The sequence below is a fragment of the Strix uralensis genome, chromosome 5 (genome assembly GCF_047716275.1).
Source record: "Strix uralensis isolate ZFMK-TIS-50842 chromosome 5, bStrUra1, whole genome shotgun sequence".
In the NCBI taxonomy this organism is placed as follows: Eukaryota; Metazoa; Chordata; class Aves; order Strigiformes; family Strigidae; genus Strix; species Strix uralensis.
The window spans coordinates 89,350,637-89,843,219 of NC_133976.1; the positions used below are offsets into that span (position 1 = coordinate 89,350,637).

General features: G+C 43.5%; 10 protein-coding genes and 1 long non-coding RNA gene across 26 annotated transcripts; 8 read left to right on the forward strand and 3 right to left on the reverse strand.

Moving 5' to 3' along the window:
- Positions 1-24,790: 24,790 nt before the first annotated feature.
- SCUBE1 (signal peptide, CUB domain and EGF like domain containing 1) lies at positions 24,791-234,175 on the forward strand. Its single transcript, XM_074872168.1, has 23 exons — positions 24,791-24,956; positions 27,512-27,634; positions 57,240-57,368; positions 79,641-79,775; positions 131,198-131,323; positions 139,696-139,812; positions 142,675-142,764; positions 158,813-158,929; positions 179,469-179,591; positions 201,702-201,818; positions 205,112-205,234; positions 208,311-208,430; positions 210,022-210,114; positions 211,650-211,766; positions 214,879-215,037; positions 216,085-216,288; positions 217,678-217,839; positions 220,971-221,138; positions 222,009-222,170; positions 222,954-223,151; positions 225,072-225,224; positions 226,272-226,351; positions 227,455-234,175. The coding sequence occupies exons 1-23, from the start codon at positions 24,869-24,871 to the stop codon at positions 227,605-227,607; spliced, it is 3,057 nt and encodes a 1,018-aa protein (XP_074728269.1). The 5' UTR covers positions 24,791-24,868; the 3' UTR covers positions 227,608-234,175.
- A 2,575-nt stretch (positions 234,176-236,750) lies between these two features.
- On the forward strand, positions 236,751-265,426 carry TTLL12 (tubulin tyrosine ligase like 12). Its single transcript, XM_074872169.1, has 14 exons — positions 236,751-236,916; positions 243,314-243,489; positions 245,479-245,677; positions 247,424-247,583; positions 248,219-248,352; positions 251,461-251,537; positions 257,018-257,134; positions 257,241-257,435; positions 258,928-259,039; positions 259,852-260,003; positions 260,088-260,169; positions 260,639-260,707; positions 262,860-262,998; positions 264,901-265,426. The coding sequence occupies exons 1-14, from the start codon at positions 236,797-236,799 to the stop codon at positions 265,050-265,052; spliced, it is 1,884 nt and encodes a 627-aa protein (XP_074728270.1). The 5' UTR covers positions 236,751-236,796; the 3' UTR covers positions 265,053-265,426.
- A 1,522-nt stretch (positions 265,427-266,948) lies between these two features.
- TSPO (translocator protein) lies at positions 266,949-278,273 on the reverse strand. 3 transcript variants are annotated; one of them, XM_074872171.1, is made up of 4 exons: positions 278,071-278,151; positions 271,847-272,047; positions 268,578-268,716; positions 266,949-267,691 (listed from the first exon to the last, which is right to left on the reverse strand). In XM_074872171.1, the coding sequence occupies exons 2-4, from the start codon at positions 272,032-272,034 to the stop codon at positions 267,515-267,517; spliced, it is 504 nt and encodes a 167-aa protein (XP_074728272.1). In that variant the 5' UTR covers positions 272,035-272,047; positions 278,071-278,151; the 3' UTR covers positions 266,949-267,514. The 3 variants fall into 3 exon arrangements, with proteins under 3 accessions (XP_074728272.1, XP_074728273.1, XP_074728274.1); XM_074872172.1 differs by lacking the exon at positions 278,071-278,151 and adding an exon at positions 272,140-274,060; XM_074872173.1 differs by lacking the exon at positions 266,949-267,691 and adding an exon at positions 269,683-269,756 and having other exon boundaries at positions 268,592-268,716; positions 278,071-278,273.
- Positions 278,272-280,685, forward strand: MCAT (malonyl-CoA-acyl carrier protein transacylase). Its single transcript, XM_074872170.1, has 4 exons — positions 278,272-278,718; positions 278,884-278,971; positions 279,234-279,451; positions 279,673-280,685. Exons 1-4 carry the CDS (start codon positions 278,272-278,274, stop codon positions 280,093-280,095), a joined length of 1,176 nt encoding a protein of 391 aa, XP_074728271.1. The 3' UTR covers positions 280,096-280,685.
- Positions 280,686-299,984: 19,299 nt separating this feature from the next.
- TTLL1 (TTL family tubulin polyglutamylase complex subunit L1) lies at positions 299,985-319,889 on the forward strand. Of its 7 annotated transcripts, none has more exons than XM_074872175.1 (11): positions 299,985-300,064; positions 300,625-300,712; positions 304,647-304,763; positions 306,629-306,837; positions 308,684-308,864; positions 309,929-310,063; positions 310,232-310,340; positions 313,634-313,777; positions 315,182-315,268; positions 316,419-316,582; positions 318,092-319,889. In XM_074872175.1, exons 2-11 carry the CDS (start codon positions 300,687-300,689, stop codon positions 318,219-318,221), a joined length of 1,302 nt encoding a protein of 433 aa, XP_074728276.1. In that variant the 5' UTR covers positions 299,985-300,064; positions 300,625-300,686; the 3' UTR covers positions 318,222-319,889. The 7 variants fall into 7 exon arrangements, with proteins under 7 accessions (XP_074728276.1, XP_074728281.1, XP_074728280.1 ...); XM_074872180.1 differs by having other exon boundaries at positions 299,986-300,064; positions 300,625-300,671; XM_074872179.1 differs by lacking the exon at positions 300,625-300,712 and having other exon boundaries at positions 299,986-300,064; positions 304,631-304,763.
- Positions 305,819-327,663, reverse strand: LOC141944882 (uncharacterized). The gene is made up of 3 exons (XR_012629351.1): positions 327,368-327,663; positions 323,307-323,429; positions 305,819-306,509 (listed from the first exon to the last, which is right to left on the reverse strand). It is a non-coding gene; the product is annotated as an uncharacterized LOC141944882 (long non-coding RNA).
- A 365-nt stretch (positions 327,664-328,028) lies between these two features.
- PACSIN2 (protein kinase C and casein kinase substrate in neurons 2) lies at positions 328,029-390,442 on the forward strand. 3 transcript variants are annotated; one of them, XM_074872182.1, is made up of 12 exons: positions 328,029-328,165; positions 328,902-328,996; positions 363,431-363,541; positions 374,151-374,307; positions 375,047-375,282; positions 375,982-376,137; positions 377,218-377,393; positions 380,054-380,174; positions 382,286-382,410; positions 383,065-383,181; positions 384,139-384,335; positions 388,605-390,442. In XM_074872182.1, the coding sequence occupies exons 3-12, from the start codon at positions 363,482-363,484 to the stop codon at positions 388,715-388,717; spliced, it is 1,458 nt and encodes a 485-aa protein (XP_074728283.1). In that variant the 5' UTR covers positions 328,029-328,165; positions 328,902-328,996; positions 363,431-363,481; the 3' UTR covers positions 388,718-390,442. The 3 variants fall into 3 exon arrangements, with proteins under 3 accessions (XP_074728283.1, XP_074728286.1, XP_074728284.1); XM_074872185.1 differs by lacking the exon at positions 383,065-383,181; XM_074872183.1 differs by lacking the exon at positions 328,902-328,996 and having other exon boundaries at positions 328,035-328,165.
- A 6,447-nt stretch (positions 390,443-396,889) lies between these two features.
- On the forward strand, positions 396,890-428,581 carry ARFGAP3 (ARF GTPase activating protein 3). Its single transcript, XM_074872186.1, has 16 exons — positions 396,890-397,027; positions 401,949-402,067; positions 403,163-403,235; positions 405,213-405,344; positions 407,296-407,379; positions 409,593-409,680; positions 410,084-410,140; positions 411,889-411,935; positions 414,122-414,267; positions 417,764-417,889; positions 418,426-418,548; positions 421,616-421,753; positions 422,902-423,025; positions 424,029-424,119; positions 426,691-426,812; positions 427,486-428,581. Exons 1-16 carry the CDS (start codon positions 396,959-396,961, stop codon positions 427,501-427,503), a joined length of 1,557 nt encoding a protein of 518 aa, XP_074728287.1. The 5' UTR covers positions 396,890-396,958; the 3' UTR covers positions 427,504-428,581.
- A 23,989-nt stretch (positions 428,582-452,570) lies between these two features.
- LOC141944886 (lactosylceramide 4-alpha-galactosyltransferase-like) lies at positions 452,571-477,887 on the forward strand. Of its 6 annotated transcripts, none has more exons than XM_074872191.1 (3): positions 452,660-452,717; positions 473,840-473,948; positions 474,397-477,887. In XM_074872191.1, the coding sequence occupies exon 3, from the start codon at positions 476,318-476,320 to the stop codon at positions 477,401-477,403; it is 1,086 nt and encodes a 361-aa protein (XP_074728292.1). In that variant the 5' UTR covers positions 452,660-452,717; positions 473,840-473,948; positions 474,397-476,317; the 3' UTR covers positions 477,404-477,887. The 6 variants fall into 6 exon arrangements, with proteins under 6 accessions (XP_074728291.1, XP_074728295.1, XP_074728292.1 ...); XM_074872193.1 differs by having other exon boundaries at positions 476,264-477,887; XM_074872190.1 differs by lacking the exon at positions 452,660-452,717 and adding an exon at positions 452,571-452,622 and having other exon boundaries at positions 473,840-477,887.
- On the forward strand, positions 452,586-466,825 carry LOC141944885 (lactosylceramide 4-alpha-galactosyltransferase-like). The gene is made up of 2 exons (XM_074872187.1): positions 452,586-452,622; positions 462,978-466,825. Exon 2 carries the CDS (start codon positions 463,017-463,019, stop codon positions 464,103-464,105), a length of 1,089 nt encoding a protein of 362 aa, XP_074728288.1. The 5' UTR covers positions 452,586-452,622; positions 462,978-463,016; the 3' UTR covers positions 464,106-466,825.
- A 794-nt stretch (positions 477,888-478,681) lies between the features above and the next one.
- LOC141944888 (poly(U)-specific endoribonuclease-like) lies at positions 478,682-489,041 on the reverse strand. The gene is made up of 7 exons (XM_074872195.1): positions 488,839-489,041; positions 484,006-484,105; positions 481,969-482,080; positions 480,660-480,781; positions 480,460-480,572; positions 479,686-479,839; positions 478,682-479,263 (listed from the first exon to the last, which is right to left on the reverse strand). Exons 1-7 carry the CDS (start codon positions 488,847-488,849, stop codon positions 479,006-479,008), a joined length of 870 nt encoding a protein of 289 aa, XP_074728296.1. The 5' UTR covers positions 488,850-489,041; the 3' UTR covers positions 478,682-479,005.
- Between the last annotated feature and the right edge of the window lie 3,542 nt (positions 489,042-492,583).

Sequence of the window (492,583 nt, forward strand, 5' to 3'; positions counted from 1 at the left end):
AGGAGATCAAAACGATTGGCTGCTCTAGCTCCGACTTAATCTGCATGACAGGCTAAGGGCTGTAAACACCCTACGTGTTCACGGTGGGCTTGTCTACATGGGTGGTTTGTGCTGGTGGAAAGCTGCCTCTGTCAGTGTACAGACAGCCGTGCCGTACATCATTGCAAAAGTACTCTGGAGCTATGAATACTGTTGAGATTAGTAGCACTGTCACAGTGGAAGAAATTTTGTTGAGTATCAATCTAATTTTGCCCATGCTCCCACATTTTGTTAGCTGTCCAGTTACCTTCCTGTGTTTCTTTGGGTCTGGTCCCATATGGCTGCCCAGAAGAGTCCCACTTACTTCTGCCCATCTGCTGCTGCATGTTGGTAAGCGAGAAAAAGGAGCTATTCCCCATTGTAAGGGAAGTAGCATTAGTGCACAGGTGTGTGGGACACCTACCCACAAGCCTGGATGCAGCACCAACCCCCCCAGTCCCGTCAGTACCAGCCAGTAGCCCGCAGTTTGTTTGGATATGGTTTCTGCGGGTTGGTTATGGTGACACGTTACAGCAAAGAATCGTACTGTGATGTGAATCTCCTTGCACAGTAACATTCACACTGGTGTATACATGGCATGGTCTTTGCTTTCCACACTAGTTTCAGTATGAAGGTTAGTGGAATGAGGATAGCAGCAATAAACCCCATATTTGTAACCCAGAAGAGAGTAAAATTCAGCGTTCCGTTCTGCATCAGTGGTGGCCGAGCCCTGAGCTGGAGGCAGTGTGGGTGCTCCCTGAGCTGGAGGCAGTGTGGGTGCTCCTTGAGCTGGAGGCAGGGTGCTCCCTGAGCTGGAGGCAGTGTGTGTGCTCCCTGAGCTGGAGGCAGTGTGGGTGCTCCGTGAGCTGGAGGCAGGGTGCTCCCTGAGCTGGAGGCAGTGTGTGTGCTCCCTGAGCTGGAGGCAGTGTGGGTGCTCCCTGAGCTGGAGGCAGGGTGCTCCCTGAGCTGGAGGCAGGGTGCTCCCTGAGCTGGAGGCAGTGTGTGTGCTCCCTGAGCTGGAGGCAGGGTGCTCCCTGAGCTGGAGGCAGTGTGTGTGCTCCCTGAGCTGGAGGCAGTGTGGGTGCTCCCTGAGCTGGAGGCAGGGTGCTCCCTGAGCTGGAGGCAGTGTGTGTGCTCCCTGAGCTGGAGGCAGTGTGGGTGCTCCGTGAGCTGGAGGCAGGGTGCTCCCTGAGCTGGAGGCAGTGTGTGTGCTCCCTGAGCTGGAGGCAGTGTGGGTGCTCCCTGAGCTGGAGGCAGGGTGCTCCCTGAGCTGGAGGCAGTGTGTGTGCTCCCTGAGCTGGAGGCAGTGTGGGTGCTCCGTGAGCTGGAGGCAGGGTGCTCCCTGAGCTGGAGGCAGTGTGTGTGCTCCCTGAGCTGGAGGCAGTGTGGGTGCTCCGTGAGCTGGAGGCAGGGTGCTCCCTGAGCTGGAGGCAGTGTTGGTGCTCCCTGAGCTGGAGGCAGTGTGGGTGCTCCTTGAGCTGGAGGCAGGGTGCTCCCTGAGCTGGAGGCAGTGTTGGTGCTCCCTGAGCTGGAGGCAGTGTGGGTGCTCCTTGAGCTGGAGGCAGGGTGCTCCCTGAGCTGGAGGCAGTGTGGGTGCTCCTTGAGCTGGAGGCAGGGTGCTCCCTGAGCTGGAGGCAGTGTGGGTGCTCCCTGAGCTGGAGGCAGGGTGCTCCCTGCCTAGGCCAGCCTTGTCCCATCAGTACGTGGCTCTGCCTGTGCAGGAGCTAGTGACTCCCCTCCGTTCCTGGTGCTGGCAGCACAACCCTCATACGCTGGTGTTGACGGGAACCCCGCGTCTACCCTACGCTGAGAGAGGGGACTCCAGGAAAGCCCCTGTCATCCTCTGCATCACATAAAAGCTTGTTCTTGGCATACTCTGAAGGATGAGGCGTACATCTGGCAGCTGCCAGCTGCGGAGTCAGGAGGTGGATCAGAACTGTCCGACTTGTTGGTTGTTCTCATTCTTTTTTTTCAGTGTCCTATCCCAACCCCACAGCCTGGATCACCCAGTTCACTCACGCTAGAGGCTCAGGGGAGACTTAGTCATTGAGCCAGCAGCGAATAAGTATTACGTGGCAATTTGTGTTCTTAAATCATCTGTGACAAAGGTGAGCTTCACCTCACAGAGGAAGGTGATTCTGGTAATTTTTTACACTCAGAACTAATCTGGATTGTAGATATTCCAACACAGTTGTGACATGCAGCGTTGTTCACTTACAGAAATGGCTTTTGGTTCTTCTTCCTCTGTATTTGATGCTTGTAGCCTTTGCTGACCAGTTCTGTTCCAATGTAATTCTGCTCACCATTGATGCCCAAAGGGACAGGAAAACATTCCGAGAAATGAAACTGTGAGAGCTTTCGTGACGCCTACTCGTACATCTCTGCATTTCTCACTGAACAGTGTCAGCACATGAAATTCACCTCTTGGTACAACCCCACTGTAATACTGTAAATCGGGAGTGAATTTGGTATATGGTATCTGCTGAAGTCATGGTATGTAGGGTGTTTAATCCTGTATTTAGCATTGTTCTGAATCTAAGCCTTCCCCAGCTCAAGAAGTTTTAATTGCTAATGAGCACTCTTTAGAAGCCCTTTTCCGACTCATTTTTTGGTCCCTGCTAATAACAACCACATTTAAACTGCTAAAAGACATTGAAACTGGTGTGAACAAAAACATATTATCTGTTATTTTTGTGTAGTTGAAGCTAACAAGGCCAACCAAAACCGGTCCTGCTGAGTTTCATACAAACATGTGAAATAATCACCACCCTGAAGATTTCGCTGTGGGGCAACGTAAACTTCGCAGAACGCAAAGCCATGCCAGCCCAGCTTCTAAACCAGGGATGCCCCTCTCCAGCCAGGTCGGAACCCACACAGAAAAGCTTCCCTCTGTTCATTGTCACCGGGCAGATCCCATTTCAATCCGCAAAGCAAATGTTACAGTGACGTCGAGGTGATGAACTGTGCGAGTGCCGTGACAAAGTACAGGGTATCGGGGGCTGTGGCAAATGCTGCATAGCAGGTCCCTTGCTGCCTCTGATGTTTGGTCTCTTCTCTTTGATTATTCAGTTTTCTGCATTTTTTGATGGCAGATCTCTTCTCTTTCCTAGTAAGAATAGAACCTATTGTCCTCCAGATATTTTTGCAGACAAAGGATTTTACAAAAGCACTTTATGAACTATGGCAGAAGTTGTGACTCTGCCCTTGACAGCAGTTGGACAGAGAGCAAGAGAGGTAGGGGAAAACCATCAGCCTGGATGTTGAGTGGCTGTTTTTTTAAATTTTTTTTCACTTCTATGGAGAATGTCAGTACCCAGCAAATGACTGAATACCACTGAAACCCCACTTTTTTAGGCATTGTCTTAAAAGATTTCAGGTTTGAGATTTTCATTTAAAAATAGGAAATGATCGCAGCAGATTATTCCCACAAGAATTTTCATTTTGCTGAAAACCTGATCTTCAAGTGTATGAAAAATTACATTTTTCATCCAGCTCCTGCTGCCTGGATAGAACCAGGATGTGTCAGTATCTTCTTCATGGAGACATTCTCTGAATATGCTCATAGAGCCCTTTAATGCTACTTGTGCTTATTTAAACTGCCGGAACTGCTACTAATGGCTTTGACCCTGCCCCTCCACCCCGCTAAAGCTGTGTGTAGAGTCAGGCAGAACTGCTGTAGGTGTTGAAGCACTGCTGAATGCAGTTCAGGGAGCTAACTGTTGCTTGTGCTTGCTAAAGAATTTCCAGGTGAAGTAAAAATATAAACAGCTTTTCTTCTTTTTTTCTCTGTTGTTTTTAGATGAAGGCTCAGAGTTTCTGCTGGGGGAGGCTGACTTTGGCTTTCAGGGCTACTTCTATAGTCTGGCCCACTATATCTCTGTAGTGTTCACTCAGCCCACCCGGACAGGGCAGAGACTGGTCACTTCTTCTGACTTTGGAAGCTTAGGGCGTGTTCCTAGACTTAGGTTTTGTCTAGTGCTCTTTCTCGTGACCAGGATTCAGAGCCTGAGAGCTCCCAAACCATCACACAAATTTCTCTTGAGTCCTACAAAGGCTTTGAGAACTCTAAACTGGTGTTGAACTTCTCATTCAACTGAGCTAGAAAAACACAGAGGCAAAGAACACAGGTTCTACCACGGAAATTTTATTTCTAAAGCACCTGGCTGTACAGGTGGAAAACAAGTTAAGATGATTGATCCAAATTTACCACTTCTGTAAGTCTAAAGTTTTATCATTATTTTGGGAGAATTCCCCCTACACTTTCTGTCTTGCAGGAAAGTCACTGCATGTAGTTGACAGCACTGCAGCAGTGATTGCTTTCGTGTGCTCCTCATCTCCCTTCCACGTGCTCCCCTGAGATACTGCTCCTGGAGTCATTATGCTCCAACTGTGGTCTCTGGCACAGAACTTGTCCTGGTGAGCAGTGAGGGGACGGGAGCTGGGGTGTGCAGAGCTGATGTCCCCAGCACGTAGCTCTGAGCTTTTCACAGTGGTGGCCCTTCAGTGGGCCAGGTGACTAATCTTACCCAGCGGAGCACCTTGCAGTACCAGAGACTGTGGACCTCACCCTCCTCACTGTCCTACTTCTCCCTTGCCTTATAGACACTTTGAATTAGAAGGCTGCAATAAAATAATAATAATAATCTCTTAGGGACACAGAGGTGCAGATTAGGAGCAGCAGGATACCCAGTGTGTGTTCCGGTCACTCTGCGTCACTAGCCTAAGGTCACTTTTCGAAGCCGGTGTGTTTAGCAGGGTAGATACAGCCACTAATGGTAAAGATTAATATTGGAACTTAATTATAAAAGTCACTCTGAAAAAGGTCCTGGATATTCCAGTTGAATGATGCTGGATATTTTTTACAGCACAAAGGTCTGAATTATTCATCACGCCAATGCCGAGCATTATTATCATGGTCTTGAAGATGAAACCCTCTATTTTTTGAGTGTCCAGCCACAGGGAGAGTCCAGGGTGAGAACTGCCCCATTAATTTCAGAGAGGTAGCAATTGGTCTCCAGAAACCAATTTTCTACCAGATATTTGGACAGTCAAGAAAGGGACAGTTCTAGTGACCCTGAGAGAGTCCCACTGAAAGGTGCTTTATCCAGTGGAAATGAAAACAAAATCTGGTCACGATGAAAAGCACCCTTTCTATTAGAGAAAAATATTACAGTTGGAGTGAAAATATCCAAACCAACTTTTACGCTATTTCTTTCTGAAATACTCAAAACAATCGACTGTGAGCTTCAGTTCTTCACGTAACCAGGTTTGTTCCGCAGTAGCTGTTAACGTGACACAAATGCAGAGGAAGAACACGTTCCAAAAAGTAATCAGTTTTCCAATTTGAATACGTGGTAGCGGCTCTCTTTTACAGAATAGCATCTTTTATCTGAATAGTTCAAAGCATTCCTCAAATAATTTATTACATCTCACCACCCCCTCTCTGAGGCTTTTAAATATTATTTTCCTCATTGCAGAAGATGGAAAAATGGAGAAATCAGAAAAATTAAGTTACTTTCCTAAGACCACACAGTGAGTGAGAATCAGAGTGAAGAGCAGAAGTCTGAAGCGATAACTTCTGCTCTGCCATTCCAAGTACTGGATTATATAGTTTGCCTGTGACATTCCCTACAGTGAGAGGGAATAGCTTTCTAAAGATCTGCTATAATTCAGCCTGGAAGTTACTGGGACAGATGTGTTAATTACTGGGTGAAATTCTGTGACCTAACTATTCAAAGGGTCAGACTAGATGGTCAGAAAGGTCTTGTCTAGTCTTAAAATATAAGAGTCATTAACACCATACAAACCTATTTGCCCTTTCTCTCCTTCCAACAAAAATCAGCAATTAGCCTTGTTTAAAAGCTTGCTATGAAACTGCATTTTTCAAGTCTGAGGCATATTATGCCAGAGGTTAGAAAAAATAGCTTCAGAAATCCTGAAAAATTGACAGATTGAATCAATCAAATCCATTTTTAATTTTATTTTGACAAAAATTCACACTGGGGCTGACAGCTCCTTGTAAAAACAACTTTGCTGACTGCAGTTTGAAACACACATGCTGTAAAACCTTGGGAACAGGATTTATAATAGAAACCTGGCAGTCTCCTAACTCTACCAGTATTATCACCATGTGTGACAATAATATATTAGGACCGTACTTCAGAGCTCCTTCATTAGATTCTGACATATGGAGGAGAAAGGAGAGCCTGAAAACTAGGGAGGACACAGAGTGCAGCCTCAGCTGTGCATATTTATCATCTAAATCAAGTGAAGGCTATTTATTGACTTATTGATTCTAATTCAAAATGAGAACTTAATTAAAAGTTTAGTTCATTACCACACAATTACATGGCCCTCAAGACATTTCCAGGCTAGTAAAGTGCATGCTTAATCATGTGGTATATTGGGAAGGCAGAATCTTCAGTTGTTATAAATCAGACGTTAGTGGTGCCATGCTAATTTACGCCATCTGGGGACAGGGCCTATTAGTTTTCTATGCAGGAGACAGTTGTTATTGTTTTAAATAAGGGAACTACAATGTAATGTTGTCCTTTGCTGAGCAACAGCATATGTTAACTTCCCACCAGAAGGCAAAGTAGTGATGAGAAATGTAGTCTCGGTGCCATATATACCACATATATATATATATACACCAGCCTCAGAACAGAAGCGTAAAGGACTGTCTGCCAAAATGTTAATACCAGGCCCCAGAGAAGCTGTTCTGCCTTGGAAACGTGCTGTAGTGACTCTGCTAAGAGAGATTCTGGCAACGAGCAAACTTTCCTGCCAGTTGCTCTGAAGAACCACAGCACACGTGTACCGGGCTGCGGCAACATCTGCACAGATGTGCTATGCAAACTCTGGTTCTCAGCCTCGCAGGGCTGCACCTACACCTCGCAGCTCGGTGCACTGCTTCCCCTCTGCACAGCTAGTGGGGTACTTTGTTTATGTAAATTTGGCTGCCGAGGTTCTTTGAATGCAGCAAATTTAGGATCTGACCTTGCAGAGGACCAGAGTCCCGGCTGTATTTGCATTAGCGTAACACAGCGCGCCAGGGATCTAATCTGGAGCGTTTTTACATGGTTACTTTTCTTTGGAGCATTTTTGCATATTTACAAATGGTCAGAACTTACAGTCTGGGAATCAAATTGTGAAAGACTTTCGCATGCAGGCACGAGGCGTGTCAAGGCACAGAGCATCTGAAGGCATGTTAGGCTGCTCGGGCGGATACACACTGTGTATCATCAGGGACTGAAGTTCACGCACTAAAAAAAAAAACTAGGCAAAACCACACAGAATGATCCACAATAAGAGTCCAAAGTCTTGGCTTTGCCTGGCATCTTTACGCAGCTAATGCTTTCTATCTCTGAGCCTCCTAGAAAGGGTTAGGAGGGGCAATTTCTACATATGCTCGTATTTTGGACGCAGCATAGGACTTTCAGCAGTAACGTTGGGTGGGCTAACATCAAGGAACACACATTAGGGACTAAATGATTTTTCAGTTTATATGTCCTGTACTTTGACTTCAACACGTGAGTCAGCCACCAGCAAGGAAGCAGGCACGGACACAGTTTGCAGTCAGTTCTTTGTTAGCTACGGGGCTGTGACTTGCAGTCGAGAGGAAGTGACCTAGCAGGGCAGCAGGTGTGGGGTGATGGTGCGAGCAGCAAAAATGATACCTGTTTGATCTGAAGCGAGCGAAGGACAGAGGTGAATGAGTGCAAAAGGATGCCAGACACAGCCAGGAAGTTGCTTTCATGCATCTGTCACCCAGCAAAAAGGAAGCGTGCTCGCGGGAAGGGTGATTAACCTATCGCAGGTACACACGTGCTTGTGTGACTGCTGTGGTGGGGACAAGCAAAGCCTTAAGTGACAGAGCTTTTGAAAACTGGCAGGTCTGTGGGCCAAGGAGTGTCCATGTGAGAAATCGATTGGGGAAAGAGGCAATTTAATAGCTGCCTAGTAGGTGCACCTGCTACTACTCAATGTTCAACCAAACAGTATTTTCAACTATTGATTGAGCACATCCCAGAGCTGCCGAGGAGCTGTTTTTCCATAATGCCAGACAATGTGTGTGACTGCTCTTCTCTGTTGTCTTGGACATCTCTGGAACAAGAAGACGTAGGCTGAGATGGCCTCTGCTCTGCTTGGTTGCAGTATCTCCAGCTGGCAAGAACCCACGTTTTATCCATTACAATTAGATTAATGGTTTGTGCCTTTCTAGCACTCAGACCTCTGAGCCATCACACTGAGTTTGTGGCAATAGCTGCATGAAACATCCTGCTGTCTCAGATCCCACTTACTGTTGCACTAATTGTTTTTTCTCTCCCTGCTTGTGCTTCCTCCTAGGGTCCATTTTGGTAGGTTGAGATCAAGCAGCCTTTTTGTGTGTGGCCAGTATATATTACTGGAACGGACAGAGGCAGAAGTAAGGATGAAAGGGTTTGCCTTGCAGCCATGCTCTGTGCCATAGCTTGTAAACTGGAGTCATTTTCATTTGCTTTCTTTGCTTCTGGTATGTCTGTCTGTTTTTTCCATCCAAGAAAAAAAAAAACAACATGTTTTTGCCTAGTTCCCTTGCAGAACTTTTGGCGTCTGAGAGAGAATTTCCCTGACACCTTATGAATCCCACCGAAGCCTGAAATAGAGCAGTTCAGGACTAGCAGAGCTCTTCCTAAACCTGCCATCAGTAGGCATGCTAACCAAGCAATGCAACCAAGCAGTTTCTCACTACTTTTTAGGCTTGCAGAAACTGGTCTGGAGGGGAAGAGCTCACGCCAGATAAATTTTGCATTGATTTCAGATAGTGTCCTAGCAGTGAGGGTAGCTGAACATTACAACAATAGACGAAGGGGGCAGCATGATTGACATCCCTTGGAGTCTTTAAGAGGCAGTTTGGATATCTTTCTAAAAGATATTCTTTCAAACTGGTTTTGGCATGAATGGTCCCTTCTGGCCAAGGAATCTGTCCAGAATGTATCATTCATTCAGCTCTTTCCTTCATATGTAACAGGCAGAATAAGTCCTCAGCATGATCATCATTTGCATACAGATAATGGTTGTAATAAAAGCCTGTGCTTCAGGGGTTTAGCTGGGTAACCACTGGGGTCAAGAAAGACTTTTTTTCTCCCACTATACAATTAGCCAGATGTACTGTGGGTTAGTGTTTGCTCAGTTCCTCCGAAGCACTGGAAACTGGCCATGCCTAGAGCCCAACTCCTCCCTGGCGAACCTCGCAGCGGCCAGGGGTGCCCCCAAGACTCCGCTCCCGGGCCCCCAGGGAAGGCGGTTTGCTCTCTGCTCAGACCTCAGCGCGTCTGTGGCAGCATGGGAGCAGGGCCAGCTGTGGGTACCTCACCAAACAATCCCTCCTCTCCGGTCTCCCAGTACCTGAGAGGCCTTGGAAATGCAACAACCTGCAGTCAAGGTTAAAGTAACTCGTTTGTTTCTAAACTCTTCTGCTTGATGCCAGTAATGGAGTTGTAAACCCCTTTTTGTGCTAATAGTGGCATTTGGGGAAGACAATACCAAGAAGTTCCAAGATGGGAGCATCTGCCTTAAATAAGCAGTGGTTCCTTACAGCCTGCCCCTCTGCTGCCGGATCTGTAGTGCCTGTGTAGGCGCATCCGCCTCCGTCCCCCCCAGTCCCCCCAGTCCCCCCGATGGAGGGGCTGCAGGTGCGCAAGCCTGGGCACACCAGGAGCCTCTGCCCCAGCCTGGGGGGGCCCGGGGTGCTCAGGCACACCCTGTGTATTAGCACCCAGCTGGAAAGCCTGAGGCAGCCTTGCTGGGGGAGGGATGGAGAGCCTGCTGTGCCCTGGTTTTCTCTGGCAGCGTTTTTCTTTTGGAGTGGTGAGGACAGACTGTGAAATTGGAAGAGGAGAGCAGAGGTGAAGGTAACCTGCTGGTTTGGTGCTTGCTTTCAGAGTTGCTGTGCCTTCCAGGCAGCTAAACAGTGTTAATCCACATTTACAACATGGCTTGTGTCAGATTAATTCCTACCTTGGGACTCTAAGAACTACCTGTATTATGCAGATTCTTAGAGAAATAATAATCTCTGGACTGAATCTTACCTGTGTGAGTAAACAGGTAAGTATAAAGACCTATACCCGAGAGTCTGCAGCAACAGATCCTCAGGCAACACAGAATGGATTTGATCCTTCTGTCCTGATCTCCAGTGATTTTAATGGAGCAGGACGAAGCCTAAACATGATTTGCCAGGAGGCATTGCTGGGACCTGCTGGCTGTGGCAGCTGATGCTGCGGAAAACCTGCAGCAGTTCCTGTGCTGCAGAGCACTTGGGCTGAGTCACTGGCCTTTTACTATGGTTTCTTCGGCAGTAAAACTTCCATCTTTGTGACAAAGTGGTCACAGTGATGTAATACAAATGCATTTTCTAATGCAGTTCCTGCAGCTGAGGAATGGGTCCTGATCCTGCAGCTCTGGTCGTCCCCGTTTTCACTATTGTAAGCAACTGGTTTTAGTGGAGCTGCTCCCAGGAGGGCATCTGCTGTTTATCTTGCCCATTGCTGGAAATTTTTACTTTCAAACATTTTTTTACTCAAAATGTGGCTTCCTGTGGCTACTCTACCGCACAGGTTTGTTGGCTCTTAATAGCCTTTGGACCATAATCTAGTTCTTTTCACTTTGTACACAGTAGCTTTTCTCCTCTTGTTTTGTTAGGAACTTCCACGAAGATGGATCTTCATGCTGGTTTTAGGTGTTGAAACCGAGGCTAGGGGCATGTCCCTAGTGTACCTAAATTCATAGAGCACCTTCTTGGCACAGAACAAGATCTGATTTGCCGTCTTCCTTTCTTACTGCTACACAATGGTAACAGAAATGTGGCAGCAACAGGAGTTATCTAACGTATAACCAAAAATCTGTCTTGTGTAGGGTGGGAAAGCATCAAGTTTCTTAGAACTGAGCACCACAAGATGAATGCCCGCTCTAAGGAACTTCCTTTCAAGCCATTCTTTCAGTATTTTAATGTGTTCTTATACTATATATTTAGGCAGAGTGCTGGGTTTTTCAGCAGTACTCCTAAGCAGGGCTGGATTTGTCACATTAGATGTTTACAAAATCTTCTCCCTCTCCACCCCCCACCCCCCCACACCCCCTTGTATATTTGTTTTCTTTTTGGCATTAATAGCAGAGCCGCCTCAGAATTTTCAAAATCTAAGTAGACAGTTTTTCAGAAAAAAATCTGCCAAATACTGCTTGTTTTCAACCCTCCTGCAGAGTATTAGAAGTCAGTGGAATTTCTTTTCACTAACAAAAGTTCATAAAGTCTAATTGTACTTAGAATTTTTGGATGTTTTTCCAGTTTTTTCTAGCTCCTACTGGACCTTCCATTTTTGTGCTGTTTGATAATCTTTTCTTTCCTTTGCAGGGAAAGATAGCACCTGATTTACCCTTAAACCTGCTTTCTCTAGAACTTTGTCACCTTTCAGTGACTTGGGTGTGAAGGTATTTTCCCTTCTTTTTTGAGGGGAACAGATATTCCAGTTACAAGCCAATTTTCTTATAACCACAGTCCTTCAAATACACGTTGATCCTCGGTCTTGCCTAGTGAGACTGCTGTTGTCAGTGACGTGCCAGCATATGACACCAGCACAAACATTTGCTCATCAGCAGTCAATATGCCAGCTCGGGGATCATAAACTACCTTTTACAAGCCTTACAAAAAACTGGGAATTTTTAGTTTAGGATATATTGACTGTTAAATATGAAATGTTACCTTTAAACAAAATCACAGATGTTTAGCGTTATACTGGTTGAAATTCCTTTCTCTCAAAATATTTAAGTTAGGGTACAATCTAAAAAAAAACTTACATTTTTCCAACCATTACTATAATTTTCTTTAGTGAACTGTATTAATCTCAAAAATTTTAATCAGAGTTGCTGCTACTGCTTTCTGCGAGGTTTGGATTTGGTTGTTTGCCCCACTGTCTGACTAGTCATCTGTAAACACAGGGGACATTTAGAGTTAATAAAAGGAAAACCTTGAAGCTTTGATCCGGGGAGAAACAGGAGGTGGGTTTTGTTTTTGAATTTCTTCTTCATGATTTTACAGTTTATTAGTGCCAGGTTAAACAAGCTAATGGGTTCAAATTATAACAAAATAATTGCAGTGGTTTATAGAGCCGCTATGAAATAACCCCCCCTCCCCTTTTTAACCTTTCATCTTAGTCTCATTCTTATCTGTGGACTGCCCCTTTGCCCTCCCCTTCCACATTGCCTGAAAAATAAGCAGAAAATACAGTTTACATTATGCCTGTACACACTTCTAGGTTTTTTTAATACCTCCCCAGAGGAAAGTGGATAAATAAATATACATTTTTCAATAGTTGTAGAGCATTTGTTTAACATTGGCTAACTCTCCAATAACTAGCAGAAGATTATACACGCAAATCTAATTTTCTTGCTAACTTAAGTCTCTCTTGGGAACCTTGGTGGCTGCCTGCAAACATTTTCCTTGAATCAGCAGTATTATGTTGCTAAAAGTATATAATGTAAAAAGTGAACTAAAAAATGGAAGAAGATTTAGAAAGTAGGAGGAGATGGAAAAGGGAAGTACTATAAAGGGAAGGGCATCTATAAAGACAGAGGGGTCTAAGCCTTTTACAATAGAGGCAGTCTGAAATAACCATGGTTTCTTCTTTGAGTCGTGAGAATAGCTATTTTCTTGTTTAAAAGCTTAAAGAGCTATTAAGTTGGGCAAATCACTGGTAAAACAGCTGGAAATGTAAATAGCAATTTAAACAGTCCATTGCCCCTCAATCCAAATGTGGAATGTGCAGATCTACTTCAAAAAAGTTCCTCTGGTTTTATTATATTGTCAACGGTAAGAGGATTGAGTAGGCATCCTTTCTCCATGGGCTGAATGGAGACGGTGTGCTTTATTTAGAAAATCCACAATTTTTTTTCCTTTTCTCATTTTTCTCTTTTTTTCCTTTTTTCCCCCCCTTTTTCCTTTTTTCCTTTTTTTCATTTTTTTTTCTTTTTTCTTTTTTTCTTTTTTTTTTTTTGCAAGTGAGCAGACGGGTCTCTAATTTTCACACCATTCTCCCTTAGAGACCTCCTTCAATTGCACCATTCTTTCATTATGTGGAACTAATGAAGTGCTCTGCAACCTTTAGGTCTCCAAAGAATCCATTGCTCTAGGAATATAGTCCTTAAATAAAACATGTTTCATTGGCTGACTTCAAAACACTATTCTTATGGGGGGGAGGGAGGGGGGATAAATAATTGGCCTGGAATCACTGTGTGAAAAAAGAAGAAATTACATCGGACAATGCTTTTAAAATATAGTTACAGTCAAAGGATACATTCAGCAATGGCAGCTTTGGTTCTTATTCCTAGTAAGTTGCCAAAATCGGAATATAATTTTTTGAAGTCCCAAATTACAGATCTTTTTATGACTATTGTCTTTTCAGTGCTTGTCTTCTATTGAAAACTAACGGGTTTTGTGGTGTAACAAATAATGCAATGCCCGATCAATAAGACTAATAATTCAGCAGCTGAGTTTGAAGACTGGCTGCCTTGGGTGTCTTAAGAATAACACCTCACATTTTATACGTTGCTTTTCATCTCCAAAGTACCCACCAAACACTAACTCAGTCATGTGGCTTGTTTATTCAGCCTGCGAAAGCGTAGATCTGTATTACCCATGACGTATCGGCTGCTTTACTCTCCCGTGAATATTTGTGGGTATGAATGCAACTTATTTTCGTTTGCCATGATGGACCTTGCAGAACACAGCTATTGCAAATTTGTCAAAGTCTCTTCTCGTTCTAAGCAATGTCTGCCCTCTGGCATTTTTAATTGATTTGCCTTTCTTCTCTAAAGCTTTTAATTGGTCTGAGCCCTGTTTTCCTTCCCCTGTCCTAAAACCAGTACCCTTACAACTGAAATGTGCTCTCTCATAATATCTTTGTCTGCAAAATCTGCTTTTTTAAAAAAGAAGGGGGGGGGGGTGATGACAGGGGGAAATAAAGCTGTAGTTCAACATAAGATTGCTTGTATATGTCGAGCTTGTATCTGAACCCAGCAAAGAAATGTAAACATCTCATTTTTTATTAGTATTCATTTCCTTTAGCATTGCTTATCTTTTGCTTAATTTTATTTGGTGCTTGATCTAATTTGTAGCATATTGGATTTTGGCTTTGGTAAACTGAAATAACACTATCCGCATGATTATTGTTATAATACTGGCATGAGAGATTTGCTGGCTTAATTTCAGTGAAAGCTAGAACAAACTGTAATGTCTGTCTTTGTCTGTAAAACAATTTATATTTATAGAAACTGTTGTAATCGTCTCTTTTTGAGCAAAAGGATTTCTTGGAGCATAACTGTTCTACAAAACCCAAGAGTTATCCCAAATTTCTAGTCTTAAAATAACGTATTTAAGCTCCATTGAACAGATTAGAAAAGAAAACAGTGCTTAATGAACATGGAGCTTTAGTTTTTGGGTGGCTAAGGATAAGTTGCAGTCTCTAATTAGCTCCCACTGAATCTTGGTAGGACAGCACACTGTGCTTTGCAGTATTAAAGACTGTGGAGCAGAAGTCAAGAATACAGACTAAGTTTTGCCAAGGTCATTAGCAGCAATGGTTGCCTAATTGTGGACTCTCTTGAGTGGCCTGATTTCAAACCTGCATGGAGCTCGCCGTCGCTGCGTTAAGCCACTCGGATACACCTGAAATCCCTTCGAAAGTCTCGGCTGTGACTCTATTTCTGGGTTTCCAAACTTCCCATGTGAACCTGAGAAAGTCATTTAACCTCTCTGTATGTTCTTTGTCTTTACGAGGGGAGAATAATGCTCCCCTTTTCTGTGTTATGAGACCTAATTAATGAATATTTATCAATGTCTTTGTGCAGAAGAGAGTTGTACAATACTGGCCTCGTGATAAATAATTTTTGAAGTTGCAAATTGGGAGCCTGCTGGGTTTCTATAGCCTGGTGTAGGAGTCACTCTTGTATCCTGCCAGCTCCTCGTGTGGAGTAACGCTTATGGAACCCGGGTGCCTAGAGAGACAGTTCCTGTTGTGGTTTCTTCCCCCAGCAGCGTACGCAGTCCCCGGCTGACGAGCCGTGGCTGGCAGGCAGTGGGAGCACAACGGGATGGAGAGGGGACTCTGGCCGGCAGAGCTGGCAGCACTTGCAGCCGCTCCTGGTGCCCTTCCGCTCCAGAGCGGGCTGTGGGCTCTGCTACACCTCCACCGTGTTCAACACGGACTGGGACAGGAGTGCGAGCTTCCCGCAGCGCTGGCACCACTGGTTTGCGCTCCGCAGAGCTGTTCATCTTGCCGTTTAGATCTGGCAGGGTCTGCACTGCCTTGGCGCACACTCGAGTGCATAAGTGAAGGCCAAGTAAAACGAGTAGAAAGCTCGACGTTGTTCTGAGTTGTTGGGTTGGATGCGCAGAGGTAAAAAGCAGATGAGAATGAGCCCCTGTTTGAACATGTAATCACATGCTAGCTGAAAACAAAACCTACGGGGAAAGCTGTAGGAGGTAGATATGCCCGTGTTCAGTGTCAGGTCAGTAAACACTGACATGTAGGTTAAATTGTCTGTTTCCAGGTATAAAGAGAGAAACCTGAGATGCTGTGTTTAAAGCAGGTTCTGAACATCCACAAGATCTTACATGTGCTATCTGCCCCCCCTTGCTCTTGGCCCAGGTAGATCTCTACATACACCTCATCTGGCCTTTTTGGTGTCCAAGGATTCTCTACATTCACTTGGAAATTGGTGGGGCAAGGATTGATTTTGCTTTTCTATCGTTCTACTGTAGGTGTTTGATTGAAATGAATTCCAGATTATTTTAGATGTGTAATTAAAGTATGATCAGTTGAAGTAGGATGAGAATTTCTCTGGGAGCTCTCACGCAGTTAGCAGCTTCTGCTTCCTGTATTTTCCCTTAGTGATAGTATGCATTTTTCCTGATTTCATGAGCGTGCTTTTGTGAACCAGTTTTACCATCCTGTTCTCTTCTGTAAACCGTAATTTAGCATACCCACGTTAATCCAATCCATCTCTAATGACATAATAATACTAACAAACTGCAACGTTATTAATGGGTCTACACTGCATTTCATATCATTTGAAAAGAGAATCAGTAAGCATATTAGACCAGATCCCGCTGTCTTTATTCATGCAGCTATGCCCATTCAGTGGAACAGGATAATATGCAGGATTAAGGTGAGTGGAATTTTACCCTTTCTATATCAAGGCCTCCTGAGGACACTACATTTAATTCTATTTGATAATCTTCTCTTTTATTTGCCATTTCACACCACCTGAAACTGCAGCTGCCTGTCAGGAATTGAGTTAGTCTGAGCTTGAGCTATCTGGTAGGTAGCTTAGTGCACTAAAGCATTGGCTCCTCTGGAGAGCCCTGAGGGAGAAGAACTCATTTAGCAGAAAATGATAATTGGGTTTCCAAATGGTTCTGGAATTGCCGCTGTATATTTGGCTAGGATGATGCATTTGAAAAGCCTCTGCAAGTGCGTAACCGAGCGGGCTGTGCTTTTAAGGAGGAGGTAGGCTACTGGGCTACCCTGATTCCTGGTTCCTTTAAAGATGATCGCTGGGAAAACATGTGAGATAAGCATTCTACCACAGAGGAGCAGTGAGCTTTCAGTAGGAGGGGCTCGGGGAGGGATGTTTGCGTTTGGTGCTGGAGAGAGATCACTGCCGAGTCCCTCACAGCAGCACTGGGAAAAGGGGCTGGCGACTGTATGAGCATGGCCCGGGAGCCATGGGCTCCTTGGCAGCAACTGGAATTGCTGTCTGAAGAGGACCCTGAAATAGAATCCTGGGGCTTGGGGAAAATGTTGTAGAAGGAATGAAGATTTGCTGCCCTTTTGTTTTGATAAACTCTCTGCAAACTCCAGTTAGAAGAACTGCAAATATTAACACCCATGGGTGTATAGACTTTTTTTTTTTTTTTTTTTAAGAAGGGGGAGACACTTGTTGATGCTGAAAAGTCTGAGGCAAAGATTTGACCGTAGGTATTTTCTGCAATATCTTCTCTGGTGGAAGTTTCCCTTAAACCACAGTGATCATGCTAGTTTCGTTCCATCAGGTTTGTCTGGTGTGTTGAGAGGCACAGCACGATTCTGCTCAAAACATGCTCTTTGCCTATTGCTGCATAGTTCTGTGGGAACTGGATTTTACTTGTATCGTGCCCATTAAAACCCTAAGCACACAACTGTATTCTTACGTCTAACTTTTATTTTTCATTTACTTTGGCTAGTCTTTCAGACTAAAACATGCTTATCTTCCCTGGGTAATGCTCACAATAGTGCTCAGCATCCGCATTTTAAGTGTTTGAATGTCTAAAAATGTGAGGAACACAACTTATCCTTCCATAAAAGAATCTGCTCAGTCTTCTTAAAAGTTAAACAATATTCTGGTAGTTAAAGAAGCTTGATCCAAGTATTTTAAAGATCCTACTGTGAGATGAGACAGTCCCTTTTTTTCTTCTCTCTTAAAAGACACTGAGGAAAATGATCTCCTCTGTTCAGAAGCACTGTTCTGTTTACTGGGAAGTAGTTGCAACTTCTTACCTGTCACACTCCGTAGCTAATCTGAGCATGGCTAGAGATGGCACCGGAGCTGCTTCCCCAGGGCTGTAAGGAGATGGGACCTTGCTTGTTCTCATTTTGAGCCTTCGCTTGCCCCGTGGTGCTGCTCTGCCAGTCACTTCTCACCAGGTGAACACCGCAGTCCTCATGCTAGAAGACTCCAGGCCGAACTTGCTGCTGCCACTGACCTGGTAGTCCCTTGTCTTTCCAGGTGGCCGCTGGAGTGTTTTATAGTCACTTGTCATGGCTGGAGAGGCTTAGGCAACCGTCCAAGCAAGGGAGATGCAGGCTCTCTCGGCAAAGCCAAGCCCAGTTCAGCTGTGTTAGAGGAACAGAATAACTGAATTAAAATGTATTTAATTACGGTACAAAGAATTACATGTGTTTCTATTTCAATATAGGCTCCTACTTTGCAATAAAGCTCAACTTGGTCAACACAGGTTTTGCCTAGGATAGAAGTTGTTATTGGTAATAGACCGGGCTTACTGGATAAAGTCAGGCCTTGATCTAAAGCAGCCCTTTAGCTGCTTTATGCAAATCTCCACCACCCCATAGCTCCCTGCCCCATAGCTAGCTGGGACTTGGGATGCTAAAGGGATTGATGCCCTGACCTGGGCCTTGGTCCTCCAGATGTTTTTGATGGAAGTCTTTTTCTCCCTGCAGTAAATTGAACAGATGCTGCAATACAAAATTACCTAATTTTCAACAGCATTGGACCCTTTTCGTATTACAGCACATTAAAAGAAAAGTCTTGAGAGTAGCTTTGGTACTATGGGCCTCCCTGAAGAATGCAGAATTTCAAATCAGTACACAAATCTCACTCTAGCTCTCAGGAGCAGGATGGGTGGGTGGGGAAGGAAGAAAATTGCAGGAGCAGACTGCATTGCAGATATTTTTCTTTCCCATCTGCATGAAGGTGTTATGAGAAACAACCTTAAATTGTTTGTGGAATTGTGGAGTCAGGAAAAATTTGGATTAAAGAACTTCTGTTGGAATTTTCTTAGAGTCTTGTTGCTGCTGTTAATGTTTGAACGGAAACATTTTGAGTTCAGGAAGGGTCCGGAAGAACTGATGTGAGGGTCTTACAGGATCTTACTATGACTGGGCAAGATGTCCTGCCAGCTCACTCACCTCTGCTGCTGCTCTGCCGGGCTGCAGTTGAAATCTGCAGCCTCTGGAAGTCCTGAGGCTTCTGGGAGTGGGTTTGGGTTTTTTTCTTGGGGGTGGGGGGGGGGGGGTGGGGGTGGGGGTGGGGGGGTAGGCAGGGCTCTGAATTGGAACAAAATAAAATTTCACAATATTAAGTTCTCTGTGAAGTGGAATCAGCTTTTTCCTCTGAACTGCTGTTGTGGTATGTTCTGCAGAGGAGAGGGGACTGCCTGTGTGGATTAGAGCCATGTTACTCCCCACATCTGGCTTTGAGCTAAGCTGAAGGATAAAGGGACTGTGAGTAGAGGCCGTGGCCCCTTCTCTTTATCTCACAATATACGATTCTGAGCCTGCTGAGACCGTCTTTGCAGAAGTCTATATGCAGGAGTGGTCCCGCTGATGAATACGTACATGATTCAGCGTTCCTTGCCTGTTCAGGGCCTTGATTGGACCAGGACAGCACACAGATAACTGACTGCAGATCGAGGATAACAGTACAAAAGGGAACAATAGAAGTACCTCTGCTTGAGTGCCCTAATCAGGGCTTTGAAGAAGAAATCGGAGCCAGCTGTAGCCATTTCTGAAGGACAAGTTCACTTTAAAAAGACTGATCATAAAGTGTCTCCTAAAACAACCCAAAAGCTTTCTCATCTGTTGGGTTACTAGAATTCTTGTTGCTGTCCCGTGCAGTTAGAGCAGTCAACAACTATCCAGGATTTAAGATTAAAAATGACTGGCATAAGCCTAAAATACCCAAACCAGTACTTTCCCCTGAGTTGCTTGACCTTTTTAGACTGTGCAAACCTGGGTGTTCAAGAGAATAGCCTGTTCAAACAGCAGCAGTACAACATATTTCTTTGCAATCACAATAATCAGTGACATTCATTCTGAGAGTGAGCTGGCAATGGTAAGAATACAATGGTAAGTAATCCGTACCAGATCAGGAGCCAGAACTCTGCTGGCATGAAGTGACTGTTTTGAAGGCTTCTGTGGAGGAGTCGTTGGGTTAAAATTCTGATCCTACTCTGGTCTAAAGTTAGTGGATGGACAAAGAGCAGTGGGATCCTGCTCACTACATCCCCTTTGTAGTCAGGATAGACTTCGTCGCTGGTATATTAGCACCTCCTACCTCTTCCTGTGAAGTCCAGGTCAATATGCTGTGGCTTAGCTTCCGTCAGCTGGTATGGTTTTTGTTTAAATGGGAGTGCTCTCGCCATCCATTCTCTTTAGAACATAGACTGGCACAGAAATCTGAACGCTCAGCTACTGTTTCCCTAGTCTTCCGTTTTTGGGGGTTTTTTTTGCCTTGCTATTTCCCTTCTGGCTCCCCTTCGCCTTCGCTTCCTAAAACCAAACCATTTCAGAATGCTGCTGTCCATCTCCTTGTGAACACAAAGACACATCACTGCCTCCAATAGTATTTTGGCAACAGAGTTAACAAACAGGACTTTAAGAAATGTATTCTTTCCAGCTTCATGTTTCCACATCGTCTTTCCTTGTCATCGTCTTCCACCTGCTGTGGTGTAATGTCAGACCAGGTAGTACCTACGACCTTATTCTGTGCAACTTCTCTTGCAGCTTTTGCGGGTGTCCCTCATTCATTTTACAGGAGACTGCTGCCACGAGTCTCCTGCGTAATGCAGGTCGTGAAGTTTTACCCAGCTCTTTATGCATCAAGTCCTCATTCGCCTCTTTGAGATGCAACCTTCATCTTGGAAAAAATGTGCCTTTTACCAGGATGGAGTGAGCACCGGTAATGGAGGATCTGCTCTACTTTTTGTGGTGATGGTGGTATGTTCGAGCTCTTCATTAATATTGTCATCTTTTCCTCTCAGTGGTTACAATCTAAGAAGGAAGAAAAAAAAGATCTCTATTGCTCTTTCTGGTAATGTTTTCCCCCCTCCTCTCTAGCTGCTAATGGGAAATTCCCATTTCTGAATGGGAAACTGTCCACAAGACAGTTAAGGGGAAAGCACAATGCTCAATACGGCGTATCACGATCCACCGTGTTAAAAGATTTACAGGTTTTTAAGGAAATGTTTTTGTATGAGTTTTAATCTCTTTTGGCACCCTGGCAATGAAAGGGGAGGGTCAGTTGGATGAAGCAGGTGACATGTTTTGGAGGAAGGTAACATCACAGTAGAAACAGGAGAGTAGCTCTCCTCAAGCATGAGTTGATGTACCTCTTCAAAGTTTGGCACTAACTTACACTTTTTTTTGGCCAGAATATCCAAATTTACCACTACTTCCACAAGGTTTCAAACATTGTCTCACTTCATGAGAGAGTAAGATAAAATTGATTGTAATCTCACCAAAGCTATGGAATAAATATCCCCTTTTAACTGTTGCAGCAGCTGCTATGTAATTCCCCACCCCCTCCAAAGAAAAAATATCCTCCTCCTCTCAGACACCAAATCTTCTCGTACAAAACTTTCATTATGGATTATGGTGGACTTTTTTTTCTCTTTTCTCCCAAGGACAAATCATTGAAATACTTCAGCTGCAGGCTGCTACTTAACTTCTGGGAAACTTAGATGCTGTATTTTCCTGGAAGGAAGTAACGTAGCATTGAGCATGTGGTGCTATGCATGTCCATTGCCTCTAGTTTCAGAAGCTTCCTCTAAATCAGTGTAGAAATGCAAAATAGCCTATATTGCTTTGAAGAGCTGGTTTCACATTATTCCTTTCTTCCTAATAGAAAAGATTTAAATGAAGTTTGGAGATACATGGTTCGGGGTTCAAAGTATAGCTGCTCCCTGCACAAATTCTGGCACATGGTTTCCTTGTCCCCTGTGCAAGGGAGCCAGGTTTTGCTCAGCCCTTCATACTACGCTTCAGGGAGAGAGAAGAACTTAAGTTAAATAAAAGGGTTCTCCTGTCAGGGTTTATACGTCTCACTGGCCTCATGAAAGCCCTAACTGGGGAGACAGACAAAATAAGTTTAGTATGTTATTTTGTGAGGTGCTGTATTAATAGTGATAGGCAGGCCCCGCTACAGCGGGCTTGCCCTGTAAACGGGCAGGATGGACAGAAGGAAGAAAGAGAAACAGAAAGACAGATGTGCAGCAGTTCACCGAGGTTTGCACAGACTGCCCGGTGCCTGCTGTGATTCCCAGCCCTGCCTACAGCTTGTGCTGCCTCCTGGGGCAGCCTTGGCCTCAATACACAGGTGTTGATAAATAGCAAACAGGGAGAACAAATAATTCTGCAGATGCTGTTCTGTCTTCTCAAAGAATTTTTGGAATGGTGCTTGTCTGTGGGAGAAGGTGGTCTGACGGCAGGGCTGCTGTCCTGCAGACACACTTCTATTTATGCCCTTGGCCTTCTTGACAGGCAGGTGTTCATGAACCTTCGACTCTGGAAAGAGATGGGTCCTAATAAAACATATCTCTTTTATTATTATTATTTTATTGGAATATTCCTCAAAAGCTTTAAAGACACTGGTATGGAGGAACATTAGAAGCCCATGCGATCCATGAACATGCAAGCTGTCGCTGCGGGCTGCCCGAAGGTTTTCGGGCAGAGCTCAAGTGCACTGGCAGAGAGCTTCAACAATGGCGGTGGTTCCCAGGCTAGGCGCCTCCGCCTGCAGTCCAGGGAGCCCCTGGTTACCCCGTGACACAGTGCAGATTTACGGTCGTGAATCAGGCGCTCAGTTTCCACGTTGGAAGAAGCTGCTTGGTCGTTACTTCTAAATTTTTTATGGAAGCATTAGTGCAGTTGATACAGGGATGATGTTAGATGATGATAAACAAACACAGAAGCATAATTAGAAGTGGAAAAGGTGACAGTCCACAAGGATCCCTTTTCTGAGAGGTCGCCCTTAGCAAGGAAAACTGCCGTAAAGACCCTTCTGGAAATATTCAGCCTGGTACCGTAGAGCATATTCCTTATTATATGTGATGACCCTGACTTAAGGTTCAGGCCCTCTTTTGATAAACACTGTACCATTGTATTTCCTCATATGTTCTGTCAGTCAGGATCTTGGTCTAAAAAAAAAAAGAGGCCAGTGTGCCACCCTTGGAGTATAAAAGGACCTATCTAGATAGTGTGATATTTGGATCAAGGCGACTCCCTTTCCTGAGTGCCATACAGGTAGTGTTAGTACTGTACAGATCATAAATGTGTAGAATCAGGGAAGATAAAAGACACAAGTGTAGTGATTTCTGTAACTTCACAGATGCAGTTAATGTGGCACAATACATGCTAGGGAGTGAGTCACCAAGGCAATTGGAGTATTTTGTTGCTTTAGGAAACCTTTTTATTACACTGGGACTTTTTAAAAGTTGAGATAGTTCATTTTTAGACATTTCTAGTTAATTCCTTCATGGAAAATAAGCTTTCTGGACAATTTATCCCATGATAATTGTAGTTTGATTTCATGAAATGGAAGGACAAGGCCAATTATGAAATATTTCTAAAAGAATTAGTAGGAAGGCTTAGCCTTATTTTTCACCTAGGACGAAACTCAGGAAGTTTTTGAAGAGAAGAGCCTTTCCAGAAAGGTGGGGCTGCGGTGTTGACAAGGCGAGGGTGACCCTGGGAGCGGGCAGTGGCCGAAGTGCCCATGGCTCAGATCTCACTAGGTGGAGCTCTAAGGTACCAGGTAACCCCTCGGGCACCGCCGGGCAAGAAACGCGCCGTATCCCGGGGAAGGTCCCAGCCTGGAATTCACAACCGCCCCTCAGCTAGTCACGCAAAAATCAGGGACTGTCCCCCTGCCCCAGCCCTGAAGGGTTAAGGACGGGAATGCCCAAGGCAGGGGTGGAAACATTCAGAAAGCAAACGGCTTTTGCGCCGTGCGCTCGTTATTTCATTTTCTGAAGGAAAAAGGTAGTGGTGGGTCCTTTTACTAACCAGCAGCTGGGCTGAGCAACTTTTCTTACGTTTCCTTCCCATCTCTTCAGGCTTAAAGATACTTAGTAGTGCTACTCTCTGAGCAAGCACGTTGTACTGAAACGACGTTTGGGAGGAACTTGACAAAAAGAGGCATGGAGGGCTGTGGCGGGATGTATTTATTATCCGGGTGACAAGTGCGTGTCACACACAACGGGCAGCCTCGCTGGGGAATCAGGGGAGTTAACCTGAAGTAGCACAGCGTTTCAGTAAGGGGGGGCTGCGAAAGAAGGAGGTGTCAAGCGAAGGGGGTGCAAAGTCATGACGAGGGATGTCTGCGAGCTACTGCAGCCCCTTAAAAACGATCCTCTGGAAGACTTCAGGGTAACGAAATTTGCGTCCAAGGGGGCACATTTCTCGTGTTTGGGTTTAAAACCGACGGATTTTCTCCTTCAGGGTGGCGGTGACGGTGACACTCCCCCACAGTCTGCAGCGGGGGCGGTTACAGCCCCCCTGAGGGTTTTGGGGAGAGCGCCTCGCCAGGCCAGGCCGGGGCCGCCGGGGGTGCGGGGGGGCCGGCTCGGGGCAGGGCGGTGGGGGGCGGCCGGAGGGGGAAGCGCCTCGGCAGCAAAGGCGCTGGAGAAACCCGGCGGGTGGCCGTGACCCCTGGCAAGGGGGAACGGCAGCGCGGGGAGCGAGGCGGGAGGAAGGCAGGGGGGACACACGCAGCACACAGAAAAAAAAAAAAAAAAGTTTTCTTTTAGTCTGAGCCCAGGAAGGGGAGAAAAATCCCCCTCAGCGGTTGTCAAGGCGACGGGCGGCCGGGCTGGCCGGGCCGTCTGCCCTCAGCGCCCGCAGCGCGGGGGGAGCCATTTCCCGGCGGCCCCCTGGGAGGGGCGCGGGGCTGCGCCCCCCGGAGCCGCCCCCAGCCGCGGGGGGCGCCCTGGCGGGGCCGCCGATGGCGCCAACGGCCCGTGCGCGCGCGCGGCCCCTGAGGGGAACAAAGCCGCGCGCTCCGCCCTGGAGCCGCCCGGGGCCCGGCGGAGCCCCGAGAGCCCGGCGGAGGCTGCAGCCGCCGGCGGCGGGGCTGAGGGGCAGTCCCGGGGGCAGTCCCGGGGGCGGCCCCGGCCCGGCCCGGCCGCCGGCCCCGCCTCCGCCGCGGGAGCCCCGGCGAATCAGCGGGGCGCTGTCAGGGCGTCAGCGCCGGCGGCTCCGCGCGGCGGCCCCGAGCGCGTCCCTCGGCGCAGAGCGGCACGGCGGACCGCATCCTTATCATGGGCACGGCTGGCGTGGCGCGGCGCTGCTGCTTGCTCTTCGCTCTCGCCTGGGCCGGCAGGCTGGCGGCAGGCACCGGGGGCGCAGGTAAGAGGGGGGGGCTCCGCCGCCGGGCCGCCTTCCCCGGGCTCGGGCGGCGCGGAGCCGCGGCCCCGGGGGGACCGTGTCGGCCCGCTCGCCTCGCCCACCCGGTGTAAGGTGTTGAGGGGGAAGGTGGCTCCTGGCCGCTAACAGCGCCGGCGGAGGTGGGGAGCTGTGGCGGGGAGACGTTCTCTGGCGGGCTTGACACTGCCGGGGCCGGGGGACGGCTGGGGGGAGAGACGGGGGGGGAAAAGTTACTTAAGCGCCCGAGATGAATCTGTGCTGAGCGCGGGAGGCTCCCCAGGGAAGCGCAGGCTGTGAAAATCTTCGCAGGTTTATCCGTGCCTGCGCATTAGCCCACAGAGCTGGTGTTCCTGAACAGCCGCGCTCTGTTTAATAGCAGTAATGATAGTAAGTCTTTGCTCCGGTGTTTAAAGAGGAGAAAAAAAAAAAACCAACCCAAACCCCATCTGCCTAGGAATGTTGTAAGCCCAAAGTAATTTCTTAAAGATGTGTATGCAGTCTCTGAAGTGTGCTAGGAGAAACCCTTTAAGGGCGGGTGGGGGGGCGGGGGAAGAAAAAAAATCCCTTTTCCTCAGGTACAAGAGTTTAAAGACAACAAAATGAACGAAGTCAGCGTAGAAGTTCAAGAAATGCGGTGTGAGAGGTGGAGCGGAGCAGGGGCTCATATTTGGTTTTGCCCTTTCATTTGACTCATTGGCATTCACGCCTGACTCCCAGGCACCCTCTGGTTGCTGTGAAATGTCCCCCTTGGCTCAATGCAGTTTGAATTTTTGACGGCATTATAAAGAGTCCAGCTGTCACTTTTCCTGATCTTGATGGGAGATGGGTGCCGGTTTAATGAGTCAAAAGTATGAACTAAAGCATTTAAAAAAAAAAAAAAAAACCAACAAACCAACCTTCTTTTCTTTTTGTGCTTGACTGGATCTGTGTCTGATCTGGGCAACACCCTCGGACCCCCTCAGCTAATTCGTGTAAATCATAGCTGAGTCTGAACCGGCTCAGCGGTTAAAATGAACGAACGGAGGGAAAAAGGACAGATTCCAGCAGCCCCGCGTCTCTCCAGGAAAGACAACGCTCTGCGTTCTGTTCTCTCTTCCTTGAGAGCAGCAGCGGCGCGGAGCCGGGCGGTGCTGCCCCGGGCCGCTCTCGGGCCGTGCCCCGCCGCAGGACGGGGTTATTCTCCGCTCCGCAGACGGCCCCCGCCGCCCGCCGGTGACTTTGAAGGCTCCGGGTGTTCCCGCTGGCGGCGGCCGAGCGAGCGCTCCTGAAAGCCTCGGCGCTGGGACTCCCGCTCAAACTGTTTTCCCTTAGTGCCCTTTTCTGGGGCTCAGCGAGTCTCCTTGGCATGAACCCCCTGCTCGTGGCTCTCGCTGGGTGCCCCCCCTCCACGGCACCCGTCTGCTCGCTGAGCCCTAAAAATGAAGGGGGGGGGTGGGGGTGGAACCCTGCGGGGCTCCACCGGTCGGGACCCGCTGCCCTCCCGCAGCCCCGGGGCTGGCTCCGCCGTGCCGCGGCCCGGCAGCCGCCTGAGGTGCGGTGCTGGCGGGGCGGCCGCGCTCCCCGGCGCCGCGGGGGTCTCCGGGGGCGGCCCCGCCGCAGCCCCTCGCCGGGGGGGCCGGGGAGCGCCGCCGGGGAGCGGGGGGGGGGCAGGGGTTAGGCCGGGCTTTAAGTGTTCCCATGTTAACCGCACACCCCATCCCTGAATAGGTCGGAGCGCCTTTTTTTTTTTTTTTTTTTTTCTCTTCTATGTTCACTTCATTAACATTCCCACGACTACCAAATCTCGACTCTCTCATCCTCCTCCCTCCCCCATCCTCTTTAAATCCGGGGGAGAAAACGAATGCCCGTCACTGAAATGTTTGTAAAGGCTTCCTACCCTGAAAACAAGAAAAGCGGTCTGGGTCGCCCCTTTCAGAGTCCGGCTTGCCACGAAAGCACCCGCCAGAGCCGGGGCCACAGCTGGGGCTTTTTCCTGCTGAAGGAGCTTTAGCCCACGCAGCTGATGTTGGTGCAGGTTGCTTTTCTCCGCGCTAACTTACCGAGTTTCGTAGGGTCTTCCTTTTGTGTATTTTTTTTGCCCCTTAATAAAAAGGATTAACGTGGTTTTGCTGTTCAAATATTTCTTCTCCACATTCACCCACCAGCATAGTTTATTTAAACTAAGGTCTTTCTAAATGAAGGTGCTCGAACATGCAAATGGGCTTTTTTTTTTCCTCCTCTAAACGCTCACTTAAACGCTCTGTTGTACTAAGATGTGGGTCTCCAATACCAGACCCCCCCAGCAGACGCCAGTTTGTGGTACGGCTGATGATTTCCTAGTGTGGGACCGAGCCCCTCCAGCTTGGAGGAGCCGTGCTGACGAATGACTCGAGGGGAGTAACCGGTCGGTGGGTTCGGGTATTTAACCTCAGCTGCTCCCAGTTCCAGGGGGACACAGGGAGGCGGGCGGGCAGCTTCTTCAATCGGTCCTCGCCGGTGTTGTGTGTCTCGGGTCTCCCTTCTTATCTGTCCCCTCGGGGTTCGTTCTGTGCTTCCAGATGTTGACGAGTGCGCAGAAGCGACGGACGACTGTCACATCGATGCCATTTGCCAGAACACGCCGAAATCCTACAAATGCATCTGCAAGCCAGGCTATAAAGGCGAAGGGAAACAATGCGAAGGTAAGGACAGCTCGGCTCCTCTCCAGTCTCTCCGCCCCTCCCTTCTCTTATTTGTTTGCTCTTTAAAAGCTTTTGTAAATAGCTGAATTCCTGAAACGATTAATGCAGATTTACAGCTGCTTGACCTCCAGTCTCGGTGTTTATTGGCAAGCGTCCCCCCGCTGCTTCTCCTGATTGTCCGGCGGCACAAGCGTCCTGTCCGCCAGCCTGCTTTTAAACAGTAAAAAAACCCCAAAGGGGGTGTTCCCCACCGAGGCGACTCCCGGGTGAGCAGCAGCCGCTCGTCCCGGGCAGGGCCGGGCCCGCCGCCGCCTCCAGGCGCCCCGGTGCGCTCCCGGCGAGCTCCCAGCGGGCTGGGCTGGGCTGGCCGCCGGGCCTGCGGGGGGCCGCCCCTCACGGCTGCCGGCCCGGCCCCTCTCCTCGGGTCCCCGCGGGGCAGAGGGGAGCTGGCACCTTCCGCCCGGCTGACGTGGGGTTTGCCGACACCCTCCTCGCCGGCCGGGTACAGGAGGGGTGTCTGTGACACTGGCGCTTGCTTCTCTTTGACGCTACGGGTCACGAGCGGCTGATTTTGTGTTTGTGGAATGCTCTTTTAAAAGGAACTATTTCAGATTATTGCACTTACACAGAGTGTAAAAAGTTGGTTTACTTCTGTATGTCCTTACATCAATCCCTGCAATTGAAAAAGACCCAGCCTGTTCTATTAGGCACTGTGCACGCTCATATTTCAGATCTTATGAACTCCACCTTGTCTATTGAACCTCAGCAGAGAGATCATTCTCTGGTGAAAAGAACAAATACTGTAATCACAGCAGAATGTCTTACAAGTAAAAGGCGCAAGACTTTTTTTTCTTTTCCTACTTGTAGATGCTTAGCAGCTATAAAAATTCTCCTTCCAATTCTCTCTCGTTCTGTGGCAGACTGAAACTTTTTCAAAATGTATATGGCCAGTCCATTAAAAAGATTAAAGACCTAGAAATGACTTTGCTGAAGTCTACAAAAATTTGAAACCACCTATTATTCTCCATGGACTTCCAGAGTGTTTGTTCAAGTGCCCTCATAAAGCATTTTTGTGGTTGTCATATTTTTCTGTCTTGGCCTTAAATTGACAGAGACAAATTCCTACTGTCCACCTCTCTGTGCTCTAATGTCTCGGAGCTGCTGTTCATTTAGGAGCCATATTTTCTTTCTCACAAACAGCATAATCATTCAGCACCACATCTTCCTCTATTCACCCTTTCCAGGGAAAGAGCTCTCTGCAGAGAAAATGTGCTCAAGGCCACAGCTGTGGAGGTTACAGCATGCTCAGAGTTGGTGGTACTTCTTGGGTTGGTTTTCCACATCAGAAGTTTCCTTAAGCTTTAACTGCTCCTGTTTGTAGCTGTCGAGCTCTGTTTATGGCAGACCTGGATGATACTCACGCTTATTTAGTACATCTGTTTCTCTTTGCCTGACTTACCTTGACTTGGTAAAGAAGACAGCTCAGTAAGTAGTGAAAAGTCGAATTTCTCTGTGGAATGATGTGCAGAGTCATTGAAGTTCTGTGGCTGATGTCAAACTCCTGCATCTGATGGAATTTAGTGTCTGACGAGCTTGATAAGTGACGTAAGCTGGGGCAGACTGCAGTGCCTTCTGCACAGATGCTCAGCGTTAGGTAAACGAGTGTAGGGTGTCTAAACCAGGTATTACTATGGGCGATATGTAACTTTTTTTTTTACAGTGTTACAGTAACAGTTCTGAAGATTTTGCATCAGCTCTCCATCTTAAGTTTGTAATTAATATCAAACTTTGGGGTAAGCAGAAAACTTCAAATAATTCTGGATGCTTCCCTTCTGGAGTTTATTTTAGATTACTTATGTAGTAAATCTTAATTTGATCCCAAAGTACCTTGACACTTTGTCACTGAAGTTGTGTACCTCGGTGGCAGGCAGATACTAACGTCCTTTCCATGAGTGAGTCAGCTCAGCAGCGCAGAGGTGAAGGAAGGGTCATACAAGTCCACGGCACACCCAGGATCTGCCTCAGGTCTGCTCTTCAATTGAGTGGGTTTCTTGTGCAGCCTGAGCTCAAGTACTCCAAACCTGCAGAAATAAACAGACTAGCACTATTGATTGATATTTAATGTTCTGTCACATCCAAACACCTGTAATTAGCCTTTAAAAATTATCTTTTAAGATAAAAGTGACTGTGCTTGTAGTAACAAAGATTAAATACACCCAACGGTTTTCAGTGTGTCAAACCCAAGGCTGGGTCATGAAATGATTCTGGGTCTTTAAAACTGAGCTTTTCTAAATAAGCTTTTTGATCACTGAAACCAGTTACCTATGAGAAGAGGATGGCTTTTGTACAGATAATGTGTCTCCTTAACTAATTTTTTAGCAAACTCCCTGTATTCTTCCTGCCTGAAGAGCATTCGCTATAGCATGACTAACTCCCTTACAGTGCGGGCTCTCACGTGCAGCCAGAGTTTACTGAGTGAACAGAATGGCAACAGTGCAGTGAGCTTAAAGAAATGATACTATATGATCAAATTTATTCTAATACATTTTAATGAACTACCAGTTTAGGTTCTACTGAGGCATTACAATTAATTTAGAAAGGCGTGCGTGTTAATTTACCTTAAACATCAGTCCTAAATGCTCCTTTCATTCACCTAAAATCCATTTTTAGAGAAAGAGTTAGAGTATGGGAACAAACATGATTTGGATGATTCTGAAGTTTTATAAAAGCTTCATATGTGCACATATAAAAGCACATATTTGTACAAAGATATCCAGTATGTGAATGTGTATCTTGTGTATTTATTTATAATTTTTTATTCAAAGAAAATGAATGGTGTAAAAAAAAATGGGATCTTCAGGCTAATGCAGGAAGTGTGGAGCCCAGCCACTTGTGCAGGATTTCGTGCATATTTTGACCTAAAGGGTGGGGAGAAATACGTAAGACAGAAGCATTCCTTTAAGGGCATGTGTAGAGCTCTAACAGCAATTATAGCAAAATGAAACATTTTCTTGACAGTTTGTTAAATTCCTTTAGCAGGGAATTTGTTTCTGAACTTTGCTGTTCTCCCAAAACGCCTTTTGGACTGGGTTTCTCCTGAGTTTGAGGATTGGGGATGACTTCCCAGTTTGCAGATCTTCCCTACCTTTTTTCTTTCTTTTTTTTCTGGGTAGCCTTCTTGCCTGAACCAGCTGACCTATTTCTTTCTGCAGAGCAGAGTTGTTTCGCCAGATAGAAGAGTTGCTTGTTCTTGGTGTGTCCTGTCTCCTGCCTCCCTCCGGAGGTTTCCCCCCAGCCCGGCGCTGTGCTGTGCCGAGCCCCGTGGTCGGCGTTGCCGTGATACCTCCCGTATCACATACTAGAGCAGCAGCCTTTGACCGCAGATTCTCTCGCTGGCGTCGTAGGACAGAACAATGTGTCCAACCCAGGAAATCTTTAAAAAAATACTTGCTTTCAAGTGTCTGTTTCTGTTCAATATACAAAATCTAGGAATTGATAGCTGGTTCAGTTGACCTGGCAGACCTGCTATTACCTAGGAAATCTTCCCTGTTGTGATTTTAGTCAGCATCTCAAACGCTATGGCCTGCCTTTGGCTGCAGACATGCTCTCTCATGCTCCCTAGGTCTTTGTCCTTACCTTCTCTACATTGACTTTTGGTCTCTCCACAGGTTGGTATCTCAATAAAATTGTTAGCAGGAAAATTGTGCCAAAGCAACGGAAATTCCAAAAGGTTGAAAAGAATTGCAAGTCCTGAGGTTCCCTGGGCCTTGGCAGGGCCTCCTTTGTCCCCGATGCCAATGTTGCGTGTTTGCTGTGTGGGGTACTCTGTCACTGAGCAGTTTATGGAGGGCTTTAGCTCTCAAACCTAGTTAATTGTTTTTGTCCATGCTACTCCTCAGGCTGTTCCAAACCCTCACACCATTAATGGTTAAAATACTCTGTAGAATTTCTGGTTGATGTTTGTCTGTGCCCATTTTACATCCGGTTAGTGTGTTAACTTTATTCTCGATTTCAAATACTTTTTTTCCCCTCAGCCTACTGTTTATCCCCTGTGTGACTGACTTCAGTGAGTTGCTTTAGCTGTAGTTTCTTTGTCTTTTGGATGATACCTTATGTGTAGGACTCTACAGTTTGTAGAGGATGTGACTGGCTGGATGTGATCTTTCCTTGAGACTTGTTCACTGGGTCCTGTTCCTTCTGGGTTGCAAAACTCTGCTCTGAGCTTTCCCGTACTGAATAAGATTGCTCTCTTGGTGTGTTTTTGTTTTTTTTTTCTACTGTCTTGCATAGATTTTGCATAACTATTCTTCAGTTCTTTAAAGAATTGGTTTCATGCAGTTGTCATGTTTCTTGAACTCTTTGTACAGAGGAGAAATGCTCACAACTTTCAGCTGTACCTTTTTTTTTAATTCCTGCTGTGAAGCTTCATAGTGTTGTTGATGGGGTTGTCACGGAGAGCAGCATACATGTACTGTGGTGAAGTACCTTGGCAGAGGCTGCCTCGAGAGTGTGATTGTCGGGTTTCTGCTCGTGCTGGGCGTTCATGCTAGCAGCAGCCGTTCTGCTGGGCTGCTGCCTGAGGAGGCCTGGGTGGTTCTGGGGATGTAAGTTTGTCGTATGTCGATGCACTTGCAGTGCTCTTCCTGAGGTTACTGATCATTCCAGATGAACAGGCAGGTGGGGGTGGTAATCTGCAAGGGGGGCTGTTATTCTCCATTACCCCAGTGATAGTAGCTCACTGGGTTTAACTGTGATACAATCTCAGCACAGGATAAACCACTCTTGCCTCAATCCCAGGTGTATTCAGCCCCACAGCAGGTTATATTCTGCATATGTCCATTTGGAAACACAGACTGCTTGTCCTTCCTGAACCCCAGTGTTCACCTGCGGGCTGCTTAGCTGAGGGAAGCTTCTGGAAAATGTACAGATCTAGCAAGGCATCTCCTAATCTGGGGCTGATACGCTGCCCGTCGCAATTTCTGCCATGGTTCCTAACATTTGTCTGTGCACAGTGAATGGAAACAATAAGGTATCTGAAAAAATAACAAAATCTAGGTATATCAGTGCAAGTTATTTCCACAGATGTTCTGTGGTGTCTGGCTTTGTCTCCGACGTAGTCGGTGGCTGCAGGCAGAAAAGCAGAGTACTGTACAGATCATCTCTAAACTGTTAACTAAAAGCCTTTTTCTGACCTAGGAATTCTAATTTTGTGACCACAACAGGATAGAGAATTCTTACTTTGGCAAATGTTTCAGACTCTCGGATCTATCCCATGCAATTCTGTCTTCACACTGCAGGTGCAATAATGCGCCTAAGCCAAAATTCAAACTACCCACGGTGTTTGCAGCAATACACTAACGTTTAAAATGAAAGCTCATTGCATTTACAATGAATCAGAAATGGTATAGATAAACCACTCGTAATCATCTTCAGTAATTTTGTGGGTGTAAGGCCAAGTTTCTTCTTACACCTGCTTGTTAGATCTGTTTTTGAAGGATTTTAAACAAATCTTAGCAGCTGGAAAAACATACAGAAAATTTATCTTCTCATCACTCTCATTTGAATAATAACGATTGTTTCTCCAGGCTTGACTTAATGTTCTTCTTACAATTTTTATCTTGTCCTCCTGTTTTACCTTTTGTTTTCTTAAGAAGCTGGTCTCACTCATTGGATTTTAATTTCAAATATCTGCTGTGCTCTTCTCATGCTCTTCAAAAATGAATCCAAATACTGTGACAGGGCTGCTCTGAATCAGTCAGCCTGGAAGCAGCATAGGACGTTGCAGAGTTCTCACTTCCCAGCTCCTGGTATCTCGCACTGAAGCCTCCTCTGCTCTGCAGGGATAAGTACTGGGCTTCTGGATGTCTTTTAAACAGAACAGTCATCCCATTTCTTTTAAGAGCTCCATGGTGTCCTCTCAGTCCCCTCTCAGTGGTTCTTTCTTAAGTGGTCCATCTTTACCAACGCTGTCATGTGAGAGTGAATGAGCACTGTTGGGTGTCCTTCGCTTCCTGAAACTTGGGCATCTCTGTGCTTACACAGCTCTGGTAGGCTCAGGCTTGTGCTGTCTGTCTCTCTCTGCTGAGTAACAGTGATGCCACTGAGCAAGGCAGCTTCAGTGACTTCTTCCTGATTGATGAGTCTGCTAATTGCAATAGAAGGTGAACTCATTCCCTCAGGGAAGGGTCATCCTCTGGGATCTTGCAAATATTGACTCATTTCAGGCTGAATATTATCACTACATCCATAGTCTTACTGCTTGCAAGAAGGTGCTCTGGGAAGTTGTTTTGGTCAAATCCACTAATATTATCTACTGATAATATCCCACTACACGTCTGTCAGGGGAACAAAGAATTTTCCATGTTGGTGTGTTGAGCCTTTTCCTCCCTGAAAACACTGCAAATATCTATGCCCGTTGTCTGCCTGTTCTGAAAAGCTGCAGGAAGATGGAATGCAAACATTTTTCCTAAATACTGTTTCATCCTCTGTTCATATCCTTATTCTCATTTTGCTATTTTCTGTACAACCGTTCCAGGACTTGATCTCAGTTTAGCACCTGAGGCTTTGGCGCTGGTCTAATTCCTTTTGAACTGGTTGTCCAGTAATCTTGAGGTTTGCTGTGAATATTAGGTACTGAAGCTGCCATGCTTTCTAGCTTTACAGTTAGAGTACCTTAACAGATGGCATTGATGTCATGTGTTGAACTTGATGTCACCCTCCCATCGTGGCTGTGCTGAGGTCTGTGACGCTGGTTTTGTCCCGCTGGCTTGCAGCAGCCCATCTGAGCACAGAGGAGGAGATACTCGGCCACCTCCCAGTCTTGTGGTGATTTTTATTTCAGGGTCAAATCTTCCTTCCCAGTTTTATTCACACGGATTATAGCTTTACTCTGGGTAAAGAAGCAGCTTCCAGAATGAAGCAGTACATGTTGTCAAAAAATGGGGGAGGAAGAATATAAACTAGCTTCTTTGATTTGAGCTAGTAACTATGTTATTTTTTTTTTCTTTCTCTGTAAATCCTACTTACTTGATTGGGTAACTTGATGCACCTTTTTTGGTTTAGGCTGATAAAAGTGTTTCCCAGAATCAAATTCTGAGGTCTTTTATATCTGTGTTTTTGTTTCTTTTTTTTATTTTAATTGTTTGGTACCATTTAATACTTGATTCTGAGCTTGTCGGTTTTCTGAATTATTTCAGGGAATGGAGTTTCTTAGGGGATGGAGAAGAAGTAGCAAGAAAATACTCCTGAGAACGTTTTATAGTAAACCAGAATTTTATTACAGCTTACGTGAATTAACAGTTTATGATAACTTTTTGTTTTCCCCTTCATGCTTCTTCTGTTCCTTGAATAGGGCTTTTGTTTTGGCCAGCGTCAAGCTTTGATTTTACTTATTTATTTATTTCAGATTGCTTTATTTTTCTGACTGTTCAGCAGTTTATCCAATAATACCCAAGTACCCCTCAGTTGGCTCACAGTGCCATCAGTCCCTGTGTCACACACGCTATTGTTTTCTCCTCTCCCTTTTCCTCCCTACCCTGTCCTACCTCTCCGATATACTTTCTGGCAGCCCATAATCCTGCGTCAGTGAACAGCTCCCCCGGTGGTCCAGTTTGGAAATCTTCCATTTTTACTTAGAATTTTTTTTTTCCACCCTCTAGAAATGCTTCTTGGATACAAATATCACTATATTTTGCATAAACAAATACCACACCGCTAGAAATCTGGCCTCATTATTCAGCAGCATTACATGTAATTCTTAATTTGGAAAAAACATGTTTTTTTCCAAGGACGCCTCTCTAAGTAGTTGATAAGCTCCCTGTCTGCTGGATGGTCTATGGGTACTCTGGGAACTTATAAATATATATAAAATTTCATCAGTCTCAACAGTTACTAAGCTGCAGAACCCAGGGTGGCCTCCTGTGGTGATGTAAACTTGGTGTTTAGAAGGAACTTCTTCTTTCTCCCAAATATACGGTGTAAACTATCTGGCAGGAAAATTATAATAAAATGAAGGAGCATAAATAGAATGTACTAAGCTCAATATGTAAGAGTCTGTCCTTCTTTTGTCTTCATTCTTTATACATCTGCCAGCCGCTGCCCGATGTTCCTTGTGTGCCCGCCTGTCCCCTTTACTTCGGGAGCAGTCCCTTTTCCTTGCAGCCTTCGTTATGTTGTCTTGTATATTCTGTCACTTGGCTGTCTCTTAACCTTGTCATTTCCCTACTGCAAATCCTACATCTCTTTCTTCTGTCCTTTCCTAGTGTATTTTCACCTGCTTCTTTTCCATTTTATTCAGTTTTCCTTCCCTTGTCCTCTCCCTCAGTGGCCTGTTGCAGTTACAGAGTGTTATTCTGAGACCCGGTGTCCCACAGCAAGACCTCTGGGACTGGAGAGCCGGTACCTGCAAGCTCTAGGACTCCTTCCCAGTCCCTTCCCTTGAGTTCTGTCTTCCAAGTCAAAACAGCTCCCCCAGCTCTCAGAGTTTCCCTTTTTCTTCCTTCTTCTCCCCCTCTTTCCTGGCCCCATCACCAGCTCAGAGTTCCCCTGTCCTTCAGCACGATCCCTGCTGTTCCCACCCCGCAGCCCCATGGCTCTCCCCTGGGCTGGCTCGCTGCAAAGATGGCTTTGCCTGGCTGCTGGCCATCGTTTCTCAGCTCCCCTTTGGTTATGGGGACTGTCTCATGGGTGTCTGTTGCACCTCCACAGGACCTGATTTCTGTCCTGAGTCTGAATGTCAGCTGGTGCCTGGGGCAGGGGGCCTCTGGCTGGAGGGTGGCAGAGGAGTTGGACACCGTGACCTTCTGCCCCCTCCCTAACCCCTGCCCAAACAAGCACCACTCCTGCGGCTCCCGTCTCCTCGGCTGAGGCAGGTAGTGTCCGGGCTGGTGTCAGGGCCCTGTGGGTGTAGTGGGAGTCATGCGTGGGGGATGCAGCCGCTGTATCCGTGGAAGAGGATGGTGGATGTAGCCTCTGTACCCGTGGCACTAGTCCAACCCCTTGTAGACCAGGATACCCGGGAGCCTTGGCTACAGGGCAAGTTTGAGCGCGCCTCAGGTAGCCCTGGGGTGGAGGATGTGTGGCAGGAAAAATGTGTGTACAGCCTGGCTGGAAAAACGAGGAATACTCTACTTCCTCAGTGCACTGATTTGGGAAGTTCCTGTTTGCTTGATCATTGGTTTTTTTTGTTTTGTTCTGGGTTTTTTTTGTGCATGGGGGCAATTGATGTGGGGCTATACTGTGAAGAATATCGCTGAAATAATGCCCCCAAAAGCAGAAGAGAAGCCAAAGGATTACAGCGTGGCTCTATAAGCTGTTCTACACTGAAAGGCAATGAACTGGAGTGTAGGGGCTGAAAGAAAGGGCAGGGAGAAGGTGGTGGTGGACAAGGTGAATAGATGTCCGAATCTGGTTTGGTTTCTGGAGCCATTGTGTTGTGAAACTGCAGCCTAAGGCTGAAAAAACACCAACCAACAAGGACACTTCAAAACTTTAGCTACCTACATTTCAGCAGATGCCTGCTGAGCTTGTGAATTTATTTGATTCTGATTTTTTTGTTTTAATGATTTTTTTTTTTAAATGGCTATTTTTTGTTTGATGAATTTTCATCTGTAATTTGGCCAGCTTTTTCTGTCCCAAGAAATCTACTGAAAGGTAACTCCCTGCCTCCTTACAGGAAACAAAATCCAAGAGCATTAAAACTGTTCAAGTAATTGGGGGGGATTTTTTTAAAATGTAGTAAAGCAGTGAATTTTCCATATGATCATTTTAGAAAAAAGCCAACTTCCTGGGCTTTTGTTTGTTTGTTTGTTTTAGTATGTATGTATTTGTTTTAAATTTCAGCTGAAAAAAAGACCTGCTTTAAAAGATACCTTGCATGAAAAATTCTAGCCCATATATAAATGTTTGGTGGTTATAGGAAACTGAAGGTAGGGTGTGACAGGCCCCCTTGAATTTCAAGGCTTTTCTACACATTTAAGGTGCTCAGCAAAAGGAATACACTTACATTACGGTTTGAAGAGCTGTTTTGTTCAAATGCCTTGATTCATCAGGGTACATGAGCGTGTGCTTGATCTTAAGAAGCTGTTGCTCTTTAAAGTAATTCTGTTTAAACGCTTTATGGAATTGAAGATAGTGTCTTTACTTTACAGTGCTCCTTCTCTGGGGCTGTAGAAGGTCAGTTTTTCCTTCAGTGACCAAAGAATAGAAGAAAAAGAGATCTGGATCACTTAATAAGCTGATGTAAGACCTTGCAGGCACTTTACACCTGAAACTCGGTGCCTAAGACATGAGCTGTTTGTTTGATGTGTAGGCCCCGTAGATAACTTGATAAACTCAAGAAGACTGTGCTTTCACAACTGTTGTGGATGTTTTACAGTGCAGCCACCAAAGACAGAATCAGAAACGTTAAACAGATTAAATGACCTTCAGATCATTCTGATTCCTGTAATCAATTTGTTGAGCAGCTAAGCTGTTATTTCAGAGAATATAAAGCCCAGTTTTCATTGCCTCCCAGTTTGAGATTGCTAAACTCTGCATACCTGCCTCTGCTTTCCCATGCCTTAGCCTGTGTGAACCCCTGTCAGTCCTTATGTTTAACAGGGCATTGTGCTCACAGAAGGTTAAATTTTTAACTGGAAAAATAAAGTGATGCATAATACTGATTTGGTGATTATTAATGTTTGGGGGTGTGGGTGTTGCTGCAGAATGTGCTTCAAAGACCAGTGAATGGGAACCTCTGCAGGAGTAGTTATCTGTTGGCCATATCATTGCTGAAAATACTACAGGATGTAACTGCTATGCATTCCATTCGCTTGTCAGAGTGAAATTGCACTTAAGTGCAAAACTTTCAGGCAAGTTGTCTCCCTGACACAGTAAAAAAAGTGCTTGAAGTAAGCAGGTATCTACTTTGCTGAATGGGGAACACGGGTAGTGTGTATCTATATTTTTTGGCAGCATGTATGTAGGAGAAATTTGGCATCTGACTTGATACCTCTAGAGATGATAGTGTCTCTGCTGAGTAGAGCTGTGCCTTTATTCCTTTTGCACTTTGCTAAACTTTCTTGGAAAAGGATTCCATAAAAATTGTGATTTGCAGACATGTCTGTATTTTTATCTAACTACAAAGTGCCAAAGTCTGGCTTTATTTAGAAATGTCCATTTTCCTGAGGCATTCCAACCTGTCTAAAGATGAATATGATCAAAGTTCCTCTTTCCACATCCTTCCCCTCAACCACCCCAATTATTATTGTGCAGTGGTCAAGTTCATCTTGTGAAGAATAGGGTGGTGATTCGTGTTAAAATATGATGACTTTGTTAAGAATTTGCCACGTACATAGGTTGAAGGAGATTTGTCATGGTTTTATTGTTGAAAGGAATTTGGAGGTTTTTTTCCTCAGTGACAGATGCTAAGCAGGTGGAAAATTACCAGCAGGACCCCTGTCAGAAGACCCCAGCAACACCGGATTGCGCAGGTGAAATATGATTGGAGGAATCCCTGCCAGGAGCCCCAGCAACACCAGAAAGCCCGGGAAAGTTTAGGGGGCTCTGCTGATTGGAGGAATCCCTGCCAGGAGCCCCAGCAACACCAAAAAGCCCGGGAAAGTTTGAGGGACCCTGCTGTGCATGTGAAGGAGGGACTAAAAGAGAGTGACGGTGCGGAGTGGGAAGCCCCCCCTGCCCCCCGGCGTGCCTAGTTTTTTTTTTGCTTGTTCTTATTGCAAATAAATTTATTAAAGATATTTTCGCCTCTGCCTTGGCATTTATAACAATTTGATCCTTAACACTGGTCTGGGTACAGCACACACAGGAAAGGCAGCTGCTCGGGATGGATCGCTCCTGCTTCTGAAAATCCTGCAATCGGGTTTCCCTGCGGGCTCTCACAGTGGCTCTGTCTGTGTGGGCACTCTGGGCAAAGGCAGGGAGGCCACCTCTCAACTCTTGGTCTACTGGAGGGCACACACAGGCAGAGCCCGGTGGCTTTTGCTTGGGCTGAATCCCTTGGAAAGCGAATTGACCTCTGTTCAGACTGGAGTGTGCAGACGTATTTGGAGCGCAGGGAATAAATGAGGGAAGGAGGGCTGCCAGAATTACTCTGACCTGGAAGAGTGAGCCAGAGAATAAGGCAGGAATAGACAGACTTGCCTGCTAATAGACAAACTCAGCCTGTTTTCCTGAAATAAAAACCTGCAGACTAAAGTGGTTTGGTTTGGGTATAGTCTGTTCGTTAGATACAGACTGTTTCACTATGTGAAAATGGAAGCAGCTGCTTCTATATACAAAGAGTTTTACATCTAGGGAGATTATGGCCTCAGAATGAAAGAATTTTTCTATTACAATTCTCTCAAAAGCTGTAACAGTGAAAACAACCCCCTCAAATTGTTTATAGTATGATTAACTGTTCCGGTTGACTAGGAAACAACTTTTTTTTTTTTTTGTGATACGGATAAAATCCAAGGTGCTGTCACTTAGGTTTTACGTTAACAGTTATGTTAAATAATTTTAATATCGGTTTATAAGTTATCATCTTTATGCTTCTGGCACTTTGCATCCTTTCACTGTTTCTGTTTTGAAATCTTTTTAAAATTCTTTTTCTTGAGGGAAGCGTGAGAACTGCATTATAGAAAAAAAAAAAATTCAGTTGACTGCATCACGTGTGGTTTTATGAAGCAAAACCCAAAAGCTTTAGCATTTATTCTGACTAAGGAATAGACACAGATCTCTTCAGGATAGCAGCAGTAATTGCATCCATTTTCTAGAACAGCTTATTGACATGCTTTACTTTGAGTTAATAGAAAAGTTTCCCGTGCACACTTCTGAGTGCTTTCACTGGAGTTTGGTGCACAAAGCAAGTGCATACACATACATGAATACCTGTGTGTGCCCGCATTCCTGCAGAAAACCTTTATTATAGTCTATCATTGTAATATATTTAAGTATCCTGAGGAATTCCAACTTGCAAATTTGCATGTTAGCCTGTGCCTGAGTAGAGCAGAGTTACTAGAATATGTTCCTGTACTGCTTATCCTAAAAGGCTTTTAGTCATTACCATTAATAGTGATGTTACAATTTAGGCCCTGGTGGTAATTTTTAAGTGTTTTTCAGACAAGTATTTTGGTATCCTGCATGGAAGGTAAAGGGCAGTTGCTGCAGCCTGCTCTGCAATGGGAAGGCACCACCAGTCCTTACCCGGAGTAGGATTACATGGTATAGCTGCCCGAGTTAGCAGGAGGCAGGACTCAAGGGGTGGAGGCCTGAAGGGATGCTTCCTGGAAGGACCAGCACATTTCTGTGAATGTTGCCATTCGCTGAGGAAAGTGCCAGTGTTTGTAATTGTGGAGCCACCTGATGATGCTCTTTGCAGACAATGTTTTCTCTAGATCTCGTGTTTGATGAAAAGGGCAGTCTGCTGTCTTGATCACATTACCGGATTTATGTAGGCAAGGTCTGTGTGCCTGTGAGGAGTCCTGCAGAGCCCAGCAGAGGTCTGAGAGGTTTGGGGTTTGGGTGGGAGCGTGGACAGAGGGTCCTGCTGGACAAGGGCGCCGCTGCAGCTGGGCGGGGGTACGCGTGGGTGCATGTCATGCCTGTGGAAATAGGGGCCTCAAGCTTGCTCGGCGCATTTTGCTTGAACTTGCTAAAATAACTTGATCTCAAAAATGAGACCAAGCATGAAGAATTTCAGTCTTTGAAGAAGCTGTGAAAATGTGAAGTGGAAGGTGAGGTGGGAATGCTTTGAAAGGTGGTTTATGTAAGTAACACAAGTTGTAGTATGCTTCTACCTTGACCTGTCAGCAGTCCGTACACAACATACGTGCTTAAGCCCATTATGCCAAGTATAAACACAACTGTCAAAAGGGAGAAATATGCTACTGGGGAGTTTACTGCATGTTTTTATTAGTGAACTATATAAAATTAAGGGAGAAAAGCTATAATAGGAGCAAGCTTTATGCTATATTTATAAAATTACAGAATTTATATTTTGTTTTCTAAATTATGCCTGGTAAGGTGTAACATATAAACATGTTTCACTGAAAATCTAGTTCACTGATGGGTTCTTCTTTAGTAAACTTTATGATCAGCAAGGAAGTATAAAACTGAAGGGAAATACATGTCTTCTGGTCTGAATTAGTCACTGACATGGTCTTTTCTATTATAGTATTTGAAGCGGGAGGAGTGCTTTAAATGCTTTAACCCATTTAACCTTAATTGCTCAGTTTTAATAGACATTTGCTAACTAAAGGAACCAAATTACAGCTTGAATTAGGCCTTACTAATCTTAATTAAAAGCTCTACTTTATAATCGGAAACAGCCTATGTTTAAAACAGTAAGCCTTTCTTAAATGGCTTATTTTAAAATGCTAAGGCCCTTTTGATAATAATTGTTCAGACTGAATACGGGTAACCATTATTCTCCTTATATTGCACTTAATTAAAAATATCTCCTCCATGTGGTTTTGTGCCTTCTGCTGGCTGTAAAATTGTTTGACTGGTGGGGGGTGGGATTACTTTACTTTTCCTGTGGTAATTTGAAAACATATTGCTGCCCCTTGTTTTAAAAGTTTTCTGGGGTCACAAGTTACAAAATTAACATGTGAATCAGTACAAACATTAGCTTCCTGCATTTCTCTGTCCTCAAGTGAGCGCTTGTCAGTCACTTCAATTAATTGTTATATTAGGCATATAATTACAACCATTAATAATACATCCTATAATCCATTGAGTTTAACTTTTCAGTTGTGCTCAGACAGTTGATTTGGGGCTTTACGTTGCACTCCGTCCAGAGACCTGACTTCCAGTAAAAATAAAGACTGTTCTATTGGGAGGGAAGCCCTGGCTCTATCTGTTGAGCATTTGTTATACTGGTAGAGTTTCTGTTCGTTTCTGTCCAGTACAGATCTCAGTAGTACAGAGCTTTGCACCTCAGCATTTCACCTGCTTTCCCTTTACAGTTGACGGAGAGAAATAGGAATTTCCTGAAGTCAGTTTGCCTTGTATTACTGGAGATAAAACCAAGTCAGGTAAATCATGCCCCGTAAATAACGTTCTCTTTCTAACACAGATGTGGACATCTACAATGTGGGCATGTGAAGTTGGGTGAGGCGTCTCTGGGCCAAAGAGCCCCTGCAGCTGTGATATTCAGAGTCCATTGAAATTAATGGAAAATATTCTGCACTTAATTGTGCTCTGAATTTAACCAGGACAGGGGATTTACACGCTGCCATATCATCATTTGAGCATTATGAAATTCATCCTCCCAGTCTGTTTTACATTTTTTTTATTCTTTAATTTAAAATAGGCCCCCACCTCTCCAGCACAGGCATATAGTTAAAAACAAAACAAAGCAACCCCCCACAACTTTATTTTAGGAAAAAGCTGGGTTTTTTAAAATTGTGTTTTCTTAGAACTCGGCCTTAAGATTTTTCTTGGTGCATCCTACTTAGAAAGCACTGCTAGGCTGTGTGATCATCCCTTTGTTTTAATTAAACTGCTTTTCATTCCAGTAGCTGAGTTGCCTGCTTGCATAAACAAAGTGTAAATTAAGAGTCCTTTACACTAAAGCCTGCTAGACCTTTATGTGCACTTAAGAGCAACTTTTCTGAAAAGTTACTTGTGCCAGTTATGGAGATGGACAGACCTTCCTGAATGTCAGTCTCATTTGCTTAGTTACCAGATCTTTGGAATACCCCTTAAGCCTTTTTTTTAGGATTTCTCCTTATTGTCCAGTTTGTTGTATGTTCTGTGCTGATGGAGTGAACAAAGCTCGTTAGATGTTACCCATTACGGGCAGGTAAAATCAGGGCTCTTTACAGTGGGTTCAAAGAACACTGGTCCCTACCTATGCTACATACCTATGTGTATTTATCTTTTAATACCAAAAGCCTGTAAACTGGCCAGAATAAGTTTGACTAAAGATCTGTCTAGCCTGATGTACAGTCTCTGACAGTGGCCGACAGTGGGTGCTGAGGATAGATTATAAAAAACGTGACATGGAAGAACGCAGCTAGAGGTGTAGAGACTTCTTGAGCCAGAAGTTTCATTCAAATCATCATGTTTGATGGCATCTTCAGAACAGAAATGGAAAACGAGTGTGTTTGCTTCCACAGGTGTTGTGCAGGACTCACAGCTGGTAGATGGGTGATTAGCCATGCTCAGTATACTGGAAAAGAATTGGGCAGGAACAGGTAATCGTATACACCTGTATATACTCTTTTTGGCCTCCCATCTACTGTTGTTTACCATGAGTGTCACATCACGTTTCCATGGCCAAACCCTACAAAACCAGATACTAGTTTTTGGCTGGGCAGCTAACAACATCTTCAGAATGACTGGCCTTCCCACTTCCCTCACAATGGGACTCGGTTGAGGAGTCTCAAGTCAGTTGTGAAAAATGAAGAGGTACTTTGAAAAGCTTGACCTCAGTATTTAACCTGATTTTACATGGTTATGTTGTTAAACCAGGTGCCAGGGATGACACCCATAACCCTGTTATTTCATTTTGAGCCTTTTACTGAGGATGCAGTCCTGTATTAATCATGGGTGAGTTAACTAGTCAGGCCTTGGTGTGCCCTGTTTTCAGTGGATAACCAGGGACGTTGTGATGTGTTCTCCCCTGGACTTCTGTTTATATGTCTTAGAAATACTATGAACGTACACCAGATAAAACCTTAAAAGAGGGATTGGCTAGAAAGATGGGAAGGAGGAAGGAAAAGCATGGGGAACTCATCAAGAACATTTCAGAAAGTGACTTCTCTAATCTCTAGTTTTATATTGGATGTACTGTCAAATTTTAAAAAACCCCACCCTAAACCGTTTATTGGGTTGTTAATCAAGTCTTTAGTCAAGAGATTGCTGCATTTTGCTTATCTGTGCATAATAAAATAGCATTGCTCCAAAAGGCACCTCATGAGAAATCATCTAAATGAGAGTATTGGGAATAACTCTCCAGGGCTACACAAATACTTATATAAACTCACCCACTTTTGTCCCTCTGCTATTGGGGAGGAGGGCAGTACAGTTAGACTGCCTGGCTTTGTGGTGCGTTCTGTCAAAATTCCATCGTTTGAATACTGCACAGAAGTTGTAGGCGTTCTTTGTTTTTCTCTACCTAACATTCTCCCCAACGTAACAAACAAATATAATTGCATAAAATTACCAAAGTAAAATTACCAGGCTATGAATATCAGCTCTCTTCAATTTTCAGCAAATGCCCATGTTACTATTTCCATATCTGCAGTTTCATTCCTTTTTCTCTGAATAGCATTAACAGTGCTGGAAGCTGCGTGTGCTTTCTGGTACAGGATATTTGAACACTGGAGCAGAAATGTCTAATTTCTTGGGAAAGCCAAGATTGTATGTTTGCTCTATCTTTCTTTCTTGTCCAAACATCAGATGTGAGCACTGCTTATAACTGAAAATATTTGATGAGTCACAGGTCAGCGATGGTGTTTTTCACATTTGAATTTTAGATTTCATCCTTACTACTTTTCCTGGATCTCCCTCGCTGTGAAATAGGTGTTTGTACAGCCCACCCTGGCTCATCCATCCCTCACCCCTGGGTGCCAGGCCCAGAGGAGCACGTAAGGTCATTCGTTCCTGTTCAGGGAGCCCCTGCTCTTGCTTGTTTCTCCAGTGGCCAAAGAGTCCAGGCAGTGTTTTGAGGAGTCTCTAAAGGGTAATAATGGAAAAGCTGATGGGTTCCAGGCTGGTGTTCACTATCTGTAGATCTGGGTCTCTCTGCTGGACAGTTGTTACACATCCACAGGTCAAAACCCAAAGGTTGCTTACCACTGTTTTTCAGGTTTTCTCTGTTATTACTTGTCTCTGGTGACAAATAGAGCTCTGGCTCACAGGCCAATTTCTGCGTGGCTTTTTAGAAGACTACGGAGAGCCTACATCATAACTGATAAACTCTCTTTGTGAATAATATTTTAGAATTGTCAGCATGTATTGGTAGGACAGGGTTCTTTGTTTCAGGAATAAAAAGCTTGAATCCAAAAATTACGTTAATTTAATATTTGTTTGAAAATAAAACCCTTTTACATTGATCTACTACAGCAGCATCTAGAGCTTCTTGTTGATACTGGCCAGAGCCATGCTTTCAGAAAATGGAAAATGTTCTGTCTGTACACTCAAACAAAATTACATGGCAGGTACTTCATACATTGTATATTGTGGAGATAGAATTGTTGTTAAGAAGCTGAGAGGCTCTGCCAGAATTCTGAGTTGTGCCGCAAAATTGCCAAATGTTTTGGCATCTTGAAAATAATTCCACATTTCATGACTGTGCAGTTCCCAAATCCACTGACTTCTCATTGAGATGGCTCTCAGAGCTGTGAACTGTTTCAGGCGGTGCTTTGTATGCACTCACATTTAGGGTATTATGTTTATTATCACAGGTTCAGTAAGATTTTACTGAAAGTTGAGATTCTGAAACACAGTTCTGTGACAAAGTGAATTTGTCATTGCAGGAACAAAATGTGACTTGATCATCTTCAACTCTCGCACAATAACAAAATCTGTAGCCTAGTAACTTTTTTACCTATAGAGTGCACAAAGCTGAAGGGTGCTGGACAAAAATGAGTTTGAGCATCTCTGCTCTCTGCTGTTCTCTGCAAACCGAAATGCTGGGAGGGCGTCACTGCAGAAAGGGGCTGCTGGGGGCTGTGTGAGACTGTCTGTGCTCGGGAACAGGTGACCAAACACCAGGCAGCGTTGGTTTCTTGGGCTCTGTAACTGTTGGGTCCGGCATTGTCAGGGCGCACAAATCCGTGGATCCCCGGTGTGTCGCGATTAGAAGCAGCCACACGACTTCAGCCAACGTTGCAATGAAAGGCAGCCCTGATTAGGTCCTTCGGGAACATCCAGCGATTCTCTGGTGGCAGCGTGTGTAATGGGGAGCTGCTCTGCTCCTGGGGGGGTCACAGCGCTCTGGTGCTCTCATGGGCCTTCTGGTGAGCTGGGAAAATCCACGTCTGATACCTGGCCCATGCAGAGTGGGGAGCCTGAGCAAGTAATGCAGGAAGCCCTGCGTTTTACAAATCCTACGTGATATAAATTACCTCCTATTAACACAACAGAGCACTTCTCAGGCAGGAGTCTGCAGTAGCCCAAGGACTACTGCTAAAGCACATGTGCAAAAAATAGCTTGGGAAGGTAAGCCTGCTGTCAGAAGATGGAAATTCACTGTACAAGGATTTGCAGCTCTGCTGGAAAATGTAGCAGTTCCTCATATCCGAGAGGGTTGAAAACCACTGCTCTGTAGCCTGTCAGGCTGCTTGTGGCCTTAGCTGTCTCAGCCTGAAACTGAAGTAGTGTTGATCTGCCAGGGACTAACAACACATGTGCAGTAGGATATCGAGAAATCTTCCATTTCACAGTATGTGATCTGCCACTGATTCGTTCTGAAACAAGCAAGAAGGAGTAGCCACCTTCTGTTCTCCCACATGAGGGGCCACAGAAAATAAGTTAATAGTCATCCACTGACAGGTAATAAGGAAATTTATTTCAGAATTGAAGCTTGGGATTGTTTCCTTTTGTCAGTGGACAGAAATTTAAAAGTTAAATGTAAAGGAGGGTTGGAGGTATGCAACCTAAGAATGAGGGAGATGCCTACAGGGGTTGCAAAAAAAAGTAAGTGAATGATGTCTGTATCGATGAGCTAGTTTCACTGTTTTAGATTGCTCCCTCAAAATTTTCAGATGCATGTTTCAATTTAAAGATCTAGGAATAACCTCCTGCCATGACCAACTGAAACGATAATCATTAGGATGCAGGCACACCAGTTGTGCTCGTAAGGCGCACGAAAATATTCTCCCATTAGATCTCCAAGAATTTGCAAGATTAGATGTGGAATCAAACATTTCTCATTATATTAAGAGGGAATGGTGGTGAAAATGGCTGTGACTTAGAAGCAGTGGGGAAAATGCTGTCAAATGTCATGTTTCACATTCATAACAACTTGTGAACAGGAAATCTCTCTGCTTGAGCTTGTCGGGCATGGCAGCTACTAAATAAAGGCAGACTCTAAAACTGTTCTGTGCTCTGCAGGTATCCATCTTTATTTGGGTATCTCACTTGCAGTTCAAAGAACTTGTAGCCAATCTGTTTAAATATCAATTAAGAAAAATGTCAAACCACAACAACCTCTAATCAAGGGTTCAAGATGCATAATGCAGGATAACAATAATTTTGGTTTTATCTAGAAAATTACTGCGTTAACCAGGAAGGGAGCTGGAAGGGTCCTGGATAGGTTTCCATTGTGCTGGCTGAGGTGGCAAATGCCACATAAGGATAATACTCTGGTATACGAATAGAAAATACATTGTTCCCCAGGGAGAGAAGTCTGCTTAATTTATTTTTTCCTTTAAATGACTGTAGCTGTCCAAAGGTTTTAGACTGCCAGAAGGTACTCTAGGTAAAAAATGCTATCTAAACCTGATGTTAATGCAGTAGCAAGACTTGTCAGTCAAGCTGTCAAAAACTCTGTAAGGTTCTAAATTAAGGGTGTTCCATGTCATTTATTTGATCTTCTCTCTGTTCCTGCTACCGTAAAGAGTATTTAAGTGGCTGGCAAATTGCACCAAGTGCATGCAGAATCTCAGCTTTCAGCTTCTGTGTTCTTTTTTTATATTTTAAAGTATTTTTTATTCCCCTGTACTTAAGTGATAACCGTCCATTGACAAAGTACCTGTACACTGAAGCGGTAATACCTGCCTTGAACTGCAGGTATCCTGAGAGAGTGAATCACAGGGGTAGAGTCTGTTGTCTGCTGTCAGCTTGATTGGCGTATCAATGTCCAGCCATTAAGAATGTTCTTCTAACTCCTTGTACCAGGAGTTTAAGCAAGGAGGGAAATGTGCAGGAAAGAGAACAGAGACAGGAAACTGAGGAAGGGAAGGTGAATTTAAGAAAAATATAAGGAAGGGAGTCTCCAGAGACCATGTTTCTTATCAGTGAATGAAGAATGTGACGGTCATTCGCCAAAAATGTAAAATATAATCATTCAGCTACTGCAGAAAGTTTGGATTTTCACAATCTATTGCCTTGTTTCATTTAACAATATGTGAGCTGGATCAGCTGAATTCTGCTTACCTCACTGGGTGCTTGACACTGTCCGGCCAGTAGAGCCTTTAAATGTGATTCTTTAGCTCTCCCTTTGTATGATAAACAGTATTTGAAGATCATGAACTACAACCTGCAGAATGACAAGTGTTAAGCACACCAATGTCTTCTACAGCTGATAAACTCAGAAGCTGATGTATGCAGTTGCCTCTTAGAGCAGTACTTGTGTGTCTGAAGGCTTGTCTGTTTTTCCCCAGCAGTGAAGGCGGCTCTGACAAGGCCATCCTTACTCTGTGCAACTTGACAATTTGATTCACACTTGCTGTGATCGGTGTAATAATAGGCGACAATTTCAGACACAGGACAAAATAAGGATCTACAATAGGTGTCTCTGCTTTCTCTAAAATTAGGAGATAATAACTGTGGTCAGAGAAAAAAACAAATAGAAAGTAAAAAAGTCCCATCCTACAGCCAGTGATAAACTGGTTGAGGTCTAATCTGCCTTGCAAATATATCCTAAATGTTTTCAGGCAAGATAGTTCTAAATATGATGCTGTTCACGCTTTATATGTGCTGTTGAACCAGCTGGACATACCTCTACGTAGTTTGGTTGGTATTCCATTTCCCCCCTCTTCTTTCAGACCAGTACTTCAACAAGAAATAAAGCATGATGAACTTTGTGCTCAGCCATCACAGAAGAAAAGGAAACAAATAAAACTGCTACAGAGTACTTGGTGTTTTCTGGAAACTGTATGAAATGGCTTCCAGAAAAACACCCCAACAATACCACAGACTGCATCCAAATCATCTCCAATAAGTTGGCATGGCATTTTCATTTTACTGCTGTTTTAATCCTGGAAAACAGGGGTATATGACATTTTTGAAGGAAGTTGTAAAATTAAATTTTATTTTTTTTCTTTGTGTATGCACTAATGGGAAAAACATTGGAGGGGCCGTACCCATAGTGGAAAGGCTCTTGAGGGATTTACACTGAAAAAAACCTCATGCTAGACAACCCGTTGTACCTGTTCTTTCTCCTTTCTCCACTGAAAAACATCAGGCTGCTTTTTCTGATTTTTACCCTATTCCCAGCCTACTCACCCTTGACCTTGGCTCTCAGAGTAGTCCTAATGGCTATCAAATTTTACAGTTTTCTTGGGCACAAGCATCTTGAAAATATCATGACAACTTGAAAGCTGTAAAAACTGCACTGTGTGTCCTCTGATTAGATCGTAACATTCCCAAAGTCACAGCATCTAAAAAAATAAAAGATGTTAACATTTACGAGTCAAAAAATAAAGTATCTCAGGAAGAACCAGATGTAACAAATGATAGATTTGAATTTGTTTTCTCTTGTAGAAAAAGTGACTTGCGAAGCTTTTAATGGGAAGGGATTTTCAGAATCAGACTTCACTCTGAGATGAACGCCAAGGTTTTGTTTGGAGTAGAAAAAAATGGAATGAATCTTGATATGTCAGTATTTTCTTCATCAGACTTAGACTTGGAGTAGGCACCGAGTTCTGCTGTCACAAAACTCAGAGGGAAGCGGTATTTCAGCAGGGCAGGTTGAGTGGAATTGATAACATTTTCCCAGCTAGTTCTTCATACATCTAGCTGGGTCAGCTCTTGCAAATTTTAAGAGCAGAGCTGAGCAGACTTCAAATAATTTTGAACATGTGGAAATGTGCTGATGCTAAACTCCTCTTGAGAATATAACCATTTTAGTATTCTTGCTCAGGTTGAATGCTTTCCAGAGAGCTGAACTTTTGGCAAATTTGGCCTGCACTCTAACCAGAATGGTCTCTAACCTACGTGTGAGCTTTTTTCCTGGTCTTTGGATCTGGAGCTGGTTGCAACATGATATGAGAAACACAAACGCCATAGGTTCAGTTATCCCGTGGGTGTGTATAGCTGTGGAAAGTATATTCAATCTGGAATCTGCCAAAGAAGCAGAGTATATAGAAATATTCCCATGTTGGTTTTATTTATTTTAATGGCTTTTACAGTCCCCAAATCCAGTCATTAAAAAGAGTAAGATGCTGATCTGATTATGATCCAGGACTTGAACTTGCTTGGATTCTTGTCGGTGTGCACGTCCCCTCACTACTGCCAGCCTCCATAGAAGTAAAGTCCTGGTGTTGGCTCTGCACTGCTGCTTGTTCCGAATGGAAGTGGGAATAAGAAATTTAAGTGCTGATCCTGTCTGGCATATCTCTTTACTGTGAGTCCCAGGAAATGTGTCTTCCTGGCTCCATGAGGCCAGTGGCAAAAAAGCCTCTTGACTTTTGTGGGATTGGGATTTCACTTCAGGGCATTTCACCTTTGGATATTACAAGGTCACTTCTTTCCCAAGCATCTGAGATCAAGGTTGCATAAAATTATGCAGTGGTGAAAACAGCTCTGTTCATACTGTGGCTCTATTCTTAACTGGGTAGGATTTGGAACCCAGGGTGGGGCTTTTCTCCTGTATTTGTCTGTGGAAATGAGGATAATGCGTTGTGATCAAAACCCAGTAAAGAATCAGTAAAATTTTTTTTTGAAAGCCTTTGAGAGAAGCCATAAAAGTGCAAAATATTACCACATGGAAATATGTGTTCCAGCATTTTGCAATGTCCTTTGCTGCATACCAGTTCTGGATAAGCAGGCAACATGCTGCAATTGCAGAACTGTAGTATGACTTTTATTGGCAGAAGACGACTGATAATAGAGAATTCTGCAAGTGGTACACTTTGTCCTCTGTAGGGGACTAGCAGCAACCTCTCAGGGAGCAGGAAGGTAAAAACAGTTTCTTTGTCGGCAAGTTTGTAAGGAAAATGTTATTTACTGTCTCCATAATGCCTCTTTGGCAGTATTTTGTTTAAAGCAGCTAGATAAATAGATAAAGATGAACACCAAAATATTTTTCTCTTCAGATACTGAATAAATATGTGGATTTATCCATCAATATATACTTACAAAGACTTTATTATTTGTTTTTCTAGCTATTTTATGGATCCAGTTCCTTTAGGAAATATTCCACATCTGCATAATATACCTGTGTGCTAAGTTTTGTTTGTGGATCTCTAGATTAGAAGAAATTGATGTGGGCAGACAGCTTCCTTTGGCTATGGATTGTAAAATGTCCAAGCACATAAATTACTCCTTTCAAAGTCAATTGAAATTTGTGTTTACTAAATTAACTCCAGATCTTCCCCTTACATTAGTAGTCAAGAAATACTTTAAAGTGAACGCAAATTTTACCCAATCCTACTCCTGTTTTGAACATCTTCTGTTGCATTGTGAGTGTTGGGATCTGTGGCCTGGACAGACGTCAAGATAAAGGTTGTGCCAATGCACTTTCCCATTTTCTATAGAATCTGTGTATTCGAAGACTAAAAGCTGAGTTTGGCTCATTGACTTTCAGGCCTCAGCCATTCTTCCTTTTGCATGTTAATAGCCATAAGGCTTCTGTGACAGTTTAGCTGTGACACTCATCCAAAATTCATCAACTCCATGCAGACATTTGCCTTGATTTCAGTAGCTTTGCTCATAATGATCTGTAGCTGTGCTGACAAGTTTTGTTACATGTCTTGTAATGATTTTTGGACATTGGGGAACTTAATGAATGGCAACTGGTATAATGAAAAGTGGGAATGGATTTTGCTGGAGGTAGATCTTGTACTTTCCTGGATTAAAGTCTGTGCCACCTTCTAGCAAAGATTGTTAGTGCTTGGAAAAGATGGTTAGCATGCTGAAAAAGTTTAGGCAAAAGGGGAACTAGCGTTTTCCTCACTCTGTTTTACGTTTGGTTTGTCTTTTGGACATTAGTTATTGCATGCTGATGTGTCTTCTCTGCTGAAACATCTGAAATACTGTGATACTGGAAGCAGAAGATATCGGTTCTTGTTTTATTTTCAACGTTTCTTAAGTCTTGTTGTATGTGCTCCTGGAAGAGCTGCTTCTCTGCAGGGTGGCCCTGTGAGACTTCTGAGAGTGCCATCCCTTTGTTGCAGAACACAAATGAAATCGGTTTCTGGGATGGCGTCGGTTGCACCCGTAATAACGAAAGAAGCTTTAACCCCCATATGTAAAAGGTACATACGGGTCCCCTCAGACTAAAAACAATTAGGTCCCTTCAAGAAGACAACTTCCAATTGTTTTCCTGTAACTGCAATACAGTGATTGTAAATGACAGCACTGCCTCATGGTAACAAATGCTCAGGTTGTCTCAGATACTTGTCCAGGTTTTTAAAAAAAAGTTCTCGGATGCTTATATAATAGTTGCAGTCTCGTACAGTACGTACTCATTAAGGAACACCACTGCTCAGTGAGGAGGGCAGCGGCAGAGCATGGCAGTGCTGTGCTCCCTGGGGCTGCTGAGTTATTTCCAGGCTGGAACAAAAAGATTCACTTGTGCTTTCCCGAAGGAATTAGGATGTTCCCAAGCTTCTTTCACCTTGGCAAATAGCTGAACCAGTACAGTTACTAGTACACCCAAGTAAGCAAGGTTCTTTTTATCTCTCTTTTCCTGATAATATTTTCCCTTAGAACGTTTGAAACAAGCAGTGGATTTTGGACATTTCCCAAACCAATTCCAGAAAGAGATGGTCAGAATTATCTCACCGACAGCTGAGGATGTGGTTGCATACATCCAGCCCTGGCACTGGGAGCTGCTGGCTCATTTCAACACAGTAAGCCCAAATAGGTTCTTGGCAGACAATGCAATTATTATAAATGGCCCTATGCCTTCTCTAATCATTCTGGTGCTTTTTTTTTTTTTTTTTTTTTTCCCCAGGGCTCCTGTAATTGCTGGCATTGTAATACTGTATGAAATGAATTCCTCTTAGAGAGGAAACTGCAGTACTTTAAGGTGTTTTCTTCACTAAACACCCCAAAAGTTGCATGTCTGCACAGCCAGAATTTACTGCAGTGAAAACTTTGTTGATATTTTGCCAGTGTTTCCCATTCAGGTTTCCTATTGAGAGCTGGACTCCAGTAAACCTTGCTAATTCAATAGTGTGTGCACCTGCATCCAGCCCAGCAATAGCAATTTTGTGGTCGGGTGGCAACATTTCTCTGTTTGTCTTGTTTCATTTTTGTGTTACAGTAATTCCTTCATGGTGAAAGACAATATTAAATGATCAAATGCTAAAAATGTTAAGGGTAGTTGCAGCTACAAAATGAATGGGAAGAGTTAACTTTCTGAGTTAGAGGTGTTTGGAGTCAAGAGTTTGATTAACACCCGATTCTATCAATTACAGGAAAAAAAGAATAATAGGATATGACCTAACGAAAAGGAAAAGAACAGTGCTGGCCCCTGCAAATTTTGAGTTTTACAGTAGATAAAACTAAGAGCAAGCCTGCAGGTTTTCTGTGTTTGAATGTACTCCTATTGCTTTTATCTCTTTATTAAGCTTACTAAGGAAGCCATATCCTGCCATGTCAGATGTAATATTCTGCCTGTAAATTACAGTTGTTCAGCACTTTCACTGAGGCATTCTGTAAAGACTGTCCTCCACCAGGTATCTGAGGAGAGAAGCTGGGGTGGTGTTCATGCTGTTTGCAGGCACGTTGTCTGCTTTTCTCATGATGCAGCTGGAGCTTGAAAGAAGTTCAACATTAGGACTTTGCAGGCTTTGTGCATGCTTTTGGTGGGGTTTTTTGTTTGGTTGGTTTTGTTTTAAAAAATAGCGTTAAATTCACCAGTCTTTATCCCCTTGGTGTTTTACTAGCAATACTGGAGATAGAAATTCCAGCCAGCCTGCCAGGTAAAGTCTCTTAAATAGCAATGTGGTTTTGGAGGGGAAAGAAACACCAAAAAACCCACAACATGGCTCTTAAAAATAGGTAGAATGTTTGGCTCCACTCCTAGTTTTGTACAGCTCTCTTGGGGTACAAAAGGGTGAAGTAATCTTCTAGTCCTTTTGCAAAATTTAATGTATCTGGAACTTCTTGAAAGAGAGATACGAAAAGAATCTGTTCCTTTTGTTACTTTTCTGGTTTATGTATCTGTTCAATTACCCTTTCTGGAACTTAAGTATTTGTCTTACATCAGCACCTTGTACTGCTAATCACAGTACAGCTTTTTAGAAATAAGTATTATAGAAGGAGTAGACATTCAGAAGGCTTCGCATTTCTTTGTTTTTTGTCCCTTTTGAAGGCTCTCCCATCACTTACTTAAACAAATAGTCCTATTTGATTCATTGTTTGAAAAAAGAGAATGAATTGATCAGCCCTGGGCAGTCTGATGCTGAGTAACAGAACAACTGATAACACTTTCTTCTGAAGAAACTCGGTGCTGGAAAAAGGAACAAATCTTGTAATTAAATTACCATTTTTTCTTGAGTGTCCTGAAGGAATGCCCGACACGCCTGACATCAAAATCATGTTACATGCTTTTTGATTATTGACTTGGCCTGTTAAAACATGGCCTTACTGTAGAGCTCTATTTTCATCCCTGTAGCCTGGGAATGATAGGAAGTTTCTGGAAATATTCAGGGTTATGGAAGCTGCAGATATCTGCTAAGTGGAAACCTCCCTGGAACACTTTGGCTGTGTGCACCCAGGCGCTGCGGGCTGTCTAAAGAAGAGTGGCTTCTTGGGGACTTCCCCCTGCCAGCCTGCAGCTGTGTTCAGCATGAGCCCAATATGCAGTAGTCGATGTGCTGGTTATTGTTTTCAGGAAAGATCAGAGACGGATCTTTTTCTTGTCATACTGGACTCTGGAAGGTAGAGCACATCCCCAAGCTGTGCTGACTCTGCACCTGTACAACTAATGGATGGAAATCATTAGCAAAGGATGGGAATTTTCTGAAAGAGAGCAGTGGTTGAAAGACTAGGAAGTTTACCTTTAAGCACCAGGTCGTATTTTTGTTAGGAAGATCCTTTCTCCAGCTTATTTCCAGCGTTTTTGTGGTGCTGAGTGCTGAGTTACAGAAAAGCTAACTGGCTTTGCAGATACAGCCAAAGCTGTAGTTCCGGTTTCCAGCTGCTGAGGAGATTGTAGAAGGGAGGCATCAGAGCTGTTGGAGGGAAGTGGATGGAGACTTGGGCTATTCTGAGTTTAAGGTATGTTTCTGAGGGGCTGACCTGAGGGGGAAGGCTTGCAAAAACACTTGGGAGAAGTCTGTCCCCACTCTGACAGATCAAACCTCTTGGAGGAGTGTGCAAGGAGGGACAAACCGAGCCTGACTCAATCCGAGGGCCAGGAATGCTGAAGGTGTTGAGCGGCTGAGTCTGAGCTGGCTCTTCAGAAGAACCTGGTTTTACCAAACTACCTTGCTGCCTTGGGATTGCAGCTGAGTATGATACCAGGCAGCAAAGCTTTTCCTGCAGTACTTTAAAAAAAAAAAAAAGGCTGTGTGAATGTGAACCTAGTTCAGAAGAAATAGTCCAGCCACCTCGGCAATGGAAGGCACGTTTGAAATGTACAGCCAGGATAGCCCTGATGTAATAACAGGTGATTTTCGAACAAGATGATTATCCGTTTATCATGCACTGTGTCACTTAGGGCCAGTAGCTGGGGTTTTTGGTCTAGTGTACCACAGGTTTAGAGCTGATCGTTATCAAGCTGTGAGGCTGACTGCAATGGTTTGTGTATTTTCAGTTGGTTGATGTGCACCACTGAATGATTCCAGCAGTGACTGTGCTGCTGACGTTCCATGTATGATCCAAGATACAATCTGTAAAAAGAAGAAAGTTTTCACTTTCTAGAATGAGTGAAGAAGCGATTTTTTTTGTATGAGGGAGAGAGGATCATAACAGGATTGTTTGTAGTTGAAGCAGAATGCATCTCTCTTACCATTCATGGTACTCTTCCGGACAGCAGCCAGTGTACAAAAAAAAAAAATTCTAGAGTACCTTCTAAGAAAAAAATGTTGGATGACTTGTTGCTGTACATGAATTAATACAGAAAATTATAATAGGGCTTATGTTGTGGGGGAGGTGGAAGAGACAGACAAAACCATACCAAGTTATCAATAGTAACTTCATAATGCTCAGGGCACTGTGACAGCTATTTCAGCAATAGTGTTTTTCAAGGTTTATTGTACAGCACTACAGCTTTATGTATTGTCAGGAATATACCAGATCTTCCTTGTTCTAAGACACCTTTTTGTGAAACAAGGCATACTTTTCTCTTGTCTTATGCCATATTAATAGCATGTTTCAGATAGTTGTTTGTTATAACAAAGTCAAGGGTTTAACTCAGTGCTTGATTATTTTAAAGACAGAAAACAAAACCTGTATTTTAAATATAAAAATTGTAGTGAAATCAGGTGTTTCTTTTTAATTTTTGACAACATAGCATTGTTTACTGTGATGATACTACAATTATTTTGGGAAGGAATTTTCTATACATTGGCTTGCTGCTTTTCAGTCCTATATGACCCTGATGTATTGAGTCAGTATTTCCCTGAGCCAGCTGTTGGATGAAATCCTCAATACAAGTATATAGGAAGATTAGAACATGCCTATATTCAAAGACCGTGCCTGGTTGGAGAAGTTTTTCTGTGTTCTTAGTATTCTCTTTTTACAAAAGTTTCTTCTTCCTCCTCTTGTGTTTTAGATATCGACGAGTGTGAAAATGACTTCTACAACGGGGGTTGTGTCCATGAGTGTATCAACATTCCAGGCAACTACAGGTGTACATGCTACGATGGGTTCATGTTAGCACACGATGGCCACAACTGTCTTGGTGAGTAGGACATGCTGGCAAGGGAGTTTCGTTTCATGGCTGCGGTAAGGAGGCCTGATCTGCTTGCTGCGGTTTGTCATCTGGTATATTGTCAGTAAAGACTTGATCCAGATCACACTGAATAAATTCAAACCTGTCTGTTGACTCCAGTGTGGTTTAGACCACACCCTTAAAGTTGGTAGTTGGCACTTGTAATCCTAACACACTCAAATCAGTTTGCCCATCTTTAACATTGCTAAAAAACCCCTGACCTCCAAAGCCTGTTCTGGATGTTTGGGCTTCTTTTTCAAGAAAAGTAATCTGTCCCATCCACTTAAATATATTTTGTCTGTTTCTTCCAACTTTTGTAATTCCAGTCATATCTTTAGAGCTCCCCCTCCCCCTTTTTCCCTTGTAGGGTAACATAGTACTAGGATATGCTGTATGAACATAAATTACAGGATGTTAAAAGTGCAAGTGTGGTGAGGGAATACTTGGGCAATAAAACAGGGCAGAAGAAACACTTATCAGTAATAGCTGTTTACAAAGGGGAGGGACACAGTCCACAAACTGTACAAAGCCACGTTCGGAGCAGGATCTTAATTGATTCAGCAGTCTGAGAATTTGGGAATCTGTTCTTTTGATTCATGTCCATTGTTCTGGTTTAAATAGGTTGGGTTTATGCTATAAGCTAAAATATGTTTTGGTTTGAAATTTCTTCACACAGATTACCTGGAAATGAACTTTGACTGCTATGTCCAGGTTCCCAGATTCCCATACTTGCTTACTTGGCAGTCATTTTAGCTAAACCCTAGTGCCTAGGGACTACCTTTCTCAGTATTCCCCGTATAAATGCAATGACCAGTGTTTTCCACAGTCACAAATTCATTTAGAGGTGATGTTTATAAAACAGTGTGGAAAAGGGGTATTTTTTTTCTGTGTCATGCAGCACCTTTACTTTGGTAAAAACTGAGATTCTTTGCAATGAAAGTCAAGAAATCAGGTAGTGAACCAGAAATAAAGTCCAGTAACACCAGTCTGCACTCACTGAAGCTATGAAACAACTAGAATTTCTGAGCAAGGATTTGGTTAGCCTTCCAGCGGATGTATTGCCTACTGCGTTCATTTTCAAATGGACTAATATTTATTCAGATGGACTATATATCCTGACCATTGACAGGCTTTTGACTCAAACTTCCAAATTTCATTTGTTCTAGAACAGACCGAATAGACTTATTCACCTCAACCTGAGGTGGTCAAATGATTAATTGTGCAAGAGGTATTTCTTATACAAAGAGCAGCCAGCCATTCATTTAAAAAAAGAAAGAAAAACTATGTATACTAACGTTCATAAATATCTCTTAATAAAACAGGACACAAACATAATCAAATAGTTCAGCTGTTTGGAATTCAAATAACTGTGCACGTACATTGTTTCAATCAGCTTGCTATTTTCAACTTTGTTTTCAAATGATTCCCACAGTAGTCGGGAAAGCAGGTTGGCAAGTATGAACAGCAAAAGGAGTGGCCTGAGAAAGGATAAACCGCTCAGGAGATCTGTGGGATTTTTTTTGACCCCTGCTGTCTGTGGTGTTGCTCTCTGGTCATGGAACATAGAGGCGGGATCTACAGAGATAGCCAAATTACTCATTTTCTTTTCATTAGTTTCTGTTCAGTCACTTGGGGGTTTTTGGGGGGAAAAAAAAAGGCCTACAGTAGTAGAAACAGGTGGCTGGGGCTGAATGTGTTGATCCAAAGCTTGCCAAGAGATCTTCCGGGTTTTTTAGCATCGGTGTCTGTCCATATTCATGGTCTACTCTGAGCTGGCTTTTTGTGTTACCCCAAAAACATTAGGAACCATGTTGCTTCTAGAAGAGGGTCAGTGAGCAGATGAGTGGGAATAATAGCAAAGGGCTCCCTTTCTCCCATTGTGGAACTTTAGGACACTGGAAGAGGTTGCAGTGGCCTTTCTAATTTGAGATCACGGACTGGGGAGGTTTCTGTTCCTCCAGTGCAGATTGAATATTTGCAACTCATGAATGGTCTTTGACATGTCTCTGTAAAACAGCTGCTTTTACTTAGAGGCACTGAAAAGGGAATCAAGGCACATTCCTCTTTCGTCCTTCTTTAAAATTTGAGCGAGTTTACCGAAGACAAAAGTGTCTGGTTGTGAGGTCTCGGACTGCAGTTTGTAGTCCTGGCAGTGCCCATGCAAATCTTGCTGTGGCTGCCTGTTGTGTGCAAAGTCAGTTTTGGGGCACCATTGCTGGGAAAGAAAAAACTTCATTTTCCTGTCACCATTTGGTCCCTAGCTGGTTGCTGCTGTTCTCAGCTGTCCTGGCTGCTGGGATAGCCTCTTTGTGCCCGTTAGCACAGGGTCAGTTCTGGAAAGGGAGACAGTCTCTAGTCTCTTCCGTTCTGGACTAGTTGTGTTTGCCTTCACTTACGCTACCAGAAATGGGTAAATGCAGTTGGCTGTTTTTAAGAGGATGCAGTGAGGTTTCCAATCAAAACCAAACCTTGTATTTGCACATGGTTAAATCAGGATTTCTGTAACCTTTTGGGAAATTTTCCCAGCATGTAAAACTTGGTTAATTTATTCCAAAGATTTTTTTTTTTTTCCCCATGAGGAAATAGGCACTGAAAGGAATTAAAGTTTTGATGAGTCCACTGGTTTCCACCTGTTCTTGCCCTTTTTTCCCCCCCCCCCCTCCTCACCCTCCCTCCCCAACCTCTATAGGACTTTCAGAACTGTCAAAATGAAGATTGCTAGTTAGGCAGCATATCTTACATTCTATGTATCAAGTTCATGTTCCCATTAGAAAAGGAATGTCATGTTTGATCAGCATGCTGAAATTAAGTCTGTTTTCACATTAAGTAAGGCTGTTGTGAATCTTGTAGAGAATTGTGTCATTTCCATGAAATTTGTAGATAAGCCTATAAAAGTCATGGTAGGTTGATTTTTGAAAAGCCCACCTGAACCGTCTTCTCGTACAGCACCATGGATGTGTATATGCTTGGACAGAAGATTTCCTAGAAGTGACCCAACATCAGACTACCCTGTTCCTACTTCTGCCTCATCCTTTGGCCTTCCGGGCATTATTGTTGGGGTCCATTTTGTCAGCACACAGGGAGCCAGGCAGCAAGAGACCTTAGGGGCCGATATGACTGCCTGAATATAGGAGCCTCATGACAGTGAGAACACCCTGGAGCTGGGAGATGTAACATGAGATCATAGAATCATACAGTAGCTCAAGTTGGAAGGGACCCGTAAGGATCATCGAGTCTAGAGACCTACAGAAGTAGATCTGGAGTGTGAGACGGCGGCTAGATGCAATAACATTAGGAGTCTAAACTGGCATCTGACTCCGATGTTTAGAGAGCTGAATTGCTCTCTCAGTGACTTGAGCTGCCTTTTATCACACACACATCACCTGAGGTGTTGTCTGGTGATTTCAGATAGAAGGCCCAGGGATGGGACCCCGTGGGGGTGCACTGAGAGTCCTGTAGGCCATCTCTAGGAAGCAGGTTGTAACGGACGAGACTGTTATATCAGGGTTTCTGCATCTCTTGCTTGACTGAAGCCTATGCAAAATCTTAAGCCATCTCTTCTTGTCAGGGTTTATGTTCCTTTTTAAACGATCACTGGATGTCTTCCTAGTAACATCAGTATAGCATGATTAAAATCTTCTTTATAAATAGAAAACGTGGAGTATTCACAACTAATTAGATCAGATACAGTTGACAGGTTAAGTGTTTTTTCCTGAATTCTTGTTTTGACATTTCTTTCTTTCTAATCAAGTGAAATTTCTTATTTATTTATTTGTTGGGAGGTGGTGTTTGGTTAAGAATTCATGGTTAAAATTTGTACTGGAAAATGTCCAAAATTGTCCTCAGGGGAACTCAACTTGCTCTCTATTTGACATTTTTATTGAGGAATTTCTCAAACATAACGTGAAATGACACCACTGGGAATTCAAACTATGATGAGATCCTTGTCTGGCTAAAAATAATTTATTTTAGCACTGTAATCACTTGAAATAGCAGCAGTTCTTTCTCAAAATGGCTCTAAATTCTGCTCAGTGCATGCAAGACTAATATTTGGTCTCATGCAATAGGTTTTTCTTTATCCTTCGTTTGAAACCAGTCATGAAATATGTTCTCCCCTCTCATATATGAAATACTAGTCTGGGGTTTTTTATAAGCAATTAGCTCACAGGTCCAGATGTTCTTTTCTGTTTGATCATTTTTTTCTCTATGATCTTACTGATAAATTGATTTTTTTTTCCCTCTTTGTGTCTTTCACAAATTGAGGCACGCTATCAATTTTCATTGTCTCTTACTTTAGGAGAGATGATGGCATACCTGATCATCCTTCCTGTTAGTGCCAAACACTTAACCCATCTCATTTGTAGTAAATCAGAGTCTGTTTGCAGGTATCTGGTAAAATCTGTGAATCTGTACTACAGAGTATCAATGGTAAGACTTAGGCCTTTAAAACTGGTTATTCAAAATGTACTTCCTGCTCTGATTCAGCATGACACTTACAGGTGTTCCTAGTCTGCCTAGTTTTTTTCACTTTCTTGGTTGAATACTAAGTAAGAAGACTGGGCTTTTGCATATGTGTGAGTGCACTGTTGATTTGAGGCCTCTTTGGCAGTTGAGTATACTTGTGCTTTGGGAGGCTTTCAGCAGATAGCAGAGGAGGTGGATTGAGCCTGCTGGTGTCAGCCTGGGTGTTGCACAAAGTGAGGTACGCGATGGATGGGGCTGCCATGGAGGAGGCTTGAGAATTTGTCTTCCTTTCTGGTGAGAATTTCAGGGGAGCTTGGGATAGCTGCCACTATGGTGACTCTGGAATGTACCCAGGAGGGTAAAAGAGAATTTCCTCGGTTATTTAGTTGACTTTCAAGCTATTGGAATAAGCATTGTCATATGGAAAGAAACCCTGTACTCCTCCTTCAGCAGTAAGGCTTCAGCTGGTGAGGACTGTTTGGTTTAGGGCACTGCACTTGGATGGAACCAAAAGAGAGTGAGAATAATGAGTAATCTAGAAAACGTAGAATCGTAGAATGTCTTGAGTTGGAAGGGACCCATAAGGATCATGAAGTCTAACATGGCTAATGCCAGAAGAATGAAAGAAAATGTATAGTTTTCTTCTAGGGAAGAGAAGATGAAAAAGAAGACACAATAGTCATCAAATCCAAAAAAGACTGCGTGAAGAATTAGATTTTTCCTGTTTTGTTGTATCCCTGAGCAGAAGTGAATGAGGTAGTGCAGTAGTATTTGGTTACCCCACTTGGGAAATTCAGAAGAAGTGTTGAATTATTTTTCCTTTCTCCTGAAGGACTCTCCTATGGAATGCCATAACCTTACACTAATCTCCTACTGTGTAAAGATGTGGCTTCCTGGGAGGGTATTATGTGCTGTGTCAGTCTGAAGCATCACCAAAGAGAGTTCTGAAGCTTATCATGGATTACTAAACCTTGGGATTTATCCAGGAAAAGCTTGCTAGGAACCTTGCTGAAAGCAGTTCTTGCTGGTATTCCTGACTAAGTCTTACAAATTTATTCAGCATCTGCAAATAGGAAGTGGAAGGGTGTGCCATAACTATTTGGATCAGAAAGCGGAGAGCCTTGCTTCGCAAAATTTCCTTGCCAAAGGGCTGGCGTGTCAGCTGATACCCCAGCTGTTCCAACCCTTCGGGAACTTACCTGCCTCTGATCAGAATGCGAAAAAATGGGGAATGAAGAGTGTGCAAGAAAAATAGGTGGCAACAGAAGCTGACTGTCATTGGCTCTTGAGAAGACTATGTAATACCTCCTCCGCATTCTGCTCTTCTATCCTTTTTTCCTGGGGGCAGACTTTTGTACATACAGTTAGGGAATTCTTCCAATAAAACCAACACAAATCATTGTTTTCTGTTTGTCAAACCAAATCTGGGTGTGACAAATACTTCAGGTTAAAGAATGGAATTGCATGGAGTGATGATTTTCTTTTGCTTATCTATTCAGATGTATCTGAATAGCTGTGAAGTGCTACTCTTCTCTCTGTTTTGTGTGGTGTTGGGTTTTTTTATTTTTTTTTATTTTTCCCCCAGCTCTGATTTGTGATAGTTCCTTTTTAATAGGAAGGAAGCATGGCTTTTTTGCAAAAACACTTCTTGCTTCTAGGTTGCACTCAACTCTTCTTCCAAAGATTAGCATAGGTTTCATGAAGTCCTCTGCTCTTTATAATTTCCATAATTGCAAGTGTGCTCGAGAAGGTTGTAAATTCTTCTTAGAAACCATCAAAAAAGATACAAGAAGCATGAACAAAAAGTTTATTATAATGTATTCAGAGACATGTTTATTTTATTAGTAGGTTTTTCTGTGGTATTAATTGCTGTAATATAGGAACATAGGTGAACACCTTGTAAATACTGGTAGATTTGTCCTCAGAAAGTCCTGTAAGGAAAAGAAGTATAATTTTCATTGTTTTATAGATGAGGAACTAGGGCAAACGGATTAAGTTACTTCTCAGTCTTCTCACAGGATGTCTGGATGTCTGCAGCATAGCCAAGAATAGAATCCTTACCCTTCTGAATCCCAGCTTACATACTTTTATTTCAAATATTCTGTGTAACTTTGGTTGCTCTTACAGAAAAATAACAATTACCAAATTTGGACATTATAATATGGTATTTTGTATACAATTATCAATACAATACAATAATACAATTATCTTGTATGTCAGACCTCCTGAAAATAACTATAGAAGTAGGTTTTGATGATGCAGTATAGTTTATGTTTCTTCAGCAGTTAATTCTGTGTCTGACTGAGAAGAGTCCTGGGAAGCAGAGTGAACTTCTGATTATAAATTAAGCCAGAAATGCAATTACTAGTGTGCGTTATGCAGCCCTCTGCAAGAGCGGAATGTTCAGTACCATAGACAAAAGCACAAGCACGGTGTCAGCTGTGAATTCAGTAGCAGAGAACTGAATAGCAAAGCCTTGGTTATGTCCACAACCTTGCTGGTGTCCTGTGGGTGGAAGGCCCGCTTTTCCAGCCTGGGGAATGGACGTTACCGCTTTATTTGTCTGTTCTCAGATGCTGTTTTGCATTTCTTGACCAAGTGGCTAAGTCACACGGCAGCCCCTGTGGGAGGGAGAAGTGGCACCTTCCCCAGAGCAGCTGAACCTGCCCCAGGAGCAGTACGAGTCTGCCAGCTCTGGTGGGTAACAGCCAGAGCAAGAGCTGCAGCCAAAGGAGAACAACTGAGACCAACCCGGAGCAGACGGTCACAGGCCTTGAAGTAACATCCGACTGTTAGAAAATGGGCCTTGGGATCCCAAATCAGTCTAAAAATTAGGTTCATGTTTGAAATCACACAATTTCTTTTCTTCTAAGGTCTGAGGTTAGGATTTAAACCCAAGTTCCCCTTTTGCAGTGCTCCTCTAAAATCTGTTGGTCTATTTTAAGAGGGGAGAGGTTTTAATCCTGACACGTAGGCTGAATTCCTGTCTGGGGAGTAGTGATCGCCAATCCGACTCAGGTGACAAAAAGAACATTAGTATGTACACACCTGTATGTATATCACATCGTGTCCTTCATCCTCTTTCAGGGAATGTTCCAGTGCTCTATGTTTTTCTTTCAAAACATACCCAAACCAGTTAGAACCAAAATCTACCTATTCCTGCTCTTCTGTTTGAACATATACACTGAGATTGGGGATTATGGCCTAATCTGCCTATCAGCATGAAGGGGGAGGAGAGTTGCAAGTGTATAAGAAATCATTTCTAAAGCTCCCAGATGTAAAATGTCGAGAAGTGGTACATAACTCATTTAGGATTGCATAATCACTGGTATGATTAAAGAGATCAATGACTTCCTTTTAATTTGGTTTTATTTTTCTTCCTCTCCAGACAGCTGTGCACAATGTGTTGCTTGCTTGAACTCCAAACCAATGCATCTATTACTGATGTTTATTTTTCTATGTTTCCCATAGATTCAAATAGATTTTATTTTCTTTTAATGTGAACATTTTTTAAAATAAAACTAAACTGGTTTTGGAAAGTTGTTTTTAGTTTCATAAAAACAAATATTTTAAAGAGAAGCTAAAAAATGGTCCATTTTCTTGGTTTTCTTTGTCCTTCTTTCTATCTGCCGGTTTTCCTTGTCCTTCTTTCCTAATTTCAGGAGAGTATTAGGTGAGCCGGCAGGTAAGTATTGTCCTCCTCTAGCACGTCAGCAGGGCCTCTAATAATATTATCAGTCATAAATTCTCTTCCCGATTTTCATGGTTGCTAATCTTAAGCTCCTTGGCAGACAGAGGAGGGTTGACTACACCCAATAGCCTTCTTTTCATAACTCTTCATTTTTATTAAAACGTATGTAAAATTACGGTCTTTTTGTAGAGAAAGTTATTAATCTAAATCTTGAAGCTCTTGCTCATTTCTAGTGATTCCAGTGAGAGCTTTGCTTGAGCAGAACTTCAGGACTTGGCTCTGATTTTGTCTTAAGAGGAGGAGGCCAGACTCCCAAATGGGGGCTCTGTGGTTGAGCAGCAAGGATCTGTTCTAAATATGAGGGGCCCAGGCCCAAGATGGGAATGGGGCCCTATATATTTACAGGCAGGATGAAAAGTGTTGAAATGCAAGGTTTAACAATAGATGTACCTCTGTGTTTTAAACCTTTATGCATTCTGTATTTCTGCAAACGATGACTGGCAGTGATTGGGTCCTCGGAGCGTAATAAGAACCTTGGGATTAGAGGACCCCTGCAAATGGAGGCCCCGAGGTATGAAGCTACTGAACCTCTGCCAGACAAGCTGCAGTGGGTGCATGCACAAAAATCCACACTGCAAATTGCACAACTAACTGAATTTTAGCGATGAATGCATTCTTCCAGGATGAAAAACTTAAGTGTGGTTTTTTTTAAAGGCCTTTGTTTTTCAGATGCAAGCCTAAATGACAAAGAAAGTTACTTTCCGATATGTTTCTTCGGCAAACTAGTTTTTACTGTATTACTGTTTTCAGATCTTTTATCTGTCTTGCTTGTTCTATGTATTAGATTAATGATAACAGCTGTGATTCATCACAGCAATTTAAGTATCGAGGTACAGTGGCGCGCACCAGATTCTGTAACACATACTACTACTCCGCAATGCCTTCTGCTAGCTGATGAGCAGGTGCTGAGCGAGTAGGAATAGCTGGGATGATAATGAAATGTTCTAGAGACAATTCTGTGGTAGATGTTTACATACAACTTCTGGGTACCTGTGTTTACTTTTGTTACTTGGTTGCCCGCATCTTGTGAGAGTCTTCATGGTGCAAGTGGTAGCAGACAGACACAGAAATAAGTTAAATCTCTCTTTCAAGATGGGATTATAATATGTTAGTTCTGATGATCTTCCTCTCCTAAACCTCAGATTTAGTTTTATGGCATCTGGTACCTGTAGGAATTTCCAGACTCTGAGCCATTGCAGCCTCCTCTCTTCGTGGCAGGTTCCATGATGGAGGGATGAGAATCGTTATCATGGTATTTGCATACAAATTTGAAAAACATTTGACAACCAAGAAGTCAAGCCCTACGTTTCTGTAAAGCTTATGAAGCCCTCAAATTAAGAATCACTTCCTTTAAATGTCATAGCCAGCGCTTCAGCTGATAGAGTGTAAATGTCTGCGTATAAGCCATCTATCTACTCACCTTGGAGTCACTAGAGAAATAGGTGTTTTGTGTGTGTGCCTGCACACCTCCTACAGTGTCTATTTACTGTAGCTCCGATGAAGTGCTACCTCTTTGTTCACAGATGTAGTCCCATGGACTCCAGTTAATCAACACCTTTGAAAATGGGATTGTTGCTGTTAGGCATTTGGAGCCCCAAATTGGAGACTGATTTTGAAAATACTTCCACATTCACTCTGCAAATCTAATAAAAATATGGAATTTTCATTGTGGTTGATGGCAAGGCCTCTGATACCCAGCCCTCTCTGAAGCTAGGAGCTGAACACACTGCTTTTCTTATCCTGCTTCTTCTATTTCTGTATCTGAAAGTTTACCCCTTCGAAAGTACTCTAATGTTTGGGCACCCCACATTAATCTTCTGAGTTCAAATGAGATATAACTTTCTTTACATGTTAATTTGCCATGTTTGCTTTCTTAAGCCAATGTGATCTGAGAAGTACCAAAACCAGTACCAGTATAAATCAACATAGGCCCAAGGTTTTTGTGAAGTATGGGGAAATCATCAAAAGTGTAGAATAAATCTTGATCGCTGTCAACTATGAAGTTAGATTCTCAGACTGTCATAATAAATTAAGAAACTGGGAGCTATGTGACAGCAGCATCAATCTCAGTCTCTTGTTTCTGCAAGTCTTCTTGTTGTCTGAGTCTTGTCTTTTTTTTTTTTTTTTTTTAATACTTACTCCCTGGAGGAGGTAATCAATCATAGTAAAGGTTTCTCTGCATGGAACACTCAGGAAAGTAAAGAATAATCAGCTTAGAGTGTGAAGTTAATATGTATAAGTTAAATCAGTTAAATCCCATAGGGATGCTCTTATTTTGTCTGATATGGCTGTGTCTTATAAGGTTCAGCAAAGTCAGAGTTTTATTCTGCATTATTTATTCTCATCCTTACCGCTTTCTCTTGTTTGTATTAGTTTCGTGTACTTTCTCATAATAGCATATTTCTAAGCCAGTGTGGCCTATGTTGATGTATACCTTAAGAGAAAAACTATAGAATATTATTAAAATTAACCAAAGCCATGGGAGCCACATTGTGTTTAGCACTTACTTAAAGCGAGGGAGAAGGTGTTTTCACCTGAGGGTGCAGGATTTCAGCCCATAATGGGTGTGTTTACCAGTCAGATGTGTATGGCATTCAGGCCTTCCTTCATGGAGGGGTGACTTTGTCAGTCCCAGAAGCTACATAGATCCAGTTAAAGCACTGGGTTTATACGGGTTACAAAAAGCCATCAGACAAGGTGGAAAGCAGTCTGGGCTCTGATTTCAGATATAGTCACTGTCATTATACTCTGCTCAGAATGCAGTCAGTTCTTGGCAGGGCTGCCTTATGATAAACAACATGATTTATAGAGTCAAGAAATAGCCATCAGAAAGAATGGCTGCTGGGTAGTTGCTTACTGTATTAGAAGATGAAATAAACCTCTTTTCTCTGGTACTCATCCATGCTGGAAAAGGTTGGTAGGGAATTTGCTTGTTCAGTAGATTCCAGGGTCTCAGCTTTCTGTAGTGCCCTGCTTTTGCTCTCAAATACCTGCCATTAATTTCTGCATCTTGTCGTTATCCTTTTGACTTCAATGTACAGTGTGTAAACTTGAAAGTTTGAATCAAACTACAAGACCAAGATAGAGGATTATTTTTACTGCTTCCATTACCTTCTGCAAACTTCAATCCAGATCAGTCTCACGTATCTCAAAATATTCCGTGTGTACACGTTCCTTACCAGAGTTGTATCAGAGCGCAAGATGTAGTTTTGCATAAAATAGGGGCAGGAAGGAATGTGGACTAGTTGATGGCAGCATATTTCAATATGATTTTGTGATGACTGTAGCCAACATCTAAATAATAACAACTACTCATTAATTAAAACATTAATTGAAAAGTCACTGGATATGCTTTACATGAATGAGCGTTTAGAGAATACAGAAGGTTTAGGATTAAAGCAAAATTGATGATTATCAGGCCTTATGGGTAGAAATGTTTGGAAACAATTGAAATACATCCTTTGTTAAATAAGACTGGAGTGGACATCAGGTATTGTGCTGTAGGACAGGAGCAGAAATTAGAGTCAAGGCAAAGTTTTTCCCCTCCATCTTAGCAAAAGAAAACTGTAACTGAAGAGAAGGTTGCTACAGCAATGAATATTGGGCTATAGTACAGCCTCCTCACCAGAGTGGTTCTACTGTAGTTAAAACAGAATGGAAGTAGAATTACAGTGTGTAAAAGAATGGAACGTGTATTTGTTGAATTTATTTAGACTCTTGCTCTGCAGCAGAGGACAAGATTTCTGTGGCAAGGCCTTGAAAGTTAGCCTTACTTTGAAAATTGTGAATATAAAATTTTATAGTTCTTCATGGGGAAAAAAGTGTAATTCTTTTTTAATTGTAGGGTACACCGAGCAGTTTTTCATGCTATTTTTTTCTTGTGTTAGCTATTGTATCAGACAACATACTAAGCAGAGAAAACTCACAGGTGAGATTTTTTTATAATTCTTTTCAACAAAATAAGCTTGAATGGGAAAGAACTACATTTTTCTACAAGTTTCTTTTTCTCCTAGAGATTGTCTCCAGCATAATGTGTTTAAAAGTGTACAAGCAACTTGAAAGTGAGGTGATGTATTTTTGTGTATCTGAATCAACAAAGAAAATTCCTAAAGTGATTTTCTGCAAGTATTCCTAGTGCATTTCTATCATGACCAATACAGGCTGAAAAAGTTTCCACTATTGATAGCTTATACTGTTATGTTGAAGTACCAGAGTAATATTTTTCAGATACATGTTAGCAAATAGAGTAGCAATATTTCAGTATTACCTTCTGAAAAACACTTCTTGCAGTTCAATATCATGAGTATGTACATTGGTATATTTAGACCTAACTGGGGAGCTTGAATGATTTCCTTTGAAAAAGTTGAGCAACTTCATTTATTTAATCATTCCCATTGTTTATTTTGAAGGCAGAACTAAGAAACTGCTTCTGAAATTAGTCAGAGACACAATAAAAATTACCAGTATGACAGCAAAGAATGAGTTCTGGATCCCACTAGTGATTTATAGTGACAAATGTGGAGCTGCACTTCCAGGGCAGAGAGCCAGACTTTTGTCGCGTGACTTAGGGATCATTTAGGGTTTGGTTATATCAGGTGCTAAGCACCCCGGTCCCAGGGCATCAAAACTTCTATGCGCAGACCAGATACGAGTCACAGTATCTGCTGCCTGTGCAGCTGCAGTGCTTTCTTTAATAGGCCTGAGACTCTCTATATGCCACCGACTGTTATTCAGTACTTACAGAAACCTCTGAAACTACCCATATGAACATCTTAGGGAAGTCTAAGAGACTTGATGTTACTCACTTTAAAAATAACTGGAAAAACTCCTAACTATAAATTCAGTATCGATTAGACTCTGAAGGGGGACCACAGGCTCAGCCTGTTAATGACTGCGCATTGAAAGAATGTGAAAACTCATTCTTGTGCTCTGAAATGACACGAATATCTGGGGTATGGCCTGAGTTTTGCCTTGAGTGTTTGAATTTGAAATCAGAACTCAAAGAAGAACTCTAGGAATCTGAGCTCCAAATGAAAAGGTTCCAACAAGGGTCCACTTTGTAATTTCACACAGGCTACATGTCTGAGTGGGACTTGAGGGACTTCAGGTTGGAGAATTTGTCAGTGGACGGGCAGTCCATTTGCCTTAATATGTAAATAGCTTTCCCTCTGACTTAAGCTTCTGTATAACCGACATCAGATATCTTAGAGTAAAAGGTAAGAAGACTTCTGGTGGAGTAAGTCGCCCATAGAAAGCTCTGCGTGATTCCTGTCACTTACAGATTAACTTGTGCATGAAACACAAGGTTTTCTCTCTTATATAGGTACTTAACCTGTCTGCAACTGCAAAGTGAGTAGAGGCATTAACCTCAGATATTGGACACTGATAGCAGAAGGCCATGACTCTAAGTACTTTGCTTTAAGAAAAAATGCACACCGTTATCTAGCCATTATAGAAATCCATGTATGTGTTCCCAGGTGCTGGTGAGAAGAGTATACAGCTCTAGTGAATTTTATGGGGAAGGTGGGGATGAGGCCATTGTTTGGGTTGATTTATTTGGGGTTCTTTGTTTGTTTTGGCTTTACACTACCATGCCAGCTCCAAACTTACTAAATTCATCCCTTCTTTACGTAGTTCTGGCGTTCCTGAAGTCACGTTTTTCTGACATTGTTGCTTTTTGTTGATAATTCCCAGCACTCCTGCTGAAGGGCAGTGCTGCGCTCTCTCTAAGAGGTGCATGTGGCTGACGGTGTTGATCTGTTGAGCTGTGTAGCACTGACACAACTTACTGCAGCTTGTACATCCTAATGGGTGGCTGCTGCTTAGCTGGGGCGCGGGTGTCTGACTGTTTCCTAAGGCTGTTTTCTTAAAACCAGGTACTCAAAACCAACCAGCCAACCAGTTCAGCTGGTACTGTGCACCATAGCATAACTAGGTTGAGTATTGCTGTTCTGTATTAAAAAGAAATTAGTGTTTACTGTAAGATCTTGAATATCTTTCAGGAATTTCTGTCAAGAGAAATCAGAGAAGAGATTTCTGGGTTTTGTGTTACTCCTGTTTAGGAGAGTGGAAATGCTGAACTAGTTTCCCAGATGGCATAAGTGCCCGTTTGCCCAAACATTTTGTGCCAAATGAAGCATTGATTCAGCGAAGATGTACTTCCTGAAACTATTCAGGAACTGAGGTTGCATTTATAAAATGCTTTTCACCAGTGGAGATACTTTCAGGAAAATTGAATTGTTTTGATATGACCTACAGGAGGAATTTCAGCTTCCGAAACATTTTCAGTGTTTGCCTGTTCCCCAGAAGTTTAATGAGTAGATATGTGCCTGACTAAGCCAATGTTTTTCAACTCCTGGTATAGTTCTCTTTTCAGTTTGTGGAAGGTTGTGCTTCAGACTGTGCCATTTCTTCCACTTGTGGACTTCAGGTATTACTGATACAGAGAGTAAGAACGACTTCATAGCTTACTGGATGCTGCAGAGCTTAGGTTAAAATCCCTCATCTGAATCTGGAGTCCCCTAACTGTGTTACTGATAGGTAACAAAGCAAATCATTAACTTAGCCATTTCCTTGGCTTTTTTTACCAGAGCTCAGGAGCAAAATGCTTCATGTTACATAGATCTGGAAAACGTTACCAATTTGAGATGAAAATATTGTTTTGTTTTTCATGTCAAGTTACATGGTTTGTTTGACCCACAGCAAAATCTTTTTCATTTTTGTGAGAAAAAAGTCAAAACAAACAAGCAAGCAGTTTTGAGTTAACCCAAACCAGATTTTTCTGATCCTAGCAGGGTCAGTGAGTAGATGTAAGAGGAAGCAGGTATAAGCATTAGTTATCCTGAAAGAAAGATAGAGAATACTGCTTCAGTTGAATCTGCAGCAGTTAATGATGCTGCAGAGAATGCCCAGGGGCAAGACAAAGTAAGGGGCGTTGTGATAATAGACTGGATAATTTACTCGACCTCTCCCAAGTTTTTCCTTCAGCTGATCAGGACTGCTGCTTGTTTGCATCTGTAATTAGCTTCCCTCCTAGTTTATGGAGGACTGTGAATCCAGCCCTGCAGTGTGGAGTGCCCTGCGTGCGGCTTAGATGTGAGTGGGAGCTGCACGCTTACGGCTAATGGGGCTGAGGCTGTCTGAGCCACACAGCAAGAGCTTTGTGCCAAGGTGGAGCCTGCTGGCCCTCCCAGGAGAGTGGCACTGTAGGTGAAAAGAAGCTGGTTCAAGTTCATACGAAACTGGTTTAAAGCCCTGTATCAGAAGAATGGATAACTTCATTAAAAAATAATTGATTTGGAACTCTGTTGTGTTTAGGCACTGTTGTCAGGAGGCCACCATGTGTATGTGTCTCTATAAAAGAGCGAGGGGATAGAAGCTACAGTGAAGATGGCACGTTAAGGAGCTTGGATGTTTATTTTGGAAATGCTGAAAGCCACAGAAAGGGTTTTGGTGTCTTAAAAGGACAGACAGTGGTGCCCAGTTGTTTAAGAAAGGAATAAACAAGTGACGTCAAGAGACTTGAACTTGATGCCACGTTCCTGCAACGTCGGTGGGGCTGTTCGCTGCAGCTCCGCGGATGGGCAGGGTCCCATGCAGCAGAGTTCAGCTCCTGCGGGAAGTGACCGTTCCCGATGCTATACACAGCAAAGAAGTCTGTTGCAACTGCATTTACGCTGTGTTTGTGTAGTGTGAAAGTTAAGGAATTCCACTGTGTGTCACAAAACAGCTACAGATGAAAGATTTTAAGCATTCCTTTCCAAGTTGCACGTGTCCGTGACTGTGCAGGCAAACGAGAAGCCTGGCCAGTGAGTGTTGAGGTGACAGCAGCCCCCTAAGAGATGGGGTTCTCTGGGACGGATCACGGGCGTCAGTTTAGGTGGTGTGTCCTTGTAGTAAGAGAAGGGTGGGTCTAGGGATCAGTTCATTGATTGGTTTAGAATGATGTTAGTATTCGTCACCCAAGAGCAACCTTGTGATTAGTACTTCATGTTTCTCTTCTGTAAAATGTGCTTTATTTTTCAGGGGAAGGTAATTTTTCACACTGTTTAAATATCTACTCCAGTAAACATTCACTGCCGTAGGATCTGGTTTTTTTGCAAGTGGATCTGTTCTCAGCAAGGGCTCTAGTGAGGAATTCTGTAACTGTAGTAGTGAATAAAGTACTGGATTCAAGGGTGGGGTGTTTTTTTTCCTTCACCAGATTTTTCAGTTTCTGAAAGAAGGGGACAAAAAGGCAGAATTCTCTCCTTATGCGCAAATAGTAGAAAATTTGGGCCCTGCTTTTAAATCCTTGGTGAGGTCTGATTTTAGAACTCCTGGAGATACAAATGCTGTGGATGTAGCTAGTGGTGTCTCTCTCTTCCAATATTTCCCTTGGCATGCTCGTATAAAGTTGGTCTAAGAAAGCTGGTTTAGCAGTTATTTCAGTTAGCGACGATTCCCGTGTCCATGGCCCCCTCAGCTGATGCAGTGTGTCACCTCCCTACCTTGACAGCATGTCACGGCTCGTAGGGCCATTCCAGCAGGAGCACCTGCCTGCAGCCTCTCATCTGACGCTGCTTCTTCACTCCCACATGCCAGATTTACTCTCTGGGCTTCCACACCTATCTTGAAATCAGATCTTCCCAGACACCCACTCCGATAGAGCATCATGGTACTTGGAGGGAATGGAATAGAGGAGTGAGAAGAGTATGTGCCAAATGTTGCTATCATTAAGGTCAGCTTCTAGAAATGAACACTTTTTGCTTTAAACATGATATACTGAAGTCATTTGAATTGTCTCTGTAATTATGATATTTGTGTATTGCTGTGCTGTAGGGCTCAAAATAAATGAGGTAGATGCTACGAGGCTGAGGGGGATTAGTAAGATCAAGAAAGATGCAGAAGAGGTGAGTAAGGAATGAATATTTACTGTTTCTCACAGTAAAGGGATTAGGGGGCGTTCAGATTATAAAGCAACATGTTTGAAATAAACAAAAGTATGTCTTTTTTTAATTAACTCATAATTAAATTGAAGAAGCAATTGCCCCGTCATATTGGGTTCAGAAGAGATTAAACAAATTCAGGCAGGAAAGACCCAGCAGGACAGTGATCTAGCAGGTGATTAGGAAGGTTAATAGGTACCTGATTGCTGAAAGCCGCAGGCAATGGTGCTGTCCCACCTCTACAGTCTTCTCCCCAGTGTCAAATACATGGCAGTGTCAAAGAGAGGATGCTGGGCTAGACATTCTTCTGGTATAAGAATAACTATGGCTACAGTAAATCCAGGAATGTGTTTTGTTTTGGTTTTTTTAAATGAGATTTTCAGCCAGCTTTCTGACTAGAAACATTCAGAACATAATGATTTTAAAATTCCAGAATCAGGCACCTGTATTTTCTGAGTTTGCAGTTGCTAATCATTTCTCTTACAAGTACAAGATATCCTCAGGGGTGTTTTGTTGCTGACATTTGAGGAAGGTCTGCATATTGGGATCAGTAGTTCATCACTCTGCACTGGTGTGATAGGTATCTTTGAAACTTTTGGAAGATTTCTCTAAGAGCATCTTGGAGAAAAGCTAGCAGGATCAGCTCTCTGCATCATAAGTCAAAGTCTCCAAAGAATCTTAATGCTATAGTAAGTGAATTGCACTGTGGCTCCCAAATGCTTTGGAGACTTTGAAGATGAGACTCAGATTTCTGAGAGGCTTAAGTGCTTCTGAAAATGCTGGTGTGAAGGAAGAATGTCAGAAGGAAGGAAGAGAAGATCATGGGAGGAAGTGGATAGTGGACATGCTGTTCTTGACACTGACTCTGTGGAGTGTTTCCACTCTCATATCTTCCTGCTTGTGGTTTTGGTTTCAGGTACCCTTAGCAGACCGTTCTCCCTGGTGGTGTCTGGAGAGGACACTCGATCAGAACAGCTTCTATAGGCCAAATACTGCAGGAAGCTCTGAGCCAGATCAGGGTGAAATACCAGTGGAGCTAGTTTGAAAAGTTCATCAGATAAATTAAATGAGAAACTGAAAACATTTGTTTATTTAATAAATAAAACATCCATCTTTATCAACTATAAGGTCTCCTACGCTTTGATACTGTTCCACACTACCGCTCGCTAGAGGATCTCATCTTACCAAGATACAGAACACAGGTTTGATTATGTGATGGCGGTGGGCCAAAAAGCTAGAGGTCTTATGCAAATTCAGATATGCTTTAATTTGCATAATGCTTCTGATATATAGATATATCTATATGTGTATGTATTTATGCATCTATTATCTCTCCTTCTCTTTTGAAAGATACTTCTCCTTTCCCAGCCTCTCCCTGAGCTGACTCTTCCCATATTCCTTCTTGTTCTTGGTGATGACTGGCCAATTTGAAGTCTGGGCCCCCATCTGCCTGGAAACATGGGTTGGTCACCCAGGTCTAAACTCTGTAGAAGCAATTCTAGCTCTTGTGTTGATTGTCACCTTAGCTACTTATTTGTGCTGGTAAGAGTGGTTAAGGGCTGTGGAAACTTGAGTTATTTCTAGAAATTTCCATCAGGGACTGTCTTTGGAAGACATAATCACAAGACAGTTCTTTGTGATGAGTGTTCCAGAGAATGGTTTAAGGACATTTATTCACTTTCTCCTAGTTTGTCCTCCTCTTTTTGAGGGTGAGGGTTGGAGCAGCCGTGTGGGATAACCACCTGAGCTCAGCGAGGTGAGACCCTTTTTCCACCCTTGGGTGAGTTTGGATTGTGTAGGCTTGCTGAAACCTTGCTCCAGCTTCCACCCTGGCATCATCAGTAGGATCTTGAGGCTCAGCACTCTCAGAAGCAGTGGATAATGTCCTCTTAGGAAGTCAGCACACCGTCGGTGGTGAGGCCGAGCTGGATGAAAGAACTTTTGCCAGATACAGCACAAAGGAAATGGATTTGAGTTTCTGTACACCAGCTTAGGGCAAGGGAGACCTGCTCCTGCTGCCTTGGGGCTGCTGTCCTCAGGGAGACAACCCTGGGTCTGGATAAGATGACTGGTGGTAGCTGATTTTGTGCAAAAGGTTGCTGAAGAAGACATGTCTGGTCAAAAAAAAAAAAAATTCCTTTTTATAAAGAGGAGAGTCATAAAGAAAGTGAGCTTTGTATTTGTGCTCAGTAAATCTTAAAAGTTTTAAAAATGGGTTTGGCTGGGGCTTAGAGAAGATATTTGAGCAAAGGGATTTTACCTCCTAAGTGACTCTTTTCCTGTATATAGAGTCAGGCCCTGGGGTGCAGGTCTCCAAACTGTCACACAGGGGGGGCAACGATTAAAGTTCCTGAGGATCCACCCTCAGTTTTTCAAGACAGCCATCAGCCCAGTTTGACATGTAGAGCCTCCAAAACTGGAGCCAGAAGAGCTCTGTTGAAAACCTGACTACTTATTTTGGTGTTTATGTGGAACTTAATCTCTAGAAAATCTGGCCCCAAATGCAATCTCACATATGCTGCGTTACCGCTGTTTACACATTCAGCTGTGTAACTTGAGCTGCATTGAACAAGAGTTGCACAAACAAGGAAAGGAAGAAAAAGCCCCTTTGGCAGCTATTTCATTTGTGAGCTTTGAAAAAATTCAGATATGTGAAGGAATTATTCTGCCAGATCTGCCAAGGCTTGAGCTCATTGAAGTTGATGGAGTTCTCTCTCCTAACTTCAGAAAACTTTTCTACCCCATTCTCTAAACTGGGTTAGTAATAGGCTGATCATAAAGTGATTTTATTGGAAAGAAAGTTTACCAAGTAAATAATTCAGTAAATATTTTCCAGGCAGCCATGTCCAATAGATTGCGTGGTATGGTGGATAATAAGCAATGCTGCCTTTTAAGAGTGCAGTAATACAAAGTGCTCCAAAGAGCCTGACCCTGGTGGGATTGAGGCCTGAGAAGAGAAGATGTTAATCCTCCACTACCAGGCCAAGATTTACTGGAAGGCATGTAGTATGGAAATAGAGATATAGTACTCCTAGATCCCAGCTGCTCCCTTTCTTCAACTCCTTCTCTTCATAAATGCATATTAAAATAATTTTGAGCCAAGTAATTGAAAACAATTGGAAGAAATTCCTTATAGTAAAAACTTTTAAAGCGTTTAAATTGTAATAACTTTTATTCCAGCATATGGATTTGGGGCTTGGTGTTAAATTGAGCTGTCTCTTTATGGAAGCGGTAAATCACGAGAATTTGCTATCAAGAGCAGAAAAAAAATGTTTATAAATCATTGCATTTGTTTCAGATTATTCATCAGAGTTGGAAGGCAATTGTTCAAGTTGCTTTGTGATACTATAAACAGAGCTCTGGGAAGGCTGCGTACTTTGTAGCAAAATTTTGGGGTTTGTACATGTACCAACTGAGAATTTTTCCTTCGGTAAGTGTTCAACTGATGTTCCAGAGAGGAGAATCTAGATTCCAGTGTGCTGTTTTGGAGGAACAGGTTTGAATTGGCACTAACAGGGCAGCAAGGTCTGCTGACTCACAGAGGAAGGGTCTCACCAAGTTGCCTTATTTATCATTCCTTATTGTACTGCAGTAGGCAAGGGAAGTCTTCTCTTCTGCTTTTCCTATGTGCTCCCAAACTGCTCTTATGGGCTTATGGAAAGGTTCAAATCTGGAAAGGAGCAAGAACTGAGGGTGGGGAGGATTTTGATACAGAAAATTGGAAGCAATAGTGCTCAACATTTCTTGGTAAATAAAAAAAGGAGAAGGACTGTCTCCACACTCACGTTGTAGTTCGAGACAGGAGGAGACTGCCTGGTTTCCCTGGGTGCTGCTGTAATTACCCTGGAGCTTTTTTTTTCTGTGAGAAAGAGCTGCAGTGTCTGTCCCATGAAGTGCAGGCAGCACACCAGCACAGGCAGCAGTAGCAGGCAGAGCTGCCAGAACTAGCCGCTGTTCCTGCATTAGTTACTGGCTGAGTTTCTGCAGCATTTCAGAGCTTCCTGGCGTTGCCTGCAGGAGTACTGGCAAGAGCAGCTTGGTTTTACCTTGGTGTATTGTGGCCAGTCCTGGAGGAATTAACTTCTGCAGGAGCTGTGCCAGGTCTTCTGAGGTTTTGAACGTTGTGGATCCTTTAGCTTTGTTGTGTTTTCCCCTGCCTCCAAAAATAAAATGAAAGCAAAACACACCAACTCAATTGCTGACATGTTGGCACATACTGTGAAGTAACTACCTAGTTGCAGAGTCTCCATAAAAGAGGAAAACATGTATTTTTCAGGTGGCAAGTTGCTTTTATCCAAAGAAAAAACAGAAAGTGGATATGATATACCTTTTATGAGCAAAACGGGAGAGTTGCAAGGTTGAATGTGGGTCAGATATCTTTTAGTGGCGGTGGTTTCCCAATGCTGAAACATATGTCTCTGTTAAACACAACAGCATAAAAACTTTTATGCCAAAGAGAGATGATGGGGGGTAAGCAGGGACCCTCAAAACAGCCAGTAGCTAATGCTGTCTTTGTGGTTTTTATATATTTGCCTATTAAAATGACAATACAGACATGGAACATTTAGATTTAAGAAGCCTTCTTTTCATTAAACAACATTAAACAAACTGACAAAGTAGGGGGTTATGACTCCAGTAATTGAAACATGCTGTTCTGTTCAAGACCAGAACTCTATAAAGACTCTTTTCACCCAGTAATGCCCTTTGTGTTTGCCTGCTACCCCTGCTAGAAATTACTGTAGGCCTGAAGTATGTCTTTCCAAGTGGAGTGGGAATGACAGGGTGCGACACCACACTTGGCAGATGGGGTCACAGCCTTTTTAGGACGTTAACATTCATTGTGCATTGGAAATCAATTTGCAGCTCAGAATGCATGGAGACTTAGCTGGACTCCCCTCCCCACTGGCTTTTTATGTTAACTTTAAACCTAGGATGCAGGAAAAAGAATTAGATGGATTAATTTGGATTAACTCTGATGGGGTTCGGGTAGTTTTCGTTAGCTTCATTTACAGTGTGCCTTTTTGTGGATTCCTTGCTCTTCTAGATATATATTCTGAATCTGTACATTATCTTGCATTTCTTTGTCCTTCTCTCTTCTAGATGTTGATGAGTGTCAGGATAACAATGGAGGGTGCCAGCAGATCTGTGTAAATACTATGGGCAGCTATGAATGTCAGTGCAAAGAGGGCTTTTTTCTGAGTGATAACCAGCACACCTGCATTCATCGCTCCATTGGTAAGTTGTCAGTGTGTAAATTGTGCTCTTTAGAATAACTGTGTTCAATCAGAAATCCACAAACTGTTTGGGGGGATTTTTTTTTTAATCCCTAGAGCTCCCAGAATCCTTTCACTGGTTGGTTGGAATTGACTGGTTCCTCTGCTATCCAAACTTGTAGCAGAGCCATAAATAAGACGGGAGACAAGGCTCTAGTTTGACACAGAAATTAGACTTCGCTCAAACAGCAGACTCTTTGGGCAGGCAGAGGCAGATTTGCAAAGAGCAACTTTCTGCTTCTGAGTTTCCAAGACTTAAAAGTTTCTCATCTGTTTATTGTATAATAGTTCACCTGTCTTCCACCTTAGAGAGCATGGTATCTTAAATCAAAATGAACAGCTTGTTGCTTCTGGAAGCTGTACAGGTTATGGTTTTTTGCCAGTTGTGTAACTCCTTGCTTCACTGCAGACTGATGATGGCTGATATTATATTGACACAGCGTTTTATTTAGGTTCAGTACCCTGTCTAGGGTGGATTGGAAAACTGCTCCTCTGTTGCCTATGCACTAGCAGTAGAAATAAGGAATCCCTGCAAAACTGTGATCCTTGTCTGCTGCTGATTTTGACTAGAATAAGCAGCTCTCCCTTTTCTATACGTGTCAGACATGGAAGACAAGTTTGAGTGGAAAGGGAGAAAGGAAAACAGCATAGCTATAAATCTTTGCAATTAAGTGGAGTCTTGATGTGCTTATTGCGAGTTGTAGTGACCCTGGCAGCACTGGGAATACATGCTAGCCAGCTCATTTACCCATGGGCACTACAGAATGACAAAGGAGCGAGATGAGTCTGGTGATCAACCATGTAAGCAGGCTGTAAATTTCAACAAGCCACACAAATGGTTCTGAACTATTTTAAGTCACTAAAATTAACTAGAAAATCCTACCTGAGCATAGAGTACGAATTGTAGTTGCTCTGTTGACAAGAAAGCAAAATGTTGTAGCATAGCATCTCAGAAATGTAGATGTATTTCTGCACTGTGTGTCTGCTTATGCAGAGTTATAGAGACAAGTAGTAGTTTTGATTTTCAGAAATGTGAACCTCCAGAATATATTCACAGGTCCACTTCTTAGTATGATTATTAAGTTTTAAGCAATTGAGGTATTTTGCTTATGACAAGACCATAGAATTAAGCTCCATCAACCAGTGCATTTTAAAGGTTGTTATCTAATAGGTTTTTAGTCATTCTTTTCAACATAAATTGTTCAAATTTCTGTCCAGTGTAAAGTAACCCTGCCACAAAGATATCCAGCAGAGCAAGGAATAGTAGCTGGAGGCTTAATGAAAGCCACTTGCGGAGTACTGCGATACAATCATTATTTCAATTTGCACGTTATAAAAATTCCCAGCTGTAATAAAAGAGAATTTAGTTATCTGAGCTGGAAACTAATGAAATAAATGAAAAATGAGACTTTAAAGGCAAAAGTTTCTCCTAAGGAATAGATTTATTGAGGGAGTTCTTATGGCAAAGAGGATTCCTGGTTTGCCGGAAGGACTGGAGGAGTGGATTTGAAGGTTGACTGCTGTATGCACATAAAAAATATGCATGGGAATAATGTGTTTCTGGTAACTTGTTTACAAAGAAAATGCCATATAAGACATGGATGTTTAATTTGAAGCAACATCTTCAAATTATTTTAGATCCAAAAAAACCAAGCAACCTACCAAATAGACTGGCGGTGACTGCAAAGTGTTTTATGAACAAATGGTTTGTAGCTTTTCAAAAGTAAAGCGCCAGTTTACAGTAACAGCAAACATTACCCTGCAGTGCCATGGTCCCCCACAGAAATACATCGTGTGGGTATGCTGGAGGAAGGAAATGAGATGAAATTGTCTCTTCCAGTTGTCAGAGGTGACTGCAAATAGTAAACATGCATGGTGAGAAAGTAAATAGCTTTTTTAATATCTGTGTTTACTCACTTTCATCTGTCTCACTTGTAAGTGGTGCTACAGAAACTGTTGAAACGCAAAAATACGGATGGACGTATTTAGCCAGAACTGTGCCCAGGGCTAGCTTGTGTCTGTACCTCTGTTGATAAACAAGGCTGAAGTGGACAAAGGCACACCACACAGCCAGCACTGCAATCCAAACACAAAGCGCTGACTTGCCAAAGCCCTTTAGCAAGCTTGTTGACTTTGAGCATAATAAGATCCATTAATTGCAGTGGGATTACTTTTCTGTCTCTGAAAAATGCATGTGCAGTCACACAATCTCGGTGTCCTTGACGTTACCTAAAGTCTCTCCAAGGACTTAGCTAGTCTAAAACAATCAACCACAAGGTTCTTCGTGCAGCTCGCTGCCACCTTTTCCCTCCTGTTTTTGAATGCCTTGGGGAAAGGGCAGAAGCACCGCAGGGTGCTTGGGGTGTCCTTGGAGTTGGGGTGAGCTCAGAAGGGAGGGAGCAGCCCCAGGCCCAAGCAGTGCCCTGCCTGCAGGCCCAGCGGCAGGGCTGGGCTTGGAGCTCCTCAGCCCATTCAGTGCTGGAGTAGTTTCAGGGCTGAAAAAGGTGTTGGATATTCTCATGGGGATTGAGCAGAGGAAGGAATATGGCCCTTTTTGCACTAAGCAGCCAAGGGAAAGGTGTCTTCCAATATGAGGCACCCTCCCTAAAACTGTGGGCTGCTGTGCGGGTTTTCTCGGTTCCAGAGATGCGCTCTGCCTGTGTTGTACCACCGTGCTCCTACCCACGAGCTGGGTTAAAAGCCACACTAGAGCTCATGGTAGGGGCTTTTAATATCATCCGTGTGTCCCAAATGACATGTTTGCTCGCCATCTAGAAGTGTTCTTACTATTTCCTGCAGACAAAAAGGACTAATGGTGTGCGAGAAATATGAATTTTACACCAGTTGGGAGGCCAGGCTGACATTAAAGTCAGGGCAAACCCTTGTTTCCCAGGATTTGCTTTGTTTCGCTGCCTTCATTCAATCACCTACTGATTTCTTATGTTTAGTCTCAGTATCTTTTGGGAGGATATTATGCCCAGCACAACTTACCTCATTTATTTTTGCATAAAACTTAATTTTCTTTTGCTGAGTCAGATATCAGTACTAGTTCACTCACAATAACAATGTCAACAATGGGGGGAGAGAATGGGAGGGAGATGGATTGTAAAAGGTACGGAGGACTTAACAGTTGTTTACCTTGGTACATTTTAATTGCAATGGTAAGTGTGAAAACTGTGAATTATACCAGAGGCAGGTTTGTGTTTGTTTCCTCATGACTTAAAAAGAAACCAGAATAAAACAGCTGTTACTGTGTCATCTCTAGCTCCAGAGGGAGCATGTGTTTAATAAATGTGGAGATTAGTATTGTACACTACAGCTGTGACTGAGTCAGGTGAGTGGGTTACAGCATGATTTCCCTTAATTTGATGGTAGGCCAAAAGCTGCAGTTCAGCAAAGCTTCTGGGCACATCCTTAAAGTCTTACCGATAGCAGAGTTGGTTATAAATCTGAATTGGGCTTAAAAAGAATCAAAGCAGACAGAGGTTAGCTGTATGTGCTTGTATCTCCGCTGAAGTTCAGAGCCAGCAGAGTGAAGGGTATGGTGTGGCCCATCTGCATTACAGCTGTAAAAGACATTGTGGTCAGGAGCCCTGGCTACGAACTGCCTTACCAGCCAGAATTCTCTGCTGAAGGGTTGTAGAAAGCCCTTGCTGCCCCCGCCTCCAGCAGGCACGTCTCCTGACACACAAAGGTTGTTTGCTTCAAGCCAGATACTTCACGAGTTCTGTGGCTAGAAAGACTTCTGTCTTTTGAGATTCCTTCCCCTGAATGTCTGCCTAAAGCACAGTTATATTAATGGTCTTGTATCTGCTAATCATTCACTGCCAATGTTTTTGTACAGCTAGTGCCAAGTAAACTAAAAAGGCAGGTGCAATTAGGAGTGGCAATTATAAGTGGAGACAAGAAGAGGTGGAGAAGTACCAGGCTTATAGAAGGCTGGAAATGATGATGGTTTGGTCAAACAGTGGAAAAGCTTTTTACACGGTTGTCACTATCATTTTCAAGCCTGTTAAAAAACGATTTGGCAAGGAAATGCATTTTCACTTCCCCTTATCCCATTAGCCTTATGTTCTCAGCAGAGTTAGGGAGTTTGACATAAAGTCAAGCTACCCCAATTTAGCAAATCACTGTGCTACAGAGTCTCAAAACCAGCTTCGCTCTTGCTGAACTAAAAGTGTAATAGTTTGGTCCCAGAGGAAGGGGAAACATGCTAAGCCGAGTTGTCTTGCATTTGTCATGGGCTAAGTGGGCTCATGAAATGGCTCACCATGCTTGTGCTGATCCATAGTAACTTGTTAAACTTTATTACATGTTTAAACCCTTGTTAATTCTGCAGTAGTAGCACAGGAGTCCTTTGCTCAGCTGACATCAAACTACCAAGTTTCTTCTTCTGAGGATTATAAAACCACCTTTGTTCATTTTTTTCATTCCTACTTCCCTTGATTTATTTTTATTCCTTACCTGTTTTCTTAGTTCAGTACGACTTTATAGCAGTAGAATAATGTGTTAGGACTCCCTGGGAGGAAGCATGATCCCGTCAGTGCAGGAAAGGTTACAGGCTGGGATTCTGGACTTTATTCCCATCTCTGGTGCTGATGCCTTGTGGGACTCTGGGCAAGAAGGTTATTGTGACTCAGAATTTCTGCAAAGCACTTTAGAGGACAGAGGAGCTTTTTCTACAGAAAGCACAATAATCTATTCATATTTAGATTAATGTGGAAGGGTGACTTTAAATAATTAAGTGTTGCCAGCACTGTTCCAGACTTCATGAAGTACAAGGTTTCTCATCTCAACTATGAAAGCTCTTTCATGATGATGTAACCAGTTAAATTACTCCATTACTTGAATATACTTTGCTGTAGCTACCCCGAGTACAGGCATCCCATTCACTGGAGCAAAACAGTCCTATTTGTCTTTTTAAATTGGAATCCTAATATGATTGTAAAGTAGAGGAATATATGTAAGGTAAATTATAAGGCTATCAATTCATGTGCCTTTAGATAACATAATAAGAAAACCTTACAGGCAATGTCAGTTTTATCTGGACAAACGTACGGAGATCTTGGAAGCTTTTTCTTAGAACTGCACACAGTATGACCTAAGGGTAATAGAAACTTGTCTGTTTATATGTTCCCATGATACATTTTGAATAATCAATTGATTGTCTTTCACAGAATATAGTATATAGAATATATCCAGGAAAAAAGGCTTAATAAACCATTTTAAATCTCATTGTGCCCTGTTAGATGTGTGTAAGCTTTTAAAACTCTGTATAACCCACAAAAATTGCTGTACTTTGGTTTCAGGGGTTCTTATTTGCTCCAGCAGCCTGGGAGAAGGGCACCTCACATTTGCTTTATCCATTCCTCTGGAATGGAAGGAGTTTGTAATTTGTCTGGAGGGAAGATGCAACAGGTGAAAACACCTGGTATAAGTAAAAAACAATCTCTGTTAGGCCTGATACCCCCTCTCTCATGTATCAGTGATTTATCATGATTAGGACTAGTAAAGTTACACTGATGTAAAACTAGTTTAAGTGAATTAAGTTCAGCTGTGAGGGGAAGCAGTAACTACGTAATCATAAAACCAGCATTAGGTGAAAGTTTAGGACTAGATGTGAGAGTAAGTGGTCTCATAGAATCATAGAGCAACCCAGGTCACAGGGACCTTGACAGATAACCTGGTCCAACCTTTTGTGGGAGAGGGAGCCCAGATGACATTGAGTGCCCTGTCCAGCCACATCTTGAAAACCGCCAGTGGTGGGGACTCTGCCCCGTCTCTGGGGAGGTTGTTCCGGTGAATGATTGTTCCCATTGTAAAAAATTTCTGTCTTATGTCAAGATAAAACATCTGGTGCAACTTGTAGCCGTTGCCCTTTGTCTTCTTCACGTGGCTCCTTGTGAAGAGAGCACCTCTTTGTAGCGGCCCTTCAAGTACTATCCAAATAAAACTAAGTGTATCCAGATAAAACTGCAAAAGCAGAGCTTAAAATATCAAAATTGTCAGTGGTTTTTTGTTGGGTTTTTTATTCCCTTCAGCTTTTCATATTCAATATTGTCAGTATTCAATAAATGTCAGCTTAAATGGTCACTGCTTAGGACGTCTTAGAATTGGATACAAAGGCATGTCACTTCTGGTTTACCAAAATTTGAAATGCATCTGAAACCTGAGGCTGCAATCTTCCTTTTATAGGTAGGAAAACCGAGGTGTAAATATTACAGTATTTTCTAAACTTCTTGTGCCTGTGTCTCAACTGCAGAGTAGATTCACTCCATTAGAGCAGCTGCAGTCCTGTTCCTCAGAGCAGCCCAGATGGAAACCAGGATGTGAGAAATGATATAAGATATGAAATCAAGGTAGAGTTTTGGTATATCCCAAGTTGCAGAGTTAAACACAGCCAAGGAGAGTCGGCCGCAGGCCCTCATGGGGACCAATTCAGACCCACGTCACACTTACATGCAGCAAAGTATGATGAAGTCTCTACATATTCTACCTTAGTTTTATAGCTCACTTGCCTTCTGAAGGAAAAATGTTGTGCTTCAAAATTTTCTGGGACTTTGAATTAGGCTTCAGAAAGCAAAGCAAGTTTTGTTGAGTAATCAATACCCTCTGCTGCTTTGCTTCAGCTGACATTGAATGCACCGGTAAACCAACCAGTTAGCAGGATGCAGTGGTGGTGAGTTCATTGAAACTCCGAAAGAGAAATCTCCCAATGCTCAGGAAGAATAGCAGATGCCAGATTTTGCCAAAATCTGGGATTGAATTCTAAGAGCATTGTGCAGAAGCTGTCCTGTAACAGCTCCCCGATTTACATGTACTGATCAGAACAGACATAAATATTTTAAAAATAAGAAAAGAATACTAAAAAAATTAAAGCCTAGATGTACTAGAAAACATCAACTGGTAAGTAATCTAGAAGGCGGGTGTATAACTTGCATATAGTGCTTGAACAGTAGTAAAAGTGAACGCCCAGTGGAACATGACTAAGTGATGAACTGGGACACGCCGGTCACTTCGCAGGGAGCCAGAATCTGAAATAGTTTCAGGGTACAGTAGTTGTTTGTGCATGGTTCCATTGCCAGTGCCTTTTGGTATGAAAAGGATGAAACTAAAGGGGAAAAAGAAGTGTGTGAGAAATAACGAAGCTGGAGATGCAAAGAAGTGTGTGTTGGAAAGAGCAGGTGTTTGACACGCCCTCAGCAGCGCGACAGCCCGCCAGCTTGCCGGGGAGCGGGAATTTGTAAGTCAGATCAAAAATCTCTCCACACCTGTGTGACAGAAAGTGCAGTGAACAGTCTGTAGCTCAGCAACTGACTGACTGGCAGTGCTGACAAGATGGGAAAGCTATACGCACGAATGGGAAAACACACTGGAAAGTAGTACCTTAAGAGAAAAAAATTAAAGAGAAAATATGCAAAGGGGGCTTTCACACTCAATCATTCAGTAGCACTGGAAGTGAACCAATGTTCTGTTCATACTGTCTGCTCTGGGTATAGCAGGATTATACTAAATAAAAGAACTGACATGTTTTTTAAAGGCCTCCAGCATCCAGTTGACTGAAACATCAGGTGAGAAAGATCTGGGAAGAATATTAAGCCACAGTGTACTGGAAAAAAGCTGCATTCACACACGCACAACAAGCGGGCTCTGTTCTGAGGGTGTCATACGTCGTATTTGTCACGGTGTGTCTCTTGTGCCATCAGGGGCACGACAATGAGTTCAGGGCCTGCTCTGAGTACTGTGGCAAGATGCTCAGCATCTTTCGTACCTGCTGTGGTCGCTGCGGGCCTCTCTGTGTGTGTCTTGTGTTCTTCACTATGCAGGGGAATCGGCCGCAGACCATGCTGCAGGCACTGTCCCTCTCTGCTGGGGATGACAAACCTCAGGTGCGACCCAGCAGGAACGCTCTAGAGGTTGATACCACAATGTGGTTTTGGTTATAAACCAGTAGGAATTCCAGGTATGAATGACAAATACCTGTTCGTATATACTGTTACCCTCCTGGATATGGTATGCAGACTATGCATTTAATGAGTTCTATTAATTATTCAATTCCATGTAATTATGTTTGAGGTTGCTCTGAGCTATTCTGAAATAATTTAGGAGCTGATGGAAATAAGAAGGCAGATGCTTGTATTTAACAGCCGTGTATATTTTCAAGCCTAAGAATACTTGTGTGCTCTGTTAAGCTGTATATCTTAGAAGTATCTAGGTTGTAAAATTGTTGGGTTTATTACTGTTCTTGATGGTATTTTGATTATTTTGTACTTGAGCACCAGTCAAGAATGGGGCCAGATTGCACATGACAAACTGGGAACGTTTACAGCCTAAGTAAAGAAGGCAAACACAGGGCAGAAGACAGCACAAAACATGTAGTCACTGGGAATGCTTTCGTGGCAGAAATGTTGTAGTAGCACCATGAGATGTTCTGAAGAGGGGCACAAAGGAAGAAGAGAGTGAGACCAGGGTATGTCAGGCAAACAGGAAGTAAGAGGAGGAGGGAGAAACAGCCAGCCAGGTGGGAATGAGGTGAAGTGGAGGAGAACAGACTGAAGAAGAAAAGAAGGGTGTGAAACAGCACAAGGCAAAATCTGTACTTCTCTGTCTCCTTAATTCCCTGGTGTACTAATGCCATTTCTTTTCCGTATCCTCTCCCTCATAGTTTTCTTTCCACTTGGCTAACTCCCTCCTGTATAAACCACAGTGTAGACACAGTATGGTCAAACTGCAACAATGTCTTTGAAAAGGAATGTTTTTTCTCAGTGGAATGGTCAGGTGCTGAGCTTGCAAAGCCAACCCGCAATCATGCACAGGTGATCAGGATGATGCCCTTGCAAGGGTTCAAGGCCTTTGCTTCTCCCAGGAGTCAAGAAATGCAGAAATAGAGATATTACGTGAAACGGGGAGAGAAGCATCGTGTGCTGTTCGTTACTCTCTGGACTGTGTTCACCACTGATAAGAGCACTGAGCTTGCGCAGTGAATCCGTTTACCCGCTTTTTGTGCGCGATGCACAGTATGACTGAGCACTTCAGAAGGCTCTGCCTGACTTACCAGTGCTGAGAAGCTGCACATAATCTTCTCTTGTTCCAACAGAAAGCATTCCCTTTAGAGTTAAGGCAACAGCTCTTTTGTCCCTCTCTGATATGGAACACCTCCTTTAAAAGTTCTTCTCTGTGTTTACAGCCGACTAAATCACTGCACACCCAGTGTAAGCCAGTAGTATCCAGCGTGGTGTGCCGCCAGCATTGTGTTGCACTGGTGATTTACCAGAGTTGGCAGGTTTTCTCCCTGCAGTTAACATGGGCTGAGGATAATGTAATAGCTGTTATCTTCAATCCATATCAAACTGCAAAGTATTAGACAGGCCAAAACTATGAGCCTCCTTACTCAAACATTAATTTTTGACAGAAATTCACATGATCGGTGTTGGCATTTTAGTATTTAGTGTAATGAGAATTGGTTATTTAAACTGACATTTGTTTGGAATGCTACAAATGCCAAGATGGGGCAGCAGTGATGTGAATTGTTCTTATGCCGTGCATTTCTCGTTCTGCCTGCTTCACAAGAGAATTCCCACTTATTTGCTTTTCTAATCACTAATTCACTAGAGGATGTTGCAGGAGTCTACAATAACTACCTCAGTACTCTAAACCCCCCTCTGAAATAGGAGCTATTATGCCATGTGCTGTAAATTACTGTTATGGGAGGCAGAAAAGTTAAATAATTTGCCTAGAGTTACGCAGGATGGCTGCAGAAATCCCAAGAGCTTTCCAGAAAAGCTGTGAAGGAATCATTTGACAGAGCATGCACTTTAGTTGATACTATGTTGATTTCACCAAATCTGTTTTATAAAACTGAGTATCTGGTTTTATGTGTGCTCCTACTAGGAACAGAATGCAGATACCCCAAGCCCCATTCTTTTGGTCTGTTATTTAATTCCCTTTCATCCCCGGTGCACTTTAACATCAGTGATTGATGAATTACATGTACGTGTTCAGAGATCAAAGTGTAGCACGGGGAGCTGGGGGGGTAACAGTGCATTTTGTAAATTCTGCCCTTTCCCACCTTTCCTCCCTACGCTTTTTGTTCTGTTTGTTCTCTATTGGCTCACTGTTGTAAATCGAACAATTTCTGATGGTGCCAGGCAGCTTGACTTACTGAAATTCAGGATGCCTGATGGCTCTCTGCACTGTGCCCTTGTACTGGGAAGGCAGCCAAACTGGCACTGGGAATGTGTAGGTTCTGAAAAGTGAGGTGGAGTGCAGCTACCTGAACGGGTCAGCCAGATGTTGTCAGCATTCTTCTTGGAAGGAGTGTATTTTTCCACTAAACCAGGTTTTGTTCTCTGAAGTAGCTGCTCTTCTTGGAATAATAATAATTGTATATAAAAAAGAAATCATAGGAAAAATCAAACATCCGAACTCTGAAGCATTTAGATGGGAAGGTATTGCCCTTGGCAGCGCATGGTGGCAGTGGTTAGGCAGCCTTGTCCGCCTCCACGGGCAGCTGTTGTATCGCAGCGTGGCATGAATATCCGCGAAGCCCCTATGGAGAGGAGAGCCTGGGCGCTTGGTACGAGGAGCTTGTACCAGGAATGGCCCAAGCCTGAAGCCTGAGGTGTCTGTCGGGTGAAGGAGCCTGTTCCTGGCAGTGTTTCGGAATTGCCCATTTCACAGGTGCAATAGTTCAGTGTTGGGGAGCTTTCCAGGAAAAGGCCAGACAAACCACAAGGGTCCTGGCAGCCCTGCGAAGGGCAGCCCTTGGGCTGGGCTTGGGGGGGCCTGGCCTGGCCTGGCCTTGCGGACGGCTGCACGGCCGCACGCTCTTCTCCAGGGCCAGCTTCCTGCTCCTCGCCTCTCCAGAGAACTGCCTCCAAGCTTCCCAGCAAGAGCTATCATTTGGCCTAAGTGCTGCCTTAATGGACATTTAATTACTCTGCTCTAATTGGAGTCTGAAAAACATATCATTAAAAAAAAGCCTGTAATAAGCTGTTTTAAACCAGCATTTGGTGATCAGTGCTTTCCTAGCCTAATCTGTGTGTCTCTCTTGAATCCCAAATACTATGTTTACCTGGAGATTTATTTTGAGAAGGCTTTCTGTGGAGATCTCCACATGACTTTTTAGCGTTTGGCTAAGTTACCATTTGTCTTCAGCTGGCATTAGTTGAAAATACCTCGTGCTGTTCAATGTTCCGAGAATTCACAGAAAGAGGTAGTGAGCTGTCATTCCTGTGCTCTCTCGCAGAGGAGCTGACCACTTATCGGCCAGATGAGCTCGGAATTAATCTGGAGGATTACCTGTCAAGAGCTCACTGAAATGCTCTGTGAAACAGCTCATGGTAGAGTGAAATGCCAGAAAAACAACAAAATCAAAGTGGTAATTCTCAGTAGTTAAATCTTTTAAAAGTAGAGCCTTGGTGGGAGCAGGAAAGCCCCTTTGTGTTATGTTGTTCTCATTAGTTTCATGCAAGAGGTACATCAGGTGGCTGAAGGAATTTTCCTGTTGCCCATACTGGATGTTTTTTAACCCAGCTCTGAGGGTTTCTAGACCTGGAGTGAATGGTGCCACCTCTGAGTGTCCATCAAATTCCCTTCTTGCTATTAGCTGTCAAGTGCCCAAACCCAGAAGATAAATATATCTCCAAGCACTCAAAGTTTACTGATGTGTCATTTGGTTAAATATTTTATGGGGTTGTTTTGTTTCTTCATTTCCTCTAAAAACACCTGTGAAGGCCTCATTTTCTTCGTGTTTATTATGACTCACTTTGCGGCGATGCTTTTGTGCTGAGCTATACTAAGTTGAGCTATCTCAAAAGCAACATTGTGGTCAGAAGCGTGGCTGTGTTGAATGACATCCCATTTTTCCTGTTCCATGTTTATTCTCTCCTAAGACTTCCAGTGTCTATTTACAGGCAGAAACAGGATTTCCTTGCTTTCCAGTATGACCTGGTATCAGGAAAAACTCTCCCATTTTTTGTGTTTACCTTGACCACCAACAAATACCATCCAAATTAAAATCTCTATTCAGTGTTTAGCTGATGTTTTTCATCAAAGTATGGAAATCAGATAGAGCTGCTTATCAAGAAGCATTCTATTTTTCCGTGTTCACCCTTGCACAGCAATATTGACTACACTCTATTTACTGTCTCAAAGTCTTGTTGACCTCTTGCAAACAGCTCATAGCTTCCAAAGGATTTTCTTCACCTTTCTTTTCTCAGGCTGTTAAGCCAGGGATGGCTACAAAGCAGATATGCTGCTAGCAGATGTCATGCTTATTTCCATGTGCAGCCCTGCCAACGTATCTTCATTCATCCCATCCTTTCACCTCCTTGCTCTTGTTAAAAGAGATGGAATCCCGGTCAGGTGTATACACGGCAACTAGGATGAAATCATATAGCTTGGTTAGACCATGAAATCTGTAGAGGCAAAGGACTGCTCCCACCCCAGCTGTGGTGTGCTCTGAAGTGGAGATGAGGTGTGAGTCTGACCAGACCGGTTGAGAAGCGCACAAACGCCCAGCAGCTTCAGTAGGATCTGAACCGGCATCACGAGACTCTGAACATCTGCCCACAAGAGAGATGGGATCAGAAGGTGATGCAAATTATGATTAGTTCTTTGGGTTATACCATTGCACAGGTAAAGAAAGTTGTGAATAACTGTACTGCCATCATAAACTTTTCCTCTGGAAGACCTGAGCAACCCTAATCTATAGGACTGAAGTGTCTCTAGGACCTACGCAGAACTTGGAGAGAGTAAAAAGTGCCAGAAGAAAACCAGTAGGTGATACGTAGATTAAAGGCAGCTCAGTACTGAAGAATATGCTTGCGGGGCAATTACTAATTGTTCACTAATCCAAAATGCTACTAATGATTGTTGTAGTAAGACGTCGGTACGTGCTGTAGCAGAGCAGTAAGCAGCTGCTGGGAGTCACCGTGGCGCAGAAGAGAGCCTGCTAGTTTTAAAATGAAGCAACTATTCTGCAATGACAAAAAAGCCTCAATGCACAGAAAAAGAGCAATGATACAAGAGCAGCAGAGTGATTTGTGTACGTGCTGGATGTTTCTCACCTGAATGTGCCAGCAGAGTACGCAGACTTCTGCGAGAAGCAGGTTCTGCCGCTTTCACTCCGCTGTTGCCCTATAAACATTTCATTCATTTCTGAAGTGCAGCTTGCAGATTAGGCTTCCACTCATTGTGTTGGCAATAGCATTTGGGCTTAAATGGCTAATAACATTGGACTGCTATTTCAGGTGCCTCCACGTGAAATCTGATGCTGAGTGCCCCAGAAAAAAACTAACCGTTTGTGACAGGAACGGGATCGAATTTGCTGCGGTGTGGAAAATGTGTTTGACTGCACGCCCACTGGGTGTCGGTTTGGGGCTGCTGGGAGCGTTTGAACGGAGAAGCAAGAGGATTATTTTGGTGAATGTAAATACTAACGATAGTAAAAGGAGAAAGTATAACTGTGCTTTAAAATGGTCCTCTTGGTAATATTTGTGCTCAAATAAAGGATTTTGTTGCCTGAGGTCACCACACAGTGTTTCTGGAATGCCTTAATGGTGCCGTCTGAGCAAATCTTGATAGCAGGTAACTTTTCTCAAACGGCAATATATTCATCATCTCCATTCCACGCCCATCCTTCCCCAGCACCTCTCGCTTTTCCCCTGACCTAGACCCAGCAGCATGTGAATCACTCATCTCTCTGCCTCATGCCCCCACCAAATGTTATCATCGCACTCGCTTGAACCCTGACATTTGATTTGTGTAAGCTAGCATTGCTGTGTGGCTCAGACTGACATTTTATTCAGGTTCCTTCTCTGAGGAAAACTCTGGGAAAACAGAGCAACGTACTCCATTTCCACAGAATGGTAAACTATCTTCCCATGAAAGCAAACCCAGTAAAAAGTTTGGAAGAGTTTTCATAGCTAAATGGCCCTTCCGTGTTGCAGATACACTGGACTCTTACAAGGCTTAGAAAACAATATGTAACACCACCAGTGTATGTGTATTTAAAATTGGTGTGTACAGATGCATATGCATTTTGTAAATACATTTTCCTAAGCTGAGCTTGAATGTGGCTGCTGTGACCCCACTCCTTGCTTGCCATACCCAAGGGAGGCAGCATTGATTTTGTTCTCTGGGTTTTGTAGGTTTTTCTGAAAGCAAGGGAGAGGCTTGTGCCTACACTGCATTTTACTTTAATGTATGGGCAGGCTTTCAGGCCTTTGTTGATGGGACTATTCATGTGCTTAAGTGTTTTGCTGGATTGGAGCCACAGAGCAGTTAATGAATTAGTGCACATACCAGGGTATAGCATTCTATTTCTTCTTTCCAGACAGTTTGCATTTCCAGTATTTGTATAGGATACAGGGTGACCAGCAGCCTGTTTTCTTTATTTACAAAATTGTATGTAAAAATGTCTTATCAGTAGTTTGTATTTCTGCATCGCCTTCTGATAGATGAATTATCTTCCCCTTTTCTTCCCATCCAAGCTCTGTTTCCTAAGGAAAAAGTGTTTGTGGTGGCCACTGTTGCCATACTTTCTTCTCTTCCATGAAAGTGCAATGTATGACTATATTTTCTTGTGGTATGTCCCAGACAGTGTCAGAAACAGAATTTAGCTGCCAAATAATTAGAGTGATAGTGGCAGCAGGTATTCAATGCCGGCTGACAGAAGCTTCTCTGAAAGCATTTGCCTAATTCTGTGCTTCCAGCTTGGAGTATGGGAGAGTAGTTGTGCATCTTCTTGGCAAATTTCTCCTTTGGAATTAGATTTCAACAGTGGTGTTTGGATTGGGAAAACACATGTTTGTACACAACTCATTAGGCAGCAGATGATATCTCATTTTGCTAAATTACTGGGATCTTCTCTATTGGTGGTACTTTAGTAGCAAATTGACCCGTGAGCTGAGTATCTCCACTCTTCCAGGGGCACTGCTTTGTGTGCCATGTGCTGTCACTCACCAGCCCCTTTGTGTCCCAGCTGGGTTGGGTCCTGATTTCTTCTTTGGATTAATACTTGGTGGCTCTCTCCAGCAAGGTCATGCCCCAGCAGAGCCGATGGCGCCAGAGTTCCACCTTGCAGGAAGCAGTGCTGCTGACTGCATCTGATCCTGCGTGTTGACGCCATTTCCTGCCCTGCCAGGCCTCTTTCCATCCTGCAGCGTGATGCTGTCTGTCTCCAGTGCTTGGCTGCATTAACTTTTCATTCCTGTGTGGGCTGGTAGACCAGCAGGAATTTTAAGGCGTTGGTGTATGTATTGTTTTCTCACAGTGCTGCTTCTGAGGTAGCTACCTATTCTTTAATAGAGTGCCTTTCATCCTGAAGTGGCCCAGGGTGCTTCACAGGTGTGGTCCTAGGATGTGCCATTACCTCTGGACAGAGGTGCTTGAAGCAAGGACAGTATGAGAAGGATGTAGAGCATGCTCCAGGTTGTAACGCTCCCAGTAGCGATGAACACTAGTATCAAGTGAACAGAAGGAGGAGCTAGGGATTGTTTTCCCTTCACCATCTCCCCGAAGAACAACTGGAACTCATCAAGTAAGAGGGGATAGAGACAGGTGGAGGCAAAAGCCTTAGGTTTGGTGTTGTATAGAGTGGATGTGCTAACAAGCAACCAGGGTCAAAGAGTGAAGAGCAGATGGACTCATTCCTTGAGGGGTGCAAGCTCTCTCATAGCGAGAAATAAGGAAAGAGGGGTTTGTAGAAAAAGCAAAGTTGCAAGTATCAGCTACTCTGTAGGTAAAGAGAGGAAAAGTGGAGTGGTAACTTGCAAGGGATGTTATGATGGAAGAAAGCTGGCAATGCGGTAGCTGTTGGCCAGCATTACATTAATTTTGGGGTTGGACTCGATGATCCTTATGGGTCTCTTCCAACTCAAGATATGTTATGATTCTGTGACTAAGGGTGTTAGCAAGCAAGCCAACACAAAGCGGGAGGATGCCTCAGGAAGATAGAACTAGATTGGGGTCAGAGAGTGACAGAAGAAAACTGGATGAGTGATGTTAAAGGAATAGGAGGGAAGAGGAAGAATTCCAGATCCTTACTTGGAATTCTCCCTTGTGTTATCTTCCATTTCTCTCCATAAGAGGAGACAAGTAGCTCAGCCACCTCCGTTGTTAGCATGCCCTTTTTCTGTACCCAAGGACTCTGAGCAGAAGCCCCGTTGAGATGGGGCAATGAAGAGACAGGTTCTGGGCAGGATATGTCATACTTATTTGGGCAGTTGGGCAACAGACCCTCCATTGTGCTAGAAGATACTTTAAAGAAAGTACATGGAATTTTTGTATTTCCAGGGACCTGCAAGATGCATCAGATTACCGTGGTGAGCCCCCTTACCTTCACTGGGATATAGAAGGGAGTTACTTACACCTGGGAAGTCAGGAGAAATCTTCTGGGATCCTTTCTGCCCCTGTTAGGTTCATCAGCTTCTATACAACAGTACAACCTGACAGTCATTTGTTGAGAGGGTAGGGGGACGAGTTAACTTGCTGTAAACAGCCTCAGTAAAAAGGAGTTAGTGGTAACTGTGTAGTATTATATACAGTATGGTGCTGGGGGGTTGTTACTCCACTGAAGAGTAAGTGGGAAGTGAAAGAAAACATACCTAGGCACAGTGAAGTGTATCTGTACTTATAGACAGTCAGTGTATTGGTACATGCTGATTCATAAAAGCATGTGTCCCTTCACACAGCAATTCCATTCTGAGTCATGGACCTTCTGAAGACGTATGGGTATTAAACATAACTAAAATAACTGCTGATGTTTTGAGGTAGAGAGGAGTTATTCTCTAACACAGTGTAAGCACCGTAAAATACCTGTACAGTCCTTCAACTCTCCGCATTGAATTGGTCATTTGCTGAGCTAATTCTCACTCCTTACAACGTTAGCAGCGGGCCTCAGTTGATGGTATCATTACAGCCAACACAGATCTCAGATTAATACCACTGTTGCCCTTTTGGTTTGAGTCTCTGATTACAAGGAAACGGATACACTCTGAGATGCTATGAGGGAAAAGAACTTACTCCTGCTTTCAATCTCCGTGGAAAGCAGAAAGTCATGCTGCCTTCCACTGTTCCTGCTAGATGAATGCAGTGACTGTGTGTAGCACCCTCCTGTGGTGCCTTGTGGCTTTTACTGCTAGTTTTATTTTCTTCTCTGATCTCTGTTTACCAAAATTAGTGTCTTCATACCGACACATACATCCATACACAAGTTGTAGCCAAGACTGAGGACAGAAAGGTAATGAGCAATTCATGCGATGCTGTCAGCTTTCCTCATGGGTCTTATTCTTATTTCTGGATCCTACCACATCTTTTCCCAATTCCGCCTGCCATCAGATGTTGAAAAACATTTTATTGCTTTAATCTTCTGGTTTCTGAATGTATGTAGTGTAATGTTAAGAAGGTATTTGAAAGAAGGAGAATTATTATGAAAAGGTAGGTATAGTGTGAATAAATACCCTTCATCACACCTCTCAAAATTCCTCATTCTTACTTGCTGGTAGCATCCCTTTTGATCCATTTCTGACCCCTTGTCTGAGCAAGAAGTTGTCAGTCATGCTGAAATTAGTTTAAAGACTTCGTATGGGAACAGTCACCTGAATGATTTCTTTCTACAGTTTACTTCAAGGGTTGAGCTTATATTTCCAGGGCGTGGATCAAACCACACTAGTCTGCTGTGATGCTATTCCATTCCATCTATTCTACTGTATCCTAATCATCTTCATGTAAAAACACTGCAGTATTAATCTGCATCATCCAGAGCAGTTATTTCTATTGCATATTGCTTGTTTGTATTCTCATCTTTTCCCCAAAAAAGCGTGTACAGGTTTTCATAATTCTTTTCCCCTTCTTCCGCTCCCCTCCAGGAAGGAAGTGTCTCTGTCATAAACCAGCTTTACCTTTCTCAGGCAGAATTACACCTCGATGAAGAAGTGAGCTTTTAGCTGGGGCATTCACAGTAGGGACTTTTTAATTCCTTTGAAGATGATGAGGAACTGGGTGTAGAAGTCATTTAAGATAAGAAACAAAAATTTGATGACACCCATGTAGAAAATGGAGCGGACGTCTCGTGTGCCTAATCTAGGTAAGGCACTGCGGTTCTTTGTAGTGTAGCACCAGCATTTCCTGAGCACTAAAGGTTTTGGGCCTGGGTGTATCACCTTGCTGTGGTCACACTGAAAGAGGATAACATCATGAACTACTGAACTCAGTCTCCTTTTTAGCCAGAAGGTTTAGAAGGTGCTAATTGTGAACTTTGCTGTGTTAGGGTTTACTGGGCAAGGAGTGCAAGAGGCTGCTTTAGCTAGGGATAGAGCTGACTAATTAACACTCAGCCAAAAGAGGCTGCAGAGTGTCTGCAAGCGGGTCAAAACCCTGTCCTGTGTCCAAGTGCACCGTTTGCTGTAGTTCAGCATTAGTCACGCTTTTTCATGGTGATACTTTCAGATTGACGGCTGAGATGCATCAGTGGTAGAACAGACTGCTTCCGTTACAAGGAACTACTCAGCAATGCATTTCTACAACAAGGATTAATTTTCTGATCGTGCTTTGCAGCTCTGTGTTTAAGCCTTTGGTTCCTTCAGGTACAGAATGACTCTTTTTTTTTGGTGTGTGGTTTTTTTTTTTTTTTAATGACTAAAGGTCTGCTACCTCCATAATAAAAACAGACGCTATTCCATATGGGTTTGAAAAACAGTCATACCAAAATTAGGTTGAACTGATAGGTTTCAGACTCTTGTTATCTGTTTAGAGAATGTTGCTCCTTTTGTATATTAAATTGCTGTTACATGTCACTGTAGAAACAAGAATGGTTAGGTGAGTGATGGGAGAAAGGCTGACAGAAAAGCACTAATTAAATACTGTTTTGCAAAGCCCTCATTGAAATTCATAGCTTGGTACCTTTGGGGACTTGAAAGTAGGGGAGATGGAAAGATTTCAATTAAAAAGGTATTTGTACGGTTCTTTGTGAAGCCAATCATTGCCTTTTTAATATAAAACATGTAAGTGTCTGTCTGACATGCTTTACAAACATCAGACATCATGCCTTGAAACAATGAGCGTTTTAGTAGGTCTCAGAGCAAGATATTTCAAAATAAAATAAAAATGCCATAGACCTAAAATTTTATTCAGAGCAAGGCTTTGGGTTCTTTTTTTAAGCACAAGTGCAATCTTAAATAATTTCTACATTGATTGACTGATTAGAAAATTTGTCAGGAGAAATATACTTGCAAAAATAAATACAGTTGCTTAATAACTAATTTAATTATTTGTGTTCAGCTACAGTTGTAGTTGCCATTTACAGTTTTTTAATGTACACAGTGATTCTTTTATTCTTACAAGGCTTTTAGATTTATATTTAATTTCAAGGAGTTCTATAGCACAACACCTCATTGTATTGGTGTCTGAGCAACCTCAGTCAATAAATAGCAGGATTATAGCAATGTATGGCCAGAAGAGGCCACGAGGGCCATCAGCTGAAGTCAGTTGCAAGAGATCCATAGTCAGGAGGGTTCAGAGAACATCTGTTCCAGGCACAACTGAATACCACGAGCCACAGAACGCTTGTCAGCAAAACAAACTTAAAATTTACGGTAGAACCCCAGAAGCCACAACTGTAATTTACCACAGTAAGAAAAAGAAAAAATTCAGGCCATTGCCAGGTTCCTAGATCCCTGAAGTCATGGGGAACGGAAGCGAAATTCCCAGATAAGCCGAGTGTTCTGTGCCCAGTTGTAGAAGACAGCAGATCCAGAGTGACTGCTGCTGAAGTGACTTGTCCCTACATCTCCTGGTCAGAATATGAGGAGCATGTACCAATAAACAAACACGGGCAGGTGCTTTGAGCAGCTGCTGTAAGAGCAATAAAACCTGCCCAGTCTAAGCAGTATTAGTCATCCTCTTGCCGGATCAGGAGCTCTGTCTCACTCCTACGTATCCAAGCAAAGCCAAGAGTTTTATAGCATGCCGTGGAGAATCCCTGGAACAGGTTAGTGCAGATGATGGGGTTCAGGGCAAGGTGCCTGAGCAGAGTGGTCTGAGGCAATTTCGCCGAGAGGTGCAGAGTTATTTGGATCTCATTAGACCTCATGCAACACTTGACACTGTATCTTGAAGCCACAAGGTTTCGACCCTGTGAATCTCTAGAGCATTAGCCTGGAATGAACAGGATTTCTTGGCCAGAGCACAAACAACATCGTATTAGGTCAGTGCCCTTTCAAGGGAAGATTGCTCATGAATTTAATCTTCTTCACTTTATCTGGGTTTGTGCTGGACATCTGTGATGACACTTGAACCCCTAACTGCTGCATGCTTGGCAGCAGCAGCAGCGCATTTAACAGGCTTCACAGGAAAGACAAATACCAAAAGGCTGGCTATTCTGATAAGATAAATTCTACCTCCTTTATGGGTACAGAATGACCAAGGAGGATGTAACAGAATGCTTTATTTGAAATTAATCCTTTCATCTAGTACCACTCCCCACCCAAGTTCTGCTCATCAGCTGCCTTTATTTCAGAAGTTGCCCTAACTGTTTGCTTGATCCAGGAGTTTATCTAGGGAAGCACTCTGCTGATTTTATTTCTGCAGATTTCTTATGTATAACTGCTCAGGTTATGCCTGTAAAGAAACTTCGTTATGGTTATCAGGAAGAATGAGCAGGAGTCAGGAGGTAACTCTGGGGTAGGACCTGTTGTCTCGTGGTCAGTGGAACACTTGCTCCCTACCCATGCCCACGCTACCACAGTAACCCCTGCTGTGTCTGTCTCCCTTGTGACTGTGGCCCCAGCCGTGCCCCTCCTGCATCCCCAGTCCCCTGTGAGGGTGGAAGTGGCGTGTGCTGGGGTGGGTTCTGGGCTGGGCTTTTCTCAGTGAGTCCTCTCGTTCTGCATGCTGCCTGAGTGGCTCGGATGCCAAGTAAAGTGGGTAGTTCTTGCGGTAGTGTTGCAGCCTTTCCCAGCTGCAATACCAGTCTGGTTCTCTCCTCTCTGGTTGCCAGTTTTCACAAAGCTTGTAGGAATATAATTGATACCTCTACCCTTGAGCTGAGCGAGTTGGGATTGCCCAGTGGAGTCCAAAGTGACTGAGTGGAAGGACTGACAGATGGACAAGACAGCACAGTCACACAAGCATTGTTTCCTTGTAAACAACAATAATAACAAATACCCATTAAATAATAATAACAAATTTTACCAATAGTAACAAGTAGTAAAAATAAATCTCAGTTCATTTATTTGGTAACTATAGCTGCATTTTATTTTAAGGTAATGGCTACTTGAAAAGTTCAGATGTCTAGGCTTGCATTTTTCAGTTCTGAGATTTTCTTAATTTTCTTTTTAAAAAGTTGTATACACAACTTGAATAAAAATATATACTCTCTTAAAATTTATTGTAATTTTTGGCCACCCTCGCTTAATAATTACGGCTGCTCTGCACAGGCTTAAACAGAGTAAGAACATAGTCTGCCAGTGGCAAAGCTTGTGCATTTTACACTCTGAAAAAGCACATAACTATCACTTAGGTGATGAATATTTCAGCAGAGGAGCTGGTATTGAACAAGATGATGCTATTTTCTTTTTATACCACTAAGATTCTTAAAAGACTGACTTCACTGTGGTAATTGCTACACAAGTGGTGAAAATCTCTAATGCAGTGCATTTGTTTTGTGAACAGTACCGTGGCCAAAAAATATATCTAGGCAGCATTACTGAAGTGCTTGTGGAAAAGCAGTGTTAATTTGTAGTACGGTAGCTCTTAGGTCAGGGTCTATTGTGTTAACTGCTTGCACTCTATACAGCACGGGCGAGACAGGCTGAGAGGTTGAGGCTCTCCCTTGCCACTGGGATAGACAAAAGATGTGTATCCCTACTTTACAGGAAGGGAAGAGTGGTATTCAGCTGCACTCCCCAGGGAGAGAACGCTGCCTCCTGATCTCCAGCCTTCCCTACTGGTGTTGGGCAGCATTTCACAGACAAACTGTTCGTTAGTTGAAAAATCATGTTTACGCAATCTGGAATGATAAGCAAATTCACAGAGAAATCAGAAAACTTATTCAGGCAGAGAAACAGTATTTTGAAATTAAATACACGTACATTTTGTTTAGATTTTAGGGGAAAAAAAAAAGGTAAAATACCCAAAATAGTTGCAGGTTAAAAAGCTATTTTGCTTTGTCTTTAAATGAAACTGTTGATGCTTCATTTTGCTGAGAAAATTGCAAAAAATATCTTCTGAACCTAAATGAAACAAAAAACCAGAAGTCTTTTAGACTTGATGCACAAAGCCACCCCCCTTATGGGTATGAGGGAAGGTGGCTCTCTGAAGCTTCAGTCACAGGGATGACTATGAACTAGAACCATGAAGGGGTTCAGAGCACTTGGGTCTAGGAGCTGAGGCTCTCTGTGGAGAGCAGAAAGCACCTCGAGAAGGCCCCCAGGAACACTGGTATTACATGCCTGAAGTTAATAGTGCAAATATATCCTTTGCCTTTGATTTTGATGTGAATTCGGTCCTCTCGTGTAATGTCAAGAACTGTGAAGATAAGCTTACTTCTGTTTGAAAAAGAAGCCAGTTACATCCTGTTATTGGTCTACTAAGGCAGCAAGGAGCAGGATTTATTCCACCGGTATTGTAAATATAAGCAGAATGCATAGATGTGTAAAATGTGTAGCATGCATGTAACATTTGTCTCGGCAGCAATTAAACCCCCACTAGGTAAATTGGAAAGAAAATTTCCTTTTAAATTCTGAAATAAAACTCCATTGCACTCCAGATTTTACTTGGTATGGTAAACACTTGTTTAAAGTTATTTAAAACTCTCGCAACTTAGGCTTTTTTTTTAAAAAAAAAGTTGCCAGTATTTTCCAATGTACATACCTAGCTTTGCATTCTGTGTTATGAGTCTAGTTCACCTTTAAGGATCTAGAAAAATGGTCTTTTCAGTCAGAAAGCTGTTGGGTGAAAGTAAAGGGGAATCAAATACCTAAGTGTGTGAGTTGGTGCTTACCTGCCCGTTTATTTCTGTAAATTAGCAGCAGAAAAGCTAAAAAGGAGAGTGCTTAAGAAATGTCTCATCTGCCTTGTGAGTAAAATAATTTTTTCATTATCCAGGAAAAGTGTGGGATGGAATAATCTGTTAATAATGGAAAAAACCCGAGTATGTGGGCCATCGGGAGCATGCTGGAGGGACGAGCGGTGGCCGTGTTCCGAGGGCAGCTCCCTCTTGCCTGGCACCCTGGCTCCTGTAGCAGCCCCAAGTGTCTGGGGAAGATGCAAAGCAGGGCAGGCGCGTGCGATGCTTCCTGGCACCATTTCCAGCTCGGGGGGGGTGTCCTAAGCCGGGTGTGGTTTGTCTGCTTTGTAGCCGTTGGGGGGTTTCTCTTCCACATACTCTTCTTCTTTACCCTTGAACCCATGTAGGCCCTTGGCTGGGAGCCCCACAGGCTCCTGCCTCTCACCTGACGAGCTGCCGCCTCCTCTTTGCCCCCTCCTGGCTCCTGCTCCCCCCGGCCAGTGGCCTCTTGTTCCCAGGGAGCAAGAGCAGGAGAGCTCTTGGTTTGGAGGCGCTCTCGCACATCCCTCTGTGGTATTGCAGACCTCGTGACACCATTTGCCACCCGTAGCTAACCAGTGATTTACTGGTTATCTGTCAGGACGCAGTACGGTTTGCTGCTAGCTGTGGGTTTGGAGTAGCGGGGCCACGTACGTAAGGGAAGGTGAGGCCTATTGGGTACTTCTTTAGTTGGGGTTTTCTTTCAGTAGTGGAATTTATTTTTTTCCTCAGGAGGCAAAATTTATAGTTTGAACTTTCCAGCACGTATAAGCCAGCCCAGATTTATTATAATGAGTAAAAGTGGATGCTTCTTCCTAATTTTGTTTCCACCTTTGTTAGGGGTGAATCCAAACCACTGTAGATCCGTGCTGGTGTCTGTCAGAGAGCCTTGACAAAGGGTGGGAGTTTGCTTGCTTGAAGATTACATGGGATTCTGGGTTTGAAAAGGTAGTAAGGGAAGCACACAGGAAATATGAAGCATTAGAGAGACTTCTGAGTAGGTAAACCAGGACTTGTTTAGCAAAAACATCAAATACGTTTCAAAGTAAATATTGAATGTATCTGAAAAAAAAATCTGTGACTGTATTTCCTTCTCTCCAAATAGACTAACTGATGTAAAGTTCTGTTTCATGTGGGTGGCTTGCTATTAAGAAGGATTATTTTTGTTGCACTTGATAGTACAAAAAGGTCGCTTTTTCTCCCTTTCTTAAAAGGTACAGTGGTGGTTCCTGCCCAGTTAGAGCTAACCAGGCAGGCATCCTGCTTTGGGCCTTGCTACTGTCTTTGCAGCTGGTAATTCTCCTTCCAACTGCTTCATACTGTGCTGCCAAACGATTCCCTATCTGATATTGCGGCTGTACTTTCAATATAAGCACACCATTTTCTGCAGCGGGCTGGGGTCTGCAGTTCTCTTGCTTTCCCGAGACACTTAAGTGGATGCAGGTGTGGGGGGAGGCAAGAGGAAGCAATTAGACCAAGTATCAAAGCTCCCCCTCTGTACTGATGTGAGGTGGAAAATACAAGTAGCAGAACTTGTTAACTGTGTCAGGATGTCTGAATAACAGGGAAAAGGGATGGAAATATGTTGTTAAAAATGTCACGTTGGGGTGTCATTCACTCCTTTGTTCGAATTACAGAAATAAATTTCAATTACCCTTTTACTGAGTCATTGGTTTAGGTCCAATCCTGCAAACTTTTAGAAGCATACTTACTTTTACTCCATAAAGATAATTTAATGTGATATCACTATGATTCTTTGGTCAAAGTTAGCAGTTGTTTTTCTATGAATTAAAATCACAGAAAGGAAAATGAATGGAGCCATGTTCTGACTGTATTAGTAGCTTGTGTTCTAGATAGTGTTGAGGCCTCTGTCATGCACCTAATCAGTTCTGAAGAAAGGAACTATAGAAGTCATTTGAAAAATAAAAAAAGAAAATTTGTCCTTTTTTTAAAAAAGAATCCCCTCTGCACTGTATATTTCTGAGCAAATAAAACAGTTATGGGATTCATCTAACACTACTGATAACAATGCATCTTCATGTTGAATTTAGCGGGATTAAACACATAGCCACTAAGGTTTTTGTTTAGTTTCCGAGGGTTTTTCTGTTCATACTATTCTACTGGAGGGTGTTGTTACCTTGTTTGCTTTACAAATTCCTGTCATATGACTTAGGTGTAATAGGTTACGATGAGCACGCTTCCAAAAACAATAGATACAGATAGATAAATAATTTTTTGGAGATAACTCATTTTTTTATACCACCTGATTCTTTCTAGTCATATCATGAAATGAGGCTGTGCTTCAGAAATGTCAGCAGTGAAATTAGCTTCTAACTAGAGGAGGAATGAATCTCAGAAAACAGAACTATGTTCTCAGCTGATGTTTTGGAGTAGCAGGTGTGTTCCTAAAGCAGACAGCAACTGTGGAAAATTTCTGTTTCTGCACACACTAAGGAAGAATAAATTAAAGGCTGTATTGGAGACTCACTCAAACACTGTTGGTCTAACACAGGCCTTTTGACACAGTCTCTTACTGAACAGTTTTGCCAACAGCTTCAACAAAAGCAGGACGGGGCTTCAGATAGGAGCCGTTTGAATTTTTGCGTTTCAGAAGTGGCAGGTGTGCCTATAAGTCTGGTTGGCTACAGCCTGGCATTAAATGGGCTACTCTTCAGAACAAAAGAGCTTAGTAATTGCTCAAAATCATACTCCTTCAGCAGAAACCAAAAGTTAGATCCTGAAATACTGACACAGCCATTCTGAAAGCTGGCCTACGTAAAAGAGGAGTTGATAAGTCACTGTCTCAGTCAATGGAAATACTTCTACTTACCACTAATGGATGTTGCATTGGACGCAACATGCCTACAGCAAGTGAATTCTGACATCAAGAAGAATGCCCTTCATTTCGTAAAAGGAACGGGGAGTGTTTGTGTTTAAAAGAATAGGTGATGCAAGTATATAAAGGTCCAAATTATTTTCTAGTGCTCTCTGACCATTCCTCCTAATTTTTATTATGCAATTTTCAAGGCTATTAGGTGTGACTCAGCTTGCTTTCCCTTCCTTTGCAACCACCTTCCAATCACAGAAATAAGCTGAAGTGGATAACAGCTCTGGCCTTTTGCTCCCAGCACTCTATTTCTACTACAGCGTGTTGTTTTAATGGAATGACTTAGGTGGTCTCGGTTCAGATCCCAGTTGACTGGAGACCATATTATAAAACCACTGCGTACAGATTCAGTGGAATTGGCAGCCTTTGCCTGAAATAAATCCAGGGCCAAACAGGCATAAAGAATGAATTATTTCTTGCTTCTAGAGAGGGTCTCTTTAGGTCAGGGTTGAAAGCATTGGCAGGCCAGTGTAGGGAAGCTTCCACTCCAGCTGCCTGCATTGAAATTAGGCTGTCGATAAATAGAGGACTACAGTCTTCAGGACTGCCAACTCCTTAACCTTCATTAGCACAAATATTTGCTCAGGATTTTATGAATGTTGTATTTTCAATGTCTACTGTTGTATTTCATTCCTAGAATGGTACTTTTCAGGACAAAATATTAGGGAGTTGTCTTTTTCTTAACAGACAGGCAGCAGCATGAGCAAGGTGTACAAGATGCTGCAATTTTCAAAGATAAGTTTCTGTAAATGTCTCAGAGCATTTCCTCTTGTCTATGGGTGTTGGGTTATATGGTAAAGAGGTAGCATGAATTTTTCCTTTATAAAATAAGCAGGACGCCCACAGGGACTCATAACCTGACTTCAAAAAACTGCTTTCTTAAGCCACTCCTTATGGCAAACTAGGAATCCCTGGAGAGCTGGGTTAGTCTGTGGTCTTGGCAGGGTTTTCTTCTGGCCCACCAGGTCTGGTGCAAGCACAGGTAGTCCTAGGCATAAATAACTCTGATTTTAATGAAAAAGATTTATGTGGTCATAAAGGAAAAGTTTCCCAGTGAGCCAGTTCTGTACATGGCTAAATACCGAGCCACCTATGCACAGAGAAATAGTGTCTTTTTTTTCATATTCTTCCACCCCATAAACAATAGAGATGGCTCTGGATAACGCTCTCACCACAGTGTACATTCACTTGCTGGAAGTTTCTTATCAGATGCACATGGATTTGACCCAGCCTTTGGAGCAGATTAGTGGATGTGAATATCCCACAAATAGAGAAGACATAGAAAAGAACCCCTCTCCCCCCAAACAGCGTTTCTGTTTTGGATAATAGCTCTTCATATTTCCTGATTGTGAATCCAGGGCAGCATTGGGGGGGGGGGGGAAGTGGGGATCTAGTACTTAAGTTCAGATGATCAGTTGCATACCTGGGGATCTCTTCTCACTCTGACGTTCATCACCCTACAAGCAGAGCTTAACCATAGGCAGGGGGCACTTGAGCCTTCCCCTGACAGCTGCTGTGGCAGATTTCCAGGCGGCTGAGGGCCATGCCCTCGCTTGCAGAAACAGGAGCTGACTGGAGTCAGATGTGGAAATTCTCTCCATCTTTTTTCAAAGCAAAATATAGGGAGGATTTAAAATAGCATCAACAGTGAAAAATCAGTTCTATTGAAATTTCAGCAAATGTTGATATTATCTTAAAGCTGAGGATTTACCTAAGCTGTGGAGGACTTCACAGTGTGTGGCAGGTGTCTTGTTATAACAGTAAGGCAGCTGTAGCTGGGGTCATCTAATGGCGTAAGAAAGATAGGGATTGTCAGAAGAGACTTTTTTCAGACTTACTTGATAGATATGGAAAACCTGGCAAGCTTTGAGCATGTAAAATCTTCAGGTCTGGAACAGAAACAAGAATGTTCAAAAGTACATATGAACTGAGCCCAATTGTTCCACGTTTCACTGGATGCACTGAGGGAAACACTGGCTGTAGTGAGCAGGGGAAAAAAGGGGGATGAGGTCGTTATCACCAGTGGGAGAAAAGGGGGAGAGAGAGGGTGCTAATTGTTCTTCAGGTGATATTGCCTCAGTATCTCCTCCATGCAGGTAACTTGGTTTATTTTGTTACTTAGATTTTTTTATAAAAGCATATTGCTAAGGTGGCAAAAGCACAAGTGACAAATATCACCAGCATGAACTCAGCAGTAATTGCATAACAAATAACTGATAATTTTATTACAAAAATCCTCAGAATTAGTTTACAGATGTTTATAAAAGCCATTTCACCAAGCGTAACATGGTTCATAATTGCTGTGCTGAGAAATAGGTACCTTTAACAAAGCAAAATCCAGCAATGCAAGACCCGTTCTAACTTTGAAACTTTGAGAAAATGATCTTTAAAGGTGCCTTCCAACCTAAATTATTCAATAATTTTACGACAGCAGGACTTACAATAATTGGTGTTGTGATGATACGGTGATGAGTATGTAGGTAGAGAGGTGTGTACAATAGTTGGGCTACAAGAGTGTTTTCTGGACCTTTGTTGTGATTGTAACCCTAAGAGTGGCTCAAAATGAATGTACATAACCAAGTCAGATCTCTTGCTCAGGAGTTAGGGTAAATTTGTTTACAAACTCTTACAGCGGAGTCACGATCCGTTCTTAGGTCGGGGGGGATATAAGGAGAGAAGGCAAGATTTCTGAGCATGCACTCCCCTTGTTCACATTCCCAGACTAGGGGACTATGTGACGTTCTTTTCCATTCCCTTTCAATAATTTTATTTTATTTACAGAGCAAATTCTATAATAGCATACAAATTATTTTGAAATTCTCCATATTTGGCTTTTCTTTTTGAAGACTGCATAGCCTATGCCTCGGATACTGCATCCCAGAGAGCCATTCCTATCTCCCTTAAATCCAGAGGCAGTGAGTCAGCCATAACCCTTCTCCAGCCTTTCCAGTCTTAGCTGAAAGACTGGGATGTTACAAGCATGTCATGCTGTGACAGGGGCTTATTAGGAAAGAAGAAAATACATTGTTCAGCTTATATAAGAATGCACAGGAATACATAGATGTATTCAGGCTGTAGTGCAGCTTTATGCACAGTGGGTTTTTCGCTTGATCAATATTATGTGAAATGTGTTCATTTCAGGTCCACCTTCAGAAGTCTTTTTTTTAAAGATCTGCAATCAAAACATGTTATTTTATTACTTGAATATCTGTTCTGGTGAGGCTTGCACGTGTCAGTAAAGCATAGCACAAGTTCCACGATCTCCGCATGACAGTAGAATCTCTTAATTTTCCCAGAGCAGCTGAGGTTGGAAGGCAGCTCTGGGCATGATCTAGTCCAACCCCTTTGCTCAAAGCAGGATCAGCTAGAGTAGGCTGTTCAGGGCTGTATCCAGGCAGGGTCTGAATGTCTCCAAGGAAGGAGACTCCACATCCCAGCTGGGCAGCCTGTGCCAGTGTTCGAGCATCCCCACAGTAAAAATGGCATTTCTTATGTTTCAGTGGAATTCTCTGTATTTCAGTATTTCAGTTTGTGCTCATTGCCTCTTGTCCTGTCACTGGGCACCACTGAGAAGAGTCTGGCTCCGTCTTCTTTACTTCTCCCTGTCAGATAATTATACACACGGATAAGGTCCCCCTGAGCCTTCTGTTCTTGAGGCTAAATGGTCCCAGCTTCTCTTCGTACATCAGATGCTCCAACCCCTTAATCATACTCATAACTCTTCACTGGACTCTCTGGTAGGTCCAGGCTGAGCACCAGATGCGTAAACAAAGAATAAACAGCCTTCACATTTACAAGATTTTTGCTTCAAAATACTATCCCCAGGCTAAAAGAATCACTGCCATGTCCCGAAAGCAAATTCACGTGGGCGTGGAGGAGCCAACGTTTGGAAGGACTTGTCTCACACCCCCAGAAATTGTACCAAGTAATTAGCAGAAGGTGCAGATCTAGAACTGGCTGCTTACAAAATTAAAACATGCTTTGTGCTTGCTAACATTTTGTGAACAGCTCTAATATTCCAGTATTTCACATTAAGCCTGCAGACTAGGACTGTTTCCCTGGCCTTTTTTCTCTACACTTTAACTTCGTTGCTGAAAACTCTTATTTTTCATTTCTGGTAGGCGTATTTTTTTAAATGGTTAAAAGAAAAACTCACGTTATTTTTAGCCCAAAATATGCTGTTATTCTTCGAAAAAAGTTAAGGTGGATGTGTTTGATCATGTCTATTAAACTGGTTGGGAGGGATTCTTTCCCTGGTTATAGGTGATGGCTACTGAGAGGGAGTTGATCTGGGTTGGATTCAGTGGCCCAGCTGTAATCCAGGGGCAGTAGTGATTAGTACTAGTACTTTATCGGACCTCAGGTGCTGCAGCAGCACAAAGAGGAGGCTTGGTCTCTCCCGTAGGTGCAGCTCAGAGCCTTCATTCATAAAGAACAGGCTATTTGATTAAATCCAGTTTTTCTGTCCACGTGTACGTGCTCCGTTAGAAGTCCTGTCTTCATGATCTGTGTCATCACGATGACTAGCAGTGGTGGGTCTCTTCCTGGAGTGGTGTTGCTCAGCCCTTTGTTCAGGCAGTGAGCAGAATACAGAACTGAAGCAAAGATCTTCCCACCTAAACAGGCAGAAGAGACCGAAGAGGGAGAGAGAGCCATAGTGTCAGTGAATTTCCTCCAGGCATTGCAAGGGATCAGGCTTCCTGAGTTGTATCCTGTGCTCAATCCAGGAGAGCAGCCTTTGAGGGCACAACTTCAGCTGAATACTTCTTCATCTGCAACTTTTTTTGTTGGCAGCTGCTCACAATTTCTTTATATTTAAAATGGATTTCTGATTAAAAGCACAGATCATGCAAGAAATAACTTTTCCATGAGTGGGCAAACGCACTTCTGAAAATCAGAGCTTAGGTGTGAATTCTTACTCACATACATTCAAAATACTTATTTTCATAAATAATATGTAATTCCAGCTTAAAGTTTGCTGTTTCAACAAATGCTTTTGCCAGCAAATTATCTGCGTGAAAGTCATTGAAAGCGTGCCTATAAAGGGAATGCAACATTCACGAGGATTTATTTTAAAATTCAGACATGCATTGGGCATTTAAAAAAAAAAAGTATCTATTGCATTCTAACTTGGGTCTCCAATCATACAGAATTTTATTGCTCAGAACCAACATCCGTGTAGACCATACTGGTGATGGTTTGTGGTAAGTACTGCACCATGTAATAGTAGGGTTTAGCCCTGAAAAATACCATCAAATTATATAACGATCTCATCTTCTAGACCACAGAGCAGATACATGGTAAATACTTGGGGATCCAATGGAGGGTAATTATCAGGTGAGCTGCAAGGACATGTAATTATTGGGAAGCCCTACTGATGGTATTTACCGATGTAGTTACCACATAAGTCAAATATACTTCAGGACTCCATACTCATTCTCTCAGTGTAAAGCATTGCCATTAGTTTTTGTCATGGTTTTTCTCCCAGAATTCTTCTGTTTGTTGAGTTTTCAGCTCATGTTTCCCATTGCATCCGTATTGCAGCCGCCCAAAGGAAGGGCTCAGCCCACTTCTCACACAGGAGGGTCCTGAGGGAAGGGTCAGAAACCTTCCATGCCATCCATCTTCCCTGTCCTCCACTTCCTTCAACGTGCACATAGTTTTAATCACTTTGTTTTCCCTAGTATCATGTGTTCCTGGACTGCAGTCCCCGTGGCCAGCGCAGCAAACCTGGCACCCGCAGTACCAGGCTTCCAGCTTTCATTATTAAGTTTGCACACAGCAGCTCAGACAGAGAGCCCGCTTGTTATAATAAAGTGCAGTGGCTAAAAGCTGAAGAAAGGTTCTAGGCACCTCCAAAATAAGAGGCAACAACTTTAAGCAATAATCGATGCCTATATTTCTTGGTATTTGCGTAGACTGACGTGAACATACAAAGGTGAGGCACAACCATGGCATAAACGGTCACCACTGGTGCTGGTGGCAGGGAGACAGAGAATAGTGGCGTGAAAGTACTTTATAAAGTTTGGGAGGAAACATTGATAGATTCACTAGATGTAGTTGTTGCACTCTCAGAGTGAAATAGATTTGTCAGCTTTTCTGCTGTATTTTGTGATTTGTAGGTCTAAGGTGCTCATCAGCTTTTTGTTCCACTGTGCCAGTATATTACAGAAGCTTTTCATTTTCACCAGAAGTAGTCTGGACACCCTTGTTCCCTTTACTGCACTTCAGACCTTCTCAGAACCAGAAGGTTTCTTCACTGTTACACGTTGCACAGGACAAGAATATCCACAAAGCTGGACACAGTAATCGAGATGCTGGACAGTATTTTTTTTTAAAAAAACTATATTTCTTTGAAACAAATAGTGTTATTTTTGGTGGTCATGTGCTAGACTGCTGTCTTAGCCAGACACATGCACACAGATCCACGTGCACTCTATTTCTAGTCTCTTAGTCACATGACTGTTCAGTAATACTTTCTCACAGTTTGTTCATGATGTCCAAGTCTTTATTTTATTTGACGTATTAGAAGAGTATTAGAAGACATGGACCTGTTGGAGCATGTCCAGAGGAGGCCACAAAAATTATCAGAGAGATGGAGCACCTCTCCTATGAGGCCGGGCTGAGAGAGTTGGGGCTGTTTGGCCTGGAGAAGAGGAGGATTGGGGGAGACCTTAGAGCGGCCTCCCAGGACTTAAAGGGGCTACAGGAAAGCTGGGAAGGAACTCTTGATCAGGTGGGTAGGGATAGGATGAGGGGGAACGGTTTAAACTAAAAAGAGGGGAGATTCGAACTAGATACAAGGAAGAAGTTTTTTATTGTGAGGGTGGCGAAACACTGGCACAGGTTGCCCAGAGAGGTGGTAGATGCCCCATCCCTGGAAACATTCAGGGTCAGGTTGGACGGGCTCTGAGCAGCCTGATGGAGTTGAAGGTGTCCCTGCTCACTGCAGGGGTGGGACTCGATGGCCTTTAAGGGTCCCTTCCACCCCAAACCGTTCTGTGATTCTGTGAAGAGCTGATTGGGTCATTTGTGCTTTTTGTAGAGAGCATGAGCCTAACCAGGAGACAGACTGCCTTCCGTCTTGGTCGTGACAGCCCCTGCTTTGTTTTATCTAAAATGGCTTTGCTCTTTCTACTTTGGCTCTCATCTGCCCGTGCAGTCAGGCCCGAAGAGGTCTGTGATGCTGGAGCAGATTTTGTGTGAGACACAAAACTGACATGATAGCCAGCTGCTGTCCGACATAGTGAATGTGTTTAATCATCTTTCAAAAAACATTCATCTGACGTTATGTTGGAAAAGGTATAGTTCACCAAGAAGGTGAGGTAACAGAAGGGTAGTCACGTTGTCTCTGTGCATTTAATGTCACACGTCCAAGAGAGATTCTGACCTCTAGGGGAGTTTATTTCTCTCTTAACCATACAGGGAGAGAACAGAGATGGGACTTCTGCTTTAGACAGCAGCTATTTGAGATGGAATGTAAAAATACAGGCTTCCCACTTTCATCCCTAAGTTTCTTCAGAGTTAGTACTGTAATCTAAGCAGTCTTAAATGTGGCTTTACTGTTTGTTCATGTAAGATGCAGTTGGTTTAGAGATTTCTGGGAAGCAGTGTTTTTGCAGTGAGAAGTAGCATTTAAAATTGCTGATTTAACTGGCCTTACTATGAGAACAATGCTATTTAATTTTCTTCAAATTTCTTTATTATCTTTGGAGAGCTTTTGAAGATATTGAGAGCAGGCATAATTACCAAGAAGCAATTTTAATAATTCTAGAAAACTCTAAGTATGTTTCCTATTTTGGGTTTTCTCTTTGACACTGTTCCTGTAACACCGATTTCTTCATGTCACTGCGTGGCATAGGAATGTACATTAATTTATCCTTACTCCTAGAAAATGAAGTTTAGCACTTGAGGCCTTTGACCTTGTCTGAGAGGGTGAGAAATTACTTAACTTCTTCAGTTTTAAACTCTGAAAAGTTGTTACAGAACCAAAGAAGCTGTCAATATTAAACTAAATATAATACTTTGTAGATAACAGATCTGCCCACAACTTGTTTCTCTTCAGAAGGTACCTATGCAGAGGTCATCGTTAAAAAATAAGCTGTCACAATATGTGCTAAATAAGCCATGCCAGGTTATCAGAAAATCTGTCACATAATTTTGTGTTCTGACATCAGCAGCGTGGGACCCCTAGTGCAACCAAATCAATGACAATTTTCTGTTCAAATGGAGACCCCTTCCTAGCTACTCCTTTAATAAGGAGATAAAGTGGTGGTTCTGTGCCAGTGATTATTGCGTTGTACTATAGCTTTTGGATCTGAAAGCTCTTGCAACACCATAAATTCCATGTAAAGAGAACGACTTCTAAATTATCAGTCTTCGATTACTCAATGTTTCATTAAAAAACCCTATTTTGTAGGACTGTAAGTGCAAATGCCATCTTAGAAAAATACATTAGTGCAAAGCCTCTTACAAAGTACTATTTATTTATAAGATTATGAGGTTTTACCTAACATTAGTCTGATTCCTTCTTATTTCTTAAGCCATTGACATTAATAAAACTTGCATGCAAGAGAGAAGACCTGGAAGACAACAGGGTCAAAAGCAGCATAGCAAGCCCTCTCAGTACTTATGAAATCTGGCAATTATAATCATGGAGGAAAAAAGTAGAGTGGCTGCCAACAGGATTTCACAACAGTAGATCGAAGGAAAATCTCTGTCCTTTTGCTCACGCCATGAAGTTGAAGATGGAAACTCAGTGGCATCAGTGTGGAGCAGCAATCTTATAAATGATGTAAAATGGTTCCTAGTGCTGGGAAGCTCGCTGTTGTTCGACTGGGGTGGTACGAATCCTAGTTAGCAGATGTGCCAGACCTATAAATTTCTGTGCCTGAGTTGTGAAGCAAGGTCATAAAAGCAGCTTCACAGGAGAATTGCAGGCCCAGGGAAAGGAGAAAGGCTTCCTGTAGCGTCTCTGAGGGGCTTAGGGGGTGCTGTCCCAGTTTTGCTTTCTGGCACCCACCACTTGGCCTATCTTCTGCATTTCTTTTGGCAGAACAAGTTCTGCACAAAAAGGGAGGGTGGCGCTTCCAATCCAGTAAACACGCATATCCCAGAGTAGCATTGTGTTCTCTTCCTTGGCTGGCCGAGTGAGGTAGCTGGACTTTGTTGTGCATATGTTGGGTTTAATTCAGATTATGGTACCCTGTAATTTTTAAGGATGTGGATTACCATCAAACCAGATTTTTAAATTTGAAATCAGGCCATTGTTTCAATGAGTGTAGAAGAAAGCTCATCAGTGATACCCAAAACCAACATACAACATCTATTTAAATGGCATAAAACCCACACCCTGTGGCAACTTTCCAGGTCCACAAACTAGTCTAAGTTATGGTAACAACACAGGTTGGGTTATTTTTAAATTGGTGAAATAAGAAACATACTGTTAAACATACAAAGAACTTAACTTCATAAGCACTTGGGAGTGCTAAGCTCACCCAGTCTAGCACCTGGCGACTGAAGCTCCTGTTTGTATCACAGCTTGTTTGCCCAGTACTTTGCTTCTGGACATCCAGCGTTTCCCCTGTTACACTTTGCCGGATGTTGATAATGATGGTCCTTATGTCAGTGCAGAGAGGAATGCTCATAATGTTCCTTTGGTCTGATGTCACCCCACAAGCAGCCTGGTTATACAGAGCTGTGGTGAGAAAGATTGTAGCAGATGAAACCAAGCCTTCCCACAAAACTCTAATAGAGATGCTGAAAAACGCACATTTTCTCAAGCCAAGCACTTCAGTGGCATCAAGCTATAGTCGTATAACGTCACTGAGGAACATGGAATAAAACTGAGGGGCAACCTTTTTCTGGTAAGCCTGAAGGCTGTATTCATTGACTCCCTCTGTCTGCCGTCCTTTCCATTCATTTCTCCATTATCCCACTTTTTCTGTGTTATTCTTCTCCTGTTATTCTAGGTCCTGGGAGTTTAACTTACCGATCAGTTCAGCACACCGCCTTCCCTATTCCATATCCACAGTCGATCACTTTCAGGACTTCACCAAAACCAGCTTTGCTTTCCTTCCCTTTATGGGGCTTCCCTTTCCTTCTCCAGCCTGGGTCGATGACCCCAGACCTTCTCTCCTGACTGCTTATGTGCTGTGTTGCCACCATTATTACTCACATCCTCTGTGGGCCTCTGTCAGCTCCTCTGACTCAGTGGCAGTGACAGACTGACCCTTCATTCCTGCCTAGCCTCCTTCATCTCCTTATCGTGCCTCTTCCCCAGGACCTCTCTCTCATCTGCTTTCTCCATCTGAGCAGTGCCCACGCACTCACAGCTTTCGTTTTTCTCTCAGCCAAGGATCTGGCAAGCTCTTTAGCAAAGATGTGTCACAAGAAGTCTACCCTGTTACCTATGGGGTGATAAAAGCGCAGCTGTAAGACATACTTAAAGCTAGAGCTTTTGGTGTGTAGGGTTGTGGCCAGAAAAATGTCACTAAAGCCTTTCAGTGCTATCTCTGAGAACATTTAAAAAATACTTTTGTGACTTAAGTGTAGGGGAAATGCACCCATTCAAGTAGAAATGGTGGAGATGTAGAGGTCGATGCATTCTTTCTGAAGCCATGAAAACAACTGCAGTTTTAGTTGGGATATGGCATGATGTAGTTTGCTTTTTTGAGATAGTCTGCCTTTTGCCACAGTGGAAGAGTGAGTAATTCTAAATAGCCCCAAAGGCACACTTCTGGGTTCATCTTCAGGTTTCCATTCTGCAGGCATCCCTAAAATGGAAAGGTAGTTCTCTTTTGAGAAGCACCATACATATTCAGAATATGTTAGCACAGGGGAGTTTAAATTTTGACATTACTCCTTCTGCTTTTCTATTGAAAAATGGCACAATTTTACATGATCAAGTGGAGGAAATTCCAGCTGAGAATTCAGGGGGCAGAAAAAGAGAATGATTTAGCTGATGCCTGATTATTTTAAGGAATTTTTTTGTTTTTTCAATTACTGATGAAAGAGAATAGTATTGTAAAGCAGTGGAATATCTTTTGAAAATGTCTCATCTCAGAGGCTTTTTTTTCTCTTCAGAATAAAATTTTCTCAAAGATCTGTGCAAGAATGTGTTCACATTGAAGTGACCCTTATGTATTACGTGCATTCTGGGGTAACCTATAAGCAATTAGAATTACTAAGTGTCCTTCCAGTCACAGAGTCCAACAAAGTTAAGAAAGTGTTGCTTAACAAAACACATGTATGCTTTTAATACTTACTCCATAAATTAAGCATATAAACTCCCAATGGCCTTAAAAGTATCTCAGAGGAGTCCAAGAGACTCCCCAGTTCATCAAAACCATCAGTTTGTTTTGTTGACAACCGTGCGGGAGGGTTGATCAGAGGGACAGGTAGACTGGGAGATGCTGTTCAGCTTTCAGCCTCTTGAGTTCAGCTAGGAAATTACAAAACTAGATATTTTCTGTCCAAGTCTCAGGCAAACCAGAAGGGAAGGCAATCATAACACTTCCTTCCAAGAATTTGTCTTTTATTCCTTCAGCTTCAGAGGGAAAGGATAATGTTTGGAAACTAAGAAACAGATTTCACTAATTTCTGTTTTCTGGGGAATTTGGTGAATAGAGCCTCAGATAAGCTGAGTTAGCCCATTAGCTGTCCTATTAAAGCCTTTCAGCAGAGCTTTCTAAACAATTCTTAAATGTGTTGAAATCTAGACAGAATGTGGAAGCTTTTTTTCCATGAAACCGAACCCAGTCAGTGTTAGCATTTCAGCTGAATTGAATAGTGCAGTACTTGGAAACATTGCAGAGGCTCTAAAACAGAAAGGAAAAGAATTGGTTCCTGCCATCTCCATATGTTGTTCATCTTTACTGGCTCACAATTCCTTCAGGATTTCCACAGTAACAAGTGGAGAGCTGAAGGAGCTATCTAAAATGAGCAAGCATTATCTCTCACTTTAGAGGTGGAGGGACAGAAGCAGTGAGAAATCAAAGGACAACACAAGACAATAACGTGTTCAGGAAAAGAATTCAAACATCTTGAATCCCCTTTCCTAACTAGCTCAGACTTTCCATTGTAAATGTGGCTGTATGGTTGAGCTGTTAGCTTTTACTCACAGACCATTCTCATTCAGCTAAACAGTTTGGAATTGCATCATCTTAATAAATTAATTTTACTGCATTAAACCTGATTAAAGCTTTCTGCTGTGTATCTTGGTCTAACTCTGTCGGACGTATGTGTCTGAGCTTACCAACTCCTATTCTCATCTCCAACTCACATGTTCCAACTGTCTTTAAAATTTGTCAATTCTTTCTTCCTTTCCTCCACGCTTTTCTCTTACTTGTGTTCCTTTTACTATCTAGAGGCAAGGAGAGGAAGCAGGAGATTCTCCCATCATGATCTTCAACCTCTGAGTCTGGTATAGGTATATAGGGAAAGGCCCAAAAGATGTAAAAAGCTGTTGCACAACATGTTGACCTTCACTTTGTGTAGAAAACACCGAGCAGCACATTCAGAGCTCCCATGTGCACGTCGCCCAGCAGAGTCAGGACAAAAGTGTAATGTTTCAGAAGGGCTCCCTCTTTATATGTTGTGTGACTCTTCAAAGTCCCTGCAGTCACATCCCGCTTTGGTAAAGGTTCCGTTATTTATGAACTGACTTTGTGTAGTAAGTGCATCTGCCATTTTGCTTTGGCCTTTGAGGTTTTAAACTTCACGGTGCTTTACAACTGTTTGGTAACACATGTAGTGTTGAAATCCTGTTTCCCCCAGTTGTACAGAATCAGAATAGCTTCCTGTTATTATCCTACTTAAAAAGCCAACCTTTCCCACCACAGACAACTTTAAACTGCTGGCTTGAAATTTATATTGATTCTGTCACTAATCTAGTTGCTTTTGATATGAGTCTTTTAGGTGAATGTGCAGGGTTCTTTAAATGTAATTGCAGCAGATGTTTCTCTGGGTTTTCTCTCTCCCATTTCACTCTGGATTTCAGTTGTTTTTCCTTGGAAAGGTACATGAAAGGGAAATCCTTGTATAGTCAAATGTTTGTTTTACCATCTAAAGCTTGCAAAGGGTCCTTAGCCTGGGCTGATTTCTTCTTGAAGAGCTGTAATTATTCATGGAAAGGGAAAAAAAAAGCCTTTATCACTAATAGGCTTCTTGGTGCTTCTTGTAACAGTCTTTATTATTCCTTTCTACATAATTTTCTATTGATGAGGTGAAAAAAAGGCTTCCTCTGCTGTTGAGAGAGAAAAGGTAATTGTTCTTTTTTCACATTTACCAATGCTTGTTGCGTTCCTTATGTGTTTAAAGGACAAGGATGCAGAAAATTATGTTATTGATGGTATCACCATGGCAACAGTTCTTTGGAATAACACATTCTGGCATTGTTATTCTGCACACACAAAAAAAGGGGGACTTTCTTTTAAGCACAAACAGATTGTGCCCCTTTTAAATGCACCCATGAACTTTGCTTTTCTGAAGATTTACAGACTGGTTTGGGGCAGAAAGGATTCTGACATCATTTACCTCTCTGTGTACATCACATTGTGGTGTTAAAAAAAAAACACTTTGAAAAAGCCAATGGTTTAAAGAGACACAGTATGGGAAGGATACATAAACATTTCTTTGATCAGAAAGACAAAAAAAGCTTGAAGGGATTTTGAAATTTATGAGCTCTAGCACCAGGCCAACTAAATAATCAATCAAGAGACAGAGCAGAATGGAGGAGCCAAACACTCTGAGCTTATTAAAGTGGTTATTTAGAGTTATGACAGTACTCCAGATAACATAGCTTTTACCCCAGCCACTACACACATCTTAAAACGTTTTCATAGGCAATCGAATTGCCCATTCACAAGGCAGTTTGCAAACACATATTTTGCCTTTCATATTCAGTCTTCCATTGTCCTTGGTATTGACAGTCTTGCTAGAATAACATTTGAGAAGCGATAGCTTTTTCTAAGGCATGGCATCATTTTATTCTTTCTTGACTCCACTGCAACTCCAAGTTGGATTACTTTATTTCTCTGATACTCATCAAAGAAATATGTATGTGTTTTTACAAAAAAAGGAAGGGAATGTATTGAAATTGGAAACAGGTTTGAGATCCATCCTGCGCTCTGTGGTGCAGTTCCTGGCACCCTAGTGTGCACCTTCAAGTTTGGCTTCCCCAGGGGACAAGCTATAACACTGTTGCATGGAAGTGGGCTGTGCAAACCTTGAGGTTTGAACACAGGAAAGCTTTGCACCTAAAAAGAACTTGTGCTTTGTGCAGACTGCTTAAGTATACCCACAGTCTCATTTTTGAGAGAAACTGTAGCTGACTCAATGGCTCCAAATATACTGTTAAAATGTTGGTTCCAGGTTGTATATGATTTTTCTGAAAGTGTCCACAGCTGATGGAAACCAGCTGGTTTGTTGGTGGACAATAACTTAGACCCCTGGATTTCTCTGCTGTCAAAATGTTGATGGTGTGTGGAGCTCTGGGGACTATAGCACAGCTATATATGGATGTCGCTCCCCATTCAGCTTTCTAGAGCTGAAGCGACCCCAGAAAACTGAACGGAGGCTGAACAGAAAGTCTACTGCTTTCTCCCTTATCTTTGAGAAACGTGACCACCTTTGTGCTGCGTGGTCCTTTCTGCATGGGGGCAAGTCTGTGAATTCCTTAACATCATGGTCAGTGTTTTATTTTGTAAGGATCAAAATAACAGGATGAGCTTTGAATCTCGATCATGTTTAGCCCTACAAAAATGATAAACCTGATGTAAGGTAATCATTTGATCTGTGCTCCATATTTACCTGTAGAGCAGTGGACAGTCTTCATTTCTTGCACAATGTATTTTTGGGTTCAAATAGGTTATATATGCATCAGTACATACAGCATTATAATTATGAATATTCATTATATATGTAAATTAGTACATCTATAATGATACACACATCTATAACAGTATATAATATATACAGTAATATATAATGTAGTATAATATATCAGTTTGCTAATTAGTCCTACAATGTATTTTCTGTTTACGTAAAAAAGAAAATAGGAAAAAGTCTATTGCGTGTATGAAACTTTTTCCAGCCATCAACACTTAGTGATGTCTTTATGTGTTGTGTTCATGGTAATAAAATAATCTTACTAGAATAGCAAAATTAGTCTCAGATTTCTTCAGACAACATTGTCTGGGGTGTATTATGCCTTAGCAATGTAGTGCCATAAGTCAAGGCCGCAGGAGACTGTTACTTCCCTGAAAAAGAATTTGAGAGTTGTGAGAATATTCCCAATGCAGAACAGGCATTGCTGAGGTCATCCTTCCCCTTGGAGTTTGAAAGTAAAACCTCACACTCACCCAGGGCCCTTCATCATCTGTTGGTTCCATGAGGGGTGAAGTGTCTTAGTTAAAGCTTAACAGGAACCCAAAAGAAGAATCTGCTTCATTCTGCTGCTTTGCAAGGTTTGCTTACTACCCAGCTTTCTTAAATAACAGAGTCGGGAAGTAAACCTGCTAAGTAGCCCTTCTTGCTTCCACTCTGTCGGTTTTATTTTCTAGAAAAAAAATTTCCCAGCAGCGCTCCAGGCTTGGGGAGGAGTGGCTGGAGAGCTGCCAGTCAGAGAGGGACCTGGGGGTGCTGACTGCCAGCGGCTGAACAGGAGCCAGCAGTGTGTCCAGGTGGCCAAGAAGGCCAATGGCATCCTGGTTTGTATCAGCACTAGCATGGCCAGCAGGGACAGGGAAGGGATCTTACCCCTGTGCTCGGCACTGGTGAGGCTGCCCCTCGATGAGTGGGTTCAGTTTTGGGCCCCTCACTCCAAAAAGGCCATTGAATGACTCGAGCGTGTCCAGAGAAGGGCAACGGAGCTGGTGCAGGGTCTGGAGCACAGGTCTGATGGGGAGCGGCTGAGGGAACTGGGGGGGTTTAGTCTGGAGAAGAGGAGGCTGAGGGGAGACCTCATGGCCCTCTACAACTCCCTGAAAGGAGGGTGCAGAGAGGGGGGATGAGTCTCTTGAGCCAAGGAACAAGCGCCAGGACAAGAGGGAATGGCCTCAAGCTGCGCCAGGGCAGGGTCAGACTGGCTCTTAGGAAGTATTTCTTTGCAGAAGGGGTTGTTGGGCGTTGGAATGGGCTGCCCAGGGCAGGGGGGGAGTCCCCATCCCTGGAGGGGTTGAAGAGTCGGGTTGACCCAGCGCTGAGGGATCTGGTGGAGTTGGGAACGGTCAGGGTGAGGTTAATGGTTGGACTGGAGGAGCTTCAAGGGCTTTTCCAGCCGAGATGATGCTGGGATTCTGTGAATCAAAGGTGCTGATCAAGTACGTACTCATTTTATGTTTAATGACACGATGTTGCAAGAAGTTATGAAATTTCCCTGGGAAGAGTTCAGGATATGAAGGAATTCCTGCAAAGCAAAGTGTTGTTGAAATATTTACTGTTACTCTATTTAAATATACTCGCTGTGTTTGAAACACTGCCCTAGAAGTATTTATTTTTGAAGTATTTTATTAGAAATATTTATTTCTGGATACCAAGGCTGTCTCATGTCAGCTATGCAGATTTCAGAAAAGGGAAGAAAGGACAAGATTTTAGTATTCTTTTTTTTAATCCCATCATCCCATCTCTTGCCTTATCTTTACACAAATGATACTATAATGATTTAAACTTTCGTTAGACCCGGTTCAAAGCCTTCTCATGAAATATCAATGAAAAGCAGTCTTTTCAATTAAATTATTTCTTTATATTTGTGGAAAGTGTCTGCTTTCTGAGATTGTTTTAAGTCTGTTTATTGGAGGACTACAAACTTTGCAGCGTCTTTGTGAGAAGCTTCACTTGGTAGAGGTGGAAAGTGTTTGTTTATATACTGAGTTTTCCTGTGACCAGGCAGGTAAAAAACATTTTCTTGCTATTGTCTGGCTAATGCTCTACGATTTGCCCATGTTATAAATAGGTACTTTGTATCCCTAGAGAGAATCTTTTTGAAAAGAGTGAGCCAGATTTTCATCTCTCTAGTATGCTATGAGGCCCGAAGACCTAGAATTTTCAGAAATAACCTGGAAGTTTCTCATTTTTGTGACAGCTTGGGACTTCCTTGTAGTTACTGAACTCCCACCCACCTGAGGCTATTTGAGCATGCCTTGGTGATGTCATTCACTAGCTCTGCTGTAGCACCACATCTCTGGGGGCCAGGATATCAGAAAGACTCAGGGTTTATCAGCTCCCACCAAGGCACCAAGAAACATGACTCAAATGGCGAAAGCTCATTTCTCAGCTGTGCCTCCTGCATGGCCTTGTCTGCCCCCAGGGTCACCTCCGTCTGCCAGGGACTCCCCAAAAAGCAACCTTTTCTTTTGTTTTGCTTTACTGTTTAAGGAATTGTGATTTAAAGGTGAAGCAAAATTAAAAGCAGATTGTAGTAGCGTTGACTGTGTTTTGGTTTGCTTTCCTTTCTTGCCCTTACCTTTCTCCTCCCCTGCCATTTATTTCCCTTTATGTGAAATCACTGGTAATGGCAGGTGCCAAGTAGATGCTGACAGCCTTGGCTCTGCCAGAGCAGCAGCAACACACATTCCCTGGGCTATCCTGCTGAATTTTCTTTGAGATAAACCCTATCTATGTGTGAGAAGGTAACAGAGGCTGTTGGAAGGGCTCTTGGTGAGCACCAGCTTCTACTGGCAGCTCTGCAACATGGGAAACAGACTGAGATGGCCAAATTTCTTTAGTGTGATCCACCAAGAGCCATCACACCAACCTGGGCTGGATTTCAGCCAGTCTTTCTTACTCTCTATTCTTGGTTCCACAGGAATTGCTGACATTTTCTAGAAATTTTTGAGTCTATTTCCTTTCCCTACCTGCATGGTTTTTCTGCTAAATGAAACTTGGTCTGTTCACTCCCACCATTCACTTAATCTTTCTATCCTCTTTTCTGAAATTACAGAACCTTTGCAGAATTGAAAATCTTTGCTTTTACTGCTGACAGAATTAAGTTATATTTCTGACACATGACTATTTCTAAATCTTAAGACAAAATCCCTCTTCAGGGCTGGATGACACGTGGTTTTCTGGCTGCCGCTCAGAGCAGGAACATCTTGCCAGGGATCAGACTGCAGGCCTGCCTGCTGAAGATGCTGTCCCTAAGCACGTTTTATATACAAACTGAAAACACATGTAATTGCTAAACAAACTTGAATTTGTTTATTTTGTAATATACCAGCAGCTGTTTTCTTGTATGATGTCCAGGATTTCTCCAGCCAACCTACTTAACAGTAAAATTCTGTTTCCTTGGGTCAGTTTGCCTGTTTTCTTCTCAACCTCTGTTGGGGTGAGTTGTAGTCACTGAAACAATTGCATTTTCCTAAAGCTTTAGGCAGAACCAAGCAACTTAGTTCAGGAACGAAGATGGGAAGGAAGTCTTGCATTCATTCAGTTAACAACACACAGAGCCTTAGCCCGTGGCATAGATTACTGCATTTCCAGCACACGCAGCGTGAGGTTTCTCTCTCAGCTCTACTCGCCTGTGCCTGCGTGGATGCTTTGTACCCATGGCGTTGTGATCGGCTGAGGAAGGGTAGCTGCCTCAATCAATTTTTCCGTTTTCTTGCTGAAGAGAGTAAATCTTGGTGGTTTTTTTTAATCCTCATGTAAGGACATAGTCTGTTTTGAGATGAGAGCATCGTAGGCTCTCACTGGTGAGCCGAGCTTACCCAGCATCAGGCCCTCATTAGTGAGCCAGAAGTGGCCAGATCTGATGCAACAGTGCAGCATAAAGGTCAGATCCAGGCTGCTGGAAAACAATCCTTTGGCTTCAGTGGAGCTGAGATCTGACCATGTGTATTTGTTGACTGTAATTGGGTTGTTCAGCCAAACGTTGATTCCTCTCACTCTTGTGCAGCGCACAGGATGCTGCCTTGGAGGGCCGGAGCAGGGACATTCACAGGTGTGGCTGGGGAGCTGCTTTCCACAAGCCAGCCACAAAGTTAACAGGATGCTTTTTTGGGATAGTCAGCCATCTCACTGCATTTATAGGACCACAATTTACATGCATAATGTGACATTTGACTTGAAACAGCCATCTTGCACTTTCACTGACATCATGTTCCTGTCTCCATCAGAAACTTTACTGTGTTTTGTTTGGCTCCCATTCCTAACAGAGTAAACCAGAAACTCTGGGAGAGGAGTTTCTCTCTCAGTTCCTCTGAATTGTTTGGTTATTGACCGGTGTGTTTTACTGAGGCACTGTAGTTCCACACATGTTTTTTAAAAAGAAAACAAACAAAAAATTCCCACTATGTTAGCAGTTTAGTAAACAACTAAAACAAGAATGCTTGTTTCCTCTTGTGTTCTGTCCTCTCTCTGCTGATGAAGATATATTCCCCTTGTTCAAGCACCAGGCACTGAGAGAGTGACCATAACTGACAATCAGGTGATCTAAAGGCATGCTACATGCTGTTTCTTACTTTATCGTTATTGCACTTACAGTGTACTTGGTATGATCATATTTTTGTCATGATATAAAATACATGCTGATAGAGTTGAACTGTATCAACTGATCCCGATACAGTTGAACTCCCCTTTCCTTACATCAGCAGTTCTCTACAAGTGAGAAGTCCTCAAAGTCCTGAATGTTGCTGGTAGCGGTTTCGTAGCACCGCGTGGATCCCCTACCCAGGCAGAAGTAATTATCCCCTATAACTAAGATTGATGGAGAGAAACTAACCACAACAATTGCTTGTTGTTTGTGTTATAAAGATTTATGCTTTACTTTACGTACAGGGTATGTTCATTAAAAGTGTGCAAAGCATTCATAAATAATTAAACACTGTGGCTTATCTGAGTCCAGCAAGTCAATGACTTGCATATAACTTACATTTAATGTCTTTTAACTCTTCTGGAAGTTACTGCAGCAGAATCATACAAATTATGTGCGATGTATGAATTTCATAAATCATATACAACTTTTAAAATTATTTTTTTATAAGATTCATTTTTTTTGTTAAATAAGGGTGCGACTGCAATAAGAGATTCCACCGTGTACCTGATGCTAAATTAACTTACCAACAAAAAAAGAGAATCCAATTATGTAGTTTTGAGGATTGAGTATAAGTGACACGCATGCTACTGTGCATGTCAGTGTGTCTGTATGGGTTAAGTTCAAGATTTCTTGTATTTTCTTACGACATTCAGCCGCATATATTCTGACAATATTCTAAAGTTTATTACGGTATTGTATCTTTGGTGCAATTTAAAGTAGTCTTTCAGATTGTGTTTGGAATCAGCATGTTTATTTGGAAGTTATAAAAAATAGCAGCAATATAAATACAGAATAAGTGAAATTATGACAACATAGAGGATAATGTAAGCATAGATGATGAACCACAGAGTAAAATATTGCTAGAAGTCTTTAAGGTGAGAACAGGCAGTGATAATGAAAAATAAAGGCTGATCAGTACCTTAGTTGTCACAGTCAGCCCGATTTAAGCACTTCCAGAGCCATTGAGCTGAAAACATTTTTAAAGCATAATACAATGGAGAAGTCATTGTATCAGACTGAACATTTTGCAGAACAGCACTATTAAGAGATTTGTGTAACTAGATGGCAGACTGGATTAATGTAGTAGACTCACACCCAAATCTCTCCTAGGCCAGGAACAAAAATGAATGTGGATTGTGGGTCATATAACAATGTCTGCCACTCTCCCATGAACAATCTTTTGTAACTGAAAGTCAGAAAAAATCCAGGAATGCAATAGGAGAGAGTTTCTCAAGTCAGATCTAAAATGCTGAGAGAGGATTTAATTAGATTAGTGTTTTCCTTTCTTAAGTAGCATTTCTCTTCCTGTTTATAATATATTTTCTATTGGATTTTGTTTTGCTGTCTTTTTGTAAGGTGAATTTGAAGAGAATGTGTCTGTGTTTGCAAAGTTTATTTTGCTATCTGCCAGCACTGCCGAAGACAGCACGCACCCATTCTTGTGCTGTACTTCAGAGGGTACCTTGAGTAGCAGCATGTGGAATTAAGGCACTGCTTTTATTAGCAGTTAACATGAAAAACCTAGAACCTTTCAACGTTGGACATTTAGTGTCATGACAATGAAGTAAGGATTTTTTTGATGTACAGGCTTCTCTTTGATCAACATTTAGTCCTTCCCTCGGTTTGGGAGCTGTGACCCCTAGTCCCATCAGCTGTAGAGGCTGGCACACATAGCTCAGTGCAGAACTCAAGAGCAGCAGCTGGGAACAGCTCCTTGTGTCCAAACCAGAGCGATGCAGTTGCACACACGATGGGAGAGGGAGCGGGACCACCAGCCCCTGTGGTAACAGATGTGGTTCTGCGGGTACTTTCTGGTTAAGGCTCGGGTGGAAGGTCCATTGCCTGATACTTTGCCTGGGCCATGCAACATAGAGAAGTAGAACTGCTGCTGGCATAACTCTGTAGCGTCTTGGGAAAGGCCTAGAATAATTCCGTAGGTGTTTCCCCTCTCCTCCCTGGGTCTGCGTGACGCTGGTCAGCAGTGGGAAGGAGCAACACGTGAAGCGCAGGGCACCGCTCTTGGTGCTGGGGCCCCTCTGCTGACGTGGGGTTTATGGTCATTTAAGAGAAAGACTTAAAACGCGTTTAAATGAGCAGGAGAATCCCACCCAATTTTTCCATGATCATGTTTTTTATACAAATGACTAGTTTTCCACCTGTTTGTCCAACTCAAGCCGTCTGTCCTTGGCTGTGCCGGTCACCCCCCAGGGAAGACGGCGGCTTTGCTGGAGTGGGGCGCTGCCGGGGGGGTGGGCGTGGGGGGTGGGGGGGGCAGGGGCGTCTGGAACGCGCTGCCCGCCTGCCCCTTGGCTCGCCCTTTGTCCTGGGGCCCAGAGGGCTGAACGCCAGGGCAGGCGCCGAGGTGCCTCAGAAACAGCCCCCTTTGCCACCAGGGGAATCCTGCCCGTGCTGCGCTTCACACTCGGGCTTCCTCATGGAGAACGCACCTGCGCCTTGGGTGGCTGCTGAACGTGAACTTCAGGAGGTGGCAGTGAGGGGAGATGGTAACTGGGACATGTCACTGGTGCTGTGACCACAGAGCGGTGTGTGTGCCGTCAGTGGCAGTGAGGGGAGATGGTAACTGGGACATGTCACTGGTGCTGTGACCGCAGAGCGGTGTGTGTGCCGTCAGTGGCAGTGAGGGGAGATGGTAACTGGGACACGTCACTGGTGCTGTGACCGCAGAGCGGTGTGTGTGCCGTCAGTGGCAGTGAGGGGAGATGGTAACTGGGACATGTCACTGGTGCTGTGACCGCAGAGCGGTGTGTGTGCCGTCAGTGGCAGTGAGGGGAGATGGTAACTGGGACATGTCACTGGTGCTGTGACCGCAGAGCGGTGTGTGTGCTGTCAGCAGAGCGGCGGTTCTGCCTCCGGCAGCACTCTCCATCCAGTCCCAGTGTAGGGAAACAGGCGTGAGGTGCTTTATGGATTTCTAGTTCATTTTAGAGTTTCGACCACACCCTGCTAAAGAGAACACTGGACAAAGTCATTTTAGGAGTATTTTTCTCTCTCATTTATATGCATTTGTATAGCAACTAAACTAGCATTAGGAAGGTATCTAGCATATTTTTGTGGGGTTTAGTGTGATTTATATGCTATATCCTAAAAGGTTCAGTATTGCCCAAAGAGTCTGCTTGAAAAAAAAGTAAATCTTCTGTATCAACAATGATTCATAAATCATTTCTGTATGTAGATTGATACAGAAGACATCTGGCCAAATACTGTATTTGTTGAAAAATTAAAATTTGGAATGATTAAAACTATTTGCAAATTAACACAGATTTGGTTTAGATTACATTTTAAACAAGCCAAAATATTTATTTGCTTGCATTTTTATTTAAATTTTTTTTTCAGGCCTAAGCAAAATTTTATTCAGGAATTTTTTGTAATTTAATTCTTAGGGTTTTTGAAAAATAGTAAAATATAAATGAGAAGTTTGATTGCGAATGAGTTCCTGCTCTTGACTGAAAGATAATGGTCTTTCTTCTCAGCAGAAAAACTTACATTTTCTGAAACAGTAGGTTTCAGGCTTAGGAGATTTCTGTGATGCTCTTCTCAAGCTAAACATGGAACTGAAATAGTATTTCTACAGCCCCAACTACCTGATGAATGCAACAACTGAAATGATTAATACAGTAACTGAAATATTGTGGTCTTACACACAACTACCAGCATAAAATTCTGCTTTGTCTTTCACTTCTGTTTCAAAATGCAGTAATTCTGATCTTTGATTTCTCCCGATATTTTTAGCAGTGCACAATTTCTGTCTTCTCAAGTGATTTTAACAATGGCAGATAGTCAGTATCTGTAAGTAAACACTGAAAATCACTCGCTTCATTACACCTCTGGGCCATTAAATATCTTCTTTCATCTGTCTAATTCCTCTCTTCTCATTGCCTGAGCAGTGTGACTCAATCAGGCATGTGTTATCTTTCCCAGATCCTTTTCTGAACATAGTGTAGTGCGCAGGAATGCAGTTTGTCAAACACATTGTGTCTGAAATCCTTTGTTGGGAGAAGTGGAGAGAAAGAGATTATAAAATGCCTCAAAACCTTCAATCAGCCCGTTCCCAGGTTTCTTATATCTGTTCAGCCAAACAAAACGTTCATACCTCGCTTCGATGTATAGAGTGGTGTAGTGTATAGTATATAGTGGGTGTTGTGTCTTCCAATAGCATCTGCTGTCCAGGCTGCAGTTTACAGAAAATAACTTTGTGCTTTGGCAGGTTTTTAGACTCATCAAGGCCAACACAGAGGAGAATTCAGAAGAGAGAGAAATATATCTGTTGTCTATAATGCTGGTTTTCATAGGCAGTGAGATTTAAGATGCTGATAGTTTATGTAGGAGAGATGGTGATGTGTGTTTTTCATTGCTCTACTAATATAAACCTGGCTGAGGTAAAGTTGAGCCGTGCACGTAACTTCTGAAGCCATTATCTTCTGTCAACCTGAGGGAATCTCTGACTGACTTTCTGTAGCGTTTCCTCCTCACAATTCTGTACACAAAGTTTCTTAGTAGCTATCTTAGACACCGATTTGTGTTCAGTTAAAAACTATTTTGTGTGCAGAGAAAATGTTGCTCAAATTCATCATAAAGCCTTGACACTTGGTTCCAAGTATTTGCTAGTGTGGGCCCAGCCTCCGCCTACAGGCGGTCTGTAGGTGCCAGAGGTGGCTGGTGCGTGCCTGTAGTTTCTGTAAGAATAAAAAGGGAGGGCAGTGATCCTTTTCACCTTTGGAAGCAAAAACTGCAGCAGCCCTGAAAAAACATTTCCTTACACTACGTTGTCACCGTAGATTGAAGTTGAACATTTTGCACTGGAGTTGTTTTGAGCAATTAGCCTGGAACAGGAGGAGTAGCCATGGTGCACAGGGACAAGCGAGCTGCGGGGCCCGCGCTGCCATCGCATGCAGCAGTTTTGGGGAATACATGCTGTTTTCACGGCAGTAAGCTGAGTTATGCTGTGAATTCTCCATCAGTCTACTCAGAGAATTTGTCTCTCCTTTCCAGGTCAGATATCCAAGGGGAAGTCCGGGCAGGCTTTGTAATGCAAATCTAGCTAGCCTCCTTCACGCCAGGAATGCTAGGTGCTGACCCACAAGGCCTGAGTTCAGGATTTCTGTGAATATGTGGGATTTGAATGAAGTCGGTAATGAAGGCCTCTAAGAGCATAAGGCGCGTTCAGTATCGAAATCACTGACAAGGTTTAGAAAGCTGGTTGCTGCTGCTCCTGGGCATAAACATTAGCAGGAGTCCGCCCATGGCGCTTGGATGTTTGTTGAACAGCTGGTATGTCTTGTTCAATAAAGTCAAAGAGGAAAGCGGTAGTGGGTTTGTTGGAGGTGGGCTGTGCTGATGGTGGGTGACAGATAACTGAGGTATATAGCAAATAGTGAAGAAACACATCCAAGCAAAAATGCTCAGATACAACCTTTGGTAGATTTTGTGTGTTAGAAAACATAAAGCACATTAACAGGCAAATAAAAATGCACCGGACAGTAACAACCATTAAATTTATGCAAGGAAAAAATAACAGTGAGTTATTCAACTCTGATAACCAGCTGTGGGACAGACAACTTCCTGGAGTGTCCTTTAAATCCATGATATTTTCCTGACAGATTAGAATATGGATATGGATAGGGGAATCACAAGTCCTGGTTTCTCCGTGCAGCACAGACAGCCTGTATTCCACAGTAGTACTTGTTGTGTTTGCCCCAGAGGAGGTTGGTCCTTTGTTACCCGGGTTTGGTGATCATATACCTCTTTCCAGCTGTGTTCTTTTGCTTGTGGAACATAGGCCAGATGCAAAATAAAAATTACAGTTCAAATTACTGGAGGACTGGATGTGTATAATTATTTTGTAATTTTATTTCAGTACTAATATTTTCCATTTTTCTGTCTTTTTTTTTACAGAGGGTATGAACTGTATGAACAAAGATCATGGGTGTGCACACATCTGCCGGGAGACACCCAAAGGTGGGGTTGCCTGTGAATGTAGGCCTGGCTTTGAACTTGCCAAAAACCAGAAGGACTGCAAATGTAGGTAGATGAAGATTAAATTTCAAATGCCCCAAAATGTCTTATTTTCTTTATTGTTGTTATTTTCCAAAAGCCAAGAAATCAACTTTGTTTTGCTCAAAGGTGATTTGTAATTTTACTAATGTGGTTTTTGTTGTAGAAGGTGTGCTTGGGGATGGGTAAGAGGGATTCAGTAACAGAACGTTGGCAGTGACTCTGTTAGAAAAAACCTTCCTATGAGTGCAGAAAAGCGAGGGGTCACTGTAATCCAGGCTTTCCTTGTAAAGCAAAACAAATAAAGCACAGAGGATTCTGGCTTGCAGTATTTTCAAGGTCCACAGTGATAGATGCATGATAAATCTGCTAATAGATTTAATGATAAGCCCAGCACAGCTATCAAATTAAGAGTGCTAAAAAAGTTTTTAAAGGATAGGAATATTTGTTTTAGTCCTGATTCCACTACACACAGTCTACTTTTATTACTTTGAAAACATGCATTTGAAAACTGTATTATATATGCTGTTCTTCAAAGAAAAACCCTGAGTGATGTATTCTTGAAGCTGGGATGCTGAAGATACAGATATCCATTAGCCCAAAAAATCGGAAATTGTTCTGTACGGTTTAAAATAATTGACCCTCTGTAACCTAGCACTGTCACCAGAAAGCTTCCAGAATGCATGGGAGTCTTTCTGATGGCTTCAGTGAGTGTCAGAGCTGACTCCAAGAGCTTGCTTTCCTGCTCAGTAGCTTTGTGAGAGACGAGAAAAAGGAAGTGCAATAAAATGACATGAAACATGTTTTGTGCTTTGGATAGGGCCAGTATTTTTGTGAAAGCCTTCCTTCCACTTCAGCTTTTTTCTGCCCGAGATCTCCACTGTGTAAACACGCTTAGATGATATGAGTTCCCAAGTACAAAGTCAAAAGAATCACCTTTGAATATCATCAAGAAATGCCACAGGATATTGTGCAGCCTGATTGCTCCTCAGTATTAAGAGGCTACACAGGGCCAAAGGCAAAAGCACAGAGAAAAATTACCTTTATGGTAATTTTAATTCTCAGTGTTTATTAGAAGTGACCATTGCGTGCTGTTAATTGAAGTGCAACGTCAGCTACATTGTTAAAGTGAGAGAGATGTTTATTGATGTTGTTTATTATTGGTTCCACACATTTATACATTCCTTAGGAACTACATTACCCTTTTTCATAGTGAGATGGTGACAGGAGGATTAAAGCCTTTTCTAGAACAATAATTCTAAACACCTCAAGGTTTAATAGAGTGCAAAACTTGAATTTAATCTGTGCCCTGTGGTGTTCAAGTTGTAGTAATGAACTTCTGCTTACAGACCTTTAAGTAAGGATGCTGAGTTTTTCAAGGATGCAGCGCTTGCTGCAGAGTACACCAACCCCTAAACCCACAGCACATTCTGCAAATATACTCCAGAGTCTTATTTAAAATGACTGTACTTCTAGCCCTTCCAAATGCAAAGAAGTATAAAGCTGCAGCCAGATAGCCTGGGACAATAATTGTGAGATTACAGCAGGCTATTTATAAAGGTCCAGTTCTGAAATCAAATCTTGAGTTTTAAAAAAGCCTTTTTCACAGCTAACCGTTTCAGTGGAATTGGCTTAAATCTTGAGCTGCAGCTTTGTGAGTGCTGGGTACAGCTGTGTTGAAGAGCTGAAAAAAATACACTTGCCCCTGGTCAGCCTGGACTGGGTCATAGCCCAGCATAGCAGGGACTGGACGGGTCTGATGTACCCCTAGTACATCCCTGCAGTCCTCCATTATTCTGATTTCTCACGGTCCCTCTGGGAGACTGTGCCTGTCAGGGTTTGTCGGTGCTTGCCTCTCTGGTTTTTCATGTTACCAAGTGGCAGAGAACCAGTACCTCACTAAGGGAATTTTTATCAGCCAGTTTGCAATTGAACCAGAATACTGGGAGGGAGTTTCAGATGTATTGGCCCAAGTCCACTAGTAATGAGACATGTTCCTCAGTTAAAAAAGATGTTAAAATAAGTTAGAGAGCATAAAAAATTGGGGGGAGGCTCCCTGTTTTTTCTGCCTGCATTACAGGATTGTCATTACATCCTAATGAGATGATTATGTATCCCCTGATTATATCATCGCATGCTGATAAGGCAGTCACCAGTGGTGTCTTGCTTCATTCAGTGGGCACCATGGTCAGTGCTCATCAAACAGGCTTTTGTTCAATAACTTCCTCTCCATAACTCAGTGTCGTGCCTTGCCTGCTGCACAGTATTTAAACCCTATTGTGAACATAAAATTTTTAATTTCCTCATGGGTTTCCCCATGATACTCATTACTGTAATGTCAAAGTGCTTTGTAGGCATTGGTAATGTATTTCCAGAACATTCTTGTCAAGTTCAAAAGTACTGGTTTGCCTATCTTACAAATGGGAAGTGAATATAAAGATGTTAATGTCAAAGTCATTTAGTAGTGATAGGTGATTAACAGGAAACACCCAGAACCCAGCTCAGCGTTTATAGCACTTTAGTATGATCAAAGCCAAGCTCCCAGTGACTCCAGCTGTGGTTGCAAAAGCCATGGAGAAAGGAATATAATATTTGTAACTATAATAGATGTGAGTCAAGTGACTTGCCGAGTCCTGAGGAGGAATTCCATGGCAGGGCAGATTAGAGTTTTTTAGGGCTCTAATCACTGTCTGAACAAGACCATCCTTTCTTGACAGTCTGTTTCTGATTTACTGCTCATTCTGCAGCAGATGAGACAAGGTTCTCCAGCTGTCTCCACAGACCTGACTTTCCCCAGCTCCACTGTGCATCGAATAAGACAGGAGTGTTTTCTGCAGTTGTCATTAAGGATCGTTATCATGATACAATAAGTCTGTGTATCAGAAGTCTGGTATTTTGTCATTTTTTGAGTGCTTAATATTGCAACTTTAATAGTTTCTTAGTGTAAATTTTAAACATACAGTTTCTCAGTTGCAAAAAAAATAAATAATCTTGCCCCCATGCTAGGAAAACACAGAGGCATTGAGGCTGGAAGGGACCTCAGGAGGTCATCTAGAAGGACAGCAAGCAGAGTTGTACAGAACCGTACAGAATTGCTCAGAAGAGCTGCATCCTTTAGATCCAAAGCAGCAGGAAACTACCGTTTTCTGTGTACACAAGCCATTAGAAGAAGAGTATGTTGTCAGTGGTTTTCATAGATACTTGCTGGCAGCAGAAAGAGACTTAGGAATAGTGAATTTGGTTCCAGATTATAGTGGAAAAATGTGGGAAATTACCTCCTCTTTCTATATCTGCATCCATGATACATTTTAAGATCCTGCTCCTGAGCATGATTGCATTAGTAATTTTTAATAAACTGAAGGTTTTTTCCTCTAACGTGAACAAACCAAGACCTTTTTTGGTAATCTCATTATTAGCTGGAACGTGAGAAAGTAAGAGGAAACCTGAAGTAGATACACATACCTGCAAGTTGCAACCTAAAGGAAATAATTCTGCTGAAGTTATAAACAAGTGAAAACAGAGTCTTTTAATGAAAAATGCTGGATAACCTTAACTACAGCTATTTCTATCTGTCCCTTCTGATAATAATGATTGAAGTGAGCAGGAGGGCTAGTGCTAAGTAATTCTAAAAATCCTGTCCAGTCTGTTTACAATAAGATGCTGTCCCACCTATGCCAAGTGGGAGCTTTTCAGCCCCTGCTGACAGTGTTCTCGGGCAGCTATTTGCTGTCAGTGCAAAGATCTCCAGAATGTTAAAAATGTAAGGCCATACTAGAATAAATAACGCAAGCAATGTTGCCTGCACAGCTTTATCACATAGAAAGAGATGCCCATATATTTATATAAATTATATATTCAGTGGCCAGTTTAGTTAAAAAACAGTGCCATTTTTAATTTATCTGAAATTGCAGCATGCTGGTTTGAGCTTCACAGAAAGCCATGCTGCAAAAACAAAAGATCTGTCTTGTTGCAAATTCTGTGGCATCAGAGCCATAGTATATATTTCAATATATATATTGAATCGTTGTCTTAGGGGAGTTTTTGGGTTAGTGGGTACTAAATGCTAGATCTAATATTTGGCCCCGCATTTTCAAATACTCCTAGTCCTGGGCATGTCAGATGGAAGAGACCAGGGAAGGGATTGTGTGAAAGCTCAGAGAAGCACTGGAAGGAGGATTTAGCCTGTAGAGTGAGGCTGAATTCTGGTATTTTCTGTCTTCTGGGGGTTTTAGCATGGAATATCAATATCGTTATTTAGTGGAATAAGTACATGAAAATCCCTTTTGTTCTGTAAGATATCATTCCTCTTCCAGACAGTTGCTTCTTGTCTTTCATCATCAAAATGTCCTTTCAGGACAGTCCATCCGTTTGCAGGGGTGGAAGCTGTGGCCTCCCCGCAGAGCTGTGTCTGAGGAGCGCTGAGCTCGGCCCAGCCAGCCCCAGTCCAGGCAGGCGGTGGAGGGCTGGGGCCGTGGGGAGGACTGGCCATGGCAGGAGCCAGGGCATGGGGGGCAGTGAAGGAAGGGCTCAGTCTGCAGGCTGGCTGGGCCCCAGCCCAGGGTGCCCCAGAGCTCTGCCTTCACCCTGGAGACATTGTTGGGAGAACACTCTGGAGCTCGGCCAGCGGCGTCAGGCACCTGACAGAGCCGGGGTGCTCCGCAGGGCCCCTCGGTCAGGGGCTGCGTCAGCCAGGCCGCGGGTAGAGAAGGGGCGTTTGGGCTGCACTTAGGACATAGATGGATGCTGAAGCACTGTCAATGCTGTTACTCTGGTTTTAAACCTGCTGTGTGGGGATAAGTGTATCTGAGTGCTAACAGATATGTGTATATTCTCCTTTGGAAAAAAAAAATTACTTAATATTTTCCATCTCTTTTATTGTAACATGAGTTATAATATTTGAAGGTGATCTGCCTGTCAGAATTTACCATTTTGCCTCTAATGAATGTCACAGGCTCTGAATGAGCACACAGTCCTTTGCGTAGCTGTACAGTCCAAATCTATTAGAAATGATTTTTAAAAGAACACTTTGAGATTTCTCATTAATTTTGCTTTAATGCTTTCTGACAAAAAATGGAGTAGATCTGGATGTCCCTTTGCTTTTAAATAATTTTGGTTTTCTTCCTCTAAGCAAGAGAAAATTCACATTGTCACTGCCACAGGACTAAGGCTGGAAGAAAATTGGAATTACATATTTTACAACTGGATTTTGTACCAGTTTTCCCTGCAGAGCTGTCAAGCTCCAGAATTTTGGCTCAAGTTGCTTAAAATAAATAAATAAATTGTAGTCTAGACAGAAATTAAAATCTTTCAAAAAGGTGATTTACTAAAATTTGTAAGAGACAGAAAAAGGAACTGACCTACGTGTATTTCATTGACTGGATGGAACAGGAACCAGTAACTTTAGTATAGAGAGAAACTGTAAGAGAATTGTGTGATTCTGCAGGATTTGCTATAAACCCCATCAGTCCAGTGCAATTTTTCATAGGCAAATATAATAAGGAGAAGTCCCCTATATTGTGTGGATTGGAGCCAACCATGTTAGGGTATTTTTACCTCTGCCAGCAGAGGCCTTCAACAAGGAACGCCAGAAATAACCACTGCAGTCAAGTTGTTTAAAATATGCACTTTGTTGCTGATTGCACCTTAAAATCTTCAATAAAAATACCGTTGACTAGAAATGTATTTAAACATCTGGCCTAAACAACACCTTTAGGTTAATTCATGATGGCACTGCGGTCCTGCAGGGGTAGAAACACTGAGTGAACCTCCAGGGAGTGGCGTACGGGGCCAAGAAGGAGGGAGCGTAGGTAGACAGACACAGACGTCACCTTACCCGATGCGCTCTGCCAGCCTGTGCCCAGCTCTGGGGGTGTCGGAAGCAGCCACCTCGTGTAGCCCCAGTGCCCCCGCCTGATCCCAGCCCGGCCACGCAGCCAGGAGAGAGCTCACAGCCAGGCTGCAGCCCACAACCCGGCTCTGTTCCTCTAGCTCTCAGCCTACCTCCAGGTGAACCAAGGCACTGCTGCATGTCTAATGTGGCAGAGGGAGCCACAAGGAAAAGATTGACCCCAAAAAATTGCAAAATCAAAGAACAGGCAAAAAGAAGAGAGGTGAATAAGGGCAGGCGTAGTGTTGTACAAGGAAATGATTTGTAAGCATGACTGCATTGAAAAGGCGGGAGGTTTAAGAATGGAGAATTAAGGTAAAATTTAATTAGTTTTGCATCAAAAATAAAAGCTAAAATGTTGCTGTGTATTGAAGAAAATGAAATGTTGCTTCCATTTGATTCAAAGCAGAATGGTTTCCTTCATGTATTTTTTCACAAAAATAAATTAATAGCTAAGTTATAAAACTGGAGATGGAGAAAGAACGCCTGGGGATGGTTGTTGCTTAGGGGGCTTTTTAAATGTAATTCCTTGGAAGTTTAGGATTCTTATGACTTGGGGTATGTGAGTTCAGTTCCCTCCTCTGTCTGGTGGGACTGAACCACAATTCCCATTTTCCAGTCTAGTGCCCAAACTGTCAAGCTCCAAAAACGGAACGTGGATCAGGCTGCCCTCCATCGTTCTCACTGACATTCTTCCCAGTTGGATAAACCGGCAGTATTCCTGGGAGGAGAGGTGGGAATCCCTCTTCTCAGGGGTGGTTCTTACCCCTGGGCCGTGTGTCTATTCCCTCACTACCTCTGAACAACATGGGGATTTCATTCAAAGTATGCACGGGAAGGGCAAGGATGCTCGCACCTGTCGTGGCCTCTGCTCCGTGCTCACTGTGCACACACAGATGGGCAGTTCCTGCTGTGATCTTTGCCAGACTTCAGGGACTGCAGATGGAAACTTGCAGTTCCCACGCTGGCAGGAGGTTTGGGTGGGTGTTCTGTTGGATATGCTGTGGTGAGTCTCCCTCAGTTGCTTTTCTTAGAATTGTTCCGTTTTAAGCGAAATGCTGAAGTGATGGCTGAGAGAGCCGTGACTGTTCAGCACTGGGATATTTCCATTCTAGTTACCGTGACTGAAAATTCCAGTCTACTCCATTTTAAGCAGGTAGTGTTAAAGCAGAGGCACTGAGGTCAGTGGGCAGTTATATGAGCTTAGCCCTGTTGGATTAGATAGAACCTCAGTTTAAATTTAGATACATGATCTTAAAATCCTGTTAACCATTGTCTTGGTTCTACTGTATATTGTGATTTGCTACCTTGGCTCTTTTATAAACTTTCTTATCTAAAAAGAAAATTCTGCTAAGACCAATATAAGGAAGTTCCTTCTGATTAGTAGGAGTCAGTATTTAAATTACTATAATATTTGAAAACATTGAAGCCCTGTGAAATGATGAGTATGATCTAACTGAATAATGATATATTAGATTTGCCCCATATCTGCCAGTATATACATACCAGTAAAGACCTTAGTCCAAATTACCTGTATATAAAGACAGTAAATTGAATTCAGAATTCAGTCAAATCAGAATTGTGTTATTCAGCATCAAGCTATGTGACTGCAAAGGATTAAACGGAGCAGGGGCAGATGAGAGGTGTTGGTAATGGCACCAGCCAGCTTAATACAGAGAAACTGGTTTGCCTTCAGAGCCAGAAATTAAATCCATCATGTGACAAAGGAAACGTAATCTGATCTGTTAATTGATGTACACTTCAAAACTCTACCTGTCATGAAAAACTTTAATGTGTAGTATTCTTCCACTGCAGGGCATGTTAATTGCTAAAAGCCCTTTGGCACCGTGTGCTTGGAAGTGCCAGTGACATCTCCGATGTTTCCTTCCTAGCTGAGGCCGTCAGGCTGCAGGGCCATAACAACCCTGTATTTTTTGTTTCAGAGAAGAAAAGAAAAAAGAACATGTTTCCTGTTTTATTTGTAAACATTCTTCTACTCTAGGAGGACCGGTGCTTGAAATAATAGATTTCAGGACTCGGATGGTGCTATTCTTGCTGTTTGGTCTCTGCTTCCTCCACTTAGAGAATGAAGGGGAAGGAAAGAGAAATGCTGCCTATAGACATCTGTGTTAGTAGACTGGGCATTTCTTCATGCCACGTACATCACGGGTATGAAGCATGTGGCTTTTAGGAAGAGATGGAATTGGCTAACCACTCATACTGAAATTACGGATTCAAACAGACTGAGGAAAAAGCTTCCCTTTTTCTTTTTTTTTTTTCACTGCGTGGATTGAGAGGAGGGCATGAGACAGGAGCGTGGCAAAGATAAGGGGGGTCAGAATAAGAAACGCAAATAACTGCAAATACAAATGTAATGTTGCCATATGTCTTGGTTTGTTACTGCTCTTCTGAATTCTGAAAGGCCTAATTGCTTTCATTGAAAAGACTAATTGGTTTCATTGTCATTTTATTTATATATACATATATACACATTCATTTGGGGCTTAACTAGTAACCTGTAACTATGGGAATGGAGGCTGCCAACACACCTGTGATGACACAGATACTGGTCCTGTGTGTGGTTGTCATCAGAAGTATGCCCTACATTCAGATGGCCGAACCTGCATTGGTGAGTACTTCTCTGCAGCGCGTTTTGTTTCATATTCCTGCTAGAATGTCTCTGTGCACGTCTGTGTGTGTGTGTGTGTGTGTGTGTGTGTGTATCTCAGAGGTGATTAGCACGGCTGCCGGGAGAAGTCTGCGGCGGCAGTTCCTGGCCCAGGCAGCTGAGGTCACGCTACAGAGAGAGAAGCGTTGGTGTGTGTCTGTCAAAATGTTTGTTAATGAAGTATCCCTTTGTTACGCCTTTGCAACTGTTATTTCTTTTCATAGCTCTAATAATTTTTGAAGTAAAAAGGTGTAGAACGTTTGTAACTGTGAAAGAAAGTTCAGCTCTTTCATTCACTTTCATGAGCCAAGACTTCCTTGCGTAAGCAAGGTGAGGAAAATGATCCTCTTTTCTAAGCTGTTATCGGGGAAAATTAATCATCATGAGGTGCTTTCTTCCCTGTTGTATGTTTTATGATTCTAAAAATTACAGCACTTGCAGTGAATAAGCTTTCACTCAGATTATCAGTAGGAAAAAGCCATTCAAGAGATGGAGCATCTTGGGAGATGCTGTCCAAACAGTTATGATTATAAAATATATTGTTTACTTAACACCATTTCTTTCCACACTGCTTTTTTTTTCTAAATAAAAAAGGATATTTTTGCATACTGCAAGTTAAAATTTGGAAATTCTTACTCACAGATCAGAACCTAAAATGGTTTTCACTGGCACTGTTGACTTTTTTTGTCTGTTTAATTTCAAACTGTTACAAAGTCCTAGTAATCTCCTGCGGTTAAAGAAGCACGGACACACATTGATCATCTTTTCTCTCCTCTATCGACACTGCAAGGCCGAGCACTTGAAACCCACGGAGCTCTGCCAGTTCTCCGGAGCGATCCCTTGGGCAGATCCATGGCCCAGAGCTCCGGGGCTGCCCCGAGCCCCGCTCCCTCCCGTGGCTTGGGCTCCGCCAAGCGTGGGGCAGGCGAGGGCTGGGCTGGCTCCGGTGGAGCTCCGCGGGGCTGGGCACCGGCCTCTGCCGCACTGCACACACGGGCTGTGTCACACACGGGCTGTGTCACACACGGGCTGTGTCTCGGTCGTACTTTTGATGAACGCGGAGGGCTCCGTCGTACAGTCCCGCTCTTTACGTAACCCTCCCTGGAGCCTGTGGCTGGTCCAGATGCAGAGGATTTGCAAGAGCGAGGGCCTTGAGAGCAGGTTTTATTGAATGGAGAATTGCTCTTCTATTTATTAGTGTTCGCTAATATCCTTGGATTGATGTTTTATTTTGTCCAGCATGTAAAAATTATTTTAAAAGCTGTGTAGACTGCAACTGTTTTTTGCCTTTTTTTCCGTTTTTGTAATGTAATACATACAACTCCATGTTACATTCCTTGGTCTTGTGATGTAAGTCACATATTACTGCCTGTGCTGATTTTCTTCCCTCTAAGTAGTTCTTTCTCTTAGAATACTTTCACATTTTTTAATTTATTTTTTACATTTTTATTCCTGCTTTCTGGTGATGGTTCCTGATTGCCTGTCTTGTCTGATAACTGACGTTCATTAATTATTTACAGAGCAAAATAAAAAAAAAAAACTCAAACAAAAGCCTCTATTGCAGCCTGATCCCATCTAGAACTTGTTAAAAACAAAACAAAACAACTTCTTGTTACCACTCAACCATGTAGTGTTGCCACAAACAAAACCTGCCAGCCTCCTCCTCCTCCTCACTTCAGTGATTCCAGTGTTTGCTGTCTTCAGTGGTGTGTATATTCCAGGCATCACTGCAAGAATGCAAACTTCTGCAATGCCAGATAAATACTTGTTGACCCTTTGTCTAACATATTTTGTCTTCGTTTGCTTGACTTATCCTTTTATTTTTTTGTTTGCTGCATGTGAAAGTCCCCACTTGCATCTTGTTTTTTGTTTTCCTAATAAGCATTTCCCTCTCTGTATAAATCATTTTATTTACCCAGCTGCTGCTTCTCCATTGCTCTCCAGTATCAGAAACCTTTATTTTTATTTCACTTACTGATCATCTCTTCCCACACTTGTGACTGTTTCTGTGTATTTCTAATGAAGCATAACCAAACTAAAGTCCTCATTACGCTGTATGAAACTCTTACATGTAGGATATCAGACTACCTTGTGCAATGACCTCTGCTGACATCATCTTGCTTACTGCATGCTTATAAAATTACTAAACCCTGTTCTTGCAACATCTTTCCTAGCATTGAATGTTTAGCTAGTAGTGTTTCATAGACAAGCAGGCAACCAGCACTGCCCAAATTGATCTTTTTTTGTGTTTGTTTGGTTTGTTGTTTGTTTATTTTTGTTGTTGTTTTTGTTTAATTTGCATGCTGTTGTTTGGTTTCTCCTCACGATGTGTCAGTGTGTACGAGACTCTGGTGCGTCCGTGCCCATCCATCACCGGACTCTTCCAGCTCGCTCTGTCTGTCTCGGTCTTCTGCCTGCCACCTTCAGGTCCTGGTGCCCCATTAGCCTGAAGCACTTTACAGTTTGTCTTTGGTAGTTTGTTTAACTAGCATCCCTGAATTTTAATTTTCACCATTAACACCTCTCTGGGGCACTCCTGGTAGCTGTCTTGTTCTCCAGTAGGAATCCAGCTTCCCATATGTGGTTAATTACTTCATAGTTGACCATTCTTCCTTCTCCCCCTCTTTCTTCCTCCTTTCCCTAAACACCCGTTAATTTTGTCCTGGGGTCTCAAAGGGAATTAACTCTCTAACGGGGGTTTAGTGCTTTCATGCCTTGCTTCTTGGCTTTGGCTGTGCCATGCCAAGAAACTGTCTTAGGCAGCGGAAAATTGGGCTTGTGATTAACCAACTGCTCCATGTTTGTCCCTTACTTGTGTTTTAGAGAAGGATGAGGCTGCAATTGAGAGTTCTGAGTACAATGCCACGTCAGTAGCTGATGTGGACAAGCGGGTGAAACGGCGGCTACTTATGGGTAACACTTTTCTTCCACTTCCTTTGTTGTGCTCTCACTTTTGTCTGTATGTGTGTGGGGGGGAGGTTCTCTTTTGGTCTCATTTGGTCCCTTTGGTTTTGGTTTGGTTTGGTTTTTTTTAACCTGACTTCATCTGTGTGGAAAGGTCACCAATTTTGTTAAGTTCTCATCTGTTGTACAACTTCATTTCTTGTTTTTAAACTTTTTTTCCTAATGCTGCAGCTTTAATGTTCAATTTCTTCTGCATAGAAAGAAGCTTTTGCCATTAACCTTACTTACCTTATGCAAGCTACTTCTTACACGTGATTTGTGTGTGTTTGTGTGTATGTGTTGCTGTAGGATTCCTGAGAAGTCTCATGTTGCAGACCTGCTTATTGACTTGAAAGTGGATGATGATATGAAACAATGTTCTATTACATGTGTGGCGTTAAATGAGCAACTGCATTTGCATACTTAAAATTTGCAGTACTTTTGACTGAAATGTAAATATTATGACTGGAAATTCATTTATTTCCTTTGTGCAGCTAACCTTTTAGTAACCACTGAAAGATCTTTCCCTAGTGACTAGTGAGTTTCCGTATGTTCTTCTTTCAAGCCTGAAGCCTGGCTTGTTTCTCTGTGTTGTTGGAGCCTGAGCATGGAAGGGATGAGGAAATGCATTGAACAATGAAGATAATTCTTTAGCTTCTGCTCTCAGTTAACCCACCACGCACCCTTGTGCTTGTCTTCTTCATGTTACATTTATGGCCACTAGTGGGAATGACCTTTTGGAAATAGAAAGGGTAGAGTATCTGGACCTCTGCCAGACTCTTTTCATGTGACAAAGACACAGGGTAGCACAGGCTGCTGAGTAACGCCAGTGGGTTGGAGGTTTTCAGGTGGTTCATTACTCTGTGTTTTCCATTCTGGAGCCCTACTCACCACATACAATTGCTTCCACTAGGTTTTAAACATAGTGAGCATTGGTGAGATGTAGCCAGCAAACTGTCTACAAGACAGGGATTCTTCACCCACAGAAGCGATTCTGGCAAGACAAGGTTCTGCTCTTTTCCTTCCTGGTTGCTATTCCATTTCTTAAACCCCTGAGTCCATTGCAGACTCTGTCCTGCTGGCCCTCGGCAAGCTCAGCTCTGGCTGTCGGCATCCACGCCTACCTGGAAGGACCACCTCTAGGAGGTCGGAAGCCTTGCTTTGAATGTTTAGTTGATTGCTGGGCTAATAGTTGCAGCAGGTGACAACATTTACAAAGTTTCCATATCGCTTGTATCTCATCACCCATGACAAACCATCTGCTTAACCGTAGGCCAGCATGCAACCCCAGTGTAGGAAATGCTGTGGTGGTGTAGCTCTGAAATGGTATTAGGTGGTAATATTGAGGTTTCCCTCGTGTGAAAACCTGGGCATATGTTCCTTTATTTTTAGATTATCTATGATTGTTAATTTGCAATTAGTTTGCAGACCTAGCAAGTGACCCATATCAATTTATTGTTTAATGATGCACTGTTTAAATTAATTTATGCTAACAAAAGCTATGAGGCAGCTCACCTTGCTTTCTGAAGGTGCTATTAACACTTTTAGCTGTAATTTCAATAAGACCTATAGTCTCACAGGAAGTCAGAAAAAAAATGTGCAGAGGTCCTCTAGACCACTGGAGAATCCAGTCTTCCAGGTGAGGATGGTGAGTTTGCCCAGCCACTAACAGTCTGTGCAATATGGTTTAGAGGGACCGAGCAACATAGTGCACTGCCTCCCCCTCTGACAGCAGTAATTATCCAACCTGAAAATAAGCTCACACTGCTTACAGAAGTCCAGCAACAACGATTGGCAACAAGCTTCTTAGTTACACCAGGTCTGCAAGCTCCAAGCTGAACATAGACTCTAGAAATAGGTTTAGGGAGAGAGTTAAAAATCCAGTTTGCAAAAGACATTGTTTAACTCTTCAGTAGCTCCTGTCTTAGCAGGTATCAGACAAGAGCTGAGAGTTTATGGACATGCTGTGTTTGAATGACTGATTCCTTAGAAAAACATTAACTAGAACTGAAAAGAAATTTAATTAGTAAGTGAGATCTGAGTGTGGGTGGCTTATTACTTAGGGACTTTTCTACTTGTTTATTTCTACTGAATTCTGATGCTCAAAAAATCCATGATTTATTTTTTTAGTGGAGTCTTACTACATTTCAAAAGCATAGTGGCATTTCCATGAAATTCCATGTGTCTTCAGATGCTTTCTAAATAGCTGTTATAGAAAGTACTGGAAGGCTCCTCAGGAAACTTTGTTACCAGCTTTTGTAAATGGACTGTGATTTTTGACCCTCCTGCAGGCAGTCTTGGGAGAGTAGAGAAGTAGATGACTTTATGTAATTTTAGTAGTCTGATGAAAGATGCTTTCAGTTGCAAGCCCCGAGATGATAGTTTCTAGTCCCTTGTCATTTGCTGCATGTTACTAAAATGACTATGGTCTTTAGAACCCTTAGTATCAGCCAAGGCTAAGAATACGTTTGCATGAGATTCCTTCAGGAGAACGGGACTGCTGCCAGACATGGCTGCCTGTGCCACTCATTTTGCTACAGCAAGACTGGTCCCCTCTGTAGCTCTGACTGACTCTGACAGGGCCCATGTCCTGGTCACTGTGTCCTGTGACTTGTGGCTAAATCTTAAACAGAGAAAAGTAGATAAATACACCTCCTTCCTTCCTGTTAGATGCATTTTTATCTGGATCTTGTGAGGCAGACAAGAAACCGGTGTTTGATGATCTACAAGAAGCCTTCCTTTAGAGCCATCTGGTGATTTCTAGGAATTTTCATCCAACTCTTTTCATAATGTTTGGAAAGACCCTGGGGACTTCCAGTCATCCTTCATCTCCCCTGTTCAGAGAAATCACTCGGATTCAGAGTAAAGGCTGCTCTCATGAAAGAGGTGGCACTGAGTATCTTCTCCCTGCTCAGTGCATGTTGCACCATAGTGCTCTTCATACAGCTCATGTGCATTTTCTCCCCTCCCCCTGGGCCAGTGCTGCTGCAGATGGGCAGGAGTGCAGCCTTATTGTACCCCAGGTGGGCTTCTGGTGAGGCTTTGCCCTCTGCCAGAGTTCTGCGGTGCCTGCTGTGAGCTGGACGTTGAGCCACACACGTTCTGTAGATCAGGAAGGAGGGTGCACGTTCATCCTGCAGGAGTGCACACGTCCAGGCATTTCAAACCAGCGCCCTACCATTATCTGTTTACATCCACCTTGTTGCAGAACACCTCGCACTTACTACAAATCAGTAGGGCACAACCACTATCTTCAGGTCTTCTTTAACATCTGGTATAGTTTATCTTGCAGTTACTTGAGCACTGCCTTCAGCTCTTAAAATTATGTTCAAATCTCTGTTTTGTATGGTACAACACAATTTTGTCTGAAAATATTTTCAGTGTGTTTCTTAGGAGCAGTCACAGAAACCTCCCCATTTTCCTTTCCCTTCTTCTCCTCAAGAACTTATTTGCCAGGACTGTTTTTCCTGTCATAGCATCATAGCATGAGACTGCCCCGCCTCATTAGAGGAGTGTGCTAATGCATTTAATTATTACATATTGTTCAGTCTAAATCCAGCATCAGTTTGAAACACAGTATATCATGCCCTGCCTGCCTGGATGAAAGCCATTCTAGTGTGGGCACACAACTTCAGAAGTGCCAAATTTCCACTCAATCCTACTAATACACGTATCCTCAAAATACTTTGTCCAGTGTCACATCTTCAGCAGTGGAAGTTGCTTTTATTGATGTATCCAGTTCCCAAATCTCTTTTTGCTATTGCAGCCCTGGACAGAACTCCTAAGTCCCATAGCCCCAGAGTCTACAGCTGTAATGATGAGGCATCCACTAGTCTAGTGCTTTATCGTTCTATATATTGTAAATTATCAAGTCTCACTGACTTAGTAGTACTCTAGTCTTGGGTGCTGTCTTTTGCTTGAAAAGGCTACAGGGTGCTTATAGAGAATTGTCTGGTTTTTTACATAGAACTTGATCCTGTGGACACAAAAATGGATTGTACAGCATCAGTTATGCCATTGGGCTGCCTCATTACGAGTAAGTCAGCTGCTTACAAAGATGTGACAGGCAGCTGAAAACTACCTCTTTGAGGAAGCAGAACTGCAGAACTATCTGGTCTTAAGACTCATAAAGTCCTCATGTCCTAATCAAAGGTAATGCTTTGCTCTCTGGCTACTTTTTACATCAACTCTTAGAACCAAGAAATTTTTAGATTGTCTTTCAAAACGCAGTCACTTGCTACGTTGTCATCACAGGCCTTACTAGGCTGCATGAATCCTTAAGGTCTTTTAGCGACACAACCACGATGTTCTATCCAGGGCATTTCTTAGATCTTATTTTTGAAGAGGTGGACCTGACCCATTTCTCACCATGTTTCATGTCCCTCCCTGTACTCTTTAGTAGTCAAGTGGATCAGGTTCATATGGAGCCATATTTAGCTCCTTTGGAGCTCAGGACGGAGCTGTAGAACTGTAGAGCCTTACTGAAGCCATGCATTCTTTACCTAAAAAATCCTTTAATCTGATGAGAGTTTTCTGGCAAAAGCCTTTCTTTTTTCTTGAAAGAAAGTTTTGTGGTAAGACTCTGGTTTTCACAGTGCTTTTGCCTGGAAGGATCTTCAGAATAGGGAGACAGAACGTAGTCTGGTTAGAGCATTCATTTGAAATGTGAGGAGATTATACTGAAGACCCTTTCATGGGGATTTGCCACCCACGTTCAAGGGAAATGTTGGGCTGTAAAGTCAGACTAACTCATGAAGGCGCTCTACCCTCAGGGCCAGTATTGATAACCGATAGCCTGGTAGGGGCTTGGCATTCTTCAGTTTCAATAAACCTAAAGGACTAGAAAATGGGACCTGGGTTTCTAACATGGCATGTAATGCCTCAACTGCCAAGCAATTGGAATAAAGAGCGTTAGGACCTCTGGTTTTCCATTAGAAAATTTCCTAAAGTCTTAGGTTGTTTTATTCCAGTGTGAATTAAAAATGGATTCTGCAGACTTCATTTTTGGTTCTCTTTCAAAATAAAATGAGAGTTTCCAGGTGAACCTACTCCCAGTCTTCTGTCTCAAAGAGCAGGGAGATGGACAAGCTGGTGTTTGTTTTCAAGTGTTCTTCCAAAGCAATTAACTTCTATCATAGTTACAGCCTACCAAGGGTCACTTTAAGCCAAGAGCACCTTTTCAGTATGTACTTCAGTTCCTAGCTTTGTTGTACTAGCTTCTAGGACTCTTTCAGGTTACTTAAAATATGTCTTTATTTCTCTGAATGGCTTTTATCTGACTTAGAAATTCTCACTGCCAGAAAGCCAAGTGTGCTGCTCTGTATGCATCACAATCTTTGTGTGCTTTAATCAATAAAGTATTTAAAACATATTATTAACAGGCGTATTGCCAGGAGGATCTCTAACCCAGTTACTAGCTGTGAAACCAAGACCTCACTTTAACTCTTTCTGTCAGTTCTGCTTTGCTATATGAAATCATAGAAAACAGGGGGAAGGAATCCCTGAGGTCATTCATGCATTCTCTCTCTCTCTCGGGCAGATCCTTTCATCTCAAGTTATCGTCACTTTTATTCATTGAGTTTGTGAATGGTGTGCTATTTCCTGTAAAAATCCCTTTTCTTCATTTCTTTGCTGATGATACAGACTCTGACCTTATCCAGAATTCCTACCAGTACCTTCCATTGTTTTTCTTTTCCATTTAAAATGAAAGGATTTGTCCAAGGTCAGGAGATAATGCTCCTTCACAATGCTTAGGGTATTTCATTTTTTCTTAAATTCAGCTTCTCTGCTTAGAAAAAGCAACACAGTCACAACTAATAGTGCTGGTTTTTGGCGACCAGACTGGACTCATTCTGTGCTTCTAAAACACCTGATCCCATCTATCAAGTGCTGTTCCCCAAATATGCAGTGATCCCTGAAGAGGAATCCAACTTTTCTGAAAGGAGAGCTGTGGGATTCATGATTCGGTGCAAGATTCACCAGGTTGTTTCTTCACACATTCTGTATGTGGCCGTGCAGAATTCTCATCCTATTTTTATGCAAATAAAATTCTACCAATCATGAAATTGCACAGAAATGAGGAGACAAGCATAACGGAGTGAAGAATTCCACATCCTGCAAGTTCCCCTTTCTGTCTCACCTTTTTCATTCCCTGAACATGAAGCTCTTTCAGTTTCTCCTTCATCTGCTCACAGCTATTTGTTTCTTTCATTATACTCTTCTGAATGCTCTTTCTCTATCCTTTTAGCATCACAGAGCATAATTTGCATGAGAATAGCATAGATCTCACTTAACTGGAAATTCAAATATTTTAGTTGTGTGTTTAGTTTCTCCCTGGGCTTGTTGTCCTCTGGGTCCACCCCCTGTACCCTGATCTCATGCCATATACTACAGGTACTGCCGCTCGCAGGAAAATTGGTTTTAGGGATGGCAGCAGCAGTCTGATCATCTGTTCTCTGTCTCATTCCTTTCTTACACCGCAGATTCCCCCTTTCTTAAAGGCAAGCTCATCTGTACAATCAACAGGATATTACCAAAAAAAAAAAAAAAAAAAAGCGCCTTTCCTGACTTAAGTTTTAATCTCTTCCAAGTTTCAGGCTTTCAGAATTTGTGTATTTTTGGTCAGAATTTGAGTGGGATTTTGAGTGTTTTTTTACCCAATTAGATAGTCGTTATTAGTCACAGCCATGCAGTTCACCTGCATACAGCGGTGATGCCACTAGTGATTAATTATTCCTGTAAGATTCTGCTCTGTACACAGATGTTGAGAGGAGGGGTGTGCTGTGCCAGCCCCGGAGTAGTGGGAACTGAGAAGGGGCTGTGCCAGCCCCGGAGTAGCGGGAGCTGAGAAGGGGCTGTGCCAGCCCCGGAGTAGCGGGAGCTGAGAAGGGGCTGTGCCAGCCCCGGAGTAGCGGGAGCTGAGAAGGGGCTGTGCCAGCCCCGGAGTAGCGGGAGCTGAGAAGGGGCTGTGCCAGCCCCGGAGTAGCGGGAGCTGAGAAGGGGCTGTGCCAGCCCCGGAGTAGCGGGAGTTGAGAAGGGGCTGTGCCAGCCCCGGAGTAGCGGGAGTTGAGAAGGGGCTGTGCTCGGGAGTTGAGAAGGGGCTGTGCTCGGAGCAGCTGGGGCCATCGGAGCAGCGCGAGGGGAACCGCTGAGCCAGCCTGAGCAAAGAGCAGTCCTGCGGTGAGGGGAGGTGAGGTACAACTTGTGGCCTGATTTGATTCCAGATACTATTTGCACTGAACTGAATTAGTTCAACGTTTTTTAAGGTGAGGGAGCCAACACCACTCAGCTGAGCAGGATCGGGCCCTCCCATAGAACTGCTCTAATACCTTTGCATCGTCACCGTTTCCTAGCTGTAACTTAGTAGTAGCTGGCATAGTGGAGTCCTGGTGTTGGTTCTTACAAGGGCTCCAAAATGCTACAGTGATGCAAACAATCATTACAGATGATGGTAATTAATGGTTTAAGATTAGGCCTTCTCAAAATAAAAACAATCATGAGTATGTACTTTTTTCCCCTCTTAAAAGAATCACCCAAATCCTGGCAGTTTCTTTGAAATCTTACTTAAAAAAATAAATCCAGTTTAAATTTAAGATAGGATTCACCAATATCGTGTGTGCACTATCTAGGACTGGTTCTGCAGTTTCATTTCTGCTGACGTGTACTGTAAAATCTGTTGGGAATAGGGGCAGGACATAAAATAAGTGAGGAGAGAATGGCGGGATTCAAGGTGATGAACATTAACAGGGCATTTTTCAGCTTTTCAGTATTCATACTTACGGAGTGCCAGATATTTGGCTTGCTTTCACAGGTATCCTTAATCTTTCTTCACTTGTTCAAATATGTTTTCCTGTCTTGTACACATAGCTTGGAGAGTCAGGTTGTGTATTGCTGTGAATTAAACACAGACAAGTCAACCCATTTTTATGTGTTCAGGATAGGTAAACAGGTTATCTCTTGGTTCAGACACAGTAGCAGTTTACAACAGCTTTAGTTACAGCACAGCTTCTGAGGAGCAGAGATTGCTGGTGGTTTAACCCTTTTTGCCACTCCAGTTCCCAGGCGATATTACTTCCCAGGCACCTCATTAGGGAAGAGTGGTCTGAGGTAATCCAGGTATCTCACAGTGCCCTGGCTAAACCAGTGAGTGCTCTAAAGCCACTGTTCTGCTTGCAGCCTTCAGCTTTCCGTTACATCAGGATTAACTTGTTCCTGTGTCTGATCACCCTCCTTCTTGCAGAGGTACCCTTAGCCCTCCTGTCTCCTACCTTGCCCAGGGCACAGCAGCCCAGGTCAGCACGTCGCAGCACGCTGCCCTGCCGGGTACCCGGCGGCTGCACAGCCACGCAGTGCCTGTGAAGTGGCAGCTGTGCTTTGAGGCAGTACTTGTACAAGCCAAGTTAGAGTCAACGTCTTTTCCTGAGGGCTCTTCGTGGCTGCCACCTGGCTCAGCCTTCTCGTGTGGTGGGCAGGATTACACCCTTACAGTGCAAAGAGGGTGCTTGTCTCCTCCTGAAATGCATTTCTTGCCAACCACCCAAAGAAGCTGATTTCGGTTTAGGTCTTCGTAAGAAATGTGGTTGATCACTTTGTTACTTCTCCGTTTCATTCCTTAAACCATGTACAGCATCTTTAAGTTTTTAATCTTTTTAAGAGAATAATTTGAAAATTTACCTTAAGCCGATTTTATCCCACTGAACAGTATATCGAATGTTTTAGCAGACTGACTGAGACTGGCAAAGCAGAGCTCTGCATATAGGTGCAGGTATATGCACACATTCCAGAGCTGATGGGATTAGTTTTTTAAGTAGAGCATAATTAAAGCCAATCCAAAATGACTGACCTTGGTTAAAACAATACAGAGACACCAACCTGTCTGTCATAAAACACTTTTTCATATTAATTCTGTTGTGTACTATGCTAATCTAAAGGAATTTAAGAGTGGATAGAAAAGATTAAATTCTCTTGTCCCTGTAAAAAGTTACATTTACAGAGGAATAAATATTATCAGGGCAAAAAGTAAATTAAGAGTGGGGAGTGTCAAGTCTTGCTTTTAATTTCAGTACTACGGGTAGTAATTTCTGTACTATTGGTAGGAATAAAACCAATGCTATTTTACGTCTATAGAGCATGTGTGCTGATGAATTTCAGAAGGTCTTATGCATATAGGAAATACTGCGTCTGTTTTCAATGAGACCAGTATTTCTTATGAACTCCAGGGTGACACGGCAGCTTATGGGAAGCTGGGGAAGAAATTTAGGTCTCTACTTCCATGCTTCAGCTTTCCAAACATGAGCATTTCCTGTTGGAAATACCATAGAATCACAGAATATCTCAAGTTGGAAGGGCCCATAAGGATCATCAAGTCCCAGTCCCTGCTCCTCGCAGCACTACCTAACACTAATCCGTATGACTGAGAGCATCCTCCAGATGCTCCTTCAACTCTGACAGGCTTGGTGCTGTCACCACTTCCCTGGGGAGCCTCTTCAGTGACTGAGCACCCTCTCAGTGAAAAACCTTTTCCTAATGTCCAGTCTGAACTTCCCCTGACGCAGCCTCATTCCATTTCCTCATGTCCCATTGCTGGTCACCAGAGAGGAGATCAGCATCTCCCGCTCTGCTGCCCCAAGGAGGCAGTTGTAGACTGCAATGAGGTTGCCCCTCAGCCTTCTGTTCTCCAAGCTGAACAAGCCGAGTGACCTCAACCACTCCTCGTAAGTCTTGCCCTCAAGACCTTTCACCATCTTGGTCACTCTCCTCTGGACACACTGATAGCTTGATGCCCTTCTGACATTGAGGTGCCCAAAGCTCCGCACCGTGCTCGAGGTGGGGCCACGCCAGTGCCCTGTAGAGTGGGACAGTCACCTCCCTTGACTGACTTGCTATGCTGCCATGCTTCCTGCCCCTCAGGCCCTTCTGGCTGCCAGGGCACACTGTTGACTCCTGTTCAACTTGCCATCAGACCCAAACCCCCAGATCTCTTTCCATGGGGTTGCTTTCCATCCTCTTGTACCCCAGTTTGTACATATAAGCAGGATTACCCCATCCCAGGTGCACAATCTGGCATGTGCTTTTGTTAAATTTCATACAGCTGGTGATTGCCCAGCTCTCTGGTCTATCCAGATCTCCCTGTAAGGCCTTTCTACCCTTGAGGGAGTCCACAGCTCCTCCTCATAGAGTATCATTGGTGATACTAAATGTATCAGATACGTGTCAGCGATATGGATGTGTCAGATTCCAAAGAGACCTTGAGTAAGATACTGCGTAGATACGAACTGTGACCTTGAATTTGACATGCCGCTTCCTGTGTTCGTGGTGCTTCCCTTCTCCCTCTTCCCTTCCAGTATTCTTTGTCAGAAATAAAGTAAAAGTGAAACTCAGGTTCTTTAGCTTCTGTAAGATATGTGAATGTTTCATTGAATCATAGACTCATGTAAGTTGGAAGGCACCTCTGGAGGTCATTTATCCAACCTCCTGCTCAAAGAAAGGGCCACTCTACCAGACCGCTCAGGGCTGTGTCCAGTTGAGTTTTGAGCATCTCCAAGGATGTAGATTCCACAGCCTCCCTGGTAACCCGTTCCTGCGTTTGGCCACTGTCATGCTGAAAACTTTTTACGTTGTATCAAGCTGGAATTTCCCGTATTCTAACTTCTGTTTGTTGCCTCTTGTCTGTCCACTGTGCACCTCCAAGAAAAGTCTTGTTCCGCCTTCTTTATACTGTTCTATTAGTTAGCTGTAGACAGAAATAAGATCTCCTCTGAGCGTTCTCAGCTTCTCAGCCTCATCATGGGCTTCAGCCCCCTGAACATGATCTCAGTAGACCTCCGCTGAATTTGCTGTAGTATGTCCATGTGTTTCTTGCACTGGAGTGCCCAGAACTGGACACAGCACTCCAGATGTTGTTACTCCAAACACCAAATAGAGGGGTAGGGTCACTTCTCTTGATCTTCTGCTTGTACTCTTCCTAATACAAGCCAGGATGTTGGTGACCTTCTTTGCCTTAAGGAAACACTGCTGACTTCTGTTCAACTTCTCCACCAGGCACCCCAGGATTTTCTCCAGAACTGCTTTCTAGCCACTCAGTTCTAAGCCTGTTCTGTTGGATGGGGTTATTCCACCCCATACGCAGGACCTGGGTTTGCCTTCAGTGAAGCTCATAATGAAGCTCAGGCCGTTTTTTCCAACCTGTTAAGGCCCCTCTGAATAGCAGCCCAGCTCTCCAGTGCATTGACCACTCCCCCAATTTGGTATCATCCACAAGTTTGCAGAAAGTGCCATCCATCCCATAGTCCAGGTTGTTAGTGGAGACTTTAGGCAGTGTTGGCCCTACTATCACCATCTGAGGCTGAGGAGTAGCTCTAGCTGGACTTTGTGGCACTGACTCAACCCTTTGAGTCCAGCTGTCCAGCCAATTTTGCACTCTCTGTATTATCCACTTACCCAGTCTCTGTCTCACCGCTGTGCCCATAAGGATACTATGGAAGACCGTGTCAAAGCACGTGCTAAACTCAGGGTGAAGAACATCCACAGCTCTCCCCTATCCACAGTGTAAGTGATGTCACTGTAGAAGGCAGTTGGGTAAGGCACGATTTACCTCAGTAAGTTCACGCCAGCCATTCCCAATCATCTCATCTTTCATGTGCTTGCAAATGGCTTCCAGGACAATTTGCTCCATAAACTTACAGGGGTCTGATGCGGGGCCGGCTGGGGAGAGGTTCCTCAGATTCCCCTCCTGCCTTTCTTGATGTTTACCTTCTCCAGTCATCGGGAACCCAACCTTGTCCTCATGACGTATCCAAGATGAGAGAGTGGCCTCGCTCAGACATGTATTGCTGTGTGACCTGCAGATGTGTCCCTTCCAGTCCCATAGACCTGTGTAAGGCTGTTCCGCTTTGCACCATATCTCAGTTCCTAAAACATCGGTTTGGATCCTAGTTTAAATTGACCCAGGCTACCAAATGGAATAATAAAGATTTCAAGATTTGCCTGATTTTGAGTAATACCCTTAAAATTACATCAGGTTCTTTTGATCATTGAGGTAAAATGAAGTCACAAAAATTGGAGGCAAATTTTGGAGACCCTTGTCATCAAGGCAGTTTTTCAGTGGCTTTATGAAAAAATTGGCCACTTCAAAAAACAGATTTGAATAGAAGCTTACATTTTGAGTGGCTGTGTTTACCTGTTTCATAGAAGAAGCTGAAATTTAGGTTTTCAGAAATGTTCCAAATCCACGACACGTGTTCAGAGTTTCAGGCATTTAAAAGTATTCAAAGCCAAGTAAATCCTGTCTGATGTCAGTCTTCTGTGTAACAAAGTGACCAGGCTCTGCTGCCATCAGGGAGAGATTCTGCTTTAGTTCAAAAACTTCAGGACTAGAACCTGAAGAACTGATCTTTTACTGCTGAAGTGACATATTAAGGGACTGGAATCCCATGTAACTTCAGCTGGTAACTTAGCCAGTGTTCCTGATCCGGTGCTGAAGGACCGACAGCTCAGGCTTGTGCTTTCTAATAGGGTATTTTAATATCCAGCAGCAGTGCAGATCCCACAGTGCAGTGGGCTATTGTTAAAACATGTGATTACTCAATTACCAACTACATGTTGGTCATGATTCTGATTATTTCTTGTCTATAGAGCCAGGGAGCAGATACATGAGAGATTGTTCCAGAATTAGGAGTGCGAAAAACAGTGGAAAAACACAGTGTAAGCTGTCCCAGACTGCTCCATGTAAATAGATGTCCTTTTCTTTGGATCCCTGTTTCTGTCTGAGTTTCCTAGTGGAAGTTCAATAAGGATGTAAGTGGGGCTACAAACATCACTTTAAATTCACAGTAAAGTCTAGTTTCAAATGAGGAGCATTGTCATAACTCAGAGGGAATTTAAATGTCAGTTACATGACTTTATTTGTGTCTTCCAGTTCTTTTTCTGCTCCATCATCAGAACAAAAAACATCAGAAACATGCCAAACAGTCTGAAACAAAACAAAACAAAAAGGTGTAATAAATATGTTGAGGTTGCCTTTCCCAGAGAAAAAAACAGTGGAAAACGGTCTATCGGATCAACATCACCATGAAGGTCTGATCCAGATTTGGAATATCTGTTCTTTCCCTTCCATATAGGTATAGTTCCTCCAACATGATAGCTTGGAAATAAGTAATTGGCTTCTGCTCTTTATTTGAGACCTAAAACTTGTATTTGCATTTCAAATACATACTAAAATTTGATAGTGGTGGGGTGAAGAATGAGTTGAAGTAATTTCTAACAGAAACACAGGTGGTGACGCACGTCGGTTGATGGTGTCTATAGGCCGCAGCTATTCTATTTGATGTAGCTTGTAATCCCGCTTTCCCACGTTCTGCTAGTCACATTCGCTTTCCTTTACCAATGTTTTCTCATGACCTTGAGTTTAAGGAATTTCACCAATACATCTCTCCAATTAGCCAAAGTGTTGGAGGTACTGTCAGATGTCCGCTTGCTCGCTTGGATCTTCATTCTGTTAGAGGTCATCATGTATGAAAGTCAGAGTCACCAGGAAGGTTGAAGGGTATTTAGCCTTTTTGGTTTGTTTTACTAAATCTCTGTGAAAATAAGAAAAGCTGGCTTGATTCCCTCTATACATAGAAATAACTCTTGCTCACTGAATGACCCTTACCCTATAGATCCAGTCATCCATGCCATGGGAAAAAAAATTGTTGTGTCTATTCATTTTCACTGGATGTTATCCAGAAAGCAAAAATATTACTGCTTATGTTCATCTCGTGTTGATGAACTGCAATAAAGGACTCTTCATATGCCAGAGTTAATCTGCTAATGTAAGATTTAGTGCTCTTCCCAGTGCCATGCCAAATGTACATCTTCAGCACTTTTTCCTGGTTTTTAACCTTAACTCTTTACTCCTGGCAAATCATCCTACCATTAAACTGTACCCAAGTAAAAAGTTTTAAATGACCTGAAACATTTTCCCTTCTCTGAAACAAAATCACTTGATATGTTGGGCTGTGAGGACACACACCCACATTCACATACCGATGGAAATGCAGCACCGTCACTTACAGAAGAGTTCTTCAAGCAGCCGTGTCAGCCTCTGAGTCTATGAACAGCCCTTCCCAGGGGAGTAAATGAAAATCAGAACCGTATTACTTAAGCAGTTAACTTGTCCTACAGGTCATGCCTAAGATGAGCAAGGACTCCGTCTGAAAATAAGGAGTTGCAGACTCAGCTCCATTTTCAGAAAGCTGTTCCATCCATTTGTTAGCTGTGCTTGCTGGCAGTTCTGTGCAAATCCATTTGTATACTGATGGCTTTTTCTACATTATGTTGTTACATAGCACACATGGCATAAAAACCGTAAACCTATCTAGTAGAGCATGTGTGAATGGGGATGGACGGCGGAGTCCTGTCCCGTGCTGTGAATGCCCGTGTGCCCCAGCCCCTTGCTTTCAGTTTGTTCATAAGTGCCAGCAGCTTATTTTACAACTGATGTAGAGGTCTGTGCCCGTGCAAAAGGCAAAAAAAAACAACAAACAGTTACAGTTTTTTCTCTTATTTTGAAGCAGTGAAGTCCCTCCAAAGGGCCAGTCTAAGTTCACCTTGAGGGCATTAGCAGAGGCTACTTTAAAATAAAAATCTTTTAGTGCTAGTCAATTGAAAGATAAAGCCTTTTCTGTTCTGTGTAAATAATTTTTGATCAATGTACTGTTGTAAGGCAATTCCTGATTAGCATATCCTATAGCTTATTGTCAGACCCTGTCCACAGGGTACAATTGTGACACAGGCTGTGAATATTCAGCAATAGGAGTCTGTAAATCTGAGTAAGTAATGACAAAGCCTCTTCAGGGAAAGCCAGAATGAGGTGAGCTGAGTAGAATAATGGCAGTCTTGGGGGGCAGGGGGGTATTTTAATTTAATCAAAGCCAGAGCAACTGAAAAAGATACTATTAAAGGACTTGCTCTCTGAAGTAAACACTTTTCAGATAAATGCATAGTTCAAACTGACGTGCTAAATTGGCACCCTTACATCCACTCTACTCTCTGGATCAAAGCAAAGTTAATCATTTCTCTTGCCTTTTATCTGTTTTATGGATGTGTGTGGGTATGTGTGTGTGTGTACGGTGTGCGCATGTGCACACACGAGTAACAGAAAAGAATGGCAACGAGGGAGGGGTTTTTGCTTTTTCTGTAATGAAGTTGAAGATTTTTTCTTAATGTAGTGGTACCTCATAGTCATTGCCCACTGTTGGAAAAGCTCAGAAGTATTGCAGCTTTCTCTTGCCTGTGTTTGCCCAGCCACCCTTCGACATACTACAAGCACTGGGAAATTTCAATGACACAGCTTGGAATGGGTTCAGTGACCTCAATTATGCCCTCCCACCCACTCCAAACTCCTTTCAATTTGCAAAAAGCTTTAAGTGGACAAAACCCAGATGCCTTTTGCTTGTAGTTCAGTAAGAACAGATTGGGCATGTAGATTCTTGTCAAAGTGATATATGTAGTTCATTTTCTATTAACTCTTTCTTAACTAAGGATTTTAAATTCTCAGTTCCAAGTCTAGCACTCTGCTTTGCTTTCTACTGCTTTTTAAAGTTCATTATGCCTACAACATCATTTAAAAAAATGAACCTTAAAAAGCCTTGGCTGGACATTGACTGATACGAAACAGACTGAATGTTTGGTTCTGCTTTTAAAGGCAATCACTTTTTTTTCTTTTTAAACTTGTTTCATGTGTAATAACCCATCCTGTTGTCTAAGACAGTTCAAAAGCACTAACTAAATATAATAAATAAAAACACCAGTTTGGGGTGAGAAAGAAATCATGACTTGTGGAAATGATTTACCAGTCAAAACCAGTACGTGGGCCCTGACGACCCTGAAAGCTTGCTGCAGCGGGCTTGCTTAACTTAGATTGCTTTTGTAATGTTGTGCTATTGCCCGAAGAGTCGGTGCCTCTCCCCTCCCCCAGAACATTTCATTACACTCCCTTTCTCCCTCTCTCTCTCTCTCTTTCTCTCTCATCCTGCAGAAACATGTGCTGTCAATAACGGAGGCTGTGATCGGACTTGCAAGGACACCGCGACAGGGGTACGATGCAGTTGCCCAGTTGGATTTACCCTGCAGCCTGATGGGAAAACGTGCAAAGGTCAGCTTCTGTTTGCTTTGCCATGCATCATTTGCCTTCAGCAGTTCCACTACAAGATGTAAATATTCAGTTATTTAATCAATACTTTTAAGTTAAGGCAATACTGGCATAGTGATTGCAACTGAGTTCATTAGCTTTCTGCTGCCCTAATTTTTCCGTATTTACCTATTTCAAACATTTTTCTCTCTATTTATTAGAGGGTTTTATTACTGCAAAGCAATGAGATACAGAGGTCAAACTGTTCCAAACTGACTGGAGATTTAAGGAAAAGCTCTGGGCTGCAGAAAGCCTTCAGTTTCAAAGGACAGCCTGATACCCTTGTAAAACTTCAGCCATCCAGTGGTATCTGAATTTGTCCGTTCAAAAAGTGAGTTAAAATTCTCAAGCAGTACTTGGTTACCTGCAGATAGTCAACTGGTTATCACTAAGTGAAGCCAAGCAAAAGATGCAGAAGTATTGCTCAAAAAACCCCAGACAATTGTCCACTTCTGCCCCTTCAAAACGTAAGGAGCCAGGTACAAAGGAAAACCAAAACAACATTTACCAGTGCCCAGGTCTGAACCACACAGCTGATGCTCAGACCCCTGTTCCAAAGGCAGCACAAGAACTGTGGCATTTTGTCCTTCATTAGTGTGTTAAAACTGAGGTCGGGGAAGAGAGAAGAGAAAAGAGCATCTGATATCACTGTCAGCATCTGTTCTCAATTAAAGAGACAGGGGCAGTTCTCACATATCCCTGCAGAACCACACTTAACGGCACTGCGCAGGCGAGTAGGTGTGGGTACGTGTGAGCAGGACCCGGCCCTCCATCAGCCATTTTCCCATCTTCCCATGTATTTCTTTGGAGCTCTGTTGCAAGAGACTTGGTGATGCACAGCCAGGAGGACATTGCGTGTACTGTTGTCACAGGGAATGCTTTTTTATCACTCAGTGACTTAGCATGAGCTGACCTAACTTGCAAAGAAACTCTTGGGACTTTTTTCCTTCAAAGTCACCAGAAATGTCAGAATATCTTCAGTCCAGGGCTTGATGTTACTTAAAATAGTAAAACCCACAAAAATAAACAGAAAATGTGTGGTTTCCTCTTGCTTCAGGCTGAAAAATCCCAGTGCTTGGGCATGATCCTGTTAGTATTTATAGAAATAACAGTCCATTTGCCTGTTTATTTGAAAATAAAACATTTAAACTGCCATTGCACACAATGTTAATAGTTAAGGGTGAGCACACATCAAAAATCTGTCGTTTTAGTTCAAGCCACATAAAAATAAATCTTCATTTTTACAGGCAGACTAGCTAAGCCATAGCGGAGCAGTAACAGTGACTCCACCGAGTGCTTAAAAAGGAGGTATTTTAATACTGTAACATACACCTAGACTTGATCATAATGTTTATTATTGAAACTGCATCATGAAAAAAAAGATTAATTCTAAATTTAGAAGTTTGGCCGTAGAACTAATATGAAACAATATTTGTATAATAATCAAGTCTATTATTAGTGTTACAGACAAAATGAAATATTCAACTGATGCTCAAGCCAAATGCCCTAGCTCTTTTCCCCTTTTTTATGAGAAGAAAATATTAGAAACAGAATCTGTGTTTTTATGATGCTGCAGATTCTTTCTTACTTTCTTAAAATAAGCAGCAATTGGAAATTAACTCACATGGTTTAACAAACCAACCAGGCCATTTCTTTTTAACCTTTATTTACATTTTAGGAAACACTCTTCATCATAAAATGGTAAAATATATGTTTTGCATTTATCTGTAATTAATAATATTTATCTAATGTATTGCACTGTGAGATTTCTGGGCTAGATTCTGCTTCCCTGAAGCAAAAGTAACTTCCCGTTTAAACCTGTGCACAAAGGATCCTGCAGTTACACTGCCCGGTGAAGCTTCTGCCATAGCTTTGGCAGGCAGCCCTTGGTCGAGATGGCTCTGAGGTTCACATCTTCTGGGTGCAGAAGTGAGATTCTGGTGGGGCTCATCTTGCTTATAGGTAAAGCCTGGAAAAGGCTGAGGTGGGGGAATTCCGTGTGCGCATATTCCTTCCTGTGAGTTCTATAGGAAGTGAAAGAAAAGAGCGATCAGCTCAAGCTCTCTCCTTTGGTTTTGTCCTCGTTGCTCTCCCTGATTTGACTGGCCCACGATTTCTCGTACCCGCAGCTCGTTGTTCCCTCGAGCTGGAGCGTTACGTCTGTGCCGTAAGCGCGAAGGGTTATCTAGGGGGTGCCCGTTAAAGCATCCTCAGGGATCGTGCAGCCGTCACATCCTGGCTTCCCGGGGCAGAGGGTTCAAGGCCATCGAGTGTCACAGCATCTCCAAGGGAGGTTTTTCATAGAAGCATCATTTAGAGAGAGGCTCTATTTCTAAACATGGGAGAAAGATATGCCGTTAGCTATTAAAGGAAAGTAGCGAGAAAAATAAAATTAAGAAAAGCTGACAGAAATTGGAGGGATAATTTATTAACCAAAAAATGCAATTGTGGGTTGAGCAAAATGATTAATATGTTTAGGTTGAATTTAGCAAATAATGTTGACCAAAAATAATGTTTTTATTGGAAAGCGTACGGTTTTTCAGTCCATTTTGGCATCTTTCTCTCTAAGACATTTTACATAGTGCAGCTACTATTTGGAATTATGTAGTTGCTTAGAGTCAAGAGGCTTAAATAAGACTCAAAGAAACATCTGAACTTTTGAGTACTCCAAGGTGGACACTGTAATTTATTAATCTGTAATTCTAGCTCACTTGTAGGTGATTTCCTCAATAGTGTGCTTTTACCTTACTGGTATTTTACGGAAATCTATTGCCACTTTTCTCCCTTATTATTCACAAGGGAATTGGGTAAATTAAATAACATTTTTATTTTAAAATTAATGAAATAAATAAAAATGTTATTTTTCTAAATAACAAAAATTCCTAGACGGTTCTGTTCAAAAATCAGGACTAGTCTGTTTTAGGCATTGTATAGACATATAATAGGAAAAAGAGTTTACTGTCCAAAATGTTTGTAGGTTTTTGTTTAGTAGTTTGGAATTTCGTTAACTGTTTAGTACAGAAAAAAGCGCAAGTATACATACAAAAGGAAAGGCAATTTTTTAAGAAAGAGTATATGCAAACATGCTTTATTTGCCAAAAGATGGCAAATAAACCCTATCAAATATAACTAACTACACTTTGTGTGCAATATCATGTTTCGTATTCTGTAGTTCTGTCATAAAAGCTGGGATGGATTCGGATCACCGAGTACAGAACTGAGTCAGGACTGAAACTCTGGTATTTCTCCTGGCCCTTTCCCAACGTATCACAGGAAAGTGATTTCCAAGTAATACGAGGGACCTGCCTGCAGCAGTTTTGCCTGTCGGCCTCTTTCACAGGCTCCATGGGAAATGACAGTTCATTGTACCCCAAAGAATCAAGCTCCTCGTGTTAAGGCAGAGTGCAGTCTGGTTTATATCAAATGCTGACAAAATGGGAAACAAAAGTTGTTGTGGAGAAGGGTTTAATGTGGAATATGGCCAGGTAGCTGCATGGCCAGTAGGAAGGCTACTGTAGCAGAAGATTGTTTTGGTTTCTGAAAGCTGAAAAAATCTATTTTATCTCTGATTTTTTTCCCTTACATGTATTCCTTACCTGATCTCATAGCGAAATAAGAACAAAAGTGCTGTCTGTGGTCTAGTTAGAGGGACCTTCAGATGCATTAATGGTGGCTGGGATAAAACTTCATTAACCTTTTGCTGTTCTTTAAAAGTCAGTCTCAAACTCAAGTCTTCTCAGCTGGGTTGGCACACAAAGGAGAATGCTCCTTTTTCCCCTTCAGCTTTCCTACCAACTTGGCTCTTAATAAGCCAAACCACGGAGGCTTTTGTCAGCTAAGAGAAGAGACACATCCCAGGCAGAAAGAGTTCTATGTTCTCCCTCTAATTAATGCTATTTAATTTCTCCTGCCATTGTAACTGGGTGATCCCAGCTTGATGCTGAGATCATTTGATGCTGTCAATTATTGTGCTACACACGACAAACCAGTGTAGTTCCTTTCCCTAAATGCCTACCGAGTCATCCCACAGAAGTCAGCTGATGCAGACCGAGAGGGAGCCAGACGATTACAAGACATAGTGGCCCAGGATGCTTATTGTTCAGTGCCTCCTACCCGCTTTTTAATATCCCCTATATTGTGCTTATCAAGGGTTGTGTGGTCCCTGGCTCCCTTGCTGCTTGGTTTCTGTGCATCCTTCCTGCTGAGTGCCCTTTCCATGCAGCCAGCTGTAATCTGCCCTCAGTGAGAAGATTCATCAGTTGAGCGTTTTAGTTATATTAAATACAAATTATGTAGCTGATAAAGCAGGAGACTCATTTGCAAAAAAGCTTGTGGGATTCAAGAGGAGTGAAGTCAGACTAGATTAGACTTAGCAGAGATTTCTGAAGATTGTGTAAATCCAGCTGCCAAAGTGGATCAAACGCTAAAGGGCTGGTGTGCCCACGGCAGCTGCAGGCTGGGAGACGGGCTGGGCGAGGAGCCCCTGCCTCCAGCAACGGCTGCCAGAGGCACCTGAGGGGTGGGGGCTTCTGTGGGGTTCTCTAAGAAGTGAGTTAGAGCAGGGGGAAGTGCCACAGGCCTCTGGTATGGTGGAAAATGTAGGACTGTTGTGTCTGATGTGCTCCATCGCTGCCCCAGGGATTTTGGAGGGAAGCCGTGTCCCCAAGGCACTCTTGTGCCCCGCAATAATGCAGCTTCCCGGCGCTGTACATGGACATCAGCACAGGGTGCAGCACTTGCTGAATGCCCCGAGTCAAACGGCAGAGCAAATACAGTTTTTAAGCAGGAGAGAGAAGCGTAACGGGGTATCTAAGGGTTATGGAGCAGAAGCCACATCTCAAATACGCCTTTTCCATAAACACCTCTGAAGTGCCACCTAACTCTGCAGTGCCCCATAGGTGTTTTGTAATAGAAAGTGTATTATTCTGTTTAGCCAACTTTCTATTCTGCTTTCTGTGTGAGCTTGACAGTGGGATTTTGGGGAGGTGGACACCCAGCTGGGCTAGAATGCCAGTGCTTTCAGTAGCAATCTGATGTTACATTGGTAATCTGCCACCAGCTGGGGCTAAGTGCAGCAGTATTAATTCATGTGCGTGAGTAGATCTTTGCCAAGCTCAGGTGATCTCCTGGACGAGTATTTAGGAGACAGACAGGTCTCTGCACATCTCCACCCTGAGATGGGGCATTTTATTTACCATGCAACACTAAGTAAGCCCTACTCAGCCCTCTGGCATATTGTTTAACCGGAGCGGTGTTACGCTGGGGTTATGTGACTGGATGCTGTTTAGGCAAACATTTCTCCTTCCTGCTGTCTCATTGTCATGGTTACCCAGCAATGTGGTGTGCTCTTGAAACAGGCCCCCATCCTTTTGCATTCAGATGCAGCAAAGAAATGTGGCACTTACATGCTTAAATACTTGACTGTGCTGCAGTGGGAGCACCAGAAATGCCTTCGTGTTGAATGGTTCATCCAACAACTCAGCTTATCGTTAAACAATCTAGAAAAGAAGAGCAGGAGCACAGAGACTAGTGAACAATTTCAGTCAACAAACTGAATCAAAGTTTATTGACATAAAAGGGAATTTTTGCATTGGCTTTATTAGGTAATTTCTCTTTTTCATCTTTCTTAACTGCAGCCTATTACAGCAGGAAAATTCATTTAAAATTGGTTTTGGATACAGAAATTTAAACCCTGAAAGTGAATTAAATTTTGAAAATGGAATTGTTTCTGTGAGGAAGGAGTTAGTTACAGAATGAGTTTCAGCGAAGCGAAATGTCATGTTTTGTTAAATATGAACTGAAAGGTTTCATTAAATTAAATGTTTAGAATTAACACTTGACATCACTTTGGTACGAGAAAATGACTCAGATGTTGAAGGCTTTCCTCTCTTTTCATTCAGAACACACTAACACTAAGTGAAAAGCTCACAATGAACAGTTTAGCTGGCCAATTTGGCTTCATTTCCTGGCTACAGAATATCTGTGAACAGTTATGATTTCGTCCATCATTCCATTAGTCGAAATTACTTAAAATTTGTTTTAGGTTTTTTCTCTAAATTGGATTAAATTGACTAAAGCTTTTAGGTTGCATCTTGTCAGTCCCAATCAATTCATATAAAACTGAAAACGTTTCCTCTTTTTTTTAGAAAGGAACACCAGAAGGAGTTGCAGGTTATTTTTATTGCTTATTATTAGTAAGATGCAGTTGTTAATTTGGTCCATCACCTATCAGCTCGCTTGAGTTCTGACACTACCTTTGTTTGACTGTGATTGATTGGATCAGTCTGAGAGTGGTATCTTTTTTTCACCGATTGCCTTAAAAGGGGAAGTCTTTGCAGTAGGAGTAATTACTTGTGATGAATCCAGGTTTTCTTTGGTTAATATTCCTGATGAATTTGACATTTTTTTTACATGCCAGTAAAAGTTTGACAGTAAAATATATCCCTATGCAAGATAACCTCTGTAAAATATATGCATGAGTCCAGTTTACACCAAGGCAGATAGAACTTTAGTGGCACCTATGACCACATTTTTCACATCATGTAAGTGTCTCAGGGCCTTTAGAATCAGCTCTGTAGGTTTGGAGCAGATCTTCTCAACTAAGCTTTGTCTCACCTAAGAGGCAAATGCAGGACAGCACAAATGAATTTGTGTGAATGAACTTTTTTTTTTTCCTTTTTTTTTGGTTTGGGCACTGTTCTGGTTTTCTTCCTTCGCTATAAAGAGACCTCCTTGAAAGTAGCCACCCAAATACAAGGTTTTCTCAGTTAGATTGCCACAGAAAATTCTTAGGCTTCTGTTCAAGTGAGACCATCATTTTACCAGAGGTATACATGACTTTTCATAAACGCACAGGAAGCCTTAGGGAAGACATCACTAAAATAGCATGCTGAACTGTAACCTGAGTTCCCTGCTGAAGCATGTAACTTCCATTGGAAGGGGCACAGCCACAGAGTTTAGATATTTACCTTCTGCATAACTTCAAGGAGCACACTGCATTAGAATCGCTAAGATGCTGTGCTATAAAGCTGTAATTATGGTCCCTGTTGAATTCATTCACATACCCCACCTTTTTAAATTAAAAGGAATTTAAATGATCTCTTCAAGAGTTTAAACTTCTCGAGGTTGCTCACAGAGGCAAATCTGTTCATAGCTGCCTGACTGCTCCTTGAGATCTGCAGCCTTCTGTGCCTCTCCCATCAGCAGTCCCCTCTCGTGTGATACCTGTGATACTCCTCACAGTGAAGGAATATTGGGGCCTGGTGGTAGTGTCAGTAGGTGGTGGACTGGCACCCAGGGCACGTCCTGGGACATACAAAAAGAGCTTTTTCCAGCTCACCTTTCTCTAGCAACTTGAGGACTTTTTTAACACGTGTGAAGAGGTCAGTTTAGCTTCCTCCACATTAAACACATACTTTTTTTTGAGGAATGTATTCTGACCCGTTAGCCACAACAAGCCATTAGCATTTTCCAGTGCTCTCTCAAAAAAAAGGGTAAAAACAGACATGCAAACAGTGTGAAGGAATAAACTCAAACGAAGTCGGTTCCTAGCAGTCCTCACCTCCACTGCAGTCAGAGTGCTGTGGTACCAGCAAATGTCAGCGGAAATGGCAGTCACCAGCTTGCAAGCAGCAGTGGGCTTTTTGAAGAGCATGTCTGGCAAAGCCAGAAAGGGCAGACACCTGCATTATTCCCTTTTCTTCTGATTACATTTCCCTTGATAACTGCAGCACCTGAAATGGCCATTTACTTCCATGTCGTATCTTTAAGAGAATTTATGTAGTTAATAGAGCAGTTGTACTTTTAATACTGCTTCATACCATTGCTGCTTGATGCCAGAGTCATTTGGTGTAGAGCACATTAAAATTTGTGAACATTCTGCTGATACGGTGCCTCGTATTCATAGTTTGGCTTGGAAAGTAGCATATGGAAAATGGTCCCTTAGCCTTACTCTCAGCCAAGGGTCCGGGGATGATGAGGGAGAGCAGCTTTTCATTTAAGTAGGAAGTAGCTTCTCTTTGCTTGCTGCGCATACATAAAGTTATCTGGGTTGGATTGTTCTGGGATATGCCAGAGCACTAGTGTGCATGTTGCTTAGAGTCTGTCAAAAGTAGCTAAGGGAGAGACGATTACTCTCAGTAGGCTCTCACTTGCTATTTTGGTATCTCCACTGGAAAAAAATGCAAAACTTTGCAAATAGAAACAGGCTGCGGTACACTGAGTGCTTAGACCCTCGGGGAAGAAGCTGACCCAAGCAGATAGAACATTTTAACCCTGATTCCTGGGAGTGGTGAGTGATAGAGGGTTTTCGGGTGATTGGCCATATACACGTCAGGCTTTTTAGGGGAAGATTTCAGAAAATTGAATCCTTCTGGGGTTTCAAGTCAAGAACCTCAGAAAAAAAGGCATTGAAAATTACTATTTCATTTTGAAAATAGAGGTTGTTATCCTCAGGCCTCTGTATAGACTGCAGCCTCTGTGACTCTTCCTTTGCTCCCCAAGGCCCGTACTGCCCCTGCCGTGGACACCAATCCAGAATGTCTGTCCTCTCGTCTGGGCATCAGCTTTCGTCTGGGGCCTTGTGCCTTTTACTTCTCTCAGGAATCCCACTGTCCCATTTTTTAGAATATGATCAGAAGAAATAGGTGACCTCAGTAAAAAATAAGCACATTAGCCTTGGTAATTCCTGGTGGGAATTAGAGGCCTTACCTCGTATGGCTAAGCTACCTCCTGTTTGCACAAGCTCGAAGGTGTGTGCATTGGGAAATAAGATGGATCAGCTGGCACCCCTGAACTCATATCCTATCGCAATAACGTGCTCGGGAGCACACACACGTAGTCTGAGCCCAGCCTATAGGGTATCCACTTTACTGGCCCTGACAGTATCTCTAACTGGTTACCCATTCCACATCCCTTCAGAGTCTGACCAGTGAGGAATAAAGTGACTTTTTCTTGATCTCAACAATAGAAGTGAAATGTAAGAAAAAAGTAGAGGTTAATAGAGCAGTGCAGAGAGGCCTGTGTCCTCCACTCACATGTGAATGTCAATCCAGGACAAAATTCCAGTCTCTCTCTGGTTTCCTTCTACCTTCTGTGTCACTGTCTCAGAAAAACATCCTACTCCAGAGGAATCAGACTTCCTCATTTTTATCAACAGTGGGCCATAGCCTGTTTGTCAAAGCCAGCCCACAAGCTGTCTGGAGTCAGGGGACAGAAATTTAGAAGTTAGTTATTAAAGTATGTGTTGTCTTTTAACAACCCTTAAGTGTTTACTGAAGTGGTTTATTTTGAGCCATTCTTCCTCCCTGATGACTTTCTCCCTGCTTCTCATCAACTTAAACCAAGAGTAAACTTCCCAATAGTCAAATCAAGGTCTCGTTTTCATAATTCATTATACAGCAACTCTACTTCCATCAGACCCCTTACATGAGACTGCTTTCAAGCTACAACTTACCCTCCCAGTGTTTGTAACTGGAAATAAGTGCATGTTCAATATAAACACCATTTGAGTTTGCTTCTCTGTATGTGTAAGCAAAGAGCTATCAGAAAATAGATCAGATATAATCACAAGCCACCACAGCCATGAATCAAACCAAAAAATACCTTTCCCCTCTCCATGCTGAACACAAGGAAAGTACAAATCTTGTGGCTGAAGTCCATCTTTTATCCTAAAACCAAGAAAAAAACCCCAAACAACTTCTTTTATCTTTGCATGCATAAATTGTATGGCAAAGAATGGAGAATGGACAGAGGAATGTCTTTGTCTTGCATGAGAAGTCAGCACCTCATTAAATTCATGAACATAAGACTGATGTGAAGAATGATAGTAATGAAAATGTGGGTCCTCCAGTAACTAGACTAGTGCTTTTAGGAGGAACAAAAATAGCCATTTTCTATATATGTGTGATGCACAGATTAAATATGCAATTAAACGTTCAATTAAAATAGCTGAATTTTCTTTAAACTGCCTTCTGACAAACAAGTTCTGACCATTTCCAGTGCTTCGGCGTAGTTAAAGCACCATGAGATCAGATGCCATTTTCAGGAAACAATCAGCTGCTTGGTAGAGGCAGATCTCTGTGAATCTCAAAGTGCTCAATTGATTTATGGAACCCAACAGATTTTCTGGGTAAATGTTGCAGCAGCAGCCACAGCAAAGGATCTCCCTGTCTCTTCCCTTCCTAATACTCCTCTTCTTCTGACAAAACCCATATGATTAGGAAAATAGAGGCATTTGTGCCAAAGAAGCAACCAAAGGCAGCCAGTGGGTGATTTAGGACTATGAAACAATAGATGCAGCTGCCTAACCAAAGAAAAAACAACCTTAAATGGAAAGAAAATTAGGACTTTTGACATTAAAACAGTGGTCCTGTTCAGTGCTTGAGTCCTGGCAAGAGTTCTAAGAACACACACTTTGTAACCTTCTTGGGATGGCACCAAGAAGATTGTGTTCTATCCAACTCAGGAGACGCTTCTACAGGGAATTCTTCAGCATATGGATCAACCATAGGCATGGGCTGTGCTGCAGAGAGCAGGTAGACTTGTAGTTGGTGAGAGAAGATGCAAAGGAATTTTCTAAATTTGATAGGAGTGACAAATGGAAGACTAAAGCCAGAAGGGAATATTAAATAACAGAGGCAGTTTTGAGCTTATTTTTGTTCCAGTAGGACTTAAGCAAGATGCAAGACTATCTGTGTCCAAAAAAAGCCTCATAAAGATCAGGATTGAGAGAGGGAAAACTGAGTAACTGATGGAAGAGCAATGGTCAAGTTCAGTTTATCAGAAGAGCTGCTTGTTTTAGAGGAGATGGATAGGACTAGGAAATCAGAGCGGAACATGAGCTCCCAGGTAGCTACAAAAACATTTTCAAAATAGCTACCTAAATGTGGTTTAAAGAAGCAGACATTGAGGCCTGTCTGCAGTAGCCTTATTGCTGAGGGCACAGTCATGTTCTAGGACTGCCTCGATGCCATCCAGTCTCAAGACAAAGAACGAATAAGATCAGCCCAGGGTGAGGGAAGCGGTAAGAGCATCTGGCAGGCAGCTGCGGCGGCTCAGCAGAAAGCTCTGTCCTGTCCATACCCATCTGGCCCAGCACTGCTGCCCTGGAAGCAACTGTTTCAAGACTTGATAAGGCTGGGAGGTGACTCAGAATTAGGATTCTAAATTTTTTCCTCACTTTCTTAAAGAAAAGAGAGAGTTGACTGCTGTCAGTGCAGAGGCGAATCTGGCATGTGGTGACTGCGTCTGACTGAGGGGCAGAGGGAGGCACAGAGAGAGGAGAAGGGTCAGCAGAGTTGGCAGTAAAACGCCAGGTGGTGGAGGAGATGTTGAAGAGACAGAAAGGTGCTGGTCACCAGCAGAAAACGCATGGGATTTGGGGGAGGAAAAGAGAGAAAACTGTTGGTGGTAGGTGGCTGCAAGCAGTCAGAAGCCTGGTGAGGGAATCAGAAAAATGAGCAGTTGGGCACTGACTGGTGGGTCTGTATGTCAACTGGCCATCTCAAGAGCAAACTTCAGATATATAGACATCATTTGATCCAGACTTTCTAGGAGAATTGAAGTTCCAGGCAACGGTGAGAAAAACGAAATTATAAACCCATGGAATTTAAAAAAATGAGAGGAAATGCAGATTTTAAATACCAACACAGGTGAAATTTGTCAGAAAGAAGAGTATCGACTGGGAGACAAAAAAAAAAAAAAGGAAGACAGAGTGGAGAGCAGAATCCAAGAAACAAAACTGTGGATAACATCTGCCTTCTAACTGTTGCTGCAGATTTATCTAATCCAGAATGTGTGTAAAACTTTCACTGTCCCGTCCCTATTTTGGGGGGGATAGCCTTTTTATTTTTTTTTTTAGGTTAAAGACACAATTCATTTGTCTGCTGTAGACTTGTTCATGACAGACATATATAATATAACAGATTATCTTCCATTAAAAAATTGCAGACTTGGGTCAGCTGCCATGTAACTCATGCAGTTTCGTTCCCTCCCAAGGGTTCCATCTATCCCCACCAAATAAATTTATGTGTACTAAGTTCGGGGTTTTTCATGACTAGGCAATATCCCCGTTCCCTGGAAACTTGCAGTTGTTATTTGTCTTTGTGAACCTCCCCTTTGAAAATGCCAAATCCTTTAAATTAATGCTTGGGAGGGTCATATTTTGCATTTCAGTTGTTGAAAAGACCTTGCATTTATTCAACAATATAAAGCTCCCTGAGGATCAGCAACCACAGTTTATTATGTAAAAGTGAGCTGTGCTTTCTGTAATTTGGGAGTTGACTACTCACATAATCATAGCTACCAACATTCAAAACTTGCAGTATTTTTTTCATTCTTTTATTATTGCTTTTTTCATCATAAAATACAGATTGGTTTTTGTATGGCCAGATCCTGCTCTCAGTGAAGTATTCGTCTTCCCAGGTACAGAACAAGATCCCTGATTGACTGAAGTAATGTCTTCAGAAAGTTTGGGAGGCTTAATTTTTCTCAACAGCCAAATGTCTTGGATTCATTATCAGCTATGAGGCATTTGAATTACCATGGGCTAATTGTGTTCAGCTGTCCTCTTCAGTAGGAATAGCTTTATCATAGGGGAGCTAGCATAGTTTTAATGGGATTTTAGGGAGAGCATCAGTGTCTTCAACTGTCCTTAATACCAATTTTATTTTTAAATTTTATTTAATCAAACAAAATTTTTAGAACTGAGATTCTTGGAAATAAGCACACAGCTTTCCTGAGCAGATAATAATTCCAGGGGGAACTGAAAACAAGGAGGGAAATGAAAACAGCTATGAGTAAAGGTAAATAGAGTTAATGTGCTAAGTCTGGGGATTCTTGTGTCTTGGTTCAGGAGTGCACAGCTTGCTCTTCGTTGAGATCACACGGAAAAATTGAATAGTGTAAGGGCAAGGCCTTGTTTTTTAGTGAGACCTAGTACAGAGGAAATGCCCAGGGGTGTCAGCTCCCCAGCTTTGTCTGATTTATACCTGATGGAACACTGAATTAACTCCTTTACTGTTGCTATGGGGTGGGACCTTCAGCAACCCGTATAGTTCTTCTGTCTTGGCTCCTCCTGCATGAAATGCAGAAACATTAAACATAGAGCGATGATGGTCATAGTGGCTGTGTGAATAATTAGGGTAGCTAAGTAGTCAGCCCAGTGTACTTGCACCATTCCAACCACAGCCTCTCAGCTCTGCAGGTCCCTAGACAGTCGTGACCCTCTGCGTTTCCCAGAGTCTGAGGTTCTGTCCTTTCCACAGGCTTTGTGGAACAGAGACGTTACTTGTTGTCCCCAAGTGCAGATGGGAGTCTTAACTGCACACTTACTTCTCTCTCTCCAGTGCTTTATAAAAAGCATTTTGATTGATAAAATACTACAGTAGGAGGAAAACTGACTTTGTTTTCTGGGATTCCCATGGCTTTGGTGGGGGGTAGTTTTTGCATTTAGCTTAGCCCAGACAGTAAGACTGTCAGTCTCTTATGTCTCCAGTCCGCTTCACATTCTGGTGTCACAGCCTAAGACAGCTCACACTGCTCAGGTTCGTAGCGTTGCACTAACATGTTTTTAAGTCTAAAAAAGAATTCAGTGTTCAGCAAAAATTTTAAATGAAAATCCTTTCTTTTCACGTTAGATTTAGTAAATCCCTTTCCTTTCACAAATGAGAAATCAGGGCCTAAACTATTCTGACAGCATTTCTAAGTTTTGCACTTTCGAAGCTTTTTGTGTTTTATAAATCTAATTAACTGTAATAAGAAAATAATAGGACATAATGTTTGTTTTACAAGGTGATTGATCTCTTGGCAGCCTGGCAGACTCTTTTATTGATTGGTTGGTGGATAATGTCAGAGTGGATATGTCCTGGAGGAGAATAGCTGACACCTAAATCCATATGTGACAGATTACCATCTGTCTTGGAAGACAGGTTTCTTCGTAAAATTGCAAAGATAACAGGTGAAAATGGAGAAAGTGACATGAGGGAAATGTGTTGAAACCTGCCTCAACCTTTCCATGCTTTAAGAGCATTTACACAAAGCTCTCCATTTTGTGGGCAGCCTGTTTTCAGGATGAGGGAGATTAAATTTTAATTACACTCATTCCTGTCTGCCCAGTCAAGTTTTAATTCTGTTAATTAGGAAAATGCCTTGCCCCACAACCTAGCCATAAAGCTAATTAAACAGAGAACCTTCATTTGCTACTTAGTGGAACTTCAGTAATGATTATCATACATTACAGTTAATTAGCACTGTGGGAGGGAAAATGAGGATGTCGCTGAAGTGCGAAACTCCAATTAGAGGTGCTGTAATATATGCCTGATTTCATTCTGTGGCTATCTGATGCAGGGAAGTCACACACCACCCTACCTGCCTCGCTTTCACATCTGTTAAAGGAGAATTCATTAAACTTATCTCTCCTGCAGAAGTGTTATGTAGGTTTAATGTAATGAAGCTGATAAGATGCTGGCCTTTGAAATCCTCAAGTAGGAAACGCTGCATAAATAGGATTATTCCTCCCTGAAACATGCAAAACATGTTAGAGGCAACGAGCTGCACTGGGAGAGCACAGTCCCAGGTGGGGTGGTGGAACAGCACAAGTGCGCCCTGAAGTGAAGATGGCTGTACGGTTCTGCACATATTCATAAAATCTTCCAGGGAAAAACCTTACCAACGCGGAACAGGCTGTTGTATCAGATCATTCAGAAGCCCAGACCACAAATTAAAAATACCCATAATTTAAGTTTTGGCAGTAAATGACTGATTCAAAATGCTTTGTTCAGTTAGAATAATCCATTTTAAGGTGTTAGTCCTGGAAACATCAATTGATGATTGCCAATACCCCATTATACAGATGGAGTAAAGTAGACAGGTGTTACAACTTGCCCATAAACCCGTTGCAAAACTGGAACTAGGACTTTGAACTCCCCGTAAACTACCAGACAACAGCTGGCTTGATGTTTGCTGGAGGGAACAGCAGAACCTAAGTTCTACTTTGGTTTAGATTTTCTCACAGTGGCACTGAATCCAGTGAGTCTGAGGAGATGAAATTATCTTTATACCTTAATAAAATGTCCCTGGCATACATTATTTAAAACAGTATGGAAAATGTTATTTAGACCACTGCAAGTGTAGCCTGATAGGTTATGTTTATGTTGGTCCCAAGGTACTTATAGTTCAAGTTTTATTGCAGAGCAACAGGCAAATACTAATGTAATTGCAGTCTGAGCACTGGTGGCTTTGGTAATGTTTGTCGTGTAGAGCAACACGTGTTTTGTGCAAGCCTGTGCTGATTGACACGCTGTCTAAGCAAGGTAGCCTGTTGGGCTTGGATTCAAGTGTGGATGAGTGAGTGTGTTTTTCTGTGCCTCTATTTCCCCACCTCTGACACGGGGTTAAAAAGTTTTGTGGCTGCTTTATAAAGGACTTTGTGGTCTGTGTGCATCAGGGAACTGATACCTGTGTCAACAAGGCAACACTGGTTAGAAGGTTTAGGGGACAGTGGTGATTTGTAGAAGCATGAGAAAAGAGAAGGAAAGAAGAGCAAAGGAAAATTATGAAAGCAGGGAACAAGAAGAATAGCAGACTAGCCCACTTTGCAGAAAATATGTCTATACTGATGTCCACTCCGTGCTGGTAATGGCTTTATTGATCCTAAAATGCTGTCATTAATAAAAACAAGAAGAGTATGAAGTTTCTGTAATTATTTTAGGTTGATCTGGGAGTATATTATTTACCTGGCGCTAGGTAGCGTTTTACAACTGCAAAGGATTAGACAGACAGAATCAGTTCAAATATTTGTCCAGCCATTGGAAGGAGAAGCCTCACTTCCTTCCGCCTGTGCTGAGGCTTTGGGAATCTCCACAGCCATCGTTGTTCCGCAGCCAAGTGAAGACTGCACATTGATTACCCTTCCTGTTGCCTTTAAGCAGCTTATGTGAATGAAATGTTAAATTCTAAGTTGCCTAAAATCCCTACTTTTTATTTGGTTCTCTGACTTGCATGCAGCAAGGCAAATCTATGTGAGTTTATATGCACCTGCGTGTGCACGCACCCCCTGAGCAGAGCCAGGTCCTGCCACGTACAAATCTCACTGATCGGGTTGTAGGAGGGTGCGAGTGGAACAGGAGCACAAGGACGTGAAAAGAGAAATAACAGACCGCCTGTTCCATGTAGTCACATAGTGCAACTTACCACAAAGCGTCTGAGTTTGTTGCTTTATGTAAAGCTGATTCCACTGCCTCACTCATATTTTGAGATCCTCAGAAAACTTAGGGTAATCCCTTATTTCAGAAATATTTTATTTATTCCTCCTTCATTCTTCTGAAATCATTGCCCCTTTCATTCTGCTGAAATGAGTGTCCAAAAGAATATAGAGAGCTTTGCAAAATAACTACAACGAACGGGCATTTTAAGAGAGCTTGGATCTGGGTACCCAGCCTGTGACTGGCTCCCAAACGCCGGAGGGCTCCAGGGTCACGTAAGCGGAGCCAGATGGTGGTTGTGCTGGACCTCACCACAGGCTCTGGCTGGGTGCCAGGCTCTGGGCTGGGGTGTGCTGTGAGCCTGGGCTGAGATGGACCAGGGCACCAGGAGTGCCAGCGAGTCCCAGGGTGGGGTGGAGCTTCTGCCCGTCTGGGAACAGCAGCACAGCCCAGGGTTTGCTTCTGGGTTCGGACGGGCCCACAGCTTCTGCGAGGGTTTTGCTGAGTTCCATCTCCAGGCTAGTATTTATGATGGCTTTTTGTCCCCAAATACTAGAACTTTAAAGAAGGTTTTAGCTACCTTGTGCAAATCATGTTTGCTTTTGATTGCATGGGGCGAGGGGAAGGAACCATTTTCAGGGTTAATGAGAGGCTCGAGTGCTTGGTTGCCTGTTACGCTCTATCTTCACCTGACATTTTTGACTAGTAAATTTTAACGCTTCCGTGGTTTTTCACTGGCCTGTATTTTCCATTTCTGCACGTGTCCCATTTGTGCTGGGCACATCGGTGTTTGTAGCAGGTCAGCAGCTTGTATGAGCAAGGTATCATTTAACAGCGTTGACTCACAGCATTAAGAGAAATCCGTTGGGATTTGATTGCTAATGCACTGAAAGCCCATCAGACCTCCTAGTCTGAAAGGACCAGCACGCTGTCTGACCACTGAGCATCAGGGCGTTTTACATACAGCCCCCCCGTGGGGCAGTACAGTTCTTTATGTACTTTTGCATTCCTGGGGCTACAGGGGAGCAGAGCACTGGGGAAAGCTTGAGCCATTCTCCTGCAACCTGCGTCGCAGTTGAAAAAGAGCCACTTGAGAACTGTGTTTGAAGACACGAGGTTTATGACTCCTCTACAGACAGTCCCAATAATAGCATGGGGAGAGCTGACTAAATCATTTCAAACTGGTGGAGGCAGTGATGGGTTTCCACTGTGTTTTCTTTCCCTACGTGACGGGCAGATGTGCCTGGTCTCTGTGAAGTTCAAACAGGCACTTGACAAAGTTGGGTACCAGTCAGCTCAACAATAAATGGGGCCTCACCTTCTCACACAGTGGAATCATTTATTTTCACATGCCTCATAACACGAATTATTTATAGCTATGGAAAGAAAAATAGTGGAGATATAGACTTGGTTGCAATTTCTGTGAACCAGTTAGACGTGATACGGTTGGATACTGCTCTCTTCCAAGTGCAATGCAGCAATGCACTGCTCTCCATAGAGTGAAATAATTTTACATGCCTTGTCAGTCTCGCCATGGCCGTGGAAAGAAATACAGTGAAAGCAGAGACATTGGCCCTGTTTGTGTTATTTAGAATGTTTTTGCAGCTAACAGTTTTGACCTCTATTCTGTTTTGATGGTCCTGGTTTCAAAAGGCCACGTCATGTTTTCCAGCTAGAAGAAATTAATAAATACTTTCTTTTCCTGTGGACTCTCCCAGGTTTTACACAGATTCTGGTTCAGAATTATTCCAAAGAATTGTTGGTGTAAAACTGACGTGCTGCATTGTCAGTGGAATTACAGTGATTAACAGCTTCAAATCTACCCTCTGAGGCCAGGAGGGTTTCATTTTTGTCCCTTATGGTCTTCAGAGACCCTGAAAAGAAAGTTAGTGAGACTGGAATTTGGAATTTAACGTGTGAAGTCCAGGGGCCATCATTTAAAACATCAATCCTTACTTCAGAATGGTGTTTGACAGCCTGCAAGTAATTTCTGCTTCAAGCAGTCTCAGGCAGCAGAGTAACCCAAAGGTCATGTTGTTCTTATCACAGGTAAAAGATCTTCATGATAGATGACTACTCTGTGTTTATGATGCATAATATGTTAGTAATTTTAATTCACAATTCCATTTGTCCAACAGTTTTGTCAGGACAAGCTGAACTATAGTTAGGTACACCTGTGCTGTGCAGAAGGATGGGACTGTTGTGGTAATCCCTCACCAGACCTGCAGCACAGGCCCAGCTGCACGTACTCAAGCTGGGAAGAATCACTCTACAAATGGAAATGCCCGCCTGCAGGAACTGGGCCAAAAAGTCTTGTGTTTTCACCACTGATCTTGACCTGTGCTGGTGATCACAGCTGAAACCAAATGGGTTGCTGCTTCCAGTCCCATGGCATTACGCAGAGCAACCCTCAGTGTGTTCTTCACCAGGTTTATCGGGTTGGGAGCCTAAGGCTAGCTGTTCTAAGCTAGCCTAACCCCAAAACTAGAGGACCACAGGCAACAAACACGACTCCTGATTTCAGAGCACTTTGAGAGCTGTGTTACCTGAGACATAAAGATTTAGGCTGGCTTTGTGTGAAGCGCTCGGGGCGTGATACCACCACAGCTGCTGCCTACCCTCACACTTTCAGTAGCACTGAATGCAGAAGCCACTCCTCTGCAGAACAAGAGTAATAAGCAGCAGTATTAGGTCAGAGGGTCTCTGGGCAAATTCACTTTCTCTTTGCCACAAATGCAACTCATAAGCAATCCTTTATAACCATATACGTTGTTCTTGCTTATTTGAGTAGTTCCTTCTCCTGAGCATATTTCCGTCAATGTCAGTGCAGCAAAGCGCTTTTTAGAAAAGAGGGCTGAATTTGCCTCTCAGCTGTTAGAATTTCTAGACTGACCTCCTCACTCCTTGCTGCTCTTTATATTTTACAGGCAGAAACATGGTAAGAGCCGTACTACTCCTCCATGTCTGTAATGATATGTTTTCAAAAATGAATGAATGACATCCACTAAAACTCATCCTAAATTCAAATAATTTTTAAATGCACCGTTCATTCACCAGCATCGTGCTCTCTTTGATAAATTTCTGTCTCCACATATTAGCTCTTTTGGCACCTAGATTTGCATTTTGCAAGATCTGCTTTGCAAACGGCCAGCTGTTACCTCAGAGTTTCAAAGCTCTTACAGCAAGAGGCTTCTCAGTAGGAAACATCGCTCTCCACTTGCTTTTCTGAAAAATCTTGTTTTCACTTCCAGAAGTGGGCAGCTAAGGCTCTATGTCATATTACTTCTTCACTGTATGCATCCCTAAAAAGAGCTATTTTTTGGCACTCTTCTCCTGGGGGGAAAAAAAAATATATACTTTTTTCAAATAAACACGGCTCCATGGTTTGGAGGTGTGGGGGGGTGTGGAAATGGGAAGATGCCCTGTATTTCAAATTATGTTCTGTGACCTATTATATACTTATTGCACAAGACTTTATGGGTTGGAAAAGGGACTGGTCATTCCAGTTCTTCAATGCCTTTGGGAGAAGTTGTAAGGGGGAGGAAGTAGCATCACCAGTCTGAAATTCAGAACAGAGGTCTTATCAAGTTCATCAATGCACTTCATAATCATTATTTAAAGTAAATGCCATTGATGCCATCCTTCATACATATAGATGGCTTTCAAATAAAGGCAATAGGTTCTCTGCCTTCAGAACAGCTGAAGAAGCAACATTTCACCTGCACTTGCAGTTGCTCTTCTATGATACCAAATCAGAAAAGTCGGACAGGTGCAAATGGGTGTTCAGTGACAGTGTTCATAGTGGACAAACTTGCGTATAATCCTAATTCTGAACAAATGTACCCCTACATTTGTTTATGTAGGGATAATGGAATTATTTTTTCAGAATTCAAGTATGTTTTACTTCATGTTTGTTGTTATTTCAATTTTTCATGTGTTCTTGGGTTTTGATATTTCCTGTGTAAGGTGGGGGATTCATGTCTTACACAGGCTGAAGCCTTCTGTCAGGCTGAGCACTACATCTACAAAGAAACTTCCCTTCATGTTCTTTAACATCAGGGTGCCTCAGCCTGGGTCATCTGGTGGGTCCAGTTCTGAGAGAAGTACCTCTGTCTCCAGAACAACTCAGCCCATCACCCTTCTGTAAGCCTTGCGGGAAGGTTTGGGGAGGGATATCTGACCAACCTGATCCCTGACAGGGACAGCAGCCTCCTCGGGGATCTCAGTAAGCTCCTACACTCTTGCCCTGAACTACTGAATTGCTGTCATGAACTAAACTTTTGCCTGTTCATTCTTTGCAGACATTGATGAGTGCTTGGTAAACAACGGTGGCTGTGACCATTTCTGCCGAAACACAGTTGGCAGCTTTGAGTGCAGCTGCCAGAAGGGCTATAAGCTGCTCACAGACGAACGGACCTGCCAAGGTAATACCTTATTTCTTTTACTCTTTGTATAATGAGGATGTTGTTTTCAGCGGATTTTTTTTTTTTGGGGGGGGGGGGGGGCAGTAATCAAATCATTTGTACTACAGGTTTTAATTGTACTCTCATAGGAAGTAAAGTTGGAAAAGACCTACCAGACTGTCATTTTCTGAGGTGGGGTTAGAAGGTTTTTGGAAATGTATTGTTCCCGTGTTTTTAGTAGTAGGAATGCAAGCGTCCTGCTGAACCGCAAAAAGCCATGTGGTGTAGTGGAATAGGCTCAGGCAAAGAGCCTGGTGTTCAAATCCTCTAAATTGCTGTGATCTAATGGGACAGAGGCTTGTCGTATTTACACCAGAGTCATTTAGAGTAACGTACTGGAATTTGCAACATTTAAACTTTGAAAAAGAGTCTAATCTGTGAGCTCACCTCTCCTGACAGAAGCTATCTATGAAGGAATAATGGAGTTTTGTGAGAATTGAAGTGTGTTTTGTATCGTTTGCTGTCCACATCATGATTTGTTACCTATGTCATATGATGTTATATACTCTATGACTAATTAAGTGCGTAACCATTTCCAACTTAAGTACAAACCATGTACCTTTGGAGAAAGGACACTTAACACTTGAGCTCTGTGACTTTACTCTTTAAAAGCCTCCTAGAAAAGGCTCGAAATATGAGCATGCGTCAGTAGAGAGAGAAGGGGAAGGAGGATGGGAAGATGTACTCAATCAAAATTTTGTGCAGGAATTGCCTTTTTATTAATACATAATTCCTTGCATGGGTTTTGAACACGTAGAAGTTATAAATAAGTCAAAAACAGCGTTAGTATTTCAGAGCTTCTTTTTTCGTCAACAAAAGAGAAACCAAGGTCTGAAGATACATATGTCATTCAAAAAATTTTCTCATTGGTGCTTCCATCAACCGAGAAGCTTACTCCACCCTGACTGTGTGATTAGACACAGAAGTCGGTGCAAAGTTGGCTTCAAGCTGGGACAGGGTAGGAAGAGCTGAGAGTGGCACAGTTAGTGCCATGGGACTAGCAGAAATAACATTGTCGGATCATGTCAGACAAGGGTAGGTTGTCAGGTTTGATGTACCTGCTGAAAATAGGAACAAAATGTTTAAAAGAAACGTTCCCTTCATGCTGTATTTAGAGATAGTTAGGAGTACTTTCTGGGTCATGAGTTTCATGTGTCGTGACATGCTCTCACTGTGGTATCAGTCAGAAGTTTCACCACTGAAGTAACTGTAATTACACCAGTGAAAAACTCAAGAGAAAAGTCAAGCCCTGCATTCCTGGTAGGCGAGAGCTGGTGCAAAATTTATTTGTTCATTATGTTCTTAGTAACAGACTTTGAAAGCTACGTATAAATAATCTGATATCTGTCATGTTAATGGGAAACTAGAAGCAGCTTTGTAAATGTTGTTCAACTGAGTTTTGTTTCTCCGTGTGCCTGCCTGGGCTACTGAAGGAGTGAGTCACCGCTAATAGTAGGTACCGTGCAAGGAGTGACGCAGCAGCTGGTCTTCTCTCCCTCGTGAGAGTGGACATGGAAATACAAACGTGATCTGGCCATCCTGCTTTGGCCATGGTCAGTGAGCAAGGGCAGGCACGCTGTCTGCCTCTACGGGGTACTTTGACTCGCCAGCTGTAGCTTATCTGGTGCTGTAACAGATAGATTAGTGCAAGCCCAGAGAATTCTGGGGCTGGAGAAGTTCCTCCGGTCCCAGAAATGCTGGTTCTTCATGCAGTGACATGGGGAGGACAGAGTTATTTCTGAGGTATTTGGGCCCCAGAAGCTGATTCCAGCAAACGCGGCAGGACGCCTGCTTTGTGGAGGGAGCACTGGGGTAATTCCGTCCCTGTCTGGTGCTTAAGGTGATAATTGGTGACTCATGCAGTCAGTAGGCCTGCTAATAAAGAAGGAAAGTGAATATAGATCAAGAAATCACTGGGGTATGAATCACCTGTACTTTGCTGCTTCTGCTGCAAAAAGACTGTAGTTAGTGGAAGTGGTTATAGTTATTAATGTCAGGTCTGACAGAAAAATGTGGTTTGGGGTTAGTAACTCTGCTGGAATATAAATCATACATGGGTTTTTCTGGTAACAGCCAGTCAACACTGACCATAGAGCGTTACTGAGAGATTCAGGGAAATTTATTTTGGGCATATTAACCTTTCCAATGCATGAAATAGAAAAGTCTAAATCGTATTTATAAAAGATGCTGTTGTTCATGTTAGATCTGTTGTTTTGATTCATAATAGACTTTCAATGACTTACGATCTTGCTGTCAACATTGCCTTTCTCCTCTGGTTTTCATTTTTAAAATAAAGATTTCTTTCAGTTACGAATCAACATGTTTACCAAATACTCATTTAGGACCTTAGAAGTCTGCGCTGTGTGGGGCTGAGTCCTCCCTAGTTCAGGTGGCCTCCCTAGTGCATAGGGAGTTCATCTCTAACATCAAGGAACAGATTCTGCTAACCTTAGGCAAAATGCCCATGGGAACAGCTGGTAAGCCCACCCTTTTATGACCTGCAGAACCCTGAATAAGTCTGTGGCTGTGTCTGATTCACAGGAAATTATCAGTGAAGAAGAACAAAGCCACAGGTCCAGCTCATGTTAGCCGTATTTTTCAAACTGTTGAAAAATACGGGTAAGCTGTTGCTGCATAACTTTCTTCATATGATCATTAACTTCAGCACAAGGCAATTTTACCTGTTTCAATAAAAAGGTTTCTTCATATTCCCTGTGAAATTCTGAGGTTGTCCCACCTCACGTCATTTCCTTGATGCCTTTCATTGTAGACCTCAGAGCTGACTTTAAGATTGCAGGGAAATGTATCAAAGTCTCAGACTTTGTTCTGGTTGTTTGCAGAGCTCCCACCCCATCGTACCAAATGCCTTACACACATTCATCCTCTCTGTGAAGAGGAAAGTATTTCTCTCTCAGTTTTTCAGACAGGAAGGGTGAAGCCAAATATAGCAGCTTGCCTGAGATCACACATGTGAATGCTGGACCACCTTGGAGAATAAACCTCCAGGTTTTGTGAATCTGCCCATTACAAGAAATATTTTTTCTCATGTGTTTGTCCTCATACCCTGATAGGAAAATTCGTTGGTTTTCAGGAGCTCTGCAGCCTGCTGCTCTCTTGGTGCCACTAGCTGGCCACCCTGCATGTAGAGCGCTTGTGTAAGCAGCCCTTGCGTTTGTAAAGGGTATTAAAATGTTCTGCATTTGTCTGTTCACAGCTAAACCATTTTTAGCCCCGGCTGCAAAGAAAACCATTGTCAATCACAGATTACTTCTGCTAGGGAGTGGTTCTCATGCTGTGGCTCCTTGTTAGACAAGGAGAATGTGGGGGTTTCCCTTCCTTTCCCCTCCCCTGCATTCCAGCCATTTAAAAGGAAACTTATTTGTAACCCAGAAGGTGAAGAATCCACACTGCCCTGCCACTGATACTGTGGAGACTGATACTGCTTTCCCAGAGTCTTTCTTTTCACACAAACTTAAAAATAGATTTTTTTTTTCTCCTTTGACAGTGAAATCACTGTATGATAATACCAAACCCATCTATTGTGTATTATTTTAACAGATCCCTTAAGTCTAAGGTATTGTAAATTCTTCGATGCAGGAAGGAACGGTTGGATCTGTTTGTATAAACCCAGCAAAAGAGGCCTGCATCTCCTTTGGGTGTGTAATACAAATAACATAGCTATATTTATAGCAAGGAGAGCTTGTGCTTGTAACCTTTGTGGTAATTAACAGCAGGACAACAACTCAGATTGGTTTAGAACCACATCAGCAACAAAACAGCCACAAGACTGTTTAAAGCTGCAATGAATGTGTGTAAGCCAGACATAATTACCTTAATCCTCAGCCAATATGAGTTTTAAAGCCAGTTAACTTAATTGCTTATTCAGTTTCTGTTTGTTGTGCAGTGATCTCGAAAAAAATTCAACAATAAGCAGTCTCCCTGCTCCACTCAAGTTCAAGCTTCATTAAGTGCCCAGAAAAATGTGTGAATTTCTATCATAAATAATTTTCTCTTCCTGGTGTAGGAATTGCCTTTTGCAAAGCGAGACAAGGAGAGACAGCACACACATTTGTTGTAAGTCTCTCCAGGGAGTGGCAGAGTTGGGAAGATAAGTTGTGTTCAGGGAAAAAGCGCTTTTATTGGGAACATCCAGTGATGAACATGCAATACTTTGGCCTGCTAAATCTACACTCTCACCCACTGCCCCTTTCCACCTCTGACCAGATTAGAGCCAAATCCTCCTACGCTGAGGAATTTAAACTTTTGCAGGGGGCAGTTCGAGGCATTTGCATCATTCCAGTGCACTTAGATGCTCCAAAGCAGGCTCAGGTGGGGCTGGGGGGTTGCTAGATCTCACAACATGACGTGCAGCCGAGGCGAAGTCTGCCCAAGCAGCCTTTTCACCAACCATGGGAGCTGGTACAGCCGCTGGGAAAGGAGATGGTTGTCCACCGGGCAGAAGCCCCTCTGGGGCATGTGGAATACCTGCCTGGGCCGTCTGGCATTTTCGGGGCTTCTTTAAGGCTGCGTGTTCACACACAGTAGGTGATAGCATTTTTTATTTGCTTTGATGTATTGCCTGTTTGACTGTTGGTTTTTCTTTAATACATTCCTAGCAGATTTGAGATGAGTGCGACTGATTCTTTTGTAACTAGGCACTGGCACAGAGGGCCTCGTAGTCTGCTGTTGGTAGTGCTGGTGTCTGTGCAAAGGAGATTCAGTGCTGCAGGTTTATACAACAGGAAATCCCAAGCAGAGTTTTCCCCCTAGCTTCATCATATGTTGAATTTTCCCTGTAGTGATTTTCTGTGGACACATTTTGCTAGAGGTTTAGGGGTTTTTAATGATACAAAGCTATCCAATAGAAGCCCAAGTATAGCTGATTTGAGGTGAGTTTTTCCTCTCGTTACAAAAGACCTGAGCATATCCACTATCATATTTGTGTATCTGGACTTTTCTTTCTGTCTTTTAAAACAAATGTGTTTCTTATATGCCCTGCTGTATCCCCCCTTCCTCTCTCCTCAGCTTCACTTCCAGACAAGCGTTCCTCAAAAACTTGATGCTCATGGCGTGGAGCAACTGGAAGTAATGGCTAGAGCCAAGGATATGAGCAGATATTGAGGCAGTTTTCTTAGTAACTCTGCCAGCACATTGCAGTGCTGACCTGCAAAACACATCAAACCTTGTCCAGCTCTGGTTTTTTGTTTCTCGGGTTGTCCCTGAGCAAACTTGATGAGTGTAGCAAGTTTTGTGATAGCTTTCCGACGTGTTGCAGGGCACACCTCCCAACTCTTGCCGTCCACAACTGGTTTTTACTTATGATCTGAAATAAGATTTGAGCCCAGCCTCAGGCTTTCTGGGTTAACCCACTGCACCACAGAACTGGAATCCATGCAATCCTAAAGTAATACTGTCAAATGAGAGACTGACTTTTCTTTACTGCCAAATAGGTCTTCATTCCAGAGAATTTGATGTGATTAGACCTAGCTGACCCTGTGATTGATCTGTTGGTAGAGGGATGCTTTGCATAGGGCTCCCAATGTATAATTGTCAAGAGAAGCCTTCTTTCATTCCAGAATGAGAGAAAGAAGAGTAGCACCTTGAAAAATATAGTAACTGTCTATGATCCAAGGATCCTACAGGCCTGGTCTTGAAACATTGCCATATTAACTGGATATATAATCCCCTCTCATAACATCCACCTTTTCACTTATTTGTACAAAATATGCACTATTAGCCTTCCAAGGGCAAGATTTGAATCTCCCAGCATGGTATCTCCATTTTGAAAATGGGTATGAAATGAGGAATTAATCATACAGGGAAGGACAGATAGAAAGTGTTTGTGGGAATTATTTTTGGCCTAAAGAAGCCCACAAAGATTAGCTACAAAGATCTCACTATACTCTTCTGTATGGAACCATTGATGATAAATATGGCTGTACAGGACCAGTTTAATCCCAAATAAATCAGTACATCCACACCAGCAGCACTGAATCACCAGACATCTTTGACATAGAGTGACCAAATTAAAAAATAAAAAAGGGTCCAAAGAGATTTGCACCCTTGGGTTACGTGACAGCGACCTGCCACCCACATTTGACCCTGTAACCCAGTAAAGCAACTGGCCTTGCCCCAGTCACAGATCCTGGTGGAGGTCTCGGGACGAGGATACGCCCCTTGCGTTGATTTATACAGGACACAGTCACCCGTCTTAGATTGCTCAACCAGTGCATGGGTAGAGGCAGGGCTGGAGCAGCTCTCCCTCTCTCTCTTTGCATCGTGAAAACAGAACAGGGAGAATCCCACGTCCTGTGTCCCAGTTTTAAAATGCTGAAGAAATTCCTTGGAATAGCAGGCCAGGGGAGTGTTCTGCCACGATTCTCCCAGCCCAGCCAAGCTATCCTTTTACCTCGCTGCTGCTCCCCAGCTCTTCCTGCTCTGAGCTGTAGCTGAGTATACCCTCGTGCAGTCCTAGAGGCAGGGAGCTGTGAGAAATGTTAAATGGGTACAGCTGCACCATACAGCAGTGAAGAGACTGGCTAAACCCTTCAGCTAATCTGGATCAGTGCTAGAACTACTGTTTCATGTAAGTCAGCTTAAAAGGCAACGGGTGAGGCGCAGACCCCTCAGATTCAGTACATCAGTGTTACGGTTTGGCAAACTTTCTAGTGAAAAATGTTGGAAAGTTTTGTTGTTGGTCTACCCCCTCTCTTTCCTTTTCTCCCCCCATTAAATTCATAAAAGAAGCAAATGTTGAATAAAAGTATCATTATTTAGCCTTCCCCTTCTGTCTGGAGTGGCAATAGCATACAGCTTCACAGCCTGGTGGGACACTGTAAAGAGGACACCAGCAGAAATTTTACTGCTTGGTGAGGATTTTTCTTAATATTTAAAATACATTTTTACCTGACCCCCCCCCAAACCTCTCACTGAGGTTGTTACCCTCACAGCCAGGGTGAACTGTAGCGGGTGAAAGCGCTAGGGAGGTGTGGGGGTGCTGCTGCCCGTGTCCTTGCGAGGGGGGTGGCCGGGGGATCCCAGGGAGCGCGTTTGCCCTCCGGAGCGAGCAGCAAAGAGACTCACAAGTCACCCCACTGACTTTTGCCTGAGTTTTCACGTGCATTTGCTGTAAGTTTGAGGTCTTCAGCAGTCAGAGAAAATACCCAGGGCTTCCTGTCGCTCTCACTGCTATCGAGGGAAGACTGCTGTGCTCAGCAGAGTCACACTGAGGGAACCTGCTGGCCCTCATTATCTTACACCTCTTGAGCAGGGTGAGTCAGTGCCAGGGCAGGGGTGATGAATGAGGGAGAGAGGGGTGAAGGGACTCGAGCCATTCCCCTCTCAACACTCCTCTGAGTGATACACATGAAGGAGAGTGGGTTTGCCTTGACGTACTCATGCTTATCCATGTCAGACAGACGTGCTGTAAGATACAGAGTACATTGACTTGATACAGGCAGATTTTCAGCCAGTCCAGCTGACTGTGGCCCCGTATGTTTAATTGGGTGAACACTTGGTATATAAACAGCAATGCTGGCTCAGCTGCCAGCATAGCTCAGGGACCAGCGAGAATTGGTGGTGCACTGGAAGAGACACTGGGAGCTGCTTGCGGGGAGTCAGACTGGCTCACGGAAAGAAAACTCAGGATGATTTCCCTGTCACTGATGATGTTCATTCCCTATGCAGATTTTCTCTAAGGCATTCTGTGTCACTGAGCCTTACAAAAATATCTTGCTTATGACAAGCACCATATTGCTTCTAGCATCAGATTAAAAAAATACTCCGCTGGGAAGCAACATGTTACGCTGTCAATAAAGCGAGTACTCCTCAAAGCCTTTCTGTTACACATGGTGCTTACTCTGGTGTCACTGAGATTGTGAATAGTGGTACAGTCTGCCTCTGTGAGAAAAAAAGGGTTGCAAGATCATACCCAGAAACAATAAATGCCCCAGGCATGAAGTAGAAACAGCTCTAGCCAGTACCAGTTTGTTTGCCAAGTGATAGTATCTCCCGTGTTGGTTGCAGCAATTAAGTCTGCTGAAACATGAAAACAAATACGTCCCCCCCACCTCCAGTTCTCCTCTCTGCAGCGCAGTGTTATCATAAGTTAAAGGCGAATTTCCTTTGGTTGCTGCTCCTTGGAAGAAATATTAAACCTCACAATCTAGGCCTTAAATCACTTTCTAATGGGGTGAGACCCAATGTGGGGAGGGCAGATGGGACAGATTATTCCACCTCTATTTTCCCATGAAGCTTCTGATAGAAGCTACTGTTGGAAGTGAGATACTAGATTAGTTTGACCTCGGGTCTCATTCAGTATGGTAGCTCTTATATGCCTATGTTAAACTCTATAAAGTATACTGCTATCAGATTGCTTTTTACAGCTCGGTCTGGCCCCCTCCCCTTGATGATGTGTGTGGGAAGCCAAGCAAAATGTTCCATTAGTGTTTAGAAAGAGAATTTGAGATATATTTTTCAGTTGATGCTGTAGGATTTATGATGTGTATAGTGCAGAAATGATTTTACTGGACTGGAATCATGTTCTGTATTAATGAATTACCAGGATGTGAGTCAGCCTTGGAATAGTTTGAGCAGGAAGGTAGCATTCTTCCACAAACAATAATCTGTTGATAAATAGTGCTGAAAGCTGTAATTCAATAGGAGTTGTTTTTAAAGAGAACCAGGGAAAACCTGTATGTGTATATATATTCTCCACTGTGGCAGTGGTGCACGTTGAGATAATGCCATATCGCTGCGCTCAGTCACTTAATCCCATTGATTAAGGTCAGATATCCTTTACACTAAGTGCTGTACAGAATTGCAATAAAATGACAACCCTATCCCAAATGTTCAGAAGACTTTCCTTTTCCTGTGCTTGCATCTACCCTTCTGGGCCTTTTAAAAGTGCCCTGTTTTGTTTATTTTGTTCTGATGAGAATAAAACCCTAACCTGTTGAAGCAAAGGGGTGTGATTTTCTTCCAGTAGCCATGTTAAGAACTGCTGCTACTTGTTTTGATAACTTGGAGAGGAGGCCTTAGTTAGGACAGGTGGGATGAAACCAAAAATCTAAGCTCAAATATTAAGAGGCAGTGGACCAGAGGAGTGAGTATCTTCTGGGGTTTTGCTGGGTGGAGGTTTTTTGGTGCATATTTGCAAAACATTTCTGTTAGTGTTTTCGGAGGAATACCTTCCATTTCCCGACTCCACGGAGGCCAGCCTTTCTGAGCAGAGTTTTTAAGCAAGCCTTTGAAGCAGAGCCAGAGAACAGTATATTCAGTGGCCAACGACTTCAGCAAGAGCTTGAAGCAAGCTGGGAATGCCCAGTCAGGTCCATGGGAGGCGTCTGAGTTTTCAGTTGAAAACTGAAACCGTGTTGTTGTACTTGCTCTTTCAGCACCATCAAATAACACTAGGCACGTTTTCACCTGGACTAGTCTCTTGTTCCTTCAAGAAGTCTCATTAGCAGCTCCTACTAAAGGGTGATGGAGACAAACACCTTAGCAAAGAGAACAGTTTCCTCTTTTCAGAAATACGTCTAAAATTCAAATGTATTGCAGGATAGAGGGAATATTCCTTGCTTGATACAGAGAGGGTAAAGCCTTTTTCATGTTGTCTCATCAGGCTGTTAAGCTGCTTTTACAGAGTTGCTGGGTAAATAGTGGCTTGAGCAGAGTGCAGACTACTAAACATGTTTATGTTTGTAGGAGAACAAATAAACCTGCCTGATGTTTCTTTTAATGCACTTCTACTCTTGATATATGGCTTCTCCTACCCCCAGCACTTGAAGTAGTAGCATAGTTTATTGCCATAATAGCAGTGGGTAACTCTTGCCTTTGCCTTAGAAAATGATTGATTTTGGAAAAGGATACATGTTTGCTTACAAAATCTTGGCAATGTTTTGATGAAAGTACTTTGTTTTCTTAAAAAATGTTGGGAAGGTATTGACTGTAATTGCGATTTAGATTGTCCTAACATAACAATGGTAAGAGGATAAATGTGATAGGAGCCAAAGCCAATTGCCTCCTGCTGGGCTCCTCAGATTACTGGAGGAACCTGAGCACTACAAAGCCCTCATGTAATGGGGAGGGGTGGGAAAGATCTAGGACAGGTAAGCACAGACCGAAGAGCAAGGGTAGCGTCTGGGAAGTCTACAGACAGTCTAAGCATTGACACAACCTCAGTCTCCAACGTCAAGACCTTCATCACACAGAAACAGCCTTTTGTCTTTCTTGTCTCTCCATCTCGTTCACCTCGTATCACAGCAGATTCAGCCCTCAAAGCTTGGAGGCCCTTGTGTTGCTGCTAAGTGATTATGTCCAATTGTGACATGTAGAAGTACCCCTACAAGCAAGTTGGCTGAAGAGGATCTTTATTTTCATGCCATAAATAATTTTGTTTCAAAGTCTTGTGTCAAAGACAATCCGTACATAATGCAGGGAGGCTGTGAAGCAAATACAGTGAATGTCAAAGGTGTGGTGGGGTGGTGGTCCCCCACGCCTGCCAAGCAGGGCATTTGTTAGCGCGTGCACACACCTTTCACGTAACCACGCAGATGGGGTTGCACAGTCTGATCACCAGAGCACTTAGAGGGGGCACTGAGAGGAGCTCTCGTCCAGGAGCTACGTGTCCTGATGCCCACAGTGCTGCAGCGTGGTTGGTGCTAGCACACAGAACAGGTTTGACTTACCACAAATACCAGCGACTGAAGTTGCACTCTCATCTCCGGGCTAAGCCTTCGGAGGTACAGTCTTAAGTCAGGCTCATTTATCACAGTTATGTTGACCTTTCTCTGATTTGCCATCACTGAAAGGTTGCAAATGTACTTAGACTTTCTTTGGCACGTGGCCTTTCACCAGGCAGTTCCAGCCCTTCCTGATCCAATAGTGAGTAGATTTTGTAGCTCTTAGGAAAAACCTGTGATCTGACAAAGTGCTTAGCTCAACTCATTTTCTATTGATTTTAAAGGTAGTAGGTTCTAAAGATGAACAACACTGTTAAATGTACTTAGGCATTTTTTATACTATTAGCTTTGGTTGCATTTAGAAGACAGTGGTGCTTTACTTGGGTTCAGATCCCTATGGTGCATTTTTAAATCTTTTAGAAGTCCTTTTAAAAATTGTTATTCACAAGGATGGATAACAATAAGGAGAAAAAGTAAGATGAGAGCAACTGCCATGATCTTATGGTGAGGCTAAGTGTGATGCGCTCGGTAGTGAAAACCGGTAAGGATTTGAAATCTTCCTTTCCAGATGCCCTTATAGATCACATCCCTCGGCTCCCTTTGTGTCTGTGACCTTGGGCAGACTTACTCATTTTATACCATAGTATCTAGTTATTAGTAGTTTTTTTCATGTTCCATAAGAGACCCAGCAAACTTTCTTACCTGCAAAAATAATTCCTCTCTTTGTTTAACTTCTCTGTGTGAAAGTATCTGCAGAGCTGTCTCTGGTGATCGGCGTGTCTCTCTGCAGACCTTCTGCTCAGGGTTCTTCTGCCCTCTCTGCCCCCTTTCCCTGTCTGAGAGCAGAAGGGGATTCCTAAAGTTTCTTCTCTTGGAGTACACGAGTACTCAATGTGAGGGTGTCCAGAGGGGTCTATACAGAGGGGGTGTTCAGGGGGTGCCTCGTGGCCAGGTGTGTGGGTGCCTCGGAGCGCGGGCTCGCGGGAGGCGATCCATCCTCAGCCACAGCACGGATCTGTGGCCTCTCCCCAGCTCCAGACGCTCACACATCTGGTGCTACTGGTCAGTAAACTGAACCCCAGATGACTGAGGTTATCACTGAAGTGGTTTCACAAACCGGGGCAGAAGCTGTGGCAGGGGTGGTTGAAACACGGTCAGAGGTGTCAGGGCGCGTTAGGCTAGGGGGGGTTTGGATGTGTTTCCTGATGTGAGGGACAAAGTGTCTTACCTCATTAGATACCAAATGTCCTACTGCAGCCACCCAGAAAGCCTCAGGACCCAGCACTGATTTTCTCATTCCTCTCTCTGCTAGGACAGCTGCCCAGATTCAGAACTGCTGAAGGAACGGAGGAAGAGGGAAGCTTGGCTTGGCCCTTCCGAGGCCGGGCACCTCTTCTTCCTCAGCAGTCCTGTGGGCAGAAGCTGCCACTGCTGCTCTCCAGCTCTCCTTGCAGTACTAGGATTGAGCAAGTGGTTTTGCACAACCATGTTTAAAATATTAAAAGAAATTGTTATCTGCCAGAAGGGAATTTATCAGGTAATCATCTACCTAGCATTATTCTGTTTTTTAGTTTGGTGCTGCTTACAGAAAAAAAAGGTGGTGGGGTCCTTCATAATGCTGCTGGGAAAAATGTTGGAAACCTTTTTCTTTGCCCAACAGCAGAGAAATAATAATAATGTAATAATAATGGTGGTGGTGATGATGATGATGATGTATTTCATTATAGAAATGCAAAAAACCTTGGTCCAAATCCCACCAACTATAGTCAAAGATACCCCCAAAGACCCCAGAGTTAGCTGCCAATTTTTGCCTGACTGAAATTGCCAAATTCTGCACTTTCCATCCAAACCCATAAATCTTCCCAGCCCCTCAGGCAAAGCTTTTGGTGATCCAACAGCAAGCAAATAGTTCCGTGGCTGATGCATGAGGCAGAACAAAACCGTACGCACTGACTGGGAGCAGAACTGGCTCCGCAGTGCTGACAGGAAGAGGAATGTATGGTGGTCAGTTGACTTGGCACATCTGGTAAGGGGAACACTTAGGGAATAGGTATTTACTGCATTAAGATGTCGTTCTGCAGCCCCATTTCTGCAGGCTCTGAGGAAGCCCTGAGGGAAGCTTGTGGAGGAGAATGAGCTTGCGGATTCTGTGTGGGAGAAAATTAAATTGGGAATTTTTGAAAGAAACTGGAAAGAGAAGGGGAAATTAATTTGTTGGTACATGAGATCACATAAAACTCCCTTGGAAGAGTTCCTAAAGAAAGGATTGTATTTACTCTGGAGAGGGAGCAAACAGTTTAGGCCTACAATTTTACTGCCAAGTCTTGTTTTTTAACCTGCTTTCCTTCTGTTTTCAAATCCCAGTGATAGCACAGTGGTTCCCAGAAAGTGCAACTGGTCTCTTTTGATGAGGTCTGATAGCAGAGATAAAGAAAATGAGCTGCCATTTGCCTGTAAAGACTCTCCCAAATGTACTGTCTTGTTCTTCCCAATGGCAGTTCCCTTTGCTGTAAGTTCTAGGTAAACAGTGGGAAACCAGGTGCTCTGATGTTAATGAGGGTGATGAGTTTACTGGGTTAAGAGTTGTCCCCTCGGTGGGGAGATCTGACTCCTGCAGTTCCTCTGAGCACTGAAGGGGCCAGTGAAGGGTGACCGTCTTCTGAGCTGAGCTGAGCTGCTCCGGTGGTGGGAATGAACAGAGGCAGGCAGCCTCCCAGGGAATACTGAGCTGGAATCCTGCCTTCTTGTGTGTAACCTCAGACCCAACAAAATAATCTGAGAAACAGATCAAGAGGTACCTGCTCATTGCTGGAAGGATCAGGTATGTGTTACACTCTTTTAAGAGAAATTACTCAGCCTTTGCCAAATTTAGCAGTTAAAAAGGATCACACCAGCTTGAACTCTAAAAATTAAACTGATGGAGAGAAAACTAAGAGGGAAACAGCTAGACAGTCCCTTCTGGAACAGAGATGCTTTTGGAGGTGACCAAGCAAAACACTAGAGGCTGCTTAAGAGCAGGAGGTCAGACTAAATGGGTACGGTCATCTTGCTGGCATTAAGTATAGTCATTCTATCAAAATAAACATCCAGGTTCTATCCACACTGCTAGGACTTGGAAGACATCATTCAACTTCAGACATGTAGCAGAAATGTGAGAACACACAGAGAAAGGAGGCATCAGTGATGCCCAGATAGTCCTTAGAGCAAAATAACAGCACAGCATGTAAAATAATCAGACCTTAATGATAAACAAGAGAGACAACTGTGGCTCCCTGAACTGCACTGGCACCAGGGCTGTGGAGTGTTCATACGGGGTTTAGCACTGCATGAGGGCAGAGGAAGACACGGCTTCTCTGAAGAGTGATCGGCTGTTTGACAGCCTCAAGAACAGAGATACCGGGTTATTGAACTTACTATGGATACGGGTAGGCTGGGAGGAAGTTGAAGACTGTTCCCAGGACCTCAACATGCTGAATAAAAACATCCAGACATAAAAGGATACTGAGGCCATGAGGCAGAACTAGGTGGATGGTAACACTAGTGGGCCTTAGCACAGCTATAGATTGAAGGGATAGAATTCCCATTGCAGGTGTTGCACACCATGCTGGATTAAACAAGGGGAAACTCTTGCCTAGTTGCATCTGCCAGAGGATTGACTGTTTGGCAGAGCACTGCTTGCTTAGCCAGCCTGGAAGAGCCGGCAGCCCAGGCTCGTGGAGGCCCTACTGCCCTGCGGAAGCTCCGGCTGCTCAGTAGCTTGCAAGAGAGCAGCCGCTTCAGTGTGTGGGACCCAGAAGAAGGAATGTGGCACAATTACAGAAGCCCGTGTTAAGCCAGTGCCACTGCAGGAAGCGTTGCCCTCTGGCAGCAGGTACCTTCTGTGGGTTGCAGAGCAGAAGCGAGATGGAGCCCGAATTCCTCCAGCGGGAGTCACTGCAGGTCCGCACTGATTTCCCTCCTTCCCGTGCAGACCGAGACCTGGCCATAGCATTACTGCCTAAATCTCTGAGATCAGAGACATACTGTTTGCTACGAGTGAATCAAATGCTTTGCCTGGTCTGGCAAAACTCGATTAGCTCGGATTTGCTACGAGAACATCCCTGTTCCTGAACCGAACTGTGGCAGCGTGTTTAACCAGCCCATGGACCAGTGGTCTGACTGCACAGGGGGGAGTCAGGACCAAGGATTTGGCAGAATTTGTCACTGGCTGCTGCTGTGTGGCGATCCCTGAAGCTGAGTAATAGTCATTTCATTTTGTACTGCCAAAGCCTTGAAATACCTCCTCTGTGGGATGCTTACATAATAAGTCACAGGTTTCTAATTATTTATTGCCTCTGTCTCAAGTATATTTTGCAGTTTCTTTTGCAGTTTATATACATTTATTTGTTTTACTACCACTTTTCATTCTAAGAACAAATCATTTCTAATAAAAAGCACATTTCCTTGCAAGCAGAATCAATTTCCTTCAGAAGTCTTTCATTCCCTTATTAGTGTGTTACATTTGGTCTTCACTAATCACATAGTTAACTGTGAGCAATAAAGTTTTTAAATAAATAAATGCTCTGGTCCAAGTCAACGTTAGCCATAATGGACAGTTTCCCACTTAAATTTCTGAAATACAAGATGTGACTGTGCTACTTAGGCACTTACATTCACATTAAAAGTATAGCAATTAATGCCAGATCTGTTTTTTCTGCAGGTCATTAGTATGTTATTAACAATTAAGTCTCAGCAACAAGTTGATTTGATTGCAAGTCAGTAATGCAGTGGGGAGCCTAAATGGGTGTGGTTTTTCAATTACTTTTAAAGGTTTGGGGTTAGGGCTTTTTTTTTTTTTCTTTGTGTTAGCTTGCCCCAGAAGCACTCAGTGGGAAGGTAATGAAGTAGAAGGTTTGTACATTACTACATCTTTCCGTGCTTCCTCTTCGTTTGTTTTATTATTGTAGACTTTGAAACATAAGGAGCAGTTAGCTGTAAGCCGTTCCTTCTGGTCGGTGTTGGATGTGTATTAGAGAGTTGCGTTCTCAGATGGAGGATGCGTTTTTACTAACTGTGAACAGGGGTAAGTCACTGTGGATCAGCAAACGTGACATGTGGTGGAAACCCCATCATATGGCTGCTGTAGCAAAGTAATACCTTTCCCAATACTGAGTTTAAACCAGCCTTTGTTGGAGAACGTAGCTTGAATCGTGACTCCCTATGGTCCAGCAACCACTCAGATTAAGATGTGTGGTTTCCCTAATGTCTGTCAAGTAGTGCTGCAGGGGGAACAACATTTACATGGGTGGTATCGGTTCCCTGCAGAATCAGAGGGGAGGGGGAGAAGACAGAGAATAACTTTCAGCCAAAATACATATAGCAAAGCATTAGCGTTTATTTTAAAAACATCATGTAACACTTCAGAGTTTCTATGTATGTGTGCTTAATGAATGAGAAAAAGGAAAGGCTCTGTTTCTCAGAGGAGCCGATGCCTTGGAAGCTGAGAAATGTGAACACAAGATGTTCTGACTAGCCTTGAGTTTGGCTTGTGTGCGTGGTTGGTGCAGTGGGGTACTCCACGCCGACTCCCCGTTTGGCTTGGGGGTTAAAAATCAACCAAGGGTGTGTGAGACGGACAAAACAAAACTGTGTATTGTGGACTTCTGCATTAGGAGCGGGTGGCCACGTTGGGAGATAACCCCGCTGTACCGAGCACTGGCTTTCCCGGGCGCAGGGCGGTGGGAGACCTGGGCCGTCGCTCCCAGCCGGGGTCAAACACTCCTAGTGCCTGAGTCTGCAAACCACGGATTCCTTGCTCTGTGTGTTCTTTACAGCATCCTGGGCAGCAGCTGAGACGGGTGCAGAACTTTGCTGCCATAACGAAGGAATACTTATGCTGGCTGGGCGGAGGGGGAGTGCATGGAGTCACATCTGTGAGAGCACCTCAAGTGACCATTTTTGACTGAAGTGATCTACCAGCATTCAGGCTGTCATGAATCACTTCTAGTGGTGAAGGAATTGGTAGCAGAGATAGATATTTCCTTTTCTTTTTATTTTACTTCCTATTTCTAAGCAAAAAATATTTATTTGCTATTTTATTTCTATTTGAAATAGTATGTTTACATTTAATGTATATATTTTGCATCTCTATGCCGTGATCTAGTGTATACTTCATGTCTTGCTTCACTGAGCACAGACAAATCAAATATAAGATGGGTTCTTTGCTTACAGCGTCCAGAATCATTACAGTCTGCGCTCTGTCCCAAATCCCTGTTATAGCTTTTATTGATTGTCTTTGAGCCTCTCCTCTCTTGTTCTCTGCAGCACAAATAGCACCATCAAATAACAGTGATCTCCCCTTGCCATGTTTATTTTCAGACCACATGAAAAATGCTCCAAGCAGCGAGACCAAACTCGTATTCAAATATCATATGTGGCCTGTGTTTTGGAAGGAGGCTCCCGGTTTCATAAATTAACCTAGTTGCTTAATGTATGTCTCACAGAAAAGCTGTCATGATGACCATTAGTTTTCTTGAACCAATTCCTTCACTTGTTATTAATACTGACAAACAAAAGGGTACTAAGGAAGAAAGGGGGGGGGGGAAATCCTTATTTTTGCACTAAATTTTTTATGCACGATTGGGCAAACTGGGCATTGAATTGTTCAGTTCTGTAACCACAGCCCCCAGATCACACGTGTTCCTCTCTGCAAGTGAACTTTGCATGTGTACATTCTGTCAGGGAGTCGGAGCAGTTTCTGCACCAGTTTGCAGTCGTCAGAACATCTCTAAATGCGGCTGTTTACCAGCCTCACCTGTCTATGTGTAGCGTTGAGCTGCTTGCTTGCAGTGCTGGTGCTTTTTGGAAATGTCTTGCATTACGCTTTGATTTCCCGATCATTGGTTTCTTTTAATTACTCTGGAATTTATTTTAGAGGAGAAAGCAATGACAATCAAGAATACAGGGGTTTGAGGACTGGAGACAGAGTACAGAAAGGAGCCTTTCACTTCAGAGCTGCTGGTAGGAATCCAGCCCAGTTTCAGACTTAGCAAAAATCATTACTGTGTGATGGCTTCTTGGTGCCTCGCACTCTACGTCCACAAATGAGTCAGTGTCCACATCACACAAACCACCAGAACAATTGGTGCTACTGTAATTGGGAGTCTACTGGCAGCATCGGTGGAAAGGGCAGGGACTTGAATGAGCATGGAAAATGAGCTGCTTTCTCCCTGCTCCCTCAGGACACCTTTGAGACACATCTGTGTGAGGAAACTCAGCAGAAAGTTGATCTGTGGTAGCTCCCTTCTGGAGATAGATGGAAGACTTTCCTTTCCAATCCTGACAATCTGACACCCACTAACAAACATTACATTCAAGAAAAATAACAATCATTATGGGATCATTTAATGTGTGAAAGCATGAACTAAAAAAAAACCCAACTGAGTATGATTGAAAAATCAGCAATAAAATCCAAATGCTGACTTGAAATACTAGGAACAGAGCCAGACAAATATTACCCAGCATGAGCACCACTGGCAACAATCGCTTCCCTCAAAGAGAGGGAAATCCTGCTCTTTCATTAAAGCACTGAACAATCTCTTTGAGTCAGATCCCTTCTAGGCAAAAATAAAGGAGCGCTTCCACTGTTCAGACATTCTCTTTGGAGATGAGAAGGTGGATCGATAGAAGAGACGTTGGACTTTATTCAGCCTGCGACGATGCCTTCATGTGATGGAAGCAGTGAGTGGAGGAGAGCTCTCGGCACGCAGGACCCCTCAGGAGTGCCAGCCACACGCCCTCGGGGCTGGGGGTGCCAGGGGCCTCGAGCTCATCTGCTCCAGCCCCTGGGCTTGGCCCTTCTGCTCAGTTGTCTGCTGTGGAGCAGGGAGCTCCTCATCCTAGACTTTATAGGCTACCATTAGTAAACCTGCAAAAAAACCGCCTCTGGCAGGAAACTGATTGTGTGCTATCGGAGATTAATTTAGCCCCTAGTTCCTGTGAGCCTCCAAGAGTGGAGCTGTGAAGACATCTCTTAATGTGCTGAAATGACACAATCGCATATGCTGATTATAGTGGGGAATGTGATACGAATTTTTGACTAAGCGAAAGTAAAAAGAATGTGTCTGATGTCAAATTAGTGCATTAGCAAATCTGAAATGTTCTGAGACAGCTTGGACTATTTGTGAATTCATGCCAAATTCAACTAAAAATAGAATAGAAACTTCAACCTCAAGTTGAAGTTTTCCACTGCAGTTCCTTGAAAACAAAACATTTTGACTTTTCATGTTAAAACAGTTCAAAAACATAATTTAAATAACTTTAAAACATTTCAAGAGCATCCCAGATGCGGTAAGTTAATTTCTTAGTATTTATTCTGGTGTGTGAGAGGCAGGAAAATTCAGAATGACCCAGTACAAAAATCTGTGTGTTTCTGAGTGTGTACATGTGGTTGGGAGCGGGGGGATTGACCACAAAACTGAAAGAGAAATTAATTGTTCTTAGTTCTTTAGCTGTAACCACATCTCTGCTTTTGTATTTTGGGGCTGCTCTTCAGTAGGTAATGCCACCAGATTGTGCAGTGTTGCTTGTACAAAGGAGACAAAGATTTTGATACCTACGTTCATTCCCAGCCGTGTGGTGATCGGGATTTGAAACCCAGGGCTGTGAAGGTGAAAACCAGGTGTAACTCCCCACTCCTTGGTCTCTTGTGAGATAGACCTGTATCATGAGAGCGGTGGGAAACAAGCACATCATTTCAGGGTAAATACGGAAAAGGATTGTGGAGCACCACAAAGGTGGGAGGGCCAACTTCAGAGTTTCTGGGAGCCAGGGGATAACAGTGCCCAGAACACGGATTTCAGAGTTTAAAAATAAAACAAAGCGCGAGAGGATTTCAGCATCCTGCATCACACCACCGGTTTCTTTCAGCAAAGAGCATGTGGTGCATATTTTTCCCTTTTCTATGACCAGTGCTGAATTCCTCAGGGGACTGGTGATTCTGGGGCTGGGGCGCTGCGGAAGGCTCGGTCCCTGGGGCAGTGCCCTGCGCTCCAGGGGCCAGGGGCTTGGTGCTGGGCACGGGAAAACCTGCGCGGAGGCTCCGCGTTTGGTCGGCCAAAGCAAGATGCGGAATTCCGCAGAGGTTGAATTTACAAGAACAGCAGCAGGAGGTGGGATGAGGAGTTTAAATGGCAAAAAAGCTTTTAATAGCAGTCTTTGTGTTATAATAAAAGTGTTTGTTTCAGCATCTCTGCCGGCCAGTGTAAGCAATATAAGTTTATGAGCAGCTGACATTTGGCGTAATAGAAATGCATTTGTCCATCCCAAGTGCCTAGTGCTTGGCCAGCAGATGAGTGGTCACGTTATCAGGCAGCCGGTCGTTTCCACAGGCAGAGAGGGATGTGCATCCTTCTTAATGCAAAGAAAAACCTGTAAAGGCCTAAGCCATAATAGGTAACAGCACAGAGCGGTGTGTGTGAAAGTGGTGCAGAAGCCCCATTGACTACAATAGTGCAGGATAGGATCACTAGTGAGAAATATGAAATTAGTTTTGAAAAAGAGCCTTCCAAGGTAAGTCAGAGGCCAGAGAATGAGCTGCTTTTGTAAATTCCCTGCAATACCATATAGCGAACAAGGTTACACATGAGTGAAACCATGATGTATGATTTGGCTTCTTAGGCATTCAAAATCCTTTAAAACTGTAACTGCAGTGTTCATTCCCAAATGATTTTACTTTATGTATTTATTTAGAGAAAACTGAAGCAGTTTGCCATTTATGTGTATTCAAAAGCCTTATATTTCCAAGACTATAAAGGAAACCTTAAAAAGAAATCACTTTCAGAACTCAAATAATGGTATTTTAAAATTCATAGGAAAATGCATTAAAATGAAATAGATGTAAAAAAGAGAAATCTCAGTTGTCCTTTTTTGCTACTTGATCATAACAAGTGATTGTGATGCACACATAAAATCAGGTAGCATGGATTTTTGCTCATCGTGTGTGTTTCATATTATGTTATGTGTTTGCTTTTCACACTGTGAATTCTCTTTTGTGTGAATGTTTTGAAACACTTAAAATTGGAGATCATATAAAATATAGCTGGTTACAACATTCTAAATTTGTGCATAAACTCTCACACAGATTTTGGCTTTGTGTACACATACGCAAAACCTTAATTTTATAGTTCCTGAAGTATTTGCATTTATAATAGCAGGATGAGACCTAGAATGGTTCATTAAACTTCAAAATTATACAAATAATACTTGAATATAAGAATTGGGTAGCACACCCTTAAGTGTTTGTGAATTTCCATGTTTTTTTCAAGCACCCACATCTTTCTAAGCATGTACAATATGAAAGTCCAAGTTATATATAGCAGTGGTGCTGCTCAGGTTATATTCTTAATAAGCAACTTTAGAAAGTGTGCAAGCTATTAAGGGAATACTATTCCATTCATTTATACCTCAGAAATATTAGAGGAATGCGATTTTTCTTGAAATTACTACTCTTAAATAACACCATTGTATTAATTTCTCTGACCTTTCAACAGAAAAAAATTAATCACTGAAGAGGATTCTAGGGAAACCAGTTGACTGAGGATAAAATTCACTTAAAAGTGCTATTATTTTGCACCCATTGCTATTTAAAGTACCTTTAATGTGACGGTTTTCAGCACTGATGGCTGCTGTCAAATAAACCTTTATGTCACCCTGCTCAGCAAACCCTTTGCACTGTCTTTGCAGCAATGTGCTGCTAATTGTTTTCTTCATAGGCTGCTGGATGGAAGAAACTATGTAAATAAGGGTCTCAGAGTAGAGATGCCTGACGGTTTTAAGGGGAAGAGGTCAAATTTTCTTGAATTAGGTAGAATGTGGACTTTGGACTAAGATTGCCCGCGTCTTCGGTGCAGCCCGTCCGTTCCGCTGGTGGTTTCTCCTCAGCATTAGTCCCCTGGTGCCCGCAGGGCTCTGGGCGGCCTGGGCAGCCCCGCGTGGGCAGAGCAGGGCTCTGGAGGTGACTCCCTGTCCTGGTGGGCAGGAGGTCGGAGGAGTGCTCACTGATAGAAGGAATGATGTGATTCAACCCAAAACTTCTGTTCTGAAACCCCCAAAACCTTAATAACCCCACAGCCCTGCTGGGAGAATACAACCAGAAGTTCAAGGTTGCCATCTAATGGCGAACATATATAATTCGGTCTTCATGTTTTTTCTTAAATTATCTTTTCTTACATTTCTCCATTTACCTGCAAGTCCTTTCTTTATAGAGGAATGAGACTGATGTTTTATTCAGATTTTACCTGGGGTGATATCTGCTGGTTTATCAGTAACAAGATACTGCAACTCGGTGTGAAATTGCAGCCATTCAGTTTAACTAAATTCTAATTTCTTAATGCTTTTTCTATGAATTCAGATATAGATGAGTGTTCCTTCGAGAGGACCTGTGATCACACCTGCATCAACTACCCCGGAAGCTTTGAATGCCTCTGCCACAAAGGCTACACGCTGTATGGACTGACACACTGTGGAGGTTTGGAAACTGAGTTTTGCTTACCTTGTTTGCTTTGTGACCTGTTTTCTGAGCCACGCTTTTATTTAGCTGAAGATTTTGGAACTGAAGAAGATAAACCAGTGAAGTTAAAATAAAGCTAAAATAGCATGAGCTGGGTATGACTAGAATTTCAGCACCTCAGATTTGTTGAAGCATTCCTGGGAGGAGAACATAAATAAAAACCACTAGCCAGGTGTTTGTGGTGGTGGAACACAGCAGGAGCCTGCAGCGGTGACGCTTGCAGCCGCTGCTGCCTGGGTGCAGCCGTTCTTCCACAGCCGTGGCAAAGCAGCCTCGTGGCTGGGGCTCATCGCGCCGTGCAGGGAAGGCTCCTTACACAGTGTACAAGCACAGAGTACCAGTTGGTGCTCCCTCGGGAGTGAGGTTAGTCACAGTTGTATTTACAGAAGGAAGGCTTCAAATTACAAACAAAAAGAATAAGAGAGGGATATCAGTTTTACAAAGTTTACGGATTTTGGTTCTGTTGGTATTTGTCCTTACCAGACTGTGGCATGAACTGCCCGTGGAACTCCTAACAGAAGGCTGTGGGGTGCCTTGTCCCCATCTTCCGTGGAGCTACTCCAGCTCTTCAGCCTTTTTGGCATGAATGGAAAGAATTGTGCTGTAACGTCTGGTTGTCCAGGGCAGGGATATTTTTTAAGTGCATCAAAGGGCAGTGTTACCACAACGACCAAATTAGAGGTTCAACTTCTTGACCAAGGCAGGAGAATTTCAGAGCACTCAAATTTATCTTCAGCCTCAGTTCAGCTTCAGTCTTCTAAATAATACTGAAATAGGACCAAAACCCTAACTGGAAATACTCAGCACTGAACTTCAGGCAAAAGCATAACCAGATCCAAACCTCCTGCCTTTTTCCACAATGGGTAGATCCAAAATCACAGCTCTGAATCCAGGCTTGTCTAGGCCGTGGGCTTTGCCACTCAGGCCTATCATTAGTTTTAGTCAGCCCCTGGAGAGTTGTGTTTACAGTGGAACAAATAACTTACCCTGGCTGCCATCCATATGGCACTGAGCAGAAGTCAAAACTAGGGAGAAATAGTGAGAACCTTCAAAAATATTTTGTGCCAGCTTGCCTCTTATTTCTCTCCATCTTGTTTCCCCTCTACTAGTAATTAATAAACAATGTGGCAGTGTCCTTGTCTGGGCCTTCCGTGCTGAGGGGGAACCCCTGTTTCTCTGGGATCGTTTTCATGGCATCTCTTGTAGCAAAAGTCATGTGTCAGAAGGGAATCTTTTAGAAGGCTGGTGCTAAGCGCTTACACCACCTGTTTATGTAGAGCCCTGCTTGCAGGATGTATTGACTCGTTAGTAGAATCTGCAGGACTGTTCAATGCCTTTGGGAATTTGGTGGCTTCTTCAGGAGCTTGGTTCTGGGCTGAGGTACCTGACAGCAAGAGCTCGGCTTTGAACAGTTCGGCCAGAGCTCAGTGGCAGCAGCACTGTGGACTACAAGGTGTGTTTCAGTGTATGGGTTCACAGATAGATCCCACTCAGCACAAGCCTGACCACTATGTACAACATTTTGCAGAAAATGTTTTTTCTGGGACTGTCTCCCTTGTCAGTTTTTGGAACTGCTGACCCAGGACCTCCAGAAGTCCTGACTCTGACCCAAAAATCATAACATAGTCTAGAAACATGCCTGTTGTATGAGGGTATCTCTCTCAGTTACTTTTATGCACGTACGCCATGGCTTTTAGATTTTTTGCTTAACCACACAGGCTAAAATCTTGCATCAGAAAAAGCTGATTCTGGATTCCAGCAGCTGCCCTAGGAAACACCCATCAAGTGCCGCAAGACGCGGAGGAAGTCTTGGCTAATATGGATGGACTTGTGTTTGTTAACCAGTGCAGGGCCTAAGCCTGCGCTTGAGCACAGTCCCTGCTCAGCACCACCTCCCACCCGTACCGTACCCTCCACTGGGCTCCAGGACTGGGGCCTGGGGAGAACTGCCTTGAACTCAGGCTGTGCCCCCAGCCCCTGTGGGTTCACCCGGAACCAGGCAGGTGGCAATAGGAGTTCAAGCCTGGGCTCCGGCGCGGTTTGGAAGGGTGGTTAGACACTCAGCCTGTGAGCATTTATGGCCAGATCTCCCTCAGAAACCATTAAGGGACAATTTTCCTCCTACAGATAGTTTTGAGGCCTGTCGTTAAGCCAGAATATTAGCAATTCAGTGCATCTCCCGTTGGTTTGGTGTCATTCTAGCTCGTCGGAGCTGATGTCAGGTGGCACAGCCGGTGTGCCCTGTACAGTCTGTCCCAGGAACGCCTCCCTCTGAGCGAGCGGAGGGCAGCTGCGCCCCAAGGGCACAAACCCGGGGGGCTGAAGTCCCTGCAGGGCCTAAAGCCACAGCACGGGGCCGCGGTTCAGAACAAGGGTTATGGCTACACTAGTGAATCCGAGTCAGGGGTCACTGGTGCCCTACGACAATTTTGGCCTGTCCCATGTGGTGCCCTGCGCGTGGTCCGGAGGTGAGTACGTGGCAGCACAGCTCCTGTGGAGCGTGGAGGATAAACGTCCCCCTGGGGTGGGGGAGAGGAGAGGGGAGATCGGCCCCGGCGGCACAGCTGTAGAGGTGCTGATTTCCTAGACTGGGAAGGATATACCTCATATTGACTAAATACTTTTCTAATGTATCAAAAGGTGAAAGATTTTATGTGGAATATCAGTGATAACGTATCTGGTAATTGCTTTGCATTCCTGCAAGCTTTTACCTTTCGTTTTTATTTGAGGAGTAGAAGAGCAAATAAACTACACTTCAGCTGCTAGGTTCCTATCAGATCTGTGTCCTCCTTCATCTGAATCATTTCTAAAAGCAAACTCTGTGAATCACTACGGAGAATTTATCTCCCTGTTATGCAAAAGTGATCTAATCTCACAGATGTTTATGCCTCTGACATTTTTCCACATCATGCAATATACATTATTGTCCAGATGCTGCAGAGACTTTTGAGCATGTTCTGTATCTTGCGAGTGCTTCCAAGAATTTCAGTGTAACTACTGCTGGCAAGTAAATGGCATCGTATGCATAAATCCTTGAAAGAGTAGGAGCTGTACGTGTGTCTAAGGGCAAATACGTGCAGTGTGCCCTCAAATTGTTTGGTGTGAATATTGCCTACATTTATACATGTCTATATAGTCTTAAATGTGGAAGATGTAGTAGGAACAGATATCCTATGCCTGTAATACCTTAATGCACAGTATACATGTGTACGTATGGTTAACACTCTTCTCAACTCTAATAATATTTTCAGATATTGATGAATGCAGCATCAGCAACGGCAGCTGTGACTATGGGTGTCTTAATACAATGGGGAGCTATGAGTGCGTCTGTCCACCTGGGAAGAAACTGCACTGGAACAAAAAGGACTGCGTTGGTAAGTGTGGGAGGCTGACTCGGGTGGCTCTGGTGACGCTGCCCTTCTCCAGGAGGGTGGAAGAGCCCGTGGTTTCCTCTGAGGGATGCTGCAGTTCCGCAATGTAGATCCCCAAATTCATTTTATAAACTTGGATAACACCTGATCCTATGAGGGTCTACAGGCCAGGGTACCACTCCAGGGGGATTAGAGAATGGCCAGTATGTTGGATTTTATTTGTGCTGATTTTTTTTTTAAATTTTACAAGTTCATTCACACAAATCTAAGTCATCATCTTACTATTTTATGTATTTTATACTTTTGTCCTTTGTCCATCTCTATGACCTCAGCTATAACTCTTATTTCCCTCTAAAACTAATTTAGAATATTCAAAATATTTAAGTGCTTACAAGTAGGAAATGGCATTCAGGTTCATATCTGCATTCACAGCACCATACTGCAGTTTTTCAAGTTACCTCCAAAAGTCTCCTGCTTAATATAAAGTACTGACAAAAGTATTAATTGCAACGAGTACAAATCCTGAGGCCACTGAAATTATGGCACTTGCAGCTAGTGCCACTTTGTGGCAGATCTGAATTTCTGTATCCTTTAAGTAGATGACTTTTTGGCCATGGCTACAGCCGTTCAAAGTATTTTCTGTGAGATTTTAGTTCCATTTTCATGTTTTTAATGGGAATGGCATACCTTAGGTCTTCTACAGTCAAATTTAGGTTGTGGTTTTTGGTTTGGGTTTTTTTTAACCATGAATAACTTCTCATAGATACATTTGGGTCTGATGCCTAATACCTAACTGGGAGCAAGGTAGAACAAGAAAGGGGGGGACCTTGCTTAATGGAATCTCTGCACATATTGAGGAAAGCACTATAGTCTGGAGTAGAAGGCACCTCCCTGGCCTCTTGCATCATCATGCAATTGTGGCATTTTTTCACTGATGTGGATACGTGAGCAGCATGGAAAGCACTTCATAACTGAGGTGGAGGGGGGGTCGGGTGAGTATCTCAACTGGGCTTCAGCCTTTGCCACTGACTTTCTTCCTAATCACAACTAAGTACTTCATTTTTCCTGCTTACCTTCACGTATATTACCTTCCCTGCCATATAGAGAACTAAGTACTGTATGAGTGAAATGGTTAACTCTAGGTCTCCCTTGCACTGTACCAGTTAGTCCTCTGGAAAGGAGTTTGTAAATCAACAGCAGGGACTAAAATCTTTTGAGGTCTGGTTTATAGTTAGACCACAGAAGTTTAGTGCTATATGCCCTCTCAACCTATTAAGAATGCTGTTCCTGTGACAAGAGGCTGTATTGAAAATATTTCCGTAGCTGTAAATTTCTCTTCATTATTTGTAATACTCAGTTGAAAGACAGAAAATAGAACACCCTTCTCTACTGATATACACTGGTTTATCTGATGAATTTAATGAGGCTTAAAATGAGTGTCATCTCCCTGCTGATCGCCTGCCTTTATTACCAACATTGTTTAGAGGAAACTACATTCTACATTGTTATAAAAGCACAATAGAAAGGAGGAGGATGCTATTTAGTGATCCTGAACGCCACATGATTTGGAGACATTTGCAGTAACAAAATCCTCTTTTGCTCAGCAATGACACTTTGTGCTTGCATTGTCTTCTCAGTCCAAAGAAATATTTTCTTTAAAAACATCATCAAAGCAACATAAAAGACCTTGGGAGGGAGGTAAGTGGAGGGTGATTATTCCCATACATGAGACGTGAACATCAGGCGTGTTTAAGGGACTGGTCTATATTCCTATTAACCAGCAGTGAGGCCAGGCGCACGCACCGGCGGGTGGCTGCTGGGACCCTTCCTCTGCACTCAAGCCAGGCCAGGCTCATTCCAGCTACCACATGTGACTTGCCCTGGTTCACCCCAGCTTTACTGGGAAAATCCCAAACCCTGTTGGACCCAGACAGGTCTGGCTGCTGCAGCTCTGATCTGCCCCCACCTCGGGGCGGTTCCGTGGTGAAGCAAGAGTCGGCGGGCAGCCAGGGCAGAGGTGAAACCTCCGGGGGCAGGGAGGGAAGCGGTGAGGCTGCCTCGGTGCAGGTAGTGACGGCACCTGCTGAGAATGAACCTCCTCATGTGTGTGGAGAAAGGTGTACTTAAGTAACGCTTCAGTCCCAAAAGGTGTCAAACTGAAATAAATGCCGGGTTATAATTGTCAGTGGCATACCATCATCTCGGGGTGAAGCACAGAGACTGGCCTGGCAGTTCATCACAGCTTCATGTAGTCTCAGCTAAAACCCAAACAGTGCCTTACCCCAGCAGAGGAGCAGCTTGTGAGACCTGCAGGACACTGTCCTCATCCTGCCGTGAAGCCGAGGGGAGAAGCTGCGTGTCCATCGCACGCGCTGCCTGGTCTCTTGTGCCGTGGGTGCTGACGAGACGAGACGTAGCTGGTGTCTTTGTGTGTCACAGTGTCCCTTCCAGCATTGCTTGGGGCATGTCAGCAGCATCCGTCTCCATCCCAGCATGTCCTGCCTCGCCTCCTCCTGGCCGGACAGTTTTCTACTTTCAGAAGCCAGACCATGGAGCTGAAACTAAAAAGTCTGTGAGAGTTAGAGTGAGAAGTGGAAAACACCATTTTAGCAGTCATCTAAATAAAGAGGTCTTTGTGCGGGTGACTGCTGTGCGTGGTGTGGTAGCTGGCCTGTCAAACCAGAGAGCTCTGCCAGAAGCAGGGAGAGGACATCTCAGGTCATCAGTGTTACCTCCTGCTTCCGAGGGCCAGGTGTGCACACAGAATTGTGCTCATCCCTGCGTTTCAGAGCGCAGCTCTGGACCTGAACAGTCCCAAAGTGGAGCACGGGAAGGAAAGACTGATCTACAGTTTAGGTCAAAAAATGTGAAGGAGTTTAATTTTCAATGAAATTTTCATTTTCAAGCTCAATATCCAGATACTCTCTCCCTAATAGGTGCTTATTTCAGAAATGCCTGGACCTGTGATTTCACGTTGTTGCCACTTCTACCTTTCCTCACCAAGTGGATGCACAAGGTTCTGGGTTGGGCAGTGTCTGATTTTTTTTTTTTTTTCATTTCTCTTTTTTTTTCTCCTCAGAGATGGTGAAATGTCTCCCGAATGCCAAACCAGCTCCCAAGGCCCAGCTAGTGTGTAGCAAGACAGGAGGCATAGAGAGCTGCTTCCTGTCATGCCCATCCAATACTCTTTTTGTTCCAGGTTTGTACAAAGTATTTGTCCTCCTAAGCCTAGAATGTGACTTAATGATTTTTCTCTGAATGTATTAATGATTCTTGCATTCAGGTTTTGTTAGGGACAACTGTAAATGAGCAAAAACATCATTATAAATTAAATTGGGCCAGACATGCACATCACTAATTACAAGACGAGCTGATTGTGGTTACATTAGAGGTTTGGCCCTTTGTTGTTTAATTTGAGGTGTGGTTTGCGGGAGTGGGGAAATTCTAACAAAAACCTGAGACACATCTACCTTAGCCAGGATGGTGCAAAAGAAAAATTTTAATATATCGAATTGCTATGTCAAAAGTGAGGGAAAAAATGAACAGTCGATTTCAGTGAATTCCTGCTCATTTTCAGTACCATGTTTTTAAACTTGAGTCGAGTCCCCTGTCCCTATTCAGGCATCTGCTTAAAACGCTGGACTCTGCATCGTGGCCTGAAATACCCTGTAACTGTGTGATGGAGCAGGAGCAGAAACAAATCCCAAGGCGGAGAGTTCCCCTGAGAGGGGCTGAGCTTGGCGAGCACAGGCTGAGACAGGGACGGAGGGGATGGGTGGGACATGCTGGGACATTTAATGCTGTGGCTGCCCCAGCACGTGAGCGAGCTCCCACACCAGCATCAAACTGCCCCTGTCTCAGCCAGGGGCACCGCGGAGCAAAGGGTGACCTACAGCTGCCTTAAACCTGACCTGCTGCCTCATACGAAAGGGCTGCAGCTGCATCTGCTTCAGGAGCTTCTGTGGAAAAAGGATCTCTCAGTGGTAGTTGCTGCAGTTTCCATAAATTTTGCTGGTAATAGTTCAGCTGAGCATTACTTATAGAAACTCAGGCATTTCATCTCCCCCTCCCCCTTTTTTTTTTAGTATCATTTGCTACATTTTCATGGAATTTTCATCTGCACAGTTTTGCGGGGCAGGTGGGACGGGGGATTGCTGTTGCTTTTTCATACAGGTTCTGGTTCTGACACAGGATTATTTTCCACAAGAGTGTCTCTACTTTTCATGTTAGTCCTGGCATTACATGTGGTAGAGCTGTTCACACTTTATTTTCAGTTTAGCAGAAATTACTGGAACCATGCATTTATCTAATTTGTATGCACCAATACACGGTTTTATCTGTGCAATGTGTAAACCCCGTTACAGTTTAAGTATGCTATTGTTTTGTTTCTGCCAATAGGTTCTGTCAGTCTGAAGCTAAAATTATTATGAAAGTACGTGGTTTATTTTTTAAATCAGAGATGATCAAAGCACAAGGACTCAGCCATGGACAAACACAAAATATTTTCTGCTTGGGCATCACGGAATCATTTACAGCTTACCTCATGCCAGATTGTTTATGCAGTGTAACATTTCTGTGCTGGGAGAAACAAAACTTATAGTCGACACTGTGAAGCAGTGGCCTTTGGCAAACGATTTCAGCTATGTAAAATCCAAGTTCAGCACTTAAAGTGCCTCCTTATTCAGCAGTCTGTCTGTTCAAGCAGCGAGCGTTGATGCTGGGGGTGAGAGGGGAGCAGGTGCTTCGTGGGGCGGTTGCCACAGGCGCTGATGCTGCGTTCTGCCCCGCAGACTCGGAGAGCAGCTACACGCTGAGCTGTGGTGTCCCCGTCCAGCAAGGCAAGGCCCCGCAGAAGCGCAACGCCACCCTGCCCAGCTGCGCAGGTAGGTGCTGGCTGCTCACCCGGCCTTGGCGTCTCGCCGGTGGGTGGTGGGTGGTGGAGGTCCCCAGAGCATGGGGCAGCTGCAGGACGTGCGGCTGGAATTGCGGCAGCCTGTGCCTCGTCGTGTGCAGCCCCTCCTTGAGGGCTGGAGTGTGCTTCGTTGCCCTCCAGCATGGCGCTGTGTTGGTAGGTTACTGCAGGAGTGCTGGAGGCTTGAGATATATTCAACAAGGACAAATATTTAGAATAATTGACTTCCCCTAGTCCAGCAAGGCAATAGCGAGCATATCAAAACAGTGTTTCTTCCCAGACTTGGAAGTGAGCCCGAGGGCCCATCAGTAGCACGTGAGCAGAAGGCTACGGTGGGTCCCAGCCCTCCCCAGCGAAGTCCTTCCTCAGGAGCACAGATCCTTCTGCTGGGGATTCCCAATAAAAAGGGTGTGAGACTTTTACGAGCACATACTGTGTTTCATTCATCTCGTTCTCAGAAGTGGCTGGATTATTTTTGCAGAGATGTTTCAAAATGTGACTTAAAGTTGATATTCAGATAAAAAATCAAAGTTCAGCTCAAAATGGTTGAAGTCTGGCAAAATTAGAAGCAGCTGAAACAGCATCCAGCAGTGGAAGTCTCAGCCCACTCTCCGTCTGATTACCTGCTGAACTTCTCTCCGACTTGCCAGCTCTCCAGCCACGTGTATCTCCTATACATGGATGCATTAGGAGGTACGATGCTGTGTGGTGAGGCGAGGGCAGCAGATGTGTTTGCCTGGGGCACAGGGACAGGCCACCTCTGTAGTCCTGGTTCAGCAAGGCCCTCCCAGGGACAGAGGGACCCACCTTGCAGCACTTAACTGCGACCACCCTCCACCTGCTCCACGGCCCACGGGCAGCCCGCGGCAGCTGGCGGGTGTCGGGCCAGGCCCAGCCTTTGCCACCATGGACTTTGTGAGGAAGCAGCCAGCAGCTACATTTCCTAAGCAGCCCGTGGCTGTGTAACAGCCTTTAAACTCACAAGACATAACTGGCTTGGATTTAAAGCCGAAGAATAAAGCTTGCGAGCCATAGACCGCAATCAAATAAAGACCTTTCCTTTGGATCATTTTCAATTGCCAGCAGTGTAGCTCCACTAAATTTATCTTATTCCTGGTTGGCATTAGCAAGAGCAGAGTTACAGCCAAGTAACGTGGGAAGTCACAGACAGAAAGTCAGAAACAAGAGGTAGGAATTAACCTTTTTCATAGTAGGAGACAAAGTCACCCAAATTCCACCAAGATGTGCAGGCCTGCTGGAGGGGAAGTGTATGTGCAGAGCATGTGTGGTACTAGCAAATTAATTAATCTTTATGGGCTCAAGAGTAAGTGCTTATGTGAAAAAATGAACTTATGGAAATGGATCCTCTTGTACAAGGTGTATAACTCTTGGGCTGTCTCTTTTTTATGTTGCAAAAAGACTTCTGAGTCTGTTTTTAAAAACAAAATTTCAGACTTCATTTCACCTGCATCCCAAATAATAGCTTTTTTTACCTTACATCAACAGATTCATTAACCCCTCCAATCAAGCAGAAAGCTCGTTTTAAAATTAAAGATGCAAAGTGCCATTTACGGCCTCGCAGCAAAGAAAAAACAAAAGATTCTGGGAAGCAAGCTGGTTTAGGTATGTGGATTCTTCTAACATGTAAACAGCATTCTGATTTTTTGTTTGCTTGCTTGCTTGTTTGCATATTTTGTTTTCACACTGCAGACAGAAAAGAAGTAATGGTTTTCATATTTGGATCTGAATTTAAGTTCAGGCCGAAGTTTACACTCTAGTTTAACAGTGCTTGGGGTTGGTTCTAAGAGAGTTGAAATCATAGAATCACAGGCTGGTTTGGGTTGGAAAAGACCTTAAAGCCCATCCAGTCCCACCCCCTGCCCCGGGCAGGGACACCTTCCACTAGCCCAGGTTGCCCAAAGCCCCGTCCAGCCTGGCCTTGAACCCTTCCAGGGAGGGGGCAGCCACAGCTTCTCTGGGCAACCTGTGCCAGGGCCTCACCACCCTCACAGGGAACAATTTCTGCCTTAGATCTCATCTAAATCTGCCCTCTGTCAGTTTAAAACCGTTACCCCTCACCCTATCCCTATCCCCTCCTCGCTCAGCCTGGATTTGTGCTGGGGATTGCCCCGACCCATGGGCAGGACCTTGCCCTTGGCCTTGTTGAACTCCATGAGGTTGGCCCATCCCCCCTCCCCAGCCTGCCCAGGTCCCTCCGGATGGATCCTTCCCTCAGCGTGTCCCCGCACCACAGCTCGGTGTCGGTGGGAACTTGCTGAGGGTGCCTCGATCCCGCTGTCCCTGACAAAGATGTTAAACTGGTCCTGACCCCTGAGGACGCCGCTCGTCACCGCTCTGCACTGGGACATGGAGCTGTTGACGGTGACTCTTTGAGTGTGACCATGCAGCCAATTCCTGATCCACCGAGTGCTCCGTCCGTCAGATCCACGACTCTGATTTAGAGACAAGGGTGTCATGTGGGACAGTGTCACATGCTTTGCACAAGTCCAGGTAGATGAGGTCAGTGGCTCTTCCCTTACCCACCAGCACTTATGTCACCAGTTGCTTTGAAAAATCTTTGTTCAGAGGTACGTGAGCTTGGAATTAGGCTTGTCCTTTTTCTGGCATTGGTAATGGCAGAAATATCCTGAGACAAAAATCTATGGGCAATACAAAGTTACACGAAACAATGTCAGTTTGGTTTGGTTTAGTTTTCCCAAATGAGGTTTATAAAAGAAAACAAAAGCTATTACTTATTTGCTTTATGCTGGATTAATATTCCATTGCAGCAGCAATGGCAACCCCTATGCAGGAAAGTTATAATCAAAATCTGATGTTACGAAGCCTTAGATTTGTTGTTATGTTGGAGTGAGTAGTTATGGTGTTAGAAAAAATATTTACAAGATTTGGACATACCTACCAAAAAACTGAAAGTAACAAAAAGCTTGTGTCAGGCTGAATCAAAGTAATCAAATGTTTTTAAAACTCGGTATGACTAGGTATGGGGTTTTATTTTTATTGGATTTGAACATCACTTTTAAAGTTGAACAAAAAGGAGATTTTAAAGGTCACATGTATTTAACAGATCTTCATGACATTTCTTGTCCTCCATCCCCTTGATATCACGACAGGGACAATTAAAGAGTGTTTGGGTGTTATTGCTGTGCATTTGCACAGCTTAAAATATTTGCAGTTCATTTAAATTTAATATTATCTTGAATTTTTCTGGATTTTAATACACAGTATTGGTGTAATTACAACAGCTCATATTGTTGCTCAAAGCAACTTAGCATCTTACAGCAAATGTCTGCTGGTGATGTTCTCTGTTGTGAATCTGTATTACCACCACCTTTGGTAGGGAGTGAGGAGTCATGTATGAGCCCTGAACAGAGGAGGCTAATAATACCTGTCCTAAAAAAATGCTAATGGTTTAAAGATATTATTTTTAAAATGTAGACTCATATTTTATCTTTACCTTTCAATCTAGAGATTTATCTCTCTAATTTTCCAAGTAGTGGCTTAAAACAAGACTCAGTTGTCAGGCAGCTTACCTTGTCCTTATGTATTATCTTCTTTTAATAAGATATGATTATCAGACTCATTTTTAAAGTCATAGAAGTTGGGCTTAGTCGATAGAGTCACCATGGGAATGTTTTTCTTGGATGCTTATCCTTGTCCTTTGCTTGCTTTGCTTTGTGTTTGTTATGTCATCTGAACTTCTGGGTCTAATAGTTATTATATAACAATATGGATTGTATCTTACAACCACACTCTTGGAATGAAATCCTTCTGGTGCCTTGAGCGCTAGAAATTTCTCTCTGACCGGAAGGTCAATCACTTATCACAAGAAGGATGTTTTTCACACAGATTTCTTTATATAGGGAGAGGATGTTTATGTCGTTGTGTCCCAACGTGTTGTGGCCCTTCCTCTCAGTGGTTACACATAATTGATGAGGGCATTCAGGTCCTCTGGCTTGTGATAGGGCAAGAGGAAACAGCCTCAAGTTGCACCAGGGGAGGTTTAGATTGGACATTAGGAGAATTTTCTTCACCAAAAGGGTTGTCAAGCCTTGGAACAGCTGCCCAGGGAAGTGATTGAGTCACCATCCCTGGAGGTATTTCAAGGACATGTAGATGTGGCTCTTAGGGACATGGTGTAGTGTGGACTTGGCAGTGTGAGGTTTGCAGTTGGACTTGATCATCTTAAAGGTGTTCCCAGCCTAAAGGATTCTATGATTTCCCCTCAGATAAAGCCTTCCAATACATTTTCATAACCTCCCAAAGACTTTTAAAACCTTTGATACCTGGTGATTGTCATTGCTGAAAGAGATGGAATACCAGCTGGTAGTTTCTAGAGGCCCAGGCCTACCACTCTCATGAATTTATGAAAATTGACTATCTTGCTTAGTTTAACCATCAAATGAGTGTATATAGTATTGCTGATCTTAACTAATTTCTGTAAAGAGCTTTCTAATTCTTATGCAGAAAAGAGACAGGCAATAGAGGTACCACTGTGCAGCTGAGCATCACCACACTATATTTTTGCCTCCTGCACTCGCTAGCAAAATGAGCAAACCCAAAACTGCTCAGAGAAGGAGGTGTCTAACAACACATGTGGAATGTTAGGAAGCCTGTCGCTGCATTCACGATAACCCAGCTGAGATACCGCTTATGTGCCTGTCACTTGCTACTTTGCTACTTGATTTCTTTTCTATGTTGCTTCTCTCACGCAAAGGAGGTCAATTCCCTTGTACAGACAACTGCCAGGTGACCTTTGTGAACCTCAAGTGCGATTCCTCCAAGAAGAAACGCCGAGGCCGCAAGTCACCGTCAAAAGAAGTATCCCATATCACCGCGGAGTTTGAAGTGGAGATGAAGTCAGAAGAAGTCTCAGGTTTGTGAAAGATCTGTCTGTGGAGAGAAACAACAATTCCATTCCTCTGTGTGTTGTTAGAATCTCTTTGATGCTATTTCATCAAGCTGCCATGCAAACCTTTTAGCACAAGCCTCGTTCAACAGCCTCTCCAAACTCAAAGTTTCAGAGATTTAATTGAAAGGAATCGGGTATGAAATTAAGCCAAAGGAACAAAGATTGAACCTGCAGCAAAATTCCTTCAAAGCCTCGAGTTAAGTCATGTACTTCAATTTAGTCTGATTTCTTTAAACAGCAGAAGTGCTAATTGATGCACAGAGAACGTAAGGATTAGGTAGAAGTTCTGCGGCAGCGACGATAAAAATATCCTCCAAAATGTGAGTTGCTGAAACTTCAGTCTGAAAATCAAACATTTTTATCACACTTTTGAAAAATTCATGTTTTCCTAACAAACTTCAGGAAGAAAAAGAATTGCTTCAAGTTATTCATGAGATGGAATATTATGCTATGAAATCCAGCCAAAGAAAACGTGGGCTGAATTCTATAAACACGTCAGTCCTCAAAGGCAGGTTTCCTAACCCTGAGGGTACCTCACTAGCCAAGGGGTTCAAACAGCAATGGTGCCAGAAGGCATCTTTCTCTGTGTCGCTCGGGTGTTTTGGTCAGGGAGTAATCCCTAATCAGCGAAGTAAAGCACGGGCAGGGAAAATTCAGAAGCGTTAGTGGTGGCAGACAGAGCACGTGTCTGGAAGTACCACGCGGTGGTGGTGATGCTTGCTGCAGCCCTCTCCCTGTGCCCTCAGTGTAACCAGATCTCCTAACGCTGGAGGTATCAGCACTGGGTGTGCACTGACAGGCCGTGACACTTGCTTTGGTGGACCTCAGTGTACTGCCTTGTCCTTTTGAAAGGTCTGATTTTGAATACAGTGAGCTGCTTCCACAATTTATATGGAGCAGACCGTGAAGCAAACGGGTGTCACAGTGCGAGGCAGGTAAGTTGTTTGTTAAGCACCTCTTTTTAAACATGAATCTCAATTGCTTCTAGTTTTGTTATCATTTCCCATCTAGACACCTGTAACATTGACTGTGTTCGGAAAAGGATGGAGCAGAAGCTGCAAACTGCAATCAAAACATTGAGGAAATCTATTAATAAACAGCAATTTTACATTCAGTTTTCTGGGACAGAATATGAAGTGGCTCAGAAGCCAGCTAAAGCTACTGAAGGGCACGAAGCTTGCAGTACAGGGCAAGTGCTGCAGGATGGAAAATGCGGTAAGTCCCAGCTCTGCTCAGCCATATTCCCCAGAACAAGCAACCCAAAACTAACCTGTCCCTAGCGAGCCAGGCAGGAAATCTGTGAGATAAGAGACGGTTTAGATCGCTGTTACTCGGTATATGTGCATGGACCACTGACAGGTCGTAAGACTTTGGAGGGAGTTGGTTAAATGATGGCAGGAGAACAAAAGCAGCACATATATGCACACATTCCCATGCTGTCAGCTGGGATGTATCAAGGCCTGCCCCGAGGCAATGCTGGCAGTTAGTTCCCAGTCGCTCCCAGCATCTTTTGAAAACTTAATTACAGTTCTGTAAAACAATAATATGGTGTTTGCCTAGATGCTGTGGTTTTAGTTTTATATCACCTCTCTCACTCTCCTCACCGCCAAGTCATCCAGACCCATGGATGTGTTTATACTTACTGCTCAAGAGGCCCAGGAGGAAAGAGATTCTATAGAAATCTATTTTAATTTTATGTAAAATACCTAATCTCTTTAAGCCTTTTCCCAGTCTATCAGGCTCTAGGGCTTTACTGGGGCACAAACCTATTAATGGCAGTTCTCAGCACTGCAAGCTTTCTGATCACTTAGAGTCATCTTCTCAAAATCAGCGTATCTATTTTTCCAGCTTCTTTTAGACACCAGGTGATTTACAAGCAAAAAGAAGTAGTTACACGCAGCTCTGATAGGTGCCTCTAATGACTTGGTTCAGAGGCTGTTTTCATTGTAGAGGCACAGTGATTTAGAGACTGTATTGGAAGGCTGTTGCTCCCGGTGTCTAGAAGCCCGTACATCTTAACTACCTGTATCCAGCCGAGAAGAACGTTGAGTGCGGTTACGTGCCCCGTTGCAGCAAGAAAAGCATTTGTATTCGTGTCTGTATTTAAAACACTTTCCAGTCAGGGGGGTGTTTGAGTGTCGAGACATAAAATATTACATGGGATACGTTGCCCTCCGAGAAATCTCTACAGCTGGTCTCAGGAGACAGACGTTTTGTAGTTGTCTGCCATAAAACCAACATGTAAATGCACCGAGTGTAAACTAAAAACTCACATCACTTCCCATACGTTACGCACCACTGTTTTCATTAAATTGCAATATACTGTTTTAGGACTGCATCAGCTTTATTAACACCGTGTGTCTGATAAGCACTGCAGTGCAGTACGATGCCATTTAATAGCTTAAACAGTAGAAGGACCTTGCCCTGGTGTAAACTGGCCACCACAGAGATGGGCCTGTTTACATGAGGTGAGGATCCTGGACTAACATATGCCACTATAATACTGGGGCCAAAGAGATCCATCTTCTCTAAATGTTTGATATAAAGGCAAATAATGTGATCAAAATGAAAGTCCTTATGTAGATTCCCCTTTTCTTTTCTCAGTTACCTGCAGCACGGGCACCTTTTATAGCGGAGAACATAATCAGTGCGTTCCTTGCTCACCAGGAACATACCAAGACACAGAAGGTCAACTTACCTGTGAGCCTTGCCCAAGTAACGATGGACAGGGAGTAGCAGGCGCCCGGAATGTGTCAGAATGTGGAGGCAAGTTTAATTTGATTATAAAAGGATTAGGTGTTGCCACACAGCCTGTGAGGCACGGAGGCTAAAAGAGGGGAGAGCCTTCCACACTTCTGTCTTGTAAAGGTAACAGAAGAAATCTCTGTGCACTTACAAGCGATAGAGAAAAAGGTTTTGGCTTGTTCCATTTCCTGACATTGCCGACGAGAAGATGGGACCTGCTGCAGCAATGTGAGTTATGGTATGGAAACGAGTAAGCCAGGCGAAGCACTCTGCTTCAAGTCAGGGGTGGAATCTGGACATACCTCGACTTGCAGGGACTCGTCAGGTGTATTGGGAGCCAAAGGGATGGATTACTTTGGACTGGTATTGGTGAGTCTAATGAACCTGCTGAGCTAATGTTTTGCATGAGATGCAGTTCACCTGGTCTAACCAGCAGCAGTCATAACTCTGAGGTCGTTACGCTGTGGGGATCTGGAACCTGCACTCAGAGCTAACGACTGCAAGTCCCAGTGCTGCCTGAATTCACAGGAGCTTTTGACAAGGGATGTTGCACCGCTGACTCAACTTCGTGATACATAAATTAGATAATAATAGTTATAAAACCTGGTTTCAGAAGAGAGCTGTGCTTCTACTGTGACTTGATCAAGATAAGGTTTTAAGACACAACTGTTAATTACTTTATTTACCTTATTTCATTGCAGTTGAGCAAAATCTAGTTTACAGCAGATACATTATTTGACTTTGAAAGAAATCTGTCCTATGTTCTAACTTTAACACTCATCCGTGGAATTCACATTAGTGCTTTCTTCAAGGGTATCTAGAGTGAACACACAACGAATGTCACTTGAGAAACTGCCACTTTTTCCCCATCCACTGAATAAAAAATAACTCTGGTGTATCCAGTCCAAACATATGGTAGATTTTGCTGATTTACTGTATGAAGGAACTATCACAGGAAAATTCTCAAAATGCCTGTACATCTTTGTTATGTTCATTTGTATTTATCCAAAATCCAACAAGAGTAGATAATCAAAATGTAATCTGAGTTTATGAAGGTTGACTATAGTATACTGACCAAAGCAGCACGACAACTAGAGGAAAAAGCCTGTTTTGTTTCAGGGCTTGCATTTAAATTATTATTCTGCACAACAACAAAAAAAAAAAAACCCTTCTGATTATTTCTGCAGAGTGGATCTGTCTCAAAATGCTTGTTGTCAGACCACAGCAGTCAGGTTTTCTGCTCAACTCTCCCCTTTTCTCTTTCTCTCAAAGTGGTGAGACAGAATATGCTTTGGACTTCATAAACCTCCCTGTCAAAGATTTTATCAAAATCAGTCTGCCTCCATAAAATGTGTCAGCATATGTGATGAAACAGTGTATTTTGATGAACACTGATTTTGTTAGAAATGTACTCACCACCTGTAATCAACTGTATTTTTGCATCACATCTTCTGGAGCAGTAACACGTGTGTAGTAATGAATAAGCTGTGTCTGAAAACCTTCCCCCTACAGCTGAGGCACCTACACGTGTGTAAGAGACTTTAAGCACCTGCTGCATAGAACTCTGATGCAGCTGCAAGTGAATAACGTGCTGTGATACTTAATTTATGTGTGATCCCTGTAGGTATGAGGCCAAAACACCATTGGAAAAGCTAGTCATTCGGGGCATTTCTCAGGGAAATCACCTCAGATCTATTCTGTGGGCAATTTCAGTACAGAAGGCAAGAAGGGAGCAAGTTAGCTCTGTCTGATAGGTAGGGACTGAGACGTTGTAGTGCTGAGAGCATCACGTATTAGCAGTGTAAAACCCAACCGTACCGCTGCTTTAGAAGGATGTCAGTGGGCCATGCTTCACAGGTACTTAATGTTCACACTAAAATCCAGACCCAAATCTTCATTAACCACCTTCCTGTTAAAGTCCAGTGCCGGTTGGACTAGACCAGATGGATCAGTTCTGCTACAAAAACAATAGCAGAATTGTCTTCAAATTAGTAATATCACTTCCAAATTCACATTCGTAGTATCAGTATTTCTCAGAGGCCTGTGTCCCAGCAGCCAGCTTGTGCAGTCGTATAGCAGTGGCTGGGATGGAAGTGCACCTAAACCCCCGAGGTCCTGGTCCCACGGGTGTCCCTGGGAGTTTGACTCTCAAGGGGACAGAACTTGAACTCTGCTTTCGCTCAGAAGCTCTAGTTCTTCCTAAGGGCCAAGTGCCCAAGATGCCCCCAACATTTCCCAGCAAGTATCATGGTTCTTAAGAGACCCCAACCCCACCTAGAGGTCTCAGAACTTTCAGGTTTTCAAGCTAGTTGTTTCTGCCTGCTGCTCAGTTCTCAGGGAAGCTAAATTACAAATATTGGGATTAGGCAACCCCAGGGAACACCTACCACGTCAGAGTGCTGGTCTCCCAGGCTGGGCTGGTGTGAAGATATCCATTAATGCCATAATCTTGAAAAACCTGACATCCTGATTCCCAGGTAGGCTGTCAAGGAGTAAAGTACTCAAGCTAGCAAGAATCAAGCCAGACAAACACCTGTCAGAAACTGCTTGGAGAGCGGGTTTGGAAACTACCTTGTACCTGTCGCTGGACTCATTCACAAAGTGCTTTGCTTTACACAAGTCACTGTTTTCTGGGGGAAGAGTTTCTGACAAGCTCTAGTTTTCACAGCTGTGTGGAAGGCTGCTGGTGTCAGCTGTTCTCACAGACAGGGTGCTGGACTGGTCCCATCCCGTCTGGTAAATCCCATGATCTGCTGTTTCCATATCTGTAAAATGGAGATATAAAAAACCAATTACTTGCTTCACAGATATGGTGCAACATTTCATTTGTTCCTGCAGAGTGCTTTGAAATTCTCAGATGAAAGGCTTGGTGAAAGTACAAAGTATTGTAACAACATCTTAATAGAGCCCTTGCTAAAAAAAAAAACAAAACACAGAAACATGGGTAGCAAAGAGCTTATTAAGAAACTAGTTGTATTTACTGGTGGTGTTTTTAGGAAGCAGTTACAGGAACAACACAAAATCAGCAGGTAAGATTAGAATTGGATCTGCAGCTGTCGTGATGTCACGTGTTTAAGTTAACTACTGTTGGGTTTTATGGTTTGTCCAGAAAGGTTGGCTCACTAATGTAGGTGATGATTTTCCATTTCTAGGGCAGTGTTCTCCTGGGCACTATTCTTTGGATGGTTTTAAACCTTGCCGAGTCTGTCCTCTCGGTACGTACCAGCCTGAACCAGGAAGGACCCTCTGCTTTCCGTGTGGCGGTGGGCTCGTGACCAAGTATGAAGGTGCTGTTTCCTTTCAGGACTGCGAAACCAAAGGTGAGTTTTAAATCTTTCCACAATTCATATTCCTGCTGCTTGCCCTTTTGTTTTAAGCTTCAATGCCAAGGAGCTTTGAAAGGCTCCAAAACTAATGTAGTCACTGCATATAGAAACACGGGGTGTGATTCCATGACACGGTCAGGAGTCTGTAAACTAGGAACGATCTCCCAAGGTTGCGGGGACTGAACAGGCTTTATGGTTTCCTTTGGAATTTACCACAGGCAGGTGCAGCTGCAGCTGGTAAGTGAATCAGCCCCACTGCATGGCAAGAAATAAGACAAACTGGCATTAGACAATGCTTTAGTCCTCACATCCTGTATATTTTTATTTACCAAATTAGAAAAACTAGCCACGACATTATACGACGTTAAGGACTGATTATTAATGAGCTAGGCAGAAACTGTAAGCATGCAACACGTTGTGTCTTCCATAACGTCAACTTCCAGTGCAAACACTGAGGGAGGAACCTGCCCAAATGCACTTTGGTTTCGTGACTGGAAGGATGTGCTGGGCCTGGCAAACAGACACTCTCCTGCCGTTGGGAAAGGCGTTTTTAGTGTCGAGGCAGATACGCATCAGCTTCCATTTATTACAGACTCACTGGAAACCACTGGATGAAATACAGTGAGAGACATACGTAGCACGTGTTACTGGTTTGTAAGGGTTTAACTCTAGTCTTTGGAACATAATTCTAGTTAGAAGGGCCTTTGTAACGGGAAATACAGGGAGCTGGTGTCTTTTATTCCTTCTACGGCCCTATAAGTACGCTGTGGAAGGGAGATCAAGGGGTATGTCCAGGGTAGAGGAAAGTTCTCTCTGCACTGAAGATTGCTGCTTTCTGAAAATAATACACCTCGTACCTTGCAGTTCATTGTTCTCCTGGACACTACTACAACTCCACAACACACAGATGTATCCGATGCCCTGTGGGAACATACCAGCCTGAGTTTGGTCAAAACTACTGCATCACCTGCCCTGGGAACACAAGTACAGATTTCGATGGCTCCACTAATGTTACGCACTGCAAAAGTAAGTTGCATTTATATTAGTTGTGAGATGAAGCATATCTTCAGATTTGAACTGCAACTGCAATCTGGCAGGCTGGACTTCAATTCTGTATTTCCTAGTTAGCACCTACCTACTGCCAGAGGGAATAGTAAAAATTGGGAAAACAATGAGAAAAAAACCTGGAAAAGTACCACTCGATGCATATGATTGTTTTGTCTTTAATGTAATTTGGCAGAGTGCCAGGTACAAGTTAAAACTACAAAGTGTTTGGTTTCCCAGATCCCGTAAGTTGTCTCGCAGTGGTGTGTATCCCTCCGTGGCTCTGTAGAGCACAGTATCTTCTATCAGAGCAGCTGCCATTTTATAATAATTCTGAAATAGGAGGAGAGATGGTCACGCATACTGCAGTTGCCAGGTAATCGCTCGTGACAGTGAAACCTTCTCATAGGCTTTTTTGCAGTACTCAGCCTCCTGTCTTGAGTTACCATTTTAAATATCCCTAAGGATTCCAGTGCAATTTTATTTGATCTTTTGTGAACAACCAATTCTTGTAGGCAAGCAATTTTTTTCATCTGTACCATGCTAGTTTAAGAGAACGTCTCTATAATAATCTATAATCAGTTGGCGCAGGCCTGCAGATCAAGTACTCCTGTAAAGGCTTTCCATGCTAAACAAAGAGGCAGCTGGAGAATGTATGTGTTTCTAAAGCCACAAGGAGTTTGGACTTGCTCTTGACAAGATCTAGAAAAGCACCTCAAATTAGCTGATCAACTAACACAAATGCTAAATTATGTTTCTCCACAGACCAGCACTGTGGAGGGGAACTCGGGGATTATACTGGCTACATTGAATCGCCCAACTATCCTGGAGACTACCCAGCTAATGTGGAATGCATTTGGAATATAAATCCACCCCCAAAGAGGAGAATACTCATCGTCGTACCTGAGATATTTCTCCCAATTGAAGATGAATGCGGTGATGTTTTAGTAATGAGAAAAAGTGGTAAGTTGCCAGACATGGGCTATATAAATATTTGTTGCAAACTGACTGAGTGGAAAGTTCGTATTGAAGGGACGACTGTCTTCATCTGTCCAGGGTTTCTAAAAGGACCGTTGAATGAACTGGCACAGCAAGTTAAAACAGAACACTGTACCAGTAACAATTAACAGAGTGATATTAATTATTCACGTGTCTTGGCTGAATCACAAAGCAGTTAATGGGCTTCTGTCTGGCCCAGTTACCAGATGGGATAAATCACTGCCAGTCTAGAAGTCAACCAAGCTATGCTACGTTATACTGGGAGAGCCATCTCCTGTCATCTGTGCAGACTGTGCTCTCAAGGGGTACACAGGCTGCAGCTCTGGCTAAATCTGGGCAGTGACACAGGTTGGTACACCTGGCTCCTTCAAGAAATCCAACGTTTTCCCAGTTTTGTGTGGTTGTGTCTTTGATTGTGAAGTTAATTCAACAACTTCTGAAGTGAAGACACCAATGAGATGCACTCCTCCTTCAGCCCTCCGTAGGCATCCAGCTTCTGCTGGTCTGTTGCTAAATCTCCAGGCACCAAACCTGAAAGGCAAATGTTTAGGTAGAACTTTGTTTAAAACAGCATATTTATATTTTACTTGCTAAAACGGTGTATTTTTACTTGCTAAAACAGCATATTTTTATTTGCTAAAACAATTTTCACAACTCTTTATCCTTGAGGGCTTGTGTTGACATCTCTATGTATCAGAAGAATAAACCTGCTCACTGTAGGTGGAAGGAAATTACATCTGTCCAGAACAGTTTTTTAAAAGCAGAACACTTACTGTAGCAGAACAAATCAGTCATCCTTCTAATCCCAAACTGTGGTTCCAACAGTGAGTAAAGCCAGGCACACCAGGGAGAAGTTTGACTTCCACCTCAGAACCAGTAACAGTACCGAGACACCACCCCCGCTGGGAAGGGAGGGACGTTTTTCTGTGCTGTGATTTGTGAGCACTCTGCGTTTGGCATCGTAAGAGTAGATCTTCATTCTTCATCTGCTAATGTTACTGTGGAAGAATTGATACCAGTTACAGCTAAATCCACTTTTTTGCACTTCAAGAATCCAAATCCCGTTCGGTTCAAAAGGTCTCTTTTGGCTAACACTGGTGAAAGCCGAATCAGCCCGAGCAAGTTCAGATTTTAGGTCACACTTGCTATTTTCCCTAATTATCCTGTGGCTATGGAGTGGGTTTTTTGGACTGGGTAAACAGCTAGTTTTTCCTTTTGTTTGAAATTCATTTCAACTTAGAGGAGCCTCATGACACTTTCATAGATTTGAAGACATCCTGCACCTCCATCTGTTACTTATGTTAGAGGCAGATGGGGGGTTTCCCAGCTATGAGCACACTTTCAGTGTAGATAAATGACATTTTCTTTTCAAACCTACAACCAGGTGTTTTGCACTGGGAGGTGCTGGTCCATTATGATCCCAGTAAGAAAGGCACTGAGACTCTGTAGGGTATCATTTCACATGCTGTTTATTAGAGCTGTCGTTATAAGGAGAGAAAAGTGTCAATAATCTGACATCCCTTTAGATGGGGGGACCACAGGTATTGCGTGGCCTCTGATCCACACGCTGAGCACACCCTGGCCAGAGGAGGGATATTGCCCTTTCAGTCATTCGAGCTACTGTAGGATTTTCTTACACGGAAACAACTCTACAACCCCGCTGTCTACTTAAGCTTCTTGCTGTGGGACAGAGGGATTCCCACTGCCTTTGTGGAAAAACCTGCTGCTTCTTACAGACAGATAAAGACTGTGTCCCTTCTTTCACAAAAAACTTCTCAGGAATATGTCAGCTGAGACATCTCTTGACATTTCTGACCTCTAGACCAGGAAGGGTGCAGAAATTTATTTTTTAAAGAACATTTCTTTATTTAACCTTCTTTCTAGCTTCTCCTACTTCAATTACTACATATGAAACATGTCAGACTTACGAGAGACCTATTGCATTTACCTCAAGATCGAGGAAGCTCTGGATTCAGTTCAAGTCAAATGAAGGAAACAGTGGCAAAGGATTTCAGGTCCCCTATGTGACTTACGATGGTGAGAATGGGATTGTTTTCTATTTTTGTGTTACATCTGAATTACAGAAAATTGTTCTTCAGAATCTCTCTTACACTGATTACAGGGAGAGAAGAATGAGGAAGAACTTGATATAACTCATTTTAGTCCATGAATTACTTTAAAACCAGTTGCAAAGACTTTGAAATAATGACTACTTTTATTTTGACTCTTCTTCTAATACTTTAAGGATGGACAGCAAGTTACACAGAATTCTTTAAACTTAATCCTTATCCCACTGAATTCAGCCAGACTCCTTTTAATTGGCATTTATCGTATGCATAATGAGAATACCATTAATTGCTGTGCATTTTAGGAAGCCCCTTCATCAAGTCCTACTGGTAACCCACACATTTTGAAAATTATACATTAATAAAACCACAGGTCCAAGAGAGAAAAACAGTGATGCAGAAAGAAATATCCTTTCAGTAATCACTTTCTTAAATCTACATTTTAAAACAGTCTGTCTTGTCATACAAATGATGCATTAAACTGTATGTTTTGGACTTTGGGATGATTTCTGTTTTAACGAAACAAAGACTTTCCTGTGATACCTTTGGCAGCTGTTAGTCCATCTCTTTTCTGAACACCAGTGCAGTTTTGTGAATGATGAGAAAATCTGTATTCAGCTGGTCATTCAGGACTCAAAATGAAGCTGTTCTTAGCGTGGAAAACGAGGATCTGTTCCTGACTGTGCTGCTGACCTCACGTATAACCTCTGACACTGATTTCATACCCCTGGCCCTGTTTCTTCATCTCGAGAATGCAGATAATAAAGCATTATCATCTGGAGGGAGTAGTTGTCTGGGGCTAAGTTAGTATTTATATGGATAATTCAAAATTACTGTTCTAAAACAGTACAGAATTTTCATGTGATTATATTGGACTACAGCAGCTTGAGAGATGCTGAATAATTACCTGGATACTAAATTTCTCAGCTCTGTCTTGAAGAGGAGGTCTGGCTGATGTCTTGGCTATTGTCCTCCCAAAGGATGTCACACACTCACTCAACTGATCTTTATTTTTCAGAGGATTACCAACAACTAATAGAAGACATTGTTCGAGATGGACGATTATACGCATCAGAAAACCATCAAGAAATTCTAAAGGTAAGGAAATTCTGCTTTATCTGAGGCTACCTAAGAATTCCTTTTCCTAAATGTTTTCCCAAGACAGTTCTCATTACCCTGATAGGGTCATAATATTTAAACCTCAAGTGTGACCCCAAATTAACTTCTCTCTCTTCTGAGGTTTATGCTGGTATTTGGAGCAGCACAAACTCAGTAGCTCACTGAGCTGAGCATGTGCGTACACCCTTTGCAGAATCAGGAACTAAACGAAATGTATGCTAACATAGGTTAGAAAAACGAGTCAACCAAGAATGAAGAACCCATTGTTTGAAGAGCCTTCTCCAGCCTCAGTCTGGCATGTGTTTAAATGAGTCATTAAATTAGAATTTCCTGTGCATTAAAAAATGTGTTTACCTAAATCACTGCCCTGCCTCAACAAGACCTAACCGTAAGGTAGCTCTGTAAGCTGTCCCTGAGATGGTTTTCCAAAGGCACAAGCAACACAGAATTGTGGAGGAAGGCTGCTGGGCTGCCACCTATAGCAACTTACCAGTTAAAACTGAGAAAAGGCTGTTCAGATGGCAAAATTCAGCCATGTAAATGTACGGCCTGGAAGGACAGAACTGCTTACCAGCCAGGTCCCCCGGCCAGCCCTGCCCAGCTTCCAGGCTGTGCAGGTCCCAGCTGCAGCGCGGGCAGGCGGGCGCGGGCCCCGTGAGACTGGGAATGGAGCCCTCAGTGAGGTACAGAAGGTCCTTACAGAGCTTGGCCTCACCGAGGAGCAGCCCTCTCTCCTGTTCGTGGAGGGAGGGCCCTGGACAGCAGCTGAAACAGACTGGAGGGGCGCTCAGGGGCAGCTGGCAGTTCTCATGCCTGACTTCTGCAGCTGGTTTGGGTTAACCCAGCTGCTGCCCGCTCGGTTCAGGACCTCCCGAGAACGCTAATTGCAAAAAAACGTCCAGCACAGGAGAAAGATTCATCAGTATAGAACTCCACAGCAACGTGGAGTAGCTTCCTTACACTGCTTTACCCAGAATCGGGCTTTGCAAAAAAACCCCTGATGTTGTTCATTAATTTTGAAAGCTGTGCAGACACTGAATACAAGCCCTATTTTTATCTAATATATACGTTGTCTCCCATAGGACAAGAAACTGATTAAAGCTCTCTTTGACGTACTGGCACACCCACAAAACTATTTCAAGTACACGGCACAAGAGTCAAAAGAGATGTTTCCAAGATCATTTATAAAGCTACTGCGATCAAAAGTTTCCAGATTTCTACGACCATACAAGTAGTCTAGTGGTATTCTGGTTTTGGTTACTTTGCATCCCTGTCAAGTATTGTCTTTCCTCCATAGTAGAAACATTTGCTAATTTGAAGGCTCTTTTTTGCAGTCTTTGTTTTCAATTGTATATTGAAGAATACCTATAATGTTTTATAATCGTTAAAAGCCAATGTTCTGAATGGGATTTTTACTACAAAAGAAATTGTGCGTCCCTGACAGTTCATCTAGCTGAAGATCCAAATTTGTGTCTGCACTAGTGTATCTTCACTTTCCATTTGAAATTACATTATGTAGAAAATATTCTTTCTAGCTTTTTATTTTTCATCAACAATAACTTTCATCAAAGCAAAGAAGGAAACTATTCAAATCCGATTAAACTACCTGCAGATGATAAGTTCTGTTGTAGAAAGAAGTATGTAGTAGAAATAATACTTGGATTTTGAATTGCACTTGAAGTTTATATTGAATCTTTAGAAGAAGACAAAACAATCTAAATTTTATTTCTCATTTGTGGCTTAGTGGAACCTCTCTCCAAGTAGAAATCAAAAGGGAAAAAAAAGAAGAAAGAAAAAAAAAAGAAACAGATGTATAATTTTGTTTTATGAATTACATGAGATTGAGTCCCGTGCCCTAATGTGCTTATGTTTTTGTCTGTCCTCTTCTAAACTTCTTCAGAGGCTTGCCACTGTCAGTTACTTCAGTGAAACAGGTTTAGCTCTGGATTTCCATACACCAGTTGGTCCCTTTGAAGGCATTTACAATAGGATAGGTGAGAAATGAGCAACAACAACAGTAGTAGCCTTGTTTTTCTTTCCGTTAATAGAGCATCTAATTAAGTACAATATATAAATATATAAATATATACTTCTATTTGTGGGTACATTAGTAATGTTATCTTTAGTTACTGTAAATATTATTCGTGCTTAAATCTTTACTCCCACACGCCCTATTTACTCATATCTATTTGTAACTTTGCTTAGATGATTAAATGACTTCTCCAAGTGCTTGTCACTTCCATTAACACCAAACTGAAGCCTTTTGGAGTTTTATAATACTGGATAATGGCTTACGCTGGGACAGTCGTTCTCAACACACCTTATTTCAGGAAAAATAACATCAGTTAAGATGCAGCTGCTGTCCAGTAAAGGGTCAGCTATTGCCTGTTCCGTGGGCACCGCTGAAATGCAGACCAGCCGCTACCCGTGAGGACACCGCACGTGAGAGGAGCTCCCCAAGGAGCATCTCTGTTGGACCTGCTGTCCCCAGAGTGCCGGGAAGGGCCGTGGCCAGGCGCAGGCTCTGCAGGGCCAGGGGTGAGCGGTTGGGATGAGGTGGAGGCAGCCCCTGCCGCCCGCAGAGACCTGGCGCTCCCGGGTCAGCAGCTGCAGGCGCAGGGCCGTCACCCGCGGGGCTGTCTGTGCTGCGGGGACATCGGCCTCGTGCCCAGGCCCCCTCTCAGAGTGACAGGTACTGCTGCAACAAGGTGATGCTCAAGCCTGTGTTTCCTCCTGTTTCCTGGCACGGGAGCTAATTTCACTGAGAAACTAGCTTTTTTGTCAGTATTTCAGCCTCTTTACTTCCAAGTCCCTTCCTCTTATATATCATTTTCCCTTTTGATCCTACAAGTTTATTACATGGAGAAATTAACTTTCACATCAGCAGCCTCTCAGAAAAAGGCTAACATACAGGTTTGCTTCCCTGTATTTTTTTTGCATATCTACCCTGTAGTTTGACATCCCCTGGGATGCTCTCCAAGACGTGCATTAGGGGCGGTCACAGTTAACTTCTTACACTTTTGTTTGTCTTTGAGCAAGTACTGTTTAAATTTACAAATTTGGTTTCTGTTGGCTACAAGTGGTTGAATGTTCCATTTCTAAGAGATACCTTAAGCATTCTGCTGAGTTTATCTACTTAGCCATCTTGTCATTTTGCTTGCCTTCTTTCCTTTTCTGTTGAAAAGTATAATTGTTTTCCTTTCTATGCCTGAACAGTTTCAACTTAGGGTCAAATAACTCATTTTTTTCACTCATGGATCTTAGATCTTTGATGAGCTTTCTCTTTAATATATATATATTTATATATTAACCCTCAGTTCAAAATGTAATATCTCCATAAAAGTCCTTTTTTAAAGGTTGTTAAACCTAACTTTTTGTGAGGACTTTTCTTAAATATTCATCATGGGTTACTAAAGGTGGACATTCAAAGGAGAACATCTCATCAATCCCAGATTCAGTGCATGCCTGGAACTAAAAAAAGAGTTACATGTATTTTTTACCTTAACAGGAGTTATTTGTAGAAAAAAATTAAATCTTAAAAAAGCAAAAATCTTTTTAGGTATTCAGTTAGTGTATAGCTAAAAAACTACTTCAGCCAAACAGTGTGTCAAAGTCTGGTAGGTTATTCAGAGTGATTAGAATGGGTCAGGATTGCAGCTGGTCTTCTGAAAGATAGGAAGGAAAAGATATGAAAGATACAGAGAAAAATAACTTCTTCATTTGCTGAACCATCTACAGTGATCTTTAGTATTTCAGACTTAAGTAAATGAAATTTGGAAGCTGATGCTGTGCAGTGAGTTTAGTAAAATCCTTGCCAAAATTTCTGCTTAACAACCCACGCGTTTGAACGTAATACCACTGTACGACACTGGTGCCAAGCAGGACAAACTCCTCTCTGGAACAGGGCTGAAAGTAATTGTCCTGTGAGTCCAGAAACCGCTGGCAGCTCCATAACGTTTTCCAGGTTCTCAGCTACACGGGGAATCCAGTGCCAGGCAGGGACTACGAGAGGGACGTGTCCCGGTTGAGGCCGCTGTTGGTAGAGCTGAGGGAGGTGAATGCCGGGGGGACTGGCTGCGCTCAGCTCTGGTACCACTCGCCCTGACTTACAACCACACGTCAGACAAACCAGGGTTGTGTTTAGTTCATCCTGACAGACAACCTGAGAGCGTGTGTCGGCTTGTGTTCCCCGGAGCCATGTCAGGGCACGGACTCCACGGTCAGGACAGGGCGCTCGGGGACTTCTGTAGCAAACACAGACTTTGTGGGGCTGAAAGCAGTGGAAGAGAATAATTTGGCCTTCAAAAGTGTACAGTGAAATGCTTCTGGATATGTAGGGGTTTCATACATGATATGTTTAGAAAAGGAGTCAGGTTTGAGTGTTTGCAGCTCTGCGTAGAAATGCCCTTGGATATGCAGATTTCTAATGAAACAAGTAATGAGAAGTGGTCTCTAGGATGGTCTGAGCCGATTTCAGCTGGTTTGTACAGCAGCACAGAATTTTTATATCAGCTCTAAAAGTTAAAAATGCTTTGACTTTCTTACTAAATTTATAGTTACAGAAACCAGCAGTCACCAAATAGAAGGTGAGCTCTGCTCTTCATTTGTTAATGTAGGTGTAGGAGATCTTCATTGTCAGAAAACACATCGCTACTGTACCCTGACAGTACAGCAACAAGGAATGTCTTCTGGGGAGAAGACCTAGACACGTTTGGGAATCAAAAGCCATGCAAGGAGAAGGATGGTTGCCTTTAAGAAAACCGGCTTTGTGAAATGAATCAATACATTGCAGAATATAAAATTTTGGCTTTTACCCTAAATGTGAAATATTGCATTTAAACATATTCAATAAATACAGCCCTGTATCTGTTCTTAGAGAATTGCGCCTTGTACGCAGGATAGGTGTTACCACAGGAAGGCTGGAGAAGTGTCCATTTGTGGTTGCCCAGTTCCACGTCACAGACGGAGCTTTTGATTTTCAATTTGCAAATGCCCGTCTGCTTAAAAGCTGCACCTGTAGCACTTACCATTTTTTAAGCCTGTCCTCCCGCTCTAAAGACTGCACTTACTGTTGGTGAGGTGGTGAATCATCCCTAATCCCTCTCACGTGCCCCCGGATCAGCGCGCAGGGGCCGCAGCAGTGACCAGCGGCTCCTCAAGGCCCGGGCGCTGCGGTGAGCGCTGGCTCGGGGGGGCTGTGGGCCGGTGCCTCCGCGTGTCGTTGCCGCACGGGAAGCCCCCGGGTTCGGTGTGCAATAACAGACCGCCACCTGCACCCCGCCTGCACAGCAACGTTTACTCTGCCTGAAGATTTAGCTCACCAAAACTGGATTTAAAGCCGCTGAAGTCTTCTTTCAGCCCATTTTTTTTGACCTGCCTTCCTTCCTCCAGCATACGTTAGATTTTTACCTAAAGACCAACTTTTCAAAAGAAATTGATTTCCTCATTGTGCCTCCCCCATAGAATAAAGTTAAATCATAGTGTGGTATAACTACTAAAGATTTAGACTGACCTTTCCTACGCATCAGCTTCATACTAGGGTAAGCTTACTTAAAAGTGAGTAAGCTTACTTAAAACAAGCTTACCTAGTAAGCTAGGTTTAGTTTAGTTTTAGTTTAGTTTTAGACTAGCTTAAAAAAGTACCGACTGGGTGGCAGAGTTTTTGGAGAGTCTGCATTGTGAGCGCTCAGCTGGTTTTGGAAGAGCACAGCTGCTCGCCCGTAGCGCTGCCTGCGAGCAGGGCGCAGGGGTGACGCCCCGAGAAACGTGTGTGCATGAGTTAAACGTTCAAACCCGCCCCATGCCCCTCTGTAAGCTGCCCAGCAGAGTCGAGTTCCTCAGGTCAGTCTTATCTGTGAACAACCCAGTTTTAATCTTACAGATAACGGGTTACGAACCTGAGGAGCAAAAGTAGTGCTGTGATTGTCACACAGGGGCTCTGCCAGCAAAACCTAACTGCTCCTGACAGCGCCCGTGTCTGGACTCTAAATACCTTTGAGTGCTCTTAGAAAAGCAGCTGGAGTGAAATCTGCAACAACTGCATCCAGGGGCAGATTTCTCAGCCACCTCAGGGGTCTGGATTTTCCCTTTTCTAACAATGGGAACGAGCAACACATGAGTTACTTGTACCTGCGTCATGAGTTCAAGTAGTTGCATTTTTTCCATAGTTTAAAACCACTGATTGACAGGAGTGGCGGTAACTGGAGAAGTCGTACAGACCCTCAGTACTTTGAGACTTTATGAAATAGTTTTCTAGGATGAGAGACTGTTGTAAGCACTTGGGGAGGGGAGAAAAAAAAAAGACTTTTGTCTCCCATAAGAATTTATGGAAGAAGGGAAATTTCTATAAGGTAATGTGAACTTACTCCTCAGAGTGAGACTTGGATTCAGAGAGAAGTCTCATGTTTTATCATAACATTTTTCACCTGAATGGAAACAGACTGGGAAATAAACAATGTCAAAAAACCTGTTACCTAAGTATCTGAATATATACAATTCCAGTTTGTTATTTCATTTATTTATTCTGTTTCATCACTAAGCTTTTAATCTATAAAATTAAATGTAATATACAAGAATAAAATGTACAGAAGTACCTTTAGATGTAATAATTTAAACCATCTGTATTCAGAAAGCGGAGATAACAATTTTAAGATATACAATTGCAATTCAATTTTAGCTGAATTTCTCAATATCTAGAAAAAGAAGTGGCTTTGCTTAATTAAGCTTTATTTTAATGATTGTGAAAATACCTTTTTTAGAGTTTCATTTTGTTACTTTTTTAATTAAAATTATTTTGTAAATATTGTTTTCTATGTTTTATACCTTAGAAAGGCCGTTGATTGCATGACAGCAGCAGACACTCAACATGGTGATTAAAAAGGTACTTTAGGAGACTGGGGTGGATGTGGTCAGTATTTGTCCTTCTAGATTACTGCTCCTGTTATTTGTGCAGTCTCACTGGCATCTTAGGAAGAGTTTTCTGGGGCAATTTAACCTGCTAATTTTCATAGAATTGTCTATCAAGTGTCATTCTGAAGTGCTCACCGTTTTCATAACATATGAAGAATATATATTCTAAAGTTAGTGCTAGTTCTTTTCTGTGGTTAGGGTAAGAAACAACACAAAACTCAGAAATAAAAGGGAATTCAAAAGATTACACCCAAATATAGTACAAAGACAAGGAAAGGTGTGGTATCTCTGTGCTCCTAGGTGGCAGTGGAAGTGATAAAACCTCATACTGGATCGGATCATAGAGCCTTTTTTAGGCAAAACTGCCACTGAGGTCAGTGGTAGCTTCACCTACGTAGAGTTCACTATGATCACATCCATCGTCTGTTGAGCAGGAATTTCTGGTAGACTAGATTTTGGGGGAAAATACCTGGAGTGTAGTACTGGTTTCTGTACCAGTCTGCTCTGTGTAAATCACTGGGCAAGAGTGACATTTTGAACTAAACCCTGCTAGATGCTGCTGGGACTTCTAAGCTTTATTACCGATGTAAATTATGTACAAACAGCTATTTCCATATGAAATGTACCATGATAGTTTAGAGCAAAGATAGTGAATAACTGTACAAAATTTGATACTTGGAAAATAAAATACAGTGGTCTAAGCTTTACCAATATTTTAACAATACTGTCAGATTTGTAGTAGAAAATGTTGTTGTAAATGTACCTTATAAGAAAATGCATTTCCTTTTGCCTCTGTATATTAATAGCTTTGATTTCTATGTCAAAGCTCAAAATGAAGCATGTAATAAAACTTTTGTTAAAATCACTTTCATAATAAACGTAAAATGGAATGGATACCCCTGTCTGCTCTTTGTGTCCATGGAAAAGGCTCCATGCACCAGTGTGATGTAGACAGGAATCAGAAGAGAACTTCTCATTTTTTGATAGCACTTACATATTTTGGTCTAAGTTTCATCTTCAGGCAACAGAGAGCTTTTTCTTTCTCATCGAACAACTGGAATTTGTGAGTGCTGGGACACCGAGTTCAATTCCTTCCAAAGAGACTTCAAGGGGAGTTTTTCAGAGCAAGAAGAAATCCTGGCTGGAGCAAAGCAGCACATCACCAACGTCCCTGCAGGGCCTTGAGCCCTTTCTCCCAATAACTCTGAGGTTACTGTGCCTAGCCCATGCCCCCTCCCACAGCCCCTCGTGAGAAGCAGTGGCAGGGAAGGAGGAAGGAAGAGGAGGGACGCTCTCCTCTCCCGCTGGCAGCCAGACGGGCCGTTCCCACCACAAGCTGCCGTGAAGACCAGCAGCATCCAGACTCACCTCTGCTCGTCCCACCAAGGATGAGACCAGCAGCGGTGTGGCCGGCCCCCAGACCTGCAGAGGCACCCAGACAGCCTGGAACCGCAGACAGCTGGCCAGCTGCCACAACTGCTGCCCCGAGCCAGGCGGCAGCGCGATGTAGCAGAGAGAAAGCACCCGAGGAGTGTGGAAATCTCGTGTGGCAGCAGGATCACGCTCCCCTTGCCTCTGGACAGGGCACGATCACTGTGGCTCTACCGAACAAAGAAGTGGAAATACATCCCACTCTTCTTACTTGGTTTGTCTACAGAAAAAAGATTGACCTTTTATTTTCCAGGTAATTGAAAAGTTTTACTTAACTGTAAAGTATTTATTATATATCTTCTGGGAACTTCCTCAGTTTTATAAAGTCATCTGGCAAAAAAGAAGTAAACAAACAACCCGTTCAAATAAGCAGTAGTAAACACTCCCAGCTGGAGACAACGTTTTGTGTAGTGAACAAAACATGTACAGAAAAACAAGTCGTGTAACGTGTAGAACCGTATCACGTTGTAGCATGTGTAAGACGCCATCATGTGTCGAGTCTGTGGCGAAGGCAGAAACGAGGGACAGGTGGCATGGGGACCCTTTCCACAAGCAAGGTCCCCATGAGGACGGGGAATGCCCGAATCTCCACACTTCGTAATACTAGTGCGAGATCACCACGACAGCCATCCTCTTTTTCCAAACCACAATATTAGCAAAAACACCTCAAACTGAGAGTAGTGGTGGGAACCCAGTCAAGGAACAGTGGAAATACAACTGGTTTTTGATCTTCTGCTGTTTAATCAGGCAGCTCTCCTTAGCGGCATCCTGGCAGAGCCTTTCTGCTGGGGGACTGTGGGAACGCAGTGCGTGGCGAGGCAGACACGCTCTCAGGCAAAGAGGAGGATTTGCTGCGTTGGCTGTGCAGATACCCGACGGCAGGCTGGGGCTAGATCCTCACTGCAGAGCGGTGGTGAACAGTTACAGCACGTCGGCATCGTTTTTAATCTCTTCCTACTCCCTTGTGCCTGGCCAAGCCATTGCAGCTCTCTAACGCGCAGCCCCTCCCGATAGCTGCGGTGACGTGCAGAGAGGGACCGCTGGGCACCTACAGAGGACACCAGCCCAGCAACACAAGGCAGGGCAGTGAGCAAACGGGTATTTCTTCAACAGGGCATTCATGTACGTTCTTCACCCACTGCACTCCATGAATTTGAGGCTTTCTTGACCAGCTACTCACCCTGAATTTCTAGAACCTCGACATAACCGTCTAGAACCTAGACCCTTCCAGGGCTGAAGGAACCCCTCCCAGCACGCTGCCATGCTACCAGGAGCAGCGCTGAAGTCAGATCCGGGCTCAGAGGACAGGCTGGCAGGAAAAGCAGCTTCCACAGCAGACAACCTGCAGCGGGAGCGAGGAGAATCCCGCCGCAGCAGGAGCCCTCGGCCAGCTACGACAGCCGGCACAGCAGAGCCCTGGCCTCACACCCAGCAGCCACCAGCGCCAGACGTCTCGCTTCGCTCTTGCAGCGTTAGAACTGCACCCGAGTTGAGACCGAAGCTGCCAGTAATGTTTAGGGAGCCTCAGGTTAAACTGGTTTAGGCTATTCCCCACAAAAATCTGGGAAGAAATGGATTTTCTTAGAAATGTCTTCTAAGCAACACTCCTACAGGCACGTACAAAGAACACACCTCCCTCTTACACCAACAGGTACCGAAGAGAGGCCTAGTGTTAAAATTCACTTGTCACAGTTTAAAAAAAAATTATTTCACTGTACATGGTGCCAGTTTTTCCCCTGCACACACCACCCAGAGCTATTCCCGCGGCGGTGCAGCAGGTCGCCCCTCATGCCTCACACCCGCTTCGGAGGCTCTGGCTGGGAGTCACAAAGCACTGGGAGACTCAAAACCCCCGCGGCCAGCCGCAGGCCCCGAGCGCTCTGGTGTTATTAAAGCCTAAAGGCAGAACAAAGCACAAGCAGGGCTCCCACCTACACCCCACTCCATTTTCCTCAGGGGTGATTTGAAACCGGCCGCGCCCGCCCTGAGGGGAGGCCCCGCCCCGCCCTGCGCGCGCAGCTCCCGCCCGCCAGGCGCGTTCCGGAGGAGGAGGAAGAGGAGGGTGTTGGCGGGGGCGCTCGGCCATGTCGGGGGGCGCTGAGGAGGATCTGCCGGCCTTCGTGGCCCTGCACGGGGCCGCGCTCCGCGCCTCGAGGGTCCCGGCGCGCTACTGGGAGAGCCTGTGCCGCAAGCTGCGGGGCGAGGTGGGCGGCCGCGGGCGGGGGCGCGGGCAGCGGCGCTGAGGGGAGCCCCGCCGGCGGGAAGCGGGGCGGGACGGGGGCTCCCGCCCAAGGGGCTGCCCTCAGTGCAGAGCCAGTGGCGGGGTCCCCTCTCGTTCCCTCCCCAGCTGGGCGTGAGGGGGGCGTGGGGGACAGGCTGTCCGGAGGGCAGCGGGTCCCCCTTTCCCGGGGGGTTTCACCCAGGGGGTTGCTCGGCAGGGGAGGGCGGGAAAAGCTTCGTGCGGGTTGTGTGGCTGAGGGGCAGCTTGGGACTGTGACAGAGATCAGGTGCGTGGTGCAAATCTTGCTGACCTCGGTGTAAAGCTCGAAAGCGTTTGGGGATCCTGGTAACTGGAGATCCGGTATTGGAGACAGGCGGAAAATATATCCTGTAGCCTCCAGCCCTTTTTGCCTAAAAGAAATTCAGAAAAGCAACAGCGATAGTATTAAAGTCAGGACTTTGTCATACGTTAACGCGTTATGGTTTGGGTTGGCTTTAACCTGATCTTTTGGTTTTTCTTTTTCCCAGTTCAGTTCCCCACTGGGCTGCCCCGTTCTCGGTCGTTTATAACTGTGCAGAGCTCGCACGGGCAGCTTGTCTTGCGTACGCGTGAGTTACCGGTCTGGGGCTGTTCTCTGGGAGTGTTGTCGGCCGGTTGGTTTGTTCATTTTTTCCTGATCTGAGTAAAAGCTCTTGCAGCTCTTTCAGAGAACAGGGATGGTGGTAGACGGATGTTCTGGGAATGATTAAAACAATGACGACGCAAGGACCGCTTTGTAGAGCATGTCAGAGCGCTGGTGCTGGGCAACTTTTTATCAGGCCAGATTTTGGGCAAGGTGTAAGCCTTTGTAAAATCGCCACTCGCAGGGGCAGTGACATAAGTTTGGGGATGTTGCCTTTCGTGAGCCCCCACTGCAGCCCTGCCCAGGCAGCACACAGACCATCCCTTCGCAGGGGCTAGCTGTCTGCCTTTCAGCTGAAGCTGACACCAGGAGTCTCTGGACCTGGCCCTGAACTAAAGGGAGTGTAGGGGCACAGGCACACCCCAGGATGGAGAATCCCTTTTCACCTGTGTTTTTAGCAACCATCCGCTTGCTCCCTGGAGCTTTGTGATGAGAAAGGGAAGAGAAACAAAGTCAAGAAGAGTCATTTTGGACAAAGAGCTTGTGAAAACACAAGTTGAATTTGGAATTTTTTTTGTTTTGCACATACACAGCCAGCCTCGTTGGTGAGGGAAGCTGGTTTGGATTTGTTGGAGTAAAGGAACAAGGAACTGAGGCAGGAAAGAGACATGACCCAAAACTAATTGTCTGGAGACTTGAGAGTGCTCCAGGGAGTCTGGAGGAGTCTACCTGGAGAAGGAAATAAGAATGAGGTGAAATTTCAGTCCTGGGGAGGGAAAGAGATCAGATGGGAACCCCAGGGTACAGGGAGAGAAGGGGGCACGTGGTGGGGTGCTAGAGAGCATGATGAGCAGCAGAGAAACACAAGATGGGATGAGACGTTTAACCAGGAGGTGTAGGACAGTGGGGAAGGAGAGGGGATGTAGTTTAACACCTGTGTCCAAGTCAGCTGATTTCTATTTACTTGATTGCTTCTTTTCCCAATCTCAACTTTAAAGTTGGGGTGGGAGGGAGGCATAGCAAGTCATGATATAATCTGAGTGTTTATAGCACATACAGTCAGGAAGGGTCTGAATATGTTCCTGCTGCTTTCTAACTGTTGTGTGTCTGGTACTGCTAATAACAGCAATACGTGTGTGTTACAGAGAAAATAAATCTACATTAACTCAAGCATATGCCCAGTCACAAACAAGATGCTTGTTATGCCCCTCTCAGCCAACGTGTACAGGTGGCTCGGATCAGGGAATATCTACTGCTCTGCTTAAATAGGAAGGCATGAGAAGGGATGTAGAGGAACTGGGTGAACTAGAAGGCAGTACAAAGCTGGTAAGGAAACTTGAAGTTGCAGGGTGTTGCGTTGCCATATGCTGGTATGAGAAAGCTGGAGGCAGCCAGAAATCTGTGGAACTGTCCTGTGACATAGTGCAAGCTTAAGGTTTGTGTCCTGTGGCTGAAATCTGTGCACATTACCCACTTCATCGGAAATTCGGAAGGTGAGACAGCAGAGTGAGAGGGGCCCCGTGGTCCTGATGTTTTTAGGGAGGCTGAGGTGGGGAAAGGCGGCTGAAGGAAGCGCCTGCCCTGAGGCATCAGGCTGCTCCTTCTGTGCCCGTCTGCTTGCAGTGGTGGCCGAGCCTGCTCTTCGTACTAAGTGTTCCAGTGCGTGTGGGGAGAGAGATTTAATGGTTCCACTGTGCTTAGGAAGATAAATTAGGCTGCTGATGGTGCTTGTCTCTGCTGTTGCAGCTTCTGGGCTTTATCCAGAAGAAGGGCAGGGGGATATGGAGAAGACTGGGAGAATTACAGTGGGGAGTGCGACCGACTGGGATGAGCTCGTGGGGAGGCAGAGACAGAGCTGCAGGACCTTACTTAGAACGGGGTCGTGGGGAGCAGCTGGAGGAGCAGCAGTGAGGAAAGCAGAGGAGGGGAAGGGGAAGGATGAAAATGTTTTGGGAGTCTAGGTCATAAAGAATAACTAGGGGGAATCAGTGCAACATGGGGCTTAGGATGAGTTTCCTTGTTTCATGTGTGGGAAGAATTTTTCCTTTGTCCTAACCTGTTGCAAAGATTAAAACTTTCTAGCACAGAACTTGGAAAATTTGCATCCATAATACAGATAAAAATCTCTCTTACATCAGTACCTCTAGAACCCATCCCAGGCAGCTGTTTTCCAACACACACACACGCTTCAACAGCGCGAGTGAGTGCACCCTCCCTCCTGTGTGTACGTTACGGCCTGTGAGGGAAGTGGAGGGGGATTTTTTATTTATCTTGAGATCTGCTGGAGCAGGTTTCCTTCTGAGAGCATTATGTAACTGTGAATTAAATTGGATTGCTCGTTCAAAACATGGTATATCTGCTAGATCAAAACCTGCTTTTACTGATTTATTTTGTGTTTAGCATTCAGTGTCCATTGGGAGGCAAACTTTTCTGTGTTTCTAGCAGAAACTTGAAAAACAAAACATACATATGTGTAATAATTTACTATAAACCCTAAAGTTCTGTTTCCAGTAGAGTGGCTGTTTCTTATGTTCCTGGAGGAATCACATATAGCCTGGTTATAAGCCTGGGAAATACAGTGCCTGCCTCCAATTTTATTCATTATCTTTTTTTTCCTCTTCCAGCCACATGCTAAGTTATGTGTCAGGCTTCTGTGTATTGAGGCAAGATTTTTGTGGCCCTAAGATGTCGCTGGCAAAGAACTGCTTAGTGTTTCATCCCAGTTAGAAATGGAGGCTTTTAATTACTAGAAGGAATGCAGCATGATCAATACTACTAGACTTTATTTTCCAGAGCAGGGGAGGGCAGGCTGTTGCTCAGAGGCTACCTGTGGTCTCCAAAGCAGTTTGTAACGTGCCTGAAAGGAATTGGCTGAACATGTGGGTGGGTGGTAACTGTCATGACATGTGCCTGTGTTGTTATCCCATCCTCTACTTCCTTAGGTTTGTTAGCTGGGAACTGCACCTGAACATGGAGAGGGAGTGATTTTGCCCAAGCATGTTTTCTTGCGAATAGTTGTGCCATCGAAATGTGTTGCCTGCCCCTTTGCTGCCTTCCAGAGGTTGTTACTCTGGCGGAGCGCGTCATGCGAGCTCTCCGTTCCGCTCCAAGCCAGACTGTGCTTTTCAAACTGGCCGTGCCATCTTTTCCAGCTGGTATTTGCCTTACGCGGTTGAAGATTCCTCTCCTGGCGCCGCTCCGTTGCCAGGTTCGGGGAGTGACAGCCTGTCTCAGCGGGCGGGAGGAAGGGAGGAGGACAGGAGTGTTGTCCCCCCACGCAAAGGGCTGTGCATCTACACCGCCGGCCAGGCGCTTCAACCGTTTGTGTTGTCGATTAGTAATTTTAAAAAACAACAAAAACCTCACAAAAAGCCACCGATTACGATGGTCCTGAGCTGCTGCTCCAAGAAGGGTGAATTGCTTCAGATGAGGAGGAATACACCTCATTCACTTTTTCAAGGTTATGAATTCTCAAGGAGGATTTCTTTTTAGCTTAATTCTGCTGAAAAGGTGTTAAAAGGGGGAAGTTTTTGCAAACTGCAGTTGCTACAATCTGATGCTCTGTGGGAGGGCAAGATCGACACTTTGGCCTAGAGGATTTGGAGTCCCTTCATTTTTAGGTCTTGAGTTGATACTTAATAAAATAACAAAGCCCTCAGCTCCCCTTAGTTGTGGCAGGACTTGCTATTACCATTCATCGTGGGTGTTTGGTAAAGGGGTGGAGCTGGTGGTGGGAAGGCTGAGCTCGAGCCAGCAGCCTGCTCCCCTCTTACAGACTCCGTCCGAAGCGTACGTAGTGCAGCGCTGGAGCAGATGTCAGCTGGACTCTGGTGAACCACACCTGCAGTCTTAATTTTGTGATGACTGCCAGTCACTTAGCTGGCTGATGAGCTTGATGAGGACAGTTCTTGATGGGGCAACGAAGTGTCACTTCAGGGAGGAATGGAACGTGTGTGTGCCCTGGTGTGCTTTTTTTGCTGCGTGCTGGGGAGCCCGGGGAGCTGATCTGGCTGGGAGGTGGCCCTACAAGAATGAACTGTGACAGCCACACGAGGAAGGACTCTTCCTTTTGCTGGACCTGCCTGTAGTTACGTGAATGACTCTGAATTTTACAGGCAACCGAGCAGAGACTGGAAGAAATGTTGGTGGCTACTGTCATAGCAGCAAGAGGTGGTGATACTGCTTACTATTGAGTAGTGTTATTCTCTTCTAGCAAAACGGGAAAACAAAATAAATTAGAGCTGCTAGCTGGCTTGATGCCTGCTGAAGTGGAAGATACTAAGGCGGTTCCTGATTTTTTTCAAAAATAGGTGTGTTTTTAATCTCCAGTGAGGTTGTTTGCAATATAATTTTCCTTGCCCGAAGAAAAACGTGTACGTGGAGTTAGCCAACATACTGTTGGCATCCTCTGTTTCCACCCCCCAGCCCAAAGGAAGATACCGTCCCCTGATCCTCAGAAGGGACTTTCAGGCACTTCTCCACTTGGGTCGGCTCTGTGGTACCACGCTGCGGCTTAGGACCTGAAGCAGGTGTTGTTTCCCCACTGCCTTCCTCCCTTGCTAGCCATCTTTGGGCAGCTCTCTGCTCTGTCTAGGTGGCCTTGCTTTACAAATGTGGAGCTGATCTCCACACCCTCCTGTTGGGGCTTAGCAGAAATAGTTATCCTGAAGGAACACTCACTTGAACAAATAAAAGCTTGTTGCTGCCACTGGGATTTTACAGCTAAGAAGTTGTCTCTGTCTAGAAGTAATGACTTGTAATAACAGGGTGTCAGAGACTGGGTGTACTTGGGCTTGACATGTTAAACCAGTAACTCTAGACACTTGTCCTCCCTCCCTGTTACTTTCTAGTGAGATTAGTTGAGGCAAATGATTGGTCAGCCCCTGCCTGGTTCGTTACGTAGTGTGTGAGTGACGTAGCAAAATAACTCCTTACAGAAAGATTTGAAGAGACTTCTGAGACTTTACGCGTTCTTTTTTCTTCTGAAAAGCACATGTTTACTTTGAAATCACAGAAATTGTTAGTAGCATCTTGTTTCTGCAGAAAGATACGTGAGCCTGCCATTTGACAAGATTTTGGCAGAAGGGAAACTTGTGTAGTGACCTACTTAATTTATGTAGGTTCTAGATCAAGATGTTATGTCCGCAGTAGGGAAGAATGCAAACAAAGCCCTTTCAGCACACTGGTAGAGGTAAGTGCACAGACCTTAACTTGCAGCAGTATAAGGGATCTCCCAGCTGGTACGGAGGTGACTGAGCACAGACAGTTCCCTGTGTAGGGAAAGAAGAGATGGGGAAACATGCTGAGATTTCTTAACTGGTTCAGAACATGAGTGGTGAAAGCTCTTTTTCTTCAGAGGCCTTCATGTACTTTAGTATGGTTGTGGAGCCTGGGTAATAACCTGGTTTTGCAGATCTTCAGCTGTTGATTTTGACAAAGTTGAGCAAAGATACTCTGTTTTCAGCCTCTAGAATTCTTTGAGAAGTTAAAATAATAGATGATCATCAGTAGACCTGTTGGTACCAAAGAAACCAACAAAGCTTCCTGCCAATATTAACTAAAGAAATTTCTCAGACGACTCTATTAAAATGTAGAAGAATAAATACTGTTGTTCATTTATCTCTTCAGTTAAAAATGCCAGTTTTATTGGATTGCAGGCCAAAATTGTCTACAAGTGCCTTTCAGTGTTGCATGACTTGTGCATATCAGGGTAGCGCCTCAACCAACTGCTTGATATTTTGTGCACTTTTAATCTCAGGTATTTGATGCTGGTGACTACTTTGGTATAATGCAAGTAGAAGAGGTGGATGAGGAGGAAGAAGGTGATGAAGAAATAGAAGAAGAATTTAAAAAGAGACCAAATCCTGGAAATGAACCGTGTTTCAAAGTTATCGTAACAAATGAGAATGGGCTTCAAGCCTCCAATCCCGATAGGTGAGTAGTGATTTCAGAACAGAGTTCAGTCTCTGAGTAGTCTTAAACTCTAAGATGATATGGACAGTTTGCTTTAAAACATGTTTGATCCTATTCAGAAATCCTCTTTTCTTACTATAAGACATAGCTGCTTGTTTGAGGAAAGTTCATGCCATGAGGCACATCTTGCAAAGGGTACCAGGAGTGCAAGTATCTTATCAGGTTTTTTTAAATCATACAGCAAGACGCTTAGAAATCGGTTTTAGTAAACTGGGGGAGAAAATAGTGAAAAGGCAACCTTGAAATGAATTGTGCAGAAAGAAAACTGTGTGCCCTTGGAGGGAAAATAAACCTGAAGAAATAATTGTGACCTTCACAAATCTCAGGTTAAGGAGGTACTAAGCAGCTTCAAAGTAATCATCCGTGGGCTATTAGATTTCCTCCAATTGGCTAAAATATAATTCAAGAGTGTGATTGTGTGATTGCATGGATGTACGTGCATATGTCATTGAATACATCAAGTTACTGTTGGCTTTCTTCAGGATCAGCTTATCTGTCATGAACATGAGACTAGCATGCAGCTATAAAACTAGAAGAAAGATGCATAAGAAACCACTTTATGTTAGAACACAGCCTTTTGTGTTCCTGATTTCAAACACAGAACAAGCTATTTGTCATATACTAATAAATGGCAGTGAGTTGAAGTCAGATCTGCTGGGTATCTACGCAGAGTTCTGCTCAGTTCTATAAAACTTCTTTTGCCAGAATTTTCATACTTATTAGGTCTTACGTAAACATATAAAGTTTAAAAATCTAAATTTAGACTTGAGTAAAACCGACATAGAGCATAGGTATCTGCCTTTACGTGCCTGCTTTAACCAAAGTCATTGCCTTTCTGAGTCTGAGAACAGACTTAAATGATCAAGTTCAAAGCAGCTTTTGTGATAATCTCGGGCAGCTTTGCAGCATTCACATGTGTGGGGATGTAGGAGCAGAACACCAGCACACCTGTTTGCTAACAGATTTCCAAAGAGCTTGACCGTAGCATTCATGGAGTCTTTAATTTTCAGTGAGGTTTCTTCCATATGTGGAATCTGAGATACGATAATTGTTCAGGGATACTGGGTGGACGTGACAGCTAACGGGTTTTTAACTTTCTGAAATACAGGTGGTGGGGTGCTCTTGTTGGGGCGGGGGGGTGGCGTGGGTTGTTTGGTTTTGTTGGGTGTGTTTCAGCAAGTAGAATTCAGATTCTTCTCTGATTTGATTCAGTGAGAGGATATAACCAAAATATGGAGAACCCTTCTGTTTGAATAACTGTATGTTTTCTGTAAAAATCATGCAGCCTAGACAAGGGTTAAACTTGTCAAGGGAAATCATATATGATTTTGTTTTGGGTTAGATTGGTAATTTTTTTAAAACAATGCATTTTTTCTAAAAAGACCTGATGGAGTGGTGGGGGAGGGAAACACCTCAAAAAAACCCCAAGGAGAAACAAGCAAAAAAACTTAATCCTTTTTTTTTAGTAGCAAATGATACAGGCTTTTGATGATCAGATCTCTCCACCCAGTTTTACAATGATGGTAGATGTCACAGAGCTGATGGCTAATAAGGTCCTTGAATACTTTTGCAAAATAATGTATTGTTTTCCTTCTTTAGGCAAGAGTATCAGGTTGTTGCAGTGGAGGTAATAATGATCAAAAGGGAAGAACCTCTTGTGTTCTCAGCCTTTAAAGGGAATCAGGCTTACAAACGGAGTGCCCTGTTCTGTGTTTGCTCCTCATTTTCCTGGAAATACTAATGCTCAATAAGCTTTCTGGAACAAAAACAGAGTGTAAGTTACTGCTGGGAAGTTGTTCCTAACCTGTAAGGTCACAGTGTGTACTTCGGGAGTAAGAGAAGAGTTAGTTATCAAACCATCTACGAGGAAATGTAGCTCTTATTCACAGGCCGTTTGGCTATATACGTGTACAAATGCACCGTTGTAATGTTACCAAAATTCCCTTTAAGCATTTTCCTCATCGACCACGCCTGGACATACCGTGTGGAAGGTGCCCGCCAGCAGCTGCTGCAGGTCCCCGGCTTGCTGCACAGGATGGCCAACCTCATGGGGATCGACTTCCACGGAGAGGTCCCCGATGAGGGCAGCATTGAGCAAGTGCTACAGGAAATGTGGAAATACAATCAGACCTACCAGCTTTCTCAAGGGGTAAGGCTCTGTAAAGCCTCATTAGGATGCAAAAAAGTTCTTGGCCATCCTAAGTGAGGACATTCCAGTATGTGGCTGTTAACAAAAATCCATTTTCAATTAAAAAAATGGTCCTTAACAGGCATTTCAGAATAAACTACTTGGAAGGAGAGCAAATGCCATGTAGGGCTACAGTGCCCGGTGGCTTGCTGCCAGCTTTCTGAGGAGAACTTTCAGGGGCTTTTCATAGAGAGGGGAAGAGTGCTGCAAAAGAAGGGAGCTAGAAGAGGGAGATCTGCTTGTCTGTTATCTGGATTTTTTTCCTACTCAGAGTTTCTCGTGGTGAAGGAGGGAACCTCTCATGGATCAACTCTCACATAATGTCTCAGCTATGCTCACAGCTTTCCTCACCTGAGCAGAGCGCTTCACAGGCCAGGGATGTGTCTACACCGTCAGATAACTGCCTGGGTTGTGTTTGGCAGCTGCTTGTCCCTACTGTGTAAATGTTAGTTCACTCTCAGGTGGGAACCCACTAGCTTGGAGGTGGAGCCTAAGTGTTCCTAGGCATAGCTTAGTCCAAGGGCTCCTACTTCTAGGTCGTGTAGATAAACCACACCAGGTTCGGTGTCTCTGCCCCGTGTGGTCCTTCAGCGCTGTACCAGCATGTCAGGAGCTTTCAGACACCTTCAGGTGCATACATGCCATTTCTGAGGGAGTACAGCCCTCGGGGTTCAGTTAAAAACCCCTGTGTAGGGTCTGCAGTGTAGCTCCTAGGCTATTGTGAGTCTTCTGGGTTAAAGAGGAGGAAAGTGAATCCTTTGGGCCGAGCGCTGTGCAGAACGGGCAGGGTTAACCCTGAGCAGTGTGGGCACGGCCAGCCTGCGCCTGTTAGCTCAGGGCCTTGAGGTGGTTCTCTGGAGTAGCCATCTTGATCAACTCACAGTAGTATCAACCCTGAAAAATCCCTGAGAAAGGGATTTGTTACAACTGCTTTCTCTTTTTTTTTCTTTAAATAAAAGGGAGATCTGAGGAGTACCTCTCAACCTTTCTACCCTATGTCTTTGTTGTCTTTGTTTCCCATCTTGTTGTCATGAATGGCTTGAGTCAGGTGGAATTATCTGTGTTACCACTTGAAAAATGATTTCATGGAAGACAGTTAATTCAATCTGTAGTTGAACTTATCTTCTCTTCCCCTTTCTGGCACTGGGCTGCTTGAATATCTTAAAGTCTAATCTATGCTCCATTTCTGCCTGTGTAAAAAGGCAACAGTAGTGCTACCAAGCAATTTAGAGGTTATTCATTGAGGATTTTATGACAAGTGTTGCAGGAGGGGGCTCAGTACTCTCACAACCAGCTGTTCTTGCAGGAGGCAGTTCTGCTGTCCGCTACTCTTAAGCTGTAAGCTTCAAACTCCTTTTAGCAAACAGATTCTGATAGAAACTGAAGGAAAACTAACCCTACCAAACAGCCTTCTGCTGGTTTAGCTCCCTGAACTGGCTCATTGGGTGCAGGGGAAGGGGTCTGGCAGGCAAGAGCAGTAGTGTAAGAAAGGGTGGGACTGTGCAGGTGTGATGGGAAGCAGCTGTTCCCAGCAGTGGCTGGTGGCGGGGTGGGCTCAGCCTCAGGGGTCAGAGTGTTTCTCTGACCCCAGCACCTGCTCAACACCTTGGCTAGAGCAGGGAATGGGTGCTGCCAGCGCCTTCCGTCTCGCCGGGCTTTTCTAGCAACTGGTACGTGCAGGGTGTCTCGCTCTCTTTAATCACACAGACTGCAGAGGAGAAGGTTCCTGTCTGGTACATTATGGATGAATTTGGATCACGCATTCAGCATTCAGACCAGCCTAGTTTTGCAACAGCACCACTGTTCTATATGCCTCAACAAATTGCCTACACTGTTCTCTGGCCTCTGAGAGACCTTGAAACTGGTGGTGAGTGTGTGTCTGATTACTTTTTTTTTTATGTTCACAATAGAAAACAGGCCTTATTCTTACAAATTGTTGAGCACTTCACAGTGGAACAAATATTTCAAGACCAGAATGATGGCAAATTTATAATGCTATCGAATTGAAAAGTTCTCTGCCTGGTATTTCCACAGAGTATGTCAGATAGAGGCCTTTATCAGTCCAAAAATGTGGCTGATGTTTTATTGCAGAGACCTTAAATCTTGCATCACTGTCTTAGTGAAACTACTGATTCACATCTGAGAGTTTTAAAAAATTTCCTTAAAAAAAATCTGTGTTTGTAGCTTTGAGTCAGAAAGTCAACTACTGGGAGTTGGGAAATGCCTGGCCAATGACTTACTCCTGTAACCTTGGTTGGGGGCCACATCATGTGGTGGAGAAAAGTGTCCATCTGTCTGACTAAACTCACACAAGTCAGACGGTTTCAAACTAACTTTTGCATCTTAATAACCTTTTAAATGTAGTTCTTTATCTCTACAGTTAAATAACAAAAGTTTTGGTATTATTAACTGTTTGATTGTCATTTGTGTGACACGCCATGAGGAAGATTTTCAGTGGAGGCTGAAAGGCAGTTCCTAAAGGTTCTCCTTGTTTGGCCACAGATGAAGTGACTCGTGATTATGCTTATGGGGAAACGGATCGCTTGATCAGGAAGTGTGTTTTGTTACCGTGGGTGCCTACTGAAGTGTTGGATGTCAACTGTTTTACACCAGAGCCATCGGATGAGCATTACCAGGTATAATTTTAACAAGTTCATCTCGTATTTTATCTCTGTTAAGAAGAGGCAGTGTTTAAAAAGACATTGCAAGAGTTCCGGTTTTGCTTCTTTTAGGCTTAAAGATTGATTCAGAGTATAGCTGTTAAATAAAAAAAAAAATTTCAAAGAAAGCATGGTGAGACAAGAAATGTCTTACGTATAATATTTGTGTGTTTAAAAACTGAAGCAACACAAGTGAGTTCTAATATGTTACCACGATATTGTGTAACTTTTTTATAAGCACGGTACAAGGTACTTCATATGAGGTACCCCTCTTCCAGCTGGATATTTGATACGTTGTCCAATAGGCTTAACGACTGGATTTATTATTGTAGCACTTCTGGTCAGTCTTAAATTACAGAAAGATTTGTTTCAGTGTTTTAGGAGTGGTTATATTTTTCAGCCTGGCTACTCGTTTAATGTCGTGGTTTAGAACCGTTGGATGTTGGAGCAGAGACTTCTCTAATTTGGTGGCGCTGTTATAAAGTACTCGTTTTGTTTTGAGCTCTCCTTTCTACTAAAGGTTGGTGATATTCTAAGGACATGAAATTAATGTTGTTTGGAATCCCCTTTTCGTGAACCAAGTCTGCATGAGATTAATTTTTAAGAAAAATCAAGAAACCTGGTGGCAATGAGGATGCTGTACTGGCCACTAACAGCATTCAAAGAGCAGCTTCTAAAAAGAGGAATCTATACCCCAACTGTTTCTTATGATAGAGGATAGGCAGAAAATGCTGGATGCAGCTTGTTATTAACAGTATCTAGTCAGAAAAGACGTTAACCTGCTCTGTGAAATAAAGGTGTACACTCAAAATAGCTAGGCTGTCTTGTAACCTAAGTCAAGTTGGTTGGTTGGGATTTTGCATTTTCAGAAGAGGGAGAGATGTACTTTGCACTTACAGGTGAGGAACAACAGTGCACCCGTAGTTCATGTCTTATAGGTGTTCTCTTGGCAAAGGTGCCAGGATCTTTGGTGAGGCAATTTTTTGCACATGTTTTAATTCTGGTTTGGGACAATCAGGTCAAGTTAAAAGAACTGTGTGTGGCAAATGGACGAACAGAATCCTCCTTTACCACCTTAAAAACATCTTCTCAAAGTATCCCTTTTTGCCTTTACTGGGTCTCTGCCACTCAGCTCTTGAGAAGAGGTGACAGAAAAATACTGATGCTAGAACCAACCGACAGAACTTTCTTTTACTCTAGAATGCTTAGATGTAGATTAAAGTCTTAACTGGTGACAGACCAGTGGAGAATAGCTTAGGGTGTAGCACATCCTTAAGCACCAGAAGTGAGATGGCTGGAAGGAGACACCGTGTTGCTGATGCTTCTAATTTCCCTGTTTTCAGGTAAGCAGGGCTGCATGTGCTAAAAAGTACAGACCAGTCATACCATTTCAAAACTGTACAGTGACAGCAGCAAACAATTTCTAGAACTGCTTTACTACTATGTGCAAATAGTCATTTGTTGTTACATGGGCTGTGTTGTTGGCTTTTACTATAGGTAAGGATGCTATATTTCGTATTCTAATTTTTCTTTAAATAAACCTGAAGGCTTCAGTGTTCTATTTAAAAGAATCACAGAGTTGTTACAGCAACATTGGCTTAACTTTTACCTGCTTTTTGTGCTGTTACCTAATCCTGGTCTCCAGCACAGACCACAAAGGCTGTAACTCCAGTGGTGCTATGGGTGATGATTGGGCAATGACTGCAGAAACCGGTGTCAGGGGAGGCGGCTTCTCATGAAGTGTCTGGGATGGAAGAAATATCTCTTGGGGGCACTAGAGTAGTTGCTGTTCTGCAACAGTTCCCTGCCTTGGAGTTGCAGAAAAGACAGTAATGAATCCTCTGGGACTGCTCTGAGAATTGTACTCTTCTCTTAAAAGTACAGGCTCCCTTCCCATTCGTGGGTGACAGCAGGAATTATTTTGTATTTGTACCATCCAATGTTATTTAGCAGGTGATGTCTAAGATCTCTGATCATGATTGTGATTTTGTTTATGCTTTCCAATTTTGTGTGATTGTAGTCCCTACAACAACCCTAAAGGTGAAGAGGGATGTCTGTGGCTGGACAGACATTTCACCACTGCAGCTTATGAGGACAGCCTGCAGCAGCTGGGACTCGGGGAGCTGTTGCAGAACAGCAGCTACTTTGGTTTCTCAGGATACGCTTCTGCCATCCCAGAGTTTCTGTGAGCTCTTCCTTAGGCAGGGTATCAGCAACGATCCAAATGTGTATTTCTTTTTGTCAGAGGTGTTGTAAAAGATGGAGTGAGATTTTTCAAGCGTGTTTACTGCTGAAGGCTGCAAAAGCCTTCTGCTCATTTTTCCAGGAGCAGAATTACGTTCCAGCCTCCTACAATTTCTTTTAGTTATCTGTAATAAAACATCATGCTGAATGGTCAGCCTTGCATTTTGTTGGAAGTACAGTAACTTTGTCTTTTACTGCATGTGATCATCTGTGATTTGCTCTTTTGTTTAATGCTTAGGAGAAACGGGAATTTCTCAGGATGCTTCGACAGTGTTTCTAAGCCCTGGTGTTGAAGCCATATTTCTTGTTCCTTCTTTGCTAATGGTCTCTTGCCTCTGATTCCCTTCTGCCTCTGCTCTTGTACTGATTTTTATTTTCTGAGCAGTGTATTACACACCACAGTATATTTCTCAAAATGCAGCTTTAGTGGAATTCACTTGCACGGAAGACAATGGACCAATGAGACTCGCAGATGGACCATCATTTTTACTGTGACTACAAATGTACCTGTATAGATGTATTAAGATCCTTCTCTGGAGATAAGGAGTTGCAGAAAATTATCTGTAAAGGTTTACAATTTGAAAAAATTTCAGCAGGCTATTGATAATAAAACACTTGGATGAATATTGAGGCATACAGAATATTTTACCTGTAGCTTCTCCTTAAAGATTGGTGGTTTTCAATCACTTCTTTTATAAACCTGATTATGCACACCTTAAAATTCATTTTGGTCTAAACTGCTGTACATATCTGCTGAATATTGTGGAGTTTGATCTAAGCCTGCTCATTTATTCTGCCTAGTATTAACTTTTTGTGGTGTTTTTTTGTTTGTTTTTTTAGGCTATTTTATCAGAAAACAAGGAGAAACTGCCTATAGCAATAAACCAACCAGTTTATGACAAAGACAAAGTTTTCAAGTACGTATCTGCAAACAAAATGCTTTCTTACCAAGATTTGCTATAATAATTGCAGTGTGCTGAGGCTGAAGGGCCTTTTCCAGCACTGAACAGAGGCAAGTTGCAGGTGTGTTTACATGTAGTCACTTGCTTAAGATCCTAAGCAAATTGTTCTTGTTGGATTCTTCAGAGTGAATGGATTGTCACTTACAGAATTTCTAAAAATAAATGTCGATATATTTTTTTAAATAAGTGCCACCTTCTGGGTGAAAGAAAAGTTGCATAATGTTGTAACACTTTTCACTAGGAGGTATAACTGAAGTATGTAAGAAAGACTAAAGACTTCTCTTCTGCGTTATAGCATGTACGTCCATAGAGGTGCGTGTGCTTCACTGTGCTGTGTAAACGTAACGGAATTCCCCTTCCTCAGATGAGCTTGCCAAACAGGAATCTTGTCAAAACTTGGGATGTTTTAAGTTGGATATGTGCCTTACTACAAATATGGAGCGTATGGTGTGAAACTACTTCAGAAGATATCTGGAAGAACGTTGCAAAGATGAGGGATTTTTGTGAGCAAAAGCAGTGGCACTGCGTGGCTAGGCTGCCGTATCACTAGTTTTATTCCAGAAACACGTACTGTTAGGGGGCACGTGCAGTGAGTTGCACTCCAGGGTGTTTGGAGTCTGACACTGGGACCCAAGTTCTTGCTTGCAACATGTTGCGTAAGGGGTGAGGTTAGGCTGAAGTGTATTTGGTAGGTACATTCACACCCCAGCTTCTTGTGTTGAGGGGATTTGTTATTCACTGCACAACTTCAGAAGAACCGCTGAAATCAAAGTCACTTTGAGTTGAGAGGCGTTTGTTAACTCGCTCAGTGATAGTCTAGATTTCATTGTGCAGTTGAAATCTCTGGTTACAAGACTGTGAGGATAAGCAAAACCTATTTTTTCATCCAGTATACTTGCATCTATTTCAGGTAAGGGAGTCAAAGGTAGATGCATTCTAATAGAGATGAAAAGAAGCAGGGAGGATATTGGGAAATGTCGACTTTTCACTGCTACCTCTTTATTTTGCATCTCGTATTTCAGGTGAATGGCATTCAAATCAGGGAGGGAAGGAGGTGGGGAAACTCATGCCAAATCCTTCCTGCTCTGCTTCTAAAGAACATCATCAACACCCTGTCCATGTACTCCTCAGGGATTCCCTCTCCTTTATCCTGTTCCTGTCTGGAGAGGAGAAAGGAGAGCAGCTTGGCTTCCACGGGAGGCCAGACAGTCCTTCTGGTGTTCTGAATCTCATCTATTAATGTTCCTCCAGGAGAGGGGTGGCATCTCAGAGTCCACATGACCTAGTAGGAGCTGCAGTCGTGCTCTTGGCCTCTTTGAAAGCCTGAAAGGTTTTAAGGCTGCCGCTGTGGACAAGCAGATGGGAGTGTGTGTAGCCTGTTAACATACATGCTCTGCCTTGTGTATTGCTGCTGGTTTCGGTGATTTGGAAGAAATTAAATGCATGAGGTTATAAAGTTGAGAACCTGGGACAAATTCTTAGTCATCTTGTTTCCAAGTAGAGCTACAACAGAAAATGGGAAGATGAAATAAATGTTTAACCTGAATCCTGAAAAGCAGGGGAGCAAGTACGTGTCGTTTGATACAGCAGAATTACAGGTTCGGGGAGGTCTTGTAGCTTTAATAGTAACTGTGCCCTAGGGCAATTGTTCTGTCCAGCTGTGCTGATTGCTGGCTTGAAAAAAAGGTAGATAAAAGAACTAAATGTTTCAAAGACAAAATTCGTATGGAAAGTCCTTCCAGTTTGTGTTGGTCTTGATCATCTCTTTTTCCCCTTGATCTTCTCTTTCGTGTTTCTTTTCAGCTGCATCAGTCATTTTTTTAAAGATGCCTAAAGAGCTGTCACGAGAGACAGCAGCTCTCTGTTTTGGTCGGTCTTGTCAGCTCTGTGCTTTGGGAGTTGACTCTCATAACTGCTTCTTAGCTTTAAATGCTTTGAGTAAATTAACATCTAACGTGTTTTGTCTTATTCGCACAATTCCACTGAACAATGCCTTCTTTAATCCCAGACTTTATAGCATCCCTGCTAGGTCTTCTGTGTGACAAGGGCAAGAAAAAAATCATTCAGGAAGCATGGTTAGCTGGCTTCATTAGTTCAGTGGTCACTGATAGTGGAGTGCAAGGTCCAAAATAGGTTGGCTAGTACCAGGGTATTGCAGTGTAGGGGCTGTCATCTGTCAAACCTGGAATGGGACTGGGTGCATTTTTTTTTCTGTCTGTATTTTTATGCATATGTGTGGGTGTGGATTATCAGCGGAGACATTGGAATGTTACTGAAGTACCTAAGGGAACCAGACCACTAAACTCAGTGTAGGTGTTGGCAGTGAAATACATTAATCTTATATGAAGTGTTTCTATGGAATTAAATCATCTGCCTTCCAGAGCCTTTGATTGTCCCAAGACTTTTATGGTAAGAGGATTGCATATAGAATGGGTGGAGTAACTTAAAAACTTGGAACAAGTGGAATGTCCTTATTTTCCTGCTAATCTTAACCTCCATCCACTTATTTCAGTGGCCTTCCTGCAATTAGCAAAGATAGATTGAGTTCCCCTGTTCTTGTGCGGCATTTTTGTGTGCTATAAGCAAGTCTTAAGATTCATAATCCAGAGTGCTCTGGCACGTGAACTTCTTAAGACTTCAAGATTAAGAAAACAGGCTTTTTGTTGTTAATGTGAGTAGCACCTCTGTGAAATCTTGTGTGTAGCTGTAAGCTACTGGGCGGGGGGGAAAGTTGTCTAACAGTCTTTGATAACTATATATTGTACCACTATCTTCTATAAAGGCAGGTCAGTGTTGTAGTGGGAGATTTTTAAGAGAGAAGTATTAGGGTTTTTTAGGGAGGGGGTTCTTTGTTTTACATACTTAACTGAGGGGAAAAAGAGTACCAGAATCTATCTTTAAGCCTGCTGTTCGGAGTGATGGAATGCAGGTTGCTACTTGTATTTGTGTGGTGTAGAGCTTATGCAGAGCATCTAAGTGAATTAACTCTGGGGGGAAATGGCTTTTTGGATGTGTGAGAGGAGGTGACCCCCCTCTCAGCTGAATCTGCAGTCTGTGTAAGGAACACCCTGCTCTTCAGCTGAGCCAGCAGTGGGAGTTTGTTACTCAGTGATGTATTTGGAAGCATGGAAGGGGGTAGGGGGTGAACCTCTGACTGATTAAACGGTGGCTAGAGAATGATGTGGAATCAGGTTTATTGGAGTTATGGGATGCTGCCAGGCTCCTTTCATGCTGTGTAAGGCCAAATGCCTTGGCCTCAGGCCTTTGTTACAGCAGCATTTTTCATACTATTGCCTCTTTCTGACTGGAGTAAGGGAGTTTGCCACAGGGCTTACATTTTTTTCTTTGGCCTTAAGCACTGATTAATCCATTTTAACACCTTATGTTATAGTTCAGCTTAGAATTGGTGTGAGAATCATCAGCTGATGAACCAGAGGTTTCAAAGGTATTTGCTCTAGCTGCAGCTGGAGGGGAAGGAAGCCTTTCTCTTGACTCCCAAAGATCCCTTACTTGAATTACTTCCACTGATTTCAGTAAAAACCTGGTTTTGAACTTTACCTGTAAGTGCATTCAGGGTCTGTGGTAGCTCACATGCAAAGGAGCCCTGTCTGTGCCTCTTCAGAGCTTCAGTGTAACGCTAATTCTGAAGTGAGGTTTCACTTCTGTCCTGGAGAAAGCAACTGTCACTGGACTGTTTTTGCAGATAACTTAATCAAATGATTGTATAGCCTTAGCCCAACTCTCGCCGTGACTGTATTCCAGATACATAACATTATACAAGTTTTATCCAACCACATTGCTTTTCAGAATGAGAGTATCAAACTCTGCACTTGGCTGTGTTACTTTTACCCTTTTTTCTGAGCTGGAAACCTGATATGGCTCACATAGCCTGGGGCGGAAGCCAGGAATCCTGAAGGCCAGCGTTCCAGCACTCTGCCACAAAAAAACATGCAATATATTGGCAAAATATTTCCATACCATGCTAAAGGGCTTAATCACAAGAAGGGGAAAAAAACCCCCATCCACAAAACTATTGCTGCTCCCATTTGTTGAGTGGATTTAACAAGCAGAATAGGTCCATTGTGTAGATCTGATGATCCTCTTGCTACCAAGACCTACTTGCTAGGTTTGGATCCAGCTACACAGGACTAGCGTCTGTGGGATGATAACTTGTAGGGTGTGTTGGTAAGGGACTGATCTGGGACTCTGTGAGCAACCTAAATCCTAGTATTTCTTGTGTTGACTGTGTTCTCACGTGTGTATTTGGGGATGTTGGATGCTTCGGGACTTTGCTACAGCATTATAAGGCCTTTTATCTTCAGGTCACTACTTTGATTCCATTTTGCTTCAGCAAGGACTAAAGATTGCTCCAAATCAATGGATATTTGGATAACTTGTATATGAAATGGGTTTGGTGGAACTTGTACTGATCCAGTACATCCCATCTGGGATTGTACTTTCCCCAAGCGTGCAGATGTACAAGGAGAAGGCGAGAAGTCACGTATTGCAGAAGGAAATGCTGGTGGGGCTGTATGAAGATACTGACTCTGCTCTGTTGAAACCGTGGGGAAAGACTGGTGACTTCTTTCAACAGGGATCCCAGGCTGACTCTCTTTACCTACAGTGAAGTCATGTCTCTTAGTCTTAGGCTCCAGCATAACTAGTACAACGATTGTAGTGTGCCGCACATGGAGCTATGCAAAGCATCTTACATCCTTCTCTCTTTAGAGAGTATATTTCCCACTGTGACTGGGCTAGTTTTACAGCTCATCGTTTCAAAGCAGTCTCTTGCAGGGGAGTATATCTTGCAACTGGTTAGAAGCGGAGGAGGAGAGGGAAGTTACACAACTGATAAGAATAGGGCTGGAAAGGGTGAAGAATATAGTGGTTTCTCACGGAAAAAAATTAGCCAGTGCTCAGTCTGTTTAAATGTCCCCTCACCATGAGAACTGTTTTCTGTGTTAATCTTGCTTTTTGAGTCGTGCTGAATTCTGAATTAAGTGACCTCACTTTAAGCTGTAAATCATCAAAATAACCTATATTGCTATCTGCTTATTTTAGCATGTCAGATAGCTCTTCCACCAAAGGAGTTTACGAGGTCTCTCTCAGGGACTTTTTCTGTAGAATACTGAATTCATATTAGCACTTCTCTGTCAGGGACTTAGTCATTGTCCTCTGAATTGCTATTCTTGTGAAGTTGTAGGAGCTAAACTATCTTTGAGATTTCTGTCTCAAAATACAATTTTTTTAATCTGTTCCATTTCAATTTAAAATGCTTCTCTGGATTAAGAAGAGATTGTCTCAGATAGTATGTACTGGTAAAGCATAATTCTTGTAGAAAACCAAGCTTAAAACTTTTTTCTGTTCAAGCATGAGTTGATTAGTTCCAGAAACTAAACTGATGTTTTCCCTCATACGCCTTTTTCTTCTTCTAGGGTTTTCACAGACATTCAGCAAGTCCTCAACAACCTGACACATCCCCGTTTTGTATTCACAGACAACGAGGGAGACGCAGACATCCTCTACAACTTCTCACACTTCAAAGATTATAGGTTGCAATTGTTCCCCTGATAATACAAATTTTTTTGCTATAAAAACTGTGTTCCCACAGGCCTCTCCAACCCTCCTCCTTCAGCCAACAACTTCTCTGTTTTCTAGGAAGCTGAGTGAGGAAAGGCCTGAGGTAATGCTGAATCAGTTCCCCTGCGAGAACCTCCTGACTGTCAAAGACTGCCTGGCATCCATTTCTAGACGAGCTGGAGGATCAGATGGGCCAAGCTGGTTGCCTCGTACTTTTAACCTCCAAACAGAATTGCCTCAGTTCATCAGCTACTTTCAGCAACGCGACAGAAGGTGGGTCGTGTTTCCGCTTCCTTACATTTTGTGCGTTCTTGATCCCACTTTTCTCAAAGACCAGTAGCCTGCCTTTTCAGCTTGGCAGCTGTTACACCACCATGAGTTTGCTCTTGCTGCATTTATGTTCAAGTGAATTTTGCCTGGAAAGTGTGAGCTTTTTAGGTACCTTCTTTAAGAGTAGTTAAGCAATGCATTTTGAAACACAGAAACTTCGCCATGATTTGAATACAGATTCAAAGGCTGTTGCTTTTTCTCTAGTCAGGATCTTACCTCTTGTGTTTAATAGGTATACGAAGCATCAAAATGTGTTTGCAATGAATGTTAGGTGGTTGGTTTTTTTTTCCAGGGGACCAGTAGCAGTTGTTCTTGCACTTAGGCCAGAGTGGAAAATGTTTAAAGTACTTGCGTTGTGTAAAGTTGTGAAAGTAAAACTGAGTTTGTGTTAGCCTAAAGCAGTTGTGGAGCTTTAGGGTTTTAAATCCACACTCTTGCTGCTGCTGCTGCCTTGGAGTGGATGGAAACTAAGATTTTATTTTGGTGAGAAAGAAAGAGAGCATTAGTTGCTGCTAGTGGAAAAACCTGTTACGCCTAGCACGGAGTATTCTGGTGAAAGGCTGCTGCTTTGCTGCTGCTTGCTTACGGTGCCGCCCGCCCGGCGCTTCATTTGGCCGTTCTTTGCTCTACGTTCTGTGACCGACTGGCATGACCAGGAGAGCGCGCTCCTTCCCTCTGTCCCTGGGTGGGTGTGGCAGTGAGTGCAGGTCTGTGCAGGGAATGGGAAGGAGGGGATGGGAACTTTCAAATAAACAAACCAGACACTCTGAACACTGCTAACTTTGGCTCAGTGTCTGCTGTTTATCATGAAGCTCTAGAAGTTTTTCAGGGTGCTTTAACAGATTGAGGAAAGGAGACATCAGGTGCTACCCTGCCGTTACTCAGAAAGATACATTGAACCACCAGCGTGTTGCCTGTTTTCCTGAGGGATGTTTTGAAGAATTTTGCCCCTTGAGGTGCCTAGGTACTGGAAAGCAAGAAGATGGTGGTGCACTTTCATTTTCTTGCAATACAAACTGTTGAGATATTGCCCATGTTCTTCCCAAAGAGATGAGTTAGTGTCATTTAACGTGAATGGTTTGGAGCTGTTATTAGGGAATCAACTTGGAAAATTGCACGATACCCTGCCAGAATGTTCTCAGACTCCTGGCAGATGATTTCCACACTGTGAGCTGTGTGTATTCACGATGGAGCTGTCCTATCAATGGGTTGTTTTCCCCTTCTGAAGGAGTCAGATGCAGAAGAAGGTAATAAACAGTGAGAGCACACTAGGCCCTAACAGAAAGAACAGCGAAAGCTAGCACTGCCTTTGTCAGTTTCATCAAGTATCTATCGAGGGGAGTACGTAGATCAGCTCAAGTGGACATTCAGACAGGTGGATGAGGTGGGTACTTACGAGTGTCGGCTTCTTTCTCTCTCTCTCTCTCTCTCACAGAGGAGAAGACAATCACTGGATATGCAAACCGTGGAACTTGGCCAGAAGCCTGGATACCCACATCACCAACAGCCTTAACAACATCATCAGGCATAGGGAAAGCAGCCCTAAGGTTAGAGAGCATGGCTTTGGATGTGATTGAAAGGGCAGAGCTGAAAAAACTGCTTCATGGGAGGAGGTCTAAAAATACAAAGAAGGAATTTTTATTTTCTTCAAAATTTATATGCTGGCCATAAGCACGCAGTTTCAATCAATTCAGAATTGATTCAGACACAAATTTGTCAGCTCCACTTGCTGCAGTGATGAATTCAGAGCCTGGTGTTTTCTTACTTAGAAAATAAAACTTCCCCTGACAGTAATGAATATGCCAGTGTGGTGCTGCTTTAACGCTAATCCTCAGACTAGCAGATGAACACACATTAGCTATGGTTAGCATTGGTCATAAATATTGGCACATAGTTGCTTCTGTCACCTGGCTGATCGTTATTGCTGATCCACAGCTCTGCTCAGTGTCACAAAGTACCATCTTTGCCAACAATAGATGAATTGTGGAGCTCTTTGTAGGGCTGCAATATGTGGTTGTACCTCAGAGTGTCACTTCAGCTTTATTTCTGTTGTTGTGTGGACTGCATGTATTTTCTGGAATGCAGAAATGCACAAAGAATTGATTCACTGAAACTATAAATAAAATTAATTTTGTGACTTTTAAAAATTACTACGTTCTGGTCTCCCACTTTTCCTACCCTGATGTCAGAGAGTTTGATAAAAGGTACCTGTTTGCACAACATCATTGTGTATTCGTGCACATTTCTAAAGAAAAACTGAAATGCATACAAGGATACCTTGAATCATCGAGATCCACTGACACTTTGTTTTCATTTCAGTTGGATTCTATTTACCATGAGTGTTTCTGCTTGGTTGTAGGTAGTGTGCAAATACATTGAGAATCCAGTCTTGTTTCACCGAGAAGACGTGGGCATGGTTAAATTCGACATCCGTTACGTTGTGCTGCTGCGGTCCATAAAGCCACTCAAGCTGTATGTCTATGATGTGTTCTGGCTGCGCTTTTCAAATCGGTAATTATGTTCTCCTCATTAGTGTGGAGGGGCTTAGAATTAAATCTCATACCTTGGAAACTAAGGAACTGGTTTATTCCTTAGAGCATTTTCACTTGATGACTTGGATGACTACGAGAAGCATTTCACAGTCATGAATTATGCTCCTGGTGTAACATTAAAACAGGTAAGCAAACAGTCCAAAACACTCCCTCACCTTTCTGTTGTTAGGAAATCTGCCAGTGCCTCCTTTGTGACTGTTGCCAAATAACCTATTTCACATTCACCTAAACAAGCAGTCAGGATGTTGAAGGTACCCCAAGTCCTAAGCAAATATTTCTTTAGAATCTTCCCCCCTAATCATCTGTGATTATATAAGGTAATACCAAACCTACATCCTGAATATAACCCACAGTGGTAGAGATCAGTAAAAGAATTATTAAAATGGCAGCTAATCATTGTCAAAGATGGTTTAGTGTGATCTTTTATAACAAGAAATACTGTGACAAGGAGGGTATCGGGATCTATATAATTCTCTAGTTTTCTACCTGCGTTTGTATGAATGGCAAAAAATATTTGATGTTCCATTCTCTTCTCATCCAATTGCTCAGTCATTCCCAACCAAAACAGTCTTTGATGTTGCCAAACTGTTTTAGGTACACTGTGAAGAATTTATTCCTCTGTTTGAAAAACAATATCCAGAATATCCTTGGACAATGGTACAAGTAAGTCAGCAATTCATCTTTCTCATGTAAATGTTCATGGATCTTTTTTTCACTTGGTAAACTAGTTTTTCCAGAAGTGTTGGGTGAGTTTTGTTTTCTCGTAAGATATACTTCATGCCTATCAGTTCCACAAGCACATCGACTATTAACCTTTACTTTAGAAGCATTGCTTAACTTAGCGTAATTCTCCCTCAAACATTTTGTTGTTAGCATTTGAGAATTTTATTTCATGATTACACTGAGAATTCCTTGTATTGGTCTTAGTAATAAAGCCAGTCCCGACTACCCTCAGGATCCTGGGACCAGGATCTTTTTCCTTGCAAGTTCCATCTTTTTTGCAGAAGGTTGCTGACAATCTAAGCCCACGGTTGTGAAGATTTATTATTTCATGCAGAATATAAAGTGTGCTCATCACTACAGATGCTGCTCACATGATTGTGGAAGAGTAGTGAAGGCTTTGAAAACAACTTTTCAGCAGAATACTAATTCTGAAAAGCTGAACCACTGAGGTGTTCAGGCTCTTGCTTCCTTTGTCCCAAATGGCTTCACAAGATAAGGAGGTGTCGGAACAAGAAGGAAACTAAAGTAAATAAGAAATCACGCTGTGTAGTAATCTCAGTGGCATGGCATCACAGGTCTTGACGTGTGTATTTTAAGCACAGCTGTGGGTCTGTAGGTCTGGGTGTAGGTCTCAGGTGAGCTCGCTGGCAGCAGAGGCTGTGCCCAGCTGTGCCCCGGGGCTGACAGCAGTGACTGCCCTGCTCCCGCTGCGCTCTGCTCGCAGGGTCACTGCACAGCGGCTGCTGCAGAGCCTGCAGTGGAATGCCGTGGCATATTGAAGGAAAACCAGTTAGGCTGCTCTTCTTTCTTAAACATCCCTCCTCCACCAGCATAATGTCTCTGAGCTAGTAAGTTAGAACCCCTCTCTGTTAAATTAAACCTTGCCCTTGAGACTGCAATGCAGGCTTTCCAGCTGCTGACCCAGCTTCTCTGTGTTAGCAAGCTGGCCAGAGCCCTGGCCCTCCTCTTGCATTAGTGACTTTTCACAAGAAACCAGATGGTTCCCTAACACTAGGGCTTCTTTTTTCTGCAAAGAGGAAGCTCCAAATACTCTAGTTCCATGAAACACGCAGGAAGGTGGATGAGGGCCTTCTCATGGATTTTGGCTTGTAAGTCATGCTTGAAAGAAAAAGCTGAATGTGAAGAGATGGTTCAGAAACATGCACAAAACTGAATTGTGGCATTCTTCCATATTTATCGGGAGCTAGATAATGCAGAATGAACAGTAGCTGAGCATTTATATGTGTGTATGCTTTCAAAAGTGAATAAATTACCCAACTGCAGGTTGATTTCCATAAATGAATTTACAGCTGTTTTAACTAGAACCTCATATCCAGTCAATGATACTTAGAGCATGACGGGTTTTGCAGCATTAGGCTTAAAATAGGCTGGAAGAGACTACAAGGGGTGAAGAGAGAGACATCAAAATACATGCTCTAGGTTACCCAAAGCACTACTGTGTGCAGAATAGGAAGTGTTACACCATCTTTTCATTTGCAGAAGGAATGGTTCACTACAGTATAAACTGTGCTAAAATTCACACCTGTATGTTCTCTTTTATTTCACTTTCACATTGGATATCTGACTGTTTCTCAAAATAGCATTCTCTCAAAATCTTTGTGTTCCCACCAACCTTTTTAGAAGGGTCTGAGTGGGCAGAAGATTTTCCATTGCAGAACAAAACAAAACAAAGCTAGAATACAGCTTGATAGGCAGGAAAAAGTCAGAACTTCGCAGCTGTACTGCTGGTGTTCACAGAACTCTGCTGGGTTTTCTTTTTCTCCTCCTCTACACGTAAGTCCAATACTGTACATAATGTCTGAGAAGGGGGTTAATACTTATATTAAGTGCCCTATTTTCAGAATTTCCATTGTACTGATTTGCTCCCAAGAAAAGTCCATGGATATTGCCAGTGCTTGGCACTTTCCCTGTGGTGCCTTTAGGTCCAAATGCACATTTTGAAGCTAATACTGTGCAGATTTTCATCTCTTGGCTAGCGTAATTTATACAAACTCTAAAAAGCTGTATGAATGAAGTGACTAAAAACATGTTTATTAATTTGATGGAACCTCATTTCTTTTTCTGTTATTAGGCAAATATTTTTAAGGCATTTGCTGAATTGTTCCAAGTTGCTTCAGCTAAACCTGCGCCTCTTGGCATCTGCAATTATCCATCATCAAGAGCAATATATGCCATTGACTTGATGCTTAAGTGGGACACCAGCAGAGATGGTGAGAAGCTCCTTTCTTTGAACGCTGAATTCTCTATATTTGTGGACCTTTCCAGAAATGCATTTCTTCTGTCTGAACTCTTCCCGTTTTTCAAGCGGGGAGAGCTGTGTGCTCTGTGGCTCCCACTGACATCAGAGTGTCGGGTGTTGCAGGCTTGTGGGTCAGCAGCTGCCGTGCTGGTTAATGGCAGTGATGGGGGAGCTGTTAACTGTGTCTGGCTGAGCCTTGCTTCCCTTGTGCCCCTGCTACTGCCGTTCTCTGTTTTAAAAAGGAAGAAAACCAAACCACCAAACACGCACAAAACTGTACAGCAATCTAGTCACTCCAACAGCAGCGAGTGTTCTGTCCCGTTCATGGTGAGAGAATGTCTAAAATACCTGTCCCTTCATGAAAACCTTAGAGACATCTTACTCTCTGTGGCTTCCAGGCTTGGGCCAGTGTCTCCACTGCACAGTTCCTTATTAAAGCAGGGAAAGGCCCACGTTCACCCTTCTGCTGCTCTTGGTGTCCTCAGGACTGTCACTCGGCTGTTGCCAAGTCTCTGCAAGAACACGCAGGTGAAGCTGCTTCATGGTAGTGCCACAGCACGGCCAACTACCCAGAGCCTTTCCTCCCGCCAGTTGTGGAGGACTAGTAGGAGAATTTGCCAGACGGTGAATCCTTTATTGTCTCCCCAGGAGGCTCAGAACTGTTCTGTAAGTGTGCCCAGCCCGGGCACTTTTCTCTCATAGGTAGAAAAGCAGCAGAGGCACCAACACAAAAAGGGCTGCTGGGGGAGAATTAAACAGAACGGAGTGTGCTCGTTCTTGTGACATTGTGGTCCCCGGGATACAGGAGAAATCAACTACTTGTGCCCAGGTTTGCCAGAGGAGTGATTAGGTGTTGTGTGTTGTGGGTGCCCCTAGCCCACCGCTGCAGTGGCTGATTCTGTAAATATTGAATCACTTTCACGGAGGGAAATGAGTGAGAATCAGGAGGTGTAGAATTGAGCCTTTGCTGGTCATATCAGGCGGACCAAATGTTTGGGTCTGCTACATCCACGCTGAAGGCTCTTTCACCTGCCCCAGAGTTGTCTTGAATGGGAGAGGCAAAGCAACTCACTAATATTACTAGCTTGAGGAAAGCTATTGTAGGAGAAGGACCAGCCTCACATTACAGCCCTGGCTGGACACAAGCTGCGCAGGGCCCAAGCCTGCTGAAGACGGGGATGGGGGTGTGGGTGTGAAAGTCAGGGCTGTGATGCTGTAGCCAGCCTGGGGACAAACAGGTTGGTTGCTTCTGTGCAGAGCAGAGTGTGGTTTACCCACACCTCAGAAGCTTGTACCCTCATGGTCTCGATCCAGGCATGAGATGAAAGAAATCCTTTTTCTCTTTGCACAGAATGCATGTGATTCTGAATGCTGAACTGTTTTAAGAGAAAATTAAACTTCCTGACTTCCTTCTAGGCGTGAGATGAAGTGGCAGGTGTGGGAGTGGCTGGAGCATAAAGGAACAGGAGTGCTAGAACTAGAAAGGTAGATACCCGAGAGCTTTAAGAAAGGAAGGTTTGTACTGAAACATGAAAAGAGAAGCAGAGTTTTCTGGAAGATGTTTCAGACTGTCAAGCAAGGCAGTTGTATCAGAGAGATCCTATTAAATTGCTGCAAATTCTCATTTTAAATGAGGCTTTGGATTAGCACAGCAGTTGGATAATTGTCCTCTGAATAATGATGGTAGAACAGAGTTCTGTCGCTCCAAAAAAACCCAAACCCACTGACATAAAAACACCCTACTGGCTTGCCAGCTTGGGTCATAAAAGATGGCTTTTTTCCCATTACTTTCTATAATCTCTGGCTTAAAGACAGGTGGTGATTCAGGATCTCTGTAGAGCTTGTATTGAGGCAATGTTTGTGTTCTTTCCAGGGAAGAGAATTATGGAACCTCAGATCCTGGAGGTGAACTTTAATCCTGACTGTGACAGAGCCTGCAAATACCACCCTACGTTTTTTAATGATGTCTTCAGCACCCTATTTCTGGATGAAACAGACAGCTGCCATGTGACGTGCATTGTCTAGCCACAGGAGGCTTGACTTTATTAATTTCCTTCCCAGATATGCTTAACAGCAAGATTTATATTTCAGTTCTATGAGCTGCTGATGCAACTATTTTCCTATACTGGTAATCCAGGAAAAAAAAACTCATATCAGGAGAATATGCATATACCATATACTGTATTGATAATAATTTTGTCTGCATTATCCTTGTCTTGCTTAGTTCTATAAGTCATCAGTTTGTGTTGACTCAATGTCTTGTTTATTGAATATGGGAGACCTCAAAATGGGACAGTAACTGGAGCAATTGACTTGTTCTTCAAGTAGCCTGACTGCTTGCTTGCTGGGAAACATTGCACAAGTTCCCTATGTCAGCATTAAAACTATAATTTACTGTATCGTGTTGGGAGTTCGTATATCTCTTACCTATCCAAAGATCTAAAAGGTCTGCTATTCAAAGATCTGAAATGTTCTGATGGGAAAATAATAATGGTGTTTCAGTATGATGAACTTACTAGAGTAATGAGATTAAAGATTTGATGGTTCTTCCCATTTTTCTTATTTAAAAAAAGGCAAACAAAACCCACAACACTTAGGAACCATGTACTGCTGGCTGTCATCCTTAGCCTGCCCCTTAAAGAAAGTAAATTTTTTTTTTTTGAGAAGAGGTCTGGGAGGAAGGGAGAAGGATGCAATGTCTAGAGCAGCACAGGAAAGCAGAAGTCTGAAGGAGTGAAAGGGATCTGGGAAACTGCTAGAAGCCCGAGCGGTCTTTGGACTTCAAAGATAGAGGTATTTGAGAGTGGGGTGTCAGTTTGAAATTAATAATTTCTAATCTCTCCTCCCTCCTCCACCTCAGGGTAAGTAACTGAAATTTAGCAGTTTTAGGCTGTATTTATGTTGCTTTGTATGTTTGTATGAGTTGCAAAAATTTTGCTGTCCGTTACAAAGTACGTATTATGTGGGTAGTTGGGGGTTTTTTTAGCTAGCTGCAGGAATCAGGATCTACTCGAGAGCAGAGTACAGTTATAAAATCTTATAAATGTTCTAAACCTTGCTTCAAGCTTTGCAAATATGCACCATGTTATCCCTCATGATCAGGAAGGGAGAAGGATATTAGGCTGTTTCAGGCTGGTCTGAAGAAACCTACTTCTTTCCACTGACTGGAACATGGGCTGGAGAAATAAACCATCTGTGTCTTACGAAAATTCAGTCCCTGCACAGGTGGGGCAGAAGGGAGAGCTGATCGCCCAGCCAGAAGCGGTGCTGACAGCTGTATCCCTTTCCTGCTTGTGAGTCAGAACTTTTTTGGACTCCTTACTTAAATGTGATTAAAGAAACGTGGTGAAGTGCTTAACGTAGATGGTGTGACTACTTCTCATGCAGGGAAGAAGTTTGTCTGTGATATAGACTGTAGTAGCAGGTGCTTGAGACTGGAGGTCAGGGGACACACAGTGCTGCTCAGTGGATGTATTTGCCACTTGGAGGGGAGCAGAAGGCACGTGCTGCCTTCAAGGGACCTGAAAACTCGTAACAAAGTGCCTGTGGATCTACAGTAAAGGGGAGGGTTTCCCTCATCTCAAAGGGAAAACCGATGTCATGCCTGGCAAACCAGAAGGCTGACTTTAAAAAAGGAGTAAGATTTGTGCAATGGGATAACAGGCTGTGGGCAAAAATAGTCTGTTGTTGTGCGAGAGGTGTTTTCATCTCGTAGGAACTAAGCATCCCAGCTCTGTGTCAGCTGCTGTAACCCCGAGGAGGAGAGACCCTCGTTCCTGTTTCACAGCCGCTGAAGCGAGGCGGTGTGGCAGCAGACCCTGGTAGCTACAGCATGCGTACTGCCCTGCTGGGGGCCTGGCTGCCCATATTTTTCTGCCCAAAACCATTTAAAAAATAATAAAAACAGAGCAACAAGGTTAGTAAGTTTACATGTAGTTTAATGCACTTAACTGACACCAGATTGTACAACACTTCAAAGCAGGAAGGCACAAATTGTGGAAAAGATCTCATCTTAAACGTTTCCAGAGTGCAGTGGCCAGAAGATAAACCTCTGGCCGCTGTAGTGGGACACATCACAGCACTAATGCACTGTGTCTAGTGGTAAACGTGGAAGACTCAGGACACGTCAGGGGCAGCTTTCTGGAAGCTGTGTTAATATGTGGCTGGATTTCTTCCTCTGAACATAATGAAGTTGGAGCTCACGCTTATTTCTGGTAATAGTTAAAATGCTGTTGTCATATAAAACATAATGCTGTAATAAAGAAAATTAGTACTTTTCAATCAGCACTGTCTTTTAGTTTGCTATAAAAGCCAGTCAGGCATACACCCCTTTGACTTGTTTAGTAAAGGCATATTTGTTTTAAACAAGTCAACTTGTAATTAGCAGACTAATGGTATAAGTACTTCAGCCAAAAATAAAATAAGGCTATAACTTTATATAGAAAGTGCTTGTGGAAAAAAAAAGTATCTCTTTGGCTGAAAACTGTTTATTCAGATTGTTTCTCGTTGCGATTGTCCTTCCAGATACGGTAATTGAGTGCAGAAGCCATGGTTAGCCAGGCTAAATAAGGAACCATCAAATAAGCTGCTGTTCTGCTGATGTTGTACCAGGAAGCAGTTGTAGCTGTTGCCGTACCAGTCGTGAGCAGGAGAGTTACCAACCCCTGAAACACAGGAAGGGGGTTAGTGTTGGTTTTACTTGTTGCATTTTCTTGACTAGATAGTCTTTGTGTGGCTCCTTCTACTTAGCTCTGGCACTTGTTAGATCCCTGTTGTGAGTTAATTCCTTCTCAGAAAACCAGCCAGCAAAAAAAATACAGATTTCTGGTGAGTTATGAGTCAGTTTGACTCATAAAACAATACAACAGTCATAAGAAAGGACACTGCAGCTGGGAGCAGGAGAGGGAGAATAAAATCCATCTCACCCGTACCCTCTTTCTTTGGCAGCAGGAAGTGTTCCACTGATTACAAACCCCGTGTGACTCTGAGCAGGTCACTTAGAACTAGTAAACTCCAGTCTCTTTGTGTCACAGATGCTGCCTGAAGAGATGTGGTGTGAATGAATCTGTGATGGACTGCAAAGCCTTCCACTGTTACAGCACTGCATATAGATTTGGAGAACCAGGCAAATACTTTTATTACTGATTTTTATTTTTGAGGCAAGTTGTTTCTCTTCAGACTGCAGAAAATTCGTCTTGTCTAAAATGGGTGCTGGTTACCAGAGTAATGTTATGATAAACTTCTTATCACTCCTGTTTGCCAGAGATACCTAGGCATAAATGTTGATGTTTTCTAGTCACACAAAGCTCTTATCAAAGGGTGGCAGAAAGAGCTTCTTGAAATCTAAACGTTTAAGGATGTTGTAGATACGTAAATTCTCTCAGGTGACTGCTGGCATGCATTAACGAGAACTTTAGAAAACTTCTGCAAACCATATTCTGTACTGAGGCTTGTTTTCAGGGAGAAAAGATTGTGACACAAAACTTTCATCTTAGCACTTTGCAAATGACAGCAGAAGCCTGCGAGAAAGCAGCTTGCTTTTCCACTTACCCATCCCATTTTGTGAGCTCCAAAAAATATTGGAGTCCATGCCCAGTTCAATGCCAGCTGCCCTGCATACAGCCCCAGAGGAACCACCGCCTTTTCGTTGAAGCCCCCCAGTTCCTTCCACACCAGGTAGGAGCCATACCTGGAGAAAGCAAAGGGAAGGAAGGTGTAACTCAGAACTCTGGCTAGAAAGCAACCACGTGTTCTTGATCAAATGAAATGAGTAACTTCAGTGCTAGGGTCTAGGTTCATTTGGAAAAGCAGCTATCCAGGCACTGCTTGGCAAGTGACTGACAGCACAGGGCTGGTCACCTGCTGTGGACAGAGAAATAGAGAAAAATTCCCTGTCCTGTCACGGTTCTCACCTCTAGGTGCAGAGGAGCAGATGACCTACTGCATTTCAGTCTTAAAAGAGAATGCCATTTTGAAATGGAACCAAGTCTAAGATACAAGGGTAAAAGGTAAGTCTCTAAATAGCAGAGAAACTTAATTTTGGTACTAGGACATGGTGCTTTAAAAGAAATTTAAAAAATAAAACCTTTTAAAATGGACGAAGTACAGAAGTAGGAATTGAGGTGGGAAGGGACAAAAGGAATGGCATCCCAAGGCACAGGTGAGTGTGGGTATGGGTGGTGTTAGAGCAGGAGCAACCCTGTAGTCACATTTCAGAAGGGAGGAGTGGATGGGACAAAGATGGGGAGAACAAAGATTTTGGGGGCTTCTATGGGAAGAATTAATCACAGGGAGGATCCAGCACCCTTCCTGTCCCTGGGATCCTGGCTACTGAAAGATCCTCCTAATGCCACAGAAGACCATTTCATTGGCAGGATCCCGGAATGTAAGCTGCTAAAGACAGGAATTCTCAGGGTTTGGGAGATTTACTAATGGAAGGTTTATTTTTGCACTGAAGGAGCCTGATTAGAAAAGGGAGCACTCATCAGCTAAGGCTATTTCTTTTGTTCTTGTTTGACTGACTTTCCCTTTAGGCATCAGCTAGATCTCAGTCCAGGTGACTGCGCAGCCATTCCAGGTGCCTACAGTAGAATCCCCTGGATAAGATGTCAACACCTGGAATTATACCCTTGTTTCAGAACTGGGAGCTGAATACCTGTTCCATCCTGGCAGGAATGTCAGCTGGACTCCGCGCAATGCGCGACAGCGGGTGGCTCATACGTGTTTCTGCTGGCAGTGGAGCAGAGATGGAGAGCAACTTGTAAGTGTTTGTTTTTAGGAGCAGGCAAACATCCACAGGAGTAATTGCAAGGAGTCTGTCTTCCGTTGTAGATCATATGAGAAGGATTTTTTTTTCCCCCTGTTTAACCCAGTTAGTGATCCAAGCTTGCTTTGTGGCCATTACTTTCGTAAGGCCTGAACAATGCAGCTTTGATATCTTGGCAGTTTGATTGCAGAGTATTAAAAAAAGGGGGGGAGGGGGTAGCATAAGCGTTAGAAACTTAACAGTTTATTTTTGTAAAAGTCATCAGGACCCAACTCTGTTCCTAAGTGACTTACAGAGCCACAGTGTGGCCTTACAGTTGTTCATACATCTGACTTGGACTTCAGACCAAATCTGCTAGAAAGTTAAATGTCAAGACAGACATGTAAGCTTATGAAATCTTGCTTTTAGTTATTTCTTGCTTTTAATATATTCAAGAGATTCTAAAGGAATGAGATGCCTTGATCATTCAAGGAATGCATGCACATGATGGATTACAGGAGAAAAGGGCTGCTAATAAATATGATCTTTTCATTGAGCTATAGATGTACGTAACTGAGACCATCCACCTCAGAACATACCGATTCTGGTATTATCAAAGTAAGTGATAAGCTGTTGCAATTTGGATTTTTAAAATATTTAACTTATATCCAGGTTTATGATGAGGAATCCAGAATGGTTACAAATTGTGCAGTCCACTTGAAGCAAACCCTTCATGGGAAAACTGCTCTGCTCTGCTCTTGTCTCCTTGTTAAAAGGCATTTTTTTTATTCACAAGACAGCAGTGATCTGATTCAAATGCTGACTCCTGGAATATACAAGAGTAGAGAGCAATTTTTTTAAAGTACGCTCCCTAAGAGGTGAAAGAAAAGAGAATACTGATGGGAAGGGAGAGACAGTACATCAGGCTATAAAAATTACAGAGCTTTCAGGAAAGAAAATGAACCCAAAATGAGAGAATGTGTGAGCGAATTTAGCATTCAGATATTGCATCATTGCTGTAATTTGCAACAGGTGGTGTGGTATTTAAGACAACCTGCAGGGTGACCATGTAATGTGAACTTGGAAAAGATCTGGTCTCTTTGAAACTTTATATAGTTAAGCCAGTGCTATACACAAACTATAAATCACTTAAAATGTACTGTCATGATGGAAGGAATCGGAGGGCTAAGCCATAAAAGGCATATTGCAGCCTGAAAACTATTACTACTGCATTAACCACAATGTGTATTTGATGGCTGGGAAAAAACACGCTGAATCTTGGTAGGTAGCTGGATCCTAGTGACCAAGTGCCGAAGAGGCATCAGAGCATCCCGCCGTGCCTGGGGCTGTGCTGCTGCCCGCTGCTGAGCGCTGCCTCGCCGTGGGGGCACAGCTCACTGCACTGAGAGCAGTCTGTGAGGATATCCAAACTGCCCAAACAACCTCCTGGGACAACCCACCTCTGTAAGTGTTTTTGCTGCATCTTACTAAAAGTAACAGCTGCCAAAATACAGTGTTGTTAAACTTTTAAGGTTCCTGTGGGAATGGCATTTGGCCTTGTGACTCCTTGTTCATTTGACAGTCACTGCTGTGCTGTCAGGTGTTTTAAACTAGCTCAATGAAGAGGCAGTAGGTGGCTTCAAACATTTATAGTTAACAGCCTGGCAGTTTTATTTGAAAGGACATGTATGTTTTGATTTTGGTTTCTTTTAATTGAACTCTTAGTTCTATCCCAATCATTCCCCCCCTTTTTTATTTTCCTAAAGCTAGTGAAGGACACACACAGAAGTCCCAGTGCTGCCTTGCTTGGCAGCTCCTCCCCTCAGGGAGTGAGGAAAGCACATCAGCGGCAGCTTTTCAAACCCCCGCTTTTCATGTGGATACCTGTGCATACAAAATGTCCTATCAACCCCCCCACAACTCCCAAAACATGTTTTTACCTGTTAAACAGGCAGCTTGACGCAGTTTCTTACAAACACACAGCCAGGAATACAACAGTAGTTCTCTGGTTGAGTATTATACCGTAAGCACTTCGAGATCAGGTAAGTGCCTTGATACCATGTGGAAAACATACCCCATAGATGTGTAGAGAGTTCCCCAGACGGGAGCAAACGCCCAGTTCGGCGGGCGCCAGGATGGCTTCTGTAGAGACTCGTACCACACCGGCACCTCCCTCCTGGTTATCCTGCTTCCCAAAAACCCTCCTGCATGGGGCAGGAGCGTGAAACCCACTGCTGAGGCCCAGCCTGGTACCGCTTCCATTGAGACAGTGAATCTGAAACAAACCCAGACGTGGTCATGAGCAGAGTCATTTTTACATGAAACTACACAAATATATTCCATTTTTAGCTTATTTTAGAAATATACCAGTGTGTAGGAGCTGATCCACGCTCTAGTCCTGTCTCTGGGACAGGCTGCAGCTGAAGTGAACAGATCTTGTACCAGGTTCACAGGACAGTGCTCATCCCCAGAAAGGAACCTGTCACATTTGGTGGGGCTGGGGGCCGAGGCCTTTACTGCCCTCTGCTTTGTGCTGTGGGGTTAATGAATTTTACCTACATAAATAATATTCTCCCCATAAGTATGCCAGAGGAATAAAGCAGTTTGATATCATATGAACTCCACCTGGGGAGGGCAGGGGAAGCACTAAGTGGGTATTTCTGTATTCACCAAAAGGTCCATTCACTCAGTGGAATGGTGTAGTCGAGAGTAAGAAAAGTGTGTGCTTTCCTGTGCTCAAGCAAAATAATTTTATAGTTGTGTTGCATTTTTAGCCTCAGAAGGGTGCAAAGGATGCTCAGTGGCTAGTAAGAGCAATGTGGATTAGTAGCAGACACTTGAGAAGCTGCCTGGAAAAATAACCACCAGGGAGGACAATGAGGAGATAAGTACTTAAATGATGTTTTGTGAAACAAGGAAGGAGATCTTGGTGGATAAAGGGAGAGTACACCTGTGGCTTCTTCCTGAAGCATTCAGTCAGTTGCAGCAATCTTTGATGCCAAGCCCATGAAGTGTACTGGATTAAATTTGCCTACAGGAGTAGGACTAAGTAATGCCTTGCTCTGGTTGGCTGTGCAAGAGCAAGACTGCATTAAAGTACAGGCAGCAGTAAAAAAGAATAAGCAAGTAAGCAGGAAAAAGCTTCACTGCAGATTTTCTGGTCAAAAGCCAAATGCTACAGAAGAGCTGTGTTTAGCTTGCTAAAATGTAAACAGATTAGAGGTACGATAAAAAAGGGCAGAACTGAAACGTGCTATTTTTTCAAGTATGCAGTAGGGAAGTACACCCAATTCCTGTTCATCTGTAACGCAGGAGGGGGAGGCAGCAGGAAGGAATCATAAGAGATTGCAGCAGTGGGGAAAGAGCAGCTCTGGAAGCCCCAGAAGAGAAAAATAGTTTTAGAGCAAAGTTTCAGAGGTTTGTCAAAGAACAGTGCCCTGATGACTTGACTGTTGTCTTGGCCGATGTTTAAAAGTTTTTAGTGCTATAGTCGTGACTCTGGGATGAGGAGGCAGGGAGTGGGGAAGAAGAAACCCCACTTGTAACAGACGTGCTTAAACTGATAGGAAATGGCACACAGATGACGTTGCGTAGTCACAGTTTTGCTGGTGCAGTGGATTTCTGCTTGGAGAACAGCCAGGGAGCTCTCCTGCATTATGGTTTTTGTCCCTGTACTTTGGTCTGCCCATGCAGTTACACAGATTTAAAGATATTTCAGTGGCTGGGACCACAAGCCAGAGTGCATGGGATCAAGAAAAATCATGGTGATAGAAGCAGAGCAGAATTCTGAAGGCAAAACAGTGAGCGTGGAGGGACTGGTACAGCCTGAGGGATGAGAAGGTCTGTAAGGAGTAAACAAGAAAGGGCAGGTCGCTGCTGAGCTGTGGGTATGCCCGGGAGAGTCGTGGGAGGGCAGTGAATAGGAGTGCATGCAAAAAAGGCAGCAGACAAAGTCCAGCAACAGTCAAAGTCAAAAACAGAACAAAAGAATGAACGAGTGGAAGAAAAACTAAGCAGGGAGGAATTCAGAACTAAGGTTGGGGAGGAGGAGAAGTGGGAGAACGATGTGCTAGTCTGCTGGAATAGTATCAGCTGGGTCTTGGGCAGAGGATGGACAACAAGGAAGGGAGGAAAAAGTCTGCATAGCTCGTTGCTGTAGTCATGGCTGCCATACTTCCTGCCTAATGGCTTCTACTCGCTATTTACCAGGGAGTGTCTGAACTGGAGCAGGGGAGTAGCCGTGTTCTCCTACGCAGAGATCCATATCGTTACTGTCCACAGGGAGCAGCTGCCAGCTGCAGGACGCGCTACCTTCAGCAGCAGCACGAAGGCTCTGCCTTGGCTGGGACGTGGAGGAACTGCTGTGTGCAGGAGCAACCAGGGGTAATGGGAACAAGAGCTCCGAGCACAAGGGTCCTCTTTGGTTGCCTTCAGATAAGTAATTCCCAAAGGTTAAGTCAGAAATTTAAAGCTACTGAGACCTCACTAATTCTTAACCTTGTTGCTCTTTGCCTGCAGAGAGAACACCAGGCGTCGTTCTCTACCCGTGCTGTAACATGCTGGTCATCTGTGCAGCTCCAGTGTGGCTGTCAAATGCTGGGTTTTTTTAAAGTGATAAGCAGGGACCCAAAGGGGTTTATCCTTTATTTGGATGTAACCATATCAGGGTGGTTTCCTGCTGGTATTAAGCAACTGGACTTTGTCAGGAGTTCTGTCAGCTTCCCCCCAGGGAAGAAAGTCTGAAAGTGTTCTGCAAGCTGAAAGTGCTAAATGCCATTGAATTGGAGAAGTACTGCTCTGCTGCAGTAATTAGCGATTAAACGATGTCGCCAGGCGTCTGTCCCTCTGTGTGTTGGAGGAAGAATGCTGAAATAATTCTTCAGTGACAAGAGAAAGTAAATCAGGTGGGCAGACAGAAATGGGGAAGGTACAAAGCAAAGAAATGGGGACTGTGGAGCTGTGCATGAACAGGAAAGGGGAAGAAATAGAAGTGAGGAATTGAACATACTGGCTTGAATTGAATATTGGTGTCCCAGTCTTTTGACTACTCTTCCTACTAATTATATCCTATGTTTTCCAATAGTATTTCTCAGGACTTCCCAAGCATGGCAAAACACTCTCTCTTGAATAGTACCAAGGAGAAGGAGGAACGAACCCGTGCAGCAAGATCAGCAGGTGCTGGTAGGCTCAGCCTAGTCGACTCCCATCAGCACTGGGAGTCCCTGTATTTTATTTCCTCAGAAATTAAATAGTAGCATCGATTTCCCGTGAAAAGCAGTGGCTGATTGTGGCAGCAGCACTAGCTGAGTTTGGAAGAAGCCACGTCCACCCTCGCCGGTTACCTGGTGCAGGTCTCTAGCGAGGGTGGCCGGGAGGGTCGGGGCAGCGCTGCAGTGTTTGGTTACTGCGCAGCACGAGACCTGGGCGGCGTTTATAGAACGCCCAGAGCATTTTTTGAAAGTGATGTAATCACAGAGTATGTAAAGGATTATCAGCCCTGACTTCCTTGTAGTGCATAGCTGATAATCCTGCAATTACTTGGGGATAACTTAAATGGCACAGGTTTGCTGGCACAGGTTTGCTAACACAGCCCCTCTGGCTGCATCTGTATTACGCAACCTAGAAATAATTACTGCTTTCCCGGTCGTATCCCAGCTCCACTTCAGGCTGAGATCTGGTTGCACAATATTCTTGCACCCTGATTTTCATACCAAAGAAACCTGGGTGTCTGTGGATGACATCTGCAGTGTGCCCAGCAGGTATCTGCCTCCTAAGAACCGCCACAGTTGGAAATCTCCTCTTTCCACACACACTTAACTTGTTTATTTCTGTTTCCACTTCTTTTTTCTGCCCTGCAACATTTTCTTCATCATCCTGCCCATTTTCTGTTTATCCCCAGTCTGACTCCAGGCAGTTCCAGCACCGCAGCGAGGGCTGCAGCAGGCTAATTGGTTTCACAAACATGTTAAAGTAACTTTTCTAGGTGTTCAAAATGCCCAACTTGCCCAGAGCTGGTTCCAGCTACATAAAGTAACAGGAAAACTAAAGAGTGGGGGGGAAACAACCCAATCCTGCAACTGGCTGCCTAATGGGCTTCTGGTTTTTTGCAGGCTGTTTCTCTGTGGTGGTGTAACGTGCAGAGAAACAGAAGCCTGCTGTGTCCTCCTCTTTCTGGAAAAAACACTGCACCCCAAAAAAGGGATGGGGTGCGCTATGGGTGGGACTAGATGTATCAGGACAGGAGCTGGTTTGCTTCAGCCTGATGAAAAATGAAGTAAAACACTTCTCTGCTTTGAGCAAGTCTCTGAAAGGCAGGTGGGTCCCTTCCCCTTCTCCGGGCACTCCAGGGAGAGCTCACTCAGGGGGAAGAAGGACGGAAAGGACAGCGACTCCCATTGCTTTTTCTTCTATCCCTGTGCTGATAAACCTCCAGCTAATCCCTTGTGCCACTTAGTTCTGGCTACTCAATCACAGGGGGTTTAAATTACAGCTAGTGCCTTAAAAACAGGGAGGAAAACCTCTCGGTGGGGTGAAATCACCCCTGCGGTGCCGGGGATATCGTGCCCCTGTTCCCAGGCAGACTGACAACGCTGTCAACAAGCTGTCAAAGGGGGTCGGTCCCAGGACACACACGCTCCCTCTCATCCTCCACAGTTTTTCTATGGCAGGTAAGGTTCTGCCCAGGTCTGAGAGGCAGTGTGCAAATTTTCCCTGGGGAAAAGGCCTCTTCCTGGGAGCGCTGTCTGAAGAATTGAGGGGTACATACTTAATTTATATCGATAAACTATTTATGTCTGTTGTGGCTTTAATTCCTGGGAAACCACAATGCTAGAAACAAAGTTATGTCACAGTCTGTGACACAGAACAGGGCTACCAAAAAAAGCAGCCTTGTCTTTGTTCTCTAATCTCAATAGAGAAACTTAGTATCTATTCCATAAATACAATATAAATATCTAATGAGTAAGTGTAGAGTATATGCTTATAATATGTATTTATAACTAAACCTTTAAATGATGGTATTTATTTAAGGATGTAACGCGAGGCGTACTCATCAGATCTAGAGACAACAAATGTCACTGCCCAGGTTACACTTCTTTTAAAATGGCAGAGCACAAGTTGTGCAAATAAATCTATGGTTTGTGGAAGATTCACACACTGGGAACGGGATCGTACACTAGAATAAAATCTTCCCAGGTGGTAATTTTGCTCTTCTAACTTCCCCCAGGTATGTTTGTGTAAACTCCTCTGCACGCAGTGTACCTTACAGACCAAACATCCCTTTGACTACCCTCCTTCCACAGCTGCCCGACCTCTTCTTCTTTGTCCACCTGCTTGGAAAGTGCCATCCATGTCTGTTCTTCAAAACCGGGTGTTTCTCGGGGTATTTCTCGTTCCCAGGCCTGGCTCCCCTCGGCTGGCCGCCTGCTCTTCCACCAGTGAAGCGTCAAGGGCCGCGCTGGCAACGTCACGGCGGGTGAGTCTCGAGCGCCTTACGGGGTCTGCGCCCTTTACAGCCAACCACGGACAGAAGGGTCGTGCTGAGGGGCCTCCAACATCCCCCAGGCGGCTCCAGGACCCTTTGTGGGGCCTGAGAGCTGCCAGAGGGTCACCCGGGCGTGGGGGCTCGTGGGGCAGCCGGGGCGCCCGCCCGGAGGGTGACGAGGGCAGAGCTGGCCCCGCGTTACGGCCGTTCCCGTGTGCCAGAGCCGGACTCGCTGCTTGATGCTGTTTCATAACCACGAGTGATGCAGAGACGTTGCACAACTGCACCTCTGGTATGGAAAGTTTCATTTTCTTTTTTTCCCTTTTTTTTTTTTTTCTTAAAATGATCCTGCCCCGGAATGATCAAATGTGCAAAGTGCGTTTTGTGCTGGTTCATCGGCGTTACTTGGGGATTCGGAAGGGAAGAAACACGAAGGCCAGGCCCAGCCCCGTCCCTCGCCCTCGCAGAAACCCCCCGCGGGACAGAGCGGGCACAAAGGGAAGGTGCCTCAGAGCTGGTGTCTGCTCCACCTGCATCGCTTTGGCTGTTCTAGGGGTATGGCTGAGATATTGCGAAGGCCAATAACGATCTTTTCGGTAATTTCTTTTTTTGGATCTAAAACTTCCAGAGAAACGCAGACTATATTTGCTATTACTGATAGAATAAGTAGTGCCCGCCACCCTTCCCCTTAAAAAAACTTTAGCCCAGGACCACGTTAGGGAGCAGAGCCCACGAACAGCAGTTTCTGTGGTCGATCTCCCCTCCCATCCCGCCCCGTCCCGGTGGCAGCGGGCGCAGGGCAGCCCCGCCGTTACCTCCGCTCCGCGCCGCCGCCGCCCGCCGCGACTCCTCTGCCGTGAAGCGGCGGCACCGCCCCGGGGAGGAGCCTCGGCCGGCGGGCGGGGACAGCGCCGGGCCGGGCCCAGGCCGACTCCTTCCTTCCGTCCGTCCGTCCGTCCTTCCGTCCGTCCTCCCCTCCCTCCCTCCCTCCGGCCGGGCGGTCCCGGGTCCCGGCCATGGGCCCCTGGCCCGCGGCGCCATGGCGGCTTGGTGGCTGCAGCGGGCGCGGCGGCCTCCGCGGCGCAGCGCGGCGGTGGGGCAGCAGCTCCCGGCCCGGCGCTGGGGACCGAGCGGCGACGCTGAGCGACCTCCTGCAGAGCTCGGTGGGGGACGCGGAGCCGGGCGCGGCGGCGGCGACGCGGGAGCGGCGGCGCCCCCGGGAGGGCTCGGTGCTGCTGTTCCCGGGGCAGGGCAGCCAGGCGCCGGGCATGGCCCGCGGGCTGCTGCCGTACCCGCGCGTGCGGGACATGTTCCGCCTGGCCGAGCGGGTGCTGGGCTACGACCTGCTCTCCCTCTGCCTGCGGGGGCCGCGGGCAGAGCTGGCCCGCACCCGGCACTGCCAGCCCGCCGTGTTCGTCGCCTCCCTGGCCGCCGTGGAGAAGCTCAACCACCAGCGGCCTGAAGTGAGCGGCGGGGGGGCGGGACGGGGTGCCCGCGGGGCCCAGCGCGGCCGGGGTCACCCCCCCCTCCCCAGCTGCCCGCCGCGGCCGGGCTCCCCCGGGGCCGATCGCGGCCGGGGTCCCCCCCCGGAGCCGGCTGACGCGTCCCGGGCCTGTCTTGTCGCGCAGGTGGTGGAGAGCTGCGTGGCGGCGGCGGGGTACAGCGTGGGGGAGTTCGCGGCGCTGGTCTTCGCTGGAGCCCTGGGCTTCGCTGAAGGTGCCCGAGAAACGCGTTGAACCCCTCGTAGATCTCGCACCCCATCCCCGCATTGGGCCAAAGCATCGCCTGTGCCCGACGTTTCCCTCCCGCTCTTTTTTTTTTTTTTTAACGAAGATAAATTTTACTTCCTGCCCCCCCCCCCGTGCCCTCAGTACGGCACCACAGGCTGACGTTTGCCTGGAGCGAAGCGCTGCCCCCCCTCGGTGCGGGGCTTGCCCGGGGGGGTGTGCACTCACCGCCTGTCTCGTCTCTCCCGCAGCGCTGTACGCAGTGAAGGTGCGCGCCGAGGCCATGCAGGAGGCGTCGGAGGCCGTCCCCAGCGGGATGCTCTCGGTCATCGGCCGGCCAGAGACAAATTACAGATTTGCCTGCTTGGAGGCCCGTAACCACTGTGAATCGCTGGGTATAGAAAACCCTGTGTGTGAAGTCTCAAACTACTTGTTTCCAGACAGCAGAGTTATTGCAGGACACTTACAGGTATTGCTTCGGAGTAACTATCCCTTTAGTGGAATTTATCATTTGGTTTTGAAAAACTTTCCCTTTGTGCTTCTGTGTGGAAGTTACTACAGCCTTAGTTTGTCCAACAACAAGTATTTGGTCTGTGGGGTTTCTTCCCAGCATGCGCTCAGGTGGTTCTCGTGGGGTGACTGAGTAAACCTGTGTCGTGCAAGGCTCTCACGTCTCTCTCTCTTTTATAGGCTTTGGAGTTTCTGCAGGAGAATGCTCGAAAATATTCTTTCACACGTACAAAACTGCTCCCAGTCAGCGGAGCGTTTCATACCAGACTGATGGAACCAGCCGTAGAGCCGTTGGCTGAAGTCCTAAAATCGATCGAGATTCAGAAACCGCTGGTGTGTGTCTATTCCAACGTCAATGGCAAAAAGTACATGCACCCGGAGCACGTCCGGAAGCTGCTGGCGAAGCAGGTGGTGTCACCCGTGATGTGGGAGCAGACCATGCACTCCGTGTACCAAAGGAAGCAAGGAACAGAATTTCCTTACACGTACGAAGTGGGGCCTGGGAACCACCTGGGAGTCATTCTCAAAAAATGTAATTTAAAGGCCTGGAAGCAGTATAACCACGTAGATGCTCTGGAAGATGAGGAAGCAGCAGAGGCCTAAGTAGCCTTTTGAGAAAAATCCACGTAACTTGTTTTTTCTGCCCAATTTAAAAGTCTTCACGGCTTCTCGTGATGAAAAGAGCCCCGTGCGCGTCATCGCCACGAACGTTTTCCCTCCCCGCGTGCCTCGCTCGGGGGAGAGCAAAGCCTGGCTCTTCTGCCTGCGTCGGGACTGCGCGCTGCCACTGAACACGCTGCTGAATGGGCCTCAACCCTGCGAGCAACTTCCCCTCTCTTTTATTTTTTCCTTTTTTTAACTCTGGGGGGTGGGGGGCGTGGATTCGGGTTGAAGTCGGCAGGTTTGGCTGCCCGGCGCGGGGCTCCTCTGCGCAGCGCAGGTGGACCCGCGGTGGCTGGTGGCTGCAGGCCGTGGCGGGCGCGGCGCTGGGCTCCAGGGTGCGTTCGGAGGAGCCCTCGGGGCGGTGGTGGATGCTGGCGGACCACGGACTTGCGGGACGTTTGTCTCTGTAAAATTGCTTTGTGTCCGTGTTGCCAGGTAGCAGCCGGCTAAGGCAGAAGATGTTGCTAGGAACGTGATTTTCTTAAGGCTAAACTATAAATAAACTATAAAGCTTTCCTTGGTATTGTTAATGCTGTGGGGTGCATCGTTACCGGCCTGTAGCCCACACGTGAACGGAAATAACTTTCCCTGCGGTTGCCCAGGGCCGCCGTGGCTGCGGTAAGGGACACAGGAACGTTTCGCTGAAGGACAGAGCTCCCCAGAACGCGCCCCCTCCCCAGCGGTGCCTCTGAGGCTGCGCAGGCTGAACGGGCCCTCGGGGGGACTTTTCTTCACCAAGCAGAAAACAGCAGCTTTAGGAACTGGGAGAACGGTGTTTGCCAGGGGATGGTGTACGGGCCAGCAGGGAAGGGTTTCGTGGGGCACGCTATGGCGTGACCAGAAGCTTCAGCTGAACTCAAGCTTTTTTTTTTTTCTTTTTTTCTTTTTTCGGTATTTTAGTGGTATATTTAACAGATATATAGGAAAAACTTAGGATATATTACTTAAATGACCGTGCACATCCTCAGTAATTCCTTGTGAAATGCAGAATAAATCCCAATTACAGTATTAATCATGTCACAGTTTCACGTTTCTGAAAGGGAAAGCGAATTTAAAAATACTGCTTCAGTTATGCTGGATTAGTGGAGTGTGTTATTAAGTGGCTCTTCCGTGAACTGAGATTGGCCGCTGAGCCTGCCTTTACAGTACAAATGCTGCTCTTGCCATGTGTAAACATTAACTATTGGTAAAATACAGAGGAATTTGTCAGCTGCTGGACTATTAAAGGCTGCCAGTTAAGGGTTGGGATTACTGTAAAGAAAGTTCCTTCGGCGAAGGCTCCGGTGCTCCAGGTAAGGTGCTAATTATTCAATAAAGCATACCCAAGTCGTCACTAGGTGTTAGAATAGCTCAGCCAAATCCCATCTGTGTTATTAAACCCTGAGTTACGTGCTGTCTTAGAAGTTTCTGACCACATCTTCTACGACCAAATGTGATGTTCGTGACTTTGAAACCAGCTTTTATGATCACTGGAACTGAGCGTGGCGTGTTGGTGGCACTAATTCTGGTTTTCATATAGTGCTTTGTAGTTTCTGGACTTTTTTTTTTTTTAAATTATTTAACTTTTGCGGAAATTTTGGAGATCTGTTTTCTGTTTGTACTGCTCTTGCCGTAAGTATATATTATTTTTTTTTCCTAATTCCACTCTGTTGCACGCTTTGCCTGGAAGAAAAGCTCTTTGGGAGAAACATGCTAAAAATCTTGTTTGCAAACGAGAGCATCAGATGACCTTTGCACCTTCATCAGATGCAGGGCGCTGAAGGGACGTTGTATCTGAAGAGCATCCCGCCCTTGTGGGCCGTGTTTAATTAGTGGGAAGAGGGACCTGTGGCCCCTGCGCAGGGGTTTGCTGTCCCGTGCAGCCTTCGAGCAGATCCTGAGGTGACGAGCCGTGCGTTGCCTGTTGTGTCCCTACTCGTCTACCCCTCCTGCTGCTGGAAACGCAGCGTGCAGGATGTGTCAGGGCGGAGCGGTTCCTTCACCTGAGAACAAGCAGCAACAGGTTGTGGAAAAAAACCCAAGTGCTGTAAATTCTGTCACAAAGAAGTGTGCTTAAAAGAAAAAAAGAATTGGGGTGTGCTGAGCCACAGTGCGGAGCCTGAACGCGGAGGCTCTTGGCAGGGCTCCGCAGGTGGGGGGGAGCCCGGTCGTTGCCGCTCGCTGCGGTGTGCCTGTTTGTGCCAGGTATTGTTGCAGATGCTGTTGGCTTTGCGTTTCGCTCCCTGCATCGGTGCGACTGCATTTTATATTCCCTGAGACTGTTCTGCTCCGTACGTGCCGGATGCCAAACTCCCTCTCTCTTGTGATTCCAAATGTTACGGTGTTAATTGCAGGAGTGTGAGAAAGCGGAGCCATCCCACGCAGCTCTCGGATGAAAAGGGCACTGTGGTGGTCTCCCATTTATCATCGCTCCCCCGTGCATAAAGGTGGTTTATCTGGAAATAACAGAAATTATTTTGTAGTGCCAAAGTGATTCAGCCAGGAAGAATCAATATTTGGCAGCCGGTACTCGCTAATTGTCTATTAGATCCTCTTGATGGGAATTTTTACCCTTCACTAAACAATAACGTATTTTCTATGACGCTGCTGTTACGGAGTTAACGGAGCAGTCAGTTCCCTGCTGACACTGTGCTGGTTTTGGTTAGCTGGGCAGTTCCACGGCTGTGTTAGGTAGGGCGCCGCAGGGGCCTTCTGGAAAAAGGTGACACTGGAGCACGTGCTGCTGCTGCTGCCTGAACTCCCGGGCTGTGCCGGAGCCATCGCCCTCTGTGCACCTTCTCTGTGGACTTTCTTTTTTGCTCTGCATTTCAGGTCCATCAAAGATAGTTCAAAGTCCTTTAACGTGAAGTGGTTGAATGAAATACTCTAGTTGAGCCTTTTTCTTCTTTTTTCTTTTTTTTTTCCCAGAAGAATTTTTTGAGACAGGCAGTTAGGAGCGTAATGGGATTTGGGCACCACTCGTGAAAGAGAGGCAACGTATTCCTCAACCCGCTTCAGCTGGGCTGGGTTCGGCATTCGCCTCCACGGAAGGAAAGAGTCGTTCAACTTCCTTGTCTGATTTGAAGAGAGGCTCGAACTTGACACTCCCGCCCTCTCAGCGAGCGCCCATTAAACATGTATTACTGCATTTTCCTGTCTCAAACAGCCGCGGCAGCCGCATGACTGGGCAGGAAGCAGGCATCCCCTCTGCCGAGGGGAATACCCAAACCACCGCCACGCACTTTCGTTTTCTCTCGCTGAGAGTCTCTAACTGTGCACGGCGAGGAACGGCTTCGACAGCAAAGGGCAGGGAAGATGCAGCCGGATCTAGAGGAGTGTGTTGTCGCGAGAGGAGGAGCCCAGCGGTGCCCTGATGGCTGCCTGTGGAGTGGGGGAGGGTGGTGCCCACTCGTCCCCTGGAAGCTGTGCTCGAGTTTCCCTCGGTCATCTATTCCCCCTAAGCACATGCCTTCCAAAAAGACACACGTCATCAAAAAAAATCTCAAATTCTTGGTTTTTTTCTGGGCAACTCAAAGTTTCACTTCGGAAAGAGGCAGAAGAATATAGTCTATTAGTAGGTTTCTAAAAAATTCTGGAAAAGTAATTGCTTGGCTTGAGCAGCCCTCAGGTACCAATGCAGCCCTCTTGCTTGTGAGCTCCTCCTGACCACTCTTCGTCCAATGAACTATCATTTCATGTGCAAATTTGACTACGTAAGAATCAAGTAAAGCCTGTCCTGTCATCTTAGCAAAATGTACAAGACAAGATACTGCACAGTCTCGGAAAAAAAGTAGTAACACTGTGAAACATTTGAAGCAACAATTTAATTTTAAAAAAGTATCACGGTTTTTAATCTTTACTGTTGCTTTTACAGTGTGAAAATTTTAAAGGATGTCCAGCATGCCTTCAGTCTTCCCCACATCCAGAATCTCTTTAAGAAACTCGTTTATATGAAATAGACACTTTATACTGCATTAAAACAATCACAAACAGACTTTCTAATCGCCTGGAGTCACATTTCAAAACTAGCAAGTCAGGCAGTTATCCAGCAACAACCTCCTTATTTTAAATGTTTTTCTTTTTTAAAAAAAGGTATGAAACAGCAGTGACCCAGCACCAGCCTAGGTTTTAAATATAAAAGAGATTTTTATCAGTGTAAATTTGAAAAACAAACCAACTGCCACCACCTGGGTGTTAATGATATTGGTCAGAGTCCAGCAGTGACCTCCTCTTGCCATCCTCTGCGTTAATTCCGCAGTCCGTAATTCACGGCCCACCAAAAGGCAACGAGAAGCAAGGCTGCGGGCAGCAGCTTCTGGCAGAGGCACCTGCAGGGAAGCCTGCAGACCTGCAGGAGGAGAGGGAAGGTGGTCAGAACCAGCACGCAGCGCGGAGGCGGCGCAGGAACGCGAACACAACCCCTGCGCGGCAGCGCAGCGGGGAGCACAGGCCCGGTCTCCCGCGGAAACGCGCCTCGGGCTCTCGTTTTGCTGAGGTCGCTGCGCCCGCCGCCGCCGCAGGGTCGGACCCGGCCCCTGAAGAACCCCCCTCTCCTGCGGGGTGAACCCGGTAAGTCCCCGCCGGCAGCAGAGCCACCCTCCCTGTCGCCCCCGGACTAGACCCTCGCAGCTTCTGGCGGTGGGAGGTGCCTCCCCTCGGCTCGGAGCCCCCAGCAGCTGTGTGGGACTCGGGCAGCTGTTGGCAGCCGTTTGCCATATGCTATAAATGAGAAATTTCGGCCTAAAAAGAAAAAACGGGGCAATGGGGGCGCACCAACAAACTAAGGAATAAGCCCAAAGTGGGAGCTGCATGGTAGGCTTTATTCACTGGCACAGGTGGGAGTTGGGTGTTGCCATTACCCACTTGTCAACAGAAAGGTGGGGGGAAAGGGAGAGAGCGTACCCAGCTTCCATAACCAATGAGCCTTTTCGTCCAGTTATTGTTCCAAATATTTCCAAAGCTTCTTAGAACACTTTTAATAATGTTCCATGTCTGGAAAACACTGATAGCAACCCTGATGATTTAAAGAAACAAACAAACAAAAGGCATGAGGATAGAAAATTCATTCTAAAAATTAGCCAATAAAATACCAAGGTTTAGAGAACTACAAAAAGAAACCCAGAACTCCACTGTGTTCCTTCCTGAAAATCTGTGTGTACGTACGTATCTAAATATTTGGGAAGAAGATCTGGCAGCTTAGTAGGGCTTTTAAAGCTAGAGGTAATTTGGTTTCCGAATTAACAGGTGCCTAACGTCACCCAAGGAACCACGCGCAGAGCTCCTGAGCGGCAGCCCCACGCCTTTGCTCTTGTTTCAGGCTCAGACCAGCGCGACCCGACGAGGCTGGAGGTCGGTGACGCCTCGGCGCTGGGGCAGCGCGGCGAGACCAAGCCCACGGGGTCTCTGCAGCGTCGCTCCGGCTTCGCTGGGGCCGAGGCTACACGACTCCGTGCTGCGTCCGGGAGCGCAGGCGGGAGGGAACTGCCCTCTCTGTAAGCCTGCAGCGACCCTCCTCTCCCGGGAGCAAGCAGAGGGGAGGCAGGACCGCGCGAGTCCCTGGGGTGCAGACGCAGAGGACGTATCTCGGGTGAGTTATCCCCAGTTAACAGCTCTCCGTCACAACCCTGCCAGCTCTCAGAGAGAAAAGGAGACTCAAACTAGTCCGGCCACGGCTGCGTGTACGTGCACGGGTGGGTTATCCATGTGCAGTAACTCGTTAATCCCTGACGCGTCCCACTCACTAGGCCACAGAGCTCTCGTCGCTCAGTTGTGCTTAAAGGCACTGCCTAGCCTAGAAAAACACTGTGCTACTGTGAAATCTTAAATACCAAGAAACTGAGTCTTTTGCCTGTAAATGGCCGTAGTCTGTGGAAACAGTTTACGCCATAAAGCTCTTCTGTGTAAAACAAAGCTGCAGTATCTGGTTTGGGGTTTTTAGCTTCTGTATGAAGCAGCAGTAGTAACAATAAAATTTTTTACTTTGTGCACAGAGACATTATTGTTTCTCTCATAAAACATTACCGTTTCTCTCTCTAACATGGTTTTTAGAAGGATCTGAAGACAGAGGGCCAGTGGGGTGCCTTACCCGCGTGCCAGGTGAAGCAGCGTATCCTCAATCTTCCTGTGGTACATCCTCTCGAAGTCGTCCCCGATCAGGGCCAGTTGGTGGCCAACCTGGGTGGCGGAGCTGCGAGGCGTTGGGGAGGGGCACGTTAGAGGCAAATCCCCCAACAGCACTGCTCTAGAAACCACCGGCAATGTGAGGCACAGTTACCCCCAACAGCTGGACTAAACTGGGCATGCACAAAGCAGAACGGTGAGGTGGGTTTTTTTCCTCATGGTTTTATTGATTAGGCACCTTACGCCTGTATTTATATGCATACAGAAGTGTTTTGATGTTTTCATAAAAAGCTGCATATCTGGCACTTTAGAAAAAACATGGGGTTTTAGGTGTCTTATTTCTTTATTCAAGGCAATAGAATTCTGGTTTGGGGTTCCCCCCCCCCGCCCCAGTCAAAATATTGAAGCAGCCTTCCCCTTGGACCTTTCAGAGTATTTCATCTCACGTCTCTGCTGCCTTTGTCACCCGACAGCTTTACTCCAGGGGTTTGCACAGAGCAGTGGGGTCTCCAGCTAACAGGTGGTGCCAGGCTGTGAGCTGACCAAAACCTCAAGGCTCTTAGGGAGGTCCTGGGGCATGCAGAGTCTTGAACTGCAATGCCTGGGGCACATGTTCATGCCAAAAACTGGTTACACTTTCCTGATGAAAATTTCCAATTAGATTTAGCTTCTCTTAGACACTCAGCCTTTTTTTTTTTTTTGGTGGAAAAATAATATGACTAAACATTTTTATTTTAACTTGTATTTCTGCTGAGATCTGTTTATGAGATCATCTGAATAGTAAGTAGGCTTAAGAGCTTAATTCTAGAGATCTGCTTAAAAAAACTTCGGCTTGGTTTGGTCAGTCCAACAACAAAAAAATCCACAGAAAGGAATTTTTGCAGACGGGGGGAAAGGCAGCCCCTGACTCTTGAACTGGAAAAAATGTACATATGGGATTAAGAAAAACCCAAAGCAGCACTATCAGTTTGTTGTGAGAGGCGCCTAGAGAATTATGTAAAAATGGTTTCCTCAGCTGCTTGCTCTGACAGGTGGGTTTCTAATGAAGAGCCACATCTGTGTCCCTGGGCAGGATAAAAACTTACAGCCATTTAATGCAGCATAATCTTGCGTGGTCAGTGCTAAGCACTGCAGGTTATCTGCACTTGCATCTATTCCATTGCCAATAGTATCCACTATGATTATTTGGCTTAGCAAAGTCTTCTGGAAAGTCTGGGGGGTTGTATTTGGCGGGGAGGAGAGGGAGGACAGAAGGAGCATTAATGCAGCATGATACCTGATATTAAACTCCATTTGCTCTGTGGTGTCTGGAATTGTTTGGAGGTTCCTGTAGGTTTCCTCTTCTGGTGCTCCATTGGGGTAGCTGGAGACAACAAAGTGCCCGGGGATTCTCCTCGTTTGGGACATCTTACTCTGCAAGGAGTCATGAAAGACAACCCTGTGGCTTCTTGTAACACAAGGTCTTTTCAGTTTAGATGGAAATTGTTTGAAGTGCTCTTAAAGTTACCCTTTTTACTTCTGCAATCAGAACGCGAGCGTTGCTAAGATACCTATTTTGAGAGTAGTCAAAGGAAAGTTTCAGTGACCCAACAGATGTACAGCAGTTCAGATACACAGCATTTAGATGGCTGCTGCTTCCTATTGGCTCAGAACAGCCTAGAAATTGGAAAATTTAGATAAATATAGCTAATGTAGATAAGTATAGTTTCTCAGTAGTTTCACTGAGTACAAGATGCTCTCCTGTGCTGTCTGCAGTGACCTGCCTGGCATTAAATCACTCCAGCTGATGGAGATCCCCAGGCACCAAAGTACCTAAACCAGACAACTTGAACAGGTTTTCCTAAGTCTTTAATTTAGGTCCAAGTTTACGCATCTTCTTCAGTCAGAGGCCGCCGCCGTGGAAGTTACGAGCAGCTCACCATAGGAATAGGATATAACAAAGATGTAAACAGATGAATAACTGTAGAAATGGAAGAGTGGACAGGAAGAACCACCAAAATCAGTGGAGGTGCCTGCTCATACCGTGGGAAAGTCACTCATGACCAGTAGCCAGCACCTCACAGGAGGTGGTCGTCTTCTCAGCGAAATAAATGGCAAGACCTAACAGGTTCCAGCACAAGCAGCGCGTCTCTAATATTGCCGGTATTTGGATAACACTTCCCTGAAAGCACTAAAGAGGTTCAGTTCACCAGCAGCAGAGCTTGGAGCGGAGCTGATGTTTTTGTAGCCGTTACGATTGTTTTGTTTGGCTTATCAAGAGAAGTGACATCAGAGCTGTGGACGGGGATTATTCCAAACTCCACGCACGCCCTTGGGCAGGTAACGCTCCTCCTGCCCCTTGGACGTTTCCTGTGGTGGAAGGCTCTGCCCATTGTCTTGAGAGTGCCTGATGATTAACTTCATGACAGCCTTCTGGAGATGCTCTGGTTTTATCTGGCATGTTTTAGGCCAGCTCTTTTGTCATCTCTTTGTTTCCCAGCTCCACCATTACAGAACTGAGCCCCTTTGTCGGTGGAATGATCTCGGACAGCAGGGAAGGGGATTTCCCCCAGCTGGATTCCTTTCTCCTTTCAAGCACACTCTCTGTGGGTCAAATGAATAAAACTCATGTGAAATATTCCCAGAGATGGAGCTAAACCAAGCAGAAGGTATCTGTCATAATGCTGCTTGGCAGGGATTTGGTTTGCCACGTTTCTGCAGTCCTGTAAACTCTTTTTCTTTAAGTTTTACACTGGGGATAAGGTCAGGGCCTTTGTGCCCCAAGGGAGCCTTGATCTTCTCTCAATATTAAGGTGAAATTTACATTTTCCACAAAGCAAAGTTATTAATAATTAATGTGTATACATTATTGCATAAGCAAGCATGCAGAAACGTGATACATTTCTGATAAATAAATGTGATAAATAAATGAAAATATACTCGATCTGCAGAAGTGGAGGCTCCTCTTGCCAGTGTTTAATGTGGCTGGGGAAAAGCATGCTATGGACTGGTTTCTGCTGGGTAGGTATTACCATGTGTCATACAGTTTGTAGCTTAATATTCTGGTTTTTTCCTTCTATCGTTGCGTTTCTGCTTTACTCGTATAGATGTTTATAATCTAGGATTTTAAATATATCCCCATTTCTGAAGAGCGGTGTAGTTTAGCAGTGACAAAGAGGAGGTGGGGTCAGGCCTTCGGACTCCTGTTGTGACCGCTGTGAGGGAGTCGCCGGAGCCAACCTGCTCCTGAGGGGAGGTGCCACAGTCCTTTCTTCCAAGGGGCTGCCTATGGATTTGTATATAAGAGCAGCAGAATCCAAACACGCTTTACAGGTGAGTTAAAAGGCTTAATTAAATAAGATCGTCTTTTTAAAAAGAGAGAGAAGTTTCAGGTGCTGTATTTGCTTCAAGAGATTCCCGGTCCTGTTTTAAACACTTCCTTTATGCGTTGCTGTGTGTCTCCCCAGTCCAAACAAAAATAATGAAAAAAAGGATAATGTCCATAGAGGGACTTTGGGCATTCCAGCATCATACCTGATATCCAGACACCCAGGCACCACAAGGACTTTGTAGCTCTGAGTCAGCTGGCAAGGCTCCATACATACCCCACAGTGAAGTTACCAGTGGGTTACTGGGTGCAGTGGTGGCCAACGGTTGATCACATTCGCACAAGCACACCCCTGTCTGGTTTTGGCCCAGCCCCAATGTGAGACATTTGCTGTTACAGTACGGACTGGACGACCCAGGGCAGCTCCTGGTTTGAGAACTCCACCAGAGCTCAGGCAGGAGCTCCAAGGGGTCCTGAAGGTCCATGAATGAGAAACTGGGAACGGCTGAGCAAGGTTTGGAGGATCCCAGGGACACTTGGACATCCAACATGACAGTCCTCTGGAGGCAGTTAGTCTCCGTGGATGGCGCAGAGAAGCTGTCAAAGCGCACAGCATTGGCCTTTGGAGGTTAAACACCCCAACTGTATGTGCGCAGGTCCAAAGTAAACACCTAGGTATGCAGGGATGTACCCCTGTAGCCTGTGGGCACCACAGGGAGAGTCAAACAATTGGAAATGTGTTAATCATGTTTCCTCACAGCTTATAGAGTTGTTAAAGGTTCCTAGTGAAACAAGAACTACAGTGGATAAAATGTATTAAAACCCAGCATAAAAAGTCAGCTGTCTATTGCACATGCACACTAACTATTCTTAGCCTTTACAACCAAGCGTTGTGAAAAAAAAACCTAAAAAAAGCTATTTTCTTTTTCTGTTTTGTTTTTTTTTTTTTTCATTTCTAGACTAGATGCTAGTTTCACATTCACGGGGCCACACAATGGGAATGTCTATATCTGTGAGAGCTGAAAACTGCGTTCTGAAAAAGGCCTATAATAAGTCAATGCACTACAGAACGCAGACATGTAAACAAACCATACAATACCAGGACAAAAGCCCAAAGCGCAACATATGCCACCTCACACCTGTTCTGATAATACCTTCCTCCCACGGGCTAAAAAAGAAACTGTCATAGCTGCTGGGTCATGCTCTCCCCTGCAGCCTCAGCTGCAGCCTGGTATGCTGCCTTTGCCCACCAAGTGGTCTCCGTGTACGGGCGATCCAACAAAGAGGGGATTTATCATGTGTGTCACGGGACGGACGCTGCTGGGGCGAAGGCAGTCTGGTAGGGCCACTCTCTTGACGATGTACAAATGTACAAGACGGGTCTAATTTAGTTTCAGAGTAAAGCTTAGCAATTGCCACCTTGGCAAAGAAGGAACAAATTGAGACTACTTACTGATTTCTGTCATCTTTTTTAAAATCTAGGCGTACAGGTATATACAGAAATGCACGAGAAAGCTGCGTTAATGTGGGCCTGTTCTGTCCCGCAGGTTTGGATCTGTGCAGCGCTGGGCCAGAGGAGCACGTATCCCGCTCCACAGGCCCTGCTGGTTCTTCAAAGCAGGGTGTGTTAATCTTCTACCACCCATCTCCTGCTTTCTCTCATTTATACAAAAAGAAAAGGCAAAGTGATTTTGGTTTACAGAAACCAAGAGGCCGTATGTGTGCACAAGCAATGGTCATTTAGCGAGCGAGTGGCCACAGCCGAGCCCTCAGGAGCCCTGGCGGGAGGCGGCAGCAGGACCCCACGCCAGGGACAGATCCTTTCCAAACTACCGACCGGATCAAATTGCTCGTGCTGCTCTCCAAGGCTTTGACCAAGCAAGCTAAAAGCTTAGCTTCAATGGTGAAATGCCTTCAGCAGAATAAATAATGTATTTCAAGTTAAATACATACTTCATGTTTTGCTGAACAGAGGCCTAGGTCCAAATTTTAAAAAGCAGCCCTCTAAATGCCTAATTATATGATGGAAACTACGGCTTTTTATGAACACAATTACAAATGAATAATGAAGCATCCTCGGTAGAAGGAGTATGTTGACGCTGTCTTTGCTTCACATAGTCAGTTTTTTCTATTTGTGTCTTTTTTTACCTAACAAAAGAGAACAGAAAGTCTTCTTGAAAAAGGAACGTGTTGCTAAACCAAGTATGCCGGCAGGTGAGTTGGGGAAGACGAAAGGTCCTGAAATTTACTTGTAGCCAGTTCAGTTAGATTTGCTGTGGTAATATTTTTTAAGAACACAGGCACGATGATACTTCTGCATAATGCACTGAATGCATTAATGATAGTTTATGTATCATCTTTATATATTGTATGACTTATCTGTAGTATAATTTATGTGCACTTTGTCTTACACACACAGTCTTATGTATTTTATGCAGACATGACATGGTAAAGCTATTAATAATTACAATAGGTGATTTAGTATGTTTTAAAGCTGGTTATGAAAGTAGAAAACTACTACCGATAATCTAATTCCAATGTTCAGGCTCAAAATTCCCAGCCCCTACCTACATAAATACGGATTGCCAGATAGGACCCTCGTCCTTTACCCCCAAGGTATCAAGGCACATCTCAAACTGTTTCAGATTCTACCAGCTGCCCATGCAAACTAAATTTAAATGAAAAACAAATAGAGGCTTGGTTGTTTGCATATATACCTCCAGTCCATAGCCAACTCTTTCAAAACATGACATCATCCTCACTGTTGCAAATACAAATCTCTATGCCATTTTACAAGGACAAATCTTTGATAAAACAACCGAAGATTAAGAGCTACTTAAGGTTTCAGAGAAACAGGAATATTGGGCACCCAGGGTGCTGTAGCAAGGAAGAACACACTCTTTAAAATCCCAGGTGGTTTTTTGTTTGTTCAGGGCTCTCCTATGAGCCCTGTCAGATTAGCAGCGGTTGCCCTCGGCTGTTGACCCTCCTCTCCTGCAGGTCAGGAGCTGTAAGCCATGGGCAGCACCTAAGCCGCAGGCAGTGGGAGCCGCAGCCGTGGCTACAGGGTATCTCTGCCCCTCCCCAGGTCCGCAGCTCCTGGCAGAGCATCGCAAGGTGCCATCAGCAACCCCAGCTTCTCCTGGAGGATGAGGGGTGAAGTCACCATCACTCATTGAATTGAATAGTGCGGGTTAGTTAATCCAGGTTGCTGGATTAACTCTTAAACCAGTATCAGGTCAAGGAGCAAAGATAAATTAATTCTTTGTCTCATACTGTGTTCCCAGTCAGCTTAACATCAATGACCTTGGAGACTGTTTACACATAAACACTCCTTAATATTGCCTCAAACAGCTATTAAAGGCACACTTCTGTAAATCTAAAAAATACTCGCTCTACTTCTTACATTTTATTTCATTTACATTTTTATGCTCAACGAGTCAGAGAACTTGCCTTCACTGGGAATTTAAAACAGGCTCTCTTACCTCAAAACAGGCTAGGAATGAAGCATTTGATTATCTTTAAAAATAAAGAATGTACTCCCTAAGCAAGTCCTATGACCTCAGTAGTGAAAGAAATGTGTACAGCAGACTTTAAATGGAGGAAACCTTTTGAAGTAAAGAGCTCAAACAGGTATTTTCTATTTCAGTCTCTGCTGAAGATGTTTAAGGGGCCCTGAGTCAAGACTTCAAGAATTTCTCAAGATTTTTATGCATCATCAGGATTTGCATGTTGTCTGTTAGAGAACTCGGAGAGCACCGGTCCTTACTGTGACATTTAACATATGACTAGAGAACAACAAGAGGTTTCCACCTTAAAGGGTAGATAGTACAGTTATGTCCGCATGAAAAAGCCATGATTTGGTAAGCCTACAAAGTAGCATTTTCTCTGAAGAGTCTACTGATTCTTCAGTGCTCTCAAGCCTATTTCAATGGCTTCTAAATACTCAAAGAAGCGGGGGGGTGGGGGCTAGGGGGTGTCTGCTTTTGTTAAAAGGAAAACATTAAATTCCCAAGAAGTTTTACGGGAAGAACTAAGAATATTGAAGAGAAAAATATATTGATACCAAACTGAAACTAACCATTTCTATTTAAAAGAAAACTAACATTTTTTTCTGCCAATCTCAGATTTGTGTTTTGTGACACCCCTGTGTATCTCGGGGATGTTGCCTTTGTTCTACTTGTTCATGAAGAGTTATGGTTTAGCTTAAGTCAGAAAGCTTCTGCTCTAACATTTACATGTCCTCTTCAAAACATCTTCTGCCCTTTGCACTTCTCAGTCTCACCAAAAGGTGAAGATTCTTTTATAACAAATAAGAATTTGTTTTAAATTGTTACTTGAATTGCATGGCCAAGTTGTAGGAGGTAAGTATGACAATGTATGTAGTTTAATAATCCATGAATCAACCATAAAGCTATGGAGAATGTTTCTTTGTTCACATGTATTCTAAAATTTTGTATCTTAGATTTTTTATTTTTGAAAGCTCCTAAAATAAGTGATGCGGGTAGAAAAGTTATTGGTAGTCAGAAAAGTTCATGCAATGCTCATAATTATTAATATATAATAAAATTGGAATACTTCAATGTGACATTAGCATCCGTTCAATCAAATTGAAAAAAAAAAAAAAAATCTGATGTACGTAAGGGACCTTGTTCTACCATCCCATCCACCCGAAGGGGGAAGTACCTGCAACGAGCCTGCTGGCATCTCAGCAAGCAGCTCACAGAACTCGTGCCTTGGTATTAAATTCAGGATTGGAGGATACTGATCACCAAAATCACAGTCTATTAAAATACCGAGGCAGATGCTTTGCTTTATCGGACCAAATAACACTGTTAATTTAAGCACGATCTTAAAGAGCTGGCACATTTGGGGTAGCTGTGGGCTGCCGTCTTCCCTCACCTGGTCACCCTGCACTGCGCAGCACGGCACACGCGCTGTCACCTCCTGCCACCTCGCACCTGCGTCCTGTCCCGTTTAGCAGGGACACTTCACTGGACTTGTGGTCAGAAAACTCAGCATCTTCCAAGACCTTTGGTGGTCTCCTGCAGGTGCCTCTGAGATCCCCCCTACTGCTGCCAGCTTGGGAAGGTGAGAGAAACTGTTGATTTGCAGGTACAGTGTAACTGTAAGTCTAAGAACTCAAATTTAACTCACTGTTTATGCTGTCTTTCTTGTTCTGCGTGCCAGTATAAAGAATTAAAATGCCACGCTGTTCTCTGTTTTACTTAGGCTTCCCATACTGGTAAAATGCTGATAGTAACAGTGTTACAAACACTGCAATAAAATGACTACGACTTAAAGTCTAGTTCAACTACCAAGATTTTAGTGGTGTTTTTACATAATAGAATTACCACGTTATCATTGGTGAGGTATAGTCCACAATCTTGCAGACAGTGTAACCAACAATAAAAATAGGGTGTCTTAGCAAACAGATCAAATGTATGAAACCGACTGTGAAGCACAAACGAAGAAGGTTTTATGCACAGGAGTTATCTTGCCCCGCTACAGCACTGTATTTCCTCAAACACAATGTGTTCGTCACTCATTTTCTTGTTGTAGATTTGTAGCCCTTACTCATATAAATTCTGATTTCAGTATTTGGCTTCCTAGTTTCAGTTCAGATCCGTACTGCTTTAGGAGGGGTTTTACTAGTCCCTTGGGTAACCACGGGATCAAGCTCACAGGTCGTACCCTGCTCCCACCAGCTCTTGCTCTGGCTAGCAGGCTGTTACCCTGCAGAACCTGAGTGCATTCACTTTTTCTTAGTCCTCTCTAAATCCCCTTACGGTCAATGGCCCATTGATACAAAAATCCTTAAAAAGAGCTACCACAGACAGGTACTGACCAGGTGAAGCAGGCAATTTTCTTAAATTTCTCCTTTTAGAGAGACAGGGTCTCTACAGTGGTAACATTTTGACATCAGAAAAGATCAAATACCCTGAAGAAACATTGATTTTATTCTTCGTTATACTCAGTCCTAACTCCCATTCAACTGACATGCATTAAATGGAAAAAAAAAAAAAAAAAAAAAAAAGAAAAATATCACAAACCCACAATACATTAACTCAAAATAACTTTGTCCATGTACCTGTGAAAGAAAATTCTAACGGAGACCATTCTGCCTTCTTGTTATACATATGTCAGCCTAGAGAAGCAGGCTCAGGCTAATACACACTTTGCAATTTAAACACCTAGAAATCTGCTTAATCACAGAACTCGCCACGCTCCCATAATCGTTCCTCGTGAAACGACTTAAACGCTGCTGAGCATTCCCTGCCGTACGGATTTCTTTACCCACCTCTGCTGTCACACATCATCCCTGTTATCAGTACCGTCGTGGTAAGGGTATGCAGACAGAGAAAACGCGTTCTTCTGGAGCATTTAGAAATGTCTATGGGCGGCACGCTTTGCTGTACACCCCAGACTGACTTTGAGGGCTTATTTCCTGCTTTGCTAAGAGTGAAAGTACACGTACCCGGCTCCTCATTTGCTTGGAAGGCAGCAGATGAGCACAGAGCGCACAGGTCCCGCGGCAGCGCTGAGCAGACGGCGCTGAGCGGCCGGACGGCTCCGCTCCTCGCTCCTCCCGGCGCTGCGGAGAACCGGCCGCTCGCTGCGCTCCCGGTGTTCACCCCCACCCCTCCCTCCCCGCCCGGCGCGTTTTTTAAACGACATCGATCCCCCTCCCGAGGCCGAAGATGCTGCGGAGATGCTTGGGGGCGGCCGCCCGGCTGAGGCGGGGGGATGGATACTCGGGACGCCCCCCCTCCCGGCGCCGGGATACCGCCGAGGTGAGGCGGCGGGTCCCGGGACAGCCGGCCACCCTCAGCCCCCCCGCACCGCCCCGGGAGTCTGCCCGGGAGAGCCCGGCCGGTTTCCCCCCGCTCCTCCCCTCAAGGGAAGGCGCCGCCGGGACCCCGCCGCTCACCTCGGCTCGGCTCGGCTCGGCTCGGCTCGGCTCGGCACCCACCGCCGCCCTGCGGGCACAGAGACAGGCGTCAGGAGAGGGGGGACCCCGCGCCCCCCGCCCGGCCCGCCCCTCAACCGCGGCGTCACTCGCAGACCGCCCCGCTGCCCGCCCCCGGCCCCGCCCCGCCGGGACACCCGCTGCGACGGGCCCGGTGCCCCGGGGCGGGGAACGGCCTCGGGAAGGGGGGGTGGTGGAAGGCGGGTTTGGGGGCCCCGTGGTGGGATGGCGAGGGGAGATGAGGGGGCTCTGGCCGCCACAGGCGAGCTTGGGGCACGCAGCGGCGGAGAGGCCGAGTGGCAGGGCCAGGCCCTGCGGCCCCTTTCGCCAAAGCTCCCCTTCCCCGAACGGCTCCGCTCCTCTCCAAGCGGGCCCGCTCGGTTTTTTCGGCACCCCGAGCGCGCTGGCTGCGGGCTTCGGCGTGGTCTGGGGTTTGGTGCTGCTCAGGAATCGCTTCGGGCTTCACTGCGTATTTCGTAATTAAAGATAGTCTTTAAAATGTTGGGAATGCTGTGGTGTTGCTCGCTGCTGGACAGGGAGGAGCAGGTTTTCCGCTTAGCGGAAGCGACTGAGCTAGGCATGTGCCCCAGCCGTGCGAGGGCACCTGGGGAAGAAGGCGCGGGGCAGGAAGCGGGAGAAGCGCTGGGGGCACCCAGGGCAGAGTGACCGAGGGGTTAACGCGTGCAAGAGCCACGGAAACCGCCGACCTCGTGCACCTTCAGTGAGGTCACGGGGCTTCCAGGGTTTTTCTTTTGCGCTGTCGATAACAGCGTGGCGACTGATTGGGTCCGTGTGGCCCATCGCCGGGGAGCGCAGCCTGCTGCAGCAGAGAACCAAAACCTCCTGTTGCTCCACGCTCTATTGTCATGTCAAACAAGGGACTTTATCAGGTAATGCCTGAGAGTGGACTTCGCCCTCTGTTTATAGTATGATTTCATCTCTGTGTGAGTGAAGGTAAACACCAGGAGAAGCAGAAGGGCAGCACAGATACAGCACTCCACCCGAAGCCGGGATGTCCGCAGACTTTGGTGGCTCAGTTTTCAGAAGTAGAAAAGTGCTCGTGTGTGTATGTGTGTGTGTCTGTGTCTGTGTCTGTGTACACTTACGCAAACCACTTCTTTCTGCGCCATGTGAATAATCCTCCTTGTAACATGGATGTTTTTCTCTCATCTTCTGAGCTGCATACATGAGGTTTACTCATCTGTAAAATGGACATGACAATGCTTATCTTCCAACTCATGCCAAGCACTGTGTTGTGAGGATGGTGTTTACATTTACATGTGCAATAGGCCAGATGAAAATTGCCTCGAAAGTACAATATAAGAGAAAGGAAATTAACCTCAGTAATATCACTTCTCGACAAGACTTTGTCCTGTTTACCAGTTCTGATATTTCAATTTTCGTATTTACTTTGCTTCAAATCAATAATGGTTCCCCTCCTGAAACCAGGCTTAATCTTGCACATACAGGTAATCTTGCTTAATTCAGTCAGTTGACTCAAGCTTAAAATAAAATACGTAAATGTCATCATTGGGGTGATTTCTGTCACAAAGATAGCATGCTGATGCTGCTACAGAATTTTCTGATACAGTAATAGTAAGTGTTATTGAGCTGCTGTCAAATTCTCCCCAACTTCCCTTGTTGGAACAATTATGATACAAAGTGGAGATGCATTAATATTAAAAAATACAGCATCTATTATTAGCTGTGATGTAATACTGTCGATGTAATTTTCAGAGAGACGGTGAAACAGGAGCTTTTTTATATTATGGAACTATAGCTTCAATTAAGGACTGCTGAATTAAGCTAAAAGATTCTTACATTAAAAAGCCCAAACAACTGTTTCTGTCCTTAATGAATTATTAAATACATATAAAAAGTGGCACTTTTTCAGCTTTCCCCTGAGGTATGCTGGATGCAGGGGGAAAAAAAGGATTGGTAGCAAGAAGAAGATTCAGGTTCACTTTTCTTGCTGCCAGCTGTCAGAGCAGACGTACCCTCTTGGGTGACAGAAGGCTGTGAAGGTTGCTCCACGCTCTCGTCTGCTGCCGGAGGGACTGTGGTGCCAGGAAATTTCCACTGCACGTGACCGAAGGAAGATACACTGCATTTTGCGGCTGCTTTCATAGTTAAACTAGGGAATATTTAATAGCTCCAGTTACATTAATTATTAACATATGATATTATTAATTATATGAACATGATATACTTATATAAGGATATATTAAATTATAATTGTACACATAATATTGAATATTATTAAATGCAACTGTTTATTTGTAGGTACATCCTTGAAACGGAGCCTATTACCATAGAATGATCTGGTAAATCATAAAGCATATTTATTATATTCATATTATTTGTGGAATTAAAGCTCTTAGGGAATAGAATTTGTATCAGAGTTATTTGGTGTACATCAACACACTGCAAACTACTTATTTTGGCTTGATGGATCCATTTTTTTGTAAGTAACGTGTCTTACAGAATGAATAAATTATTTCACCTTTATTTTTTCCTCAGAGACTCTTAAAATCTCTGGAGTTCATTATGTAATATCTTATTGTTTTGTATTGAGCCTATCACAAAATGTCAGTAACCTTAACATATGTCAGGTGTCTTAACATAATCTCTCATTTTGGAAGGAATTTTGTATGGTAAGTCAGGCTTCTCTACACAGGCACCAATGCCATAACTTCTTGGGTACTATTTCTCTCACCCAGTTTTTGCGGCGAATTATAGTTGTTGGTCATTTTGGGGAAAATTTGCACACTTCCTCCGAACAGCATCAATACAAAGAAAGCTATTCCTACAGCCATACGGTGATGCGCATACGGTGATATGTACCTGATGCGCTCGAACAGGGACTTGAGCTTTGGCACCTGAGTGACCTGGGTTTTTTTAGGTATTCTGGGAACATCTCAGTCTATTTTGACAAAACCTTCCACAAACTTCTGTTTACTCACAACAGATCTCTGTCAGGGACTTTTTTTCTGACAACGGGCCAGGCCCAGGCCACAGGGGCTGAAGATCACAGGCCCAGTGGCTGATGGCGGGAGGGCCGGTCCGGTCTCAGGGCCCTCCTGTCAGGTTCGCAGCACGCTGAGGGCGATGGAAAAGGGCGGGCAAGGCCGCGGCCCTGTACAGGCCCCAGGGGGAACACGTCCCTTCCCTTCGGGGCGTGCGCCGGGGCCCGACCCCGCCCAGCACTCTCGCCACCTCTCCTCCCTCGCGGCGCTGCTACCGAGAGTCTGGGCTGACGCGGACCGCCGGTCCCGAGCAGCGGCGCCGCAGGGTTCCCCACTGCGGGAACAAGATGGCCGCCGTGACCTGCGCAGCCCTCTCTTGGCAACCGAGTTCCCGCCGCCGCTCCGGAAGTCCCGCCCCCGACGCGACGCCGTTGCTAGGGAGCGGCGCCGGAAGGGGCGGGGCGAGGGTTTGGCGGCGGCGCGGCCGGCGGGGACGGCTGGGCCTGAGGGGGAGCGGCAGCGGCGGCGGCGACCGGCCCTCCCTCCCTCCCTCCCTCCCGCCAGCAGGTGAGCGTGGGGGCGCCGGTTGTGTCGTGACACGCGCACACAGCCCCCACCTGCAACCGCCCGCCGCCGGGGGAGGTGCTCGGCCTCCCTCCCCCCGCGGCTGTCGCGACAGCTGGCGATGCCTGTGGGATCGCGACCCTTCTGGGAGGCGGAGGGGGGAGGCGATCGTCTCGCCCAGGTTCCGCTTGCGGGGCCGCTCTCGGAGGGTGCCCGGGAGGGCCGGGGACAAAGCCAGCCGGGGTCAGCCTCTTCGTGTCGCGACATGGCGCGGGCTGAGGCGTTGGTGGAGGCCGGAGCCGGCCGCTTCTGCGGCGTTTGGGGATTTGCTGCTCCCCGGGCAGCTCTTCCGGGCTTCGTCTCCTTTTTCTCCCGAGCATTTTGGGGTTTGCTGTGACCGGCCCTCCCCGTCTCCTCTGATGGCACAACCGCATCAGCCAAACTGGATTTTCCAGTAATAAACCTAATAATGAACCATAACTACATCTTCAACTGTTAGCAGCAAATAGAGCGTGCTAGGTCAGGTGCCGCAGACACCAGCACCACTTGGGTGTATTTTGCAGTGTGAAGAGATGGCCTGCGGTCAGCGTGAGTAGCTTCCGTCCTGGCGGTAACGACAACCGGGATGCTTTGGGATCTCACCATCGCCTCGTGAGTTTGTGCCAGCACAAGAGGCTCTCGCCTTGGATTAGGCTGCTGCCGGGCTCCCTCACGTTTATGTGTAGCCCCTGGGACCAGTCTGGGCAGTAAAGACGGTGTTTTGGGGAAGTGTCAGGCCTGCTGTGCCTATAGTATGTAATTCTTGTCTCCTGAGTCTGGTGCTCTGAGAAGGATTTGATTTACTGTGCCATTACCCTGCTATACGCAGGCTAGGGCTGCATTCTACGGCTCTTTGATGTTTACTGAAGTGAAGGATCCCAGCTGACCAGAAGTTTGAATGCGTGGTTATCTCATGCAATCTGATCAGGTTATCTACAATACCTAATTGCAGATTAGAGAATTCCTGTAGAAAAGTATATTCTATTAAAATTGTATTATTGAAAATAAGAAACATTTTGGTACAACTTAACATAAATTATTATTTATGACTCCTTGTTTGTGGGTTTTGGTAATCTAATTACCCCAAATCAGAAGATGTTATTTGCAGGCCAGTTAAGCATCGTCTGAGATGATCAAACTGGATAAACCAAGCACTAATTTTCAGTCTGCTGTTGCATTGCTGTCCTTTCAATCCTCGTGTAACAGGATGGATCTATAAGGCATAAAGTTCCCAAAACAGGAAAAGAATGACACTTGTAATTTGTCTTTTTATTTGTGGTAGAAGTTATCTTCAATTTTTAGCTTTGGCTTAGTTTTAGCTCATTCCTGTGGGTGAGTCTTCTGCTGAGTTGTCTCTGGCTCCTGCAGCCGAACAGCGCGGTCTCTGGGAATAAGGCAGCACGAGTCACGGAGCAGTCCCACTCGCCACCACAAAATCCACTTGCTGAATCAGTACATGCAATCCTTCGGGGTTCCTTGCCATAGGATGTGTAGCATGTGTCAAAATCTCTTCATAAAGAATCTTGTAGAAAGGATGCTGTGGCAGCTGTTGCATCCCAGGGTAGAAATGAGGTTGCAGCATTGGAAGTGTTGGCAAAGCAGCCCTGCTTCTGGTCTCTTAATCTTTGCCGGGCACCAGCTACGTGCTTCTATAAGGACGGGGTGCAGGCAGCTACATTTGTCTGATGCAGCAGCGTTTCTGGAGGAAGAAGCCCTGAGGGGGGTTGCAGTTTATGTATGAGGGGTGCTGGAGTGGGACACACTTGGGAAGTAGGAAGGCAGACCGAGGAGTCAGCTAACAGAGCAACGGGTGTAGCCTTGGGTTTGGGTGTTGGTAGACCTCATGGGGTAGCTTGGAGATGTGGAGGACATGTTTTAATGCCTTTTGAAAATTTTATGTTGTGTTTGGTGAGAGTTGTTGTAGCATTTAACGCATTTCCTTTTGAGGGGACGATTCGGTTCCAAGTTGACTAATCCCTGAACTTTTAAAACCACAACAAGATGGTGTGTCGTACTAGTGAGTCACTGATTGTGAATCATACGTACTTCAGTACAAATAAATGAATCCCTTTGTTTCGTTTATTTTTGGTTTGGTAGTGTCTATAAGGCCCAGAGAAAGATCATGACCTTGTAGAACTAGGTGTGGTATAAGCACACGCTAAAAGACAGACCCTGAGCCTTCATATACTCTTTTCTATTTGTCTAGCTAAGCTTGATTTCAACTTGTTTTACCAACGTGAATATAAATGTGTCTAACTCTTTAAAATCAAAGTCTAATAGTAAACATTTCTGCCTTGTGGAATTTGGCAGTGTAAATAGTCTAGGAAGGAAGAGGTGGGGGCACTAGGTGATGGGCTGTGCCTCCCAGAAAGAGAGAAACTGTAGGGGTGTTGGCTTGCTGGCAGATGTACATCTCCGTGTCTAGTCCTGGAAATTGAAGGCCCCTTGAATTCCAGTCCAATATCTTAGTTGCAGAAATTGTATTAACTGCATTCATTATGTACTTGCATTGATTACAGTACTGCATTAGTAAAGGTGAAGTTTTAATTGACTTTTCAATGGAAAACTGCACGTAGAGGGAGCAGTAGATGGTGTTACGTGTGTGTGTAACTCTGCTCTCTCCCACTCCCTTGCATGGTGGTTTTTGTTCCTGGGGGAGGCGTGTGCCAAAGAATCCGCTTTTGGCTCAAAGAGATTTTCTTCTGAATTAGCACTTCTCTGCAGTTGATTTCTGTGAAACCTGACTATGAAGAACTGATTTGTGGATTGAATAGCAGAAAGACTAAACAGCAACATTGGAACTGCTTATGAGAGCTGTCTACCCTTGACTTTATCCATTATTATTTGCTCATGAATATATGTTAGCTTGCTTAATAGTTGTATATTGATCAGGCCTAGATCCTGGGAGGCTGAGCTTCATCATATGTTGTTAGTTGTATGTAGTGTAGCGTTCTGTCTGCACCGAGTTGTAGGCTTTTGGCTCTAGACTACGTATGCACAAAGGCCAGTGTGCTCCAATTCACGTCCCTTTGCCCCCACCTTCATTGGTGTGACATGAACGCGGGATACGAGCCGCCGTGTGAAGGGGATGTCTCCAAACAGCCCTTGTAACGGGGCGTGCCCGCGGGTGAGAGGGCCTGCTGCCCCCAGAGAGCCTCAGCCTGTGCTTCGGAGAGGGGCAATGGTAGGCGCTGGCTTATCCTCCCTCGGTGCCTTTGTTGTGCATTCCCACCTTGCTAGACTTGGCTGTCTTTCTCAAACAAAACGGGTAAGGATGTAACGCAGCGTGTCAGAGGATTGACCAAAGCAACTTGAGCCCCCCAGAACAAGACAGACATCAGTAAAGTGGAGGGAGTTACCGGGAGTTACCAGGATGGTCAGGGGGCTGGTGAGAAGCTGGGACGACTGCGTTTCAGAAGAGGTGGCTCTGGGGTCACCTAGTAGCAGCCTGCCTGTACCTACGAGGAGGTTATCAAAAAGACAGACCCAGGCTCTTTAGCATGGTGAGGGAAGATAAGAGACAACAGGCATAGGCTGAAAGAAGAGAGGTTCAGAATATATGGAAAAATATACGGGAAAAAAATCTTTTCCCCATGAGGGCAGTCAAGCAGTGAGACAGGGTGTGCAGAGAGCTGTGTGTCTCCGTCTTTGGAGGTTTTCAGAAGGTGGTCGGATAAAGCTCTGCACAGCCTGCTCTGGCCTCACAGCTGACCCTGCACGGAGCTGAGTGCTGGGCAGCCTCCCGAGGCCCCTTCCAGCCGCAGTGGTGGCCTGATCTGACAGAAAGGGCTCATCTGGACCAGTGAGATCTAATGCAGAAGGTGACCCCTAGGTGTCATGAACTGCAGTGCAGCTTATCAGCGCTGTTCTAAGAGCCTGAGCTTTGGGGAAGGCCTGCTGTCAAGGGTTTAATGGAAGCACCTTGTCCATATCCCCCCGAGCTAGAGCAGAAGGCAAAGTCGTGGCTGCGTGAAATACAGAGAGGACAACTCAAAGCTGGTAACGTCACGTTGGTTCCCTTCCTTGGGGTACTGCAAATCGTGATTCTTGACAGAGCACGTAAGGGATTTCTCTCGGAATCGTTCCCTTCAGCAGTCACTAAGTGATCCATAGGAACCCTCCTACTTCAAAACAAAGCACAAAAGTGTGTGCATGTAAGTCTTGGTTAGAGATAATGAGGCATCTGTGCTCTACGCTTGGTTGTGTAAACGTTCCCCGGTACGTGTGCGATGGTGATTTCTGTCACTGGTGTGTTTAGGGGGAGATATGAGTTGTGTGCCCGTTCATAAAGGGGGGTTGGCTGGGGGGTGTGAAAGGCCCTTGTCACTGGTGTCCTTGTTTGCAGTTCTCCAGGTGACAAACGCAGGGTTTCAGTCTGAACCTAAGGTGTTATTTTCCTTGATTTTTAAAATTAATTTACTTCTTCTATCTTACTTATGTTAAAGTGCTTTCTAGACGCCGCCTTTCTTCCACTTTGACTTTCCTGGTTTGTATTCTCTTCTTTTTTCAACTTCACATCTTTACTAACAGGTTGATTCTGCTTTAGGATAATGGCAGGAAAAGTAAAGTGGGTAACTGACATAGAAAAATCTGTTCTAATAAACAACTTTGAAAAAAGAGGCTGGATTCAGGTGGCAGAAAATGAAGACTGGAATTTTTATTGGTAAGTACGTTAAAAATACCATTTTCTGAATTTGTGATGCATTTTAATATGTTAAAACCATTAATAATTCAACAGATTGCATATTGAAAAATGAAAGATGCAGAAATTATAATTAATTTACTGCGATGCTCCTATAATAATATAACAAAATGCATATTGAAAAATTAAAGATGCCGACATTGTAATTGATTTACTACAGTGCTCCTCCAGTGTTTCGTTGCTTCTGTAATTTCTTAGGCTACTGCTGGTCTCCTGTTCAGATTTGCACTGGTAGGTTCCCGTGTCTGTGCAGGCCTGCCAAAGTCCTCAGGGTTCCTCAGGGTGCAAGGTCCCACCTGCCTGCATCCCTTCCCCTGCTGCCGATCTCACGTGTCGTTGCAGTTTGCCAGAGGTTTTGTCAGGGAGTGGAAAGTCAGTGACCTAGCAAGTTATCGATCACTTCTGGGAAGAGCAATTGTCAAAAGCCCGGGGAAAGGCTGTGCTCAGTGGGTTTTGTTTTGAAATGTGATACCTGATTTTATTTGATTTTTTTGTATACAGTAAGCAGAGTTTTTCCTTTACTGTTGGAGGGGATCTGTGGCCTGAGGGGAATCTTTGAGTGTATCTTCTCCCAAAATTTTCTAACACAATGCAAGCAAAATAATCCAAGAGTACACAGTTCCAGTATATGATAAAATATTACTTTTTCAGTGTAAGGGAGGCTTGCCCTGTTACCAGAGCCCAGGCTCCTGTAATAAAGACCTTGAGAACTGCACTTCCCATCTCCTTCATGATAATGATTTATATGCAGACTAATTATTCAACATTCCAATACTGAGAGTGAATGTGAAATTGAATCAAGATAATGGTGAAAGGAGGAGAGTAAATAACCTGGCTTCTCATTTGGCATTTGTCTAATGTAAGACTGTGAAATGCTGTCCTAGAATGCAGCCCTCTATTAATTGGCAGAAACAATACTCTTTAAGTAAACCAAACAATTTATATTGTCCATTTCAAATAGGACAGAATGGCAGTTTGTGCTGCCAAATGTACCACTTTGTGAACCACTTACTGAAATGGGTAGGAATCCAGTAATCTGCTCATGCTTTTGGAATGCGGTTGGGGGGAGTGGGGGAACAGGGCACTCGGGGAACCTGTTGTGTGACTGGTTGTTTTGTTTTGGATTGGGGTTTTTTTTCTTCCTGAAACGATAACGTAGCAGATTGATGGCATTCAGGGAGTATTCTTAAATTTCCAATGTGAGACATCTAATACAGAAAATTCTTCGTATCTATGGCCCTGCTCTTCTGTGAAGGATGAAGTAGATAACTGATTTGATGACTTTGTTACTGCAGCCCTCTGATTCGGCGTTTACGGGTGTTTTTAGCAAGATCTCTGAATCACTGTTTCCAATTCATGTGCTTGAAGTCCTTTACAATCTGAATAGCAAGGTAGTCAGTAGGAGGTCGGTTTTGTGGCTTTTTTTAAGAGGAAAGCTGAGTTTCCTCAGAGGGTGAAGGAACAGATTTAGAAAGATGCTTCTGTAGCATTTGGGTGCGCATCAGTCATTTTTAGGCCCCGCTGGGGGTTGACCTGACAGTCAACAAGCCAGAGTCCAGTAGGGCCAAGTTGTCATCTTCCTCTCTTCACTTTCTGCTCCAGTTTTGGTAGTAGTAGAGGGAACGGTTAAACCTCTGGCAGCATTTAATGGGTTTTGCTAATAGAAGTTCAGGATATGTTGAATTGTCACTACAGCAAAATATTATACTATAAAGAGAAATGAGAAAGAGAAAAGATGAAGTGAATGGAGAAAAAAAAATTTCGACTTTGTCCTCCTGAATTGTGTTTCTTGGGAGAAATCATTTGGTATCTGTCTTTGCTTTCAGGATGAGTGTACAAACAATCAGAAACGTTTTCAGTGTGGAAACTGGTTACCGCCTCTCAGATGACCAAATTGTCAATCATTTCCCAAACCACTATGAACTGACCAGAAAAGATTTGATGGTAAAGAATATCAAGCGATATAGGAAAGAACTTGAGAAAGAAGGAAGTCCTCTTGCAGAAAAGGATGAAAATGGGAAGTACATTTATTTGGGTATGTGGTTCTCATTATCAGCGTTAATCTGTTTTCCTGTGTAGTCCATAACCTGGCACGGAGCTAGCTTTTCTGTGCCTAAAGCACTGAACCTCTAAGTGTTAGAACATCAAAGTGACTGTCCCCATCAAAGTGCTCTGTCCTCATCAATTAAAGAAAGTGCACTTTATCCTAAAATTGTTTGCTGCATTCTGCAAACCTACCAGCTTTCTCTCTCTGTCTTCTCCTTTTCCCTCTTCTCAAATGTGCCATTAGAGCACAAGGAAACATAAGAATAGGGAAAGTGATAAAAACAGTCGCAGTGAATATTTCATATGCAGTACTATATTTTCAAAGCTTTTCACAAATCTTGCTTTGAAGGATAATGTCTAATATTTACAAATGGAGAGGAATAGAGGGCATGCCACTCGTTCAGGATCTTTGTTAAAATTGGAGACAAAGCGGGAATAAAAGACTCAACATTTCTGTTTCCCTGTCGTATTACCACAGACTAAGGCCCGAATCCTCCACGTGTACTTGCTAGTATTCAGCAGTATTCAAGGAGGAGAACAAATCCAGTTTGTGTGTACAGGAGTTGTATTTAGACTTATTTTGTAAGTAGAAGGGTCCTTAAAGAAGACTGAATTTAACAGTGCAGCATTTGCTGGAGCAACACTGGATGAAGTGATAATGCAATTATAATTTTTAAATGTAAGGGTGCAGAAATAGATTTGTAACCAGGCTTTTTGTGGTTGGGGGGGAGTCCGGGGAAGGGGTGGGTTGGTTGGGTTTTTTTTGGTTTTGTTTTGTTTCATTTTGTTTTGTTTTGGTTTGGGTTTTTTTAAATTATTTTGAAGAGGGAAAACTGTGGGATTAAGGTGCTTTGCAATAAGATTAGTGGTGGAACCAAAGGGCTCTGGAACTTCATAAGAGACAGGGTTGGAGTTTCTTTAATTCAAAATGAAAAGCATTATCTGAACATCTTATACTGGAGCAAAAACTAAAATCAGCTTTTGCAGAAATGCTCTGGGCAGAACTGAATGAACAAACTCTTCAGAGGAGAAATTTGGGGGAAGTTGGAGAACAAGTAAAAACTGCTAGAAAATAAAACTAAAAAAACCCAAAGCCAAAACCAACCAAACAAATAAAACCCAAAAAACCAAAACCAAACCAGCGATAGATCAGGAATGAGGAGAGTAAAGTTGTTTTGGAGGTCAGAAAGCATTGGAGTGAAACAGAGATGGGGATGTCTTGAGCTGGTGTACACCTTGGGAAAGTGAATTGAAAGCACTGTTCATCCCTGTGAGAAGGGAGCAGTTCTGTGTGGAGGGAAGTGAAGATAATCTGATAGCAAAAAGTCAGAAATGCTTTTCTTCAGGTTTATGTAGGCATGCTAATACTGATTGTGGGAGCAAGTAAGAATGGCTCATGGGGGTTATGTGGAAATAAAAATTATCACATCCAAAGAGGAAGCAACAGCAAGATTGACATGTTTGCATGCACAGAGGATAAGGTGGTTAGCGGAATGGTAAGAGCTGACATAGGAAGTTGAGAACGTTTGATTAAGTTGGGATGGTATAGAAAACTCTAATTTCACAGCATATAAACAGAAGAAGAAAATTGATTCGTGTGAATTAAAATCTATTAATCTGAAGTTAGCAGCATGCAATATTTTGCAATTGTTTCTTTAAGTAAAAAGTAAAAACTAGAATTTAAATGAGATAAAAACCCACGCAAGTCTTAATGAAGGTGGGTCATGCCAGGCTGGAAAACTGAAAAGACTGAATTTTTTTTTAGTCTTTATGTGTCAATAGCCTTATCAGATATAGTGTCCTTAATTGTGCACTTTTTTTTCCCCTTAACTCAGATTTTGTTCCTGTTACTTTTATGCTTCCTGCCGATTATAATCTCTTTGTTGAAGAATTCAGAAAAAATCCCTCTAGCACTTGGATTATGAAACCTTGTGGCAAGGCTCAAGGAAAAGGAATATTTCTAATCAATAAACTCTCCCAAATTAAAAAATGGTCTCGAGATAGCAAAACATCTTCGTAAGTCCTTAAAACCCAAACCCTTTATTGTACTTTCTGTAATGAGGTGAACCACATCAATGTGCTAATTGTCTGATGCATGGGAAAAGTATTCCATTATTATTGCTTTGTCATTATATAGTTAGTTTTGCATTTAATCTCAGCTGTTATCTGACTTCCTCCTTCAAGCTGGTTTGAATACGATTTGGTTTGGTATGAGGAGGTACAAAGAACTGTTCAATTAACTATTCTTTATAAGAATGCTTTTGGTGTTGCTGGGGAAAAAATGCTCAAAAATAAATTGTTCTGCTTCATAGTATTAACAGGAAGCAATTTCAATAATTATTTAATATATATTAAATCACTTTTTAAATTAGTACAAAGGAATAATTTATTGAAATAAATACATTATCTTTTTGGAGCACAAAATAATACACCTCATGTTGGTGATCAGCTTCCCGATGGATGAAACAGGTTAGCTGTCTAGGTTTTTCTCTGACTAGTAAAAGTTTTGATCACACAACTAATGTTAATTTTTCCCTGTTATAAACTGACTGGCTGGACTGGCTGAATATCACTTGAGTCTTTTTTTTTTTTTTTTTTCCCTGTTTGACTTGGAATCTGAAGAATGTCTCGGTCTGAAAGTTAGCTTTTCACAGTGGTTTGCAGTTGCACACCGAGCATAAATACCAAGATTCTAGAGTGTAAGACCTTGACTAACGAAGGTAATGCACACATACTCTTGGCTTGTCTAACCCGTGCGAGCTCTTGGTGCTCTCAAGGAAAGGCCGGGCTCTAGAGCTGTGTTCGGGATGGCTCGCTCAGCTACCCTGTTAGCTTCAAAGCTGAGCTGCAGTGCTTAATTGGTCTTGATCATCTGTTTAGTATTTTTCCCTTTTTTTTGGTATATAATGCCTGATGCCAAGTGTGTGTTATTAACCACTACAACTTTATACATTGTCTTGGCAAAAGACGCAAGATTTCAGTCAATCCAAAATTTACAGACTGCTTCTAAAGAAGAAAAAGGCTTATCAGATTACATTGTTGCAGTTGTCACACTCTGAAACATGATTTGTGTTTTTCAGGTTTATAGCTCAGTCTTCCAAAGAAGCCTATGTGATTTCTCTCTATATCAACAATCCATTACTTATTGGTGGAAAGAAATTTGATCTTCGTCTGTACGTTTTAGTATCTACGTATCGCCCACTGAGATGTTACATGTAAGATCGCCTGTCTTTGTATTTTGTTTTGAGAGAATGTTTAATGTAGTCAAAATAATCTTGCGCTTGTTGCACAAAGAAGTTTAACGTGTAGATGGTATCCTAGGATGCTCTTTTCCTTATTTCTTACTGGGGTTTAACACATTTTAATGACTTTTTGCATTTAAGGTATAAACTTGGATTTTGCCGGTTTTGCACAGTAAAATACACACCAAGTACCAGTGAACTGGATAACATGTTTGTACATCTTACAAATGTTGCCATTCAGAAACATGGGGTAAGTGTACTGACTTCTTAGGTGCTCTTTTGCTTTTTTTAAGAAAAGACTGATTTTCTTAAATTTTCCCAAAAACTTGGAATAAAGAAAGGTTTTATTTGTCCTATCCTTCATCATCTTGCAGTTAAAATACTTCAACTTGAATGTACAAGTAAATAAATTTTAGGAGACTGCAGATCAAAAGTATGCAGGGTAGTGAGTTGCAGCTCTGTCACAGACTGTGGTATCTTCAGCAGTAGGTGAAAGCTGGGGGTTTCCTCGAGCCTCCTGTCATCTGAATGCTGATCTGCTCACTTAGCGATTGATCCTGTGAGCAGTAGGGCTGATGAAGCCTGCTTCCTGGGGATTTGTATGTTGTAACGGCACTGCAATATCGCCTTCCTGGTCTCCCCTCGCTCTCTCCCATTCAGCTTTCCTATACCCAGCAGTTACTCAGCACAGTATTTTCCAGCTTCTTCCTATGTTCCCCCCTCCTGCCCCCCCCTTCCTTCTCTGGGTAGGGAAGGGAACGTGCGGTTGCGAGCTTGGAGATAAATGTCTGCTGTCTGACCAGCTGCTGGCTTCCTCTTGGATGGACAAAGACGGAGTTCTGCCCACAGAGCAGTTCTGTCCTGTCATCTGCCACTGAATTCATAAACCATGTGGAAACCTGATGGCTTTGACAGCGCTTCCCTGTGTCAAAACAGGCTGAAATTCCGCGGTGGGAGGGAAGGGCAGTGGGTCAGGGGTGCCATGGACAGATGGGCTTATGCTGTCACTGCCCCAGCCTCGTTTCTTCGGGAAATCCACTTGATGATGATGACTGTCCCTTCTGCGTTTTTAGCGGATGTCTGTGATTTATAAACCCTGCCTCTGGTACAGTAATTAAAACTCTATTGTCCCACTTCCTCATTTCATAGGTTTTATTTTAAGACTATGGAAAATAAATTTATGTAGATACACACATGCATACGCTCATGCATGTGTATTCGTGTATACGTGTACACTCACAGAATCATCTCGTTTGGAAAAGACCTTGAAGATCATCCAGTCCAACCACTCACACACAAGATTCCTCTAATGTATCTTAAACTGCGACCTTGCTAAACGCACCTTGTCTCTTACTGTTCTGTAAGATGTGCAGCACAGCAGAACTGGTTTTATCTGGGTGTTGCTGTAACAACAATGTGAATTATAAATGCCACTTACAGTGGTAGTTATAAACCAGGGTAAGGGTCAAAATGTGGCATTTTTCAGTACTACAAGCGTTTTCTTGCTCAGGTGCTGATTTGTGAAGTGCTCCAAACACAGTAGAGTTTCACAGGCCGCACTGAGAATCAGTTGTGGTGGAAGGTGGCCCCATACAACTCGGAGCATAGATCACAGTGCTGTCGCCAGTAGCAGTTGGGGGTGAGGCACGTGACGTGGTGCCTCTCCTGTTACTGCCCGTCCTTTCATCCTCTCTACCAGCTAAGGAACGGCCTTCAAGATTTCTCCCAAGTAAGAGTAGAAGTGAAAGTAGTGGTGAGGTCATACTGGGAGAAGAAAGGGCACCAGAAGTGGATATAGAAGTAGCAGCTTACAAACATGGAGTCATTACTAGAGTATTTGAAAAGCTTTTTATAAATTCTGAGCGATTAATATCTGTTGAGTTTTGCAGAAAAGTGAAAGAAGTTTAATGCAATGCTGCTCTATCCATCCGATCTGTCCCGTTTTAAACGTGTCTGTAACTTCGGAGGCACTTAGGCTGTACAGTTTTAGAAGAACCTAATTTGAACTGTCAAGTAATTTATCAAAAACATGATTAGGTCTGGAAAAACTCTTTAAGTTCTAGCTGTTAATCTCTACTCTAAGCCCTGCGTGAACTGTAGAGTTCCCGTGTGTTTGTACCCTACAAGCTCATGGGAGAACCTCCCTCACTGGAAACATGTACGAGTCAACATCGGGGAGAGAGGAAGGGTGAAATGAAGGGAGGAGGGTGAGTCAGGACACCCAACATCATGTTTGTGCTGGAAAGTACAGTGCTAACTCATCGCTCCCTGCATGTGCAATACGAATGAAACAACAGTAATTCTTGTACTTCGTTTTCAGTTAGTGATCCTCTATGTAGCCTGCAATATTCTACTTTGTTGTAATATTTTTAATTAAACAGCTGCGATTGCGTAAAGCTCTACCCAGTTGCAATCTATTTTGATTTGAGTACTTGTTCTGAAATGCAAAGAGGGTTGAAACTTTGATCTCTGTTCCCTTGCTGGAATCTGGTCTCAAGACATTTTTTTTTCCATGCAGCCAGTCCTGAGAACCATGTTCCAGATCTTTATTTGTCCAGTTTTCAAAATCTACTAAGAGGGGAGCTGGAGAAAAAGCCTAAAAATAGATGGAGGCTCCTCTGACCTTGTTTTAGAGGATGACAGATTTCATTCCTCTGAGAACTTTTTTCTGCTCTGTGCATTCTGTGTTTTATAACTTAGCAGCCATACAATCAGTAATTCTTAGAAATGCTCTGAGGAGAACCTTTATAAAGGGACAAAGCATTTGTCCGGAGAGTTATTTGAGGGCTGAATGTGTGTCTGTCCAGCAGTGAGAACACCCTCAGTTTGTTCTTGTCTTTCCCTTTAAAGATAACATAGACCAGAGCCTTGATAGCCTCTGAAGAGACCAATAGAAGGTAACCCCCTTTCTTGCCCTGCTCTGTTTCAGTAGCATTCAGTGTTTTTTCTATATTGAAATACTGGATTACTTTAAAAATAATCCGGGTGTCATTTCGCTGTCTTCTCGAATGTGACTGTTGCCAGTAACACCATTAAGAAGCGGCTGTGTTTGCCTTTTGGGAAACAGACAAGCCGCGTTTTAAATGAAAAAACACAGACAAGCACTTTCAAGTGCTGCATTTTAAAACAGCTAACTTCAGTGAAATTTAGCTATTGCTCACTTAATTATTTCTCCCTTATTCCCAGAGGAGGAAAGAGTTAAATTCTTTCCTTTCACATTTTGAAACTTATATTTCAAATCATAAATAATGTTTTACTACAAAACTGTCAAACTACCAGTTGTTTTTTTCTTCCAAGAAAGATTTATTACTTGATTTGCAATGTCTGATATAAACATACACAGCTATAATAAAAACAGTTGTTTATCTAGAGGGCAGTTCAAAGTAAAGCTGAAGTGTTCATAAAACTGTAGAATAGAGTAAAAACAATTTGCTGAGTTTGTTTTTAGAGCAATACTTGTATAAGGGGGCTTTTTGTGTGATTGAATCGAAACTGCTGAACGCCTTCAAAATCTTGGGCTGAGTGAACTCCTTAACTCTTCAGGACGATTACAATCACATCCATGGAGGCAAGTGGACAGTGAGTAACTTACGCCTGTATCTGGAGAGCACCCGTGGAAAGGAAGTCACGAGCAAATTATTTGATGAGATTCACTGGATAATCGTGCAGTCCCTGAAGGCTGTGGCGGTGAGTACTGCTCCTGGCATGCTGCCAGCGACAGCATTACGGCTGCAGGCTCCTCAAAACCAGGAAAGTGAGTTTGCCATCAAAACCCCTAAAATCTATTTCGTGCTATTTGAGGGATGATGTTGATGCTGATTTCTCCAGTTCTGCTATCTCGTGATTTCTCAGTCTTGGGTGGGTGGGTGGGTGAGCTATGGGTGCATGGTGGAGAAGTGAATGAATCTCTTGCCTCGAGGGCTCTGTCAAGCATTTAATAAGACTCGATGCTGCCCTTGTGAATAGTGCTAAGCTCTGCCAAGGTGTGTGATGTCATTGCAGCAATAACAAATGTGTCAAAGGAAAAATAGCTCTGGAGGACGATTTATCAAAGAAAACGTAAGGCTGTTAGTTCAGCAGAGTTACATAACTTACTTTCACCTCTTTTAGACACAAGTCACATAGTTATCATGAGCTCTTATTTAAAAAAAAAAAGGTAGCAACCAGTCCTCTGCTTGAGTGAGTGACTGGTGTTTGTGTCACAGCCCGGTGCCACTCTGTGGCTCAGCCAGGGTATCAGAAGGGCTTCCTGGTGCTACGGGCCACCCCGTCCCCATTCCCAGGTGCAGGGTCCTGTCACCTCGTGGGCTGGTCCTGGCACCACCGTGAGCTGACTCGCTCCCTTGCCCAGCTGAGGATGACCGTTCCTCCTTCCCCTTTCACTCTCCAAAGAACTGAAAAGCTTCATTATTAGTCGAGGGGAGGACATCCCACTAACCTTACAAAGGTTTCTGTAAAAGATCTGATGAGATCTGCACAGAAGAAAAGTCTTTCCATGCATACTGCAGACGTCGAGCAGATGCTGGAAAGCTACTGATCCTCTAGAGGATGCGCCTCTAAGCACAGCGTGGTCCTTGGTCTCTCTTGGCTTTTGGGACCATAGCTGACTTGAGCCAATTATCATTTAAAACTGTATCTGGTAATTGTTCGACCTCAAATTTCTGCATAGTTACAGCAGCATAATAAAAGAAATGTCTTCGAATAAGTCTCCTTCTTCAGAAGTTTAAAGGATTCACGATTATCTGAAGCTGTGTTATGCAAATTTTAAAACTTCCTGGTTTCTCCTGACGCACGCAGGCTTTAAATATTGTTATTACTTTTGCAAAATATGAAAACGCTTTTATTTTCATGCTGGAAACATAATGAAAAATTAACGTAACTTAGTACTTGGCATTGAGCAATCATTAATATTGAAATATTACAGCTTGGAAAAAAAGAGGCAATCCTGAAATTAACTAGTTAGCAAACTTGTATTGGAGTTACGACACTGAAAACTGTTGTAGAAGATGCACATGATTTCTAGCAAACAAAGTGTGTAATCAGGTTACTTACTGAATTGTTGATTTTAATACTTTTTTTTTTTTTTTTTAGCCTGTAATGAATAATGATAAACACTGCTTTGAGTGTTATGGATATGACATTATCATTGATGACAAGCTTAAACCGTGGCTAATTGAGGTAAAGTTACATAAAATACAGGAAAAAAACTTCCTTCTCATTTCACAGAATAAAACTAAGTAGATTTCAATGTAGTCTTTCCTCCTTTGAAACAATATCTTTTGTTCCTCAGGTAAGTGGATTAAGGAAAATGTTGGAGAGTAAAATAGGCCATGTGGCGACCAAGCTACCACGTGCTTTTGTTTCCTATTTGTTTGGTGTTTCTATTTGTTTGTGGCTTTCTGTTCTGTCTTTTAAATCCAGTGCGTCCACACAGTTGGGCTTCAGAGCCAGCCTGAGCATTAGCAGCCCTGTTGGACACTGTGTCAGTAGCTGGAAAACTGGCATTGGCTCCATGGAGCGTAACATCAGATTTAAGTTTTAAATGCTGCCACGGCCTTAATGTTGCAGGTCGAGAGGAAAGAAAAGGGGCACACAAAGGATAATTGGGGTATTTGGAAGGTGCTTTTTTTTTCCCAAAATTTTCTCTTTAGTGTATTAATTGTATGTTCAACATACATTTTATCCAGCCCTCTTCTTTCTCAATTTAATTGAAAGTGAGAGATCAAAGGTAAATGGACTTTATTAAAAAAAAAAAAGTCTGTTTATTGTTCTGATACCACCTCTCCATAATAAATGTGGAACACAAGAGATGTGTTAAATGAACCCCAGTTTTAATTAAAATTAGATGCAGTGTAGTGCTTTGAATAGAGATCACATATGTGTTTCTCCAGCTCACAGTTTAACAGGGGAGAACTCAGATTAAGAACATAAATAAAAAACTGTTTACCTAGAAGAAACCCACAGATTCCTGCATATAACAGAACCAGGCACATTGTAAGCACTGAAATTTATGGGGTTTGTATCTGTGTAAGCTTAGAAAATTAAACAAAAATCTGTGTCTTGTCTGCTTCACCCTGGTGGATCTAGTCTCAACAAAAATCTTCAGGCTGACGCTGCAGACACTTAGTGGTGTGGTGCTTTTTTTTTATTTAAAGTAAAAAGAAAAATGCCCAGTGGGGGTTTCCTTCCAGTGTCTGAGGAACTGAAAGATGCACTTTGAGACGCTGAGTCTTAATTTCCCAAACAGTACCTATAGTCATCACACGTGCTGTTTGGAGAACTGTATACTGCTCAAAAAATTGATGCTGACTTTTCTTTTCTTTTGTAGGTTAATGCTTCCCCTTCTCTCACCTCCAGTACTGCTAATGATCGCATCTTGAAGTACAATCTTATTAATGACACACTTAACATTGCTGTGCCTAATGGGGAAATCCCAGACTGTAAATGGAATAAATCTCCACCAAAAGAGGTTCTTGGCAATTATGAAGTCTTGTAAGTTTTATCAGTGTTCTATCTAAATGCAAATGTTTGTCAGCCACCTCACTTTTCTGATGTGTAATGTAGACCGCAGAGATAAGGCGAACTTCGTTCTGCTGTGAAAAGTGGGCACAAAGAACCGCTTCACCTTTTTGGAGCCGCAATAGCAACGTTGGAGGTGGGAGGGCTTCAAGCAGAGTCGCTTCGACTCGTCTCCAAAGGGTCCATTACCTGTCAGACGAGCCCTTGCCTGCACCTCCTGAGCTTCCAGCAGCTTGCTTTGAGGGACAGAGGCAAAGACTGTGTGTCTTCACACCTGTAGAACTTTAATTGTATTGAGTGTGATATATAGATGGTAGTTAAAGGGATATAATAGCTAATGGATACAAATTTTCTCTCAATTTATGGAAATGATTCCTCTTGACTCCTGTAATTCATGGATGTCATAATAATGAGTTGTCAAGTATTTTTTAAATTCCCCCATTGGCATGACAAAGAGAGAGATGAAGGAGATCTAAAGAGATCTTTATACTGGAGTATCTGAAGGATGTATCCAGGACCGATTGGTCTAACGCAGAGGAACACTGATTTAAATACCATCCTGACGGTACAGCTTCTGGCATTTTTGAGCTGTTCAGACGGGTTCTGGAGCAGCAGTGGTGCAGCTGTTCAGTGCGTCAGGAATGCGGTGATGTACAGAGCTGATCCACCACCTCACACTGACCTTAAACACTCCTTTTATAGAGTGGTAGAGACACTTAAATGTCAGTGTTGGCTGAATTATGATTTAAGTTTTAATGAATGATATATACTTGGTAGCTGTGAATACCTATACAATAGTGTTCTACAAAATATTGTAGTATTATCTTTTGATAATTATAATTATGCATCTATAGCTAATTTCTGCTTGGAATTTGCATAGCAGCCGAGCGGTGAGTATATACTGAGGTTATCTGAGGCCACAATGGGCTTAGATATTTAAAGAACTGCTTGTCACTGTGGTTAAGTGTTACAAAATACATGTCATCAAATGCATTTAATTTAAGCAGACTGTTGTTTGTTCACCTTGTTCTTTCCCTGCTGGCTCGCTGATGCAACAGTGGGGTTTTTACACTGCAGCTAACCATCCCCTGTTTGAAGCAACAGCTGAAGACTTTATTAAACTGCCAGCAGCCTGATGTTCCTGTTAACCACAGGCCTGCGTAGTGCGGAGAAATACAGAAGTACACGGCAAATTTCACAAGCCTAAACTTTCACAAACTGAGGAGTTTAACAAAAGCTGCCAGATGATTTGTTTCTTTCAAAAAGCAGCTGAAGGTATTTCAGTAGATCTGTAACATCACGTGGTAGTATATTTCCTTGAGTAAAGCTGCATATCAAACTATGCGTGTGTAAACCTGTCTGCAAAACAGCTTGTGTGAAATTTCAGTGCCAAATGTCAAGCAAAATAGAACACAGAGGACCCACTCTTGTTTGTGTAGTGAGTAGCAGGACAAGGCATCGAAGGGGTTGTCTTATTTTCAGGTATGATGAAGAGATGGCACAGAGTGACGGGCCTGATCGTGACTTGCGAAGTCGTCCCGGGCAATCCACGGGAGTAAAAGGAAATCGTGCAAGAGATTCAGGAAAGCCTGTGCTAACCACCTGGAAGTGACAGCAGAAAAACCAGCTGCACTCCTGGTAGGAAGACATCATGGACAAACATGCAGGTTTTGAACAGATTCCTCTATTTTGCTACACTGCATGTAGGAAATATTAAAAGAGGACAATGCAGCCTTTGAAAAGAAGTGAAACAAACACTCTAAAACCAGGAGCTGTACTAGACATACACTGAATTGATGATTATTACAATAAAATATATATATAGTATGTATGTATATATAATTTTTATATATATATATATACTTTGTATAAACCAATATTCTCCCAGTAACGGTTAAGAACTTTCTTTCTAAAGATGACAACTCAAATTATGCATTCTGAAAGAAACCCCTTGCTGTTCTGGATATAATTTATTTCCTGCAGCAGCCTATCCCTAGCTCCCTGTAAGAAGTGAGCTGTGGATCCTATAAAGGGCTGGTCCTGGTGAGTGTTAGTATCGTCACAATGATGGTTCAGATTCTTGCTCATAAAAGAAGAGCAACTAGAAAAAATAGCAATACATGGACTTGAGGCTATTGTCAGTTAATACAGTTCATGATTTATAACCAGTATTAAGAAATTAAAAAGCAACTCTTTATATGCTGAGGTTACTGGGGTTTTTTATTTCCTTTCAGTGTTTTGAGCTGCTCGCACTTTAAAGGTAGAAGGTTTCACGGACTGAGAGAGAGTTTCAAATGGTATCTCGATGCATTATTTCACTAGCCATTAATTTTTATTTCAAGATAATGCATGTCTGTAGAAAACCAGGCAGAACAACTACGTACTGTAATAAATCTCATTGCTTGAAGCCAATGATAAATCCTTATTTGCACCAGAATCTCTTCATGGATTTATGCACATATAGAAGAAGTACAGTATCTGTATATTTTTGTATGTTTTGTGTGGACTATAACAAAAATATTATCGCACGTGGTAAGCTATTTCTGGTGGCTTTGATAACAAAGGTTGTGATGATTAGCTACCGAAACATATAGAGCAAAAGTTAAAAAATTTCAGTCCTCTAACAGCAGAGCATATAAACAAACTAGTTGGGTCTGTGATTGGCTGTTGCTTCCACCTGCATTTCCACCAGTTCTCGGGCAGTTATTTATCAATGCCAATGTGCAGTTCTGGTTGTCTTTATTCTCCTTCCCCCTCCTCCCTTTCTTAATTTTTTTTGGATGGTGGAGTATTGTGGAGAGAAAGACAGAGGAGGCTGAGAGTTGCAGATGCGCAGGTAACCCCACTACCCCCTAGCCTGGATCCTCGCTCTGCCCGCAACAGGCTGCCTGCTCGCCCTCCTATGTGGCCGGCCACCAAAGTGCGTGCGGAGTGAACCTGACCTCTCCCAAAAGTGCCAAGTTTCCTGAACATGTAGAACAGACCATCTGCACCACAGGAAACGTCAGTCCTCTTCCTGCTTTTGAAGGTCCTTCTAGAAGAGGGCAGCTGCTCGCAGGCCGTGGGGCAGCTGGCGCCGATGACTTTCAGCCGGAACACAGAGCAGCTTGGGCTGCGGGGGCAGACGCGGGCCAGGCTGACCAATATCCTTACACAGGACCTGGGACTCATCCTTGCAACATGGAATGAAATACGTAGACTGAACGAGTCACTCCACGTGTAATCCTCATCTTGATCAATCTTGTATATTCCATTAAAATAAAGACCAAAATCCAACAGATTCTGTGGTCATCAGATTTGAATCTTCCCAGCGGCCTCTATAAAAGCACATTCAAGCTGGCTCTTGAAATAAGGCTAAGAAATACGGTTACTGCAGGGTGGTAAAGCTCATCTGAATTCCAGGTCTCCTAGTTTTTGGGGCTGGGGTTTTGTGTTTGGTTTGGGTTGGGTTTTTTAGTTCCTCAGTGTGAAAGTTTCCTTTTGTTTTTTAGTTCCTAAGTGTGAATCTTGCTTGTATCTTTGTGCCTTGACAGGTAAGCTACTCTGAAGTAGATGTGTGGTTAGATATTAAGTGTTGTTTTAATGATGTGATATTTAGTGGGCAGATGTTTCCGGCCTTACCCTCAACTGCCTGTTGGGGGTAAAGTAGGAAGTAGTGACAGCCCCAAGACTGTAGTAAATAGTATTTTGTAGTACGGTTATGCTTCTTACAGGCGGGCAACACAACAAGGGTACTCCAATGGAAAGAAAATGAAGCTTTCTCCCACTTTCATTTCAACTGCTTGTAATTAATTTCTTTAGTAGCTTGGACAAAGGATGTTGTCGTAGTCTTGTTCTGTCATAACTAGCACTTGCAAGGATGGCTGCAATAGAATGATTACTCCTTCCTTTCATCTGCTTTCCTGTCTGTGCAGCCTACACTGGTGGGACTGAATAGGGAAGAGGTATTACTGAGAAATGCAGATTCTGGTGAAAAAGTCATCTTCACACTGTTTTACATTTTGAGTATGTAGAAGTCATAAGACACTAACTGAGCCGCAGTGACTGTCAGTCTGCCTTTTGGGAAGGCTTAACGTGAAAGCAAAACCAGGTCTGGGTTATTAGGAGTTATGGCTGTGGGTGGCTTTGGAGACTTAGTCCAGGGGACACTTCTTAGCTGTAAGTTCACAATGAACAAACCTGATGGGAGCATGTGAATACACTTGTTCTTCCAACCTCGTTTGTAGGTGACACTCTGTGTGGGTGATGGTGTCTTTACAGTGAGTTGGACCGGGGCCTCCAGAACAGGCAGCAACAAGACAGAATAGCAATGGCACTACCTGTGATATTACTAATACTGAATATCCTGATTTAATTGTTGAGGGGTTTTCTAGTGGCTTGGAACTTTGAGCTTGTACTCTTATTGCTCAGTATAATAATGCCTCTCTTCCAGTCCTGACTTCCGAAACATCGTCATCGTGTTAAATCAGTGGAAGTCTTACTATTGCTTTCAAAGAATAAGGATATCAGTCCCAGCGTGTAGCAGAGCTGTCAATTTGGAACAAGCAAATCCTTCTCTCTGGCCACTGTAGTATTGGGAAAGCATACTTCAAACACTTGAGGATGAAGTATCTCTGTGAAATATCTAGTAAATTATCACTACTACCTCAAAATCAAAACATTACAGTATTACTAATTTGGGGGGGGGGGGAAAGAAAGCTCCGATAGGAATCTTTGACTATATAGTACTTCATTTCAGAAGTAGAATTCAATTTCAGATGCTGGTGTCACATTTTACACAGTTGCATCTCCAACCACTGTACTGCTTGTCAGCTGTCCTGCTGACCTGGCCCTGAATTCAGGGATGCAGTGTGCTGCTTTAAAGAGCAAGTCAAAGAGACTGCAGGTACAGCAACCCTCTTCCTGCGTTCGTTCCACTTTCTTTTTTAAAACCAATAACTAGTGATGAGATACATCAGACTGCTTTCCCCTCATTTCCTTTTCCAACAGGCTTTTTGCAAAGGTTGAAGTTTGAAGGCATAACTATATTTTCACTTCTAATACATGAAAAACCTACATAGCTAAAGGGAGTTTTAGGGAACAAAACTGAAATAACATGAAATTCTAGATGACTAAGATGGGCTTTCTGATTATCAGTAACAAACAAACCCAAAAAAACCTGTAAGCAAGCAAGAATTTTTCCTTTCCTATGAAGAATTTGAGGCCTCATGTACATAAGTGAAATGTTCTTGAGAAACTCAAAATTAGGAACCTCCACTGCTACGTAATATCTTTTTTTTTTCCGCATAAGATCTGTTGAAAAATACAATGGTTCTCTGCAGGAATTTGAACAAGGAAAGGGTCATGTTCTGTGTTAGCTGGAATGACAGTGTGCTCTGTGCATGAAGCAGCTTGTCTGCAGGCTCAGAAACAGGAGGATGACAAGGAAACAAAAGCAGTTGTAGCTGATAGTTCTGGGGGAGGAGGAGGAGGGTAGTGTGTGGGTATCGCCCTGCGAGGTGCTTGTTTGTGCACAGCCTGGAAAGGTAAAGGTGAGAATCTGGGAAGGAGGAAGAGAAATTGGAAAAGAAAACTTTAATAGCCTACTCAGGGGGTAAAATCTTAAACTTTTCACTCCTGTGTCCTGAACTAAATCCATTGCTGCGGGAGGACAGGAGTACTGGTGCAAGGTGGTGTAGGCACGAGTAGCAGCCTGGGGCATGCTCTGCTACCAGCTGGAACTGGGGACTGGGGGGGGCAGCCACCCAGGGCTGCCTCAGCTGTGGGTGTTCGGGGACTGGCCAAAGGTGGGATGCTAACACCTACGGCAGAAGATGTTCAACCTCTGGGGATGCTCTCCTTCAAAGGTAAGGTAGATCTTTTTGCCAGAACCTCATTCTCCAGAAAATTAAAGACTGTTTTACCTCTGACTGAAAGGGATTAAGTGGGCTTAAATCTGAGTGACTGCAAGCAGGCAAGCTGTTAGTTCTGAGTGACTAACCACGGCCCGAGGCCAGTGGTTCCTCCAAGTGTATCTAACTGTAGGATGAAGAAACTGTTCTGGCTTCCAGTGGAGAAAAATAAATCAGAAATAACAGTTCTCAAAAGTTCTGACTTTGGCTAGTGCAGTAACTTGCCAGACAGAGCTAAAATGAATGTGGGTCTCAGTCCGAAATACTGTTCTTCCTATGCTCAAGTGATCACTGGCATAACGACAGTATTGTATGAAGAATTAAATAGATGAGCTCTGCACAGCTACGGGAATTGTTATAATGACATCAGTGTAGAAGGAGCTTATTGCTAGAGTTGAATAGTGGGGCTTGCTTCCTGGGCACTAACCTTTCTCCCTATTAATTCTTTGACAGGGAAGGAATTAATAAGATTCCCACAGAATAGCTTCTTTATATGGCTTTAGGAACTTAATTAGAATAAAAGAAACAGTATTATCCCTAAAGCTACTTTGTTGCTGTTGGCTTCACAATAGAACTTCTGCCTAAAATGTCCCCGTCTCCTGATTCACTTCCTGCTATAAACGTGGCAAAACAATAGACATTTCACAGAGGACACACAGTCCTGCGCTTCAGCAGCAGAACATGTCAGGCAGAGCTCATTTATCTGTAGCGAAGGAAGGGCTTTGCTCTGTCCTTATAAACTAGTGCTGTTTCAGAACCAGGTACTGTTCGGTTTACTTTGGTGGAAAAAATGGCAGAGAACTTACATTTAGTGCCTGCTCGATGAAAATAGCTCGCTCGAACCCTCAGGTCAGGGGGAAGGACTCCGGTGCGTAGGTATCAAAATACAACACTGCTGTCCAGAGCTCGTTGTGCTAACCTGGAGGGTCCTGTAACCAAAAAAACCCCAAAAACTTTATTCCTGTGTTCTCTGCAGAAAATAAATGTGTATAGCTGGGAAAAGCTGACTTCAGACATAATTTTGTTAAAAATTCGATTATTAAGAGGAAATAGGAACATAAATGAGTATCTTGGAAAAACTGATTGTTTTTACTGAATAGTAGGAAGTTGTTTGTGCTAGACTGTATTTTTTTTTCCGCTTTTTTTAAGTTGCCATCAAAGCTTAGGCAAGCTTAAAGAAACTCTCCACACTTGAAGCAGTGCCTAGGCAGAACTTTCGCAATTGTTATGATGACATAGAGAGTCTTCTAGGCCTTAATTATTCTCGAGTTTTGTATCTACTAAAAGCATATCATTCACATCTGAGATAATCATAGACCATTGTGAAACATAAAAGTTTACATGGTATGAAACACCAAGTAAAAACATTAATGTGAAAAACAAGGAGATAGTAAAGGATATTTCATACCAGAACATGTCTTACATGTGAAAAGTTCTTTCCCAGTGAAAGTTGGGCAGTGAAACAGTGAAATTGATTGATTTGAATGGAATTAAATTTAATATTCTGAAATTCTGTGTCATTGGTTGGCATATATAATCACTAATGGCATTACATTTGCAAGGAAAATATGGTTCAGGATTTAAATGTAGATTTAAAGTGTAAATAAATAAATACATATAACACCTGGGCTTTCTTAGCTAGAGAAAAATGTTCTGCAAAGAATGCTGAAATGTTGTTGCAAAAGTCAAGAAGCACCAGTAAAATTTGCCCCAAGTGAAGCCAAGACAATTTCTTTACAGCGAAAGTATCAGTGCTTAAAAGGACACGTGGAACTTCTGAGGACAGCAGAAGACACAAGAAGCATATTTAAAAATAGATTGTATTAAAGTAAAAATAACCGTGGGATACTTATCTAAAATGAGAGAGGAATTTTTTTTTTTTTTTCAGAAACTTCCTGTTCTGTTCCTAACAGTCTAAATCAAATGCCCAGCAGCAGGGTTGCATAGACTGTTAGCCTTTCTTCTAAGAAAAAAGATTAAGATAATCTTTCCCAGGATGTCACATTCTGAATATAACTGAAAATGTTCAGAGAACAACTGAATTTTAATATTTAGGGAAAAAAAATCAAATACTAACATCAAAATGATGAATATGTTAAAGTACGCTTCACTATATTGGTTGCTTATTTATGGCATCATAATAGTGGGAGTTTGCATGACTGATGGTAGATATAATTAGACCACTGATCTCTTAATTCACTATATGAAAAACTCAGTGTTTGAATATGGATAAAGGTAATTTACATTTTATAAATCGAAAAAAATAGTACTTTATTAACCACTGAGGTGTATTTCCCCAAGCAGTTTTTCAAGTGCATATATGTGTTTATTCAGCACATGTGGCCTCAAGTCTCTCTATATTTTTACACACATTAAACTGTTACTCTAAGTGATGAAGTCAGATTACTGCACCAGAACGTGTATTAACCCCAGTGCAGACAAATTCTGCTTCCGTCTGTAGAGGTAACTTGCAGTAAGATCAATAGTGTTGATCCAAAATGTAGACTAAGAGGACTCTAATAATGTTGCTTCCGACTTGTTTCAAATGGTACAGTTGGAAAGGGGGCAAAAACCTTATAATTAAAAATGTATTTTTAAGATTCTGATGGCTGTTGTTGCCTCATTGGTTTCCAAAGGTGTCTGAGCATTTTTCATCTAAATGTAAGAAGCATGGGAAATATTTGCAACCAGAAGAGAATATACAGCAGCTTGAAAATACTATTCCCTAAAGTGGTGCCTCGAGAAACCTCCAAATATTAACATGTCCATATAAATTGTCTTTTGGTGAACCTTCTTTTTTTCCAATTAACAGGCCTGCTTTTACCTTTTTATCTTTAGAATTATAATTTCATAGCATTTATAAAGATGCTAAATATTTATAAAAAAGTTTAAGTGAAAAACTGGAAAACATGATTGTAATTTCTCAAGCTGTATTAAAATCTGACTCCAGTTGTTAGTACAAACATGTGTGTAAATTACTCATTCCTGATCACCCTCTGTTCCCTTGGAATGCAGAACCAGTTCAAGTTCCGTACGAGCAGGAGTCCCAAAACAATGCCACTGCCTTTGCGCTATGGCACGAGGGTTACATTTACTGTACCTATATGTGTATATATATATTTTTTAAAATATGTAGTATATATGTGAATAAAGTAATTATTATGTAAATATAGTAACAGAATATATACAATGTATATATACACATTATATATACATATATAATAATATATATATGAAATGTATAAGCAGTACAGAGGCCTGGCCATGTCCATGCACGGGAGCAGCTGATTTGAAGAATAAGACACCATTCTCCTCGTTGTTAAAAGGCTGTCTTACAGTTTTTAGAACCAGACGCAGGCCTGAGTACATACCTCTCGCTCCGTGTGCAGCCACCGCCCCATCCCGGCTTAACCTAAGCACGTGAGCCCTGGTTTCCACAGGCGGTAGCATGTATGTGATCCCAGTGAAGTGATTTTGGGGGCACAAGGCCGTGTTAAATCGACTCTGTGTGGAATAGTTGGGGGGGTTTGGTGTCAGTCCACCGCCGGCTGCAGGCTGAACTTCTGTCCTCTGCTGAAATGGCGTTCCCTTTCATCACAGTATGAACTTCGTTCTACCAGGGAGCGCTACGATTTACACTGAATTCCTGTTCTGTTTCTTCACTCTTTGAACAAGTTTGAGCATTATTTGACCATACAAAGAGAAGAATGACTGTTTTGATGTTGAGGTTGAAGAAAGTCTAAGTGTTCTGGCAGGGAGGATTTCCAGCTCTGACAATGCTCAAGGCAAAACGGAAGCTGGATTCGTGTCCATACAGAAAGAGCTGTATTTACGATTATATGTATCGCTTGTAATCTCCTGCGAAGAGAGCTGGTTTATGCACAGCTTTGCTATTTAACGAGACAGATTGTGTGGAAAACTAAAGCGTTCCTGTGGTCAGAAGTGAAAGAAGAAACAATACTTCTCAAGATTCCTCCTCTCAAATGTGAACTTTTAACTTTCAAGACAGGAGAGAGAAGAAAAGTAGATTAGGGAAGGGAGAAATCACGTTAAATCTTAGAACACTTACCAACCTGACCACATTTCGCAGTAACGTTAATTGCAATTAATTCAAATATTTTTTTAAGGACGCTTCTTCAGAAGGTAACAGTGCAATGGTCTCACAGTCCTACTGAGCCAATCCAAATTCCCAGTGAACCTAAAACTCCTTAAGTTAATGAGTCACGCACTTAGTGAAAGAGTACAGGAAGACTTGGCGTCCGTGCTGATTATACACAGACTTGCATAAGAAAACATGGCCAAGAGGAAAGTACTCCGAGGACTGTTTTGCAGCCCTACCCGATGATCCAGAGCTCTCGCTGTCCTCAGACCCGGCTGTCCTCTGGGACAGGGCTGGAGGCAGGTCAGGGATGGGAAGGGCAGATGGGAGGGAAATGCTGAAATCGGTGGAGGAGCGGGCAAAGGCTGAAGGGACAAAATAAGGTCACCGTGATGGCTGCTGCTTGGGGCTGGAAACAGTCCTCCGTCTAAAACAAATAAGCCTGAAAGATAGGCAAGGGCTGGAACAGTTCTGCCTGCGATACTATTCAAGTGTGGCGGAGGCAGAGGCTGAGCCCCACCAGCAGTGTCATTTCAGAGGTGGCCCTGTCCTTGAGCCACCTCCGTCTGAAGTGCCGCTGGGACAAGCCCGCGCTGTCTCCCCCAGCAAGGGGCGGCTCCAGCCGAGCGGCGGGGCCGCGGGAGCGGAACCAAGGCGGCGCCGTCACCGCGCAGCGCGGTGTCAGGGGGCTGCGCGCTCCCCGGCAGGGAAGGAAAGCCCTCACCGCCTTCGGGCAGGACAAAGCCGCTGCCGCTTTTCGGCACCTACCGCCTCCGACAAATTCCAGCTTCGGGAAACAAAATCTCCTGCTCGGTCGCGGTCCCCCGCAGCGGGATCGGGACACAGACGCGGTGTTTTCATTCACGTCGCGTCCCGCCGCGTCCCCGAACACCCACCTCGCCGTACCCGGCGGCCGCCGCTCGGCGGGGCGGGCGGGAGCGGGGCAGCAGCCGCCGGCACCACCGGGTCCGGACCCCGCCGCGCCGCAGAGGCCACGAGCCCCCTCAGGAGGTAGCCCCGCCATGAGGCAACTCCTTCATGAGGTAGCCCCCTCAGGAGGTAACCCCCGCCATGAAGTGCCCCCCTCAGGAGGTAGCCCCCCGCTAGGAGGTAACCCCCTCAGGAGGTGGCACCCCTCAGGAGGTGACAACCCCCCTCACCCCTCAGGAGGTGACACCCCTCAGGAGATGACACCCCCCTCATGAGGTAACCCCCTCAGGAGGTGACACCCCCCCTCAGGCGCCCCCGCCGCTTACCCGCCACCTTTGCCCCCGCCGCCCCTTCCAGCCCTCGCCGAGGAAGCGGAGGTTAATTGGCAGTCGCGGAGAGCCAATGGGCGGCGGCGGGGCGGGAGCCTGCCCTTCGCCCTCGCCCAATCGGGAGGCGGCTGGGCGCCCGCCCACCGGAGGGCGGGGCGGGGCGGGCGGCAGTCGGTGCGGCGGCGGCGGCGGGAGTGGAGCGCCGGGGCTGGGCTCGCATCCCTCCGCGTTCTCTCGCCGTCTCGTCAGCCCCTTCCCTCCCTCACCGCCGGTGGGCGCAGCAGACGGGCAGCTCCCGGCGCTTCAGGTGAGGGCGGCACCGTGGCCTGGGGCCCTGCCCTCGGGGAGAGGCTTGAAGGCGGAGGCCGGGGCTCGGAGCCGTGTGGGGGTGGGCGCGGAATGGCGGGCGGCGGGGTCCCGCCGGCGGGCGCGCTCACGTCGGGGGCGGCTGCTCCGAGCCGCCGTCCTTGGGCCGGTGGCCGGCGGCGCCCGTGGCGGGGTCAGGCCGCGCGGGGCCGTCGGCGGGCCGGGAGGGCCCCGGTGGGCGCCGGCGGGGGCTCGGCGCCTCTGCGGCGAGGCGGGGGGGCGGGCGGTGTCGGGGGTCCCTGTACGGCGGCGCGGGGAAGGGGGAGGTGAAGGTGAAGGTCTCCTTGCGGGGCGGCGGGCGGGGAAGGGCAGGGCTGGGGCTTGCGGGGGATGACGCCAGCGGCGGTGAGGAGGCTCGGTTCCTGCGGGAGGGAAGAGCTCGCTGCTCGGGGAAGTTCGGTGACCCCCTCGGAGAGGGGGGGTGGGGGGTGCCGGGACTTTGGGGAGGGAAAGAGGGCGAGGAGGGAGACCTAAGATTGAGCGATTGGGGGTTTTCCCCCGGCGTCCTGGGTGATGACAGGTAACGATGCCGGCTGGGTGGGAGGAGGTGTTTGTGCGGGGGTGAGAGAGGTTTTAAACGCTCACAGCCTCCTGAGTACCGGTAATGACCCAGCGAAGTCAGGCTTCTCGGTCTTGCCTTTGCCGCCTTCTCTCTTGACTTTCCCTTTTTTGGCTAGCGGAAAGAATCTCCTCATCTCCCAGACGGGGACGTCTGTGTCAGAGACAGAAGTCTCTTTATGTGCGTCGAGGCTACCTGGTTAGCGGAAGGCCGGTACGTACAGCGGCTGCCCGGCGCGCGGTGTCCCTCTGCCCCGCTCCTGGCTGCCGCTGGCCGCGGTGACTCAGGAGCCCGTAGACTCGCTCTGCTGAGCCTTCATCCTTTCGCCCTGGCAGTAAGGGGAGCCAGGAGGGTGCGAGTGACCTATGCTGTCCTTTGTAAACTGAACGCCCGAAAACTAAATGTAATCTTGCGGTTTTAAATGTTCAGGTTTTTTGGTAGCCATTCTTGATGAAAACTGTAGCTTAGCTAAGATAATTTAAAACAAGTACACCACTGCTTACATTTCCTGTACCTATTTCGGTAAGTTTGATCGTTTGTATGTGACCCAGAATGGGGTAAGAAATGAGTCTTCGGATGTGCTAGGCGCTTGGTTTTTTCTGTTGCACTCCACAATCACATAACGGACTGCTTGGAAGGTTGCCATAAGACTGTTTTCCCTTGCTACAGGGGGGGATTTTTTTCCCTTCTGCTAATTTGTATTTGATTCCAGAGTTTGTTCAGCCTTTCTCCAAAGAAAACCTTTCCACTACTTTGAAAATGTGAAAACATTAACAGTGCATTATTATAATAGTCATAGTGAAGACTGCGTTATGTAAGCAACTGAGTTTTCATTCTGGGTTGAGTGCAGCAAAAAGATCTTTCTCCCGTGTCTGTGATGAGACCAATAAAAAAACATTGCTTTATTGCCTTCGGGGCGGGGGGAAGACTCATGTTTCTCCTTAAAGGTGAGAGGTAACTAAAACAGTTTGCCAACCGTATCTCAGATGGGGAAGAACTTAATTGTGTTTTTGACTACTAAGTTTATTAGCACCGAGGGCTAATGTGCTTGCTCTTTCATACCTGTACCTGCCTGAAATGATATTTTGTCAAACTTGCAATTCGCCTTCAAAGATTGTAGAATTATATTCTGCCAATTATGACTGAATCAGTTTAAATAGCATGTATTAGTGCACGAGGCATGTCTAATTAGCACAATGCAGCATCGTTGAGAGACCTCAGATCATACTAAACCACGGCATAGGTAAGGTAAGCAGGAGCAGAGTGGAGGTGGTACCTCGCCCTCTATAGCGTTAACCTTGGCGTGGCTGTTCAGTGTGCAAGCGCTCCAGACTCCCCTTGTGCAGAGTTTACAGCTCTACAGTCAGTTTCTTTGGCTCAGGGTCTGTGTGTTGTGCAGTGCCCTGCTAGAATAAACATTAAAAACTGCCCCGGGGGTTAAGCTGCATACCACACATCAAGCTACAATATCAGTGCTAAAAGGAAGCTCAGCTGTAGTTAGCGATGAAATAGTTTATTAATGGTGGTTAGGCAAAACTGGTCTGGAATTTTTTTTTTTTCCTGAATGTGTTTGCTCTCATTTTGAGGAGGCTGTGCTGCAAGTGGATGCAGTAGTTAATATCAAACCAACAAATTAGATAGCATTTATGATTGCTGGGCTTGATGCTAGCTGTACGTGTCTTTGTGGATGGTCTGTTAGCTGTATGTATCTTTGTGGATGGTCTGAAGTGTTCTTCAACTTTTTTTTTAACTGTCATAGGTTTATGATAGAGTTTTTATATTCCACAGTCATCTCGAACAAAAACTTCAATTTACTTTGTAGTGTATATTTAATTGTATTTTTCTAATTTTTTTTATTCCTTTAGTATTTGAAATACCATTATAGTGACAAGGTTTTCTGACTGTGCAGTGATATTCTGGGCAACATTTTGATCTATGACTGTTTGAAGTAATACTTTCAGAAAATACCTAGACGATATATTTTTCTAACGGGTAGATGTCTGCTTTCTTTTGTTGTATCGGGGCCCTTGAGTGTTGGTTTGAAATCAGTATTGTGAAGCTGTTATTTTTACCAGGTGACATGTTTGGATGATTTAGTGTTAGGCATGAGAAGTTTTGTTCTCGTGGTCTGTTTATACACCATATGGGTACCTTTTCCTTCTCCAGAGCTGAGTGAGCTACTCAAAGATGTCCTTATGTCAATTCTGTGCTTCCCTGGTCGTGGTTAAAATGAGCCTAAAGGTTGCTGTGACTTGAATTGGTAGCCTGTAAATGCAAGACAAGAGACTTGTGTGCTTGTCACAGGAATGGCAAAGGATAAAATGCTTAGTGGTGCTGCTAGTCAGGAATTGCCTGTGCTTGTATGAATCTGTGGGAGTAAGACAGATCAGCTAAAAGGTAGCTTTCTGCTTCTGAGATGGGGCATGGTTTTCTCCGTGTGGAGTGGCAGGTCCTGGAAAAAGTTGCATCTTCTCGTACAGTAAGCCAGGAGAATGGTAGATGCAGATTAAAGGGTTTTTTAATAATTTGTTTAAACATATATGTAAACTAATACATTGGAGTTGTGTTTTGGTTCTTGCAACCTCTGCTTTTTAAAAGAAATTCTAAGATTTAATGACTTACTCATTGCCTGAGACCTGGAATGAAGTCTCTAATGCTCGAAGACTAATCTGCAAGATGAACAACTTTGTTGTAACACAGGATTTAATTCAAATTCTGTGTTAATCCATAAAACTTCAAGAAGTGGCGGTGTTCCTTTCAACTAAACCTAGTTGCTGATTTTTGGCTTGACTTAATGTAATGATGAATTGTTCTCAGGACATGGAAAGGAAGAAAGCAGGAAATAACAGTGATGTAACTGTACCGAGCTAAATGCAGCTGAGCATTCTGAGCCCGTGGTTGAATAGAGCAGTGCACTTAACAGGACTGTTACCTGGGGGCTGGCAAGAATAACCGAGGTCCATAGTAGGAAGGCAGTTGTATCCCGGGGTTGGTTCCCAGTCCACAGCCATAGTCGAATTTGTCATGAGGCTTGAATGTCATTCCTTTACGTGCTATCCTGCAAGGTACCTTGCTTGGGGGAAGGGAACAGTCAAAATTTCTCTAATGGTGTTGGCCTAGACTCTGCCTTGATGTGTGCTCCTTGGAGTGTGAGCAGTTCTGCTTGAGCCACTGTCAGCTGGTGCATGTTGGTAGCGTCCTGTGAATCTTGGTGGACAGGATGTGTCAATATTTGAGAAGGTACCCAGCCCTAATTAGTAAATAGGAATAGAGCTAGCATGGATATTGTAATACAGCACAGTAGTGAGCTCTGAAGCAAGAAGGAGGCTGTAAATGATGTGGTTTGGTTCAACTTTTTAGAATATGCAAATATTTAAAAACTGTCCTGGCTTACACAACATGTTGTAAATCTTTTGACAGTGTTGGAAACCTGTATCTTGCATTGTTTGTTTTCAGGCCAATGCATGTTATTAACCCTTTTTGATTGTGCAGGACTCCGCTTTATGTCAATAATTAATTCCAAGGCATCTACAGACCAAAAATTTTAAACAGGCTTCTTTGCCTTTTATCATATACTCTAATTCAGTGAATAATAAACCAGACTACAGTATAACGGCAAAAATGGAGAGGGTAAGAACAGCCTGTCAAATCATGTTATTAAAGATTTGTTTCAAACATCTTTACTGAAACCATAAAGGCTGGATTTTGTGAAATATTTTGAGATAAACTTATAGATGTGACATAGTGGATGCCCTGAGAATGGGTGCCACGCAGGTTTGAAGTGACGCTGAACTCGGAGGAGTTCACCAGTGTGCGTTTTAAATATCTTCTCATGCCTGTTGTGATTTATGTATCACAGAATCCTGATACACTTGCAAACTCTTGGCTTTTGATTATAAAGTAGCAGGTTGTTTACTAGTATTGAAACTGGATGACTGGTGTTCCTGTAATCTTTGTTATGAAGCGGGCTTTTGCAAAAGTGTGATACTCTTTCTGTTTTGTTGTTATTTGTCTTTGTACATGAGTAGCCCAAATAGGACTCATAAACCTGGTTATGTATGGTAAGTTAATCTCCCCTGCCTATCAGGCTGCTGCCTTGCTAGCTGATGGCTGTAACAACAAGAGGTGTGTGTTGACTGAGCTCCGGAAGGACTGGCAGAGTTCTTGTACCTGGCAGCTCAGACTCGTCCTGAGCGTAGCCAGGGGTTCTGGGTTCCAAAACCGACTGCATAGAACTTCTTACTTAGCACAGCAATGGTAGATGAATACTGAAATAAGAATTTTATTTGTTCTCAGTAGCAGATGCACAGCCATACTTCACTGTTCTTTTAAGTTCCTGTGTTTCGTGTGTGTGTTGGGTTTTTTTAAATTTCTGACTTAATAGGTCAAATAAAGGGTGCGGGGTGAATATGCTTAATGCGCCCTTCTTAAAAGGGGGAACGTGAAGTACGGATTTCAGTAAATGATCTGCCATGACTCATAGGACAAACGGGACATCTTTAGTTCGATTTAGGCCTCTGATCCTCTCCCTTAATAGAGGCTTTCTTGGCAAATTGACAGATACCTGGGTCACTGCTGAGTGGAACAACGCTGCCTTCTTGTCAGGACAAATGATAAATCTATAACAAACAGGTCTGGGTATGTTAAAGCAACCCTTTGTGTTGAAGGGAACCACATGGATACAGCATCAGCTTGTCAGCACACTTACTTCCACAGTCCTTGCATAATATTTTTAACAGCATTTTTTTCCAAAGTCTCCAGGTTCTCTCTGTCCCTTAATAGTTACAGATAAAAGCTTCAAAACTTTTATTGTTTTGTCATTTACCTGAAATAATGTAACCCATCTAAGTAATCTGCTATCTAGTCAACATATAATTGTGCTTAACCTGAAGGAGCCATTGAACAGGTTGGTTAAGCTCTAGGGTGAACTTAAGTGAAGGGAATTATTCCCAAGTTCTTGCTGGGTTGAGGTGATGGTTCCATTCCAGAATGGGAGCGCTGTTTTACATGTGAGAACTGAAACTTTTCCTTTAAACAACTTTTCTTTAATTTGTGTTAGGAGAGAACTTCATATGAAGAATGCTGTCAGCCTTGTGTCTTTCAAATACAGTGAGAAATAAATCGAGTGGTTGGCTGTTCCTCTTTTGGGCAATTAAATTTCTTAAACTCGTATGCCCACAGCTGGGAGTATTGCCTTCTCACTGATGATTTGTATTGGTCCACTATTACGGTAGGCCACTAGTGTTTCTGTTGGTTTACACCAAGTTGAGTATGTTTTACTGCCATTCTGCTTTCTACTAGCAGGGTTTTTTTGAGCCAGCAAACTGTTATAGGGCTGCAAGTCATTCTTGCTTTGACTTGAGGTTTTTGTCTTGTTTTGAAAGCTGGTTCAATTGAAAGTAGGAACAACCAGCAGATATTGATAAAGTGTGATCAACCAATAACCTGTGATTCATAGTGCCACTTCCCAAAGCAAACTTTCATGCTGTCTTAAGTGAACAGAGTCCTGTGGTGGGCTGACCCTGGCTGGACGTCTCCTGGATTGAGATAAGGACAGGGAGGTCACTCACCAGTTAGTCACAGGCAAAGCAGCCTCGACTCAAGGAAATTAATTTCTTGCCAATCAAATCAGAGCAGGGTAGTGAGAAATAAAATCAAATCTTAAAACACCTTTCCCCCACCCCTCCCTTCTTCCTGGGCTCAACTTTACTCCCGATTTTTCTCTACCTCCTTGCCCTCAGGGGTGCAGGGATGGGGGTTGTGGTCAGTTCATCATCTGTCGCCTCTGTCCTTCCTCCTCAGGGGGAGGACTCCTCACACTCTTCCCTGCTCCAGCGTGGGGTTCCTCCCACAGCAGACAGTCCTCCACGAACTTCTCCAGCGTGGGTCCCTCCCATGGGCTGCAGTTCCTCACAGACTGCTCCAGCGTGGGTCCCCCACAGGATCACAAGTCCCGCCAGCAAACCTGCTCCAGCCTGGGCTCCTCTCTCCACGGGCCCACAGGTCCTGCCAGGAGCCTGCTCCAGCCTGGGCTTCCCACGGGGTCACAGCCCCTTTGGGCACATCCCCCTGCTCCGGCGTGAGGTTCCCTCTGGGCTGCAGGGGAATCTCTGCTCCGGCATCTGGAGCGCCTCCTCTCCTTCCTCCTCCCCTGCCCTTGGTGCCTGCAGAGTTGTTTCTCACATACCCTCGCTGCTCGCTCCGCTGTGGTTGCAGAGTTATCCCAGGGGTGCTGCCACCATCGATGATGGCCAGCGGCGGGTCCGTCTTGGAGCCGCTGGTGTTGGCTCTGCCATAGAGCAGCTTCTCACAGGAGCCACCCCTGTAGCCCCCCTGCTACCAAAACCTGGCCACGCAGACCCAATACATGGGCCTAACAGTGAATTTGATGGCAGTTGTATTATACCAGAAGTTATGCCTTTTGGTTTAATACATGTGATGATTTGATGCAGATTTTTTTTTTTTGGGATGTAATGAGATGTACCCCACTCATTGCCTGCAGGATAGGTAAACTTACAAATTTAGAATTAACTTCCTATTCTTCTGTTTCTTCATGATCTTTTCTTGCAGTTTTGGTTGTATCTTCAGGAGCATGTTTTGGAGATGACTTTAATGAATAGGCACTTTTTAATCTGTGGATCATGCATTGATATTCTATAAACATTTAAAGAGATGATCTTTTGTACAAACAGATTTAATCGCTGCTGCTCTTAAAATGTTAAAGTTGTTTGGTTATCCATTTGCTAATAGTACACAGTACAAATGCAAAGGAATGATTAATAGATTTTAATCCAGGAAGGAACCGTTTGTAATCTGGTTTTATGTGAAAAAGACAGGCCATGGGACTTCTGTGAATGAATCCCTGTTGGAATTTGATACAGCCACAAAGGAGACTTCCCATTGAGAGAGAGTGGATGTAGAGTTCACCACAGCCCTGTTAGTTGCCCAGTTGGCTAGTTAGTCCTGCTGTCTGAAACCGGGTGTTCTCTGATATATAGTCAGATAATATATCCTTCCAGCTGCCTACCTCACAGCGCTTTGTTTATATCCTACAATTCATTGAGTGCATCCAACTGAGTATTCCCCTCCATTTCAGAATTCTTCAAAATTGATGCTTAAAATATTAGGCCATTTTGATGAGATAGGAAGATTAAACTTTGTCTTGGTACAGTCCAATGTGAATTCCAAACTAGCATGTTTAGCTTGTGCTCATTTTGGCAAAATATCCAAATAGGTTTATCAGCACTGGATTCTCTGTTATTTACTATCTCCTCAGGCTTTTTCTTAAATCAGCTGTGCAGTAGGTCAGTCATGATTCCTAATCTTTTTTGAGGTCACCGATAATAATGGTAAATAGCTTAGTGGTAGCTTAGTGGACATGTCCTCCTTCATAGTATTGCTTGACTCTGAGAGCTTAAAATAAATGTAATATCAGACTGAGCTTGTATCATTCTGGATCTTAATCTGAATACCTTGTGATAGCAAGTTGAATGTCCTCAGCACGGTCATTATTGCTCAGGATGGTGACCTCATAGAAAGAAGACCCTGTTAAGAAGTTGGTTGTATTAATTTTTATTTTCTCCTATAATAATAATTATCAATTTGTTATGCTCAAGTGGAATCTTACTTGCTCCATTTTGATTGATGTGTCTTTAGTGAACTAACCATGTCCCTTTTAAAATGCTTGTATGACATCAGTTTTTCTCTAGTCTTCTGGAACTTCCCCATTATTCCGAACTTCTTAAAAGTTCAGGACCTAGAGCCTCCCAAATGATATTTTAAAATTCTTGAACAAAAGCTAATTTGCACATGCTGGTTTGGACTCCTAAGCCCTTTTGATATCTGATTTGAGGGCTAATAATCATACCGCTCAAATATGGTGTTTGTCAGCATTCACAGATCCTCTGCCTCTGTTGCTACGTTAAAATGCTGATACCTTATGAACGATAGCATTGTTGCTAAGGTTTTTGTACAATAAAGGAGACTTGAGTATATTTGAGGTCTACCACTACAACTGTTTCTGTATTCTTTCTGCTTTCATCATTCCTAGCTTTTGTTACATTTGGTATCAGGTACTTCCCTTCTATTCCACTTGGTGTGTAACTATTTCTGTAGCTACTTTGTTTTCTTCATGTGTCTTTGAGGACAGCTATTAAAAAATCATGTGTGATTCCCCCGGTATTCTTGTGTGATAAAGTAATGTTATTTTATCAGATTGCCGAATCTGAGTCTTCTCAGGTGAAGCTGGGAATGGTCTGAGTCAGCTCAGGACGGGTGTGCAGGTGGTCACTTCTTCTAGCTCTGTCGTCCATTCTCTTTCAAGCTACAGTATAGGTGGAGTTCCTTCATGTTCAATGCCATGTGCTCTTTGGGTCAGGGCATCGTCACCTATAATGTATGCGAAATTCCAGGCCAGTTTTAGAATTGGGAAGGTGAAACATGGCACACATGTCAGCGGGGCCGTAGGGCCCCACCGTGACGCGGCGTTGTCCCCCTCCAGCAGCTCGCGGCGCGAGGAGCCGGCCGCGCTGTGTTTGGTGTGCTCCAGCCTCTCTGGCAGATCCCGTTAGTGCCCATGTGGTACATGAGCTATGGGCAGGTGTTCCAGAATGTCTGTGGAGTGTTCGTGTTCTTGGAAGTAGTTAATAATTCAAATGAGTAATGAATATTATTGCAGAAGTGTCACCACTCCTCTCTTGACCACTTAATCTTGTTCAGTCATGTGACTTGTACAGTGAGGTTTCAGTGATATTAAATGGACTCGATTTATGTTTCCAAATGCAAAAATCTAATCTCTTACTTGTGTGCCTACCACACATAAACAATGAAAATATCTTTTTGCCTGTCTTTCAGGGTCTCATATTTCTGAAAAGTATCTTTTGTGGTATGTGTACTTGCTTATTCCTTTTGTTAGCATAACAACTTGTAACTTGTTAAACTAGCTCAGAAACTTGTTGCCACTTCTGCTCGCAGTGATAAGGCAAATAACTTCAAAACCAGTGACCGTTTGTGTTGCTACTAAAACGGGCAATCAGGTTCTTTCCCTGGTGCCCAGCTGTTTGTTCTGGCTATGTGCTCTGTGTTGGCTCTGTTTATGTGGCTGTGCTGTGACCAGAGTTGGTTCCCTGGGCCAGCAAGAAACTTTTTCGTTTTGGCAGAGTAATTTTAAGGTGGCTAAAGCTTAGCACGTGGCTTTCTGAATAGAATCGATAGCATGGGGATGGGGCAGGAGGAGCGACTGGGGACGTGGGAGAGGACCGGGTCAAGCTTTGGTGGTGGAACAGATTTATACCATAATAAAGTAATCAGGTTGGGTATTGAGATAAGCAGTACAGGGAATAATGTCTATAAAGTTGAGCTGTAAAGTGAATATTGGATGTAAAGAAGCCTTTGTGTAAGTGCTTTTATAACCCCATGTATGCCAAAGATGGTCAGGATGTAATAAAGTAAGGAAAATGGAGTGTATGTAAATGCACCAGTGTTGCTCATCCTAGCAGCTGAAGCTGTGCTACCTGAGCTGCTCAAATACTGCTGGGAAAGATTTAACACTTACTGCCCAGAGACTGTACTCTGAAACTATTTAAATGAGTTGAAGATGTGCTTAAACTTGAGTTTATTGATTTTTACAAATTTTAAATGCATGGCTGAATAGGTAATAAGTATCAAATGGTATTGAATTTATAAATTTAAAGGTGAACTTGCTGTGTTTTTCTTGAATTTTTGCTTAAGATATTTTAGTGTGGAAGGACCAGAAGACAGAATTGAAATAACTTTTCAAATTGAGCAAGATCCAGATAGAAAGGAGATAAGTCTTTGCCTTTTGAATTCTAGAATACTCACTTGTAAGTAACTTAGATGTTTCTGATGTGTAACACTAATATATGTTCTTATGTAATGAAATACTGTATTTTTTAAAAAAAGTGGTTGCTAAATAATTTTTTGAAACTCCTATCAGAAGATTTAATCTATTAACACTTTATTGTTAAACGAGGTTTTGAAGAACTAACTTTGAATTCCAACTCAATATTTAATTTCCAAAATTGAGTTAATCTTGTGGAAAGAATCAAGTGGTTTTTTAGAATGTCAGTCTTTTTTTTTATGAGGGAAAAATCTAGGTATACACAAAACCCATGCCAGCTCTCTTATTTCTTAAACTGGAAAAACTACTTTCCTACCTTATTGTAACCTGTTTGGGGGTTTTGTGTTATTTTTTTCTTTTTTTTTTCCTCCCACAAAAATAATTGAATAGAATTGGTTGGATCCTCCTGTTACTTTTGTTCTGTGATACAGCCCAGGCTGCTTTCTTGGCTGTTCTCAGCAAAGCGCTGTTCCACCTGAGGTGTGTTTGAAGCAAGTGCCCAGATCCGCTAGCAGAGAACGTCTTTCCCAGAAAGCAGACTGAGCAGTATTGCAGAACACACTTAGTGCTTTTCTTTCTTTAATTGTTCTCTGCACTGGGAAAGGTGAAAGTTCACTCACTGGATATCATGAATGTCTTGTCTATTCATTGAGGCAGGCCCAAATCTGTTATTTATGTTCCTAAAGAGAAATATGAGGAGATTAAAGAGCAATCCATATAGTTTTAAAGGATCTGTAGGTGAACCTTAAAACTGATGTGAAATGAGATTTGATCTTAAAATTGGTTTGAATTTGGCTAAGAAATCCTTTGTCCAAAGTCGCATTGAAGCAGCTGCCTCTCCTTTAGTTTGTAGTATCCCTGTATCAGAGAAGGATGTGTGGGTCTAGTCTGTATCTAATTACTGTATTTTTAGCACTCGGTTTAGATCAGGCTGTTACATAGTTTCTGGTAGAATGTGAATCCTGTCAGTTGTATGGCTATCATGAGTAAAATCTGTGCTGTGCAATTTTAATCACTGTCAAGTCAGTGATGAGCAACTCAGTAACTGATACATCCGAATAGATAAACCAACTATCATACATTAATTCTGGATTTATTTTAGGTTATGCAAGACAACCTATAGCTTATTTGCTTTAGATTTTGATCAGTCTAATAAAATATGATGTAGTCTTACTTTCTCCACCCAGTTAGCTGGGGTTTTTTACCAGCCCTGTAGAGAAACTAAAACTGCAATTGCAGATCTTTGGTATTTCTGCCTTTTTTCCGTCCTTCTCTTTCTTGCAAAAGAGGCTAGATAGGAAGCACCTTTGCTTCTACATGTTATTAGGTATTGCAGAAACACTTTCCTTTGTGTAATCAAGGATAAACTGTGCTAAATTTAGCGTGTAATGTCTGCCAACGTATTGCTGAACAAAAGTACGAGCTTTACAGTAATTTTATCAGGTTTTATGCTGTTTCTGAGAGATCTTACTGGATAACAAGGAAATATGGAAGGAGTTGAGTAGGTTTTGATGTTTTCAAGTACATCTAAAGGTATTTTCATTGCGCACCTTTTATGTATTTGCATTTGCAGTGTTTATTTCACATTTCATACATATGGATAAAATACTACAATTTTTGAGGGAATAATGCTGTCCCAGTATGATGTCTTTTGAGATTATTTGTCTGAGTTGTGAGTGATGTTAGTAGTTCACCTGTGAAGTTTATAAAGCTTCTATGACATTTTTAATTTTCATGGATGTGTACAATATCTAATTTGGCTAGCATACTCACTGGAATGCAATTTATTAGGTAAGAAAAATACTGTGAAAAGCTGTTGTACAAATTGGCTCTTTAAAGCTGAAGATTTTTATACATGCTTCTCTAAAAATGTGGTTTGAATTTGTCAAGGAAATATGTATCACATGAATCTTCCAATTTTTATTGCAGTGAACACTTAGAGAGCAAAGTTATGTAATCTCATTTCAGAAAAGAAGCTTGTATAAAAATCTTCTGAAACACTGTAATGCAACAGCAGTGGACTTGGGCAGTGTTTAGCTCTGCAAATGGGGAGAAATCAGCAAGGTAAAACTTACAGATATTGTTAAATTGTTTTGTCACTGGTGTTATGACCCTTCCAGTTTGGGGGTTTTTTTTGGTTTTTTTAGTATTAGACAATTGATGTGGGGCTGCTGATGGTTTGGGGGTGTGTGTGAATGAGGTTGTGGTTGACTCTTCCCAGGCGTGCGCCCCTCCCCGTATCAGGAGTATTAAGGCTGTATCCATTGTTTACCTATTTATCCTAAAATTTCTGAACGAGGACCACTACCTCATACCTGTTGAGCGTTCGTTGCTGCCTGTCCTATTAATTTATATAATAAATAAGAAGATGCATGTGTCTGAATTTGTTTTAAAAGAGCTACCATCCTCCAGGAATCTCTTCTCTGCATTGTTCTTCAGAGCATGGCTCTATCTTCCAGAATGAATTAAATTTGAGCCACCTTCTCTAGTTATGCAGCTGTGTTGGCTCATGGGAATTTTTGCAGTGTGCAAAGAACAACATATTGCACCTAGCCATTTACATCAGAGTCAGTGTGCATGTTTAAATTTGGAGTACTGTGAAAAATCTCAATCTGGGTATAGTATCTGCCCTAAAGAGGAAGGAATGCAAGTCATGTCTTCCGCGGATTTCGCCATCACCCAATTTCAAGTGCATAACTGTTTTTGTAGCTGTGAATACTAAAAGGGATGCTGGAAATCTAACTACATAAGCTTAAAAAGACATTTAAAAATCTTGTTTCCCAGTTGGCTAACTCTTTATGAAAGTTTTAAGAAAAAAAAAATCATTATTTTCGGTGAAAGACAAGTACAAGTAGGAATTTGGCATACATATGTCAAATGCATAAAATGAAAATGGAACAACTTAAAGTTTTGTCTAAAGCTAGCCTACTGAAACCTAAATATTGAAGCAAGTGAAAAGTTACTTGAAAATCCACTTAATTTGTTATTGGATTTCTTCTGATTTTGTCTAGAATTTAAAACTCTATATAGAATTCCTGGTTATGTGTGTTAAGCTGAATGAATTCTGATGGTAGCTTGCATCCAGATTCTGAAATTATTGAAGAAATTCTTGGAATATTACTATTGAAATACCCTAACTAGAGGACTGTAGAAGATGAGTTTAGAGATTTTCAGAATTTGTATAAGCTTTCAGTGCCTTTATCTTATAGGCAAAAGTGCTGGATTTGTACTTGCACATCTTGGACCTTGAGACAGAAGTTTTTCACACAGCTAAAAGACCCTTTCTATAGCCTTGTGTTCTGGTGACTTTGTGTCAGTGACATTAGTATGACTTTTTTTTTTCCTCCTTTCTACCTACCCTACCTCTGTGGGTGCTAGCTTCTATTGACTTTTATCTTTCCCAGACACTAGAAAATGGACAGCAGTGTTGCGTTTTGATTTACGGCTGTCAATTGGAACCATGCAGAGTTAGTAAAACTAGCTTCAGTCTTAATTTTGCTAGGACTAGTCAAAGCTGTGAGTCAGCACTAAACCTGTTCAAATAGCCTTCTTTGCTGCTGCACTATTTTTAAGTTGAAAAGGCTATCTTTAGAAACTTCTTTATTTGATCTATACTGTAGGTATATAGTTCATATATTCTCATACAAGCAACCAGGGAGAACTCAGAAAAACCCGTAGGACTCTTCTGGTATCACATAACACTTCTTGTGCTGCAATTGTAAATTGTTCTGGTTAGTACCAGGCATTGTTATTTGGAACCTCAGAATGAAAACCAGCAGTTCTGTGTGTCAACTACTGTAGCTTCTGTTCCAAAAAGCTCTCAGAGCTGAACTACAGATGGATGCTATATTCTAACAAAATGTTGGCTAGACTCAGCCTGGCTTGGTGTCATTAGAATCTTCAATTTGTGTAAAAATAAGAATAAACACATAAATATTTCTGAAACAATAGTTGCCTTCCTTTGAAAGGGGTTTTAGGTGTCGGTGGTAGAAAGGCAAGACTGAAATATTTTGGGTTTAGAGCTTTATCTCTCGGGAACGTAGCTGGTCATTGATCACTACTGACTTCACATTCTTGTGATCTGCATTGAGAACTGTAATATTGGATTGCCTGTGCTCTCAGCAGCACTAAGCACAAGATCAGATAATTGAATAATTAATAATTGTGTGAGGGTAATATGAGATAACAATGCAAATTCAGTGAGGGGGTAAGAAAGAAAACAAACCTCATGCCAATGGATGTTATGATAAAAGTATATTCGTATGATAAGAAACAGACAGTTACATGTTACAAACCCAGGACAAAGATTATTTTGTTGAGTATTTGTGTACCAAATAAGTGTTCTTTCAAGCTGTTAGTTGTGTATTTGCAATTTACGTTATGCAAAATGGACTGTAATGGAAAACCTATATCATTATATGAATTGGGTATGGCTTAAATTTTCTGTGTTGTACCAGAAACAGTATGTTACCATGAAGTTTTTCTTCAGGTATTAGAATTCATAGTTAAAGGATTAGTTAATGGCTTTGGCTGCAAGATTCAACTGTATAGCCTTCTACTGTAGCATAAGAAAAAAAGAAAAATAGACTGCAGTTGTGTGTGTGTGTGCAGGAGGCAAACAAGCAAATGAAATGTAACTGGCTGTGAGAGCGGTGCTCTTGTGGTAGTGATCCAGCTCTTGTCTTTTGGAAGGTGAACGATGGAGGATGTCTTGTGAACTGAGAGATACCGATTGTAGTGTCCCCATTGCTGGAGGTTTTCAAGATGCAGCTGGACAGGGTGCTAAATAATCTCATCTAGGCTCCCTTTCCCATTAGATGTTGGACTGGATGATCTTTTGAGGTCCTCTCCAACCTTGGCTGTTCTGTGATCATTATAAAATGACAAATACTCAGCTGAAATATTTCTTACAGAATCTGGTTGCTGTAGCAAAGTGTGGCTATTGAACACTCTTTGAAGACCTACTTGACATATTGAGTAGTCCGGCCTCATCAACTCCAAGGACTTGATCTGGTTTGAGGATCCCTGTGACCCTCACTATCATCCTCATCTTTCACCAATCTAATCCATTATTACATTGACTTCCCATAAAATCTAACGTTAAAAATGTGAATAGATCTTTCCTTTAGCTTCCCAGAAAATAAAGGGGATTTCTTTCCTGTTGAAAACAAAGTCTGGTAGACTGTCCTCTGTCACAGTTAACTGTCTCATTGATTGAGTCCAGTGGAGCAAAACATTTCCAATGCAGAAGTGTTACCAGTCCATGAAGGGATCAAGAAACATTTGCCGCCTTTGTTTTCAAATTGGCATTCTGAGTTGGAATTATGGCTACAGGCTTATTAAGATAGTGTGGCAAATGTAAACTAAGTAATAAAACTGTTTCTTTTTCTATGAAACTTACTGAATATTCAAATTCTTTGTAGCAGTTACAAGGGGAAAAAATAGGCAATTTGTTGGACAGAATTTAATTTTCAGTTTCATAAATTGCAAGGTGCAGAACAAATGCACATTGTCTAAGGAATCAACTTAAGGTTATTAAGCTCTTGATTAGTCTATAGAGCACATTCTTTACTAATGCTGGTCTTTTAGATGTAAAATAAATTATCTTTTAAGTAGTACCCATTTTTCTTTTTTTGGGGTGGCTCTGATGCATCAAATATACAGATGTTTTGCCTCAGTGAGGCAGTTGTTATTTTATCTTTCAGGTATGGACAGTTGCGCAAGTTCTTTCAGTATAAACTGAATTTCAAGTTAAACAAATATTAGCATTCCTACTTCTGCTGTGAGGATAGCCTCCTTGTTACAAAAAGAAGGAAGGAAACTTTGCTACAGCAGTATGTGTGTGTGGAGCCCTCAGATAGTTGTACCAGAGGTTAATAATACTCAGTGGCAAGGAGAACCTTACAGCTAGACTCGCCATATATCTTTAATGCTTTTAGTGTTCTTTTTTTGAGTTGTACATATGTCTGAAACTCTTCTTTGCATGTTCTGAAATAAGCTTAGGATATCAAAGTATACACCCCCAAAGTGTATTTTAAAAATATATTTTAAATTACTTTGTTCTTTTGAGTGCTTTGTACCCTTAAGCTAAGGGTAAGGACAGTTGATCATGCTTTAAAACAACAGTGGTCCGAGAGCTGGCAGGGTTGTGTGAAGGTGACTTGTGATGATGACTCTTCAGCTGTTGAGCTGCTTTATTAAAAACAAATGTTACCAGGATCATAGCTGTAGTTACTGGAGGGCTTCTCTTAGTGGGTTAGAGAAACTTCTGGTCTTCCCAAGAGAGCTTACACTGAATGACTGAGGAGTTACCGTGGTGCTGGTTATTACTAGGGCTGACATTAGCTCTGTGAGTCCACTTGGGCTTTTGTCAGCCTAAAGTGTCCTGGCTCTGGTGTGCTTTCCTATTTGGGCAGATCCCATTTGCCTCTGGTTTATGGGAGGAGCTGAAGGGAGAGTGCTTGCTCCTCCAGTAAAGCCACTGTATTCTGAAGTCACGAAAACCGAAAAATGGCGTGGAGAAACAAGAAATGAAGAGGTTTTAGGAGATTTCCTATATGCAGGCTTACTTTTTCTAATGGTGTTTGTATCAGATGATTACATGAAGGCTTTAAGCCTTCAGAACCACAAGTGGAAAACACCTGTACTTAAGTTTTGTAGGGGTTCTCAGCTGAAATGTTCTTGACTTGACCTGTGATGTTAAAAGAGTATGGTTATGAAAAAGATAATGGTTACTTGTAAATATTATAAATAATATATTCTGTATATAAATTTTTGTCACACTTTCTTTGTTGCGTTTATTTGTCTAAGCTTTTTTCTGCAGTGTTTTAAAATCTTATGTATGTCTTTTTTTCTTCCCACTACCATATGGTAAAGATAGTTAAATGTGAAGTTTATTATTCATTAAGCACATGGCTTGGTTTTCTTATTCTTGGGGAATATGTGGTCAGATAGAAATCTTATTTTCCGTGTCACCTTTAATGCATTTCTGCATAATTGAAGCTTTCACCTTGCAGCTGTTTCAGCTGAATCTTTTCCGATTCCTTTGCTGCTCAACCTCTTAAGTGACGAGCTATATGGAGACACGGCTTTGTGACCATAGTCGTATGTAGACCGGTGACTCATTTCAGTAACCACCAACTATTCTAGAACACTGGCCGAGATACTAGTGTGACCAGTGACACAGAGCCCTGCCTGTATGGTGTCACGGTGCAGTTCTGTCTGTATGTCATTGTCCCCCCGCCCACCTACTTGGAAATAAGCCTGGTGATACCATCCGAGCTGTCAGCTCGACTGCTGTGCATTCCAATCTTGGAAGAGAAGTTCAGCACTTCACAGGGAAATATGGTGTGTAATCTATTTCAACATTCAAGATGAATTCATAAGCACAAGATCAATAACTGGTTAGTAAAATCTAGAGTTGAAGGTGGACCCTGATAGCACCTTTTATAAGATTGCTGAAAATTCACAATATGTTAAACCTAACTTTAGACTAATGGCACAAAAACTCTGTAGTACTGAGAATTACTTTTCATTCCTGGCTGGTTTTATATGTGTGTGTGTGTGTACATATAAGCCATATATATGGCTTTTGCACCAAAGTACATTTCAGAAATCTGATTTAAGCCATTCCTTTTGAGTGTGTGCAAGTTTGATATTTTAATTCCAGAATTATTTTATTCCATGATACTAACTTTCTATTCTGATTACTTCAAGTTGTTATGTATCATGCACAGATACCAATTGAATTCTATTTTAATTTAAAATGGGATGTTGCATTTGAGTGTAATGACTCCAGACTTTCTGGAGTCTAATGTTATGCAGTTTTTCAGTTTGATTACAATGTGTAGAATGATTTGCAGTAAACTAAATAGCATATGAAATTTGATCACTTTATTCTGAAGCTACTTGTGCCTGCTTTTCTCAGCTGTTACAACTATCACATCACCAGTTTGTGAGTGTAGAGGTTACTGACATGAATTTGGATTGTTAGTTCATACAGCAAAGAAAGGCGTATAATTCTACTTTCAGTAGCAATTGATTCTGGTTTTGAGGATCATTGTGGAACCATTTAAAATGCTGAAGTTACTCTGCGGTGTGTATGACAAAAAAAGGAAGTTGTGTATTATGTGCTCCTACTAAGACTTTGCTTCAACACTTTGATCCACTTTGGATCTGGACTATTTATATTTTAAAAAGCAGTCTTGCATACTTGAATTTTCAACACTAGGATTTCTCTGACTCCAATTGTGAGAGAGCACTAAATTGAACTTTGTGTTATTTATCTCTCCTCTTTCTGTCTTTTAATTGTTGCTGAGATGCAGGTTAAAGGCTACTGTTTAAGATGGCACAGCCTTAGTAAATGAAGAAAACGCAATGGTAATTGCAAGAACTGGTGGCTAATGGGACCGACCGCTTGTCCCAGTTTCCTTGAACTTCAGTCCAATTTAGATTGTAGAGTAGATGGCTGACCTACTTATACTTCAGTCAAGCATTAATTGAAAATGGCATAAAAAGCTTTCCTTTTCCTGAAAAGCGGGAGAAGGGTAGAAAAGACTAGTCTTTCTGAGATTAGTTGACCAAATTAAGCATTCATTTCACATTATTGCATTTGGGGATTCTACATTTGAGTGATTTGTGTGTTTGAGAGCTATATAAGGTCAAGTAATGTGTATCCAGATATCTGAAAAACATAAGGAAGACTGGCTACTCCATTGTGGGTTTTTTCTAACCCCTTAGTAAGATTAGTGAAACTTTGAGAACCAAAGAAAAACTTCCACTTTCTTTTTTGACTAACCTTGATCTCATATGCCTGCTTTAAAGTAGCACCTTGTTTTGCACACTGAAAACTAGATTTTCAGTTGTGTTAGGGTTAAAGTAGGTTTAAGTTTACTGTATGTGATTTTAAAAATAAACAAAACCAAAATCACCACCAACAAAACCCAAAACACCACACACAAAAAATGAACTTCTAGCTTAGCTTGTCAAATTATGTGTACAAGGAAGGCCATAAAATGAGATCTGTGACCTTAATACTTTAGGAGTGATACTTCCAGGTGGCTTAGACCAATGAGATTAGTACATGGTAAGGAGGCAGTTTGTTATATTTATTTTAAAAAAAAAAGTTTTTAGGGAATATTTAATTCTACTAGGTCAGCAGCCCATGTTGTGTGGATTACTGAGTGGTAAGTAAAGGTCTTCTGTCACAGTAATTACCATTTCAGGACCAGAAATTTAAACTGCCTAGAAACATGAGGAGTCCTGGCTAAAGTTTACCTCAGATTCACTGAGCTGAAAATCTGTTTAAACAGAACTCGGGTTTCTTTTTTCAGTGGCCATGTTAATGAAACTAAGTATTGTGCAACCTTCTCCCCCATGTTAACACAAGCAAACAATTTTAAATTCTCCTGTTTTTTAGAAGCTGGATTCAGTTTGCTTTAAAATCTGAATTAGTTTTATTTAATCTGAAATATGAAATACCGTCACGTGGTCTTTTGTACTGTTACAGTATAGTATTGATTTTGACGCACTTGAACAGATCTTTTATCGTGCCCAAAAGAATAGTTGGTTATTTAACTTACTGGAAAGAAGGATAGTGGAAGCTCAGTGTGCCTGTTGTTGTTTTCTTTCTACACTTATGAACTGCATTCTGCAGAGATTTATAAATTCTGTATCAGTTCCAGAAATGACACTGCTGAAGTTTATCTGATAATGATCACAGCTGAAAATGTTGCTTTTAAGTTGTAAGGCTGTCTTCATTAGCAATTTTTACATTGATAGTGTTTTCCCCAAATACTAAACTACCCTTGAACATATTCTGAGAACTGAGGAGCGTTGCATGATGATTTGACCCACTTTTTGTCAGCAGGGCTATGACAATGAGGGGACAATGGCTGCATGAAGAATCAGTAATAATTGAAACTACTGTTTAGAGCTGTTTCAGAGCTCTGAACTAAGCCAATAATTATGGGGTGGTTATTTAAATTATGCTTTAGCAAGGGTCCTAGAGTACAATTCTGTACCAGGTTACACTGGTCCCTTGAACAAAAGCTATACTAGCAAAACATCTCTGATGTTACAGGGTATGTTACTGTATGTGTGTATAGTAGCTATCCTAGAAAGCTGGTGTCTTTGTCTAGTAGAGAATAATCCATTCAGCCCCAAGGAGTTCTGTGTGGAAATGTGATGCCTCTGCGCTGTTTTAAATTAAGTATCATATGAGCGTGTTGTGGTCTGAGAAACTGAGTTATTTTACTAGGTCTTGGAGTTTCTTCCTCTCTCTTCAGTCATGTCCTTCTGACACGCTCTATAGGAAAGCCTATTTTTGTTTGTGCTTTCTCTTACTTTCTCCAGGGTAAGAAAACCATCACTTTTCATTCTTCTTGTTTCTTGATTTTATTTACATCTCAAAAAAGTGACAGAAGAATTAACCAATACTTGAAGAGTGCACAGGTTCATCTGGGTCCATCCATGCAACTATCTTCCCCTGCCCCAGCCAGACTTACTGGTTTCTGCCAACATAATCATCTGTATCTGACTGCCAGCTGAAGGCAGAGTATGCTGACGTGTTGCTAATGCACATACTTAAAGTTTCTAACAGTGCTTTAGTCTTTGGAGAGAAATATCTGTTAGAGATGGTCTCAGGGCTAGACTGGGATCAAATGAGGTCTCTGAATTGGTTCTCTCCTGAAGTAAAGAACAGCAGCTCCTTAATGTAACCTTCAGATTCAGGAAGACTAGCTTGTTTCCCCTTAATTTAAGGGTTTCAATATGCTTCTATTCAGTGCACATCAGTATTTAATTAATATTACAGCCCCATATTTCCTGAGATGGAAAAATACAGCTTTGACTGTGAAACACCAAAACATCACAGCTGCTTCCTAAGTGACGCATCTGCAGAACGTGCCTACACGTTTCACTGAGGTATTTAAAAACACTGTTCTCCGCCAAAGCCAGCTGTATGATTAAAAATACCTTCCTTTAATATGGGTTACCTGTGGTCTTTCCTAAAGATCAGAGTAAACCTGAGTATTCAACTTTACAGCTCTACAGACCCATTAGAAGTGTGTGTGACTGAAAACCCTGTGTTGGTGTGAATGCTGCAGCATGGTGGGGGGGAAAAAATAACCTTAGCTTGAGCTACAAGGTTTTAATTGGCCCCAGGAAATGAAGTAGTACGCTCTGGTGAGAGAATTGTGTTTGTGGTAATGGAGGTCAGGCAGAGCTGTGCAGGTACTGCAGCTATCTGCAGCACTCCATATTTGGGAAAAATGCAAGTGGATGAAGGCATGTCTTTTAAATAAGTATTTTGCAAACAGTATACTGAATGACTTGCCAAACAACTCTCACAGTTGCCTTTTTCCTACCAAAATTTACCATATTGTGTCATAGCTGGTATGAAAGTATTTTTGGCCAAGTGAATGTGCTGTTTTGCAGTGTTTGTTTGAACGTAAGAGAGTGGGTTTGATCGTGTTTGTCATGATGGTTCTGGGCTCAAACAGTCTGCTGTCTAAAACACACATCTACTGCTAGAATGGGTATTGCATTACTTCTCATTTGTGTACTTCTGGGGGGTTTCTGTTTTCAAGTACAGCAGGGTTCACGTTCCGTGGTGCTTGTGTGGTCAGATTAGTACCATGGCCCCTTTTATCTTCAGAAAGTTTGGATGTCTGAGGCAGTGCCGCTTACGGTGTTCTGGTTTGCTTCTTAATTATATGCCATTTCAGAACAGTTGTATACCTGCCGCTTTTCTCTGCAGCTGCTTTGTCAGTGCAGCTGTAAATGCTGTTTCGTGTTTTCTCTGCTAGAGAATACATCAGTACTACTCCTCTGCACTATCCCTCTTTCTGCACCATTGTGAAATTCTACTTGAACTAAATATTGAGCGTGTATGCTTTAGGTATTTCCCTGAAGATTTTGCTAAAATAAGTTTCCATTATGAGGGTGTATAACTGGCCATCTATTTCCACTAACTAACGGCTTATTTATTTAGTTATTTTTAAAGTTTCTGGGGGCACTTTAAAGATTTCTTCCTAACTAAATGCTCACCAAGTGTAATTTGCAAGTTGAAGGCATGTGGTCTTGTGCCCCCTTCTTCCTTCTTTGAAACAAACCTAAAGGCATATTTATCTCAATTTTATTTATTTGGGGAAGATGCCAAAATATTAAGGTTAATTTCATTTTAGGAGACATTGAAAGGACATGAGTTAGTTAGTAATGCCACAGGCACCACGGAAGTGGACATTAGAAAAGGCTGAACACTTCTGATTAAATGGAAGTTTTCCCTGCACTTTAAGATTTTAATCACTCAAACCTAAATAATGGAAACCTCTGATTAAAAAAAATACTCTTTGATCTTTCAAGTTATTTTAATTGCCAGATGGTCCCAAGTTCTTCAGGTGGTGTTCTGGCAAAATTTACTCAAAGCCAATTTTGATGGGCTTTTTTTCTGCAGTGAAGAAAATGTTAATGTGGATTTTTCCTTGATCAAAAAGAACTGAGGCTCTTAAAGAAACAAGTTTTAAAGATTCTTTAATTAAAGGACAACTACTTAATATTATACTAGATAGCATAATACCTAGGTCTTATGGCTGTGGGTACCTTACAGTCCTTCCCTGGATCTAAAATCCCAGAAGTATGTCTTTAGAACAGGAAATTTCTTCTGTAATGAAAAACAGTGTTGCACAGAACAAGTGTTCTGTGATCAAAAAGTCTACTGTGAAATTCTCTTCTCCTGTTACTTCTCTTCTGTGCATCTCACCAGAAACAGGAGGATGTTTTACTTGTTTTAATGTTTTATGGTTAGATTCTGTACCTAATGTCAGGGAAGGATACTATTCAAGTGTATTTTGTCCTGTATTTTCCCTTGTCACCTGAAGAATCTGCAGGTATTACTCTGTACTGACTAGGACAGGACACCTTCAAAGTTTGTTTCAACAACAAAATGTTGATTAAAGCTGGTTTGTGTGCAAAACAATGTAATACAATCTTCATCTTATTCCTTATAAAACAGTCTTGTGAGATGCTTTTTAAAAAATAGGTTTTTAGCCTAATTATAGTACTGCAACTAAAATTCCATGATTTTAGATGTCTCCTTTACGCTTATACGAACAGTCAATATAGAAATCAGTCTGAAAACTTGAGAGAGGATTTGTGGAACAGTTGTCTCCAATGGTTACGGATTAATATACAATGAGTTTGCAATGAGATGTATTCTACAACTTATAGAAGTAAAGCCATAATGCTTATGGTTTGGGGATTTTCATGTGATTTAGCAGCTACTTTTTTTTTTTCTTGTATCAAGGTCACCTTGATTTCAGCTTCAGATGTGTTACTATTTTTGCCTTTTTCTTCTACAGAAGAATCCTGAAGGAAATGTTGCTAATAATGATTTCAATAGGGAGAATTAATTTCCCAAGAAGTGCTGTGGATCCAGGAAACAAGATGCAACTGTGTATAGTATATTAAAACTTCTCTAAATGGAAAATACTAATTTTTACAGCGTAGTGTACAAACAGATGAGGTGTTTTTATCCTCCAGTTGGATGAAATTAAATAGCTGAGCCTTTGGCTCCAGCTAATTCCTGTAGTGAGTTCAGATTTCTCCTAATCTTAAGAATTTTAAAAAAATTTAATGGTAATGCAAGAGTTTAGAAGCCTATGTTGAATACTTTAGCCTAAAAACCAAGTGCTAAATAATGGTTAAATCAGATTCTCTTATCAAATGAGTTATAATGTCTGTCTAATACGTATTAATTGCACAGTTCCTTTTAAGCCATAGATGCATCACATACACTATTGAGGAAAGTTATAGAAGAAAATTAAGCTTTTTGGCTGGTAGATGCTCTAGATAAATTTGCTCAGAACCCATAATGGCTGTCTTGCAGGTTAATTTAAATGCATGTCATAGCTTGGCATTGGTGTTTGTTTTTTTTAACACAAAATTAAAGCTGACCTCTACAACAGAAAAATACTTTTTAAATAGTATCTCTATCCTTTGAGAACTTGAGGGTGTGTTTTTAAAAAAGTACATTTCAGTAGCTTTTCAGCAGACATGTTTTTGAATTCTTAACTATGGTGGTCTTTTGGTCTCTGGATGTAAGTACTAATGCTATCGAGTCTTAAAAAATTGTTGAAACTGGAGTTGCTTTGTGTGTGAAGAAACAAGCATTACCACTTCAAAACTCAAATATCATCAAAGTTTATCTCAAATATCTGAAGTTTTTGGAAGTACTGGGAATACAATACATTTCATAGAACCTTCATTTTGTATTACATATTATTCCCACTCTTGACAGAATTTGTAGCAACTGTATACACACAATCATAATTATTTTGTTGCATTTGTCACACTTTTCTAACACTGTGTACACATGTGAGTTTACACTCTGGTTTTTTCAAGTCTGTAAAAGCTAGAATGCTCTCTGACACTGCTTGTTTCAAAGGAGCTCTAAAAGTGTGAGAATTAGATTTTGCAGTAGATCCTGAAGGACATGAACTGATCAGAGAAGGTGTTTGAGAGAGACTTCCAGATTGTGTAGGCAGTCTATTTAACTTCTTTTCTAATTATATTTCTTGCTTTGACAGTCCCCAAACCTGAGATCTCTATTCGGAGACATATTTGAGGAAATTGGATATCCTCAGATGATAATACTCAGATTATCATGCCCTTTTTCTTCATGAAGTAGTAGGGATTAACTCCTTGTTTACATTTCCTTTCTTAATACAGATGGTGTTCAAAAGTGTGGCAGGCTCCATTTTTGAAGAATATAAAATAGCATGAATGAAATTTACTATATTTAACTCTTCCATCATTTAAAACTTGCAATGAAATTTAACAGTGCTCCTGTATGAAAGAACTGCTTAGTACACGGCTTTCCTGCCTTGGCCTGCGCTGCAGGCCCCGTTCTGGCCTTCAGCAGAGGCCTCACAGAGGGACGTCGGAGGAAGGACCTTGCAGTGTATTGCGGGATATGAGAGATGTTTTCCCTACTTGAGGACACAGTAGGTATCACTTTGTATTCGGACAGTATCTTGTATTTGAAATGAAGAGCTCTGTCTTCCAAAAAGTAAAAAGAAAAGTTGAGTATACATACAAAAGCATGTCCTTTTTGAAACACTTTCGTAGTAACGTACTTTCCTTTCAATGACGCTTAAATTCCTAGAGCTATTCTTTAGCAACAAGCACGACTTCAGTACCAGCTTGGAGAGGCAAGAGGTGCCTCCTTGCCTCTGCATAGTGCTCCATGTTACCACTACAGGCATCTTTCTGTAACTTGTATGATGCTTAATACTCCATAGCTTAAAGTTCATTGGTTGTTACAGAGAAGAGGGGATGCAGGGAAAAAAAACCCAAAACAGTACTTCAGAAATTCTGGCATGGTAAAATTTTGACTTAGGGAAATTTTAAGTCTTTATTAAAAGCTCATATTGTTGAGTCTATAGTTTGAAATCTCTCCTGCAGCCACTTGTGAAACTGAATTTGCAAAGCTGAAGGTTTTGCTCTGTGGTTGGCTGCTGGAGTTGAAAACTGGTTTTAATGAAAAATAGAAAATAGTGCACACTTTTTTGGTCACTGAAACTTAATCTTCACAAATCTGCCCAAATAAAGCTGAAGATAGCCATTTGCATTTTTCTTGGTATGAATCATAATTACTTAAACTTCTATAATTGACTTTTCCTTTGACTTTCCAAGCACACAAAAAAATTGTATCAGAACACTTTCATGGGAATCCACTTCAAATTTTTAACCACTTAATGTTGTGTAGTGGTGGTAATTTAAAAAAATAAATGAAACTTTCTTGATTAAATGCAACAGAAGCATGTTAACCCATTAAATCTCTTATCAGCTTTGGATATTTTAAAACTGAAACCTAGCATTGAGGTAATTTCCGTGCAGATTGGTACTAGGGATTCAAAGTAAAAACTTTCAGCGTTGGCATGCCCTAGGTCACATATTTGGTTGGCGTACAGCAGGAGCATTTTTACAGTGCTATCCAGCTTTGAGCAGTGTTGTGAATGCGAGTGCAGTTTGTAGCTGCAGAACTGGATATTTTCTTCGCATGGTTTATTCTGGTTACTCTGTCATCCCTCATACCTCCAGCTAAGCAAAAAGTATAATCTGAGTATATTAAGGTTTGTTTTAAGTATATCCAAATATTTCAAAGCTTCCCACACAGCTGTGCTTCAACTTTGTGTCCTTAGCTGGTGAAGCTATGCCATTTAAAGCTTGAAGTTAGTTTAGTGTTGTTAATTTCCTGTGGTCAGTGTCCATTTAACTTAAAATCAGGAACCTCTGCAAAGGTGATTAATAACTTTACTGGTTAAAACAAAAAAATGCTCAATTAAAATGATATGTCTACCCACAGTGGCCTGTCAGGCAGAGAATAAAAGATTATTTTTCTCCCCAAAGTCAGTGTTTTGTTATTTAAGGCACCTCCTGGTTAGTTGGGAAGAGGTGGTTAGCTGCAGAGGGAGGTTATGCTGGCAGCATGTAGGAGCTTGTAAGGACAGCTGGGTCCTGAATCTGCAAAAACCCGGCATGTCTAATAATTGCAAATGGAGGGGAAGAAGGGTGGGAGCTGAGAGCTAGCACTCTGCCAACGGCATCGCTCTGCCCTTGCTGCTCATCCCTGGAGTACAGGCATGCAATTCCGAACGAGGATTCCCCAAAAGGCTTCAAGGGTTCAGTTATATTGTCTTTGAATATAAAACCAGACAAAAACAGTGGCTCATAACATGGGCCTATCTTCTCTAGAGGGAGAGATTCTTGTACGTATATGAACCATAATGTGCAGTGGAAGAGTCTGTTTGGCAATGTTTGGGTCATTGTCTCCCATTTCAGAGATGCGTTTCTGTGCTGTGTGCGTTATTAGAGATGATCAAGCTTACTCAGTAATGCTAAGTCTCATTTATTTAATAAAATATTCAAGCAGTGCTTAATAAATTGTAATGACTAAAATAGCTGCTGTTATTCCTTATGTTATGCATTGTGAAATTTATACGTTGTAAAATTTCAGTTGCACGGTGGTGGTGTGCCTGGAGAGTTTGAGATACTGTCTTCTCACTATAGTTGTGGGGGGGTTTTTTCACATGTGGTAAATATCAAGGAAATTTTGACTGCTTTAGTGATCTTCTGATGTGTGCTAGAACTGTGGCTTGAACATGTACTCATTGCTTGCCTCTTTAGGCAGTGAATTAATGCTTCTTTCAGTGGTTTTCTACTGCGTGTTGGACGTACAGCATTTAACAAACATGGGTATGGGTGAATATAATCCAGTAGCAAGGAAGCTGTTGCAAACCCAGTAGCCTTGACTCAGGGGCTTTACTTAATTGGCATTTAACACCCACTTCTGATGGCAGACTGGACTGTGAGGAGGGGGTGTGACCCAGAAGCCATTCCACACCTGCAGAAGCCCCTTCTCTTTGCTGTCCTCTGGCTGGGCTGAAGCCCAGTGACTCCCGCTGCTGTCCCTCTTGCCCTGGTGGCTTGCAGCCCTCCTGCCCAGTTCCTACCAGCTTCTGGATGCTTCTCACTCCTTTTCCTGCTGCCTGTGGGCCACAGAAGTGCAAGGAATCTCTTGTTACTCTTATGGTTATGAATGACTGGTATGAAGTAATAGCTTCTGTACTATTTAATGTCATGTCATACGCTAACTGAAAAATGTCTAGGTGGCAATATACTCAGATATTCAAAGCAGAGAATAAAAGAATAAATATCGCTCTCTGTCTGAGGAGTGTGCATAATAGGAAATACTCTTACACAGTTTGTGACGGTGTGTATTTCCTAGATTCCTTCCTTTAGCACTCAGGATATGGGGTTTTCATCAAATGGGTTGCTGTCAGCTTCTTTCAAAAAACTCATTTGGTGTGTGCCTCTGCTAACTCCAACATACAGGCTGAACTCCCCAGGAAGTAGTGATTCAATTTCCTTTTCCAGACTTTTCTCTGGTATTTGTTGCTGTAATTGTTTTCTTGGCAGAGACTAAGGGATTTTCTTAAATCTCTGTGAAAGAGGGTGCTATTCTCCCTATTTTATAGATTGAAGAATAAGAATTAGGCCAAAGTCACTGATTTGACACCCTACCTTTGAAAGTAAGGCTTGACCTCTGTTAGTAACATGCACTCATATCTACTGATTGCAGTTAGAAGAGTTCACAGCACTGAGTAGTAGTGAAAAACCATGGTTTGATGCATCTGTTCACAGGGGCTAGAATTCCTTGGTGTCACTTGAATGTGTAAACCAAAGCAAACGTTTTTCCCATAGTTACTTGTCCTATTAATTTATGGACTTTTCAGTGTTGAGAGCTGTGATTCTTAACGGCTTTTGGTACATGATTTCACAATATTGCTAAAGTTATGTCACTTTTTTCTCTGTAAACAAATTGCAACCCTGAAGAAACTGGGAACTCTTATAGAGCAAGTTCTTTGGACAGAACAGAAAAGCCATATCTAAATTGCTTTATTTAACTAGGAAATACGAGGTACAGCATATTCATGGTATCTACACTTGGTAGCAAACCACAATGGTTTGCACTTAAAGCATAGGACATGCTTGTTTCTGTACCATGAAGTTCCATTTTCTTGCTATTCTGTGTGGAGCAAAACTCAGACTTCAGTGAGTAGTAAGAAAAAAAATACTATAGCTGAAAGTTTTTTATGAGCAGCTAATCCAAGTTGAGTGGTGTCCTTACACATAAGCATTTAACTCCCTAGTCATAAAACTTGGAATCCGGCTGAGTCAGGTCTGTAGTGACAAGTCCTGTTTCAAAAATAAATTTGAGAGGTAATGTGGCCAGGTGCTTTTCTAGAGGCTGGTGGACTGTGTCTGAGCTTGCTCCTGTAGAGTCCTTAGAAAAACCACAAGGATAATGTTGATACCCTCTCCCTGGAAGGGTTCAAGGCCAGGTTGGACAGGGCTTTGAGCAACCTGGGCAAGTGGAAGGTGTCCCTGCCCGGGGCAGGGGGGTGGAATGGAACTAGATGATCTTTAAGGTCCGTTCCAACCCAAAACTATGATTCAATGAATATTAATGGCTGAAGAAACCATTTGGTTTTCTAAATGTGGATTAATTCCTTCTTCTCTCATCTTGAGGACAGTTAAACACTGAAATAGGTTGTGCAGTCTCCATCCCTGGAGGTTTTCAAGACCTGATTGACTGTATAAAGCCCTGAGCAACCTGGGCCGACCCTGCTGAGTGATTCTGTCACTCAGTGATTCTGAGACTTTCTCTCTTGTGGACCAGTTTGTCACCAAGAGCCATAGTCCCAGCAATTGCCTCGCCTTAAAGCAGCCTATCATACATGAGAGAATAATTGGAAGGGGTAAGTATTATGTTGTGTTGGCACTGAGAACTTCTGTTGGTTCTTTCTGTTCTAGAAACTGAAGTTCTGAAAGTAGGGCACGAGGAGTCATGTCTCCTGTTTGTCATCTGGGTTGTACATTTTGGGAAGCGTTGATCGGGTCTGCAGGACAAGGCTGTGTGGTGTTACCTTCAGGTTTCAAGTATCTGAAATAGTGTTTTGTCTGCAGGCACTTTGTGTTGGAATATCGGACTTGGAATTGATTCTTTCTCATCATAGGATTCAGTAAGCAGCACTGAGACCTTCCTTAGATTTTGGTTTAATTTTTAATGGTATCTTTTTGAACTATAGTGAAGTAGCTAATCAAAATAAATATCTTCCAAGGGGGTTCAGAATGTTAAAACCTTACCTTTCAACAAACAGCCCTATCTGTGTCAGAGTGAGAGTTAATCAGACAAATCTGTTATTGGTGGCTGGGGGGGATAAACTGAAGGGTTTCTTTAAACATTTTTTCCCTTTTACTGTTGGAAAACATCTTAAGAGAAGCTTTGGAATTCACTGGATTATTTTAGCATCTTAAAAGTCTTCATTCATTGCATAGATTTTTGCAAGTTGTGTGTTATGCTAATCTCTACCACCTGACACGTGAAGAAAAAGGAGTAAAATATCTAGTATTTCAGCATGAATGAAGCAACAACAGCATCAAAACCAACTTTTTGAGAGCAGAGGCATATTCTATTCAGATATTCTCGTGTGTGGTACCTGAAGGTCTATCTGAAGCTAATACTTTCTAAAATCCTCATGTGTTAAGCCTTCAGGATATTTATAGCAATTCTTTTCACATTGTAGGGTGCTAGCAGTAGAAAAGGTCTTTAGCATACAGCGTTGCTAGAATGTTCCTGAAGGGGAAGCTTTGAAAAAAGTCTCATGTATTTGTTGGTCGCTTTCCTTGTGTTGAAGATCAATGTATCCTAATTTACAAGAACTGTTTAAAAATCACTAAGTCAAGAAACAAGCCTTACTTGTTTGCACCATTTCCGTAGCTATACAGTATGTACTGTTTAGTATATAGTTTTTTCAGTTGGACTTTGTGGTTTATTTTTAGCCTATGTAAGTTCTCTTAGCTAATGTGTGCTGGGACTTTTTATGACAAAGGGCTCTGAACTGGTAAGGCTTCACATTTGGTGGTTTATGTGCCTGCGGTGACACAGGTAAAAACTTGTTTGAAGACTTGTACTTAATGATTAATAAAATATTGAGATTTTGGGTTTTAATGGAAATTTCACAGTTCTTTGACACAGGGGAAGAAAATATCCTGAGAAATATGGAAGTTATGAGATACTATTTGTGTTGGCCAAGTTGAGGAAAAGGCACAGAGTGGATCCAGAGGTGGTTTCTATTTGGTGAAGATCTTTAATCTGCCTTCTGAGGAAAATGAGGCTTATACCTTCTCCCTCTCTAACTTCCTCCTTCCATAATTTTTGAATCAATTGGCCAGTTTCAGACAAATGTTAAGAGCAGAGATCAAGAAACACGTTTTTTATCAGTTTCATGAAAATTGGCAGCTGGAGGGGAGAAACCTAAACTGATATACATGCTCAAGAAAATCTTAATGCGAGGTTGGTAATAATCTGTCCTGTTTGGTGAGCTGGTTTACCAGGCAGCGTGAAGGTGGGTGGAAACTGCTGGAGCACTGTGCTGCCCTGCTTGCTCGGCAGGTTGTTGAGGGACAAGAAAAAGGCAGCGTAGGGACGCCTAAAGAGTTGCGCCCAGAGTTGTGGAATGAGAAGGTAAAGGCCAGAGTGGATGAGGCCAAACTGTTGTAGGAATGTGGGAACGGGGTGTGTGCACTGTGCCTTCCTAAGGAGTTATTGGTTCTGCTGCAATCTCGCTGGCCAAAGAACCCCCAACATCACTGAGATGCTGGTGATCATTTGTGGAGAATCTGTGCAGGACTCATCTCTTTCATCATCTTAATCTAATTTCCCAGATTTTATACTGACAGCCTTAGTTGTTCATAGGTTTACTTCTTAGAGTGAAATGGAGGACCCTGCAAATCAGAGTGCAGTGAACTTTCACTGTGAAACCTCTGCAAATTCACTTGAAGGATTGGAGGACCAAACCCTAACAAAAAATGTGCTAAAGGACTGGTTGCTGTAATGATTCTATTTCGTGAGGGTAGCATGACTCATACCACTTAATGCTCCTATCTCAGTACTCCATTTATTTTTAAGTAGTGCTGTACAAATAGTGTTTTTCTGTGCCAGTTGTTGCTATGACTTCATAATATTTCCCTAAATACGCTTGCTCATACTTTCTCATAGCATAGTATTTGGCACAGAAAAACCTTAAATCCATCAGAATTTCCTGAGTGCTGATCATTTTTCATGCTTTTATGGAAAAAAAAAAAAGGATAGCTCTGTGTATTATGTAGTTTTAGTTGAGGAGGAATAAAAGTTAAAAAAAGGTCCCCACAACCTGTTCCCTCATTTAAGAAAATGTTCCTCTGTTTCACTTTTTCCAATTTTTCCATGTAGCTTTTCAGATTAAATTTCCAGCACTGGTATAGCTTAGGCTGTTTTGTTGAAGGTAAGCAGACAGTGTATTATTACTTCAGAACACTTTCACTGTCTCTTCTTTTTGTAATAAGAGGGGAACAAGTACTTCTTGCGTGGTTTGGGGGGGTGGGATGGGTGACTTGTTGAAACTTTCCTTTAGGTTTATACTTTTGCGTAAGGGTTTCTTTTTCCAAGAGGCTGAACTCTGCAGTTGTCTGCCTGATCTCTTCCAAATGGCAGTAAACATTTGGCTGAAAGATCTTGGTGTACCATAGAAAAACAACTCTAACCCTTCCTGAGAACCTTTGGAATCTTGTTCCTTCCCTTGTTCTGCATGGCACGCCAAGGTCACACGCGTGCTTTAGTTGCTTGCTTGGTTTCAGAGGGATGTGAGTGTTAGTGCTGCCTGAGTGGGAAAAAGCCAGGGGGACACAGTTAACAGAATCTGGGTAGCAATGTTTATTGATCTAACAATGGTCTTTAAACTCTAGGTCTCCCTTTGTTCAGATAAAATAACAGCAGTAGTTCTGGTTAAAGATACCACTGCATAACCTTATATTTTTGTGAAAACTTTAAAACAAACTCAGAAAAAGCTGTTTGATGTCAAACTATTCTTCTGAGTTTGTCTAACTTGTTGCAAGTTTATGGCACTTTTGTTTCCTCCTTGTGCTGCTTATGGTTATCGAAGAAGGCTGCCAGAAAATATAAAAGGTTATCTTTGCTTACCTTGATGTACTGTGAGAGTTGCAAGGGCCAAGACTGATCTGGAAAGAGCAGGTTCACTGTGAAGGTGTGCTGCTAAGAAACTGGCAATTGAATGGTGTTTTAATGCACTTTTCCCCCTTAGTTCAATAAAAGCACAGGTGGAAAAGCAGTTTTTTTGTAATTACTAATAACACATATACTTGAAGATTGTTACACCAACATGTGAAAATATTTTGTCTGAATATATCATCTTCCTCTCTAGTTGTTGCCATTTTGCAGAACCCTTCCTGTGTTTTGGCTATCTTTTCAAAATAGAAATCTATCAATTGTATTCAGTGTTAAGGTTACTAAAGCTTTCTGTGAATTGGATTATGGAAATGAACTGGATGAAAAGCTGTTCAGGAGAAACAGCTTGTCTTCCCAGCCAGAGCAGTATTGTTCTGTTTGTGCTCCAACTGTCCAAACTACTGTGGTGGTTCAGTAGCTAGTTTTTGTAACAAACAAGTGGTGTATGCCTACCGTTATGGCACAGTCATTTTTCAGAGTATCCAAGAAACACCAATTTAGTGTTGAATTCTCCTTGGCGTCTTTCAGTGGGTTCCTCCCAGCAGTGTGCCATAACCCCAGGGAGCAGGGTAGGGCTCGTGTGGGCACTGCCTGCTCTTCCTCTTGGAGTGGCCCTGTGGCGTTAGGGGCAGCAGCGTTCACAGGGCGAAAGAGAGAGGGAGCCTCACCTTAAAATCTACTGGTAAAGGTATTCATCCCAGAAGGGGTGGTAAAATCTGTCTACCCGTGTGGAGCCCTGGCAGTAGTTGTAGACAAACTTGATAGGAGAAGTCTGAACAGGAGAACTGGATGAGGTGTCTGTAGAGATCCGGCAGGGATTTGCATGTGTGCGTTGTGGGAGGGAGCTGTTTCCTTCCTCTCCTACCTCTGGGTCTCCACCCCGCAAACTGCATTTGTGGATCCAAGTGCCTGAATTTTTGCCTCAGTACTGGTTTTGATACTTAAACGTTAGCTTAGGATAATCCTAGATTTTTTTTTTATACACAGTGCTTTAAAAAAGTCATCTCCTTCAATGAGGATAGGTCCTGTGTTTTTTTCCATGCAGCGGTGTCTATATAAGTGAGAGTACCTGAATTGTCACAGTAATGGCTTCTCATAAAGATCAGAATTTGGAGGTGATTTTTTTTTCCTGTTTGTTTTGCTAAAAGGAAACAATGAAGTAGTATGGTAACATGTTACAAATAAAATGCAGTGAAACTAGGTGTGGGAGTTTCAACTTCTAGGGGAAGTAATTGTCAGCTTCAAGACCACCTTCTGTCACAGAGCCTGAAACCTTTCACTTGGTGCATGTGGAATAGTAGGTAGGTGCATCATACCATCGTTTGGAATCTATTATCTGCTTTAAAATATGCAAGAGTGGTGGCAAGAAAATATCAAGTGGCCCAGGTAGTTACTAGCCCTGTAAAGGATCTAGTCACAGGTGGCTGGGCAAGATAACTGGGGCTGTCTGAATCTCATAAACTGTGCTGAGACTTTTGGAGGGAGGCCGGTCTCGTCTCCTGGTTTGACTTGCACAGCTGCAGTGCTGCTCGCCTTGGGTTTGCTTCGCACTATGGCAGAGGAAGCTCTGCTTTGCATTTGTGGATGCCTTTACCTTTCGAGTAGATAATTTGAATGTAAAATTCATACAGAAATAAAACTTTTTCCTTCTGAAAAGAAGATTTATTTATTTTTCTTTAAATCAGCAAGTGGTTTTGGCCTTAAATATTTCCATGGGTTTCATTATATAATATAGGTTTCCGGTGCAAAAGGAAGCAGTGCAGGTCACTGCATCGGTAGCAAAGGTCAGTTGATTGTCTCTTATGGAATGCTTTGAAGTCGAATACTTACTGAGTAAGTGTCACGCTGCTCAATCTTTTTTTTTGGTTGTAATAGCAAATTTTATGATAAAATAAATTCGAGTTCAGTGAAATTTGATATAAGCAGATGGATTGAACACTTCCTGGACAACAAATAGCGTAAGAGCCAAGAACTTCATGGTAGAATAGTGTTGTGTTGTGAAACATGCTTATTTACATGCCTTGTGTGGTTACCTCTTGGTTTTATTTGGCATCCCTAGATATGAAAGAATTAAAGGATGCTATCTGACTTAATTTCTCTTTTGATAACTTTTTCATTAATAATGCTCATAAATATTTTTTTTGGTATCTTTTTACAGATTCTGAAGGTGTTTAAGCTCTGAATACTTACAAGCTCTTCATACATAGAAATGTCTGGCTCATACGATGATTCCGTTGGAGTAGAAGTTTCTAGTGATAGCTTCTGGGAGGTAACCCAAATGTTTTATCACAGTATTTTGATTATGGAAGTGTGATTTTTGTACATTGTAAACTGTGGAGAGAGCTGCAGTACAAGACACCTTTGGTTATTGTGAGCTGCAGAAATAGCCTTCAGGGTAGAAATGACCTTTTAGATTTTGGCCTAATTCTGTCACGGGTTTTTAACTGGCACAAACTTGAGGATTATCCATTTGGGTAGGATATGCAATTCAGAACTGAATCTTTGTCAGTTTTTATTGCCCGAAAGGGGTGTGGATGGGTAGCTTTAAAAATGACCAAGGGAATTAAGTGATCAATGTTAAATCTAAAGTAACTGGTTAAAGCCTACTGTAAGTGTACATAAATTACAGATGTAAGATAGTGTGTGAACATACTGCATGTTTCCTGTTTGTGTCTAGATAGAAGTATAAACTGTTTTGAGAGAAGTTATCTTAATGTGTATCTCAGTGTAGGAGCGTACACGCGGAAAGAGTACAAAGCACAGTGTAATATCAGTAATTTGTGCTGCCCAAATTTGAAGGCTTTTAGATGTTATGATAATTTGATTAAGCTTTAAAGAGAGCAAACGTGATAAAGCAGAAAGCATTTTACAAAGAAGTTTCTTGCAAGAAAAAGAAAGGTTTGACAGTGTCGGTACCGACATAATGACAGGTAAGTAAGCTGTGTGCAGATCAACTGTATTCAGCAGGCAGACTTCTACCATGTGACTGGGAGCTCTTTGGAGTTTGAGCTATAGCAAACATGAAAATGGCTAGCAGGAAAATGTCTGAATATTTCTGTTATCAGATACTGTGTAAGACGGCTTGGTTTTGGTGACCTAACACTGTGCTTCCCTTTAAATGAAAGCTTTTCCAGAGCACTAACCTGTGGTGATGGTGAGGGCATACTGCATCCTGATGCAGATCTCCCATTATTTTTCAATGCATTATCTGAAAGACCTAATGCCAGTGAGGTTCTTGTTTAGTAGACAGCTGTCATTTTTTGAGGAGACATATTTACTATTATCCCCTTTGATGCTGATCAGACAGCAGCAGGTATGCCTAAACGTTTGTGTAACTGCATGGAGAATCGAAAAGTGTGTGGTGTGACATCCCTGGCCTTCTGCAGAGATGGAGCTTTTATGGGTACATTGAGGTAATTGAACTAAACATGGAAAAGAGTTCTCAGATATAAATGATAAATGCTGAACTACTAACAGGAAGGATTGACATGGTAGCAAATTTTGACCTTCAGGCATGCTGTGCTTGGTAAATTTACAGAAATATGTTTATAAAGCTGTCTTAAGAGAAACATGTTTATAAACTTTTCTCTCAGTGGAAATAGCTGAGAATATAGTAAGCAAAGAAATTTCTGTTTCATTGTGCTCTGATACTCATCACAGGATAACTTCTTATCACGGGATATGAAACTATTGAAAGGGCCAGTAGTCTTGGCAATGCCATGTTACAGTGAGAAACAGGGATAATGTGGAACTTCTGGTTGACAGCCTTTCTAGTTGTGTGCAGCATCGCGTGGCAGGGAAGGTGAATTTATTATCCTGACACTGAACAAAATGCTTGGACTAGTGTACATCATAAGGGGCAGTGGTAAAGCACCTAAAGCTGTGCTGTTCACTGCAGTGTAGCCTTTATGGGGTATTTTGAGTGATTGCTTTTGTCCAGGAACAGTTTTCTTGTGACCTCTGCACTCCTGTGCATTTCTGTGAGGGTAACTGCATTTTGACACGCATGCCTGATGCTAGCCTGGAATGCATTTTGGTCTATATATACTTCTGATTATTCGAGTATTATAATTTAGTTGATTAATTTTAGTATTTTAATTTTAATTGTTTGAGTAATTTTAATTAAGGTATCCAGCAGTTTGCTTAGGCCAAGTAATGCCTTGGCAGAATGTATCATTTGACTTTAAACCTTGCCTTTCTACAGAGAAGCCTGACAAAACAGTAAGACAGGAATTACCCTTCAGATGAGAGTTAAGAGGGGGGAGGCTCGCCAGGCTTCTGCTTTTGGTAGAACACAAACCAAAAGTAAAGGAAGTCCTGTGCAAGTCTTAATAAATTTAACTTAAGAATAACTTTCAGTGTTAAGTGACATGCAGAAGCTAACAGCAAGCCTGTCGAACTTACTTACCAAACTCTTGTTTAAGTACTTCTGGTTTGAAGCCATCATTCCAAACTAAATAGGACTGAATTTTAGTTTAAAACTTGTCTCTTTTCCATATGTTCTGAATCAGTTATTTTGTTTGTGAAGATTACAACTTTGAATTCTAGTCTTAATCTTTCTTGAAATGGATAACTAAACTGCTTTGATCAATGTGTTTTGTCTGACTTTGATTAGAAAAGATGCAGTGTCTCTGGAATGCCAGCCTCAGTACTTCATGCCTCAGGTAACAAGAAGTAAAAAAAACTCTTAAACAATTTGGAAGTTGTATCATTACCCCAGATTTTGTTGTTTACACCCTTTCATTAGAGGTTTTTAAGATACTTGACATGATAGGGGGTTTTTTTCTTTGTTTTTAAAGCCAGCCTGCAGTTTGTTAAAAATCCACCTTGCTATGTTTTACTGCCACAGCTGAAAGCAGTGAAACTATTTAAACTTAGCCATGGCACCGAAGAGACAGTCTGGCAGGGTGAGCTTTTGAGTTCCCTCATACTCCAAAATAGCTCAAATTTATTTACCTTTGCTGCAAAGCCCGTCTTTTTCTTGAAAGACATTTAGGAAAGAGTGAGGTGGCTGGGTGTGGGACCTATCTGAAGAACTTACTGTGAAAATTTTTTTTTTGCTCACTGCATATCTCTGAAACTAAACCACTTTTATTTCTTGAATGTTGACGTTCTGTTGAACTGATAGTAAGAACTGTACTTAATAAAATGTTGATAAACCAACCTCAATGTTTTTGTCATTGCTGTTGACTGAAATTTCATACAATGTTGTCTTTAGGAAATGAAACACTTGGTTCTTAATCAGTGTTTTGGCTTTAGAAGCATTGGCTTTCTCTTGGAGTTGTTACTGCCTTTGCTAGGCTTCCTTATTACAAAGATAATTACTAGCAGTTTTCTCCCATGTGAATCTACAGTATATGGTTGCATGGCACTGAACTTACTGCTCTGATCTTGTCTGGTTGCGTGTGCTCGGACTGTCCGTGGAGCAATTCAGTGCAGGTTACTTAATCTAGGAAGCATTTTTTATTAGGTTGCTATTTCAATACTGTTCATGGAAACTTCCAGTTGTGGCGTTGAAAGTCAAGCTCAATGCTTGAAATCCAGAATGAATAGCAATTTGTTTCCTTCAAAGACTAGTATTTTTTTATTACTACATAGATATTGTTATCAGGTTCAGATTTGTGGTTGGGAAATAGTTCCCTTGTTGAGAGGGAACTGAAGAAGTTGCTGTTTGGACTTGTGTTCTTGGTGTTGACTTACTGGAGGTATATCAGTCAAAAAATGTGGGTAGGACAAGGCTCAGGCATAGGTAGTATCTTGTATCAGAACAGCTGATACAAGCAAAAAATTAGGCTTTTAGAAATATACATCTTTCTTTAGCATGAAATAGAAATAGCAGCAGCTTTCCCAATAAAATTGAGGAATTTTTTCAGTATTTAGTTAACCCAACCTACTACATCTATCAGGATGATAAATCCTTTTCAGGAGAAGAAATCTTTTATTTTCCTCTAATTTGTCGAGGTGTTTACCAAACAGAAGTACTTTAGGAGACAAAGAATTTCATACGTGTTTTCATGTAAGCTTGCTTAGAGAGCAAACAATTGCAAAATAGTGAAAGACATTCTGAAAGAAAATTGCCACAGTAACAGTGGAGGATTTCGTCAGAGTTGAAGTTGTAGTAATGCCTTAATTTACATAAGAAATGGAAACTTCTTTCATTCTTCATTTTTCTAATAAGCCTCAGTGTACCTGATGTATCTGGTTAAGCTGATGGTTCTCTCTGGGTGCAGAATTTTAAGACCAAGGAATCCTATTGACATGGTCCAAGAAGGAATTCCTTCACCTGTGTTACTTAGCTGACAAGGGTGGCATGCTTTGGGTAATCAAAGGTTATTGTTGGTGGTCTGGAGCAGGATGGCAGTAACTTTTCCAAGGGAAAGTGGAAAATTTGGAACCCGATGTGCAATTTGAAACCCTTTGTATTTCTTTCTCATCTGTCGTTTGGACTCTCAGCATTGGCATGACTGCTGCAAATACATCTCCATTTGTCATACACATTCATGCCACTTGCATCCAAAAATAGACGGTGGCAAAACTGGTTGGTTCTAACATTGTACTGCTTTAGTGAAACACAAGCAATGGATGACCCTATTGGCCTTGTTCTACTGAAGTAGTTTTGAAATGCTCATAAGAATTCGATACATTAATAATAAATGGCAGGCCAATTTTATGATGCGTTTTGTTAATTAAGCTCTGGCCTTATGCTTGCTAATCACTATTATGGTCACATGAAAAGAAAAATGCCTTGAGCAAGCTGAGACCAGTGCTATTGTTCACTTCAATACCCGTGAAGGAAAGGCAGTGAGTAAGCGTTCCTAGAGATCAAAGTAGAAGTGTATGCGTATCTTGCAAGGTAAGACATCAAAAGGTGTAGCTACCCTGCCCATGGAAGCACTTATTTCTGATGAGGCACCGGGCCCTCGCAGGCTGTGTGCCGCTTATACGTGTGCGTCCTTACTCTCCTTTATTTTCTGCTAGCATCAGCAGTGTGGAGCCCTCTCCATTTATTGCAGGGGTGTTTACCTGTCCTGTGAAAATACCTGCTTATCCAAACAAAAATAGTAATTCGGAACAGCAGCTAAACCAGCAACTGGCATTAGCTGTGTGGGCTTAGGCCTGTGACTGGCTCCCTTGGAGGACAGGGCCTGGTGTGTGTTGGGAGATGCCGAGCACGTGGCTTTCATTGCCTTCTGAAGTGTTTGCTGAGATACCCACTAGCAAGGTAAGATTTTCAGCTTGTTCAGAAATGAGAGGTCGGTCCCCTATGTAGTATGAGTGAATCACATTTGGCCACCATATGCATTCCCATTCTCTCCCCCCAAAAAAACCCCAAAGCAAAGCCCAAACCCAACACTCTGGGTAGCAGAGGCAGCTGATCTGGGACACGCCTCTGCCCGCTGTATTACGAACGGCCTGCTCAGATGGTGTTGGTCCTGCCCGTTTGGTACTCCCGACAGCTGTGCTTCATGCCTGCTGCTGTCAGCCGTCAGCTGCATGAGGGATCTGTTGAGAGGGGTGTGTTGGATGCAGGGAATTGAAGAGGGAGAGGCTCCCCAAACTCACTGCTGAATATTGAAAAGGTGTACCTGTGCTGAGGGATTTCAGTTACTTGTCCATGAATGGGTTTTGCTGATGAAGCAGACTGTTCTGTTTTGCTTTTTCATTTTAAAAATATTTGGACTCTGCTATCAGAGTACTGTATCTCCTATATGCATTTTTTCTCCTTTTAACATTGAGCAACATCATGTTCTCCATTTATATTGCCAGCTGTTTGCTTACTGCTATGTTTAACTTCAGATTTTGTGGGTTTAAGAGCTTCCTCGGGATTTTTCTTGCTACCAGTGGTGAATTTATATGGGTAAACTTACAGAACTTACACAGAGCTAGTGCTCTTAGGTACTTGGACCGTGTACGTGCTAATTATGCACCAAGATAATTATTTTTATTTACAAAAACCCCACAGTATTACAGATGTTAATGCTGGTTGAAATGTTTGGAAACTTCCTGTTTGATGTAGCTGGAAAGAAATAGGACTTCTGGTTAAATGGAATGCAGGAAATAGTAAGTGTGTCCCCGTATTGGCCATCCGTGTGCGTTGGTTTGACTACGAGCCTTCAAAGCTCATTGTTGTGTTTCCTGCCTATGAATATTTGCCTATAAAAACCCCTTGTTGTGTGCTATGGTGACTGACTTTCTTTCAGATGGTTCCAGTTCATAAAGGCTGACTAGTTATGAATAAGCTAGGCAAGCTTGGAGAAAGTTGATGTCAAATCTTACTTCAGGCATTTGAAACTCCTGAAATATTTGTGGTTATGGCAATCATCATGATATACTAGAATTAACTGACTGGAGTTTAGCAATAGCTGAACGTTTGCCACCTTCTGGGCTGCTAACAAATTAAAATACCCTTATTTTTCATTCAGTGTACCAGAAAAACCTGCTAAGTGTGTTTAACTCCTTACAGGCTTTTATCCCACTCTATGAATATGCTAAAAAAAAGTCTATTAGTTGTAGCCTAGATAATTTAAGATTCTCCCTTTGTGTTTAGTGCTGTGAAATTGTAAAATGATGAGGTTGTAAGCTCTTAAATATTCCCACTGAAGATCATAAGAGTGACAGTGCTTGGCTGCACTAGTACACTGGTGGTCACAAAGGAGAGATGACCGATGCTAACTCTGCAATACCAAATGCCTCATCCCAGGGAGCTCGTGGGGGTTTTCTCTAGTTATTACAGATTCTCAGAATCTTAGATTTGACAAAGGATTGAGGTGACATTGCTGTGTTTATGCATGAGAGGAAATACCAGAATGAGAAGGAATGTTTTATTGACTAATCAAGATGGAGATCTGAAGGCATCTATATGCCTGTAAGAGATAAATGGGGCCAAATAGGATCAACTGAGGCTTAGTAGTAGCAAAACTTGGTGTTTTTTTGCAGTGGAAAAGGGGAAACTGGTGACTAGCTCAATTTAGGAGGGAGGTGACACAAAGCTGTGAATCACAATTTTCACAGAATCCACTGATTGCATCAAGAAAGTGACCATTATAGTGGTATTTTGAAGAAACAAACTCTTGGGATTGTTTCCTTTTGAAGCCTTTCTGGCAGCTGAGGGTAAACAGCAACTGCATTTGGTATCATGTAATGTCTCTTGCTAAAATGAAAGCAGGATACAGTTTTTAAATAGCTCTCATTCTTCTCGAAACTCTAAGAAAGTTTATAATTTTACAATTTACCTTCCTGAAACAAACATTTCATTTGTAGGACAAGGAAACTAATAACTTCATGTCTTCTGCTGTCAGGAAACAGCCCAATGCTCAGGATGATCAGAAAGTTGTTCTAACTAGCAGGATCATATGGTCATGTACCGAACAGTGCTAGTGGAGACATCTGCACGCTGCAAGGCCTTATGTAAATGTGGCTCTGATGGAAACAAAGAAACACAGGAGTTTTGTTTGTTTTTTTTTTCTGGTCAGTTGCTACAAATAAAAGAATTTGTCATTTTTGTTTTAGCTCAAATACTTCTTGTGAAGGGGAAGGGGGAGGTCAAGCAGAACGTTTGCAGTCTACCTCAGAAATTGGAGAAAATAGTCCTGAATAAAATGATGTATTAAGTTATGTTGTTGTTCTTCAGAATTCAGGGTGTCTTTAGTGTGCTTCTAGGGTTTTAATTTAATTGTTTTAACTTATCTACAGTTAGCCTAGTACTTCCTTGGCTGCATAAAGGCTAGAGCTCTTTTCCCTTTTCTTGGCTTTGTGGTCTAAACACCTCGTGTGCTCTCGTACCTCCCAGTCTGCCTCCCACAGTGGCAGGCTGCACATCCCACTTCTCAGAAAAATTTGGCATGGCGGTGTCCATAACTTAAAATGCAATTTTTTCAATAACCCACTAGGTTTTTAAAATGTTAAATGCCAAGTATATAACTTTATGCTCTGTGTCATGAAACACAGAAAAATGCTCTATTTCCAAAATTCAAGCATTCCTCATAGGACGTGAAATTTGAATGTGATGTCTAACGTACTTTAAACTCATAAATCAAGTGAACTCTTTTTTTGGCTGGTATAAATATTGGTAAAAAAGGCTTTCTTTTGAATACGGGGTGGTTATTTTCTAGTATTGTAGGCCTGGTTCTTGTTTATACTGGTTCTAAACTATGATGCTAGTTCTGTGGTCTGCATGCAGCTCTTTAAAGGTGGCCTGGTGTGATAATAGTGAGCGGACCACAATAAGTCAGCTAAATTCAGTTCTCTGAATACCTATCTGAGATTTGGCAACTGCTAGATATTACCATGGGGTTAGAATTTGCTCAGACAACACAAAATGAAAGCATTAAAAATACCACGAGCTAGCCAGCTCCCATTCAGTATTAGCATTTAAAATGCTGATTTAATAGTGAAAATTTATGAAAGGAAATGCTCATGCTAGACACAAATCCCTGGGCATGTAACTGGAGACACAAATTGATGCTAATACAGGGTTTCAGTAGTTGTGCCAAGGTAGCATAACCTGTTTTAACAGTCAGCTTGGCTGTGAACCTACAGCTGCAGTAATTTTGAGCAGATGAATGATTTGCCCTTCCATGACAAAGGCTTTAGAAAGAATTGGAGGTATTTAATTTTCTTAATGCTTTGATTGCATATGTATATTTGTTAGTGTACAGTGTTAGTTTGAAACTGTCTAATTTTCTATTTCTACTGAAAATGAGAGGCTTTTTTCATACTTGTTAATCGATGAAATCTGTTTTGACATGGATACATCGACTATCGATTTTTGGTGTCAGCTTCTTCATGATGTTGGTAGCTTCTTATCTTCAATTATATTGTGACTTATGTTTAAAGGCAGGGGTTGTGCATGCACTTTTTTTTTACATTATTCAGACGAATCTGTGACTGCTAACTAATACTTTTCTTAGATGCTACCTACATTTCTTTGATCTCTTGAAATGGATCTAGTCCAAAAGCAAAAATGTGACCAAATGATTGCTTTGAAGGTACTGCCTAAAGGAATTGGTTTTGTCCAGTTATTCATAGAATCACAGGCTGGTCTGGGTTGGAAGGGACCTTAAAGCCCATCCAGTGCCACCCCCTGCCCCAGGCAGGGACACCTTCCACTAGCCCAGGTTGCCCAAAGCCCCGTCCAACCTGGCCTTGAACCCTTCCAGGGAGGGGGCAGCCACAGCTTCTCTGGGCAACCTGTGCCAGGGCCTCACCACCCTCACAGGGAACAATTTCTGCCTTAGATCTCATCTAAATCTGCCCTCTGTCAGTTTAAAACCGTTACCCCTCACCCTATCCCTATCCCCTCCTCGCCCAGCCTGGATTTGTGCTGGGGATTGCCCCGACCCATGGGCAGGACCTTGCCCTTGGCCTTGTTGAACTCCATGAGGTTGGCCCATCCCCCCTCTCCAGCCTGCCCAGGTCCCTCCGGATGGATCCTTCCCTCAGCGTGTCCCCGCACCACAGCTCGGTGTCGGTGGGAACTTGCTGAGGGTGCCTCGATCCCGCTGTCCCTGTCCCCAACAGAGATGTTAAACTGGTCCCGACCCTTGAGGAACATCACTGGTTTCAATTTTTTTCCCCCAGCTTTGATGAGGAGTCCTAACATATGTCTGTATTTATCAGCATAGTCACTTATTGTTCCAGCACTTAATGTAGGTTTTTCCCCTTCTAAGAGTATTTTCCTACATATATTGAAGAGTTTTTTCTCAAGCAGATGGCCTGTATGTACATCTGCTCACAAGTTCTGAATAAATGTGAACCTAAAAGTTGGATAGTTTCCTGTGTTTGAGATGTGAATTGGATAGAATTCAAATGTAAAAATTACAAACACGCTTTAAGTATTTGAATGTTTAATCTACTGCCTTACTGCTGATCTTTATTTTTCAGTCAGGTGGTTAGGGCAGATAAGAAACGGACTGTGATATTTAATAGGCTGTGCAAATTCTGTTAACCGAGTTCTTATGTGTTGTTTAATGTTTACAAAAGCCAACCAGAGTGACCTTGGAATCAGTGGAAATATTACTCTGGGAACAGTATCGGGCTTTTTTTTTTCCCCCCCTTCAGTCATCTAGACTGGTGATTCCATGTTGGTGTGTACACAAAAATGAAAGAGGATTGTTAATTATTTAATGGAATTTCATTATATAGTGTGCATCTTTCTCCATATCCTCATCTTTTTGTAGCTTGTACACTGCACATCTGTGGTTTTTTTCTTTAGAATTCCCAAGTTAGTTCTAGGTATGGGAGCTCCATGTCATTGCCGTCAGTATCTTCCCACATTAAATTCTACTGTCCACTTTTGGCATAGGTGCTCTCTGGTTTGTCAGCAGTGAAGCACAGCTGTAACAAAGGGCACATCCGCTCTCTGCTGTGTATGTAGTGATTCTGCTCTCTCCATACTGCCTTCTGAAACAAAAAATATTATTATGCTTGATAGAGATGTCGCAATACTCCTTTGCATGTCTTTGCAGCTTTATTAATCCTGAAAGATTAAACACAGAATAAAATTAAGGCATTAGGTACTTAATAATCATGGAAGAGGGAAAACCTGTATTTGTGTTAAATGCCTTGATTATCTAAAACAGTACCAAGAAATAATAATGCAGAACAATTGTGATGACTGCCTGTAATTACATTGCAGTACTAATAAAATATAATAAAGCTTTCACTTTTAAAATTAATAACTCTTTTACAGGAGAACTTGTGGCCTTTGTGGTGTTACTGCAGTTAGGTTTTAAGATTAGTTGAAAAATATGCTATAATTGATTAATTCCTACTAGTAGATTATCTTGCTCCTAGGAAACAGTATTTGTGTTAATTAGAGATTTATCTTGGTTTTGGAGCTTTCAAGCAGCAATTGTTAAGTATTTCTTTCTTTATAGGTTGGAAATTACAAGCGGACAGTAAAACGAATTGATGATGGTCACAGACTTTGCAATGATCTCATGAACTGTATTCACGAACGGGCCCGAATAGAGAAGGTCTATGCTCAGCAGCTTACAGAATGGGCAAAAAGGTGGAAACAGCTTGTGGAAAAAGGTAATACATTCTGATTTTAAACTCTGAAAACTTTCTTAAACGGAAAGAAATGTTTCTTTTTATCTTTGTTTTGGTAAGTACAAAGTAGAAATGTTGTACTTTTTAGCCTTTAATGGAGCCTTTGCAAAAGGCTCAGTAATGTAACAAGTGATCAAGCTTTTCATGATTACAAACAAAGCCCTGCTCCTTTGCTAGTTTGCTTGTTTCTTACAGAAGCAAATGAATCTTGCCTCTGGTGTTGAGGTATCCAAGCAGATTCAGTTCTAGAGAACTGGCTGTTTCTCGGTAACTAATGGTATAGAACAGTTTGAAAAGTGTGTCTGAATAATAAGGGGCAGTGGTTGTGGGGGAAAGGCTGTAATAAAAGAGCTAGGCATTGCTCTAATGGAAGGCTAATCTGATACCATTGTATTCTGAAGTAGTTTGTCCTTTCCTGGTTATCCCTGCTTCGAAAAGGATGTTGAGAAGTTGAAGGCAGTTCACAGAGGAGCTAACAGGCGGAATCCTGAGAGTCATGGTACAGGGAGGAGGAGGCCAGACTAAATGAGTATTAATTCCTCTGGTGTAAAAACTTGTAATATTCTAAATCTATCTGAAAAGAAACTATTCCCTTTTCTAGGTTTGCATTAATATTGCTGTTTACAAGTGCATATAAATCAATAGCTTCAGGTAGTTTCTTGGGAATATAAGTTCCATGTGGGTGACGGTTACTGAGAATGACACTTTCTGTTGTGTTTAGGCCCACAGTATGGAACAGTAGAAAGGGCTTGGTGTGCTTTTATGTCAGAAGCTGAAAAAGTGAGTGAACTACATCTAGAAGTGAAAGGTTCACTGATGAATGAAGACTTTGAAAAAATCAAGAACTGGCAGAAGGAAGCCTTTCATAAGCAAATGATGGGAGGATTTAAGGAAACCAAAGAAGCAGAAGATGGATTTAGGAAAGCTCAGAAACCCTGGGCAAAAAAGCTGAAAGAGGTACAGCAGTAGATTATGTATTAGATATCCTGTGTTACAATATATTAATGTCTCAAATCTCTATAAGGGAGTAAACTCCCTATTCTCTCTGCTGGACCCTCCTTTCTCAAAAAGATCTCTTGCTTTCTGTCGTCTTCTGAAAATAAGTGTTTTTCTCTTGGTGTCTACTAATCTTGATGACTTCAGTGAAAAACTGGAATTTAAGCTATCATTTTAACAATATCTGATTTCATGCATTTGAAAGTTGTGAATTGCTCGAAGAAATGAGCAGGGGAAAAGTGTTTGTGGGTTTCTTTCCTTGTCATGCAACGTTATTCTTAAATAACAGGCTTGTAGAAGAAGGGGAGCAGGAGAACATGGGCATGAGATAAAAATGTTCTGTTGGGCACTTTCTGTAAACCTTTTCTTGAGTCTGTTCCACACTTCTCTAAGCTGTATGAGTGACATTTCTTGCATGGTGAGACAGTACTGATTCATAAGTACTGCAGTAATTTCCTTACTTTGGTTCTTACATATTGCTCATTCCTTGGCCTAAAGGGGGGGGGGGGGGGGGGGGGGGGGGGGGGGGGATAAAAAAGGAACATCCTGAAACAAAGCCTGACACTTTCTTCATTGCAACATGATTATAAGGCTAAACAATTCAGTTCATGGTTGTTGTATAAACTGTCCCAGATGCAGAGATTTAAATCTACTTTGTAGGTGGAAGCTGCAAAGAAAGCATACCATGCGGCCTGCAAAGAGGAGAAACTGGCTATATCCAGAGAAACAAACAGCAAAGCTGATCCAGCACTAAATCCTGAACAACTTAAGAAATTACAAGACAAAGTGGAGAGAAGCAAACAAGATGTACTAAAGGTACACTGTACGCTAGCACACTGTTAATGTGCAGTGTTTTTAACCTGTAGCTTGTGCATATTTAAGCTTTTTTTTCTTCCTTAATGTGCTGTGGGCTTTCAGTAATGGTCCTATAGCAAAGCCTAGAGCTTTGTCCAAAGCAGACGTCATTGCCAAGTTCTCCTGTGAAGAAGGGATAATGTATTGCCTCTACTTCAGGTAAGTACTTTCAGGAGGGAAGGAAGCAGGAGAGGACAGAAAACTTCTAGGACAGAGTTGTACGCATTTAGTAGTGAGAGTCGAGTTGTTTCACTTGAGAGGCTGTGGGCGAGGTGCTTAAAGCCTGCTGACAGCACCTAACCTTGTAGTCATTCTTGACTGCAGAATGTATTTTTTAAGAAAGTAACCTGATACAATCCATTTAAATAAAAGTAAACACAATTATGGAAATGCCATTCTGTTGCCCAGTTTGGTTTCTCTTGTTAGCAGACTGCTACCAAAAGGCTTTTCTTGTGTGACTTTCTTCGAGACATCTGTTCCCTCTGAGAATGCTATTCTTGATCTGTTGCATCAAGTAGATCTCTTCATTTCTGCCTGTGGACTACTTCTGTAAATTAGTGTAGAGTCTGAGGTTCTCCCTGTTCACCAAGATCACAGCATATTGCAGTTTATGTGCACGGGGATGGGTGTATACAGTGTTTGGCTTTTTTGGTCATAACTCACAGCGGATTACGTATATTACTGAAGGGGAAAAGGCAACACTTTGAAATTGTTTGGAGATCTTTATGTAGGACCTGTAACTAGAAAGGCTGCCTGCTCTGATTTACTCTGTGGCTCCTTTGGTTTTTATCTTTAGTATTACATTAACATTTGTCATGGTTTCTGTTAAAAAGCCAGAGAAGAGGCTTCAAACTTTCTCGTAACTGCTCTGCAGTTCTGTTCGATAACTCTCGTTGTGACCTGACATAGGTACTGTGGTCAGGAAAAGAGAATGCAGTTTGGGGACTTCTGGCCCAAATCTTGGCAGTTACTACATTGATGAGTCTGTTATGTAGGGTAGTAATAAAATATATTGCTAATTGTTTGTTTTTCCACCCCCAGACAAAAGAAAAGTATGAAAAATCACTGAAAGAATTAGATAATGCCACTCCTCAATATATGGAAAACATGGAGCAGGTATTTGAACAATGTCAGCAGTTTGAGGAAAAACGCTTACGTTTCTTTCGAGAAGTGTTACTGGAAGTTCAAAAACACCTTGACTTGTCTAATGTTGCAAGGTAAAACTGTGTAAGACTTCAAAATTAATGCTAATACTTTTCAGTGAAAAGTAATCCATTCTTCAAGCAGATCAGAATTTGGAATCTGATTTGTTTCTAATGTGTTGCTTCAATTTGTTTTGTCTAAGATGAGATTAGCATCTATCCCTAACATTTGCTAGTTTTATTTAACAGAGTGTTAAATGAACCAAGAAACCCTCATTCTCATTGTATTTTTATAATCAAGTGTGTGCCAATTAGAAAGGATTCGGAGCTTAAAACTTAAAAATGCTGGAGCAAAGACTGGGAAAGGAGGGGTTTGGTGTATTGTGTGTCTTGCATTGTTTATTGGAGAACAGGCTAGAATTTATTAGTGTAAGACAGCATGAACTTTGTAGCATAAACACATCTATTGTTAAAATGAGAGCTCAGGCTAAAGGAATTACCTAAACTAATGGATGAATGTTAAAGATCCATTGGTTGACTGTCACTGAACTCTTGTCCATCTCTGTCTACTTTTTATACTGCGGTATGTATAAAGCATGTCTTGTACTTTGTTCTCTCTCCCTGGACCCTCCTGACTACATTCCAATAAACTTCTGCTCGGGAGCTCAAAGCGGAGCCCATACAGTTTATTTGGTCAGACTGTGGCATGTCATCAACTGCTACAGGCCATTTTGGTTCTAAGCTACTTCAGTATGTCAGCAAGACAGTGGTTAGAATGTTTTTGTTTCTTCTGCATTTGAGAAGGCAGACACTGGAATACTTGCAGCAACTACTGTAACACTAGTGGCTTTTTACATCCCACTTGGAACTGCAGCATTCCATGTGCACTCTGGGCACTTCAGCTAAAAGGAGACAAGTGTGCTCCTGGCTGGCTGCTCATTTCTGTCCCTCTTCTGCCAGTGACAGAACTCTGATGGCAGTCCAAGCGGTGGAGTTAAGGAGCTGGCCAGGGTAACCTAGGGCAAGAAGAATCTAGTTTAGTTTTAACCCTGAATGCCAGTGTGGTCATAAGCAAAGGGGGTGACATAGGGGCAACAGCAAGCAACAGGTAAGGGCAAGGTCGCTTATTTTAGCATCTTTGTAATTTTGTGTTGCTTCAAAGTTCTTATGGAAGTGCTGTGGAAGACAGGTTCTTTTTACTCTGATCATTAGGATTGCTGCCTCTTTGAATTCAGTTTAATCGGGTTGAAAAAAACCTACAGAACAGAAATAAGTGACAAAGAGTTGACTTAAAGGGCAAGGTTGGGGGAAGGCTACAGAAGATGACCAAGTGGAGGGGCAATCATTTCCTTTTAAGATACTTAGGAGGTCCAGAATTAGTCTTACGATACATTAATAAAGTGCAAATAAAGAACTATTAGGATAAAACTAGGGATAAAGCAACTGTCACTGTTTATCTCTGCTTGTTCTAATACACAGAGATAAAAAGTGTAGAATAAACACCCTAAAGGAAGTCTGATTTTTAACTTTCTCAAGATTAATAATGCTGAAGAGCGGTCCAGAAAGCAGCCCTGCCCTGTTTTCTACAGATAGACCTCCAGTTTATCACTGATTTAACTGATGGCTAGTGAGTCATTCAAAATTATTCATTCCCTTTCTCAAAATACATGCCTTTCTATTGCTTAAATACATTCAAAGAACCACTGATGTAGAAAAAACCCATACTGCATACATGTTAAAGCAGATAAGTAATATACAGAAATTGACAAATTTGGAAGTATATTTTGAGAAAATATGACTCTGACAAAGTAGCACTAATGAATTCTAATTCTAAATTTTGTGTGACTCTGGAAGGATCTCCCCAAATTCTCTAGCTTGACACAGAACTGCTAGTCTGTCTTCTCTTATTGTAAGCCTTGTAGCTGTTGTGTTAAGACCTCTTTGTACTCTGAGTTATATATTGGGTTTTTGGTATAAAACAATTGTATTTGTAGTCACAGTCTGTAGAGCAAATACATTATGTGCATGGTCTAGGAGCAGGGGACCGAAGCTGTATCTGCAATGTGACTTCTGTAAAATACTTCATAGTTATGAGAACTCAACTTTAATGAAAAACAATCAGACTAAGAGATAATAATAGTGAGGTTTTTTTATAGTATTTAATATTTTGTATAAATAGTACCATTTAGTAAAATCACAGAGTACCTACAACAACAAAAGCAGTTAGCAGATATTATACCTGCATAGGAAAAGGTTTAACCCATTTAATACTACTTCAGGTTTGAGACTTCTATTTTTATGACTTATAATTCTCATTGGATTAAGACAGGAGTTTTCACAGAATGTTACAGATTTATCACAAACAGTTTCTATTGTCTTGTACACATGCTTTTAAATTCAAGAAACTTCCAGACTGGTGTTCAGTAATTTAAATACAATCCTACGTGAATCTTACACTTAGTGACAGCCAATTAAGTTACCTTACATGAGACATAATTCTAAAATCTGGCAAATAAGGATTTTATGTTTTTGTGAATTTTCAGCAAGCTTACTTGTTGGACTGCTCTTGCTTTTACAGGCAGCTAATAGGTCTGTCAGCCTTAAAAAGTCTGTCTTGCTGTAAGGTTTTTTCAACACTATTGTGAACTTTGAAGTAATTTTTTTAAAAATCTGACTAGGGGATTTGCCGTGTTTCAAAATGTTATACTAAATTTGAAGACAAATTTGTTTTGCAGTTACAAAAATATCTACCGTGAACTGGAACAGAATATCAAAACAGCAGATGCTGTTGAAGACCTGCGGTGGTTCAGAGCTAATCAAGGTCCTGGGATGTCAATGAATTGGCCTCAGTTTGAGGTAAGGCAGAGTACTTAAAACCCAGACTTGTTTCGTCTGGTTTTTCCTCTTTGCTTCTTGTCGTATTCCTTTCTGGTATAACTCTTAAATTCAGGCTTCTAGCAGTGATTTTTTTGTTTGTTTGTTTTTACAAGTCATAGTAGTTTTCTTTTCTTGATTTCCATTGGGCTCTCCTCATTCCCCCAACATTTGGAGGTGATTGTATCAAGCACCTATTCAAAGGAAAAAGGAGTAAACCAGAAAACTCTATAGTGATTTTTTTTTTAAAGCTAGAGTCATTACTGAAGTCATTAGTAAGCCACGGTTTAGTTGAAACACTTCTGACACCTGTATGTGTTATCCTATACGTTTTACTTCTCCCCTTTGGTGTCAGACTTCAATTTGAATCTCCTTGCTGTTAGCATGTAATTATAGTGTAGGCAGCAAAACGTTGAACTAAATACTTCCAATTGGTCCTGAAAATTGGTATTTATAACTCTTGACTAGTTTTTTCAGTACTGTTATATTAAAAAAAGTTCCACTTTTAAACAGTTGGTAATTGTATTGCTGAATAACATCTTCAAAAGAAAGGAGTTTAAGGAGTATTCTGCTAGCTTGGCCTACAAGAAACAAGTACCAAAATGTATCCGTGCAGATCATACTATCAGAGTATCAAATAGCTGCAACTGGGATGGGTTTGACCAGAATCATGGGTTTAGTTTAAAAAATTTCTAGGCATTAAATTAATGGAGTGGAAGCATCAACTCTGGAGTGTTCACTGTTCCCTTATTAACCATAATGGAAAATAGAACTTGTTCTTGAAATTCTGAGTAACTTTAGATTAGAAAGTTTGAGGAAGAAAACTCCTAACAGTACTGCAGAATTTCTTTACCTGAAATGCTGAACTACAGCTACTTCTGTGTGGGGAAATTACCATCATCTTTTATAAGCATTACAATTAACAGATTAAATACTGTTGTTACTATTTTTCTAATTTTTTTTTCTCATTTACATGCTACAAGGATGATGTAAGTAAAAAAAGTCATGATCAAATGAATATGAAATTACATTATGAACTGCAAATATGCTTAGGTCAGTGGTCTTTAAACTATGGTAACTCAGAAATCCAGTATGTATTTGTACAAAGTTAAAATAATGAGGTATCTGTGAAAAGTTGGCTAGAAATCACTTTGGCTGTGCTACCTGTATGAACCAGTAGTAACAGGAACTCACAAAATCTTCAGTTCCTGTTAAAAATACTTATCTTGGTTTGCTATACAAAAGATAGCATTTATCTCCTGACTTCTTTTATCTGTAAGGCTTCTGAGATGAAACATGTTTCAGCATCGGATATTTGCTTGCATCCAGTTAGTTCTCTGGTTCCTGCTCTGTACCAGTATGCAGCTTAATTTGACTTGATAGGTTGAAATTGCCGTGAGGTCTCATCGTGCCTTTCCATCTGCCTTCTGAAACATCTGAATGGCTCCAAACATCAAGGAGAGGATTACGAACGGCATCACCAGTCTTGTCAACAGTTGTGTGGATTTGAGCCTTAACTCTTATGGGTGGCTTTTAAGGACAATAAATTCCACTAAATCTAGAGCGAAGTACCTGAAGGGCTCCAATCTTAGGGACAGGAGCAATGTTATACAATGAGTTTAAAAACGAGCTACTTTGTAGGTCATTCTTGGAGCACTTCTTGAAGTAAGCCCTGTCTTAGACTATAATACCTTTGTAAATTAAATGAAAGGTTTACCTCTTAAATCCGGATGTCTTGGCATTATTTGAAACAGTGAGCCCTCTTAATACAATTTTTAGAGTCGCACTGGTCAATTCCTTTGATTTCTCCAGTTGTCTACCAGCTGTCTGGTATTTGAAGTCATTTCAGGGTGTTCAGAATACTAATCAGGGAAGTCCAGGTAACCCTGGGATTTTGCAGGGAGCACAGATAGCTCTCTGCATTGCTAGGCGGGGAACTAGATGAGAGCTATAACTGAAGCAGAGTATCTTATCTTTTTAATAATTATTTGTACTGTTTTATGTATAAACGTGTGTTCCATAACACAATTTGAAAATTAAATGTGATAACTGTTCAATTAAATTTCTCAGTCACATTCTGCATTCATTGACAGGAGTGGTCTGCAGATCTGAATCGCACGCTCAGCAGAAGAGAAAAGAAGAAGGCTTCCGATGGAGTGACTCTGACTGGGATTAATCAGACGGGAGATCAAGTTTCACAGCCTAACAAACATAGCAGGTATTTTTTTCTATGTCTAAAAAGACTAATTGGAAAGGATTGTTACTTTCAAGTACGCTAAGCTCTACAGGACCAGAAAGTCACTGTCCGACCAAATGTTAATTATCTGTGAGCATTTTTGTGATGTTTCTGCAGCTCACAATATTTTGGGAATTATTCTCCATTTTATAGTTCTCTTTCCATTGGGAATTAAAAGAAACCAAACTCCATGAGAAACTGAACTTTCTGTAGCTAATGTGGTAGTTAGTCTGTTGCTATCTTCCCATCTTTAGAAATCACAATTATGCTTTGAAATCTTAAATTGCAAAACGCTTAGTCACTTCAGAATTCTGGATGTGATTAATACAAAACTGTTGACATCAGCTGCTTTAGAAAGGAATGAAACTGGCTAGAAAAATCGCACTGCCTTTTATTGCAGGCAGTAAGAAAAAGAAATTGTGGTCCACGGAGGATAGTCTAATTCTGGAGGAATGTGAGACTTTCCGAACTTTCTTGGGTCTAATGCTACACTAGATGTTTGGGTTTTTGTTTGGTTGTTTTGGGGTTTTTTTTGCTGGAAAAGGGGTCTGCTAAGAAACTTTGTGGGACACCAATGACAGTGTTTTACTCTTAAACAGATAGGGTCACCATAATGCTCTTTCTTTTCCAAATTAGCAGTCTTAGTGTCCAGAGTAACACAGTGCAGTCAGTACAATCAAGTTACAATCCCTTTGAAGATGAAGAAGATACTGGGAGTACTGTCAGTGAAAAGGAGGACAATAAGATCAAAAAGTTGGTGAAATGTTGTTTTCTAATTGTTTTCACACTTGCACTTTCTCTATCCAGGGCTCTCTGGTTTTGGTTTCTGTAACACTACGCCGGTCAGTGCATGAAGCCCTTCTGAGCGGTTGTACAAGCAACTCTGTAACCTGACTTGTCTTTCCTAACAGAGGCCATATCTGTTGCCTTGATCGTTGGTTTGAAACTCCTGGGGTTATTGGCAGTTGCTAACAGAACTGCTGTTGCTGTTTTCCTTCCTTTACCAGTCCTATAAAGTGTTAAAACTGGTGGGTTTTTCTAGTGAAACGGGTTCTGGAGCTTTAGTGCTCTGTGTGTTCTCGCTGAATAAATCTGCTTTTACGATTGCTTTCTTTTTATTTAGGACCTTCTCCAACAGCTGCCTGTTGCTTCAGTATGCACACAGGGATGTCATAACACTCTTACATGGCATGTGCATGCTCAACAGTGAACTTTTCTTTAAATGATCAAGTTGTTGCAGTATAATGAAGTTTCTTTATTAGGGGATTGCAACATACAAAAAGTGTTGAAAGCTATTGTAGAGGTGCATAGGGATTTGGGAGGAAGGTTCTGCAAAGCAATTTAAATGTCTTATCCTAAACCAGATAATTCCTCTCATCTACTACCTGCACACCTTTCACCTTTCTAGAGTAAGGAGTCCCATGGATTATATAGATTACTTGATGGAGAAGTTTTTAGAGTTTGGGGAGGTTGTCTTTTTATCTTTTTTCTCTTTGCCTTTTTCTAACTTTTCAAATGTATTGCAAGAATGCTTGCTTTTTTTTTTTTTTTTGAATGAGGCATTGTCAGCTATAGATAGGTGAGAAGATACCAGAAATAAAGTTTCAAAGTTGGGCCTTAGAGTGAAGTTCAATTGGGGCAACTGATATCTTAGTGGTATTTATAGTCTCCTATTTTAAGAGCAGAAAATAATTTAAAAATTGTTTTCAGTGTTAGCAGCTATGAAAAAAACCAAAGCTACCCTACAGATTGGTCTGATGAAGAGTCCAACAATCCCTTCTCTTCTACTGATGCCAATGGAGACACCAATCCGTTCGATGAAGATACCTCTCCTGCCATGGAGGTGAGAGTACGTGCACTCTATGACTATGAGGGCCAAGAGCAAGATGAGCTCAGCTTTAAAGCTGGTAAGTTTACAGCATTCACCTAAAATATTTATCAAAAGGAGAAAGGGGGGGAGGAGTCTTTCTCTTCAGCTTTTGTTCTCTCTGCATGTACAACTCCACTTACAGTATCCCATGGAACCCCCACCCCTCCTGATAGTGCTTCCCAGTATCCCCTGTTAGGAAGCACTGGTTTCTAAGCTGTTGGGATACAGCTGTTTGGGATATTCCTTCCTCACCATCTTGTGTTAGAGAGCTGCGGAATTGATAATACCACCTCCTCCTCTTCTTGGTGACAGCAGCAGTTGCTGCTTTTAGCCGTCTAGAAATGCCAACCCTATAGAGTTGGTAAGGAAGAGACTACAGCAGCTAATCTTAAAACAATATCTAATTGACTGATACTTTTTCTGTTTAAACTGGAAGCATCCCTTTTTTGGCCTCCAATTTCCTACAGTGCTAACTTTTAAAGGTTGAAAGCTTACTCATGGACAGGTAACTTCCTTCTCCCTCTTTCCATCCCCCTTCAGTGTATGTTGAACACAGTGACTGTCTTTACCTGGTTTTTCATCTTACATTATATTGCGGTACACTGACTGTACACCTCCCTTCTCAGGATGTTGTATTTTCCTTGAGCAGCTTTTTCCTTCTTTTACATTTTCCCTCACTACTACAGGAGTTGAGAACCAGAACAGAGGCAAGGCAGGAGATGTCTGTGCCACAGTGCGTTTGCAGGCACAGGAGGCTGGTGGAAAGGTGCGATGGCCGCAGGCCGTGGGTGCTGCTGCCTCCGGTTTGTCTGGGCTGGTTCCACCGGCCGGTGTGTGCGGAGCGGCCGCGTGCCCGGGCATCCTGCCCAGCCCCCGAAGTGGCCGGGCAAGGCTTCCATCATCTGGCCAGCCCGCAGGCAGCACCCTCTAGTGATGGAAGGGGAATTCTACACCCTGCCCGGGCTTTCAGAGCTCTAATTTCAGCCAGTTTTCTACTGGCTCACTCAGAATTGCACGTGGAAAAGCTGACTAACCAACAATTCCAGAGCAGTTTAGCAAAAGCAAAGGGCACCTCAGTTTGTGAAAATGAGGCAGGCAGTGCTGCTGATCTCATCTCCTCCCGTTTGCTTGCCACTGGTTCCCTTCTCCTGTAACGAGCGACTGAGCTGTGGAGGAAGAACAGGATTCAAGTATTGGAAGCTTGAGAAGGCTTTGGTTCTCCTTTCAGCTGGGGTTTGTAAGTGTGCTGCTCCTACACCCTCTGCCGTGGGTCTTAGATGGGTGTTAGGGCTGAAGGTTACCCTGGTAACCAGAGCCGTGGGGTAGGTTATGGAGGGAGGTGGTACTCACCACAGCGTGCCCCAGGCCTGGCCTAGGGCAGTCTGTGCGGTTTAAATGGAAAAGCCCCACGGCTCAGGTGGTGGTGCTGCTCCTGCCTGTCGCTTGCCTCCCTCCTTTCCTAGTAGTGAAACTATGAAAACATCTGACTTTTCTTCTTTGTGGACAAGTATTGTAGCCTTCCGGAGAGGAGCGGGTTAGTTTGTCCATTCCCTTTGCCGGACTGTGCCCTGGCAGGGGACGGCAGGAACAAAGCATCTGGCGCTTTCTCTGGAATGCGCAGGGACCACAGTTACTCCTCATTCTGTGGACTCTAACGGCTCCTTTTGTCCCGGCAGGGGATGGCTGCTAATCCTCTTGAAATACATCTGTGTAGTGCCTGTGAAGCAAGGATGGCATTCCAAGGGTTTACATAACCAGCCTTTCAGTGGCAAGATTACGCAATGTTGATACACACAGGTGTAAGGGTTAAATACAGAGTTAGGTGTTCTGTGCTGGAGCACCAGCCCTGGGACCTGCATTCCGCTGTTTGAACCAAGGGGTTCTCAGTGGGAGGTCTGTAGAAATAAACTACAGGAAGTATGAACTGAGATGTATGTAGGCTTAGCTTAAAAATAGCTTAATACCTTTGAAGGAAGAGCATGAGAGTGTGTTGTAACACCAAATGACACGGTTGTGTCAAGCACAGGAAAGGGTTGACCTGTTAGACTATGGATGCCCTTACAGAAGCTGAATTATAGAATGGCTGCAGTCAAACTTCGTTAGTTTTTAGGCAGAAGTATTAGTGTGACTAAGTTTACACTGAACATACAAAAGACTAAGGAAAAAAATCCACCAGGTCATGCAGTACCGATTTAAATGTACTTGCTCCCATGTAGACTACACCTAGCAGCTGTCAGCAGAGGATTAACACATTTAGGGATCAGTTTAAATGGACACAGATATTCTCAGGTGGGATTTCCTTGGCTATTCAAGGAATTTGCCTACAAAGCTTTGTGATCACTCCTAGGTACATGCTGTAGAATAAATGCTCTTCAGTGTCCATTAAGTGTACTTAGATACTTTAAATTCCTTTTTATTAGTGGAATACTTTATACATCTGCTGTGTTTTTTTTTCTTGGCAAACAACTGTGGGAGGCTTCCAAAGAGGAAGAATAACTCTGCTTATTCCTATCTTATGAGAGGTTTTATGATCGTGTAACAGGATGGGATGTAACCATCTACCATACGTATATCTCGCCCCACTGCTTCTCTGCTGGGGCTGGGAATAAACAGCTACAGTACATGGAGGCCACGAGATGTTGTCAAAACGTGTTGTTACATATGCTGCCTTATCCCAGCTGTTAGACTGCTTTTGTTTAACTGTTGTGCAGATGACACTGAAGTGGTAATATTTTCGTAGATCTCCAAGATCACTGAGTTTCCAGGTCCTAGCTGTTCATACAAGTGCCTCTGCTTTGGGGCTTACAGTTAATGCAGTGTGGCTTTAATAGTCGTTGTTTTCACTCTTTATTAAAATACACTTCATAGAAGTGGCAGGAAGGCTTGGGATTGTACACCCTCACATTCCACAATGCTAAAAATGGTGGAAAAAATTGTAAGATGTCTCAGTAAGCCAAGTACAGTCTGCAGTGCCAAACATTTGTTCATAGTGTTCTTTTATTTGCTATCTGGTAAACTCACAAACGAGAAGAGATGAGGCTTTAACTGTTCTTATCTAACAGAGGAGCTGTAGAAGGTGGATATCTTGTGAAGATTTAATACAAAGCTTGTCCATTGCTGCCAGAGCATTTGTAGTCCCTAGGCTAGTGCACGTTCTCCTGAATGATACCAAGCCTGTCTGTTTATAACCATTTGGGACCCTATTAAGTGGTTAATATCTTCAGCGTGTATTTCCTATTGCTAACTGAGATGAAGCACAAATCAGTTTTATCTAGGGAAATAATGTGACACATAAGTTGCACATGAGGAAGTAATTGTTACTTGGTGAGTCCTTTCCTTGCCTGGCTGAGGTGGATGTTCATTTGCAGCATCTCAGAGTCTGTGGACTCTCTAATGCCAAAGTATTTCCTGCGGGTGTAGAAGATTAGGTGTGCACGAGAGTCAAAGTGAGCTTGTGTTACAGTTCATCAGTGTCTGAATGAATTATCAGTGGCAGCTTTTGCTCTGTAAGTTAGGGAGCAAATTCGGAGTTACTTTCTCTGGAGCTACAACTGTACATCAGCTTCCAACAACGTACAGCTAGAGCAGTGAAAGGGGAAGTTAAATCCCAGCCCTTACATTTCTTAAGAAGATGAGGAGAGAGATGTGTAACAAAGCGTGAGGTGGGAGATTTCTTCCAATCTTTCTGCATCACAGCCTAGCAGTGGTGTACTGAAAAGCTGCAAGTCTAATTCAAGAGAATTTTACTGTCATGTCTTAATTTTCTGTAGCGTTTTCCCTCTTATCTTCCACAAACCCTTAGAAGAGTATATACTGACAGGAGGCCTAACAAAACACTTACTGCACTTGCACTGACATTTCACTGAGGGTCATAAATGTAGGATTATTCTGATTGTTGGGAGCTAGTGGTACTATCCACAACTGGCTTTGACTGTTCACTCCCTGTGGATCTAAGGGAGGCTGTGATCTTACAGTGAAATAACGCTGTGTTTATCTTCAAAAGTTTGCATTCTTTATTGTGCTTTTAAAATGCTATGACCTTTTTGAAATGCAATCAGTGTAATATTTTAGTTTTGGAGTAGCTTGCTGCTTCCTATTTTCTTGAAATTAGGCCCTTTCATCCCATATGTAAATCTGTAAGTGGTATTCTTCGTATCAAAAGCATGAAGAGCAAAGAAGGGAGAGTTTCTGCTGGGGCCTGGGGTGGGTGGAGGAAGAAAAGTGGTGGTGTAGGTAACTGTCTTTTTATCTTCCTGGTGTTACCTAAAAGGATACAGTTTGTTAACAGTGTTCCTTCTTTTTTCAGGGGATGAGTTAACTAAAATGGAGAATGAAGATGAGCAGGGTTGGTGCAAAGGACGTCTGGACAACGGACAAGTCGGTTTATACCCAGCAAACTACGTAGAACCAATCCAGTGACAAAGGACAAAGCTAATACAGAAGTGTTACAAAAGCTCTGTAGGCTTGTACAGTATATATTTAAAGCGAGAGGGAGCTGAATGATGTATAGACTGTATATATTTTAATGAAAAGGCGAGAGCTTGACACTGAAATCATGGTGATTTAAAGACAAAAGTTAGAACTAATAATTTGTCATTGTTTTCACAACTTGTGCACAATGCAAAGGAAAGGGGTTAGGTGGAAAAAATAGTATGATAGGAAAAAACTTTTTAAGCTTTTTCTTCCCACGTGGTCTATTATTGTGACTCCTAAACATTTTTGCATTTTCTATGCTTGTGCCTCATCCTACCCTAGGTATGTGGCTTACGCTCACTTTTGTTTAATCAGTTATTTTAAGTGACCTTCAGTAACTTGCAACTTGAATTTTAAAGATAGTTAATTTTCTATTTGTTCTTAGCAATGTCTGAAAGATGCAGTATTTTTTTATTTAAATGCTATGTAGTTAAGCACCTTTTTGTATGCTTGGATTTATCAATTAATACTTAAATTATGACATAGATTTAGTCACCAGTTGACTGAATGAAAACTCTTTCCATGTTGTAGTAATCTGTCTGTGTTGTCAGCATGGCTTGAAGTTGTAAAACAAATACTGTATTTAATAAATATCTGTTACAGAAGGTTATTTGTAGCAGAGATACCTGCAGGTGTCATGGGTTGGGATTCTATTATGAATGTTGTCTACATGGTTTGACACTTAAACTAATTTCCATCTAGATCTTAAATGACACTCAAAAGAAAGATAAATTATGCATAAACCCCAGAGTAGTAGCTATTTCCAGCATGTGTTTGCGGGGGGGGGGGGGGGGGGGGGAATCTCCTTTAAACTGCTAATGATTTTTGGGTGATTTGAAATGTTAAATCTGTGAAGACTAATTTTTTGAACAGAGAAGACTGTAAAATAGACTAAGTGCTTTTTATTAAGAGCCTATCTATGTTGTGTATATGTACATATAATTTGATATTCCAAAGTATAAAGAGCATGGCTATTAGTTATCAAGCCTTTTGATGTCAATAAGATTTAGACTGTTTTAAGAGTTTAAATTATAGGTATATTTAAATCTGCTTTCCTGCCATATTCATTACTGTACCATAGACAAAGTATTCTGTGATTAGACTTTCAGAAGTACAGTATATACACTAACATACTCAAAAATCAGTATTGTGGATAAATTTGTAGGTCAGAACATAAACTAGCTTTAGACCTTACATGGATTATAGTAGCAGAACACTGTAAAATCTACATTTGTTTGCAGATACAACTCAGTCATCTGTAATCATGTCAAACAGTATGCATTTGTGACATTTATTAAAACTGGGTTGTAAAATTACAGCAGATTCGTGTTTAAAAAACCCCCTAAGTTTCAGGTGAGTAGATATGCTATGTTAGGAAGCTACACTGTAATGAAGCTAACAAAGCTATTTTGAGGTAATTATAAAACACCGTTGATAGTCTTGGACTTAATCATTTGCTTTTTGAGCTTATAGATATATTTAGTCATCATTTTCAATGAATTAAAATGTACAAACTTAGAAAGTGGATGTTATGTATGTTTCTGTCAAGGAAAACTTTCCAACATAACTGTTCATCCACAAGATGGTTGCTAAAATTGTCAGGAATTACTGGTTTGGGTCTCTGTATTGTAAAATATTTTAGAAAACAATAAAATCTGTTAATCTCTTAAATACACAGAATGTACCTCTTACTATTTCAGTGTATGTGAAAATAGTCTTGTGAGGCAGATAGTCTGTGCATTCCACAGCAACTGAAGGTGACAAAATCTTGTCTAAAAGAGCCGTGAAGAGGCCCCTGGGCCCCTGCTGTTAGCAGCAGAGGGGGGAGCTGCAGGGCCCGGGGGCTCCTGGCAAGACAAAACGTTACTGACAGAGGAGGCGACTGTGTCCTCAATGGCTGTGCAGGATCTACTGGGATGCTGCTTTCTGTGCCATAGTCAAGCCTGGTATAGCTTGGGTGAGCAGCTAATCTGTTTTTTTACATCTGAATCTTTCCTGCCTTTTGTGAGCATTTTCTTGTTGACTGGCAGTGATGAATGTAGCAGTGTTTGTGATGGCGAGCGGCACGCTTTCTCTTGTCTCCCCCACAATACGGCATCTCTTCATCTACGTAAAGTTCTGGTTCCTGATGCGGGGAGTCCAGCCTGGTGCAGGCACTCGGACCCCCCGCGGGAGGGGCCGAGGGAGGTCTCTAGTCCAGTTTAAAGCACAGCCAGCTCTGCATTCAGACCAGGTTGCTCAGGCCTTTGAGCTGGTCTAGAAATTGTTCAAAGACTGATTTCATAACCTCTCTGTTCAAACTGTTGTAACCATTATAATCTTTCCCCTTTTTATTTGTGGTTAGAACCTGCCCTGTTGCGATTTCTGACCAGTGTGTGTCGCTGTGCTGTGCTGGGATGGAGCCCGACTGTCGTTTCGGTCGCCCCCTTGGAGGTGCTGGCAGGCTGCTGTGGCATCCCCCGAGTAACCTCTTCTCTGGGCCGGCCGAGCCCCGGCCCCTCGGCCTCTCCTCCCGCAGCAAGCGCTGGCCCCTCGGGCGCCCTCCGCAGCACTTCCACGGGTTTATCAGGATCTCACACTGGGGCGGGGAGGGGCTCCAAGGCTGGACCGAGTGTGCCGTCATGCTGGCTAGCAGAATGGCAAACTTACTTACCAAACATTTAAAAAAAAAAAAAAAAAAAAGGTATTTTTAAGAAGTTATTTGTCTGCTAGCAAGTATAAACAAGAGGCCATCCTAAGTGCTTCAAACTCTTACTATATTTAATTTCGATGAGAGCTTTGGGAAACAAACTTGGCTTTGGTCAAACGAAAACAACTAGTTTCATCCTCATTTTAAATGTACAACTGTTTACCTTGCACAAATGAATTTGGTTGATAATTTTGCTTTAAGAACATGGATCTTGTCTCATTATCTAGTAAACAGAGTTTGAATAGACTCCCTAAAGCCAGATTTAGAATGAGAATGGGAGGGACTTCTGGAGGCTCCCCAGCCCAGCCAGGGCACCTCAGAGCAGCTCCAGTCAGAGCAGGTTGTTCTGGGCTTGAACATCTCCAAGGATGAAGAGTCCACCACCTCCCTGAGCAACCTGAGCGGTTCATCACTTTCACCACAAGGCATTTTTCTCCTTATAGGTATCAGAACTTCTCATGTTTCCTCTTTCACTTTGTGCACCTTTAAGACCCTGGCACCATCTTCTCCAGCACTCCTGGCACTCCTATCGGGTGGCTTTAGCCAATTCTTGCCAACAGAGCCCGGTGTGGTAGGGCCGCCTTTGCTCCACGGCCACACTGCCGATTCCTTCGTTAACTCGGATCCCCAGGCCTTTCTCTGCAGAGCTGCTTTTCATCCTGTCAGCGCCCCGCCTGTCCTGTTGAGATGGAGTAACTCCATGCAGGTGCAGGCGCTGCCTTTGCAGTTGGTGTTGGTGAGGTTCCAGCCAGGCTGTTTCGCAAGAGCTGAGCTCCCTCCGAGCGATGCCCCTCCACAGTCTCTGTGGCTGTTGGAGCGTGTCTGTCCCATCATCCAGGTTATGAAGGCAATAAGGAATGTTGGCCCTAGTACCCACCCCGCAGGGTGCCAGCTGGGTTTTGTAAGGCCAAGCCATGACCCTTTGAGCCCCACAGTCCCGACAATTTTCTATCCAGTTTGGCTGTAAGGATGCTACGGGAGCCTTGCTACAGTTAGTAAAGTAATGAAGCCTCTTGAGCAACAGTAGAGAAATTTTCCTTGTAAGTTTATCCTGGGTTTAAGCAGCTATACTTCTCTTTCACAGGATTAAGTTTACAAGGTATAAAAGGAGAATATGACACTCAATGTAATTTCTCCGCATTCTGCCCCTTCCGTTTCCATTAAAATTCTGAAGATAAATAGTACATTTCAAAACCTAACAGGTGTACATTTGCTTGTACTGATTGAGCCACCTGACCCCTGCTGTAACCCTGAGCATGTTCCAGCCTCACCCCATGAAAATACTTGCTGTTTGTGTAGCGTGTCGTGAATGCTTTGAAAACACGGTCTGCTGTTTCACAGAAACTGTTGACTTTTTAATCTGGCTATTTGCAGTGATCACTTAACAAATTAGGAGCGTTGTCTTTTTTAGTGTAATACTGGGTTTTATTTCCAGTAATTGATAACAGTGGTGAATTCATCTAGTTAAGATGGAATATCAGGAGAATCTTTTCAGGAAAATAACAGACTTTTATCAGAGAAGGTGCAGAGGTGAGTGGTTCCTGATGCACAATACAAAGTAATAGTAATATTCTTAAGTTGTTGCTTCTGAGGCTGAAGGCTTGACACCAAAATTTTGAACATGCTTTCCCCAAACTGCCTCTTAATTTACTTGTAAGCTAGAATATGAACATATATATGACATTTGCAATACACATAAAAGATGCCAAAAATAAAGCTACACCCTCAGTGTAATAAATCAATCCATTGCTATTACCTCTTGTTGAGGTATCTGTGAAGTTCATCTGATGTAGTAATACTGTTCTTACCATGGTTGAGCTGGTATTTTTTGTTCTAGTATCTTTTTTTCTTCCAATTATGTTTTTATTCATGACACTTGCAAAGCAAAAATTAAGGCAGATTTCACAGTTGGTGACAGATAGAAATACTGAGGCTTCTAGTAGGAAATGAGTAGACAATAAATGAGACGGTTTTGTACTAATCTGAAAGCTGGCATCAAGATTAAGAAATACAGACTACTTTGTCTGTAAAAAATGTTTTCAGTGGCCAACTTACTGGATCATTAAACTCCAGTGACACGCCTCGGTGGGCGAATTCGGTGTTTAGTACAGGATGTAATTTTGGATGTAATGTTGGGGGATGTGGTGTAGGGGGGAACTTTGTGGAGTCGGGCTGAGGGTTGGACTCAATGATCCTGAGGGTCTTTTCCAACCTGAGTGACTCTGTGACTCTGACTCGATTAGGGTGGTTTTTAAAATACCTTTTGTTAGCTGTATATTACTGTAAAACAAAGAAGAAAAGGGATAGCATAGAGACTGATGTACTGAAGGTTGGATATCCAGCGGCAATACCTCCTGTTGTCCTGGAGCTGCATCTGTTTTAAAAAATAAGATTACATATCTTTCTCCAACCTTTCTGGTTGTTGGTCATTCACCCCAAAACAACGAGGATCTTGCTAACTGTGGTCTAGTGGTCAATTTGAAGAGCTGCAGATTCTGTTCCTGAAATGAGGGAATAGGAGATAATCCCAGTTTTACTGGGATACTTCCTCCTTTTTTGGAGCTAAAACATACACATCCGTTTCAGGAGGTAAGCAGGGTGGTGTGGTGGTTATTGCCGTGGGCCGTACCCCGGGTGTGTCTGACACCGAGCAGTTTACCTGCTGGTGCTCAGTGACTGTTGTTAGCAGCCTGCTTTACTCGCTTTACCCTGTTAGAAATTCAGATTCCTGGGTGCTACTGTATTAGCACAAAATTTCACAAATACCATAGGTGCTTCTTGACGCTTCCATTCAGGGGAGAGTACCCGCGTACATCGGAAGGTTTTGCTGCGCACCTGGCCGCGTTTCCGTAGGTGCAATCTCTTCTCGAGAAATGACCGTGGTGGGTCAGGCGAGGGTCTGTGCCCACGGCACGCGGTGGGTGCCTTGGGAGGAGCGTAGGGACACGACGACATACAGCGATACCTCAGCTGTACTATTTTTGGCTTTCAACAACGTGTGTCTGTCACGACCCACACTGGGAGCCCAGGGACTCGTAAAGGTTCTGTGATCCCCTCAGGTTAAATTAAGGTGAAACAACACCAAATGACCAGTTAAAATGTTCTACTTGAGGTAGAAACAATTTAAAAGTGAAAAGAGATAATAAGGAATGTAGTCCTTATTGGAAAAAGGAAAGGAAAGAAAGAGTCAAAGAAATCCAGATCACTGCCCTCGTGCAGTCAGATGGGGCTGAGCGAGCACCTCTGGAGAGGAGCATGCTGTAGGGAGCCCCTCTGACCGCACAACGTCATCCTCCTGAAATGTTGTAACGGGAGGTCTCTCGGTGGACATTCCTGATCTCAACTGATTTAAAAAATTTTAATCAAAGGAGTTGTGTTTCCCTCATACCATCTTTCCTGCTTTCTTCTTGTTACTTTGGGAGAATCCAGGGGTAATTTCTCTGGACTCTAACCTGGGTGGATGGATCCTTTCCACCTGATCTCAGTGTCTCATCCAAACATCTCATGGCAGATTTTATTGCTGCCCTATGTATAGTCCTACCTATTTGAATTTTGTTTCATATAAATTGCCTTCTTGACTCTGGCCTGGTAAATTTGCTTGGCTTGCTAACTCATTTTCCTTTGTCCTTGTATCGTGGTATCTATCAAATCAGTATGCAAAGAGTATTTTCTGTCATACTAAAAAACTAGCTGTAAACAGAAGAGAAACAGGAAAGTTCTTTGCTGCTGTACAGATTTTTCATGTACTAGTAGCACATTTGGCATTACAAAAGAGATCATATAAATTGTGAAAAATGGTAATGAAATATACCTTGGAAATGTTATAAAGAATCCAGGTCTTACCACGGTAAAACAGAAGCAAAAATATAAGCAGAGGGGAAAAAAAAAAAGTTAACTTGAATGACCATTGCAATTTCTGAAAAATTATGCATAGAAAAGCAAGATGTGATTGGAACAAACAATATGTACCAGAAAGAGAACAGAATAATTAAACCATGTATGTATATAAGTATTCAATTGCTAGTATTTTCAATGAGATGACTTTAATAACATACAGTGCTGATGAAGATTAAAAGCAGAACCTGTTGAGCAAGAGCTCCGTTGATCAGAGGGACATGAGGTCCCTGCTCTGTGAGTGACGTGCCCTGGCAGCTCTCGCCCCAGGAACCCAGGCGGCCACCGGTCTCATCACCGTGAACAACCTCCCCACGGACCAGTAAGAACTGGGGCTTGTCAGCCTCCCCGGGAGACGGTGAGCCCCTGGTACTCGAGGCATTGACGGTGATGCAGGGTTGAGGGGCTGAAGCTTGAGTTTCATGCAGAGCCATGAGCTTTGCAGGGCTATTTTGGACCTTAGATAACTCAGTCTGTGGCCCTGTTTTTAAGAAGAAGGTTAGAACAGGCAATCCCCAGAGGTACCTTCCAAACTGGACTTTTTCTGAAAGCAAATGATAGGATTATAGAAAATTTGGTTTACCTGTATGCAGAACACCCAGAGTTAACTACTGCAGAGTCAGGGACAAAGGGCCTTGTGAGCCTAGATGGTCTGTGATGAGGAAGAGCGCTGAGGAGCCATGCTCTACAGGTGCTGTTACGGGTCATCTCAGCGCTGCCGAGCTCTGCGGAGACACCAAGCTGTCCCTGCGCTTGGGCCACCCCTCGCACTGAGCAGCTTGAGTTCAGTGCTGGCCATGAGGGAGCCCTGCGGCACCCTGGCCCGTGATTCCAGCTGCAGGCCTCTTAGCCGGGGGCCTGCCCCTCAGCGGAGCTTCGCGCCCCGAGCCGCACTCCTCTGGGGGGGAGCATGGGGGGCGCACCGTGGTGGAGGGGCTCTGCCCGCAGCCGCCCTCAGGGCCGTGCCTCAGGCGCTCCAGGGTTTTGAGGTGGGGGTGCCCCTAAGTTGCGCAGTTCCCGATTATGCGTCTATGATTCAGTTTCCTGCTCTGAGAGGCTTTATGATTCTGGATTTGTGACTTGAACGTGCCGCTTCCAAAAGCAAGTAAAACCTGTCGTCTTTTTGTCCTGCTGCTTTGGCACCGGCTCGCCCGTCGCCGGGGAGAGGGAACGGTGGCGTGAAGGAAAACTTCCACAGAGCGCCGGGGCCCCAGGCCCGGCCCAGGCCTGGCCACGCGCCTACACCGCCCTGAGGGAACGTGGCCTCGTTCTTGCTGCTCCGGTACCGCCGTCCCTCCGCGGGTTTTGTCCCCTCACGGCGGAGCGCGCCTCCCCCCCCGCGGCTGGACCGGGGTTCGGTCCGTCTGCCCGTGTGCCCGGTGGCGGCTGGCGGGCGCTGAGGCGGCGGGGTCGCTGGTCTCCATGGCAACGCGCGGGCGAGGGAGCGCCGCCCCTTCGCGCCACGCCGGCGGCCGCAAGGCCCCGCCCCTCCGGGCGCGCGCGCGCCGCGTGGCCGCTTCCCGGGGCGGAGCGTCCCGGCGGCGCGAGCGGGCGGCGGCGGCGGCGGCGGCTCCTCCGTGCGGGCCCCCCACAGCCCCGCCGCCATGGGCGAGCCCGGCCGGCAGGACATTGCCGCCATCTTCAAGCGGCTCCGCTCCGTCCCCACCAACAAGGTGAGGGCGCGGGGCCGGGGTGGGGGCGGCGGCGGCTGCTGCCCTCCGCCGGTGTGACACGTCGCACTGCCGGCGGGCCGGGAGGGAGGGACAGGGAGGGGAGGGAGGGCCCGCCGCGCCCCGCCCCGCCCCGCCCCGCCGGGTCCCCGTCGGGTCCCCGTCGCCCCGGCCCGGGGGGGTCCGCTGGGCGCTGAGGGTGAAGCCCCCGGTCGGGGAGTGCAGCCCCTCCCGGGGCCGGGCGGGTCGGCTCGGCCGGGGGGAAGAGCGAGTTCCGAGCCGGGGACTGCGGGAGGCGGTTGTGGGGGGGTTCGGGTTTTTAATCAAAGAAGCCAACCCCGCTGTGGCACGGGCGCTGCTGTGGCGATAAAAGTTTGATGTTTCCTCATCCCGTTGGACTCGGCCGGTGGCGACTTTAATTTTTCAGCGTTGCAAAGCGCTGTTGGTGTTTGAAGTCCGTTACGTAGGAAGGTGTGCGGGGGGCGGCTGTGAGCTGGGACGGTGTAGGAGGGTGTGCGGGGGGCAGATGTGAGCTGGGACGGTGTAGGAGGGTGTGCGGGGGGCAGGTGTGAGCTGGGACGGGGTAGGAGGGTGTGCGGGGGGCAGATGTGAGCTGGGACAGGGTAGGAGGGTGTGCGGGGGGCAGATGTGAGCTGGGACGGGGTAGGAGGGTGTGCGGGGGGCAGATGTGAGCTGGGACGGTGTAGGAGGGTGTGCGGGGGGCAGCTGTGAGCTGGGATGGGGTAGGAAGGTGTGCAGGGGGCAGATGTGAGCTGGGACGGTGCCTCAGGCTGCCAGGGGTCATGGCAGAACCGTTGGGTGGCAGAACCGCTGTCCACAGCGATGTGCTCCTGTAGCCCTTCCCTGGCCATCTGCCCCGTTGTATCGGCGTTGTGGTGTACGCTGTGGACATACCTGAAAAGTAACACCCTAGGAAACTTTGGATTAGCGTTATGAAGAAGCAGCTTGGTTGTGTTTTCTGGGAACACGAATCTGGAGGTCTGTCTTTGGTCCAAAACTGACTTTCACACTCTGAACACAAATCATGAAGACTGTACAGGCAATGGACACATTTGGTTTCTCAGAAAGCAGAGCTCAAAGATGAACATCCACCAGTTAGTTTCTAACATAAATACTCCTAAAACTTGCCTTTGCCAGGGGGGTGAAAAGTTCATCGAGGACAGGTCCTAGTCCCAACAGGAGGAGTCAGAAGATCTCTTACAAGCTCCTGAAATTCGCTGGCGCTAAGAGATGGAGTAGCCCTGTAATACTGTTGTGCTGCTTGTTCTGTGTTGGGATCACAGGAGAGCCCGAAGGTGCTGCCCGAGGCTGGCCAGGGGGGAAAGCCCGAGGATGGAGTGCCGCAAACAGTTCCCTGTACCGAACCCGTTATTGCTGTGCTTGGCTTAACGAGGTGGATGCGGTACCTGAGGTCACTCAGATACATCTGTCCGTCCTTGCAGTCACGTCGGGTGCCACACAGACACTCAGTGCCAGTGTTGACAAAGCAATACTGGCACAGTGGGTGCTGCCATTCGCAGCAGGTCGGTTTGGAAGAAGTAGCTCAGGCGCAGAAAACTGACTAACGCTGCCGTGACGCCTGGTCGTGTTGACCTGTAAAGACAGAGGCAGGAGAGTGGGAAATATCAACAGCTTTGATCCCACAACTCGCCTGTGGCTGTGCATCTGACCAGTCTCCTTCAGTAAAAGCTGTTGCTGACACCAGTTTATCTTCTCATGTTTGATTACATCTCATTTTCTTCCCTTTCTCTTCTGTTCTTATGCTGTCTGCCCCTTTTATTTGTAGGGCTTTTCTGCTTGGAAAGAAAGACATGGGAAAGTGCAAATGTGGGAAAGGTTTAGTATTAAAAGCTTAGTAATGTACTTTGTGTTGTTTATGTGCACAGTTTGGGAGGAGCTGGTATCTCTTCTGTGCAGCATTTGGGCTTCCTGACTGCCTGCTATAAGCAGGCGTGTACATTCATGCTGTGCTAGGTGCTCTGCAGTAGTTCTTAGTGCACATGAGTTTAGGAAAATAATTCTAATTTACATAAATCTGCAGTTTAACTTGTGGATTATAGGGTACTTAAACTGATATTTGAATAACTCCCTTGAAATTTACATCTCTCTAGTTTGATCTGGGTTTCCTTTACTTTGTATGGCAGGAGAAATAGCTTTTTTTTGAGTTCCTGGTGTGCCTTTGGGTACTACATAATACAGAGCTGCCTGACGGCACTTAACAAACATGCTACAGCTGTTAAATAGGATGTATTTTGTGCCTATAAAAATGTTCATAGTCCTTAAGCTACCTGGTATTGCCGAGTGTTTGTAAAGCTCACCTGTTTTGAAGACTGCACCCTGAGGCTGTGCTGTATAGTCTCTTTTAATCTGGCAGAGATACATTCCTCTGAAACTGTCCATTTTTCACTCTCTTCTCTCTGGTTCTTTCTTCTCTTGTGTTGATGATTGTATTCGTGTCTGCTTGGACACCAAGATCAAGGATCTGACCTGGCTGAAAACTCAGTATGCGTGTGGTGGTGGTGGTGGTTTACCAGTTGCTCAGTTTTGTTCTTAGTGTGTATTGGGGGGGTGTTGGGGCGGGGGGTTGCCCCAGAGCAGTGTATAGTATATCACGTCTCAAGTCATTTTAAGACCACGACACTTCCAAAATGGACAGTCCTGTCTTCTCCCCGTGGCAAACACTCCTGTGCCCTCCCTCCTGTCGGCTCACGTGGCTGTGATGTGAGTTGGACCTACCTTTGCTCCGAGTCACAGCGGTGCTGGCTTCAGTAGGGTCAACACGGGTGATTATTACTGCTGATGCAAGAGGAGAAGGAAAGCGTGTCTGGAGGCAGTGGCTGGTAGCTAAGAGAGTAGCTACTTGGATTTGGCTCACCTTTGACCCAGTGTGAAACTGCCTCCTGAGTTTTAGGCCAGGTTAGTGTTGGTGCAGCCTTGCAGGCGGGGAGTGGCAGGCACAGGGAGGTGCGGGGGTACCCTGTGGCAGTAGCCCTCCTGCCACCCTGACCTCGGGGACAAGCTGCCTGAACCTGCTCCCCTCTTCTGAAGTGCCAAAACTAACATTTCTGCAGGCTATGTATTACTACATTTCCATATCCAGTAACAATATGTATTATATATCTATTTATTAACATCTTGTGCAAGGTGGATGTTGTACGATTTAGTGACTGCTTACTGTGGATTGTACTCCAGTCTTTGTGTTTGCTCAGCTACAAACATCTTCGTTAGGTCTTTCGCTATTTTTTTCAAAGTGACTGTTACTGAGTCTAGGCTGTCCTGAAATGCTTTAATGCAAAATAACCCAAAAAAATATGTGTGTTTTAAAGGCAATAGCTTATTTAAGCATATCCTTCAAACTGATTTCTGCAATGATTTTGATATCTTGGTTGTACCTAATTCAGTACAGAAAATACACTTTACCTGTTTCTGAAATGGAAATGATTTCATAGGGTGGCTCTGAAATTGTCCGGGTTCTTTTTTTCCAAGTCTAGTTACAATTTATGTGGTGGGAAGCACTTTGAAACTTGAGAAAACTAACCAAAATGAGTCTTAAGTGTTAATGAAACATGCTTCTATTTCTGTTGCAGAGCATGATGGAAATGGCAGTTCTTACATTACTTTCACAAGAAAATTAGATGTTCCTACTTGAATCACAGTCCTAAAAGCTACAGGTTCTATGCATATGAATAATTCTCACAGGTGTCTGGTAAACAGCTGATAGAGAGTCCTGCATGAGTGAAGATGCTGAGCTGTACTGCTTTGTGGCAGCTAGCTTCCAAGGTGATGCAACTGACTGTTAAGATGTTGAAATTAAGAAGTGTTTATAATTGTAGCGGGGAATGCTACAGCTGGAGAGTGGCGGTAGATGCCGCTGACTGTACCTATGGATGGATGCTTTTGCAGCCTTTATAGGTACCACTGAAAAAGCATCAATCAGATAATGAAGTGCTTTCATACAGGAATAGACGTGTGCACATGGCATTAGCTAGGAATAGCTGTTTCTGTTTAAATTTGTGTTCTTCCTTGCATTTGAAAATTGATTTGTATCAGATAATTTTTTTTTGTTTTGCTTTCCTTGGCCAAAGTAGTACAAAATTCAGAATAACTGGAACAGAGCTTAGAAGTTGTGGTGTGCAGACCTGCAAAGTGTATGAGATGTAGCTGCAGATACCTCTTGTAGTTTTGGGTGAATGTTAGGAGTCCAGTGTGGTGGCAGAGGATAAGAAATTCTTGGGTTTGTCTATGCAGTAGTTGTGGGCATATTTGCTTTGTAACCAGTCTACGTTACGGACAGTTAAAAGGTCGATACAGGAATACCTGTGGTGTCTGGCAGAGAGCGCTGGGCTGGGCAGTACACGGCGTGGACGCTTCCTTCACACAGCTGGATTTCAGAGGCTGCTCTAAGGGTCAAGGGTTCCATGTAAGAAAGTAGATAATGATGTCATTAGTGCTGCTGGTAACTGCAGTCGCAGGTACGTTCTGAGAAGAGAGTAGACTCAGTGGTACGTCACGAGGAGAGCCTGCCCTTGGGAAAATACTTGTTAAACTCTTTTGTATTTCAGTAGTGCTGGAAGAACTGCGTTACACGTGTGTTTGAACTAGATGGATGGGGGTTCTCTGAGAGGTTCCTCGGCCTGTGGTCCCCGTGTACCCTGGTGCTAGTCGGAAACCGGGAGGGCATGTCGTCCTGTCTGGTTAGGGCAGAGACACACAAGTGTGGGCAGATTGCATAACTCCTCTTTATATTTCTAAAATTAGGATAATATGAAGCTGTCATGTCAACGGACGCTGTAAGGATGAGTTAATTAAGTTTGATCACTGCAAGGGTGTTAGCATGACCTGTCATACAACTATAAGACCTGGGTATACTCAAGTCCTGTTACTGATCTCTATTTTCTTTAAGGTATGTTTTGACTGCGGAGCGAAGAACCCGAGCTGGGCAAGCATCACGTACGGCGTTTTTCTCTGTATTGATTGTTCAGGGACCCATCGATCACTTGGTGTTCATTTGAGTTTCATTCGGTAAGTAGTTTGTATATTTTTATAGTAAAAATTGCATCTTTTAATGTTTCTCTTTGTTTGTTCAGATACCTACTCAGAGAGGAAAACCCGTTCTTCTCTCAACTACTGACTCAGACCTTTTTAATGTTTGTATTGGCTTTGATGTATCTGATAGCTGCCTGGGAATTAGGTAGAGTTCAGCAGGATTTGTACCCCGCACCCATTCCCATTGCCTGCTGCTTGTGTCAGTAGTGCACATCTGTTGGCAGGTCTGTTTCTGCACTGAAGGTGATAAAAATGAAGAACAGAGAAAGCACGTTGAAGTGTTTTATCATTCCTCCAAATCAAGACTGTGGCAAATACTAGTTTATTATCTTCAACAGTGTTACAGTGTACAAAGATAATCTGACCCCCAGCAAGCCCATTCAGAGAGCTAAGTACCATTTTGGCAGCTTTTAGCTCAGTCCGTTGGTGCAGTAAATCTGCACCCCGGCTGTCGGTCGGGTGAGTACCCTGACTGATGGCCTGGGGGCCTTTTTGGCCTAATAAATAATTACATCTTTGAAACGTAACGTTCTGCTTGAAGTGAGTGACAGCAATGCATCCCAGAATGGATTGCACATAAAAACAGCCATTTTCAATCAACCAAAGTTCTTCCTCTGCTGCCCTTTCACCATACACAAGAGCGTTACAAGAGGCCTCTCAAGAATCCATTCCTAACAATCACAGTGTTAGTTCACCTCATACTCACTGAGCCCCATGTTTTTGTTGTGATACGACATTCCAATTGTCATTTTGTCCGTTACATGTGATGGTCACCTGCTGTTAACAGAGTTCAGATGTGATTCCTGAAAACATATCTTATTGGTGCTTTCTAAAAGGGAGGCCAGAGGGTGCATTTTTTCCAAGCTTTTATAGTTTGAAAAACTGTGGCAGTTCTACGTGGCTTTATTATTTGTTTTGCACATTGTGTATTGTCACAGATTATTTTTTTTCTACAGATGCATGTTTTTCACTTTACAAATAAAAAAGGGGGGGTGAGAAACAGCTTTTTAAAAAAAGGGTAGATTTTAAATGGCTTTGGAGATAACATTAAAAATGTTTTATTTTGTTTAGATCTACAGAACTGGATTCCAATTGGTCTTGGTTTCAGCTGAGATGCATGCAAGTTGGAGGAAATGCAAATGCTGTATGTACTCCTGAGTATTGCTTTGCACGTTGAAGCCTGTTGGGCTTGGAAGCTATCGGCTGTCCTTACTGGCTTGCATCTTGGGGATATTTTTATTTTTCCAGTCCATTTCTCTTTTTTTTTTTTCTCTCTTGTTTTTAAGAATTCCTTTGAACACTGATTTCATCCTTCATACTTCTTGCAACTTTTCCATCTCGTTATAATCTGCAAATGTTTTATTTTTTCTTAGTCATTAATAAATATCACTGAAAAGGCCAGATCAGATTCCTTGTCAATATGCGTCTAATTTAACAGGGAAACATTGACAGCTGCTGAAAAATGGCTTTCCAACAGCTTGTAAACCTAGCTTATGGGCATCTTCCTGTGTCTGTGTTTCCTTACATGGTTTATGAAAACATGTCAAAAATCACGTCACTGTCCAGAGCCACACTGAAGTAAGATCTGACTTAGACCTGAGGTGCAGCTGAAGTAGAGATAAGACATGCTGCACTGTCAGAGGGGAAACAGCAGTGGTTTGGTTTGGGACACTTCATACTGGCTGTTACTTTCCACTTCATTTCTTATGTACTTACAAATAACTTTGTTACACAGTGTTTTTGTAAATTGAAGTTATGTTGACTGATGTATTATTCTCAATCTCCTTTTTAAAAGAGGATGTTTTCCCTTATCAACTCTTTCAGAATCTTGTTTTCCCAAGTTTTTTCAAAGATTGACCACCAATAACTGAGAGTGCTTCCCTAAGTTGACCCACCCAGTGTGTGAACATGCCATTTCCCTAAGCAATTTCTACTTTTTTTCTAATTCCCTGCATGCTTTCCCCTTATCTTTCTTCATTTGTGCTTTGTACTTAATGTTGTCAAGAAACTTCACCCAAATTTGCTTTCCATAGGCTTTTTCTTAACAATCTACTCTCCTTAAGTCTAACGCTTTAATATTCAGCTGGTTTTTCTTTTTTTTTTTTTCCCTATTTCCATACAAAAAAAGATGGGGTTTGGTTTACCAAAAAAAGCTTGAATATCAAGTTCATAGGTGTACATATTTAAATGCAAAAATGCAGAATCTTTCCAGCATCTGTGATGTTTACGACTGTTTCTGTTGTAATCACAGTAGTTGATTGCTGTTACCTCTCTCCTGCACGGTTGTTGCTTAATTTTTGTATGAAGTCTGGTACTTGTACACTAGATTTATGTTTTGCAATTGCAGCATGTGAGGTCATAACCTTATGCTATCTAGACTCGCTGATCCTATCAGAAACGTGTTTATTATGTTGCACCGTGACAGTCTGACATGTTCTTCCGTGCAAGAATGTGTGATACCATTTGCTAGTCAATTCTAGGTACAGAGAAAATGATTTTTTTAGATCTCCCAAACAACTTGTGGAAGTCTGATATAAATGTATTGATTTGCTTTTGTTCAGATCCTAAATCGGAATAAAATTTTTCATTTATATATTTATATTTTTATATAAATACACAAGCATATAAATATGGGTGCATATATATGTGCATACACACACTTTTGAAGGGAGACCATTTTTATACAGTCATTTTGCTGTCTATGCTATTGAACATACATTGTTCTCTCTAGCATATTAGAGATGATGTCAAGCGATGCCTTTTAGAATATCAAGAATGTCCTCTGAAGCACAGGTATTGGCAATCAATTTTACCTCTTCCTTTCTACACTTAATTTCAGAACTAGGATTCTTTGCATAGGACAGCAAGTTTGCAATTTGTATATGCTTTTAAAACATCCCACTAAGATATTTGTTTTTTCTGTTGTTTTATTTGTATGTAAAGAGGTTGCCAGAATGGAGTTTTCTTTTTATTTTGGAGATCTACATAGGCTTCATTATTTAAAAGATTAGATTTAGGTAGAGGAGCAGAGTATTTTGCTGCATTGCAATATATTTTTATGTTAAATGGCATTAGTTTTTAAACCTGTTCCTCGTAGTGTTTTCTGTGTTCTGCTTCGCAGTCTGCTTTTTTCCATCAACATGGATGCACAACAAATGATACCAATGCGAAGTACAACAGTCGTGGTGCTCAGCTTTACAAGGAGAAGATTAAATCTCTTGCAACACAGGCAACGAGGAAGCACGGTACTGATGTGAGTAGTGTGTGTCCCATGTCGTTAAGATTTCTGAAAAATTTTATCTTCGTTCTCCCTAGAGTCATTTGAAGTTTCTAGTTAGTAATGCAAAAGGTTATCTGTCTTCAGGAGGTGCTGATACACACTGCAGTGAATAGGCAAGCTGGGGAGTGAACTATTTGTAGCTTACCTTTTTTGTTTGAAAATTGAGATAGAGCTCAACTGGGGATTTCAGGATCATTTCTGGCTCGTTCAAAACATTAATTTTAACACTTGCAGTAACTTACAGGAGTTCTGGGCAGAAACTTTGGGTGTTTTTTCTAAATGGCAACTTCTTTGTTTGCAGGTCTGCCCTAAAATTATATTAGTTGTATTGCATAACAAAAATGTCAGCATTTCTCCATGAACTATACAGTGGTTTTATTTTTGCTTATCTGGAACTGAATTATTGAGAAGTACAGCATGTAAAAGCATAAAAGTGCTAATAGATTTAACTACAACATATTTGTGATTTAAGTGGTATTTGATTTGAATGGGTAAATGTGTGGTTTTGCTTCTTTTCCCTACAAAAATAATATTTGAAAAATTAGCAGGTTATATATGTCCTGAACTTGCATTAAAAATGCTGAAACAGTTCATGCATGCTGTCAAAACGTTGTTAAATGTTTTAACATTGTTAAATAAGTTTGACAACAGTTCTCTTCTTCATACACAGAAAGCATGTTTTGATTGTTTAATTCAGCTTGTGAAGTCTGTGGCTGATTCATTTGGAGTTGATCAGATGAGTGGGAATTAAAAGCAAGAAAGCTTGTTGGGTTTTTTTCTAATATATACATCAAATAGCATGACATTTAATGGATTATAATAGTTCTTTATCATAAGTGTTATAGACAATATAGTTCACATCACTAACTTCAGAGAGTATTTTTGATTTACTGAACAGCTTTAGATGTAAAGCATGTTCAAGTAAATTTAAGTTGACAAGTTCCCCAAATGACACTTTGAAGAACTGTTATTATCTTGCTTCAATTACAGATTCCCTCCAATTGTTTGATATTTATGTATTTCTTATCTAAAAATGATAGTAAATATATTTTTAAATTATGTACTACAAGCTTAAGTGATTTATGTGCTATCTAAATTGCTGAAGTAAATTATTCAGATAATTAGATTTAGTACCAACCATCCCCTCCCCTGTCACATTTTTTAAAGTTTCTTCTCTGTCGGTTAAGTTAGAGTCAGTTGTTGAATGGTGAGATAAGCTCATCTGTGCATTCAGTAACCTTTTTCACAGAGGTCATTATTTTTGGTCATGTATCTCCTGCACGTGGTAGGAAGAGCCATGAGAAGTTATTTGCCTGTGAGTAACCTTGGCGTGCAGATCACGGGTGATGGTCATGTCCTGCACGATGCTAAGAATGATCAGTGGCACTGTGGGCCCTCCAGCCCGCCCTGAGGTCAGGCATCGTGCAAACCCTGCGTGAACTGTAGCAGAGGTTTGGGGACTCTGGGGCGAGGTGGGAAAATTCACCAGAGTACCAGACTACACTGATGCGGTTCTAAAGTCTGCTTCCAGGGACTGCTAGGGTCATGTTTTCAGGTTTTTTTGCTTTGGGCAAAATAAGAATATTAGGGAGAAAATACCATATATGAGAATATGAAAAAACTTACTTATTATAAAGCTCTAGCAATACTAAATGTTGACAGTATTACTGCAGCAGAGCTTATACTGAGCATTTGGTTGGGAAGAAAATGGTAAATGTGAAGGAACAGGTCAGAGAGATATGAAATTAAAAAAAAGGAATGGCATATGTTGAAGCTCGAATAAATTTGTAAGGAAAAACTATGTACCAGGAAACAAAAATCAATACATTTTTAACCTGAAAAAAAAGTAGTGTTAAGATTAGTGCATTTGAAAAAAATATATTGATGCAATTGTCCTGTAAAATTCTCACTCTTTTAATTCTAGCTGTGGACAGATGGATGTGGAATGCCACCTGTGTCACCTCAAAACAAAGAGGAAGACTTTTTTGCATCCCATGTTTCTCCCAAGGTATAGATTACCTGTATTTAATTCTTGTTAACTTCCTAAACACTTAGGTTAGCTGTGTGTTCTGTGATGAAGATTAAACCCTGAAAGAAAACCTTACAGAGAAAGGGTAAATCAGTGAGTTAACATTTATCTGCTTTTCCTTCTGTGGGTCTCAGAATTATTCCTGCATGTGAACCACTTTCTGAGGTGGTAATTTAGCATGACCCAAACAGTAGCTAAATGTGGAATGAAACTATCTTTTTGTAGGCATACATTCCACTTGAACTCATGATTCCTTGCTTGGGAGTGCTCTGATTTAAATATACTATGTGATAACTTTGGTTTTAATCAGTAAAGTTTAACAGTTCTTAAAACATTTGCTAAGCAGAATCTTTTTTTTCTCCCTCCAAAATATTTGCATCCTCTTTGACAATGTTAAAGTAACTTTCCAAAGGCTATTGCTACTGTTGGTTTTTGTTTCTTTGATCCTACCTCCTTAAGGTGATAGATGCGGTGTTTATTTCACAGATTAATGTTTCAGAGACTCTCGAGTCTGGTATTTGAAAAATATCAGTGAAAACAACTTCAGCAATGGTGATCTTCAACTTAGAGCAATTAAGTTATTACTACACCTAGTATTCCTAAATATTGCAACAATATTAAGTGTTCTAGTGTAACTGCTTTCCAGTACAGTTGCAGTCTGTGAACACCTAAAACACAAGTATGACCATGAGGCATATTTTGGGATAGAGAAGAATTCGGAGTGCTTGGATATATCAGATTAGCCTTTGTTGTGAAAGCTCTCTACCAGTTCATATGCTCGTTAATTACCCTGGCATGGTGCTGTGATTGTGCATGGGCATTAGCAGCAAATAATAAAAACCTGTGCAGGTTGCTCATATCTGCACCTGGGTAAAGAACATAGTGAAAATGACACAACTTTTTACTGACTTTCTAGTGTATATGGGATGCTTAAGGTTGAAAAAGGTTTTTTTTTTTCCTTTTGGTTATTTAGTTGTGACATTTCAAAATGTATTTTTTTTGTTGTATTTGTGAGTTGTCAAAAATGATGCATTTTAAAGGGAAATTCAGCCTTTTTGCTATTTATTTGTTTCATTTTAGGAACTTCTACTTCAGCCAGCATTTAAATGTCTTATAAAAATAAATTTCAGCATCTTTGAGACACTGAAAGAGTATTTGCATTTTACAGACTGGGAAGATTGCTCTATTACTCAGAAATGTTCATTGCAAAGACCAAAAAAAAACCCAGTTACTGTGAATTCTAGTCCATTATCTTTACCAGAAGATCATCTGTCCTGATAGTAGAAAAATAAATGGAGTATTTCTGTTTGCAAAAGGCAGCTCGGAAGAATGTTTGCAGTTGAGGGGGAAAAGCATAAACTGACGCAAGCTAGAGAGAAAGATGTTGAAGCAGAAAAGCGTTGCAGATATTTTTGTGGTTGAGGACAAGAAGTAGAAACTTGATACAAACCATCTTAAGAGAATGTGTGGGTAGGATAAAGTAAATTTTCACAGCAAACTTTCCAGGTAGCTGCAAAGGCAGGGGTAGAGACAAGCAGTCTGTGTACCTCAGGGCAAGAGATTATTGGGGTATGGAGGTTTTGAGAGAGTTTTGAGGTTGAGGTTTTGGGGAAGAATAAGCATGAACTGGCAGTGGCACAGCACTGGTGGGAAAGATAATACTGAGCAGATATTGTTGTTACCAGGTCATAAGCCTGCCTGTTGAGGAGGGTGTGTCTGAGGGAGGTGGGAGGACTCATCAGGAAGGCTTGGGAGGACTGCTCGCAATCGAAAATTGTGTTAGAGAATGGGAAGTGCAAGAGCTTAGTGTGGGGAGAAGGCTTGGTGATTATATGTAAAGAAATGATCCAGATTTCCTGTACCGTATTACTGTTTTGGGTAAAGACAGTTAATAGCCAGCATACAATAAATACATCTAAATGCATATGATTGTTTTGGATGGTAAACATACTGAAATTCCTGAGAGGGTGCTCAGGAGGGGTTTGAAACCAGCTTGCTTTTAATAAGGGTAGGCGTTTCTTGTAACTTTAATGACTGCCCTTCTGAGAACAGATTTTAAACCTAGAAGCTGTATTCATAAGAATCCAGTATTAACTAATCATTGATGCTGAGGCAGTCTTTGAGCTCAGTGCTCATATTTATTTGCTCTATCCTATTTTGTGTGCATTTCTGATTTTGAATTTTTTTTCAAGGCAAAGAATACAGAGCGGGTGCTATCGGAGTCAGAGCCAGATTCTCTACAGCAGAAAACTTCAGAAAATATTGCAGAATGCTATGAAGGTGTGACTGATTCTTTGTTAACAATAAGCTGCATTTTTCTGGTAGTCTCTTTGTTCAGTCTCTTTTTACCCTACTTTAATAGTTAAATAACCTAACCTTGCTATTAATGCAAGAATTTTGGGAGAGGAAGGACTTTTTAGAAGGGTTATGCTAGAATGTATGAGACTGCATGTTCCTTTAATAATGTTTAATAGAAATCTAAATTAAAATTTGATGCAAAAAACTTGGATGAATCTTTGGGTGCCTGCAGCTCTTTTAGTGACTAGTAAAGCTGTGATAGAAATAACACACTATGCTATATGTATCAAACAGTGCCCTGAGTACAGTGAGTTGTGATTTGGTATTTTAAGCACTTTTAAAGAGCCTTCTGATATTCTTACTCTTGTTACTCATTATGTTTTAGGACCAGAACATGGACCAAGTGTTGATTGCCTTAGCAGATCACCGAAAGCTGCGTTAGGTAATGAGTGTAAGCAGAATAATATAGTAGCCACTGTAGTGTACTTAAATACTCATTTGTACAGAGAATGTAGGACTGGGAAGAGATGTGGAATTCTTACTTTGATATCAGTGTGTGTGAGTTAGTTGAAACATCTGAATTTGTATTACAACTTCTTCTGTTAAACAGTGTACTACTACTAAGTAGTTAATTTTAGTCAGTGTTCTTCTGGTTTTATCTATCTTCTCTTAGCTGACCTGATGAATTTAAAGGCTGCAGGTATCACACCTAATAAAGGTGACTGTTAATGTTTTACACCTGTAGGTTGCTTTAAGTTCTGCATTTAAAGTGCACAGGTGGAATAGAGCATTGTGTTGTGACTAACGGCCTGTTATTTTTGTTAAGCAAACACATCTTGTACTAATAGGTCAGTCTTTCTATCTAGATGTAGTTTTTGCTCCCTTTTCAGAAAACTGAGCATAAAAATTCAGACTGGAAAAATCTTGTATTTGTAATACAATATTGTCAATGTCCAGAGTCTTAATATACTCTTCAGTGTTAAGTAAATTATACTATAAGTAAAAAAAAAGTTGAGGAATATAGAGTAGAACAAAATACATCAGTGATTGATCATTTTGAAGATCATCCTGCAGGAGCAGGTTTCTGAGAATAGAGAGTATCGATTCTCAGCAGCACAGGGGTAGTTAAGTGGTGGCAGAGTCTAACTCAGTACTTCAGGAAGGTCTGATCTTCATCACTGTGTTTATTTTCACTTGGTTGGGTTTGGTTTTGGGTTTTGGTGTGGGGTTTTTTGAGAGGTGGAGGCTAGGAAAAATAGTTAATCACATACACTTCCTGGTTTTCTCATTTGTATCTTTAACACACGTTCTCATAAAACAACTGCTTTTCTTGTTTGTTTTGGACATCACAATTTCTATCTTATGTGAAGAATCTCTGTTCTGCGTATGCCCGTTTCCATCTAAATTTCAGCTCAAAGCAGTTTTCCTGTACATACAAACGTTCAGTAGGATTTGTTGATTGAAAATTGGGGGATTTATCCTGGCTTGGGGTAGCTGGTGCCTTACAGAATGTGGTGAGTCCTGTTAGGGTCTTACTAAAAACATCAAAGTTAGGAGTTGTGTCAGACTTCGTGCAGAGCAGAATGTGGGTTCGTTTCTGTGTTTCAGGATTTAATACAAAGGATTAAGGCTGGAACTTTCAAACTTTATGTATAAAGCCAGACTCCAAGTACTGTACTTAGGCGATTGATCAAGGTGTTCAGTGTAGTGACAGAGTATGTGTTCACCTCTGGTAATGCTTCTGATTTTGTTTATGATGATACAGGTGTGTTTTATCTGTATCACTGGTGGGTTTAAACATAGCCAGTACCTTTCTATCCAGGAAACGATTCATCTTGGAAAGGGTACAGGGTGAGGTGGACCTCTAGTCTGATTCGGAATAGCAAGTCCTGCTTTCTTGTTCTGTTTACTAGCAGGTACCTACAACTGAAAACTGAGCAGTAATTTTCTTTCTATTGTGTACTTGCAAGAGATACGATATCCTCAGTCAGAGGCGGTTTGAGATAGTCACAGTGCTGTTCCCTGTAACTCAGTTTAGAGTCTCAGCCTCTTAGTGCAGAAACTGTAATATTTAAAGGCCTTAAAATAAATTCCAAAAGCTATTTTGAGGCTGATATTGTGGAAATTATTTTCTGCAGTTCTGGAATTAATAAAATTGTATGTAAAGTAACGTACATTTGATCCTTGCAGAGAACACCACCTTCATAAAAAAGAAGCCAAATCAAGCTAAGAAGGGGGTAAGTGTATATAAAAAAACGCGTATTTTAAACTGTGTTACAGATCTCTGGAAATAATGTAGATTACAATATGGAAATATATCATGTAAGTTAGCACTAAACAGTACTTGTATTGGTAACAATTTCTGAAACTAAAATGGAATTGAAAAGCATTTCTATGTCAAAACAGCCAATGGTCTGTTTGAAAATGGGTTATTGTTAAGATTAATTTGTGTAACAGGTTGCTGTTATTATGTAGTAGAGTGCTTCAGATCTGTGGGTGGTTTTCTGACCTCAGATAAATTCAAAGTCTGTTTACACGTATATAGTTTACTGAACTGTCCAGACTTCCACATGCTGCATATCTGAGTGTCATTTTCTCTCTGCTGTCTGGACCTGAACAGCAGGTGATATTTTTTCAAAAATGAGTAAAATAAAAATGTCAAAGCATACGTTGATGTCAAGATCTGTATCCCACTTCTTTTCACAACCATTGTCTGGGCAGCTTCACTAATGCCCTGTAACCTTGCCTCTCACTTGCTGATACTGGGTTGCAGGGCTTCTTTAGGCTTTCACCTGAGTTAGTTGGCACTGCAATATTTTTGTAGCAAATCCTGAAAACAGAGGGAATTCCAATAGCACTTTGGAGTGGCTAAATACACGTGTGGTATAATCTGCCAGTACAAGGTGAGTTTGAGACATTCAGATCTGTGTTTCTGGAGCAGTCCTCTCTCATAGCGCACAGCAGTATGGTGTTTGGTTGTATTTACAGGTAACTTGCAGCTACATTCAATTCTGGATAATTTCAAGATAGTTTACAGACTTGTTTCTGAATGGGGTCTTAGCACATTCTTAGGCATCTGGTCTTTGTAAAGAAGGCATGAGGAGAGTTGAGTATTTCAGAATGATGGTTCAAGGAACCTGAAAACTGCTTAAGACCGCTCAAGTTAACTCAGGTTTTCTAGGAAAAGCTAGGTTTTGAATGTATGGCTCTTAAGGGCCAGGAAAATAGCGCTAGTATTAGGCTATTAGGGTGACAGTATGTTACAGGGAGTCACTTCTTTTAAGTCTGGGCTATTGTATGGCAAAAGATTTTGAAGGTTTGTTGGAGTGGATTAATTTAGATTGAAGCCTATTATTTCTTGCTCCCACTAGAGGGCCCTAATATGCAAGAGGAATTTCTTATTCTAAGTGGTACATGCCAGGTACGTTCCCTTCCAGTCAGAAAAGTGTAACTGAGTTCACAGGTGCACATACAGTTTGTGGGCTGTGGTGTCAGAGACAAAAACTGTATGTATGTAAGCCAGAGCTTTTACATGAAGACTTTAAAGCATTAAAAGGTTAAGATGTATTGTGAAAATTAATATTGTTGCAGTGTTGCAGATTAAAAACATGGGAGACTAAGAACGGCAGTTTGAGTGCTGTGCCACTGTCTGAATCAGCATCATTGTATCTGTTCATCTTTGTAGTATGAAGTGTTTTTAAAATCTATCATAATCAGAATGAAAGAGTATGTATCCCTGTATTGAAGTAATATGAACTAGAAATAGAATTATTTTAAAAGAACGAATGCAAAACTGGAATCTCTCAGATGATGTATTTATCTAAAAAAGTTTACAATGCTTTGTCATGTGCAAAGGGTAATCATGCATACACATACAAACAAAACTTGCATATTGCTCTGCTACCATGAGTCAATAAATGCCTATGTACATGCTTATTAAAATGATGAATAAATCAATACTTAAGATAACACACTAGCACTGGCCAGTGAGAACTAATTCAAGAATCTTTGCCACTTCTAAATGTAAATCACGAATTAAGTGAATGAGCACCAAATGGTTCCATCGCAATGAGTTTTATTATGTTATTCCTATGCAACAGAATTGTTATTAAGGAACTAAAGTTGCACTATATAATATTTATTTGAACATGCCAAGCTCTGAACAATTGAAACTATAATGGTTTCATTACCCTGTGATGCTTGACCGCAAAGCTAACTAAATTTGTAAGTCAGTAGAAGCATGTAGAGGGTCAAAACATGAAAAAATACCTTCTCTGCGCCAAACTTGCATTGTTGTTTGCAAATGCTCCCAAAGAGAACATGGTGTTTGCTGTTGCTTTCAAAGTTGACTGTTAAGTCAGTTGAAGTGCTTGTGTCACTTACAATGTTGGGGCTTTTGTTTTTTGTTTTTCAATATATCAAGCTTGGTGCCAAAAAAGGTGGTTTGGGGGCACAAAAAGTGAGCAGCCAAAGCTTTACTGAGATTGAAAAACAAGCACAAGCTGTAGATAAAATGAAGGAACAAGAGGATCTTCATAGCAGTAAGAAAACTGAGAAGGAAGAGCCACTGTAAGTATGAATTATATGTACAATGGTGAGCCATGAAGCCTAATTTCATGTTAATGAAGTAATTGTCAACATTTTCAATACTACCAAAGATTAGCTCATGCAAATAAAACTTCAGTTCTTGCTTTAAAAACAAACTCAAATGTGGATGAGGTGGGCCAGACAGCAATTCCCCCATTGCCCTTTTTTTTGCCATGAAGTATATGTTTCTAGAGTTGATGGTTTACTGTAGCAATAGCCCAGTGCTCTTTTTAAAAATAACCTTAGTGTTATTGTTATTTAACACAGAAAATAAGGAGACATTCTACTGATACATATGAATAAAATGTGAAAGAAATCTAAAATATGTTAAATTTAAATTATTACCACAGAAGACTCTTGCCTCTTGAACTTTCTTTACCCCATGCTAATTACCTAGTTTATTTTGTTTTGGTGTAGTGATCTGAATACTTTAAAAAATAGTCTTTCTAAAAGCATAGGGAACATACAAATATTCAGCCTTATTTGTACTTACTGGGTAAGAGTTCCTATGCTGAAGGCAGGGGGTAGTTTAGGTATGACTAGAATTGCCTACTTAAGTTTCAGCTGTTTTATGCTGGAACTGCCTTTGTTTTCACCAAAACCCTTTGAATATTTTTGTCTGAGGCCTCAAATCAGTTAGTCCCACCTTAATTAATAAATATTCAGCCCTAAGGCTCAGAGGGTGCTCTTCCTGATTCCTTCCACTACATTTCTCTGCTACGTGTTTTGGTTTTTAATGTTTTGTTACTTGTCATCAAAATTTAAAGAGCTGGTTAGTGTACACTTCTACTGTTGCAAAGCTTAATGTCCTCTCAAGTGCTAAGATACATCATTTTTACAACCTATTGAGAAGTTTTCTGAATTATTACATAATTACAGGGTCACTTGGAGCTCATGGTACCAAGCTCTTTGGTCTGTAATCTCCTCCCTACTCTTTTTGCTCACTTTTATGTAGCCTCTGCAGAAATGGATGTTTTGTGTGCATCAGAAATATTAATCATGAGGGGATCATTCATTTTTCATGAAGTATTTTTACCACAAAGTCAGTGATTGCCAAAAAATGCCAGTAGAGTGACTCAGAGGAACGGACTACTAAGTATCAAGAAAAATGTGTGCTCATTATTATTTATTATTATTCTGTAGTGATATTATCTTTAATGATATAATTCAGTTTGGAAGAAAGTCCCAAGTAGTGATGCGGTTTTTGGTCAGAAATGTATAAATCTGTATAGATGCAAGGCAACCTTTAGTATAAGGTCGCTGCAACCTTTCTGCAGTGGCCAGAACCCTCTGAAAATGCCTGCAAACATGAGGGGTGCACGTACACTTCAGTTTATGGATCCTATCCCAGTAGAGGCAAGGTAACTGTTTCCCTTGAGATTAACTTTTTGGATTTTTAACTGTAGATGGCAGTATGTACCAAAATTAAAGAAGGGTGAATACTTTTAAAATTACATTTGCTTCCAAATAATCTGTGTGGCAGTTTTCATTTTAAAAGCTTGAGTAATGAGCTTTAGTAAATGAATTCAATGTGGCTTTGTTACACCGCGGGCATGGAAACGATGCTTTTGTAGTCTAGTGCTTAGAAGGAAAAAGAGTCCTGAGGCTTAAAACTTAAAATGTGATTTTATAATTGGTACAGTTTCTTTATTTCCTGCTGTGGACTGACAAGAGAGTCACTTTCAAAAAAGTTGATCAGTATCCCCATTTGTTTTAATCAACAGTAAACAAGATTTTTGATGTTCATGAAACAGATTTCATAGGGTGGGCTGCTAATCTTTCTACTTAAAGTGCTGGGTAGATTTTATCAATAGCAGTTTCAAGTTGAATTTTAGAGAACATTTTCAATTTTCTGTGTAACAGTTGATCCTAAACTGTAAGAATTGGTTTAAAATGTCCCCTCTGTGCTTTGAAGGTTTATTTTTCTGATTTCAAAAGTCATTCCACAGATGCATCCTGGTTCGTATCTGACTTTTATTGTTAAAAGCATCTGAACATAAGATGTAGTGATTTTTTAGTTCTGGCTCCAAGTCCTCTGAAAGCCCTGAAGGATACCTAATCATCTGAGATGGCACTCTCTCCTCCTTTTTGAGATGCCTCATCAGTGGAGGAGTGATGTCCCGTTCCTTATAGCAGGCTGGTACCCCGTCCCTTGTCTGTGAGAGAAGACAATCAGCTGCTGTGCCCTTTCCGTTCTGAGAGGTTCAGCCACACCAAAGCTCCTGCCTTGCCAGGGACGCACAAACCAGCGGGGTGGGAGCTTTGGTAGGGGCATCTGGTACTCCTGGTTAGAGTTAAGTCCGTATGCCTGGGACCAGAAGAAATCAAGCTGGGAAGAGCCTGTTTCAGTTATCAGATAGTTAAGAGACACACAGGAAGAAAATACTCCCTGGTCAGAAACTTGGGTTTTTTTAATTCCTGCTTCTGCACAAAATGGACAGAAAGTTACAAGGGTTTTCAGACTTAAGTACTTCCTTTCTACTTGCAGCAGGACGTCTACCAGCAGCACCCTAAATCTCACTTACCTTTCTTCTGGTAGTGTTCATTTGAACTTTATGCCAGCCAGAACTTATGAATTAAAATACTGCTGCATTGCTCATTAAACTTACTATTTGTATCCCTTTTAACCTAACAAATTAAATGTAAGCAGTGTTTCTACAATTCTGTAATCGAGATTAGAAACCTCTGTCTCTGCTACACCAGTGTAGTTAAGATCATTTTGGGGTACAGGAAGGTTCATGGCATCTCAGAAAGACAACTTACGATGTCTGAACTGTGAGGATGTTCCAGATGACAAAATGTGTTGCCAGCTGTGCAGAGAATGGTAAGTTTTGGATGCTTCAAAGTTTCCATAACACAGAATATATTCCATTTTGGGAGTACAAAGACTCTCTCCTCCCCTCTTTGGGCACAGGGGAGGGCAGCATCGGTGAAGGAGTGTGGTCTACCTCTAGCACTTGTCTCAAGAGCGTGTCTGTAGCAAGTGTTAAAACCACTGAGAGCATGAAGAGGGCGAAGGGAGGGAGACGTGGTAGAGCCACGCTGCGCATTAGGGGAGAGTGTTACTGGTGGTGTATCGTGAATGCCACAGTACTGTAGGTGTCACAGTTGGATAATTTCGACGGTTATTTGGTGTCACATAGAATTAGGACTGTGGAAAAAAGACTCTTTCAGTTTGACGCAACGATGATGCAAAACTGCATCCTGAACTTCAGCAGTAGCATGTTTCACATTTGTTTTGAAGAAGACTACCTGCTCATACACAGACCAGGGAGCTGTTTAGACAGTCATCTCTACTGGCTTTCTCCCATCCTTATAGCTGGAATTTAATCCAATTAATAATGAATATTTTCAGTAAGCACAGAACATACAAAATATAGTGCTATAACATATATTGTTAATTTTCCACCGGTGTTATTGGGTTGGGTGTTCAGTGTAGCATTTTATAGTTACATGTTAACTGTATGTTTTGTTCTAGTGTATCATCTTTACGGTTGGCCTACAGAGACCTTGATATTAACACAAAAGAAGAAAAGTTAAATCTGTCTGGTAAGAAGAAAACTGAATTGGAGAGACTTGGCATGGGATTTGGCAGCAACAGAAGGTTCGTGAAGTTCTGTAAACTGTATGCAGTTATCCTTCGTTTTACTTAGGAAATGAAAAAAATAGTGTGTTATGGAAACTTAAACAATATCATCAAAGAATCTAGTATTTTTCAAGGGGAAGGGGCAGGATTGCTTCTGATAGATTTAAGTTCTAACCTGCGAAAGGTGTTAACCTGAATTGTAGGATGTCAGTAGGGTGTTTGCCTCTGCTGGCTGACTGTGGGGAAGGCAGTCGGGATGCTTTCAGTGAGCAGTACCAACCTAAGTACAGTCTGTCTTTTACAAGAAAAGGTCACGTTGCTGTGTTTCCAGCTGCTGGAATGGTCTGTGTGTTCAGAAGTCCTTGTCACCATTCCAGAGAACTATAGTTGAGTTTTCCAGGGCTTTTTTTGTTTTAATTCCTCCTTTCTAAATGTTTGTATAGCTTGGGCTTTATCAGCAAGCTTCAGAAACTGGATTTGGGCTTTCACTTCTTTCATTTTTAGGGTGTGAGCTTTGTTATCTCTTTACATAGTTATTTTCTTCCTGTCCCCAGTGGCATTTCTCACTCAGTCACCTCAGATATGCAAACAATAGAGCAGGAAACACCTGCAATTGCAAAGCCGAAGAAAAAGTACACTGATGATGTAGAAGATTCATATTTCTCTTCTAGTTCAAGGTAATGTATAAGCTTTTAATTTTGAGTGGGAATAGAAGTATATGCAAATTACATGTTCAAATATACACAAGATATTTGGAACTTAAGATCAAAACACATGACAATTGGGCATGTCTGCACACGTAGCATATTCTCGGGGAACATCTGAATTGGAAAAGCTGTGAAATAGTTGACCTTACCTCGATGACAGATGTATTTATAAAGAAGATGAGTTACTTTTTCTGAGGAGAAGGTAGTCTAAAAGTCTAAACCATGTGTTTAGGGGTTTTGTCTTGTACAGGGGTCTAGTCTCTACTTGCACAGAGAGTTGCCATATAAGCTTTTATTTGCTCTATACCGAATCCAGTGAATTTTTTGTCAGAATGACTTGTGTTCATTCTTTCTTCTTGCAGTACTGTCTTCAACTTTCAATTTAATTTTAGACAAGTATCAATGTCTGATACTAGATAGACTACAGTTGCCTCACGGACACATGCTGAATGCAAAAAATGAAATCTTTTTGAGGTATTGTGCCTTGGATGTATTGTGTAGGTCTCTGCAGTCTTATTTGACTTTTATGTATCTGAACATAAAATGTAAGTAAAAACCAGTTGATGAATTTTTGATCACAGTATGAATGCAATGCAAATTATAAAATACTGCTCTTGGGAGAGAGAAGAAAAATAATTAGTCCTGCAGGCACTAATTGCAATGAAACAGCTGTTTCTGGACTAATAGATAGAAACAGGTGTTGCTTTTATAAACTGCCTTTGGTGCCACAGAAACATGAAAAATTGTACCTAATTACTTGTAGACAGGCAAATAAAATCACAAAGGCTTTTGTGTCATTACTTTGTGGTATAATCACTAGTGGCAGAAATGCAAATGTGGTACCAAGTAAGCTGGCAGCAGTCTTGTAAAATAAAACATACCATTTCAGTGCTTCCCTATTTGTTCCCTGAAAAGAACTGTTACTGCTCTCAAATTATTCATAAGCCTACTAGCAGGCAAAGGATAAATTATGGAAGAGGCTTTTTAATGTGTTTTGGTTCAATAATTAGAAGATAAATTGTAACCTAGCAGTTCCCGGCTCTTGTTATTCTGGTTATAGGAATAGTAGAATCTAATTGGAGTTGGTATACAAATTCATTCTCTTTGAAGAAAGTACAGAGTCAGATTGTTGGATTTGGTAAGGTTTGTAAGGTGGTTATTAGCCTTTGTTCCAGGCTGTGACTTTGAAATAGAGGTAATTTTAATATCATCTTGGTATGTGCCCAAAAGCAAAATAATCATGCTGGATATTAGAGTGCTGATAAGTATCTGTAAATTAAGCAAGCTAAATGTCTCAAGGTTTAGATAATTGAAGCCTCCCAAAATACTTGGATTTTTATTTTTATTTTCGCTACAATTAATAAAATCTTTATTAACATAACAATGCAAAATTCTGGTTTCTATTAAATGCAGTTTTTCCTTCTCACTCTGTCCCCCTGCCCCAAATTCTGAAGAAGTATTTTGCAAAGTAGGAAAGTCTGAGGGGGAAGGATGGAGGAAGTAAGTCATTTTATTCAAATCAGCTCTTGTAGCCCCTGCGCCATCCCATGGTTTTGACAGCCATGGTGAGATTGTGTAGCTTCATATATATGTATATAAACACCTTGTTTGTTGTTACACATTTGTATGGAGCTCACAGAGATTGCTGTGGCTTCTTTCTGTCTGTCAGGAGAGAAGGGGAGAGACTTCTGCTTTTTGTAGAAGTTCATTCCAGATCTGTCTCTGCTCATTTTAATGTGCGGTGGTGTGACATTGCTGCTGAAGGTGTCACCTTTCTCAGAAAAGGCAAAAACAAGTGTCCTGACTATTCATAACACAAACATGGAGAATGTTGTTTTTTAAAGAGTGCTTTTCCCGTAATACAGATGCAGACTTTAATATTCCATGCTTGTTCTGCTGAATGATTCCGTTCTGCTAGCCTCCAGTTGTTTTGATCATCTTACTCCCTATCCTTACATCTTGTCATATCCAAACTTCAAGAAAGTTTCTTTAACCACAAGGGGAAATTCTTAATCTTTGGCATTTTAATAGTGGTTTTTTTCAAGTATTTTCCATAAATGTTTAGATAAGTGTAGATAATCAAAGGGGGAAAAGTCAGGATAACATACCACCAGAATTGACAAATATGCTTTATTTTCTTTCCTTTTCTTTCTGTTTGTGTTTTCCCTGCAGTTTTGATAAGCAAGAGAAGACTGTCTTCTTAAATTAAGGCTCACTTTTAAGAAATGTGTTCTTTAGCATTGTTTTGATAAAACATGTTATAAAACTCAGAGCTACTTAATATTTGTATTAAATTTAAAAAACCACAGAACCAGAGACAAGAGCTTTCCTTACTGTTCAGAACTATGTTTATTGATGCCTCAGCAGGTGGGAGCAGATTCTCTGCTTGTGTGTTCACAGATTGACTCGTATGGGGCTGTGAGATCAGCCACCAACAGCCCCTTAGCTAGAAAGCTTCACCCCCGTGGGACCATGGCATGGTGGGGTGCCATGGGTTAGCTGGGTGCTCTTGGATCTCTGGAGCGTTCAAAGTGCCTTGAAAGTTGTGGTGGCTTTTTTCAAAGCTGGTGTCTTAGCACGGAGCGTCAAGAGCACCAGCCCTTTAGAGCAGACCACCCCGTAGGGTTGTCACCGTGCCGTGCTTGCAGGGTCCATCCTGAAGTTTTTTTAGGGTCATTCTTAAACCAGCCAGGTACCCTGAGAGTGTTCTTCCCAGTGCTTTCCCTGACGCCAAAGAAGATGTAATACTTTGAAGTCGTGAGAACTCTGCTCGTTTTGGTGGGACCATGTCTTTCAGGCTGTCCACTGCATATTCATGACCATATTCAGCCTAAAGAAAGGCCGAACTTTTCGGTCAGTTGGATACATGTGTGTAAAACCAAAAATCCCTTGGATTCAACTGTAGAAAGCTTCTAACCAATATTATGAAATCCAGATTCACTACCATTGTGCTGAAAACTTACGTGCTAATGAACACTTATTATAGCAATATTTATCTAACAATATAAAGTTCCCACTTTTCTTTTTCTCCTTTTAGGTACTATGATTCTTCAGATTTGAGGAGCAGCACTTTCTCTAAATGGGATGACAATTCAGATTCTTTTTGGAAGAAAGAAAATAATAGTAGAGATGTCGATATAATGTTAACTTCAAAAAGTACAGGATTTTCAGACAGGTATACCAAGAAAACCTAGGTGTACTATGATTTGAGTCCTGGTCATAATAGTGGGATTTTTTTTCAAGCAACTTCCTGGCTGAATTTCTTTTGTAAGCTGAACTTCCTAGTTACATTTTAAGCACTTCTCTGTTTTGCTAAGTGCTGTACAGTATGTGTACATGTACTGGAGGTGATTTCCAACGTGTTCCAGCAAAAAAAGTAGTAGACAAAAGATGTGGAGAGAAACTCAAATATTTGCACTGTTCTGAGAGCATAGTTGCTTTACTTGCTTTGTTTATTGCCTAATGAACCAAAGAGAACCCAGTGACCAAAGGAACAAAGCTGTAGGGTATTCAGCTTTTAGGATCAAGGTGTTGAAGATACTTGCAAACAACCGGTCTAGTTGTGATGATAAAAAAAATGTATTTCTTCTTTAACAACTGTTTTTATCTTTGTAATCAAGTGGAAAATGTAAGAATGTGGGGTGTTGTGTGCTCAATTGATGTTTTCAACTTCTGTTCTTACTTAAAACTGTGTTTTTCATTTACCTGTAAAATGCAGTTTGTGCACTTAAGTACAACTGTCTTTTTTTTTAACACAAGCACGTTCTGTCATTTCCTAAAGAGTGGACCAGTGATGCATATTACACAAGATAGGGATTCATGTCTGCAATGCTATTACTTCCTTATTTCAGTACTTTTTTTTTTTAAGTAAAAAAAGGCAAGTGTTGAATATATATGTTTGAAGTGGAAGGCATTCGAAGAACATTGAACCTTCTTGTGCTGTTACGTTTAAATCTGAATTTCACTAACATTGTGTTTTGGGTTTTTTGAGGTTTTGTAGAAGTAGTCTGTCCTTGTTCACATAATTTAGCTTGCTTTTTAAATGAGCTCTGAAAATAGACATACAAGATTAATGAATTTGAAACACTATATGCTCAGCATCTTGTAAACCCGTCACTGAAATTTTATTTGCTGCTCCTATCAACTTAGTTATCTGAATTTCTTTATGCTGGGTTGATACTGATTTAATTTTTATTTTAAAAAATCACTATTATACTTTTAGGCTTCAGAAAGCAAAGGTGATAGTGCTTCTTGTTTGATTTATTGCATTCTGCCATGATGTAAATAAGTTATGCTCACTAATGCATTTTATTTTTCTTTTAGGCCTGCATCTCGTCGTAAGCCTGACTATGAACCATCTTTAAACACAGATGAGGCACAAAAGAAATTTGGCAATGTAAAAGCGATTTCATCAGACATGTATTTTGGAAGGCAAGATCATGCTGATGTAAGTAGAAAGTAGTGATAAATATTTTTGAATGTTAAAATATTCTTTGACTATGAACATGATGTTCTTATGTAAAGAGAAGCCAGTAAATAGTTAAAATGGGTAGAATTGGTAAGCTTATAGAATTATGTCCACTTGGATATCTGTTTGATAGAAATGTACAAGTTTCTGATAACTCTGTTAGTTTACTATTTCATTTTAAGGAGTTGCAGCTGCAAGTAGGACCTTGCATCCGCCATCACTCTCCGCTGGTAGAAGTGGTAGACTATGATTCAGCAGTCTTTATTTTTGAAAGAATCAGCCTGATGCTGAGTGAAGGCATATTTCATAAGTTCTAAATACCCAAACTGGTGCCAACAACCCATTGTTAAAACAGCTGTCCTCTCTGTATTTGTTACATGGAAACATTATTGTAAGGCTAACTAAGCAGATAAATCATTTAACAAATGACATAATTGAATCAGCCTAGGAATAAAAACCCGATTAATATTATTTTGGAGGTGAGGGATCATTTTAAAAAATCTATTTTTAATGAAAAATTAACAATGTAAAGAGTAATGTAAAAGAAATATAATCAATGTATTACCATTCCCAGGGAACTCAGAAGAAGTTGAATTGAAGACATCACGTGATTGGAAGGGTTATCGATGCTAACTGCAGTGCTTTTTCCTTACCCTACCCAACCACTCCATTACACATTTTGTAGTTGTTTTAATGGTTGCATAGTTTTTCAGCAATTTTAGGGTAGCTAACAGTGAGTAGGCCTCTTGGTGTTGCAATGATAAATGTCACTCTTTGATCAACTCAGAAATGAGTTGAGATGATGACAGACTAATGTAAGTCATGTGAAGACTACGAAATGGGAACAGCTTTCAGAGCAGCCAACTTCAGCTGGATTTGTATGTTCTAAAACTGTATCTATAATCTCACAAGTTATCTGACCTGACCTTGAAAGGTGACAGCATACTGTTACAATACTTTTTTCTTCTCAAATCTTTTCTAGTATGAAGCAAGGGCTCGACTAGAAAGGCTTTCTGGAAGCTCATCTATAAGTTCAGCTGACTTGTTTGAAGATCAGAAAAAACAAGCAACAGGTACATATTGAACAGAGTGAGAATCTGTATCATGGGGTGAACACGTTCCCGTACTCTGATTCTAGTTACGCTATCAGCTGGCTGTTGCTGTATTCTGCAAGAAGTGTGCAAGTGCAGTATGCATTAGTATTGCTAATAAACAGGTGTAGTCATTATTTAAAAAAAAATAATTTCATTATTCAAAAAAACCCAATTTCTTAAATTTCACGCTCTGTATTTTCAGTTCAGTAAGTTCTATATTTTATACTGTTTTTTTACGTGACTTGTTGCAAATAATAGACTAACTATATTGCAAATAATTTTTAGCAAAGGAAAACTGTAATATTTTGTTATAAAAACAAATGAGGTAACACCTAAATTGACTATCGGTTCGGGGCTTTTTTTATAAATTACCATAAGTAACTTAACCTGTTTATATATGTGAAAATAGCGTCACAATAGTATTGAATCTAAGAAGAATTTTTCATAAAATGTTAGTGGCCTTGAAATTCCCATGTAGTCTGTTGCATGGCATATCCATTCTTCAGGATATCTGCTTCTAACATCGGTCTTGCCAAATTACTAAGGAAATTTTCAATTGGTTTGTCCGTTTAAAAGATTTGTTGGAACCCCTTACGTTGGAGAGTATAGTTCATCAAATTAGCCAGGAAGAAGTATTAGATTAGATTGACTGAAGAGCAGCCTCTTAGGCTATTGAAAATACCTCATGTTTTCTTTCCAACACCCTTTTTGGGTAGTGCAATACTGTGAAATAGAAAAAGTAGGAAATACTGGAACATTTTCTTGACTTGATCAGTTAGGTTTCATTCCTTGTGAAGAAATGGAAAAAATATAATTATCGAAGAACTTGAAATCTGTGAGTAATTATATAAATAGACTGGAAAAGCAAACAGTATGCAGCATCTGATTTTACTTTGGAAAAGTTGGAGGGAAAAACCATACATGTGACTGTTCAGCTTTGATCCCCTGAAAGCAAGTTTTGAATACATGGGCTAGTAGAGAAATAACTCCTGTTACCAGTTACTTAAACTGGATTTTAGTCAATTGAAATGTAAAAAAATAAATAAAATTAAGGAAGGGAGGAGACATAAAGCAGAAATTACAGTAACTTACTTTAGCCACTTGAAAGTGTATTTGCAACATGGTGACATACTTGTGCTTAAAAAAGATGTGGGGAACATAAGCCAAGAAGTGGTGTTTCTTTCTGAATTTCTAAACTATGTTTTCAATAATACATGGGATTGTGATAGCATATTATTTTATCTCTCGTTGACTAGAACTTTCTTCATCCTTTTAATTTTCTTGGCATATAAATTATTTTATATGGAATTAACTATTTTTTCCTTTAATTTGTGTGGGGTTTTTACACAGTAATGGATAAGAGAATGAACTAGGAAAAGATAAATATAAGTTAAAGATGGAACACATTGTGTGATGTGAGAGATATATATAGTCTATGTGTGTGTATATATATATGAATGTGCCTTTCTATGTACACATATATATATGTGATAAAATTCTCACCGTATTCTGAATAAGCTACTTACAGGCAATTATATAATGTTTACTGTGTGTACGAGAATTGTGCACACGCGATTATTCATCACTGACCACTTGGAAAGGTTCTTGGGGCTTGTGGGGAAATGCAGAGATTTGTAATAATGGAATGAAAAATACCTGCCTGCAACTCGAGGTTAGTTACTCTCTGTGACTGGCGTGTAACCCAACAGTAAATTTAAAGTTATATTACAAAGACTAAACTTCTGCTAAATTCTGTGGGTTGTTAACTGCTCTAAAATAATAGTGAGGAAAAAATACACCAGGAATTATTAGTATGTAGATTATAAATTCATACTATATTCAGTCTACACAGTCTTCCTTTCCTGCATGTCTTTCTCCTACACCCCCCACCCCAAAGACTGTCTTTTGACAGTGGCCCTTCTTGGAGAAATTTTACTGCACTGATAGCTTGTCTGGTGTTGGATTAATGCCAAGGCCATCATTAGTTCCATAAAATAAAGGTAATCAGGAGACTGGAGGCTGGCAACAAAAACACTGCTGTAATTCTGGGGTCCTTGCCAGAATAAAGTGTCCTTTGAATCTAAAGTTGTTTTTATGAGCACTGCTGAGATTTTAGGGTAGAACAGTTTTGGGATGCTTGCTTTTGTACAGAATGCTGTAGGAGCTATTTACCAAAAAGAGGGGGCTGCGAGGAAACGCTTTTACTTTGCGTTATTTCAGACCTGTTGCTTAGGAAGGATGGCATGTCAGGTGGGTGACTCGTGATTTCCCTCAAAATCAGCATCTGCAAGAAAAGGAGTTGCTTTCCTGCCTCATTTACAAGAAGTTTTTCAGACAACCATGCATAACCAGAAAAACACGAGAAAATTCATGTGGCTGAGAAGTGGTTAGAGCTTTTATCAGGTTATATTATATATTACATTTTTATATATATAATATTATATATTAATATATAACTTTTCTCAGGTATATTGTACTTCAGGGGGGAAAAAAGGCTGCTTTTAATATAAAACTCTGTTTTCTTCTTGTGTGTGTGTGTTCTCCTTCTAGGGAGCTACAATATTACAAATGTCTTGCCTTCAGCTCCTGATATAGCTCAGTTTAAACAAGGAGTGAAATCTGTGGCTGGAAAACTTTCTGTACTTGCTAATGGAGTCATGACATCTATACAGGTTAGTAAAAATATTCCAATATATTAACCATCAGTTAAAGTATTTTTGTAGGGGTTTAGTATCATGGATCATGCCATCTTTAGGGAGAAGAGAATGAATTTGGTTTTGAGCTTTGTAGACCTCTCATGGCAGATCTTTATCTTTTTAAAAATAAATCTGTAGCTGATAGCTCACTTTCCTTAGAATATCTTTTTTGCCTTTTTCCTTATGTAGTTTATTTCCTTACTTACAATTGAAACAAAAATTCCATCATGGAAATTATTTGCTGTCACTTTATTTTCAAAGAAATAATAGTTCATAAGTCAGGATAGGATAATTTAGTTGGAAGAGACCTACAGTGGTCATCCAGCCCAGCTCTTGTATTGACTTGACAGTAATACCCTTAATCCATGTTTATGCACAAAATTAGGAAATCCAGGCCTCAATAGCATAAAGTATGCTTCGTGCTCCACTTAGTTCACATTTCCTGTATGAGGTCAGTGGGAGCTTTCAGGTCTTTGAAAATCAGGCTAATTATTCTGGAGCTGAACCGTAAGTTCCAGTTCCTGGAAGCGCCGGTCAATTTTCTTTAGGTCTTTAAGAATTAAAACTAATTATTTTACAAATGTAAGTAAAACTAATCTTTTTCAATGGGAAACATACTCAAGTCTGTCTGGTTCTTTTGCTTTTCTAGGATCGATATGGTTCGTAACATCTTTTGTATCGACATCCTACACTAAAGAAGGATTTGTCTTCAGATCTACAAGTAATCACACTGCTGTTTCAAATGAAGGTTGCCTTAAGACTGATGTTTTCACTTGTTCCAGCATATTAGTTTCCTTGGGGAGCTTTCTGGCTCAGCCTTTTCTTACTGCTATTTCATCTTTACACAGCAGAAATCTTGTAGCTACTTGTTACATTGCACATGCTCCTTTTTTTTTCCTTTTTTCTCCTTTACAGTCTTGTATTTCTTAGTGACCTTAATGTTAGATGTTAGAAACTTTATTTTATTACTGTTTGGGGCTGTGAGGCAGGAAAGAGAAAGAGGGATGAGCACATACATTGGAAATGAGGCTTCCTAATGGCAGCCTCAGTGCAGCTGCATCCTTACTTGCCAGATGAAACTTGTCTTCTGACCTCCTGATCTTATGAGCTGTGGAGAAGAAAATGTAAATTAAGCATATGCTGAGGTGGTATTTAGTGGACTGTAGCAAAATATAGAATTAAGTTAAACCTGCGCTTACCAGGAAGTAGAAGCTCTTGCAGTCATAAATTGATGCACATTAAAATGATGGGGAATTAGTGTTTTAAAACAATATTCCTGCTAGAAAATTGTATGCTTAGATGTGAGGTATGGAGAAGGCAAGACACATGGTATACTGAATAGTGGATTTCATCTTGTCATGGGAACAACCTATTTATTCCCAGTTTTCAACATTACAAAAAATTGCAATATAGAATCCTTAAGTGCTTTTTAAAAATCTGTATTGTGTACAAATTGAAAAAAAAAAAGGCCTAATAGAGTAGTTAATTAAACACTTGTTAAAAATGTTTAGAACAATCTTAGTTTTTTGATAAATTATGAAATATTGAATGAGGAAGTAGCGGGGCTGTGTTTTAGACAGTCTAGAATTTATTGCTGATGACATCCTGTATAAAAATGATTATGACCTTAAAGAAAAAACCTCACAACCAAGAACGAGCTCAAGCTAATTCCATTCTGTAACTTTATTTCTCAATTCAAATTTGTAAACTGCTGATATCTAATAAAAACAATTGATATAAACTCATTTTAATTAAATTTCTTTGTGCAGACAGCAGCCTTCAGCTTTCTAAATACTGCCATCTGTATTCTGTCTGTACAGTGGTAAAATTAGCCTTTAATTTCAATTAGTGAAACTAGCTTACTTATTAAATTGCTATAGTGATTTAGAAATCAAAAACCAAGGCTGGGGTAGAAAGTAAGCTACTGTATTGAAATACTGCGTTGGAATACGGTTAACTGTATACCTGAATTTGTTTTTTAATTTCTAGTTGCCTCTTACATCCAACTTGCAGTTCTGGTAACTTTCTCTTGTGGCTCTTGCGTTTAGATTTATTAATCCCAAAATGAACTTATTTTTTTAAGAGCAGTACGTGATCATAGAATCATAGAATGATTTGGGTTAAAGCCCATCCAGTGCCACCCCCTGCCCCGGGCAGGGACACCTTCCACTAGCCCAGGTTGCCCAAAGCCCCTTCCAACCTGGCCTTGAACCCTTCCAGGGAGGGGGTGTCCCGATCCAATGTCGGGGGAGGTTTCGATACGATCCCAAGAGCAAGATTAAGACACAAATGAGGTCAAATGCTGTATACCCCAAACAGGTTTTTTATTATTAAAGAAGTGAAGAGGGGTAGCGATAGGACAGAATGGAAGGAAAAGGCAGAAATAAAGCAAGGATGGGGGATAGGGCTGCAAGAATAGTCACCACCATGGATCCAGCGACGTCCCGTTGGTCCTCAGTCTTCAGTTCTTCGGCGGTGGGTGCACACGAATCAGGCTTCAATGGTAGATGCACACAGAGAAAATTTTCTGCTGTCTTTTTAATTCATCGTATCGGCTGATTAACATATCTGCTCGCCTTTAGGTTTTTTTTTCTCTGGTCCAACAGGTTTTGTTGCATCTGGCTTCAGGGCAGGAACCTTTGCCTCTTGTCAGTTCATTAGCCATGCAGGCATGGGGTCTGGCCTACACAATAGGGCCACAAACGGCTACAGGATGGGGCCAGCTCAGCACACCTCTGCCCCTTTGAGGCTTATCTACGGAGTCTGACAATGCAACTGCAAAGAAGTGGGGGGTGCATCCTTCAATACACTCCCTCTTCTCTTGGCGACATCCCCCAGACCAATTCACAGGCCACAGCAGCTTCTCTTGGAGGTTTGCACAGACACAAGCAAGCTTTGAGACAGTCATAGGACATTTCAGTCTCTCACAGGGGGCAGCCACAGCTTCTCTGGGCAACCTGTGCCAGGGCCTCACCACCCTCACAGGAACAATTTCTGCCTTAGATCTCATCTAAATCTGCCCTCTGTCAGTTTAAACCCGTTACCCCTCACCCTATCCCTATCCCCTCCTCGCCCAGCCTGGATTTGTGTTGGGGATTGCCCCGACCCATGGGCAGGACCTTGCCCTTGGCCTTGTTGAACTCCATGAGGTTGGCCCATCCCCCCTCTCCAGCCTGCCCAGGTCCCTCCGGATGGATCCTTCCCTCAGCGTGTCCCCGCACCACAGCTCGGTGTCGGTGGGAACTTGCTGAGGGTGCCTCAATCCCGCTGTCCCTGACAAAGATGTTAAACTGGTCCTGACCCCTGAGGACGCCGCTCGTCACCGCTCTGCACTGGGACATGGAGCTGTTGACGGTGACTCTTTGAGTGTGACCATGCAGCCAATTCCTGATCCACCGAGTGCTCCGTCCGTCAGATCCACGACTCTGATTTAGAGACAAGGGTGTCGTGTGGGACAGTGTCAGACCTTTGCACAAGTCCAGGTAGATGAGGTCAGTGGCTCTTCCCTTACCCACCAGCACTGTAACCCCATCGTAGAAGGCCACCAAATCTGTCAGGCAGGATTTGCCCTTAGTGAAGCCATGTTGGCTGTCACCAGTCACCACCTTATTTTCCACATGCCCCAGCAGAGTTTCCAGGAGGATCCACTCCATGATCTTGCCAGGCACAGAGGTGAGACTGACTGGCCTGTAGTTCCCTGGGTCATCTTTTTTTCCCTTTTCAAAAATGGGGGTTATGTTTCCCCGTTTCCAGTCAGTGGGAGCTTCCCCACACTGCCACGACTTCTCAAAGACGATGGAAAGTGGCTGAGCCCCTTCATCCGCGAGTTCCCTCAGGACCTGTGGACACATCTCACTAGGTCCTGTGGACTTGTGCACCTTCAGGTTCCTGAGATGGTCTCGAATATGATCTCTTACAGTGGGCATTTGTTCTGATAAGCATTTGTTCTGCTTAACTGTGGAGCTTTACAATAAAAAAATTGCTTTGTTTTCTCCTTTCCCACCCTGTAGATATGATTTTGTTAATATAACAAGCAAATGTACTGGTCAGGGCTTACTTCGGTTTTCTCTAATTACAGGTTATGATTCTTGGTTTTCAAACTTCTCAATTAAGTGTACACAGAGTAGAAAATTTACTAGAAGATTTTCAAGAGCTGCGATATTCCAACAGCATCCAGTGACTTGCAGAAGAGCTGCTCCTGCAATAACTGGGCTGCATATTTAGGCATTTGTGTATGGATGCAGTTGTGTAAATGAAGGCAGTGAAGTACAACAAAATGCAGTTCTGTCCCCTCCGATGTAACAATGTACGTGAGATCACCCACACTGAAATAATTGTGTGCGTCATTGCAGTACAGCAAACCACTCATGGAAAAAGACAAAAAATTGATATTTTCAGTACAAAATAAGAAGAAATTCTAGAAGGAAACAACTATGGGATTATTTTAAATGCCATAAACCGTGCAACTCTCTTAAGGGTGAAGCTGGAGACCACATAAAATGATGTGTGCTTGATTTGGTTTTGAGGGGCTTCTACACAAATTAGCTTTTTTGCATATCCATGCATATGAGACTGCATTGTCTTTGATCAGTAATGGTCAAACCGGTGTCCTTCAGACCTGGAGGTTGCTGAGGGTGGAACAAAGCAGAAAAATTGCAGCCATCCTTTGTTCTGCTGCTCACAACTTCAAAGACAAACAGAAGCATTGCCTTTGTCTTCTTCCAAGATCAGCTGCAACTGTCAGAATATGTTACTTCTAATTTTAGTGCTTTCAATTTAAGTTTGCTCTTGGTGTCTGGTATTTAAAACCTTCAAAGGGAGCCTAGCCGTGTAGTCTCCCACAAAAAGCAGTATGATCTCATAGTTCTTTTTCAACTTCGATTTCTGTAAGACTTTTGCTTCCCTTGACATGGTAAGCAACGTTGCTTTCTTCCCAAGAAGATGTGAAAACAGGGAAGCATGGCCCTGCTGAAGCAGCCCAGAGAGCCTTGTGGTGCTTGGAAGGTAAGTAGAGGGTTGTGTCCGTCCTGTTTTCAAACTACGCAAGAACAGTTTGTTTTCTGGTTTGCAAGCCTCTAAGGGTGCACCACCTTCAACAACCTTCCTGTTTTTAGAGAGAAAAGAAGGAAAGGAGCGATAGAGGACTTGGAACTTCTGTCCACCTTCTGCTTAGCTTGCAGCTTTGTACCGAAGCTCTGCAACACTTACATCTTCCTTTGTAGCTTTGGATTTTGTGTGGTTAGTCTGGCCTTTCTGTTCTCTTCTGTCATCTCTAAGAGCAGGTTTTGATCTTCAAGGCAGCTATTTCTGTGTCTTAGCTAGTGAGAGTTCAAGTTGGTTGCCTACTTAAAGACATCTGTTGCCATTAGAAAACTCTTAGCCTCCCTTGCCAGATCGCTGGCTGAGACACCCAAAGGTGTGGGTCTGCTGTAGTGCTGCGGCCTCAAGGGCATCTAAAGTGGGCACTTGGGTTGGGCCCCTTGTGGGTGCTGTCCGTTGAGCGATACAGGTATCTGCTCCCCACCATTTATACTGATGCTCCATGTGTTTACAGCAAGGACTCCCACATTTTGTCTTAAATGGGAGGTTGGTACAGAAGAGCTGTGGCTTTCCTTGGTGGAGGTGGAGAAAATAATGATGTTGTTGACGGGCTGGTTTGAGAAGATGCAGCAGGATTGTCCATGAGACAAGGTGCAGAAGGTCAGGATAGGCAGGAGGCAGGTTTGGTGATGGGGACATGGAGATGTTCCCATCCCAGCACTGCAGGATCCTATAGCGTGAGGACAGAAAGTTCTGCAGCCTGTAAGTCAAATTCTTTATTGGTTCATCAACTAATGAGCCAATCAATACGAAACAGCATTTATATCTGTATTTATAAATGGATGTGGTTTTCTCATGGTTTCTGTTACTGTAATGTTTAAGGGGACAAAATCCTTAGGGAGGTGAACACAGTGCAGTGCTTTGTGGATGCAAAGATTGCTAGCAGAACAGCTTGATTAGAAATGATACATATTCCAGAATTAAATTGTACTGATGAATGCATTGGCGTTCCATTACTTACCTCACCCAGTGCTTCAGAGGTTTGGTGTATGGAGAGGGAAGGTGCTGACACAGTAATGTTGCTAAGAGAAGCTCCTTTGTCATGGTCTGTAAAGACCAGTTGTGTGACAAAACGTGTGCCCATAGCAGGGAAAGATCTAGGACTTATTACTGAAAATGATAAAAGGGGAAGGAAACGGAAATTGCCTGTGTTTCCTCGGAGAAACATGTCATTTGTTATCCAAACATACTCATCCCCCCTGTGCAATGTCTGACCGGGCAGTGGCTCCATCAAAAGGCAGCCTGTGAAGCTCACAGTGCTTGGGCATGAGGTAACACTTTTCACTCTGCATAGGAATCCTTTCTAAAAGCTGACGTAGAGCTGGATTTCATAGGTACAGCAGCCAGCCGTTGGAGAGGCACCCGCTTTCTCCTTCAGTTTTCTCATTATATGGACATGAATTTCTGCATTCCTTTCTGGTAATACCTAATGTGCCCATAGTGTCTCCTATTTGTCTGACAGTTCTTTCCTGTTTATATTCAAACTTGATGCAGCAATAATTCATGATTAATGCAATTACAAATGTGAGCAATGCTGGGAGATCCAGAAGCATTAATAGGACGCTTCGGAGACACAGTTCACAAAAAGCTTGACTAGTTGGAAGTGAACGGGCTGTATTGTAACAGGACTGCACTTACTTTGCAACCCACATTTGCAGCTCCTTGTTTTCAATATCTGAAGATGACTGTTATATTTTGTAATACTAAATATCACCCTTTTCTGTCTTGAGAACATCAGAAAATAAAGGAAATGCAAAGCTATAGGTTAATTTTCTAGCTAGCATCTTAATTAACACCAATCATCCACCAAAGAGGAATGCCTGTTTAATACCTGATTGCAACAGTTATTCCTGGCCTGGAACCAAGTGCCTCGTGAAGATGAGGCGGATGCTGCTGCCTGCACAGTAGTGATCTAATGGTGGGTTTAACGGTGGTTTTTATTGGCACTTGCCCCTTTCCTGCTCCTGGGCTACGCTTTGTCACCCTCTTTCCTAACTCTCCCGTTCAAGGTTAGAACAAGCTGGGCAAGAAAAGCCAAACTGAGAGGCAGCCCAGCTTCAGGGACGGGTTTGGTTGGGGGGTGTTGGTCGTTTGGGTGAGCCAGTTTTTCAGAACCCTGTAGGCACAGTGGAGGGTGGTGACCTGAGGGGGCAACTGCTGGCGTGGGCCTTCCCAGCCAGGCAAGATGAAGTCACGGCCATGTTCAGCGAGAGTCTGCCCGAGATTTTAGGAGTCAACCCTTCACGAAGAGAATGGAGGTGATTGCAGCAACCTGGTTCAGCCCCAGGGGAATGCTCAACAAGGCTGGGTTTTTCTTAGGAAAAAGATTTCTTCCTCTCTTCCGCGGTTTGGCTGAATTTCATTTTTTCTGATTAACACAAAATCAGCTTCTTTTTAAAACTAAGACAATGTTTGTCTCCTCAGTGAGGAGCAAATGAGACCACTGACACCCCCTCAGCTATTTTAACTTCTTTACAAACTCAGGACTGCTTTGCTCTGAGCTGTATTTTAAAGGTGCTTCACAGACCTACCTGGCAGCTGTTAAGGACATGGAGACAAAATGCTGCCATCAGGTCTGAGGGGATTCTCTGATGCCCCAGCCTGCCAGGTCTGCTCTTTCTTAGGCCTGACTAAATTGTGGGTACTCAAGCAGCAACATCCAGCTGTCCAGTGGATCTAAGGAAACCTGCATATGGCTGCCCCCTTTCTATAAATCCAGCTGTAAATAGGATTTCTCTGTGCTGAGAGACGTCTCCTGAGACGTGATGAGAGCTCCAGTTCATCCCTGAAGACAGTGCTGAAGGTAAGCACCGCTACCATTATCTGCTTTGTGAAGGTCAGGTCAACAACATATACAGGCCATCATAGTGTTCCCAAACCCACAAATGTCCTTGAAATGTGAAGGAAACCTGTGATTATGGATGTGAAGGGGCAGAATTAAGGCACATAACGATGATAAAGTGAACCCAAACATCCTGCTCTTGGGGGAAAAAAATATGTGTGCCTATGAGTTTATACTGAAAATGCTGCTTTTCTGCAAAATAAGTCATATCCAAAAGGAAAATGTAGGGGAAGAAAAGAGGGTTTGGGTACTTCTGGGCAGAATAATGTTGAAATGATTATTTTCTTTTTGTTGAGTGGAAAGCTTTAAATCCTTCAGACCCATCTTGGCAGTTCCCGACTGGAAGCAGAGACGTGTGTCACAGAGCGCTGGGGGTGGGCGGGGGGATGGTTCAGGGGAGCCGAGGGCCACCATGCACAAGATGGTTCTGCTTTGCGTGGCCCCAGAGCTTGGGGGTGCTGGTGTGGTGTTTGGTTTTATTCTCACAGCTAAGAAGTTTATTAAAAGTTTGTCAGGAAACTTTCAGCTTAGATAATCTTACCTGTGTCTGCCTGTGTTGCAGCTTAGAGGTTTGAAATGCTGTGATCGTTTTAAGTGCTAAGTTAAGTGCCAAAATAATTATTTAAAGCATAACATTATTACCTACATGTATCCAACCACATTAAAAAAATTAAAGGAACTTTTCTATTACAAAGTTATTCAGTGGTTATTTTCTGAAATTCACTGCGTGGTATAAAGATGTTAAAACCTTACAAAGCTGTTTGCCCCAAGTCTGGGAAACGGGTCGAGTCCCATTTCAACTTACTAAAGTAGGATTTGAGGTTAAAAGTTTGTTAACATTAACTATGCTAATTCATGAAAACCACAAAATAAAACTGGTCTGCTCTGATGAACAAATGAATTGAAAAACAAAGGAAACAAAATACATCAACAGCATGCAAATAACTAGGATATTTCTTTTACTTTATGACTTGTGAGACATTACCAGTGAAATTGGGGAATATTTATTTAAAACACGTAAAAGCAAATGTAGCTTGATTTTTTTTTTTTTTTTCTCCACAAGGTGCACCTTATTTGTGTTTTCCATCCTGCTGGCATTTCTACCGAGTGACTGACAGCAGTTCAGCTGGCCAGGATGGGGCAATACTTGATTAAAAGGCACGTGTGATGGCTTGTCCAGACTCTGGCATCCCTCTGTGCTTGTGAACATCTCATCCTCTTGTGCAATGTTTTTCCTACCCAAGGGACTGTCACCGCACAGCAATGCCAGCAGCATCCACCTCACGTTCCTTCCCTGGGAGGGGAGCAAGTTTTGTGAAGACTCTCTTGTTTTGGTTGGGTTTTTGACAGCTGCTTGTTTTCCAAATGCAGGTGCTGGGAAGTGTCACCCAGGCGGGAGGGGGCTGCGCTGCTGGGGGTGGCTGGGGTCGTTCCAGGCTGCCAGGGCTGGAGGGACAAGCCGCTCCTGAAGGATGCGCCTCGTCCTCCCCGTGCCTGCCTGGGATGATGCCGGGGGTGTCTGCCATGGCAGCTCCCCAGAGGAGCTTTTGTCTTGGTGCCAGGCGGTGGGAGGACCGCGGAGGTAAGGACGGGAGACTCTGTGCTCTGGCAGTCATTTGCAGCCTTCCTGGCAGCTCTGGCCCAGCCACCCCGGGCTCGTGTCCCCTCGCCTCCCTGCCCTGGGCTCTGTGTCACAGCAAGAAGACAGGCCGTGACTGGAAACCCAGGACAGGGACAGGCTGATGGCTCACCATCCTGGCCCAGGAAAGATGAGGATGGGCTCTTGGGAGCCTCCAGGCTTGAACTGGTCTGTGCCAGACGTTGTTGAGGGGTGACTGAGCAGAACCCCAGGAGGTGCACAGATGGGCAGGAACGAGCAGTGGGCATCGATCCGCCACACTGGACCCTCATGTCCAGGAGCAGAAGGTCTGGAAACAGCGTCATGGGCAAAAACCAGCTTCCACAATCTTCCCTGCTCATCCTCTGCACTTTACAAGCTCCTTATCCTTCCTAACAGGACAGACTATGTCCTGTGACCCTCAGAAATTTTACCTTCTCTGTCATGGTTGCTCACATTGCCTTCTCCTCCTCTCCCCCCACATCTTTTTTCTGTCTAGAGCTATCTGCACTCATCTCTCCACAATCATTTTTTCCAGTTATGCAATGCCAGCTTTTGTAGCCCCCGACCTCCTGTTCTCGGCACTTCTATCACTTGCCCTTTTCTGTCTGCTTTGTTTCTTTCCCCTCAAGTGATTTGCCTTGCAGCTATTTTGAACATTACGAAGCCAATCCTTTAAGGCACTGTTTGTACTTATGGTGGTTTGATTTCTCCCATTCTTTAATGACGTTAATACCACTTACTAATACCAGTTTCAGTTCTGTGCTCAACTTCTCTTTGTTTTCTAAGACCTAATAGACAAGTGCAAAATTTCTTCATGAAAGTGGTCTACAAGTTTTCACAACCCTCAGGGCTGTTTCCATGGTGGCAGCGGGAGGCCTCACCTCCAGCACACATTAGTCATAGTGACTTCCCTCCCTCCTCCCAGTTCTCCAACTTACAGAGGTGTGCTCCTGGCACCCACGTGGCTGGTGTGGGCTGAGATCCCAGCTGAGGCCGGTGCCTCGGCCGGTGGCGTGGCTGTAGGTGAGACCTGATGCAGGACACGAGCTCCTCCCTCACCTACGCCCTTTGCTGGTTATTTTGATGTTACAGCTCTAGTCCTGGCGACAGCACTAATTCAAATTTCTGCTCCCAGATGACCAGTTCCAGCTCCTCCACTTGCTGGGGGTGGATGGAGAGCTGAGGCTCTTGGACGCCGTGGCTGTAGGCATTACTCACGCTGATGTGCACCATGGACCGGGTATTGCCATGGGGGTTTGGTTTAAGATTGACCCCTCAGGCTGGTGTCTGAGCTCCCTTCGCAGCCGGCAGAGCCCCCGGCGCTGGCCCACGGGAGCTGGCCGGCTGCTGGGTGTTTGCACTTGCTTGGTGATGCTTGGGTCTCCTCCAGCTGGGGAGGGAGCTTGGGCACTGCTGCCCCAAGCCCCGCTCCCCAGATGCTTTCATTTCTTCCTGCACAGCTGTTAACTTGCACTGCTTTGAACAGCAAATGTTTCCACGAGGAATTAATAACATGGGGTGCCTGACACTGACCGGTCTCTGGCCATGGTGAGACCGGGTGTGGGTCTGTGTGCAGCCAGGGCACCCTGCAGCTCCCCAAACTGCTGCTTGCCACACCCCAGCTCCCAAAATCACCCTCTCCCTGCTGCTCCTGTCTTCCTCCTGCCCGTATTTCTTCTACCCCACTGGTAATTGCTTTTATGATACGTGCGCTGGTGCTCACTTCTGTCTGAGGCCACCTGAGCTTTGTTTTGCGGCTGCTGCAATATGCAAGATCGGAGCCGTGGCAGAAAGCGTGAAAGCTTTCTTGGCCGAGCAGGGCAGGGAAGAAGCTGCTCTGCCTCGGGATCTTGTTCCTTCAGCTTTGATGGAAAACAATGGCAGTTTCTGGAAGCTATTACAAACCCAGTCAGCAGGCTTCAAACACAAATAAAATGTGCTCGCTTGAACTGAGACATGCATGACATGATGGGCCAGGGGGGCAGGAGGCTTCAGAAAATGGGGAGTGGGCAGAAATGTGAAGTAAGGCATTAATTATCTCACTGGTATAGAACTGCAAACTGAGATACAACTGCTGTTCTAACTGGTATATAACTGCATAACTGAGATACAACTGCTGTTCTGATCAAATGTGACTAATAGAGGAGAGCTGACACCGCAAATCAATAGCAAGTATTTACAGTAGCTTTTTGCCTCATCTCAGACATCACCCTCTCTGGCTTTTTTATCTTTTCTCTAAGTTTTCTAAGCATCCATGGAAATACAGTTTAACACTTTCATCTGCCCCTTCTCTCAGGGAAAGCTGCCGCACCCCACCTCTGTCAGGATCCGTCAGCAGGCTGGATCTGTGTGCCTCTCCCCGGTTGCAGTGGGTTTCTGCAGCCTGGGGGGTGGATTTGAGCAGCAGCGATGGCAGCCAGCGTGCAGGCACGTGGAGCTGCTCAACTTTGCCAGGCAGAGCAACCAGGCCTGGGTTGCAGCCTGGTCTTCTTCAGTCTTGGCTCCTGCACCGCTCTAGATTAATGCACATTTTGTTCCCCCCAAAGGAAACGGTTGGTGTGAAGTTCAGACACCTTGGGGAGTGAAAAAACGGCATCTGCTCTGACTCATCCCCCGGACACACCAGCCTGTCTTCACTGATGAGAGAGAAGGTACCTCACTGATTTCAGAGAGTCGATGAGATGCCGGGAGCGTGTGGGAGCAGAGCCGCAGCCCCCCTCGCCCCGCTGGCAGCAGATGGGTGGCACGGAGCGCGGTCCCGGGCTGTAGGGAAGCCCCTCTGCAGGGAGGGGACACGTACAGGTGGTTTAACTCCAGCTGCAGCCTTTGCTATGACAGACTTAATACCATAAATGCTGAGGGAAGGGAGGAGTTTTCTGAAACCTTACTGAATTTCAAGCGAAAGATTGCATCTTTCTGGGAAGCATCAAAACTGTGATGTAAGTGCTGATAAATACGAGTGCATAGAGGCTCTTGTGGAGACTGGTGGGACTCCTGTGCAGAGCAGTGCATACAGAGCTATGTCAATAACTCCCTATTTTAATTAGCTTGGATAAAACTGGAGAAGAAAAGTTTTGTTCTCACTCAAAACAATTTAAAAATATCAGGTAAAAAAAAAAAATAAAGAGAAAATGTTTTGGATCAAACTAAATATGTTGTTCAGCCTGAGAGGCGATGTTTTCCTTCTAGTTGGAGACCTTTCGGTTGAAGGACATCGTAAATGCACTTAAATGAAAACCAGAAAAAAATGATCAAAAATGCCAGGAAGAAATTATCTTTCCTCTGACTCTTTCCTTTTATTTCCCCATTTTGTTTTTTGGCATGAACAATCTGGAATCCACAAAATGTTTTGTTGGCATCAAATCTGTACTTTGTGTTGGAAAAAGCTTCTGCAGGTGTAGGGGGCGGGGGGGGGTGGTGGTGTTTGTTTTTTTCCTGGCCTCTCCCTCACTATGTGCACAGGGTAAGTTCCAGCCCATTTCCCAAATTGCTTCCAGTCTTCCTGCTCCACTGGTGCAGGAAAGGAGAGCTGCCCTCACTGGGGATGTGTGGGGTGGTGGTGGGGCCGTAATGCTGGTGCACAGTGTGGGGGAAGCCCAGTATCCCCACATAGAGACATGGAGCCGTAGCTAAAAGTCATCCGGACTAGGCTACCACGCTCGATTCCTGCCTGCTTGGGTCAGGGTGGAAACCCACACCCTGCTCGAAAAATCTTTTACTTAATTAAAAAGGAGCCTCAGAGGTGGGTGGGGGAGAACAGAAATAATTGGGATGCCTCAGCCATGCACTCAGCACCCAAAAGGGGGTCAGCTGCTGAGCCGTGTCTGCGGCAGGGGGTCTGAGCCAGGAGGAGGAGGAGGAGGAGGAGGAGGAGGAAGGACAGGATGCTAAGGCCTGAGATGCAGGGGGTGCCGGGGCAGGCAGCCCCACAGGTGCACTGGTGCGAGCGGGTCTGGGTTTCCCTGGCCGGAGCAGCTGGGCTAACTGGAGATCCCCCACCCACAGATGCTTCCTGTGGCACTGAGCCACCAATTTAGCCATTCCCTCAGAAGCAGGTAAATAAAATCCCATCCCTCCACCTCGGCCCAGGGTTGGTGCGAGGCCGGTGCCCGAGCAGGTCCGTAGCCTCGCAGGTGGCTGCGGCAGGGGCCGCGGTAACGGCACCAGGTCCCTGCGCTGAGGCGCAGCCGCTCTGTGTGCGCACACCCGGACACGTTAAAGGCCTTTATCTGCACCGGGCGACAGTGTGGGCACTTTCTGTTTGCTCCCAGCTCAGGCCAGAGGGTGTCCGCACTCTGCCCGGGTGCATTGGCAGCGCTGTGGGTGTAAAGAGCCAGGCGGGCTCCAGCGCCAGCAGCCACAGCACCTTCCCGTGCGCTGCCCGCAGCTGGCCCCGGGGGCTTTGTCTGGGTTATCTTTTAATTGCCAGAAAATTCATCAGGGTATTTGGAGAGTGGAGAGTAATAAAAAGCTAACTTAGAAGAGTATGTCAGCTGACAATACAGATAATGCCCCTTCCTAAATGTATTTTTCAAGGCATCATTTTTGACAACAAAATTAATGTTTAAGAAACTCAGACTGGAGGAATACAGTGAAGCTACACAACAAAAACATCCAGTAAAGTATCTTTAGGGACGTTCCTACTTGCATGACAGTATTCACAAAATCTAAGTTTTCACTAAAAATGAATTTTAAAAAAATCTCTTGCACGCATAGTTGAGGAAATAACTTTAAATGAATGTAACTAGGAGTTACTTCTGCCTGAGCCTTTACAAAACCTGCAGCACCGAGGTTAATGTCCTGGTTCCCCGCAGCTCTTCCCGCTGTTTGGGCAGCGCGTTGCTCCCCCTTCTGCGATGGACACAACCAGGAGAGCTGCTCCAGGAGCCCGGCCGCCCCCAGGGGTCCCAGGCAGAAAAGGGGGGAGAGATGGGGTAAGCAGCCGCTGACACAGCAGATGCCTGGCTGGGTTTCTTTGTTTTTTTCTTTTTTCCCATCAGGAGGGTGGACAGATGGAGGGCGATTTTAATCTTCTTCCTCATCCTCCTGGTGCGAGAGTCTCCAGGTAAGAGGACGGCCGGCTCTGGCCCTCCAGCCCTGGCTGCAGGGACATGGCCGCCGTGGCTCATCCCGGCAGCAGAAGGATGCCCTGTAATGGAGGTCTGCAGGTGGCACCCGCTCTGATTTTTGGCAGAATCCACTTGCCCTCTCCAGCCACGGCGTACAGAGCTGTGTCCACAGGCAGCGAGGTGGGTGACACCTCCAGGCAGAAGGTGTTGGCAGGGCCAAAGTGGCGCAGGATGAGAGAGCAGTGGCCGAGCTGGGGGGCTGCGGGCTCCGAGCGGCCACGTGCCCCCAGCCATGGCCACGGAGGCACCGACCCCTGGGGCTGGGCGGTCTGTGGGGAGCAAGTGCTGGGGCTTGTGCTGCTGGGATGGGCAGGAGACCCTCAGGGGCCTGCCCTGCCCCGAAAATCAGTGGTCAGTGACAGGCAGGGTCTGCCGAGGCGGGTTTTGCACATGCCTGATTTTCGGGAGCATGATTCAGAAGGTTTGTAGGCTCGTTGGGTTAATTGCAAGTCTGCTGGGATGAGGAAAACAGCACTGTGGTGCCTTGTATAAAATGGCTTGCTCTTTTAATTTGGGTTTGGGGGGTTATTTTGAGATTTAAAAATATTTCTACAAAGTCTTTCGTTGCAGCTGCGGAATTCTGTTTCCTCCTCTTGATATCTGAAACTGGTGGGACTTCGCATAGAAAGCGCGTGCAATACATGGCTGCAGAGAGGAGCAGAACTCAGCAGAACTCCTGTGATAAAGCAGCCGCTTCCCCCGAGCCAGATGGAGGGAAATTGCTGCCTACTGAAGAGGTGGATAACATCTCCCTGCCCAGCATGGGGTTTGTCACTGCTTCTCTGTAGTTTGCAAAGTGCTGTGCCCCAGGGACCATCTTTTCTTCACCAAACACTCAAAAATGCTATGTTGATATTTTCATGTAAAACCAAGCATTCCTGGTTTGCACGTCTTGGAAATAAGATGTCCATGGTTTTTGGTGGAAACATGGACAAGTTTCATCTCGATCTGGCTATCTGTTCAGTGCAAGCCCTATTTAGCTGGAGTCCCCCTTGGTTCCTTTGCCAAATTATTCTGTTTTCTCTGCTCTTTTTGTTTTCCCCAGGCCAGGGAGGGTTTTGACCTAAAACCTGCCTGGCACTCCTCGGGGCTGGGAGCTGAGGGTGACCTGACCCGGGGCCGCTCACGCATTGCTGCCGGCACCAGGACGGCAAAGGACACGGCGCCACGCTGGGCACGAGCAGCTCCCAGGTACACAGATGGCGTTTGGGGCTTTTTTAGAGTTGATTTGGGTGGGTTTCAGGTACAACCTTGTCCTGGTTTAGCCAGGATAGGGTTAAGTTTCCCCAGCAGTGGGGGGAAGCTCTAGCTGGGTTATTCAGATACCCTGCTGATGTCAGGTCCGGGCGTCAGAGCGCGGGAAGAATCGGTGAGCGCGTGGGTTGGCGCAGCCGTTCCTCTCACTGCTGTATCGGTAGATATCTTGCTCTGTTTATTGTTATTACTGTTATCGTTATTGTTGTTTGTTGTGTTGCTGTTGCACTGTTGTATTAAACCTCTCTTTATCTCAGCCCTGGGACTTTGCATTTCACTGCCTTTGTGGGGGAGGGGCAGCGGCCGCGTGGTCTCAGACCCCGGCAGGGGCTAAACCACCACAAACCTCTACAGGGATAAGTCTCCATGCCACTTTTTACGAGTGACTTAGTTTTCTGCTGGTTTTTCCATGGTGGCCGCCTGATGAAGGCCCCTCCCTGGGGCATCCTGGCGCCGACAGCCCCACCGCCTGCGCGTGGGCTGTGGCACCAGCTCAGTGCCGCTGCCTGGCTTTCCCTCGGGGAAACCCCCCAAAACCCAACGCTGCCCTCTCCCCAGCACGGGGCCAGTGGGCTGGAACGAGCTGTCTTGCAACACGATTTCCCACGCTCCTGGAAACGATGAGATAAACCTTCGATGGGAGGGAAATACAGGATAAAAGAGACACTCGGTGATCCCCAGCCAGAGGCGTTCGGGAAGCCAGACCCGGGCTGTGGCAGGTCACTCATATGCTCTTCATTGCATTTCCACAACCATAACATCACATCACGGAGCCACTCCAGGTAGCGCTGCAGAGCGAATGATATCAACTAGTTTTACAAACAGAGAGCCTGAAATCATTTTGGAGACACAGATGTGCAAATATCTGCCTATCTAAAGCAAATATTTAATTTTCCATTTATAAATTTAGGAAGCCTGTAACGAGAGCTGGCCTGAACTCAATGGATTGTACTTTCCTGAAGGCAAAGGCGGTATTTCGTGAAGTGGGTTATGTTCAAACAGTTAATAATACTCCGAACTGTTCAGCCGAGGGGAAGTGTTTCACTTCTTGTGAGAAACTCCTTTGAAATGACCTTATTTTGTGTCCAAAATATACAGACTTTTGAGCTGTACGTGGTTTGTGGCTGCACTGTTGGCCATCCCAGCTGATGCAAAGGCAGGTGAAATGCAGCAAATTTAGGCAAGGGCTGAGGGGGTGCCTGATCACGGGCGGGCACGTCTGCTGGAGGGACTGCTGTGAGAGCTCCCATCTGCTCTTCAAAACTGGCTGGCTTTGGAGATGAAAACATTCAGTTCCTCGGTTTGCTGTATCAAAGCAGGGTTCTGGAGGATGGGTGAGGACAAAGTGGAGCCTCTGGGTTTCTGTTCTCATCACGCACCTTGCTGAAGGAGTGGAAGCATGGCGATGGCAGTGGTGTGCAGGCACTGCTGGGAGCCCCCATCATACCGTGAGGCTGTGTGTGGCGGTTGGGCCGTGCCTGAGCTGGTGAGCTATTTCAGCCCATTTCAGACATGGGTGGGAGTGAGAGGCCGGGCCAGTCCCCGCTGCACCAGGGGAGCCAACGTCTCGCTTGCCTTTTGGACCAGGGCAGGCTCCATGCCGCAGCTTGCTCACAAAACACGGGTGCCCCGGTGTGCAGGGTCTTGCCCATGTCACCCCTGCGCTGTGGCTGGGCACGCGTGGCTGCTGGTCCTGTGCTGGTCCCGCTGGTCCTCCATGGTGCGGTGGGGAACCCAGCTTCTGGGGAGTGACAGTACCCCGTGGACATGGAGGGGCCACCAGGCACCGGCGTCCCCTTGTTGGGCAAAGCCGTGCGTGGAGAGGGGGTGGAGGCACTCCATTCCCTTGGGGCCTTTCCTTATTTGTTTCGATCGTGACAACATGATTTACTTTATCTATAAATATCCTTCTGGCACAAGGAATAAAGCTCTGGATGACATTTTCCAGATGGTCTCATGTTCCTGGGCGAGGCGATCCCTTGGCATCATTAGAAAAGGGAATAAAATGCGACCTCCAAGCCCGCACACCATTTCGCAAGCGGCTTTAAAAATAATTTCACGTCCATCCCTGATCTCAGGACAGAGCAGAAGGAGCCCATTCTCCATGTTTTGACACATGTTGCAATCTCCCAGCTGGGACCCAACACCCCTTGAAATCCACATACTGCAAAAAAACTGTCAGGCAGGCTGAAGTCAGTGGCCTTTCTTCTGCTTTTTTTCCCCCTACTCTTTATTTTTCTCCAGAAAAATGCTTTTCCTTAACGATATGGGGGGATTTGAGAGATAAGAAACTGAAAACTTTGCTGCTGTTCCTTATTATGGGTTTTGTTTTTTTTTTAATCTCAAACTTGCTTCAAGACTAAGAGCTATTCAAGGCAGGCATTTAAAAGTTCCCATTGCAGTTCAAAACGCCCTGTATTTTTTCAAGTCCTTTGGAAGGAGCACCCTGACCAGGCAGCGCTGGCAGACCATGCCATCGTTAACTGCTATTAAGTTGTTCCGATTAAGCAATCTGTGGCTGGACAGGCAGGAAGGCCCAGGGGTGCTGTGAAGCTCCTGGCCAGCTTCCCCAGGAGCCCAGCAACATCCCTCCTCCATATTAGTGGAGCGTGTAAGAGCACAGGGAGGCAGCCCTGGGCTCAGTGACGGTGACAGCGAGCAGTGCTGGCTCCTGTACCCGACATGCTGGCAGCCACCTCAGGGACCACTGACCGGCACGTGGGGAAGCCCCTTTTGAGCCATTGTCAGGGTTCACAGCCTGGCGTGTCAAGTGGCTCCCCAGCTCAGCTCCTGTTTGCTGTAACACACCCCTGTCCTAGGGGTCTGCACCTCCCTGTAGGGCAAGCGCGGGGCCGGGAGCTGGCGAGGAGGACGTGAGGGCAGGCGCTGCCGGGGCCAGCACCAGAGCATGCACACGGCAGTCAGCGAACCCTCGCTCCCCCGCTGGTCTTTGTGTCACTGCTTACCCCAATTTCTCATCGCTACCCGTGTGGCAGCAGTTTTTTGGGGGTTTTTGGATGGTTCCCCCATCCCAGGGAGGCTGGCAGGGCCGTTTCCAGCTGTGGGAGCAGGGATGTTGCGGGGTGGCCAACCCCAAGGTGGGAGCACCGGCCACGGGCGGCAAGCACTGCCTGTACGGTGTTGGCCCTAGAGCTGAGCAGAGCAGAAGGGGCGTAAAACACAGGAGAGGCTTTGCCTGGTGTCTGCAGCGTTTCTGGTTTGAGAAGAGGAGCCCTGAAAGCCCTTAGGGTGCAGGGAGGGCACAGGGAGGATGCACCAGGAGAGACCGACCTGGTGGGGCTGCAGCCACCTGCTGTCATCACCGGGCATGTTGCCAACTCATCTGTTTTGCAAAGAGCTGAAGCTGCCTTTTTTAGGACCTGCGCCTTTACTCACAGACTAAAAGGGCTGGGGGGGGGGAGGGGGGGGCAGCACAGGGGCTGTGCTCTCAGCAAACCATGGCTCCAGGTGGGAGATCTCAGCTGTCAGTGCAGATTTACCGCAGGAGAGTCCCTGCTGCCGCTGCTCTCGGGGCCAGGGGTTGCGTCAGATCTGACACGAGAGTTGTGGCTCCTGGCAGTCCTGGCTTTTGCCACCTTAGGTGTTCTTGAGGAAAACCTGGGGAGGGTATGAGTTTCCACCCCACTGCTTGGAGATGGAAATCACAGCTTGGGAAAGGTCCTTTGAACTTCACCTGCTCATAAGACACAAGTGTGGCCTGTCCCCAAACTGCTAACACCACTGTGCACAGCTCTGCTGCTTTTAGCTTCGTTTTATTTTAGGTTCATTTTATTTTAGTTAACCAACTGTGGATTGGCTGTTATTTTTGCTCTGAAGCCAGGGAAAGCAAAAGTTTGCAATGCTTATCGAGGCTCCCCTGCCTGCCGCGGCTCTCCAAGCGAGCCGCCTGTGCTGGGCGAGCCCTGAGCGGCAGCAGTTTTGGGGACAGCGTGAGCACCTCCCGTTCACACCAACCGCAGCGTCACAGTGCCAGGATCTGCAAGAGCCTCCTAAACCGGCCCGAGGCTGCGCCTGCTCCAGGCTTGTCGGGGAAAATGTTTTCCCAGGACAGGGAGTGCCTGTTTCCCCAGGGCTGGGGCACCAGGAGCCCTGCAGTCACAGTGGTATGATCAATTCCTAATCGTCCCTGACATTGTAAGTAATGATATTTTTCCTCCTCTCTCTGTTGTCGTACCAAGGCAGCCCTGCCTGCTGCTACTAGTGAATACACGAGTTACCCACCAGTCAGCAGTAAGAGCAGCACGGTCCCACCGTGTTTACCGACTCCATGACTACTACAGAAAACCGCCCCAGTTTTCACACCCACTCCTCCTTCCTTATCAATCTAGAGGTGGCTGGGATGAATGATTAGGTGGAATGGCAAATATCACACGTGTGCTACCAATTCTACTTTTCAAACTAAAACCAAACAAAACTAAGCCTGACACAATGCCTAGGAAGAACACGGGGGTTGTTGGAAGACCATTAAACTTTATGGAGAGGATGAGTTGCAGAAAATGTTACCTAATACACATAAGCTACCCACAGCCTGCTGGAGACCAGGAAAACCTCAATAACCATCAGCAGTTCTGTGTGTGAACAAAAGGACTCTATTTCACTAGTTAAATACTTACTTTAAACTTGATAAGTCCTGTGTGTTGGCATTGGTTGTCTCAGGGGGAGTGAAAATCTTCCGTGACTGTGTTTTTCCCTGGCATTTCGGTGGGTCTGTTAATCCTGCTGTCGCGCCACACCCCAGAGCTGGATAAATTTCACTGAGGGTGAGTAATTTGTGGTCTGTGTGGGTGTTGTGGGTTTTTTTGGCTTGTAGAGCACCTCTAGCACATGTTTAGGTCAGTGCTTAAGCACCTGCTAATCCTTTAGACTCAGGCTCTGGCCTCCTGCTCAGGAGCCCGGAGCTCTGCCCCGCCAGACCAGTGGGACCCAGGCGGGACTAAGGAGGGACACCACCAACGGGAAAAGCAGACAGCTCCTCTGGAATTAGCCCAGACAAATGTCAAGCCCTTTGCAACCCACAAAGAAGTGGAAAAACCCCTGTATTACACAGTATTTCTGTAAGCTGGCTGACGAGCATGAAGGCACCCACGCCTCTTCCTCTGCTTGAGGTTTTTTTTGCCTGTTTCACAAGTTAGCTTCGATGGCTCGGAAGTCTCAGACAGTCACATGCTGCTTTCAAACTGGTACAGGTTTCATATCAAAATGGTACATTTATTTCAGCTTAACAGGAAACTTCTAAATGACAATATCCAGCTCCCAAAAAGCCCCAGCACTCAGCCTAGACCATCCTCTTTCCGGAAGGTGCATTAGGACCTTGAGAGAGCAGCCCCAGATCAATAACAAGCCAGGCAGATTTTTTTGAAATGGACCTTTTGTATTCACTTGTGTTTACAGTCCTAAATGTATTTTACTTCCAAATAGCCTCAGAGTAAAGAGTAATTCACATTTGAAGTGCAATATATAACTCAACAAATATCCTTAAAGACCACGTTGAACAAAGGAGGAACAGAGGACTTTATTAACGACCTTTATTTGTGTAGGAACACAATGGTCCGTTGTTTTTAGCACCATGCTCACCATCTTAATTACATCTACACCCTGCTGTAGGTTAAGGTGTGAAAAACAGGAATGTTTTACAGCCTGCTGCACTGGAGCTGGGAAATGCTGCAACTACTTTCCTTATGTTAGGAGAACTCAGCATTATGCCTGTGGATGGTAATATTAGTCTGATAAGCAATAAATGTCAACAAATATATGGAAATACAGGTACAGGGGAGAGTCAAACACTGGGTGTTTATAACTTCATCTCAGTGCCCAAATCAGAATCACCTGATTCATGGGAACTGGCAACTCTGACCGACCGCAGCTTTACAGATTTGGGCCCTTATTATTAGCCTCAGAATTTGTCCCAGAAAATCATTTCGACAATCAGTGGAGTCAGTTTGGGATTTTCCAATGATTTGGGGTTTTCTGGTATTTCTTTCAAACTGGCCTTCTGTCAGGAAGGATTGAATTTTAGTGAATATCAAAATTAAAAGGAAATGTGGTACAGGGAAATAAAGGTGGACAAAAATTTCCCAAATTTGACACTTTCTAAGCAAACATTTTCCCTCTAACTCAAAACAATTATTCTTTTTGAAACATTATTTGAATTTTGAGGCCTTTAAATATGACAGAAATTAAAATTATTTGATACGATCAGCACGAAACTTTTAAGTACGATCCAACCCAGTTTGGTGGTGATTATTAATTCAGTACCCTTCTACTTTGGACCTGGGCCAGGGAAAGCTTTTGCAATCTCAGGCCCCTACAGAGAGGGAAAAACATCCTTGATTTCCACGTACTCAAATGGTTCCAGATCTTCCTGCAGCTCCCCTGCAGCCAGCTATAGGTACACGGTGGCCGCCCTTACCGATTCCCGTCCGGAGTGAGCTTGGCTGGTAGAAAGCTGAAGCGGACACGGTTGGCGCCTTTTTGTGCAAAGCAGGTGGCTCCTGGCCTTTCATCCAGCTGAAGGCTCTTACGCCTGTGGTAACACGCCTCCCTTTGGGTTTAAATTATGTAGCAGCCATCCTGCCGTCTGCCTGAAGGTAACGCGCTGTTCCAATCTCCCTCTTATCACATCTTCATTTCTAACCCATTCGCTGGACACGGTGCTTATCATCAAGCTTGACTCAACTGGCACAATTTATCAGAGTGCATCCCTCGTTGGTGCATACTGATCAATAAATATGATAACATCCTAACCACACCAAGCTAATGCTGATAAAAGGATTTATCTGTAAATGCCAACTTCAATTTAAAAATAAAAAGTCTTTTGGTAGAGGCTCAGCAACTTCATCTCAAGGGGCGAGTGTCTGCTAGCAAAGACTGTTCACTGTTTTTTTTCTTCTTCTTTCCTCTTACAGAAATTTGATCAAGAAAACCTGGCAACGGGAACACGCTCCGGTTTCGATCGCATTGTGTTGTCGCTGATGGGGAATAGCATCCCTTTGGCACTGTAGCACAAAAAAGACAGGTGGTTTAAGGGTCTCAGTCTGCAATCTGGCTCCTATCAGGAGAAGGCCAGACAAGCGCTGGTGGCTGCATCATGAGAGGGTTTGATCTGCTTTTCTGAAGAGAGGGAGAATACTTCTGGTTTGCTTAAAACCAAAGCCAGGAGAGACAGCAGGAGTGAAGCCAACAGCAGGGGTTGAAAATCAGGAGGAAGGAGAGCAGATGCGAGCATCTTTCAGCCTGGCCACTGAGTCACCATCCACAGCCCCGTGGGACAAGCCGCCCCTCGACGTGACCCTGCGAAGAGCTGCTGGACAGAAAGGTGGGAGCAGGGCGGCACCAGACGTCCGGGTGCCTGCAGGAGACGGCCCTCGGGCAGGGGAAAACAGCCCCAAGGGCACCACCGTGTCCTCAGTTATGCCCGTTTACCACTTTGGACCTTCCAGCTCCATGAACACCTAGGCTCCGGTCCGTCTATCACGGAGAAGGTACGTATAACTGCAGTACAGCACGTATAATATCTGGGAGACTGATACCGCAAGGGCTTAATGACCCCACTGGCTGCCTGCTGTCCCCTGCGCTCTGTGCAGGCCACCCAAAGCCTCTGGCATGGGCTTGCTCTGCCCCCGTGAATGGACGCACGTCCTCCCTCCTCCTCCCGAGGTGGGACGTTACAATCTAATCGCTGCGTGCCAGCCGCGTGGCACCCTCCTCCCTCCCCACCTTTGGTGAGCCCTGTCTTTATTTCTCAGGCTGAGACCGGTGCCGTGATTACGTCTCTTTCTCAGGAACCGTTTCTGTGTAAGCTCTTCCCAGCAGTGGTGCCTCGGCAGCTGACGCACAGACATTTCCAGCAGCGGGACTCAGCCCTGGCCAGCAGCTTGCTGACTTTTTTTAAAACAGGGATGAGGATGAAGCCACCTGTAGTGTCATAGCAACCCTCCCCAGCAGCTCCCCTGTCCCATTTCAAACCAAAGCCACCTCACCGACTGACAGACCAGGCACAAAACTGCTCATTAAATCAAAGCCAGGCTGAAAGCACTTAAAAACTGTTTACTCAGGTGTTTTGCAGCTGTGACATTAGCTCACAGGTGACACTGCTCTGCTGCCGGCTGCTGTGGAGGCTGACCTGCATGGTGCTGTGCTCTTTGTGCTGGGTGGGGGTGGGTCACTGGCCTCCCCAGCCTGTCCCAGCATACCCCAGTTGTGATCTGAGCAGGGCTGACTGGCATCCTCGGGGCACCCCGAGGTCACTGCTCCCTTCAAGCACAGCCCAGCCGTGCCACTTGCACATCAGCGCTTCAGGGCAAATCCAAGCCCGTGGCCATTCATGCAAGGCTCTAAACTGACAGAAACTAATGAAGAAAGGGCCCAGAGGCACGTGCAGGATCCAAATGCTGCTGTTTGGGCATGTCTCCATGTCCACAGACTAAGACTTTACCATCGCTGCTGTAGTGGGAGCTAAATCCCGGCTCTGGCAATCTTCTGGACAGAGGGCTGGGCTGCAGAGCCTCCTTCCCTACCTCGTTACCCTTCCACAGGTGCCTGCATGTGCCCTGCCCGCTCCCATGAGGTCGCTCTGTGCCCCTGAACGCACCCACCCCAGGCTCACAGACCCCACCTCGCCTTCCCCTGCGTCCAACACCCGCTTTCGCCCAGGGACCGGGGGAGGAGGAGCACCCCGGGCTGCTGCAGGTGCTGCCCGTGCAGCTCGGAAACACAGAAAAACTGGAGCGGGAAGAGATGTTAGGAGGTCGTCTTGGCCCAAAGGCTTCTCCAAGGAGGGCGAGCATTGACACCTTTGGCAGCAACTCTGTCGCATCAATCTAAATCCTGCTCAGCAGGGCAGACAAAAGTGTCTTGAAATCCATTTAACTTCAAATAGGATTAAGGCCTGTTCTTGTAAAAGAAATAGTTTATTTTGGGGGGCAGGAGCAGTTTCAGATTACTTAATTTTGGGAAAATATGTTTTATGTTGAACGCAATGTCAACATTTCTTTTGTTGAAATGCTTGTCATAGGTACACCGCTGTGTGACACAGAGGTAACGTACTGTATCATGGGAATTGTGAAAAACAGGGCTGGAAGGTGTCTCAAAAGCGCTCATGTCCAGCGCCCACTCCAGGTGGGATTGATTCCCTCCACCTAAACCGTTCCTGATTATCATCTCACCTGCTTCCCAAAATCTCTGGTGATCTTCTCATGCAATTTACTCCACTCTGTAACAGCCTTGCAGTCAGAGGGGCTTTTCTAAATGAAAGTCCAAACTTCCCTTCTTTATTCAAGCTCATTAAGAACTTGTTAAGCAAGCAATTGTCAGGAGTAATTTAGACAAAACGTCCTCCTGCCTGAGGGTAGATATGAAACTTGCGAGGCAACATGTAAGCAGCTCATCTGCGGGCTTTTTTTTTTTTTAACTAAAATTTTCAGTTTCACGTTTTTGTTGATTCGCGTTAACTTTGTACCCGTTTCCCTTGGCGTCAGAGGAGGTGGGAAGCTCCGCTCCTGCCCGCACCCTGGCAGCCCTTTAGGCCACCAGGTCTCTGACCGGGGTCGGTTTAACCCCTCCGCGCCCGCTGCGCTCCGCGGGAGCATCGCGGGTCGGATTCGGAGCTGCCGACCGGCCCGGGGGCGGAGGGGAAACGCCTGGAGGTGGGCAGGAGGGAGAGAGGGCAGAAAAAGCCTTAAAACTATGTATTATGGATGAAAAAACCCCCGATCCACCACCCCCAAAGCAGCCGTGCCCAGCGAGGAGCCGTCGCTCGGAGCCGTCGGGGGGGGACGGGCGGGCGGCAGCGGGCGGCCCCGTCCCTCCGGCGAGTAACGGGTACGTCTGCGGGGCGGGACCGGCGGGGGGGGGCGGGCGCCGGCGGTGGTGCCCGGGGCGGCCGGAGGGAGCGGCGCTGCTCGGCGGGCGTGGGGGTGAGACGAGGCGCGGGGTCCGGGGGCCGCGGCCCCGGGGGGGGCGGTCCGCGGGTGTCGGGGTGCCCGTGAGCCGGGGCTGGGTGGCTTCGTCCTCCCGCCCCGCTGGGGAAAAGGTGCATTTTTCCGCGGGGAACTTTTCCACTAGCGGAGCGCGTCCCCGCGCAGCGCGGTGCTCACCCCCTGCCGCGGGCGGCCCTTCCGTGGGGGCCGGAGCCGGGCTGCGGACGGGAGGGGCAGGGGCTGCCCCCCGCCGGGACCCTCGGGCGGCTCGGAACTGGCTCCGGGGGCCGCCGTGCCCGCTCGGAGCTCCGCGGGTCGCAGCCCCCGGTGCTGCCGGCCAGGGGGTCTCTGTCCCGGGGGTGGGCAGGCGCCTCGGCCGAGGGGAAGGGGAGCTGCTCCCGCGCGGCTTGGGGGGGTTCTGCTGTGCTGGCACCGCTGTCAGAGGCAGCTGGCGGAGGGGGGGACTCTGGCAGCCGTGGGGAAGGGACCTGCACGTCGTGGCCGAAAGGGCCCCATCCCGCTTGAGAAGGACTGGCCAAAGCTGAACCCCTGGGTCCGCGTGCGGGGCAGCTGCACAGAGGGACGGCAGAGAGAAAAGGGTCGGATGGACGGAGAAACGCGGAATTCCTTTCTGCCAGCGGTGACAGGCTGGCTGGGGAGAGCCGGGGGCACTGCGAGAAGGGGCGGGGGGGCAGCTGGCCGTCGTGTTCCCAGGCAGAGACATGCCCTGAGGAACGTCGGAGTCTGAGGAAGAAAGATGGAGACTCGCGATAGAGCTGTAGAAACACTTGCTGTGGCGAGAGCAGGAAGAAAGAGGCATAAGAACTGTGAGAAACTAAAACTAGTAATGCTGCTGAAAGAAGGCAAGTTTAGAAACTTTGGCTAAGAGTTAACTATTCTGGTTAAACTAACATACTGTTTCTTAATGCATGAGAGGTTGCTCAGAATAGACTGGATGTTTTTTAACCTTGGAGAGACCTTATTTAGCTTCTGCTGATCTCTAATGATTTTGCACTATTATTCACGGGTTTTGCTGCAGGGAAGTCAGAGGAGCAAAATCTTACTGAACTCAGAGTTCCCCTTTTTTGGTTCTTGTCACAATTCCAGCAGCGGCCGGAGGCACAGGCTCTGTAGGAGGAAGCACTGACTAGGGAGTCAGTCATACTTGAAGGCCCTTCTCCTTCGCATGCCCCTCGTCTGACAGCACAAAGTCATCCTTGAGAGCTGGAGGTTGTGATGTTGGGTGGATAGCAGTCTGCCTGCCATGAATTAGTCTCAGGTGTGTTGTGCAGGTAGCAGCTGGTAACTATGCCCCAAGTTTTCCTTCTCACAGGATTTCTGCTGGCTCTCAGGGCACTGGCTGTTTCCATCCGACCGCGGCTCTAATGAAGATTTTCCTGCTCAGGGGTATCATGGGGCCAACTTCAGTAGTTGTGGACTGTGAAGGTCTCGATGTGCAATTTTGTGTTACCACTGATAAGTTCTGCGATGCTAAAAGGATGCAGCCTCCTGGCTGCCTGTTCATGCTCTGTGCCAGTATTTGTGCCTGCCTCACCCTGCAGTGGAGCAAAACCAGTTCTGGGAGCTAAACCAGTAAGAAAATCAAATCTTTCAACAGAATTGGATCTTTGGTGCTTTGCTTTTCAGGGCTGGTCACAGCAGGGTCAGAGGAGCATCAAGGAAGAGCCTGAGGGGGAAGGGAGTGGGGCCACTTGCTTTAGCAGCAATTAGTCATTGCCTGGGTTTTGTTGTGTCATCAGTAGATACTTTGGCATGAGGTACTTAAGAGTAATCCTGCTTCCATCTTAACTTTCATTGCATTTGGTCATTAGTAGAGAGAGAAGCCACTGTCTCCAGTCACAGTTACCATAGAAAACCGTGCAGATGAGCCTGTTCCATATAGAGAGGGGAGACCAGATGAGCAGCGTGTAGTGCTGGGTCCGTCCTGCTATCAACGCTGCTGTGGTTTTCCAGCATGTGATGGCAGGAGGGATTGGAGTCCCCCCCTCTTGTCTTTACTGGCAGGTCCTCGGTCAGTCAGCGTGGCTGTACTATGACTTATCTCCCCAAGGGCTGCGCTTCCCATGCTTGTTAAAAGCTTGGACTGTGTCTTCTGGCTTTGAGATTCCTTTCTCTGCTCTCGGCTGGGGTTGGTTTTTTTTTCACAGGCACTCCTGACCAAACCATCACTTAAAACTCCTTAAGTTGCTGGGTCATTCAGATTCCAGAACAGATTCACGAATCTTATTTTGGGCAGCCCTTTCACTGGGAAACAGGTGATACATTACCAGTGTACCCCTCTGCTTGTAACTCTCTCACCCCTTTGCTTCTCTCTACTGGCTTTTACAATTATTATAAACTGGGGCTGGGAACTCTGCTCAACAGTTTAGGAGGTCTGGTGGAACTTCAGATTATGGCATTGTGAATCAACTGCTCCTCTGAGTGAAGGATTAAGTACAGGATGTTAGTATTTAGATTTTTCTGTTAAAAAGGAAAGTGTTCACACTCTATATTTTTGTATAATTGCGCAAAACCTCCCATCTGTGCAAGATACATGGGTTAATATCTCCCGATCTTTAGTATGTTCAGTCTTGCGGTGATTCTGTCAGATAGGAAAGTACTTCTTCCATATGTACAGGAGGAAGGTGTGTTAGAGACGGAAAAACAACACCCGAGATCCTTGAAGAATTGTAGAGATGAACTTCACTATGATCTCAAGTCAGAGGTGAGATTTTATGCTTCTGTTTTAACTGCTTCCTGCAGCCAAATTCTGCGTTCTCTTTTATTTTAAGTATTGATGAGGGGTTTATGTGGTCTGTTTCTTGAGAGCTAAAAGCTGTGAGGTACAAAACCTGCTCCTTTCAGTTAAAGAAGGCCCAGATGCTAAGCTTTACAAGAAAGCACTGGGAAACTTTTCTTGACGTGGTGCTGAATAAGATGCTCCTGTTCTGTTCTGGGCAGAGAGAGATACCGGTCTGACTCCGCACTGCTGCTGGGTTCCTGATTTTGCCAGCCTTTCTTTACCTGGGTCTGTCTGTAAATGCTCCTGCTCCCCTTCGTGCCCGGCAATGACTCCTGCACCTTTCCTTGTTCCACTGTGCTTGTCATGTTGCTCGTCAAAACCCTTCACCACTCCACCCCCGGGAACCTTGGTTTGGCCCAGCACCCTGACACTATACGGCGTTACCCCAGCAGTGCACGGGGGGATGAGGGGTGCGGGCGGGCGCAGCCAGGAGCCCCACGTGAGACCCAGCCACGGGGCTGAGGCATTGCTGGGCTCAGTCTGTGGGGCAGGGTCCGGATCGATGGGGTACAGGGCCGGACACGGGCATGGCTGCAGTGTCAGGGCTTGTAAAAGCCTCACCTTAAAAGCCCTCTCCGTGTTCCTCATCTCCTCCGCACTTCCCTGCCTGCAGCCAGGCTGCCTTGTAGCACTCTTTCTCCTCTGTTGAGCAGTTCCATCTTCTGTCCTGCCTCACAGCTCAAGGTTTCTGGGTTGGAGATGCTTGCTGTTGCCCTCTCTGTTTCCTGAAGGCATCCCACATAGCTGCTGCTCACCAGGGTCTTTACGGGCCATGGCAGAGTGGGGAGGAAGGTGTGGAGCACAGCAATGTGGGGAGGGGTGCACCAGCCATGAGGAGGTGAAGGGGCCACAGCCCACCGTGGAGGAGGGATGGAGACTCACAAAAAAACCCCGAGGGGTGTGCTTTGAATGATCACAGGACTTTCTGAGTTGGGTTACAGCTCCCACAGTGCTGGCCAGCTGTACAGTGCCTAGTGCTGGGGGCTTTGCTGTATGTTCTGCTCTTGTGTCTGTCAGATGCAAGTAAATCTTACCACTTTACTCATGAAACAGGCGTAAAAATCTAAGGAAGACACCAGGCTGTAGTGTTTCACTTGTACTTACAAATCTGCACTAAGAAATACTTGAGATCATTTGAGAGCCTTGCAAGGATACGTGGAGTCTTATATTTCAATAAATAGTCTAAAGACTAGCAACAGCTTTTTGTAAAGTTAAGAAGAAAATTAATCTTCCTGGGGCTTTTTGGGTAACCTCAGGTGTGCCTGAGTGGGTGAGGCATGTGGGGGTGGGACCAGAGGGCCCTCCCTCCCTCCCGCCCCACACCCTGCTCCTTGGTGGCCTTGCCCCACAGATGCTGCTCACACCTGCAGAGCTCTCTGGAAGGCTTTGGGAAAGCTGCAAGTCAGAAATGATGCTTCCTCTTCAGCCCTGTGTTTATTTGAGCAGCTCAGCCCTGTATTCATTTGAGCAGGCAGTCACAATTTCAGTATTAGAAATCTCTCTCTTAATTGGGTAGCTAAATTCTCTGTGTGAATGGCGTGTGGAGCATGAATAGCATTGAATTTACGAGGAGTGTGTTTAGGGAGGTTACGTGTGATCCTGACACGCGCTGGCTGAGTGCAAATAGTGTGTTACCGTGAAGCGTGCAGAAGTGAACAGAATCAAACGCATTATCTCTTACATAGATGGTATTAGTATTGGGGGAAGCCTTAATAAGCAAGAAACTTTAACTTAGATTCAGGCTGTGTAAAAAGTCAAGGCGTTTTAAATATGTTAGCGATGGTGCCCGGTGTGTCCTCGAAAGGCCACCACGTTCCCCCCTTGGGCTGCGATCATGTGAACGGCTTCGTACAAACCGACCTGCGTCTGCGTCCGTCCGGTCTGGGCACAGGGGCAGGACGAAACACACGGCTCCAAACGTGAGTCCTGTGCCCACCTTCCTGCTGCAGGCTGCCTCATGCCGCGTGTTGCCAGAGACCGCTCCTAACCGTAACTCTCCACAGCACGTAGGGACAATTCGGAGTATCACTTCCTATGTACTGTCCACAAGTGTGCTGAACTTGACAAAGCGGAGGGATAAAAGCAGAAGGAGCAGTGCAGAGCAGAGCTGTGTACGGTCTTCGGACTGGAAGACGCTGCACTTCGCTTTAATAACTCATGTAGTCTGTAGATACGTTTTTTTCCGAATTTGTTCTTGATGAAAGCTGTGCAAACTTTACTTTTCCATTGTGCTTGAAAGGAAGGAAATGGTGTCTGTAGCTTCTCTGAAGCACAGTATCTGGGAACTGGTTTCAGCAGATTTTTTTTCCTTCCGGTTATACTTAAGGGGGCCTTAACACCAAATGTATTTGATGTGAATTGTGCCCACTGGTTATTCTAGATTCAAGCTCAACATGTTTAATTTTGGTGCACCAAATGTTATTTAAATGTTTACCTTGACAATTCTTCTTTGATGCTAGTGAGATTTTAAGATTTTGTGTATTTTCTTGTGACTTATGTTTCCAGTGGCTTTTAGAGTAAAAACTATAGGTGTACCCCCAAAAAACTTGCATGGCTATCTGAGAAAAACCAAAGCAAGGGCTAAAACTTGTCGGCCAGGAGGAATGTAATCATGGATTTGACTTTCTCCATGAAGCAGCTGCAAAAAGACCAGATATTTTCTACTGTTCATCTGGGAAAGCATCCTGGACTCAATATTAGGGAGCATATTTAACAAAGCATTTAAAACCAGCACTTTACCTGACCCATGTAGAAATGTCATAAACTTCTACTATATCCCCTTCAGTGAGTTGCAGCCCTGTCTGCTGTGTGGAAACTCCTGCATGGCACACCCTGGGCCTTGCTGAGCCAACAGCATATTGCTTCAGCCATGGTTACTAAGTGTCGAGCCTGAAATAGAAGGTACCTGGCAGCTTCTGAAGGCCACTTTGTGGGGTGGAGGTTGTGATTGATGCTGGGATGTGGCACGCTGTACTGCACAGAAAGTACTATACTGAAGGTACTTTAAAATAACAAACAAGTTTATTATTGCTTGGTGTGTGCATGACAGTAAATGACCTCAGTGGATCTGTCCCCTGCCCCGCCGGACAGTGCAGCCTGGTTTCTGTGAGGGAGGACCCAGCTCCTGACTCTGCTGCTGTGATACCCCATACCTGTTTGCAGCTGTCATCTCTTCTTTGTCCCAGCAAAGTCTTCAAGCGCCTCTTTCTGACAGGGTCAGGAAACTCCATTCATGTTTGCTTTGCTTTTTAGTCACAAAGCACCTCTAAGGTAAAAACATCAGTGAATTTTAAGCAAACGCAGCTGGATGTTTGCACTGGTGTGGCAGTCTTTTCTGTGCTCGTGGTCATTTCCTCTTTGTTTCACCAATTGAATTTGCTAGATGGGACTTCAGTGGTGTATCCCCATCAGCTGTCCTTCAGCTTCAGATGAGGCTCCAGCAGACACGGTAGGAAGAAATGGAGATTTTGCTATAGCTCTAGAGGTGCTTGCTCTGCCTTGGAGGAGCCTGTGGTTTTCCTGGTGCTTTCTGAAACAGTAGTTGTAACCTGTTGCACCTATTTACTGCTTTAGATACTTCTCTCCTGTTCAGCTGCTGAGTATCTTTACAAGAAATCAAACTGGGCTGTTGCTATTTCCTCACTGTTCATAAGGGAGAAGCGTTGAGGGAGCAGCTGTGCTCTTAACTACTCTCCCTCAAATCTGTGCTTCGATTGAGCTGTTCTGTAGAAGCTAAACCATCAGAAAAGCTTCATCTTTATTTTGTAGGTGAAATCTTCTGCCCCAGAGGCCTGAGGGAATCTCCCTTTTGTTGGAAACTTCTCCGTAGGTTGGTTTAGGTGCAGCACAAAGCCTTGCTTTCTGGAGAAGGATGTACGGGTGGATGGCAGTGCTGGGACGTCCTTCCCTTCCTGCTTAACTGGTAGAGTCATTTCACCTGTGCTAAGGAGATGTTTAGGGTAAGCTTTGACAGGTTTGAGCAAATTATAAAATGAGTTCTCTGGAACTTGAAGCTATCAAAAATTTGTTGACAAGCCCTTTCCACTGCAAGTAGGTAAATGATGTGTCACAGTTACTAATTTTCTTTGTTTAAAGAATTTCTAAGGAGTGTTACAGGGAACTTTTTGAAGCAGATGTTGCCACAAAGGGAAATAAATGAGTCATTTGGGAAGTCAGTAACCCTGACCACCTAACCTGTTTTATAACCAGTTTTCTTTGTACTAGGTGGTGCAGAACTGTTGGTAATCCAGTTCGTGATCCAACATCGAAATCTGGATTTCACCCTTACAGGATAAAAATAAACTAGGGAGTTCTCTGTATTTAAACATTACAAAGTACTCTGTATTAGGCCGTTACTGGCAGGGTTCGGGGAGCTGGGAGCTGCAGGGGTGAACTGTGTTGGAGAGGGGCCATGAGCTGCCTGGTGCCACTTCCAGGTGGTTCCAGCCAGCTCCAGAACAGATAAAAACAGCCCGTTGCACACCAAAACTGCAACTGGTCAGAGCAGCACACAGTGCCTCTGCTCAAATGTATTTAAGAAAAGGTGGTAGCTGCTAGGGACAGGAGTTACAGAAAGGAGACGTGGGAGGAGGCACATGAGGAGATGCAGAAGGGCACATGTGAGGACAAACACGGGATGACATGTGAGGATGCAAAAAAGGAGACGTGAGGAGTCACAAAAAAGGACATGAAAAGGTGACATGGGGCAGGAGGCACAAAAGGACGTGTGTGAAGACAAAAGGAGACACACAAAGATGTGACGAGACACAGGAGGAGATGTGAGAGGAGGTGCAAGGGGACATGCAAAAGGAAGCGTGAGGTGATGTGTGAAGAGACGTGTCTGGAGCAAAGGGAGGAAGAAGTGGAGGACACATGTGGAAGGGGACACTGGTCCGTGGCTGGAGATGCTCTCTTGGAAGGAAGCGCTCTGTGCTGGAGCAGGTACCCTTGAGGGACTGCAACCCATGCTGGGCAGGGACACCCCTGAGGGACCGTGGCCTGTGGAGAACCTGTGCCAGGGCCTGTACACGCCAGGGGACTGTGGGCTGTGGAGGACCCATGCTGGAGCAGAGGAGCAGTAAGAAGCAAGGAGCAGTGGGGGAAAGTGAGATACAAGGAGCAGCCAAAAGAAACCGTTATGCACTGACCCATAGCCTCCTCAGTGAAGGAATTGGGGCAGACTGAGGGTAACCCACAGAGAAAACAAGGGAAGTGCAGACTAGGAAATGAGGAGGAGAGGAGCCCGGGAAAAGAGGAGGAAAGGTGTTTACCAAAGCGTTTGTTTAATTGGTTTTTGGTCTCCCCCCCAGTATCTGAATCAGTAGTTAAAAGTTTATGTTAATTTGTAATAAATTAATTAAGTGAAATTCCCTCAGTCGAGGATGCTTTGCCTATGGCAGTATCTTCATTATGCTGGGATGTAAAGTGCAAACACTGGCCATATCATTGCTAAAGCCCCATGGGGACGTAATCTGGGTAGAGTCTCCCCTCTCCATGTGTGAGACTGACATACCCCCGTACCGCTGCGTCGGCGTTGTGCCAAGTACAGCTTTCCAGAGAAGGGCCAGCACCAGCCGCTTGCAGGCGTTCACGAGTGGCCAGCCTTCAACAAGTCATGTAGGTAAAAGCTGTAGAATAGATGCAGTTTGACTTGCAAACCCTTATATTCAGGCTATTAAAGATTCATTGTGGGGCAGAGCTGGGGTGAACTTTTGCCGTTGATGCTGTTTCTGCAGCGTGGAGTTGCAGAGCCATCTCTCCCCCCCATCCCCACACTCTCTGCTGGTGCAGTACTACCAGCCTAGCGGTAACTACACCATGTACTCCAGGTGTAACGTGCTTAGAAGAATCTCACTCCCTCGCTCATCTTCTGTCCAAACACGAGTGGAGAGATGAAAGAGGGAGGGGACATGACAGGGTCTTTCCATTTCTTGCAACTATATGGAACGAAAATGTGTGATACCCTCTTAGAGTCTGCAGGAAGGCAGAGGGTACAGAGGGGAAGGGCAGCTCGCTCTGGCGTGGCCATTCCCTGTCCGGTGATGTGTCGTTGTCTACAGGTAGAGCAGAAACACTCCAGAGCAGACTCTCTGGGAGACTGAAGGTGTGTTGAAAAATCATAGGATGATAAGGCTTTTGTTCAAATGAAGGCAAAAAATTGGAAGATAAAAAGATCTCAGGGGAAATTTTTCTTTTTTTTCAACTGAAGAATGATTAATCTGAAATGGAACACTCTGTTCTGCTGTCCCATAGCTATCTGCAGCAGGCACAGTGTAGTTCTCTGTTACGTTCTGCACATTTTTGGTTTGTCTCACAAAACTTCTGGTTTTACTGTTGGATTGTATTGATTTTATTTCTTTTAAATTATGCAAACTTTTACCAAAAGGGAAGTGGGGATTAAAGCAGAGAAGACATTAAAATGTTTTGCATCTTTCAGACAATTTTTTTTCTGTAATGTGTATATTCCTTGTGAAACCTTACAGTTTTTTTTTCTTTATTAAGAGCCTGGCACCACTTTGACTATGCAGGTTTTGAGCAAGGCAGTGCCCTTCAATTAGACTGTGTGTTGACCCACCTTATATCAAACTGTTAAAACCTGTTGGACTTTCTGGGAGAGAAACTCAGCTTTACTCTTCCATCTGCTGCAACATATCTCTTTATGGTTGTATTTACACTTTGGTCTTCAGAGGTCTAAACTTGGGGGATGGCCAGGACAGTCACACTAGGCTTGTAAAAGCAGAAATATCACTGTGTATCCCAGCTCAACTGCCTGACAGGGGGGTATAGAGGCGTCCCCCTACACTGGAGCATACTGCTAGGGAAGGTCTGGCTCTGTGTGTAGAATAGGTGGGAAAAGAGGAGAATGTGTCTTCTAAAGATGTCTGCTGTACATTACAGTTGTAACATTCAATTATCTTTCACAAAGTATGGCTTTAAATGGTGAAAGAAGGGAAAAATATATTTCTTTCAGTGAAGTGTTATGTACTTTAAGTCTAGAGTCTTAAACATAAAATTAAGTGCATGGTGAAGAACAGAGGTGTTGTGTGAAGGAACATAATAAACACTCCCATGTTGTGGAGCTTTGTAGCAAATATGGGACAGAGGATGGTTATCAAAGAATAAACGGAAGGGAAACAAGTACCATTCTGTGGTTCTGGGAGCTGAGACCTCTTGGCAGGAACAGATGATAGCCCTGGGGCTTTGGATAAGTTCTCAGTTTTGGGGAAGGCTGTCAGGTGGTTCCCCTCTGGGGAAATGAAACACCTCAGACACAGCTGTCCCACAGGGTCCCATGACAGCATGGAGAAGCCAGGATGCTTTTTTTAAAGATGACCTCAAGGTGTAATGCCGGCATGAAGGGGAGTTCAGCATGTGGCTCTGCCATAGTACTGTCCTGAGGCTCGTGGTCTGTTGCCTTCCCTGTCAATGTCTTTTTCTTCTTTCCTCCCCTTCAGATCACGACGGTTGTCTTGGGAGAGCAGGCTCTGACGGGAATGAGAAGGCTCAGGATGCCCAGCTGCCTGCTAAAACTGACCAGGGTGGTGCTGAGCCACAAGCTCAGGGCTCTGTTTATCCTCGCCTTTAAGTTCATGGCCTTTGCCTCCATCGTGTTGTACTGGAGAATCACGAGGGACACTAATGGCAGAGGCCAGGTCTACAGCTTGCCTGTTGAAATCCGCTGTGCTCACTCTGTGCCTTCTCCTCCCCATGCCATTGCTGGTGGTCCCCCTCCTTCCCCAGGGGATGTGTTTTTTGTGGAGACCTCGGAGCGAACTAACCCGAGTGACCTGTTCGTGTGCTCTGTGGAGTCAGCGGCCCGGACGCACCCTGGGACCAGGGTCGTGGTGCTCATGAAAGGTCTGGCAAACGGTAATGCCTCACTACCCAACCACTGGGGCTTCTCCTTGCTGAGCTGCTTCCCCAACGTGGAAGTCCGGCCCCTGGACTTGCGGGAGCTTTTCTCTGGAACACCTCTGGCAAAGTGGTACTTGCAGGCTCAGCAGCGCTGGGAGCCTTATTTCTTACCTGTCCTGTCTGACGCCTGCAGAATTGCCATCATGTGGAAATTTGGTGGCATCTACCTGGACACAGACTTCATTGTGCTCAAGAACTTAAAGAACCTCACCAATGTGCTTGGTACCCAATCCAAGTATGTACTGAACGGGGCCTTTCTGTCCTTTAAGCCCAAACACAAGTTCATGGAGCTCTGCATGAAGGACTTTGTGGAGAACTACAACAGCTGGATCTGGGGGCACCAGGGCCCACAGCTGCTAACACGTGTCTTCAAGAAGTGGTGCTCCATCAGGAGTCTTCGGAGCAGTACGAGCTGCAAAGGAGTGAGTGCTCTGCCCCGTGAGGCTTTTTATCCCATTCGGTGGCAGGACTGGAAGAAATACTTTGAAGTGGTCAACTCCTCGGAGCTTCACCACCTCTTTAATAACACCTATGCAGTGCATGTGTGGAACAAGAAGAGCCAAGGTACAAGGCTAGAGATCACATCGCAGGCTTTGCTGGCTCAGCTGCATTCTCACTTCTGCCCTGCCACATATGATATCATGAAGAAGGACTCTGAACGGCAGTGACTCAAGGGTCAGCTAAGAGATGTTGCCCAGGAGCCCACAACTCTCCAGCTGTTCCATCACAAATGGACCTTCTTTTGAAGTGAAGTGGTGAGAGTTGAAGATAAAACCCATTTGTGGGTGTAGGTGGAGCCTGTAGCTTCAGCCGACGTCTGTGCAGCTCTTTGTCTTGACTTTAACTGCCTACCAGCAACATATTGTTTCTCTGCAGGACCTTTCTTCTGCTCTGCTTGGTCAGGTAGAGAAATCTCAGGAGGAGAGCAGGTGCTGGGCTGCTTGTGGCAGCCTCCATCAGCCTTTCAGAGGAGTGAGGCCCCTTTCTACGGCTGTAAACCTGGAAGAGGCCTTTGTAGAAATGCATATCCCATCGCCTGATTTGCAGGACTTCTGAAGTGTAGTCCCTCAAAGCAGTGAAAGGATGGGAGAGCAAGGAACAGGAACTGAGGAGGAAGTTAAGGATGTGCTAGAGGAGGTGTCCTGGGAAAAACGTAGAGGAAAACAGAGAAGAAAGAACGGGCTGAAGCGACTTCTTTGTCTTTTCATTCCCTCCTCTTCAGAAGCCTTTGGTGGAGGAGACTTCCTCATGTCTGGTTTGAGCAGGAAGCAGGATGCTGTGGTCTCTGTTTGATGTCATAGATCTGAAAACGTGGAAATTTGGTGTCAATCAGAACATGAGTATCTGAGGCCAGCTCATCATTTAGAAGTTCTTGTGCAGCAATGATTTATTTTGTAGTAGTGACAAATTAACACCCTGCAGTGAGCAGGAGAGCTCATCCAAATCACACCTTAAATTGCACCTGACACAGGAAAAGCTGTGTGTCTGTCTTTTACACTGAGTTTGTCTCTGTAACCAGATGTCCATAACTGCATCTAAGATGCACCAGCTCTTTCAGCACTTGGACGGATCCTAAAGGAATGATATTTCCAAGTATTTCCAAGGTTAGAGAGCTTGGTAGGGAATGTGTACTGTCTAAATTTAAGTCCATTATGAGTCATTTGTGGTGGACATCTTCAAGTAGCCTGGAGTACTCCTGCAATTCACTGTTCAGGAGTACAAATCTCTCCTGGGAAGTCTTGAGGAGGACAGTGCAAAGCTTTACTCTTCTCCCTGAGCATCGTCCTGAATTGCAGTGGAGAAAGTTAATGTATCTCTCGCCAAGGTGCTGTTGTGCCTTTGAGGGTTCCCACCACAGAGGCGAATTTGTTGGACAAACTGTGGGAGAAAACTCGTCCCTTGACTTGCTGGCCAAAAGGATGTATTGATGCTCTTACAGTTCTTGTCTGAAAATAATGAAGAGAGAGCAGTGAGAAACAAGAATAAGGCCAAGACCATCAGCATCGTTCCATCTGGTCCCCACCACACTCTAAAGGGGATTGCTGAGGCACGTGAGCTTGGCACTATGATAGGGTTAATGCAGATGAGCAGAGCACTGGCCATCCCCTCTCCTACACTACTAAGATTATGGTCTCATTGTCAAATCTTTCCTGCCTCCAATGTGCCTCCTTTTCTTATGCCTAGGAACAGCAGTGGGGTGGTCCAGTGACCCCTCTGATAACTACGGGTCGGTCAGATCTTCAGTGTCACCTGGCCCCAAAGCGACAGCTCCTTCACGTGGTCCTGCAAGTTCTCTGAGTGTGACTCAAATGATTTCTAGATCTGCAGCTGTCTGAGGCCTCTTCTGTTTCTCAGGTCAACCTGAAGCGATATGAAGTTTGCTCAGTTCAGTCAAGGCAATGGTCAAAAATGTAAAAGACTGTGCATGCAACTTCTCTGTCTCAGGTTTATTTGTCCCTTCTTTGATGATAAAAATGAGAAAGACAAATTACCCATCTTTTACAAACACTTCCCTGTCCCTCAGGGAACGTGGCTGTGCATGCGAGCTTAAGGAGAGCGTGCACTTTTTTTTTTAAATGCTGCTCTGTCTGGGGTTGATCGAAGGCCAGTGCTGCTTGGATTGAAAGCTGCCTGTCTGTGAGTTGGGCGGGGGGAGAGGTCTGTGCGCCAGTAGCTGCTCTGGAGTGAAGAAGGTGCTGGAAACACCCCTCCAGTGGCTGGCACCACGTGTGTGTATGTGGGTAGTGCTGCCCCTTTTTTCTGCCCAGCTTTACGGTGTATCCTGGAGGCATTCAGGATTTTGAATGTCTGCAGCCTTCCCAACATTAAACATCTTGAAGAACAAAGACTGTGTAGGGAAACAGCGGACCTTCCTGACTGTATAAGCATTCTTCAGCATGCTAAGCGGTATAAATGGATTTCCACTCCCTGCTCTCACTGTCACTACTCTGTGGGGTTTTTTCACTGCTTTCTTTAGAAGCAGCTGCAAAATTGTCAGCCCTGGCCTAGTGTGTGGTCAGTGAGGTGTGGTTTCTCCTTCTACTGGTTCCTTCTGTTTTGGGTCATTTGGGCTACACAACAGGAATTTTAGTGAGCCAGGAACCCCTACCAGAGATGGTAAAACGGTGATCGTAAAGGTGCAACAGGGGACTCCACTGTGGCAATACCATGAACTGACTGAGGGTGTTTGGGACCCATTGCAATGAGTATCTGGCTTGATGTACTGCTGCTTTTTGGATAAGTGGAGGATGTTTTTTGTTTTTTTAGTCTTTTTTTCCCCCTGTAGAGTCAATGTTCTGAGGTTTGATAAGGAGAGAATCAAACCAAAGCAGCCTTTGGCCTTTTTCCCTTTGTCTTGAGAAAGAAAAATAAATAGTTTTTACTATTACTTTTCTCTGCTATGGTGTTCCATTTTATTCTGCGAGGCGTTGGTGGTAGGTCTGAGCAATCTGTTAACTGTTATGCAGAAAAGCATTTTAAAGTTGTGTCTGAAGTGACTCACTAAAATTAGGAGTGTGGAATGAAGATGAGACAAGTTGAGCATAAGCACACGTGGAAAGAAGGCTCTGTGGACTGTGACCACCTGCCCCCTTTGGGACCTGAGCGGGGGGAAGAGAGGAACGCACAGTGTGTGGTACTGATTCCTAATCCAACCAGGTATCACCCCATCCTTCATGATCTGCAATCTACCTGAAGGTCTGGATGTTATGGAATAGGAAACTCCATGAGAAATGTTGCTTTTTCCCTGGGTGATGGGCTACAGCCTCCATTAGTAGTGACAGCGTCTGTACTCTTGTAGTCCTAAAAGTGGAAGGCTTGTGCGTGCTGCAGCCATTCATTTTCCCACCTGCCTTTCAGAGCCTGATCTAAACAACCTGGAGTCCAGGGGAGCATTTTGAGAGTCTGTGAAAGGACTGGTGGGGTCTGCTCTACAGTGGGGTTTTATTGTGACTCCTTGACTCAAGAGCCAGGGCAGCAGTTTTCCCTCGAGATGTAAAATAGTTGTCTGTGCTTTCTGCATTGCTGATGTGCAGTCAGGGATGATGGGAAGTGGTGAGAAGGCACTGGCTGTTTCTCGCCCCGTCTCCTTTGTCCTTGAGCTCGTGCAGATTAACTGGCACACAGGTGTGCAGTACATCAAGGAGAGAAGCCAGGGGAGGGGGTTGGAGATGCAGAATTGGACACTGCGACAGAAGAGGAGTAAAAAAGGATCAGTAAGGTAATGCTGGACCCCTTCTCCTGGGAAGAGACTGAATGATGATTATTTTCTGGCTGAGAACTCTCCTATGCCAGGAGCTCTTGTGTTGGGGGGATCTAAGATGCGCAGTAAGTAGTAGTAGGGCTCTTTTTTGCCCTGTTGTACTCCTCCCTGTTTCTTCTTCCTCCTCCCAAAATGTGTTGTCCAGGAAGGCTGTGATGCAGAGTAGCTTAAGAGCCATTCTTGGTGAAAAGTGCAGTTACCTGCCTTAATCTTATATATGTTGGGAGCTGAGGTCTGCCTAGGACTGTTTTTTCCTCAGCACGAGAGAAGAAGAAAAACAAATTTCTGTGTGGATGTGCCATTTGTGAACATCGGCACTCTGGTCTTTCATACGTACTTCAGGTTCATCTCTTTCAAGTATTTGTGACCGTTCCCTGTGTGCACTTGGCTTGTGGTATCTCTGGTGTCTTCTTTGCAGCCATGCCTGTCACTCAGATGAACAGGCATAGTCCAGAAGAGAAAACTACAGGAGGAAATCGCTTCAGCTGAACCCTACCATTACAGCTCAAGCTGAGATCTTGACCTTTAAATTTGTGTATAATGATGGAGCCAAATAGCAGCTGCCATGGCTTTGCAGTATGTTGGTAGCAGTACAAGAAGTGAGAACATACTCTTTGCAAAGTGGAATCTATGTCCAGGGGGAAAACTAAGTAGGTGCATAAAGTCTGGCAAGTTAAATAGGAAAACACCATAAGGCTACAGAAAAGATTGTTTGAAAAACAATTTTCCAAAGATACTAAAGCTACCAATGTTGTTACTCTTTTTTTCCAACTGCAGAAGGAACAGGAAGCCTGCTAGGCCAGTAGGAGATGAGAGGTTGAAAGGGAGTTCAAAGATCAGTTTGAAGCAAACCAAAATTAATTTCTGCATCTGGCTACAGGTAAGAGGAACTTGGGGATGTTTCTCTATACTGTGATCCCTCCCTGGGGGGAGATGCCTGCCGCAGTCTCTTGTGCATCACATGTCCATGGAATACATGTCAGGACTGAATGACCAGGCAGATGATGGGACCTGATGGGATGCATCCACAAGTGCTGCGGGAGCTGGCTGATGTCATGGTGAGACAGCTCTCTGTTATGCTTGAAAGGTCATAGAGGTCAAGGGAAGTGGAAGGGAGCAAAAGTCACTTCTATCTTGCTTATCTTCAAGATGTGCAAGGAAGAGGATCCAGGGAACTACAGGCCAGTTAGTGTCACCTTGAACCCTGGGAAAGTGGTGGAGCAAATCCTCTTGGAAGTCATTTGCAGACATATTAAGGACAAGAAGGTGATTAGGAGTAGCTGGCGTGGATTTACAAAGGGGAAGTCATACCTGGCCAAACCGATAGCTTCTATGATGAAATGACCAGCTCAGTGGACAGGGGAAGAGCATTGGATGTTGTTTATTGTGACATTAGTGAGGCTTTTGACACGGTCTCCATAACAGCCTCGTAGACATACTGATGAAATGTGGACTACATAAACACAGTGAGGTGGATTGAAAACTGGCTGAACTTCTGGACTTGAAGGACTGTGATGAGTGACACACAGTCCAGGTGGAGAGCAGTAACTAGTGGTATGCTTCAAGGATCTGTGCTGGGGCCAGCACTGCTTAACATCTTTATTAATGACCTTGATGACGATGGAACGGAATGCAACCTTGACAAGTTTGCAGATGATGCAAAACTGGGAGGAGTGGTTGATAGACAAGGTGGGTAATCGACCTCTGAGAGTCATCTCAGCAAGCTGGAGAAACAAGCCAGCAGAAATCTCATTAAGTTCAACAAAGACAGATGCAGCTGGTGAGGGATAACTCTGTGTCCCTGTGAATGAGGAGTTGGCCAGGAGCCAGCAGTGTGCCCCTGTGGCAAAGGCGGCCAACAGCCTGCTGGGCTGCGTGACGCAGGGCACTGCCTGCAAGGCCAAGGGGAAGCAATCCTTCCCCGCGGCTCAGCGCTGCTGGGACACAGCTGGAGAGCTGGTTCTGGGCTCCCCAGCTGGCTCAGGGGTTAGTGCTGGCATGTGCTGTCCCTGAGCTTGCCAAGCAAGCAGTGGCACCGCGGCTGTGGCTGACAGCACCGGTGACCTTAGAAGAATGCATCTCTCATGAATTCATGTGCCACCGTTCTCAAGTAGCACTGCCACTGGGTGCAAGCTAATCCTGTCTGAGAAAAAAACAGCTCCTGCTAGCTTTATTTTACAAGTGATGAAGCTACTGAGCAAGCTCACTTAACTGGAATTGGAAGCTGTTACAGCTCTGTCTTAATTCATTCAACAAATTTCCTACTCTGTCAAAGTGTAACAGCATTCCTGACCATTTTCCACTAATCTTAGACTACTGCTTATTTTATTTAGGAAGTCTGAAGCTGAGTTGAAGCTTAATGATGTTGCCGTGACTGGCTGTGTGATCTTCTTTTGTGGCCATTACTTACGTACCACATTGGTTCTCTCTGTTGCAAATAACAGAGTCTGTATATTTTTTTCTGGGTAACTTCAGTGAGATGTACAGTAATTTGGGAATTGACAGCTATAAAACCTGCTGTATCATTTCTCCCCGTAATCCATTTATCTTTTGCAGAAACTTGCTAATATCATCCTCTGACTCTTTGCTGTGGTTTGCTCTTAATTCTTCTTACCCTATGGAGTGTCTGTCCAGCACTGCGTTACAGCTATACGAGTGGGTATTTTCACTGTTCTTTCTTTTATTTCAGGAGAAAACTTAGTTCTAAAAAGTGTGTAAGTGGAATTGGATATTGCAGGGTACACTCTGGGAAGGTGCAGTTGTGATTAAGTACCAAAGATGCAGTTAAGAGACAGGTGCCTTAAGTGTCCTCTGCAGCTGCAGTATCTTATGCCTCGGGCCAATATACCCATTACAATTACAGTACTTGCTCTCACCTGAAATATTCGCACATGCTTGGTCTGCCATTCTCTCTAGAGTCAGAAGGAGGAGCTCTGAAGCTGTTGCTAAAATGCTAAATTCTAATTCCCCTAAATACTAGGGTTAATTAGCTGGTGGATTCATCCCTGTTTGGCACTGCTTTGCTTTTCTATGCCTAACGGACTGATTAGTCACCCACTGAATGTTGGTATTGTCAAATCTTACCTCTTCTGCTCTTGTTGGTAATGTAAATCTGGAGAAAATGGAGATCTTCAGCTGTTTTCTGGTGGGTCCCCTGACTCCTGTCAGGCTGCTTGTCATCAGTGATATTGTTCAACACTCCTAGCAGCTACCTGGGTACGCAGCAGCACTTTGCTGGACCTTTTTCCTCTCTGTTTTTGTTACTAAATTTGTCGCAAATTTACACACCCCCTCCAGTGTTTTTCTGTTCATATGTCCACACGCTTACTTGAAGGGACATCGCTAAACTCAAGAATACTTGGTTCGTTCTCTTAAAGACAACTGGGACTTGTGCAATCACTTCTTCCAAGGTTGATCAAAGCTGCGTTGCCATCTTGCTACTTGATGTACCATAAATGTAGCTTTTAAATAGTTTAATGGCATAAGGTAGTTGAAGTTGCACTGGAATTATGCAACAAAGACAAGCAATGATAGAATGAAGAAAGAAGGGAAGGTATAGCACAGTGTACTTTCATTTAGCCTGTGGAGCTAGATTTGGGTGTTCATGACATATTCTGGCCAATCTCAGCTCTGTGAGATTCTCCAGCCCAGCCCCAGTCTCAATTCCTCTAGCACTGGGTCCTTTGCTTCCCCAGCAGCACCCTCCTTAAACTCAGAAGGCTATTTTTAATGCACAGAAGTGCAGGAATGATAGCTGAATTGGCCATGAGAGGGCACAGCTATTGCTTTAAAATGTTGGCTATGTAAGGGACTGTCCAAAGCATTTTGCTCAGTTTAAGATACAAAACCACATTTAACCAGTCTCTCTTGTAAATCTGTATTTAAGCATGTTCTGAGAGACATCAAAGCATTACATTCTCAATCCATTTTAGTTAATACTAGTAGGAGATATAGGTTACGTTTCTTTTACAGGTTCCTTTCTTCAGGGATGAGTGCGAGAGCCACCCTGTGTTTTCTTGTCACTGCTGGGTGAGATCTAGCAAATGTGGTGACCAAGAAGCCAACACAAGAACACACGAAAAGGGAGGGCAGTGGGAAGACTTTGAGGACAGAGAATCCACCTCATCTCCTCTGAACACAGAACAACTAGGTTTGGGTCTTCTTTCCCGACCCTAGGGATGTGCGCCACGTGCAGGTAGGCTCACAGGACAGGCATTGATAATTTTCCTTTTAAGACAGGTTCAAAGAGCTCACAAGACTGGAAGGAGGAGTTTCTCCCTCTACCTGGGGTTATGTCAGCTGAATACTGCTAGTGGTTGTAGTTGCTCTTTCTACACTGTGGGAGCACTCCATCTCAATTCCAGTTTTCCCAGGAGTCCTCTTATTTGGGAGCATTGTGACTTGATTAAATATTCAGATTCTAAATTGACTCTTATTTGTGTTTTCTACAGCCTCAGCAGCTGCCTGCTCAGCAGTTCAGCTTTTCTCCTCCCCACAGCCTAGGAGCTGGGCTTGTTGCTTCCCTGCCCTCTGCAGACAGGCCAGCTTAGGAGAGAGCAGCCTGGTTGTACAAGACAAAGAGTGTATTTGACAGCAAGCATGAGCTCCGGCAGCCAAAGTCACAGGCATCCAGGGGATCGCCCTTCCTGGTCCCTTTGGGCGGGTGATCAGAGAGTGTCTGGGTGTCAGGGATCATTGTGCTTCTCTTTTGCAGTTTTCTTCTTGCAACATTTCAGGCAAAAAGAATCCTTAGTCTGTGCCTCTGTTTCTGTTACTCTCTGCTCTTCCTCTTCTCCCCTCTTGCCCAGCAGGTGTATTTGCTAATAGCTAGATGATCCCTGTGCACCTTCTTTCTTATAATTTTCTGCTTATTTGCAGGTCCGTCTAGCTCCATAGGTTAAATCTGCTAATTGCCTAGGCATAAGCTGTATCAATTTAAATCACAGAAGGAAAACAAAAGAAAGGAAAATCTTTATTCACATCCTTAGTTCATATTCTACTTTGCAAACAACATTTGCACTTCTGCAGTAGACACAGCAATGGTTTTCCTGTAAACATCTGTTTATCTCTGCCTAAGACTGTCGTTTATACTGGTTATACTAAGGTTTAGGCCTGGAGGTTTGAGACCTTCTACAGAAGTCATAATCTGATAATTATACAATTCTAATGTAATTATGTAAAAGCAATTCTAACTGCTTTCATCGTGATCTGAGCATGTAACATTTCATTCTCCAACATCACCTAGAGCAACTTGCTCTAGGAGACTCTACTTTGAGCAGGGGACTTGGACAAAGGATCTTCAGAGGTGCCTTCCAACCCCTTCTGTGATTCTGTGACCAGATCAGGCCTGACCTGAGGCCTCAAGAGCTCCACTGATGAAAGGGCTGCGAATAGCTTAAGGTGCTTTCCAAAGAGCTTCTCCAGTGCTGGCATCTTACGAGTCTGCAGTGCTTGGAAGGATTTGGGGCGGGGAGAAGGGTCTGGGAAGCTACAGAGCCATAGGCCTGACTTTTGTGGCAGGCAGCTAAGTAGAAACTGCAGTAAACCCTAAACTTAGTGGCTGTATGGATAAAGATGGTATTTTATGAATGTGTCAACATGTCTTCTGTAACAGAAGGTCAGTCACCATAGAGCACAGGAACAAGGGGAAACTGTCATAAAATGAGGGATACCTGAATTTGGCAAAGTCATTCAATTAAGTATCTGACATAAGGGGGAGTATTCCCAAATGAATGAGTAAATTAATTGTTTGAGAGAGTGTGTGTTCAAAGAAGCATTCAGAAGTGAAGCCTTGGATGGGAGGAGGCAGCTCTGTGAAGTTCTCAGCTCAGTTCTCAGCCACCCAAGCAGCATGAGCACAGGGAATTCTTAGCAAAGGAGTAGGAAACAAAACAGCAAGTGGTTTCCTGCTGCAGAGTAAAGCTTAATGCGTAGCGATAATGGGGTTTCAATTTCCTTCTTTTGTTTTTTTATTTTCTTTTTTTTTCTGATTAATTTCTTATTAGATGTGTTCTTCACAGCACAGCTGCATGACCGTTATATCAGCAACTGTATTAGCTGAAGGTATATGATGTCACGTCCTCCTTGGTCTGCGTGTTTTTTCCAAATGCTCAGACTACGTTTTTCACCATTTCTTTTCAGAAGAAGGAAGTGCCAGGCCAGAGTTATAGGAACTCTCAGAGACACTAACCTCTTGAAAATCTTGTCCAGCAGAGCAGTGACTTCTGTGACAGCTTGAAAGCAGGGACGGGTGAGTAGTATTTTCACTTTCTGTGCAATGGCACTTGCAATGTCAGAGGAAGGTAGAGAGCGAGATTTCCTGTGTTTGTTTTGCAAAATAAATGGACTGGCTAGTGCAGTGTCTAAAATGTCCTCTTATCTGCTACAAAAGCAGAAATGTATTTCTAAATATACAGAAGTGCTATTGCAGTAGAAGTTCCACCTCTTACTAGAAATATACATGTAACCTTGAAGCTTGCTCATGGTTAGATTAGAGCCATGCTTTTCCTGCCTTCTCTACAGCAAAGGCTCTGTCCCCTCAAGCCTGTACCTGCTTTCTCTTCTACAGTTTACCAAGCTAAAAATCATTTACAGGATTGAACCAGCTGTAGGGAGGGGGAAATAAGTATGTAAAAAAACAGAGTGAGGTTTTGTTTCTGTCTATAACACTCACAGCACATGCTGGCATTTCTCTGCAGGAGAAGAAAATGTTCTGGGAACCCAGAGCTGATGATTTGTGTCTTGACTACCTCTCCTCTGTCCTCCAAGCCACAGTGCCTAGTGGAGAGCGGCGCTCCGTGCTGTTGCATTTGGAAACCTCCCAGTGCAGATGAGAAGTCATTTTCTGGCTACACGGGGAGTTTAGTGTGTGACCCCATCACAGTAACCAGGGGTGAATGACAATGGGATCGTGCCAGCTGAGTTTTCTTTCCTGTTCCCTGTCTGTTTGGTTACAGCTGTTTTAATCAAAGCTTTTGTTGTTTCCTGAAGCTCTCTGTTCTAGAGCATGGGGATTTGATTTGGAGATGGAGCAGAGGGAGGCAGGAGAAATCATAGAATCATTTAGGTTGGAAAGGACCTTTAAGATGATCAAGTCCAACTGCAAACCTCACACTGCAAGTCCACCACTACACCATGTCCCTAAGAGCCACGTCTACAGGGCTGGTGACTCAACCACTTCCCTGGGCAGCTGTTCCAGTGCTTGATAACCCTTTCAGTGAAGAAATTTTTCCCAATATCTAATCTAAACCTCCCCTGGCACAACTTGAGGCCATTTCCTCTTGTCCTAAATGCCATCATCTTCCTCGTTGCTTCTTCATGTGCTTTTGTGCATCGACCTTTGGGGCCCCAGTGGTGGGTCTAGGAGGTGCTGGTTCTGCTGTCCCTCACTTTAAGGGGAGGCGAGGGCAGAAATACTGATTCTAATGCTGAGAATGTAGCTAGAATTACTTCTCTTTTTGTTGCTACCTTGTTAATAACCTTTTCCTCTCCATTCCTCTCTTTTGAGGGAGAAAGAGAGGAAGTAACGGTAGGGTGGCGGGGGGATTGTGTATCCATCACCAGGTGATTCCGCTGGCAGAGCTGAGCAGGTCACAGCCAGTATGGCCTTTGCATCCTGGGTCGGTGACATTTGGGTTAGCCAGCACCATCTACCAGAGGAGGTAGAAGTGAGGACTTGGCAGGGGAGCAGGGTTGGGAAGCAGCCTTGAAACTCTCTTTACCTAGGCAGTTCTTGTCCTTATCATCTGCATCTGCCTCCAAAGCTGCCGTGTATCAGTTCCCCTCCCATTCTCCATCCATTCTGCATCCGTGCTGCAGTGCTATGAAAAGTGAGCCAGGCTCTCTGTAGGGGTGGGTGGTTGATTTCAAAAGGCAGCAACTGCTGGTTCAACAGCCTGGGAGATAGAGGCCTCTTGATAGGAACTGATGACAGCACTGAGGTTTTAGTGTTGTGCTTGGTTTTGGGGAAGGACAGGTTGTGTATCAGGAGAAAAAAACGTTATCGTGAGTAAAAGCTCTCATCAGGGCAGCAGTTCCAGGCAATGTCTGTTGACAGAGCTCCAGGAATATTCATAAGGAGCATTCCTATTTCCTTGTCCTAGGGTTTTTTGTATGTCTTGTGCAGAATGACCTGAAATTCTAGACAGTGGTAGATAAGGTGTCTAACGCTGTTCCCAGAGTTTGTTGTGCACCACCACAAAGGAATGCCATTTGTGTGTCAAATGCTGCATATACTTCCAAGTGGCAAGCTATGACAACTTACACAGACGATATACACGGACAGAATTGAGGATTAGTCTTGGTTTGTGATACACAGAAAGGAGAGACTTGTCATTATTCTGTGTTTGAAAGAGGGGGGTCCAAAGATGGGCAGTAGTTTCTGATGTGGGATCTGAAAGCCCTGTGACAGCATGGAGAAGCCAGGAGACTGTTTCAGAAATAACCAAAAGGCGTAATTTAAGCATGCTGCCCTGACGGAGAGTTCTGCTCTGCTGTGGTACTGTCCCGAGGCTTCTGGTCTGCTGCCTTGCCTGTCAGGTTTTTTTCTTCTTTCCTCCCCTTCAGATCACGACGGTTGTCTTGGGAGAACAGGCTCTGACGGAGGTGAGACTGTCCAGGATGTCCGGGTGCCTGCTAAAACTGAACATGGTGCTGCTGAGCCACAGGCTCGGGGTCCTGTTTATCCTCACTGTTTTATTTGTGTTCTTTGCCTCCGTCATGTTCTACTGGAGAACTGGGGAGGATGCTGAGGGCCAGCTCCACAGCTTCTCTACACAAAGCAGGCACGAACACGTTTTGCCTTGCCTTCCCCCTCCTGCTGCCCGTGGCTCCCCTCCTTCCCCAGGGGATGTGCTTTTTGTGGAGACCTCGGAGCGGATGAACCCGAGTGACCTGTTCGTGTGCTCTGTGGAGTCAGCGGCCCGGACGCACCCTGGGACAAGGGTTTTGGTGCTCATGAAAGGTCTGGCAAACGGTAACGCCTCACTACCCAACCACTGGGGCTTCTCCTTGCTGAGCTACTTCCCCAACGTGGAATTCCAGCCCCTGAACTTGCGGGAGCTTTTCTCTGGAACACCTCTGGCAAAGTGGTACTTGCAGGCTCAGCAGCTCCAGGAGCCTTATTTCTTACCTGTCCTGTCTGACGCCTGCAGAATTGCCATCATGTGGAAATTTGGTGGCATCTACCTGGACACAGACTTCATTGTGCTCAAGAACTTAAAGAACCTCACCAATGCCCTCGGTATGCAGTCTCAGGACGTACTGAACGGGGCCTTTCTGTCCTTTAAGCCCAAACACAAGTTCATGGAGCTCTGCATGAAGGACTTTGTGGATAATTACAAAGGCTGGATCTGGGCACACCAGGGCCCACACCTCCTAACACGTGTCTTCAAGAAGTGGTGCTCCATCAGTAACATCCTGGACGCTATGAGCTGCAAAGGAGTGAGTGCTCTTCCCCAAGAAGCCTTTTATCCCATTTGCTGGGAGGACTGGCATAAGTTATTTGAAGCAATCAGCTCCTCGGAGCTTCACAGGCTCCTTAATAACACCTATGCAGTGCATGTATGGAACAAGCTGAGCCATGGGACAAGGCTAGAGATCACGTCACAGGCTTTGCTGGCTCAGCTGTATTCTCAGTTCTGCCCTGCCACCACATCTGTGAAGATGAAGAACGACTCTGACAAGTCGTCAAGGCCTGCAGCGTGACCTGTGGGCCCTTGGCTGCAGGGAGGGCCTTTCACCTTCCATGGAGCTGGTTTCTAGCCCTCGGAGCAGGTATTCTGTGTGACAGCTCAGTGATTTTGTACCATTTCTGATATCTGTCTCACATCCTATGTGCTTCAGATATACACCAGACCCTGCGTTCGGACTCTCTTGCTATCCTTCAGCAGCCCGTGAGGCTGCAGGGAAGGGTGAGCTCGTTCATTGGTGACTATCAGTTGTTCCTCTGTTGCTGTTCTCTCAATTGCTCCTGAAAAGAGGCCTGAAAAGCCTCTCATGTAGTTTCAACAGCTGTAGGAATCCTTGGTTTGCTCTCTGTAACATTGCTAACTCTGTAAATAAATGCCAGCCAGTGCTATAGGGCACGGTTTACTGGAGCTTAGGACCAAATTCCCTGGGTGGTGAAGATTCTTATGGCTGGCAAAGTATATGAAAATTGCTTTAAGAAACAGAAAACATTTTAAATCTCTGTGTGGCTCAGTGTACAGTTTTTCTTTCTTTCCAAAAGTACTTCCAAAATGATCTTTTCTACTGTTTTATATTCCACAGCAATAGGCTGAGTTTTATGGTCCTTTTCAGGAAGCAAATAGAAAAAAGCAGTTCTGTTACCAGTGTGAGTAAAGATCCTTGTTTGGTTGAAGAAATTCTTGTGGGATGTGTATATCTAACCAGAATTTGTCACAATCTCAGAGGGTCTCGGCATCTGCCTGTTTCTGCATTGGTATGAGAAGGAAAAGCATTACATTCCTTTCATTGTGCAAGCACAGGGGCAGACGTGCCCACATCAGCAGGAGGACCAGTGACCAGGCCCAGGACTAGAACCAGTGTCCCCAGAGACGTCTTCTAACTGTCCCTGGGGATCTAGTCAGCGGGCCCTGCAGGGCCGTTCCTCTAACCCTAATGCAGGTTACACGGGCAGGTAAGTGCCTGCGGGCATCGCTGCCTGCAGTGGAGCACAGGGCCCCTACCACGGAGTTTTAGGTGAGAGAAAGCCGACTGTGGCTTCTAGCAAACCTGGGCAAAGCCAATGGGGTGGCAGACCTGCTGTTGATCTGATGACCATTCTCACATCTGAATGTGTTTCCTGTGTGTCCAGGGCTTTGTAATTGTAAAAATGCATTTGAAATTAAGCTCTTATAGAATGAGGAGAGCAGAAAAAAAAAGTATTGTGGTGCTACTTGTGCTAAATCAAGGTTCTTGTCTGGAAGGCAAATGTAAGCAATGTGTGGTTATTACTCTTTCAGGTATGCAGTAGCTAACAAGTAAGAGAAGTATGTGTATCAATTTTAATACGGCCTTTTCCTAAATTCCATTATCTGCTGAAAAGTACAGTGTTATCATGCACAAAGGAAGGCTGATGGAAGTTTGATCCAGTCTTTAATGAGAGTAGCAGTATGTTTCAAAGTTTGTCAGACACTGAGCCACAGCACACTATTGATCAAACACTCTTGCAGGCCAAAAGCAAGTGAGTCATCAATTTTTACTGAAAACCAATTGTATAAAACAACACATCAACTTACTCTGCCGTCTGGTCCCATGTCCCCCCTCTCCCCTCCCAAAAAGAAACATTGCCTGATCACTCTAATACTAGTCTTCACTACTGGTGCTGAGGAGTACGGGGTATGCTGTTCCAATGTGGTGCCCATGGCGGCAAACAACCATCTGTAGCTCATATTCCTCTATCTTCACTGTTTCACGTGTGACTCTTTCTTCAGACAGCAGGAAAATGACGGTGTAAAGGGCAAATTCAAACTCTGGGCTGACACCAATAAAGGTGCTTCCAATGGGCTTGACTGAGCCCTTCCAGCTGAACTGGATGCTCAAAACTTGGTCATCTTTGTCAGGCTGAAAGCATAAACAAAACAATAGAACAGTCTCCAGCACAGCTGTGACCAGACAGATACAATTTCCGACTCCACATATTTGAGAGCATTGCAAGATTCAGTCATCCTGCTGTGCCAGGCTGCTATAGCTGGAGCACAGCCCTTTCCCTGTCCTCTGGAGCATCCATGATCATTTCTCTCAATTAAGCTTCAGCAGTGTTGCGATTCTGTAAACACCGGCACTAATTTTTTAAATAGCTTTTGCAAAAGAATAAGCTGGACTTGAGGGCATGCTAGTATTTCTTTTGCTTATATACATGTGGGCAAATTAGGTTCAAAACATTTGAGCCTATGATTACATCATTGTGCCTTGATTCATTACTGCAGCTTTTATCTCTGGATACATTTGTCTTTTTTTTGCAAAGACACCCTGCTTGTTCTTACCCTGGTTTTGTTCTTCCGAGTGACATATCCCTTGTAGTCAATTTGGTTGTGCTTTTCCTGAAGGTAAAATTGCACCCAGTTGTGCAAACCTAAGATCTGTTTACTACACCGTGTTTCTCCAACAAAAACATGTTCAAAACCGCAAGAATCAGGTCTGTAATAAACCAAAGAATAATATATAGGGTTTTTTATGTGTTTAAATAGCTCAAATTCGAGGATGTAAAAGGCAAGAAGATGCACGTGCTGCTTAGGTTGATTTGTGAGCAGTTTTTTTATTTGTCTGGATTTTTGGGGTTTTCTTTCTTAACTTGCACAAAACTTGCAATGAAATCCAGCCATGAAGTCTAAGTTTGTATTTGATGATGAAGGTTGCTAGTAAATGCCACAGATGCATCACTGCTGCTTATGCAGATTTTAGCAAGGCTTCTGACACTATCTCCCGTAACAGACTCAGACAAACTCATGAGGTGCAGATTAGAAAAGGGGATGATGTGGGCAGAGAAGTGGATGAATGTCTGCGGCTGAAGGCCTGTGATTAGGGACACAAAGTGCAGGTGGAGGCAGTTCACCAGTGGTGTACCCCAAGAGTCAGTACTGTTGGTATCTGATCAGTAAGTCTTTAAACACAGTCTGTGTGGGAGCAATGAACACCTGACTTAGGCTGTGTTCTGAGGGCATCTTCCAGTTCTGGGTGTAGCAGGTGGCACTCAGGCTTATATTTACCCAAGTCAGAATAGGGTAGGGATTATCAGCGGCCATATCCATCAAACATACCTGTCTCCTTCTTTCCTGGCATAGAGCTGGAACCAGATGTCATAAAGCTGGTACTTGAAATCGGCAAGGTTTGGCTTGGCTAGGTTTTTTTTAAGCAGATATTCATGAGCTAGCTGAAGGATAGGAAACCAAGATACATACACACAGTTTACTTTTTAATTCAGCATTTTCAGCGACTAAAAAAGATCTGTGTTACTCACTTTCATGACTTCTGTTGCTAAGATAGCATCAAGAAAACAGTTGTTTTCAACTATTTCTTCTGGAGTCACTACTTCTGCTACACCGGTTGATGTCTCATAGTTGTCCAGTAAGGAAATAAAGGCTGCAGAAAAAGAGAAACTTTCAGTGTGCTCATAGCAGTGAACAGGCCCTACCCCTAATCATACCTGTGATCCAGCCATTAGAGAGTGCCATCTTTTTAAAAAGATGCCATATAATATGCCTTGGCAGCCCTTAGAGAAAGACATTCCTTTGTAAGTCAGATTGCATTCTCAGGTACGCTGCTGGGTGTAGGTCTAGAGGTGACTCAGGGTCAGACCACTGCTCTACTTTTTATGATAAACAGCTCCCTACTGAGCTTCCTTATGGAACCAAGTGCTGAAGCAGTAATGACATACCAAAACAAATCGTATCTGACCACCAAAATTACAGGTATAGGCTTTGTGAACTTGAGCTATGCTAGCAGAAGGCTTTATGGGCATTACTTCAGTGGAGGAATGATACAGCATAAACCTACGTGAGATGGCTTGAGCATGTGGCCAGTGAGCAGATGGGTTCAATTTCTCCTTTGCACCCTTTTTGCCACTTGCTCCCTCCCATCACTTCATCTACTTCTGCTCTGACACTCAGTGGACTCTGGGGGCTGATTCAACACACCAAGCTGGTAGAAAAATACTTGAGGCCAAAAACCGAAGTCATTGCCTGCCAGGTTAGTGAGCTGAAGGGACTCAGTATAGTGTTCAGTGGGTACCAGAGCTGCCCTCACTACACAGGATTGTGTGGCTCAGAGAGGAGTGGGGGTGCTCCCCGTTATGCCGGCTCTTTGATCAGTTAATGTAACTCTGTCTGGGGAAAAGAAAAATCAGGGAAGGAAATGTACATTTATAGACACGCTTGAAGTATCGCCCCCAACAGAAATGCAAGAAGTAGCTGTAGACCTAGTGCTATCTGAAAGGACCAGAGGCTGTGAGCAATGGAGGAAGGATGACTTTGGTGTTTTTTTCAGTACATGGAATAACATCAAAGCAATGAGAAGAGTCTCATTTGTTTTGCTTTGTAGTAGAAGAACCACAGAGACAGCCAGATTTTGGCTAAGGCACAAAAGGATGTTCTTCCTGAGGCTGAGGCTGCAGCTAACCTCCATGCAAATGTAGAAACTGCCTTCAAATGACAGGCGGCCTGATGATCCTCACCACCATCCAAATTATATATGGTGTTATATTTTAGGCAAACATGTAAAAACCAACATAGATTCTTCATGTCACTTCCACCATTAACAAAAGGTCTCACTTGCAAAAGTTTTTATGCTCTTCAGGCGTTCTTCATTTACGTTGTGAAACAGATGTCTGGCTGCGCTGTCCTGGACAGCACTGTCACCTTGCTGAGCAGCACCTGCTTTTCCCTAGGAGAAACACCAGAGTAAAACAGTGAAAGAAGTAAGATGTCCTTAGAGAAGACAGTGCCTGCCTTTGTAATAATCAAAACAAAACCCATAACGCGATCAGGATTCTTTGTTAGGAATGGCCCTTCTACAAAACAAGAGAAGACATTACAGAAGAACTGCCAGCATAAAGAAAAAAAGACGTAATCTCTGACACTAAGAGCCTGGAATTTCTCTGTTGACTCATTTTCAGAGATGACTGTGATAGTTCAGTTCTGATCAATAACCAGCTGTGCTACTATGTATATACATCACAAAGGATAAAGAGAAGTAATACAGAGCCAAGGCTCCCTCTCACCACAAATACATAGAAAAGAGATTTGGGCACCTTCCTTCTCTGTTCATTTGTAACCCACAGACCCACTGCATATAGTTTATGAGGCCATGCAGTGCAGAGGAGGGGTTGCTTCTCTCCTGAGTTCCTGCTCCCCAAGCTAGCCAGTCTAATTCTCCTCTCCTCTGTGATAATGGTTAAGCAATCCAACTCCTGAGCAGGCTCCTCAGGCACAGTCTTTGTTTTCTGACCTAATGACTGCAGCCCCAGCCATTGCCCCAGTGCCGGGGAGATGCCGAGATAGTTCTGTGCAGCTCCATCAGCTTTGGACTGGTGCATCCTGGTGCTCTGGAGTTTTCAAAGACTGGTTGGCCACGTTTAAGGGCATTTTAATCAATGTTACCAATAAGCACATCCAAAATAGAAAGGAGGCTTTCCTGGCAATTTTCAAATTTCTGTTCCAAAAAGGGCATTCTCAAGGAAAGAGGAGAAAAGATGAGTAGCAGTTTGTTAACATGGGCAAGGGGTAACTAGAGCCTTGTTGTGAGAAATGGAGAAACGTATGGGAGATGTTTTCCCCCCCCACATTTTGGCCTGAAGTAGGTACCCCTTTTTCAAGTTTGTCAGCACGGAAAATTGTATCTTATAATATGAAGCAACATTGAAATAACGTGTTTGAGCACTTGTGTGAGTACAGAATTGGATACTGAATATTCAGTGGCCTGCTGCAATTTGTGGCCAAAACACATGGCCATGTTTGCACTACACTGAGCTGGCAAGGAGTGAAACGCCTGCTCATCAAATCTGATACCCACTCCTCCCTCACAGTTCCCTGGGGCTGGTAGCAGCAACCCTGAAACCCTCCTCACCCACACCTCTGTGCTACTCCACACTCTCCAGGAGACACCCAGGAATTCCTCAAGTTCCTTCCTTATTCCTCCAAGAATGACTTGGGACCTATCTTGCCTTCCCGCTCACTGAAAGTCACCCAGACCATACACACAAGAAGTCATACACACAGAAACATCCAGGGTGGAGGGGACCTCAGGACATCTCTAGTCCTGCTCAAAGTATGGTCAGCACTGAATTCAGACCATATTGCTCAGGGTGTCATCTTGTTGGGTCTTGAAAACCTCCAGAGATGGAAATTTCAGAGCTTCTCTTGGCATTCTGTCCTGGTTGTATTTGTCCTTGTTGAATTTCATGATGTTCCTTCCTTAGTCTACTCCTCCAGCCTGCCTAGGTCCAGCTGAAGAGAAGCCCTGCGCTTACCAACTTTATCACCACAGTTTGCTGTCACCTGCAAAATTGTAAAGGTTGCACTCCATCTCCTCCTCCAGGCCACTGATAAAGATATTAAACGTTATAGGACCCCAGACAGACACCTGAGAGACTCCACTTGTAACCAACATCCAGGCAGTGTGGACCATTAATGTGTTCTCTGTACTGTTCCTTCTCCTAAGTGATTCTTCATCATAAGGAGGTCCTGCCTATGCCATTAGTGAAGATGACGAAGCACAGGCAACTGTTTTAGCAGAAGGCAGTTTTGCAGACACCTCTTCCTACAGTACCATACTGCCCTTAATTCTCATGTGACTTAGCAATTGGTTACCTGCAAATCAATGGTGTAGTCCTTCCCGGGCACAAGGCGGTTAACATCCATATCCCACATCTCACTGAACAGTTTAGAAAGTTCATGATTTAAAGCCTTCCTGTCAAGAAATCCAGAAAAAATGCACGTTAGAAAAGCACATGCTGTTATTTCAGCAAGTCACTTGTGGAGTCTTCCGTGTCACTCTATGTTCTGGCTCTAGGCTTGTCAGCAGGAGAGCTTTCTCTTCTCCCCATGCCCTTCTGCCAGGGCTGCTCTAAAACCAGACAGCTTACGGTTCATGTTCCTGTCTAAAGAATGCAGGTAACCTGTAAGGATACTTGAGCCTTCCCTAAGGTTATTTTAGCATATATTTTAACAAAGTTCTTGTTAATAAGCCTCCCTGTGGTTCTCCTTGCACTGAAGTAAAAATGAAGACTGTGGTGTTTCGTTCAGGAGGATTCTATGTACAAACCAGAGGCAAGCTGGACATCGTTACCAGTGTGCAGCAACAGTGCACAACAAAACAGGAAGCAACGAATTCTCTCTATGATGCTTTTCTAGCAACCTCATATACACTCTTCCTACCTTTTTTCCTGCAAGACTCCACACTAGAGATGCTTTCCTTCACCCATAAGCGTGGTTATCCTAGCATAAAGTTAGCGTGATGAAGGGTGACTAAGACTCTAAACAGAGTGTCTGCGTACAATAGAATTCCTGATGCACTAATCTCTGATGCACATACAAGCCTACCCAGGCTGGTCCTTTCCTCATTTCAATGGAATTTTGTCCTGCATAACAGTGTACAGTTTTCAGAAGTCTATCCATCCATCTAGCAATAAGATTTAGGAAGGATGTTACTGTGATGAACCACCCAGAGGTAGCTGCAGTTTCAAGGGCGTTATGTCCACACTAATACATAAGGCCAAGACAAAGAACGGAGCAGAGAAGGGAAGCGGATTAATCTTTAAATGACCGACAGCTGAATTAATCGGTTACAAACCAGCACATACATCGAAGCCCAGAGAAGAACCGCTTGATAATTTTGCATTTCTCCTCCAAAGCAGATGTTATCAAGAAAAGAAAAAGAAGTGTAGAAATTTGTCAACAATAGGCATTTATTTGAAATAGCCTTTTGGGCAACTTGCCATCATTTTAACAACTGGTTCTCCCAGACTGAACCAAGGCACCTTCAAGCCCAACTCTGAACCTCCTAACTGATAAGACATCTTCTGTTCTGGCCAGGATGGAGACATTCACTGCATCCTCCTGCCAGTGGCGAACTCCATGCTCTTTAACAGAAAGAGCAAACAAATATTGTGGTACGGTCACAGTCTTCTGACGTGGCAGCCTTGATGTGAGGCAGCTTGAGAGCCAGGAAGAGCAAGAAGTGAGCCAGGTGGGCACCTGCCCCATCGTTGGCAGGGAGGTAATAGAAGTCACAGCAGAAAAGAGGGCATTAACCAAATGGTTGGAGAATAGTCTAGAAGCAGTACAGTAAAATTTTATGTGCCTTCTCCTGTCCTGGACTGCACCTCGTGGCTGGCTCAGAAACTGCTGGTCTAAGCTCCATATTGAAAGAAACAGAAAGTAGCCAACTGCCTGGAGAATGGAGACTTTTTTTTTTTCACATTCTTAAGCAATCCTTTTTCTCTGGAACTGCCTGTGTAACTGTCAGATGGAACTTATACAGCCTATACTTATATAGCCTAAGATTAAAATCCTGAAAAGCATAAGCAATCTGTGCCTAACTCCTTGAGAAGTTGTTTCCCAAAGGAATTCTGAGTTAAGAGCCAAAAGCAGCCAGTTTACAGTAATGCACCAGAGGATAGGCTGCAGCAGGTGAAGAGCATAAAGAACATGTATGATATTCCTATTATACACAGCATTATTTAGAGTGGGGAAAGCAGCCTCCTACAGATGGGCAGGGCAGACAACCATGACTACTTGGCTGCCACACCTCAGTCCGCCTGCAACGGGGAATCCGAGCCATGGTGTACCTCAGTAACGCTGGAGGCACTGACACTCTGTTTTTGCTCGGGCTCTGTGATACTTTGAGATCGTTGTTGATGGGAAATCTGCAAGATCACTGGCATTTGGAACTGGGCTTGAATAGGTGTCAATACCTGAAAGAAGGAAAAGGACTAAAAATTCTAGTATGTGGGAGCCAAAGGATACGTTTGTTGCTAGGGTTAAAGGTGGATACGAAGGAAGATTTTTGCTTGGAAGAAGTACTTGCATGGATCTCACAGTGGAGCAGAAGGAGGCTGTCACAGAGGAGCTGTATTCAGCCCGTGCCCAAATCCCAGGCTCTGCTTATACAGCAGAAGTGTGGCTTGTGGCACCACATTATCGATACTGGCTGTGCAGCCCAAACGAGACACCTGCTCAACTTCACGGGGAGTTAGCCTCACAGCACATCACAGAAGCCACCAACAGCAGCATTTTTATTTATTTGCAGCGGCACCTCCACATTCTTTCCAGAGTCTTAAGAAGAGCAATTCCTTCTCAAAAGGGCTTGCAAACCAACACTAAACAGAAAATTGTTCATCTCACCAGCTCAGCTGAAGTCCCAAGAACAGGATCAGCACATTCACAGAACAGTAACAAAGATGTTTTTCAAACTTAAAGTCTTCATTCATGTTACCTTGGACTGACCTAATTTTATTGGATCACTTTTCTCCTGAGTTCTGGACCCTCCTGCTGTCTACTCCTCTGCATCAGCTTGCCCCATCTGTTTGAGTACCACCATATTATGTTTAATACAGCTTTTACTTTGGAAGTAACTACCAGTGACAGATAGGCATCTGCTGTCTGTTGAACATCCAAGGTATGTGAAATATTAGGGGGGGATGTCAGGTTATTTTTAAAATATTTTGTTCCATATATAGAGTATTTTATATACATATATTTTGGTATGTATATATTTGGGTAAAAGTCACCTATACAGGCAATCGTCATCCCCATCAGTACCTACTCCTTGTTCTTGGTCTGCTTTTGGCAGATTTGTCCTGTGTTTATAAAGCACTGTAGTGCTGTGTTTGATCTTTCCTCCTCTAGAAATGTTATGGAATATTGCATGAGCTCGTGGAGGCAAGCTCAAGGTGTCTACTCAGGAGAGGGTTACAGCAGGAGCATACCTACAGATTTCAATCCTCATATTTATTTAATAAATATACTAAATATTCCTGCATTCAGAAAATGTGTCCCAAAACTCTAAAGTCACTTAATTCTACAAAAGAAAAGCATTTTCTCTCCTTGTTCTCTGCTGGGTGCTACCACAATATCATCATGCACTTTTCCTCTCCTTTTTGTTGTTCCTTTAGTTTCCAAACAGAGCAGAGCACCTGTACACACTGCAACTGAAGATTGGGATAAAGAAAAATATATCCCTGCCAAAGCAAAGAACTTGTTTAGCAACTTACATAGTCATCTTGTAAAAACTCTTTCTGGACAGCATTGTTTTAAAAAAGGTCCATAAACTTAGCTTACACATATGAGGTGAGACAACTTCAAAGAGAAGAAGCCCAACACCTTCATGCAAATCCATGACACACAGCATTTAGGTAGGGTTTCCCTGAAAAAGAGTACTGTGTATTTACTCTCTGGTTTTCAATACGATTGCAGGTATGACTCAGAACAGAGAGTTTTATCATTAATTCTGAATCGTGTCCCTGTGGTGAAATCTCTCAGTTGTTAGATTTGTGCTTTCACGTAGAATAAATTATTTCTGTGCAAGAAGTCTGGCCAATTGGATTTTGTCCAGTTGGAGTCTTGGTTGTGTTTACTTGTGCAAAGCACCACCCCAATACCAACACTTAGTCTGCACTTGTAAGAGCTGAGAGAACCTTTGGGGGAGGCTCTTTGCAATAGTAACTCTAATGCACCAGCAGTGTAGCTAGAGAAAAAGAATCTAACATCTCCATCTTGTCATAGCTTTCAAGTGAAACATTGACATGGTGTGCCTATTCTTTCCAAGTGATTTTCTTGTATGAAACCTTCATTCTATCCAAAACAATGCCTCAAGAAGAAGTCTTTTATATTGCTATAAATCAGAAATGACTCAAGACATGAAGAGAATTAAAGGGTCAGTAGTGAATCATGTGAGCAAGTCAACAGTGTCAAAGCAAGAAAAACATGTATTGCAAATGGGTCACATGGAGCCCTGCAAAAAAGTTTTGATTGAACATATTCTTTAAAGTAAATTTACCTTCAGAGATCCTTTTTAAAAAGTCTTTAATCTAGGCATAGAGAAGAAAAGCATTTGGAAAGCCTGATGAGCAGCCGTTTACAAGAATTGTCCAATCATTTTAAAAAATTGGTTCAAATATTGTGAAATACATGCAGCAGCTTATCTGGTTAATAGAAGATACAAACAATTCTCTCAATTTTCCTCTTATGGCAGCGTGTAGTCTTTACTTGAGTCCAGTGATGTTTTTCTTAGTTTAAAGCTAGTATTTGAAATACCAAAGGGTAAATAAGACAGGTTTTGTAGGTGGAATGGAAAATGCATTGTCAAGGGACAACCGTAAGAGCAGGCAGTTACTCGGCAAATACTCTGTCAAGGTCCTGGGCTGACAGGTGATGATGTTTGGAGAACCGATTCGACGTTATCAGCTATGTTTAAGCAAAATCTGATCTTAGCATTACCTTATTTTAGCTAAAACAGCTTACGATTCAGTTGTCTCACCAACTTTTTACATTGAGTTAGTAAAACAAACAGAATAGAAACAGGAAGCAGGGTTCTTGCAGTGCTGCATTTCACGTAACTCCCTTTGACACGTCTCCCAGATGAATATATCCCATCCCCACTGCCCTTCGCGTTAGAGGAGAATTAGTATGATTTTCTCTTACCCATTAGCCATGCCAGGAAGAAGTTTTCTCTTAGCAAATACACTGAGCAGGGATAAGGCAACCTGAAGCCCAGCAATCCTCCTGATAGTCCAAAGCACAGAGGTGCCTCCCTCTTACCTCACTTGCCCGCTGAGGACTGTCACTCAGACTGACAGGCAGCACAGGCAGGCAAGGGAGAGGCAGGAGGTGCCAAACCCCACAAGAAGACGTGGAGTGTAAAGATTGCATGTCTCACGCCTCTCAGGGCAGGCAGCTCAGACCAGGAAGTCAGAGCCACCTCTACCAGGCTCCTGCTTCACCCTGTCGCCCCAGACAGCCAGCATGGCAGGGAGGAGGACAGACGGCGACGGCGGGGAGATGCATGGCGACCGCTGCCTTCTCCCACCTGGGTTTGCAGATACAACCCCGAGATCAGACATGAGGCAGGACATTGCATCTGGAGTCGTGTTGGGTTATTTGTTGACAGATTTTAGATCTCCACGTGAATTTTGGGCCCAGAAATAAGCACTTCAAGTCTGAAAGCCTTGACTGAGATGGACGAGCCATTCTAGCCTTGCTGTTCTATATACGGCTGTTATTTGACAATAGAAAGGAAGATGATAGTAAATCAGATAAAAAAAATATAGGTGGAGGAGAAAAAAACAAAACCACATGCTTCTATATTTACAGCTGAAATTGCTAGTTGTGACCTTGTAAATATTAGAAGGCATTATAATCAGGAAATGTTTTACAAAGGCAGCACTTTGCATGCACCACTGGAAGCCAGTGGCAGCAGGTGCTGGTGAGTGCAGGTACCCATTCCAGTGCCTGCCCTGGGAAGCATGCATTCATTATGTGGCTAAATTAACCTTCAGGTGGTTTAAAGATTATTCTGTTCGATTGATACTTCTAAAATTTTCTTCTTCATAATAATTAATTTCTGAAAAACATAGCTTTAGGTTTAAACTGCGTATATGTATATAGGGAAGCCAAACTGGTTTGATGTTAGGCTACCAGTTATACAAATGGTTCTGCACTTCTGGTCCACGTACTCCTTCAAAGAATCGTATTAGAGCCAAACAAAGCTCCCAGGAATGCAGATGCCTGACATGTGGAATCGCATAGGGGACAAGACATGCAGCTAGCTCACTTAAAACACTTACAAGGGAAGCTTCCTTCTGACACTGGCAAGGGAAATTAATATTATCTTAAAGTTGAATGTCCTTACTTTTAACAGAAATTTTCTTTACCATTTTCTGTTAGTATTTATTGCAGTTCTGGATAAGCAAGGTAAATGACAAAAAATACAGTGCCTGTGTTTATCAGCTGAATGCAGGAACTCTTTCTAGGCTCTCATTTAATATACAAAAGCCAGTGGGCATGTTCTGTCTATAAGAAAGTTGCAACTCCTTTATTCACATTAGCAGGAGCCCAGATGGGAGACCAGGAATTTCCATTTACAAGCAGCAGCATCACTGGAGTCATCAGATTTAAGTTAATCTAAATTACAGGTCAGATCACTAGCATTGCTAGCAATTTCATAACCAAACATGTACTTAAATCTGTTGTAAAACTGTCCTATGATTTATATGTTGAGCTAAGAAAAAGCTAAGGATCCCAAGGAGTGTAAAAGGGTGTGTTGGCCAACAGAAACGAAGCACTGATCAAAGGCAAACAAGAATCTGGGTCGCTCTCGGGTCTAATGCAGGCAGTAAGAAAACCCGAGTGTCCAGAGCCTTGCTAACACCATGGGCTGGCTTTCTCTACTGAACAGATGAGGCAATGCTGTGTCAAACCCACTGCACAGGGCAGTGTATGTTTTCTTGCGCAGGAGCTGAGGTCAGGCTCCCCCTGCCCTCTCTTCCTCTCTTCTGGCACAAGGGAACAGGGAGAGTGTTTGGCACTGTCTCCCTCGCATGTGAACAGCATTTCCAAAGGAATGGGGCAACAGACTTTCGGAAGATGCTCAAGCATCAGATGCTGACCCTTGCCAAGGTCAAGGATCAAGGAAACCCTGTGAATAAGACCCATTTCTAAAGCATATAGGCATCTCTGTGCGTTTCTGGCCTAAGTATTCTGCTTTTCTGACCAAGGTGGCCAATGGATAAGTGCTGGTTTGTCGCCTCTAGTCAGGTGCCTAAACTTCCCTGAAGAGGGAAGGGGCTCATTCAGAGAGTTAAGTTCAACCTCTTTGGTGGATCTAGAGGGGGTGAGCACGAACCCTGTGCTTTATAAGCTTTCAGACCAAAGCAGCCAGGGCTTATACATGCACAAAGGACACATTTGGGCCGGACAGGCTCACTCAGGGAGACAGTAAAAGCTGGCAGCTAGAACAAACACCGTGCAGATCGATAGCAGGCTCAGTCCTTGCCCTGGAGAATCCAGAGCAGGCCTTTGGGTCATGTTTTGAGTGTGGATACAGGGAAGAGGAAAGTTTCTGAGACACTGAGTTTGCTGTACATTTCCATGGGAGCTTTGGCTCTCACTGACAGGTCTCCACAAGCTGACCAACACTGACAAGGAATGGAGACACGGCCTGGGCTGCTCAGTGGGAACCTAGGCAGGTCAGAGCTCACTGAGAGCAGGGAGCGGAGATTTTGATGTCTCCACCCTTCTCTTGGCATTACTGGAGCCTCACCTGACAGATTGTCTCCCACCAAGTTCCATGGTCCCTGGCCCAGCCTGTCTCTCCGTTCTCTCTCCAGTTTCCTAGGCCTTGGCTTCTCAATCCTGATGTCCTTCTCTTCAGCCAATGGTGTTACAATCCCTCCACTCACTCAGGAGTTTCTGGTGCAGCAGCTGTCCTCAAAGAGAAAACGAAGAGGATTACCCAGCCAGGCATGTTTTTGTCATAGAAATCCCAGGAATAACTCACTCCATTCCTGCAGCTAAATGTCGTTACCTAGACTGTGCAGTGACGTGACCTGCTTACCTTTAGGTTGGTCTGTTAACCTTCCTTCATTTACCAGTGCTAATCCCCAGGTTTACAGGTAAACCATGGCTGACTTAGGGATGTTCTCGCAGCCGGACGGGCTGCCTGCACAGCCGGCAAACCCAGAGGCTGGGAGGAAGCAAGTGCTTGGGGGCGCAGGTGGCTCCAGGACCCCTGTGTGAGCCGAGGGGCTAAGGGAGGAAGTTTTTTATTGTTTCTTTTTATCTTAATATTAGGACTGTCAAGCACACACCTTCCTTGATTTTGTAAGGAGAAACTGTGTCTAGGAATCATCGCGATCTGTTTAGTGCAAGTTAAGACGTATTAATTAAAGAGCTTTGAAGATTTTCACATTTAGCACAAAGACGCATTTGCTTATTAGACATTAATTTGTACACATCGATGCAAAGCAAAAATTTAGGCAGCCAGGCCGAAACATCGTTTCTTGTTGCAGGGCTCATTTCTTGTGCTTTTTGGGTAAACATCACCATTCCCGAGTCAGGCTGTCGGCCACCACCGGCCGAGATTCCGAGAGCCCGGGAGTGCCCGTGCGGAGCGTCCCGGCACCCGGCACCGCTCCCTGGGCTCGGCTGGGGGCGGCTGCTGGCCCCGAGCAGCACGACCGGCGCAGTTCGGGCTGGACGATTTGGTGAAATAACGAATTGTGATGTTGAGTCACCTCCGGCAGGGCTGCCCCGCTGGTTCGGAAAGGTGGGTACACGGTTTCATCGCCCCGGCTCCCCCGGCGTGGTTGGGCCGTTACGGAGGGCAGAGGGGGGTGACGCCGCAGCGCGGGGCGGGCTGGCGGCAGCCTGGCACCGAGATGCCGCCGCT

Coding starts and splice junctions, on each gene's coding strand:
- TTLL12 (XM_074872169.1), top strand. CDS start 236,797: ATGTCGGGGGGCGCTGAGGAGGATCTGCCGGCCTTCGTGGCCCTGCAC. Junction 236,917..243,313: donor GCCGCAAGCTGCGGGGCGAG/GTGGGCGGCCGC, acceptor TTTTAATCTCAG/GTATTTGATGCTGGTGACTA. Junction 248,353..251,460: donor CATCGGATGAGCATTACCAG/GTATAATTTTAA, acceptor TTGTTTTTTTAG/GCTATTTTATCAGAAAACAA.
- ARFGAP3 (XM_074872186.1), top strand. CDS start 396,959: ATGGGCGAGCCCGGCCGGCAGGACATTGCCGCCATCTTCAAGCGGCTC. Junction 411,936..414,121: donor CAAATCAAGCTAAGAAGGGG/GTAAGTGTATAT, acceptor CAATATATCAAG/CTTGGTGCCAAAAAAGGTGG. Junction 418,549..421,615: donor TATTTCTCTTCTAGTTCAAG/GTAATGTATAAG, acceptor TTCTCCTTTTAG/GTACTATGATTCTTCAGATT.
- TSPO (XM_074872171.1), bottom strand. CDS start 272,034: ATGGAAGCGGTACCAGGCTGGGCCTCAGCAGTGGGTTTCACGCTCCTG. Junction 268,717..271,846: donor ACTCTCTACACATCTATGGG/GTATGTTTTCCA, acceptor TGCTTTCTCCAG/GTATGGCTCCTACCTGGTGT. Junction 267,692..268,577: donor GAGCTCACAAAATGGGATGG/GTAAGTGGAAAA, acceptor CCTGTGTTTCAG/GGGTTGGTAACTCTCCTGCT.
- LOC141944888 (XM_074872195.1), bottom strand. Junction 480,573..480,659: donor TAGCAACAGAAGTCATGAAA/GTGAGTAACACA, acceptor CCTATCCTTCAG/CTAGCTCATGAATATCTGCT. Junction 479,840..480,459: donor GCCAGGAAAGAAGGAGACAG/GTATGTTTGATG, acceptor GGTTTATTACAG/ACCTGATTCTTGCGGTTTTG.
- LOC141944886 (XM_074872190.1), top strand. CDS start 476,318: ATGTCCGGGTGCCTGCTAAAACTGAACATGGTGCTGCTGAGCCACAGG.
- TTLL1 (XM_074872175.1), top strand. CDS start 300,687: ATGCTTTGGGATCTCACCATCGCCTC. Junction 306,838..308,683: donor TGGGAAGTACATTTATTTGG/GTATGTGGTTCT, acceptor CCCTTAACTCAG/ATTTTGTTCCTGTTACTTTT. Junction 315,269..316,418: donor TTAAACCGTGGCTAATTGAG/GTAAAGTTACAT, acceptor TTTCTTTTGTAG/GTTAATGCTTCCCCTTCTCT.
- PACSIN2 (XM_074872182.1), top strand. CDS start 363,482: ATGTCTGGCTCATACGATGATTCCGTTGGAGTAGAAGTTTCTAGTGAT. Junction 375,283..375,981: donor GGGCAAAAAAGCTGAAAGAG/GTACAGCAGTAG, acceptor TCTACTTTGTAG/GTGGAAGCTGCAAAGAAAGC. Junction 383,182..384,138: donor GAGGACAATAAGATCAAAAA/GTTGGTGAAATG, acceptor AATTGTTTTCAG/TGTTAGCAGCTATGAAAAAA.
- SCUBE1 (XM_074872168.1), top strand. CDS start 24,869: ATGGGCACGGCTGGCGTGGCGCGGCGCTGCTGCTTGCTCTTCGCTCTC. Junction 215,038..216,084: donor GAAGTCAGAAGAAGTCTCAG/GTTTGTGAAAGA, acceptor TTTCCCATCTAG/ACACCTGTAACATTGACTGT. Junction 223,152..225,071: donor TTTAGTAATGAGAAAAAGTG/GTAAGTTGCCAG, acceptor CCTTCTTTCTAG/CTTCTCCTACTTCAATTACT.
- LOC141944885 (XM_074872187.1), top strand. CDS start 463,017: ATGAGAAGGCTCAGGATGCCCAGCTGCCTGCTAAAACTGACCAGGGTG.
- MCAT (XM_074872170.1), top strand. CDS start 278,272: ATGGGCCCCTGGCCCGCGGCGCCATGGCGGCTTGGTGGCTGCAGCGGG. Junction 278,719..278,883: donor TCAACCACCAGCGGCCTGAA/GTGAGCGGCGGG, acceptor CTTGTCGCGCAG/GTGGTGGAGAGCTGCGTGGC. Junction 278,972..279,233: donor AGCCCTGGGCTTCGCTGAAG/GTGCCCGAGAAA, acceptor TCTCTCCCGCAG/CGCTGTACGCAGTGAAGGTG.